The 576,716-nt window shown below is 37.0% G+C and overlaps 10 protein-coding genes, 1 long non-coding RNA gene and 1 other non-coding gene across 15 annotated transcripts; 9 read left to right on the top strand and 3 right to left on the bottom strand.

Annotated features, from left to right (window-relative positions):
- The first annotated feature begins 19,899 nt into the window (after positions 1-19,899).
- On the top strand, positions 19,900-27,962 carry LOC140163615 (metabotropic glutamate receptor-like). Its single transcript, XM_072186930.1, has 2 exons — positions 19,900-21,934; positions 27,411-27,962. Exons 1-2 carry the CDS (start codon positions 19,922-19,924, stop codon positions 27,960-27,962), a joined length of 2,565 nt encoding a protein of 854 aa, XP_072043031.1. The 5' UTR covers positions 19,900-19,921.
- A 3,222-nt stretch (positions 27,963-31,184) lies between these two features.
- LOC140164670 (uncharacterized) lies at positions 31,185-96,492 on the bottom strand. Its single transcript, XM_072188015.1, has 5 exons — positions 96,151-96,492; positions 91,278-91,486; positions 51,906-52,070; positions 35,313-35,488; positions 31,185-34,458 (listed from the first exon to the last, which is right to left on the bottom strand). Exon 5 carries the CDS (start codon positions 34,451-34,453, stop codon positions 32,549-32,551), a length of 1,905 nt encoding a protein of 634 aa, XP_072044116.1. The 5' UTR covers positions 34,454-34,458; positions 35,313-35,488; positions 51,906-52,070; positions 91,278-91,486; positions 96,151-96,492; the 3' UTR covers positions 31,185-32,548.
- Positions 66,892-67,221, top strand: LOC140163614 (uncharacterized). The gene has a single exon (XM_072186929.1). It carries the CDS (start codon positions 66,892-66,894, stop codon positions 67,219-67,221), a length of 330 nt encoding a protein of 109 aa, XP_072043030.1.
- Positions 96,493-104,362: 7,870 nt separating the features above from the next.
- Positions 104,363-132,810, top strand: LOC140164668 (N-acylneuraminate cytidylyltransferase-like). 4 transcript variants are annotated; one of them, XM_072188014.1, is made up of 10 exons: positions 104,363-104,485; positions 115,019-115,373; positions 116,016-116,168; positions 118,024-118,236; positions 122,522-122,663; positions 124,886-125,073; positions 125,779-125,865; positions 126,613-126,750; positions 127,421-127,631; positions 132,465-132,587. In XM_072188014.1, the coding sequence occupies exons 2-9, from the start codon at positions 115,193-115,195 to the stop codon at positions 127,615-127,617; spliced, it is 1,299 nt and encodes a 432-aa protein (XP_072044115.1). In that variant the 5' UTR covers positions 104,363-104,485; positions 115,019-115,192; the 3' UTR covers positions 127,618-127,631; positions 132,465-132,587. The 4 variants fall into 4 exon arrangements, with proteins under 4 accessions (XP_072044115.1, XP_072044114.1, XP_072044112.1 ...); XM_072188013.1 differs by lacking the exon at positions 127,421-127,631 and having other exon boundaries at positions 118,024-118,182; positions 132,465-132,810; XM_072188011.1 differs by lacking the exon at positions 127,421-127,631 and having other exon boundaries at positions 132,465-132,810.
- A 3,101-nt stretch (positions 132,811-135,911) lies between these two features.
- LOC140164667 (uncharacterized) lies at positions 135,912-140,819 on the top strand. Its single transcript, XR_011860553.1, has 2 exons — positions 135,912-139,834; positions 139,871-140,819. It is a non-coding gene; the product is annotated as an uncharacterized lncRNA (long non-coding RNA).
- Positions 136,649-136,722, top strand: Trnat-ggu (transfer RNA threonine (anticodon GGU)). Its single transcript has one exon. It is a non-coding gene; the product is annotated as a tRNA-Thr (tRNA).
- Positions 140,820-143,484: 2,665 nt separating the features above from the next.
- Positions 143,485-164,072, top strand: LOC140164666 (protein disulfide-isomerase-like). The gene is given in 12 exon segments (XM_072188010.1): positions 143,485-143,711; positions 150,846-151,043; positions 153,716-153,885; positions 154,264-154,365; positions 155,075-155,179; positions 155,615-155,740; positions 158,366-158,443; positions 158,445-158,567; positions 159,743-159,863; positions 160,216-160,394; positions 160,937-161,026; positions 162,018-164,072. Coding segments are annotated over 12 exon segments (1,506 nt in total). The 5' UTR covers positions 143,485-143,566; the 3' UTR covers positions 162,087-164,072.
- Positions 164,073-175,561: 11,489 nt separating this feature from the next.
- On the bottom strand, positions 175,562-218,220 carry LOC140164671 (U3 small nucleolar RNA-associated protein 6 homolog). The gene is made up of 18 exons (XM_072188016.1): positions 218,054-218,220; positions 211,067-211,151; positions 209,800-209,841; positions 209,142-209,213; positions 208,720-208,788; positions 187,924-187,987; positions 186,330-186,448; positions 185,809-185,841; positions 184,064-184,190; positions 183,609-183,693; positions 182,607-182,683; positions 181,856-182,013; positions 179,915-180,125; positions 179,177-179,244; positions 178,611-178,688; positions 177,105-177,278; positions 176,393-176,465; positions 175,562-175,893 (listed from the first exon to the last, which is right to left on the bottom strand). The coding sequence occupies exons 1-18, from the start codon at positions 218,143-218,145 to the stop codon at positions 175,733-175,735; spliced, it is 1,788 nt and encodes a 595-aa protein (XP_072044117.1). The 5' UTR covers positions 218,146-218,220; the 3' UTR covers positions 175,562-175,732.
- Positions 218,221-218,427: 207 nt separating this feature from the next.
- On the top strand, positions 218,428-228,705 carry LOC140164665 (dynein axonemal assembly factor 5-like). The gene is given in 11 exon segments (XM_072188009.1): positions 218,428-218,946; positions 218,948-219,005; positions 219,008-219,303; positions 220,361-220,472; positions 221,394-221,626; positions 222,990-223,199; positions 224,036-224,179; positions 224,683-224,851; positions 225,337-225,635; positions 226,998-227,346; positions 228,023-228,705. Coding segments are annotated over 11 exon segments (2,502 nt in total). The 5' UTR covers positions 218,428-218,442; the 3' UTR covers positions 228,151-228,705.
- A 9,503-nt stretch (positions 228,706-238,208) lies between these two features.
- LOC140163613 (heparan sulfate glucosamine 3-O-sulfotransferase 6-like) lies at positions 238,209-352,584 on the top strand. The gene is given in 4 exon segments (XM_072186928.1): positions 238,209-238,214; positions 239,646-240,076; positions 350,883-351,031; positions 351,034-352,584. Coding segments are annotated over 4 exon segments (1,074 nt in total). The 3' UTR covers positions 351,522-352,584.
- A 63,496-nt stretch (positions 352,585-416,080) lies between these two features.
- Positions 416,081-428,884, bottom strand: LOC140164664 (mitochondrial thiamine pyrophosphate carrier-like). Its single transcript, XM_072188008.1, has 5 exons — positions 428,723-428,884; positions 426,612-426,767; positions 424,155-424,337; positions 417,620-417,827; positions 416,081-416,416 (listed from the first exon to the last, which is right to left on the bottom strand). The coding sequence occupies exons 1-5, from the start codon at positions 428,849-428,851 to the stop codon at positions 416,112-416,114; spliced, it is 981 nt and encodes a 326-aa protein (XP_072044109.1). The 5' UTR covers positions 428,852-428,884; the 3' UTR covers positions 416,081-416,111.
- Positions 428,885-442,872: 13,988 nt separating this feature from the next.
- LOC140164663 (eukaryotic translation initiation factor 3 subunit B-like) lies at positions 442,873-463,675 on the top strand. The gene is made up of 16 exons (XM_072188007.1): positions 442,873-443,234; positions 449,433-449,625; positions 450,090-450,209; positions 450,942-450,999; positions 452,987-453,115; positions 453,308-453,465; positions 454,226-454,357; positions 454,961-455,074; positions 455,920-456,130; positions 457,019-457,214; positions 457,882-457,960; positions 459,085-459,223; positions 459,710-459,835; positions 460,625-460,702; positions 461,683-461,791; positions 462,141-463,675. Exons 1-16 carry the CDS (start codon positions 443,087-443,089, stop codon positions 462,248-462,250), a joined length of 2,100 nt encoding a protein of 699 aa, XP_072044108.1. The 5' UTR covers positions 442,873-443,086; the 3' UTR covers positions 462,251-463,675.
- The last annotated feature ends 113,041 nt before the right edge of the window (positions 463,676-576,716 follow it).

Genomic DNA, 576,716 nt, shown 5'->3' with positions numbered 1-576,716 from the left:
CATTTACGAGACGTCAACTCTTATATCTATATAAATTCCACAATAAAGAAGATGATATTAAGATAATAATTCTGTTTTTAATCACCACAAAAATATTGTTCTTATAACATGTAGGCCTATAACATGTGTATAATCATGATACTAAACTAGAAAGTTGTAAAGTTGTGACGCACGCGAAAGTAAAGCCATAATATATCACGGTGTTGAAGAGTTTGAGATAGTTATATCGTATAATCGCTATGAACAAAAATAGCCTCACCCCAATGGCATAGTTCAATAACCTCAATTAAACAATCGTAGTGCAAAATTTGACCTCAAGCTGCAGAGTATGAGTTTTTGTACCCAAATTTTCAAAGGTCATTCAGTGAGTGTACAAATGTATTGGGGTTAAAGAACTGTGGCCTGATAGATGAGCATGATTGGGATCCTAGTGAATGCGCATAGCATGCATTTTCAAGTAATATGGCATACTAGCATCAATATATGACAGAATATCAAACGGAACATCATGACGTTTAGGCGCAGGCTGAAATGGAGGTAAACTCGTACTCTCGACAAATGTATCATCATTGTCACCATCTTGACTCAGAAGCGATCTTCCCGATATCCAATCTCTCATGGATTCATTCCCAACATCCCAATGTAATCTACTTTCTGGAAAGGTGATCCCAACGAGTATACAGTACTTTGTAAGAATCGCACCCGGGTCCTGTTGTATATCATCCGCATCCACCACAACAACTCTGTTACCTTGTGATTGAAGGTGCTCTATAAGCTCCCAGCACTTCTTGTATCCTTCTAGTACAGGATAAAGAGCATCACCAACGAGTACGCTAAAAGAATCCTTGTCCATTCCAAGACATTTCTGCATTAAGTTCCTCCATGATAGAAGTGTCTTATACGGATTCCGTATGAGAAATGAATGGAGGTATCCCGCAGGTAGCATGTCAAAACGTCCACTGATACCGTAGCTTAAATCGCTACAAAACACGACTTTTTTATCACTGAATTCTTGCTCCAACAAATCTTTCGCAAACTTGAAAGAACAGTCCGTATCCTTGATGGGTTTTCTGTACAGACCATCATTGCCATTTGGATCTTCATGAAGTTGATTCCATTTGTCTATAGTCTCCTTGTTAACATCATCAGGAAGCCTCACCCTTTCTGGGCCTACATCATGAGCAGTCGCGTACGGATTGATCACAATTTGGACTTTTGGTGCACCTTGTGGCGATTGGTGACCGATCCAGTTCACAAATGAGGATGCAAATGAACTTGGAAGAGTCCATAACATTACTCTTGATTGAGAAGAATCTTCCATGACTAGTTGTCAGAATTTGACGGTAAACAAAAACATTAATGCATCCGTGCATAAGCCGGCTACAATACTATCTAACCTTCTTAAAGGTCATGCATTCTCTACATGCTCTATTGCAATGATTGGTATGAATCGCAAGTGGAGACATCCCAGCATGCACTGCGAAATGTTGTAGCTTGCGTCACATAAATATACCGATATCATTTTACAATCTGCATAATAAAAATTGTTGCTTTGTTTTATCATAGACTAAAATAATCTGTGGTTTTATTTTGTTCGAGTTGTAAATGAAAGACTGAGGCAACTTTGTCAAATTAACATGGGGTAAGCATTTAAAGTTGTTAAGGTGGAATCGAAGTGTTTAGAAAAATGTGTTCCATTGTTACACTTTTTGAACACTTTTAAACACGTATGAGGACGTTTAAACGACTAAACCGATATCAAACACTTAAACGCTTAAATAAATACATACGAGTATGTAGATTATAGGCACGTAAACGTGTTTAAACACTAAACGCTTGAATAAACACATACAAGTAAGTCAAGTATAATATAGATTATAACTTTACATTAAAAATTAAACACAATGTATAATAATGCGTAAATACGCATTTATAAAAACGGCCTGATTTTATTCAAGCGTTTTCAAACTGTGTAATTGTTTTAAACTGCCGATGGTAAACACTTTATGTATTTAAAAAGTGTAACAACAATACCTATTTTATTTTTCTAAACGCTTCGATTTTCGCTTCGATTTATGACAGTGTAGGCCTAGACCAATATACCAATCAGTTCTTTCAATCAGCTACGGTACCATACGGCGTGATATTGATTCCATGTCGCAATGCATTATTGGAACGGTTTATTCATCCACTGATCACTATCGTATCGACGTGACTCCATAACTTCATTAGGGACTGTGCAATAATTAATATAAGGGTAGTTTTTCCAGATCCTCAAAAAGTGCTCAAATCGCCCTGCCCTCCGAACTAAAAAAAAAAGAAGGAAAAAAGCAAGAAAAGAAAACCTGGTCCACATTATGTTAAAACTTCATAGGCCAAATCAGCCGGCAAATCAGGCAAATGTTCACGTAACCTTAAACCTTACCCTACCGTATGACAGGATAGGCCTATACATGTATCTCAAAAAGCGTTACAATTTTGAATATTTTTCTTTTCGACTAGAAAATATTTTGTCATTGGTAGTGTGTAGCTAGCATGACGTCGACCAAGTCAGAATTTGATTTTAAGCTTTTGTTTTATAGTGACAGTCAATTTCCTAGCTTTTCCTGAGGCATGCCAAAATTCACCTGGTCCAATTTATATACGTATTGATAACATATCACGGTATCTTTGGATGCAGATGCCAATATAATTCAATAAAAGCCATTGTGTTAATAAGGGGACCCATAAGCTTCCACATATTAAAAGATAAAGACTTCCGAAACTGTCACCAAATCTAGACCATTTTGACATCAATGAGGAGTTAGCGCATGAAGCTGCTATATGTCATATTTTAGATGTGCACAATTATTAGAATGCATAACTTGTCAAATGTATCATTGGACCGATGCCTATAAGTAGACATGCATGCATATTATCATTATGGAGTCTTGAGTCCACGGCCGGTTGAACGGCTCTCCCCTGGCTCTCCCTCCCTAACCCTCTCTCTTCTCTTTCTATTTAATATCAATCCATTTGCCCCCTGTATACACAAGTACAGCTAGCCAGGAGGTGCGGGTGCGACACAGGCTCTCCCGAATTTTTTGCATGTAATTGTAAGCGACTTTATATTGTTTGAAAAAAATTCTGAGCACGGGCCTGCCTCTTACAACCTTTAAGTTTTACACAAATGGGTCTAATATCTACTATCGTTCAGGTAGCATCCCAGTGTAGAGGCTGGAATTGACAGGCCTTCGAATTTTGAAGCCACTGTAGGCCTATAACTTTAAACTTAAGGCGTAAAGTGTGTGTGGCGGGGGGGGATGACCAGTCTCCCAAACTGCATCGGCCCCCTAACAAATGTTTGTGAACGCTCCCTTATATTATTGTTATCATTTTTGTAAACATCGTGTGTATCATATCGATAAGTCAATTCGCAATCAATAAGACAATAAATGGACTTCGATTGTGTCTGTGACCTATTATAGATCTATTGATAGGTCAAATTATGATTCTGTTTTTGCCTGAGAAGAAAGTTTCCTCATCTTCACGCGGATTTCTGGCGTGAAAATTGAGGGTCCACACAGGAAGGTAAATAAAAATTCCTTTAAAAAAGGAATGTGGCGCCCAATGTGAGCTGGACGGGATATGGTGAATTCCATGGTGATTAGATTTGGTATTATAATGATTTTTTAGGGAAGAGTAGAAGATGATCAAATACGAGAGAAATGCTTCATGGAATGAAGCTTTCGTGTCAATTTGCGATTATGTGGGGTCGGAGTTCTGTTTTGGGAGCCTATTGTAGTGAGGATATTGCTTTGGATATTGAATATTGTTGAATTTCGTTATGCAGGGCCTAGGGTATATGATGGATAACTAGAAGACACAAATAAGTAAGCTTCCCCTAGTCATCTATACACTCATTCTTGTCACACGACGAATTTCGACAAAGTCATGTAAACGTAATTTCGTTTATCACCCGACCTCCGTCCAGAAACAATCCTGAAATGTTGAAAACTTGGGGTCGGCGCACTCATGCCAGTTTATCCTAAGGTATACTCTGTGTCTTTTGTAGCCAACCATGTGGCTAAGAGAGGCTAGGAAATACTTAAACTAATACAAAACAATCATACCCTCCTTTCATATCAAACAATACCAAGAAATTGACAGGCCTGTTAAATCAAGGGTAAGATCGATCGTTATTCTTCATGAAACGGCACAGCCCATTTTTATGTTATTAATTCAGCTAAAATTAATTAATAAATAACAAAATTACGTCATAGAACTCTATTTTAAACAGACAAAATAGCCAGTGGGGTTTCTTTCACTTAACCTTGCTAGAACCCTTCCCAGCAGTTAGGCATTACAATGAATATTATTTTTGCAAATACACTTCTGACCTTCAACACAGTCATGTCTTCCGAATTTATTCCTTTCTCTGCTGACCAGAACTGATTTTCGTTAATTAATGTTTTTTATCAGAGATAGTCACCACAAAGATACTGAGCTTCTAATATCTTTGGTCACAATCAGTTAACAGTCGATTCAAGCACATGAAGTCATAAACCAATTAGTGATTTCATGATTGGTCAGTGGTTGTGTTGGTCAACTATAATTAATTGGTGTTGGTTTAAGGATTAGGTGCACCGCGTGCAATCACTATGGACCACAATACCCTCATCCAGTGGCATATTATCAATAACCTCAATTAAACAATCATAGTGCAAAATTTGACCTTAAGTTGCAAAGTATGAGTTTTTGTACTCACATTTTCAAAGGTCATTCAATGAATGCACACATGTATTGGGGTTAAAGAACTGTGCCCTGATAGATGAGCATGTTGTAGATTCTTCACACTGTAAACAACTAGTTCATGTGCAAACATGTTCAAAACATACATAATTAGAATGGTCAAATGTCACCGTCTATCGGGTTCTAAGAGGCGGTAAACTGGTTTAAACCATACAAAGGTCACGGGTTATTTGGTGTTTTTATAAGTCCATTAATTTTGTATTTTAAACAAAGAATATACACACATCATTTTATCCCGTGCATATCAGAAAACAATAATAAAATAAAATCCTAGCATATTGTGGTTTTATTTCTGAGCTGGGCATAATTTTAGCAAAACAATTAAGGAGTAAATCTAGCAAGAGTGAAATTAGAAGCTATTCACAAAGTACATGCCTATATGTGGCCCCTCCGTAGAGGGCGCCACAATAAGGATAATTTACTGGGTGGGCAATTTAATTTATTTTTGCCCTCAAATAATGGAAAATAATTTACTGGGTGGGCAGCGATAATTATTGGCATCCACGCGTTTGGATTTTCGGAAATGTAGATCTGTTTTTGCGTACAATTTGGCTAATTGATGTAAAAAGTGGACATTACCCTCCCCCTTTCTCTCCAGGATCTGTGCCTAAATGCATCTTCTGCCAATTTTAGCAAATTGTACATATTATATTTCACTTTGGGTATTTAGAAATCTTATACTAATTATCACTCACCATTACTCCTACGCAGGAAAAAAGCAGTAAAACTAGATGGTAATTATTATATGGTGCCCAATTTTTTGTGGGCAAAATAATTTACTGGGTGGGCACTTTTGGGCAATGGGCAAGTTGAATTTACTGGGTGGGCAAAATAATTTACTGGGTGGGCAAATGCCCACCCAGTTAACATGTTATTTACCTCCCTGGGTCCACATGAGCCAACAACAGCAGACCCCTGAACAACAGTACGGTTTATGGTGGTGCAATATTACAAAAGATTCATAAGGTTGATCGCACCAGTTTTCAGTCGAGGTGAGCCGTAGACTTCTCCGTAGTCCACTTGCCAATTGTGCACTACTCTGGCTATTACATTTAAGCTTAAAACTCTGATTTAATTAATGAGTGCACAATTGATAGATTTTCACAACTGATCTTTTCAGTCACCGTACGCCCTCTGTTTGTTAGCTTCCCAAGTGGACTACTGACTTTGCCTTGAGAGTCACACCACCCCCGGGCACCACCACCACATTGGGTTCGTATATTTTAATGCACTCGGTGTTTCTACCGTCCCGGCTCAAACCAGGCTCAAACGATTCTAGAAGTTTTTCTCACAAGCCCCGCCTACTTTTCCTGCCTTCTCGGCGACCCGGAAGTAACGTTTTCCATTGGTTTGTGTGGTGCAAAATGAGGAAATTACCAATATTTGGCAACGAATTACAGGAATTCCAGTCGTAGATCTCGACTGAAATCGATATAGTAGGTAAATAACACTTTCATTTATGTAATATCAAAAAATTGTAGGAGATCTACTACCAGTTTGGTAGAAAATCGAGTTGAAATGTGGGCATGTTTTTGGTATAATGGTCAATTGAATTGACAGGTTCGTATTAAACTCAATGGGAATCTCAAGCTTTCGGCTAGGCTAAATTTTAGTCTCGGCATTATACAACAATATTTTGTAAATTTGTCTCGTAAATCAACTCGTCCATGTGTGGTATACACTCTCTTATTCCATTTAAATAGTTAAGAATGGAAATTTTGGCCTCACGAGCGTAACAATTACGAGGTATTTGTCCGCGGTTTCGGATTCTGTCCCCTTCGCCAGTAGTGCAAGACTGTGGAATTCGGCAATGTCGAGATAGTATTTTCACGAGTTCATACCCTAAAATGCACTTTATCACTGAGTGTCTCCCAACGAGTGTTTGTTTATTAATATCAAATGTCTTCATTACAAAAGAAAACGTCCAAACCTGTTAATTTAGATTTTAGTTTTAGAATTTCCACATATAAGGGGCTGGCATTTTCTTCGGAAAGGGGGGGGGGGTCCCAAATATGTCGGTGACCGAAAATGTATGACTCCCCCCTCTATCGTGGGCAAAAATTTTTACGACCCCCTAAATTGGGTCGAAAAATTTTATGACCCCCCCCACTTCCATCTACACAGACTCAAGACAAACTAAGGCGTGGCGCGCACCAAAACTTTATAGTGAAGAAAGTGCATGGAGCGTGTTCAATTTTTATTGTAAGTGTAAATAAAGGCGCGTTAGCGCTAAACATTTTGCATAGATTATACGCATATTTCGATTGTGAAGTCACCAGCCCTTAATAATTCTATAACCCCCCTATTTTGGGTGTTAACAAAATTATAACCACCCCTATTTTTAGTCTGAAAATTCTATGACCCCCTGTATTTTTGGGACCCCCTTCCGAAGAAAATGCCAGCCCCATAACCACCTTCAAAATACAAAACACTGATTTGTTTACCTCTGATGAAGTATGTATTTATACATATTTTTAAAACTGCATTTAGGGGTTGTGCAATTATGAGCTCGAGAGTAAAATTTCAAATGGCTCGCCAAAATTGCCAAAAATATTTACCCCCCCTCCTTTTGCACATGCCAAACTTTTGGGATCCCAATTTGCAAACCTTAAAATGGTCTATAGGCCTTCAGGAAAATTGCCAAATTGGCATATTTAAGGGGGTACTACACCCCTGCCCAATTTTGTGCTTATTTTTGCATTTTTCTCAAAAATTATAGCGCATTGGGGACAAGTAAGATATGTATATTATTGGGGCAAGGACTACAACTACTGCACTGGAAATTTTATTTCAGCACAGACAAGGGTTGTGGAGTTACAGTAAAAAATGAGGAAAACCAATATTTGATCAATAAATCAATAACTACTTGCTTTGAGTTGCTGAATTTTCAGTACAGTAGTTGTAGTCCTTGCCCCTATAATATACATATCTTACCTGTCACCAATGTGCTATAATTTTTGAGAAAAATGCAAATATAGGCACAAAATTGGCCAGGGGTGTAGTACTCCCTTAAGCATTTCCGTACGGTTTTCCTAAGCCTTTTTAGAGCGATTTATTTCAAAGGCGCCCCAAGAATATGTGCCAAAAATTCGGGGGTCGGAAATATTTTTCAGGGCCCCACTTTCAGACCTAATATTAATTTCAGGGCCCCCTTTCTGGCCATGATTAATGAATATCAACCCTATAGAAAATAGTGTAAATTAATGTTCTACAAGAAAAAAATTAAGGTGAAATTTTTAAAGCCCCCCGGCAATTTTTCTTTGGGCATTAGGTCCCCCCCTGTTACAAGTGTTTGTGAACGTTCCCAAATATGACACCTAAATGAACCCTGTGGTGTGCGACCGACTGGGGGGGGGTTAATAATTTGCCCCATAAATGAAATCACTCAGTGCTGAATGACACCGCACCACAGGGGGGTTCAGGGTAACATTCTCCAGTGACGAAACTAGACTTTCGCAATCAAGAGAACAGTTACATGTAGCTGATGGGGGTAAATCTGCCACCACCACCAAAGGGACTGGGGAAATGCTGATTTTTATTGAAGAATGTGTTCATTTGGGAAAGTGTGAGTGGGGGCAAGGATTCAAAACGAGGCTGCTGTAACAGCCCCATGCTGGAGGTATTGTGCCACTGTCCCAGCTCTACCCTAACAAATTTTCTAAAATCCTATTTTCCTTTTCAGACCCCGGTTCAGCCCTGCCAAAAGATGAGAGCTACTGTACAAGTAACAACCAACTGCCAGTCACCATTGACCAATGCCCTGTGAGCCATTCCATGTAGCTTTTTTGCAGCAGAGGCAGACAAAACAAAGGACTGAAATAACGGAGTTCAGAAACGCACTTCACTATGTTGCTAATTGAAGAACAATACTAGTATTAAAAGTCGGGACTCATAAATTAGGTGTAATGGAATGTGTAAAAAATTATTCAGATCTAGTATTAGAAATATTCAATCTAGACAGATTGGAATATAATTTAATTCAATTTTAATTTAAGGGATTAAAAATTGCTTAGATTGATTTTTAACCCCTTAAATTAAAATCAAATTAGATTGAATCGAATTTTATTTTAAAAAATCAAAGCGATTTAAAAAATCGAATTAGATTGAATTCTAGATTGAATGTTTCTAATTAGAGAATAAAGGTATTGTTTTTAACCGCTGTAATGCATCTATCGTCTCATATAACACGGGCGACATCATTATTTTAAGTAAAACAAAAATAATGATGTCGCCCGAACTCGCCCGTGTTATATGAGATGATAGATGCACGACAGGGGCTAAAAAACAATACCTTTATTCTCATTCTTAAACTACTTCAATTCAAATAAAAATATCAAAAGAATTACAAATTTTAATCAAATTAAATCCTACATTTTGCAAGGAATTATACCTAGGGCTTAAGATCGATCAGTCCCATTGTTGTTATGCGCCTCCAATTGGTTCAAATAGCGAGTACGCCTATCGGCGTAGATGCACTGCAGCTGTCCCGTGTGATATCATGTCGTATCACACGGGTAAGAACCAATAAGATTGCAGGAACATTCTCAAGTGTTTAAGAATAGATTAGAATTCAGTTAAATTTCATTTAAATGTTTTAATCCAATATTTTGGACTTGTCTCTGATTACAATCACTAGTAGACTGATTGAGGAATTTGTAGGGAACGTATACTGGATATCTTCTTCCATCACACAATAGTAGAGGCTAGTAAAAAAATTCCCATCATTTATTCTCTATTTAGTAGGTGTGATGAACTATTTTGGTTTGATTGTTTATTGATGCCAAACACAAGCAAACACAGAACTTCATACTGTTTTAATTAAAAAAATAGTGCTTTTTATTTTTTTTAATTTCTTACAAATCTCAAAATAAACAGTGATCAAAACTACATACCGGCCGTATTCACCATGCTTTCTTGTTGTGTTTTTTCATGAACTCTTGTCTTTTTTTATATAGTGTAAAAAAACTTTAGTAATGAATTGCAAGTACAAAAAGATCATTTGTTTGTCTATTGGCAGTCACTAGTCTTTTGGGAAGGCTTGTGTGCAGGCCTCGAATTTCAATGTGTTTTTTTGGGGGGCCTTGAAAATGGGTGCCCCCAAAAAACACATTGAAAATCGAGGCCTACCTAAGCTCTCTAATTCCCAAAAGACTAGCAAGGGCACCAAGGCCAACAAGTGATGAAGAATGCCTTGAAAATGACAAAGATATGGGGTACCAAGGCCGAAACTGAAATAGGGCAGGCAATGGCCTTGGTAAGGCCTCACTGCAATTCAAGCCCTACTTTATGGTACTTTCACAAAAGACTAGCATTGACTGACACCTGCCAATGCTAGTCTTCATGAAAGAAATAGTTTGTCTGCCAATAATAAAGCATTTACAAGTCGAAGATTTAGGACCAGAAGGCCCTATCTGCAATAGCTGCCAGGTGTCATATTTTAGATATGTACACTACATTAAATGCAAAAATTATTGAGATGTCTACATGGCAGCTATTGCAATTGGGGCCTTCTGGACCCTTTAAGGGGATACTCGTCATATTTTCAGTATCGAGATTTTTAATTTATTGGAATGAAGGTACACCTTACCCATCACTGCCACCCCCACACACACACCCCACGGAACCCTAGTTTGACTCAAGTTCGGTAGTGACGTTGGTGCAACATTTTTTGGGCGGGTGGAGTATTGAATCGCTTTTCGTAAAGTTAATTGCGTAGGCGCACATGTACAATGTTGGTAGGCTCTCAACTAACAGGTAATTATGTACTTGGGTACGGTACCTGATTTAAATTTGAAAAAATTTAAAGACAACAACTTTTGCTTCTATTGAACAAGCAGGGACAAATTGAATTAGTATGCATTGCTAGCTGATCAATAGAAGCAAAAGTAATTAAAATGTACAACTTAATCCAATTTTTAATTTTTTTTTATATAGCAGTATTTCTCTGGTTTCCAACCTCGAATAACAACTGAGTAATTTAAGGCCTATAACTGCCAGGTTATTTTTTCAAATTTTGTAAAAAAAAATTGCCATTTTCAGGTACTTTGACCCGGGTAGGCCAAGAACAGGTGGGAACTCAGAATTGGTGAGAGCCTTAGTTGGTTTGTAATGGCACAACCGCGAAAAGACATTGATGTCATTAGGCCTACCGAACTTGAGGCGAACCAAATAAAAATGCCTGCACATTGAACATTTCCAATCATTCTGTGCTATAATTTACAGTCTACAAAATATAGTACAAGGAACTCTGCATTGTACTTGTAGGCATCACATGTCAGTGTCACTTTTGAGGTCCTTATTGTTTTTATAATTGGAGTTCATATTTACTAAATTACTACTGCATCGTGCATGTAGTTAGTTTATGCACAACATGTATTGCTATGCAAGTATTTAATTTCTTTTAAAATGTTAAACCTCCAGATAAGATTTTTCTTCAAAAAATTAAATTGTTGACTTTATCGGTCCAGCAGCATGTTGGGAGAGTTTTAAATGCATGCAACAGATCAGATAGTTTAAAGATGCCAGCTGTTCACTTCCAAATCATTATCTTTTCGGTCTTTCAAGAATTGCGCCATTATCCTCAGTTGTTCTACTGCACCTGGAAATGAGAATAAAATAAAATGTAAAATAATATTAGCCAATGATAAATTACAAATTATTATCCATGTATCAGGATTATAGACTGCCTTTTACCATGGACAGCATCCAGCGATGCTTTTAGTTTCATTCTTTTAACTTTCGGATGCACTTTCGCTTTTAAAATTGAAAATCACATTGCCACGATTTATTAAAATTCCTGTAGTAGGTTGCAGAATAAATTTTTGTACAGTAACTGAGTAAGGGCTGTGCAATAATTATGAGCCCTGGGGAGGGTAAAATTGGGGGGGCAAGAAATGTTTAGCGAGCAGATAGGGTGGGGCAAACAATTTTGGCAAGCCAAGAGGGAGGGGCAAACGATTTTTGGCACACATTCATGGGGCGCCTTTTAAATAAAAGGCTTGTGGAAAACAGGACGGAAGCGCTTAAAATCGTAAATGTTCCTTCACGCTACTTTCATAACATATATCTAGACCATTTGAGTTTGTAAATTGGGATCCCAAAAATTTGGCATCGCATAAAGGGGGGCAAAGAATTTTTGGCAGGCCGAGAGGGGGAAGCGAATTTTGGCGGGGCGAGAAGGGGGGGGCAAGTGATTTTTGGCGAGCCGTTTGGAAATCCCCCCGGTTCATAATTATTGCACAGCCATGGTGGCAAGACCCCTCATTTTTTTGAGTTTTAAATCATCACCTTTTTAAACAAAATAATTAAATGTAAAGGACCGTTCACAAACACTAGTCTTGTAAGGGGGGACTTTACAGACCTCGAAAATTTCAGGGACCTCCCTTTTTGACATGAAAATTATGGGTCAACCCTATAGAAAAGCATATAAACTCAATTTTTCCAAGAAAATTTGTGTTCATCACCTGGTCATTTTTTTCAGGTCCCCCTGCCCCCCTTAGAGAGGGTCAAAAAATTTCAGGGCCGCCCTTTTTGCATCATGCCCCTAACAAGTGTTTGTGAGCGGTAGACTTAGACTAGTATTGGTTAGGGGTGGTGCAATAATTATGTGTACCGGGGGGGGGGGAATTATAGGGGGGCAAGCATTTTTTGGCAGGCCAAACGGGGGGTCAAGCGATTTTTGGCAGGTCGAAAGGGGGGCAAGCAATTTTTGGCACAGATATTTTGGGTACCGTTTCTACATTACGCCCTAAAAGGCATAGGAAAAGCGTTAGGAACACATTCAAATATGCAAAATTTCCTGCTTTCTTTCTGCGCTCGCATTTAAGGTTTTAAATTCGGGTTCCCCAAAATCTTGCATGTGTAAGGGGGGCAAAGATTTTTTGGCACATCAAAAGGGGGGCAAACGTTTTTTGGCACGTCGAAAGGGGGGGCAAAGATTTTTTGGCATGGCCAAAGGGGGGGGGGGGCAAGCGTTTTTTGGCAGATCATTTTGAGAATTCACCCCCCCAGGGGTAGGCCTACACAGAATTATTGCACCACCCCTTATATAAAAGAAGCCCACCTTGCAGTCGTGTACACAACAAGCAACACAATCCAACATACATGTACAGCATGCTCAGCTAGCTGTACACACAAGCTCACACATTATGATCAACTGATGCATATATGAAAACATACGGGCAGCGCAGTACATGGTAGTCAATGGAACAAATCTCGATATCTCGTCATGTTTTCGCCGTCCGTATTCGATGCGGGATTCGCGATGTCCGTGGCAATATTTGTCCTTAGTCCATCTAAGTTGCTTCTCATACAAGATGAATTGAAAACCTATTGCAAACTTGTCAAAGCACGTCGGTAAACGAGGCAAATAATGCGATTGATTTTCACAACTATCGTGTGTATTGCATTTTGTGTGTGTGTGAATGTCCCACTGGGCGCAGCCATGTTTGTGATCGAGGTCAGAGGTGAAATCTGTCAATCAAACTACTTTGCGATATTTTAGGGAAATATTTTGCCGAAGGCATTGAGGTGGTGTGCTTGAGAGTTAGGCCAATTTCTGGCCTAACTAAAATTGGTGATGATGTAATGCATCTTTAAAAATGAATCTGGCTTGTGATTGGTCGCCCAGACCTCGTTATTATTTAAATCCTCCCGACGCGTACTGGTACCATTATAACTATACATGGTACACAACTATCTAGGGAATGCGGCGCTTTTGTGCTGGTGGATGAACGTATGCATCTAGCGCGTATTGTACCACCATGCTTAGTCTTGTGGTTAGATTTTATTGATAAACAAGTATGATTGACAGTGTGTGAGTCGCGGGGTAAAGTTCTGCTTAAAAGTGAAAGTCCATAGTCGATAATAAACTGGCAGATTCTAAAATTAGAATTGTTCAGTATTGAAGTGTCATTATAATCACAGTTATAATTATGCCATTATGATACCGGTATGTTGCATTCAATAATATAAGCCTACGTAGGGCCTATACTTTACTTTTACTGTCACAAATATAATTATATAGCCTAAACTTTTTCATAACCATTTTATACTAGTATTTTGATGTAGGCCTACTAAATATCAGTATAATTTCGAGTTCCACTGAATGCGTTCATCATGATTAATAACATTTTTATTTATCAAAAATCGACTATGGCATAGTCTAGGTGAGCCGTGGCATGGTAGGTCAGGTCCAATGAGCCGAAAGCATGGGATTCCCTTACCACATCAGATAGCACAGATTGCAGTAGCAAAAACTGCATAGTTATCCCACGGTGTGGGCCCTACCACGCTAACTCGAAACTCACCTTTTGTGTATCTCCATGTTTATATTTTTGTTTTCCTTATTTTCAACCCTTTTCATGATATTGCAAATTTGAATCATTATTCTTTTGACATTGTTTCAATTTTCCTTCTCTGTTTTTCCCTCCATTTTTGTATTTATTTTTGCATCTGTATTTTTTTCTGCATCTGTATTTTTCTGCATTTGTATTTTTTTCTGCATTTGTATTTTTTTCTGCATTTGTATTTTTCTGAATTTGTATTTTTTTCTGCATTTGTATTTTTTCTGCATCTGTATTTTATTCTGCATCTGTATTTTTTTCTGCATTTGTATTTTTTCTGCATTTGTATTTTTTTCTGCATTTGTATTTTTTTCAGCATTTGTATTTTTTCTGCATTTGTATTTTTCTGCATTTGTATTTTTTTCTGCATTTGTATTTTTTCTGCATTTGTATTTTTTTCTGCATTTGTATTTTTGTTCTGCATTTTTATTTTTTTTTTTCAGCATTTGTATTTTTTTTCTACATTTGTATTTTTTCTGTTGTATTTTTTCTGCATTTGTATTTTTTCTGCATTTGTATTTTATTCTGCATTTGTATTTTTTCTGCATTTGTATTTTTTCTGCATTTGTATTTTTCTGCATTTCTATTTTTTCTGCATTTCTGTTTTTCTGCATTTTTATTTTTTCTACATTTTTATTTTTTCTGCATTTGTATTTTTTCTGCATTTGTATTTTGCATTCTGCATTTGTATTTTTTTCTGCATTTGTATTTTTTCTGCATTTGTATTTTTTTCTGCATTTGTATTTTTTTTGCATTTGTATTTTTTCTGCATTTGTATTTTTTCTTCTGCATTTGTATTTTTTCTTCATTTGTATTTTTTTTCTTCATTACTTTCTTCATTTGTATTTGATTCTTCATTTGTATTTTTTTCTATTTTTTTCTGCATTTGTATTTTTTCTGCATTTGTATTTTTTTTTCAGCATTTGTATTGTTTTCTACATTTGTATTTTTTCTGCATTTGTATTTTTGTCTGCATTTGTATTTTTTCTGCATTTGTATTTTTTCTGCATTTGTATTTTTGTTCTGCATTTGTATTTTTTTCTGCATTTGTATTTTTTTTCAGCATTTGTATTTTTTTCTACATTTGTATTTTTTCTGCATTTGTATTTTTTCTGTTTGTATTTCTGCATTTGTATTTTATTCTGCATTTGTATTTTTTTCTGCATTTGTACTTTTTTCTGCATTTGTATTTTTTCTGCATTATATTTTTTCTGCATTTCTATTTTTTCTGCATTTCTGTTTTTCTGCATTTTTATTTTTCTACATTTTTATTTTTTCTGCATTTGTATTTTTTTCTGTATTTGTTTTTTTTCTGCATTTGTATTTTTTTCTGCATTTGTATTTTTTTCTGCATTTGTATTTTTCTGCATGTTCACAAATGTCCTGCATTTGTATTTTTCTGCATTTATATTTTTTCTGCATTTCTATTTTTTCTGCATTTCTATTTTTTCTGCATTTCTGTTTTTCTGCATTTTTATTTTTTCTACATTTTTATTTTTTCTGCATTTGTATTTTTTTCTGTATTTGTATTTTTTTCTGCATTTGTATTTTTTTCTGCATTTGTATTTTTTTCTGCATTTGTATTTTTCTGCATGTTCACAAATGTCCTGCATTTGTATTTTTCTGCATTTATATTTTTTCTGCATTTCTATTTTTTCTGCATTTCTATTTTTCTGCATTTCTATTTTTCTGCATTTCTATTTTTCTGCATTTCTATTTTTCTGCATTTTTATTTTTTCTGCAATTGTATTTTTCTGCATTTGCATTTTTTCTGCTTTTGCTCTTTTCTGCATTTACATTTTTCTGCATTTGTATTTTGTTAAAACTTCAAAGAAAAATAAATAAAAGCCCCATCCACCAACCCCACACCACCACATAGGCAGAAACAGGCCTACTTTCTGAATAAGTATAGGCATACCTGGGAGAGACAAAAAAAATACGCCCACAGTGAAATGAAGAAAAAAAAGTAAAGGAAAAAAATATAACAGAAAACCAATTATTCCATTTTGTAATATCATAAAAAGGGGCTGAAAATAATGAAAACAAAAAGATAAACATGAAGAAAAAAATGTAAAAGGTGAGTGTCGAGTTAGCGTGGTAGGGACCACACCGTTGGTGATAACACAGTGACTGCAGTCGTCTGCGTCTGCAATATATGCTATCCGATGTGGTAAAGGAATCCTATGCTTTAGGCTCATTGGACGAGACCTACCTTGCCACGGCTCACCTCGATTTAAAGTTGGTGAATTTAGCCTATATGAATGTTAGGAATATTGCACCACCATAAATAGTGCTATTTTTAGCTATATTCATACACCACCCTACGCCGTACATAAATTTGCCCAGCCCTATTTCCCTAAAATGAAAAATAATATACACTAGGTGCATAGATGTAAAAGCAGTGAAGATGTACATCTGGGTCCGTAAAAGGTATTATTTTTCTTGGAATGGGTCATGGATATTCCACTTTCACAAAAATTCCTCATATATATTCCCCAAAGTTTAATATTGCCGGAGTTTCAGAATGACGGCCTACTGACCATAAAAATGAAACAGTGGAATCAGGGATGGTGGAATACTATGTAATGTTTAAATAGATATCTTTTTAACAAGCTTTGCAGTAAGTTCATTTGAACTAAATTAAAGGCGCAATTCATGCAGATTTAGATTTAAATTTTTGCCTTAAAGCCTTAATGTACGATTTCCTTATAATTTTAAATTTTTTATTCTATATTCAAAATGCTGAAATAATACTAGTAATAATTGTCAGGAAGGGTTTCTGTCCATTTTGAGCTGAAATAACACAGTAAAGTGAAAGAAACCCTACTGGTTATTTTGGCCGTTTAACATGCAGTTAGGAGTATGACTTTATGTCGAACTTCGCTCTGTTGACCTACAAACACAACAAATTTGGCTGATTCCATTTAGGTGCAAGTTGGGACATGTATAATCATTACAAAACTTATGCCAAAAAATCAGGTTTGAAAAAAATTAACCAATTTCATATTATAAGATCGTACATTATGGCTTTAAACCAAATCACTCGGACGATACGCGATTAGGTATCACAAATTGTTATGTACAGTTAACATTCACATTTATTTTTATTATAGGCCTACTGGAAACCCTCTCGGCTATTTCGAAACGTAGTAGGCTTCCTTAGGCTATGCATTAAATTAGCGTTATTTTATTCTAAAAACACTTTTAGAAACTATTCATTTTGGCGTATTCTGCTTTGGGAAATCCCGTACTTTGAACATCATACGTGTTAATAGTGGTGGCGCTAATACTTTAAACTATATAGGCACAGGTGGTGTAGGAAGCGATATCGCCAATTTTGAGGTCGCCATTGGATTAACACATATTCATGAAATCTTCACAAACAATTCTAAATTTGTTATGTGGTGTCAAAGAAAAATTATCTTACTCTAAAACCGTTGGGGTACGACAATGTACCACACTGTAAGTATGCTAATTTTCCATTTGTAATTATTGCTAACCGTGTATTTTGAATGGGGCTGTCAGTATCTTCGCAGCCCTCGTACGCCACGTGTTGCGCTTCCTACGCCGCCTGATAGGCAGGCAGATCTGATTCCCGGGATCTGGTTGAGCTGGCCACAGGGCTTCGATGGGGGGAGGGGGGGGGGGGGGCGTGCTGGTAATGAGGGTACGGGGATGTGCGGATTCGGGGTGCATTTTAACCACTAAGTTTAGATTCGGGTGCATTTTCACACATTTTCCCTATTGTATTGATGACCCTAAAAACAAACCCGTACATGAGCGGGTGCAGATGATAGGCCTAGTGTATTAAAGATAGGCCTTGATGAATTTCACAATTTCATAAAAACATAAAACTAATTTTCAAATATCACAACAAATCGGCAATTTTCTGCAAAACTATAATTCATATACATGTATACCCGGAAGCGATATACACTGTATAATTAGTCAAATTGCCACAGAATCTGGAACGTGTTCAAGGATTTGTGATGTATTATTAATGTTTAATTGTTCAATGAGGAATAACCATGTTAAGGCGAGTCGGAGCCTTCAGATTATTTCCAGTTTTTGGTATGATTTTGCTAATACATTGATCTGGTAGGAAATGAGTGAAGGAAGCCGCTGGTCACATTTATATTCCATATGTAGTGGAGTAGGCCTACTAATTGAGTTAGGGGCCTATGACAAATAATATGCCAAAACGAACGTGTTCGCTACCCCCCACCCCGATTGAAAATCATGCACATGGGGAAAATGATAAAACCCATTAAAATGAGCCTCGGGATCTCACGTATTAAACCCAACAACAGAAGACCAAATACGTTTCAATGTCGGGTTATATATAATAAAGCGTACTGATAAAACGTTATAGGCCTAATAACATTCAGAAAAGATAGCATTTTTTTCATATAAAACGTTTTTAGAATGTTTTCATGCCCTTTATATAACCCGACTTTTTAATGTTAAAACGTTTTGACCAAAACCAAAACGCGTTTATAACGCATTTATAATGTTTCCTGTGAACCCATATACCTTTTCCCTATAGTGTGCGCTTTATTTTTCTCAATAGTTGAGACAAACACCGCTAGATCAGGCACCGCTCCAACTCGCCTTAATATTGCACAGATTCTGGAAATGTAGGCTACCAGGATTTGTGATGTATTGTTTAATGAACAATAACTATGTTAACATGTCTATAATGGGCCTAAATGTCATTTTCCACACGTTTATTCAGGTGTTCTTTTCACTGATTTTTTGCCTCATTTGAATAAGTTGTAATATTTGTAGCGGTAAGTATTCAAAGGAAATTGTCAATTACACAGCGCATATGAAACTTCAAATAGTTCATGCCGAAATATTTTACGGCAATAATATTGAAAGTTTAATTTGGGTTTAAATGTGTAGAATGTTAATGCAGATTATTATCCCCTGTTAAGGAACCGGATAGCAACGCTTGCACAGTATTTTTTGTGGGACTTGAGAGCACATTAGACACACCAAATTACCGTCCTGATGATATCAAATAAATATTTGAAATTCGCGACATGATGTAAATTTTAAATAAATATAGATATATCTTATTTTTGATATTTAACAGTCCTCGAAGTAAACTTTATATAATTCTAATTTTTAGATAATACACTTAAAGCGTATGTAGCTGGGAGGAAAAGCCGATCATCATTTGAAAATTTTGACATTTCTTATTGAAGATACACATATTTCCCCCCAAAGACCTATAACATTTTTAGGTAGTTTGTATTGGGAGAAAATCTTGAATACGAAAGGTCCAAATTTTCAAATGATGTTCGGCTTTTCCTCCCAGCTACATACGCTTTAAGTACATATCACCCAGGACAATGTTTAGATGTAAGTATTAATTTTTAATTATTTGCCATAAAATTTGTATTCAAAATATCAGGAGGACATATAAACTCGTATTTCAAAATGCAATTCGATATGTCTGATGTGCTCTCATGTCCCACAAAACAAATACTGTGCAAACGTTGCTATCCTATCCCTTAACGTAACAGAAAGTGGTTCAATCGCTAATCGCTCACGGGTCATCGCTCAGCAATATAAACCGAGTGCAAATTTATCTTGAATGAAAAAGTACCAGTAGTCCCTGTAGCTACGTATCAATGAAAATTAACCAACCAGAAAGAAACGATTTCAGTGAGTGAGCAATGAGTATTACCCTATGGATTGTGAAGCTTGAATGACTCGCCAAGATTTATCATAATTATAACAATTTTGTGGTAATTTTGTGGTCGTCATAATAAACAAACATGGCGTCAACAGTATCTTTATTGCATGTCTTGGAGATCACTGCATCATTATTTATCTACTACACTTCGGTTGTGAACACTCTTACTCCAAACTGTTCAATCAGTTTCGCCATACCAGGGGATATAACTTTGGGTGGAATATTTTCTTTCTACACCGAGCCAAACTCGCCTTGCATAGCACAAAATGACTATGTCATAAACCCCAGGGGTGTTTTTCACGCAGAAGCTATGCGATTCGCAATCAACGAAATCAACAACGATGCAAGTCTTTTGCCAAACCTAACTCTTGGATTTCGCATTGAAGATGATGGATGGGCCGAAAATGTATCCTTGGGGCATACCCTTGATTTTCTGAAAGAACGTGTTTGCTTATCACACGATGAAGACAATGACAATCTCTCCTCAGTTGTAGGTATAGTTGGCTTGTCAAGAAGCGCAACAACTATACCATCGACGCGACTAGCTGAACTTTATAATATCGCAGTCATTTCGCCTTTGGCAAGCAGTGACGAACTAGCCGACCAAACGCAATTCCCATACTTTCTACGGACCGTTCCGCCGGATGGCCTTCAGACTGCCGTCATCGTTGACATCTTGAAGCGATATCAATGGCAATACATAGGTCTGATTCATTCTATAGATAGCTACGGTATTCATGGTGCAAGACAATTGCAACTTCAGTTTGACGCCGAGGATATCTGTGTTGCCTTTGTGGCTTCTGTATCAGATAGCGCAAGCAAGAAGGAACTGCAAGAAATTACAGATAAACTGATCGAATTCCCAATGGCTAAAACCGTTTTCATGTTCTCGTCAGGTAAGATAGCCACCAAAGTTCTTGAACAGATCAAAAAGAACCAATCTCGTGAAATCATCTGGTTGGGAGCGGATGACTGGGGGTATGACCTTCAAAATCAAGGTTTTGCTGGCATCACCAAAAGTGCAACATTCACCAGATTCTTTAGCGTCAACATTCCATCGTTTGAAACTTACATAAGAGAACTTGATTTGGAAGCACCTTCGTTGAGTCCATGGCTTCGAACTTATGTAGCATCAAGAAAGTCCCAGTGCATTAATGGTTCATCTTGCGTGTTATTTGAGTCCAACTTAAGTGCAAAATATATTACTCTAACAGTAATTGATGCGGTTAACGTGTTTGCTCATGGTCTTCATGCACTCCTTACAGACAAATGCGCTGGAGAGGACTTCGTTGTGTGTAGCCGCCGAATTGCACAAAAAGTCAAAGGAGACGAGTTTTATGGATATCTGAAGAAAGTCAAATTTGAAGGTTATGGCGGCCATTTTGAATTCGATTCTAGGTTATACCCTCCAGGGAGATACATTCTGAGAAATGAACATTCGGTTGACATTGGAAACTGGAGTTTGGGCGAGAGCAGTAGCGATTTATACATCAACCAAGATTTCAAGCCACCTCCTTCGGTATGCCAACTGGTGTGTAAACCAGGAGAGATCATTGTTCCTCTAGAGATGAAATGCTGCTACGGATGTCAGCCATGCAAAGATAATAATTTTAAAATCGTGAATGATACCATTTGTGAGGAATGTCCTATTGGAATGTGGCCAGATGTTAATTACACGCAATGCGTTCCGATTGAACCAACAGACATTAACTGGACGCATGGCACCGTAAGGGCAATCTTAGCTGCATCTATAATTGGGCTTCTGCTCTCTGTAACCATCATCATAACCATGGTATTACATCGCGAAAAGAAGATCATAAAAGCTTGCAGTCGTGAGCTAAGCGCGATTAACTTCGTAGGCATCCTTCTGTCATTTTTTACACCATTTATTCTTCTTTTACCACCAACTGCATCATTGTGCATCACAGTGGAAGCTCTAATAGCCCTCTGCTTTACGTTGACCTACGCATCCACTTTGCTCAAAGTTAACAGAATCTTCAGAATTTTTAACGCGACGAAGATTAAGGTGCGGAGATTGAAGTTGGTAGCACCTCGAGATCAAGTGATCATTGCAGGGGGTTTGGTCGCCATACTGGTAAGTAATGAAACAATAGCCAACAATGGGTTAACAAGGGAAAAGGGGCGGATCCAGGATTGTCAATCAATTACGGAGGGGTGCAGAGGCTAGAATTGGCTGAAATTAAGGTGGTACTACACCCCTTGATAAATTTGTGACTATTTTTGTATTTTTCTCAAAAATTAACAATACACTGTTAACAAAAGTTATGTATATTATAGGGGCAAGGAATCCAGTTACTACACTGGAATTTCAGTGACTCAAAACAAGCGGTACGTTATTTATTATAAAAAAGAGGTACCACTAGAATGTACCCCATTTCATAACATTATAATTATAATGAACCACTTGTCTTGAAAATGTATCTAAGTACTTCATCGAACTTTTGGGTTGTTCCCTAAAGAGAGTGAGAGAGAAAATGAAGCTAATGCTTTTAGAATTCATTGAGTCGACAGTTCTTTAAAAAGATGACATAGGCCTACGTAAGAAAAATCTCTTTTCATATTTTATGAAGGTCATTTTATTAAGCAGACGAAGATTTATTTTTTGCCTTTAATCACGTTAATTGTCTGAAATGAAGTCCAGTTTAGAGCACCTACATTGAATTTTGCTAAAGTTAATCTGCAAGTAAATGCTTTTAGATTAGCGCTTGGTTAGATGTTTTGTTCTATTTTTTATATACATCATGATCATCATCAACTGTCTTCAAGACTGTGCTATTCCAGTTGAAATCCATACACCCTCTATGGAAGACCCTAATCCACCCTGCACATGTAGATTTCAAATGGAGCCACCCATTCAGGTAACCCCTTTTGAAATTCACACCCCTGTTAAGATTAAGGTCATGTCTTCCATAGGGTGTATGAATTTGACCAGGAATAGCCCATTTTTGACTAGAAGTAACAATAGCTAATGCAATTTAAAAATGAGAAAAAAAATATAGCTAGAGATATCTGTCCCTGAAGTGCTTTCGACTGGATTTAATTCCATTAATAAATAGTTACCATGGTTATAAACATCACACTTTCATCATTGTTGGAAATGCAATGCAACAATATATATTTTGTCCATACAAATAGAAGGAAGCCATTACCTTTGACTTACTTTGCGTAGATTACCTAACACTCTATTTGTGTTTAACTAGAAGAAAAGAGACAATTCTCCTCTACATTAAATATTGCAATTTGTCATTATTGAAAGAGTTTTTGATCAGTGGCGTGCGCAGCACATTGAAAGTGGGGGGGGGGCAGGTTGTTCTGTTCCCCCGAAAGGAGTCTGATCAAGAGCAAATTTTGACGTTTTCAACGTTTTTTCCCCGAATGACCAACAAAAAGTGGGGGGTGGCCCTCCTGCCCCCCCCCCTTTGCGCACGCCACAGTTTTGGATTGTATCAATTCTGAAAGGTAATTTAGGTGGGAAATTCGTATTCTTTACTTGAATTTTATCTTTTGTTTTCTATATCAGTTGACGCACCTGATTATTGTCAAGCTCCAAATTCTTCTTTCTTTCTTCCAAATAATATTTGGAAGAAAGAAAGAATTTGAATCAGGTGGTCATGTGTTTCTTTGTTTGCAGGGTCAAATTTAAGGACGGAGGTGCCCTTTTCACAAAATCGCCCGCCCCCCCCCCTGAAAAAAGTCCACTTTTTAAAAATCCGCAACCCCTAAAAATCCTGCATAAGGGCCTGCTAATAATAATTGTAATTTAGGGGTTCATTCATATATTTTCATGACTAAACGGTTGTTTATGCCCGTTCATACATACCAGAACATTTTGTGATTCCTAATTCATCAAAATAATAACAAAAAATTACAAGTAACATTATTAAAAATCATGATTTTTCCTACCCGGCGATCGCACATCCGGGACACCGGGCATAAACGCTGTTTATGCCCGGCTCTCGACCAATCACGCGCGCCGTTACATAGCGTGTATGTATGAACAAATAATATATATTTGGAATATGAAAATAATAATATAAACACGACCTTTCGCCTGCTAAAAATCCAACCCAAGTCAGTGAATTTCGCAGTCAAGTTTGACCCGAAATTGAAAGTAAATATTATTTTACTAGTTTTACCACTATTCTTCATTATATTGTTGGTTTAACCAAAGAGCTCTATAAATAAACTCCCATGGTTTACGCTCCCAGAGTTACTATTATTCGACTGGATGGGTTAATGAACTTTCAATGTTTTGTTAGATCTGAGCAGTGTTTGAATGACGTCACCACCTATTATTAATATTGAAAACGTCATCGGAAATCTTTGTGTCGGAATTTATTTTTTAAAATACGACATAAATCTTGCTAAAGTAGAAATGGCATCAGAAGCATAATAACTACGTATAGTCTAACTATCCTCCAAAAATGAGCTAAATGGACAATGAACACATCACACTGATTCTAACAATGCTATCTTCAGTAGATAATAATTATTATCTAATTCTATTTAACTATGCTATCTTAATTCAGTAGATAGCATATGATGAAAACACAAAACGTTTTACAGAAATATTAATGTCGGATTATGGATTCAGAAAATGCAAAACATTCTAACAAAATGTTATTAAATGTTGTCAACAAAAACATTTTGCAATAACATTTTGACAACATTTTAAAAATGTAGTTTTTTTTCATATAAAACGTTTTAAAAATGTTTTCATGACCTTTATAACTCAACATTTAAATGTTATTAGAATATTTCGATCAAGAGCAAACCGTATTTATAACAGTAGATAGCACCCGATTCTAACTATATCTTCAGTAGACAACATTTGATTCTAACAATGCTATCTTCAGTAGATAGCATCTGATTCTAACAATGCTATTTACAGTAGATAGCATTTGATTCTAACAATGCTATCTTCAGTAGATAGCACCCGATTCTAACTATATCTTCAGTAGATAACATTTGATTCTAACAGTGTTATCTTCAGTGGATAGCATCTGATTCTAACAATGCTATTCTCAGTAGATAGCATCTGGTTCTAACAATGTTATCTTCAGTAGATAGCATCTGATTCTGAAAGCATCTGATTCTAACAATGCTATCTTCAGTAGATAGCATCTGATTCTAACAATGCTATCTTCAGTAGATAGCATCTGATTCTAACAACGCTATCTTTAGTAGATAGCATCTGATTCTTACAATGCTATCTTCAGTAGATAGTATCTGATTCTAACAATGCTATCTTCTGTACAAAGCATCTGATTCTGAAAGCATCTGATTCTAACAATGCTATCTTTAGTAGATAGCATCTGATTCTAACAATGATATCTTCAGTAGATAGCATCTGAGTCTGAAAGCATCTGATTCTAACAATGCTATCTTTAGTAGATAGCATCTGATTCTAACAATGTTATCTTCAGTGGATAGCATATGATTCTAACATTGCTATCTTCAGTAGATAGCATCTGATTCTAACAATGTTATCTTCAGTAGATAGCATCTGATTCTAACAATGTTATCTTCAGTGGATAGCATCTGATTCTAACAATGCTATCTTCAGTAGATAGCATCTGATTCTAACAATGCTATCTTCAGTAGATAGCATCTGATTCTAACAATGCTGTCTTCCGTAGATAGCATCTGATTCTAGCAATGCTATCTTCAATAGATAGCATCTGATTCTAACAATGCTATCTTCAGTAGATAGCAGCTGATTCTAACAATGCTATCTTTAGTAGATAGCATCTGGTTCTAACAATGCTATCTTTAGTAGATAGCATCTGATTCTAACAATGCTATCGTCAGTAGGGCCTACATAGCATCTGATAACAATGCTATCGTCAGTAGATAGCATCTTATTCTAACAATGTTATCTTCAGTAGATAGCATCTGATTCTAACAATGCTATCTTCACACTGAAAATATACTTTAGTCAATTGACAAATAAAAAATTGTCATACGGCATGTCTAAAACGACAAACTATAATTTGTCACGCAATTTGTCATTCATATGCACGACAAACTATAATTTGTCATGAACATGCACCGTATGACTAATTTTGATTTGTCATGCAAAAAGTGTCTAAAACGACAAATTTCTGAAATAATTTGTCATGCAAGAAAATTAATTTGTCATGCATGAAAATTAATTTGTCATGCTGAAAAAATAACTTGTCATGCTTGCTTGTTTAATTTGTCACTTAACAAATTAGTGACAGTGATTTGCCACCACGCGCCGCCATTATCAGCATAATGATACATGCAATAAGCATGCAGATGATTATTCATGAATCCGTTCGTGAAATTCGTCATCTGATCTATAGCTTGGACAGGTAATAATTTGTTTTTTTGCCATGTTTCAATTGTAATAATTTGCACAGTTACTTTTGTGCACGGTAAGCTTAAGTGCAGTACGGTGTGCATGTGTGGTGCCGTACATCAATCATCGTGTCAATGTTTTCATGGTTTGGCCCAATATTCCAGCCTTAGTTGTCACATTTACAGTGCACAAAAGTCACTGTGCAAAATATTACAATTGAAACATGGCAAAAAACAAATTCTTACCTGTCCAAGCTATAGATCAGATGACAAATTTCAGGAACCGGGATTAACGTATATCGTCTGCATGCTCATGTATGCTGGTAATGGCGATGCGGTGTCTTGCACGTAGGCTCGGAAACCCGTTGCTTCTAGCTAATTCGTCAATGGAACTTGTCAGCTATAAAATTTAATTAGTCGTGTTCAACCGTGTGGTGTTCAACAAAGTTTGTCGGCACGATTCGTCATACGTGTATTAACTTGTCAATTCCTCATCTCCTGACGAACTGGATTCGTCATGACCAATACATAGGCCTATTGTTCACGCAGATTTGTCAATCATTAAAATTTGTCAATCACTAATTTTGATTCGTCATGCGAATGAAATGATTTGTCTGGTAGTTTGTACAATTTGTCGAATAGATGTGATTATAGTCAAACGACAAATTACCTTGAATGACAAATTTATATCCCCTGTTTGACAAATTTTTCACTGGCGAATTTGACTAATTGTAATTTTCAGTGCAGTAGCTAGCATCTGATTCTAACAATGCTATCTTCAGTAGCTAGCATCTGATTCTAACAATGCTATCTTCAGTAGATAGCATCTGATTCTAACAATGCTATCTTCAGTAGCTAGCATCTGATTCTAACAATGCTATCTTTAGTAGATAGCATCTGATTCTAGCAATGCTCTCTTCCGTAGATAGCATATAATTCTACCTACCCAGCAAACATAAAAATGTTTTACAGAATAGAAACACTTTAAATGTTGGATTACATGAAGGGATTAATACAATTTAATAACATTCTGAAAACATTTTTGAAAACGAGATGCGAAACATTCTTTATTAAATGTTGACTAAATATTTTGCAAATATATTTTTAAAAGTACATTACAATAATGTGTCAAAATCAATATTTTGAAAAACATTGAGGGCGACCTCCTCGGCAAATGTTACAAAATAACTTAAACCATTATTTTTTCTTCCTTTATATTTCCACAGATTGTGATTATTGCTATTGGTTCTTCCACCTCCCCAACCAAACCAGTCCTCCTGGTTCCAAACACATCAAAGTTTTACGCTGAGTATTACTGTCAATTCTACTACGGCTTTCTCATAACATGCATCTACAACACCATCTTGGTTCTACTTTGTTGTTACTACGCCTTCAAATCAAGACAGGTGCCCGACAACTACAACGAGTCCAAATTCATCGGCATCAGTGTGTATTCAAACCTGGTGATCTGCTTATGTGTTGTTCCAGTGTATAGCGTCACAAAGTCTGCCGTTTACAAAATAGCAGTCGTCTGTTTAGCACTAGTAGTCAATGCATATCTTCATGTCATATGTGTTTATGTGCCTAAGATCTATGCAGTCAAGTATGTATCAGAGGCGGATATGAAAGTTCAGAGACAATCTTGGGGTGCGTCCACACACTCCACTAGTATGGGATCTACTACTATAACCCATCCAAAGATAGAAAGACCTGGCAGTGAGAACACACAAGGACATACCAATGAAGATGCCTCAAATCAGACACACAATATCATGTGAAGGATGTACATGTACAGGATATGGGCATCTGTCCAGTATAAGCTGGAACATGACCTACGTTAGGCATCTGACGTTACCTACATGGCCAAGTTATAGTAGAACATACTTTAGTTGTTATAGATCATTTAGAGAAAGATGGAATATGACTTTTGACAGGATGTATAAGATAACAAAGGTTATTGGATGGGGTCATGTTCAATCTTGTACTGGACAGTGGCATAACCATTGCAGGGTATGAATTGTGAACATCCAATCTGGTAACACTTCTCCATACAATGATAGACATGATCTCTCACACAGGGGTATAAATTTTGAATGGAGATTACGGAACCGCCCATTCAGGTAAACTCATTTGAAATTCACACTTCCTGTGTGGAAGATGGAAGATTAAAGTCATGGCTTCCATATAATGCATGTTGGTGTACCACAGGGTATCATTCTAAGACCTTATGTTATTATCTACAAAATCTTGACAAAAGATCTGTGTCATAAATTACTTGCCTTTTCAACAATACATAATCTTATTATTATATGAATTTTAAGTAATACCTGTTTATTTGTCTGAACAGTTTCATCTGTAGGATTGGTTTGGTTATCAGAAAATTATTTGGTAGACAAATCCAGAATATTACTCCCATCTTTAGCTTTCGCCTCCATTGATGGCTTCTAAAAAGTAGTGGATCAAATATGTGATCTAGCGTGAAACTATACCAACGCCGCAGTTCATGGTGTCGGCCCCTTTCACCTGATCCATATTGCCTCCCTGACTTTTCTCTTGAACTGGTTCAGCGCTTGTCAAGTATTGTGGCTCCATCCCAATCTATGACTTGGTTTTCTGCTGCGACATGGTCCGTAATGACTGATTTATTAAGAAGCTGATTTAGGGAGAAGCAGTGAACCAAGTCACTTTTGAGAAAGCCAACATCCGAGATGGCGAAAGCTAAAGACGTGAGTAATATTCTGGATTTGTCTACCAAATAATTTTCTGAATGTTTATTTGTGTATATATATTTATTCATTATGTGATGCGATCAAGCAAAATCAGTCGAACTTGGAAATATGGATTTTGAGATACATGTATAGCCAAACAAAGGAAATATTTCCTTGTGTTTCCTGTTGTTTTGGAAACTCTGGAATTGCTGGTATCTCTTGGAACTGCTTGTTCAATTTCAATGGGGTTTTCTGCAAAATGCAGCTTTGTAAATGCTTTTAACTATCCTATAAGAAACGGAAAATTTAATATTTCCGAGTTCACTGATTTTGCCTGATCGCATCATTCACCGTATGTCAAAAATATGTGGACAATAGTCATGATAATTTAATGAATTTCCAGTCCCTGCCGATTAAATTTGTATAATAATTTGTGTAAGTCCACACTCAGTAGAGCACTTAACGTACTGGACAACAATTATGTAACAATATGTGTTGTGGTTAACTTTAAAATAAATGTGTAACTGAAATGGACAAAACAAACAAGCAAATACAACGCAAAAGTTAGTCATAACATTGTGTAATATTATTGGTGTACCACAGGGCATCATTCTGGGACCCGTTACCATGTTTTACACCTTTTGTGTGCATACACCTTGACAAAGATGTGTCATAACTACTTGCTTTTTAAACAATATATAATCATATATTATTTGAATATTTTACGTAATACTAACAACTTTATTTATAATCTATATTACGTATGTCAAAATGTGGACACTTAATAGTCAGATAAAAGTTGTTATCGACTTAAGTTTTGTTTTGAATTACACCCACGGAATAACATGAGATGTTTACACTGCATTTGATTCTGATATCAATTCATTTGCCTGGTGATAGCAAGGAAGTGCAACATTCATGCATCACTATAAACACAAATTTAAGGTTAGCCGAGAGTTTTTCATGCGCTTGATTTCAGAGGCGTAAGTTCATAACAGAAACAGCCATGCAGAAAATGAACAAGCGTGCATCGGGGCGTAGGCCTATCGATCCACGGTCAAGACATGATAAAAATTCCTTTAAAAGTCTTTTATACGTTTTTTTCACCCAGGCTTCAGCCTGGTGATATTACATTCAGTTTAGACCTTGTCCTTTGAACCCAAATTGGCCTTTGAACAAGTAGCCAAATGCATTTGCTTCGTCCTCATTAAAATTATTTTACAGGATAATGCAGAGTATCTAATGGATCTGCAGGCTACTAAAAAACTAACCTCACTCCCCATGACAAAATTCATAAAACTATATTTAGTAGTGCTTGACTTTACCCAAGGAATGGGTGGAATATTAACCTCATTCAAGTCCCCATGACAATTATTCGTACAGCTGTTCTGTAGCCTATGAAGTTATTTTTTGACATATAGGGATGATGTTGCAATATGAAAGTTGACCGGTGAATGGCCATGGCCACTAATTCATGAACTTGGCTAGCTGGCTGGCTGGTTTGAGGTCACACTTCTTAAACATCTATGATTTGAATTGCATTGTTGTTCTCATCACAGACTGAATTAGAAGGAACCATTAAACTACTACTATTAAAGTCTGCTATTATAATCGGACACTTTTAAAATTAATTGTAAAAATCCTCATGCTCCCATCATGCAAGTTATTCCACTTAGACTGTTTGATATAGGCCTACTTTTATCAAAATAATTAAGCATTGATTAAGCATTTGCCAGTGAAACATTCTCACTCACAAAAATCACAGATACTCAACATGAGAATCTGTGCAATGTTTGACAGAGAAGGTCACTAAATCTGGCCGTCTCAAGTTCATAATTAGTTTTGATTGTTCTTCATGTACCAAATCATTTACTTTAAATTGATATCATAGCTGTGACCTCTGAGCGAAATGTTCTATAGCATAGTAACACCACATGCATTCATATACATTTATATACAAACATATTGGCATAATGGGGATTGATGTTCTCTGACTGCAGTCAGAGGGCTACATGTAGTACCAGTAGGCTAGTAGTAGCATACAGGTAGTTCATAGCCTATACTTATTCAGCAATCATAGCTCAGTTGTGGAGTAGGCTTACTAGTTCTTTGGTTGAATCACCACCTTCTTGACTGATCAGAAGACATGTGTTTTATATAGGCTTACTGCATATACTGCCTACCTCTTTGCAGCTACATGTATGTGGAGCCAAGGTGGGAGCAGTCCAGGGGGTTGTGCAGTCATGTGACCTCCGTACGGCCTGGGTATTCCCTTTTAAAGGGATTTTTATTATACGTCTCTTTGTGTAACCTTAAGTCCTAATTAATCATATTCAAATTCAATTCAAATGAATCATTGGATTATTATAGTATGACAGTTTGAATTATGATTGATTATGACTGTATGTGATTACACATGTGATTACACAATACAAATTAAGTTAATTGTGAAATCGATTCTGGCGACTTTTGCCCAGTGTGAGCGGGATGTAGATAGCTGCCTGTAGATGACCCTGAAGAATCACAGAAAGCTTGACAGATCTGGGGAAAAAATCTAAGCAAATATTGCAACTGTTCCGAATATGAAAAAAAAAATCAGTCAAATTCTAAAATCGGCTAAAAATGCAAAATCTGCTTCGAACAGGCACATAGACCAGGTTTTTGTTTTGCCTAAAAGAAAAGTTTTGAGCACACAAAAACAGAACAACAAAATAATAAAGCAATGTTCTCATCTAAATGATTTTATATAACATGACACCAGCATTCAAGATAGAAATGTATTCAAAAATAAACCTAAATGCGGTTCTCAAACCAAAGTGTCGCCTGCTTTACATGCAATTACCATGCATATCAAAGTTATTCTCAAGTGACCTTTGCATTGACCTCAGTATGTGACCATGAATTCCACCCGTTACAGCTATGACACAAGTTTGGTTGCAATTGGAATTGAACTGTTCACGTGAGACCATTTTTATCCATTTTCATCCTATTTTACAAGTTGACCTCACTATGTGATTTTGAACTGAACACTGAACTCAACATAGACATTGATAGATGAATATTTCCATAGTGATTCAAATTTTGAAAATAGGAAAAAGTTTGTTTACTGTACAATAATACTTTTCAAGTAGTCTCTGGCAATAAAACCTAATTTTAATATATCTGAACAACGGGAGAGTTCACACTTCTACCAACAATCACACTTCTCACAAGTTTTTCCACCTACCCGTGTTTACTCAGAAAATTTTGAATAGATGACCAAACAATTTTATATCTTGGCCTTACTTTTTGTATGGATGAGTTCATGTTGTTTCTTGAGATATGATCTGCTGAATGACTAGTTGCAATAGCTACAGTTATGAGAGTCATTTCATGTTCTGTCTTGTATCCCAATGTCGTGAATGATTTATTACAATGGGTTCAGTTACGAGGTTTCTCTCCTGTATGAATCATATCATGACGTTTCTTGGTACTCACAGTGAATGATTTGTTACAATAGCTACATTTAGGAGGTTTCTCCCCTGTATGAATCAGTTCATGTTTCTTGGTACTCATTCATATCGGAGAATGATTTGTTGCAGTAGCTACATTTAGGAGGTTTCTCCCCTGTATGAATCTGTTCATGTTGTTTCTTGCTTTAAAAGTGGCTAATCGATTTAGTAATGAGGTTTCTCTCCTCTGTGGGTGAGTTCATGTTGTGTCTTGTTATCTGATGTGCTGAATGATTTATGGCAATAGCTACAGTTATGAGGTTTCTCTCCTGTGTGAATAGTTTCATGTTTTTTCTTGGTTAGCAAGTGTCTAAATGATTTGTTACAATAGCTACATTCATGAGGTTTCTCTCCTGTATGAATCCGTTCATGTCGTTTCTTGCTTCCTAATTGGCTGAATGATTGGTTGCAGTAGCTACATTTATGAGACTTCTCTCCTGTATGGATCTTTTCATGTTGTTCCAAACTTTGTACACAGCTAAATGATTTATTACAATAACTACAGAAAGGTTTCTCTCCAGTATGGTTCAGTTCATGTTTTTTCTTGTGTCCTAATTGCCTGAATGATTTGTTGCAGTAGCTACATTTATGAGACTTCTCCCCCGTATGGATCTTTTCATGTTGTTTCTTGCTTTGTACACAGTTAAATGATTTATTACAATAACTACAGTTAAAAGGTTTCTCTCCAGTATGGTTCAGTTCATGATGTTTCCTAGTTTCTGATCGGCTGAATGATTTGTTGCAATACCTACATTTATGAGGTTTCTCTCCTGTATGGGTCAGTTCATGTCGTACCTTGTGTCCTAATTGGCTGAATGATTGGTTGCAGTAGCTACATTTATGAGACTTCTCCCCTGTATGGATCTTTTCATGTTGTTTCTTGCTTTGTACACAGTTAAATGATTTATTACAATAACTACAGTTAAAAGGTTTCTCTCCAGTATGGTTCAGTTCATGTTTTTTCTTGTGTCCTAATTGCCTGAATGATTTGTTGCAGTAGCTACATTTATGAGACTTCTCCCCTGTATGGATCTTTTCATGTTGTTTCTTGCTTTGTACACAGTTAAATGATTTATTACAATAACTACAGTTAAAAGGTTTCTCTCCAGTATGGTTCAGTTCATGATGTTTCCTAGTTTCTGATCGGCTGAATGACTTGTTGCAATAGCTACATTTATGAGGTTTCTCTCCTGTATGAATCAGTTCATGTCGTATCTTGCTTCCTAATTGACAGAATGACTTGTTGCAATAGCTACATTTATGAGGTTTCTCTCCTGTATGAATCAGTTCATGTCGTATCTTGTTTCCTAATTGACAGAATGACTTGTTGCAATAGCTACATTTATGAGGTTTCTTTCCTGTATGGGTTAGTTCATGATATTTCTTGTTACTCATATCAGTGAATGATTTGTTGCAGTAGCTACATTTATGAGGTTTCTCTCCTGTATGAATTAGTTCATGTCGTTTCTTGCTTCCTAATCGGCTGAATGATTTGTTGCAGTATCTACACTGATGAGGTTTCTCTCCTGTATGAATCAGTTCATGTTCTTTCTTTTTTCCTAATTGGCTGAATGATTTGTTGCAGTATCTACATTCATGAGGCTTCTTTCCTGTACGTATCACTTCATGTTGTACCTGATGACTTGATTGGTGGGAAGACTCCTTGCAGAAGCAGCTTTCATGAGGTTTTCCTCCTAGCCTCATTGGACGTAGTTTCTTCATATTACTTGATTGACAGATGACATCATTGCCATGGTTACACGATTTATAACCTTCATCTCTTTCAGGAATACCTACACATGGAAGTGATGCAGATGAAGAAATGGATTTCTCATCTACCAGATGATGTGGAGATCTTGTTGATGTACCATAACCTTCATGTCTTCCTTTGCTGTGCCTAATGTGTAGCTGTACACAGCCAGCTTTTGGCTTTAAGTTTGGATTGCTATACCAATACGGCTTTATAGTCGACTCATGGCTGTGTACATGTGATTTGTATCGAAGAATGTTGCCAATAAATTTTCTTTGGCAATACTTGCACACAACCCACTGCTTCTTAGATACTTTCATGTTGTCTGAAAAGATAAAAACAAATGCAACTAGAGCTACACTAGCTTCCAGAGAAGTACGGCACTCTTTTACTCTGATTGACACAATGACTCTGTTAATGGGCAACATGTGCGGATCTTTTATAAACCCTGCTCTGCACAGATAAATGTTTTGACATGTTATCAGCCTAATGATGATGGTATAAATAATAGATCATCCAGAAAGGTTTGATAAAAGGGATGAAAATAGTCAGATAATTTTTTTGTTCAGTTTCTTTATCAGCCATTCAATTTTAATTTTCAGAAGACAACAATTTCCTTAAAGAAGATCATCCCTACATGGTTTTCCAAAAAGGTTTTATTAATAAGGTATGACCATAACAAATTTTCTTTCATCCCATATATAAGAAATTGAAAAAGACAGATTATTTTCAATTGAAATGTTTGATATCTTGAGTAGATAACAAGCTTCTCAAATTAGAACACCCATAAAGGGGTTTCACAAAAGGTATAAAATTTACAAAATAAACTTTCTCTGATCACGCACCCACAAACACACACCCTTCCCTCTCACTCCCTGTTTTATGGCTGGTCCAGCTTCTAGAAATTGAAAACTGAACCTTTGCCTTTTTATATAAGGGAACATACATTCATTTCATAGCAGTAAAAGTTAACTTTTCCATATCTATTTTTTAAACACCAGATAAAATTTTCACCATGGAATAAATTTGAATCCTTAGTTCAAGAGCTCTATGGAAAAAGCAGTACTGATTTTTTTAGCATGTTATGTTCAGTCCAGTCTCTTATTAGAAAAGATTGGGTTTTGAATCATTGAATGCTTCAAAAATCAAAATTCAAAATTTTACAGTATATCAACAAACCTGTTTGTCTTGATTGAAGTAGGGTGGTTAAGTGTACCCTATCACGGGGGCGCTCACACTGTGTTCACTGTTTGGTAGGTGAGAATCCTGGACCTTGGAGGTGATGAGTAAATATAGCTTCTGGATTGATTACACGATAATACTGAAAATTCTGATACGTCTGCTCTGGCTAGATTCTGGAAAAAAAAAGAAAGAGTGAATTCACCGTCCCAAATTAAAATCTCTATATCATACTATTGCTGGTAATTGTCATTTTTTTTTAATGTTTAATGATATGATAGAAATAAAAAAATGACTGTTTTCACATCCATCGATTCAGTACCTTAGTTAACTGGGGGGGGGGGGGAATTTTTTATTGGTAGGGATGTGCAGACCCCTACAGCCCGCACCCTCTCACATGCACACAATAAAAAATAAATAAATAAATATATAAATGATTAATTAAAAGGGCATTTCGTGATCCACAGCTTCATAAAAAAAAAGTTGAGCCAACACAAAATCGGGATCAACTAAAATTTTGGGAATATGCTTTTTTCGTGGATATCTATTGAAAAATGTCATAAAAAGAGGTTGTTAGGATCACGAAGTGCTCCTTGAAATAAAAAAGTAAAATTGAAAATTAACTATATTTTGGGGTTTGGGTCGATTAATTTAAGCAACAATAAAACTTAAAAGATAATAATCAAAAGAAACATGAAATGCACGATTCAAAGTACTCTTGTGAAACACCATGTGAAATACACTTGGTCTTTGGTGTGCATGATTTGAGCATAAATCAACCAAACAAGAAATATCACAAACTGATTACTTTGCTTTCACATGACGGAGAAATAAAGTTTAATCTATGTGGTAAATTAAATATGAGAAAGGTTTTTTTTAACACTAAGTCAACACATACATAAATGACAGCCAGTGAAAAAATTTCACTGTTCAAATCCTGGGACCTTCGGATCACCGGCAATTGAATAGACGAAGGTCCAGTTTTAAAAGTGACAAACTGGCCTATGCAAGGCGCAAAAAGATTCCAACAAGCGCAACAAAGAGACAACACAGTTTCTTCAATGAAGCGTTATTTAAAGCAGTTTTTATATCAGTTTTTACTTCTCTGTACTTTTCATAACTATCATTTTATTTGTCAGTTCTTTTGTTTCAGTTTTCTTTTGTTCCTTTTGTTTTAAATTAAAGCCAAACGCATAAATTAGCCATTCACCACTCTCAAACCAGATGTCTAGTCTGTGGAGTTTTGATTAGGACAGTTTGTCACTTTTAAAACTGTACCTTCGTCTATTCAAATGCTTGTAACTTTGTTTCTTGAAGTCACATTGGATTCACTGTGGTGTCATAATGTGCAGGATTAAATAGTGCATCTATTAAAAAAACAAATATACCCAAATATTGTTCACTTTTGAAATTGTGATTATTTTTCCAACTGTAAGGATACTTTATTGGCGCAGTATACATAATTTTCAAACTTTTTGTATCAAGGCTACCAACATCTACCGTAAATTGATATACAACTTTAAACAAGTCAAATCACCAGTCTCGCCTGCTTTTGTGACCGCCTACTACTGCAACTACTTTTGGTAAGGGATTGTGGTCCCAATATAGCCTGAAGAAATGGGTACTGGTAACCACGCAGAGTAAGGGGCGCACCATTAGATTCTCAGGGTGGGGTAGGAAGTTTTGAAAAAACTAGAGCGGTTCTCGGCGCCGGCCACAATGCACCTTGAGGCGTATGATGCCCATATGACAGTTTTCAGTAACTTGACCTCAGATGACCCCAGATGGCCCCAAAATGACCTTCCAAAATTTTGGTTCTAAATGTTAACTGTACCCACTAAGTTTCATGCCCATACGTCAGTTTTTAATAATTTGACCTCAGATGACCCCTGGGTGACCCCCAAAATGACCGCCCAAAAATGTAACCCTAAATGCTGACTGTACCCACCAAGTTCCATGCCCATACAACAGTTTAGTAACTTGACCTTAGATGACCCCTGGATGACCCTGGAATGACCTTCCAAAAATTTGACTCCAAATGTTGACTGTAATAATAATAATAATAATAATAATGGACATTTATAAAGCGCACAAAACAAAGGGTCTCTAGGCGCTGCACAAAAGGAAAAATACCGTAAACTACAAACATCTTAAAAACTACATGGGCGAGTACAGTCAACATTTAGAGCCAAGTTTCATGCCCATACGACAGTTTTTAGTAACTTGACCTCAGATGACCCCGGATGACCCCAAAATGACCTTCCAAAATTTTGGCTCTAAATGTTGACTGTACCCACCAAGTTTCATGCCCATACAATAATTTTAGTAATTTGACCTCAGATGACCCCTGGGTGACCTTGGCTGACCCTGAAATGACCATCAAAAAATTGGCTCTAAATGTTGACTGTACTCGCCCAGTTTCATGCCCATATGGCAGTTTTTGCTAATTTGACCTCAGATGACCCCTGGATGACCTCTGGTGACCTTGACCCACTGACCAATACAAACTTGTTCTGTCTAGGGTCAAGATGCACCCACCCACCAAGTTTGAGGAACGTGCGATCCCTAGTCTCTGAGAAAATGGTATTTTGCTTGTTACGCATAAATTATGCAAATTAGGTACTTAATTACCATATTTCGTGCTGAAAATCTTATCAGGTCAAGAACCTTTGGCCCGCTACTCCCCACCAAGTTACGTCACTGTAACCTATACGGATCTCCAGATAATCTGTTCACAAGGGTTTTTTTGCTTGATACGCATCAAATATTAGGTACGTAATTAGCATATTTTGCGCTGAAAATCTAATCAGGTCGCGAACATCTGGCCCGCTACTTCTCACCAAGTTACGCCACTGTACCCCATACGGATCTCCAGATAATCTGTGCACAAGGTATTTTGCTTATTACGCATAAATTATGCAAATTAGGTACTTAATTACCATATTTTGCAACGAAAACCTCCTATAATTTGAAGACCCCCAATGACCATCCCTCCACCAACTTGCATCACTGTACGTCTTACCAATTCTGAGAAATTGCACTCGCAAGCTCGGACGGACAGACAGAGAGACGGACAACCAGGAAACATATCTCCGTGAAGGCATAAAAACTTCACCCACTACATAAGCAAAAAAAAAAACAACACTAAAAAAAAACACTTCCCCACCTAACTGTGTATTAATGCATGAAATTAAAAAAACTTTGGCGGCGAAAAAAAAATTTCTTTCCCCGACCCCAACTTCCTACCCCCCACCCCCCTGAGTATCAAATGGTGCGTCCCTAAATATTCATTTGACTATTTGTTCATCAGAATATTTTATAAGTTGACCTCAAATGACCTTTGACCTCAGTATTCAAGTTTAAAATAAAATAGGATTAATTGAGCCCATATTTATTGGTTGACCTATGAGCTGATTGGTAAGCGATGAGTTTTAAAAATATTGGGCTAAACATAGTCGAGCCCACTATTTTAAAACACATAGCGATACCAATAAATGGTCAATTCCAAGCAACCTCGCCCAAATTGTCAAAATTTAAAAATCAAGTCAATTATGTGATTTTGGTCTCATATTGTAGCTAAAAAGCGATATTTTCTGAAAACGTACTTTTTTAGGAGGAAATGGTGTCCATTGTTAGAAAAACATCCTAATTCGCATAAATTTGCATATTCTTGACTGGTAAAAGCAGCAAAACTAAAAACACAGCAACTGCTCTGTACTGTAAAATTTTGGAAACAAATTATGCATGTGAATATAAAGTTTATAACTAGCTTAACATATAAACACCAGAAATTTTCAAATTTTATAACGTGTAGCTTCGTCAGCATTGTTTGAGTACCAATTTTACGATTAAAAGCATCATTCCGCAACGCAAAAGTATCATTTATTACCACTGCAATTTTAAAATAAGGTTGATTTTCATTGAAACTAGAATGCAAAGCAAATTTATTCATCCCCATCCAATGAAACAAAAATAATTTTCAAAAAGTCTAATTTGCGGCGGTAACGACCAATTAAAGTTGCATAATTCCGCAACGTTGCGGAATGATGCATAATTCATAATGTGCCCGTTTGAAAAAAATATTCACAATTTTGGGTTAAAACTTTCTGAAATGCATTGCACAGAACTATCTTTACAGTAATTGATGTTTCAGCATTGCCTGAACCATTGTCAGTGACATTTCTCCACAAAACCCCCTGCATCATTCCGCAACGCCATAAGGATTCATGGATTGCAAGGATTTTTTCTTTAAATTTACGATAAAATAAAAACAGTGATGATTATTTCTTGATAGATGGTGATAGTTGTTATGTTACATTCTATGGCTAACATCCAGTGCTAAATTTCACTTCCAAGAATTTTAAACTAGCAGAATGTTGACATAATTTTAGTTTCAAAATGTGACCATGCAACACATGTTATCGGATTTAAAAAAAATCGGTGATAAATATTTTTGGATAAATATTGATATTTGTCAGCTAACATAAGTAGCTAAGTATATAAAACACAATTTACTCAAATTTATTGATACATTTATTTTTATTTTCAAACATGGACTGCTTTTCATTTTCTATGGATTTTACACACAGCATCATTCCATAACGCTCCTTGCATCATTCCATAGCGTGACCTAGTGTCGGCAAATTTGGCATAAAGAAACGATGCCCAATTTTTTTTTAAATCGATACTGACAATTGTCAGTTTACATCCTAAGCTTTACATTAAGTGGCAAATTTAATATCTCAGATTACTAAACTCACAGAGTTTGTTAAAAATGTTTTAGTGCAAAAAGACTGCTCCTGTGCGGCATCATTCCAAGAACGCTTTTAACTTTGCATATGCAAATTAGGAAATTAGGGTGGTTTGGAAAAGTTTCTCCTACCTTAATCATTCACTTATCAAAAATACTTTAACATTATGCTATTCACCTTGTGCTGTTAATACATGTTTGGTTGCTGCATCAAAAAGAAATTCGTACGAAGGCAGTTTGCATCATTCCGCAACGCTTGGAATTGCCCAAATATTGGGCGTAAAACATGCAATTTTATCATGTTTCGGATCCAATATTTTCACATACATGGACCATCAAAACATTATTAAATGATATAAAATTGGATCGATTTGAGCCCATATTTATTTACGAGCCATGAGTTTTAAAATATTGGATGACACCAATAAATACTGGGCTTACGTCACGTAAAGCATCCAATTTTATCATTATTATGTTTTGGATCCAATAATTTCCCAAACATGGATTCATCAAAACATGGTATTTAACCTGTTCATATGAGATCGAAACTTTAACTGAAACTTGAACCAAAAATGTCATATACATACATCCATCCGGAAAAGTGAATAATCATATAGTCTCCTACCTTCCAGGTGAGAAAAAAATACATATATTTTTGAAACTATGAAATGATCGAACACAGCACATATTTTGTTTTTGTGACTTCTTTATATTTGACAAGTTATATATTTGCCTATATCTCATATCAAGAAAAATGGATATATCGCTTCTTGCAGAAATGAACTCTTCAAATATTCATAATTTATCCAAAAATACCTCAATATAATGAACAACACCCCACATATATCATGTAAGTAACACAGACTACATCAAACTGAAAACAGGAAAAGGGTTTTTACTGTACAAAAGAATATACCTACACTAATTTTAAAATTTACGATTTAAAATTTTACTATTTAAAATTGTTAAAACCGATAGTTGACACTTCTCACAAAGTTGACACTTTCTCACAAGTTTTTTCACCTACCCGCACTTGCCCCAGGAAAGATGTGAATAGGACAACCAAATAATTTGTTCTTGGCCTAATACCTTCCTGTATGGGTCAGTTCATGTTGTTTCTTGTTATATGATCTGTTGAATGACTTATGACAATAGCTACAGTTATGAGGTTTCGCCCCTGTGTGAATCAATTCATGTTGTTTCTTGCTGCCTAAGTGGCTAAATGATTTGCTACAATAGCTACAGTTATGAGGTTTCTCTCCTGTATGGGCAAGTTCATGCTGTTTCTTGTTATCTGATCTGCTGAATGCTTTATGGCAATAGCTACATTTATGAGGTTTCTCCCCTGTATGGGTCATTTCATGTTGTTTCTTGTTATCTGCATTGCTGAATGATTTATGACAATAGCTACATTTATGAGGCTCCACTCCTGTATGGGTCAGTTCATGATGTTTCTTGGTACTCATATCACTGAATGATTTATTGCAGTAGCTACAGTTATGAGGTTTCTCTCCTGTGTGAATCTTTTCATGTTGTTTCTTGTTTCCTAATCGGCTGAATGATTTGTTGCAGTAGCTACATGTATGAGGTTTCTCTCCTGTATGAATCGTTTCATGTTTTTTTCTTGCTAGTCAGGCATCTGAATGATTTGTTACAATAGCTACAACAATGAGGTTTCTCTCCTGTATGGGTCAATTCATGACGTTTTTTGGTTCCTAATTGGCTGAATGATTGAATGCAGTAGCTACATTTATGAGGTTTCTCTCCTGTGTGGGTCATTTCATGGTGTTTTTTGCTTTCAAATCGGCTGAATGATTTGTTGCAGTAGCTACATCTATGAGGTTTCTCCCCTGTGTGAATCTTTTCATGTTGTTTCTTGTTTTGTACATAGCTAAATGATTTATTACAATAGCTACATATATGACGTTTCTCTCCTGTATGAATCAATTCATGTCGCTTTCTTGCTTCTCAGATGCCTGAATGATTTATGACAATAGCTACATTTATGAGGTTTCTCTCCTGTATGGGTCAGTTCATGTTGTTTCTTGGTACTCATATTGGTGAATGATTTGTTGCAGTAGCTACATTTATGAGGTTTCTCCCCCATATGAATCTTTTCATGTTGTTTCTTGTAAGCTAATCGACTGAATGATACGTTACAATAGCTACATTTATGAGGTTTCTCTCCTGTGTGGGTCAGTTCATGTTCTTTCTTAGTGAATAACCTGCTGAATGATTTGTTGCAGTAACTACATTTATGAGGTTTCTCTCCTGTATGGGTCAGTTCATGTTGTTTCTTGATTCCTAATTGGCTGAAGGACTTGTTGCAGTATCTACATTTATGAGGTTTCTCCCCTGTATGAATCGCTTCATGACGCACCTGTTTCCTAATAGGCTGAACGATTTCTTGCAGAATCTACAGTTATGAGGTTTCTCTCCTGTGTGAATCTTTTCATGTGGTATCTTGCTTCCTAATTGGCTGAATGATCTACATTTCTGAAGTTTCTCTCCTGTATGGGCCAGTAATTCATGTTGTTTCTTGTAAGCTAATCGGCTGAATGATTTGTTACAATAGCTACATTTATGAGGTTTCTCTCCTGTATGGGTCATTTCATGTTCTTTCTTGTTTCCTAATTGGCTGAATGATTTATTACAATGGCTACATTTATGAGGTTTCTCTCCTGTATGGGTCAGTTCATGTTGTTTCTTGCTTCCTAATCGGCTGAATGATTTGTTGCAGTAGCTACATTGATGAGGTTTCTCTCCTGTGTGAGTCAATTCATGACGTTTCTTGGTGCTCATAACAGTGAATGACATATTGCAGTATCTACATTTATGAGGTTTCTCTCCTGTATGGGTCAGTTCATGTCGTTTCTTGCTTATTAATTGGCTGAATGATTTGTTGCAGTAGCTACATTGATGAGGTTTCTCTCCTGTATGGGTCAGTTCATGACGATTCTTGACTCCTAATTGGCTGAATGATTTGTTGCAGTATCTACATTGATAATGTTTCTCCCTTCTTTGTATCACTTCATGTTGTACCTGATGACTTGATTGGTGGGAAGACTCCTTGCAGAAGCAGCTTTTATGAGGTTTTCCTCCTAGCCTCATTGGACGTTGTTGCTTTATATTACTTGATTGACAGATGACATCATTGACATGGTTACCTAATTTATATACTTCATCTCTTGCAGGAGTACCTACACATGGAAGTGATGCAGATGACTTAAATGAATTTCTCATCATCAACTTTTCCATTGTCCAGATGATGTGGAGATCTTGTTGATGTGCCATGACCTTCACGTCTAACTTTGCTGTGCCTAATGTGTAGCTGTACACAGCCAGCTTTGGGCTTCAAGTCAGGATTGCTGTACCAATAAGGCTTTATAGTCAACTCATGGCTGCGAATGTGTGATTTGTATCGAGGAATGTTGCCAATAAATTTTCTTTGACAATACTTGCAGCATACGACCCACTGCTTCTTGGATACTTTCATGTTGTCTGAAAATATAAAAACAAATACAACTACATAAATATTTGCTCTGATTGACGTGAGCGCCCTGTTAATGAGCTACATTGTATATACGGATCTTGTATGAACACTGCTGTGCACCGACCAAACCTTTGACATGCAATCGGCCAATCAGATTATCAGTTGTTGTTATAATTACCACCCTATTTTTACGATATACGCTCTCAAAATGTAAACCAGTGCCGTTCGTCTCTGCCAGCAAGTGCAAGTTGTAAATACAAGTATACGCGACCCTTAGCCATAGCCATTAACAATGCCCCTTTAAAAACATTTGATGGCTAAATGTTTGAGGGCGCCCTGGGAGGGCATGCTTCCTTAAATAATGATGTTCCATATAAGGCTCTCACCAATTGCCGGGTACCCAAGTTCCCAAATATTTAACACAAATTGAAAAAACATCGAAGTTATATACCCTAAATAAAAAAAATATTTGCTAACTTTTTTTTTCAAAGCTGGATAAAGTTGGACGTTTTAAATTTTTGCTTCTATTCGCTTTGAAATAATGCCTTGATGACCTTTTGACCCCAAATCTGTTTTTCTTGAAATACGATTCTCTTCGATCAACCAAACCAAGTTTTTCACCTCTTGATTCAAGAAAATAAATTGAATAAAAGATATGTAATCCGAAAATTGGTCCCACTTATAGTGATCTATAGCCAGACTCTCCTTTCTTGGTCATCCTTTTAAGAAATTGAAAAATACTTATTTTCAATTTAATGCTTGCTATCTTGAGTAGATAGCAAACTTATAAAATTAGAACGCTCATGAAGGAATTTTCTCAAAAAGTTTGATAAAAGGTATGAAAATACCAAAATAAACTTTCTTTGATCACACACCCACCCCCACCTTCCATCTCACTCCCCGCTTTATGGCTAGTGTAGCTTCATCATGACCTAAAAATGTCATGATGTCTTTGTCATGATTAAGGCACATGTATCAATGGCCTAGCCAAATATAAAATAGGGCATTATGTTAAATGCAAACATGTTTACGCTTGTGCCGCTTGAAAATAAAAAGTAAACTCATAATTTTATTGACGTTGTGTATGAAAAAATAATGTGCAATGCCAGGAATAATGCATTGAATACAAAGTAATCATGCATATCTCACGGAACTTCACCTAATTTGGCGCAACCCTTGGACCATCACCACCTATAGACACTATTGAATAAACCAACTGATATGGTATAATAATTAAAATGGCAGCAATGTTGGTGGACAGTTCTAAGTGTCAGAGGGACAGGTCTCTAGTTTGATTCCACAACCATTTGTACCCATCACCTGTTTTATTGTATTATCGTGAGAATTGTTCCGCGGAGGCCTCCTAGTGGACAGAAGTTTATTTAAATGAGGATGAGTGATGTAGACTTGGATAGGGTCTATATATAATATATATGCCCCCTAAGCTGAGAATGGACCATCCCAAAAAAAAAAAAAAAGGAAAAATGTTTTTACCGTACAAAAGAATACCTACCATAACTTAGAAGCATTTTACAATTCAAAATTTTTGTACCCGCACACTTACCCCAGAAATAGGACAACCAATTTTTTTTTCTTGGCCTTACTTTTCTGTATGGTAAAGGTATTCCTACAATGCACTATGATTGGGAAATTTGATCAATATGACCTAATTTTAAGGGGGTACTACACCCCTGTGGTAAATTTGTGACTATTTTTGCATTTTTCTCAAAAAATAATAACACACTGGTAACAAAATGTATGTATATTATTGGGGCAAGGAATCCAATTACTACACTGAAATTTCAGTGACTCAAGACAAGTGGTTCAGCATATATGATAGGAAATGAGGTACATCCTTGCGGTACCTGATTTTTTATCATAAATAACGAACCGCTTGTCTTGGGTCACTGAAATTCCAGTGTAGTAATTGGATTCCTTGCCCCTATAATATACATAAATTTGGTTACCAGTGTGTTATTATTTTTTGAGAAAAATGCAAAAATAGACACAAATTTATCGAGGGGTGTAGTACCCCCCTTAAAGGCAAAGTCCCCATTACCACACACACAAAATAGTAATTTTAAAATTGCAGCCAACTAGCTAATAGGCGAGACTTATTAAATTAAATTGGATTTTCTTATAGAAAATATTCATATTGACCCACTGCATTAATTTTATTCATAATAAGTCTCAATGTTTTGAATGTTAAATAAAATGATGAAAACATCAGATATTTTGCACACAATCCCAATGCAAGGTATGGTCAACTGTGCCACATATACAGACCAAGGCAAACATACCAAGGTCAGAAACCCCATTGGGTTATGGGAATGTCTTTAAACATCCTCTGCTGTATGGGTGAGTTCATGTTGTTTCTTGAGATATGATCTGCTGAATGATTTATGGCAATAGCTACAGTTATGAGGTTTCTCTCCTGTATGGGTCATTTCATGTTGTTTCTTGGTGAATAATCTGCTGAATGATTTATGGCAATACCTACATTTATGAGGCTTCTCCCCTGTATGAATAGTTTCATGTGTTTTCTTGTTATTCAAGTCACTGAATGACTTGCTGCAATAGCTACATTTATGAGGTTTCTCCCCTTTATGAATCAGTTCATGTCGTTTCATGTGTTCATGTAGCCTGAATGATTTGTTGCAGTAGCTACATTTATGAGGGTTCTCTCCTGTGTGGGTCAGTTCATGCAGTTTTTTCTTTTGAAATCGTCTGAATGATTTGTTGCAGTAGCTACATTTAAGAGGTTTCTCTCCTGTATGGGTCAGTTCATGATGTTTCTTGCTTTCTAATCGGCTGAATGATTTGTTGCAATAGCTACATTTGTGAGACTTCTCTCCTGTGTGAATCATTTCATGTCGTATCTTGTTTCCTAATTGGCTGAATGATTTATTGCAGTAGCTACATTCATGAGGTTTCTCTCCTGTATGGGTCAGTTCATGACCTTTCTTGTGTCTTAATCGGCTGAATGATTTGCTGCAGTATCTACATTTATGAGATTTCTCTCCTGTGTGAATCATTTCATGTTCTTTCTTGTTTCCCAATGTTGTGAATGATATGTTACAATAGCTACATTTATGAGGTTTCTCTCCTGTATGAGTCAGTTCATGTCGCACCTTGCTTCCTAATCGGCGAATGATTTAATGCAGTAGCTGCATTTATGAGATTTCTCTCCCGTATGAATCTTTTCATGTTGTTTCTTGTTTCCTAATTGGCTGAATAATTTGTTGCAGTATCTACATTTATGAGGTTTCTCTCCTGTATGGGTCAGTTCATGTTCTCTCGAGTCCTAATTGGCTGAATGATTTGTTTTTCATGCTGCCTAATACCAAAATGGAGTTATTTGATCATACCAAAATGGAGTTATCAGATACCAAAATGGAGTTATTTGATCATATTGAAAGAGTAATTCAAAGTTGTAAACTTGAAGGTAAAGAAATTGTAATGATTGGTGATATGAATTATGATGTAATTGCCCCAATCCCAAGTTGTTACACCAACAGATTACGTAACGTCGAAACTAGCTATCATCTCCATCAAGTAATTACAGAGCCCACTGTGTTACTGAAAAGTCATCTACTTTAATTGATCACATCTATGTACCTGATGTAAACAAGGTTAATGATAGTGGAGTAATCCACACTGGTATTAGTGATCACTCTTTGGTGTTTGTAAATATAGGGAAGAACACTAAGGTTAGTAACAATGGGCACAAGTATCAATCAAATCGTAACTATAAGCATCTAGATGTTACTGATTTTGTCACGGATTTGAATAATGTTGACTGGACACCAGTAATACATTGTAATGATATTAATGTTGCTGTTGATAATTTCCAATCAATTTTTGCAAATGTTTGTAACCATCATGCACCTATTACAAAGAAACGTGTAAGAGACAAGAAAGCACCATGGCTCACCGATGATATCATTAAGCTAATGCGTGAGCGCGATTGTCTGAAAAAGAAAGCTATTAAGACTGGACTAAGTAAAGATTGGTCTGACTTCAGATCAATGAAAAATAGGGTTAACTATGAAATCAAGCATAGTAAAAAATCATATGTTGCTAATAGTATTGAAACAAATAGTAACAACACTAAGCAAGTGTGGAATACAATTAGACAGATTATTCCTGGTAAAAGTAAGGGTACCAGTATTACTTGTATTAAAGGAGAAAATGGTAATGAAACAGAACCAAAAGATATTGCAAATATTATGAATACATTCTTTGCCAATATAGGTCCTGATCTTGCTGCTAAGATTCCAAACGCCTGTGCAGATGGGCAACTGGTCAATGAAAGGATGCCCCACTCAAGTGAGAGTTTTATGTTCCAGCCTGTTAGTCATCAATATGTCCTCAGCAAGTTACGATCGCTGCGGAGGGAAAAGCTACAGGCACAGATGATCTTCCTTCTAAACTCATCAAAATGGCGGCTGCATCAATCGTTGAACCCATTGCCTATTTGATCAATTTATCTTTGGAAAGCGGGATTTTTCCTGATGCCTGGAAAATGCCCGGGTTTGTCCTATTTACAAAGGTGGTGACGCTACGGATCCAGGTAATTACAGACCCATCTCCATTTTGCCTGTAATTTCCAAGGTTATTGAGAGAGCGGTGTTTGATCAAATATACCCTTTCCTTAATACTAATGGTATGATTTATGATAAGCAGTCTGGTTTTAGACCCCAGCACTCCACTCTATCTGCCTTAATTAATATTACTGAGGACTGGTATGAAGCCATTGACAAAGGTAAATATGTTGGCCTTGTCATGATTGATTTAAAAAAGGCTTTCGATACGGTTAATCATGGAATATTACTCCAGAAGTTGAAAGTTTTTAATGTTCACGAGACAAGCATAAATTGGTTTAATAGTTATCTGACTGGAAGAAGTCATAACACTGTAATTAATGGTAATATGTCTGAGCCAGCAAATAGTGTTTGTGGTATACCTCAAGGTTCCATTTTGGGACCAATGTTGTTCATTATGTATATCAATGATCTACCTCTTTGTACTTCACATGTTAATGTTAGTATGTATGCGCTGACGACACTGCATTGTATGCTGTTAGTAACAATATTGATGACTTAGTTGACATTATTAATAAAGACTTAGTAAATGTCAGTGATTGGCTTGCATGTAATAAACTAAGTTTGAATGTGTCGAAAACAGAATTCATGTTAATGGGGTCAAGACAACGCCTTGCTGTAGTCAAAGACCACGACATCAATGTCAACATAAATGGTGTTAAACTTCGTCAGGTACACAACTGTAAACATCTTGGTGTCATTGTAGATGATAGTATGACCTGGCATGATCAGGTAAACAACATCAGGAAGAAAGTTCTTTCAGGTCTATACATGCTCAGAAAATGTAAGAATGTATTACCATCAGAAACAATGTCTCTCATTTTTAAAAGTGTTATTGCACCTCACATAGACTACTGTGATGTAATATGGTCTACTTGTAATGTTAATGATATGGATATTGTTCAAAAACTCCAGAATAGAGCTGCCAAAATTATCACTGGCGCTAAATGGTCTGATTCTAGTTCAAACGCACTGTCAGTTCTAGGTTGGGATTGTATTAAGCAAAGGTGTGATTATCATGTTGTTACAATGTTCAAAATTATGAATAACGACACGGCACCCTATCTAAGTGATCGCTTTTAATCTGAGAAATAATGAGAGATATAACCTTCGTGGCTATCGGGCGCTAAGCATTCCTAAACCTAACACAAATTTTAAGAAGAGAAGTCTAAGTTACCGGGGTGCTGTGTCTTGAATGCGCTAGATGACCATCTAAAAGCTGCCCGTAATGTTAAACATTTTAAATACTGCTTTAACCATGTTGATAGTATTATATGAATGTTTTTTATTTATGTGTCATAGAAATTCAATCTTGACTTCTTGCTCCTGTACAATATGATGTTCCTTAAATGTGTATTAGTTTAGTGCAATTTGTAAAATCGCCTTAATTCTGAATTTGATGTAGACTTTTGTCAATGTGGTTTAATTTTCCTATATTGCTGGTGCTCTTCTTTTAATTAATATTTTTGTACATTATAATATAGCTTATAACCTATTTTATATCTAAAAACCGTGTCATTGTGTTATGGATGCATGCTTGTGGATTTAGGATGAAGGTGCGCTATGGGAGTAAGATGTGGGTGCAAGGGGTGTGTGGTTATGTGGGTGTGTGGTATTTATGGGTGTGCTGGAGTTGGGGTGTACTTGGGGTGTGTATAGGCGTTTGTAGCGAGTGTGAACTTGGTGAATGTGTAAGTGGTATTCAGATATATATGTTGCAATATAAGGTCTACAACTTTTATTTTATTCTGGTGATTATATTTATCTTCTTGCCTATTTTCTTAGATTTTGATGTCATACTGAAATGAGTTTTACTGGGTTTTAAAATTTTTAAAAAATATTATATGTTCTTATGCTTTCATAATTTTGTAATATACTGACTATTGTTTTAATAATGTTTTAATAATTGTAATGTATTTAATTTATAATTCTGTTACTTTAATGTGTATATGCCACGGACATGTGGAAGAACAATGACTTTTATATTGAACATGTTTTACCGTGAATAAATAAAGATATTATTATTATATTATTATAATCGGTGGCATAATTTATTATGTTTCTCTCCTGTATGCATCACTTCATGTTGTACCTGATGACTTGATTGGTGGAAAGACTCCTTGCAGAAGCAGCTTTTACAAGATTTTCCTCCTAGCCTCATTGGACATTGTTGCTTCATATTACTTGATTGACAGAAGACATCATTACCATGGTTACACGATTTATAAACTTCATCTTTTGCAGGAGTACCTACATGTTGCAGTGATGCAGATGAAGAAATGGATTTCTCATCATCAACTTTTCCATTGTCCAGATGATGTGGAGATCTTGTTGGTGTACCATAACCTTCATGTCTTCCTTTACTGTGTAGCTGTACACAGCCAGCTTTTGGCTTCAAGTTTGGATTGTTGTACCAATAATTAGGCTTTATAGTCGACTCATGGCTGCGAACATGTGATTTGTATCGAGGAATGTTGCTAATAAATTTTCTTTGACAATACTTGCACACACTAATAACCCACTGCTTTTTAGATACTTTCATGTTGTCTGAAAAGACAAAAACAAATACAACTAGATCTAAGTTGCGAATACAAGTATAAGCAACCCTTAGCCAAAGCCATTAAGAATGCCCCTTGAAGACATAAATTTGACAATATTTGAAAAATCCGGAAAGATCCGCAAAGGGGAACACCGATAATAATAAACACATCACAAGAAATAAGTCCCCCTCTGAAAATTGCGTCATAACATTGTAATGTAAAACTTTGTACCAATAAAACTTACTTAGAAATAATTATGATTGTGTTGTATGACAATAAAAAAATGTCCATGACTTTATGGCTGAATGCACCCAAATTGAAGACAAAAACGCTTGTTAACGGCAAGGCGTATTGGGACAAGAAATGGAACTGGCCATCTTTCAACTCACTGTGCCCCCCTCAGAAGTTAGAAACTTTTGGAAAATGAAGACTCAATTGAAGCCATTTGGTGGATCATTTTGTCACTATTATTGTGTAAAATATTAGTTTGAAAAAGCCTAAAATTTGCGAAAAGACGGCCCAAATGAAGCCATTCGTGGACAAGTTTTGACTTTAGTATTGTATAAATTATTGCTTTATAATTAGCACCCATAAAGTTGCGCATGCAGGGCGGTGTGAGGGGGATGTCCCTTCTCCTTTTCTTTTTTTCTCTTTCTCTTCTCTCCTTTCCTCTTTTTTTTTGGAGCCCGCCGGCCCCCCTGAATCCGCGCCTGCATTCCTTCCCTCTCAGTGCTTGTTTTATGGCTATAGTCCAGCTTCGATAAATTAATTGAAAACGTACCTTTCCCATTATTTTTAGCGTCATTTCATTTTTTACTTAAATTGGAATAAAGTCAATGTTTTATTCCACAAGGAAATAATGTTGATATGTAGTACTAAAGTCTGCAATGTACTACATCAGATAAATATTTCATCATGGAATAATGCAATTTTATTCCTTGAAGAGTACTGCTATAAAAACAATATTGATTTTTAGCAGGTTATTAAATGCAGTCTCATATTATCTCCTTAAGCACAAAATTGACATTCCAGACAACAACAATGCACAAACCAACTCAACATCCTTTTTTGAGTGTACACTATTGCACAGACTGTAACTTCCTCGACAGCATGCACCCATGAATGCCCATGACTAGTTATTTGCAAAAGATTGGGTTATGGAAACATTGAATGCTTCAAAAACCCAAATTTACAATATCAACAAACCTGTTTGTCTTGATTGAAGTGGGGTGGCAAAGTGTATACCCTATCACGGGGGTGCTCACACTGCGTTTGGTAGGTGAGAATCCTAGGTCTTGGAGGTGATGAGTAAATACTTCTGGATTGATAAACCTATACTGAAAATTCTGATACGTCTGCTCTGGCTTGATTCTGGAAAAAAGAAGAAAGAATAAATTCACCATCCAAAATAAAATCTCTATACAGCCTGTCTCAAAAAAAATTGTGCCAAGTGAAAAGCGCCCTTTTTGGCAATTATAAAATACCGTTGTGACATGATGCTTACATCAACGTCAAGGGCGTAGTCTTAGCTCTCAAATGCCATTTGTTCTGTTCAATTTGCTTGTTTTAATCTTGAGATATGTTTAGTTAACAACGAAAGGGTAAAATAACAATTGTGTCACTGTTACTTTACATGTAAATCAGTGATAGCATCAAGTTTATCAAGAGTTCCTTCATGAAATCAAAAGAATGCATCAATTACACAATACATTTTTTTTACTACTTTTATTGTTTTATCATGATGCAGGAATAATGATTCTCTTTTTCCACTTAAAAAGATTAAATGATAAATAGATATTTCACATTCTGCTGTAAAATTAAAGACATGTGCATGTCAATGATATTATCATGGTAAATACTGTTCTCTTGGTCACTTAAAACAAATATTGCACACTTATAGGTTAATGAACGCGTTTTAATTACTTGTTGGGAGAGAAATTAGACAAAATAATGCACACGCGCTGATGTTGATGCGTCTAATGCATGCATTAGATGCATCAACATCAGCTATCATTGATTTACATGTACAGCTCTCTTCCCTAGTAAAAGTGGCACAATTGTGATTTTAACCTTTCGTTGTTTAATAAATAAATATATCTCAAAATTGAAACAAGCAAATTGAACAGAACAAACAGCATTTGAGAGCTAAGACTGCGCCCTTGATGTTGATGTAAGCATCATGTCACAACGGTATTTTCTAATTGCAGGGCGCTTTTTACTTGCACAATTTTTTTTGAGACAGGCTGTATATCCTACAATGACATTGCTGGTAATTGACATTTTTTTTACTGCATAATGAAATGTAAGTTCATCCATCGATTCACCAAGATCAAGACATAAGATTGAAACTGTTCATATAAGCAGGGACGCGACACTCGTATTCAATCCCTGTATAAAAAGTGAAGTCACTTTAAACGGCAGTTTAAAATTGACACATCAGCAGTTTGAGTGACAGTTGCTTGGCATTTTAAGTACACATAGTAAGACTTAGCCTAAAATGAGAACAGAGAAACAGACTTATCCTGTATTTAATTGACAAGTTGCTGGGCATTTTCAGTACACATAGTAAGGCTTAGCCTACATGTAAAATGTACGTACGTACGTTTGCGCTACAATATTATGCGTACTGTTTCAACAGCACATTTTCAGCACACCAAATTTCTCCAAGATTGCGGATGTCAAGGGCAATTAATTAGGCCCCTTTCCATCAAAAATAAAGCTGATTTAGCCAAAGTCAACATGGGGTCATCGTTTATAATATTTTACCAGCATATTGAGCTAACACCTCAGCTACTTTGTTTTTCACAATAATATAAATAATTAAATAGAGTAATGTAAAGGAACCGTTCATCATTTTCGTTACTAAGATTTTTTTACAGAACAAAAAAAATATGCATCACCTCTTCCACAGGTTAATCTCTTACACAAGACATACCACCACATGCTTCATGCACATTTGTTACAGACTTCATTTGATCAAATGTGTGGCTCATCCTATAGTATATTATTACTTCATATCCTTCATATGAGACCGAAACTTTTAAACTGTAATAAATAAAAATTCTTTTAAAAAGGAATAGGGCAAGCAAATGAGGAACTGTCAAGATAAATGTGTAGTTATCATATTGATAATACAGTGTTACTTCGACTTTCATTTGTCGTCATCAGAAGAGGAGTGAAATTTTGATTGAAAGAATTGAACTAGGAAGGTTGGTGTTGGAAGTTACCTAATTACAGTAAATAGCGAAGAGACCAAGGAGAGCAACCAAACTGGCGAAATGATAATGGAATATATCCTAAGGTTTTTTTGTTTTTTCTTTATGATGTTATGCAGCTACTTACGTTTATTGTAATTGTTTGATTGGGGTAGGTTTTGTGCAAAATGAAGCATAAAATACATGTACATTCTTGAAAATTATGTAGAAACATAAGAAATTAAGTGCTGCATAGTCGGACTGAATTGCTTGATATCTTCACAATCAATTTATTGGAACTACATGTATAACGTGGACACAAAGAACATGAAGAAAGTAAATGGAGAATGGTATACTTGTGAACTTTCTTTTATTTGGTGAGAGAGAGTTACATGTATATTATATAAGAAACAGACTCAAACAGTATCATGATGATATTAAAAATAATAAAAATGTCAGCATTGTTACTTTAAGGGAGGTATTAACTACACCCTTGTGGTAAATTTGTGACTATTTTTGCATTTTTCTCAAAAAATAATAACACACTGGTAACAAAAGTTATGTATATTATTGGAGCAAGGAATCTAATTACTACACTGAAATTTCAGTGACTCAAGACAAGCGGTTCAGTATATATGATAGGAATTGAGGTACATCCTACATGTAGCTGTACCTTATTTCTTATCATAAATAATGAATCGCTTGCCTTGGGTCACTGAGATTCCAGTGTAATAATTGGATTCCTTGCCCCAATAATATAACTTTTGTTACCAGTGTGTTATTAGTTTTTGAGAAAAATGCAAAAATAGACACAAATTTATGGAGGGGTGTAGTACCCCCTTAAATGTAGAAAATGGAAAGAGAAAGCTGCAATTGATGAGAGAGGTTGTTTATGCAATTCTAGTTAAGCATTCTTTGGTATAATGACATTAGATATTAAATAGATACATTGATTGGAAAACATGTAACATACTTATAAAAATTAAAAGAACAAATAACTTTGTTTGGATGGGGATGTTGCATGTGTATAAAGTTGTAAAATACTGTACAGTTGGCAAGATGTATTATGGGATTATTGATAGTACTTACTTCTAATACATCTAATAATTTGTATCTATCACAAGAATACCAAATAATAAACCAAACTATTTTTGAAACTACTACAATTATACAAAGTTGAATATATATGTGCGGTAATAAAGTACAACAAATATTCTAACTACCGTAATGGTCCGAGTATAGTCCCATGTTCGAGTATAATCCCACCCCCCATTTTTCGAAAAATTTCAGAAATTGTAAAAAAAAAAAAAAAAAAAAAAATTTTTTTTTTTTTTTAAATTTTTTCGGTTTTGAGTGTCCTGGACCTAGACCTAGATGCTAGGATCATTCACGGTTGACCTAAAAAAAAAAAAAAAAAAAAAATTCAAGATATTTTGTATTTTTAATATGAAAATTGATACTTTGTTTTCATGTCATACTCTATTAATGCATTTTGAAATCATTAATAGAGTATGACATGAATACAAATTATCAATTTTCATATTAAAAATACAAAATATCTTGAAATTTTTTTTTTTTTTTTTTTTTTTTAGGTCAACCATGAATGATCCTAGCATCTAGGTCTAGGTCCAGGACACTCCAAAACCGAAAAAATAACTTAAAAAAAAAAAATTTTTTTTTTTTTTTTTTTTGAAATTGAGTATAATCCCACCCCCAATTGTGAAAAATTTTCACATAAAAACGGGTGGGACTATACTCGGACCAATACGGTATTCTATGCTATTCCATCTCCATGTTCTGACAACAAATTTTACACCAATAACATTTTCACAAGATTCAATTTTGGTCTTAGGCCTACATGTATTCAGTGTTTCATAATTATACAAATGAGGTTGTTTACAAGTTAGGGCTGTTTAACCCTGAAATTATCATGGAAACTTTCGGGCCTCATAAGTCATAACTGGTCATGTTTTTTATACTGGGACCCTAAAAAAGGCGGTGCTGTCACATTTTTGCTAAATCATTTTGTCTACTTATTCCTATATTTTTGCCAAAATTCATCATGAACAAATGGTTTTGGTCTTATTTTGAAGATAAATAATTAATCTAATGAATCAATAACAAATACAATTAAACAAATGTATTAATTAATTACAACAGCTTAATTAGGTTAATTAGTCAGGGGTGGTGCCGGAAGTGGAGGAGCCAGAAGCGGAGGAGCTCTGTGTAATTCCAATGGGAAGTTGATGTTCATTAATAAAATGTATGCACTTTGTTGCCTAGTAGAAGTAAAAATGCATTTGCATAATGTTAATCTTATTTTTAACTTTCTATAACAATAATTGCCTAGTTAATCTTAATAAACTTAGTAATTAAGGATTTTTAAATTAATGCAGTGGAATGTGGGTCATACAATACAATGGGCTTTAATTTTGCATGCATGCATTATGAAATAAATTTCAATATTGTTTATCTTTGAAATATAAAATAAATCTTCTCACAGGAGATTATTACAGTCAAAGGATTTAATCTGATGATATATTGATCTCTGGTTTATTGTTAAATAGTTTATTGATATGCTAATTGTGCATGTAAATGCCTACATGCAGGGTTTTCTTTAACGCACAAAACACGCGTATTTACGCGTTCAGGCACTTTTCTGACTCCTTCAAATCCCTAGTCCCAAAGTCCAATGCGTACAAAATCTTGAAAACGTCGCGTTCAGATATTGCAAGAATTGAATAGAGAAACACCTGATATTGTGCAATTATTCTCGGCTTTTGGCATTTAGGACCTATACTCCCGATATGTAGGACAACGAAAGGCTTTATGGACCGGCATTTCACAATGTTCAGCTTTTCAACTGTTCAAATTTAAATTTTACACAGTAATAGTGGCAAAATGGTCCACCAAATCGCTTCAATTAGGTCTTCATTTTGCAAAATGTTCCAAGTTCTCAGGGGGGAACATCACCCTGCGTAGTTGATAAACAAATGGCCACTTTCACTTCTGCTTTCGACATTTGCCAATTTATGTTTAACACAATTTATAGGCCTACCATAATCGGGAAAACTTGCCGTCCACGAAAGACTCAATGGACTGCTCATTTCACAAATGTTCGGCTTTTTTAAACTAAAATTTTACACATTAATATTGCCAAAATGATCCACCAAATTCCTTCATAGGTCTTCATTTTGCAAAAGTTTCTTACTTCTCGGGGGGCATCTTTAAATATTATTATTTTCATCTAAAATTGCCCCACCCCCTTCTGACTGCTCTAGATCAGCCACTGCTCCAAACAGTGGTGTAGATTTCTTTTGACTCGGGGGCATTTTCAACCTAAACTGTTGAAATATGGTGCAAAAAGAAGCGAAGCGCACAAAAATGTGCACTTTTGGGGCTAAAATGGCCAAATATGAGGTTAATTTGGTCAGAAACCCACATACAGGCGTCAACATTGGGGGATGATTGTATGGACCATCCCTCTGGCAAAATATTGGGAGAGATTCCCCCACCCCACCAGCCCAATCCGGATCTACGCCTATGGCTCCAAAAACAAACATATTGTTAAAAATGTCTTCAAAAATAATATTATAAAAATACCCCTTGGGCAATGTTTTGACTCCTTCAGAGGAAACATTCACAATTGAAAGGGTTAAAATGTTTTGAAAATACCCCTTCAGCAAAATGCTTAAAGAAAACCCTGCCTACATGTACATGTACCTTTGTTACTAATTATTCACTGTAGGCCTATATTGATTTTTGGAACAACCTATATAGGAATTGGATATTTAAATTTGATATTATAGCAATTCTGTAAACTATTTTGAATATATTTTCCAAATTTAATGGCACTTAGGGAAATTTTACATAAATTAAAAAATTTAATTTACAACTTTTTTCACACCCTGTATAACACAATGGGTTTAACAAATTTAGTGCAAACTATATATTTAATGAAAGGAATAACTGTGTACATTCCAAATATCAAGTTCATTTTCCAATTTAATATACTATGTAGAAATATTGGAGTGGTATGGAAGAAAATTTTTTCTTTTTCAATGGAATCACCCTGTATATATTTTGGTTTCCTGTATATCCACTCAAACTTTACAGATTTGCAATCATGACAATATATGCTTTCTAAAATGTATACTTTTACTAGTTTGGGTGAAAACTTTTTGAAATATAATCAGAAATATAGGAGTTGATTTTTGACAAATTCAAGATGTGACACAATTGGGTCCCACCTCAAAAAACATGACCACATGGTAGGCTGATGTGCTGTCTAGTTTTGTGTCATGATCCTTTTTTGTATTTCTGATTTTTCACCCAAACTAGTAAAAGTACATTTTTAGAAAGCATATATTGTCATAAATCTGTAGAGTTTGAGGATTACATTGACAAAAAATATACAGGGTGATTCCATTGAAAAACCTAAAAATTTAATTTCTTTACCACTTCAATATTTCTACATAGTATATTAAATTGGAAAATGAACTTGATATTTGAAATGTACACAGTTAGTCCTTTCATTAAATATATAGTTTGCACTATATTTGTTTTAAAGCCCATTGTGTTATACAGGGTGTGAAAAAAGTTGTATTTTAAATTTTTTAATTTATGTAAAATTTCACTAAGTGCCATTAAATTTGGAAAATATATTCAATATAGTTTAAAGAATTGTTATAATATCAAATTTAAATATCCAATTCCTATATAGGGTGTTCCAAAAATCAATATACAGTGAATAATTAGTAACAAAGGTACATGTACATGTAGGCATATACATGCACAAATAGCCTACATCAATAAACTTTTAACAATAACCATATCAATATGTCATCAGATTAAACCCTTTGACTGTAATAATCTCCTTTGAGAAGATTTATTTTATATTTCAAATATAAAACAATATTGAAATTTATTTCATATGCATGCAAAATTTAAAGCCCATTTTATTGCATGACCCACATTCCACTGCATTAATTAAAAGCTTATTAAATCCTTAATTACTAAGTTTATAAGATTAACTAGGCAATTATAGTTATAGAAAGTTAAAAAATAAGATTAACATTATGCAAATGCATTTTCACTTCTACTAGGCAACAAAGTGCATAAATTTTATTAATGAACACCAACTTCCCATTGGAATTACACAGAGCTCCTCCGCCTCGCTCCTCCACTTCGGCACCACCCTGACTAATTAACTTAATTAAGCTGTTGTAATTAATTAATACATTTGTTTAATTATATTTGTTATTAATTCATTAGATTAATAATTTATCTTCAAAATAAGACCAAAACCATTTGTTCATGATGAATTTTAGCAAAAATATAGGAATAATAAGACAAAATGATTTAGCAAAATGTGACAGCACCACCTTTTTTAGGGTCCCAGTTTAAAAAACATGACCATGTACTATCACAATTCCAAGTTTGATATAATATTGGATGGCTGAGCAAGTGAGCATGATACCATAACATATCGGATGAGTCATAAAAATATCGGACGAGCCAACGGCGAGTTAGATATTTGTATGACGAATCCGATATATGTTATGGTATCATGCTAAATAAGCCATCAATATTATCATTATTAGGTTTTCTTAACTCCTAATAACTCTGAAAACATAATAATGAAGTTGATCGGTTATTACTGTTATTGCGTTTAAGCTGCAGAGTGGATTACCGCAATGAAAATGTAGGCAAAATATGCAAATAAGCTCATTAATATTCATAAATGGTCGCATGTCATAAGTTGGGTACAATTTCCATTACATGGTCAAAAATGACAAAAAATGTGTTTTTGGATATGTTGTATATTGACAATCTCTAATAATTAACACCATTTTTAACCTTAACACATGCTTAATTTTTGAGATAATGCTTAATTAGTAATTAATTAATACACAGGTGTCTATGTAAATCTCAATTTTCAAATGCGTTTTTCTCAAATCGGACCTCAATTACAAAAATGACTGTAAATTTTTTATTTTATGCAAGAATGTCATCAGATTTGGAGGATATGTTCTCAATACATTAATGCTTCAAATTAACTTTTTAAAATAATTGTACGCAAGTTAATTACATTGTGAAGGTCAATGACCTTTTTACGAGTAATTAGCAAGATGGTTATTCTATTATTGAGGAAATGAATATCAAGAAGGGAAATGTACATTAGCATATTGCTAAAATTACTGAAATTCAACTAGGATTTCATTAAAAATGAAGAAAATGGAACATATATAACCCTTTAAGGTGGTACTACACACCTTAATAAATTTGACTATTTTTGAAAAAAAAAAAAAAAATAATATCACACTGGTAACAAAAGTCATGTATATTAGAGGGGTAAAGAATCCAGTTACTACACTGGAATTTCAGTGACTCAAGACAAGCGGTACATTATTTATGATAAGAAGAGGTACCGCTAGAACATACCTCATTTCTTAACATATATAATGACCCCTTGTCTTGAATCACTGAAATTTCAGTGAAGTAATTGGATTCCTTGCCCCTATAATATACATATAACTTTTGTTACCAGTGTGTAGTTACTTTTTGAGAAAAATGCAAAATTAGTCACAAAATTTATCAGGGGTGTAGTACCACCTTAAGTAGTCAGTAATTGTTTTGATTGTACAAATTCAACATTCAAAGCTGTCAATACATCATACCCTCCCTAGATTTGAAAAAGTAACCAGTAGTTTTGACATGCTGACATGTGAATTTTCACATAGGCCCTATTGTACACTCCCGCATCCGCCTGCTCCTCCACCCCTGGCATTTTTCATTTCAACTGATGTGATTTTTTACTGAATAATGTATAATTATATGCTTCAGTAGACTGAAAGAGTATAATATTAGGCTTAAAATGAGGTATCAACCACTGCTGTAGGATATGGGGTTACGTAAAGCCAGTCAAATTTGTATCGCAATTTTCAGAAAAGTGTAATCCCTCCACCCTTTTAGCATACCCCAGGCTCCGATAAATTTTTTATTTTCAATTGCCTGATCGGGCAAGCTTATGTCAACTTTTGCTTGCCCGATTATGCCCGAATATTTCTGAAAGAAACCCATCAACAAGTTGCTGTATTGTAATAGCTAAAATTGCCTAAAAATACAGTTTTATTATGCTTCGGGGAATAGCCTGGGATCAATAACAGTGGAAATTAAGTTACTGGCTTGTCAGGGAATATATTTTCTACTGTTTGTTTGTCGATCTGCATGCAAGTAAAATATGAACATAATAATGCCGTCATTGCACAACAATTTTGCAATTGCCCGATCGGGCAGGGTGCCTGATGATTTAGCTTGCCCGACAGTATTTTCAATTGCCCCGGCAATCGGACAGGGATTTATCGAGCCTGGCATACCCAACTTATGACATGCGACCAAATATGTAAATGAGATGACACAAAAATACAGCAGATCAGGCTACCATATCCTATCACCATACCAAGCTTGAAGTTGATCGGTTATTGCATTTAAAGCCATATTATAACATTTTCAAACAAAATAGATTAGCATTTCTTTGCCATAAAATGTTAGCTTAATTTACTGTCAGATATATCCCCTTTTATTTTTGAGCCGAACAACTACGGCAAAGCAAAGAAAATTGGAATTTACTACCAGCGCACATGTCGCCAATACGTACCACTCATTCGGTCATGTTATAGTACAACCTTTTGTTGTGTATATCACCGTCTCACACGCCGTGTACGTACTGGGTGTTATGAACATCGTGTATGCGTTCGACTAATAATTCCATCGTAATAATAAAGCGCCGATTCCGGCGTTTTATTCAAAATCTCGGATTTTGACAAAACTACAGCACCTAGAGTCTTGATTTTTGCAGGCTATATTGGTTTAATAAAGTACAATTTAATCGTGTCAAAATATGAATTTAAAAATGTTAGCAAATTTTATAATATGGCTTTAAGCTCAGAGGCATACAAAAAGCAACCAACCATTTGGATGATAACATAAGCCCCACATATGTGTGCGGGCCAAAAAAATAACAAGAATTGTCTTTATAAAAGACAAATTTCATGGATCAGGTGTATTTGTTCAACTTTCAATTTTCATATATCATAACCTACTCTGCACTGATTTGACAATAGTGATTTGAGGCATAATGATACCTACATCTTGACTCAGGAAACAATTTTTTTTTGAGACATCATTTTGCATTAAGGTTTTAAAGCTACCTACAGGGAACAAATTTGGCATTTTCAGCACGTAAATGGTGTGCTACAGGTCCAGATTGACACATTCTGTGTCTATATCATAGTATACCCATGATGCCCATATTAAAGCTTATAACTCACCAGCCAGAAACTCTAGAAATATGCAGTAGCCAAAGTATGCAAAATGAACCAGTTGTTTGTATCCTTCAAACAAGATAAGCTTTAAATTTAATACCACTAACATATTCAATTATAACTTACAGATAAAAGTCTTGATAAGATAATTAATAAATTCATCATGAACACAGTGGGACATGATGAGTAAACCAGCAGTGTTGTAGTCGAGGACCTCATGTCCGAGGCCAAGGCCAAGGCCAAGGACTTGGTGTCCGAGGCCAAGGCCAAGGCCAAGGACACGGTGTCCGAGGCCAAGGACAACCCTCCGAGGCCAAGGACTTTTGTCTCCGAGGCCAAGGCCAAGGACCAAGGACTTTCATAAATGAACCATACTAAACCACGTCCAATCGGGGGGGCATATTGTCAACATAAGGCAATTTTATGCACTTTAAATAACGCTGCACAGTAAGCATATCTATAGAACTTTATAAAATAAATATGCCTAAAATGGACTCTTTATCCTAGTTTCAACCAACAAAACCTTGTTAAAACTTGTTCATTATATCGATTTGTTTTCTTAGTCTTAGGGACACAGTGTCAACACCCTGTATTATAAATATTTTTGTGTCAGTTCCTGCAGAACTGACACCTTTAGTACAGGTTTGACGATCACGTGACAATTCGAATCACCATATCTAAATATCACGTGGGTAAAAATATCAATATCGATATCAATACTATTCGTCAATTCAGCCCCAAACCAATTCGCCCACATGCTAATTCGAACCCTGTATATATTGATGTACAAAAAAAGTTGGCCAAATTTAACTATTTCGTGATTTTCTCCATAACCGTTGTTTTTACACCAAATCTGTATATTTAGATGCCTTGATGTCTTGCATTCGGTCACAAACCAATTCGTTGTACTTTGTGCACTTAACCCTCTATCTTTTAAACCAAATATCCTAAAGAGTCGTGTGATATGTGACTTTTCCTCTGGTCATAAAGAACAAAAAGAGTCAGCGCTCGCGTATCGGTGCGTAGCCGGAGTTTGTGGCCCTCACAACACGGGCTTCCCGTGAGCTGCCGGTCCTAGGAAATGGAATAGGCCTATTACTGATAAATATATAAAGATGGCAAAATCAGTAAACCAGTTTAAGTTACAAATAAAGAAAAGTCTGATAAAAAATTACATCTAATATTTTAGTCATGGTATGCTTAGCCTGAGTCGCCGCCTATCTCGAACAAAATCGCAATGTGTAGCTGTTAAAAAACAAGAGGATTCGCTGTACTATCACGGCAATTTTTAACACGAAGATATAGCGATGATGACGATGTGAGGGAACAACCCAAAAGTTTGATGAAGTCCTATAAACGAAAGTCCTTTCGCTAGAACGCTAACCCCTCCACACTCCCCTCTAAAGCAAATGTCAAATATCGAAAACTCCAACCTGTAGGCATATAGGATACAGTGCCGTCGCTATGGTGGATAGGGGTGTGACATGCTAGGATATTTATCACGCTTATGGAAGAAACAAATATTCTATTTTATTGTCAAATATTTTCTTCATACCTTTTTGGCACAAATATTTTCTTCATACCTTTTTGGCACTTGCTGGATTTTCAAATAAAAAAGAATCAGCTGCTCACAAAAATTAACATAGGGCCTGCACTTTGGCTCGACATTTGAAAGGGGCGTGAATTCATTTTTGGATACGTCCATATTATAATTAGGTAATACTAACTCACACACATTCCTAGTCCGACGAGTAGGACCTGTTTTTTTCTTAGTTTACCAACTATACTCTAACTCTGATCGCTCAAGAAAGATTAACCACAAAAGTCCACTATCCTCCCGAACGCGGTCACTGGACTTTCGCGATTCGTCTTTCTTGCGCCATGTGAGATAGTGATCATAGTGTGAAAAGTGTATAGTCTGGTAACTTAGAAATAAAAGGTCCTACTCGTCTAGTCCATACAGGACCAACGCAATATTTAGCACTATAATCAACGCCGTCAGGCGTTGGTCCTTATAAATTAGTTCGCTACCCCCAGCAGCGCACTCGAATTACCATAAGCAGTGACCTGAACCAACTCAGTTAATGACAACGTAATAACTCCAAATATGGTTGGTAACCCCGCCCATCATTTAACCGCATCTGTTATGTAACTGGGACTAGTACGCTAGTCATCTCAATCGATTGATTTTGAGATTGCATGAATCAAAACACTTCACACTTTTGAAGTAGCTGGGTTTCGATAGACCAGTGTAGGCCCAAATCGTGATATCATATTGATTTATTTTGTAAAATCAGTGTTATTATAATGTATTAGTCTTATTTAAGCATCATGCGGCAAGTTGGAACTCCGTGACCCTCAAAAAAAGACCCTCAAACACCCTACATACTCATAGTCATATAGGGGGCAAAAATTAAACATGCTCCAAATTCACTAAAAACCTGTCAAATTATTTGTCTGGGTCTATGGATCACAGTGTAATATATTTGCACGTAGGACACATAGTTACCAAGTTTTGAGGCTCGACAGGTCCAAGGTCAATTTGCATGCTAGGGGTGAAAAATTAAAAGTTACTCCAATTTTCGCAAAATGGATGCAAACTGTTCTTCAAGTTCAAGGGATTCTTAGATTAATCACTCAATCGTTGGTTCATTCAACCAATCAATAAAGTATTCAACAAACAATCAAGAAAACAATCAGAATCATTTAATGAATTTATACTACTTCCAGCTTGAATTTTCCAACTAATTTTCAACTGATGATAGATATAAGCCTGGCAGTCAACTTGGTCAACTTAGTTTTGACTGTTTTGCTGTAGTTTGCAAGTATTTTACCAGCTTTTATATTTCATGCTCTGTATCAAACTGGATGCTCATGGCTACTACCATTACATTGCACAGGACAGTGAACTATGCAATCAATATCATCCTCATTGGACTTGTGTTGATACATATTGATCTGGCTTCATTAGATTCAATATTGTTGAGATTTAACTCAATCAAATCTCACACCACCACAATGGGTGTATATACCAGAATTGAGCTACTTCAATATTAGAATAATAAGACTTGTAATGACAAACTTCCTCAAGATGTTTGGAATACAATTTTGTCATTGGGTATAGAGAGAGATGAAGTTAGACCCACACGCCGTGGTGTTAAATCTGGTCTCAAAATGAAACAGAAAAGAGCTCACTAAACATACATTCTCAGCCCAACCCAGTACTGCTTTCAAGAACAATACTTGCCTAAATGTATGTCAGTGGAACGCATACGTAGTATAAGGAACAAAACAACAACATGTTCGGACTTGGTAATGGATCACAAAGTAGACATTATGTTTCTTACTGAAACTTGGTTGTCTGTTGATTCAGATCAAGTAGTAATTGGTGAACTGACACTACCAGGGTTCAATTTCATCAATATGCCCCGTAAAACTGACAAACATGGTGGAATTGGTGTTCTTTATAGATCAACACTAAAGCTGCAGATTTACCCTTCTGATTTCCTTGCTACGACATTTGAACATGTTATCATAATTGACAAAGAAAGAAAGATCAAGTATGTCATTGTTTACAGGCCTCCCCATCGTCTGAAAAACAAATTCACAACATCCAAGTTCCTCTCCGAGTTTGACGATTTCTTAATGTTTGTGAACACGTTGAGCGGAAAGATCATTTTCTTAGGTGACTTTAACGTTCATGTAAATAAGCCAGAGAGAGCTGATGTTGCCCACTATTTATCATCTTTAGAAGGAATTGGTTTTCACCAACATGTTGTGGGGCCTACACATATAAGTGGTAACACATTAGATCATGTCATGTCCTCGTACCGATGAAAATCTGGTTCTACAATGTACTGTTGGAACAAGGTTATCAGATCATAACGTCATCCACTGCAAGCTCAATGTTGAGAAACCTAGCGATCAAAAGGAAATTATTTCCTCCCGTAAAGTGAAAGACATAGATTCAGTGTCTTTTGAAAGTGACTTCCACTCAGCGCTCATCTCTTTGAATAACACCCCTGATGATGCTAACGCTGTTGTTGAAATGTTTGAGAAAGCAGTAATCCTAACCCTGGACAAGCATGCCCCTGCTACGGAAAGAACTTGTAGCCGTAGGGTTCGTCAGCCATGGTATAGTAAAGAAATTCATGAAGCTAGAAGAGTTCGACGCAAATTGGAAAAGAAATGGCGAAGAACTGGTCGATTAGAGGTGCACCATCAACTCTATCTTGACCAACATAAGCTTGTTAATACCATGATTGAAAGTGCAAAGAAGGCTTATTTTAGGGACAAATTAAAGAATGCTGATAGCAAATCTGCTTTCAGAACCATAAATGGTCTTCTCAATAACAATAACAAGACCTTACCTACTCATGACTCATTGCAATGTTTATGTGATGATTTTGCTTCTTACTTTAAGGACAAAGTTGATACGATCCAGAAAGGACTCAAGCAGAAAGCAGTGTAAATAGTAACATTGTAATTGACTCATGTAACCTAAGTAATGTTGTGTATGAACTATCTGAGTTTCCATTGTTAAGTGAGAATGATATGTCCAAACTTATCCAAGGGTTTTCAGCAAAAAACTGCTTGCTTGATTGCATTCCCACATGGTTTATAAAGAGTAATCTTACCACATTTGTACCAATTATAACCAAAATTGCTAACATGTCTCTGTCGACAGGTGTTTTTCCAGCTGCACTGAAACATGCCATCATCAGTCCAATCATCAAAAAACCCTCCCTGGATCCTGACAACCTCAAAAATTACCGTCCTGTGTCGAACATTAAATTCTTATCCAAAGTCATCGAGAAGCACGCTGTTAATACCATCAGCAACCACATGCGTGAGTGTAATCTAGGTGAACCTTTACAGTCTGCCTACCGCACCGCACACAGCACCGAAACGGCACTTCTGAAGGTTAAAAATGACATCATGACCTCAATTTATCATCGTGAAGGCGTCTTTCTTGTGCTGCTTGATTTAAGCGCTGTTTGATACTGTTACACATAGCATCCTCTTTGACAGGATGGAATCCGAACTTGGCATAAAAGGCAGCGCTCTTATGTGGCTCAAATCATACTTCAGTGGCCGTACCACCAGCATTTCCATCAATGGTGCCCAATCTGCCAATTGTACCTTGGACTACGGTTTGCCACAGGGCTCCATAGTGGGTCCTCTATCATTCACTGTTTATACCATTCCGATCGGAAGAATTATTCAGAAACATGGCTTATCTTACCATCTTTATGCGGATGATGTTCAACTTTACATCAGTTTTGATCCATCCAGTACCTTGTCTATTGACTCAGCTCTCTCCAAACTTACCAAGTGCATTAGTGATATCCAAAGTTGGATGACATGTAATAGGTTAAAGCTGAACAATGACAAAACTGAATTTTTTGTTGCTTTATCACCTTTCAACAAACGCCGCATGCCTGCTGTCAAACTTCACATTGGTAATATTGTGATTGAGCCTACTGAGACCGTGCGCAACCTTGGTGTCGCTTTCGATAGCCAAATGTCCATGTCCACCCAAGTTACTTCTCTCTCACGCAGCATAACCTACCATCTCCGTAACATCTCTCGCATTCGTCATTTTCTAGACTTTGATACTTGTAACAATGTTATTCGCTCACTCGTTCTATCCAGATTGGATTATGGTAACATCTTACTTTTGGGTTCGAATGTCACTGAAATTGCTCGTCTTCAAAGACTAGAGAATTGGGCAGCCAAGATAATTTTTCTTGCAGCCAAGAAAGACCATGCTACCCCATTGCTCCGCCGAATTGCACTGGCTGCCCGTGAGGGAGAGAGTCTACTACAAAGCCATGTTGTATGTTTACAAGTGCCTTGCTGGCTTGGGGCCGGATTATTTGGCATCCTCCTTGTCATTATATATCCCGGGAAGACGAGGACGTCGATCTGCCACCGATGCCACTCGCCTGCATGTGCCCAAACTCCACTACCGTTCATTTAAGTCAGCCGCTGATAAGGCTTTTGCTTTCACAGCTCCTAAGTTGTGGAACCAACTACCTGTTTCAGTCCGCTCCTCCAACTCTTTGCCATTGTTCAAAAAAGGGCTGAAAACATTTCTGTTTTCAGAAATATAATTGCTTTTTATTGCATTTACTTATATTCTGTCATGTTTTTGCTATATTTTTCTTGCTATGTTGTATTGAGCGCTGTGATCATTTGAAATGGCGCTATATAAAAGCCTATTGTATGTATGTATGTATGTAATGAATTGATTAATCAATTAATTGATATGGTCATCCTATCAATCAATATAATATAATAATAGAATAGAATCACAATAACTTATTAGATTGATATGAATTAATAGTCAGTCAATCATTAAACTACTCATCAAGCATCAATTAATAATCATTCGTTTGATCAATCCATCAATTATGATTATTATCAAATTACATTGTAGTGTCGTAATTAATGTACCGTATCTTGGTGTTAAAATATCAATAAATCAAGTAATCGAGTCAAGCAACCACTCAATTTATAATCAGTCTCTCAATTGGAAGGTCTTCATGGTCTTACACTAGGATCCACAACATGCTCATCTAATAAGGACACAATTCTTTAACCCCAATACATTTGTATATTCATTGAATGACCTTTGAAAATATGGGTACAAAAACTCATACTCTGCAACTTGAGGTCAAATTTGCACTATTGAGTATTTAATTGAGGGTATTGAACTATGTCATTGGGATGAAAATCATGGTATTATACCCCTTAAAGTAAATAAATGAGTGAAACCCAAAGTTTTTATGAAGCGTGTGTCCTCCAATTCTATATTTTTCTTAAACATGTTAAACGAATAGGCCAACTATCACAATTAATAGCGGTTGTGCATATGACGTATAGACGAATCCAAATACACGCATTCCTACACCTGACTAGCAGCCTTTAGTTGGGTAGCCGTCGGCTACAATGCACTCAAAATGTGAAATGATTCGGCCTTAGCGGAAATTTTAAACTGCATTCCATCACCCGTTTTACACCTTCCGCGAAAACACAGGCAGACAAAAGAATAACACAATACAGCTCCCTTCGACAAAACACACAGCATGGTCTATTCGCTGTTGAAGTGACATAATAATCGGATTATACACGCGGTATATATGCATTGATGTACTTGCGAACAAAAGGACTATATGTATGAATAGATGCGACGGGATTACCTGCGGAATTATCTCCATTATATATATTATTAGCTATTATTCTATTAACCCTCCTCGTCCTTGCATCTTCTCTAGGTGTTAGGCGGCTTTTATTTGCACAATTGACGCTCAAAGCACCAGGTTGGTGCTAGCGGCTACCCAAAGATGTCCGACCAAATCCTGACCATGACTTGGCTACTTGGATTCGTCTATACCGTAAATATGGCGGACTACTTAAATCCATTCAACAAAAGCATGATTGCAACATACCGAGACAGTTCGTCTCACCAGGAAAGTTGAAAAAGAAGGAGGAAGAACGGAATTATATCCTTGAGATAATCCCGTAGGTTATCCTGTCGCACCTATTCATAGTCCTTTATTCTCAAGTAGTTACACTTCTACTTGAAAGTAGCCTTTGATGTGATGTGCCTTGCCGACTACGGTTGATTAATTTTCACTCCAGAATTGAAACCATATCCAATGTTTCTATAGATAATTCCTTGAAAATATGACACGTGTGTGTTAAGAACCTGATGTTGCTCTGCAGGGATACCGCACGTGGATACTATAAGAAAGAAATGTAGTTTTGTAAAGATTCCAAAAAAATCCGCCCATTTTGGAATATATATTAATTATTTAGGAGAGTGTTTTAGGATTTTGTTAGAAACGGATGATTTTTGATCATCTATATTTTATTGTTTTAATGTATTTTCCTGTCATTTCCTGCAAACCTAATAAAGATATTTTGATAATTGAAAATAGTCTGTATCATAAATCGTAGAGGTTGAAAGCGTAACCAAGCGTGCAAAATTATTATTTGCCATGGAACTTCGGTCATATTTTATTTGAAATAAACTGGATGTTAGGATCTGCATGCATGGTATGCATGGTATTGATGGTATACAGACACTGACCTTTCCCTAAAACCAGTAAGCAGCAACTTGTGTATCACACCCGTCATGGGTTCGCACCCTTTTGTTGTATTTTATTGTTAAACCTAAATAGCGTGATTGCTTTTGAATGAGCGGCAACACACATATTTTGTTTGAGGATAGCTGGATCTATCTCCTTCTTTTACATCTTCTCTGGTCTCACGCACATAACTAATGCACTACGATCAAATAGGTTGATGACAACATTTGATTGAATGGACTGCACTCAAATCCTTTGTTTGTAGCCAATCAATAATTTCAAGCACAACCTCTACAAAAATAGTAACGAATCGTGGTTAACCAGGACAATATTAAATGTAGTGATGACAAAAGGAACTGATTGCAACCTACAGGTCAGTGAACTGAGGGTATAATAGCATTAACACATATGCAACTAAAGAGGATTAAAATCAATTTTGTTACGCAATACTTGTGTCAATCCCAAGCTAGGAGCTAGTGTTCTGGTAGCAGGTAGGCAAGCCACACCTACTGACAGCTATTGATGATATTCAGTCAATCGGATTGGCTGAATATCATTAGTAACTAATCAGTAAGCGTCAATAATCGGTTTGACATTTCCCCGACTTTCCGGGAAGGATTTGTCGAATGTAGAAGGACCCACGCCTGACGGCGTGGACTATCGTACTAAATGGAGCGTGGTCCTCCTTGAAGGACTATACTCGTCGGACTACACATTCCCTATATGTATATACATGTACCACATGTAGTCAATCTGTCTGCTTTATCTGTATTGTGCCCCTTCTTAAAGGGGCATTTCGTGATCCACAGCCTCATCCCCCACTTTTCCCAAAAAAGTTGAGATTTTTACACCACTGGATACCTCTGGCTACATAATGTTTATGTACCAAATATTTCTTATAGATTAATTCGTTTAGCAAAAATATCGCCAAATTTGAATTGGAGCAGTGTAATACACATAATCATGCATAACTCGCAAACGCAAAATTGGAATCAACTGAAATTTTGGAAATAAGCTTTTTTTGTGGATATCTACTGAAAAATGTCATAAAAAGAGGATGCTAGGATCACGAAATCCTCCTTTAAGCAAATACGGTAGTTAAACACGATTTCATCAAACATTTTTCAATAGCTCTTTTACAGTGTGCAATCATCCCGGGCAATAATTGGCCAATAATAGAGGATGTGCGTGAAATTATTGATCGGCTCCATACAAAGGAATTGAACCGGTGTCCTTCACCGTAATCATGGCACAATGCAGTGCATTCAATCAAACGTTGTCGTCAACCTATTTGATCGTATTTGTGCATTTGTTATGTGTGTGAGACGAGCTGTCGCGGTAGATTGCAATAGCTTGTAATCATGCTTTTGTTGAATGAATTTGAGTACTCCGCCATATTTACGGTATGATACGTCATAATCTAGGTGATTATTTGCATTGGATATCTTGAATACGCTGGTGAGGTTGTGTAATAATCGGATTAATGCTATAACAGTAGGTGAATACAAGTTTTGAATATATCGCGTTGCAAAGCCCCATTCAGTGATCCCAGCGAAAGTGAAAAAAAATATCAATTGTTACTTTTATAAAAAATTAAAAAAAAAAAAATTGGCACAAAACCCAAGAAAACGGCAGTATTGACGAAGTTGAAGCCCCATTCAAATACATGTAGCTAATTTATATATACTGTCAGTATATAAATTACAGATTCACGTAAATGCATTATTTTTGTCTTAAATAGGCCTACACGGCTTTAAGGCTGAACCACTAGCAGAAGACACCAAGTTGATGTTTTATGACCTTTGACATTCTTTTGTGGCGAGTGACATGGTCAGTTCAATTCACGCCGAGTGTCCTTGACAGGTTTAACTCTGCTTCGGTGGTCATGAAAGAATTCAAAAGATAACCTCTGCCCCAACAATCCCAAGCAATTTATTGTCTGAAACTGCTCTTCGGATGATGTATCATAAGAACTCAGTCGTCAAATGATGATAGTCATATAATGACCAAAAGATTATTACTGACTATATCATTGAAGACTGAGTTCATAGTCTTGTACAAATCTGAATTTTGATGATTTTTACGATCGTCCGGATGAAAAAAAATCACTGAATGGGCCGTTAGTTCCCTCCTCTCATTACACTGGCAATATGGATCAAAGAAAAATAAAGAAAAAATAAAGAAAACAAGAAAAAAAAAAAGACAAAGAAAAGAAACAATAAAAGAAAAACAAATATGAAAAGTTCGAACAATATTTGGTTTATAAAATTAATGTGACCGTGATGAGGCTCGAACTCACCACCTTCCGATTTAAAGTTCGAAGCGCTAGTGTACCAAATTCTGATGCCTTACCAAGTGAGCTGTGCTCCTGAGATACTGAAATAAAAATAAAATAATACACTGTATACCTGCTTGTGTCGGTAATTGATTTGCTCAAATTCCATAATGGTACAGTGCAACAGAGCAAAAATGCCCAAAATTTAAAAGCTATATAATTTATGACCACTATACACTACACATAAAAATACTAATACAAGGGAATTTCAACGTAAGAATCCAAACAATTAAGTACCAACATGCACAGCTTTGTCCTTATATCACATTTGGGTTTTAACAAAATGTTATCAAACCTCTACTGTGATTGGCAGCTGCACAAGGCATCTCTTTGATAGCTGATCATGGCCATCCATTCAGCAAGTGGCTACTAACTGACCTTGACAGGCTTGAATGAGCACTGTCATCTGCTACAAAACCATCACACTCTAGGACCTGGTCACTCCATAATGCTACAGCTACAGGGAGCACAGTACTTTGACAATGGAGTGAAAGACTACTATTATTGATTAGGCGCGGATTTTAAAAGTACAGCTCCTATGCGTGTATAAAAAAAAATTGGAATAGAATGTTTGGAATCATGTAACTAAAGTACTAAATGCATTCTGCAAAATGCGCTCTGACCAATTTATAAAGCATTTCATTAGCTTTAATTTGACATATTGTTTGACATATTTGGAATTATGGTAAATCATTAAATAAAATATTTATTAATTAATCAATTATGTCAATTAATTAAAAATTTAATGCAAATATGCATATTTTCTCTGACAGAATTGTAGGATTTGACAAGAGCCATCTTTCTTGTAAGTTTGATTCTTATAACATACCGGTATCGTATTGCGTCCCGTTATAGTTGCAGAAAAAAAAATACGCGTGCAGGACACACATACGCACACACCCCACACACACCCCCCACCCAGAGGATCGTACCGTTTTACAATCTTATAACATTCATTGGCGCTAGTAGTAGTAAATTTCAATTTTCTTTGCTTTACCTCACTTGTTCTGCTCAAAATTAAAAGGGGACATATCTAGCTGACAGTAAAAGCTTACATTTTATGGAAATTATGTTTAACTATTTGCTTAAAGTCATAATGTACGATCTTATAATATGAATTTGGTTAATTTTTTTCAAACCTGATTTTTTGGCATATTTGTAATGTTTACACATGTCACAACTTGCACCTAAATGGAATCGGCCAAATTTGTTGTGTTTGTAGATAAACAGACCAAAGTTCGACATAAAGTCATAATTCAAGAAATTATGACTTTATGTCCGCCCATAGAACTGCGTGTTAAACGGCCAAAATAACAAGCAGTGTTTCTTTCACGTTACCTCGTTATTTCAGCTCAAAATGGACAGAAACCATTCCCGATCATTATTACTAGTTTAATTTCAGCATTTTGAGTATATAATGACAAATTTAAAACTTGAAGGAAATCGTACATTAAGCCTTTAAACAGCACAAAACAGATAAAGCAGACAAATTTACTATACATAGGCCTATACATGTATGGTATCATGCCAGGGACTGTTTAAGAATATAACATTAGATTTATGATATTTACTTTGAGGACTGTTATTTATCAAAAATGTGAAAAATATCAAATTTTAATAATTTGTCATAAAATTTGTATTATATCGTGAATTTCAAACAATGAAATTTATTTGATATCAGAAAGACATTCTTCAGTATTCAGAATGCAATTCGATATGTCTGATGTGCTCTCATGTCCCACAAAAATACTATCGAAACGCTCAAAACGCTCATTCCAGATCCCTTAATTTGGTTAATTTTCTTTTCTTGTTTTCTTTCTTTATTTTTCTTTGATTTATATTGCCAGGGTAAGGAGAGGGAACTAAAGGCCCATTCAGTGATTTTTTGGTTTTTTTTCATCCCGACGATCGTAAAAATCAGCAAAATTCAGATTTTGGATACTAGACTGCGGAACTCAGTCTTCAATGATAGTCAGTAATTTTTATATTTTGGACATTATTATGACTATCATTTGAGGACTGAGTTCTTATGATCCGAGGATCGCAGTTTCAGACAATTGCTTGGGATTATTGGGGCAGAGGTTATCTTTTGAATTCTTTCATGACCACTGAAGCATAGTCAAACCTGTCAAGGACACTCGGCGTGAATTGAAAGACCATGTCACTCGCCACAAAAGAATGTCAAAGGTCACAAAACACCACTTTTGTGTCTTCTGCTATCTAAAGGCCTATGGCTGATTTTGTACCTTTCGTCATTGTCATAGATGTGCTAACATAGCTTGCTAGTGCAGTGGTTCAGCCGAAAACCGTGTGTCTAAGACAAAAAATAATACATTTAGGCTACGTGAGTCTGTAATTTATATACCGGTACTGACAGTATATAAATTAGCTACATGTATTTGAATGGGGCTTCAATTTCGTCAATACTGTCGTTTTCCTGTTTTGCCATTTGTTTTTCATCAAAAAAATTTATAAAGGTAACAATTTGTTTTTGTTTTCACTTTTGCTGGGATCACTGAATGGGACTTTATAGCGCGGATTATTCAAAACTTGTTTTTACCTACTGCCAGGGGGATGACACTCACCTCATTTGCATGGCAAAATTACCCGTCTCCTCTGCAGCCAATTTGTTTTCGCTCCATCGAAATCAAGCTGGTCACGGAGGAGACTACCTTCCTTTGTGTTTGTTCATTTGTGTATGGAGAGCCTTTCTTGGAGTCCATGACTTAGGCTACTACGCTCTCAGCTAGAGTCCGACGCTGCATTGTACTAGAAATACCTTTTCTGTGAAATCGCTATAGAGCCAATCGGGAACACGTATTCAATTTATAAATATAGCATTAAATTAGTATCACATAGTGGCCTCCGTGCAGTGGAAAACCTTAATTCTTTCATCAAAAAGAAATGAAAATGACCAAAAAACCGGATCCACCTGTACGCCTATAAAATGGGCACAGAAATTTGTCTCAAATATGAATGAATTTTAAGAAACATACGGGATATGATGAACCAATGACCTGACGCCATGATAGCAGGATCTATTAGTTGTTTTATATACAATGCATATACCGTGTTGTCATAATACCAATATTTGGCATAATATATAACGACTAATATTTAGTATTGTAAATATGCAGTTCATATGCACAAACGAACACTGATCTTTATGATATTCAGGTTGTTGTACATCTCATATAACATGTCATATAGGAGGTCATATGTGTTGACCTTCTCCTATTGTATTTGTTCATCTGTGTATGGAGAGGATTAGCGCCATTAAACGCCATTAAAACTCCATCAGTATTAGGGCGTAGTTCAGTGAACTCACCAGATTGCTATTCCAAGTACTTTGATAAATACAGATAATATGTATTGATGGGTCGAGGCGATTGCATTGAAAACCTAATACATTATTCATAACAGTTACGTAATCAATCGATAGTGCGGACACTTTTCAGTTGCAAATCACCAAAATTCGTGATCTTTTAGCGTTGGAAAAGAAACCACGTGAATAGAGTGCCCTCTCAAGAATATCAACTCTCTGCTACTGCTATATCAGTTCGGGGCACTGCTAATTCAAAGACGTCTCTGATATCAAAGACTCTTCAGTGCCGAGTCACCTGACAGTATCATAATTCAAAGACGTCTCATAAATCACATACTCCCTAGTCTCAAAACCCAGCCGCAAACGATATTGTGAACGTGAACTGGCGCAACGGGAATAATTTTGCGAGTAGGCCTAATCAGCATGATCACAGGGTTGCAGCTAGCCCAAGTGCCTGCTAGCTCCTGCTAATTTTCCTATCCAATTTATTAATTAAATCGCGCGGGCTCGGGATACACTCTTTCTAGTGAACGTGAGAAATCGGAGAATGCTAAAAAATGTTGCTCTTTTTCATAATTGAGCTTAAATGCTGCAGAATAACTTTGCTCCCTCGACGACATTTTGCAGACTTTCAATTCTCCGGACACATCAAAACTGTTTATTGGTTATTTTCGAGCATATATTTTTTACAGATTTCCAACTGAGCCGCGAATTTTAGTTTTAGGCTTAGAGGAAACTGGGGTAATTGTGGCCCCCTTTTGCATTTTTACCATGTAATTCTTTAAGTATGAACTGGAGAAGTAAAATTTCTGCATGAGTGGATAGAGGCAATGGGTACCTATAAGATGTGATAAATATAATTGGAAAATATATTGCAATTTGCATAATAATTAACATGTTTTAGGGGCCACAATTACCCCAAGCGGGGTAATTGTGGCCCCTGACAAAATAAAGAATTTAAAGAGTATTGTGAATCCAGTTCTTCCTGATAACTATTAATAACATGTTTTACAGTCATTGCGATAATTCTAGGCCATTTGGACTGGTTTATTTACCAGAAAAGGGCATTTTAAGGCATTTTGTAAAATACTTGTTATTATGCTAATTTTGCATGCGAAACTGCGGCGGATCTGACTGTTCATTATACTTCCTTGTTTTGACTTGAAAACATACTAAATATGTCTTTTTTTTTCAATAATGACCCCAAATGGCTCATTTGATTAACATATAACAGATTAATGACCAAAATAGCTTTTTAGGGGATCAGATGCAAGTAATTTGCTTAAGACATGAACAGGGGCCACATTTATCCCAAGCCGGGTATTACATAATATGCAAATTTAGCTCATTAAATAAATAATTTTTTTATAAAATTGTTATATCAATGGGAACTGTTATGATTACCTTTCATGTCAAACACATACAAAATAGTCAGTGATGCAACCAATAAGTACCACCCCTATGAATAAAAAGTGGACTTGCCACTTTTTAGAGCCATTCTTGATGTCGCTCCGCTAATTAGACCCCCCTCATAACAATTTTAATGCTATTTGAATATGTTTTCACCAAACAGTAACATAAAGACCACTCTTTCATACAATACAAAGTTAAGTCACCTAGACCAATGCTTAGTATAAAGACACCCTGATAAAGACAAAGGGGCCACAATTACCCCGGGGCCACAATTACCCCAGTCTCCGCCTATATTTAACACTCGTGCTCAATAATTCCTTCAATTCAGCCTAAGTTTAGGCTTTTCTGTTTTGCTTGAGGGGATGTGCTATAATAGGCCTATAGTCATTATATCTATGAAAGATAGGCCTATAATTCCTAACAAATTTCCTGCGGACCTGACTTCTGCATGGGTATGAACCTGCTCAATAAGGCCTATATGGATAAATGCAAGTTAGCCTTTTCTTTTTTGACGGAGAAGGGTGCCTGAGGGGGATGTGCTCCCTCAGAAGTTGGAGAATTGTTTTCAAAAAGTTATGAAAGGCACAATAAAGTCATTTGGTGTAAAAGTTTACACTTATTATTCGTATTATTTTGGGCATAACAGATTTCAACGGACCCGACTTGTGAGGGGAATATTATCCTCAAACTAAAAGCCAATTGGTGCATCATTTTGCATTAGGCCCCTATTATTAACTTATTTTTCCGACCATCATGATTAAGCATAGCCTATAGGCCATATAACCATGTCATGATAATGCATAATATGTATTTTAGAATGGATTTCCAGTGGATGCGACTTCCCGTCACAAATTTCAAGCATGAACATAATTATGATGCGCAATGACTCAGAACGTGAGGCCAACTCTTCCTCGTTTCTTCTTGTTTTCTTCCTTGTTTTCTTTCCACTTTTCCCCCTTTCGTTTGCCTAAAATCCCGATATTGAAATGAGCCTGGGTGGCTGTGGCGCAACAAAAGTTTCAACCCAGTTTTGCTAATATTTTGTCCTGATTTTTTTTTTTTTTTCGTTCCGGTATTATTGGCAGTTATTTTATATATGTTTTCTACGGAAGCACTGAAGGGACATGTCATGTTGTCATGATGACATGATGATGACATAAATGACGACATAATTGACGACATAATTGCGAGTTGTCACGATAAATGATGACATAATTGACGACATAATTGCGAGTTGTCACGATAATTGACATGATAATTTCGAGTTGTCGAGTTGTCACGATAAATGACGACATAATTGACGACATAATTGCGAGTTGTCACGATAAATGATGACATAATTGACGACATAATTGCGAGTTGTCACGATAATTGGCGTGATAATTTCGAGTTGTCGAGTTGTCACGATAAATGACGACATAATTGACGACATAATTGCGAGTTGTCACGATAAATGATGACATAATTGACGACATAATTGCGAGTTGTCACGATAATTGACATGATAATTTCGAGTTGTCGAGTTGTCACGATAAATGACGACATAATTGACGACATAATTGCGAGTTGTCACGATAATTGACATGATAATTTCGAGTTGTCGAGTTGTCACGATAAATGACGACATAATTGACGACATAATTGCGAGTTGTCACGATAAATGATGACATAATTGACGACATAATTGCGAGTTGTCACGATAATTGACATGATAATTTCGAGTTGTCGAGTTGTCACGATAAATGACGACATAATTGGCGACATAATTGCGAGTTGTCACGATAATTGACATGATAATTTCGAGTTGTCGAGTTGTCACGATAAATGACGACATAATTGACGACATAATTGCGAGTTGTCACGATAAATGATGACATAATTGACGACATAATTGCGAGTTGTCACGATAATTGACATGATAATTTCGAGTTGTCGAGTTGTCACGATAAATGGCGACATAATTGACGACATAATTGCGAGTTGTCACGATAATTGACATGATAATTTCGAGTTGTCGAGTTGTCACGATAAATGACGACATAATTGACGACATAATTGCGAGTTGTCACGATAAATGATGACATAATTGACGACATAATTGCGAGTTGTCACGATAATTGACATGATAATTTCGAGTTGTCGAGTTGTCACGATAAATGACGACATAATTGACGACATAATTGCGAGTTGTCACGATAAATGATGACACAATCCAGTGCAAGTAGGTAGCTGTATGTAAGTGCAACTTCTGAAAATGAAATTGTTGAGGGGGTGGGTGAAAAAATTGAAATGTTCAAAATTGCCCATATTTTCAACCCCTGGAAAAAAAAAGCAGCAAATTTAAATCGAAATTGCAGTTACTCCACAGCGTACTGTGCATTCAATGTGATTACATATAGCCTATATGCTGATGTGTGAATTTTGACTGCCACGGTCCTGCAGCCAGTGGGCTATTCAGTTAAAATCCATACACCCCCTTGATGGAGGTCTGACCTCAATCTCGCACACAGGGGTGTAGATATATCAAATGGAGTCACCCATTCAGGTAACTCCATTTGAAATTCACATTCCCTGTGTGGAAGATTAAGGTCATGTCTTCCATATATGGGGTGTATGGATTTCCCAATGGTTCCTCTCTTGCCAATAATTGATCAGTATCAAATACAAAATGTCTATAAGGAAATTTGGCTATTTACACTAGCTTCCAGAGAAGTACGGCGCTCCCGGGGGGGGGGTTCCTTTGAACAATTTTCTACAGGGATTTGGCACACAGACTACATGTATACCGATTTTCCATAAAAAACACCCAAAATGCACTCAAATTTTAAATGGGTCCTTTCAGGTGCCCTTTTGACAAAAATTGGTCTCCACTGAAAACCCAACCACCGATACTGAAATTTGCTGAAAAGATACCCCAAAACGTCCGTGGCACATTCCTGTAGGCCTATACCTTCAACCAGGAAGAACCCCCTTGGCACTCCCTTGCTCTGATTGGCCTTACGCACCCTGTAAATCGCCAGGCTTAATACTGAGCCCGCTCTGCATCGATTGCTTCTTTGACGCGTAATCGGCCAATCAGCTAACTGGTCTGTTTTATATCAGATGATTGAACATCAATCACAACCCCACTTCTGTGATTACGCTGTTTGTAAAAATGTAAACAAGTGCCGTTCCTCTCTGCCAGAAAGTGTATTTTACAAGCAAAATTAAGGTGCACAAATACTGAGTGAACATTCCTGCTCACACTCTGCCACACTGTAACACATGACTTTTGGCAAGTGGAGCGCATTAGGGACCGTTCACAAACACTTGTTAGAGGGCGGGGCCTAAGGCCCTTCGCACTTGATTATTAGTTTCCTGTTTAGGATTTTGCAAGGGGGACGAGGTGACTTTTACTTATTAATTATCTTTTATTTTCTTTATTTGGTTTGAACTATTACAAGCAACTATCGACTCGTTTTGACTAGGGCGGGCATTTAATTATTTCACAACAATATTTGATTTTATAAATAAGGGAAGGTGGAGTTGTACTCTTTGTTCATTCATCATTATTGTTGATATTAGTCAGAAAATGGCAAGTAGAAGTAGTTGAAAGTTATTTTAAAGGAGAAAATTGGAAATAAAAATAAAATAATTAATTATTTTGAGATTTTCAATTTTGGACGCCAGGCGGTAAACAGGAAACTAATAATCAAGTGCGAAGGGCATAATGCAAAAAAATTTTATCCCGAAAAGTTTTCAGGGGCCCTCCCTTTTCAGACCTCAAAAATTTCAGGGCCCCCCCCCCTTTTTGACATGAAAATTATGGGTCAACCCCATAGAAAAGTATAAACTCAATTTTCCCAGGAAAATTTGTCGTCATTATTTTCAGGCCCCCCCTTATTGATATCAGTACGACTTCAGTTGAGTGCAGCGTGTTGTGCAAATTCTATAATATTAATAAAGTCCATTTGATTTCCTCAAGACAGTAGCGTCAAAGGTGCGCATCTGTAGCATGCGCTTCACGAAGTGAACGTGCCGTAGAAATACATCGCCTTTAATTGTGCGTGTACTGTGTACACATGTAGACACTGCTGCCTCCAGCCTGCCAAATGGACTATACCGGGGTGGGGGGGCACATTAAAAATTTTGGTGGGTATGTTCCCCGAATTTTGAGGTGGTGGTATTTGGGAGCTGACGGCGTACTGGTAAAGGGGTCTTTTGGAGCTGCGAACATCGCATCGGGCATTTGCTGGTCAAGCTGTGTAGAAACGCATGACCTAGTTCTTTTTACGCGATAATCAGACAGAGCAGATGAACACCGCTGAAGTAATTTGCTGATTTTTGCTGAATGGTGTAGTATAGCCTAAGGTCTATACTACGGTATAGCCTAGCCCTGGGAATTCGTTCTATTCACACTGTAATGTATGTTGAACTTGAGCGTACGTACATGCAAAGTCGGAGAACACTGACTTAGAGCCTGCATTTTATCTTAAAATAAAATATCATTTCAATATAATAGAAGGCCATGTACATGTGTAATGCGGCGTAAATATGAACAACTTACCATGGTGGCATATTGATTTAATCATCATGGACATGATCATGGCGTCTGACCTGTCGAATTCTCAGTGCATACACTCTGACACTGTATGATACGTCCGTACCAAGGCACTTCTTCTTCTTACAAGTAGACCTACTTATGTCTCGCTGTTTTACACACTGCATAGTACATTCAACTTATCATTTGCTATCAATATTTCTTCTGATTGCAGTTTTCATTCAAGCAGTTTGAAAAAAGTAGCATATTTTGAATATTAAATTGTGCAATTTCATAAAACCGTAGCCTGTATGCAGAGCTCGTCGTACTGAATACATCTGAAACTTATACTTATCTACGCTGAGCAAAAGCGATTTGTTTTAGCATGTTACCAATGGGATAGAGCGCCTTTTGATGCGTTGGGAAAAACGCGCCACCTCATTGGCCATACCAATCGCTCGCGATGTAGTATACAAGGTGACAAGTCGAAATTATCATGACATTTATCATGACAACATGACATTATGTCGTCAATTATATCGTCATATATCGTGACAACTCGTCGCACAACTCGCAATTATGTCGTCAATTATCGTGACAACTCGACAACTCGAAATTATCATGACATTTATCATGACAACATGACATTATGTCGTCAATTATATCGTCAAGTATCGTGACAACTCGACAACTCGAAATTATCATGTCAATTATCGTGACAACACGAAATTATCATGACATTATGTAAATCAATTATCATGACAACTCGTCGCACAACTTCGCAATTATATCGTCAAGTATCGTGACAACTCGACAACTCGAAATTATCATGTCAATTATCGTGACAACACGAAATTATCATGACTTTATGTCATCAATTATCATGACAACTCGTCATACAACTCGCAATTATATCGTCAAGTATCGTGACAACTCGACAACTCGAAATTATCATGTCAATTATCGTGACAACACGAAATTATCATGACTTTATGTAAATCAATTATCATGACAACTTCGCAATTATATCGTCAAGTATCGTGACAACTCGACAACTCGAAATTATCATGTCAATTATCGTGACAACACGAAATTAGCATGACTTTAGGTCGTCAATCATCACGACAACTCGTCATACAACTCGCAATTATATCGTCAAGTATCGTGACAACTCGACAACTCGAAATTATCATGTCAATTATCGTGACAACTCGCAATTATGTTGTCAATTATGTAAATCATTTATCATGACAACTTCGCAATTATGTCGTCAATTATGTCGTCATTTATCGTGACAACTTGACAACTCGAAATTATCATGTCAATTATCATGACAACTCGCAATTATGTCGTCAATTATGTCGTCATTTATCGTGACAACTTGACAACTCGAAATTATCATGTCAATTATCGTGACAACTCGCAATTATGTCGTCAATTATGTAGTCATTTATCATGACACTCTACTTCGCAATCGCAAATATGTCGTCAATTATGTCGTCATTTATCGTGACAACTTGACAACTCGAAATTATCATGTCAATTATCATGACAACTCGCAATTATGTCGTCAATTATGTCGTCATTTATCGTGACAACATGACAACTCGAAACTATCATGTCAATTATCGTGACAACTTCGCAATTATGTAAGTCAATTATGTCATCATTTATCATGACAACTCGCAATTATGTCGTCAATTATGTCGTCATTTATCGTGACAACTTGACAACTCGAAATTATCATGTCAATTATCGTGACAACTCGCAATTATGTCAATTATGTCATCATTTATCATGACAACTCGCAATTATGTCGTCAATTATGTAGTCATTTATCATGACAACTCGACAACTCGAAATTATCATGTCAATTATCGTGACAACTCGCAATTATGTCGTCAATTATGTCATCATTTATCATGACAACTTCGCAATTATGTCGTCAATTATGTCGTCATTTATCATGACAACTCGACAACTCGAAATTATCATGTCAATTATCGTGACAACTCGCAATTATGTCGTCATTTATCGTGACAACTTCGCAATTATGTCGTCAATTATGTCATCATTTATCATGACAACTCGCAATTATGTCGTCAATTATGTCGTCATTTATCGTGACAACATGACAACTCGAAATTATCATGTCAATTATCGTGACAACTTCGCAATTATGTCGTCAATTATGTCGTCATTTATCGTGACAACTTGACAACTTCGAAATTATCATGTCAATTATCGTGACAACTTCGCAATTATGTCGTCAATTATGTCATCATTTATCGTGACAACTCGCAATTATGTCGTCAATTATGTCGTCATTTATCGTGACAACTTGACATCATGACAACATGACATGTCCCTTCAGTGCTTCCGTAGTTTTCAGTTGTCGGGTTATTTCTTTCAATTTTTGGGAAATCAGACCGAAAAAGTAGACCCTTTTTCTTTTCCCTCCCTTTTCCGCCCTTCAATTTTTGTAGGGGGCACTATACTGCCCCAGAGTGGGGCTATGTCCAGGCCCGTACGCAGTAGTGTATGTTTTTTATGCTTTTTTAGTCAAAAAAAGGTCAAAAGAATGTGAAGAAGGTCCACTTTTTACAAAAAAAAACAAAAAAAAAAAAAGAAACACTTTTTCAAAATCAGCACAAACAAAAAAAAAGGGCCTGGCTATGCCACTGCTCTATCACTCCCCTTCCTCTCCTCCCTTTCCCTTCTCTTTTCTCTCTCTGTCTCCCTCATTTTTTTTTTTTTTTAAGACCGGGCTGCAGGCCCCAAGCCCCACTCCTGGGCAGTGGGCACGCGCCTGGTTTTGTTGATCTATTTTGAGCCACCTACTCATAACATAACCCTACCCCTATCAATAAAATACAAGTGTCCATATTTCTCCGAATTCATCCCATGCACGTGTGCAAGAGTCAAACCACGAGGTTAGGCCTGAACGTTTCCGTAGGGGCCTACCATTTTTAAAGTCATTTTTGAATATATTTGTCAAAAGTTGCCGCCACAATGCGTGCCAAAAATCGCTCCCCTCCCCTCGTTGACTGGCCAAAAATTCATTGTTCCCTCCTTTTTTTGCCTTGCCAAAATATTCACTCCCCCCATGACTTGGGATTTTTTGTTACTTCAAAACGTTGGATATGGCTCGATTTTGCCAATCTAAGTGTTTCTGGGACCATTTGTTAGAATTTGCACAGATAGATATGATGTTTGCACAGGCAGATATTTGCTAAACATAGGAAAGCATATTCCGATACAGTCACCTTCTTTCCGATATGCTGCATCTAGCCCCAAACTGTAAAAAAAAAGCACGACGTATGTGATATCAAAGACCCCGTATGTGAAATCACTGACCCGTCTTTGATATCAGAGGCGTCTTTGAATTAGCAGTGCCCCGAACTGATATAGTATTAATCCGATTATTACATAACTTTGCCAGCGTATTCAAGACATAGGTTATGTAGGGATAAACTGTACATGGGTATAGAAGCCCTGCATGCTTTTATCGATTGGCTCCAAACAAAGGATTTGAACCAGTGTCCTTCACCGTAATCACGCGGCGCTAGTAGTAGCCTACAGTCCATTCAATCAAATGTTGTCAGTGTGCGAGACGAACGATGTATAAATCTGGAGGTCACATCTGGTCACATCATCACTTATCATGCTTATTGTAAAAAGTTTGTCCAATGCATATACTGTGTGTATTGTTCCCGGGTATTGTCAATACAGTCAAGCAAACAGGTATTATATTTTGAAAAGGCCGCTATAGTATATTCACAGGGGTGTCTTGAATGGCCAATCATATGGGACATAATCAAATTGCAGTGACTGCTTCCTTTGTTACCACATGTCAGTCATCTTGTGATTATTGGACCATGTAAACCTGCAAAAAACGCGAGCCAAAGTGCAGGCCCTATGCTTACAAGTTGCAGGTTGCGAGTAATGTACACTATATTGATTTAAAATCATTGAGTAAATACTGAAATTTTATATTAAATTCTTAAAAAAGATCAACTTTGACCGATGTTTTAACGACTTTTTTTACAAACGTAATCTGACTTTTCGATTCCTCCTCCTCCCTAACGGAAGGACTTTTCGTTAATAGGACTTCATCAAACTTTAGGGTTGTTCCTTTATCTAGACAAGTAGTGAAGATTATAATATAACCCACTCGTTTGATCTGCATTTAATTCTGTGAGCTGATGAGATTAACCCAAAATAGATGAAATTCATTTGATCACAGTTAGGCCTACCCGGTAATCGAAACATGTCCTACAGTAGCGTCCAATGAGTTTCTTAAAATATCTAAAGAACCTCTTGTGTTTATTTGATATTCCTATTTTAGGAATCATTATTAGCTGAGTGGAATTTTAATATAAAACCACATATTTAGCCTCCATGTGCATGTTTTGCAAAGAGCAAAGATGATAGTTAAGACTTAAGAGTGCACCAAAATATTGACAAACTGTTTTGTATTTCAATTAGGTACAATAAAAAGCTATCCTTGTCATGTTTCTCTAAAAGTTTTAATTTATAACTAAACAGCAGATCATGAAATTGTACTCTTCCCTCTTTAAACATTTGATGATTTTGCCTGTCCTTGTCCGGTCCTTGTTGTCGAGGACCAAGGACTTTGAGGTCCGAGGCCAAGGCCAAGGCCAAGGACTACACGACCGAGGCCAAGGACTACATGTCCGAGGACCAAGGACTTCAAAACCTGTCCTCGAGGAGTCCTCGAGGCCGAGGACAGTACTCGAGGACTACAACACTGTAAACCAGCTCTGTGAAATATCCAGTGTATTTTTCCTATGCTCAGCGACCTCATCACTCACTAAATAAACAATTGTAATAACCTTGCTCACCAATCAGTAAAGCATATTATGATCATGTGATGGCTGGTAGGCAGCTGCAAACATGCTTAGAAAAAAGCTAAAAAAAGTCCCGGCAGCCACTGTCTCATTACAAGATAAGATGTGCTAAATATAGTTCTTGTCATGTTGGGCAGGGTTAGGAAAAGGCATACAAGCGAGGGTATGAGATATCAGGAATTATTTCCTGGCCTCTTAACACAGAGTTGGTGGGTTACAATAGCTATTCAAGACACAGGGTAAGCAAGGGATAAACTGTGCATATGAGATGTGGGTTTAAGTGGCATTAACGTTCACTTGCGTGAACAAAAATAGATAGTTTTCTTACAAAGTTGACACGTCTCACAAGTTTTTCCACCTACCCACATTTACCCTTAACAATTTTTTTCTTGGCCTTACTTTTCTGTATGGGTCAATAGCTAGTTCTGTTACAAGGTTTCCCTCCAGTATGGGTGGGTGAGTTTATGTTGTTTATTGGTGATAATCTACTGAATGATTTATGACAATAGCTACAGTTATGAGGTTTCTCTCCTGTATGGGCGAGTTCATGTTGATTCTTGGTCAATGATCTGTTAAATGATTCTCCCCTGCATGAATCAGTTCATGTTGTTTCTTGTTTCCAAATCGGCTGAATGATTTGTTGCAATAGCTACATTTGTGAGGTTTCTGCCCTGTATGAATTAGTTCATGTCGTTTCTTGCTTCCTAATTGGCTGAATGATTTGTTGCAGTATCTACATTTATGAGGTTTCTCTCCTGTATGAGTCAGTTCATGTCGTTTCTTGTTTCCAAATCGGCTGAATGATTTGTTGCAATAGCTACAGATTATGAGGTTTCTGCCCTGTATGAATTAGTTCATGCCGTATCCTGTGTCCCGAATACCTGAGCGATTTGTTACAATAACTACATTTATGAGCCTTCTCTCCTGTATGGGTCAGTTCATGTTTCTTCTTGCTTTCCAATTGGCTGAATGATTTGTTGCAGTATCTACAGTTATGAGGTTTCTCTCCTGTGTGAATCAATTCATGTCGTGTCTTGCTTTGTAAACGGCTGAATGATTTGTTGTAGTATCTACATATATGAGGTTTGTCTCCTGTATGAATCAGTTCATGTCGTGTCTTGCTTCCTAATTGACAGAATGACTTGTTGCAGTATCTACATTTATGAGGTTTCTCTCCTGTATGGGTCATTTCATGTTGTTTTTCCTGTGCCCCACATAGCTGAATAATTTGTTACAATAACTACATTTATGAGCCCCCTCTCCTGTATGTATCAGTTCATGTTGTTCCTTGTAATCCAATCGGCTGAATGATTTGTTGCAGTAGCCACATTGATGAGGTTTCTCTCCTGTGTGAATCTTTTCATGTCGTACCTTGCTTCCTAATTGGCTGAATGATTTGTTGCAATAGCTACATTTATGAGGTTTCATTCCTGTATGGGTCAGTTCATGATATTTCTTGTTACTCATCTCAGTGAATGATTTGTTGCAATAGCTACATTTATAAGGTTTCTGCCCTGTATGAATTCGTTCATGTCGTGTCTTGCTTCCTAATTGGCTGAATGATTTGTTGCAGTATCTACATTGATGAGGTTTCTCTCCTGTATGAATCTTTTCATGTTGCTTCTTGCTTCCCAAATGGCTGAATGATTTGTCACAATAGCTACATTTATGAGGTTTCTCACCTGTATGAATCAGTTCGTGTTCTTTCTTGTGTCCTAATTGGCTGAATGATTTGATGCAATACCTACATTTATGAGGCTTCTCTCTTGTATGTATCACTTCATGTTGTACCTGATGACTTGATTGGTGGGAAGACTCCTTGCAGAAGCAACTTTTATGAGGTTTTCCTCCTTGTGTCATTATCTGTTGCTTCATGTTGCTTGATTGACAGAAGACATCATTGCCATGGTTACACGATTGATCTCTTGCAGGAATACCTACATGCGAAAAGAAATGCAGGTGAGGAAATTAATTTCTCATCATCAACCTTTCCATTGTCTAGAAGATGTGGAGATCTTGTTGATTTGCCATGTCCTTCACAGGGTCCTTCACCACTCCCTTTGCTGTGTCTTACGCTGTGTCGCTGTACACAGCCAGCTTTTGGCTTTAAGTCTGGATTGTTGTACCAATAAGGATTTATAGTCGACTCATGGCTGCGAACATACATGTGATTTTTATCGAGCAATGTTGCCAATAAATCAAGCCTTGAAATAAGCGGGCGCAGGGAGCAAATTTACCCTTGTAAAGCCACTAATTGCTCCTGGTCCTTTGAAAATTCACATGAACCAGGAGCAATTTTCTAAAATAAATTGCTCCTGGTTACAGTTTTGCACTTGATGCAGTCGTGCTGGTATGCTGCATTGTATATGCAGAAAAGGATTTAATATTGAAAATTGCTCCTGTTTCTTCAGAAATTGCTCCTGGTTCTTGTAAAATCCCAGTGAACTAGGAGCAATGTTCAAAACAAATTGCTCCTGGTTCCAGTCTGCTTATTTCAAGGCTTGCAATAAATGTTCTTTGACAATACTTGTACTGCTTCTTAGATGCTTTCATGCTGTCTGAAAGACACAACAAATAAAACTAAAGCTACACTAGCTTCCAGAGATGTATGGCACTCTTTTACTCTGATGGACGAGTGCCCTGTTAATGAGCGACATATGCACGGATCTTGTATGAACGCTGCTCTGCACCAGCACTAGCCAACACTTTCAACGCATCATCAGCCAATCAGAATATATAGGTTTTTGTTATAACTATCAGACCATTGGATCAGCCAATCAGAACTCCACTTCCATGTTTACAATGCGTTTGCTCTCAGAACTCCACTTCCATGTTTTTGATGTGTTTGCTCTAAAAATGTAAGCAAGTCATTAGTGCTGTTCTTCTCTGCCAGCAAGTGTATTAGTACATGTATATATGCTACCCTTAGCCATAGCCATAAAGAATACCCACTTTTAGACATTTGCTGGGTAAATGTTTGAAGGTGCTCTTCCTTAAAAAAAAGTGTGCAAAATATGAGAAAAATTTATTTACAGATTTTGGTGATTTTTTAGAGTAATGTCATTTGTTAACAGTGGCATATCTACATGTAGGGGAGAGCAAGGAAGGGCATGTGCCTTCAGTATCTCTGAAAAAGTCAAAACTTTTGCGCACATTCAGTACAAACAGTCATTTGGAACTTGAAAGATCAATAATTTTATATTATTATCAAATTAGTGGTATTTGTGCAAATTTTCGGACACAGATTTATCCTGTCTCCCCCAGGCGTCACAACTCCTAGCTAAACCACTGGTTGCTAAAAAAAATTGCCTGACCGACTGACCCAACTTGAAAGGTCCCCCCGCCCATAGAGCAGCAAAGGCTTTTTTGACGTTTGATAAAAGTTATGAAGATATCAAAATGAACTTTCTCTGATCACACAGTACTATTAAACACATACCCACAAACACACCCCTCCCTCCCACTCCATATTTTCAATTCAATTTTATAAACAAAATAACATCATGGCCCACCGGCCACATTAGTAATTGTTTACAGCAATAATAAATTTGCAACTTATATAGGCCTACAATACATATAAATTATTAAAATGGTATTAAGAAAAGTAATACATATTGCACAAACTGATCAATATCAAATTCAAAGAAATAATAATCCCATTGCACAAAATAACTTGTACCCTAGCTAAAATGAATTCATGCCACTCCTGCTTAGACAAACCATATTGGAATATAAAGTCAACGTTTTATTCTGCAGAAGAAACAAGTCAGTTGTATTAAAGTCTGCAGAGTACCCCATCTACACCAGGCACAAAAAGAAACTCGTCAGTTATATTCATCCTTGCTGTTCAATAACTTGATAATTTTGGATTATTCTGAAATATACATTTTGTTAATTGGACTTTTCTTTCTCATTTGACACCCTGTTCGTGAACATTGAGCAAGAATTGACCAAGATATGCGCCTCCAAACTCTCAAACCCCAAAATGAAAAGTTGCAATTTTAAAAGTTCAATTGTGCCTGTTTCACTGTGTGCTTTATTTTCACCCACGTTTCACCCGTGGTGCTTGTGTGCAATACAACGATGCGTTCCCATTGAAATTCGTTGAAAATGCAACTTTTGATTTTGGGGTTTGAGGCTTTAGAGACGCATATCTTGGTCAATTCTTGTTCCTTTTTCACGAACAGGGTGTCAAATGAGAAAGCAAAAGTCCAATTAACAAAATGTATATTTCAGAATAATCCAAAATTATCAAGTTATTGAACAGCAAGGATGAATATAACTGATGAGTTTCTTTTTGTGCCTGGTGTATTTTCCTACAGAGATAAAAAGTTTCACCACAGAATAAATGCAACTTAATCCTTCAAGAGTACTATTGAAAAATGTTTATTGATTTTTAGCAGTTTCTGATTCTGTTTCTTAAAAGCCCGGGTTTTTGAATCGTTGAATGCTTCAAAAACCCAAATTCAAAATTTTCAAATTGACAGTATCAACATACCTGTTTGTCTTGATTGAAGTCAGGTGACGATGTGAGACTTATCACGGGGGTGCCCACACTGTGTTTGGTAGGTGAGAATCCTAGGCCTATCACAGGGGTGTTCACCCTGCGTTGGGTAGGTGGGAATCCTTTGGAGGTGATGAGTTAATATAACTTTTGGATTAATTACAGAATACTGAAAATTCTGATACGTCTGCTCCGGCCAGATTCTGCAAAAAAAAAAAAGTAAAGTAAGAGTAAATTGGGCTATTCCATTTGAAATCCATACTACCCCTGTGGAAGATTTAGCTAAAGTCTTCCACAGAGCGAGTATACGTTTGACTAGAATAGACAATTGGGTAACTTCCATTTGAAATACTCACTCCAGATGTGGAAGACATAGGTAAAGCCATAATACGGGGGGAGTATGGGTTTCAAAATGATTAACTCTGACCAATTACAATTGAAAAACATACACCCCCTGTGGAAGATATTTCCAAAATCTTCCACAGGGGTAGTTGATTTCAACTGGAATAGCCCATTCACTAATTCATCCAGATACTGCTATGGCAGGTAGTAATTGAATTTTTTGTTTACTGGGTAATGAAATGTAACTTTTGTTTACTATTAAACAATATGCTATTCCAGTTGGAATCCATGCCCCCCCCCCCCCATAGAAGACATGACCTTAATCTTCCACACAGGGAATGTGAATTTCATACAGGGTTACCTGAATATTGCATTCTTATTTTGGGATGATGAAACAGTACACATGACATAAAGTTGAATTTGTTTACTTGTAAACAAACAAGGTAAACAAATTGAAAGCATTGTTCAGGCCTTAATTTTTGAAAATTGCAGGAGCTCTGTTAATTATTCTCCTGAGTTTACTTAGGTGCTCAACAAGGAGCTCAATCTTTTAATACCTGTAGTGAGGAGCTCAGTAAATCATACTCCTGAAATGTTGTTCAGTCGAGCTGTAGGAGCTCTGGTGCAATTGAGCTCCTCAAAAATGAAGGTATGATTGTTACGCAAATAAACACAAATTTGACATATTCTACTTGTCCATCAAGAGGAGATTCTGCCTGATTTTATCAAATATGTTGGCAGTATCGATGTTATTTACTTGTGAATTGTATGTACCGGTATTATGTAAGTAAACAACATTAATCTTACTGTATATCTCTATGGCATTTTACAATGTACACTTGCGCTAGAATGAGCCAACCGATTATTTGAAGGTTAACAGACTCTGCTCTTTCTATCTGGGGAATAGTCTTTAATCTTCCTTTAATAATACACATATCAAATGCAACCCCGGCCCCTGGGGACCCGGGGATGGTCCGGACTTGACATCATGTGACCCGGGATACGACTCAAAATGTGTCCCGGGGAGCCGGTGTTGGCGGGATTGGTATAAGACTTGCGTCGGCCAAAACCCCGGGAAATTGGGCTGGGACTTTACCCAGGATTATGTCGTAATTTACCTGGGGTTTTCCAACCAGTAAAATGGGCTGTGAACATAGCCGTGGTTTGCTAGTAAGGATGCCCGCATTTATGGGCCGGGGAATCCTATCACTTGGCCGTACTAGAGCCGTGGATATTAATAATCCAGTGAGTCGCCACCGTGTGACATTAATGAAGTTAGGAATGAAATTAAAATACTGGACTTATTAATTAATTTAATTCCTAACTTCATATACTACAACTTAACTGGATGACTGAAAACATTCATCAATTCGCCACATTAATGTTACTGTTCATATAAATCCATTCCAAAAACAAAATCTTGGCTGTTGTTTCCAAATTTTGCAGTAGGCCATGTATCTGCTATTTGACGGGGCTCTAAAGTTAGCACGTTTAACCATACCACACTGGCTTCTTGACATGCATACATGTGCAAACGAGAGCCTGCTATGTACGCTTATGCCAAATGTAGGCCTATTGGTTTTTATTTTTTAACCACCCGCCGGGAGTAAAGTTTTAAATTATTAGGTCTACTACACTCAAAAACAAAACTGACTGTGATAATAAAAGAATCCATGATAATTTTGTGACATCTGCTACATGGCCATAATACTTAGTAGTGTATTATGTTCTTTATAAATTCTGGAGCTGTATTTTTCTTCTTTAAAAAATAATTATAGGTGTATGATATTGAATTCAATGTCTTGTGTTAATATACAGTTTTTCAAAACTATATTATATTTTCATGTTGAAGCGTTTAACAATATCATTAATCACAAATCGTAAAAGGATGTTTTAAATAATATCCAAAATGGCAACCTCGTGAAACAAAATATTAATAACTTGTGCCCCAAAAGTTCGATAGATGGTCATTTGATTTTAAACAAAATACAAGGTAGGCCTATTTGGATGGGGTATGGGCCTTTACAGAATAGCCTCATTATAATTGAAGTTGCATTTTGGATTGACATCAAAAAAATCATAATATATACATGTAGGCCTATAATATTATATGCATAAAAGGTTTATGCAAAGATCGAACATTCGCCACTCCCGTATCCTGGACAGATGTAAATGCAGTGATCTGTTTCTTTCATATCTTTGATGTTTTAATCAGATCGACCTACATGTAGGCCCTATATCAATACGATATTCCTGGATTATTCCCGGAATTTTCCGACCCGCCATTCATGCTCCGTAATATATTTAAAACAAGCATGCATATAGTGATGGCACACAGGGATCCCCCTCTTGTCCCGTTCCCCCTGCCACTGTAAAGCATGAAAAATACACGAAAAGTGGGAAAGTCAGGTGACTGGGGTCCGACATTGATATATGCAACGTAAAATTCCTTTGAAGGTGTGCTCGTCCGAAAAAGGGTCGCTAGACATAATAGACCTTAATCCGAAAGTGGACACAGTAGGCCTGTAACAGTCTGACATTTCACTCCTGAATGTGAGACGCACGTCAATATAGTTCGAATATGAAAAACACTCATAGTCCGAATCTGAAACATGGATCTAGTTTCCTTCTAACTTACTTTACGTGTGTTCATAATCGGACTTGCGCCGTGTCGGATTAGGCCTAAGCAGCATTTTTGCCTTTCACAGTCTCCACTGAAAACCCAAGCATTGATACACCAAAATCACTGAAATGTATGCCTGCCCCAAAACTGTGGCAAAATAAAGGGGTACCGGTATATCAAATTATCTGATTCCATGCCTATATGTAAACTGTGCACGTTGAAGCGTTGATACTCAAACAGTAAAGCAAGTAGGCCCAGGCCTACACCTATATATAGGCTATATAGGAAGGAAAGGAAAGAATTACGCTGCTCTGCGTTAGTGACGAGAATCTAGGTAGCCTAATTTTGTTATCGTTTTTAGATGTTCCGCAACAAGGCAATGGACCACACATGTAGGCCTTTGAAGCGTTTGAATCCAGCCAGCATGTCCAGAGTTCGGCAGTCCATTGAAGACATACCTGCCGAAATTTGAGCCCACATGACAAGATTACCGCGATATTAAAACCATAATACATTGTAGATCCAGGCCTATATCCGATGCTCAGGGCCGGGAACTTGGGCCGAGGAATACCCGGGGTTTGCATCGGATATTTGCCCCGGGGGGCCGGGGAGTGGCTGAGAGCAGCGTTCAAAATAAGTGGTTGTCCGGGACAACCACAATGAACGTCGGACAACCCAAAATGCTGACGGCAGTTGTCCGAGGGACAACCATAAAAATGTGTACCAATGTTACAGAGTAAGCTTAACATAAAATGCATTGCATAAAAATCTTGAAATGTTCAGAAGAAAGCATGACAAAAAGTGTTGTTTTCCCATAAATTTGTAGCAAGTATTTTATAAACATCATGATAACCTTGGCCTTAGCAGGTGTGCAGTATCAATCGGTGCATGGTACACGAGCTAGCTAGCACATCATGGCCTAGCCTTGATCAAGACTTTCTCCTTACTTTGTCTCTATTCATGCTCTTCATCATAGGACCCATTTATAATCAGTGGTAGAACTGGACTCCTCAAATTTTTAGTCAGGTCAGATTTTTTGTGTAGGACTTGGCGCTGGCTACATCATGAGCTAGGGAGGATTTGTGCCTAGTGGGCATGGTGGGCATTCTGCTCAAACACTACCCCTACAGTGCACAGTATGCCTGGAGTAAGATAGTCAGGCTCGCATCACACACTATAGGTGGCGCTATTCGTCCATAGGGAAGTGGAATGTGCCTGTACGGTCCAAAAATGGCTTTACTGTGGGGCTCAATGGAAAAAATTACTAAAAATTAATTTTGACAACCAAAACCTAAGTGATGTTGACTTATGTTGGTACTGGCATGATACTGTATTCATAAACTATCACATAGTGCAATCCATGTTCCACCAAGTCGACACTCGATTTAGCTCAAAAGCAATTTGTGTGTAAATCAAGACCATCCAAAACAGCTTTCTTACAGTAAAGAATAGGAGGTCATCTGGGGTCACATACAGTAGTGTGCATTGTACATGTGCCTGCTGTCACAATTTCACACACAACATTTTGGGCAATTTGATGACACTATTTTTGTCTGTAACTTCAAAAGTATATGCACTAGACACATGATTGACCCCTTATTGTTTAGGTAATTTAATTCTCTTTCACATGAAAGAACTTTCAGCTAAAAATATTGAACTTCAAAATTTTATGAACATCCCTAAGTAAGATAAGGATAATGAACTGAGTGCAATGCATTCGTCAAGATAATCGCACACGCCGTGGAGCTAAATGCAATAACTCCATGGCAAGTGCAATTATCTTGCCGAATGCATTTGCACGAGTACATTATCCGTCATACACTTTGAGTGTATTTTAAACAATAGGCAATATTAATTGCTGCATTCATTATATTAGTTTTAATATTAGGGAAAATATCTTACATTTAAAAAACACCGTCAGGCCATTGACCAGCTAGGTAGCATTTAACTGGTAAAGAAAATCAATCCCTGTATAAGTTACTATCATTGAGGACTGAGTTCCGCAGTCTAGTATATAGGTATGCCAGGTGAATTCAAATTTGCCATCAAACTGCATCATTTTATATATCAAATTAAAGCCCTTGAGTAAAGAAAGTCAACACTGAAAACCTTTTTGTCATAGCACTTTCCGTAGCAAAGTTACATCTTGTCAAAGATTGACTTTCATCAAAAAGATTCTGCTAGCAAAATTCCCCAAAACAGCATTACGGGGGTGTTTCTAGATCTTAGTCTCATGACGATAGCACCTTTTTAATGGAACTGCTATCAAAATCTCTCTGAAATTCCATGTGCGAGTATCTCAAAACCCAAAAAAAAATCATATATTTGGGTCAAGTGAAGTATAGACAACATATTTAGGAAGGTTTCCTTCTTAAAAAGCTTCTTTTAAATTTCAATGTAAATTTGTATTGCCGGTTTAGGCCATTTTGACTGACTAGCAAATGTGTTTGAGATTTCCCTGTCATACCTATAGTATACTTTTGGTAACCCAGGCAAACCTTAAAACACATTTGCTAGTCAGCCAAATTCGCCGACAATGTCAATGCATTTTTACATAGAAATTTAAAACAAGTGCCCGAAGAAAGAAACCTACATAAATATCATATGTTTTCTATACTTCACTTGACCCAAATATGTGATTTTTTATGGTGATAAGTCACACACACATGGAATTTTAGAGAGATTTGGATAGCAGTACCATTAAAAAAAAGCTGCTATCATAATGAGACTTAAGATCTAGAAACACCCCCGAAATGCCGTTTTGGGGAATTTTGCTAGCTGAAACTTTTTGATGAAAGTCAATCTTTGACAAGATGTAACTTTGCTACGGAAAGTAATATGAAAAAATGGTTTTCAGTTTTGGCTTTGTTTACTCAAGGGCTTTAATTTGATATATGAAATGATGCAGTTTGATGGCAAATTTGAATTCACCTAGCATACCTATATACTTCCAGTTCCACGTTCTAACTTTCGTATCACAAGCTATCGCTTGTTTAGTAATGAACCTGAAGTCACTAATATTTGATAGAGTACAGTGTCAATTACATAATTGTATCCAGAAGAGTAAAACTGACCCGTTAAACTGCTCAAAATGATCGAAGAAGCATAAACGCTTTCAGAAAATAACTTTTTTGAGTGGCGTGCGCGTGGCGATTCTTTTGCTAAATATAGCTCGTCACCTATCTAGTGATGGGCAAGTTGATCCGGTTTTCGTGGTGAAGCTCCCCCATATAAAACAGCAGCTCGTGCAGTAGGCCCCATGTCACAGTTGCCCAAAATTGTTTTGCAAAGTTGCCCAAAGTTGTTTAAACATTTTGCAAAGTAAGTTGCTCAAAGTTGCCCAAAACTTTACTAAAGTTGCATAAAATTGCACAAAGTTACTCGAGATTAATGCAAAGTTGCACAAAAAAAATTAACACCTTTGCGCATTTTAGGGGCTGTGCAATAATTAGCCTATGTTGCATTGCGAGTGTAGCGAGCAGGAAAATTTGCATATTTAAGCGTTTCCGTACTGTTTTCCTAAGCCATTTTAGAGCGTTTTATTAAAAAGGCGCCCCATGAATGCGTGCCAAAAATCGCTTGCCCCCCCCTCTCGGCTTGCCAAAATTGCTCCCCCCTTTCGGCTTGCCAAAAATGTCTTGCCCTCCCCCCATTTTACCCTCCCCAGGGCTCATAATTATTGCACAGCCCCTTAGCACACTTTTGCGATTTTTTTGTCAATTTTGGGCAACTTTGGGCAATTTCCCCTGTGACATGCATTTCGTTTTTTGTTTTTTTTAATTTATTTCAGTGTTTTTTATTTTTCAAGAAATCACACAAAAAAAAGAATTACAAAGCAATCATTAAAAAACAATCACAAAAGATCACCTTTTACAAAAACAAATTGCACAAATAAAACATTGATATCATTTTTTTAATCTTTCGACAGCCATGGTGTTACTGTCTATGATTTATTAACAAATGTCAATATATAAAAGATGGCTGATTTTACGATATATAGGCTATATTATTTCTTAACACCAAAAAGAATAAAACACACAAACAAACTATGACACAGTCGAAGGGACAGTTTCCCATGTTATTTTCATCAGATGCAAAACGAGAAAAAAAATCGTTTAAAAAAGAAGAACTAAAAATGCAAAAGCAGATTGGCAGGCAAAGTGACTTCGATCCTCATTAAGGTCAAACAGAGAGGTAAATAACAGCCTGAGGTTAACTAGGTGGGCATTTGCCATCCTGCCCTTTTGCCCACCTAGTAAATTATTTTGCCCACCCAGTAAATTCAACTTGCCCATTGCCCCAAAAATTCAACTTGCCCATTGCCCAATAATGCCCACCCAGTAAATTATTTGCCCACCCACAAAAAATAATAAAACAAACAAACAATGACACAGACGAAGGGATAAGTTTCCCATGTTATTTTCATGAGATGTAAAACGACAAAAAAAACCGTTTAAAAAAGAAGAAATGCAAAAGCAGATTGGCAGGCAAAGTGACTTCGATCCTCATTAAGGTCAAACAGAGAGGTAAATAACAGCCTGAGGTTAACTAGGTGGGCATTTGCCATCCTGCCCTTTTGCCCACCTAGTAAATTATTTTGCCCACCCAGTAAATTCAACTTGCCCATTGCCCAAAAAATTCAACTTGCCCATTACCCAAAAAATGCCCACCCAGTAAATTATTTGCCCACCCACAAAAAAGTGGACATCATATAAAGTAGAACCATGATGATATCTCTTTAAATAACTGTTACTATTTGAAAGTGATGTATCTTTTCATATTTAATTAACATGTGGCAATGATTCAGTTACGTTGAACTTTGACGCAGAAATAAATATCACACAGTAAACAATGGTATAAGAAGCTGAAATTTCAACAACAAAAATATTTTGTTCAATTTCTACCCAAAACTTGAAAAATTTTACTGAGCTCATAATTTGAAATCTTTAATGGTGTGGATTTAATAGTTTTGAGACATGATTTGATATCAATCGAGATAAGCTGAGATAATACATTTCTCATTTCTGCTTTTCTATACGCGCCTGGAATACTGTACATAATCTTTTTTACACCTTAATTCAACTGTGATTCAACCTGATTATTTTGTGCAACATAAAGCCATTAAGCCATATTATAACATTTGCTGAGGAAGACGCCCTCACTGAATTTTTAAAATTCCTTTTTTACACGATTAAATTGTACTTTATTAAACCAATACCCTGCAAAAATCAAGACTCTAGGTGCTGTAGTTTTGTCAAAATCCGAGATTTTGAATAAAACGTCGGAACCGGCGCTTTATTATTACGATGGAATTATTAGTCGAACGCATACGATGTTCATAACACACAGTACGTAGGGGAGAGCGGGGAGTGTTCGCCCTATTTTTTTCTGACCAGCCTAGCGATGTCAATTTTAAGGTTAGGGATGACCTGATTAGCCCATGTGAAAGCCCTATGTCTTAGCTATATACGGCCACAATCCCAGACCTATAGGCCTTACAATAGCAACAGGATAGAGCAAACAAAAAGTTTTGCAAAGTGGCGAACTTGCCCCATATTGGGGCAGGTTCGCCCATATGGTGGGGTAAGTTCACCCTAATCACAAAAAAGGTTTAAACATTGCATAACAATAACATATTCAATGCAAACATTTAGCAAGAGTATACAGGGCATTCATTCTCTTCTGAGGAGTCACTAAATTTGTTGCAGGGGTCGGGTCAGGGTAAAATGTAGGGGTCTAAAGTGAGCTTAAACGTATCATGTTTACACTTTCGGGGAGAAATGGATTAGGACATAAACTGTGGTATGAGTAATACTGATATCACATAACTTTAAAACAACATGTTTTTCAGTAGTTTTACCTTGTTTAATGGTTTAATTATCAATATTTTGCATAATACGCTGATGGGGCAGGTTCGCCCTCCAGTTTGGGGTAAGTCCGCCCGGGGAAGATATAGGGCGAACATGCCCCATCCTCAAAAGGGCGAACGAGCCCCTTGTGCACATTTTTGTATTTTCTTCAGGGTATGCAAAACACAAATCGAATAAGGAGATTATAACTGCATTAAATCTTTGACAAATCCCATATGTTCCCAATACAGATTTCCATTAAAACCATCTGTATTTATGTATCAATGATAATACAACATTATGAATGCAAGAAAAAATTACGTTTTGGTGTAATTTTTTTGTTTTGGCTGCAGTTCGATGAACACGTCCCTATATGTCGCGTAGCTAATATGAGAAGTTTATAATGACCTATGTCACCTAATTTTACCATCACCAAATTCCCTGATAGCCGTAGCACTACGAACTTACACACTATACTGCTGTATCTAAATACTCGACAGCTTTGTAAGGTCAAACTTTTCACTGTGAGGTTACCACGCTTGCGCGGAAGCTGTTTTGTGTGACCTTTATGCTAATTCAGTGACCCGTGTTCACTCATGCTGCCCTGCACTTCCTGCCGTGAATCAAATCATCCTCAGACACGCTCCATAAGATATGCTAATGCATGGAGTACAAAGAATTACTTTGATCAATACCAGTTAAACAGGTGAGTGGTATTGTACTCCATGCATTTGCATATTATCTGGAGCGTGTCTGGAGGATGATTTGGCCGAGTAAAAATAAAAACATGTTTCTCGTCCGGGTTTAAAAAGGAGGAAGAGGGGCTTGAGGCCCTTTTTTTATTTTATTGTTCTGGTAGGTACGCCCCGCTAGTGATCACAGAACCATCCAGAATTGTTTCTTGCATATTAGCAATGCTATAGAAAACATCTAAACTTCCAAGACATCTTTCTTCAAAAGTTTTGACTGAATTTTAAAAAACTGAAAATAAATTTGAAAAGGAAGCGGAAGGGGACGAGAAACATGTTTTATTTTTATTCGGCCTTATGATCTTCCGTGCAGTAGAAACGGGAAAATCCGAAATATTACTCAAATTTGGTCCAACTTTGGCCTAAATGTAACACAAAAATCGAAAATGTAACACGTTAAAACTAGCACAGTGTTATACTGTGTAGTTTTCCGATGATGCAAAAAATCAAAGTATTCATCGAAAAATCCAAGAAATTGTGAATCTTGCGATGAAATTTATACATCAAAATGTTTCAGAATTGTCAACTTGCCTAAAAATTCCGTTGATCAAAAACATGTGCCCTGAAAAATGTCACTCTTTTCCTTATCTCTTCACCGATTTTCAAGGTTTAAAAAACTTCGTGTAGATTGCCATTTTGTCTAAATGGGAGTAGAAAGTTGTCAGATTCAAAACATTATTCAACCCTCAAAGACCTTTCTAAAATCCCCGTGCCGAATACACGAAGATTAAAAGTTCGGCTGGTCATTCGGCAAACATCGGCAGAAACTCGCTGAGTCGACTGTGATTGGTCAAGCGGCTGGAGCATGCGCGAGTAATTTAACAAGCATTTGGATACAGTAATATTTGTAGTGCGTAGTGCTGAGAAACAAGGGGTGGGCGAACATGCCCCTAGGGCGAACACTCCCCGCTCTCCCCTACACGGCGTGCGGGACCGTGATAATACACAACAAAGGGTCGTACCACAACATGACCGAAGGAGTGGTACGTATTGGCGACATGTGCGCTGGTAATAAATTCCAATTTTCTTTGCTTTGCCGTAGTTGTTCGGCTCAAAAATAAAAGGGATATATCTAACAGTAAAAGCTAACATTTTATGGCAAAGAAATGCTAATCTATTTTGTTTGAAAATGTTATAATATGGCTTTAAATAAAAAATAATACAAACTATTAATATTGTTGGAAAATATAGGTAAAAAAACTTCAAGGTCGGCCATTTACTGCCTAAAATGATAGTAAATTCATTTTAAACAAGGTCATCATGCATTAGACTGATAAGATTTAACCCAATAGTCAGTGAATCCCATGGAGTGCATGCATGTGGTTGAATAGAACTCAGGACGAAGCATATAGGTACAAAGGAGCCAAGCTTTGTCAACTAACATGAATACAATTTCATGCATAAGCAAATTAAGCTAATTCCCATGATAATCTGGCAACATTATAATTCAATAGCAGTATGAGCCCAAATTAAAGACATGAATTCCACCAACATTGGGTGTAATAAATAAAGTAATTAAAAGATAAGAGACCCACATAGCACCCAATTGGGCTATTTTTTAGGTGGAAATTCCGTATTATAGCCACTGCCGTGGCAAAAAATGGGAACTTACCAATATCATATGCCAGGAAATACTGATAAACATTAAAAATATTAATATGCCTACTTGGTATAATACTGGGTAGGCAATTATTTCTGAAATAATTATATGTAAATAAATGAATCAAAATCAAAATTAGTCCATGTTTTTAAATTAAAAGCAAACAGATGTTCATAATTTTTTATTAAATAATTTCAACAATTTAGCAAATCAGGTACTAATTAGCATATACCATGAGCTACCATGTATACCGTCTCAAATCTGTGACTACAATGTGTGTGCTATTGGTAAAAAGTTGCACAGTAACTGTTCAAAATTTCATTTCACTACCAAATAAAAACATTCCCCTTCCCATCTACCGACGCACTTTTACTACTTCTTTACTGTTCGGCTCAAAATTAAAAGGGGACATATCTGACAGTAAAAGCTAACATTTTATGGAAAATAAATACTAATCTATTTTTAAAGAAATGTTATAATATGGCTTTAAGTTTCATTCTCACAAAGTTCATAAAAGCTTGGAAACTGGGAGAAGCCTTTTGAAATTTAGAAATACATCTATGAATATAAAACTTCAAAAATAATAATTATAAGAAAGTTGATTACAATTCTGTGCTCAGAGTCATAGACCAAATTTTTGATCATAAAACAGGGAGGCCCGCCCTAATATTTTTGTTCTTATTTCTCTGAAGCCATATACCCCTAGCTTGAAGAAAGAGCTTGCAATGTGTTTATAAATGATGCAAGAACTTCTGTTGGCCTTCACAACCAAATAAATGTTTCCAAAACAAAGTAAGGGAGCAAATAAGAAAAAAACAAAAATATTTGAAAATCTCCAAAATTCGGTGAGATTTATGTGTATTTTATTATTTTGGCCTTATTTTGACCAATTTGAAAACAACGTGCCCATAGTGCAAATATTTATGATTTTGACAATCATCAAGCAAAATCAGTCGAAACTCGGAAATATTAAATTTTCAGTTTCTTAATATAGGATAGTTTTTGATCCCCCTTCACGTCCTAAAAAACATTCAGTTAAAAAGGAAACCAAATATGTTATTCACTCAGCTAAAAATGACCATTTTGGAGTTATTACTCATTGGAGTTATATAGGCCTACATGATACATCCAAATTGAAAAGTTCCGTCGCAAAAATCCCCTCTTTTTTAATAGACCCCCCCCCCCCAAAAAAAACACCAACCCCTCACCAAAGTATTTATGAACACTCCCTAAGTGATCTAAACCGATCTATTCTACATGCATATGCTTTTGTGGGGTAACTTGGTCCAAACCTATCTTGGATTGGACAATGAGATAATACTTTAATAGGTTTATTTTTCTAGTTCTACTGACTCGATCTGGTTTCGTCTCGCAATGAATTGCCCAACCCTATGCTTGCTAAACACAGCTTGTGGACTAAAGATCGCCCTCTGGAGGGCGCACACCACTAAATAATCTTCCCATTGAAACACGTGTAAAAACACCGGTTTTCTTTGCTCATTTTGAGGCCTTTTGGGCTCGTTTTAAAATATTTTATGATGACCAGTCGATTGCAAATCGATGAAAGTTTAACATATGTTTCTATGTATGGGGGTTCTTCCATCTCGTTTTCCCGCTAGGAGGCCGCGAACAGCGCCCTCACTGTTTTTGACATGCTCTCAAGACTGCAAACCCGATTCTGCCATTTTTTAATTCGCGGACCTATTTTCTCAATAATTATAAAAATGCGACTTTTTTGGCGACTCAAATTTATGTATAGGCTTTACACTTTTATTTAAGCTATAATTCGCCACTCTTTCTGATTAATAAGTCTACAGACCAGCCCAAAATACCTCAAAAAGTTTCTGTTTTTTACCGGAACTCATTAGGGTTACACAAATGGCGCATTGATTTAGTGGTGTGCCCCCTGGAGAGTCACAAGTGCCAACTGCACAACACAACCACAGGTGCAGGTTTTACACGTAACACACCCACTTTTAGTCTAGATTTTGAGATGCTAACGGGAAAAGGAGGTGATAAGTGGTTTGCGTAGTTATTAAGTAAGTATTTTGTTAGTTTATAGATAATCGTAAATTTACATACCACCTCGATTAAGGCCAGAACAAAATTAAGCTTACTTCCACACACGTCCATCATGCATGACATCATCATGGATGTGTCAATGTCATGTATTTGTAATCATGTACATGTACATGTACGTATATTAAGGGTCAGGGTCTTAGCTAGCCACCCGTCTGGCCGTCATTTTAGACGGCCAGTTTGCTCCTGGGACGGGCAAAATTAATGCCTTTGACAGATGCTATATTATAAATTGTAATTGTATGTTTTGAGAAGCTAATTGCCCTTTTTAGTAGACCCCGTTGTACTTTAGAACAAGGCTATACCTGATCTCATGTACCAATACCTTGTGTATTGGTACATGATTCGGCGAGTATATATCAGCAATAGCGAATAAATGGTCGTTTTTTACTCTGTTCAAAACATCACATGTACACCAAATACAGCCCCCGAAATGGTCTACTTTTACTAGTTTTAGCGTGCCTTAACAGTTTGGTCAAAGTTAGGTATGTGAGCATTCCTTACCTGAGCATGCGCAATATTCAGCCTCTCTCAGCATAGGGAAATCGCGCACCCGGCGCCATTTTGAAAATTCATTACCGGTAGTAAATTTTACGGCGATGTTTTTGAAAAAAATTTTGGGGGCAATTAGATCGAGTTAAAAAACAGTTCCAAAGCTTACAAGGTCAAGTCAAAAGGTTGAACTTGATCATAACCCGGAAGAGGTCAGATGATTCGCACGTGGTCGCAGCAAATTTTGGCGACTTTCTAGTGGGTTTGAAAGTGACGATTTCGATCTAATTTTTTTTTCGGAAATTACTCTCCAAATATCTAAATAACGGAGTTGAGCGGTAAGTTAAATGGAGCACGCGGCAAATATAGGTAGGTTTTTGTACATAAAATGTTTGGTTTGATGAGATTGGATGGATGCCTTGCGCAAAAAGTGAGTGAACTGGGGACTGTGTGTAGTACGAATTCGGCGACTTTTGCCAGTGAGTGAACATGTTTAACCCACATGGTTTGCGTATGGGCTCATGCTGTGGATGCTGGGATAGATTCTCATTCTGTGCCGACTATGAGTCGGGGGAAGAAGCAAGTTTGGACCTTTTCTATTCCTATCCCATCATACATAGCGCTAGCAGATTTTTGCTATGATAGATGCATGAATGACTGTGGGCACATCGGATGCATGATGGCCGGGGGACACATGCCGTTTTTGGCCATTTTCCTATTTGATTTTCTAAATTTTCAAATTGATATGGGGGGGGGACGTACTCCTATGACGCTACGTCATGGGGGGGTAACTTGAGCAGGAGTGACCCCATTCTGATGATCAAGTGAACTGGCCCTCGAGTTCTCCGCAATGATCTTTGGAATAGGGAGCATGCGCCAGCCAGTGCTCCAAAGGGTGCCTGCTCAAAGACAAAACTTAAGCTGGGGGAAGGGGGGGGCTCATACTTGAGCAGGAGTGACCCCATTCTGATGATCAAGTGAACTGGCCCTTGAGTTTCCGCAATGATCTTCGGAATAGGGAGCATGCGCCAGCCAGTGCTCCAAAGGGTGCCTGCTCAAAGACAAAACTTAAGCTGGGGGAAGGGGTGGGGGTTCATATTTGAGCAGGAGTGACCCCATTCTGATGATCAAGTGAACTGGCCCTCGAGTTTCCGCAATGATCTTCGGAATAGGGAGCATGCGCCAGCCAGTGCTCCAAAGGGTGCCTGCTCAAAAACATTTTCCTGGGGAGGGGTGTCAATGCATCAGCTAGTGCTTATAATAATTAAACATTTTAAAGGGTGCCCCCGCAACAAATTACCCCCCCCCCTCCCCTTGTATCAGTGAAAAGGTGTACTCGGGTGGGTAGTATCAAAACGGTGAGTTTTTCAATGACAAAAAAAAATAATAAGACACTTCAACACAAATTTCATCTTTTTGAATAAGTTTTTCTTTATTTTTGCATAATTTGCTGTTGACCCTCACTGTGGTTTCCCAGGGACTGCCTTTTGAGGAGAGCGAGAGCAATCGCTCTCTACTGCTCTCCTTAAATCGGATATAGGAGAGTGATTTTTAGCTTTCCTTAGTTGACCATTCTCTCATTACATTTTATTGTAAATGTTCTAAACAGCTCTTAAAGGCTCTAGAAGAGCCATTTAATGCTCTCCTGCAAATTCCAAAAGACAGTCCCTGGTTTCCATCCTCTGTCAAAGCTGGAATCTGCATCAGAAAACAGAAATAACTAGATCTGGTTACAGATCTGGACCTAGCCGGGGCCGAAAATGCCAGTCTTAACTTAAAGTTTGACCTTTGACCGGCTATTATGGACATCTCACACCATTAATGGTGCATCACTGTAGCATGTAGGGGCTTTATCCGTCTTCCATAGGCTGAGATACAGCTACTTTTCCGTAATTTTAAACATTTTTTGCAAATTTGACGTTTTGACCTCCTTAATGACCTTTGACCCCAATATAAATAAAACCCCATATACACTAAGAAAATGCAATGTTACAGTTTAAATTTAAAAAATCTACTATGTTTAGTTATGGAGATAAAAATTCTTGAAGTTATTTAGCTTAAAACCGGAAATGACGCGTCTAAATGACCTTTGACCAAAAAAAATAAAAATACTGTGCATACATCGGGTAACACTAATGCATATATGAAGTTTATATCACTCTGGTCTGGTTACGTTTTGAGATATAAAAAAATGAACATATTTGATGATTTTTGGGTTTTGGCCGGATGCGTCCCCTTAATGACCTTTGACCCCAAAACTGTAGACACCCCAAAGACCCTGGTTAGTAGCAATGCATGTGTGCTAATGACAGCACTCTGCTATGTAATTTGTAAAACCAGTGATTTTTTGAATATTTTTAGCTCTCAGACCAGAAATGACCCCTTAATGACCTTTGACCCAAATTCTGTGAATAAATTATAGACACCGACCAAAGTCAAGTCACATGACCTAAGCATGTCACCATCACATGTTATTTGTGGAAGAAGAAGCATTTTAGAGTAAAAATCACATTTTTGCCATTGTGAGCAGGTCAAAGGTCAAATGGAGTTCAATGTCATGTCACATGTGGGGACATGGTCAGTGGTGTTTGTGACCAAGTATGGTCAAAAACTGTCAAAGCATAACAGAGCTAGGGCGAAACGTGGCAAGTCACGCACGTGTTGCCAGAAAGAAGAAAGATCCGATAGCATCACAAGACCTAGCCGGTGTCCCGGCTAGGTAAAACAAAATGTTACTCATACATGTTCATTTGTATATTAGGGGCTATCATTTTCATGGGCTCCCAAATTTACAAAAAGTCAGCATCAATAAAATTGCGACACCGCTATCACGGCAACAAAATTTTATGACCCCCACCCCCACCATCCACTGATACACCTTACATGTACCCCTGAAGAGGCTAAAATTGTATTCAGTCTTTTTGAAATACACTATCTGTGGTCATCTTGCAACTCCCTACATTTTGGTCATCAAAAATTTTATGAATTGACCCCCCCTACTTTTCTTTCCAAAAATTATGACCCACCCCCCCTGTATATTTGGGACCCCCCCTTCCAAAGAAAATGATAGGCCCTTATGTTCACATCAATACAAATTCAATCAATCTAGGATTACATTTACAGTTCAGTACCAGTAAATAGCAAGACAGTGCTTGTTTCTTAAAATTGTGTACTCACAATGCACAGTATAGGCCTATAAGCATTTTAATATGTGCATGCACAAAAAGTTTGTACAGGATATTGGCTGAAAAATTGAGCCATTCAAATTAGCATATCTCCGCAACCACATGTCGTATGACATTCATTTATGCCTCATCAGTTTTCTTACATTTAGCTCTTTAATATGAGATTACTTTGATGAGAATCAAAAAAGGTCAATTTTTTTTTGTATTATACCTATCAAAGTTAAAAATGCGATCCCAACCCTTTGCTTACCTTTAGTGATGTGGTCGGCACCGTTTTTTATTGTCGACATGTCGATATAATTCAGATACCGACGCCGACAGTGTGTCGACATAAAAAAAAAATTCTAAAAAAAAAAAAAAAAAAAAAAAAAATTTTTAATTTTCCAAAAATATTTTTGGCCAGAAAATCAAGTTATAGGCCCAAACTGACTTGTTATTCAAGGTTGGAAACCAGAGAAATACTGCTACTCAAAAAAAAAAACTAGACTTAGCTGTGGTCTAAGACCACGAACACAGCCGTGTTGTTACCCCTTAATGACATTTGACCACAAAATATATGAAAACCCCATAGACATTGGCTAATGTCAATGTATGTGTGTACGTGGCATCACTTTGCCATGTTATTTGTGGCAGAAGGGCATTTTGAAAGTTTTTGTCTCAAACCGAAATGACCCCTTAATGACCTATGACCCCAAATAAAAAAAAAACCATATATACATTGGGAAAACACAATTCATGTGTGAACATACCATCACTCTCCTATGTTTTTCTTAGCTAATAAAAATTTTTGAAAATATTTCAATTTATACCGGAAGTGACCCCTTAATGACCTTTGACCCCAAATCTGTGTACACCACATTGACACTGGGTAATAACAATGCATGTGTGCAAGTGGTGTCACTGTCCTGCACGTAATTAGTGGGAGAAGATGCATTTTAAAGGTATTTCGTTTATACCGGAAGTGACCCCTTAATGACCTTTGACCCCAAATAAAAAAAAATACCACATATACATTGGATAACTGCAACTCATATGTGAACATACCATTATTGTCCTATGTTTTCCTTAGATAATAACAAATTTTGAAGGTATTCCGTTTTATACCGAAGTGACCCCTTAATGACCTTTGACCCCAAATCTGTGTACACCTTATAGACACTTGGTAATTACAATGCATGTGTGCAAGTGGCGTCACTGTTCTACGTAATTTGTAGGAGAAGATGCATTTTGAGTCGAAATCACGTTTTTGACCCCTATGACCCTGTGTGACCTTTGACCCCACAAGTTTCATGTGACATGTAGGGGCACGGTCAATGATCATTGTGACCAAGTTAGGTCAAAATCTATGTAAGCATGTGAGTGCTAGAGCAAATGTAATGGTTGACAGAAAGAAGAAAGAAGAAAGAAGAAAGAAGAAAGAAAGAAAGAAGAACCTGTAAGAAAAAAGACACAGCCGTGACTAACGTCACGGCTGTGTAATGCCAATTTTTTTTTACAAAGTTGGAAAAAGTTGTACATTTTAATTACTTTTGTTTCTATTGAACAGCTAGCAATGCATACTAATTCAATGTGTCCCTGACTGTTCAATAGAAGCAAAGGTAATCAAAATGTACAAGTTCATCCAACTTTGTAAAAAAAATTGGCATTTTTTTTTTTTTTAGTAGCAGTATTTCTCTGGTTTCCAACCTTGAATAACAAGTCAGTTTGGCCTATAACTTGCTTTTCTGGCCAAAAATATTTTTTGAAAACTAAAAAAAAAAAAAAAAAAAAATTTTTTTTCGATCGATTGATTTTTTGATGTCGACATGTCGACATACGTGCCGACGTCGACATTATGTCGACATAAGGCATGTCGACCACATCACTACTTACCTTTGGACAAATTTGTTGTAATCTCCGCTAGCTCCGTGTTGAAAAATGTCCGGTACTTACCCGGTACAAACATAGAAATGACCACATTGCTTCAGTCCTGGTATGAATATTTCTTCCGTAATCCAATGGTTCCAACGTGGGCCTGTTGTTGTGCACACGTCACGCATATATTACGGCATGGCAGCAGACAGGTTGCGCTGTCCTCTGACCCTGACTGTTCGTCACGTAGACAGACCGTGACCTGGGTACATGTACAAAGCAGGGGATGCGAATGCGAGCCGCCATTTGGACACGCGGTATCTACTCTTCAGAAAAATTACTTTTGTTGACGTTTTATATCAAACAATTTTCGATAACAGATTTCTACTAGGATTTCAATTTTTATTAATGAAGGTGCATGTAGTTTTGAGGAATAACACGGGATGTTTTGAGTTTTATTTCAACTGGTGGTGTAGGAAGGTGAATGAATTCGTGAATGAGGCCGGGAACAGGGTCTTAGCTAGAAATTGAGGGTTGCCCGTCATTTGAATAAAATTGCCTGTCCTAATTTGACCTTTAAAACATTTACCAGACATATATAGCCCATTGGGGGTTCAAAGAGTTCAAATATGTGCTGATATGGCCTTGTTCTACAAACCTGGTCTACTAAAAGGTCAATTAGCTTCTCAAAACATACAATTTATGATATAGCATCTGTCAAAGGCATTAGTTTTGCCCGTCCCAGGAGCAAACTGGCCGTCTAAAATGACGGCCAGACGGGTGGCTAGCTAAGACCCTGCCGGGAATGAGATTTTCTTGTTTCAACGATCCGATAGAAGGATACGAAACGTAGGCTAAAAATGTCTATTGACGTCATTCATTCGCCATGTTTACATGAAAACATAAGCTGCTGCGAGGTCAGTGTCGTTCAATTCGTTACCTAACTTCCTTTCAAGATATTCTGATTTCACTTATTTATAATGTGTACGAACGTCCTCCATACAAACTCAAAAGTATGAATGCAAGGTGTTATTGCTGACAATAGAAACATTGTTGCAACGTCATTAAAAACAGGTATGTACTACAGACGTACTTTCGCTGAAACGTGATACAGGCTAGTAAGGCAGTCTGGAACAAGGCCATATCAGCACATATTTGAACTCTTTGAACCCCCAATGGGCTATAGATGTCTGATAAATGTTTTAAAGGTCAAATTAGGACAGGCAGTTTTATTCAAATAATGGGCAACCCTCAATTTCTAGCTAAGTCAAGACCCTGATTAAGGGTGAATTCAAATTTGCCATCAAACTGCATCATTTTTTATATATATCATAAATATTAAAAGCCCTTTAGTAAAGAAAGCCAAAACTGAAAAGCGTTTTGTCATACTAGCGCTTTCCGTAGCAAAGTTACATGTTGTCAAAGATTGACTTTCACTTTCATCAAAAACCATGAAGCATTCATTCAGCCAACATTTTTTAATGCATCAATTAAATTAAAAAACAAAACAGCATGTGGTCTCATTAGGCCCCTAACAGTCAATTTTGAGTTTCCCGTCACATAATTTCTGAAAACAAGTGAGGTAACTTTTTCATTAGGCTCTTTACAATTATTTCGACTTAGTTTCCTGTTTCCCGCCCGCGTGCAAAGTAGAGAATTGCAAAGTAGAGAATTGCAAAGTATTTAATAATTTTGTTTTTATTTTGGATTTTCTCTTTTAAAATAACTTTTAAGGGGGTACTACACCCATTGGATTTTTTTGTGGGTTTTTTGCATTTTGTGAAGAAATCATAAAAAAAAATTGGTCAAAGTGGTATGCAAAATGAAGGGGCAAATCTTCTCGTTCTATTGGTGGCATTGGTATCAATGTAGCTTACATGCTTTTAAAGGTAGAAGCCCGGAAGAGGTACATAGGCCTACATTCACGGAATCGAGTTTCTTTAGAATTTCAGAATTGCTACCGTGAATCCAATTACACACACATGTTAAGTATTTATGACAGATGCTAAAAGTATCAAAATGATTTTTTGGGGAAATTAATTAATTATGCACAGCTTTGAAAACATTCATATGCATCAATTTCATGTTATCAATGAAATTAAACTTATTTTTCCCCCTTCCAGTTGACATTGATATGCAAAATTTGTGTTCGCAAGGCAGCATATTTGTTTCAGGTTTGATAAGGTTGAAATTAAAGAACAGTCAATGCCTTGGTTTTTATTATTAGGTGATTTTTAGGGCCGTCATCTAAGTAAAACACGAAAATTGAATATAACGTGAAACGATACGCAAGTACATGTGTTTGGGACAAAAATGTTAATTTGTCGCAACTTATTGCACAAAATCAACTAAAGTGGGAACTTTGACAGTGTATGGTGCAGGAGCATAATTAATATGCCACCTTTTTTACTTACATCGGACAGTCAATCCAGTCCATTTCACTTGAAACAACCTCTGCCAGTGTATGATATTTCCGTACTTAAGCGTCGCCATTTTAATTTAATTTTGCATTTTGGTGTTGGGCGATACTCGATACAATTACGATACCAGTGGTATCGTAATTGGTATCAGCTACTTTTGACATATAGCAAAAATAAAATGTACTATTATGAAATGTATTGAAAACAAAAATATTTGAAAATTGAAAACAAATATAAGCAAATATTCTAATCTTTCATTCTCTATTAGCAACTTCAGGTAGCGAATAAATTTTTTGTGGTATAGTGATTTAATTCCAATGGATTGTCCCGGGATTGTCTATGGGATATACACTCATCGGCATACCATGACGTGATATTTCGAGTGATAGAGGTGAAGTTTATGATGTTGTTTTTTTTTTCTTCAAATTTCCAATGTTTTTCGCATCCAAATGTATTGGGAACTTTCATAATGATTGCATATTAAAGACCCATTCAGTGATCCCAGCGCAAGTGTAAAAAAAATTAAAATTGTTTGAAGGATAAGTCATTCAAATTGTCATTTGGTATTTTTGAAATGACAAATTTGGCAAAAAACAAAAAAATCAGCAGTACTGACGAAGTTGAAGCCACATTCAAATACACGTAGCTAATTTAGATACTGTCAGTATATAAATTACAGATTCGTGTCAAATGTCTTTCGGCTGAACCACTCGCAGGCTATGTTTAGCACATCTATGACAATGACAAAGGTACCAAAATCTGAATTTTGATGATTTTTACTATCGTCCGGATGAGCAAATCACTGAATGGGCCTTTAACTAGGCCTATTTTATCATTTTGGAAGAAAAAAAGAAAAATCTAAAAATTTAAAACGATCGTACAAGGCTTTAAAAAAGGAAGTTGTAAACTTGTTGCATCTAGTTGATTAAAGTGATGTTTGCTACTGGTTTTATTATCACCTGTGTTGTTTGTGTTTACGATTCGTAATCCCATGAAGAGTAAGTTTAGTTCATTAATGTGGTACGCCTACAGCCACACGTACCCGCATCCCCTGAACAAACACATCCTACTCATTTCAGGCGGATTCAGGGGAGCGCCGACTGGCTCCACTACCCCCCAAAAAAAAAGAAAGGCGAGAAGAGAAGAGAAAGGGGGAGGAGAAGAGAAAAGGGAGAAAAGGAGGAGAGAAAAGGAAGGTTAAATTTCACGTAATTGAGTAGGCCCATGCTTAATAAAAACCCGCACAGTCGGGTCCATTGGAAGTAGGTCCTATAATAATGGCCTGCGATTATTTTGGGCATTGGGCTTGAAGGCGGGTCCGCATCCTAAAAAGCATGTGAAAATTACTGCAGCCCCGGAGGGAACGTCCGTCCTCAGACAGCGTAGTGGATAAACATATGACCATTTTCGCTCTTCTTTCGACATTTGCAAATTTCCTATGTTAACACAATTTATAGGGAAAACTTGTCCACGGAAGGTTTCATGGACCGTCATGTCATTAATTTTACAAATTTGCGGCTTTTTCAACTAACATTTTACACTATTAATAGTGCCAAAATTGTCCACCAAATCGGTTCAATTAGATCTTCATTTTGCACAAGTTTCTTACTTCTGAGGGGGGAATATTTATATTCTCACAAAAATACATGTACTTTACGAGAATCCAATCAGATTCATGTAACAAGCTACGAATCTGAAGGCCTCATGGTACACTCTAAATTCATCGTGTCATTGTTTATATTTTATTGTTTATATTTTAAAGTGGTACGGTATGCCGGGTATGGTATACCGGAGTGGGGTATATCCGGGAGGGGAAGACTTTTAGTGTTAAATGACAAGTTAGTAGGTCTACAAAAATTCAATTTGTCAAAATCCATCAAAACTTGTAAAGTGGGTCAAATTTAGACAAAAACTTGTTTAGGGGTCAAAATTAGACAAAAACTTGTTTAGGGGGTCAAATTTTTTGGAAAAGTGCGCTAAAAACTTGCTTAGGGGGTAATTTTGCTCACAGAGGAAAACTTGTTTAGGGGGTGTTTGAAAAAAATTTGGTCATAATGCATGCGTACACTCTCATATTTGAGTGCCCCCCGGAGAGAAGTCTAGCTCACCATATGTGCATCCAAGCATCTGCAATGTTTTTAATATGAAGCATGAACAAACAAAAATATTTTTTAAATCAAATAAGAATTCTGACGTTGATGTGGGATTCCGCTTTGTTGGAGTACCAGAACCAGAACCAGAAGAAGTTAAATTGAAGACCTGAGCGCAAGAAGACTGTAAGTCCACGTGGCCCCTTAACATGTTTACACTAAAATTACGTATAGTTTCTTAGGGTTTTATAATGTTTAATACATGTTCCAGGGTGAAAACATCATGAAATGTTGTGAAAGATTTGTTTTGGCCCCTGAACATGTATAAAACATTACCAAATTATACGAAACTATACGCCACTTATGCAGTATACATGTTGAGGGGCCAAGTGGACTTACGGTCTTCTTGCGCTCAGGTCTTCAATTACAGTTGAACATATTTTCTTATTTTTCAGATAATATCATTGCATGAGTTTTAACAGGAAGTCTGTAATTGACACCAATCCTAGTGCTACCCATCAGGAAGTTGAAATCAAGCGTTAACACCAAATTCAATATTTAGTCGGAAGCATTAATGCAGCTAAATTAAAAGTAAAGTCACACAATATACAACACCACAGACACCAACCATGGCTACAAACCACTCGGAGAGCGTCAAAGATGAAAGCACATCAACGGAGGACAAGAAGAATATGGCATGTTTAATTTTGGCGAGAGGTGGGAGTAAAGGCATCAAATTGAAGAACATCAAACCACTTGCAGGACTTCCACTGATTGCATGGGTGCTTAGAGCTGCCAAAGATTCTGAAGGTAAAATTGATTGACGCTGTATGTTTCAATGTGGTTTTCAGTAGGGTATACCTTTGTTCTGGGTTGTCCCATCAATTACACCTACCCATTTCTCACATCTGTCAAAGGTGACACCCTCGTAAAATCCCTATTTGATTGCATGGGTGCTTAGAGCTGCCAAAGATTCTGAAGGTAAAATTGATTGACGCTATGTTTCAATGTGGTTTTCATTAGGGTATACCTTTGTTCTGGGTTGTTCCATCTATTACACCTACCCATTTCTCACGTCTGTCAAAGGTGACACCCTCGCAAAATCCCTATGGTTTGTACACTATTAAAGGGCCTTGCAGTTCCAGTCAATTTTCTCAGCATAGAAAATAACAATTTTTCTTTTATTTTATTGGAAGTTGCTTTTCCCTGATAAATTTTTTTATTATAGTATGTGTCGCCTTCATGTCAGAGGGTGCGAGATGGAAGAGCCAAATCAAATACAAAAACAACCAATGCAATGAAGCGATGTGCATGTATTATTACTGACTGAATGTGATATATAAAACAAATATTTACCCTTTCAAAACTGTGAAGGCATTAATGTTGGTCTTGACAACTCCATAATTAAATATTATTTATTTCCCTTTGTTTATGCTTCCCATTGTTGTACAGTCTTTGACAGTATATGGGTATCAACAGATCATGATGAAATTGAGAAAATATCGCTAGAATGGGGTGCACAGGTACATAGGAGGACAGCTGAGACAGCCCGTGACCAAGCCACATCAATAGAAGCCGTGCAGGAGTTCCTCAGATTCCATCCAGGTAAGATGAAGGAAATGGGTGGAAGAATGGATTGTCTTTAGTGTCAGAGATACATGTACTACTCACCCATTTTTTAACAGATTTCAGTTTGTTTTTACAATTTTTCTTTGACCAAAATAACTAATATTGGAGGTCCAAAACAAGTCAACAATGGTTGGTAACAAAGGCTGGTCACTTTTCAAACAATTTGAAATTATTAAAGAAAGGTGGACACAATATTTGAAAAGACACCTATTTTCACCAGACTCTTTGACTTGACTTTTTTTAAAGGTTTATAGCTTGCTCATCCTTGGCTTATCCTTGGCTTGGTTAACCTTAGTTAAGGGGGTACTACACCCTTCGATAAATTTGTGTCGATTTTTGCATAAACCCCAAGAACTAATAACACAGTGGTAACAAAAGTTATGTATATTATAGGGGCAAGGAATCCAATTACCACACTGGAATTTCAGTGACCCAAGACAAGCGATTTGTTATTTATGATAAGAAATAAGGTACCGCTAGGATGTACCTCATTTTCTATCGTATACTGAACCGCTTGTTTTGAGTCACTGAAATTTCAGTGTAGTAATTGGATTCCTTGCCCCAATAATATACATAACTTTTGTTACCAGTGTGTTATTATTTTTTGAGAAAAATGCAAAAATAGTCACAAATTTACCAAAAGGGTGTAGTACCCCCTTAACACATTTGGTAGTCAGCCAAACTAGCCCAAAATGGGCCAAACACAAAAATACAAATTTTACATAGAAAATTAAAAGAAAAGATAGATCAAGGAAACCTACATAAATATGTTGTTTATAATTCACTTGACCCAAATATATAGGATTTATTCATCCTTGGTTAGAGAACCACCAACATTCCTGCGTGTAAGCTGTTCTGCTTTACAGGCTGGGAGCTGGGAATCCTGTTTTATTTGGTCCTGCCGATGAAGTGATGGGCGGCCTCTTCTTCTTGGATGTGTGAAATCCTGGTGATAAGACTTGGTTTGGTAATTTATTGTCAGGCATCCTGACAACATGGCTTGTTTGGACACAGCTTCTGATATAGTTGTTGTCATATTAAATTGGGCTTAAATTTTCCCTTAAATTTGTTCACATCACAATGCATTCAAGACTATGCATTGTCCTGGTGAAACATTAAAGGGCATGCATGAGCATTGATTTTTGTCATTTGCACTACAACAAAATCATATTAAAGCCATATTATAACATTTCTGTAAAAATAGATTAGTATTTATTTTCCATAAAATATTAGCTTTTGCTGTCAGATGTGTCCCCTTTTAATTTTGAGCCAAACAAGTGAGGTAAAGCAAAGAAAATTGGAATTTACTAATAGCCCCCATGCAAGTTACTCCAGCAGTTGTAATACGGTACGACCCTCTGATGTATGTGTGTCCCGCACGCCCTGTACGTACTCTGTTATCACATACGTGTTCGAATAATATTTCCATCGTAATAATAAAACGACGGTTCCAGCGTTTTATTCAAAATCTCAGATTTGGACAAAACTACACTAAATAGTACAGCACCTAAAGTCTTTGCATTTTAAAGATTTTTGCAGAGTATCTTTGTTTACTAAAGTTCATTACAATCATGTAAAAACCAGAATTTAAAAAAAACTTTCATTTCATTCTCCTCAGCAAATGTTATAATATGGCTTTAAGTCATTAATCTCTGGATTTGGTTTGATTTTAAAGCATTTTCTTGGAATGGCCTGAATTTATTTTTTCTTACTGTACATTGTCTTTAAACACATGTATTGAAATGTTCTCTTTTGTCCACTTTATCCTTTGGGAGACATTGTTATGGAAATGTGTATGTAATGTTTCTTTTTCATTTGATATTGCTTTCAGAGGTTGATATAGTCGGACAAATCCAGTGTACAGCACCATGCTTACATCCATGGCATCTGACTCATATAGGTCGAATGCTTCGTGATGAAGGATATGATTCTGTCTTTTCCGTCTCCAGAAGACATCTATTGAGATGGTCAGAAATAGATCATGGAACAAGTAAGGAAAGAGAATTATCATTTACTGAGGTGATCAAAATACCTCATGGAACAAGTAAGGAAAGAAAATTGATATAGGTTGTCAGAAACCAAGGAAATTGTGGTGATGCACGCGCATACTGCCAGGCAATGACGTCACAAATGTGACCGTCCACCACAAAACGCTCGTAAAGTCAGCCCCTGTTCAATTTTGTTTTCTTCCATATTTAGAAAATATATATCATAAGCTTTACAATGATATATCATTTGACTTCAAACGATGATTTAGCCAAAGTAAACAAAGACTAGAGCTATTTACATATTCTATACATAAGTATAAGCTTATTTTCCTCAACAATAGGATTAATGATTGGTTTAAAAGGTGTTTGACTGGTACTAGAAAATGAGACACATGTCACACCAACTTGAGGTACATATGAATACAACCTTTTGCACATTTTGCACTGTGACTCAGAATACAATTTGCCGACTTTACGCGCGGTTTGTGATGGACGGTCGCAAATCAACTCATCTACATGAAGCATGAATACGATATGCAATATTCTACTACTGCTGTTGATATATTTATGAATCATATAAATATGGCCACAGCTTCTATATGCTGCCCACAGCATGTGTAAGGTACATCATGAAGTTCAGCATTAAATTTAATTGCAAAACATATACAAAATTTGCATGTCCACCTGCTTTCGTCTCACATCTGTTTTATGACATGATGAAACAAGATGTGTAATATTATTCATACAAAGATTCTCGTCATTTGACTGGTCAATTATTATTAATTTTTTTTTAAATTTTGAGTAAAAAGCAATGCAATCAGAGGAGATATCTTACACTTCCCATAATGCATTTCAAAATAATTTATTCCATTTCAATTTTCTGTACTGATTTGCTATGTTGTGCCACATGGATCGATAGTGAGGAAATATAGCTCAGTAAACAGAGCACATCCAGATCTTGCAAAATATGTTTATTTCTTGACTAGCGATCCTTGTTCAGCCAGTCTATTCTCAAAATGAAAACAGAGGAAAACATGTACAAAGTATTGGGAGTGTTATTTGTTGAAACGAGGTGATGCATCATGTTGCAAAGGATTCTGGGAAGGGTAAGATATCTTTTCTGCAATGCATGCAATAGTCCATTTACCATTGTACTCACACGCAGGTACAAAAAATACTTCAATTACAAAATCTGGTTAATTGAGGTATGTTTTGTCGCTATAGATGGACCCATCCTGGAGACCCATGTTGCACTGAATAGCAAATCAGTACAGGGAAGAAATGCATTGTGGGAAGTGTAAGATAACCTTTTCTGACTTATTCCATTTGAAACACGGTCCACCACACCACTGTGAGGAAGATTTTGGAATTCAACTAAATTCAGCAGTTGAAATATTAGCTTAAGGCCAGAGTAAGGGGAGACACATTCGTCCACACCCAAATTTGAGATTTCTTGATATTTATCAACACTAAGATGTATTCTTTCACTTGAAACTGATAAAAATACAACTTCCTAATATTTACTTGTATTTTTGCTTGATTTATTTCACTCTTTTCAACTCTTTTCACATGGCTCAAGACAGCTTAGTAAATTGGCGGGAAAAATTGAGTCGGCAATGCGCGAATGCGAAATATTGTTATTACGCGTGCGATTCGCGTCGCGTGACGCAGCGCAACTCTGCGCGCGTATGTCCAATGCAGTCAAGGCGCATTCGTTATGTTGTTAACGCCAGCAAATGTGATGTAAACAAAACAAAAATTTGCATTGAAAAAGCCACTTAGATTTTTTAATTATTTTGGATTTAGGCGCACTAAAAACAGACATTATAGATTAATTGGTGCAAAAAGATGCATATTTAGACCATGCACCAGATACAGCTTTTACAAGCGTGAAAGTCTTGCCGTTTTAAAATATAAGGACGTTTTGTGCATATTTTTGACATTTTTTTACGTCGATTTCTCAGAGTTCATTTTTAACAATATTGTACAATTTTTGTGACAAGATAACTCGAAAAATATGCAAGCAAAAGGTAAACCTTTTGCACTATCGTTTAGAGCACATCAAAGTCTAGGGAAGGTTTTCTCATTTTGTCAAAATATTTGTTTTGAACAAAAATGTACACCATTATGTGCAATTTTTAGCTTAATACAGGGTGTCCCAGAATGATTTGTACCGTGTTTGCAAAAATAACTAAAAATAGAAGACGGGCAGTGTATCTATTTTTGATACCAGCATTATAATGATGGACATGTCTCCTACTTATTCTGTTAATTTCAGCACGCTACCTTTATTTGTTTTGGCGTGGCATGCAATAATGTAAAATCGATGAAAAACGACTCGCATACCTTTGAAAAATAGCACGATATAATTAAATGAAGAACGTGGGATGTTTGGCACAGCATTTCAACGACAACTACTGTTGGGGTTGCGCCTTAAAGCTTGCCGGACAGCTGCAATGTTCAATCTAGTTCTTACAGTTTTATGACGAGCACCAGAAGCTTCACTCTGCCGATTCCTGACAGTTCCGTGCTCGTCAAACTTCTTTACGTTATACATTATCGTCTAATGAATCTTCTTTGCGTCTCAACATAGCTGCCGGTTTACCAGTAAGATTTTGAAAGAAATCCACGCTGCTGTACAGTAAATTGAGGAGCCGTCTTTTCTGTATCACAACCAGTTCGATCTCTGCAAGCATTTCAAATGACATGGACCTCACACCACAATAACTATACTTAAAACTACCGCCAAAGAGAGAATGGGATTAGGCCACAAATCCTTAATTCCATATAATGATTGTTTCGTAACGTCATAAATAATAGATAGATATCGACTATTTAGTGGAAATATGAACAGGGCACAACTAAAATACCTGCATAACTTTTTCCAAATAACTTTGTGCTGAACGGTTAGTAATGTTACAGATTTTCAAAATAGGTTACGTTGTCAAAACTTAGAATTCACCATTTTTACGCAATCTTCTATAACTTCTACTAGAAACGTCCAAATTTTAAAATCTAAAAATGCTGAGAAAGCTAAATATATGTAGAACTTAAAATGCAAAACAGTATGACCATTCAACATGCCCTTCATACCTAAAAAATTCCATCTTTCCCGGTACAGATCATTCTGGGACACCCTGTAGAGTGACAAAATTGCTTTTTTCACATGTTTTTGCAATATTTCAAAAATAAGGCGAATTTCAAAAAATAAAAAACATTCCCTAAGTTCATGTCTCTTCTCCATGAAAAACTAACTAATTTTTTTTTACTCGAGCGGATTTTTTTTTAAGTTGTCACAAAAAAATTGGGGTAAAAAGTGCATTTTTGTGATTTTTTCAAAAACTCGAGACTTTTGAACAAATCTGACGTCACCATGGGATTCCTTAACTCATTTCCTTTCCAAAAATGTATAGTTTTATATACTTTGGACATAAAATTCAAAAATAATGATGCTCGAAAAGGTCCGTGTTCTCTCCCATTACTCTGCCCTTAAGCAGTAATTTTCATATTTAATAGATGTGCAGGATTTTGTAATTCACCCAAAATTGTCAAATTTTAAGCCAAATTGTGCTATTGAACAGTTTGAACATAGGTGCAACTGGAATTGAGATGACAGTAAAATTGCTGTATTGGAGACTCCAGAGGCGTAGCATGGGTCATCATATTGGGGGGCACCAACCATGATTTGGGGGCACCAGGTCTGATTGGGGGGGCACAAGCTGTTTTTCGGCAATTTTCCTACAGGATTTTCTCAATTTTGCAATCGATTGGCCGGGGGGCATGTGCCGCTATGACACTACGCCACTGGGAGACTCCATTTGAAGTTTATACCTTAGTACGAGGAACCCATACCGTAGTAGCTCTGCATAACGGTATGGGATGAAGTGTATACAAAAAGCTAGTGCAATGTTGCACTAAAAAATACAAGGCTCCTGTAGCTTAAATAGTTGCATGTTTGTCATAATATTAATTACACAGCTTCTTGTACTTCTTGTCTAAACTCTTATGCTTGTAATTGTAATTAATACCCCATTATTTATCCAGAATAAATAAAAATTCATTAACATGTGATCCACATCGGCGCACCAAAACTGAGATGGCACTTCAGTGCAAACTTAGATAGGGCGGCACCAATACGAAAATGTCATACCGATAAATGATGTGTCTGTTTTGCCTGTTATTTAAGTTTGTGTTGCGAACTAGTCTATACCTCCTGTCGGGGAGACTAAGGTCATGTCTTCAATAGGGGGTGTATGGTTTTCATGTAGAATAGCCCATTTCAATGTTTACAGTATGTCGTTATAAACCTGACCATGTATTACCCTGTTTTCAATTCACCAGATGGAAGCGTAACCAAACCCCTGAACTTGAACCCAGCCAAGCGTCCTAGACGACAAGATTGGTCTGGGGAACTCTCGGAGAATGGGTCCATGTATTTTGCTACAAGGGAGCTACTTATGAAAGGATTCTTCCAAGGAGGAAAGTAGGTAGAAAGCAGGTGTCCCTTTATGATTCACACCGACATCGCCCGGTTAATAATTACATTATACAGCCAGAGACATTGAAATGAATACACGGGATTGATACACATAAATGTGCTATGCACGATTGATATTCAGACGATAAATCTTTGGATACCGGGGTAGAAAATGATGAATATCTCCGGTAAATGATTTCGTATAAAGAAACCAGATCTGGTTCCTTGCACTTCAACATATATGTTCAACGGATATGATAGTCCTTAGCTTGCGTCTTGAGAAAGAAGCGTGCGTCTTGAACTCATAAACTGACAAAAATATTATGATTTTCTGATGTGAGCACTCACTCACATGGCGTATACATGTTCACTTACACACATAGGTCACACACAGCGTAGTGTGAGCACCCCCTCACATGGCGTATACAAGCTCACTTACACACTAGAGAAGTCAATTACCGAGGTATTGACAGTAGCCTTAGTCGGGATGTCCCTCGGCTCATTATGCGTCTTAAAGGTCGGAACAAAATGGCCATGCGTGGCTGTGGATTCAACCTACCATGGCGATTTCTGCCATGAAGATATCGGGCGATGACACTGTGATTGGGAGGTTGAATGGATCCATTAAAGCCATAATGTGTGATTTGCTCTCTGAGCAATGCCATCAATATTTTTTGAATTTCTACTTTTTGCACCATTGTAATGGCCATTGGTGTACATAAATGCTAAGAAAAACTAAGCCTGAAGTGCTTTAATTACAGTAAAATTTAACGTTTATAATAAAACCAGGTCTCCTCGGTTTTATTCTCACTGATCGAGTGCTGAATATACACATTGCGTGTGTGTACATGTGAATCATTGATCAGTGATGTACCATATAATACAGTGTATGCATATCGCTATTCGTCTTACGTCTTGTTCGTACATCACATCAGCTGCGTGTAGTTCTGCCAATAATCATAATAATCATACGATTGGCGACTTTATACACACGTTGCAAGTGCTGTCCGTCTTGACGTATAATCTGTGTGCATATCGAAATTTGTCTTACGTCTTAATGTTTCTTCGTCCTAGCTGTGTAAAACTACGCCAATATTCATGACAATATTACATTCAGCGAAGTGATACACGCATTGTAGGTGCTGGAATGAAATAGCAATTTTCTTCGTTTTACCTCATTTGTTTAGCTCGAAATTATAAGGGGACAATGTGATCAGTAGCTATCAGTGAAAATTAACATATAAATAGGAATCTATTCTTTATGCAAATCACACATTATTGCTTTAATATTGCTACAAGGGAGCAACTCATGAAGAGAGCCATTCTTTTGTCTCTTTAATAATTCGGACGAGGAACTCTATGAAGTGGTTCCATGTATTTTGCTACAGGGGAGCTACTCATGAATGGTTATTTCCAAGGAGGAAAATAAGTAGTAAGCCATTCTGGTGTCTATTTATGATTGAGATAAAGGACTCAATGAGAATGGTTCCTTTTGTTTTGCTAGAAGGGTGCCTACTTACAAAAGGTTATTTCCAAGGAGGAAAGTATGTACTACATGTAGTACGCCATTCTTTTGTCTCTTGATGATTGGGATGTGAAACTCTCTGAGAATGGTTCCTTGTTTTTTGCTACAATGGAGCTACATGGATGGCTAGAAAGAAAGGCCACAATTACTTATTTTGGCCAATACCAGCATTAAAATTGCAAATTTTCACACACTTTGCACACATATGTCCAGGCACGTAGCCAGGATTTTTTGTGGGGGGTGCTGATTTTGAAAAAGTGAACTTTTTTTCCAAGGGGGGGGGGGCAATTTTGTGAAAAATGGACTTTCTTCCCCAAATTTGGACCTTTTTTTGACCAAAAAAGCTTTAAAAGTCCAATTTTTTGGCTCGCTACGCTCGAAAAGTCTTAAATTTTGGGACTTTTTGTATACTTTTACAAATTTGAGGGGGTGCGGCCCTGGCTACATATGTCCCAGTAAAGTCATTTTGGTAGCGTGTTAGCAGGTCGATTTTGTAACTTTGCCCACCTTGGAAATGTTGTCCAGTACACCACTGATACCTAGACATTAAGACAACGCCCGAGCAACGATACATTAAAAACAAGGTTTGACCTAAACAATATATGGACAGGTTACTTTCAGGAGGCAGCCTGTCCTATCAAATTTTACACACTATACAGCTTTATTGTTAATATTTGTATATTTTAACTTATTTTTATGACAGAGTGGGATACCTTGAGATGGCGGCTGAATACAGCGTTGACATTGACACCGACATCGACTGGCCCATTGCTGAACAGCGAGTCATCAAATTTGGCTACTTTGGCAAGACGAAACCACAAGGTGTACGATTGGCTGTGTTCGCGGCTGATGGTGTCCTTACTGATAATCAAATACACTTCACACTTAGTGGTATGTTTCAAATTAAAATACAGTCCAACTTCTCTTATCCGGCCATGATGGGACCAAGCATTGGCTGGATAAGTGAAAAATCTGGATTATAAGTGAATTATATGTAATTCTGCATTGAATGCTTGAAGTGCTGACATTGAGAGAGCAAAAGGTTACTCAAAATGGGGTAATAACACTGAAAGATGGTATTTCAGTGCTTTATGCCACATTGTTATGGCCTTATGAAGATCGCATGTCTGGATTACAGAAATCCGTATAAAAGAGGTCCGGATAAGGGAGGTTGGACTCTAAGTCAACAAACCCTATAAACGAAAGTGCTTTCATTGCGAGGCTGACTCACTCACTCCCTCCCTTCCTCCTTCCCTCCCTCCCTCCCTCCTTCTAACCTAAGCCTCTAAACTAAGTTTGAAATGTTGAAAATTTCAACCAGAGAGATCAACTTTGACCGATATTTTAACTAGTTTTTTTACAAACATACTCTTTTTGACCCCCTCCCCTCTTTATGAAAGGACTTTCATTTACAGGACATCATTGAACTTCTATACTGCCCAATGTCTGCAGCTTGTACAGGTATCAAATCTAAAATCCTCCCGCCCCTCCTTGCCACCCCTCCTTGCCACCTCTCCGAGAACCACCCTTCTGGCAGGGACACATTGTTACACACCGCATAATTTACTAACCTACTTGATGTTTTCTTTGATATAGGTGAAGAATTCAGGACGTACAATGTGAGTGATAATATCGGTATACAGAAGCTGAAGGACAAAGGTGTTAATGTGAGAATTATGTGTGGTGAGTAATGTTTCATATGTAGTCACTGGGCGGGAAAAACCTCATATGTACTTTTGGCCCTTGAACATGGATAAATCCTTTATATTGAAGATGTTACTTCATCCATGTTCAAGGGCCAAAAGTACATGCAGGAAACACCTCATATTTACTTCTGGACTTGAACATGGATAAAGCCTTGTAGATGTAGACTTTATATTGAAGATGTTGCTTCATCCATCTTCAAGGGCCAAAAGTACATGCAGGAAACACCTCATAATTACTTTTGGCCCTTGAAAATGGATAAAGCCTTGTAGGTGTAGACTTTATATTGAAGGGTTCGCTTCATCCATGTTCAAGGGCAAAAAGTACATATGAGGTTTTTCCCGCCCAGTGACAATATGGCGGAATCATCCCCTGTGTACAGGGTCTATCAAAATGATTGGTACCCATCAATATCCAGTGAATATGGACAAGAATGCCACATCAAAATGCAGTATAGGATCCACCTTTTTTTGTAGATTTATGTCATGAAAGGTCATTAAACAATAAGTTGTAGTCATTTCAAGAGGGTTTGATCAAGTCTAAAATGACGGCCAGACAGGTGGCTAGCTAAGACCCTGATGGCACACACGGAAGTAATTGTTGGTTATCAATAACCTTTGCGTATGTCATCTAATGAGCAATTTGATTGGGATGCATTAGTGGTGAGATGCGCAGAGGTTATGAATTAAATATAACTTTGTCCACCTGTCTCTATTTATTCATCAGAATCAGACAGTGGTATTCACCAGAAGCATGCTGAGAGGTTAGGAGTGCCACTCTATGTATGTCCAGGTGATAAATTGGCTCTGCTGGAGAAATGGAGGAAGGAATTTGACCTGGAATGGACACAAATTGCTTATATGGGTGAGTATGAAGTGTGTTAGGGAAGTAACTCTACCCATAGACCTTTTCCTCAATTTTTTGTCTTTTTTTTATAAGCTGTGAAAGCAAGCAAGGCTCAGTTTTGAGAACCGCCAAAACTAAATCCGCCCTTTTGTTGGGGACACATTTTACACATTGCGTAATACACAGCAGGGCATAGCACCTTCGCATACTGCGCTTTGGGTATATCATGACTGACGCCCGCTTTCGAGACTTAAAGTTTGAACTTCATTGACTCGGGCAGTAACAAAAATCGAAAAGTTCTCACATATTACGAGCTGATCATAGTATGATCTACTATCTTCTACTGCATGATAGACAACGGGCAGGTGTAATATTTTGATTAGTGGATGCCTGCACAGTTAATGTCATGAAAACTCACTTTATTCTAAAATGAACAAAACTTCAAATTCAGTTGCGCATACTGTGTGGCGTATTTCGCACTATGCTTACAACATGCTACGTATGCACAGCTAGTGGACACCTCGGCAAACATTTTCCGTGATGACACAGACACTGCAGTCTACGGTGTGATAGACGACGTACAGGAACAAATGAAATTCACCACTTACAAGCTAAACCACGGCCCCTGACAAAGAATGCCTCAGTCCGATACACTGTTCATCAAATTATGTTGAATTTCTCTCCCCAGGTCGTGACATTCCCGACCTTGACTGTTTGAAAAGGGCCGGTGTTGGCGGCACTACGCAGGACGCACCCGACGTTGTGCACACATGCGCAAACTTTGTCTCATTAAACCCTGGAGGAAGAGGGGCTGCGAGGACGTTCTGCGATTATCTTGATCTTATGATGCGACAAGCGGATGCGTGTGCCGCTTACTCTTCTTAAATTTTGTGATTTAGGTGTGGTTTTGTTTTCTTTATAGAACCCTAGGAGCTGGTATAATCTGCAAAGTTAACATTCTTCTTTTCTAACATGTGCAAGCAATGGATGCCTCAATTCGTTGTTGGGCAGAAAAAACCTCCTGTGTCATTGGCCCCTGAACATGTTTAAAACAAAACCTGCTATGTAACCTCTTGGCAGTTTTGTTTTAAACATGTTCAAGGGCCACAAGTACATAGGAGGTTTTTCCTGCCCAACGACAAATTCAAATTTTATTTTTAGATTTGATCTAGAAACTTATTAAAATATTTATTAGAAGCATTGGTTCTGAGATTGTTTATAAGGTGATTGATCGGAAAGCATCTCAAGAACCGCTGCCCTCAGACCAAAGCGATTAGACCCAAAGAGTACCGACTCAAAATTGCCCTGTGTGTAACGCTATGGTATATCTGCCATATTGGTTTGTCACTCATGGAGACCTAAATAGTGTACCTCCAATATTTATCAGCAAAAGCCTGATATCTGACCGTAATTTGTGCCTTCAACATGTTCAAGCTTAAAGTGGAAGCCCCACTTTTGGTTCAAGTTCCTTGGGGAATTTATCCATGTAAATTCTGGTCTGTCTGTCATCAAGGTAACAGGTGTATTGTCAGTTCTTCTGTGGCGAACTGACCAAGTGGGGCTTCCACGTCACAAAGGTTTACATGCATCACACTTAACTTGCAGGATTGGCACAACACATTTTTCGCACAACTCAAATAAACACACAGGTTTAGTTTACCATTTTGTTGCCCTCCATGAGTGACACACAAACATGGGCGAGTTCTGAGTTGGTACTCTTTGAGTCTAATCTCTTTAGCTCTCTTTGCCTCAGACTGAAAATATCTTAAATTTGGATACCAGAAGGCCACCGTTGTATGTACAACATATGGAAGACATTACCTTAGTCTTCCACACAGGGGGTGTAGATTTCAAGTGGAGTCACCCATTAGGTAATTCCATTTGAAATTTACACTCCCTGTGTGGAAGATTGTGTGTATGGATTTCAATTACTACAACCCATTCACATTTTCTTATGATAAGATGGTGGTGGTGGTCTTGGTGCATCTGGTGCATTGACCTTTTAAGCATGGTATATTTTGGTTACTGAATGGAATATTTGGAGATTATGGAGAAACATCGTTCCATCTTTTTAGTATAATTAATGTAGTCATTGCATGATGATGATGTCATTGTGTTGATATGTGTAGAGGTAAATGTATGTAGATTTTAACCCTAACACCCTAGTGTTTTGGTGAATGGAAAGGAAAGAAGAAAGTAAGAGAGAAGTAAGTTGTTTATTTTTGGCGGGATTTGAACCCGAGACCCTGGCATGCCAAGCACTAGGTTGACGATCGGTAGCCACAGGTAGTTCGCTTCCACAGCCAACAAAACCGTGCTTATATATCACTTGGGGTAGAGTGATTGCGTCATCGCATCACGTGGGATGTATGCATGCGTTGTGGATATTTCAAGTTTTGCAAGACATGCTGTTCTTTTTTCAAGCAGCATGTGATAGGTTTTTACTTGTGTTAGCCTAATATATGGTTTTATTTACTTTTGTTTCAGGTCACTCATTTTGTTTTTCTGGCTTACAGGGCTCTATCTTTTATTTATTTCATTCTTATTTAACCTGGGTTATCCTTTCAATGCACTGGCATTGTTCTCCCAAGGTGCCCAGGTACCTTTAGGGATGGTGTAGCGAAGATATCGTACGCTTTCCACAATCCATTATCGATTTTCTATTCAGTGCAACATGGGTCGATAGTGAAAATACCATGGTTACACTATAATATTCCTATTTGATTGCCTGCACAGATACACCGTTCTTGGCTTGTACTGTGTAGTACCAGTGCAGTACCACTGCTGGTAGCCCTGTGCAGTAGCCACATTGGTACTATGTAGGTACTTTGTGTTTACCAGTCAGGTACCTTGGCGATGGTGTACCTGTGCTATTTTGTAGTGTAACAGAGCTCATCCAGATCTTGCAATTGAGGTATTTTTTGTCACTATTGATCCCATGTTACTCTCAATAGCAAATCAGTAGAGGGAAGAAATGCATTGTGGGAAGTGTAAGATACCTTTTCTGGGGATGGTGTTTCTCAAAGTGAACTCTTACTTTACTTTAAACTGTCCAGAATTGATCAAATCATGAAAAATCCACCCAGCGAAAATATCCCACTGTACATTAATCTTTGTCCTCCCTGTGTAATATGCTAATTTTGTAGAGTAGACTGGCTCTCCCCTTCTCTTCATTCTAACTTATTCTGGTTTGTCTCCTAATAAATTCCCCATGGGTTTAGCACTAAACAGCATGTTTATATGAGGTCATTTGGGCCGGGGGGGGGCACTCATGTATAAAAGTTGTAAGCATCCGCGTGATGACCCTAACTTGTTAGGATGCCGAAAATGTGTCAAACGAGGATTTTACTCAAATAAAAACACCCTAAGCGAGGATTTGGTTTGAAATTTGCCCCTAAAGAAGGATAGACATTGCGTGTGCTGGTATATGAGTATCATTCATTGGCAAGCTTAAAATTAAAATGACCGTACACATGTACACCAGGCCACACAATCAGAAACCACTCTTGTCCAGAATAACTTGATAAATTTGTCCCCACTAATGGCCGATAATTGGGTAATAAAAAAAACTACCTTAAGCGAGGATTGTCCTTAAAAAAACACCCATTCTTCTAGTAAAATGAGCATATTGAGACCCTAATCGTGGATCCGTGCGGATCCTTGTTTTGCTTTTCAAAACCACCCTAAATCTGTGTTTTCTTTCATGTGGATGCTTACAAGTATTATTCTGAGTAGGGCCCCCCGAGTTTGGGGGCATTAGTTTTGTATCAAAACCACCATGTTTAATAGGTAATGATCTAACAACATTAGTTTTAGGGATTCAATCATGTTTCACCGTTGTTCATCACAGATTAACAACGATGCATCCGCGTCATCTGCGTGGTTTACTTCGCGAGGGCAGCTTTAGCTGCCCGAGCAAAGTAAACCATGCAGACGTGCCGGACGTGAGTTTTTAATTGGTAATGAACAACAGTGAAACATGATTGAATCCCTTTCAACAACAAAAACAAGCTAAATATCATCTAATTCTCATGATTCTTCCATTCGGAATATCCGTTTGTTATTGCCGCTTAACCTTAACATCGGTGATTTCTATGTTGATAGCGTATCAGCAACAAAACAAAAGAATGAAGCGGTAATGTTTAGCTGCTACTTTAATAACATTAAGAAAGTGTTTACGCATTAAGTTCCAGTCATGACAAATTTTACGCGCTCACTCGTAACGCGTAACCCTGCGTTCGCGTATACGCTACTGGCAAAGTGTGGATTCATCACGGATTAACAACGCTTGGCTCCTGTACAAAGGAATAGGAAGAGTTGTTGAACATCTGTTATACATGAGCAGTAGATTATTATATTTTGAGGGATTAGATCCGGATAGCCCTGTCTGCAATAGCTGCCTGGTGTACATTTTGACACTTTCTGCATTCTATATTTTTTTATACATCTAAAATTTGACACCTGGCAGCTATTGCAGAAAGCGTCTTCTGGTCCTGAACCCTTGACCTCTTGAGTTTGATGGTGATGTCAGTGCCTTTACATAGTTGCCCTGATGGTACTGAGTGTGTATACAATAGACTCAACAGGATTAGGTTGGTTTGTGCGATACAATGTAGCGACCAGTAAAATATGCCCCTACATCACTACCAAACTTGAGGTGAAACAAAGTGTAGTGCTAGATGGTAGGTGGTCTGCTATAGGTAGCCAGCCATGGGTTGCATGTAGTGACAACCAAGGAGGAAGGTCTGTGACACATTACATCAAAACAGCAGTTCTCTGAACCTTACAGATTTCTTAAAGCCATATTATAACATTTGCTGAGGAGGACGCCCTCACTGATTTTTTAAAATTCATTTTTTTACACGATTATATGATTGTACTTTATTAAACCAATATACCCAGCAAAAATCAAGACTCTATGTGCTGTAGTTTTGTCAAAATCCGAGATTTTGAATAAAACGATGGAACCGGCGTTTTATTATTACAATGGAATTATTAGTCGAACGCATACACGATGTTCATAACACACAGTACCTACACAACAAAGGGTCGTACCATAATATGACCAAAGGAGTGGTACGTATTGGCGACATATGCGTTGGTAGTAAATTCCAATTTTCTTTGCTTTGCCGTAGTTGTTTGGCTTAAAAATAAAAGGGGATATATCTGACAGTAAAACCTAACATTTTATGGCAAAGAAATGCTAATCTATTTTGTATGAAAATGTTATAATATGGCTTTAACCAAGTTATAGAGCTACTTTTATACTGTAAGTGACTCCCTACCCATTTATGTTGGTGGTTAAGTAGTGATTTTTTATGACACTATCGACTGCTCAGTGCCAGAAGTGGGTAAGTACAATAGCTGCCATGGGTAGATGAGTACAATATACTGTGTATGAATTGGTAAATGTTCACAGGGCAGCTATTTGCACTTACCCAATTTTGGCACTGAACATTCGATATTCCTTATTATTTTCTTAATTGTATTCATGCACATGTTTATTAGGCTTCTAGGAACTGCCAGTTTTGATGTGATGGGTCACATATTGACAGCATCCCATAATACATTGCTCTGAGCCTTCTACTCTACACTCTACAGTTATCGCAAAACCGCTGGTGCATAGTGTAATTGGCACAACAGCAGTGCATTGTGGGATATTGTCAATAATGAGTGTTGCACCAAAATTCATGCTTGTTTTTGGGGTTTTTTTCATCTCCTCTTTCATACAGGCTGTGACTTTCCTGATCTTGACAGCATCAAAAGAGTCGGAGTAGGCGCCGCACCCGAAGATGCTCAACATCCGGCCGTCACATGCGCCAACTTTGTATCAAAGGCCACTGGGGGTCGCGGTGCAGCCAGGGAATTCTGCGAACATTTATTACTTATCATGCAGAAGGCAGAGTCAGCTACTTGCCAAGTGCCTTTATCCCCAATGCCTTCTCCACAGCCAACGAAAATTGCACCACCTAAACTAAAATAATCAGTGGGGTTACAGAGGGTCTATTTAGAGAAAACTTCAATGATCATGTACAATGTATATGAAAAATTATATAGTAAAACATTGCGGTCATGTTGATTTGTTCAGTTGTGAACATTGCTATAGCCAGGACATTCCAGGTGGGGGAAAAGGGACGGGGGGAAATGGGGAAACATTGGATGAAATTGGCTAGAAAGTTTTGAAAACACGTAAAATGTCTCAAAAAATGTTTCGAAAACACATGGGAAACATTCTATGAAAATGTTCAAAACTGGGTAAAAATGTCTTGAAATCTAAAATCAAAGCCTCCTTTCCTCCTTTTTGTCTACACTCTTGGTTGTGTTACAAAACAAGTGGTTCGGTCGGTTATTAGGCTAATTATTACCCTGTTACGTCCTGTAAATTTTCATGGTCTTTCACAACTTTGTAAATAATGACTCCTTATGCAGCTATGATTATGATGAATGGTTTATTACTTAATAAAGGCACTGGGCTATACCAGTTGAAATCCATACATGGAAGACATGACCTTGATCGTAGTGTGAATGTCAAACGCAGTTAACTGAATAGGGTGATTTCATTTGAAATTCATACTCCCTGTGTAGAATATTAAGGTCATGTCTTCCATAGGGGGTTGGATTTCCACTGGAATATCCCTTAATCTTAATGATTATCTTATAGGCTGTCTTAAATAAATTTTTATGTTGGGAAAAAGTAGGACCAAATGTTTCTAGGTAACCATTGGAATTGGCATACCTTCTTCCTATACAAGGCCAAACATTGGTGGTTTGGGGTTAAAGGTCAAAGAACTTAAAGACCTATTCAGTGATCTCATCGCAAGTGTAAAAAAATTAAAATTGTTTATTAATTGCTTAAAAGTGAAGGACAAGACATTTAAATTAAAGTGGTATTTTTGAAATAAAAGATTTGGCAAAAAACAAAGAAAACAACAGTATTAACGAAGTTGGAGCCCCATTCAAATACGTGTAGCTAATTTATATACTGTCAGTATATAAATTACAGATTCATGTAAAATGTCATATTTTGTCTTAAATACACAGCTTTCGGCTGAACCACTAGCAGGCTATGTTAGCACATCTATGATAATGACAAAGGTACCAAAATCTGAATTTTGATGCATTATACGAGTGCCCGGATGAGCAAATCACTGAATGGGCCTTAACTTACAAAGAGTCAAACTTTCTCAAATCATGTTAAAAATGTACCATACCAATGTAGTCCTATGGTCATATGGATTCAGAAAATGTATAGTTTGACCTATCTAGGATGTACCATTGTTGAGTTATTTACAAGGTCAAAGGTCTCATTTTTTGGCTCTATAGGGGAAAAGTGTGGTAAAATGCCCAGAATTTGACAAAAGAGGTGCCAAAATGTTCGTTTTGATATAGCATTTCAAACAAAGATAAGATTGCACATTCTAGAACGTTTTGTTACCTATGTATATGTAATGCATCAAAATAGGTCAAGATACTGTTGCTGGTACTTGGCCTTTTTTGCTAGGTGTGAATATATGAGAAAAAATAGTTCCCAAAAACGAAATCAAACCTAACACTATATTTGCCTTTTGCACATTTATATTTACTTTATTATGATATATGTAAAATATGTAAAATACACAGACTTTAGTACCTTGATATCAGATTCCCTAGTGTGTTTAAATTGAAAGTTGTATATATGTGACATGATCAAGGGGAATGAGTCACATGTCGGCCCTGGTCGAAAATGAGTTTTACACATGTTTCTAAAGAGGACATTTAGGGCGAATTTCTCGACGGGTGGCTTAGCAATTGGCTTGTCTAGCCTCAAGGCTTAAGAGGTCGTAAGACCAGGCTTAACTGAAAACGTATTTCCCGAAGCACGGCTACCATATCCTCGAGGCTTCGTTAGCCCGTGGGCCAGGCTTGTAGGATTAGCCCCATGCTTCAGTAAAATTTGCATTTCTCGAAATCAGTCTTCTGTAGCCGTAGTCTCATAAGCCTGTTAGACCAGGCTTACAGCGGCTTTTCTTGGCCCTGCCTCAGAGCAGGTCTTAGGTCGTAAGCCTTGGTCTATTTCAATTTACAAATTATTTAAATTGTGACGCAAAGTTTATCTTTCATATTTTTGACGGTCTTTCAATTAACATGAGTAAGCAGTCGCGCCTAGGGGGGGGGAGCTCTTGCCCCCCCCCCCCCATGAAAAAGGTAAATTAGGCCTACTTCTGAGAGTTATTAATTAACCTCATTATTTGGTCATTTTAACCTTAAAAACTCAATTTTTAAGGTTAAATAAATTGCATTTATCCCACTTTTGTACCATTGGCCTATATGTCACCAGCTTTAATACCTTAAATATGGCATTTGTACCATAATTTTTTTTCAATCCCACCTCCCCCCGCATGTCAAAAAAGAAATCTCACGCCAATGTTCCGGGGACACATTCCAAGCAGATCCCTTAACTCCTCAGACCCACTCCACCCCTTACAAACCCAAACAGCATGAACGATGCCTGTCCCTCATTTATTATGTTTGACCCCGCTTTCCCCCACCCCAGCCCAAATGAAAATGTCTAGTTACGCCACTGTGGGTAAGTAATTGTTCGATTTAGTTTCAACATCCGGCATTTCAGCATTTTATTTTAGTGTTCATTTGAGTTAGTTGAATTTTTTTAAGTAGCTGTTCCTATCATAAGACCTACTCATTTTGAATGATGGTTTTTTTAAACAACGATATAATTTAAAAAAAAATTCTTTCATCATCATCATCATCATCATCATCATCATCATCATCATCATCATCATCATTATGAAGACATATATGATACCGCTTTGAGTTAGTTGAATTTTTTTAAGTAGCTGTTCCTATCATAAGACCTACTCATTTTGAATGATGGTTTTTTTAACAACGATATAATTTAAAAAAAATTCTTTCATCATCATCATCATCATCATCATCATCATCATCATCATCATCATCATGAAGACCTATATGGTACCACCTGTCCCTATCCAAGCCTTAATAGTTTGATACTCGTACTTTTCATACGTAGGCCTATTACAATATTATTTTGGAGTGCCTATATTATACCAATAGAAGAAGGACAAACAAAGATATAGTAAATATTTGACACGAAACAATAATGCATGCAGTATTAAAACTGAATTTACGGATAAGATGCATATAATATTGCTATATCTTCTACTTAAATAATTATAAATATTGTACCAACAGATAACTTCATGTGAGATCTGAGAAGACTACTGTTATCAGCAGTAGATAGCACGTTGGTTGCTTTCCTTTTTAGGGGAATCACAGATTCCTTTGCATTAGGCTTACAGTTTTACCCTTTTTGGGATGCAAAGAAAAAATCACGAGTATAAAGCATAGGCGTATCATTCATACAAGTTGGACTCATAAAAAGTCAAGTGGAAATAAAATAATACATAAAAGACACAAAAACAGACACACTAATTATTCTTGCATCAAGTTGTGTACGGTATAAGCCCAAGCACAAGACCGCGGGTCCAGGCTAGTCTTTGCGCCGGGAACATTGCGATAATGAGACGGCAACCTTGTTAGTACGGTAAACCGTGAGGACCACAGCTTATGTACATCTACCTCCAACAGCCTATACAATTAAGTCGCTGGTTGAAAGGGACGAGGTTGTCAAGCGTTAAGCCTGCAAGGCCACTAAGACTAGGGTGAATTTGCGTTGAAGAAATCCGGCTAGAGTTAAGACTCGGGCTTCGAGAGCGGGCTAGGCTTAGTAGCCTCAAGGCCACCTTAATGAAGACTACGGCTTAATAAGACTCCTGTCGGGAAACTCGCCCTTAGAGCTTTCAGAAACTGAAAACCCCATGTTGATACGACTTTTCTGTCTGAAGTTACGCCAATTTATCAATTAATCAATCGCTGAAAACCGCTGCTCTTCTCCATCTGACTTATTAGCTCAGTTGGTAGAGCATCGGTCTGGTGATCCGAAGGTCCCAGGTTCAAATCCTGGATAGTCAGTGAAATTTTTTCACTGGCTGTCATTTATGTATGTGTTGACTTGACTTAAAAACCTTGCTCATATTTAATTTACCACATAGATTAAACTTTATTTCTCCGAATTGCTGAAAACAATATAAAACAAAAGAATTTTAACACTTTCTTTGCCAATATCTCAAAATCAATATTAGCGACATCCGACTCATTTCCCTTGATCGTGTCACATATATGTGATGATAGAGAAGATATCTTACACTTCCCACAATGCATTTCTTCCATTTCAATTTCCTGCACTGATTTGCTATCTAGTGCAACATGTGTCACTGAGTACCTGAATGAACAGAGCACATCCAGATCTTGGAAAAGATGTGTATTTCCTGACTATCAACCCATATTTTAACCAGTCTATTCTCAATATGAAAACAGAGAGAACCTGTGTAAAGTACTGTAAAAGTCAATATTTTCGCGAGAAGATATTTTCACGATTTTGTCAACTGCGCGAGAATTAAATTTCGCGGTTTTGATATTGATACAATAGAAACCTAATGCAAAAGGTTATTTTCGCGAGTTTTATTTTCGCGATTTTATGTCCACTCGCGAAATTCGCGAAAATAAAAACATCGCGAAAATGTCTACTTTTACAGTAATAGGAAGTGTCATTAATTGATTGTGATGATGTGATGCATCATGTTGCAAAGGATTCTGGGAAGGGTAAAATATTTTCTCTATTGCGATTCTATTATGGGGAATGAGTTTATCGTTGCTAAATACCCGTACTGACACAAGTATAGTCCCACCTTCGAGTAAAGTCCCACCTTTGAGAAAAGTCCTTGAACTTAATGTATTGTAACTGCCCATGCACCTTATGCATTGTAACTGTCCTTCAACTATATGCACTGTAACTACCCAGCATTTGTGTATAGTCCCACCCCCTAATTTTGGTCATTTTTCACTTTAAAAAGAGGTGGGACTATATTAACGAAAAAGGTGTTCGATTTAATTTGTTTCTTATTGTTTTCAGCAACTGATATTTTGGTAGCCACAAGTTCAATTTTTGAATATGAAAAACTTGAAATTGAATATTTTTAACATTAAACTTGTTCTCTTGATTATGTTACATTGGAGGTTAATAAGGGTACTTCTGAGATATGAGTGTGTGTGTATAAGGTTAAGACTTTGGGGACAAACTGAAAGTTTGATGTTATAAATGAAAGTCTTTTATTTAGGGGAGACAGTCAAAAAGTCCAATTACCTTTAAAGATGATCTTTCGATTTGACATTTTCAACATTACCGCTTCGGGGAGGGAGGGAGTCCACTTCCTGACGAAAGCAAATAAAATTATTTACTGGACATCAAACTTTTTGTTTGTTCCCTTACTGCCAGGATAAAACATGATTTTGGTGAACTCAATCATGTATGCCATGTACATAATATTATACTTGATGACATGAATATTATACACAAACAAATTCCTCCTTGATAACATGAATATTATAGACAAATACCCCCGAATGATGTGCCCATAGGTATTTCAGAGGCAAATTATGTGAGGACCATGTATAATCTATAATTATGGATTTGAATCCCACCGAATGTAACCTAGAGAGGAATTTGCCTGTGTGGCTCCCCATATCACAATTCTTTCACATCTGCTGATGTATTATGTGCATAGTGCCAGGTTATATGATTTGACTTTGCTGCATTGCTTAGCTTGAAAAATTACATGCTTCTATCGCCTTTAGAGCCATTTTGTAACATTTCATGAAAATATATTAGTATTTTTTGCCATAAAGTATTAGCTTTTACTGTCAGATATGTCCCCTTTTAATTTTGAGCCGAACAACTGAGGTAAAGCAAAAAAATTGGAATTTACTATCAGCACCGATGTCGCCAATGTGTGTCACTCCATCTGTCGGTCCCGAACGCCATGTGCAGTGTTTTGAACATTGCGTATGTGTTCGACTAATAGTTCCATCGTAATAATAAACCATCTTGTTCAGACGGTTGATCAAAATGTCGGATTTTGACAAATCTAGATAAGCGCATGATGAACAGCCACATGAGGCTAGTAAACTACTTGTGGTACTGGAGCAAAAATCTGTAATATGCTGCTTAAATATAGTCACTGAGAACTTGGCTGCTATGCACATTCAAGACTACATCAATAAAATAATGTGAAAGTATTGCGACATAAGTTTATAGTTTTTTTTGAATATTATGTTAATCAAAAGTTGATGATATTTTCTGCTATGAAAATTGAGACCAAATTGCTTTAATCATAGATTTTGCTTATATACTAGTACTCGGCTTATAGCCTAGCATATCACATGCTGTGTTCAAGGCTGGGAATTTGAATTCGCTATTCTAGTTGAAATCCATACACCCCCTGTGGAAGACATGACCTTAATATCCCACACAGGGGGGTTTCAAATGGAGTCACTCATTCGGGTAACCCTTTTTGAAATTCACACTCCATGTGGGGAAGGTAAAGGTCATGTCTTCCGTGGATTTTAACTGGAATAGCCATATGTTTGCATGCAAGACTATCAAAATTTAAAATTAATGAAGTATGTTTTTCAAAATTTGCCCAAGAAATTAGGATCAAATTATATTGTAAGTTTCTATTTTGCATAAGATAAAGATGACTGCAGTGTTGCTCAAAAATGTAAATTTCTTCACTAGTACTTGCTTCACTTCACCTAGTTGTAAAATGGGGAGCTGTTAGGGATGATCGCAATCTTAAAATGCTGAGAGGGGACTGGCATCACCTATATATGTGTCGAGGAAACCTTGATGAAGCAAGATTGTATTCTGATTCTGTGATATCTTAATGACATCTACTCCTAATTCCAGAAAAATACAGCACTATATTTTAGGGATTAAAAAAAGTATCCTGTTTTGCCAAGTAAAACATAGCCCAATTCTAATCCTTTAGTTAGTTCTAACTAGTAATAAAAGTCAAATTTTAATATTAGGCCAAATTTGGGAAATAAGGTCCAAAAACATGCGCTTTTAAGGCATTTTTAGTATGCTGTGACAATCAAGCCTAAGACTTGTACAAAGATAAATTTCAAGTTAAAGGCATTCTAATTTTTGGAAGGTCTAAAAACATGCATTTTTAAGGCATTTAAAGTATGCTGTGACACAATCAATCCCAAGAATGTCAAGTTATGCATTGTAAAACACATTTTCTAATCTTTTTCATAACCAATTATCCAAAATAACAAAATTATTAAAATTGTAAGCCAACTCTTAGCTATACTCAAGATTTTGAATGCATAAATTTGCGCCAAGTCTTACAGTTTTAGGACTACAATGCAAAATTTCATGTTTTTGGCCCATTTCTCCTCAAACTGCAAGCAATTGAAATTGAACTTTTTTTGCCATTTTGAACTATCTGAAAACAGGACAATATTCTGTAATACAAAAAAAAAGTAGCGCTGTATTTTTCTGGAATCGGAAGTAATCTGAAAAGTGTGCTGGTTGGTTTGAAGTGGATATTAAATGTCCATATGCAGGAAGTGGCAAGAAAGTAGACCTTATGTGCAATAGACAAAGCTGAACTTTTGTATCAAGTATTTGTGTGGAATTTACACAAATCCCAGAAGGTCGATGGGGGGGGGGACTCAACTTTAGAAGTGATAGGTATGTGCCTACCAGTAGGGGCAAAACATGTTTTAAAAAATGGGGATCATTGAGTACAAACAAAATGGAAAAAGGGGTCATTGGGTATACTATAGTGAAAAAAAGGGGTCATTGGGTATAAAGTGTCTAAAATGGGTCATCGGGTAGAAAATTTTGATAAAAAATGGAGCAAAATTCTATTGTCCCAAATTTACAATACAAATTTGCTGAAATAACAGAATTTGAAAGATTGTGCATTATTTTGTTGCATTTTGATGATACAATTTTAGCAAAATAAGGGGGTCATTGGGTAGCCGGATATTTTAAACAGGGGTCTATTGACAGGCACATACCATCACTTCAAAAGTTGAGTGCACCCCCTGATTATAACAAAAACAAGAAGTTCATTTACTATGTACACTAAACTTTATGTCTTACTATTGCCATTAACTGTACATATTAAAATAAAGCAATTATTCTACTTCTACAATAATTTTAGTATTTACTTTTTTTGTGTCATTACAGGAAAAAAATATATTGAGAACATGGATTAAAAATATAGTATCTTGTTTTGCCAAATCAAATATAGCATGTTATACATGGGTTAGAAATTAAAGTTGCCCTGATTTTCCCTAACTTCAAGAGATTCAGGAAGAGAATAGTTTGTATTATCTACAATGTTCAGAAGATGGATGATAAATAAAAAGAAAAGACATTGAATCCTCTGTCATTTAACTCTTTGCTGTTTGACATATTATGACATCACAGAAATTACAAAAAACCACTTTTCCTGAAACCTTTTAAATAGGAACAATTCAACAATTTACCTCAATTTTTACGAAAGTAAGAGCAACTTTTGACCCCCTGTATATAATAACCATCAAATCAACCTTAGACCTTGTGTGCCCATAACTTCTTACAGATGTTACATTCCTAGGATCCAATTTGACATGTTTGAAAGTGTTATTGAAATACAAGTTTGCCCCCTGTACGATCCTGTGGTCCATTAGGGGGGTCTTTTATTTTAAAGGTCACATTCTAATACTGCTAACATACCCGGTTTAGCAAAAATAGCTGGTTATTAGCTTTTATGGTTGCTGAAATGGAACACGAATTGTCAAAACTAGAATCAAGCAGTGGCGGTGCCAGGAATTTTTTTAGGGGCGGGGCGGGGCATTGAGGGGAAAAGGGAATTTTTTTTTTGGGGGCAAAATCAACAAATTTTGCATAAAATTACTGCAGAAAGGTGAAATTTTCGATTATAGAAGTCGTGGTGATATGATGTGCGATTCTTTCTTTCTTTTCAAACACTTTGATTGCCTGTATAACGTTCAGGGGAAAAAATGACCATGTCTTTCCCTAGTGCCCCTCAAAATGTGTAACTTAAGGGGGTACTACACCCCTCGATAAATTTGTGTCTATTTTTGCATTTTTCTCACAAACTAATAACACGATGGTAGCGAAAGTTATGTATATTATAGGGGCAAGGAATCGAATTACTACACTGAAATTTCAGTGACCCAAGACAAGCGGTTTGCTATTTATGATAAGAAATAAGGTACCGCTAGGATGTACCTCATTTCCTATCATATATACTGAACTGCTTGTCTTGAGTCACTGAAATTTCAGTGTAGTAATTGGATTCCTTCCCCCAATAATATATACATAACTTTTGTTACCAGTGTGTTATTATTTTTGAGAAAAATGCAAAAATAGTCACAAATTTACCACAGGGTGTAGTACCCCAGTAACTAAAGTATTCCTTTAGCATGTGATTGCCTTGCTGCCCTAGCAGGCCTTAGCAGAATTGCCTGGCTGCCCTCGATCGCAAATGCCAAAATGAACTTTTTTCCCTGAACTTCCATGCTCTTTGAAATTGTTGGTTTAAAATAATATACATATTTAGAATGGCAAAGATTAATTTTGATGAATCTATTTGTGAGGTCAAATTTGGGCAAAAATGCCAAGTTTTTTGACACAAAATATTTTGTTCAATGTTACAACAACAACAAAAAGTTTTAAAATAAAGTAATGTAACAAAAAAAAAAGTAATAATTTTTTTTTTTTTTAAACAAGATATACATGTATACACCCATTTTTTTAAAAAATAACGGGCTCATAGCAGATACCAAACTCCTTAAACAAAACTTCAATTTTGGGTATGTCCAAAAAAAGTACCCACTATATCAGAAAAGTACATCTTCTCTGCTATGTAAAATAAATTGGCCAATAAGAACCCTCCTCAGAAATAAATGTTTCCATTTCATTAACCAATCACAGTAATAATGAGTATTAAAATATTAATTAATACAATTTCCAACATGAGCAAGTGTGCAAGTAAATGAGGATGAGGACCTTCATTTATACTGTAACAATTCTTTTTATCATGCTACTATGACCTTGAGGACGGTTGATAACTTCCTGCAAAGAGTTTGAATATGCCCTGTTATGATAAATGTCTACGTGTCCTTAAGGTAGGGGGTTTATTGATCGGTTGATTTATTGATACAATATGCGCACCCTGTAAAAACGGTATTAAAGGTTTTTATTTTGTTTTTGACAAATTTTCATTTCAAAATACTCATTGACAATTTTAATATCCTTAGTTTATTGACGTTATTTATACACAATTTTAATTTTTTATACTTTCTTGGCCAGGATTACTGAATAGGCCTTTAAGCCATACCCCGGCCGCGCCCCCCTTTCATGGCCTAAAGGAAAGGGGAATATAAAAGCGGCCCCTCCCCCTTCGTGTCAAATTGTACCCGGAAGTAGTAATAATCAATATGCGTCATATTTTCAAGCTTTTATAGCTCAGTTTTAAGTCATAAATCGACCATAATAGTGACTGATATAGGTAACAAAATATATTTAAGACATTAATTTAACACTTTTATATTATAATTAAAAGTTTAGAATCTATTTGACGTAATAAACGTGAGAATTCTTCAATAAATCTGAGATACTCCATCAATTGTTCCTTTTTAGTAATGCCGATTGCAGGGCCCATAATGCGTTTAAAGCCCCTACACATGTTACGTCCCATGTGATTTTGACCAATCAGAATCGTCCACATAGAGAGTGTGCAGGGTTAATACGCGTAATTGACCAATCGAATTAGCCCACGGTAACCGGGGGCGCTGTCTTTACGCATGCTCAATCACAGAAGGTCCTCTTTGCCACGTTTGCTGCACCGAAACCACAACTTTGACACAAACTGCACCCGAAATTATACCGAAAATGAAGTTCTTCGCCATCGTTCTGGCCTCTTTGGCTATCGTAGTCTTATCTGATGAAGTTGAACAGGATGAAGGAGTGTACGTCTTGACAAATGACAACTTTAAAAACTACGTTGACAGCAATGAATTTGTCCTGGTTGAGTTCTGTGAGTATAAACATAAATGGACTGTATGCATACGTGCGTGCGGTACATGTAAACATGTTGTAGGGAATAAAATTCTGCAGTATACAATAGTAATCATAGAAATTAGTGCTTTAATACGTGTTGTTAGTGCTGGATCCGGTTCTTATGCATGTAGTTTGTTGGGTTCATTGGGAGATCAGGTATAAAAATAAGCTTGGTGCTGTCTGAAAAAGGGGCAAAATTCTACAATTTTCATTAGAATGATTCATGCCCATTTGGATCCATCCTGATGCCCATCATCATGATCATGGGGAAAAGTAAACTCATGAACTTGAACCCAATACAATTTTGCATAGAAATAAATTTGTGATGAACACAGGTTTTAGTACGATTTTGTCTTGTGCAATTTTTGTGGTCAAATATTTTAACATGAAAGTCATGAAGTTGTGATGCATAAATTAATAAAATTGTTACATGTAGAAAATATGCTGTATCATTCAGGTCAAACTTGAAGTACATGTAGGAGGTCCATCAGTACAGTTTAACGGTATAACACGATTAACAATATTAACATTTGATTTATATCCATATGTTCCAAATATAATGACACTGTCATTGTATTTTGCAACTTGTGGACTTGGTTTAAAAAAAAATTAATTCCCCCTCTTCAAGAAGTCTAACTTTCAATTTGCACACAAAGTATGTTCTTGAGAACTCGAGCTTTGAATAAAGCATTATTTGAGGCTAGAGTCGCAAGTTTTAACGGTACTTTCATTTTACGCTGCAATGGTGAGGCGATGACCGAGGTGAGAATGTTAAATATTTTGTTGAATGTTAAAAATTTGGATGAAAGTTATTGGAGTGATTGCCAAATATGGTGCAACTGTACTAGTCTTATTACAAGACTGCCCTACCTAAACCCTAACCCTAAACTCCATAAACAAGGACTGGACTCAAGTCTAGCAAGTTGCACCCTATTCGGTAATCATACCAAGTTATTTTGATGAGTCAAGTGTATCGTCTGAGCAAAGGTTGCCTAATTTGAACAGTCCAAAAAGTTAGACTGTGGCAAGGCACTTTCCATCTCCCAGACGTTTGAATGGGGAATTGTTTTTCAATATTGATTGATGTTGAATGTTCTATTCTCAAAATCGTGTCTTGTCCAAAGTTGTATGTTTTGGGATATTTTCATTTCCGATTTGAATTCTGCACCAGCACCTGCCAGGAGGTTTCGCAAGGGTGCAGAATTCAGCGGAAGTTTGACGATAATCCCTGATGTTGTATCTAAATGCGTCATGAATTGGGGGCAAAATGTGTTACATGATCAAAATTAGAAAAATAAAGTAAACATGCTTTCACATAAAAATAATTATAATTCATCTCAGGTTTGTCAGAAACCTACAAGTCTTATATATCATCATAAAGCTGAAAGTATTTTAAGGAAGACAATTATGCAACTTGTAGTTGATATTCAGGGTGCCACAAATATCATATAGGGTGCCACAAATATCATATGGTGGAGAAGTTATATTTTGGTTCAAAATGTATAAAATTTTGTTCCTCTCTTATTTACTAACATAAAAACTTTTTCTGCTAAAACCTTTTTAGATACATAATTAATAATAACATTGAGCAAACCAGGCCCTATACACACAAAAAAACCAGTGACAATTTGAATTCCTCATCAAATTTCCATCAAGAAAATGCAAACTTTCACAACAGTAGGGTAACTCCTTCAAGAAATGTGATATTCAGAACATTTGGGAGCATAAATAAACATACAGTAGCGTATAGGAAAAGTCTAGAACCTGTGACACACAATAAATTTCAGGGGTACTACACCCTGTCCAATTTATTGCCTATTTTTTGCATTTTTCTCAAAATCATAGCACATTGGTGACAAGTAAGATATGTATATTATAGGGGCAAGGACTACAACTACTGCACTGAAAATTCAGCAACTCAAGGCAAGTAGTTATTGATTTATTGATCAAATATTGGTTTTCCTCATTTTTGACTGTAACTCCACAACTGTTGTCTGTGCTGAAATAAAATTTCCAGTGCAAGAGTTGTAGTCCTTGCCCCTATAATATACATATCTTGTCACCAATGTGCTATAATTTTTGAGAAAAATGCAAAAATAGGCACAAAATTGGACAGGGGTGTAGTACCCCCTTAACGCAGCTCATTTGCAGCAAATTAACTTTACTTAGAGTAAAACTGGTCATACTTGGAAATACCACAATGGTACATAATCCATCTCAATACCTGCACTTGGTTATGAAGACACATTAAAAATATATTGGAGAGGCGCAAAAAATCAATATTCCCCATACTCACATGCCTCACATATTCTCAAAAAGTACAAATATTATGAAGGTTTTGCTTTCCACAAGTATAGCCAGATTGCAAGAAAATAAGACCAAAACTAGTTCAGTATCCATTCTTGAGATCTGTGACAAAATGTTTTTAAAAAAGAAAAATGAAAAAATATAACACCGCCACCTTTTCCTACACCCCGATTCATGACCTATGACCTGAAAACTTTCATTAGCAATATATAGCTTGTTTATGATACCAATACTAGCAATTTCATAATTATACATGTATCATATAATTACCAAATTTTAAATAAATTTGTTCAAATTTCTGGTGTCTGACCATTCTAGAATATATCAGGGAAGCACACATCACCAAATATGAAGTGGCGGGGATTATTTAGTCAAAGCCTACAATTTTGCCATCTACTTTAATTACTTTATCATCATTGTGCCAAGTTTGTCTATATATCTAACATGTGGATTTGAGTGATCAGTCATTACCATCACAATGTCTGACCATATAAAATAAGTACACATCAGCAAAATATGAAGTGGCAGAGATTATTTTAAGGGGGTACTACACCCCTGTGGTAAATTTATGACTATTTTTGCATTTTTCTCAAAAATTAATAACACTCTGGTAACAAAAGTTATGTATATTATTGGGGCAAGGAATCCAATTACTACACTGAAATTTCAGTGACTCAAGACAAGCGGTTCAGTAAATATGATAGGAAATGAGGTACATCCTAGCGGTACCCCATTTTCTATCATAAGCATCAAACCGCTTGTCTTGGGTCACTGAAATTCCAGTTCAGTAATTGGATTCCTTGCCCCTATAATTTACATAACTTTTGTTACCAGTGTGTTATTAGTTTTTGAGAAAAATGCAAAAATAGTCACAAATTCATTGAGGGGTGTAGTAGTACCCCCTTAAGCAAAGCCTAAACCATAGATCTACTTGATTATTATATAGTGCCAAGTGTGTCTAATCTGTATGTATCTTACATGAGGATTTGGCTGATCAGTCATATAACCATCACAATGATGTCCGAGTCCAGTCTAGAATCCTACAATGTGTCCAGAGAAGTACACATCAGCAAATTTATATGAAGTGGCAGAGATTATTGAATGCAAAGTCTACAATACTATCTTTATGCTTCATTGAGCCACATAAAATTTGTACATGTGGCCAACATTTAAAGATTTGGCTGATCAGTCAAATTATCATCACAATCATGTCTGACTAGTCTAGAAATCCTATAATAGATCTGGGAAGTACACATCAGCAAATATTATGAAGTGCAGTGGCAGGGATTATTTATGCAAAAATTACCATCTATATGTACCAGCATAATTCAGATCAGTGACTTCATACCCATGTTTCCCTGCATGCATGCAATCACAAATTAAAACTGTGTTGTTAACAATGTTAATATTGAAAGAAATTTGGTGAATGAGAGAAATTCTATAATAGATCTGGGAAGTACACATCAGCAAATATGAAGTGGCAGGGATTATTTATGCAAAAATTACCATCTACATGTACCAGCATAATTAGAGATCAATGACTTCATACCCATATTTCCCTGCATGCATGCAATCATAAATTAAAACTGTGTTGTTAACAATGTTAATATTGAAAGAAATTTGGCGAATGAGACCTGTATCAAAATGCACATACATGATAACATGAACCACTTTTCTTTCCATGTTAAAATATTGTGAATACTAATAGTAAATTAGTAATACCGTACTGACGCGAGTATAGTCCCACCCCGTTTTTGGGTGAACATTATTCAAAATCGGTGGGTGGGACTATACTCGAATTAAAAAAAACCAAACATTTAGGTCTAGGTCCATGGACACTCCAAAGCCGAAAAAATAAATTTCTACCCATTTCCACAAATGGAGATTTGATTTGTAATTATTGATGTACGTATTTTTATAAATTATGGATGGCTGCATGTTATGTTTTTTTTTTTTTTTTTCACTGGATGTTATCATTGGTGTTAAATTTGTGCAAATCTTTTGTAAAAAAATCACTCTTAGCCTTTGTGTATTTTGAGCCCTGCCCCTGTCATAATGTAGTTTTGGGTTGAATATCTATGTCATACATCATGAATTTGATAGCAGTCATCAAAAATTCTGCATATATTTATAATCAAAGTCATGCTTTTCCAAAGGAAATGCCATATATATAATACTTGTTTTTAGATTTAAAAAAAAAATTTGCTCGGTCTCAGCCTTTGATCTCGGGAGTGAACATTACATTTCCCTGAACTAAAGTAAATGAGGTTACACTCTCCAGTTCAAATGTACAAAGTCATGGCATTTATCGTTGCTTGGCATCATCAAAATGCATTGCTGCATCTTATTCTAAAGAGCACCTATTCTTTACACATTATAATTGGATGCATTGTGAGGAGTGTGCTTGCAAAGTGTGAAAAAGTAGTAGGAAATGGACACTTTTAGATGCTATCAAGGGAATTTTGTGCGCTATCGCTTCACTGACCGACATTATTATGAACACATGCCCCTGTTGGATTCACTGGTACAGTTAAAAATATTTAGCAATGTTGCTCGGGTTGTTTTAAACTTTGATACATTTTTGTTTGACATTAAGAAAATGTGATTGCTGCTATGCTATGGATTGTTTCTCTTTTTTGTTTAGTTTGTTATGAATCTCACTTATCTTAGCCTCTGTCATGATTTGAAAAGCTATGATACATGTACGAGACACTCATGATTTGAAATACTTAGTATTGGCATTTAACAAAGTAAGCTGCACACATGCTTTTAAAGTTATAAATTCAATCAAATTTCAAGAATATTTGATATTTTTCAACGCAACACCAAGTTTTGCCGTGGCTTAATTCATTTTCATCCAAATTTACACAACAGCGAGGTTATACATGAACGCACACATAAATCGCGCTTAGCAACTGTCTCTTCCCTGCAAGTATGCGACACACATACTATGTGTGACCAAGGCGCCAAGGCTCTGTATGTATTGCGTGGCATAAGCTTCGTTGGGATGATAGAAACTATGAAACAGCGGTGGTTGATGGTAAAAATATTATCAACTCAACAATAAACAGTCTAGAATTTCTGAGTGATGTAATTATACTCTATACAAGTTGTACACCTGGTATACATCCCGGGGTATACATTGCATGTGCATTCATCCATCATTAAAAAATTATTACTGAAATAATAAAATCTGTTCTGGAACTTTATCACAAACTAGGTTTGCAATGAAAATATCTGAATAAATTTTTAATTTATTGTCTTTCATAAAACCACTAGCATGCTTTCCATTGAAATACTGTACCGGGATATTTTATGTCCACGTGTAACAAGCATATGGCCATTTACTTGTTAAAATCTATCTACACATAGACTCATCTTCCACGTGTCTGATACTTTGGGAGGACAAACGGTTTAATTAGCATTGATGTGAATTTACCATATGGTTTTTTCCTGGGTATATTGTAATAGTATGCTGGTATCTTGATCTCTGTGTTGATATTACACTCTTTTAGGGGAGATGATAACCCGTATCAGTTATCCGATTATTAATATTTTAGATGGGAAAGGTCTACTGTTGATTTATTAATACAATACAGTCATACAACAAATGCCCTGGGTTGATATGCATTTCATATTTTCTCTTCCGTTTCATTGACACTCACCTCATGCATATTGTCCCGAGTAGGATTATGCTAATGGAGGGGTATGAAATTAAAAACGAGACCAACAGTCCTAGTATATTGATTTTTCAGAGTGAAATGCTATTATATTACAATACATCCAAAGGCCCAGGGCTTGATCAGTTGTCACTAGAACTGGAATAAACAATAAGCTATTATGTTCATGCATTCAGGTATATCTGATGATCAGATAAACCTGAATGCATGCACACAATAGCTTATTATTTATTCCATTTTGATGATGTAAGAATTATGCATAAATTATAATTTATGAATACAGAAATAGACTATTTATGACAGGTCTGAATACATAATGGTAATATGTACATGTGGTGCTAATATTGGATACTGTGTCGTGCATGATGCAACGACATGCTTCATTTAGTATTATGAATCATTATCATTCTGATCATATGTTTATAGTGATATGAAAGAACAGATTCAACAGTAGATAATAGGGTAAAATTTTTTTATATCATTGGATCAGGAAATTGAATGTATTTTGAATTTTGCAAATTGGCACAACAAGATCTGGTTACTAAAAGGGAGAAATCATAAAATTATTGATAAAATTTTGCAGTTGTAATCTGTAAGATGCAAGAATACAGGCATCTCATGGCAAATAAAGATTCAGTGTAAGTTGCGACTCTTAATAGCAATCATCAGCCTGTGTACTGTACAGCGACATGATATGTACAGGAGGGTACAATGTACATGTCTTAATGTGACATTTATGTGACAGTGTGATTTGTTTGCAATTGAAAAGTGAAGCTGTTGAGAAAAGTCAAGTTCTGAATAATGAATTTCTTGACATTTCAGCGAATCAGCGGTGTGATCTTTTTCCCCCGATTTCGGGAATTTTCAGCCTAATTTCAGTTTGCTAAATTGTTTTCCTCTTACCTATTCAAAAGCATGGGAAATTGCTGTTTGTTCTTAACTTTTCTCAAGCTTATTTTCATTTTTTGAGTTGAAGGTACATGTACATGTAGGGGGAAAGGGGCGCATTCGGCATTAGGATTTTAAAATCTTCGTAAGATTTTGTAGGTCTGAAGAATCTGCCTCACAGGCATGCATAATCGGCCACTGTTTGAATTATTATTTTTATTCTCATTGCCTTTCAGATGCCCCATGGTGCGGCCACTGCAAGGCTCTGGCTCCAGAGTACGTCAAAGCTGCCAAAACCCTGCTTGATGAAGGACTCGGGATCACCCTGGCCAAAGTAGATGCCACCGAGAACTCTGACTTGGCTCAGCAATTCAGTGTCCGTGGATACCCAACCATCAAATTCTTCAGAAGTGGAGCCGAAGTTGAATACTCAGGTAAGATGGGTTTCCAGGGTGCGGATCCGCCGATTCCGCCGGATGGTCCTTGAGAATCCTTGAAATTTGAAAATGTTGAATTTAATGGTTGGTCATGGTTTAGCCCAGATGTTTGATCAAACGTAATTTAAAGCTTAAAGTAAGTAAAAAAAATCCCTACCTACCGTATTTTTTTTTTAATGTTACACCAATCAAAAAATATTTTTAGACCTCGCCCACCTGTTGATGTTCAACATTGAACAATTAGAAACTCATTTTTCACAAGAGATGCTGCTGCTGCAAAGTTATAACCAATAATAAACTCAAGTCTAGCTATTTTTCTACTAAATGGCAAAGCGTGTCATCTCCAAAATAGCAGCATGACCTTTCCCTAGCTTGTGGCAAACAGAGTAGCTTTGACCATATAATACTCCCACATGAGATAATCTAATCACTACCTTTTAGTGCGAGTGGTTATTGTTTTCATTCTTCTCACTTGCCTGCATTCGTTTTGTTATGCTTTCACTTGTTTGCCAAGCTTGGTTCAGAGACGCAGCTAAAGTTAACTTTGTTATTCATAATTCAGCATTGTCTCATCATTACCCTATTTTGATTGCACTAGGATCTCTATCATTCTCAATCTCATTACACAGTTCTTTAACCCCAATAGGCATTCACATGCATGGAATGACCTTTGAGTGTGTTAGGTACAAAGACTCATACCCCACAACTCAAGGTCAATTTTTGATCTATGAATTATTGAATGGAGGTTATTGAACTTTCTATTTGAGAGAGACCAGTTTGGCTCTTATAGTGAAGATTGTCATATTGTCCTCGATACAATGAAGCCAATTATAGCCATGGACCAGACCAACCCACAATTTGCATTTTGGACAATTTTTTGTTAAATTTTGCTAAAATCATATAAAATCAGCCGTTGGTTCCAGAATTTATTAATTTTGGCTGAAAATGTTTAGAAATGATTCAGATTTGTCAGATTTTGGTGAAACTTTAGGGCAATTTTAGCCTCCAGGGGAAAACGACTGACCAACCGACCCTACTTTATGGTCAGTCTTCCCATCTGCCCATAGAACAGGGTTTTTTTTTCATTGCCTAAAAACTAAAATAATCACTAAAATCAGTTTATCAGCAAGTGATTAGTAATAACTCAGGTCTGTTAAAACTAAATTTGTGGTTTTCAATAAAAGTATTAAGTAAAAATAAAATGGGGAACATAGATATTTAATGAATAGTGCATTCAGAACTTCAAAACATCAATTGGCATAAATTATAATTTCCTGAAATGTCAGATTTTATGGGTAATTTTTGTGACATTTTAAGTTATAAATGACCTTTTTTCCTGTGCCATTGTGATTTGGAAATCTAACCCTTTCTGTGCAGACTTTGGATGCAGTCTATTTCTATTTTATCTTAGTGTTAAATTTTAAATGTTAAATACATGAACATATTTGAAAGTAGTACATGCTTGGTAACAGTCCTGTGGTTCTTTATCTATAAATTGGCCTAGACTAGTTCAAAAGCATAGTTCATCTGTTTGGTTGAATTATAAATTTTAAAAATATATTGCACTACAATCAAAGTCTACTAATCTTGACATTTAGAAAATGAAGGACAAGTTGAGTATTCGGGAAAAGATATAGACAGTTCAAACTTGTTTTGAATTATAATTGTGTTATGCATGTTTGTTAAATGGTAATTGCTTCTCGCTGCGGTGATTTCACAAAATTTGACAATTCATTTATACCAGGTTATGAAAGTCAAGTGAAGAATTAAGATATACGATAAAAAAAAGTTCAAACAGGAATTGATTTTGATCATTGTGGATTACGAAAAAAAAGATACGGCAAAAACAAAAGAAATTTACTCAATCCAGTCGGAATAAAGGGGTTAATACTAGTTATTATTAATAATAGCAGGCAATTTCACTTAAGTGCACAGAGTTTTCAGATGAACTATTTAAGGAGGATTTTGTGATCCTAGCATCCTCTTTTTGTGACATTTTTCAGTACATATCCACGAAAAAAGCTTATTCCAAAAATTTCAGTTGATTCCGATTTTGCGTTTGCGAGTTATGCATGATTTATGTGTATTACAATGCTCCATAGACAATGCGTTGTAATTTCACGATATCTTTGCAAAACAAATTAATCTGCAAGAAATATTTTGTACATAAACATTATGTAGCCAGAGGTTTCCAGTGATATAAAAATCTCAACTTTTTTTGAGAAAAGTGGGGGGATGAGGCTGTGGATCACGAAATGCCCTTAATTGAATTAAGGTGGCCTAATGTTGAGTTGCACTTTATTAGTGAAAAGGATATGCTGTGTCATTACAGCTCATTTAGCATGCATAAGTCTGTATGGGTAGCGTGTATGCATATATTTCAGCTTCACTATGGACCACAATGGCCTCATCCCAATGGCATAGTTCTATAACCTCAACTAAACAATCATAGTGCAAAATTTGACCTCAAGTTTCAGAGTATGAGTTTTTGTACCCACATTTTCAAAGGTCATTCAATGAATGTGCAAATGTATTGGGGTTAAAGAACTGTGCCCTGATAGATGAGCATGTTGTGGACCCTAGTGCTTGCATGGGCCAATGCCCATTTGCTCTGGTTTATCAGTATACTCAATACCCTAACATTTATGTCTTTTGATTTCCAACAACAGGTGGAAGGAAAGCTGATGACATCGTCCAGTGGCTGAAGAAGAAGACCGGCCCACCTGCTAAGGACCTTGCAACCGTTGCTGATGGTGAAGCATTGGAAAAATCTGCTGAAGTTGTTGTGGTTGGTTTCTTCAGTGACAAAGAAAGCGACAATGCCAAAGCATTCCTCAAGGTATGTTTGTTTATTGCATGGTGTGTGTGTCGGGGGGTATGGTTGGGGTGCGTGTGATGATAACTTGTTAACAAATAAGTTGCAACAACTTGGAACAATATTTTTGTGTACAAGGGGCAACTCCAGCGAGAGCTGGATCTGCATTAAACCGTTTCAATACGATCATCTCCCGGATGCGATCCATAATAGAAACTGTCCACACGGCACTTGAATCCGCATCTGGGAAATGATTGTGTACTGTAGAATAGATACAAGATAATATTATTAATCAAGCGGTCCGCCAACTCAAATGAAAACACCACCTAGAAAGAAATGCCATGTTTTTGTATATATATTCAGTGGTAATTGTTTTATTTTTCATTTCTTCTGTCCATCCAGGTTGCTTCCAAGAATGATGAAATTCCATTTGGTATCACAAGCGTAGAGGAGGTATTCACAAAATATGGCGCCAAGGATAACAGCATTGTACTCTTGAAGAAGGTGAGCATTTTGCACTGAAAGCAAGATTTTTCTGTAAAGTATGTTGATAATATAGTTACAGGGATGCAAGTTTTTTGGAAATTTAAAATTGGATTTCGGGGAAATTTCAGATCTCGGGAAATTGGCCATTTAAAAAAAATTCTAGAAATGTAAAAAAAAAGCAAATTTTTTAAATGTATTTTTAAACATTTTCCGAAATTTGATGGTGATATTTTGTCATAAAAAGAGCAATAACTTTTTTTAGGGAGGCAGATGATACCCCTAGCCTATTCCTGGACAAGCCCCCGTAAATGTTCAGTGCCACACATAAGCGCTATTAGCAATGTCCCTCTTGCATCCCTGATCACACTTTTCTGTCTTGTGACATGGTTAGTATCGTTTTCTGTCGCGAGTGCAATTTGAAATTATTTATTTATTGAACTCTGGTCAAGTAGAGATTAATAATTTTAAACCTCTGTGCTGTAAATACCCATGCCGTAAATATTATATTCTGTATTGTGGAAGTATGAATTGCAGATAGCTTGTTTCCAACTGGTTTTGGAAAAGGGGAAAAAAAGTGCCCTCATCCTCCTTTTTGAAAAGTTAGGATGAGAAACTAACAATTTTTTTATATGGCCTTATTTTCACACGAAGGCCCAATTCAACAAAAGTTGTTCTTCATACTCTAGATCATAACACTAATTTTCTTTCTGTCTAATTGTGTTCACAGTTTGATGAGAAGAGAAATGACTTTGATGGTGAATACACAGAGGAGGCCATCGCCACCTTTGTCGGATCCCACAGTCTCCCATTGGTCATCGAATTCAACGATCAGGTAAGTCAAAAGATGTTGGCTGCGATGGTTATACTTGGTGCAGGCTGATAAGGGTAATGTGTCCTTGTGGAGCTGCATCCATGGATACTGCCGAATGATTTACATGGTGCTTTTGGACACTCTGGTCACATATTTCTGTTCAAGTAAGATGTGGAATTCTCTGGAATTGTAAAAAAAAATTGGTTCTGGTGGGGCACCTAGTTTATGTAGAAATTAAAGAATTATAAAACAATATTTGTATGCATGAAGATTTCCAGAAGTTCTATTTTTTCACATCTTTCCTTCTGGGATTTTAGACCAATTTGCCATAAATCCTAAAATTATAGCATCTTGGTATTTGGTACATCTACAGGAAAAATTTTTACAGGCACTCAATTAATGTTTTGGTAGTCGTAAAATATTCACCTTTTTTTAAAACCTTATTTCTCCATACAGACAGCACAGAAGATCTTCGGAGGTGAGATCAGAGTACACAACCTGCTCTTCATCAAGAGGGACTCAGACACCTTTGACTCTGTCAAGGAACAGTTTAGCAAAGCTGCTGAGGATTACAAAGGAAAGGTAGGATGAGCATTGAGCATACATGCCATGTGGCTTGTGAATTAAGTGTGAGATGGTAGCCATTTTGGAAACCATTTTTGAGACTGAAAGTTTATTAGCATGCTAGTGCTACGGACAGTCTGTGATATCCAATATGCTTTATCTGTCACTATAGTTTGGCTGGCTTATATTTGGCAAAAATTTGTTTTTTGTTACTGGGCATGGCATGTGCCAGTCACATATTACGCAACTAAGTAACTAGCATTAAGTACGCGCCCAACATGCATGCGCGTCATTCTATATCAATACACGATGTCAAGAGTATAATTATTTTTGCCAATTATAAGCCAAACATACTGTACATGTTTAAAAGTGGCATGACAAATATGAATGCACTGCAGCCTGTCCAGTGCACCCCATGTGAATGAGCTATTCCAGTTGAAATCCATATGCCCCCTGTGGAAGACATGACCTTAATCGTCTATACAGTGAGTCTGAGAGTGTGAATTTCAAATGGGGTTAACCTGTATGGATGACTCAACTTGAAATCTTCACTCCCTGTGTAGGCGATTAAGGTTGTGTCTTCCATAGCGGTATGGATTTCCACTGGAATAGCGCAGTAAGTACAGAGACAGCACACACCCATACACAAAAAAAACCATTCATAGAACTTTTTTTTCCTACTGGGGAAATGATGATGAAGCACATTATTAAGGAGTTGCACCAGTGGTCCATTGCACACAGTAACATTTAGTGACTATTAGAATGTTAACATTTGTAAATATTAAGCATTGCGAGGTCCTATTACAGCTGATCTATACTCTCAAAAGTATGGGGCCCTTTTTGATATGATAAAGTCTCAAAAACACTATTTGGAAGTATTTTGTTTTTATTTTACTATCACAACAATGTTAAGAATTGGTGCACACCGGAGTTAACACTTCTTTCATCACTTTTTTGTTTGTTTGCTAATTTTCGTTCGGATGCACGCATTATTAAAATATCCGGTGCTTGGATTTGTTGCGGATGCACAGATAATGGGGAAAAGACGAGAGGTATAGAATAGATACATGCATGCCCTTTGACAAATTTGAATCATGCCGGGAGTCCAGTCTCTCCGTCGCTGGCTTGATTCCACTCACTTACCACATACACCGACTGCCAATTTTAATGTACAACACCATTTCCGGTAACGTGGGAAGTTTAATTAGACCCGACAATTGGCCTTTGAAGACATGCTGAAAATGCTCCACAAAAAAAGCTGAAAAACAGCCTGAACTCATAGTAAAACAGCTCAAATTGGGTTGAAATAAAAGAAAATATGTAAATTTGAGCAACAACGAAATCGGTTGAAAAACTGAACATTTTCAGGTCTGCATATCCGGGAAGTTTGATACTAAAAAAATAATATGAATAGGGCCCTATGGTATTATAATCACTCCATGTGAGTAGTCAGTCACTGATGGTCATGACTTACAAATATTAAGTAGCCATTCACCACTTGATGACATTGTGGCGAAAAGTTGGGCAATCATTGGCAAACGGTTTGGGTGGAATCAAATTGGCTGTGGAGGAGATTAGCGGCAGGAACAGTCTTATCACCAGGGTGCATAGGTCGCATAGCTATACCACCAACACATGGGGTGCACTGGGCATAGAATGAAATGTGGGAGACCAAAGCTGCGTTTTTGAAAGGTTCATGGGTTTTTTCATCATATTCTATTTAATATTTTAAATATATATCGTCGTCGTGCAGGAAAAACCTATGTGTCATTGGCCCCTGAACATGTTTAATGCAAAACCTCCCATGTAACCTCTTGGCAGTATTGTTTTAAACATGTTCAAGGGCCACAAGTACATGTGAGGTTTTCCCTGCCCAACGACGATATTTTACACACATGCAGTAGCTTTCATTTGTTTGTTTGAAATTATCTTCCCAAGCGAACCAAGCAGCAAAGTATGGGTAGGGTTAATACCCCGGTCCGATCTACGCCCAGCTGGTATCTTTGACCAGTTTTCTACAAACTTAAACATGGTTCAAGAATTACCATATTGATACAATACAAATGTCGACGATGATGCAATTAGTTTTGTATCCATGTCTGGAAGGCTAGCGAGTTATCATTGTCAGTCGCTAAATAATTGAAAGTCAGTTGTTTTTTCTTGCATTGCTTGGATTTACGTCAGTCTCATCACATACCACTCCTGTAGTTTCATATTTGTACGTAATAGTTGTTGTATTGTCATAGATAAGATCCTGCTTTCATTTTGCACATTTATCATTTTTGTGGACATTTGTAATAATGCCTTCAGGGAAATCTGAATTGGCTGTAAATATCGGAAAGTATAGGAGTCCCCTATTATCACTAGGATCCACAACATGCCCATCTATCAGGGCAGAGTTCTTTAACCCCAATCCATTTGTACATTCTTTGAATGACCTTTGAAAATTTAGGTACAAAAACTCATACTCTGCAACTTGAGGTCAAATTTTGCATTATTACTGTTTCATTGAGGTTATTGAACTATGCCATTGGGATGAGGCCATTGTGATCCATAGTGTATGCTCACTGTAAAGTAAATATAAAATTGGTAGCACAGGTGTAGTAAAACAATGTATCTTTATTTTGTCTTCATCTGCTATAGATTCTGTTTGTCTTCATCGATGCTGCTGTAGATTCCAACACCAGAATCCTAGAGTATTTCGGTCTCAAGGACGATGAGTTGCCCACCATTAAGTCTCATCACACTCGACGGCGACATGAAGAAGTACAAGCCAGATTTTGAGGAGCTCAATACAGAAAACATCAAAACATTTGTCACAGCTTTCCAAGATGGTAAACTTAAGGTGAGTGTGGTGGCTATTTTCACAAGTTGGCATTTTTGTCCGATTTGAATCAAAGTGTAGATCATTTTTTTAGAGCCACATGTTGCTATAATTTCTTGTTTCCCTGGAAAATGACAAGAGAGTAGTGCTACTGTAAAAGTGGAAATTTTTGCAATACATTAATTACTTAGACAGCATTAATTATTGAGGCACTATATTGGTCCCAATGGTAGACTAATAATTAACAGGTGGGACACCAAATTGGGAAGTCCAGCATCATTTGGTAATGTAAGCCATTCATTCATTCCCTGAAGTGCGAGAGACAAAAATACTGTGCCTACTCTGCACCTGTTACAATACATTAATTTTCACGCTTTTCGCGTGCAACACAGCTGCCGTGAAAATAAAAACACGCAAATATGTTCTTTTAATGTATAGGTCAATGTAAGAAAACTCAAAATCGCGAAATTAAAAACAAGCAATATAGATCAAGATCGGCAAAGTGCAAAAAAATTGCACTCGTGAAAATTACCACTTTTACAGTAACAAGAGTGGGTGTAAATTTCACTTGATAGTCGTGTAATTAGGGTCTGATTTCCCTCCGTAGGCCACCCAATATATCCTACAATTATTATTTATAGGCTACAGACTAGGACTACAACTGGTCAGTTAGACCGTCACTTCCAAATCTGTTTTTTTTTTTAAAGATAATTGCACTCACTTAGACAGCATTAATTATTGAGGCACTATATTGGTGGTCCCAATGGTAGACTAATAATTAACAGGTGGGACACCAAATTGGGAAGTCCAGCATCATTTGTTAATGAAAGCCATACATTCATTCCCTGAAGTGCGCGAGACGGGGTAAGTGCTGTCTTGATTAATAGACATGGACGATAGAATGATGAGCCCTCATGAATAAGCAAAAATTCTCATTGCATACAAAGCAATTTGCCGGTTGGGTACCACCTGTTTCTCTATGGTTATCTTTGGTCCCCCATGAGTGACACTCCAGTATGGCAGGTTTCCCATAGCATTATGTATGGGGCTATTGCAAAGTCTGGTTTCTCAGTTTTAATTTCTTTTGGTTATTTGCAACTCCACAAATGATTGGTTGCTTTTGTTATGATGAATACTGTTCCCAAAATTCTCATTGATATTCCAATTAATTTTCCCTCTTTTTCTTTTTCGTACAGCCACATCTAATGTCAGAAGAAATCCCAGAAGATTGGGATAGCAAGCCAGTTAAAGTGCTTGTTGGCAAAAATTTCGTAGATGTTGCCTTAGATAAGAGCAAAAATGTACTCGTTGAATTTTGTAAGTATACATATTTCATTCACTTTGAAAACTGTTCAAGCTATGTTTGTTATGTTTTTGCCTTTCTGTGCACGCAAGTAGAATACTTATCATCATCAAGAAGGATCAGATTGAAAGTTAAAACTTGAGTAACCGGAGCATTTCATGCAAACAAGTATCTCAATTGTGGAGTAAATCTGTTGGAATTGTGTAATAAGCAAAACTAAGCTAATAAGCAAAACCTATCTATAGTCTATATCTACCTCGAGTCGCCTCGAGTCTACCTCAAGCTCCCTTGTGATTATAAGTCCCAAGCCGTTGCCACCATGCCCTCAAATAATGCCTTGATTTCTATCTTGTTTTATTCCTGTAGATGCACCATGGTGCGGTCACTGCAAACAGCTAGCACCCATCTATGATGAACTAGCTGAAGCATTGAAAGATTCAGAGGATATTGTAATAGCTAAAATGGATTCAACAGCCAATGAAGTTGAAGATGTTGCAGTCAGAAGTTTCCCCACACTAAAATACTTTAAGAAAGATACAAATGAGGTGAGTTTGCGAAAAATATAATATGCAAATTGTATCAAATAATTTAGGCCGTTTTTTATTTGTCCTTTTTTGTAAAATGTTTCCAACCAGTTTTAGGCTTCTAGCCAAAAAACACAGCTAGTTCTCATTTTCAGTAGCAGATAGTAATAGCAGACCTGCCAACTGTCCCTCATTTTGAGGGGCTGTCCCTCATTTGGGGTTTTCCAAAGTAAAAAAGAGGGACAGACCCGTTTTCTGAAATTGTCAGTGATGGCAAATTTAAATGTAAGAACAGCAGAAAATGATGCAAATTTCACTTTAAAATTTTGCTATAGCATTCTCTTTAGTCTATTGTGATAAATTTAGACCTGCAAAACCTTCCCTGAATCCTGAAAGTATTGCACACATCAAGTCTAATAATTTGTCGGTACCTGGTTTGTGTACATGTACAAGGTTTTGGCCTTAATGTCTCTCATTGTGACTTCGGTAGGTTGGCAGGTCTAGTAATGTATTATACCCTTTCCGCATGCCGACTTTACTAAATCAATATGCTTCTCTCACAGGTTGTTGATTATAATGGAGGAAGAACGTTGGAAGATATGAAGAAATTTTTGGAAAGTGGTGGTGTTGATGGTGCTGGCCCAGCTGAAGATGTAAGTATGCTATGTTAGTTATTAGGTGAAGCGGAGGTATGGTGCCGGAAAGTATTGCACGATGTGTCCTAGTGGGTGAAGCCGAAGGCTGAACCCAGTTTGAAACTGAGCGCACAATAATTTCCTGTACCATACCTCCGCTTTAGGTATGGTACCGGAAAGTATTGCGCAATGTGTCCTAGTGGGTTGAAACTGAGCGCACAATAATTTCCTGTACCATACCTCCGCTTTACCTAATAACGAATTTATCATACCGCCAAGTCATTTTAATTATTTCAATGATACAGGTTCGATACATTCTAATTATTGCAAAAAAAGGAAAAACATTGGATGACTGTTCCGCGTATTGTTTGCATTTTATGCGCTTATTACGTGTATCTCGCCGTATACATGTACCATGCTTGCTCAATACGCTCTCATTGATTAGATACCAAGTGTAAGTATGTACTCGACGACTAGATAAGAAAATACATCAGATTGGCGGTGTTCTTCAATGTTTCCCTTAGCATTGGTTAGTGTTATGATAGAATGTTTTACCTCAAATTCTTTTAAATAAAAATAAATTTTAGTGGGCGGGTTAAAAATGTTGATTGCCCCTATGCCTTTAAAAAGCCTGTGTTATTTGTGATGCATCAAGTGGACTGCGAAAATGGTATATTTGGAGCTTATCCAAAATGGGGCACGAAAGAATGACCCTCGAAATGATGTGCATCTTGCACAAATAGAAGTGTGTTGAATTCAAACATGACTATTATCTGTTCCAACTTCGATGACACCTCTGTCTCTTTCAAAATGGTATTAGAATAATTTGATGAGACAGGGTGCCCTGTTCAATCAGCAAATCAATGCTGTATTGATTACCTGTTTATTTGTTCCATTGCATTACAACCACAAACCTCCTCTGACAGTGGATGGAATTTATCTATTGTGATGTCACCATAGCTGGAACGTTTAATAAAATTGTTTGTTTGTTTTTTCTCTTTTCTTCCAGGAGGAGGATGAAGATTATGAAGAGGAGGATGAGGAAGACGATGAAGCAGCAGCTAAAGACGAGTTGTAAACAATACTGGACCATCCAAGTTGTCAGCTTGCCGGGCCCTTTCCCTTCCTCCCTTCTCCCCAATCACCCCTCTCCAAATTCAACCCCTCAAGAGAGAACTGGCTGGAACATCAAAGCTGAAAGTTCCTTGACCTGGACTAATTGGTTTCCGTCCACCCCATGTGGATTTGTTTTCCCAACAAGGACTTGTTCTCGTGTTTTCCACCCACGTTTGGATTAACTTAATTTCTTTCCCTTCCCGTTTTAAGATAGAAAAATTGAAAAAGACAAAAAAAAAATCTTAAAAAACTATTTTGCTAAGAGAAAAAAAAATGCAGAAAAATGGACAAAAACTTAACTGTGATTAAATAGTGTCATTTGTTGAATAGCTAGTTTATAAAGCACTATACAGACTTATTTATTTCAATAATATAGTTGTTTGTTGATTACGCTAACTAGCTAGAAGTGACTTGTCTGTGAGCTATCAGGGTTAAAAATGTCCAATGTTGCATTTTTGTCGTTGCTTTTAAATGGAAAATATTGGTACTGATTTTCAAATTATTTTTACAATACAAGAACAAAAAGTGGCTGGATGGCATAACAGGAGGTCAGAGGTCACAAGGTGTTCTTAAGTGAGGATCAAATCCCTGTAAGATGCATGTCTAGTTTTTAGGGACCACATTGAGAATAAAATGTGTCAATCCAGTTTTCCTGTTATATTGTCAATGTCAATTTTTCGAGGTTCGAATGCTTCCTGCATTTTTGGGCCAAAACAGATTGTCGTCTGTTTTGGTCCAAAAAAATGCTAAAATTTGAACATGCCGTATCATACTCCATTATGACAGATGTGAAGCATTCCTGTCAGTTTCATTAAGATTGGACAACAAAAACAATACCTGCACAAATGTACTCTCAGTGTTCGTCATACGGCAGGAAGCATTGGAACCAGCAATGTCTGCAGTGGATTCTCTGTGCCTCCCTGTTCTCTATAGGCAAAACCACTCCTGTTTTGCTAGCTTTGTCTATCTGTTTTATGTGCTTCCAATCTGATGTTTGTTTGATCGCTTGGACTGCATCAGTCCTTTTGCCTCCGACCTCTGTAATCCGCTTGAAGAAATTACAGAGGATTTGTTTTTGTATAATTTTGGAGATCTACACTGTCAAACATCTGCTTTATGTTTGTTCATTTACTACATGTATTTGAAGGGAGTTGTGTGGACTGAATGGGTCACAGTAGACATTTTTATTTTTTATTTTTATTCATGTTTGTTGTTATAGAAAGGATGGCTGGCCTTCTCGTATTATACCCTCCGTTACATCACACAAGCACAGAGAAAAGTTTCCGTAAACTTATGTATACCAGTTGCGGATGGTATAATATGAGATAGCCCGATGGCTCAGTTTTTTTGAGTCATAAATTAAAAAACTTTTATTCCACATTTTAGAAAGTATTATCAAGTATTTGGTAGGTTCCCAGCTGCTTTCAAACTGATAGGTATATGATAGAATGTTGTTGTAAATAAGCTTGAAGTCAGCTGGGAACCATGTTAATAAGTTTCAATAACAAAAGGGATCATGTGTATTGTGTTGTGCAAAATAACATTACGGTGAATAAAAAAACAAACTGGTTTTCTATTACAAATGGTAAGAACAATGTGTTAAAAGTTTGCACAATTATTTTGATTGTTACCTTCTCCTCCAAACCCTATTTCCTCATACTCAACCCTTATGGTAACAAAGTTGAAGTTTCACTCATTTTTATTTATGGCCAAGCCATACGAAATGCCTTGATTTGAAATATTTGAATTTTAAATGTATATTTTAATTTGTACTGAAGAGTCTATTTGGTTATATGAATATATGATGTTGCATGTAACTTTAAAAAGTTTTTTTTTCTTTCGTTTTACATTGAAAACTGAATGTAGCCGAGAATTAAAGCAACTTGATACAGAGCTGTTTTTCCTGAAACTTAAAAAAAAAAGTTTTAAATTAAAATTGATACTTCAACCTTCCTCCTATTTTCCTTTCTCAACCTTTCATACAATTTATATGAATATTCATTCATATAAATATTCATTTATTATATGAATATTCATTCATATGAATAGTCATGTCAGTTGTGTTATTACTAAAAAACAATTGTGTTATGTAAGATCTGTTATCACTTGTTCATCAAAAACTGTTTACTAACTCATTTCATTAAAAATTTGGTGGAAAGTGCAATTTAAAACCCTGCAGCATCTGTAAACCATTCTATTTTGACATCATTTATTTCATGAACTAAGACGAGCCGTTTTTGGAATCTCTTTTAGTGTGCTTTATTGCATATAAAAATGGTTATTGCATATAAAAATGGTTATGAAAATAATTTGGTTTTACAGTGTTGCGTAAAAAGTTGGGGTTATTTAAAAAAAAAATTGAAACATGCCTTTTTGCTTGTAAGATTCTTACACAGATCTCTAATAGGCTGTACCTTATTAGGGCACTGAATTGGTTTTCAAAGTGGAACAGTTAATTGGGAACAGTTTCTCCAACAAGCAGTGGCTTGGTTTCTGTGCGGCAAACGTAAGCACTCGCTGTAAAAGTGGTAATTTTTGCGCAATTTTGAACTATATCACAGGTTTTTGAACTCGCGATTTTGAGCTATCGTCATTAGAGACAGGTACAAAAAAACATCCTCATGTTTCGCAGTAGCTGCGTAGAGTGATAAAGTGTGAAAAAATTGTTATGTGAAAATTGCTACTTTTGCAGTTGTTGGATGAATGCTGTTAGGGTTTAGGACTTCATTCGGGACTTTGATGTATTCGTTAACTAATGTGAAATTTTGATTAAATTTGGGTTTTAATATGGACTTCCATTTTGTTTCCATGGCTTTGGTAATTTTGCATGTATATTTCTTGTTTGTAGTTTAGTTAATGACAGGAACTTGTCTTTGAAAAATGAGATCAATGAATAAAAGCTCCCAATTTTTGGACCAATGATGAGGAGAGTGAATCATGGGGAGCTATAAATCACTCTCACAAATAGGGGGGTGTGAGCTGTAAGGGAGCAATCGCTCTCACTCTTATCAAACAAAGACAGTGCCTGTATGTAATGTAGCATCGTCCAATTCAGATGTTTTGTTTTAATGGGCTATTCCAGATGAAATCCATACACCCTCTGGAAGACATGACCTTAATCCCATACAGGGAGTGTAGATTTCAAATTACCATTCGGGTAATCACAATTGTAAATCACACTCCATGTGTGGGAGATTAAGGTCATGTCTTTCATAGGGTGTATGGATTTCAACAGGAATAGCCAATGGTCATTTCATGCAGGAAGTCCTCCACGTTGATCATTTGAACAGAATGGGAGGACAGGTGGAATACAATTCCAATCCCAACAATATTTTCTTGGGAATTTTTTCTAATAAAAATCTGAATGGCATGCATGAAGCTCCTTCCAAATAAATTTTGTTGGGTTTTTGGAGGGGATAATCGACTCATCTTGCATGGAATTGAAAATTGTTCTAGGCTTACTGAATTGGTAGATGCTATCTAGAAAGGAAATGGGAAATACACACAGACGTCATTTAACAAAAAATAAAGGGATGCAGGAATCTTATTGCTCTTAATTTGGCTCTTAATAAATGTGGTTTATGCCACATTGATGTGAGTGTGAAGAGGATCAGATAATAAAACTACTTGCAATAACTGCGTCTAATAAACAAAGTGTCTTGTGATTTTATTTCAAGTCATGTTATGAGGTATGCCTTGGGCAGAGGTGAACGGGCCCCGTCAGCAAAGTAGCCAGGGGGCCTTCCAGAGAGGCGGATCCATGGTTTCAAGTATTTGCAGTCGTAGTGCACGTTAGTAACTGCTCCCAAGCCTGGGCTCATACACCTGTTCCAAATTTTGATATGCCATAGGCTTTGTGTTGTGATCATTTCGATCAGTGGTTCGTAGCAAAGAAAGCGTGATCCAGTTGACCTAGCAACGGTCATATATATCTTCGAACATGCACTATGACAGCGAATTAATCAGGATTTTCTTGCTGAAGGGGTATTTTCTAATTTTTTGGACCCTTTCAATTGTGAATTTGTAAAGCAGAAGCGAAAATGGTCACTTGTTTTTCCACTACGCAGAGGGTGTCTGAGTGAGGGGGGGGGGGTGTTCTCAAGAGAAAATGTTGTCCAATTGAAGCCATTTGGTGCATCATTTTAAACGGAAAAAAGGACCCGAACTCAATTTGCAAAATTTCAAACAGACACTATACAAGTCTTGAGACTCGCAATCACTAAAACATGCATGGATCGATGCTGACAAAATGTAATGGGCCTGGATATCGGGAGCGGGTTCTAAATGCCAAAAGCCGAGACTAAATGCACAATATCGGGTGTTTCTCTATTCAAGTCTTGCAATATTTGAACGTGTACGTTTTCAAGATTTGTTACGCGTTGGACTTTGGATTTGAAGGAGTCTGCAACGTGCCTGAACGCGTAAATATGCACGTTTTGTGCGTTAAAGTAAACCCTGGGGAATGCAAACCTAAGGTGATACTCTGGCGTTTTCTAGGAAATATCCGGTAGTTTTACAGTCTTTGAAAAAATTTCAGGGTACATCGATTACTTTCGCATTTTAAGCCCCAACAAAAATGGTGCGAAATGACTGGTGGATGCTATAGCAAACAAGGATCACACCTGCATATCATGTATATATATTTCTACACAAAGTTAATGGGGCTTATAAACGGAAAATTCATCAAGTAAAAGTTTCATTGAAAGTAATGATCATAACATCGTATTTTCAATTTCACATGAAACAATAATTTGAAAAACACATTCACAACTTGTAATAATCATCACCTGGTATCTTGCAACACAAGTTAATGGGGCTTACAAAAAGAAATTTTGTCAACTAGTAAAATTTCACTGAAAGTAATAATCATGAACATGATCATTTATATTTTCAATTTCATGTGAAACGATAATATGAAAAAACACATTTACAAATCATTACGACCATCACCTGGTATATTACTACAGTTGTTTGAGCTTACAAAGAAAGTTCGTAAAATTTCTGATATGAGTTACGTGAAATTTTGATGGGAAACGGGTGGCATAGAAGATGCGTCGGACAATTTTGGGGAGCTTCTTTCCTTTTCCTTACCCTTTCTTTTTTCCTTTTTTCTCCATTACCTTGTTCTTTTCCTTTGTCTCCCCTATTTTCTATTTCATCTTTTGTCAGGGGGGTAAAGAGAGTAAAAAGATTGTTCAAAATGAAACAAACACTGAAATTCATTGTTAATACTGTGTGTGTGCTAAACTCCATAGGCTTTATGATAAGGCCTATGTTGAAGTGTCCTACGAAATTAAATTTATTTTGGTGGTTCTGAGAAGCCTCTGAGACTGCATCAGATGAAATTGCACAACTTTCAAAATGGGATGCAAAAGTGCACCCAAGGGGAAAAAATAATTTGAATAATGGTACCACGGTCCACATATGGGATCCTTTGCAGTTGGCTTCCTTTGCAGTTGGCTTCCAAGCTAGCCTTGTCAGTGTGATGCCCCTTATATTTTTTTTTTTTTTTTTCCTTTTTTTTTTTTTCAGAGGAAAAAAAACATTTATTCGAGTTTAACTTTAAACAGAGGTAAACATTAATCATATACATGATACGCAATGATATTACATGATACACATGATAAAATATAATTTCATACACACAGAGAAGCTCTCACACAACGCTATGCAAGTACAGAACCTCACATAACAAGGTTCTGCCACTACACATCGCCATGCAAAAACCTCTCCGCGTGTACGAGGGTCTAAATCTTATTCTCTACAGAGTGAATTGAAAATACCCCATCTTTTATAAAATAAACCAATATTATTGTTACATATGTAAATATATTTTTCTAATTTATAATGATTTTGCAATTCTTTCTTGAAAATGTGGATCGAAGGGTTATTTTCTTTCATTTTCATTTTATATATATGAAATCTACATAAAACTAAAATCAAATCCAAAACAATATAGCTAGGACCAACGCCAAAAAGCAGATTATCTTTTTTCCAAGAGATATTTATATTAACTTTGTTTTCGATCCACCTTTTCACATCATCCCAAAATTTCTTAACCACATGGCAATCACAAAACATATGAATCAAAGTTTCACTCTCCTCCAGACAGAAGGTACACAGACCGGAATCTTTTATCCCAATTTTAAATAAAAATGCGTTTGTACCAAGGATTCTGTGAATTATTCTGAATTGAAACCACCTGAGTTTAGTACTTATTGTACATTTGAAGGGTGTATAAAAAATAACAGGCCATCTTGAAGGATCAAATGTAGCTTCAAGCTTTTCTTCCCATTTTGTACATATTTACGAACAATTGTTTTTTTCAAACCAGAATATTGTATATTCTTCTGGAACCCTTTTTATCTTTAAAGAGAACATCAAAGTGAAATGGAATAGTGGGATAAACAAGGGTATCACCAGGTTTGTCAAAGAATTTTGGAAATGACTTTTTGATCGCCAATATTACACCACCGTATTCAACAAAATTTGTGCGAACATGAAATATACGATAAAATCCTCCAGCAAGAGGAATTCCCTCTCTCATTTAAAAGATCATTTACAAGATCAACACCATTACTTAACCCAATGCTGGTAGTACAAACTTTGTTTACCCACTTTAATGTTTTCATTGTACCAAAGTGAACTTTTCAGTATCTCCTGTCTGGTAGTTGGTTGATGACAGTTAGAAAAACTAAACCATGCCAAAAAAACATCTTTCCAAAATTTATTCGGTTTATCATTGTGGTTATTCATGAAATTCATAATATTAGTAGATCCACCCTCAATGTCCTGGATACGGCTTATACCTGTTGTCTTAAGAAAAAGCTTTACCCACTCTGTCTCCGAATTTTTAATGATTCTACGGATCCAGGTTATTTTTAGTGCATGTATATATGACTGGACATCAACCATTCTCACACCTCCTTGACCATAATCTTGGATCATTTGATTTCTTGTAACCTTATCAATACCTTTCCATATAAATTTAAATATTATTTGGTTTAAATCTTTTATTAACTCGTATTGTGGATTAGGCAAAGTTAAAATCAGAAAGGTAAGCTTAGATAAAATAAGTGATTTAACTATTGTTACACGGCCCAGAACTGTAAGATTACGTCTTGACCATTGGTGAATTAATTCATGAATTGACTCCATTGTTTTTACATAATTAATCTGCACCATTGTTTCAAGTGACACAGTGAAGTCAATACCAAGTGCTCTAAAACAGTTGTTATTATGAATCCATTTAACGTTCAAATGATCACAAATTGTTTCATTGCTACCCTTTTTTGACCCAATCCATACAACATTAGTTTTGTCTATATTTACCCGTAAACCACACATGTTTTCAAACTAATCGAGGATTTTAAAAGCTTCGTTCATTGACTTTTCTGTGCCATCAAGAAAAGAACAGTATCATCAGCATATTGAGATATGCGATATTCTGCATCCCCTATTCTAATACCTTTAATATTCTGATTTTTTCGAACCATCATACCTAGGACCTCCGCACAAAGGATGAATAAATAAGGACTTAGTCCGTCGCCTTGTCTGCATCCTCTACCAACCTTAAAAGATTCCGAAAGAAATCCATTAACTAGGACTTATGATGAAGCTTGATTAAAAAAAACACGAATCCATTTTTTAATCGAATTGCCAAAATTGAATTTATCTAATATTTTCATTATGAATGTATGTGATACCGAATCGAAGGCCTTTTCAAATCAATCATGAGAAAAAGGCCAGGAATATTTTTATTCTCTGCCAAACTCATCAGGTCGTTACATTAAACGTATGTTTTCTCCAATATATCGACCAGCGACAAAACCTTTTTTGGTGTTCGTGTATAATATCGGACAGGCAGGATTTTAATCTGGTTGCGATGCACGACGAGGCGAGTTTATAAGATACATTTAGGAGGGAAATAGGCCGCCAGTTCTTCAAATATTGACGTGGTTTATCTCCTTTGGGTAATAAAGTGATTATACCATATTTTTGAGTCACAGAAAGTTGTCCATTTTCATACGCATAATTTAACGAATCGAAGCAAATACCATACAAGATCATTGAAAAATACTTTATAGAATTCCGAACTAAATCCATCAGATCCAGGTGATTTATCATTTTTGCTGTTTTTAAGCGCATATAAAAGTTCTTTATATGTTATAGGACCCTCAAGACTATCGCGCTGGGCGTTTGACAAGATTGGAGTATTTAAATTTGCAAAAACCGAGTCAATATCAGCATTATCATCAGTTTCAGATTCCGAATATAAATCTTTATAAAATTTCTTGCCTCAGAAAGAATATCCTTTGAGTTGGTTAAAACAGAACCATCTGTACGAACTATTCTATTTATTGTTTTGTTAACTAAATTACGTTTTTCCATGTTCAAGAAATATTTAGACGGTTTTTCACCGAGCTCAAACCAGCGAGTTTTAGATCTTATCAAGACCCCCTTCATTTTATCTTTACGCAGATTCTCGAGATCATTCTGCTTCATATTCAATTGTACATTTAAAGTGTGGTCACCCGAGGCGACCTTTGTAAATAATTCTGTTATCTCAGATTCAAGTTCTTTCTCCAATCTTCCCAAATCTTTCTTTTTGAAAGCTGAGTAAGAAATAGTTTTAGCACGAATTTCTAATAAAATCATTATAAAAAACAGTTGATCATTGATTATAAACTGGATATCTCTAGGATGGATTGTGTTTAAATTTGACAAAAGAGATGGAGGTGCCACATACTTCTCTACCACTTCTTTTATAGTTTTCTTCACCAGATTAACATATTCTGTATCCTTTAAAAGAGAGTTATTAAACTTCCAGTAGCCTTTGCCACGCTCAATGTCATTGAAATCTAGATGTATATCGACTAATGAATGGTCCGTACGATAACCTGGTTTGATATCACATTTAGATAGTTTGGAATTTAATTCTGACGATATTAAAAAGAAATCAAGACGGGCTTGTTTCAAAGTATCATGTTGCCGCCATGTATATTTATGTAGATCTGGATTATTTATATGCCATACATCCGTCAAATTCAATGAATTACAAAGTTCTACCACTCTCTTTTTTGCATTTGGATTATTAGCTCTAACATAATTGTAAGTATCAAGTGCCTCATTCATTACCAAATTCCAATCACCGCAGATAATTATATGTTCGTTATCAAACTCATTAATTACATTGTATAAATTATCGTAGAACTCTGGTTCATCAGTATTGGGACCATATATATTAATCAATGTTATATTGCAATTATTTATTACAATATCAATTACAAGCATATTTCCTTTTATATCGCACTTAAACTGATTAACTTTATATTCAAAATTATTATTGAATAATATTGCCACGCCCTTATGCGTTGCTTTTATATGAACTAAAATAGCAATCAAATCCCCATTCAGAACGAATTATATTTTCAACATCTTTTACAAAATGAGTGTCCTGTAGACAATATAAAGAATGGTTTTTCTTCCTTAAAAAGTGAAGTACATCTCTACGTTTTTTTACATCGGCTAAACCGCGACAATTCATGGAAGCTATTGAAAAATGTTTGTTCATGTCACTAGTCATGTGGATGTGGGAATCCTATTTGTAAACATGGGTAGGCCTACACAAAATGGAATGATATGGATACAATGTAGTCGATCACCCTCTGCGTCTTTCATGCTGTAACTGATTTTGAACATAATAAACATTTGTATCCCAATTGTATCACAATAATATTTTTCATAGTTTACATCATGAACCTCTTGATTGATTGTAGTTTGTTTTCCTCTGTGTTTTTTACATCGAAAATACAACGGACAACTATACATACCAAAACACACACCCATACACACAAAACGAAAAAAATTAATCTCGACTGGCAAAAAAAACAACAACTTATAAATTAAATTAAATTTAAGACAAAATTAAATTTGGACTCGCCGAAAAGGGCCACAAATTGACAAAAAGCAAAATTTAGAAGTATCAGTGATCGCGAGACCACTTCTCTGTGACACTGTGAAATAAGATGATAAATCGAAACTAAAAGCAGTTGATTGAAGTAGAGGAGTATACTGTCACAAAATTTCTTTAAAAGGCGCAAAAATTTTGTTCATACACTCACTACACTAACTTTATAAAAAAACATATAACTGCCGCTACCAACACTTAATCCACAAAATGTATTATACACTCCACGTCACATAATTATGTAATGTTTCATAAAAAGATTATTACTGGAAAAACAGCCGCATGCATATAATTAATTTGAGGCAGCGTCTTATCAACTAGACATGTATTATAACACCGCTAAGTATTGTTTTCTAGATAATTAACATTTTACTGGCGAAGCAATCGTACTTGCATATTAATTAATTTTGTATCGTTGTCTACCATTAAAGAGAGAAAAAATAACCATATATGTCATCTTTTTTCGGAAAAAATAAACACCAAAGAACACGCAAAGGGCAAGCATTGGATATGGGTTAAATCTTAATGAGAGTTATTTTTAAATTAACCAACATGACCAATGTCAGCCCAATGTTTCAAACACCGTTTTTTTTTTTAACTTCTGTTTGGACCTGTGATGCCCCTTATATTTAACATTTGGGGCCCTGGGGCCCATACTAGATGACCTACATGTATTTTGAAAATGTTTATAATGCCCTGGGATTATCAGTGCCATGATGCTATTTATTAGCTGAGAAACTGTATTCCCTTATATTAAATTTGGGCCCTTGACCTTTTGCTGGGGCCAAAACAGGCAAAATGCAAGTCTTCAGGTAGGGCCTTAGGTGTGCCACATACCGGGCCTGCGACTTAGTTTTAGGGCTGCTAGCCTTGACACTTGTGTGTCTAATGAGGAAGGAGGAGAAAGAACCCATTGATCACAAATGCGGGCATATAAAATTATGGCCTCTTGCATGCATAGGCACACATAACTTTTTTTATTATTATTCTACCCACTGCGCCTTTGAATCTTGAAGAAAAATAAAATAAATAAAGCAATAAAAAAAAGGCAGGGGCCCTTTGGCCAAATTAGCAAGGGGGCCTTGTCAGCAACTGCCGAAATAAGCCCGAAATTTTGCCTGTTGCGATAGAACTTTAAAAGTGTGGTGCAAAATTGCAATACCACATTTCACCGACTTTATGTATTTGATGGACACTTCAAACTGCCAATTCAAGATAAAAAAAAATAGGAGAAAAAATGAGAAGTCTATAAATTGCATATAAATTATAATCGGGTCGTCAGCTTCAGTTATTTATCATTTGATGTGCACTGACAATCCAGTGTCCAGAGGCAGATTGAAAGGGCATATATATTGCATTCCATTCAAAGAAAATAATTATTACACAAGTTGACACTTTTGTTGCATTTTTTTTTTATTTGTATTTCTCCTGAAAAAAGACAAATTGTGTTTGTAAAATGCTGGCTTGTACAGCCCTTCTCAGCGTACATCTCTTGACACCCTGTTTGCATTGATTTATAATCAATATTTAATGCCAAATGGTTTGGTAAAACATCTGGCTTACACAGAATGGGTCTTTTTATAGATTGCCTAGTTCTGAGAGTCCAGCTACTATAGTTTTCAGACTTTACGCTTATTCCATGGGAGCAGGTCACATTTGATGATCAGTCCAAGAGAACGCCAAATATGGATCAGGAGTATTACATAATAATACCCTGCTATGACAATAGCTGCACTAGGTTAATCGTATAATCTCCTTATGTGGTTAGCATGGCTGGGCCAGGAAATCCACAAGGTCAGCCAATGTATGTACATGTATTCGGTACATGTGCCATATCTTTTACTATGGGTGATAAATTTCTGGTTTGTTTTATTTCAAAACGCAACAGTCAATATTCTAAAGCTTGGTCCAAATCCAAGAGAAGAACCAACTTTAGTAATTTATGTGGTTTCAAATTATATCGGCTGTTGCCTTTTGATAGAAATGGTGTTTGTTGATGTGCACAGTTTCCCATTAGATCATAACATGCTGTTGTACATCCAAGGTCAAAGGTCTTTTAATCCATATTTGGTGTTGTTCTGGGACTGATGATGAATGCCTCTCATCATAACGGGACCGATGCAAGGTTGACAAATGTGGGGCAGCTATCACAAAATGTGGGAGGCCAAAATGTACATATGCCCAAATTGAAATAAAGCTGAAAAATTTAACAAATTTATTATGAAGTGGGGCGGCCATGTCTTCCCCAGGCTGCCCTGTTTGATACAGCCCTGCATCATAAGGCTTGATAATATACAGAGGATAAATTGCATACTTCCCTAAATACATTATGGTTAGGAAAGTTGAACTAAATGAACCAATGCAGCAGCATTAACTCACCCATTGAATTGTTTATGAAAATTGTGATTTTCTGCTCTAAAGGATTGAAAAGGCAATTCTTATGCAAATAAATTGATTTCTGAGCAGATGGAAGTCACATTGTACCTAGACACATATTTTTTATGTATAAGAATCCACATTTTGGTAGAATCAAGTCATGATTTTAAAAAGGAATTAAAATGTCTTCTACACAAACCAATAGAACTGACCTGGACACATATTTGCTCAATGCTGAGAGATAAAGTGCAGAACCACATTGGGTTATTGCAGTTGAAATCCATACACCAACTACGGAAGACATATGACCTTAATCTTCTACACAGGGAGTGTGAATTTTAAATGGGAGAATCCATTTGAAATCTAAACCCCCTGTGTGGGATATCAAGGTTTTATCTTCCATAAGGGGTGTATGGATTTCAACTGCAATAGCCCATTAACTGTAGGTATACTTGCAAATCATTCACTTGATACATACATCGTTCTCCAAGGAAAGGTTGACCTTTTGATGAAGTCTCAGTGCTCAGTTTGCACTGAATGTATATACACATACATTGTGTATGTGATGGTGAACGTTTCTATTTGACCACCCTAATGTTGGTTTCATACTTTCCTGCCGCTTGCCGCTTTACCGCTCTGAAGATGATTTGGTTCACTGCGCAGTCGCACCAGAAATGCTAGCGGTCACCAGCAGCAAACTGATATATCAATTACTTTACCGCGGCGGCGCTGGGAGTTGAATTCAAGTCAACTCAGAGCAGTGCCGCTCTGACATATGAGAACAAAATACGATTTTGGAGCAGGGCAAGAGTGGCTTTCCGAGAGTCATGCCACTGCCGTTCAGCGGTGTCACTCCGCTTGCAGACAAGTGCATGATGAAGCATTATGCCGCTCAGCGGCAAGCGGCAGAAAGTATGAAACCAGCATAAGGTTTGCATACTGTACACATGAAGCCTCTTCCCACAAAATGAGAAGAAATGTGCAAATTTTCATGAGTTTATGTCCAGATTTATATTCTCTGGATCAAAAACTTTAAAATGATATATAACTTAACAGGGTTATCATGCAATGAACCATATCTCCTTTTCTTCCCTGGCGACTTTCCACTCATTTTGTGAGAACAGCTCTCATAGTAATTATAGCTCTCAATAGAGTGTAGTCTTATTGATTGACTACTGATCTCAAAGTATATATTAAGTTCCCATACTACATTCATATCGCAGCTCTCCAATGTACAGTAGGGATAAACCATCTTGAGAATCTTAGCTGCAGTGACCAGTTTGCATTAATGTATATTTGATGGTGAATGTCTCTACATGATCACCCTGTAAGGCTTGCATTGCTCTCCAGTGTAGCGATGGGCTGTTTGATGGGTTGCCATTGGGATGCGTCAGCTCTAGCTTGATAAAGTCTAGCCATAGATCTGTGTACAAAAAGGGTAGAAATAAACATGATTGTTACAAAAAGAAATCTTAAAATTGCGATCAAAATCGGAGCAGATGTAGCCTGGCTTGATCGGCATCAACATTTCTGTAAAGTTTGACCACTTTGAAGTACGAAGTAAAGTACGCAGTTAATTACACAGTTTCTGCGCGCCGTAATGTCAAAAAGAATTAACGCATGCTATTCGCACACAAATCATGAGCATCTTAATACGCGACGTACGATACGCTTTCGCAAAATGTGTGTACCTAACTTCATACTTCAAAGTGGACAGACTGTAGGACATGCACAGGAAATTGCCAAATCCAATTTTCGTTGGGCCAGAAACTGCGACACATGACCTCTGAGTAAACACTGCCACTATGCTCACAGTCTCTACATAACAAACACCATGCCTCCACTTTGCATGAACTAATACTGCATCCATTTTTGCCTTAACTAAAGGCTGTAATTATATCCTGCTTTACTCAAACACTTACCAGGTTCAGTTGTTCCAAACTCCCTCAAAGCATCCTCATAACAGCTACGGATTTGTTTCATCTTGGTATCAGTCTGGGATAAAAGAATGGAGATTTTATTTATTTTTGGTAAGCTTGTGTTGCTCTCTGGTTTGTTGTGTCCTGTCCAAATTCTGTGTGTATGTGTGACGCGTTTAAGGTTTCTAATGTGACTTCCTGTTCCAAAGTATAAGGCAGTTGCTCATACAACTTGGGCACAAGTGTCTATGAGTTGGAGAGGTATGAGTGATTTAGGTCAAATATCACATGCCAAAGGTCATTCTTTATCCACATAATGCAATGGGCTTTGAGGCAACAAGGTGGGTGCATCACCCAAAGGGGTCATTTGGTGTTATTGTTAACAATTCTGGGTTCTTAGTGAATTTTATTAGGTGAAACACATAAAATATAAAAGCTAAAATGGAGAGCAAAATCAGGTGACACTTGTGATCCACAGATCTCAATGTTTCATCAATTAGTTAAATTTAGTTAATCCTTTGATCCCTTAATCTTCCACAACGGGAGTATGAATTTCAAATGGAGTCACTCATTCAGGTAACCCCATTTTAAATTCACACTCCTTGTGTGGAAGATTAAGGTCACCTCTTCCAATAAGGGTATGTAGATTTTAACTGGAATAGCCCAATGCTGTCAATTCAAAATTAGTAAGGGCCTGAGATATCAAAAGACTCACCTGTGCATTTTCAATGGCAATGTATTTATAGAAGAACTCAGTAGTTAGAGGTTTTTCTTTAGCAAGTAAAGAATAGACTCTTCTCACTGTCTTGAGACCCCCTTGCAGGTATGCCCAATCTAGGTAGTGCTCCTTTAATACCATGGCAACATGCTTGTGCTCTCTTACACCAGTCTGAAAGACAAAATACAGGATGGATACAAATGATTGATTGATTTATTGAAACCCTACCTTTGCAATAGGTGCACCCCTGATGAAATGGGGTACAGTGGTCCAGAAAGATTTCCAACATTTTGGGGAAGGGGCTGACAAAACTAAGTTTTGACATTTGGAGAAAAATAGGTCAAAGCCACGTTTCTGGTATTATTGGGGGTCTGAACGGTATTTAAGCACTTAAATTATTGGGGTGGCCTAAGCCCAGAGCTGCCAATACTGGAAATGCAGAAGATTTCTGCGAAGTGTAAAAAGAACCTTAGGATATGGCGCGGGATCAGCACCCCCGGAAGCCCCTGGATGTTAGCTTTTTGAGACCCTTAAAAATGCCTTTCCAAGGCTGCTCAACTTTTTTTTTGCAAAAGGAGAGGACAGTGGGCACATAATTGATTTTGCTTTGATTTTTTAGGCAGATAGCTGTAAATGCAGAAGATTTAGCCAGATGGCTGCAAATGCAGAAGATTTAATATGTTTTGCAGAAGACAGAAGATTGTCAGCAAATGAGAAAGTCTTCTGTATGATAGAAGGGTTGGCAGCTCTGTGAGCCCCTGCTAGGTCCCCTGGTTCCTAAGCCTATATGGTATAAACATACAATTGTTGGCAATTTGTGCATTTATGGCATCAGCTGGATACAGTCAGGGTTGCTGGTGATGAATGTTGCAAGATAAAAAGTTACATTTTTGGCTTTTGCAAAGACAGCCAGGCACTACAGTTTGTCCACTCTGAAGTACAAAGTGACAACTTGCGCGTATACAGTGGTGCGTCTCTGCTGCAGGTATGCGTGCCTTCAAAGTCGGCACAATGTGTGCGTCTTCGGCGGTACTTTGTACTTCAGATTAGACTGACTGTAAGGCAATCACATGTTAAAGAATGTCCAAAGCTAGGGAGCAAACCAGGAGGTTGATGACGTCCTAGAAATGAAAGTGTTTTCATCAGGAAGGTGACCCCCTCCCTCACTCTCCGAAACATAAATGTGAATGTTTGAAATTCCACACGACACATAAACTTTGACCAATATTTTCACAAGTTTTTTACAAACGTGATCAGACTTTTTGACCACTCATCCCATCAAAGGACTTTCGTTTATAGGAACTCATCAACCTTTGGTTTTATTCCCTTGCACATTTGTACGAGCACCACATCAAAGGCATGGGGCACCCAATGCAATTGTGTTCGGTTATTTTTTTCCCTGCTGTTGATGCATCTCACCTGAAGAAGTGTTTCTAGATTCTCTTACCTGAAGAAGTGTTTCAATATTCTCTTACCTGAAGAAGTGTTTCTATATTCTCTTACCTGAAGAAGTGTTTCTAGATTTGCCGGGTCACTAGCCAAGCACCATTCCATGGCAATTTTCCACAGAGGTAGTGAGTTCTGTACAAGAAATGACAAAGGGAGATGCTGTAATTAGGAAAAAAAACTTAATTTTTCTAATTTGAATTGATTCACTTCAGACACTTGCAGTCCATCCAAAATAGGATTTCATAACTTTGGAAACTAATTTGGCACAGAATTTATTTCACCAAGATGTTTTTTTTTCTTCGATGTCCCCAAAAAATCACATTAAAAGCCATAAAAAACATCTGTATGGGAAAGATACCCAATTAGCATAAAACTAAGGTGGCCCCTTATATGCAGGGTGTTCTGGACCTCATAAACACTTTACAAAAAAGTAAGTTCCCCTTTCTATTTGGCCTTATATATTTAAATGATTTAATCTAATTCCGTCAAAAATTTTAAATCCAAAAAGTGCTTACATGCATGAGTGAGCTCCTATTGAATAATGGAATGGCCCATTTCAAAAGTTGCAAAAAGAGAGTATGGTATATCATTGTCCACTACACATACAAATAATACTTCACCTTTGACTTCAAATTTGAACAAGCCTTCTCAAATAGTTTTGTCACATTTGTTTTTTGCTGCTCTGCATCTAAGATGAAAAACAATAGAAGAATAACGAATAAGGTGTAATAATTTCTCATGCGTGTATCCTTGACGTACACACACTCACCCCAACACCCCCCTACACGTTTTCACCACCAACCCGAATTGTGTGCGTGGATGGTACTAGTGAAACCGTGGCCCCACACACACAGACATATCATAATCCAAATGTGGACTTCTGTGATATTTCACCGCTAACTGTGGACCTGGTATTACACCTACGATAGAGGACCCTACCCCATATGCAAAGTTATGGTGTTAAGCACCCTCTGCTGCTGTCTCATGACCGTGGACGTCCACGTTTCACAGTGTGTGGTTTTTCACTACGTAAGTGTGGACTTGTAGGTGAAAACAAACGAACCCCTACACATTTTCACCAACAAACATGGATCCTATGAGCCTCCTATGCATTTAACAGCGTGGTAGTTTGGCAGTTAAATATCATACCTTACCACAGAAGTCCTAGCTTTCAATAGTGACTAACTGTGGGCCTGGTATTACACCTACCACAATGGATATCAGTAGATATCCAGGGTTGCTGTGGGTCCACACTTTATGAGTAAAACATCATAGGTGGGTCCACATTTTTGGATGAGAACACACCTACACCACCCACCCCAACACATCCATCGACCCTGCCTCCATTACACTCTCACCTGTTATATTCTGTATGACGAGCTGCATATAGCGACACCACAGATTAACTGATGTAGGATGCACAGTGACGGCCTCTTGTGCTGCACTGATAGCCTCATCAACACCTCCTACAATGAGCAGTACTGTAAGCCATCTATCAAAGAGTTCTTCAGGAAGTGTGTCACAGGCTTTATGTGCCCTGTCCAACACATTCAGTGTTTGCCTTGCTCTCTGTGGTTAAACACATAGAAAAATGAGACACAAAAACAGTTTCATAAGTGATTCTAGTGAAGTATTTTGGACTCGGTTGATAGTTTTGCTTTGGTCCATTCAACTCTCACATAGCTACAGGCTATTCTATTTGAAATCTATCCTCTCTCCTAATTTTGTAGGAAACTTTTTAAGAGACTTATTTCAAAAAGAACTTGTAAACTCTTTACACTGCACCATATAAGGGGCCGTCCATAATTTTCGCCATTTTCACTTACGTACAAAGCGTACGTAAGAGGGAGGGAGGGGGTAAAAATCCTGGGCATGTGTACGCAAGACAAATGGCGATTTGTTTGAGCAATAAAAACAATTAAAGTGAAAAATTGTGATATTTTCCAATATTTTATTCATAAGTTATAACCAACTGACCTAAAATTGTTCAATTCATTTTAACAATTTCTATAACATGCCATGCAAACAATGATTTTCTCTTGAATTTTGAGTCTAATATGCACAGTGGTCCTATTTTACATTATGCTTAATTTATTTCATACTAAAAAAGGTATTTTCTTTCTACGCTAGGATCAATGGCAGCTAAGGCTCTAGTGTGGATTGTCACTGTTGCGATAAAAGACATGAAACCCACAGTTTAATTGCAAGAACATACACCAAACATGCCAAAGGGATGTTCCCCTGGTTCCCCCTATATATGATGTGATCCTGGGATATGATCCCGGGGGTTCTTAGTGGAAAAGGGAGTGTAAGATGTTCAGATTTTGGAGTGCATTAGTCATCTAATTTAGATTTGGGCTGCATTTTAAGCTATATATATTTTAATTTATTGATGGCTTTCGTTTTCATGAAAATATGGTTTAAAAAGGAATTGTTTTTTTCAGCATTTCTCAACTTATCTGTAAAAACATTAATCCAGAACCAACTGTCGTCCTGGAATACTAATATAACCCTAACTCTAAACCTAATCAAACTTAACCTAAACTCTAACCCCAGCTCAACATCCCAATTTTACTATTAGTAGTAGGCCTACTGTGGAAATCTTTTCGCCATTTTATTTGTACGTAACTTCGAGGGAGGGAGGGGGTAAAAGTTACGTGCGCTTTGTACGTGAAGTGAAAATGGCGAAAATTATGGACGGCCCCCAACTTCCAAAGAAGGGTGAGTGGCTCTGGTGTAGCTTGTAAACACTGAATTTAATTGATTCCTATAATTATATGTCGTCTATCACTCGGTAGACTGCAGTGACAGCGTCGGCATGAAACACACTTGTTCACGTGCGCACTAGCTGGTAGCGTGTTGTAAGCATATTGCGAATACGCCATGCTGGCCCATGCAGTACAGCAACTGAACTTACTTTTTCCTAAATAAACTAGTTTTAGTTATTAAACTAATAATTAAATGACTGAGAATGTAAATTTTTGTTTTTACAATCCTCTATCTCTATCTGAGTAGATACCAGCATCCATTACTCAAAATTATGGACCTACCTAATGTCTATCACACGGTGGGATAGTAAAAACAAAAATTCCTCCCTTTTGTTCTCTAAACACAAGTTTGAACATTTATTCTGAAGTCCAGGCTGGGAAATAAGTGAGGGCCAGGGGCCATTTAAGCCCCTGGTTCATTGAAAATATCTCCTGGTTCCCTGTAAAACCCCATGAACCAGGGGTTATATTTTAACAAAGTAGCCCCTGGTCAGGCGCTTCTTATTTCCCAGCCTGCTGAAGCCCCCTTACCTGGTTGCTTGTCTTGACTGAGCCACCCCTCTCTAGTCGCTCAATACAAAATTCAACATACATGGACCACATCTTAGGGGTTGGGATACTCTTCACTGCCTCATCAAACACGGTATGACATTTGCCCTCTTCTGTCACCACTATGGATTCTTCTGATTCTATGGTAAAAAGAAAAATGTCAAAGATTGCATTTAACTTATATGGAGACTAACAGTTCACAAAAAATGATCTCTAATTTTACACAAATGTTTATAAGCTTATAATAATTATGGCATTGATTTGAGCCGTTGAATAATTTGTACTGGAAAAGAATTTGTTTCGTACCATTATATCAAACAAATATTGCCTGCCTATGTTTGTGCGTCATTTCCTTATCAGAAATACATAATGGTGGGCTGTCCAGAGCCCATCTTTTGCTTCACTATCACCCACATGCCCAATAGTAACTTATGCTGTTATCATCAAATCATCACCAAATGAGTTCCAGAGACAATTTTTTATCAGTTTAATTCACTAGATGCCATTTACACCTGTATCAACTTCATAGTTCAGTTTTAGCATATTTCTTAAAAAGATAGCCCCCTCAGTGGCGGTGCCAGGGGGTCATGGGGGAAAATTCCCCCATCAGAACTCTTGCCCCCCCAGTAAAAACCCAAAATTACAAAAATATCCACTTTTTTCCACTGAAATTCACTTTGCCCCCGAAAAAAAATCCTGGTGCGGCCACTGGGCCTCCTCACCAGCAGCTCACCTTCTGAGTCAGGTGACAAGTGCCTCCTTGACAATGCATTCCATACCAGCTCACTGTCTGCATGACTTTCTTCAAGACTGAGTCAAATTAAGAAAGATTAAGCAAATTAGGTAAGGTGATTAATGTGAACAATTCAAGAATTATATGCACACAATGCAAGGCAGTTCAAAATACTTAGTATCACTAAGTTTACTCTTATCTGTTTTTTCAAAGTATGCAAATGCAGGGCTTGAATTTCAGGGAGGCCACCATGGCCATTGCCTGCCCTTTTTCAGTTTTGGCCTTTTTGTCCCAGATCACTTCAAGGCATTCTTCATCACTTGTTGGCCTTGGTGCCATTCTTTGTCTTTACCAAGTGGCCTTGAAAATGGGTGCCCCAAAAACTAAAATTCAAGACCAGATGCATGGAAAGGGAAGGGAATGATGAGAAAGTTGTTTTTCTTTTCTATTGTGGTAGAAAATCACTATTCTAAAAACCAGAATATTTAAAGCAGGGGACTAACATGTGCAGTGCACTGCTTTTGAATATAACCGAGCATCTATAGATGATGTGGCAGCTATGTTTATAAACAAAGGTACATACATGTCTATTGATGTACTTGAGAGAACAACGCTTATTTACAAGGTGATATATGAGTACACTGCCAGTTATCACAGCGCCACTGCAGTCAGTCCACATGTGAATGGTTGACCTTTTGTAAGATGTGTATCTGCCTTCATCAGCCTGATGAAATCAGTAACACATCTAATGACCATGCAGCCATCAGTCTCTGTGTGAGTGGTTGAGCTTTCATCAGATGTGTCTCCGACTTCAATAGCCTGAAGAAGTCTGAAGAAGTCATGATAGATGTATCTGACAAAAGCTTGACCACTCACACCAGTGCTGTGATAACCAATGGTGTGCTTGTAGAAATACTTTAACTGATAATAAATTCCTCTCCTGTCTAGTTGAGGTAATTTACGTTTGATATACATGTTGCACAAGTTATATGTAACACTTACTCTGAATAGATCTCATCCAATATATGTTGTGTGAAGTCAAACCTTTGACATATTGGTAGGAATGCTAGGTGGAGATCAATATCATCTGTAAAATGAGAACAACAAATTTGGAAGAAAAGATTATTAAAGATGAAAGATGAGAAAGACTCCTTTGTGGGACTTAAAGTGGGATCAAAGCGTATGCAACTTCCTACCCATCCCATATTTTGGGAAACAAATGCAAAATTAGAAGCCAAGTTTCTTAATTTTTACCCCTCTCGTTTTAATCCCTCATCCCTACAAACAAAAAATCCAGGTGTGCTACTCAATCCAAGAACCCTTCCTCAATATTAAGTATAGCTAGGACACTAAAGTTTCAGTTCTTTTTACTTCTTCATTTAAGCATGCAAGAATACCTCTAAACACAAAATTTTCCACTTTTTCCAGCCCTACTGAGACTTAAACTAATAACTTACCACTCATCTGCTGCATAGCTTGTTTATACACCATCTGAGCTACAGCACCCTGCATGACAGCATCATTCATATCATCCTCATCAGGCTCTATCTGACTCTGCTTCAGCAAGGCATACCTCTTCCTTTGCTGTCAATTGATAATAAACATGCACACATGGTAAAGAGGTTTAGTTAAGAGGTAGATGTGGAGTGCTGCGGGGTTGTCCTGTGCAAAGTGGGTTGGCATTTTTAGCCTATGTGCAATTGAGTGAGTTCAAAGTCCACTTGATCTTCATCAGAAATTACATTCTGCACATGAAAACCACCTTTACTATCTGCCCACCACATAACACCTCATAATTAGACCTCATAAAAACATTGGAAAATCCTGCTAGATATTAAACGATTAAAAACCCAACTCTGTTCCAAGGGCACGACCTATCCAGATTTAACTTTTGGGAATTTTTGTATATTATTGTATTTTTATCTTTTGGTAAATACTGAATCGGCCTTTTGGCACAGCTAATTTATTTTCACTGAAACATAAGAACAACAAATGCTTGTCCAATCGACCCTATTTGAAAGGTTTGTCCAACCGTAGAACAAGGGTTTGTTTGTTCGCCACCTTGGGGTTTAATATACGACATCAGTTTGATTATTTATTTTTATAAAAGGAATTCCTTTAATAATGTGACATGCGTCTCATGTATGATAGTCCATTTATCAATGTCGGCTTACTATATACAACTATAATTTAAGACAGAATTAAAAAGACTAGTTTGCGTCTGACGTCATCCATCAATCAAACTCAGGCCCTGTTTATGATGATAAATTTCTGAACGCAACAGCAAAACATGATGCCTTAAGTATGGTTAATTTTGCACCTTCAAATACACTAACTATCTCAAAAGTTAGGGTCTTCATTGTAGGAAATTTCCTGAAGGCAACATGTCAACAATGCCTAGAAAATTTGCTTTGTAAAAGTACTTAATTTTTCACCATTTTCTGTGATTCCTTTTCTCCAATCAGCACCAGATGAATCAATCTTCCTTCTACACGCTATAAACCAGTCAAGGGTCGTACGGAATTTGATTGACAGTGACGTCAGATGCAAACTAGTCTGTTCAATTCTGTCTTTAATTATAGGTCTTTTAGTTTCTCAATGCCAGGGGCTTTCACACCGTCTCTGGCCCATTAAATGAACCTGTCAATACTAATACACCCCCTATGGAAGACATGACCTTAATCTCCCACTCAGGAGGTGTAGATTTCAAATGAAGTCACCCATTCAGGTAACCTCATTTCAAATTCACACCCTCTGTGTGGAAGATTAAGGTCATAGTGTCTTGGTATATGGATTTCAACTGGAACAGCCAAATCTGGGAATTATAAATAGAGAAACAAAATTTAAAAAAAAATAAACTGACAACTTCAAGGGTCATTCGGGCCTTCGGTTTGAAATGGGCCCTCCAACAATTTTAAGTCATTTGGACGTTGGGTTTGAAATGGGCCCTCGTCAATTTTCACAGGTCTAAAATCAAATCAAATCAAATTCTAAAATGTTATTATACTGGTCCATGTGTGTTATACTTTGTAAGACTTCAGACTTGCAAAACAGTAACATGAAATGCCAAAGATTGATCCTGAAGTCAGCATTGGGTTTGTCTTGCTGAAATTTCATGACAGGCCCTCTTTCGAGTACTGAAAATCGGAATCCAAAAGCGTAGTTATATAAAGAACCAAACCCTTCAAAGTGTGCTACCTACCTTGTCTGCATTCATTAGTTCAAGCCGGAAATACTGAAAGAAAGTAAAATTTTAGTTACAACTTTGACAAATGAAACAGGATACAGAAGGAATGCAAGTTGGTTTGGGAGCATGGAGGAGCAGGAGGAGGAGGAGGAGGAGGAGAGGAAAGTGTTCTTACTGTAGTATATCATCATAAATTTTATGAACTATTATTATCAACTAGATCAAATAAAGGAAATGCTTTAAACTTAGTGAATGAAACATCAGCAGTATTGCGTGAATTCTTTGAGTCTTTACACTCCCAACCAACATGAACCAAATGTGCCCAACATACATGGTATATAACAATAACACTATGGACCACAATGGCCTCATCCCAATTAAACAATCATAGTGCCAAATTTGACCTCAAGTGGCAGAGTATGAGTTTTTGTACCCAAACTTTCAAAGTTCATTTAATGAATGTACAAATGTATTGGGGTTAAAGAACTGTGCCCAGATAGATGAGCATGTTGTGGATCCTAGTGTAAGTATCTTACCTCTGTCCATAATTTGTGTGATTTTGGATGATGTCGTAATGCTCGTAACATAAGACCTCTGGCGTTTTCTGATGAGCTGTTCTCTTCCATTTGAAATTTCGCTGCCATGATCCACAGAGCTGCAGAGCAAAGTTTGGAATATAAAGGTAGTTACTGGACTTGTTTCTCAGTTGATATTCGCTCGCGAAGTGATGTAATAATAGCATTAACTACCATAGCAATAGGGTAAAACAATTTTTGAATATATCGCGCTGTACTACAAGCAGGTTGCACTCATCACCTGTGCATGTCTGCAGTCATAGTTTGAATACAATATTGTTCTTTTCAAAGACACTAATCTTACAGGTGTGAGTGATCAGCATGATATGGTTCAATGCATCACTTCGCCAGCGAATATAATCAGTGTCCGAAATAAGGAAAATATGGAGGTTGTCCTGAGGACAACTAAAGCATAAATTCTGCTTGTCCTCAAAACATTTTGGTTGTCCCCAAAATGTGTCATATTTAAGAGGTAAAATATTAGTGGTTGTCCAGAGGATAAGTACATATCTCAATATGGTTGTCCCCAGTGATTTTTGGACAAGAGGACAAGAGGATAAGTGCTTATTTCGAACACTGAATATAATTAAGAAATAAAGGGTAATGCATGATCCTTTACACAAAAATAATGTGTCCGAGGCAGTAAAAACGTAAATAATGGGTGAGGGCCAATAACACAACCTAACATTCCATTCTCCCCTATAAGCAGGTATGCACATACAATAACACACCCCTGGCATTCCATTCTCCCCTACATAAGCAGGTGTGCTGTGCGCTTTGCTGTGCGCTGAGATGATATAAGAACATAAAGTTTGTTGCCCTTGACACTTTATCGCTAATTAATGGTCTGTCACGTGACGCGTTTCAACAAATCACAGTGCGTGAATAATGGGTCGTGGGGGTAATAGAATTGTTATTAATAAACACCTGTTTCCCTCACTTAGCCATTCCACATCTCTGTATTTCAGCTAGCCTATTACTCTTACCTTTGTTTCCTGCCCCTCCCTATTATCTAACATTTACCCCAATCTCCTTCTCAAAACATTTACTACTTTTGCAGATGTTATCTTTTCATATGCACTGAAATTCTGTAATTAAAAAGTCACATTTCTGAAGACAGTTTGCAGTGTTTTCAGGAGTATTTTAAACTTACATTCCTGAATTATGTCCGGGGTTGGGGAACTCAAACAATTTTTGGTAGGCAAGTGCCACCCATAATTCAAAAATGCGGGTGCTGGACCAGAGTTTTGAGGACATAAAATGGGGTCTCCAGAACTGAAATGGGGCTTTGTTGAGTGCTCTTTTTGGTAAACTTCCCTAAATTTCTCAGAAATGAGTGTTTGGAGCTCAAATTTGAAGCTAATTTTAGCATAATTTGGAGAAAACTTTAGCCAAATGTTTATGGGGACTTCAAATGTTTGTCTCCAGAATGGAAAAAGAAATTGATTGGTGGCCTCTGAAATGGAAAAAGAGCTCAAAAAGTGGGTCTTGACGGTGGCATTTAACCGTAGTCCCACGGTACATGGAGTGACCCCTGGGAATTATGTTGGCTTACCTGGTTTATCTGAATGTACTTTCAGTAATCTAGTAAACACTCTGCTTAGTTCTTGCATCATATGCTGGTAACACAATCACAATAAATCATTAAATAGTCTTAGAGATTATACATATGGAATTAGTTGCTATACAATTTTTGTATGCAAATGCTTGTATGATTTAAGCTGCACATAATGAAACATGCACTGGTGCCACTGCCTTGCCAAAATGAAAAATATTTTAAACTGTGCTAAATTTATCAAAGATTTTGCTTTTGTAGTAACTGGGAACATATCATCATGAAGTTCATGTTTATACAGAAAGTATTGGTCTAATAAAGTTAGTAATTACACAGCCGTGACGTTAGTGTCTTTTTTCTTACAGGTTCTTTCTTCTTCTTCTTTCTTCTGTCAATTTTTACATTGCTCTAGCACTCAATGCTTACATCGATTTTGACCTAACTTAGTCACAATGATCATTCACCGTGCACCTACAAGTTACATGAAACTCATGGGGTCAAAGGTCACGCAGAGGTCATAGGGGTCAAAAACGTGATTTCAACTAAAAATGCATCTTCTCCCACAACTTACGTAGGGCAGCGACGCCACTAGCACACATGCATTGATATTACCCAGTGTCTATGTGGTGTACACAGATTTGGGGTCAAAGGTCATTAAGGGGTCACTTCCGGTATAAAACGAAATACCTTCAAAAATTTTTATTAGCTGACCCATTCCATGTCAACTCCAGGGATGTGCAACGCAGCACCTCTTCAATTTTTTTTCTTTTTCTGTGTAGTGGTAGATATTGATGAGAAAGTAAAATCCAAAATTTGAGCTTCATACTCCATTTCGCTTTCCCGTGGCATCAATTTGAAATTTAGGGGGGGGTCAGCATAAAAAATGTGTCGCAACGCGAAAGACGACGTTTGGAGGTCCATAAATGTATAAAGGGAACCCTTTACAACTTTGAAAAGTATGTATGCTGGGATACTTATTTGTGTAGAATTCAAATCTGGCATCAGAAAACTTGTAACTCCTTTACTTTAAAAGATATAGGGCCCTCAAAATGCAACTTCGTCCATCCAGGACCAACTTTGGGGGGTCAGAACTCCAAAAGTAAAAATAATTTTATTGTCCATTTTTTTTGCCAGTCAGAGCCCTTTGGTAGGACATTACTCTAAATCCAATATTGAGCCTATTAGAATACTTTTAGCTGAGATATTACCCATGCAAAACCCCAATTGTACATTTTTTTTATTTTTTTACCCCCCTGAAAACCAATGTCAGACAATTTGATCCACCATCAACTTCAGGTATGTTGAAAATATGTCCTTGAGTAGTAGGGAAAGGGGCCTACGAGCACAATTCTGTCATTTTCCGTGTAAATCGACCCCAACCACCAAATTACACATAAAATCACAGAAATGCTATGTAACTGCTGTGTAAACCTCCACTCTTTAAATCACAGTAAAATCACAGAAACCTGTGTAACTTCTGTGATTTTTTATCCACCAATTCTCACGGAAAATTCACCAGAATCTTAAACCTCCCCTCATTTCTCCGTGTAAAGAAAACACTCCCACCTCGATTCCCAATCCTCCCAAAAATTTACACGGAAAAAAACTCCCCCTGCATTTCAACCCACCACCAATCCAAAAATTTGATTTAAAAAATTAGTATAAAAAAAAAAAATTTATAATAAAAATGGAAGCGTTTAAAAATATCACAATATCGAAAAAGATATTACTCTCGAGTCAAAAGTTGAAAACAAGCATTTGTTTGTATTTTACAAGGATCAGTGGATTCAACTTAGTTACAAGAAAAATCCAGATAGATTTTTTGGTTATCATACGATGATTAATCGATATGATGGAAATTTGTGTACTGAACTTGGACTGCATAATCCGATTAAATATTCGAAAGAGCTATATTTGAGATACAAAGAATCATATAAAATGGCTTCTAAAAAATATTATGCTAAAAAGAAAGCAGAAAAAATCAATTTAGAAAAATAAATATTCTGGTTTAAAAAAATAAATTTGATTAAAAATAATATAATAAAAACAAGATGGATCTACCGATTTTACCATTTTCAACGCTTCCAGAATTGAAGCGAATCGCCAAAGAACATGGCTACCGAGGATACTCAAAACTGAAAAAGGAAGAGCTGAGAAAATTAATCAGCGAGCCCCCTCCGGATTACAAGGCGATCGAGGAAGCAAAAAATGAAGAAAGACGGCAAAGAGGAGAGTACACCAGAAAGGAATTAAACACGCTCGCAAAAAATGCCGGTCTCCGAGGATACTCAAAACTGAGCAAAGATGTTCTCAATGAGAAATTCAAGGAAAATTTCATCCTTTCCTCTAACATTCTCGACATCCAGGAACCTTCCAAAGAACCTCGTCATCCATTCAAGACCAAAAAGATCGATTCGGTTCTCAACAACTTCGTCGAACAGTACACGATTGGTGGACACGATGGTTACGACCCCAACACCTTCTTTGCAACTGTCAAGCAAAGCATCATCAGCCTTTTTTCAAACAACAGACAGAAAAAAGTTCTTTTGGTTCTCAAGTGTCTGTTTGAAAAAACAAACCCGCAAACTGGTGAAACTGATGCTATAGGTAGTGCATTTCGTTCTACCACGAAGGAGATTCTAGCAGGTACGGATCTCGATGATTTTTACGAAACCACGACGAGTCAAATTCTAGAGAATATCGCCACATTCCAAAACAGTGGGAGTGGTTGGATATTCAAGGAGATCGTATCCCTAGAGATTCACATGGCCAAGTACCAACCGATGCAAGGAGCTTCATATATTCCACTTCCAGAATTTCTAACCGAAAAGCAAGCGATCATCAATCTTAAAAATGGCGATGATCAGTGTTTCAAGTGGGCTATTACTCGAGCCCTCAATCCAGTTGACAAAAATCCAAATCGGATTGACAAAAAGCTTAAAGCAAAAGCGGATCTCCTCAACTGGGATGACATCGCATTTCCAACTCCTCTTTCAGAAATTGGCAAGTTTGAAAGGAACAATCCAACAATTTCCATAAATGTAGCGGATTTACTCCAAAGGGTTCGTGCAGAGACACAAAGTATGAATATCTTATCTCTCCTCTAAGAAAGAGTCCTCACATCGGTCGAGAGCATCACGACGATCTTCTTTTGTTTTTGGGAAAAAACTCTGATGGTGTTGAAACCGAGCACTATTGTGTGATTAAGAGCATGAGCAGACTTCTGCATGGACAAGATTATCAAAAACATGCGAAACGATATTACTGCAGAAACTGCTACACATCTTACACTTCCGAAGAACGTCTAACAGAGCATGAAGAACTTTGTATAAATAACGAGACCGTGTTGATTGAAATGCCTAAAGTAACGAAAGACGGTGATTTTACAACTCAGTATTTCAAACACCTTTTCATGTCACAGAATGTCCCATTTGTCGTCTACGCTGACTTTGAATCCTTTACGAAACCGATTCAAACCCGCCAGTCAGAAGTCCTTCAAAAAACGACAAAATACCAAAAGCACAAACCTTCAGGCTTTTGCTACTACATCAAGTGTTTCGATGATTCCGTGTACTCCCAAGATCCGGTTGTGTACACCAAACAATCTGAGGATGAGGACATATCCCAAATCTTCGTGAACAAACTTGAGGAGAACATTAAAAAAATTTACGACAGGTTTTGGAAACTGGAAAACAATCCATACATACATGCAAAAAATATGATCATTAGCCCCAAAGAGCAAAAGATCTACAAGAAGTCCACACACTGTCACATTTGTAAGGAACCTCTAACCCCAAGTAACAAGAAAAACTACACCGTTAGAGATCACTGTCACTTTACTGGAAAATTCAGAGGAGCCGCTCACAATCAGTGCAATCTTGCTTACAGAGTACCAAAGTTCTTTCCGGTATTCTTTCACAACCTTTCGGGTTATGACTCCCACCTCTTCATCAAAAATCTTGGCAAGACAGAGGGTGAAATTGACTGTATTCCAAACAACGAGGAAAAGTACATCTCCTTCAGCAAAAAAATCGTGGTAGATTCCTTCGTTCCGAAAATGGATCCCATCGATCAGGAAGACGAGCTCACCCACTGCTATATCCAACTACCCAGTCGATCATCCGTCGAAAATTCCGACCGGAAAGAACAAAAAAGTTCCCGGCATGTTCAAAGACGAAGCCGGAGGAAAGCAAATCACCGAATTTGTTGGTCTCAGAGCAAAGTTGTACTCTTACAGAATGCATGAGGAAAAAGAGGAAAAGAGATGTAAGGGTGTCAAAAAAGCAGTCGTTGAAAGAAAAATTACCTTCGACGACTACAAGCGTTGTCTCTTCGATGAGAAACCTCTGATGAGAACGATGAATGTGATTAGGAGTTACAAGCACGAGGTGTACACTGAAACCGTCAACAAAGTTGCCCTAGATCCGCACGATGACAAACGAATCATACTTGAGGACAAAATTCACACATGCACACGGTTACTGTGTTGAAAAACTTGAATAAGAAATTTTACTTCAAAACTCTGTCGGGTGGCAACTGTGTACCCTCGGGTACTATCATAAGCTCCTGTCTAACAAACACTCTCTTTGGTGCTCCCTCGACAAATAGTACAAAATTGGATCACCCGGTGTCCTCACGATACTATCAACCGTGTAAGTTTCCAGAGACCAAATGGGGTCGGTTGCGCGTCTTCTCTCCCCTCCCTCCAACTCTCCGGGAGCGTAAAGATATCTCAATCTCACGTTACCTGGAATTTCAATCTCATTTTTCAACTTCTGTGGAGCTGAAGACATCGTTTCAATCTTTTTCTTCTTGATAGCATCAACCGGTTTCATTCCTATCAGCCGAGTCTCTTCGCTGTTCAAAGCTCTGATCACATCCGGAAGCCTACCCACCCACTCGGTAGACCTCACATTTTTCCGACCACGAGCCTCCATCAGTATTTCCTGCGAGTACTGATGACCAAACAGTCTTTCAGCCAAAGTTCTGTTGAATCTTTCAACAATTGCCTGAGCTCTATGTTGACCAGGCAACCCTCTTCTGATATCGACCTTGTGCTTTTTCATCACTTCGTTCACTTTGCCCATGAATTCTCTTCCAGGATCGACCTGCAGAAGCTTCGGCCACTTTAAAACTCGAGAGTAAATTTTCTCAAATGCCTTAGCCACCTCCCCAGATTCCTTCGAACTCAGAGGCTCAGCTTCCTTGTATCTGCTCGCGACATCCACCACAGTCAACGCGTACTTGTAAAGCTTTTTTCCTTTACTCGGTCTGTCGTGAGGGAGAAACAACAAATCGACTTGATGAACTTCATTAGGTACACTTACGTTAAATTTTGCTCTGGGAATGTACTTGGAGGTGGTAGGTAAATTTGCCACTGAGTCTGCTTTTTCAAAAATTTCTAGCTTTTTCTTTCGTCACTCCAGCCTCTATCGCCAGCTTGTCTATCGCAGAAACACCCTTCCAATACCCTCTCGGACTGTAGTAAACCTTAGACATTTTAGTTTCAGCCATCTTTTATTTTTAGCCTCGATTTGAAAATAAAAACAGTTTAAGAAAATCCTCTTTAGACATTCTGCCTATGGTAGACAAAATAGTCTAAAGAGGATTTTTTTTATTGTTACAAAAATGAATTGTACGAGTAAATACAAGCGTTGTTTTTGCAAATTGTGTAAAAGAAAACCCACCTCCAAAACGGAGCAAAAACCGATTTGCAACCTATACGGTACCGAATTCAATCGGTTGTTTAAAGAACCCATACGAGTGGAGCAAAGAGTTCCGCCAAAATGTGAAAATTGCAACTCAAAATACATAATAGACGACGTGTGTTATGATTGTGGTTTGGAAAATGACGCACCTCTTAACGAGAACTCACCCCGAGTTAACATCGACCAATTCGACAACCGATAAAGTACTGTGAAACCAAGACCTACCAGTTTGAAGAATACATCGACGTCTATCGAGGAAATGTTACGAGTACTTCCGATTTGATCGACAAATTAAAAAAAAAAATTGTTCGAGTCCCTGAGTAAAAAAGACTTGTTAAAAGTCTTGAGATCAGACCCAAAACTCAAGGTCTTTTCAAACGCTGTTCACAAGATTTACTACGAAATTACGGGCAATTCTCCCGTTGATTTTTGGCACGATCAGGCTAATTTGTTACGTGATCTTGATAATATACTGAAAATTTATCTACGAAATAAACCCGAGAGAAATAATTTCAATATCCACTATGTTCTCTTCTACCTACTCAAGCGAAGAAATTATTCCGTAACTCTCGATGATTTTCCAGAGATTAGAGGTTCAGCTCCCACTCAAATACTTTTATCCAAAGTATTTGAGAGCGACCACACCGGTTCCGAGCAATCCCAGTCCGAGCAAAGCTAACTCCCCATTCTGAATCGATTTTGTTTGATCTTCATCGAGATACTCTCCATCATAAAGATGTGGTTCGGGTGGAAGAGGATCCATCAAAATTCCCGTCAAATTATAATACTGTCTCATCGCGTCATCGACGTCTGAAAAGGCTCTCTCCGCGTGACCCTGTTTTTTCAACTGATCGTTGATGTAATCTATCCTTGAAAGACGCGCTAGATTCCAAGAATCTCGGTCGTGCTGAAGTTTCTCGAGAGCGAGATCGTGTCTTTTGCGTTCTTCCGAACTACTAAGAGAGTTGAACAGATAATTGCTTCCTGAAAATGCCAAAGCGTTAACCACGGCTCCACCAACTATGAATGCGATTGACGCCATTTTCTCTTTATTTTTACAACAAAAAAAAAACCCTCTTAGCACAAATAGTGCTAAGAGGGTTTTTTAATATACCTACCTAGGCAGAATGCCTACCTTGGACGGTACGTCTAAGCCATAATTTGATCTGGAAGAATTCCTTGCTTTACGAACCAATCTCTGAGCATCGTAGCCGAAAAGACGCTCAAAGTCAACTTTCCGATATCCTCTGCATCAAGCTGCGAGAGATTAGCCGGTTTCCATTTCAGGAACTTTTTCATAACGAACGAGTTAGCCCATACACCGAGGCTTATCGTTGCTGCGTGATACGCACCGTTTACGATCATTTTTACGTTTGGATTGGTTTCTGCCATCTTCTTTATTGTAACTAAAAATCACCGAAAGGATCGACTTTTGGTTGACGGTTGACCGCTGTGGTCACGGTGGGTGGGCTTTCAGTCGTATCGTTTAAGGTAGAATACCCATATGCCACTATCCCTCCAACGACGGCGACCGCTCCTCCAACAAGAACTGGACTTGACAACCAGTTTGACACGGTTGATTTTTCTGAAGGTGTACATGACGTTTGCCTATGGTGGACGGGTTCTCCCGTGTTGTTTCCGCTGCTTCATAGGCTTTTAATTTTGCTAATTTTTCTCTGTTTTTTACGGCTAATGCCTTTCCAGCGGCAACCCTCTTTGGATCTTTGACTTTTGCTTGACTCACTTTTGCTATCACCTTTGCCGGCTTCGCAGATGTTGCTGTCGCTGTTGACACTTCCACCTTGGACGGAACGTTTACTGATTTGGTTTCTTGATCACTCATCTTTTATTATTAGAAAAGAAAAAAATCTGAGCAACACCTGAGCAACACCTGAGCAGCACCTGAGCAAATTTGCTCAAGTATCTGAGCAACACCTGAGCAAATTTGCTCAAGTATCTGAGCAACACCTGAGCAACACCTGAGCAGCACCTGAGCAAATTGTTCAAGTACCATGGGAATCCAACCAAAAAAAATTCAAGAGGAATAAATACTTCCTCTTGATTTTTTTAGTTTCCAGGATCTCAATCAATCACATCAATACTTGGGGAGTCGTCCACTGTGCACTTCGCTTCTGGAGGAAAGTCAACTTTTTTAACACCGTTGCTAGTTAACAGAACAGCCTCCAGTGGAGCTAGCATATGTCCAAAACGATGATACAGCCCACAGGTCCATTTGTTCAGAGCTAGATCGATGAAGAGCCCTTCGTTCAGAGACTCTTCCAGAGCATCGCGATCGGTAATCGCCAAATTTTTTGGAAGGAAGAGTCCGACCAAATTTACGTAAGCGGTAACGAAGTGCTTTTTCATCGACCTGGTCACTATCCCACCCATGTGAGCCTCGTATCTGCCGTAGAGTCTCGTCAGACTCTTTTGATCAAGCCTATCGATCTCAGTGGAGGTTATGGTCTTTCCCAAATACTCTCTGCTTTTCCCTGCCTCCGCTACACCGATCAACCGTTCCCGCAGTTGTTCCGTTTCGTTAAACTCCTTTACAGGTTCTACCCGTGTAGCCGTACCGTCTACCTTAGACGTTTCGCTCAGGGTGGGCAGAACACCCACAGTCATCGCCTCGTTAACTATATCTTCAATTTCAGTCATGATTTTCTTTATCTTACAGCTAAGATTGCAAAATCACGTCAGCAAGCATTTTTTTTTCCTCTGGGTGGATGTAGAAATAGATTTAATTTCAATATTGATTTTTTCTAGTTTTTCATTCAATGTCTCCCTCTTTTCTTTGGGAACTACTTTGTTCTCCTTCATGATGGTGACGAAATCATCTTCATCTTTGCAATAGAAGGTAGACAGCCATTTGACCTGTCTTCTAATGGTTTTGGGAACTGCTACATAAGCTTGAGTGAGCATCCAAAGAGAGCAGTTATCGTGTCTGCCGGAACAAGCGAGTTTTGTTAAAAGCGCTTCTTTTTTGTCGATTCCTTCTTCGGCTATGCTATCGCGATCAGAAACAGAACCTGGGAGTCATCCATTTTTCCAATAGTTTCCCAAAATACCTTGATCGCTAATTGAAATTGATCGTCTTTGTTAGGAAACCATTCTTCCGGATCGATCATAAATACTTGGTAGGGATTATCGAAGATCCACTGCCTACTACGGTAAGTCGAATTATTAACCCAGTTCGGACAGATGATCACTATGTAAGCAAAAAATCCGCGATATTCGTTTTCTAATAGATTTAAAACATGCTCGGTTTTGCCGGACATGGTTTCGCCTGAGATTATAGCCGAGTGCGCGTGTTTTGGAAACATCTTTTATTCTAGTATTTCACGTTCTGCAATCGTCCAGCCTCGATCTGTAGTTGAGCATCTTGAATGTAGTACACGTAGGCGTTCAGTGCTCCCGCAGTCTCAGCTTCTTTTTCGATCTCGATCTGAATACTTTGACTAGCTCCCTCGATTTTTCTACCACTACCATGCAGAGTATTATCATCAGTACTGCGCATGTCCAACCATAATCCGTATTTTGTGGTAAAATAATCGGGTAAAGTTACATCAGCCAGTTCTGCTTCTTTGATTGTGTGTGGGATGGTTCTGTGTTTTCCATCAGCAAAGTGCTTCTGAATTTCTTCAAAATGGTGGTGAGGTAACATTCCGCTTGCATACAGCTGGTTTGGGTTCCCGTCTAGGGTGGCTGAGACTTTCTTGATCTTTGGGTTGTATAATTTCTCAGAATCTCGAGCGTAATCGGCTCCTCCATCTGCAGGATCTACGAAAAGAATCAAGATGCCTTTCATGGATTTGGCTTGTGGTGCCAGAGCGATATTCCAGACGGTGTTTGATTTGTCCAGTGACTCCTTGCTGTGTCTAATGACTCTATCGTACATGACCACGCTTTTTCCATTGTACATGTTTCTGATCATTGTTGCTGACTCTTGTGAGCTTACCACATCAAACTCCAGGTGAATGTTAGAAATGGAGTAACTGGCTGCTGTGTCTGTGGAGACTACTACTTTCCCATAGTTGTTAAAAGTTAGTTCGTAAGAGAGTCTGTCTTTTAGCTCGAACTGGAAAAATGGATTGTGGGAACTCAGCATTTCAAAGTCCAGCGGGATGCAGAACATGTTGCCAAAAGCCTTGTCCACGGCAACATCCTTGGCGTCGGCACCTTTGTCACCAGCATCTATTCTATGCTTGCGTCCTGCTCCAGATTGAATACCCTGATAGACCGCATTTGATCGCTCCTTGGTTGTCTTCCAAAGATCTTGATAGCACAGGAAGACGTCAGCATCGTTCAGGGTGTAGATGCTTTGCCCTTCCAGTTTGACCTCAACTTTAGAGACTATGGCTCTGCCGAGATTGTTTACGATTGTTCGATTAGCATCTTGGCTTCCACCATCGACGGAATTCAGATCAACCTTGAATGAAAGCCTGCTAGTTCCAGGGACTATGACATCATTTTTTCCAAGGTCTGGGAACCGAACTGTGAGGATTCCACCTTGATCGATGGTACTAGGAACATGCGTGTTCCGAATGGTGCGTCGAACACCTTTGATTCCTCGTGCATTGCGAAGTTGTCGGTATGGATTCAATTTGTATCCGTATTCGGTTGCCATGGTTTTTTATTAATAGTAAAATAAAAAAACCATGGCAGATTTTGATCCAAGAACAAATTTGGAAATGGAGAGGGTTGAAGATGACATGTTTGAGTCCACGATCGATGATACAACGGGAGCAGTTGGCGGTCAACAAGCTGAAACAGATTTTGGTGGAACCATTGAAACCGATCAGCCTACTGTTAGACGCAGAGGAAGTGTTGAATTGGAAAATCTCACTGGCGAGGACATCGATCTTGTGCGTCGACTCGAAGCTCTTCGCGCTGATATTACTCAAGGAGTTCCGGAAGCTCCAGATTATGATGTGAAATTGACTAGAGATATTAACACGACAATTTCCAAACACTGGAAAGAGTATGTTGAGAGTCAAGGACAAAACTTTGCTCTAGACGATGTCAATGTCGAAGTAGAAGGAGATACTTTTCGTAGTGGTACAAAATGGTCACTCGAGGACGATACTATTTTTGTTGAATATGGTGACAAAAAAATTAGACTTACCAGAGAAGGAAGCCCACAAAAATTCCTAGCTCTTAGCACTATTAAAAGCAACTACGGAGAAGGCGGTACCGCGTTTTTACGAAATACCCTAGGAGTTGAGGATTTTGCAAGCGCTAGCAAGAAAACGGTAAGAGAATGGTAAGAGAGCATCAACTAAATTGAGAGATGCTTTGAGTACTCCGACGGGTAGACCTAGACGCAAGATTATAGTGGTCAAATCAGCGAACGATGTTGTGGAAGAGCTGGGAAAGGATCTTGCGAATGACCCCGTTGCGAACATACAGGAAGTTAATAACTTTTTGGATGAGCAGAGACAGTTGAAAAGATTGTCCACGATCTACGAATATCTAGTTGAAAAGAGAAACGAAAAAGCAGCGGAATTGACGAGGCTGAAATCCAAAAGCGATCACTCAGTTAGCTTCGTCAATCCAACTTACGAAGATTTTCAAGAAGAGGATCCCCTTCTACCTGTGAGTGATGAAGATGCTGAAAGAGCTAGGGAATTGCAATCCGAAATTGATGAATTTGACAAAGCCATCGCAGATCAGGATGCTAAGGTTAGAAATTCCCTACAACGCTTGCGAGGATCTATCGAAAATTTTATCGATAGCGGTGGTACTTTGCGCGATCGAGTTAGCACGTTGTTTCGAAGGGAGGGAGTTACAATCACATCGATTATCACAGCGATAGGCTTGGTGATATCCACGATTGTTGCATCGATAGTTGCAGCCTCCAGATCCGTAGTTTCTACCGTCACACCTGCACCTGCACCAAAACCACCAAAGCCAGACCCTGGTCCAGGACCTTCACCCGATCCAGGTCCGGGTCCAAAGCCACCCCCAAAACCAAAAACTTTGACTGATTGGATCAAAGATCAATTGAAAAAGATTGCTAGCCTTTTAGCAAAGCTTGGCGACAAGGTTTTGATAGCACTCCCTGGTATTATTGGTGCTGTAGTAAACTTTGTTATGAAGACCCTTTCATCCGTTGCTGGATTTTTGTCAGATCACCTGTGGGCTCTAGCATTGGTAATTGGAGGAATTTTGTACACTTCGGTAAAGGAAATTTTTGATGACAAGAAAAAGAAAAAGTAAACCGTTTAAAAAAATCTTTACAGAAAATGTCTGTAAAGATTTTTTTTTTCAGTCATAGCCCGGGTTTTACTTCAACCACCAAAGTTTTGCAGCGAGCAATCCCATCCACACGAAAGTGAAAGCAAGATCGACTTTCGCATTGTGTGCAGATTTCTCTCTCTCCTCTATCAGTTTTTCCAGTTCGCTAGGAGACTTTGCCTCTGGAGTTTCAATTTTTTGTTCACTTGCCATTTATCTTAACGAAAATATATAATGGTTGATCCGATCAAAACCGCTCCCAAAATCATCAACAGCTTTTTTTCATCATGCGTTATATCATCAGAGTCTGAGTCTTCAACAGCTGCTTGAAGTTGGTGTGAAGCTTGTAAAGAAGCCACAGGTAAAGGTTGACTAAAGGTGTCCGATGGTGGACTTTCAACAGCTGTTTGAAGTTGGGGTAATTCTTGCTGATCGTTCACCTCTGAGTTATATCCAAGAGACATGTCGTCAGTGGCAATTTGAATAAGATTGTTATAGCCATTCACTACCCCAACTTCTATTTCCATGTTGCTCGGAAGCATGTACAAACCATGATCTACAACAAAGTCCACTTTACTTTTAGCGTACTGAAGAGTTCTCTGATATCTATCGATCGAGCTTGGAAGATCCACCTCAGAATTGATAGCATCTTCTACATTAGCCAAAAATTGCTTCTGTGTGTCGAACGCCTTTCCAGAACCGAGAATACTCGATCTGGTTTGAGCTTGCGAGCCAAGAATTGCCCACACCAAGGTTCGGATGCTGTCATTGATTCTTGATACCCCTGCTCTGGTAAAGCTTTCTAAAAAAATCAACGATGAAAGATCCAATAGCTGCCATGGGATCTCCTTGTCGAATGGATTTATCTGTCAAACCTGGATCATGATTGAATAACTGTTTTATGTACAAAATTTCATCAGTCTGTTTGTCCACACCTCCAAAGGAGTCTGCATCAAAGTGCACTTTCCAATCCATAGATTGGGTGTAGTTGCCTCCGTTTGTGAGCTTCGACCACTTCTTCGTAGTCACAAATTTCCATTCGTAGAATTTTTTGTTGAAAAAGTAACTACCCATTCCATTGGAAAGATCGTATTTTTGTCTCCAGTTAGATCTGGTTGAAATTCCGAATTCAGAGCAAATTTTCTCATAAACGCTCATATTGATGCCGTTGTTCAGTGGATTGAAAGACTCCTCAAATGGTAGTGGACACGACATTTCTGAAAGAATTTTTCAGATTTGATAGTAAGTGTGGAATCGAAATACAAACCGAATCATAGGATCTTTGTGGCTGAGGTGCTTTTTGGAAACCCCACTACCTGAAGTAGCGCACCAGACTGCAAAATTCAACTGGTTTTGCCAAAATTGCATCTGGTTTGAGAGCCAATCATCGTAGACTGTTTTATTGGTGACTTTTGGAAGTTTATACTTTTGCCACAGACTAGGAAATCTTACATGAAAACTCCCGGCTGCTTTGACTTGAATTTCTTGATTCACAAGACTAAAACCGTGCGTCGGTTCGAATACTCCTCCAGTTCTCATTTTATTGAAAGATAAAAGAAAAATGTTTGTCACAATTACTGGTGAAGGTCCCTACAGACTGAGTCAACCTATAGAAAACACAAACAAAAATCTAAAAATCGGAATCAAAAGTATCAGCGGACAAGTTGGTTGGTACAACATCAAGAAAGAACTGGATTGGAGGTACACACTTGAAGGAGGATCTCCCTCAGAACCTATAATTATCCCTCCAGGATTGTGGAATTTTGAATCCCTGACCAAATGGTTCACCGACGAAATTGTCGGACTGGAATTTGCACTCAACGAAGAAACGGGAAAGATCGTTATGACTATTCCAGAGAACTATGAAATCTGGTTTCCCAAGCAAGTGCTGAATCTATTGGGAATTGATAACTCTAATTGGCTAAGAGCTGGAGAACACGAAGGAGATCACGCGATCGAGTTCTTACCCCGAAGGATCGAGATTTACCTTCGACAGCTAAGTAGTTCGAAAAATCTTTATCCCGACGACGAAGATGGTATTTTGAGGGGTTCGCAATTACTCGGGTTTGTCCCTCTCTCGAACAATCCTTTCGGCGAATATTTTTCCTTGAATTATAACAAACCTGATTTAATAGCATTAACACAGTCAAGCATTCATGAGCTGGATTTTGACTTCAGAGTAGTTTGGAGATGGGGCGCGGAAAAACTGGATAACCATGAGCAGCCTATGGATTTACGATTATTGATAAAATAAAAGAAAAAAAATGAGTATTCGTGGACCACGATTCAAAACTAAGCCACCCTCGGACAACACCGTCCAGGATCTTTTAACCTACGTCAGAAAGACTGGGGCAAGAATGACTGGAAGGATTAATATGGGAGGAAAAAAAATAACAAATTTAGGTGAAGCAACAGATCCTGAAGACGCTGTCACAAAGGCGGAAGTCGGAAGGCTTACGAGTTATCTAAACGGCATAAAGTTGAACACAGCCGGAGGATTCATGACGGGTCCTCTAGACATGGGTGAGGAAAAAATAACCAACGTGGGAACAGCGGCGGATGATAAGGAAGTTGTAACCAAAAAATATGTGGACAATTTAGTTCGACATGAGCACGACACAAGTTTGCACGTTCTAGGCAGATTCATGGTGTGGATGAACGAAGACGGGACGCACTACGTTTCGATTAGAGCTAAGAAGAATATAGATCTGGATGAGAACAAGCTGATAGAGATCAAAGATGGACAAAACACCACGTTCAACGCAAAACCGATGCAAATAGGAATCACCGGGGCTAATTTTACAATGCTACCCAATCCTGGCAAGGATCTGAGAATTATGCGACTAAATAGACCACTGCAAATTTATTTCAATGAACCACATTCCATCAATCAACCCTGGAACCTTTCCTTTTCGGCAAAACAAGATCATGCTATGTCCACAGTCCTTATGGAATTTCAAACCGGCAGGAATATCAAGCGGATAACCATCTTATGGAATGCTAACTCCGTGAGTTTCAGGATAACGAACGGTGTCTCAGAAAATATCTTTTCTCGTCAGTTACCATCGACTCGAATGTCCTCAATCATTTTTCGATAGAGTACGTCTCTAATAATTTATGTTTTTGGGTTAATGGCGAACGTAGGGAGATGTACAAGATATCCTCTCTAGCAAATTTGATCGGAATCACCATGGACATTGATCAGCTGGGAATTCTCAGTTTCTACGAAAAGAACCTCAGCAAACAGGAAATCATTCAGCACTTCGTGCAACACCATGTTTCAAACTTCACGGATGATGAAGTTCTAATTGACTAATTAAATAAAAGGATGAAGAAACCTACAGCACCGCAAATGTACCCTAATCTTCAGGGAGAGAACCAACAGGATCAGGGAGTCCAATTTCGACTAAGTAAGATATCCGAAATCCGCGACTCCCTCGAAAAGGAAGTTGACCAAAGAGATCAACTAAGGAGAAAATACAAAACAGTATGGAATGTGTTTTACAACACGGCTCAAGTAGCAGGACTCGTCGCAGTTGGAAGCGGAACGGGAGCTGTCGGGACTCTGGGCACAGGGGTTGGAGCTTTAGTAAGCATTCCTCTCGGAGGCATAGAAATTTTTGGAGGTGTCCTTAGTGGAGCATGCGTGGCTCTCGGAAAAGCAACCATGAAGAAGGTCGAGAAGCATGAAAGCGTCAAAAGAACCGCAGAGTCCAGTTTGAACACGGTGAACGATCTTGTCTCCAGAGCCTTGGAAGATGGACTGATATCCAACGAGGATTTCCACCACATCCTGAGGGAGATGGAGAACTATAGAGGACATAAAGCTGGGATCAAGCACAGAACCAGAGCATCTCTGATAGAGTTGAATGCTGAAAGAGAAAGAGAGATCAGAGAGGAAGCTGAAAAGGTTGGAGAGGAGCGGGGAAAAAAAGAAACGATGGAAGTCCTCCGAGATACTCTGAAGCCGTAAACAACATTCTGCCTAAGGTAGAATTTAAGTTCGTTTTGTACAAATAACCAACAAAACAACAAAAAAATTTGATACATCGTTTAAATAAAAAACAAGAAATGGATCTTCCAAATCTAACAGATGACAACTGGGTTGAGAACCTGAAAGCGTATGGAGAGTATCGGAAAGAAATGTGGGATGATGAAGAAAAACCATGCGGCGTTTGGAGATGGTACTATGACGAGGAAAAAACAAAAATGAAGGCTGAGATGGTGTTTGATGACAATTATCCCACGTATATAACATGTTGGTACAAAAACGGATTAGTAAAAGCAGAAGGTAGATACAAAGATGGTGTACCTGGTCATGTTTTTTGAGGTGGGCACCCAAAAAAGGTGGAGCTGTCACATTTTCAAATTTTTTTTTTCTTCTTATTCCTATATTTTTGCTCAAATCCATCATGAAGAAATGGTTTTGGTCTTATTTTGAAGATAAATTATTAATTTAATGAAATAATAACAAATACAGTTGAACAAATGTATTAATTAATTACAACAGCTTAATTAAGTTAATTAGTCAGGGGTGGAGCTGGAAGCGGAGGAGCCGGAAGCGGAGGAGCTCTGTGTAATCCCAATGGGAAGTTGGTGTTCAGTAATAAAATTTGTGCACTTTGTCGCCTAGTAGAAGGAAAAATGCATTTGCATAATGTTAATATGACTTTTTAACTTTCTATAACTATTAATTGCCTAGGTAATCTTACTTAACTTAATAATTAAGGATTTAACAAGCTAAAGTTCAATTAATGCAGTGGAATGTGTGTCATGCAATACAATGGGCTTTAAAATTTGCATCATGAAAAAAGGAATGAAAATTAATTTCATCTGTCATATAAATAGATCTTTTAGTTTTAAATCTTCTCAAAGGAGATTATTACAGTCAAAGGATTTAATCTGATGACATATTGATCTCTACAATGTAGTTATTGTTAGTTTATTGATGTACAAATATAGGCTTATTGTGCATGTATAATTGTATATGCCTACATGTACATGTACCATTGTTACAAATTATTCACTGTTTATTGATTTTTGGAACACCCTATATGGGAATTGGATGTTTAAATGTGATATGATACCAATTCTTTTAACTATTTTGAATATATTTTCCAAATTCAAAGTGTATTTGCTTACAATTACTGGCACTTAGGGAAATTTTACATTAAATTAAGCAATTTAAAATACAACTTTTTTCACACCCTGTATAACACAATGGGCTTAACCAATATAGTGCAAACTATATATTTTATGAAAGGACTGATTGTGTACATTCCAAATATCAAGTTCATTTTTCAATTTAATTTACTATGTAGAAATATTGGAGTGGTAAAGAAATGTAATTTTTTAGGTATTTTTGAGTGGAATCACCCTGTATATTTTTTGGTACACCCTGTATATCCACTCAAGCGTTACAGATTTGCAATCCTGACATATGCTTTCTAAAAATGTATACTTTTTCATAGTTTAGGTGAAAACTTTTTGAAATATAATCAGAAATACAAAAAAGGAGTTGATTTTTGACAAATTGCAAGATGTGACGCAATTGGGTCCCACCTCAAAAAACATGACCACCTAGAGAACCGTGGGAATTTTGGACTGGGTGGGATCCTTTGGTTGCTGGATACGCTGCATTTGTAGCAACCTACTTGACTACAACCATTTTGAACTGGGTGTGGTAAAATGTGACAAAAAAAAACCTCCTGTGATTAATATTAATCACAGGAGGTTTTTTTTATCCCTGCACGACCTACTCGGTTAGACATTCTGCCTCTTTAGCATCGTTGTAGGCTTTCAAAGCTTCAGTTATACGTCTGGCTTCCATTCGGATTCTTCGCTCCGGGTGTCCAAAAGAGCTACAAAAAATCAAAATGAAATTATCATCTTTTATTATTTCAAAATGTAAATAAAAATGACTTATTTTGAAATTGCCGATGATGAAATTTTTCGTCTACTGGAAGACGATCTAACGGAGATTTTTTCATGTGGAATGGTACTAGTCTTGGAGACCTGTTTGTTGCAACGAGTGGGTACAACGGAGAAAAGATTAGACATCAAGCCGTTAACTTAATGTTGTGTTTTGTCAATTGGTACAAATATAGATATAGGATGAAATTGTGTTTAAGACCTCCTTGGATTTTTCCCGAGAGAACCGAAGAAATAGAAATATTGGAAAAGATAACAGATTTTGTTATGAATGAACCACCAATTGGGAAAAAAGACATGATTGCGTTGAAAAATTACCAAGACAAATTTGGTTTTGTGGATAAATTTCATGAAATAATATATTAAGAGTGAACAAAAATTTTTTGCAAAACCAGCCTCCACGTACTGAAAACTGGAAAATCCCTAGTTAGGGCTTCCTTCAAAGACGCTAAGCTCGTTACCCTAACTAGGGACTTTTTTCGCAAGCGTGTGTTTGTGAAGCAAATTTCAATGTTTTCAAGTGGCCGGCCTGACAACATTAATATTTGCTTCGGTGTGCTCTCCGAGGGGGGCTTGAACCGTGGCTCTATGTTTACGAGTCTAACTCCTTATCCAGTGAGCCAGAGCACACACTAATAGAAAGAGAGATTTTTACAGTACTTAAACATGGGTAAAATTTCGCAATACCATCTCTTACACAGGTATACGTATCATCCAAGGTAGACATTCTACCTAGGTAGACATTCTGCCTATGGTAGACTGTTTATAATGTTACTTCCTGTAACAGAGTCTGCAAAAAGGAAACGCTTAATTTAACAGGAAGTTCCGCTTGGTCTGGCTCACACTTAGCCTCGGGCAGTCTGACAAGTGGAAAAAAGTCTTGTTTCCTGTTGTCATTATTTTATAATTTTTTTTTTTTTTTTTTGGATTGAAGTGGTTTAATTTGCAGGAGGATTTTTTCCTGTATTTTTTTGAAGTAATTTTTATTTGCAGGGGGAGTTTTTTCCGTGTAAATTTTTGGGAGGATTAGGAATCGAGGTGGGAGTGTTTTCTTTACACGGAGAAATGAGGGGAGGTTTAAGATTCTGGTGAATTTTCCATGAGAATTGGTGGATAAAAAATCACAGAAGTTACACAGGTTTCTGTGATTTTACTGTGATTTAAAGAGTGGAGGTTTACACAGCAGTTACATAGCATTTCTGTGATTTTATGTGTAATTTGGTGGTTGGGGTCGATTTACACGGAAAATGACAGAATTGTGCTCGTAGGCCCCTTTCCCTACTACTCCTTGGACAACATTTCTGAGAGATATTGGCTTGGGGTCTCGATGGCTTCAACACATTAGTTAGGTTTGCATTCTCCATAGACTTGTACATAAGTCATTATACATGCGAAATCAAAAATATGTACAACTCTATGGAGAATGCCAAATTGTCTGACATTGGTTTTCAGGGGGGTCAAAATGTACAAAAAATGTACAATTGGGGTTTTGCATGGGTAATATCTCAGCTAAAAGTATTCTAATAGGCTCAATATTGGATAAGAGTAATGTCCTACCAAAGGGCTCTGACTGGCAAAAAAATGGACAATAAAATTATTTTTACTTTTGGAGTTCTGACCCCCCAAAGTTGGTCCTGGATGGACGAAGTTGCATTTTGAGGGCCCTATATCTTTTAAAGTAAAGGAGTTACAAGTTTTCTGATGCCAGATTTGAATTCTACACAAATAAGTATCCCAGGATACATACTTTTCAAAGTTGTAAAGGGTTCCTTTATACATTTATGGACCTCCAAACGTCGTCTTTCAAGCGTTACAACACATTTTTATGCTGACCCCCTAAATTTCAAATTGATGCCACGGAAAACGAAATGGAGTATGAAGCTCAAATTTTCGGGATTTTACTTTCTCATCAATATCTACCACCACACAGAAAAAGAAAAAAAAATTGAAGAGGTGCTGCGGTGCACATCCCTGGAGTTGACATGGAATGGGTCAGCTAAACAAACTATAGGGCAGTAACGGTATGTTCACATCTGAGTTGCAGTTACCTAGTGTATATGTGATATTTTTTTGTATGGGTCAAAGGTCATGAAGGGGTCACTTCAGGTATAAAACGAAATAACCTTTAAAATGCATCTTCTCCCACAAATTACGTAGGACAGTGACGCCACTTGCACACATGTATTGTAATTACCTAGTGTCTATAGGGTGTACACCCGATTTGGGGTCAAAGGTCATCAAACGAAATATCTTCAAAAATTTTTATTAGCTAAGAAAAACGTAGGACAGTAACGGTATATGCACACATAAATTGTGGTTGCCCAGTGTATATGCGGTATTTTTTAATTTGGGGTCAAAGGTCATTAAGGGGTCCCTTCCGGTATAAAACGAAATACTTATAAAATGCATCTTCTTCCACAAATTACGAGGACAGTGATACTGACTTGCACACATGCATTGGTGTTACCCAGTGTATATGGGGTGTACACAGATTTGGGGTCAAAGGTCATTAAGGGGTCACTTCCGGTATAAAACGAAATACCTTCAAAAAAATTTTATTTGCTAAGAAAAACAAAGGTCAGTAACGGTATGTTCATATATGAATTGTGGTTACCCAGTGTATATGTGGTATTTTTTTATTTTGGGTCAAAGGTCATCAAGGGGTCACTTCCGGTCTGAGACGAAAAACCTTCAAAATGCCCCTACTGCCACAAGTAACATGGCATAGTGATGCCACATGCAAATGTACATTGACACTAGCCAATGTCTATGGGTCAAAGGTCAATAAGGGGTCACAGCACGGCTGTGTTCGTGGTCTTAGACCACAGCTAAGTCTAGTTAAAACTTGTATAATCTTGTACTACTGCTACCTTTCAATTTGCAGTTTCAGGGTCTGTTTGACAATGTACATTTAACTTACCCAAGTCCTTGCAAACTCAATGTATGATGACCATAGCTTGAGATCTTCTGGGTTCTGTGTACATGTTCTCTGTGGATCAACAACAAACACATAGATGAAATATTGGAGAAAGAGGCACACAGCTCCACTCTGACACAAGTACATTTTGTGTATGTGTGTATATACATACTTGCATGTGCACCTCTTGCCACCTTCTGTTATAAAATTTCTGCGCTGCACAGTTTGTTTTTGTTTTTTGACATTTGCGTATCACTTCAGGTTTTACTAAAAGTTCGGTAGCTACATGTAATCAATTATATGCACCTGGTCTTAACTTACTAATAGCCATCTAAGGTTCAGAGACCTAACTGTACAATTTGTTGTTAAGTAAACTGGGATTTTGCATTTCTTTTTTTTTGTGACATAAATAAATGAATTCTTACCCTAAAGAGCCTGAGAATACGAGTTATGATGGTCATTTCAATCTCATCCTTCTTGAAGAAATAGTGCAGCCTCTGTGTACAAAAGATTCAATAACAATTATGATGAAGAGTTAGTTTATTTAAATGAAGCTTTTTAAAGAGTATACTAACAGCTCTAGAAATCGGATAACCACCAAAGTCTCACCTTCCCCTCAAATCTAACACAAGTTTTTTTTGTGTGCAGTGGAAGTGAATTACACATTTCTAGACTAATGCAGTGAGTGATACATTGAGGGTTGACAAACAGAAGGCCTTAACTCAAAAAGTGCCTTTTTGAGTAAAATAATATTTTGCATTGAGATGTGACCAAGTATTATTGTGTTATAGATGCAATAGGAAGTTGAATTGAGTTAAGGCTTTATGATTTTAAGAATCTGTGGGTATTACAGATTAGTTTGGTACCAGTACCCAAAATCTCAAAATGGCCAAAAGTGAGTTAAGGCCTTCTGTTTGTCAACCCTCGACATATTCTTTTTCAGTAGCAGTGATCTACTTTATACATTTAATCTGAAAATACTAGGCCTGCCTGTTGTCTTTCACACGGCAAAGGATAGTAAAAACAAAAAATCCTATCGTATATTGATATTCTCCAAGTTATGAAAATCAGAAAGTAACTTACATTTCTCCTTTTCTTGATCAAGTGCAGAAGATTCACTTCATACTGTAAAGATAAAATGGGAAGAGCGAAGAAAAGTAATGAGATAAAACTCAAACCCATACACACACACACACTTGATAGTTTATATTTAATAGTACCTACAATGTACTAGCTATAACCCTAACACGGACCATGGTTTTTTGCTATCGGAAGACAGAGAAGGAACGAAAAAGGGGAGAAGATGAACAAAGATTTCACTTGAAACCCTGGGAATTGACCCTGGACCCCATGAGTGCCATGCACACGATCACCGTCCTCATGCCACAGGGCATCGCTGGCCCGACCAGTGATTCTGTGAGCATATATACCCAGTGGTTTTCTTTGTAAGATATTGAAAGATTTTTATAGAGTTAGGGTTAACTAAAACAAGTAGACCTGAACAATATTAGAATTACGTATCCAGGCCATACAAAAAACATACATCATTAGCATTTTAAAATGACTGATTTTGAAGAAAACCATTTCTGATATTATTTGTAACTAAACTGAGCTCAAAAAGAAACTCATAATTTTTCACAAGGTCATATCTTGAAATCCTGTCCATCAAATTGAACCAAAATTGCACACAGATTTACTTCAATACTCTACTCTTAACAATTGTCAGTAATTCCAACTGACACAACAGCAAAATGCACTGACATGGGACAGCTTCCTGGACCACATTCACAGCCCAGCCCTGTTTCATGAAAAAAGTGTATGAAAAGCAGAAAGCAGCACAGTTTTATCATCTGTGCAAGGATCTTGTATGCATTCTCACAGATTTTTTGTCCTGGGTGCCAAATGTTGGGCTGTGAAAGTGAAGGAAGTCCAGGAAGCTGTCCCATGACAGTGCATTTTGATGTTGTGTCAGTTGGACAACTGCTTGGTTACTGACATGTGTTTTGAGTAGAGTATTAAGGTAATCCTGTGTGTAATTTTGGTTCATTTTGATTGACAGTATTTTAAGATATGACCTTGTAATTCACAAGTTGTAAAAAATTATAAGTTTCTTTTTGAGCTCAGTTTATTTGTATTTGAAAATTGAATGTACTAAAAATGTTTTCATGCGGCAGCAGCTTGTCATTCTTAATAACGTAGGTTTATTAGTACTCTTAAATTCTGAATCTAAGTCTCCAGAATCTATCCAAGTATTAGCTCTAAAGACAATTTCCATCAAAATTGTTCAACTTCAAAGTTAATCAATTTATCGAAACTTTTATAATGTGACATGATTTTGATGAGGACTTACTTGTATGTATTTGAGGAAATCCTCCTTGTCACGTTGTCTCCTTACAAGTCTGTACTCATGGTGTGTTCTTCTCTTGATTATAGCTCTGCAAATTGAAGTTATTAAAAAATAACACCAAACTTTGTTATTATTCAAAATTCACTTTACCCAGCCAGATATTTCAATAATTACGCATTGGGTGTAGAAACATGTTAGGAAAACACTCAAATACCGGTATGCAGAATTAGCAGGTTTAAAATTGGGGTTCCATAAATTTTGCCACATATAGGCTAATGGCAGTTAAATTCCAAGCTTCCCATCACTTGTAAGTTGTACCCATCTGCATCACATTTTCATTTTTGCCCAAACTTTATTTTCATTTCCATTTTAGTCAAAACAAGCTGAATCAGATCTCTTCTAAATCTGTTGCAATTTATGTCTGTAGAGCATTAATCCCTGATTTCATGGTCTTATCAACAAAGTAATAGGAAACACAGTCAAATTTCAAAATAACAAAAATTTAAAAAAAGAGTCACCTCATGATGATCACTTGACAAAAAAATATGTGACAGGAAACTTTTTCAGCAGTTTAGTTGTACGGGTGGGTAGAGGATGTAGTAATAATGGAAATTTAAGGATTACATCCTCATCATGTTTCTAGTGAACTTTGCAAATTTCTTTTCATTTTAAGGGGGTACTACACCCCTGTGGTAAATTCGTGACTATTTTTGCATTTTTCTCAACAAATAATAACACACTGGTAACAAAAGTTATGTATATTATTGGGGCAAGGAATCCAATTACTACACTGAAATTTCAGTGACTCAAGACAAGCGGTTCAGTATATATGATAGGAAGCGAGGTACATTCTAGCGGTACCTCTTTTCTTATCATAAATAATGAACCGCTTGTCTTGGGTCACTGAAATTCCAGTGTAGTAATTGGATTCCTTGCCCCAATAATATACATAACTTTTGTTACCACTGTTTTAATAGTTTTTGTCAACAATGCAAAAATAGCCATGAATTTATCAAAGGGTGTAGTACCCCCTTAATAAAAACAAACTCAAATTTTTCTCAATCTGTTGCAAAATGTCTGATTATCTGAGCATTTTAATACCTGTTTTGAGATGGTCTTTCATCAACAATATATATGTAATAGTAGTGATAGGCTGTACAGCCCCCCAAAAAAGGGTGATGTTTCAAAAAGCTTAGGGTACCTGCTGAATTGAAGCAGCTAATCCTCCTGAGCATTTTGACACCTTTAAAAAAAAATCGGTTGAAAAATGAGACAGTGTGGGCCAAAAAACTACGCGTAAGGGGATTTCTTGGGACCCCCCCCCCTATTTTTCACTATTTTGACAATTATGGGCGCGTTTTTTTGCTGCTTGTTGGATTCTAATGATTATTTACATGATTTTGGGTCCCCTGGATATATTTATGCAATTTTTACACAAATCGTATGTTTTGATGCAAGTTTAAGAGCCAATTTGGGATGTGAGGGCGCTGTTCAGCCTAATAGCTGTTACGTATCCCCTACTAAAATTTTATCATTTCTTATTATCAAATCAAAGCTACTGATAAATAACAGCATCTGTCCAAATTTGAACTCCGAACCTTATTTCACTTGTGCGTGGTACCCATTTGAAAATGTGTAGAGACGCTTCCATTGACTTACATTACATGTGATACAAAGATCGTTGACCCTGTATATTGCTATGGGCAGGTATCCTGTATTAAAAAACTAGCGCCACGGCCACACCAAATGTGATAAATGGCTGAAAATTTCAGAATATGGATGATGGATGATTATCTCTAGTATGATTACCTTAAAAATCAAAAATGGTTGCGAAAATGGCCGCTAAAAGGTAAAGCGCCCTCACTGCCTAATTTTACCCAAAACTGTTAATTTTAAGGACACTAAAAAGTTTCATTTGACACAAAATGCATAAATGACCTTCCTGTACCTAAAACTAGGTAAGTAGATACCAAAAATGCATTACATAATCTTTAATGTGATAAAATTCCCTTAAAACTAGAAAATAAAGGTCAAATCTGCCCCCCTTGTAAAGGCCGTTATTTGGCCCAAGACTGTCTCAATTTTAAATGATTTCAATAAAATTGGTGTCAAATTACTCAGAACAACAAGCTGCATCAAATAAGCTGGTACCCTAAGCTGTTTGCAACTACACCCTTATACAGCCTATCACTAGTAATAGCCATATAAATGAAAGTTTTGACAATAATGAAATTTTCCAAAATAATGAATCTAAATGAAATCATAACCTCATATTTCACTGAAAAAAATGTGACGGGAAACTATAAATCATTTCATTTCATTAGCCTAAAGCCTTGGAACTTTTTCTTTTTTTTAAAATAATTTATTTTGGCACAATTACCAAATAAAGTGCAACTTGCTAGACTTGAGTCCAGTCCTCATTTACTGAGTTTAGGGTTAGGTTTGGGGTAGGGCAGTCTTGTAATAAGACTAGTAGAGTTGCACCCTGTTCGGTAATTGCTCCTTTATTTATTTATTTATTTTTTTGGCAACTAAAAGAAGTCGGGTTTGGGCCTACTTTTTTTGGATACAGGGCATTAGTCGACATGCCAGCCTACATGCCACTAGTCTGACACTCCGCTAGTCTGACACCCCGCTAGTCCAACACGTCACTAGTCCGAATCTAAAATACACTCTGCCAGTCTGACACGCCACTAGTCCGAAAATGTGCTGTGCTAGTCCAAAGCAGAAAACCACTGTGCTAGTCCGAATCTGGAAAACACTCCTTTAGTCTGACACTGCGCTAGTCCGAATTTGAAAAACAATGCGCTAGTCCGAATTTGAAAAACACTGCGCTAGTCCGAATCTGAAAGACTGAATTTGGGAAACACTGCACTGCGCAGTGTTTTTCAGATTCGGAGCTAGTGCCGTGTTTTTCATATTCAGACTAGCGCTGTGGTTTTCAGTGTCGGACTAGCGCAGTGTCGGACTGAAGAAGTGTTTCCCCGATTCGCACTATAGCCAAAATAATAGTTTCTCTATCATGAGAGTATGAATGTACTGCGTGCACAGCGTAATGTCACAAGTTTAGTGGAATAATGGCACGATCGATTGTGCCTGGGGATTGTGCACGCACAAGAAATGCAGCGCTACCCAAAAGCGTGTGTGGTTGTCATTGCGTGCCTATTGAGCTCTCATGATCGAGAAACTATTATTTTAGCTATAGATATGTAGCGCAGTGTATAAATTAGGATTACGACTAGCAGTGTGTTGGACTGAAAAGTGTTTTCAGATTCGGACTAGCGGCGTGTCGAACTGTTGCAGTGCCTGTGGTTTTCATTTTCGGAACTAGCGTGCATGCTTTTTTCGGACTAGCGCAGTGTTTTTCATTTTCGGACTGACGCACTTGGCAAAGTATAGGGAATTTGTGTAGTCGGACTAGCGGCGTGTCAGACTAGAGGCATGTCGGACGTCGGACTAGCGGCGTGTCGGAGAGCGGTGCACCCTTTTTTGACCACAAACGAACTACCCCATTCACGCTGTACGAAGTTAGAATTAAAGGAGCCAGTTACCACGCCAGGCACCACTAAGCATGCAAAGTGCATAGCATCGGACTTTTGGTGATCCCTGTTATCTTTATTTACCGTGTCAGGCTGCTCATTAAATATTCATGAACCCAACACGCCACAAACACGTGGTCTTATTCGCCCGATCAGAATCGCTGCAATTGACCCGACATGGTTTTATGAATGAATTTTTGACCTTACTGGGCTCAGACATGCATTATTCAGTGATTTTGTAATATTCAAGATGGCTGCTCGGCTATGGCGAAAACAGAATGAAAATCAATGGTTCCGCTCGGAAAATATTGCCGCTTGAAAATTGACTTTTTCTGGCGTCAAACGAGCAAAAATTTCGATGACTGAAGATACTCAAATTTCATTTATCTGTAATTTTTGGTTATAATTTTTTGTTGGACATGGAATATTTTTTCTGACTTGGTCTTGGCTGGAAGCTTATTTCAAGTGGTCATCAGTGTTGGAAATAGCTGGTATCGCGTAGCAAAATGCTACACAATTTTATCAATTTACTACACAATTTTGGAGTTAAGTAGCATTTTTATGCCATAGACTTACACACTGAAGAATGTGAATATACCAAGAGAAAAGTAGTGACAGCAAATTTTGCTATGCATAAAAAAAATGCTAAATTCCAACACTGGTGGTCATGATGGATTTCACTGCGGAGGTTGCAGTTTTTCAACGGAGACGGACAATATGCACGAGCTGTTTTTTGCCAAATTTTACAAAAATTTCACCGATCCTACACACATGATTCGTCAGTTCTGTGCACGTGATGTCATGCAGTGGGTGCGTGGGGCAGTGCTAGACACAGTGTTCGAAATAAGCACTTATCCTCTTGTCCAAAAATCACTGGGGACAACCACATTGAGCTATGTACTTATCCCCTGGACAACCACTATATTTTACCTCCAAAAGTATGACACATTTTGGGGACAACCAAAATGTATTGAGGACAAGCAGAATTTATGCTTTAGTTATCCTCGGGATAACCTCCATATTTTCCTTATTTCGGACACTGGCTAGACATGTCCACATTGCTTATTATAGAGGGCGACATTCAATCCAAAAAGTTGTGTCCACAGTAGCTCACAGTCAATGGCTTAACTGTGTAATCCCCATAGGGAAATACAAAAATTTGAAATTTGGACACCAGAAACTTGACGATTAGTCTAAAAGTGCTGGTACTTTATCCTTGATACAGAAGTCAGCATGCAGTGAAAGTTAGATTTCATAAAATAAAATCGCCTTTGTGTAAAATGGATCATCGTGGTAAAAAATGGTGCATTACATGCTTTTTTGTACAGTAAGTCAGTGTAACTTAGGCATTGTCAATGATGGGCGCAGAAAAGTGCAGTTTTTTAAAAACAGACATTTGATATTTTGCCCATAACTTCGCTAATTTTTTACCTACAGACATGGTTGACCCCTCATTTTTTAAGTTAAATAATCACCTTTTTAAACAAAATAATTTCAATGTGAAATATCCTACTTGAAAATTTTGTGAACAGCAGTGCTAGGAAATTTGCATAATTTTAACTTGGACTTGGTAAGAAGTTTGATTCTGCAGGTTAAACGCCAATCAAACAATTTTTTTAGGACTTGTAACATCAACTTTTAGTAGAGATCTAGCAAAAGATTTTTTGGCACATCAACAGATTATAAACATAATTTATTGCACCACCCCTTTATACAGGACAAGCGGCTAGGGGATGCAGGGGTAACCTTGTCAATCAATGGTTATTCTATTGTCCACCAAAGTTAAGCTTATGATATCACCAATATATTTATATCCATGATCAATCCAATCGATAGGCAATTATCCCCAGAGGACCACTGTGCGAAAAGTTTAACGTGTGCGCATAAATCTGCATGGAATAAAAGTTAAATAATTATAAAATTACAATTTGAAATGAAATAAAAATTTATAATAATGAAAAATCATCACAATGTTATAATAATGATAAAAATAATAACTTTTATGTTAAATCATTGACCATTTATAATATAAAGCTACCAAGTAATCTACATTTTAATGTGAAGGTCTGAAAGGCAATCCCGGCAAACACAAAACATTTTTGGGTTTTGGGTTTTCGGTTTTGGTAAAAACGTTTTAATAATAAATGTCGGGTTAAATAAAGGTCATGAAAACATTTTAAAACGTTTTGTATGGAAACACACTACAAAAATATTTTTTAAATGTTTTCAAAATGTTATTGAAAAATATTTTCTGCAAACATTTTTTGCCAAATATTTTGTCACCACTTAAATAATGATATGTTTGAGAATATTTGCAGTAAGTTATCAAAAAATGTTTTTAATGTTATGAAAGTTGTATTCCCTTTATATACCCTTTATATAACCCGACATTTAAATATTTTCTGGTAACCTTTTTTAACCTTTTGCGAATGATGTTGAAAACTCGAAAAAAAATTGTGTTTGCTGGGTAATTGAACATAATTCAAAATTGAATAACACAATATATAAATAATAACAAAAATAATATTGCAAACTGTACTCAAAAGACACATTCCTATATTTGTATTGAGAATTATTAAAGTACTTAGTTTTAACCAAATAAAAAAACACAAAGCGCATTTTAATATAACATTTTTCTGCTAAATAGAATTGGTAATTTGTATTTGTATTCAAGTTAGGCCTACATTTTATGACAAGCTATATTCATGCTGTTCGTATGGATATTTATAATGTATAACGTTATACTGAATTCATATTTAGGCCTATGATAATGATTAAAAAATGTTTGAATTTCTTTAATAAAGAAATCTTATATGTGACCGTTAACACGAATGAGCCGTAAATGTCCTCAATTGTATTCTGAGTTACACAGTGTAAAATGGGCATGAAGGTCATATTCATAGGTATTTCAATTTGGTGCTACGTGTATCTCATTAAATGAGGTACACGTAGCACCAAATTGAGGTACCTATGAATACGACCTTCATGCCCATTTTACACTGTAACTCAGAATACAATTGAGGACATTTACGGCTCATTCGTGTATGTACGGTCACATATACCTTATATTCTTATATTAATATTATCATTATTTTGTTTATATTTTTATCATTGTTTTTTTAAATTTTTAATCGTAATCATAAAGAATAAATTAAGTCATGACAACTTGTTGTGCTGAATCCAGGTACCTGGCTCAATCACCTCGTAAAGTATTAAAGTGCGCCGCCGTAGCTTAATTCCATGATCTTGATCCTACTTTGATCGATATACATCGATCACTTATCGGATTAAGTATTGAACACAATAGATGAAGTATTTGATTGACAAGGTTACCCCTGCGTCCCCTAGCCGCTTGTTATACAGGCCACAAACAGTGTAGTGACATGGTTCCAAATTTGGCAACCTTATAAGTTATAAGCTTTAACATTTTCATTTTTAGTTTTTTACTAACTTGATTTCTTCTTTAGCAAACAATCCTACACGTTCTAACTGCTCAAGTTCAGGAATGGTTTCCTCGATATTCTGTTGCACGAATTCTGCCATGCTGTAATTTGCCTAGAAAGGCATAAAACAGATATTACTTAGCCACTGATTTATCGTCGTCGTCTGCCAAATTCGACACCTCAGCACGTGGGTCAGTTTGGGGTCATGGGCTTATTTTTTCAAAACAAAGATAATAAAGTTTAAAAATACTCAAATGTCTGATTTCAATCAATAAAAAATATTTTTTATATGTTTTACAATATTTTATTTGTTTTACATATCCATAAACTATTCTAAGCTTAACTTATTTTGTGAAATTTTAACCCATGTACGAGGCGAGGTGTTGTTATCAACAAAATGGCCACCAACATGGAAAGTGGTGATGATTTGTCTGTTGAAATAATTCAAGGTTTAGCACGTCATATTAATTGTCTGAGTGAAATAAATCGTGCCACTAAGAAGAGGGGCATCGAAAATATTCGTAAGGAAACTTTGAATAGAAAACATGCCTTAGAACCGGCGGTATTACAAAAAGTGTTTGAGCATGTTTTGAAACCTCTTTTGAAATGTTTTACTGATTCAATTGAGAAATGCAGAGAGTTGTCAGTGCAGCTGATCACTGATTTTATAGATGCTGTGCCAAATCCTGAAGAAAGTCTACCTTACTTGATTCCAACTATTGAGCAAAGGCTAGGAAACCAAGAAATAATTGAAAGCTCTGAAGAGATCAGGCTTTCCCAAGTTGAGTTGATAGTGAAAGTTGTGCAGAAAACAGATAAGAAAGTGGCCCCATTTCTTGATGATTTGGTCAAAATATTGCATCGAACAATTGTTGATCCATTCGCAGATGTACGCAAAAGTAAGCTGTAAGTGCACATGTCTTATAGCTAGGTCTATTCCGCAGCACTTTCATTTACAATCCAAACATTAATCAAGCCATTATTGCATACAATTAGCCACCAACATTCCAAGGTTCGGACGCAATGCGTTTACACAATTGGTGACGTCTTGCAGTATGGTAATCACAAACCAATGGACCAAGTTATTTCGCATCTAGCACAGCGATTGTTTGACCACTCGCCACAAGTACGTCAAGCTGTTACAGAGGTGGTTGGTAATTGGCTGCTCAATTTTATTGATCGGTATTCATACCATCATAAATTGATTCCATTGTTGCTGACGAGTCAAATGGATGAGCTCCCTGACATTAGACTAAAGGTAGGTGTAAATTAGGGGTTCATAATTCATTCATATATTTTCATGTCTAAACGGTTGCATAAACAGCCGTTTAGTCATGAAAATATATGAACGCCGTTCATACATACCAGAACATTTTGTGAATTTTATTTCATCAAAATAATAACAAAAAAGTACAAGTAACATTATTAAAAAACATGATTTTCCTGCATTTTCCATACCCGACAATCTTACATCCGGGACACCGGGCATAAACGTTGTTTATGCCCGGCTCTCGACCAATCATGCGCGCTGTTACATAGCGTGTATATGTATGAACAAATTTTAATTAAAACATAAAGCTTTGGTGTGAGTTTAATGTAACATAACATTTGGACAATGTCATGTCTAGATGATATTAATTATGATTAGTGCCGTCGTCGGCACCGTTTTTTAATGTCGACATGTCGATAAAATTCAGTATACCGACGTCGACAGTGTAGTCGACATAAAAAATTCTAAAAAAAAAAATTTTTTTTTTTTTTTTTAATTTTCAAAAATATTTTTGGCCAGAAAAGCAAGTTATAGGCCCAAATGACATTATTCAAGGTTGAAACCAGAGAAATACTGCTACTCAAAAAAAAAAATGCCAATTTTTTTTTTACAAAGTTGATACATTTGTATATTTTAATTACTTTTGCTTCTATTGAACAGCTAGCAATGCATACTAATTCAATGTGTCCCTGACTGTTCAATAGAAAGGTAATAATCAAAATAAACAAATTTATCCAACTTTGTAAAAAAAATTGGCATTTTTTTTTTTTTTAGTAGCAGTATTTCTCTTGTTTCCAAACTTGAATATTACAAGTAATTTTTTTATAAATTTTTTTGAAAATTAAAAAAAAAAAAAAAATTTTTATTTTTTTTTTTTTATTTTTTTTTAGAATTTTTTTTTGATGTCGACATGTCGGGATTCGTGTGCGATCGTCGACATTATGTCGACATAAGGCATGTCGAGGACGGCACTAATTATGATGCATTTACCATACTGTTTTTGAATATGTTTTAATTATAAATAAAATTTTTGTTATTTTTACAGGCAGTAAAACTATGGGATGAAATCGGCACCAAGTATGAGTCTGAAAATGAGAAAGACCTTAAAGACCAAATGGACTTCACAAAACCAGATGTTGCAACACCACCAGGACAGAGTAGGTCTCTTTGCACTTGTCAATTAGGAAGCTTTGTATTATGCATATGTAAACAACAACAAAAATTGCGAAAGAATTCAGATAAAGGTGTAGCTCTCTCATCATCCTCACTTAAGTCAATAAAAGGGTGCTACACTACAACCTAATGTTGATACACTGCCTGTTATAAAAACTTACAAATTTTTAATAAAATATACATGTTTGTCCTCAGTAGTCAGTGCAGTACTAACACTATTACTTCCCTATTCGGCGAGAATGTCAATTTTGACATCCTTGTCTGTTTACAAACAGAGAGGTAGACAAAAGACCTGTCAAAACTGTAAGGTTCAGTTCCATGTCCAAACACTCAAGTATCTGAAGGATGGTCCACAATAGAGTGATTCACGCAACATGAAAAGGGATTAAAAAAGCTGTGAAGTAGAACCATGTGCTTCTATTGTCCAGTTTGCCATCAAGATTTTGAATGCAAGCAGTTCAGACCCAGAACACGATCATGTCAGTAAATGAATATTTTGTTCTGGGACTGATGATTTGTAGTTTGTCCTTAACTAGAAAATCAACCATAATTTTCAACATTGATTTGAGAATCTATTATGTTTGTAATTAATTTCTTTTAGGTTTAATTTTTAGGTAAGTTTGTGACAAAATAAAAAAGTATTTTATACCCAATTTTCAATGCAAAGTATATAAATTTCAAGAAAGAGATTGAGAATGTCACCTGGGTCATTGACTGTCATTTTCATAACACAAAAATCAAATGTAAAAATTGAAATGTACTGATAACTTGATCAAATATGATCAAATATTGAAACAATTAACCAAATGTTTTCCTTTTTCGTTGTTTTGGTTATTTACTGTTGGCCTTTAATATCATTCTTCAGTAGCTCAGCTCAATTTGTTTTGTTTTTATGTGCATTCCAGCCAGCAGACCAAATCTTGGCTGCCGCACACTCATCTTCCGTCACCTATCCAAGATTCTTCCTGGCCTGGTCAATGACCTATCAGACTGGACTGTCGCCAATCGTTTGATGTCTTCCAAACTCCTGCATGTGCTGCTCTTGAATGCTGAGGATCATACCACACAACACATGGAGAAACTACTCTCCGGGATGTATAGAGCTTGTGGAGATGAAGAACAAGAAGTGGTACAACAGGTAGGTTGGATACAAATTATCCTCATGCTCCTTCTCCCCCTCCTCTTCATCCTCCCCTCCTCCTCTATCAATCCACCCAGGGTTGTACCTTCCTTAAATACTACCTTAACATGTTTCTAAGTAGCCAGTTTGGGCTGGTAATTTAAAAAGACCAAAAATATTTCCTGTTTACCATCAGTCAAAATGATCCAAAAGTGTACACTACCTAGGGGTGTGATTTTCGGGTAATTTTGTGCCCGGGTAATTTCGGGTAACCGGGTACGGTACCTGAAATTGCAAAAAAAAAAAAAAAAATTCAAAGTCTTTTTTTGGTTTTGTAGTGTCTCTGGACCTAGACCTAAATGCTAGGATCATTCATGGTTGACCTAAAAAAAATTGAATTTTGCACATTGTTTTGTGTTTTAATATGAAAATTGATACATAGTTTTCATGTCATACTCTATTAATGATATCAAAATGCATTCAAATTCAATTTTTCCTGCCTGGGTAATAGGATTATCAGGCGGGACTCGAATTCCCGGGACTCACTCACACCCTTAACAATACCAACCGACTGACTGTACTTTGATATGTTACATGTACCTGTTTGATAGTGAAGTTACTGACCACTGTTTGATAGTAAAGTGATTAAGTGACCCACCACTGGCATTTATGCACAGCCCTGCTTTATCGTCTTCCACATTTTCCTCCTCCTTCCTCTCTTCACCATCAACCCACTGCCAGGTCTGTGCCTCTTTAAATGCACCTTACATGCTGATCAATCTACAACTTAAATTTGTACTTTACAATGTACATGTTCCAGTTACTGACCAGTCTGGTGACCAGCTAATTTTTTTAAATTTCATATATTCCATGAGGTATTTATCTCCCAGTCACCTTTCTCAAGTTTCTGATCAAGGCATTTGATTTCTTATTTGTGTACATGTACATCCATATCAAAACGATGCACTTGTCGGCTGCTACATGTACATGTGGCTCATTTCACATATTAAAATGTAGGAATAAATACCAGACTCATCTCAAGTGGAGGTCACCTCAAATCATACCGAAGTCACTTGTTTTATAAATACAGAGAACATATTCCTAAACCATATGACTTGGGATGATTTGAAATGACCTCCACTTGAGATGAATCTGGTATTTATTCATAGCTATTATGTGAAATGAGACACATGTAGCAGCTTGCGCATTGTTTTGAAATGGATGTACACATTTGCTTTTTGAAGTTATTTTCTGAGAGTAGATGGAAAACTATAGTCAGTACTCTGCAAAGAGAGGGCAAGACATGGGTTAATTAACGAAGAGTGGAAGGAAGAAAGTTGCTCAGCTGAGACTGAATAACTTGCCTTTTTCATTGTTTTAGGTTTTGAAATCTGCTGAATTAGTTGGCTTCTTTGTTAGCCCAGAAGTATACTGCAAGCTAGTGCTACCAGCTGTACAGTCTACAAGTAGCCCATCAGTACTGATGACCTGTGCTGCAATAATGAGGGGGACTCCACGCATGGTACTACAACCTCATCTTGAAGATATCTGTAATACATTGGCTCATCCTGAGGTTTGTCACGGTGAACAGGTGAGGGAAATTTTAACTCTCAGATCAGAATGAACAGGAAAAAAGTTCCAGTTAACAGATTTCTAATACAGGAAATCATATTTTACGGTTCCAAACTTTTTCTTCATTTGGAGACCTAAACTACACTAGGGGTTACCCCCTTGAAAACTCATCAGTTTTGACCTATTTGTATACTGCCCACGACCATTTTCTTCTTTTCTGTATTTTTTATCCGCCCTCATTTTTTCTTCCCTTTTCTTTCTCCATTCCCGTTTTTTTTTTTTTTCTCCTTTTTTGGCGCCTCTCGTTTGTCGCCCTAGGCGACCGCCTTTACCTGGCCTAATGGTCGGAATGGGCTTGTTTCAGAGAAGTACTGCAGTCTTTTTCTCTGATTGACGTGAGTACCCTGTTAATGAGCTACACACAGGGAGCTTTGTGGTCCCTTCACAACTCTTTGACACATACATGTAATCAGCCAATCAGATTGTAGGTTTGTTGTTATGATTGTCAGACGAATGAATCGGCCAATCAGAACCCCACTTCCGTGTTTACACTGCAAGCTCTCAAAATGTAAAGAAGTGACGTTCTTCTCTGGAATGTACTTTTTTTCATGAGGCTCAAGTATGGGAATTTTTTTCTAGTTCAATGATATTTTGGTGTGGACCAGCAGCGGCTGTTTGATGCAATATATTGCCAGGTCAAAAGAGAGTCCAGACCTTTTTTTTTTTTTTTAATGCTGGGGTAGAATTTCATCACATATTGCAAATCAATTTTGGTTCTCAACAAGAAATCAAATTACAAGTCTCTGGATTCTTATGAAATTTAACGCTTCTGTTTTATTCCCCTCAATACTACAGCAATCCTACCAGTATCAACTACTAGCCTGTGTTGAATCTATTATTGGTACCAGTCAACAGGATGTCAGCAATGTCAGCCTTCAGTTGTTTACCATACTTCTCACAATTTTGGCTCTGGCCAGAGATGAAGATTTCAAAATAAAGGTGAAGTAGAGCAAATCTAATAAGCATTGTAAACTTGAGTTAAAGTGACTATTTGCTTAATCTGAACATTATAAAGTTCATCAGAATTAAGGTTTTTGCATTTTTGTTACAAGCATGTGCTGATGAAACAAATGACAAAGGTGGAAGCATAAAAGTAACAGGGTGTACGTACGTACATGTATTTATGAGCTCAATATGTAAACTTAGTATATGGGGCCTGAAAAAAATTGTTTGATTGGCATAACCCGACCCTAAAAATAGGCCCGACCCTAGACTTGCAAAAAAAAATGTAAAAAAATGTAAATTAAAAAAAAATGTTAAAAAAGTTCCAATTTATGCAATTTACAGCTTAAAATGTGTGTAAAAAAATTATTTAACAAAAATTGCCAACCGACCTACCCTAATTGGTTTTTTTTATGTTACGCCATATTTTTTTAGGCCTAAGTACCTTGTTGAGACAATACATTCAAACAACTTTGATATCATTATTAACAACAACACAGGTGAAAGAAACAATCCAAAAGCTAGCAACTGCCCAGAATCTATCGGATAGTAGCGCTCTATACCAGACTCACACCAAGCAGGTATTAGATAACCTACGCGGTACCTATGAACAATGGACAAGCTATTCGGTTGAAAGATTGGTCTTTGATGTCTTGTTGTCAGAAGCAGGTAAGGTTAAATTGATTACACACCATTAACTTCTGAAAATGGTAGAGCTACACATTGCACTCCTGGGAATGTTTAGGAGTAAGGAGAGCTGTAAGGGAGTGATTCAGTTTACAGTTTGAGATTCAAGATTACAGGAGAGTTGCTCATCGCTCTTCTTGAGGAAGTTTAGGTGAGCTTTAAGGAGAGTGCTTGCTCTTCCTGGAATCAAAAGTCAAGTAATAATATACACTTAATTAGGTCTGATAATGAGGTCTGATAAGGTAAATGTGTAGTTAGATGTAGAATATTTTGAAATGGTTCAACAGCACATCAAAGAAATCTTATGCAGACATTCTGCAGCATGCATATAATATATGTTACCATACTTTTGAAACCTAAAGGAAGAAGGACTCATGGAGAAGTCTCAAAGACTTTGAGCTTGTCACCCCCTTCTGTTGTCATTGCTGTTGTTTACTGTCCTTACGATATTCCTATCCAACCCACAGGTGCTGTTGTAGGGGAGCATCTTGATGACATCATCCCAATGCTACGCACCAATCTCCATCCCGACAAAGACCCAGAGTTGCGTCTCAAGTTCTTCTCCCTCCTCTCCCGTCTAGTCATGAGCGCTGGAGAAACCTTAGACTCCACACACAGGTTTGGAGACTTCACATTGGTTGTGGTCAAAGACATGGTGATTCCTAATGTCATGTGGCATGCCGGTAGGGTTGCGGCAGCTATTAGGACCATAGCTGCCTCGTGTCTGTGGGCTCTGCTACAGAGTGGCATGCTAAATGCTGAAAGAGTAAGTAGTTGTTTTTTAAAGTTTATTTCAAGAAAGTTCACAAGGTATCTTAACCAATTTTTGCTGGACCATGAAGTCCAGCTTCCAGAAGTGTATCTTACTTGCTTACTGAGTAGCCTTTTGATAACCTTTTGGACACCTTTTGCTCTTAATTGGACATCTCAAAATTCCAAGAAGGTATGACCACCCGAGTGGTGTCACATGAAAGAGCAAAAAGTATGAAATATAATAAAAAATATTCCCCATCCGGGGGTGACACTCATGATAAGACCCGGGTCAGTATGGTCAGAGAACTTTGCATGTGACATACTTGTGGCAGTAATTGATTTGTTTGTAAGTCCAAAGCTACTGCCAAAGCCCCATGGTTCACCTATGGTGTGGTAACCACTCTAGTTTTGTTTAGGTATCTGAAAGAATAGAAACACAGTTTTCAAAAGGTGATGATCATTTTATACACTGGGGTTCTAAATTCTTGGTAGGTTGTGCGATTCTTGAGTTATGGACTAAATGACTAAAATCAATTTTTATTTCATGATTTCAATAAAAAACCTACAAGACCTGCCAAACTGTGAGTGGAACTGAGAAAACTGATTTAAATTCTCACAAGAGAAAAAAAGCTGTGAGATTGCTGCAAAACTCCTTTTGCAAGAGTGCAGGTTGATTCCCCTAAATCTTTGCATGTTCTAGACACAACATACAACTGAGAATCTGCTCATCGAATCAGATTCCATCGAGCAGGGTGTGACTTCATTGAACCCCTCCCTGATGCTCTGCTATTTACATTTCATTAAAGTTGGTACAGCATCAAGTATATGAACTGGAAGTCACAGGTTCAAGTCCTGTATTTTGTTTGATTTCTGGTAAGAAGTTATCTTGGAACTTTTGAAAGGTAGCACTACTAACAGTGAAATTGCTAACAATTCTCATATCAGAAGAACTTTTTGACTTCAACACTACTTAAAATTTGATCGCTTACCGGGAGCGCTTTCACAGTACCAACTGCGTCCTTAGCCGGATGTTATGGCTCTGATGATTTATGGAAAAAAGGACCAAACTTGAACAGAGGCACTGGACTAGACTTAGATCCAGTCTGGGACAACTTACTCATACCCAAGACCACCAGGGGGACGAGGGCAACACCTTTGACGTCATCTTCTTCTAGTGTGACGTCATCGAAGGTTGTCAACTAGCCATAAATCATCAGAGCCATAACATCCGGCTGAGAACGCAGTTGGTACTGTGAAAGTGCTCCCGGTAAGCGATTAGTGTTGAAGTAAAAAAATTCTTATAATTTAATTTATACCACTACGTATGAATATTCAATTTTATTTTAATTCTCATATCATTTTATGCATCATTCAGGCTAACAGCATAATGGATGATTTACTTCCCCATCTCAACACTCTCCTGGAGGAAGATGCCCCTTCCACTCGTCTCATCACCTGCCGCATCATCCAGAAGATCCTCGCCATCTGCGGATCCACCTTCCATCCGGATCGTCTCCACACCATGTACATGGAGCTTCTCAAGCGTCTTGATGACAGCAAGGATGAGATCCGGATTGCCGTCTCAAAGACCTTCATGACCTTCTTCAGCTGCTTCCCTAAGGAATATGATGTGGCCTTCTATAGGGCGCATCTGGAGACTCTGTACAGAGGATTGTTAGTACACCTGGATGATCCAGATCAGAATATACAACAAGCTGTTCTTGGTAGGTGTTGGATAAACATGTACCGTAAAAACTTGATAGTTAGCATATGTGCTTACTATCAAGCGCGTTTAAAACATGCAAACATGAAGTGCCCCATCCACAAAAGTATAAAGGGTTTTGAGCAAATCACCGATACACATAGTTTTATACAAACAAGTAAACCTGCAAATTTGTGTCTCAACCCCATTAGCTCAGTTGGTAAAGCGCCGGACTTTGGTACAATTTAAATGTTTTCAAAAGTGCTAGATAGGAAGCATATATGCTAACTATTGAGTTTTTACGGTATGTGACCATCCACATCCACTGTACTGACACATGAAAAAAATAAACGAATAAAAAAATCCATTCCACATTAGGTTTTCAATTTCAATTTCAATTTCTTTGCATTGACAATAATAAATCTTGTTTAGTTAAAATAAGAAGTGTGCATACACACTGCGCTTAATTCAGATATGATCTCATACACACAGGCAGAAGTTTAAAATATGCAAATTGTGTCAAAATACAATGCATGTGAGCTTGGATGTTATTTTGTAACTGGTACGGTTGTTGTAAGTGATTATGCTAGTTTGTATAGGTATACGGCATATGATATTTCGTCAGATTGACAATATGTGAGACGCAACATTCTGAGTTTAAATTATATTATTTTATTTCCATTGTTGATTATTTTCAGATGTGTTGAAGGTAGCAGCTGCCATCCATCCTCCACTGATGCTAGAAGAGGTGGAAGCAGTCAAACATAAACATAGGAACTTCTTGTACTGTGATGAGCTTATAGGGCATATCAAGACGCTATCATAACATAAAGTCATAACATAAGTGACGACACAATTCGTAATGTGTGTGCAAGAAAGGCATACCGTATTTCGTCAAATAACCGCCCCCGGGGGGCGTTACATTTTCCCAAGGGGGGGGCGTTTATTCAAGGTCAATTTTAGAACGATAATTCCCGTTAAAATCATTAGGTAAACTAAAAACACACGCTAAAATGACGAACTATGAACTAGAAACACTGACTTCTGGCTCACTTCTGGGTTTCTGATCCAGATTTTCGCCAATTATTGACGCTATTATCGACCATGTGCGCAACTTGGTAAGCTTACTACTTAAGATAGCATGGAAATATCGGCATTTTTTATACATCTTGGTTGAAAAAAGTGGCGGAGGGCATTTATTTGAGGAGGGGCGACTATTTGACGAAATACGGTATGTGCAATAGCTGCTTTTTGTTGCACTTACAGTCCAACCTTCCTTATCCGAACTTCTTTTATATGGATCTCTATATTATCCGGGCATGTGGTCTTCATAGAAAAATATGTTTTAATGCTTTGAGAACTTGATTTCATGCATTGAAGTTTTTGGATTCCTCTGCAAATTCAATTTTAAAATCTATCATGAGGCAGCCATATTGCACATACGACTTTCTTGTACATAAACAATCATTAGTACTAGCTTACATTGTATATTGAAGTATGCCCACTATAATAGTGTGTCTCATCTGGTTCTGGTTCTGGTTAAATACTTCTCAACACTTTCTACAAAGCCAGGCGAGAAGGGTATTGTGCGCAGAACGTCAGATGCTAGTTGTTTCGAGCTGTGTTTTGTTGGTGTTTTAGGACTTGAGAGTAACGCAATGCTGGATTACAGTGGCAGATTTGAATCGCACACGCTAACCTAATTCTCTGAGGTGTATACACACTCGCAGAAGGGAGATATCTCCATATGCTGCCGATGTAAACGCACTGATTCGAATCTGCCATCATGAAATTCAACATGGAATTACTCTCATCTTGAGATGAGGCACACTGTAGTTTCAGTCTATTATAGTGCTGATGCTGATCAGGGTCTTAGCTAGGATTTGACAAGTGCCTGTCATTTTCACCAAAAGTGCCTGTCCAAAATTTGACCTAAAAACATAAACCAGACCTCTGCCCCCTTTGGGGTCTCAGTTCAAATAGCCTTGATTTATTTGTCTGGTCTTGTTTTGGTTGACAGAATTTCTTGAAGCAATACTTTTAGAATTTAGCAAATGTCACAGGCATTAGTTTTGCCTGTCCCATGAGCAAATTGCCTGTCCAAAATGACAGGTGGCTAGCTAACACCTTGGTGCTGATATCAGAAGTATACTTCCTGCAAGATAAACTATCTACAATATTAGTCAACTTTGTCAGGACCACTTTTAGAATAAAAGTCATTAAATTACACTGATAGATTGTTGATAGATGAGGGTTTGCACTGACCTCATAGAAGTGTCCAACATTGATCGATAGGAAAGAGGGGGATTCAGGAGTACATGTAAGTAAGGTATCAAACAAATTTTCCATAACATATCAATTACAACATTTACTTAGATGTAGAAGTGGATGCACTACTTGGACTTCACAAGATAGAGTATCCCTCTATCTTGATTACAATGGCCAAAACTTGACAACCCTGTGCCAAAATATGACAACCACACCCACATTTGCAAGTTAACCTAAGGTGAAGGTCATGATGACTATGTTTTGGTATCATTTAAATATTACAGATAGTAAAGGTAATAGTAACCACATACAAAGACCATGCAAATATTTTGGGTTATTGAGATATTAGGAAATAATAATCTGAAAATTTTGTTCTTTTTGAACAATTCCAAAGAAAAATAAAGATGTTTAACTCACATTTTAATTTTAGTGGTGTTTCACCACTACACTAGTGGTTTCATCAGACTGGCAACCCATCACATCTGACTGTTTCCTTTTATAGGCAACAGGAAATAAAGGGTGTGATGAAGTGGTCAAAGATGTTGGCAAGAACGTAGGCACCTTGTCCTTGTTTTAGAGTCTCATGTTCCTTTTTGCAGATCCAAATGGCTTCTTGCAGTCACCTGGTAGTCTTGTCATTTTCACGACAAATGACTGTGGAGTCCTCCCACTTGATAGAATGATTCGTAGAAGCCACATGATTCGAGATGGCAGATTTGTGAATGTCTGTGAAAGATTTGCGATATGCCAGCTATAATGGTTTGCCAGTTTGATGAAACCACTACTATGGTGGTAAAACATCTTCATTTTACCTTGGAATTGCTGAAGAACAAAATTCTCAGTTGAAATTATCATTCCAAATGAACTTGTCCACTGATGGTGGCCGCCCTGGAAAAAATTCTTAAGTGTCCAGGGGGCTAAATAGGTCAAATGTATTCCACTTTGTTTCTTTGTTAATCATTTTCTTGATACTATACTGAAGTAGGGTAGTTTTCTCTTTCATGAAATAAACTAGTTCATTTAGTAACATGTTTATAGGTCATGCAGGGCTGTACTGTACTTTCTTTGTCAGTAGCCAGTCAAACAATAAAATACAAATGAAAATAGACATCAAAAAACCTCATAACTTTAGAACCAAGTATGCTACTGGCCTGAAATATTAAAATTATCAGCTAAATATTTGGATCTCTCTGTGTGGTTCAGGACAGCCCTGAATGTACAGTAGGTGTAGGGGACTCCTACGTTGACCAATGGGTATCATCCATGAACAAAACTTCATGTAAAAAGCGTCATTTTCAAGATCAAAGCACTGTACGTACATAACATGAATAAAGTATTTAAAACAAGCAAAATTGAGAAAAGGGTATATTTGCTTAATAAGTCGTACATAAAAAGGGTCCTAAACTCCTATGAGAAAAAAAATGGAATGAAATCATGAAAATTTTGACATTGTGAGTATAAAAGATGAAGTGGGCCAGAGCAGTTCTTCTGGGGTGAACCAAAGCTGCCTGGTTATAAAATTAATCAGCGACAAGGATAGGTGCTAATTGATACATTAAAACATTAGACAGAGATAATCTTGTCACTGATTAATTTGATAACCAGGCAGGTTTGGTTCACCCTAGAAGAATTGCTCTGGCGTGGGTTTCCTCTTGAAGTGTGTTTCAAATCGTTTGTGTCTCAAATAATGGTTTTAGACTCCAGAAAATTTTCTTGCTTAGGGAATAAGATAATGCCAATACTTTTTAGGGTATAGAAATGACATTTGCCATACTTGATTAGGGTGCATTTTTAAATCAATGCTTATTTGTGTTCACTGTTCATGTTGCTTTTTTAAGTCCATGTTCACGGAAAATATCCCATTGTTAATGTCAAATGCCCCCCTCATTACCTCCTGGTGGGATTTTTTTGATATATTTTATGATGTAATTTCTGCATACATGTATTAGGAACTGAACTGTATAGAGAGGAATCATCATCAGTTGGCTGCGGAGCAGGCAGCTACAAGGTTTCTCCAACTGTTGCAATCTTAGGCTAGTGAAACAATTTTGTTTGGCTGCAGCATAGAGAAATATGACTATTCAATTAAGCTTGTAAATGTTATGGATAATTTCAGATTATGATAATATGTCGAAACGATCGCAAATCTTAATCTCTTACGATGCCAGTGCGTAATAGGAGACTAAGTCTGAGGCTGAACTCGCCGTCCTAATCCAAAAAGTGCAAGATATTTCGAGTGATAGAGGTGAAGTTTATGATGTTTCTTTTCAAATTTCCAATGTTTTTTGCATCCAAATGTATTGGGAACTTTTATAATGATTGCATATTATCACTTTGGAAGAAAAAAAGAAACATCTAATAATTTAAAAATTTAAAAAGATCGTACATTAAAGCCATATTATAACATTTGCTGAGGAGGACGCCCTCACTGATTTTTTAAAATTCATTTTTTACACGATTATAGTGTACTTTATTAAACCAATATACCCTGCAAAAATCAAGACTCTAGGTGCTGTAGTTTTGTCAAAATCCAAGATTTTGAATAAAACGATGGAACCGGCATTTTATTATTTACGATGGAATTATTAGTCGAACGCATACACGATGTTCATAACACACAGTAGGTACACGGCGTGCGGGACGGTGATCTACACAACAAAGGGTCGTACCATATAACATGACCGAAGGAGTGGTACGTATTGGCGACATATGCGCTGGTAGTAAATTCCAATTTTCTTTGCTTTGCCGTAGTTGTTTGGCTCAAAAATAAAAGGGGATATATCTGACAGTAAAAACTAACATTTTATGGCAAAGAAATGCTAATCTATTTTGTATGAAAATGTTATAACATGGCTTTAAGGCTTTAATTGACAAATTGACAGTCTCTATGCAAACTTGTACTTCAATATGTTACTAATGAATTATTCATTTGAGTATCTTTACTAATGAATTATTCATTTGAGTATCTTTGGTGGAAGTGTGTATGTAAAGTAGTTTTCTGTGTAAAGTTTGGTCTTGTGATGTTATTCATTGTTTTTAATAACAATACATATAAATATGTATTATGTATCATAAATAAATAATACATTTGTATACATTGTACAATGATAAATAAAATTGTTTCAAGAGTTCTTTAATTAGACAATAATAACTGCGCACTATCTATTTTGAGGTCATTGTGGAACATTGGAGGTATAGACTAGAGTCCGTTTTACGGAAAACGGAAGAAAATCATGGAATTAGAGGAACAACACAGAAAATGACATTTTTATATGATGTGACAAAAATTGTTAAAAGATAAGAGAAATGGAAGTTAAAAACAATCATGAGTTGTGTATGTCAATTTCTATGATAAAAATACTGTTTAATAATACCGAAATAAAGGTATATTACCAAGGCATGAACCCCCTTTATCCCTCCAAACATCGTAATAGTTGGCCTATTATCGTGAGAATATTCCAATCATAGCATATTGATCACGATATTGAACACTTTATTGTGACATAAATATCATTGTTTACACATTTTAAGCTTTATTCATGACATGGATTTACAAATTTTACAACACGGAAAATGGATTTTAGAAAACGATAAACTTCGGACTCTAGTATAGACGAATCCAAAGAGCCAAGTGATGGTCAGAATTCATTCACCCATTACTGGCCCCCCCCCTGCACCAAACTGGTGTTGTGACTGCCCAATCAGGTGAATTAAAGCCGCTTAAAAATTGATGTTATATTGTATTGTGTTGTAAACATTCTTTTGTCTAGGTGTAACAGGTGATGGAATGCAGTTAAAAATTCCCACTGAGGCCGCATCATTTCCCATTTTAGGTGGGATAGACACAGGCGGGACCCAGCTATGACTGCCATTGAGGTGTAGGAATGCTTGAAATTGGATTCGTCTATACCAAAGGCCCAAAACAAGACCCGACAATTTCACACAATGAACTCAAAATAGGTGGTTCAAAGTTATTTATTGTTGTCATTCATTACCGATATTTGGAACAAATCAAGATGGCATTTTATGTTATTTTATGCCACAAAATGCTGTTAAATATAAACAGTTTTAATAATTGTTATTACCTACCCTACAAAAAAAATCGACATGCAAACTTGACATTAACGCTGATAACAAGAGCTACCAATCACAGAAGTGCGACAGCAACGCTGCATGCAGTGTGTTGACATAACGCTTAAGCGTATACACGCGAAACAAAGTCATTGTAGCGCGTATCACTGTGTTCCAGGAGTCATTGTAAGTTATTCATAATCTCATGAATACGCAATGCATGCAATCCAATCATAATTCGTTACTTGTAAAAACGCAGATGCAATATCTCACAATTGACCGCAAAATGCGTAATTGTTCCAATCGTCATGGGTATAAGAGTTCAGCTTTTTAGCTGATTTCAGCTATTTTTATTGCCAAATACATGTTTTCTTTTATTTTCAGCCCATATTTGGCATTTTTACCGTGATTTTTTGGTGCTGTTTTTCATCTATTTTAGTAATTTTCCTCTTTTTTTTGTCTGAGGCCTCTCACACCCCCGAATCATAAATATTAGTAACTCCACGCGTGCCATGTTGTGCGTCAAACAAATTGAGCATGTGCTGGCTGCCATATTTGGATTGCACGCTACCGTAATTGGACAGATTGTGATTCGCAATTTTATTATTGGTCGTCCTGTTTTAGCCTGTTCGATTTTTGGAAAGGTAAAATGTAAATTTTTTTTATTTTTACAAACTTTTAAGGAATTTTTTTGTGTTATTTTGTTAAGAGAAGAGATGAAAGTGACGCTTTGGACCTTGGAATATCCCTCTGGCTTCCCTACAGGATATTCCTCGGTTCCAAAGTGAAAATGTTTAGATTTTTCACAATGCCCTCCAAATAAGCGATGCGCAGTTATTAACCTCTAATTAATGAATGTCTTTGAGTGATTTTATACATTTTAAGACCATTTTCCAACTAGAACTTGGGGAAAAGTTAATTTTCAGGGGGCAATAGTAAACAAATAACTTCATACAATGATTTTGGTCAAATTTTAATTTTGTTATTCTTTGCCAAAATTTATTACATAGTTATAGGTTAATAACTGCGCATCAGTTATTTGGAGGGCATTGTGAAAAATCTAAACATTTTGCCTTTGGAACCGAGTATTCCGAGGTCCAAAGCAAAATGTTTAGATTTTTCACAATGCCCGACATATAACTGATGCAAAGTTATTAACCGAATTCATAACCGTCATTTTTAACTCATCACTCAATCATATCTCAATATTTCATTCTCCGAAATTTGTTGAAATATACAATTTTTATCAAAACTTATATTTCGCCCTTTAAAAAGTCGAACAGGCTAAAACGGACTAACCAATTACAGCACTGCGCAATCACGCCATGTGCAAATATGGTAGTTGCGTGCACGTGAAGTGTTCCGGCGCAAGAGATGCGCACACGTGGAAGTCAATGTACCACGTAAGCATACGCGGAGGTCATTGATGGATATCAATAGCCTCCGGCGCCGGTGTGCGTATATCATCTAACGAGCAATTTGATTGGGACGTACATATGGCGTGATACACGGAGGTTATGAATAATTAGTAACAACTATCAAGGTCTATGTGGGACTTGGTGAATACATTTAGCTCTTAAATCTGACTGTAATTAAGGCACTTTAGGCTTAGTTTTTCACAAACTTATATAAGTTCACCATTGGGTGTTACAATCATGTAAAAAGTAGAATTTCTAAACAAAATGGAGGGCATCCTTTTGAGCAAATTCCACCCTGATTCCAATTGATGAGGCTGCATGTAGTGCTAGAGTGTATGACGTGCGATCGCTGCCATAAATGGACAAATTGACATATGTCAATTTCTTTCAGTGAAATCGACATATGTTGATTTCATCCAATAGCAGAACTTGTAATCGACATAAGTAAGCTAATTTTCGTAAAATGTACATATGTCAATTACCTTAGGAGAAATCGACATATGTTCATTATTTGAAAACTAGTGTCGAATTTATTACTGGTTATTGGTTGCTGCAACCGGTCTTCATTCTCATTGGCTGAAATAACCGCCAGAAAGATTTAAAATGTAATCGACATATGCCAATTTAGAAATTGACATATGTCAATTTCAAATCGCTACACTACTTAATGTGCCCAAAATACACTTGAGTACGAGCTCTATCACCGCTTATGACCCTCTTGTTGTCCGCATCGTTTTAAGCTGTTATATGTGTACAACCGGTCGTTTGTTGCAATTTTTACATCATTCTACAACTATTTCAACATGAATTCCGTTCTAAAATGGGTAAATATCGAAGTTTCCCATTGTATTGTTAGAAAGTAAATGATGGCCTAAAGCCTGCTTTTAAAAAATACAATGTACGACATAACGTGTGTATGGTGTAAACGTCTACATGGATGGAAGTTTATTTCCTGTGGAGGTCTTGGGGGTGGTGCAATAATGATCATGTGTACCCCGGGGTAGACGGTGATTTATAGGGGGTGTAGGTGGTCAAGATTTTTAGGCAGGCCATGAGCGGTCAACGTATATCGATAGCCCATACATCGAATTCAGTTGGGCGTATTAGACGTCTTTTCGGTTGTATTCTTTTCTGCAACAAATCACAAATCTTCAAATTTGACATATGTCGATTTATACCGAAATGATTGCGAACAATTTCAACTAGTTAGATATGCAGAAGCAGTACGCAGCTAATTACACTAGTTGATGCAAACAGCACATGTGGTTTTAAATAATGGACATTATGTCAATTTCCATCCTTCGAAATGACATATGTTGATTTTATGTAAATTAGCTTACTTATGTCAATTACAAGTTCTATTGGACAAAATCATCGATTTGCCTTTTAATGGCAGCGATCGCACGTTATAAGAGTGTGACACTCAAATCTTGAAATTGAACTATTTCCCACATAGTGCATGGAGTCCTATGGGGATTTTTATTGCCGTCATTTTAGTACATGGGTCCCTTAAAAGTTGGCTTGCCCCCACCCCTTTGCCCACCCTCTGAAAAAGTGCTGGCTACTCTACTGTCTCAAAGTGTAGCTGGGAGGAAAAGCCATCCATCATGTGAAAATGTTGACCTTTCTTACTGAAGATAAGGGACCATTCACAAACACTTGTAATGGGGGGCTGATGCAAAAAGGGGGAGCCCTGAAAATATTTATCCCTCTGAAGGGGGGGGCCTTTAAAAATATCACCTTAATTTTTCTCGTAGAACATGAGTTTACACTATTTTCTCGGGGGCCCGAGATACTATTTTGGGGCCCCGAGTTACTATCTCGGACCACAGGTTACTAAGTCGGGGCCCCGAGTTACTATCTCGGACCCCGAGTTAATAAGTCGGGGCCCAAGTTACTGTCTCACGGCCACAAGTTACTATCTCGGACCCCGAGTTACTAAGTTGGGGGCCCGAGTTACTATCTCGAACCCCGAGTTATTAAGTCGGAGGCCGAATTACTATCTCGGACCACAAGTTACTAAGTCATGGCCCCGAGTTACTAAGTTGGGGCCCCAAGTTACTATCTTAGACATATACTAAGTCGGGCCTGAGTTACTATCTTGGGATCCTAAGTTACTATCTCAGACCCCGAGTTACTATCTCGGACCACGAGTTACTAAGTCGGGGCCCAGAGTCACTAAGTCCAGGCCCGAGTTACTATATCGGGATCTTGAGTTACTATCTCGGACCCCAAGTTACTATCTCAGGCCCCGAATTACTATCTCGGACCACAAGTTACTAAGTTGGGCCCCGAGTTACTATCTCGGGGCCCCATGTTACTAAGTCAGGGCCCGAGTTACTATCTCGAACCCCGAGTTATTAAGTCGGAGGCCGAATTACTATCTCGGACCCCGAGTTACTATCTCGGACCACAAGTTACTAAGTCATGGCCCCGTGTTACTAAGTTGGGGCCCCAAGTTACTATCTTGGACAGTTACTAAGTCAGGCCTGAGTTACTATCTTGGGATCCTGAGTTACTATCTCAGACCCCGAGTTACTATCTCGGACCACGAGTTACTAAGTCAGGGCCCAGAGTCACTAAGTCCAGGCCCGAGTTACTATATCGGGATCTTGAGTTACTATCTCGGACCCCAAGTTACTATCTCAGGCCCCGAATTACTATCTCAGACCACAAGTTACTAAGTTGGGCCCCGAGTTACTATCTCGGGGCCCCATGTTACTAAGTCAGGGCCCGAGTTACTATCTCGTGTCCCAAGTTACTATCTCGGACACCAAGTTACTAAATCGGGGCCCCGAGTTACTAAGTCAGGGCCAGAGTTACTATCTCGGACCACAAGTTACTAAGTCGGGCCCTGAGTTACTCATGATCTCGGGGCCCCATGTTACTATCTCGGACCCAAGTTACTATCTCGGACACCAAGTTACTAAATCGGGATCCCGAGTTACTATCTCGGGATCCCGAGTTACTATCTCGGGATCCTGAGTTGCTATCTCGGACCCCGAGTTACTACCCCGAGTTACTAAGTCGGGGCCCCGAGTTACTATCTTGGGGCCTTGAGTTACTATCTTGGACCCCAAGTTACTAAGTGGATGCCCCAAGATGGCCCGAGTTACTAATTTGGACCATGGATGTAGGTGTAGGGCTGGCACTTTCGCACTAAGGGGCATTCGGTGAGAGCAAAATGTAAAATAAGGGGTCATTGGGTGAGAGCATGATTTTTGCCGGGGATTTTTGGCATTCGGTCAGAGCAAAACGTAAAAAATATTGGGTCATTGGGTGAGAACATTACCTTTTTTTAAATGGAATCTTTGGGTGAGAGCCCAAACAGCGCCACAGAAACCTCGAAAATCGAATTTCTTGTTCTAAATGGCTTCAAATTTCTTTGATTTTTAATTTTCAAAATAAATGACAAAATCAGTGACAAATGAAAGTTGCTGTTAAAATTGAACTTGTAAGGGTCTTTGGGTGACAGATCAAATGGAAAAATAAGGGGTCTTCGGGTGACAGAACAATTGTTCGTAAAAAATATGGGGTCTTTGGGTGACAGCGTCGCTGAAAAAGGGGGTCTTAACAGCCCTACAAGCTCCTACATACGCGTCAGAATGGAATTTGGTGTGTCTGGTGTGCTCTCTGGCCCCCCAATATTGTGCAAGTAGCCCAAATGCCAAACATGAGTCATACGTTGAAAACTGAGGGCAGTATGTATCGTATCTGTTGGTGGATTGGCCTTGATCGACGCCGTTTGTTTTGATTTGTCCGTGCGTAGAAATCCCATTCATGCCAGTCCAACGGTGCGGCCTTGAAACAAGTCTAAAACTGTATAGTAGCAGTGTGTTGCAGCTATGCAGGTGCAGTGACTACAACTGAAAGTATGCTGTAAATCTCATGATTTTGTGTCGAATAGTTTCGCATTTTTAGCTGATATTTAAGCCTGTAATGCTTAACAGAGTATCATCATATATTTGAGTATGTAGCCAAGACCTTTCATCATGTGAACTGGGATATATCAAGTGGAATACTGGAGGAATACGCTATAAATTCAATACAATCTGTGAGTAGGCTAGATGTACCATCTGTGTAGTGGGGCGGACACGGCGTAGTGGATAGCTGTAATTGATTGGCAATGCAGGTGTAAGCCTACTCGTAACTCGATTATACAGTAACCCGTGTGATGAAATGTAGCCACAGCTTACAACAATATCTTGTTCAAAGACAAGTATCGTTTTGAGAACCTTCCTTAACTCTCACGGTTTGCTAAATCATCCAAACTGACGTCCTGTTGTGTTGTTATCATGGCAGATTTACGCAGTCTTGTGTGGCATTTTCGTAAGAAAATTCTAATGGCTGTACTTGTAGTATGCACAGTGTATGCTGTGTATTTACTATCACAGAACTGTTGTACACAAAGTGTGCATACAAAAAATAGCAGTAATAATAACCATATTGGATCTTCAAGTACTCGTAAAATCTCATCCATAGGCAATAAAAAGAATGGAAATATATCAGGGAATTCACTATCTCGTCACATTGCTCAGCAAAGAAAAGGCAAACTTATCAGTAGAACGTTAGTCGGACTAAAGAGGGGAACTTCAGTTCGGAATATCATGGTCGTGATTACAGAACTAAAGTTGGTGATTTAAAACAGGTTTCCAAGTCTTCGAGTGGTTGGAGCTCGACAGAATCTGACGAAGCGGAGTCTTCGGAATATTTGTCGTCGTCGTCAGCTGACGACGATGGCAAAGTGGAAGATGAGAACGTTCTTGATAAACCTGCCTTAAGTAACTTCAAGGACCCGGGATATGTGGGTCCGCTGAGAACTAATCAACAAACTAATTTGACGAAGACATTTCCAGATGCGTTGATTATCGGAGTCAAGAAAGGAGGGACAAGAGCCGTATTGGAATTTATAAGACTGCATCCTGATGTCAAGGCTGCTGGAGGTGAAATTCATTTCTTTGATAAATTTTATGACAAGGGATTGGAGTGGTACAGGTAAGATGATTTAAAATTTATAAAAAAATCTTTTTCGCTCTTTTTTTCAACTTGAGAAAAGAACATGGTCACTTTGGCTGCCATAAATCTTCCAAGTGTGTTATTCATACTACCGTTAGGGGCTGTGCAATAATTATGAGCCCTGGGGGAGGGTAAAATTGGGGGGGGAAGCAATTTTTGGCAAGCCGAGGGGGGGGGGCAAGCGATTTTTGGCACACATTAATGGGGCGCCTTTTACATAAAACATGCTAAAAAGGCTTAGGAAAACGGTATGGAAACGCTTAATGCAAATCCCCCCCTCATAATTATTGCACAGCCTCTCACTTGAGGTGAAAATTATACATTTTTAAGTTTGAAGTTATATACATGTACCGGTATTTATTGTTCATACATTTGATCTTTGTTGTATTGGGTTTTTTTCGTCCTGGTGTAGGGGGGTGGGTGGGCGATGGGTTGTGGGAGGGTGTGCAGACAGTGCAGTCACTGCCTGTTTAAATGTCAACACATGTTTGTAAATTATTTACTACTTAGTAACTTTAATCCACTCTTTCTACAGAAATATATTTGATCAATAAGTACTTGGCACTACTAATTAAAATTGATTAACATGTCTATAAGCTGATAGCTAAACTAACTACTGTGTATTTCTTCATGTGTTTACAAATGTAGTTAGCATGCTGATAGTATGTAATCAATTGCATGCCAATTAGTTCCTGCAATAACGAGCAAGTTTATCGACCTTCCTATGTTCAATGAATGTCACATTGCCATCATATAAACCCCTTCCTTCATCAAGTAGCAAAGGCTAATCTATACCAACTTGGGGAATATGGCCCATGGGCCATGCATGGTTCAAAATGTTAGGAAACAGCCAGGACCAATGCCCACTGTTCACTCAAAGTGAGGAAACCATTTCTTTGAAATTGGTGTATATTGAACCTATAAAAATGTCCATAGGCCTACTTATCTTGACACAATACATATTTGTATTTGGTCACCCAAACTTCAATAATCAATCCAGAAACGGCTACATTTAAATCTGTACAATCTGACTTCATAGTACTATAGACCACTTGGCATTTGACGTCATTGCCCGGCAGTATGCGCGCGCATTATGGCAATTTACATTGTTCTTTGCCCTGCAGTGTGCGTACGCATCGTAGTGTGCTAAGGGCACGTGCATTTTAAATCGCCCGCCACATTTCACATAGTACAGGAAAGTCATTGAACAGTGCAGCAGCTCGTTCGAGCATATCGATAGACGAGTCCCTCGCCTTTGTTGATAAACAGTGATGTCAAGTGGTCTATAATTAGGCCTATAAAGAACACAAGTACTGAGTGTATGTGAAAATATTGCATGTTTACCACTAATGGCAGCATACATCATGTACTGCAGCTGTTTCTGTGATGGAACCAGTGGCACCATTGATCAGTTTCTCTTTGGCCAAGTAAAAATAAAATTCTTGTATGTACATGTACAAGAAACAACTTTTAAAATTACGCAAAGCTGTAGAATTAAAGATCTCAACTTCCTAGACATCTTTCTTCAAAAGAACTAACTGAATTTTTTTTTTTTTTAAGTGGCCTCAAAAAAGGAAGCGGGGCGGGATTACAAAACATGTTTTATTTTTTGCTCGGCCTTAAGGGGGTACTACACCCCTGCCCAAATTTGTGCCTATTTTTGCATTTTTCTTAAAAATTATAGCGCATTGATGACAAGTAAGATATGTATATTATAGGGGCAAGGACTACACCTACTATATGATATTATATCTTACTTGTCAAAAATGTAAAAATATGCAAAAAATGGCCAGGGGTGTAGTACCCCCTTATTAGTCTATGGTCATTGTGGTTTATGGTTGCACTTGACTTGGCCATCATGGTTTACAAACTACAAAAGCACATATTGGATATCCAAATTTGACCATCAGATATATCCTGGAATTGTTATCTACATGTTTATCAAGTTTGTACAGTGATGTACATGTTGTTGTAGCCTTATTTATATCATAAAACTGACCTGTGTCAACACAAACAGATGCCAAAATATACAAGGAATAGACCATGTTAGATGGGATGTCTACATGTATGATTCACATAAAACTGGTACTCAAAACTGAAGTGATTACTTTAATAGTTTATCTATACTGTTTTTATTGTATCTCTACATTTTGTAAACTTAATGATACTAGTATAGGGCTATATTTTATTTCCAGAAAGGAAATGCTGCAATGAATCAACTAGCATTTATACTAGATTCCTCAAAAAATTGGCAGTTTTTGAGAAAATCACCAAATTTGAGTTTACTATACTACCTCGTGGAAGGCATACACTATTGGTATCAGCAAAGAGTTCAAAATTATGTATTTTTATATAGATAAACCATACCCAACCATGACTGTACTTTTGGCAATGTGGTTTTGTGTTAGTTTCGCCACCTTGACACTGCAGAATGCACTTTTCATAAATTTTAGAGCATGTAATTGTGGTTGTGGGTGCAGAAATAAATGTTTCTATTTTTAATGTAAACTGTCACATGATATATATCAGGTCACACTTCTTATCAATGGAATTCCAAGGTGTAGCACTAAGTTATGGTTAAATTGGAACAAAATATTGTTTGGTGCATTCTACATTCCCTTTATTTTGGTAAATGTTTGTTGTTTGGTAAGTTTGCCCCTAGGCCCCCTACCCTACATCATAGATCTATGCCTACATTGTATGTATTTACTGCTAGCAATGCCTGAATAACACAATATTTAAGGCAGAGTAAAAAAAATATACATGTTTCTCGTCCGCGCCCTCCTCCTTTTTTGAAGATTTTTCAAATTTCTTTTTATTTTGTAAACTTTCAGTTATAACTTGTTGAAAAAGATGTTTCAGAAGTTGAAACTTATTTTACGGCTTTGTAAATTGCATAATACATCATTTAAGAAGAGTTTTGTGATCACTAGAGGGGTCTACCTCTCAAAACAATAAAATAAAAAGGGCCTCCTCCTTTTTCTCAGATATCAATCTGTATGTCGAATACCCAAAATATGGTGCCAAATACAGGTATTTAGCGTCATTTTCCAATAAAAAATCAAAAGCCCCTCATCCTCCTTTTTTTAAAAACCCGGGCGAGAAACATGTTTTTATTTTGACACCACTCGAGGGGTGTATCATGATGATACACATACCAATTATTATTGAATTAGCAATTGAACTTTTAGAATAAATAACGAAGACCTGGGACATGTAAATATGAACTTGACCTAATTGCATGTTATCTTTGGTGACAAAATGATTGATGGTGTGATGACATGTACATAAATGTAATCAATACAATTGAGTAACATCACTGGCATTCTTTTCCTGCAAAATCAATCTACTCTCCTACACCACCTGTAGTCCTGTACACTACATGTACGAAGAGTTTTATTTGTTTAAGACTTCCCTGTCCCCCCCCTCTCCCCCCACTGTTGAAGATTTCTGGACACCATTCTGCAATATTTAAGTACCATGGGGTGACTTTGGACACGCATGATATAGGTCAGGGTTGCTTGATTTAAAATCATAAAAATATGACCTATATATGCGTTATGCGTGTCCAAAGTATATGCGTTATGCGTGCCCACTGTCCAAAGTCACCCCGCTTTACGGTAGTGTTTTGTTTTTCATTTGTGTTTGTGAATTAAAAATATATATTGCTGATAACCCGGGACCACAAATATGTATTATGGTAGACCTAGACAGCAAATAACACACTATAGACCCTGCGATCAGTTGATTATAATTTGTCACCCAAAGCAAAGACCTTATTTGGGGGAAATTCTCATGATTCAAAATTTCACCCCACATTGTAGCAAAATGCCTTATTACCACTTTCACCATTACAGTTTCATGTGATCATAGACCCAGGGGTGTGACTGACACCAAAAATGTGAAAAATCTGCCTATTTTTTATTTTGGGCACATTTCAGCCATTTAGCCCCAGCCCCCCCCTTACAATATGTGTAATTGACAGTAATATTGATTTTTATGTAAGTAAACGATGCATAACAGGGTCTCTGAAGTTGATATTTGGACTTTATTGATGTATTGCTTTGCCGACTTGCCATGTCGGATCTGAGATTTGACAATGAAAATTCTACTGAACAACAGCCCAAGCCTTATTTACATGGAGACTCTATTGCTTGAAATTTAGTTCCAGCAAGGGAGAGTCCCCGTGTATATTGGTAATTTTGCCAGGCAAGGCTCCTGGACCTCTGACCTTTCATAGTTTCCTCAAAATAGAACCGGGCTATTTTTTCAGGACAGTATACACTCTCCAGAGAGTTTTCTCTGGTATGTTGATGACATATGCACACTTTTGTTATGTATTTACCTGGTTATGGTTTTATAGGTCACATAGGGGGCCCCAGATATAGTTGATTGAGGTCATAATTGCTGGACTTTATGTCCCCATGTAAATTGCATCGCCAGGGCAAGTAATCCATCAAAATAAAATGTATGGTTATTATGTAGGCAAGGGTAAAGTCCCCATGTAAATTAGGCTTTAGTAGGAATTGTATTAAATCGTAAGTCATCACTGCCAGGAATGGCAACTCTGAACTTCTTGACATTAGTTTCACTGGGCATGTATCCTACCTACACCTCTAGAGCTATGTTGATGTATTTACAGTATTTCCATCCAGATTTTGATTTTTAAAGTTCATTACAAAATCATTTTAAGATGACCACAATTTATTTTAATATTGCAGTATTGTACATCATGTTCAATACTTTCAAGATGATAGTGCCTGCATGTACATTTGTATGCATATGATGTTGACCTTGGAGTAATCCAGGCTGCAAGTAATTTATAGGCTGATCACCTTGACATTGGAGGTTGATTCATGGACCCATAAAAGACTAGATGAATTGAGGTCTGTGAATGAACCATGACCATCTGGGGTTCTCAATGTCACCATGCCAGACTATTGCCAGCATACATTTGTAATGGTAGCGTTGCATGGAAATCAAATGTTTTGTATGTTTCACTCTACAATATAAATGTAGGGTATGTTTGTCATATTCTGTATTAAAGGATTTGCATTTTGAACAGAGCCATTGCATGTTTAAAAATTGTGGGGTGGCCATATTCACCAAAATTTAAATAAAGCTATTATAGGCCTACAGAAAAAACATAACAAATATCTCAAAAAGTGGGGTGGCCATTACCCCTCCCCCCACGACCTTTCTATGGCCCTGATTTTGAATGGGTTGGGCTTGGTGTTGGGTACGTATAAAAATGCATATACCGTAACTGTTCGCCTATTGGCGCACCTCAGGGCTCCTTTGCCTTTGGGTAAATTTCATGTACAAATAGAGAGCTCCCTCCTCTAAAAATCCCAATAAGGGTATGTGCCCTTATTTGCTGACCAGTGGGATTTGTATGGGATGGAGGGCACTTTTAGTTTGTGTCTAAAATTCCAGTTATGTCAAGAGAGCCTATAGCTCCATTAGAAGAACGTTTACGGTAGACCTACTAGGGGCATAGATACATGTAGATTAATATACATATGCCTATACCAGGGCCTACACTGATTGGTCTTGCATAATCTATAACAAAATGTGTGACAGGCACAGGTGTGAAGGTATGATTTACATGGCAAGTTCATTGCAGAAGTTCAATGTCAAATAATGCCAGGTATTTGAGTGTGATTTAGAACTGTGAACTATCTGTATGCATCCTGTGTTTCTAGAAAGTGTTTGGCACCAGTCCAAAGAGATTATACCAAAGAGTACAGACTCCAAATTGCCCCCTGTGTAATGCTATCGTAAATCCCCCATATCATGGAGGGCAAATGTACCTCTGGCAGTTTAAATGGGCAAGAGCCCAAAATCGAACTTAAGCTTGAGCATTGCAAAGGTTTAAGCACAGTGGCAGCACCACAGTAAGAACTTTTGTCCCTCCCCCCAGTAAAAACCCAAAATTACGAAAAATTTCCACTTTTTGCGCAAAACTTGATTTTGCCCCCCTGAAATTGTGCCCCCCCTGTGTTTGCGCATGCAGCCACTGTTTGTGCATGCAGCTCTTAGTGCATGTTTTTGGCCTAATGTGTTAAATGCAGAATGCAAGGAACCACATACTTTGAATTGAAGTTTACCAGGTGCATAGCGAAAAAAATCCGGCTGTACACTAAACATGGCAGAGTCAGTACTCATCGGTTTTACCAGGAGCCACACATTCAGAAAAATTTGCCCCTGGTCCTGTAATTACCTAGTGAACCAGGAGCCATTTTTAGAGAGCTAGGAGTCATTTAAATTTTAATTATGCACTTTCAATACAAAAACCGGTTAACTACCAGGCTCTAAAAATTAATGTAGAGCCTGGTTCACATGATTTTGGTGTGGACCAGCAGTGGCGTGTCCAGGGGGGGGGCTTTGGGTGCTGAAGCCCCCCGCACTTTGTTAAAACATGTAAAATCAGCCTTTTTTGGCGATTTTAGCCATTAAGCCCCCCGCATAAATCTGAAAGCTCCTCTGAACCCCCCGCAGGAAAAGATCCTGGACACGCCAGTGACCAGGACTCGGGGAGCCAAAATGTTATGACCATTGGGTAAATGGCTCCTGGGTGCCCGCTTATTTCATGGCTTGGTTTTACCTCATTGGTAGTGGGCACTAGTTCCATACACAAAACTATTTTATAGGCAAACATCTAAAGGGCACAAGTTTGTGTTTGAGAAAAATCTAGTGGGAGCTTTATCTACTTATCAAAGCAAGTAGAAATTGAAACTTTGGTTTGGAGCTGTTTGGCATTTGATTAAGATTAATATGAAGTATATACATGTAGGCCTATCTTTGCAAGTTTACACAATCACTGTAGATAAATACCACATTTATGCCAGGCTTAATATAAGATCTAGGCCTACATTCTTGACATATTATTATTTTTCTAGAGGGGGCATAGAAGTTCTGTTGATGAGTAAAAAACCCACTTTGTACAAAGGTAGAACTGTCTTATAAAATTAAAGGGGCCTTGCAATATTTCTGTCTCCCCAGGGTGGGCAAGTTTCAAAATGGCTTGCCAAAATGCTTCCCCCTCTCAGCATGCCAAACAGGCTTTCCCCCCTCCCTTCTCATTCTGTCAAAAATGCTTGCCCCCTTTCAGCCTTCCAGTCTCCTACCACTTTGCACATGCCAAAATTTTGGGAACCCAATTTGCAAGCCTGAAATAGTATAATGTGAACGTATTCAGCGGGAAATTTTGTAGGCCTACATACATGTATATTTAAACATACCCATTCCATTCCTAAGCCTTTTTAGACTTTTTACTAGAGCGTTTTATTTAAAAGGTGCCCCATAATGTGTGCCAAAAAATCTCTTGTGCCCCCTTCCTTTGATTTGCCAAAAATCTTGTCTTCTCCTCTTTTGTCCTGCAAAAAAAATTCTTGCACCCCCTCTTTTGCCCATCTGGGGGGGGGGGGGGACAACTAATTTTAAAAAATTGCTGTCATTGGCAGCAAAAAAATTCTGCCCAATCCAAACTTCCATGCCTAAAAATCTAATGGTGTGCCCCTTAAGGGATCTAGAATGAGCGGTTCTGGCGTTTCGACAGTATTTTTGTGGGACATGAGAGCACCTCAGACGTGTCGAATTGCATTCTGAATACGAAGCATGTCTTTCTGATATCAAATAATTTTCATTTTTGGAATTCACGATATAATACAAATTTTATGACAAATTATTAAAATTTGATATTTTTCAAATTTTTGATATATAACAGTCCTCGAAATAAATTTGATAAATCTAATGATATATTCTTAAAGTGTATGTAGCTGGGAGGAAAAGTCGACAATCAATTGAAAATTTTGACCTTTTATATTGAAGATATGGATTTTTTTCCCAAAAAGACCTATTTTTTTGGTGTTTTGGGGAAAAAAATGCAATGCAAACTACACAGATATTTCAAGGATAATTTATATTTCAAAAAATGCTGTAAATTTCACAATGTTTCAAGATTTAAGTTAGTTTAACAATTTACCTCAAGTTGCAAATTTGCAATTGCATTTTGAGCCCAGGAATGCTGCATAAATTCCTATGATAATGCTTTTGAATTAAAAGTGGTCCCAATCAAGCTATGTGTAATTGCATTGCATTGTGTTTTGGATCATGCTCGTATATTTCTTTTAGTACCAGTGACCTCTGGTCAAGAGCTTAGTTAGGATTTGCCATGGGATTTTGTGTTGGAGCACAAGTCTTCATTCCTTCCAAGCTTTTTGGAACAGCTGTACATGATGTACATGCAAAATTCTATGTGTAATCAGTGCCAAAACATGCAGTGGCATTGGGGGGTGGGGTTGGAAAAAATTGCTTATAGCAATGTGTATCCAGCACCTTTTGGCGACAAAATAAGCTTATGCACAAATGTGCGTGAAAAATTTTGCCATATTGAAGCAAAATTGGTGAAATATGGTTCAAAAGTGGAATAAATGCGCGTGAAGCATGCACAGTTTGGCACTTTTGGGGCTAAAATGGTCAAACATGAGGTTAGAAACCCACATACAGGCATCAACATTGTGGGGGGTGGTGAGTGTATGGACCATCCCCCCTGGCAAAATTGGGGAGGGGGGATTTATCTCGCCATCCCCCTGGAATCTACGCCTATGAAAACATGACAAAAGTGCCAGGATTTATTTGGGGGAGGGGAGGGGTCTGCAACAGGTTGAAAAGTGGACCTGTTGACTGTTGTGAATTTTTCCTGGAAAAGGCCCACTTTCAACATTTTACCCCCCAAAATTGGACCTTTTCGTGAAATTTCCTTCATTTAAACTGGGTGATTTTCAATGTGTTTCATACATTGTAGCATAAAGTGGACCTTTTTATTTGGATTGGCATTTTTGTACTGTGGCTTTAAAATAGATGGAGCCTATGTTATTCAATGCAATTAGAATCAACTGAAATTTTGGGTCTTAACTTTGTTCATGGATAAAGTATCTATTCAAACTGGGATTCAAACATAACATAAAAAAGGATGCTAGAATCATAAAAATTACTGGGGGCCATAGGGTACTTGGTTACAACCAACACCCCCCCCCCCATTCCAGAGCCACTGATGCAAAACCAGATCCATTAAAATAAGAGGGTTAATAATTTAAACTTCCCCATTAATCCGCAATTACCTGCTCTCTATTTCTCTATTCACATTTTACCCTACATAAATAATCCTCTGTGAGATTTAATCAAGACAAGAATGTGCACCATCTTTGTGGCCAGCTACATTGTGACATACTTTTCATTCTAACACTTTTCTATCCTCGTATCTCTCCTAAAATGAAACGCCTAGAGCAGAGCCATGCAGGCGTAGTAAGCAGACGCGATTACGTCCATCCGTCACCGGTTCGTTTAAGTCGCAGGGATATTACGGGTTGATAGAGTTGTGTTAATGGATATAGTTTGTGTGTATTTGGGGTGGGTGAATCGAAGGCTTGGAAGAAATCAGTGGTTTGATAACAATAACAGGCACACCATGGCTCTTTGAAGTCCCTGTTTGAAGCGGGTTTCAGACCGTAATAATTATTGTGAGCTTTAAATACATTTTGATCACATGTGGATGACGGAGGCCAGAGGTTGTTAGTTGGTTGATACTGAGGTATGTAGGTTCCCAACATAATTATGTAGGCCTACACATACAAAAATGGGTATATTGATAAATACTCCCAAAAAAGTATCAAATTTAAAGCTTTTCACTGAAAGGCTTGACGATTCCAGGGATGAAATATCAAAATCACAACTGAAGTGTAAAATCCTCATATTGGTCAAAATTTTCATTTTTGGGTCCACCATTAAGCCCGATCCTGACTCCACTTCACAGCATGATGCGATGCTGCAATGCTTTTCAATTTCAAACATCACAGCATCGCGCGATGAAATTAAAATGTACATTTTAATTTTATCGCGCGATGTTTTAAAAGCATGTGGGGTCTGCATCTTGCATTTTACCGACCTTGATTTTCCAGCAGCCAATCAGAAGCGTGCACGGCTGTGATATTGCAGCGCGATGCGAAAAAAGTTGAACATTGTTCAACTCCATCACGGACTGAAATTTCCACCGCACGATAAGAATAAGAAAAAACTGCTGAGCTCGTAAAAACCTGGCTCAGATTACAGTTTTTATAGCATCGCAGCATCGCATCGCGCTGCAATGTGGAGTCCAAGCCTTGAAATAAGCGGGCGCGGGGAGCAAATTTGCTCTCGTAAAGCCACCAATTGCTCCTGGTCCTTGTACAATTCACATGAACCAGGAGCAATTTTCTAGAACAAATTGCTCCTGGTTCCAGTTTTGCAATTGATGCAATAGTGCTGGTATTATATGCAGAAAAGGATTACTATTTGAAAATTGCTCCTGTTTCTGCAGAAATTGCTCCTGGTTCTTGTAAAATCCCATTGAACCAGTGAGCAATGTTCAAAAACAAATTGCTCCTGGTTCCAGCCTGCTTATTTCAAGGTTTGGTGGAGTCAGGACCGGGCTTTAGTTAGTGGCCGAGTGTCATAGGCCTAAGTAAATCACCTATTCAGTAGATCCTGTATTTGCCTTTTCATACGTCGCACCAATGTGCACATCATTAGTGACCATCATTTCACGTGGAGGTACATGAACTGCTCTTCAATTGCTCACAAAACATTGTGAATAATGACAAAAAATTGATGTAAGTAAAAATGATCAATATTTAATAAATCAATCAATTGAAATACAGTCATGTAATGATGTATGCACACCATGAACAGGTTTGAGACCAGTGTAGTTTTAATAACCCACTAATGCACATCACATCACTTCCTAGCTTCCTGTTTATCTTGTCAGGTGCTATTTCACCACCATTTCTGCACCTGTTGTGTTCTCTGGTCTAAGCCCTATGAAATCCATATTTCATGTTTTATTTTGTTATTACTATAAATAGCTACCGTATTGAATATTGATACATGTATATTTTAAAAATGAGCTATTCCAGTTGAAATCCATACACCCCTGTAGTAGACATGACCTTAATATCCCACAAAGGAGTTGTAGATCTCAAACAAAGTCACCAATACAGGTAACCTAATGCAATGCATCCCCCAAATGCCAATCTGAATAAAAAGGTCCAATTTTTTTTTGTAAAAACATTTAAAATCCCTTAATTTGAAGGGAAAATTCAGAAAAGTTCCATTTTTGAGCCTGCTGAATTCCCCTCCACCTTCCACCCCCACCCCACCCAAAAGAAAGTAAATCCTGGCAATGGGCCTGGTGGGAATCTCTGGTTTTATCCAAGAAGCTTTCAGTTTCTCATAAACAGTACCGTAGTATTCTAGCCTGAAATTCAGGCAGGAAATAAAACTTAATCTGAGCAATCAAGATCCGCATAAGTCTTGACAATGTCTTTGGGAATTTTTTTTTTGGTGTGTGAACATGTGCAGTGGAACAAAACAAATGCGATGGCATAATGCAACTCTCAAGAATTGGAAGTTTTAAATCAATTTGGTGCTTATGCCGTAGGGAAATGATAACATTAAAAAGTACATGAATGTTCAATGTTCTCTATATCCACAGGTGTTGCACAACGATAGAGTAAGGTTTGTTCATTTACGCTATACTCATTGTATAATATGTAGATTCTACACTGCATATTTTACTGTAGTTTAATCTGGATCTTACTGGATTACTGATTCAGGATGGGGTGATCGCAGTTGTTTTTAAAAGCATATATTGTCATTTTTAAGGAAATGTGAACACTGATGGCGCTATTATCTTAAACCCTGTTTTCATCTTTACAAGGTGTAGACACTGGTATAATGGCATTAAAATATCAGAAAAAGAGTAACAAATACATGCAGCTGTAGGAAATTTTCAAAAAACTTCTTACAATGTATTATGAAATGTAAGAAATAACTTCCCCTTCTCAACTGAGCCTGGTTTTCCCTTTTAAAGGGAATTTTGATTAACCCTTTAGCTCCGTGAGTTGAAATAGTCTGATGACTCTTTCTTTCCACCAATTTAGTTTCAGACCAGAGACCCTGTCTTTACTCAGTAACCATACCAACACACAAATGTACATCAATACAAACCAATCCAGATTAAAAAATATGATGTGGCTCATCCAGTAGTCAGCCAAAAGAAAGCCCTGTACCTTGCCAATACGGTGTGAAGCCCAAAAGGCTTCCAAGTTCAGAACACCTGAGACAGAAATAAGAGTCCAACAAAATTTTTTAAGAGAAAACGATTTTGTGAGTCATCTGTTGTTTTGTTGAAAACCTGTAATGCGCTGTGGAATTTATCTGGAAGCTTCCGGAGGTATGTGCACGTGAGCTGAAAATTGTGTTTTGGAAATTGCTCAGGATTATTTCTCTTAACCTAGGGTGCAAATTTTGGGGCGAGGTATAAATTGCAAAGATTATGCAAAATAGATTAATAATGGGAATTACAATGTAGTAATAATTCTTTTCAATTGATGTAATACTAAATGAATTACCCTGGATTATTTTAGTACTGTAGACAATTTTTGTACTATAATGGAAGTGTTTTTGATGTTTGATTTTTTTTTTCGACAAAATCTATAAGATGATTTTGCAAATTTGCACTTTGAAACTCAATATTTATTTCTCTTTACACACCATCACCCTTCACTTGAAAATTTTAACCTTTCATATTGAAGATACAGGCCTACATAAATTCAAAATTATTTGATATAAGAAGGATATTCCTTATATGTGGCTGGACGCGGCGAATGAGCCGTAAACTCGGCAAACTTCATTTCGAGCTAGAGGTGAAAATATATGCAAATCTCAGTATTTTACGAAGTTAAGATTTTTGCAGATTTGAAATGTTTAAGCTTTCTTCTAAACACATACAAAGTTTTATTTTAAAGAAATAAGTGGAAATATGAAATAATCAACATTTTCTGAAGCCCATCTGATGAAAAAAAATTCCAAAATAGATAAAACAAACATACAACAGAGCTCATTAAATGTGCAAAACAATAAAATATCAGTCTCAATCTTGTTGTATTATTGTAATAATACCCATAACGTGTCTGTGTAAAATTTGAAGCAATTAGGATGTAAGAAACATACTGGTTACTATGGAAATATGCTAGTTTTCATTTCAAAAATGGTCATTTTGCTTCCCTAACTTTGAACGCGGTTTTCTTGGTTTCGCGTTTTGATTCATGACAACCTATAACAAGCCATAACTTTGCTTCTGATTGTCATATGAAGTTCATTGAGGTGTCATTTTAATCCCTGAAACAGGCTCTTTGCAAATATGTAAAAAAGTAAAAATGACCAGAGGGGGACTTTACGGCTTATTCGAGGTGTCCAGGCACATATTCAGAATGCAATTTGATATGTCTGATTGCTCTCAGTTCCCACAAAAAATATGATGCAAATCTTGCTATCCGATTACGTAAGTTGACATGTATTTTGTGCAGGCACTGCCCATTGAGCATGTTGAGTGATCTCTTGTGCAACACAGTCTGTTTAACAGCTATTGGAGATAAGTCTTTTTGGCGCTTAGGCATTCATATAAAAGGTTTTGTTTGATTTGTCCATGTCAGGGTTAACTTGTATTTTGTGCAGGCACTGTCCATTGAGTGAACCCATGTGCAAGTTCAGACCATCAGCTCACAACAGCTTTTGGATATGAGTCTTTTTGGCGCTTAGGCATTCATATAAGGGTTAACTTGTCAGGATTAACTTGTATTTTGTGTAGGCACTGTCCATTGAATGAACTCTTGTGCAACACAGGCTATCAGCACACAACAGCTATCGGAGATTGGAGATAAGTCTTTGTGGTGCTTAGGCATTCGTATAAGGGTTAAGTTGTCAGGCACTGTCCATTTGAGTGAACTCTTGTGCAACACAGGCCATCAGCACACAACAGCTATTGGAGATAAGTCTTTGTGGCGCTTAGGCATTCATGTAAGGGTTAAGTTGTCAGGCACTGCCCATTGAGTGAACTCTTGTGCAACACAGGCCATCAGCACACAACAGCTGTTGGAGATAAGTCTTTGTGGCGCTTAGGCATTCGTATTTAAGGGTTAAGTTGTCAGGCACTGCCCATTGAGTGAACTCTTGTGCAACACAGGCCATCAGCACAAAATAGCTATTGAAGATAAGTCTTTGATTCTTAGGCATTCCTATAAAAGGTTTTGTTATTTATCACCTATCTACCCTGGAGAAATTTCACACAATGTAAAGTTCCACTTCAAGTTGTTAGCTTTTTGATTCCGAAATAGAGGCATTGTTAAAATTCTTGCAAAGCTGGAAAAATATGTGAAAAGCCTCTCAGTTCATAAAATGTAAGGGTTTATCCACAGTCTGACCTCTCACCTCTTGCTTTTACCCCTCATGCAAAGTGCTTGGTTCACACCATCCAGCGCAGCGGGACAAGTTTATGTGGCATAAAATTATGTACATGTAGGAAAACTGGCATGTTTTGATTGCATCCAGCAGGGAATTGGTTAATAAAAAGCTGCTGAATTCTACAGTGTATAGATAACTTTAATTTGTATCTATAGAGAAAGAAGAAAAATGTAACATAGTAAAAATGCTATTGAATTATGTATTCAATGCATGCTCTAACGTGCTTAGTGTGCGGAAACGCTACCCTGTTGTGTTGTAACAACTGAACCGATTCAAGATTTTGTTCCCCTCTTTCCAAAAATCTTGTCTTTATTAAAACATGGAAATAGAATGCACAATGGTCTCAATCAAACGGCAGAGTTTGGCGGCATCTATTTAACCACCATTGCTCAAAATTTGACCTCATATTATGGAGGATGAGTTTTTGTACCTAATATTATCAGAGGTCCTGTTATGAGTGTATATGCATATTGGGGGTAAGGAACCGTGAAATGACAGATGAGGTTGTTTGATTTCTTAGTGTATTGTATCTGTGGGACTAGTTGATTTTAGGGCACAGTTTCTTAAACAAATTTAACCAGAGTGAGAATTGAGAAATTAAATTTGACGGGGAGGCTGAACCAGTGTGCATATTAGATTGAATTTGTTGCCAGCGAGCATTTCTTGCTCCAGTAGGTTTTAATGTTTTAGCTTACTTTTGAGTATAGAATAGAAATGTCTGTTAGAAAAATGTTGATGTTAGGAAATCCAGATGTTGAGACAGAAAGAGAGGGGATAGGATTGATCTATAGAGGTGAGAGTAGAGGAAAGAGAGACAGAGAGAGAGAGAGGGGGGAAGAGAGCAATACAGATGGAGAGAGACACATACAATGTACATAGATAGGGAGAGTGAGAGAGACATACACATACACGTAGGAGGGTGTTTTGTCCATACTCTGGCGAAGCAACCCCATAAACGCACTCTGATTTGTACCTGCCACTGCGATCCCCAATAAGCAGAGATGTTTACAATCTTTAAAAAAAAAAAAAAGATCTAAAATTACAAAAAGTGGGGAGGAGGCAAGAGGGGGCAAGACTTGGGGGGTAGCTGCCACCTGGCCCCCTGGCTACACCACTGATAGGCATGCTTTAGATTGCCAGGCCAGCGAAAGACCTGTTGCTACCTGACGGCAATTGAGTGGTTGGAAAGCTGGGGTCTGGGGTTCGAATCCTGAAGGGAGCAAATAAGTTCTTTGTTCATCTTCTCTCTTCCTTCATTCCTTCTTTCCTTTCCCATAGCCAAAAAGCATGGTGAAAGTTACGGTTAAAACTGATCATTTTATATTTTGAACAAGAGTGACTACAGTAGCTACATTGTATGCTTGGTGAAACAAACTCTCTCTTGGAAGCGGGTTCCTTTATTTTGTCAGATGTTGATTATTTAAATACTTACCACGATTGGTACTGTCAAACATGAGGCTGCATCTTGACAAACTGCCATATTAAAATGCACATCATGTCATCGTTGCCGCAAAAAAATGTGTTGGAATCACGTCTCGAGCACATTCTCTGATGTGGGTCAAGGTATATGTCAACAAAAACGTGAAAGCTTACGTCCTCTCTCCGAGTGAGGAGAAAGACGCCACATAGCTGACTGCTCTTACCATACGTTGACGAAGACTATGATCTCGTAACATGCTCATATATCAGGCCACAGTTCTTAAACCCTAATATGTTTGCATGTACATAGAACGACCTTAAAATGTGTTGGGTACAAAATCTCATCCTCTACAATTTGAGGTCAAATTTTGAGCTATGATTGTTGATAGTGGTTGTTGAACTTCTCCTCTTGAATTGAGGCTATTTTAGTGTGCAGTTGAAAGCATTGGCATGCAAAAGAGCACCTGGACCCTGAAGATGCATAAAGTGCCTCATTTCTCATGTGGCATCATTATGACAATGTAAATTGGAGAGGCCCTTTTCATGTGATGCGGTAATGCATACCTACATAATTAAAAAAGAAAGTATGCATAATGAGAGTGGAGTGAACGTACAAAGCTAAGATGTTTCAAATTTCATGGACAATTTGTTCTTATAAAAGATGAGAGTGCAAATAAAAGAAGAGGAACACATAATGGACTGGGGAATGAATGGATTGACAAATAGACATTGGAATATACAGAGAGAGGAAGGAGGAAACTGGAAGAGAGAATTTAGAATGGTCATTTTCGTAGAATTATATTTTTGTGCTATAACAATATCGCCAAAGTTTGCATACTTTTAATTTTGCTGATTTTTAGTTTTCTTCATTAGGCTGATATGTACACAAAATACATATTTTTGCACATTTTTAATTTTGCACAATTGGAGAAGAGCACAGACATAATTTGTAGGGGGAAAATTTCCATTTTTAAACTGTTTAACCACATGAGAACTACCTGCCGATTGGCCAAAAAGAAGTTTTCATTATCAATTGGACCTGAATCAGCAACATTGTTAGAATAATTTCACCACACAAAAAATTGGGGTGAATTATTTCCAAAGCTCCATTCTGATTGGTGATTAAAGTGAAGATATCATGTAATTGACCAATTAGAGGCAATGTTAGATCAGCAGGTAGTGCACAGGGGGTTAATATAGCTCAGTTTACCACTTTATCCAGCCAGAGTTGTAAAATCGGTAAACAGTACATTGAATGCCTAAATTTGTACAGCCCCTTCTCTATGCATTTTGGTCACCAATAGTCTGTGACATGAACTATATGAAAATATTGAAAAACTGTGCACAATACTTTCCATCAAATGATGTCGTCCAATTTATAAAGGTAAATTAAATACAGCTGGGGACGCTTTGATGCAGCAGGCAAATGTGGGACAGTTTGTTTGGAATTATTTAGAGCAATTAATTTGCAGCTAGTTGCATTATAAAGATTTTTTCTTGCGATTAAAATTCTTGGTTGAAAATGTGGCTGAAAGGGCAAATTTTAGGTGAGATTATAAAAATATAGTCCACTTTTTTCAAAATGTCTGCATAAGTGCACTCTTTGTGCATCCCCATAAAAAAAAAAAATCCTGCTTGACTGCATCTTAGGGAGCAGTAATTATTTATGCCGGGTGGGGATTTGGGGAATGCAAAATGTTTTAGTGAGCAAGAAAAAAAATTTGCAAGGAAAGAGGGCCTAATGTGAAAATTTAAATAGAGAAATTTCATTTTTAAAGGGAGGGATTAGGAATTTTTGAATGGAAGGGGAATGCAAAATTTTTCATCCAAAAAAAAATTGAAATCCCCCATCCCCTGGCATAAATAGTGACCGGTCCCTTATGTATACAACCAAAACATGTTTTACAGAAAATGTGACACATGAAACCAAATAATGTGCCATTTCATTTTTAGTTTGAATTGCTGTGAGTATGATGACAGCTTGTAGCCTGTGACCTGTGAATATCATGGACCATGTGGCCTCATCCCAATGGCATAGTTCAATAATCTCAATAAAACAATCATAGTGCAAAATTTGACCTCAAGTTGCAGAGTATGAGTTTTTGTACCCAAATTTCCAAAGGTCATTCAATGAATGTGCAAATATATTGGGGTTAAAGAACTGTGCCCTGATAGAGGGGCATGTTGTGGATGCTAGTGTGTATGGATACATCTAGTTTACCTTAGATGAGGTCATACTCTCATGCCTGTTTGCCATTAGATGTATAGTATGTCTATTCACAAATCGCCTGTAGTGTTATACCCAGCATGAGATGGTAAGCTGGTAGTAATCAAGTATGCTAGTCTATCACACAGTCAAAATGGACTGATAGAATTGTTTGAAATCCATTGTTTTTTAAATGACAAACTTGTTAAATCTGGTGCACTCCCATATTTTTGGACTTTTAATTAACATGTGGCTTAATACGCGGATTTAGAGGAATTTCGCAAATTGTCTTATGGTAGAGAAATTACCCAAAATCTGCGTATTGATAATTTGGTTCCTTCTGTAGAGGTTCCCCTTGCCAGAGAGTGGTGGAAGCAGGCGCATAACTAGTGTCGCCACTCTGGAGCATCCGCATCCCCCAACCCCAAATTAGACTTTGCTACGACCCCATTTTTTTTTTGGTACAAATTGTAAAATTTTTACGCAAACTTTTGCTGCCAGGTAATCTTTTCAGGCACAAAATTTCACAAGTAATTCATAAACCCCATCCAATGCAAGAAATGTAAGCCATAGCGGTACCAGAGATTTTTTTTGGGTGGGGGCATTGGAGGCGAAGTTTTTGCACAAAATTGCTGCAAAAAATGGAATTTTTTGTAATTTTGGGTTTTTACATCAAGGGGGCATGGGGGATGTTCTGACTGGGGAATTTACCCAATGCCCCACCTGGCGCCACCACTGTATGTACGTAAACCAAGCCAAGGTTACCAAATCTAAATTGTACAGAGTCGGTCTGTAGCAAAGACTAAAATGTGCAAGAATCTCCTCCCTATCTATATCCACACACATTGGCAGTATAATTTGGTTAGTTTGTGTGTGTAGTGGCATGCATCTCGGATTACACCTCGCAATGTTTAGACGCGATGCCGTGGTATCCTGCTAACAGTTTTCGGTTTCTCTCCGCGGTATGTACGTGAAATCGTAATTAAGCCTGATGAGGGTTAGTTGTGGGATTCAATACCAACACGAAGGGATGGAATACTGTTTCGGGGCACGGTTGGTCCGTGGTGAAAGAATGTGAAGATAAACACGGACTTGGAATATGTGTTGTTTTGATAGAGAATGAGGTGTCCCAGCGCGCAGTAATTAGACGTGTTCAGATATTACCGATTTCTTGGTTTGAAATTGATAGGTGAAGGTTGTACTTGTGGTTTGATGATGTTGTCAAGTGATGAGGAACAAAAGGAGGAGGAGGAGGGTTGTTATGGGGATGACAATGATGGTGGTGTTGATGTGGTATTGGCAATAAAGATGATCTTCATGAGGAGGAGGATGTTGTTGTTGATAATGAACAATTACATTCATAATACTGGGGTGGTATTGTGGCTTGAGCCTTGTATATCGCATTGGGGGGCATCTAGTAATGAGTATTTTGACCTGAGTCTTGCATTGGGGGCATGGCTCAAATTAGTTCATTGGTTTATGAGGACTACTTTGAACAGATTTCACAAGCAGTAGCCCTTGTTTATTTTTTATCATTGTCAATTCACCCTTTAAATTATCCCTTGTGTATTTAAAGAGGAAGTCCCCCAGAGCAGTTCTTCTGAGGTGAACCAAATCTGCCTGGTTATCAAATTAATCAGTGACAAGGTTATCTCTGAATTTGACAGGTGCTAATTGATGAAACCCTGCTTAGGGGTCTCCAAGGCTGATAATACACAAACCCCATAGTTGGCCCATATCAAATAAGTTGCATACCTTATCATTTGAAAACCATGTCATTTCCCCATAAAATGGGTCACTCTGAATTCTCATCTTCCCCCTCACTTCCACCTCCCCCAATCCCAAGTATTTTCTCGGCAGCACTAAAATCTTGAAAGATGAATATACATGCCCCTATATGTTGTGTATACTCTACATGTAATATAGGCAGGCCTTTTTTGCAGGGAAATCATTTTCTCAAGTTGCAACTATGCGTAAATAGATTCAGAAAATTGCACTCACGCAAAGGTTGAAAATCTCATCGTCGTTCAAACTCCTTGAAGCAAATCTTACCATTTGAAACAAATCTCTACTGAACCGAATGTCTGCTTGAAAAATAGTCTCCACAGCAGCCAGTTTGGTTCTGCTGCTGTGTGGAGGGAGCGGAACCTAAACTGGCTGCTGGAGACTACTTGAAAAATGACATCAAGTGCTTGAGGGGGAAGGCCATAGTTTCTATTGACCCTACATTTACATGTTTTGCCCATACTTCCTATCTACAGTTTGATCGATACAAATTTGACATTTGTGCAGTGTTCTGTACTACAAGGCAATACATGTTTAGAATACCCAAGAACTCAAAAGTTTGTATTATTGGATTTACACTGACAATTTTGCTTCATTTTATTGTTTGCTAGCAAGTAAACAATGAAATAAACAAATTCCCACCATTCTAGTACCGAACAAAGTATAGTTGGCTTCTTGAACCAGCAGTAGGCATATCCATGTAGACTGTGTCAACACTTAAAACCTGAACCACAGATGAATTTCTCATGAACTTGGATGGACAAAAATGCTTTCAAAAAACACCCCATGCACTAATAAAACAGTGCCTGGGTCAAATACAGCCACAGTCATGTGTAATACAGTGGTCAGTTTTGTTACACAGAAGTTTTGAGGAACTTCTAAGCAAATTGGATACAAATGATTCCAATTTGAGAATCACAGGGTTTCTGATTCTGGTCAGTTTGATTTTAAAACTGTTTACAATATGATGTATCAATCATTAAACTTTGAAATTAACTTAGCTATATTGTAACTTACGATGGATTTCGCCTACAATGTTTGTTTTTAAAAGTGATTGCTGGTTCAGTAGCGAAACCATGGGGCTTTGAAAACTTGGCCTCGCCCCTTTCTGGAAAAACGGGAGAAAAGGGGAGAGAGAATAAAGAAAAGGAAAGAAAAAGCAAAAGTTAAATGATAACAAAAGGAAAAGTGACTTGTGACTTGCCCCATCTATGTGTAGTGCTATTAAAATTGTGGATTCACTCCTACTATGGTTATACCCACAAATTGTGAAATCAATTTGATATACAGTGGAAACTCATTATAACGAAGTTGTCAGGGACAGAAAAATTAGTTCTTTATTTAAAGAGGAAGTCCCCAGAGCAGTTCTTCTGGGGTGAACCTAACTCGCCTGGTTATCCAATTAATCAGTGACAAGGTTATCTCTGAATTTGACAGGTGCTAATTGATGAAGCCCTGCTTAGGGGTCTCCAAGGCTGATAATACACAAACCCCATAGTTGGCCCATATCAAATAAGTTGCATACCTTATAATTTGAAAACCGGGTCATTTCCCCATAAAATGGGTCACTCTGAATCCTCATCTTCCCCCACACTTCTACCTCCCCCAATCCCAAGTATTTTCTCGGCAGCAAAATCTTGAAAGATGAATATACATGCCCCTATATGTTGTATATACTCTATGTGTAATATAGACAGGCCTTTTTGCCGGGAAATCATTTTCTCAAGTTGCAACTATGCGTAAATAGATTCAGAAAATTGCACTCACGCAAAGGTTGAAAATCTCATCGTCGTTCAAACTCCTTGAAGCAAATCTTACCATTTGAAACAAATCTCTGCTGAACCGAATGTCTGCTTGAAAAAATTGTCTCCACAGCAGCCAGTTTGATTCCGCTCTTGTGTGGAAGGAGCGGAACCTAAACTGGCTGCTGTGGAGACTACTTGAAAAATGACATCAAGTGCTTGAGGGGGAAGGTCATAGTTTCTATTGACCCCTACATTTACATGTTTTGCCCATACTTCCTATCTACAGTTTGATCGATACAAATTTGACATTTGTGCAGTGTTCTATACTACAAGGCAATACATGTTTAGAATACCCATGAACTCAACAGTATGTATTATTGGATTTACACTGACAATTTTACTTCATTTTATAGCTTGCTACAGGAAGTAAACAATAAAATAAACAAATTCCCACCATTCTAGTATCGAACAAAGTATAGATGGCTACTTGAACCATGGAAGAAAGAGATGAGAAGGAACCACAACGACTTCGATCGGCCAAGTTATAATCCGCTTATCAATTGACGCATGAAAAGAAAAGCTATCAATGGTACTTCCTTTCATGTATGATCCATTTACCGCGATCGATGCTTGGCGAAATCATTACTGGAAAAAACTTATAACAAACTCATCCACGAACAAACAAACGCTACCCAGAAGTAAGATTATGGAATTTCACTGATGCTCTGAACATGTATAGTAGCTTTGTTTTGGGATCTACAGTCAAACTGTTTTCTTGATCGTGTTGTGTCGAAAATGTCCTATAAAACATCGAAAAGGTCATCAAAATCGGCCGTTTTTTTGCTGAGTTTCATCTTTAGCAAATAAGGTAAGATTTTGGTGACTTTTCGATGAAAAATAGATGTAAAATGTTCTTAAATAATGCACAATGTTCCGGTTGAGTCCGGTACATGAAACCTGTTTAATTTAATAGTTTATATGTGTATAATCGTAACTAGCTAACTTCGTTTCAGTGCCAAAGACTGCCAACTCTGAGAAAAAAGTCATCAAAGTTCGGAAAATTGGGCAAAATGGAAGAAAAAGATGTAGGCCATCAATGACCGATGATCACGTCACCAGAGAAAATCCTATAGGGTGCTTGCACGGAAGGTCATTAGTTCAAATCACCCTTCAAACACGCTCCAGAAGACATGCAAATACATGGAATACAATACCAATCACCTATTTAACGCTGGGTATTGATCAAAGTAAATCCTCATGAATAACAATGTGAATTAGATGTCGGTAAAGGGAGTGTACAAAGTGAATGCGTTCGTTGTGGTTCCTTCTTATCTCTTTCTTCCATGCTTGAACCAGCAGTAGGCATATCCATGTAGTCTATGTCAACACTTAAAACCTGAACCACAGATGAATTTCTCATGAACTTGGATGGACAAAAATGCTTTCAAAAAACACCCCATGCACTAAACAGTGCCTGGGTCAAATACAGCCACAGTCATGCGTAATACAGGGGTCAGTTTTGTTACACAGAAGTTTTGAGGAACTTCTAAGCAAATTGGATACAAATGATTCCAATTTGAGAATCACAGGGTTTCTGATTCTGGTCAGTTTGATTTTAAAACTGTTTACAATATGATGTATCAATCATTAAACTTTGAAATTAACTTCGCCTACAATGTTTGTTTTTAAAAGTGGTTGCTGGTTCAGTAGCGAAACCATGGGGCTTTGAAAACTTGGCCTCGCCCCTTTCTGGAAAAAAGGGAGAAAAGGGGAGAGAGAATAAAGAAAAGGAAAGAAAAAGCAAAAGTTAAATGATAACAAAAGGAAAAGTGACTTGTGACTTGCCCCATCTATGTGTAGTGCTATTAAAATTGTGGATTCACTCCTACTATGGTTATACCCACAAATTGTGAAATCAATTTGATATACATGCAATGGCTGCCATACCCATACAATCCCAGAGTGAGATATGACCGGTGAACATATTGGCGGATCTAATTTTTTATCGATATGCCGTACACAAAACCAGACCCCATACATGTACCAACATCCATACAGTCAGCTTTGGTAAAGCTATGGTGAACAAATTGGCGGATCCAAGTTTTTACCAATATGCCGTATTATTAGCACACAAAACCAGACCCCATACATGTACCAACATCCATACAGCCAGCTTTGGTAAAGAGCCTGTAAAGCTATGGTGAACAAATTGGCGGATCCAAGTTTTTACCGATATGCGGTATTATTAGCACACAAAACTAGACCCCATACATGTACCAACATCCATACAGCCAGCTTTGGTAAAGCTAACACTTCTACATGTATGTGTAAGTAAGCGCCTTAAGGCGTTAACCTTACACACACATGTAGACAACATGTCTAATAAAAGATACGTTCACACCGATAGATATCTTAAGATTTGTACCAACTTGGTGTTATGGTGATAATTGGTGTCCACCAAACTGAATTGTAGAATGTAGGACTTTACAGTTACCCCAAGTTGACACCATCTTTTTTAGGCTTAAAAAATTGTTTGATTGTAACCCAACCAACCCTAAAAATAGGCCCGACCCTGACTTTTTTGTTTTGTTTTTTTGCAAAAAAGTTAATTCTAAAAAAAGAAGAAAAGTTCCAAGGCCTCTCTATCAAACACAATTTGCAGCTTTAAAAATAAAATAAAAATCATATTTTTTTCCTGAGAAACAGTTTTTTCCTCTTCTTATTTTAATAGAGGCCGTCAGCCTTTCGCCATCTTGTGGGTACAAATGATCTGCGTGTTCATGCGTCGGACACTACGCGCAGGGCGCAGCTTGCCACGCAGCTGTTACCACGCATCAACGCGGTGATGTTGCTGTCCACGCATGGAGATCAAACGACCATCACAGAGTGTACCCACAAGATGGCGGCAAATGACGTCACGCTGACGGCCTGTATTATTTTATAGAGGAACTATACAAGTAAATAGATGAGTTAAAATTAACATACACATTAATGAATGGATAATAAAGAATTGATTAAAGAATTGATTAAACTGCTGATTATTGATCTTGAATTAGAGAATCTTGAGTTCTTGACATACCTTGCTAAGCCACTGCACCCTTGGTGCTCATGGTGAAGTGGAGAGGGAGAGCACAGGGTGTTGATTAATTTGATCATTATGTTATATTGTTTTATTTACAATATTAATAATGGAGGGAAAAGATTTTAAAAAAAAAGGTAATTCTACAAATTGAATGATAAACATCGGATCCAAAGCAGAAAACCAAACAAATAATATAGTGTAAATTAGGCCAAATAAAAAAATAAACATGTTTCACGTCCCCTCCTGCTTCCTTTTTTGAGGTTTCTTCAATTTTATTTTTATTTTTTGAAATTCAGTTATAACTTTTCAAAAAATATGTCTAGGAAGTAGAGATGCTTTCTATAGCCTTGCTAATACACAAGGAACACTTTTATAAGGGTTTGTGATAGTCAGAGGGGGGGGCCTATCTCCCAGAACAACAAATAAAAAGAGGCCTCCTCCTTTTTCCAAGCATTAGGGCCTATTGTATACGCTAAAACAGCTCTAATTATGGGAATTTACACTGATTTTGCGATAAAAAATAAAAAGGCCCCTCTTCCTCCTTTTTTTTCAAAAACCTGGACGTGAAACATGTTTTTTATTTTACTTGGCCTTATGTATTTTGCAACAAAAAGTGATGGAAGCTGCATGTATTTTGAAAGGAAACAAACACCAACAAAATCTTAAGTTTATCCAAATCTTAAGATGTTGACTACCATGTGAATTTGACTTATAGCATATGTAAATGGATGGCGGTGACCCAAGAAGCAAAAGGGAACAAAATACAGACGTGCTACGACCAATGACCGACATTGCCCGGCTTTGATCAAAACGGGCGGATAAAAAATCGAGCTTTTGTGATTGAAAGTCTCGTACAATAATAACACAAGTGGTGTTTATTCATGAGCTATTATGGTGAAGGAGAGTGCACATTTCAGAAAGGGATTATTTTGAATGTCAAAATTGAATTGTGAGAGGGGAGAGAGAAATCCGATAGCAAATGTTCCGTTTTAAGACGTTTGCATAGGTGGTGTTCATTTTGCACTTGTGAACACTGCATGCATACACTGTTATTATTCAAAGGTTTTATTTTCCACAAATTTCACGAGTGGAATGTACAGGCATGTAAAGATACCGGAAACATTTATTTACAATGTAATATTATCGATCTGTAATGTAACTTTACACTTGAAAAATTCTGTGAATAAACAACGCATGTAATTTCTAAACATTTCAAAATTGCTACAATTACAAATGTATGTATACATGTAGTATTGTATAACTCCCAAGATTTTAATGTGATCATTATTCAAGTTAAGTTCAAAGGGTGATTTTCGATACTTTCGTAGCATAATTATCCTCCTTTGTGTAGATATTTAAAAGTGAAAATGATACATTCATGAATACAGTGAGGTGCCATGCAAGGCATTAATAATGTTGCAAATCGCGACCTTACACCTTTAAGGACTTCAGTTCCAGACAAATCACTATTTAATTGCACACAAATTGCTAAATATTTTGATGGAATTTGTGTATGCATGGAATCTCATTGAAAGGATAACCACATGGAGGTAATGGTGTGTGGATGCATGTTGTGGGCCGACGCGAGAACGTTGTGATTAAGGACAAGTGAAAGATGTCGGCCTGATTCTAGCGGTTAGACGCTGAGTGCTACCTTAACACGGTACAATAACACTCTATAAACTACATGTAGTATGTATGTCGTTGTGGTTTCACTGGTTTTGTCACATTAAGTGGGGCTATTCCAGTTGAAAACCTTACAAGTTACACCCCCTATGGAAGCCACATTATTAGTGAGGCATAATAGGTTATTCCAGTTGAAAACCTTACACCCCCTATGGAAGACATAACCTTAATCACAAAAGGGCTGTAGATTATTAATGAAGCCTTCCATTCAGGTAACTCCATTTGAAATTCACACTCCTGTGTAGAAGATTAAGATCGTGTCTTCCATGTGGTGTATGGATTTCAACTGGAATGTCTCATTATGATGGACGCTTTGAACTAGCATTGACCCGTGTTTTGACATGTTGATGGAGAGGGGGAATGGGACAAAGAAGAAGACAGGAGGGGAAAAATAATGGTGATAAGGGGATTCAGGGTTTATATATCAACCCCGTGGTGCTGATGGATTCACTTTTCTCACCAATCTAAATGGAATTGGATCTGATATTTGTCACTTGCAGCAAAAAGTCTGGGAGTAGATTTTCTTGATTGCATAGAGTCAGGGCTGGCTTGTGGCTGAATAGTCACTAGGATCCACAACATGTTCATCTATCAGGGCACACTGTTCTTTAACCCCAATACATTTGTACATTTATTGAATAACCTTAGAAAATTTGGGTACAAAAACTCATACTCTGCAACTTGAGGTCAAATTTTGCACTGTGAGTGTTTAATTGAGGTTATTGAACTATGCCATTGGGATGAGGCCATTGTGGTCCATATAGTGAGTATTCTATTAAGGGACAGACTGATCAATATGTATGCTTGTGGGAAAGAGGGACTTCAAAATTATTTGGTTGGAATTATGCATTACCCTCAATCCCTCATGCAATCACTCATGTGTGTGTTTCCTCTTCTCCCACAAAAAAGTTCAGAATTGAAAATTGTTTGTTCCTTTTCCATACCTGATAACAAAGTTTACATTTTTGGTGCAAAATTTACATTTTTGGTGCAAAATTTACATTTTTGGTGCAAAATTTACATTTTTGGTGCAAAATTTACATTTTTGGTGCAAAATTTACATTTTTGGTGCAAAATTTACATTTTGATACAAAATTTACATTTTTGGTGCAAAATTTACATTTATGGTGCAAAAATGGTCAGAATGTTGTCCTGCATGGCAGCTTAAATTGCCCCAGAATGCCCCCCCTTCCATGTAACCCCTGTAAAGGCATAGGGATGACAACTGTTCGAACAAAATGTTTTCAATCATATTAATCCATGCTTATTTCTCTGTTTTATTTCATGTACTTAACATTGCTGGGCACATTGGCATATTATAGGTAAGTTAAATATAATGTTAAAATAGAATATTAATAAGTGTATTATTATATGTATCTCTGGAATAGCAATTTTTATAAAAGAAGAGTTTTCAAATATATCTTTGAGATTAAAACAGTTCAATATTAATTTTACAGATCGACAGATACTTATTACACAAAAAAATCCTCACAAAAATAACCAGCTTCAGTTTGTCAAAGCAAACAGCTGAATTTCAATTTTCTAGAATGATGAAGTTGTCACATGTGGAATTGCATGCGGGGTTTCACCGCATGAAAAATTATAACAGTAGATGTGACAGGACAAACCAAATTGAGTCATTTATCATGTAAACTCAATTTGTGTCTTCTTCTCAAAAGCTATTTTTATATTTTCAAAGAAATTTCAATATCATATTTCTTTTAAAACTTGATTTTTTTTTACATTTGTAATATTTACGCACACTCCAACTTCCACATTTACAACTGAAATCAGTAAAATTTGTTGTGTTTATAGGAAAACAGCCATTTTGTAAAATCGTAATACGATACCCATCAGTTTTTATTGATAATGGATGAACCTGACACATCAAATTTGACATAAGATCCACATAATTTGTAGATTTGTAAATCATGTCTTAAACTATACATTCTGGACATTTCAAGAGTATCCAATGTTGCATTTTCAATAAACATCAAAATTAATGGGTACCAATCATTTTGATACACCCTGTACTATCTTGTCATTTTGTTTATAACAAAATAAGATTTGACAGATGTACTTTGTGGCTTTTAATAAATGTTGAAACTTGCATCACAATTGCCATTTTGGTCTTCTGAAATGAATGAATCAAAAGGCAGTGAAAATACAAATTAATTTGAACACTTTTTGACAAACTTAGAATTGATTTCAGCATAAAACGACTCATTTCGCTTGATCACATCAAATATTGTACCATCCCTACTATTATTGATCCAACCACTGAATGGTACGCATGTGACCTAGTTATAGGCAGAAAAGAAAAACTCACGCTCTTATGAAGTTTGAAATGCAAATAAAAATGTGTTTGCTTTTGCATTTCAGATGATGCTGATGAAATAATGATTATTATGCTATCTCAGCATTCATCAAAATATATCCTGGAGGCAAAAATGTTGAGGCATATCAGGGTTCAAAATAATTGTGTTTTTATTAATTCCAGGGCTATTTTGAACAAATTGTACCAAAATAACATGTATGTATGCTTTTTGCTTATGCCAAATATTTGTTCATAGGGAAATTTTTTGTGAAATTTGGGAAATTGCCACAAGCTTAGATGAACCCTGAGTCATTTTGTGGCGAGACATTAAAAATAACAGGAATGACACCCCCCGGTGTCAATCTGGTTTGGTGCCTTAATAATAATTGCATTTTGTCACTTTTCCGATTTTTTTTTCTACTGTCTATTTGATAGATTATTTGTGCTTACTTGCTGATAAACAGAATATTGCACTTAAAATAATTGCCAACATGTAGAAACTTGCTTCAATTGACAATATAAACAAGTTAGTTGGGACATTGTTGTGATTAATTTAATTCTAGTAAATGGGGTTTGTGATTCTAACCTGGAATTAAACGGCTGAAGAAGCAATTGCCCCCAACATATGAATGCAATATATATGAACGGTTATCAATTTGTTGCTTGCTGCAATTAAATTGGACTCAGAGGCCAAGTTCTAGGCTGAAATGGTGTGTGTCATCAGTGGTTTGCTCAGGGGTTTGGCTTTGGGGGATTCATCCCCTTTGGTTTTCTACAAAGCATGCAAAATCAACATATTGGGGGCATATGTTAGTCACTTAACTCCCCGGTGGTCTCTTAGCCCCCCCCTTTCACCCTTCAGGCTGACAAGTTCTGTGCATGCCCCTGGTCTCGTGAGTGTTGACCACTTCATTTATTTTAAATTATAATAAAAAGGGCAATAGTGAGGATTTGAATAAAAAGAGAAGGACCTTTTCTACCCCAAACTTGAATAATTTCCACCAAAATTATATTGCTATCTTCAGAAGATAAACTTTCTGGTCATTAGCATACTAATCTTTCCAGTAAAAAAAGTAAAAGAGTCGAATCTGCATTTTGCACAGGATGGAGTCCCCATCTCCCTTTCATTAGCGATTAGGCCAGACTCCACCGTGAAATGTTGGTTCACTATCCAGGGGGCCAGTTTTGTGAGAAAAGTGTCCCCTGGTCAACTAAAATTGAGATGGAACCAGGGGCATTTCAGAGTTTCTGGGGGCCAAACGGCTCCCACCTCCCACTTTTTTTCACCCCTAGTCGGAGCCCGTTCCGCAGCTCCCGCTCAGCCACCATGCTCCCAATCTTTACAGTTTAGGACACTTGGAATCTTTAATTAGAATCAAAATGAGTCCTTCATCCTGATGCTCATCTGATTGACTACAAAATAGTTGGGGTTTATTGCCTGATGAATACAAAAAGTGTGATTCGTTTTCAGCAAAATATATTGCTTGCTATCTTCAGAAGATAAACTCTGCAAGTCAACAGACTAATCTTTACTGGATAGGACACTCACTACATGTACATGACATGCTCATCATGACATGCTCATCTATCAGGGACACAGTTTTCTAGCTCCTATACATCTGTACATTCATTGAATGATCTTTAAAAATTTGGGTACAAAAACTCATACTCTGCAATTTGAGGTCAAATTTTGCACTATGATTGTTTAATTGAGGTTATTAGAGTATGCCATTGGGATGAGGCTATCCACAGTGAATAGTTGCAATCAAAATGAAATCTTCATCCTCATGCTTAACTGATTGACTGCAAAATAGTTGGGCTATATTGCTTGATTAACTTGAAAGAGTGATTTTTTTCAGCAAAATATTGCTTAATAAATTGTTATCTTCAGAAGATACCATATACTCTCAAGTCAATATGGTAATCTTTACTGGATGATAGGAAACTGGCAAACCTTTACTTTAATTGCAATCAAAATGAACCTTTATCATTGTTCTTGATTGACTGCCAAATAGTTTGGCTATATTGCCTGATTTCTCAGAGCAGCTCAGTGCTAAATTAGCCTCAGGTTTATGACTCTTTAGAGCCATTTTCATTATTGCTCAGAATAGTTCTGCATTTAGTTTCGCTATTTAGTACCTTACTTTGCCAGTTCTCCTTTAATTGAGAGGAAAGCGGGGGCAGTGGAAAACAGCTAATTTTCAAAGAACTGCAAAAGCCCTGAGCTAATAGTGTGATTTGGAGCGTGTTACATCAATATATATGGCTCAATATGTGTGATTTATCTGAGGAACAAATAATAATAAAGTGTGCTTCTTCAGGAATATTTTATAAGAGGTTAAAAATTTTTAATTGAATTACTAAAATCTTCAAAATTTTCAAACAATGAATGTTTTTTGTGTGTGTGTGCGAAATTTGTGTTATTTAGAAAAATAGAAAACAGAGTCACAGACAGACACATTTGACATGCTCCAAAAAATTTCCAGCCTACATTGTAGCCCAGAGAAGACATCTTAAACTTCCCACAATGCATTTCTTCTATTTCAGTTTTTTGTACTGATTTGCTATCTTGTGCAGCATAGGTCAATAATGACAAAAAGTATCTCAATGAACAAAGCACTTCCCGATCTTGCAAAATATGTTTATTTCTTGACTATCAGCCTATGTTCAGCCAGTCTATTCTCAACATGAAAACAAAGGAAACCTGTACAAAGTAATGGGAGTGTCATATGATGTAATGAGATGATGTTGCAAAGGATTCTGGGAAGGGTAAGATATCTTCTGTGATTGTAGCTTATCTTTCTTGACTTTTTTGTCACATGATGCTTGTAGGTGATATTGTAGTCTGGGTTGCAGCCGTATGTATAAAAATCAATGTTGCTATCTACAGTAGATGAATACATACATCAACTAAAGCAACACCATTCCACACAGTCAACATAGATTGAGCAAGCTTAGGGGCCAGTCAATATTTACACCGTGGGATTTGAGGAGGAAGGTGAAAACTTTTGGTAGTCGGGGGGGGGGGGGGGTCTGAATATTTTATTTGAACCATGAGGGGGATGTTAAGTTTGAAATGAAGGAAATGGGAAAATAAGGGGTGCATTAAAAATTTTGAGCAGATGTAAGGGGGAAACAAAAATATTTGTCTATTTTTTTCTATTTATGCAATTCACCCCTTGGCATAAACATTGAACAGTCCCTGAAGCATCCAAGTTTGATTACCACTGATGATAAATGAAACTGGGGAGATGAAGGAGCAGTCACTCTCTAAACCAGAATAGGTTCATACCAAATGGCACAGCTTATGAACCGCCATTCAACAGTGATACCTTACAAGTTGACCTTGAAGTTGAAGAGGATGAGTTATTTGTATCCAACACATTCAAAGGTCATTGTGATATACAAACACACTGGGGTCAAAGAATTGTGTCTTTACAGATGAGGATGTTTGAGATGCTAGTGACTTTGCTTTGTTGTTTTCCATATATTCCACCAAAGAAGATATCCTACCCTTCCCAGAATCCTCTGCAACATGATACATCATGTCATTTCATCAAATGACACTTCCCTTTGTTTTTATTTTTAGAATAGACTGGCTGAACCCCGGCCCCCAACTCAACACAAAAGTTGACAACCATGAGAGTTACCAAATCTTTCAAAGGCCCCCTTTGCAATGATTTTTCATCAAATTTTTTCCCCTTCCCCCTTTTTTTCATGCAAAAATCAAGGACTTGGCCCAAAACAACCTCTTTTTTGTGGTTTTCAATGACTAGAATTTCAAACACCCCTTTTCAATGATTAGAATTTCAAACACCCCTTATCAATGACACAGCACTAAATATTGACATAAAATTTCTGGATTTTCTCAAGTACCCCTTTTATCCATGCAAATTTTGGGGACAGTGCAAATTATTACCCCTATTTTGCTGATTTCACTGTCAAATTTCACGGACAGTGCAAATTAAATACCCCTATTATGCTCATTTCACTGTCAAATTTCACGATTTCACGGTCCTTGCTACTGGTAAAAAAATTGCCCCTTTTCCGCGCAATTTGGTAACTCTCATGTTTGTCAACTTTTGTGTTGAGTTGGGGGCCGGGGGGCTGAACATGGGTCAATAGTCAAGAAATTATCATATTTTGCAAGATCTGGATGTGGAATTCATTGAGGTACATTCCATCACTATCGCCCCATGATATGCAAGATAGCAAATTAGTACAGAAAATTGAAATGGAAGAAATGCATTATGGGAAATGTAAGATATCCTATGTGATACTCCACCAGGTTGCTGGTTCTTTGCCTATGGCTATGTATTGGTGTTTGTTGACCTCCGATTTTAAGGTCATGAAGTGTCAGGATTTCCTCCTGTACTGGTAAAGAAAATAAGAAAACACCCTGAGGATTATTAGAATTGAGCATTTACAGGAAAATTGGGAGGTCAATTTGCTTTGCTGTTATTTAGCTGTGTTTTTTATTTACAGTGTAGTTATTATGGGTTGTTGCTGTTGTTGTGTCCATTCTTATAGTTGGAATTGTTGTTTGAATAGAATGTTTTGTTGGGTTTTTTAAAGTTTTTAGTAGCAAGCACATATGAGTTGTTCCAATTGAAATCCACACTACCCCTGTGGAAGATTTTGGAAATATCTTCCATAGAGGGAGTATGTTTTTCAAATGTAATTGGTCAGGAGCTGTCAGGGTTAAACATTTTGAAGCCCATACTCCCCTTGTGTTATGGCTTTACCCATATCTTCCACAACTAAAGTGAGTATTTCAAATGGAAGTTAACTGAATTGTTTATTGTTTTCAAAACTCATACTGCTTTTGTGGAAGACTTTAGCTAAATCTTCCACAGGGGTAGTCCTGGTAGTGTGGATTTTAAATGGAATGGCCCAGACAAGACTTGGATACACATATAAAGATTTATAGAAAAAAAAACTACCTAAAACATGACTGTTATTAGTATTTGTCATAAACATCAACAGCATCAAATGTTAAATTTGGTATGCATGCAGTACATTTACACAAAACAGTAAAGTGTTAGAATTGAATTAATTGACACATCATTCCAGACAGAGTATAAAATCAAAACATATGCTACTTGTTGTGCCATTATTCACTTCACATAAAGTACATTTGTTGTAACGGGAGATCCCAATCCCTTACGTGTGGTTTACATTACGATCATGTTCCCGTTTGCTACGAAGAGAGCGAAATCGCCGCCGACTACTCCGCCACCAAAATAGCTTTCGGGAATTGCAAAATTAGAATGCTCTGACTTGAGATATAGTCAGGTATACTGCTCTTGTTTAGCAAACGATATTGAGGGGGATAGTGAAAGATGGTTCCATATGCAATAGCTGCCAAATGTCATATCTTTAGATTTGTATACGATACAGAATGCAGAAATTGGCAAATGTCTATAGGGCAGCTATTGCAGATAGCTTCTTGTATAAACCTCTTCATATGTGCGTGCCCATTTCAATTTTGGTTTCCGAGCTTTGATAATGGAGACCGTACGCCAGACCAACCTCAGTTCTGTTTAAGTCATGACTTCAATTTACATCGTGTCCTGGCTTGGCTGTAGCTAGTGTATAGGCACACTAGAGCATTGTCTGTGTTTTATACATGTACTTAGTGTTCTACTTTGTAAGCTCTGTTTAAATGTAACTTTCAACTTTGTTTAAAGTGACAGGTCCACTACGATGTTTTCAACTCCGTTTAAGATATATTTTACCATATCGAAAGCTTATTATTACTTAACTTGAGGTATTTAAGAGCTCTTGAACATAATTTTTTAGATGTGGCTCTATACCTCAAAAAATAGATTTTTCTGATATTTTGTGCAATAATACATGTTAGGGTGTAGACTACTTGTGTGACTAAAAAAAATCAAAAATCGGCTCGTTGCCATGGAAACGGCCAAAAACCAGATTCTGTCATTTTGGGCCAAATCGGCACTGAAATTAGTTTAAAAACATGTTATTTCAAGTGTTTGCTGTATCTAAGTCATATAATGCTGGAACATTACATTAAGTTCTTGTGAAAGGACATTTATTCATCTGATGATCAGCATACTTAAAGGTCAAAAAGTTATTCTTAAGGGTACGTGCAGAGCCCATCTGTCAGGTGTATTTTCACTTTTTCAAAAATGTCATTTTAGCACCTAAAATATCATCATGAAAATCAACAACCCGTGTTGCCAGGATTTTGTCCATTCTAGTGTGGATAGTGCAAGCTGGGTACTTTACATTTTAGCAAAAATCAGCTTGGGCAAATGTTACTTCTAAACACAGTGTTGCCAGAAAAACCGGTATTTCTGCAAATTGACATTTTGTCAAATTACGCCTTTTTGTCACAATTTTGTGCATTTTGACAAATAGTTTCCTTCAACGTGATTCCAAACAACACTTTTAGTCTCTTTAAATATCTAAATACTGAAACTCAAAATTAGTGTTGCCAGAATTCTTGATAAAACACCCAATATTAGCATTTTACTGATAGTATGAATTTTTGTTCATGATTTGGTTAGGAAATGCTTATTTCTAATTTTCATACATCGAATGTATATAGTATAGATTGTTATATGAATGTTTAAACACCAGAGCACAAAAGAAGTGTTGCCAGAATTCTTGATAAAACACCCAAAATCATATATATATTTATATGTGCCACGATCCAGTCCACTTACGCTTAAGTTGACAACGTCAAAATTTGGTTTACTATCATCAATATTAATAATAATATCAAAAATATTAACATCATTATCAATAATAATCCAAAATATTAATATCAATATCAATAATAATCCAAAATATTAACATCAATATCAACAATTATCAAAAATAATAACATTAACACTAGAACTACCGGTACTTTTAAAGCCATGATATTTTGTAACACGGATTACGAAGGTGGGTTGCAATACCCCCTAATTTTCAATTATAAACGTCATATACCGTTAAGTCCGTTATATTTGGTAACAATGTATAGCTATGGGTTTCCTCTATCCAGTGATACCAATAAGTACAAACATTCCCCACATAATGTCGCTATGACTTCATAATGTAAAGGCGCCCATGCAAATTTGGGAAATACCAGCATGTACAAAAGTATAGAGAAAATTGATTTTCGCTAAAAATTCCACAAAATTTGATTTTGACCGAATTTTCTCCTAAATATAAAAGGAAATGACCATTTCAACCTAACTAACAAGTAAAAAGTCAGTAGCTTATAATAATTTTATATGAGCGAAATGAAAATCATTGAAAGTGGGCCTCACCAAAGGATGGATCTACGATTAGCTTAGGTCGTTTGGGCGTAAATGCACGCGTTTTTACAGCAGATAAAAGATCTTAGGGAGTTGGTACTTTGTAGTTCTAGGGTTAATATCAATAATAATCCAAAATATTAATATCAATATCGATAATAATAAAAAATATTCATATCAATATCATTTATAATCAAAATATTAATACCAATACCAATAATTTTCAAAATATTAATATCAATATCAATAATATTCAAAATGTTAATATCAATATCACTAATAATCAAAACTATCAATATCACTAATAATAAAAAATATTAACATCAATATCAATAACAATAAAAAATATTAATATCAATAATAATCAAAAATATTTTAATATTTTAAAATTGTTATTGATATTAATATTTTTGATGATTGATATTGATATTTTGATAATTATTCATATTAATATTAATACTTTTGATTATTATTGATCTCGATATTAATATGTTTGATTATTATTGATATTGATGTTAATATGTTTGATTATTATTGATATCGATATTAATTTGGTTGATTAGTATTGATATTGATATTACCGTAATATATTTGATTATTATTGATATTGATATCAATATTTTTGATTATTCTTGATATTGATGTTAATATTTTTGATTAATATTGATATCGATATTAATTTGTTTGATTATTATTGATATTGATATTAATATATTTGATTATTATTGATATTGATATTAAATTTTTTGATTATTATTGATATCGATATTAATTTGTTTGATTATTATTGATATTGATATTAATATATTTGATTATTATTGATATTTATATTAAAATTTTTTGATTATTATTGATATTGATATCAATAATTTTGATTATTATTGATATCGATGTTAATATTTTTGACTATTATTGATATTGATATTAATATTTTTTTATTATTATTGATATTAATATTTTTGATTATTCTAGATATTGATGTTAATATTTTTGATTATTATTGATATCGATATTAATTTATTTGATTATTATTGATATTAATATATTTGATTTATTATTGATATTGATATTAATATTTTTGATTATTCTTGATATTGATGTTAATATTTTTGATTATTATTGATATCGATATTAATTTGTTTGATTATTATTGATATTGATATTAATATATTTGATTATTATTGATATTTATATTAAACAATTTTGATTATTATTGATATTGATATCAATCATTTTGATTATTATTGATATCGATGTTAATATTTTTGACTAGGCCTATTATTGATATTGATATTAATATTTTTGATTATTCTTGATATTGATGTTAATATTTTAGATTATTATTGATATCGATATTAATTTGTTCGATTATTATTGATATTGGTATTAATATATTTGATTATTATTGATATTGATATTAAAATATTTGATTTTTACTCATATTGATATCACTAATTTGTTTATTATTGATATCGATGTTAATAGTTTTTATTATTATTGATATTGATATTAATATTTTTGATTATTATTGATATTGATATTAATATTTCTTTATTATGTTTGATATTATTGATATTGATATTGATCCAATCCACTAAGGCTTATATTAAAGCCATGATTTATCCGTGTTACAAAATTTAAAATCCGTGTTACAAATTGGATTTTCCGTTTTCCACATAATTATAAAGCCCTAAAAGGTTAAAACAAACATGTTTATTTTAAAGTGTATTTTGTCTTACCTTTTATTGTAGTATGGCCAGAGTCTTGCAGCGAAGGCCTAGAATTAATGCTAGAATGGATTGTTTAATGGTTGATTACTGCTAAATGATCACTTTCCTTTGTTTTATTTTGCAAATCAACACAAAAGGTAGACATTTTGCATAGTTTTTCACTATTTTGTGGCATTTTCAAATTTCCGTTCACGAGCAAACCCGAATTCCGTGAATTTTTCCGTTTTCCGTATCACGGAGAAATCATGGCCTTAGCTTAAGTCACCAGTAACTGTATTGGCAAAATAAGGTGGCAAAATCCAATAGAAAACAAAGACCAAAATTAATACCCATATACCTTGACCATAACTTTGTACTAGATAATACTAAAATTGTGGGGTTTTCAAAATTTGAAAAGGCTTTTTAGGACAAGCTATTGATGATAGTAAACCAAATTTTGATGTTGTCAACTTTAGCGTGAGTGGACTATATATGATTTTGGGCGTTTTATCAAGAATTCTAGCAACACTTATTTTGTGCTCTAGTGTTTAAACATTCATATAACAATCTCTATATGCCTACTATGTACATTCGATGTATGAAAATTAGAAATAAGCATTTCCTAACCAATGCATCAAGAAAAAATCATATTATCAGTAAAATGCTAATATTGGGTGTTTTATCAAGAATTCTGGCAACACTAATTTTGAGTTTAGTTATTACAGTATTAACAAAGATGAAAAAGTGTTTTTGGATTCACCTTGAAGGAAATTATTGTCAAAATGCACAAAATTGTGACAAAAATGGGTAATTTGACAAAATGTCAATTTGCAGAAATACCGGTTTTTCTGGCAACACTGTATTTAGAAGTAGCATTTGCCCAAGCTGATTCTTACTAAAATGTAAAGTACCTAGCTTGTACTATCCACACTAGAATGGACAAAATCCTGGCAACACCGGGTTATTGATTTTCATGATGATATGTTAGGTGCTAAAATGACATTGTTTGAAAAAGTGAAAATACACCTGACAGATGGGCTCTGCACGTACCCTTAAGAATAACTTATTGACCTCTAAATATACTGATCATCAGAGGAATAGATGTCCTTTCACAAGAAATTAATGTAATGTTCCAGCATTATATGGCTTAGATGCAGAGAACACTTGATATAACATGTTTTTAAACTAATTTCAGTGCCAATTTGGCCCAAAATGACAGAATCTGGTTTTGGCCGTTTCCATGGCAACGAGCCGATTTTTGAATTTTTTAGTCACACAAGTAGTCAACACCCTAACATGCATCATTGCACAAAATATCAGAAAAATCCATTTTTTGAGGTATAGAGCCATATCTAAAAAATTATGTTCAAGAGCTCTTAAGCATCTAGGTGTTATCATCATTGGAACTGACTATGAGATCTTTGTCTCAAGCTACATCCGCAATGCAATCCAAATGTAGTTGAACCCAGGACCTCTTGTAACCGAGCCAAACACTCTAATAACTTAATTAGTATATTGCTCTCTCTTTCTTTTTTCTCTCAAGCTCTCCATTGCTCTCTCCACACAGGCTCCTTTCCCCTTTTCTCTCCCTTTGGCTTCCTGATTTTCTGTCTCGTATTTTGTCAGGGGGGCACTCTGCCCCCTGCCTCCCACCTGGCTACGTGACTGATCACAACAAATTCACACTACAGAATATTTAACAGCATTGTAGACACATTCAAATCCCTTAGCTAAGCTTAGCATACAATACACTCACAGAAAGTGTTAAATAATTTGTCTCTAGTTGCAAGCAAGATTCAACCTGTAGTGCAGTATGCATGATTATTCCTCAATTGGCTTCCATTATTGGTGTGCTTCACAACTAAATAAAGGACTGGAGGGAACTGACTGTGAGATCTTTGTCTCAAGCTGCATCAGCAATATGCAATGTAGTTGAACCCTGGTCCTCTGGTAACAGAGCCAAACACTCTAATAACTTAATTAGTACATTGCCCTCTCTCTACTTTTTCTTCTTCTCTCAAGCTCACCATTGCCTTCCTGATTTTCTCTCTCATATTTTATCAGGGGGGCACTCTGCCCCCTGCCTCCCACATAGCTACGTGACTGAGCACAACAAATTCACACTACAGAATATTTAACAGCATTGTAGACACATTTGAATCCCTCAGCTAAGCTTAGCATACAATGCACTCACAGAAAGTGTTAAATAATTTGTCTCTAGTTGCAAGCAAGATGCAACCTGTAGTGCAGTATGCATGATTATTCCTCAATTGGCTTCTATTATTGGTGTGCTTCACAACTAAATAAAGGACCGGAGGGAACTGACTGTGAGATCTTTGTCTCAAGATACATCTGCAATGCAATCCAAATGTAGTTGAACCCAGGTCCTCTTGTAACGAGCCAAACACTCTAATAACTTAATTAGTACATTGCCCTCTCTCTACTTTTTCTTCTTCTCTCAAGCTCTCCATTGCTCTCTCCACACAGGCTTCCATCCCCCTTTTCTCTCCCTTTGCCTTCCTGATTTTCTCTCTCGTATTTTGTCAGGGGGGCACTCTTCCCCCTGCCACCCACATGGCTACGTGACTGATCACAACAAATTCACACTACAGAATATTTAACAGCATTGTAGACGCATTCAATCCCTCAGCTAAGCTTAGCATACAATGCACTCACAGAAAGTGTTAAATAATTTGTCTCTAGTTGCAAGCAAGATTCAACCTGTAGTGCAGTATGCATGATTATTCCTCAATTGGCTTCTATTATTGGTGTGCTTCACAACTAAATAAAGGACCGGAGGGAACTGACTGTGAGATCTTTGTCTCAAGATACATCTGCAATATGCGATGTAGTTGAACCCAGGTCCTCTGGTAACAGAGCCAAACACTCTAATAACTTAATTAGTACATTGCCCTCTCTCTTCTATTTCATCTTCTCTCAAGCTCACCATTGCTCTCCCGCACAGGCTCCGTCCCCCTTTTCTCTCCCTTTGCCTTCCTGAATTTCTCTCTCATATTTTGTCAGGGGGGCACTCTGCCCCCTGCCTCCCACCTGGCTATGTGACTGATCACAACAAATTCACACTACAGAATATTTAACTGCATTGTAGACACATTCAAATCCCTTAGCTAAGCTTAGCATACAATGCACTCACAGAAAGTGTTAAATAATTTGTCTCTAGTTGCAAGCAAGATTCAACCTGTAGTGCAGTATGCATGATTATTCCTCAATTGGTTTCTATTATTGGTGTGCTTCACAACTAAATAAAGGACTGGAGGGAACTGACTGTGAGATCTTTGTCTCAAGCTGCATCCGCAATGCAATCCAAATGTAGTTGAACCCAGGTCCTCTGGTAACAGAGCCAAACACTCTATTAACTTAATTAGTACATTGCCCTCTCTCTACTTTTTCTTCTTCTCTCAAGCTCACCATTGCTCTCCCCGCACAGACTTCTTTCCCCTTTTCTCTCCCTTTGCCCTCCTGATTTTCTCTCTCATATTTTGTCAGGGGGGCACTCTGCCCCCTGCCTCCCACATAGCTACGTGACTGATCACAACAAATTCACACTACAGAATATTTAACAGCATTGTAGACGCATTCAAATCCCTTAGCTAAGCTTAGCATACAATGCACTCACAGAAAGTGTTAAATAATTTGTCTCTAGTTGCAAGCAAGATTCAACCTGTAGTGCAGTATGCATGATTATTCCTCAATTGGTTTCTATTATTGGTGTGCTTCACAACTAAATAAAGGACTGGAGGGAACTGACTGTGAGATCTTTGTCTCAAGCTGCATTAGCAATATGCAATGTAGTTGAACCCAGGTCCTCTTGTAACAGAGCCAAACACTCTAATAACTTAATTAGTACATTGCCCTCTCTCTACTTTTTCTTCTTCTCCCAAGCTCACCATTGCTCTCCCAGCACAGGCTCCGTCCCTCTTTTCTCTCCCTTTGCCTTTCTGATTTTCTCTCTCGTATTTTGTCAGGGGGGCACTCTGCCCCCTGCCTCCCACCTAGCTACGTGACTGATCACAACAAATTCACACTACGGAATATTTAACAGCATTGTAGACGCATTCAAATCCCTCAGCTAAGCTTAGCATACAATACACTCACAGAAAGTGTTAAATAATTTGTCTCTAGTTGCAAGCAAGATTCAACCTGTAGTGCAGTATGCCTCAATTGGCTTCTATTATTGGTGTTCTTCACAACTAAATAAAGGACCGGAGGGAACGAAAGCATTGAAAATAGTGCAGCTAAAAGTCAAATGGTTTGACAAAAACATCAAGTCTCAGGAATGAACTGGAAGCCCAAAATTGCTGAGCTGAGAATAAGTCGGGACTTTATATTGGTTTAATGTTCAGCTCTACTTGACATGATATCACAGAATTTTGCTTTCAGAGTAAGAAAATCAATGGCGGCACCAGGAATTTTTTTTTGGGGGGGGCATTGGGGGCAAAGTCAATATCAGGGGGACACAGGGAAATAAACCAATTTTGCGCAAAATTGCCACAAACAGTGGAAATTTTCGTAATTTGGGGTTTTTACTGGGGGGGGACAGGGGGAAAGAGTTCTAACTGGGGGCATATGCACCACCACTGAAGAAAATACAAAAAGTCATAACGTTTCCTATAAATATAATGAATAAGGGGTAGAGGGTATATAAGCAGGAACTAAGGAGGGGTCTGTAGGGTCATATGGTGTCATAACCTTTTCCCCTCTACCAGGGCTTAGATTCTAACAGATTGCGTGTGTGTTTGTTAAGTAAAAACACTATTGGCTAAATAATTTGAGTAATTAGTTTGGACGGGCTTTTTTGTATTATGTTGATTGCAATTAAGTTTCTTTTAGAAGCTTTTGAATACTTCAGAACTAGTAGCCATGCATGTTATCACACTTCTACCCCTATAGCGAGCTCTAATACATGTTTCAACTTGAGAAGCATACTCAAACAGAATAGGGTATCAAATGCTGTTTATGACTTTCAGCAAACTCTAAAATTGAATCAGCATGTCTATGGTGTTTGTTTGTACATCGCATATTTATTAAATTGTTCTTTATAATTTACTTCCCAAATGAATGAAACTCTTGACAGTTTGTTTCACAAGCACTGAATTATATAGTTGTCAGCGCGTAAATGGGAAAGGAATTGATTTGCGTGCTCATATTTCCTTTGATTTTTGGTTCATTTGTTTTTTATTAAAGCCTTAATGTACGATTTCCATCAAATTTTGATTTTGTTATCCTTTATTCAAAATGTTGAAATGATATTAGTAATAACTGACGAGAAGGGTTGCTGTCCATTTTAGGTTGAAATAAGAAGGTAAAGTGAAAGAAACCCCATTCGTTATTTTGGCCATTTAACACACAGTTCTATGGGAGGACATATTATCAAAATTTTTAAATTATGATAATATGTCGAACTTTGCTCTGTTGACCTACAAAGACAACAAATTTGGGCCAATTCCATTTAGGTGCAAGTTGGGACATGTGTAAACATTACAAATATGCCAAAAAATCAGGTTTGAAAAAAGTAATCAATTTCATGTTATAAGATCGTACATTATGGCTTTAAATGGGACTTGATATACTAAGTATATGTCTTTGCACAACCCTTCATGTGTTTTTGTTTAGAAGTAAACATCATGTCTGGAAGATCAATTTTGTCACATTGTGCTGGCAATTAGGTCAGTTGTGACCACATGGTAACCAGAATCTATGGAATATTAACACTAATGTATCATGCATGTGGCATCTTGGAAGATTAAAGGCCCATTCAGTGAATTCCTCATGCAGAGGAGGACTATAAAAATCATAAAAATGTTCGCACCTTTGTTATAAAATGTTAGTATCACAGGCAAGTCAAAGGCCATTTATTAAATACAACATAGACATACTAGCCAGGGGTAGCATTAAGGCCCGAAAGTCGGGGGTTGTTTTCCCGTGTTTTTCACTCCCGAGCTTGCAGAAAATCCAAATACATGGGGTGAAAATTAAATCTCAGGGGTGAAAAATATTTTGCAGTGTAGTCAGGGATAGGAGTAAGGTCCAAAAGTAGAGGGTCAGAGTTCACTCCCGAGCTTGCACATTCCCAATATATGGAGGGTGAAAAATTTATATTTTTTAAATTTAGGGGGTCATTCACCCCTGATCGGGGGTTAACGCTACCCCTGATACTAGCTGAAGCTTTAATATCTCTACTTAAGTATAATTATTACTTCTATTTTTTTTCTTATTGCACGACAAGACTTCCAAATTCGGCACTACATTCGGTGCTACCAGTATAGACACCAAGAATAGCAATTAACACTTTCAGGGCAGTTATAATTGAAGACCGAAATAAAAAAAGACTAGTTTGCGTATGACTTCCTGTCAACCAGAACAAAAACTGTGTACTGTGCAGATCAGCAACCAATCACATCGTGCCTAAACTAGTCTTTTTAATTCGGTCTTCAATTATATTTACATGTCTTATGCAATAGACATGATATATTGTGATCAAATTGGCTTAAATATTATTGTTGATCATTTCTTGGTGCGTTACATAAAATATTTTCTACAGAAAATCACTGAGTGGGCCTTTAATATTACCAAAGGAAGTATCACATGCATGGTTTCGTAAGAACCAAAATATATACCGTATATCTAGTTTATAGAAATCTTTGCAAGAGCTCTCATAAAATTTTTGAACCGAGGAAAACATTATATTTCTATCGCCTTGCTAGTGCCATCAACAAGCTAGCTGTTATGACACAATGTTATGCATGAGCATGTTTATACAACCAGTGCTAGTAATGTAAGTCTGCTTTCAATGTTCTTAAAAACCCGAGGTGGTAGTATCGTTTCCCGGGTGGGATATTTTCTTTCCGTAATACTCTCTTTATCACGGTAATGGCAGTGCAAGAACTAAGCTTCTTAATTTGGTTATATATACACACATAGATATTGGATGGTATTAACCCCTTAAGAAGTATTGCCTTTCTTACAGCAATTCTTATGGTTGATTGTTTGATTTATTCATCTGAGTGACCAATTAACATACAGCTTTTAAAATAAGCTCAATCCTCTCCAGCCTACCGCTTTTCTTACCATGTAGCTGATTGGCTCAATAACTCATAATACTCTTCTTCTAACCAATCAGCATGCAGTACTAATGGGGTTAGCTAGATAAGTGTCTGATGTCTACTGAAGATAGCAACTGTAGCTAGATGTCTACTGAAGATAGCAACTGTAGCTAGATAATTTTCTGCTGTCTACTGAAGATAGCAACTGTAGCTAGATAATTATCTGCTGTCTACTGAAGATAGCAACTGTAGCTAGATAATTGTCTGCTGTCTACTGAAGATAGCAACTGTAGCTAGATAATTGTCTGCTGTCTACTGAAGATAGCAGCTGTAGCTAGATAATTATATGCTGTCTACTGAAGATAGCAACTGTAGCTAGATAATTGTCTGCTGTCTACTGAAGATAGCAACTGCAGCTAGATAATTGTCTGCTGTCTGCTGAAGATAGCAGCTGTAGCTAGATAATTGTCTGCTGTCTACTGAAGATAGCAACTGTAGCTAGATAATTGTCTGCTGTCTACTGAAGATAGCAACTGTAGCTAGATAATTGTCTGCTGTTTACTGAAGATAGCAACTGTAACTAGATAATTGTCTGCTGTCTACTGAAGATAGCAAATGTAGCTAGATAATTGTCTGCTGTTTACTGAAGATAGCAACTGTAGCTAGATAATTGTCTGCTGTCTACTGAAGATAGCAACTGTAGCTAGATAATTGTATGCTGTCTACTGAAGATAGCAACTGTAGCTTGATAATTGTCTGTCTACTGAAGATAGCAACTGTAGCTAGATAATTGTCTGCTGTTTACTGAGGATAGCAACTGTAGCTGGATAATTGTCTGCTGTCTACTGAAGATAGCAACTGTAGCTAGATAATTGTATGCTGTCTATTGAAGATAGCAACTGTAGCTGGATAATTGTCTGCTGTCTACTGAAAATAGCAACTGTAGCTAGATAATTGTCTGCTGTTTACTGAAAATAGTAACTGTAGCTAGATAATTGTCTGCTGTCTACTGAAGATAGCAACTGTAGCTAGATAATTGTATGCTGTCTACTGAAGATAGCAACTGTAGCTTGATAATTGTCTGTCTACTGAAGATAGCAACTGTAGCTAGATAATTGTCTGCTGTTTACTGAGGATAGCAACTGTAGCTGGATAATTGTCTGCTGTCTACTGAAGATAGCAACTGTAGCTAGATAATTGTATGCTGTCTATTGAAGATAGCAACTGTAGCTTGATAATTGTCTGTCTACTGAAGATAGCAACTGTAGCTAGATAATTGTCTGCTGTTTACTGAGGATAGCAACTGTAGCTGGATAATTGTCTGCTGTCTACTGAAGATAGCAACTGTAGCTAGATAATTGTCTGCTGTTTACTGAGGATAGCAACTGTAGCTGGATAATTGTCTGCTGTCTACTGAAAATAGCAACTGTAGCTAGATAATTGTATGCTGTCTATTGAAGATAGCAACTGTAGCTGGATAATTGTCTGCTGTCTACTGAAAATAGCAACTGTAGCTAGATAATTGTCTGCTGTTTACTGAAAATAGTAACTGTAGCTAGATAATTGTCTGCTGTCTACTGAAGATAGCAACTGTAGCTAGATAATTGTCTGCTGTCTACTGAGGATAACAACTGTAGCTAGATAATTGTCTGTTGTCTACTGTGGATAGCAACTGTAGCTAGATAATTTTCTGCTGTCTACTGAAGATAGCAACTGTAGCTAGATAATTGTCTGCTGTTTACTGAGGATAGCAACTGTAGCTGGATAATTGTCTGCTGTCTACTGAAGATAGCAACTGTAGCTAGATAATTGTATGCTGTCTATTGAAGATAGCAACTGTAGCTGGATAATTGTCTGCTGTCTACTGAAAATAGCAACTGTAGCTAGATAATTGTCTGCTGTTTACTGAAAATAGTAACTGTAGCTAGATAATTGTCTGCTGTCTACTGAAGATAGCAACTGTAGCTAGATAATTGTCTGCTGTCTACTGAGGATAACAACTGTAGCTAGATAATTGTCTGTTGTCTACTGTGGATAGCAACTGTAGCTAGATAATTTTCTGCTGTCTACTGAAGATAGCAACTGTAGCTAGATAATTGTCTGCTGTTTACTGAAAATAGCAACTGTAGATAGATAATTGTCTGCTGTCTACTGAAGATAGCAACTGTAGCTAGATAATTGTCTGCTGTCTACTGAAGATAGCAACTGTAGCTAGATAATTGTATACTGTCTACTGAAGATAACAACGAGCTAGATAATTGTCTGCTGTCTACTGAAGATAGCAACTGTAGCTGGATAATTGTCTGCTGTCTACTGAAGATAGCAACTGTAGCTAGATAATTGTCTGCTGTCTACTGAAGATAGCAGCTGTAGCTAGATAATTGTCTGCTGTCTACTGAAGATAGCAACTGTAGCTAGATAATTGTCTGCTGTCTACTGAAGATAGCAACTGTAGCTAGATAATTGTATACTGTCTACTGAAGATAACAACGAGCTAGATAATTGTCTGCTGTCTACTGAAGATAGCAACTGTAGCTGGATAATTGTCTGCTGTCTACTGAAGATAGCAGCTGTAGCTAGATAATTGTCTGCTGTCTACTGAAGATAGCAGCTGTAGCTAGATAATTGTCTGCTGTCTACTGAAGATAGCAACTGTAGCTAGATAATTGTCTGCTGTCTACTGAAGATAGCAGCTGTAGCTAGATAATTATATGCTGTCTACTGAAGATAGCAACTGTAGCTAGATAATTGTCTGCTGTCTACTGAAGATAGCAACTGTAGCTAGATAATTGTATACTGTCTACTGAAGATAGCAGCTGTAGCTAGATAATTGTATACTGTCTACTGAAGATAGCAGCTGTAGCTAGATAATTGTCTGCTGTCTACTGAAGATAGCAACTGTAGCTAGATAATTGTCTGCTGTCTACTGAAGATAGCAACTGTAGCTAGATAATTGTATACTGTCTACTGAAGATAACAACGAGCTAGATAATTGTCTGCTGTCTACTGAAGATAGCAACTGTAGCTGGATAATTGTCTGCTGTCTACTGAAGATAGCAACTGTAGCTAGATAATTGTCTGCTGTCTACTGAAGATAGCAGCTGTAGCTAGATAATTGTCTGCTGTCTACTGAAGATAGCAACTGTAGCTAGATAATTGTATACTGTCTACTGAAGATAGCAACTGTAGCTAGATAATTGTCTGCTGTCTACTGAAGATAGCAACTGTAGCTAGATAATTGTATACTGTCTACTGAAGATAACAACGAGCTAGATAATTGTCTGCTGTCTACTGAAGATAGCAACTGTAGCTGGATAATTGTCTGCTGTCTACTGAAGATAGCAACTGTAGCTAGATAATTGTCTGCTGTCTACTGAAGATAGCAGCTGTAGCTAGATAATTGTCTGCTGTCTACTGAAGATAGCAACTGTAGCTAGATAATTGTCTGCTGTCTACTGAAGATAGCAGCTGTAGCTAGATAATTATATGCTGTCTACTGAAGATAGCAACTGTAGCTAGATAATTGTCTGCTGTCTACTGAAGATAGCAACTGTAGCTAGATAATTGTATACTGTCTACTGAAGATAGCAGCTGTAGCTAGATAATTGTCTACTGTCTACTGAAGATAGCAGCTGTAGCTAGATAATTGTCTGCTGTCTACTGAAGATAGCAACTGTAGCTAGATAATTGTCTGCTGTCTACTGAAGATAGCAACTGTAGCTAGATAATTGTATACTGTCTGTCTACTGACTGAAGATAGCAACTGTAGCTGGATAATTGTCTGCTGTCTACTGAAGATAGCAACTGTAGCTGGATCATTGTCTGCTGTCTACTGAAGATAGCAACTGTAGCTAGATAATTGTCTGCAGTCTACTGAAGATAGCAACTGTAGCTAGATAATTGTCTGCTGTCTACTGAAGATAGCAACTGTAGCTAGATAATTGTCTGCTGTCTACTGAAGATAGCAGCTGTAGCTAGATAATTATATGCTGTCTACTGAAGATAGCAACTGTAGCTAGATAATTGTCTGCTGTCTACTGAAGATAGCAACTGTAGCTAGATAATTGTATACTGTCTACTGAAGATAGCAGCTGTAGCTAGATAATTGTATACTGTCTACTGAAGATAGCAGCTGTAGCTAGATAATTGTCTGCTGTCTACTGAAGATAGCAACTGTAGCTAGATAATTGTCTGCTGTCTACTGAAGATAGCAACTGTAGCTAGATAATTGTATACTGTCTACTGAAGATAACAACGAGCTAGATAATTGTCTGCTGTCTACTGAAGATAGCAACTGTAGCTGGATAATTGTCTGCTGTCTACTGAAGATAGCAACTGTAGCTAGATAATTGTCTGCTGTCTACTGAAGATAGCAGCTGTAGCTAGATAATTATATGCTGTCTACTGAAGATAGCAACTGTAGCTAGATAATTGTCTGCTGTCTACTGAAGATAGCAACTGTAGCTAGATAATTGTATACTGTCTACTGAAGATAACAACGAGCTAGATAATTGTCTGCTGTCTACTGAAGATAGCAACTGTAGCTGGATAATTGTCTGCTGTCTACTGAAGATAGCAACTGTAGCTAGAATATTGTCTGCTGTCTACTGAAGATAGCAACTGTAGCTAGATAATTGTCTGCTGTCTACTGAAGATAGCAGCTGTAGCTAGAATAGTGTCTGCTGTCTACTAAAGATAGCAAATGTAGGTAGATAATTATATGCTGTCTACTGCTGTCTATTTTCAGTACCACCTGTGTAACATTTAGGTTAACAAATACATTGTAATTCAAATTATAAAACGCTTTGCATAATTTGATAGTTTCTATCATCAAGATATATCAAGAACTACTGAATAAAGACTAGGCCTGTTTGTACTATTGAATGCATTCACCAAGAATTCAAAAATGCCAAAAAAAAATCAAATTTTTCTATAAAATATTAGTAAGACTTGTGATTTGTTTTTTAAAATATTCTGTACCTATATGGTTAATAAGTAATGGTGTCATAAAGGTATCATGTTATCAAAATTATTGACTATGTTAGGTGTAAAATATCCATAGCTGTGGTAATGTCATAACACTTAGTGGCTATCACATCAAATTAATGTTACCCGTGGTGATTTTACACACTTTGGTTTTAGAGTATTACTGAGTGTAATCATGAGATATTACACTTGTAAAAAGCAACAATGTATTGACAAATAAAAATAACTATTTATCATGAAAAAAATTTAATGGTGATAAACATGATTTGTGATAATTTAGAGATATAGAGTTGTTGCTGTGCTACTGAAGGATTTGTTTGGTTGGTTTGTTGTTTCTTTGGTTCGTTGGTTATTGAACAGATTGATTGATTGATCAATGGATTGATTGATCAATAGATTGATTAATTAATCAATCAATTGATTGATTGAAATGCTTGATATATCAAGCAATTGATCAATTGGTTTGTTTAGTCAGTTAATAAAGTTTATTGTATCTTTGAGTTAAACAAGTGCATTATTTCATCTGGGAGTATAAAATTTTCTGAAATTGACTGACTGATTGATTGGTCAATTGATTATTATTGATCAGTTGACTTTTATCAATCTCAATACTCTATAACAATTGGCAAATAAAGTTGTTCAAAACACAAGTTGAGCCTGCCTTATGCATTCAAAGTGCTTGACATCAATGTGCACCCAAAATCCATGGATTTTGAGCAGAAATAGAGAGGCAAAGTGCTGTCTGTAAATCTCCTTTGTTACTCCCCTCAAGCAAGCACTTAACGGTGGCATGTTTTCTGCAAATAATCCGTCAAAAGGAAGAAGATTCCATCACAGTCAATCCAGTACGAGCTTTGCGGTCATAGAAACCTCGGGTTTACCCCAATGTTTTCTGACATTTTTAGGATTTTTTGTTAAGATTCATGTAGATTTGAGAAATGACATACTATTGTACACAAGTTTCCAACTTCTTATAACTCACTGAAACTTGACAGATTTTTACACAAAAGTACACAAATTTACCACAACAACCACTTATACAGTTTACCATTTCTATTTTGCTTTGATTTTGTTTAATATTCACACTTTATACTGATAGATCATGTAAGTCACATTTTCAAGTTTTTTGTAATAATTCCAGGTTGTGTACGAATATATTAACCCTAACACTAACAGGGCTTTGTGGTGTTGTAAAAGGAAAGAAGGAAGTTTTAAAGGAAGAAAATGAACAAAGAAGTTGTTTGTTTCTATCGAGATTGGAACCCCAGATCTATCAGGTGCCAAGAACGCCATCGCCGACTAGTAACCACAGGTGTGTCATTGGCCCGGCCAACAAAACCACGCATATATGACTTAGGGTGATTGCATCATTGCATCGCATGCAGTCAAAAACAGTGACTTCGCTTTGTAAGATTTTGTCAGATTTATTAGCGTCAGGGTTGAAGTACAGTAAAAAAGGGTGCTGGATTTATACAAGAATGTCCAAGTTGATTTTCATGGATAATTGGATATACGGTTCCTGCAATGTTCGCATCATGTTACTTGAACTGGTTCTGGCTGATGTAAAGTAATCGGGTACATTTTTGTTGTGGTGATATTTTTGTAAATCCACAGGTGCTGGGAGATGCTTTGCTTTAATTGGCCATATTGGTGTATCAGGAAAGCCCAATGAAACCAAAACTATGTAATTGGGCTATTCCGATTGAAATCCATACCCCCTATGAAAGATATGAAATTAAGCTTCCACACGGGAGTGTGAATTTCAAATGGGGTTTACCTGAATGGTTGACTCGAACTCAGACTTCAAATCTACACCCTGTGTGACAAGGTTTATGCAAAAATTGACTTCGAGATATGGTCAAAAGAAGTACTTAATTATCATTACTTAGTATTCATATTTAGGGAGTCAGGAACCAGCATAAGCCCAATTTTGATCATATTTTGGGCAAAGTTGTTGTGACAAATGGCTTATTTTGCCTAATAATGGCATCGCATTTATGTTTAGAATTGATACTTATCTTTTATATGGCAATAACATAATGTGATTGACTACATCTATACGATCTATACCATCTTGTGAATCATGATACAAAGCTTTTATAGGTGGTACATGTATTCCTAGGGGACCCGTATGCATTTCTTTAATAGTTCAATAGACCTCTTCATATCGAAGTTTTCCAAAGTGATGACCAAGTTTTTAAAAATGTGTCATCAGTTCTTGGGCACGCACTTATGCCAGTTGTGCGTTGCGTCAATGCACGCAGTTGAGGAGTGTTTATGTGTATTTACGCGGGTGTGTAACTCGCGTCCATGTGATTATTTTGCGAACATGTCCAGTGCCGATTCACACAATATGAAAAGGTCTATAGGAATTGAGTTATTGGTACTTTCCTCTGATATTATCAGTTCCAAAATAATTCTCAGCAGAAATGCACATTTTTGCCTAAATTGGGCCTTTTGGAGAAAATATTGTACTTCATTTGTAGGTGCACCACAATTCTAAAGAGAGTGGACACTGGTAAACAAATATATCCTGCCCATGAAAATAGCAACTCCCCCTGAGTACTCCAACAGGCATGTTGAAACTGAAGTGGCTCATACATGGGAGTTCTGCTCTTGAATTAAAGCACTTGAGTACTTTACTGTAAGCATGCTATATATCATTTGATACCATGTTAAGCTTTCTTCTACGCCCACCGGTGAAATAGATTTCATTCTGTCTGCCAATGTATTATAGCTTTTATATCTTACTGCAAAAGACAATTCGCAAGGCATGGTTTTATAAACATTACATAAAAGAGAATTGAATGTTGCAAATGCTTATAGAGATTTGCTGTGCTTTTGTTGTTCATAAATCATACACTCTTTAGACTTTTTAGCGGATTGCAGCTTTTTTGCACAAATTTATTTGGTTTATTTTTTTTTCAGCCCAATTTGAGCTATTTTACTCCAATTTCACTCTGTTTTTCAGCTTTATTTTGAGCATTTTCAGCTTTTATCACTTGAGTAGTTCAGTTTCAGGTCTGACTGTTAAAAAGATGTACATTTGGTATCTTGCAAGTAACAGACATTATAATTACACTGTTAGGCACAAATGTCAATCCATGGCCAAGCCAGCGAAACCTCTGTGGCTACCAGTCGGAGATTGTGTGCTTCACACGCAAGGGGTCTTAGGTTTGAATGCATAGGGTACCAAGTGACTTCTTTCATCTTCTCTCCTTTTTCATTTCTTTTTAACTTCCTATAGCAAAAAGCAGTGTTCAGTGTTAACAATTATGGGCATGGGTTGCATTATTTAACAGTGCCTTGCTGTAATCATGGCAGTTGTATATTGATGGAGTTATTTATCATCAACACACAGTGACTTTGTCACTGGTTAGGATTAGTGCTCCAGGAGCACTACATGTTGACAGTAGCTCAATTTTGCTATATAATCTGCCATCTGTACTGCTAATTTCCACATGGTAGTGTGAGCATTTTAAATTCCACAAAGGTTTTTGACACTAATATTAGACAATTCCTCACATACACACGCAATAAATCCAGCCGCACTTGTGATTTGAGAAATTCCGTGCAGCCAAGAGCACTGGATCTCTGGTATAATAATTATCATCATGTGATGGTCCATCATCAATGAGGATGATGATGTTCATTAGACATTCCTCACATGGTTACCAACTGGTCATGCAAAGTGTCACATCTGGTGTAGCCACACTGCCAAAGTAGACATTTTCAAAACATGTTAATTTCTGTGCTTTTACTGTTCTTCCTGAAAAGTATTTGCTTTTAAGTTTATTATAAAATCAGAAAACTTGAAGGTAACCAAATTTAAAATGTTTGTTGAAGCGAGAAAAAATAATATATTTTGCATCAAGAAAAATTTCTTGCATTAAATATCACCACTATTTTTTTTAAATTAAGATAATTCTGAATCAAGCTTGTACACAAGGAGGTATGAGGTGTGTAGCCACACCAGTGTTTACTCAGAGGCTGTATGGCGCAATTTTGGCTCAGTGAAAATTATATTTGGCCCACACAAATTTGTCATGCTGTATTACAATTATTAGTCAATTTGAGCAATTACTGAGCCAAAATTGGGGCCATTTGGGGAGAAAATGCTTCATTTGGCGCACCCAAATTCCAGAGAGAGTAAACACTGAGCCACACCCGAGAAATGGTCCCTAAAAATCCACAAAATTAACAAAATGACCCTTTTTTAACTGTTCAAAATAGCACAGAAAGGTAAATTTGTAGGGGATGAAATCTGCTTTTTACATGCAAGCAAATTTTTGGGTGAAAAGGGCCATATTTTGGAATTTATTTGAGTTTATTGGAGTGGCTGAGAGTTGAATCGGACCGGGAGGGTTGCAGGGTCGGATCCAGGAATTTTTGATAAAGGGGCGCCATTTGGTCGATGACTAAAAAATGTGTTAAAGGGGTTACCCCTCGAAAACTCAACGTTTTGGCCCATTGTTTGCTGTTCATGGCGAATTGGTTCCTTTTTTTAATTTCTTACAATTTTTTTTTTTTTTTTTTACCGGCGCCCTTTGCTAGTCAAAAAATAGGGGGGCCCTCGCCGGCTTCGCCCCCCCCCCCCCTAAATCCGCCCCTGGGTTGTGTGTACATTGTAAGGAAGTGAACACTCTCCTTTGATGAAAATGTAGGTACACCTGATACACACCATGTGTCACTCCACACCACTGTATTAAAATTATTTATTTTGCTAAGATTATATCTGAAGATTGTCAAAAAGAAGAGCTGATATGCTGTACATGGACATAGGACATGGCTGTCTACATTTCACTAGTCATGATGCCTGGGTGATGTTGACTGTTTGAACTGTATTATACATTGAAGGGGGACACACCACCATTACGCTTCTCATTGAAATAAGTGCAAAATAGCCTTTCAGAAATCACTTTTAATTAATTCCCTGCGATAGATAGAGCAGAGCACTGAGACTGTGCATGGTTATGGGATGATCCTTTAGCTTTATTTTCCGTGAACATGGATCAACAATGTCAGTTTTTTGCAAATTTGACATTTTAAATTTTACCTTATCCCGTGATTTCTAACCTGTCGAAAACTCAAGCCTTGGGATTGCATCAATATATGATTTGCGCAGATTGAAAATCATTTATTCTGCTCATAATTTCATCAAAACCATCACAAATGGCAACAAAGAAACATATCTCAGACTCATATTGGTCAATTTCTATGTTTTACAGGGACTACTTATGGGTTGCACTTTTGACTGCGGAATCTTATGGTGGTGTGCCCCCTCAGAAGGTAACCCAAGACTGATTGACTTCAGGGTAAATGCTCATGTATACTTTGAATGGTTTTGTTTTGTTTTTTCTATTGTGGGATGAAATTGAAATAAAACACTGTGCTATATATTGTATGTATATCACTATCATGAGTTGCTGTAGGCCTAATACAACATGATAGCTCATGCTTTTTTATGTGGTTTCTGGTCACTGGTCAACCTGCCTAGATTTCCCAACAGCCAATTTACAAGTGTGCCACATGGCGATATTGAAGTGGAACAGAATTCAACTTTTGGTGATGACCAGATATTACGTATGCATTGCGCGATGGGATTTTTCATTGCAAAGGTCATAAAAATCCATCTCCAATAAATCAGGATATTGAGTGAGAGGCTCTTCTCAAAATGAAAACAAGGCCAAGGGCAGGCCCGTGACGCAGGATTTTTTTTTTGGGGGTGTGCTGATTTTGAAAAGTGGACCTTTTTTTCCAGGGGTGGTGCGATTTTGTAAAAAGTGGACTTTTCCTCAAAAATGTGGACTTTTTTGGCCAAAAAAGCATAAAAACCCTGATTTTTTTTGCTCGCTGTGCTCGCAAATTGTCATAATTTGGGACTTTTGTATACTTTTCCACATTTGGGGGTGCACCGCACCCCCCCCCACCCCCCCGCGTCACGGGCCTGGCCAAGGGAACCTGTACACAGTAATGGGAGTGTGAAGAGGTAATGTATTATGCTGCAAAGGATTCTGGGGAGGGTAAGATATATATCTTCTCTGCATCAGTAATAACAAATATATGAAGGAAATTGATTTCAATGTCAAAATTAATCAGAAATTTGTGTTGCTGTTCTGTATTTATCAATAATCTAGATGTCTAAATGGACAATTCCAGTTGAAATTCATACACCCTATGGAAGACATGACCTTAATCTTCTACACAGGGAGTGTGAATTTCAAATGGGGTTACCTGTGTGGGAGTTTAAGGTTGTCTTTCATAGGGGGTGTATGGTTTTTAACTGGAATAGCCCAACTTATGTCAATTCTGCTTGCTCTTCCAGTGCTTATATAATATATATATATATATATATTCCGATAATGTGATTAATTGAAGTAGCAGAGATGTGATTTAATTTGCTGTAACCATCTCTAGTATTTACTATTGCTTGTATTAGTTAATAATTTGCATTAAGCGTATATTATTTTGACCAAGATGAAACACAAGTATAGGTGGACGGAGATAACTAGATCTGATTTCATATATTTGCTCTTTTTTTAAAGTGCAATTAGTAAATAATAAGCTTATTTGTAAAAGGAGATAAAAATAGGCATATGTGGGAGAGATGCAGGTGCCAGAGAGAATGGCTGATGAAAACAAACAATTTGAGAGTGTGAAGTGATTGAGGGTACTATCACTATGGACCACAATGACCTCATCCAAGTGGCATAGTTCAATAACCTTAATGAAAACAATCATAGTGCAAAACTAGACCTGAAGTTGCAGAGTATGAATTTTTGTACCCAATTTTTCAAAGGTTATTCAATGAATGTACAAATGTATTGGGGTTAAAGAACTGTGCCCAGATAGATGAGCATGTTGTGGATCCTAGCACTTTTTGACATTTTCAATACTTTCTTGGAGTAAATCACATTCAAATGCACTTTTCTGGATATCTTTGACCCCAAGATTTCTTCAGATTGGATGTTCAGACCTGGATAAACAGTGTATTTCCCGCTTTTGCAGTTAATCCCATGTTTATCCGCCCAGGGCAGTGTGCTGCGTATGACACGGATTGCTCATTCGCTTATGAGATTCATCATTCATAGGTATTGCCTCAATCTTAGTCTGCATCCTACTCGCTCACTTCTTTCTCTCACTCTCTGCCCCTCTTTTTCTTTTCCTTTCTCCCTTTTTTCGTCTCTCCCTCTTTTTATGGAAAAGTACAAGAAACCTTAGCCTCATGGATGCTAGCTCACTTTTCCTCTTTCTCTTTCTCTCTTAGCCTCTCCCCCGCAATTTGAAAAAAATAAAGCTTTATCGTACTGAAATCTAGTGGATATTAAGGGCTATACATACTCCGAATAGTAGAATATTTGTTCGACAAGAATTCGTTATTCAATCCATTTCATTTTTATCTTCTAACGAATATATGTTGACGGATTATATGTGATGTCAGAAATATATTTTACGTCATGAAACATTTGTTAGAAATAACATATAAAACATTGCTGGAAATAGAATGGGAATACATTAAATAAGGAAGACATTTCGCATGGAATTTTCTACACACTTAGAAGTATGCAGTGGGACTTACTCCCTTGATTGTGGTTTATTTACAAGACTTCCCTCCTACAGGTGATAAACTGAAATGTTTCAAAGGTTGCTAATAGTTTCATTTCAATACAATTGCTGATAATTTGCCAAGTATTTTACCTTAATCCGACCCTTTATGTTGAGAGGTCAAATCATCTTGAGGAAAAGTATGTGAAAAGTTTTTGGTACAAATGTGCGCAAAACAAGTGAAATGGTGAAATATGGGACACCTTTTAGGCTAAAATGGCCAAATATGAGGTTTCAAATTTGGTCAGAAACCCAAAATCCCACATAAGGCATCAACATTATGGGGAGGGGGGAGAATGATTGTATGGACGATTCCCCAATTCAAAATATTGGGGGATTTACCCCCCCCCCCCCGGATTTACACCTGCGCTGCTAGTACTAATGGTAATAGCAGAGCTTGATATGAGCCAGTGTTTCTAACTTCAAACAAAATCTCATCATAGAGTCGGTTATGTTTTTACTATATGAAATATATGCATGTACATGTAGTCCGTAACCGCAAGATGTCAAATAAATCAGTGCATTACTAAAATAATCCATCAGATAATTTATCATCTTTTGGTGTCTGTAATAATGAGGAATTATGTTTGCATTTATATGTTGAGTGCAATAAATTACTGCATGAATCAAGTGTGGTGATTCTTCAAGCCTGAATAAAAAAACGCAGCCAGTTTTGGAATGTATTACGATCCTTCATTGATATAGTCTAACTAGCAAGAGACACCTTTTCTCGTAGATCCTTGACAATACATAAAACACCTTAGACAAAAAAAGCTTTTAAAATTTACATTTTATTGTATAGATTGGATATGATGTTTTTGTTTTTAGTTCATTAGAAAAGAAGGAAAGAGAAATTTGTAACTTTGTGGCAAAAAAAACCAGTAGTGGCCCAATAATGCAATAAAAAAAAAAACACTTTCTTCGCTTTTTTACCGTATATTTATATAAAAATATTTTATCTGATGTTACTCGTTGTATTTTAATCCTTTGCCGGTACATCCTTTTTAAAGGGATTTTTATTTATGACAGTGTATTTTAATATACTCCCTATTCCAGGAAAATACAGCACTATTCTTTTCTTTTTTTTCACTTCCTGAACGTTTTGTTATTGCTCCTATTTGTTGAGCACTCTTCCAGGATAAGCTCCTCAAAAATAAGAAACTGCAAAAAAAAGCAGAAAAAAAAGTCCTGGGTTGTGGGATTCTCATCTTTTCCATTTCACAGGAATCTGTGTGTGGGAAAAAAGTTAAATTCATGCCCATCATAGTAGGACTACATCAGAAACCTTGGGTGAGGTAATTAAGTAACAATGAAACCTTTTCTTTTTTCTGTGGAAAAATAATCTGATTTTGTTCAATTGTGTTACCATAGTTACTGTAAATTGATTTCATAGGATAGTATTGACTGTGTCACCAATCTAAGTCACAATTATTTGACAATGAAGCATTCAATTATGTCTTCTTGACAGAGGTCATGAAACTTACTATGGGTAGATTCATTCAAAGATATGGCAAATAAAAAACTATGTTAGTATTTTTACTCATTTCTGTGCTCTTTAGGCCATATAAAATTATTGTTTTGTAATATCTACAAACACATACACCCCCCCCCCCTGCACATGTAATTTGAAATTTGCTTCTTCCATTCCTGGGAGCACTAGACCTCACTTGAATTTCATTGTTATTTTACAAGATGACAATACTCTGTCTCTCAGGAACTGTATGTTTAATTTTTTAATCGGCTTTAATTTGATGAAAATACCATAAAAATGTGACATTTAGAAAGCATATAGGTTGTAGTAAGATACTAGACTCTCTCTTCCGGCTAAAGCCATGTAACAGATTGCATGACAGATGGGGATGTGCATAATTCCAAGAAAATTGGGCGGTGCCAGAAATATAGTGACACCTTTTATTGGCTACCTAGCCCTACCCAGCAAGTATTATCTTGTTTCAGGTGTGTGAGGAGTAACTTTATCCTATCCTATCTGATAAAAATTCCTGGAAGTATTATGTGATATGACAGTGGCGGATGCAGGATTTTTTGAAAAGGGGGCACAAACTTGAATAATCGGTAGCTGGCAGCGCTGCTCAGTCAAGCTTATGCAATGCAGGGGTGTCTGAGGGGATGTGCCCCCCTCAGAAGTGAGAAACTTTTACAAAATAAAGACCTAATAGAAGCCAATTGGTGGACCATTTTATCACTATTATTGTGTACAATTTTTAATTTGAAAAAAGTGAAAATTTGTGAAATGACGGTCCAATTGAAGTCATTTGTCGACAAGTTTTCACTATTGTGTAAATTATTGCTTTAACATTGGTTTGGGTGTCAAAAGCAGAAACGAAAAGGGTAACGTCCTTATGCATACTCAGGGGGTGTCTGAGGGGGGATGTTCACCCCGTCAGAAGTGAGAAACCTTTGCAAAATGAAAACCTAATTGAAGCCATTTGGTGGACCATTTTATCACTATTATTGTGTACAATTTTTAATTTGAAAAAAGTGAAAATTTGTGAAATGACGGTCCAATTGAAGTCATTTGTCGACAAGTTTTCACTATTGTGTAAATTATTGCTTTAACATTGGTTTGGGTGTCAAAAGCAGAAACGAAAAGGGTAACGCCCTTATGCATACTCAGGGGTGTCTGAGGGGGATGTTCACCCGTCAGAAGTGAGAAACCTTTGCAAAATGAAAACCTAATTGAAGCCATTTGGTGGACCATTTTGGCACTATTATTGTCTAAAATGTTAATTTGAAAAAGCTGAAAATTTGTGAAATGATGGTCCAATTGAAGCCATTTGTTGACAAGTTTTCACTATTATTGTGTAAATTAACTATTTTAAACTGTTGCGATTTGGTAGTTCACAGCATCTTATGCGGTAGCGAGATTTGGCCAAAATTGCATTGATCATTTCATAGCAAGCGTGTAGAAGAATTCAAATATCACAGATATACTTATGTAGGTCCTGTGGTTCTTGAGTTATGTTATACTTTTGTAAAACGTACATAACTCAACAACAAATCAAGCACGTTTTCAAAGTGTATAATTTGTAGAATGAACTTTTGCAAAGTGTTATTTTTCAATAAATTTGTTAAATAATGAAAATCAAAGCAAGCAGAAGCGAAAAGGGTAACTTCTTTATGCATACGCAGGGATGCAGGGGGTGTCTGATGAGAAGTTAGAAAATTTGTGAAAATGAAGGCCCAATTGAAGCCACTCGTAGACATTTATTCACTACTATTACCATGATTACTGTAGACCTATAATTATTAGGTTATATTATTGCTTAAACATGTTAAAACATAAAGTGTGCGGATGTCCAAAACAGAAGCGAAAACGGCTACCAGTTTATTTCCCCTCAGAAGTTGGACAATTTGGAAAATGAAGATCGTATTTAAGTCATTTGGTGCATATTTTTACACTATTCAGTATCGAAGTTACGTAATGTTACTATGTCAACGGGATCACGCGCTTGAGTTATGAACCACGATCGAAACAATCACCACACAAAGTATATGGCACTTGAAGGCATATCAAAATAGCGTGATCCGGTAACCAAGCGAATTACGTAACCACTTCGATGCTGAATTATCATTGCTTTAACTCAATTTTAAATATTACACTTTATTGGACTTAGGCCTACTAAAGCATGCACGGATCGATGTTGAAGTCAGCATTGAGTCGTCTTAATACAGATGTTGGTGACAAAATGTGACGGGCCCTGCGTATAGGCGGGCCCGCAGTAATTTCACGGGCTTTTGGGCCGAGGACCCGCCTTCCAAGCAATGCCTAAAATAATCACAGATAACATGGATAAGAAGGCTTATCGGCTTTTATGATGCCAATTTTCTTATGTATTTTATTGTTTTTTATCTCTATTTTTGACTGTACCTTGATATTATCACAATTGCCACCTTTGGCCCGATTGGATTATATCACTGACACTGTGCTTTATATATAGTATGTCTCATCTCAAGTTAAGACTAGTGCCAATGTTGGATGTTGCAGCTAGTAACTGCTAACTCCCCAGCCTTTGGGTGGCGCGGTTAGTGAGTTTTAGCGGTTCTCGTATATAGTGTGTTTAAAAGGCCCTATAGTAGGGCTAGTTGAGAGTAACGCCATGTTGGATGTCGCAGTGCAGTGGCAGTGCAGTGGCAGTGCATGCATTTTACCTGGTTGCGTCACCAGCTTATGGACAAACTGCACTTCTATGTTTGTGTATTAGGTTAACGCGCGTTTAGCAGTTCTCTGGATATAGCCAGGTTTTATGATATAGCATGGTTTGGGATCAACACAGTCAAAAGGCCCTATACTAGTAGGGCTACTCTCAACTTACGAAGAGACACACTATAGTAAAGGTTATCAGGTAATGTTTCTGCCACATCTTTCATGTAACCAAACTTGTGATGTACAACATAATAAAACTAGACCAACATAGTTTCCTTCCACATCGGTCGTAACACGATCACGGGACAAACTTGTCTCCGCTTATTTCTTACAACTCTGGATTGGATTACGGTAATCGAGTATGTACATGTTGATCTGCCAAGCTGACCCGCATGCCTTAAACACCTTGTAAACATAAAAAGATACATTCCACTGCGAGGGAAAACGGTAGCGTAAGAGTCGGTATGGAACGGTAGGATCTCAAACATACTCATATGCTGGGGCAAAGTTATTTAACCCCTATCTGTTTGTACATCCATAGAATGACCTATAAATGCTGTGGGTACTAAAACTCATACCCTACAAGTTGAGGTCAAATGTTGAGGTATGGTTACTGATTGAAGGTTACAGAACTGTGCAAATAGGTATGAGAGTATTGTGGCTCATAAGTGGAAGCTTGTTCTGTCATCTTGGCTGGCTAGCTGTCAGCCTTGCACAACAAATTTGCAACAAGCATAAAAAACTATTGATTGGGTGCCATCTGCTGTCACGAGGATTGGTTTTAAAAGGAAGCAGCAATATGGTTTTATAAATTATTTACAGTTTACATGCGGGGAAAATCAACAGATATGAAAAGATTTCAATGTTTTACTAACTACCAGTAACAATAATTTGTGAGCCAATAGTGTGTCATGTTCTTGCTATAACTAAAAGCAAAATGTGATTTTCCGTTGCATCCTCCCACTTCGCCTGAAACTGCAATGGGCTATTCCAGTTAAAATCCATACACCCTCTGAAAGACATTACATTAATCTCTCACATGGGGGGGGGGTGTATATTGTGACACGATCTGGTCCATGGGGGCCAAAGGAGGCATTTTTGAAAATTGAGTTACTGTAATTATTACATTTCACATACAATAGGCTATCATTTACTGAAAACAACAAAGGTCTAGCATACTTGGATCTAAAGTTATGAAGTTTTTTGATGTATTTTATTGTTTTTTACTCCATATTTTTACCTTTATCTCAGTTTACCCCATTTGAAATTCACACTGCCTCTGTGGGAGATTAAGGTCATGTCTTCCACAGGGGGTGAATGGATTCTAACTGGAATAGCCCAACGCATTTTCCCTTGCAACCTCCCATTTTGCCTGAAACTACCAATATTGTGAATGTAAAATGAGTGAACAAAAATGTTAGCAGAGTCGAAAACACTTGAAGCCATCAAAACGCTTAATGCGTTTTCCTTGAAATTTTATTTAAAATATTTACTTGAGAGACATTATGTCTTCTATCAGACAAGTTGAGTAATTGTTGAATTAAAAGAGGCCTTGAGGGATTTCAGTGCTATGGTATTGATCAAGCCATTCAGGATAAAGAAAAACAAATGAAATTGAAAATTAGATAACACTTGTGGCTTTGTGCTTAATTTTATTTGAACAAGTTGTATTTGTAATTGTGTCTTGTGTTGAGGTTGTATACCGTGCAATTGTATGTTGATTTTTGTCGAGTTATACATTGCTGATCCGGTTGAGCGAGATATCAAATTACCGATTCCAACTGAAAGAGAATGGAGGCGTCAGAATGCCGCTATTTTGCTTCGATTTTACACTCTCGTGAAAGATAATACCATGTTTGATTTTCCTATATGTGAACTCGCATCTTTAGTTGACGATATTTAAAACTTGTGATCAATGTCTATGCATTTTGTGATCAATGGTAGAGGTATACTGTTGGAGACGTTGAATATGTTGAATGCAAGGGAAAATTGCACAAATAGCTTAATAAATTATGTACCAAATGGTTATAGGTGAAAATAGTATACCAAAGACATAGAAGCAAAATTTACATGCTTTTTTTAGGAGTGTAACTAAGTGTGTAATAATTTGTATAGAATGTTCTACTTATCGAGGCAGGTTTATTGGTCAATGTCTTGCTATCTACGGTAGACAGCACAATTAATGGTTGATGGTAATAGTAGGGCTATTTGAGCTAATTTTTACATTGTTTTAGATTGCAAAAAAAATTGTATGTACGAGTATGTAGGCCCTTGTACTTGAGATAAAAGTTTGTTGGTCATGCTATCTTCAGTAGATAGCACAATGGTTGATGGTAATAGTATTATGACTATTTGAGCAAATTTTACATGTGTTTTAAATTGCAAAAAAAAATTGTAATGTATATAGGCCCTTGTACTTAAGACAAAACAAAGACTTGTTGGTCATGCTATCTAGAGTAGACAGCACAATGGTTGGTGGTAATAATATTATGGCCATTTGAGCAAATTTTACACGTGTTTTAGATTGCCCAAAAATTGTATGTAGGCCCTTGTACTTGAGACAAAAGTTTGTTGGTCCTGCTATCTACAGTAGATAGCACAATGATTGGTGGTAATAGTATTATGGCTATTTGAGCAAATTTTATATTGTGTTTTAGATTGCAAAAAAATTATAATGTATATAGGCCCTTGTACTTGAGACAAAAGTTTGTTGGTCATGCTATCTTCAGTAGATAGCAGAATGATGGATATTGGATAATAATAATAATAGGGCCATGTGTCTAAGAATGTAAGATTGTTTATCACTATGGACCACAATGACCTCATCCCAATGGCATAGTTCAATAACTTCAATAAAATAATAGTACAAAATTTGACTTCAAGTTACAGAGTATGCATTTTTGTACCCAAATGTTCAAAGGTCATTCAATGAATGTGCAAATGTATCGGGGTTAATGAAATGTGCCCTGATAGATGAGCATGTTGTGGATCCTAATGAATATAATGTGAGACCTTCTACTTGGAAGAGACATTTTTTTGTTCTTTGTTCATGCTATTAGCAGTAGACTGCAGAATGGTATATAATCGTAATATAGGGCTATATGGATACATGTAAGTTTTAAAGACATGCTATCTACAGTAGACAGTAGACAGCACAAGAAAACAGTTGCCGATGACGAGAAATGATATGGGTAATGCTACTCTTGTTTGCTGCAAATGTTTGATTTTAGTAGAACTGGGTAAACACGGTCTAAAAGGGGTGGAAAATGCTCCAAAGGAATGAGGGGAAAAGTCAATAACTAAATTTAACATTTAAAATCTTGTCGAGTATCTAATTGTGCACAAGAACTTACGCCATCTATCAAATTAATATTTTCTCGTTGCATGTCTATGAATAGACTGCTCTGCATTCCCTTTTTGATAAACAAATCATACCATTCCATGCATAAAACACAACACATGCCCAGTGACTGCCCTGCCCAGAGAAAAAAGGGATAGCTAGCTGTTGGATCAAAACAGGCTTGGTGGATTTTCCATGGTCGGAAGGATTAGAGGGATGATAAACGATCTACTACAGTAGACTAGTCTATGAAATAATTGTGTTCAAAGTGTAACAATTTTCGAGCTAATGAAGTACATTTAAATATATTTGGTTTACATTTATGAATTATAAATTCAAAGACATGCTGGAGAAGAAAAAGAAACTAACTCAGGAACCAAGACGGTGATAAAGTCACTTCCTGCTCCTTGGGAATCAATATTTTCCCAAATTCCCTGCTCTGAATATATTAAAATGCTAACCTACTTTAAAACATGGTTATGAAATATGTATTTCATAAATATCAAAAATTCATGAATCTGGTGCCATGTGAATTTTAAAAATGATATGATGTAAGAAATCCTATTAAAACAGGATTTTAGAGGAGTTAACATTTTGACAAGAATATTAGGATAGTATAATGAAAAAAGATGAATTCATTATAAAGGATATTTCTGTTATAGAATAACTTATGAAATATTCATGTTGAAAAGATGAAATTGTTTTTGTGGAGTAGAAATAGAAGCTTATAAAACATGCATATCAAACTTGGGAAAATATTGAGGTATTGACTTCAGTGTAACATATCTGACTATTGACTTAAGAGTCTATAAAGAGAATCAGATAGGCTTTATTTGCTGGAACCTATCGGGCTATTCCAGTTGAAATCTATAAACCCCCTATACAGTAGCGGCGCCATGAGTTTTTTTTTTTTTTTTTTTGGGGGGGGTGTATTGGGGGCATAGTGAATTTTAGGGGAGCAAAATCAACTAATTTTGCGCAAAATTGCTTTGCCACTCACCCCCTCCTCTGTATGGATCGCAAAATTTTTTTGACAATGGCTAATCTATAGTGGAGAAAAACACTCTTAGTTCTGGATGAAAACCTCCTGATTTGAAGAGCGGAAGGTGGGACTTAAGTTTTTGCCATTTATAAGTTGAATTAAGTATAATTAAAGACCAAAGCTTCGTCCCTCCTACAGTATCTCCCTGCTCACTACATGTATGCCTGATATTCAAGATTCACTCCTAAACATGCATGCTGTCTGAAATAGAAAAACTTGATACTATTAAACTAAATGGTAGCCATTTTCACAAACACTTTATTTGGATTACTTATAAGCGAATTATTGAAAATAAAATAATAAGCCATACAAAATGCATAGACCGTATTCAAATGTTGATTGGATTCTTGAGTCGCCTTCCAATTCAGACCATAGTTGTCGAGCAGGAAATTAATAGCATTGGTTTTAACGCAAGGAGGATGCATTATGTTTTCATAATTGCGGCGGTTGTGGATCATGCCATCAACTGGAGCCAGACAAATACAGAATCGTGGCTACACATATGCATTGGTCAACTGTTAATTTGAATTGAATCTGCAACTTTATAATAAGGGCTACAATATAATACATGTATGTTTTTTTAATTGTTAATAACTGTCAATGCTATTTAAGGGATTTAAAATAACTGTTATCTAATACTATTAAACTTAAAGTACATGTAATGCTGATGGCTGTCGCCAAGATAAGTTGTCACCAAGATAGCCGTTTACCTTCCACATGAAGCTCTGCGTATATCCTGGTTGGGAACACAAGGCTCAGGAAGGAAGGGCATTCCAAATGCTGGCAGAAAAGTGGAGAAAGATCTCTTGCCACCAAAATATGTAAAATGCATGCTACATTTTACTGGACAGTATAATATGTACAATGTAGAATCAATCAGGAAAGTACATTTTATGATACATTGTTTGGTTTAAATTTTGTGAAAAAAATGAGACTCATAACATTGTGTATTGATATACCGTAAACGGGCGTAAAAACTCGATAGTTAGCATATGTGCTTACTATCGAGCGCTTTGAAACATGCAAATATGAGGAGCTCCATCCACAAAAGTGTAAAGGGTTTTGAGCAAACCATCGATACACATAGTTAGCTACGAACAGGGAACCGGCAAAGTTGTATCTCAACCACATTAGCTCAGTTGGTAAAGCGCCGGACTTGGGTACAATTTCATGTTTTCAAAAGCGCTTGATAGTAAGCACATATGCTAACTATCGAGTTTTTACGGTAGAATGGCGTAGATGCAGTTGAGCGCAGCACCTACGCTAGTTGCATGTGACTGGTGTATTCTTATGTGAATATATATGTGAGCGTAAGTTGGGACTTGATTGATGCGCGGTAACGAATACTGAATAATTTTTTGCCAATTATAAGCCAAACACAGTATCTCTGCAAGAATCGGTTCTTGGTTGCAGTTCAATCCCTACCCTGCTGACAAGTCTGAATGGCTATTTTACCTACTCAAAAGTCAACTGTTTTCTCAAACCTGGGCTTAAATCTTCCACAGTCTATGAGATGTTTGCGTAGCCATACTTATGCACAAGTCAACAGCTTCCGACGAAGCACTCCGCCAAAGTGTTTATGCAACGTCTGCAAAGCCTTCAGTAATATTACTGCATCAAGTAGTTTCTAAATTCAATTTCTTCCATGTTTTGCAAAAATTATTATAACATGACAGTAATACCAAGGATAGGATAATGTTATTAGAGAAAGCATTACTCTAAGTAACCTACATGTAAACAGGCACGAGCCTAGTACCGTACTGACGCGAGTATAGTCTCACCTTCGAGTATAGTCCCACCCCCAAATTGTCGAAAAATTTCAGAAATTAAAATTTTTTTTTTTTTTTAAAGTTATTTATTTTTTTTTTTTTTTGGGTTTTTGAAATTCGAGTACAGTCCCACCCCCAATTTTGAAAAATGTTAACCCAAAAACAGGGTGGGACTATACTCGCGTCAGTATGGTAGTAGACTACTTTGCTGTCCCTTTTTGACTATCCACCCCTGCTATTCCTTTCTATAAAACACAACACATCCCCAGCACTCTTGGGGCAGCGATATTCGGATATAATGCCCCTGTCATACTTGCATGAAGCACTCTACCAAAGTGTTTATGCAACGTCTACAAAGTCTTCAGTAAGCGGCAAGCGGCATGACGTATCAGCCAATCATAAGCCTTGATTGTGTCCGTTTGGCTGCACTGCTTATGCGTCATGTCGCTCAGCAGCAAGCGGTATGAAAGTATGAAACCAGCATAAGCGGTTCTCGTTCTAAACTTGTATTAGTTGTGAGATGATATTGAATTTCAAAAAGGGGCGTGACCTGATCGACAGCCTCATCCCCCATTTTTCAAAACATATGAAGAAAGCTTATTTTTTTCTCATCACCCCAGTAAAAATTTGATGCCCGTTTAGTCTAGATGGTGTGAACAAAAACGTGTGAATTGTGGTAACCACAACCAGAAGTGTGTACGTCTCTGTGTGTAATCCCTCTGATCGTGACGTCCAAATATGCGAGCATGCAGCGCGAGCTCGCACATTGAACACAGCCTTTAACAATTGGTGGGTTTTAGCCAGACAGCCTTTTTAGACAGCCAGCCTTATTTGCTTCAAAATAGCGAACCTTGAACATCAAGCAGACACCGGAACTGTAAACTTCACTAACTTTGCTTCTTCTCATGCAAAATGATTTTACTTGACTATATGAACGAAATTATTCTATACAACATTTTTTTAAACATTTCATGCCCCTTTACCGGAATGTAATGCAATGCCCTTCAACAAGATTACGGGACTGTATACCAAATCCCAAAAGCTGACACTGGCTTTACACTTACAAAGCCACCAAATCTTGACGGGTAAAAGATTGCCATTTCCTCCCCAGACAAACAACTTTCTTCTTCAAAAGAAAAAACAAAGAGCAGACACAAAATTGTACATAAGTGCGCAATCCGGCACTCGCGCGATTAATCAATTCAGAATCAGACTCGGTAAGTAAGTAGAATACGACTTGAGGGTGCTCTGTTTGGAATATTGATGCGCATTTTGTTGCCAGAAGAAATGTGATGATTACGGTTGGCAGGCTAGCTAGCTGGCTGGCTCGGCCAGCCTTGGTTGCTTCTATGAATATGAATTACATAGTAAGTAAAGAAGAAATGGAATATGAGGAGTCATCATCACTGCATACGTAAGACGGACAGTTGCCACCGTTGCGTTGCCTTGAAGTGGATCATTGATTAACCCAAAACGAAAGAATTGTTGTGTTGCGACCTAATTATCAGTGGTCTGCGTAAGGGGGAAGGAGGCCAAGGGATGTGTTCCCCTACTTTTGTATGCTAGGAATCACAGCCATTTTCTAACTAGGTTGGCTTCTGTTGGGATCAATATGCGTATATATCTGCTAATTAATCTGTGAATAATTTTTGTAAGTTTCCAATCCTCCAAGAATCATTAATTAGAATGTACTGTAGCAAATTATATATGAGATAACACCCTAGTCGAGACACCCAAATAAGCGCTAAATTTTGCCTCCGACTCTCTGAAATGAATTGAGCTCCAACCCCAAACCCAAATACAAGGAAATTTACCTTTGTATTACAAGAAGGCTAAGTTCAGCTGAGATGTGAACAGTGCAGCATTACCCAAGTATGTTTTCACAGCAGTACACAGCACTATTTTTAGGATCTGAACACGTTCATTAGTTCTCGATCTAGGTCTAGGCCAAAAGGCTAGATACACCTGGATGATGATATACATGTATGTCATCCCATCTAGAAGACAGTAGATTTGCATTATTTTTGCAGTACATGTATAAGCAGGTGATATATTAGGTTATTGCACTAGGGTCGCAAACATGCTCATCTATCAAGGCACAGTTGTTTAACCCCAATATGGTTGTACATGCCTAGAATGACCTGTGAATATGTTGGGTACTAAATCTCATTCCCTACAACATGAGGTCAAAATTTGAGCTTTGATTGTTGATGGAGGTCATTGAACTGTGCCATTGAAAGTGAGAGATTTTGACTCATAGTGCTTATTGTCAGAGAAGATATCTTACACTTCCCATAATGCATTTCTCCCATTTCAATTTTCTGTACTGATTTGTTAGTACAACATGGGTGACAAAATGAACCTCAATATAAACAGAGCACATCCAGATCTTGCAAAATGTGTTTATTTCTTGACTAGCGACCCATGTTTAGCCAGTGTTCTCAAAATAAAACAAACAGAGCCTGTACGAAGTTATGGGAGTGTCATAATGGTGTGTCATGTTGCAAAGAATTCTGGGAAGGTAAGATATTTTCTCTGGCTTGTTGTTAAGCCTCTGGCCAAGTGGTTCTTTCTTTCCCTCATTTTTTTTTTTCTCAAAAAAAAATATGTACCTTCGCCAAAGGGTCACTTTCATTGCAGTGAGCTCAGTGATGGGCTTGGCTGGTAATGATGCCATTTTGAACAGTCTCATTGAGATTATCGTTATAAACCGGGTTATTTTATGATGAGAGCCATTACATAAACTGTATATTAATTCGAACGTGCATTTGCTCAGAAAGATAATGCATAATCACATGGATAATGTGGTCAGATGACTTATTATCATATTTACATTTTGTCAATATAATATGTTAATCAAATGACATGGCAAATTGCATTATTGATATATAACCTCGTTAATTAGTGAATGCTAAGAGAAAAGCATAATAATTACTATCTGTCCTCATGCATGTACATGTATGTTAAGTTGATAGAAACATGCAAATTGCATTATTGAATTTTGTAACCGATATTAATTAGCAAGGCTAAGAGAATAGCATATAATTAATAAGCGCAACGCTGCTCAGCTGGCATGCAAGCCAAGCTGCATATGACTTTAATTTTCACCAATGTGTTAAGTTTAATAGAAGCGGTTCACTAAACATGTACAGCGTGATAAATTGTTTTGCATTATGAATACTGCATTTGGCATAAAATTGAATTACCAAAAAATACAGAGATGTCCAATACAAAAACTGCTAATCAGGTTATTGTTTAGATCCAGTAAATAAGATTGACATATTCATGCTTGAACAATAACAGCCCATTCACAAACACTTGTTAGGGGGGGGCCTGATGCAAAAAAGGGGGGCCCTGAAAATTTTGACCCTCTTAAGGGGGCCTGAAAAAAATGACCACAAATTTTCCTGGGAAAATTGAGTTTATATGCTTTTCTATAGGGTTGACCCATAATTTTCATGTCAAAAAGGGGGCCCTGAAATTTTTGGGATCTCTCCTTTTTTCAAATGGGGGGCCCTGCAATAATTTTTTTTGCATCAGTCCCCCTAACAAGTGTTTGTGAACGGTCCCTAAATAAAAAACATCAATCAATCTTGCAATGCAGCAGAGGTTTCAAATATGCGCTGGTCATCATTATAATTATGTACTCCTTGTAATCTAATATGAGCCGATTAGAGGATAGCTTGAATAATATGCTAATTTTAAGCGATATCTATGATACTTCAATCATAATTCTGAAGATGTGCACTTCATTATCAATTGCTGTAGATGGTTATGGACTGCAGGCTATGCATGATGGTCATGGGAGGGGACTATGTCATTATTAAAAAATTCCTTTAAAAGGGTTAGTAAGAACAATAAACTTTGAATGAAACAAGGATGGATATCAGTGGCGTAGCCAGTGGGGGGCCAGGGGGGCCGGTCCCCCCCCCTGCTCGTCATGGCCGTCTGTTCATGTAAGACCATCGGTAGACGGAAGGTGTTGGTGAAAAAAACATAGGGTTAACAATAGACTATTTTTTACCCAGGGTGACAGAAAAAAGGGGAGAATTGTAAAAAAATGATGAAAAATTGTGAATAAAATTGAATTTTACATAAAAATTTTTGTGTTTTTATGATGGTACTGCCTATAATCCTGTCCGCTTTTGGGTCACAAGAATGGAAATTCCTAATCCCAATTTCAACTGCCACTCCTACAGTTTAGTGGGACAATTACTATTTAGTACTTAATCATTGAATGAAAATTCAACATCATGTCCAATTCCCTTTCCCAACATTGAAAATGTTTCTCCATCACATAGATGGTTTAGACACAGCCAGTAAGTCTCAAAGTTCAAATGAAAATAGACCACATATTTCATTGATCATGTCTGCTGCTCATTTAACACGATGAATAATCATACTGAAACTGTGAATCGTTGCAAGAGTCGTGGAAATTCAAAATGACGCATCGTAAACGACGGCAGTTAATACTGAACATGATCAATCATTTCGGTGAAACGTAATTACTTGAATCAACTTTTAGGGTCCCAGGCGCAGTTATTTGCTTTTGTTGATGTTTTTTATTACTTTATTAAGAAAAAAAAATTACCAGCTTCATCACCAACTGCTTTGGTTTTTGTCTTGTTGAAGACAATGTTTTTCATATTAATGTACTCAAGTATTGTTTTTCCTCATTTTGAGGCTGTATCAAATGAGAAAAAAACAGTGGTGCCAGGATTTGGGGGGGGGGGGGGGAAGTGAATTTCAGGGGGGGCAAAATTGCTGCAAAAAGTGGAAAATTTGGAAAGTTGTAATTGTGGGTTTTTACTGGGGAAACTTTGTGCAAGTGTTCACCAGTAGCGTAGCCAGTGGGGGGTGGGGGGTGGGGCAGGGGGCCCTTGAAAAAAAAAAATGAAAGAAAAAGGTGCCCCATATAAAAAAAAATGAAAGAGAAAATCAGGAGGGCAAAGGAAAAGAAAAAGGGCAAGGAGCCCCTTTTCTAGCAAAATTCAGGGCCAAAATAGTGTAAAATACAAATTTTTGCCACGCTACGCGCGCACATTGTAACAATAAAGCCCTTTTTAGTCAGATAATGGGCGAAAATAGTGTAAAATACCTTCTTTTTTCGCGCTACGCGCGCACATCATCCCAGTAAGGCCCTTTTCGAGAAGCTCGAAGACATACAGTCTCTATGTATTGTATGATGCAACTGCACTTTTTTTCGTCTGTGCCCCCACAATTTTATTTTGCCCCCGACCAAGAAAGCTGGCTACGCCTGGTGTTCACCCATGCCCCCCCCATGGCACCGCCATTGGAAGAAAACAGCAGTATACCGGTAGGTTCTATAGGTTTAGTTGTTATATGGAGTGATGTACAATGCATTGTGATCTATTCAGGTTCTAATAATTATTTCATCTTTTATGACAGGAAGTATAATGTATCAGAACATCAAGTATTATAATAGAGCAAGCAAGGATAATCCAATAATTCAGAGAGTGCGGTTTGAACTATGGATTCAAAATATTTCTACTAGTCCAAGGTCAATTGTTTATATTTTAAAGGAAGCTCTTAAAATTAGAAGGGAGAAACGCTTCTTCTGTGTATTTTTTTTCTTTTCTTGATTTATTGGCAACGCTCCAATGGAAGATGCGATAATATTACATTTGTAGGTGTGTGCATGAAATTTGCTTAATTGCTTGCTTCTTCAGATAGGTTATTGTTGCTTCCTTGAATGTTTCTATATTCTATAACTATGCTTTCTGACAAGATATTTCAATCAGAAATTATTGTTCTTGGGAACTAGGCATTCATAAATCATCAAAGTACATGTTTTGTTCATAATGTAGAAATATGTTGAAAAAATCAGGTTTAATTTGCTCAATTTCTTGAGAAGTAGCATTTTCTTTCTGTTTCAAACAATATTTTATGTAGAAAAGAATATAATGTGGATGTGGACTGATATGTCTTCATGGCTAAGTAAAGATGTGGTGGAATTGAAGTACATGTAAAGAGTTTGAAAGAGCAATGGGCTATTCCATTTAAAATCCACACTACCACTGTGGAAGATTTAGCTCAAGTCTTACACAGGGGGTATATGTTTTGAATAGAATAGACAATTGGGTAACTTCCATTTGAAATACTATCTCCAGATATGGAATATATAAGTAAAGCCATAATACAGAGGGGGTGTGGGTTTCAAAATGATTAACTCTGACCAATTACATTTGAAAAACATACTCCCTCTGTGGGAGATATATATCCAAAATCTTCCACAGGGGTAGCGTGGATTTTGAATGGAATAGCTCAATCGGTGGGGGGATTTTCACAATGGTTGAACCCAGGACCTATATATTGATAGACAACTTGACAATTATTATTATATCCTAGGTTACAGAGATGGGTGAATGGAACTTTTTGTATCAACCATGAATGCAGAAACATCCCCAGAAGGGAGGGAGGGGGGGGGGGCTGATGCAAAAGGGGGCCCTGAAATTTTTGACCCTCCTGGGGGTCCTGAAAAAAAGACCCAGAATTTTCCTGGGAAAATTGAGTGTATATGCTTTTTCATGGGGTTGACCCATAATTTTCATGTCAAAAGGGGCCCTGAAATTTTTGAGGTCTGAAAAGGGGGCCCCGAAAATATTTCATGATGAAATTTTTTTGCATCAGGCCCCCCTAACAAGTGTTTGTGAACGGTCCCTAAATATGATATCTGCACTTAAATTAGGATTGAGTAAGGAATTTTATACTTCCCTTCTTGTTTTTGACAATGTGGTTATCGGTGTTTTATAATCAGAGGCTGTATGTTGCAATTCTGGGCCAGATTTGGCACCCAAGACTTTTTCAATCCTGTTTTATTATTAGTCAATTTGAGGAATTTTTGAGCCAAAATTGTGCAAATTTGGGGGAAAATACTTCATTTAGTGCATCAAGGGAGTAAATACTAGCAGTTATAATAATAATACACACACTATTTCCACATGTGTACAGATGTCTCACATGTGTTTGACTTCTTTGCACTGTTATCAATCAAACTTAGTTATCAAAAGAAAAAAAATCCACCATGAAAATTGGGGTTTTGTGTAAAATCAAACAATTATAACTTCCTTCCTTCCTGCCAATTTGTGTGATTGTGAAACACTGACCCATGGCATAATCATTGTATAGAAAAATCTATAACCATTAGGCTATTCCAGTTGAAATCCATACACCCCCTATGGAAGACAAGACCTTAATCTCCCACACAGGGGGTGTAGATTTCAACTGGAGTCACCATTCAGGTAACCCCGTTTGAAATTCACACTCCCTGTGTGGCAGATTAAGGTCATGTCTAATGATGTCTTCCATAGCAGGGTGTATGGATTTCAATTGGAATAGCGTGATGAAGCACACAACTATATTGTATAATGTAAGTTATCCATCACTTAGTCATGGCTTTCTCTGACTTTGAGGTCAGTGTTTATGCCTCATTAACTCAGATTTCAAACAGAAAAACCACAAAAATATGAAGAAAAAAAAGACTAATTTTTATCCCATACTGATGACCCAGTGCTAAATACTCTGCAAATTATGCGTATCAAGGTTTTTTTGTTATCAATGTTTGTTGTGTTTTGATTAGCTCTGTTGTCCTACAAACAGCACATTTGGCTAATTTCAGTTTAACCGTAGGTGTAAGTTGGGACATTTGTAAAGCCAAAAAAATCAGGTTTGAAAAAAAAATTAACCAGATTGTTTTAAAGATTGTACATTATGGCTTTGACATGCTGGATAATCATGTCGATCCTTGAGAATTATATGACCATTTGAACACAACTAGTGTTGCTTCCTGATAACCTTAGATCAGCACAATATCAAAGTGGAAACCTGCAAAAATGCAACAGGAATAAAATATCATAGTCATATTTATTTTAAATACATATGAGAGCTTTAAGGCCGGGCTTTAAGGTTAGCAACTATTTTCAATTGTTGCGATTTGATAGTTCATAGCATTTTGCGAATGGTAGTGAGCTTTGGCAAAATTGCATTGATCATTTCATAGCGAGTGTGTAGAAGAATTCAAATATCACAGATATACTTTTGTAGGTCCTGTGGTTCTTGAGTTATGTTGTAAAGAGGGCTGAAACAACAATACTTTTGTAAAACGTACATAACTCATTAACAACAATATATTAAGCAAGTTTTCAAAGTATATGATTTGTAGAATGAACTTTTGCAAAACATCAAAGTGTTATTCTTCAAAAATATATTGATATAGATAATGAAAATCAATTTTTTGGCTGCTTCGAACAACAATACCTAGTCTACCCTTAAGTCAGAAAAACAGGCAAATAGATACATACATGAATCATCACAATGTATGCACCAAAGCAAACTGTCTACAATAGGAGTTAATAGTCATCCCCACACTATCCGTTAACTTAACAAAAAATATCACGAAAAAACGCTCCGAAGAGACCTGTGTGTGTAATAACTTCTGCAAGCCAAGAAGAAAACGATAAATGATGCATATCTTGCCACGAGATTGATGAAAATTTAACAAGACACAAACACACCGGGGAAATACATAATACGGACGAAAGGTGACAAGATTTCCACGACTGGGATTTTGGGCATAATATTGTTGCGTGGATGAGCAATATCGCGCAGGCGGTTTGGTAATCCACGTCTGCTCATAATCTATCGTATTAATCACAAAGTTATAGAAGTCATATCAGTTTCTTCTGGAGGCTGTGTTGGGAAAAACAAATTAATAAAAATATTATACATGCACTATATATGCATAGCTTTAAGGTAGCTGAATTCTGCTATGCATACTATAAATTTTATCAAGTTTGAACTATATTCTTAAATTGAATTGAGTTCTCCATATACATATTGTTATTTGATTAGGTTGAATTTTCTTATGGTGACAATTTTTGAATTGCAAGCTTGGAAAATGAGTCGGTCGTGAATAATGTCCCAATTTTACTTGAAGAATTTGATTTAATTTTCCAATGAATGTCCCAATAGTTCATTGATTACACTGTGAACCACAATTATGATCGAATCTCCAGTGGTACAGTTCATTAAAGCATGCTAGCCATAGGCTTCAACATAAAAAAGTCCAAGTTTTGAGATATTTTCCCAAAGTATCAGGAGCTATCTCAAGAACCACTGAACCAATACTAGGCTTGTTTGTACTCATTTTAATGCATTTTCATGCTAATTCCAAATATGGTCGTGAAAATATACAATTCTAAAAATTTTGAAATTTTCAATTTTCAAAGAAAATCTGAAACTTGTTGTCTACAGTCAACACCCCCGTGAAGAGGGTTAATTGCCATTCGACAACCATACCTCCAAAATTGACCTTAAGTTGTGGTATATGAGTTTTGTACCCAACATGTTTAAAGGTCATTCAATGATAGTACAAACATGTTGAGGTTAAAGAACTGTGTCCTGCAGATGAGCATGTTTACTACGCTAGCGTTATCATACTTCACACACGTACACATTTAGCACCATTAAATGTCATCCCTTATATCAAGGGCCTATAGTGGTAGAAGTCCCTATCTCCAATAGCTGCCTTGTAGACATTTGACAAGCTGTGCTTTCTATATTGTTCACATATGACACCTGGCAGCTATTGAACTATGTATTTGGTATCATGCATCTTGAATGCACTATTTTGGGGAAGAAAGTGTGGTATTTATTAAATATTAACTCTTACCTCAAGAAATTCTTTCATGGGTAAAACTTTAGATAATATCAAAAATATGAAGACTAATATTGAGTACAGAAAGTAGGACAGGTTGTTAACAAGTTTTCTAGAAATTTTACAGAAAAATATCTTTTAAGGGACTAATGCCCTATGTAAAGTATACTCCAAATTATGGCTGCATTATAACAGGTACAATGAAATGTGACTGTGTGAGCATCTTGTCCTCGCTGATATACCTTGTTTCACCTCGTTCAGTAGGGACATAGATGCATGTTTCACAGAGCCGGTATACATGCGTACAAAGGCGGTTTGTTGACACGCTTGCTGCACAATCACATAAAGGCAATGAGGTCACTACCAAACTTGAGGTGAATTGAAATATAGTTGCAGTGTTCCACACTTCTGATTGGATGCCGTCAGTGGCACTCCAGGAATTTTTTTTTGGGGGGGTGGGAAATCAACCAATTTTGTGCAAATTTTCATTATTGTTGGTTTTTACTGGGGTATTTCCCCCGTCCCACCCCCGTTGCCACCACTGGCAGCTGTAGATAGAGTGAGATCTTTTGAGATATTTATCGCATAGACCAGGGGTTCTCAACTAAATTTGCTCACGGGTCACGAAGGGCCAAAATCATTTCAAAGATTTGTGTTTGAGGGCCAAATACAAGTACACCTTGGTTTGCTATGGCTAACCTGGGCCGGATCTGGCCCACGGGCTGCCAGTTGAGAAGCCGTGGCAATAGCTGATAAGAGAATATTCCAATTTGATCACAATACTACAAGAGACAAAAGCATCGTAGCATATAGTTCGATGCTGTGATAATAGAGAAAACATTGGCCATAACTGACTAAGCTATTATAACTGGACCAACTGCCTCTTGACTGAGAAATAAAGTTCCTGTGAATTAAAATGATGTCAAAATCAGATAAGCTTACATGTTGATACAGAAGCTATCTGTACTAGAACTCCATTACGAAATCAATCAAGATTCCTGCAATCACTATCATACTGCCATTCCTGCGTACTCTATATACACACAAATAACCCGCAGCAATCTTACTACTCCGATATGGTAACTCTCGCTATGCTTCTAAATATCAAGCATATGAGTGACCTTAGCGCTGCATTTATAATAACATCCAGCAATTTTTGTGTCGGGATTTTTGTATTTCAAATCGGCTCTGGGGCAGTGCATGGAAGTGGGTGCCTATGGTGGCCAGATTGCCAAAAGCTAATGAACCATTCTTGGTATTTTTGTAGGAGTTGTAAAATTTTCACTGAGCTGATAATATTCAGGAGATATGTCCGAATGCTGTTCAGTATTATGCCTTATTTTGTTTACACAGCCTTTCAAGAATCGGCTAATATTTATACAAGTGTGTATTTACAGGAACGAGGGGTCTGGTCTCCCCCCCCCATAATACAGAGCAGAGTTTACCATTATAGCATGTTTTGGGCTACCATCCCTGCCCCCCCTCCCCCATTTTCAAACACCGATTTTCAAACACCGATTGTAAAATAAAAACAACGATGCCTGGGGCATATAATCTACATCTACACACATTGTATGATCTGCATTTGATAATACACATTTGATCTATGATCTATATCTACACACATTGTATGATCTGCATTTTGGTAAAACATATTTGATATTTTGCACACTAATTTCTTCTTTTTTTTTTTGCATATTGTCCTAAATTTTATGTGCCAAAGTTTCTTTCCTCCTCTACCAACACCCCCCGCACCTTTTCGTGGCCTACCAACCGGGCCTACCAAAGTCCTCAAACCCCAGCACATAAGACACCTAGATACCGGCTATTAATGTGTATAGTGTTGAAGTAGTATGGCAGATCAAAAGTATTTCCATCTCAGACAAAAGAAAGGAGAGTTAAAAATTGTGAAAAATTACAAATCATTGAAAATTTCCTCTTCAAAGAACTGACCTCCGCCAACCTCGTTGAGTACGCATGGAAACACACCTTGATGGATGACCTAATGAAAGCCTTGGCCACACTCTATTGACCAAAATGACTGTTCGGTAACATGAGTGAGTGTGCCATGCCAGCTAATTTTTTCCATTGATTTGCATTGCTGGTGTCCTGAGAGAGTTTGGGCAATTTCACGCATATTCATTCTCGCTTAATTGGGAGACTATTCAACCAGTGAAGCTATGATGTCATTACATTGCCATTGGATTTCTCCTAACATTGTATGAAGCCCAATATATGGCATGTGGGGGTGGGTATGTGTTTGCCCTCAAATGAGGATACGCACATGACATTACACAATGCACATTTAAACTGTGAACCTCTTTGCAACAGGGTGAACTGTCCACGGTTCAAAGATAAAGAGGTCTGCAAACAATCACAAGTACATGTATAATGCATGCGAGATATGTCCTCAGTCGTACATTAGATATACCGTCTGCAGTTGCTAGGTTAAATTTCATCTTATACACATACACACACAAAATGGCAGAAAAATTTCAGTTCATCGATAGAATGTGGATTCAGATGTCCACGTTTGCATAGTACTAAACTTTGTCCACGGTTGGAGGCACCCACCGGTAGGGGTGTGCGTACATATATGTGTGCATGTGTTTATGGGTCATGTTGGATGCTTTTGTAGAGACCTGCAAAGTAAGACCTGCAAAGTACACAAAAAAACAGCAACCGTGGACACCCCAGAACCGCAGATGTCCGCGGTTCTTCCAGCGTGTTTGAAACAACCTAACAATGCATATAAGACCATATCTTATTTGCAGGTATAGGGTCATGTCTAAGTTGAATGGGAAAAGATAGATAGGAAAAGTTGCAGGTCCTCAATTGCAGGTGTATGATGTGTTCACAACACATTATCTATCGTACCCTACTTCTGAATTTTATTACTAAACAATAACCCATTTCTAACTGAAATTTCTAGATACTTTTATACCATTGGTTTTCAACCTCATGTTAATCAATGCTTATTTTTCTCTGTTTTATTTCATGTACTTTACATCGCTGGGCATATTGACATATTATAGGTAAGTTAAATTTAATGTTGAAACAAACGATTAAAGGGCCATGATCTGATCGCTATAGCCTCAGAAACATCAGATTAACCCGCAAGTGGTCAAAATTTTGGTATCAATAAAAAAGCTACTACTTTTGTCATTGACCCTTGGAAATTTTAGGGCTACAGTGAAAATATTAAGTTTGAATGTTACGAAAGAAAAAGTAACATATTTGGTCAGCCAGTAGCTTTACATGGCTGGTATTTCACATGTTTAGCTCTCATATCAAAATGGATTAAAATACTGGATCTTAACAGATGGGATATGTGGGTCAAGTTCATTCATTCAAGATGAAAACTTCAAGTAGTTTAATCAGGCCATCCTCCTTTAAAGTTCCCCAAAATTATATAATATCTATGACAGCACAGACTCATATACATAGAGGACTGCGATGACAGTGAAAGGATATAACCTAATTCTTTTAATTTCTTCTTTGGATCCTTTCATAGTTACCCAAATTGGTCCCGGAAAATTGCCAGTCAAATAATTCATTATTTCCAAATATTTCATTATTTGATATTTTGTCAAGTTTTACCGAAATAAAAACTATTTGAAACTATTCCTCATCATAATACTTTTAAAAATGTACAAATTCATGAAAATTTCATATTGCAGTAATCCGGGTTCTCTCTAAAATGCAAAATTGTAATCCCGTGAAAAATATCAGGCGTTGTGCTGTGCTGTGTGCTGTGGATGAATTACAGACTGAAACAGGCTCTAAATCTTTTTTGTACTTCATGAAAATTCAGATTTCCATTCATCAATCTAAATTTTAAACAGTGCAGTTTACAGTAACACTTTCTTAACACAAATGACTTCAGTATGCAGGTGCAGTTTTTGTTCATATCCAAATGTCAATGAACTTAATGTAAACAGAAAAAGTACATTTGATCAGCCCAGTTGAAATATCAACACACCTGGGACTGGTTAAGGTGAGGCTGTAAGTGATAGCAAATTTTGGGCATAATTTTAGGATAACTCTTTTATCTTTATTTTCACTACTGACAGGCCCGTGCACGCAGGATTTTTTTGGGGATGCTGATTTTTGAAAAAGTGGACCTTTTTTTCCAAGGGGGGGCAATTTTGTGAAAAGTGGACTTTCCTCAAAAACTTGACCTTTTTGACCACAAAAGCATAAAAACCTGATTTTTTGCTCGCTATGCTCACAAATTGTCATATTTTGGGACTTTTTATATACTTTTGCACATGGGGGGGGGGGGCGCCACCTGACTACTGACTCTTTTATCTGCACTACTATTTATTTTCACTGCTCTTTACTTGTTTATATTTTGGGGAAACGATTAAGCATCAGTGATGAGCTCTTGTTAATCTAGTGGCATGATTTTTAATCTAGTGGCATTTGTTAAACTTTATTCTTTATTTTGATACACCCTGTACTGTAAAATTTAGAGTACCAGTTGGGGCATTACAAAAACAATTATTTGATTGGCTAAACCCAACTAACTTAAATTTTTTGGAAAAAATAATAAGTTGGGAAGGGGGAAGCACCCAAATTTCCTGAAATTTCGCAAATTGAATGTTTTTTCTGGAGTTGCATGGCTAAGATTATTTAGTCATATTGTTTCTGTCCTGAAAAGGCATCACAATGTTTGAGGTTTTCTTTGCTTTTCTATTAATTCACCATGAGAGGAACTTTTAAATCGTGCAACACTAATTTTCACTACAAAAAGCAACAAAATAACAACAACCAAAAAACACCCAACTACTGACCCTATGTTTTATTTTATTTTGTGCCCATAATGCCAATCAAACAATTTTTAAGGTTTTAGTTTACAAATTAAATTAGCTGCTACAGAGAAATGTTTTAATAAATAGGTACAAAAATAGGTTAAATATGGTAATAACCAGACCAAACTAATTAAAAATGCGGTTCTGTACCACACATTATAATCAAAATATTTTTAATTTTAACCCCCTGAGCACTACCTGTCGATCTAACATTGCCTCTGATTGGTCAATTACATCATATCTTTACTTTAATCACCAATCAGAATGGAGCTTTGCAAATTATTCACTCCGATTTTTTGCGTGGTGAAATTATTTTAACAATGTCGCTGATTGGTCCAATTGAAAATGAAAACTTCTTTTTGGCCAATCGGCAGGTAGTTCTCACGGGGTTAATTCATTACAGTCTATATAATATTAATAAAGTAGTGTCACTTTAAGAATTCATATAGAATTGGCACTAACCAAATTGCATTACAGACATGTTCAATGAATAGCTATGTCAGTTTTTCATGTTTATTCTGCTGAAAAATCATGAATAAAACGTGAGCGTGTGTAGGCGGTAGCGTGTGATATGGGCCATTCCATTTGAAATCTACTCTCCCTCTGTGAAAGGTTTTGGAAATACCTTCCACAGTGGGTGGGAGTATGAATTTCAAATGGAATTAGCACATTTGGTAGCTCCATTTTGCATTTCATACACCCTCTGAGAAAGACTCAGCCTGAATCTTCCACAGAGGGATGGCGAGTTTCAAACGGAGCTGCCGCATGTGCTTATTCCATTTAAAATTCATACTCTCTCTGTGGAAGATATTTCCAAAATCTTCCACAGGGGTAGTGTGGATTTTAAATGGAATTGCCCAATAATGTTACCATGTTTTGAATTATATCATGCAGTCAGGCATGAGTGAGTAAATTTATTGTAGCCAATTTAACTCAAGATTGTTGTAAAATATTTTAAATTGCAATAATCAGAAGTGGTATATGTTCAAATCATGCGTACTTAAAAAGGTCATTGCATGGTATTGTTGTACACAATGGCTTGTTAAAGTGGCATAGTTGTAAGTGTCAAATTTGTTAAGTGCTATTGTCATTTATGAGAGTATGCTAATATTTAAGTTGGCTTGGTATATATACTTGATATATATTATTATTATTATAGGTCTACACATGTACTCAGAACTATTTCATGTGTGGAGCTACAATCAACAAAATTAATAGTTGGCACACCTTGACAATATGTTGGAACTCTTCATTGCTGCTATGATAGTTCAGTGAAATTAGTATAACTTTGTTTGATGAGAAGTACATACCTTCTCCTTTCCCCTTCCCTCACCCCCGTTCCCCCTCAATCAATGTTGGGGAGACTGCAGAGCTCAATGGAAAAAGTGCTTTCATCAACATTGAACTGGGATAACTATCCAGTTATCTATGTAGTTTGCTATCTACTGAAGATAACATACAAAACACACATTCCTTTGGAATAAAGTTGAATAATTTGTGGCCATTAAACTAAATTAAAGTCTGATATTTGTCACATAATAAGCCAGGAGGGTACTCAGTACAAATGACTATACAGGGATGTGCCACAAACTTGGATAGCATTTTTGGCCTCTTGGTATACTAATGACCGGCCTTTTTCTAGGCCAATTTTGGTATATGGATGGTTCATTTTTTCAAAATGTTCTCCATTTTCTCGGAAAATAGGACAATTTTGCCTCACTGTCACCAACATTTTTGGGAAAAGTTGTACAAATTAAGGCAATTTGTCTTGAAAAATGGGTCCACTTTCAAATTCTCAGCGGCACACCCCTACCCAAACCAAACTTGAGTCCCCCTGGATAAAAAGTAGGCATGCAACATAACAAAATTCTGGCCCTGCTTGTTTGACTATTTTCTTCCTTTTCCATACAAATTTGTTGTGATTGACATGGTATCAGGAACCAGTATAGCAATTCACATGGTGGTATAATGTTTGAATAACCATTGTGTAAAATCTAGTGAAATACTAAACCCTAAACCCAGGAGAATTTGAAGTCAAACATTTGGACATATGTAGGTAATGCTATTATTGGCTAGGATAATGGGAATTTGGGAATATAATCTTATAAGAAAGGCAGCCATGTTCTTATGTCAGCAGGGTTGCCAAAAGATTTCAGCCCAAATCGGGGGTCAAATAATCGAAAAGTCACCCAATTTTTCTCTTTACCATATATTGGTTTCTATGGGGCAGGAAACTATCGGAAGTTGCGGGAGCCAATGTTGAAAAGTCGCCCAAATTTTTTCGTAACCATTGGTTTCTATGGGACAGTAAATTGTCAAAAGTCGCTGGAAAAATCTTCAAAAGTCGCCCAATTGGGCTACCAAATCGCGGGTTTGGCAACCCTGTATGTCAGGAAAATGTGATGTATGCCAATCATGAGAAGTGTGAATGGGCTATTCCAGTTGAAATCCATACACCCCACATCTTTTCAAGGCTGTCAGGTTGCCATCTTTATTACAATAACATGATCTTAATCTCGCATACAGGGGGTGGGAATGTCGAATGGAGTCACCCATTCAGGTAACCCCATTTGAAATTCACACTCCCTGTGTGGAAGATTAAGGTCATGTCTTCCATAGGGGGTGTATGTATATCAACTGGAATAGTCCAATCTTCATTGCATGATAGCAATATTTGATGCGACACAATTGTGCACCAAAACTACACGACATCTACCTACAAACACAACCCACATGCGACACACTACATTTACATTTTGCACAAATCAATTTGACACAATTATGGAACCATCAATGCAAACACAAATATTCATGTAGGAATAGGGGAGAGCGGGGAGTGTTCGCCCTATATTTTTCTGACCAGCCTAGCGATGTCAATTTTAAGGTTAGGGATGACCTGATTAGCCCATGTGAAAGCCCTATGTCATAGCTATATACAGCCACATTCCCAGAACTATAGGCCTTACAATGGCAACAGGATAGAGCAAACAAAAAAGTTTTGCAAAGTGGCGAACTTGCCCCATATTGGGGGCAGGTTCGCCCATATGGTGGGGTAAGTTCACCCTAATCACAAAAAAGGTTTAAACATTGCATAACAATAACATATTAAATGCAAACATTTAGCTAGAGTATACAGGGCATTCATTCTCTTCTGGGGAGTCACTAAATTTGTTGTAGGGGTCGGGTCAGGGTAAAATGTAGGGGTCCAAAGTGAGCTTAAACGTATCATGTTTACAACTTCGGGAGATTATGGATTAGGATATAAACGGTGGTATGAGTAATACTCATACCACATAACTTTAAAAACATGCTTTTCAGTAGTTTGACCTTGTTTAATGGTATAATTATAAATATTTTGCATAATACGCTGATGGGGCAGGTCCGCCCTCCAATTTGGGGTAAGTCCCCCCGGGGAAGATATAGGGCGACCATGCCCCATCCTCAAAAGGGCGAACGTGCCCCTGGTGCACCTTTTTTGTATTTTCTTCAGGGTATGCAAAATACAAATCGAACAATGAGTTTATAACTGCATTAAATCTTTGACAAATCCCATATGTTCCCAATACAGATTTCCATTAAAACCATCTGTATTTATGTATCAATGATAATTCAACATTATTAATGAAAAAAAAAAATTACGTTTTGGTGTAATTTTTTTGTTTTGGCTGCAGTTTGATGAACACGTCCCCATATGTCGCGTAGCTAATATGAGAAGTTTATAATGACCTATGTCACCTAATTTTGCCATCACCAAGTTCCCCGATAGCCGTAGTGCTGAGAAACAATGGGTGGGCGAACCTGCCCCTAGGGCGAACACTCCCCGCTCTCCCCTACCCCCAACACACCCACAGTGGCATAGCCAGGGGGCCAGGCTGTGCCCCCTGTTCATCATGGCTGTCAGTTCACCTAAGGCCATCGTTACTCGTTACACGAAGGGCGTTGGTGAATAAAAATTTGGGTCAATAGTAGACAATTGTGTGCACTGCTTATAAAACTTTATGTGATACTTCCGTTTTTGCCTGCTGATGTTACCACAATAAATGATATTGATATATAATCATAATCTCACTGAAAACCTGGCTACACCTAGACACAAATGCACACATGCATAATAAATACATCCCAAACATACATATTTTTGCATACACACAAAACCTGTATTTTTTGTGCTAAAAATAAACAATTTACAAATTGCTGTGCAACATTACATTGGTGGCTACCTAATGACTATGAATTTATGTCATTGGGAGTCGCCTGAAAGAAGACATGATAATAAGTTTCACAGCGCTAATATACTTAGCAAAGACATAATCAGAGTAATTGGATGCTAAAAATGGCATCAAATAGTCCATAAATACTTGTACACTCTCATAAGTAGACCAATTCATTTCTTGTAATGTAGTGAATGTTATTGCAAGCATTTCTTATAAAGTGTACTTTAAAACCATCAGACTCCATCAGCATGATCAGGGCTCTCTCTGGGCGCTCACTTGAGAGCATCCTTACCAGATTGGTTTACATCTTTGGATGCCAACGTGTATTTGGCTGCAAGTGCACAACTGCCAGTTTCTTTCTCGTTTGGATATCTTCTAGCTTGTAATAAAAGGTGTTTTTTTGGGTGGGCGGCGAACGATGAATACTGTAAAACTGTTAAATAATTTGTTTTATGTACACTTTATCTTAAAGGGCATTTCGTGATCCACAGCCTCATCCCCCACTTTTCTCAAAAAAAGTTGAGATTTTTATATCACTGGAAACCTCTGGCTACATAATGTTTATGTACAAAATATTTCTTGCAGATTAATTCGCTTTGCAAAGATATCGTGAAATTTGAATTTCGTTCTGGTGCACCAGAACGAAATTACAACGCATTGTCTATGGAGCAGTGTAATACACATAATCATGCATAACTCGCAAACGCAATATCGGAATCAACTGAAATTTTGGGAATAAGCTTTTTTCGTGGATATGTACTGAAAAATGTCATAAAAAGAGGATGCTAGGATCACGAAATCCTCCATTAAGCAAAATGGGACAAGAATGTTTATTTTTAAGCACAGAGATACATTATTTTGGTTTTTGCCTGATCCAGAATGCAGTTTTCAAAGAAGCATGTCTACAAATGATCTTATTGGTATTAGATGACCTAGGGCCTTAATAACCAGCTTCTGCCTTGAAGTGTTTCTAGAATTTTGATTGGCAGGTCGTGTAGTGACATACATAATTATGACACCCCCGGTGACACCCTATGAATACAATTTCAAATATCATAGAAGTGCACTTGCAGGTGATTTTTAGTGATAATTAAACAAATATTCAGCTATAGTAGTTGTACAGAACTCATCAAAACCATCCCAAATATTCTAAAATATTTGTCAAGTTAATCCTTATCCTATTTTGAATCATGAACTGCCATTAACTTATGTTATAACAGAACGAGTCCAGCATTACAACACTTACTGTAAAGACGAAAACTACTTAATCGCCAACTGCGATTTTCCTTTGCCCTGAATTTCTGGGTTATCTATATTGATGAACATCGCTAAATGCTGAAACAGAGCACCACATTAAGCACTCCCTGCACTTATACATCCCCACATGGTATTCTGTTCCAAATAAGGCAACAGAATGGCCTAATTAGCTTTCAGAACACACTATATAGACAATATAGATTTTGTAAAGTGATTTAATGTTACTCCTTACCTGCAACTTGTGACGCCGCATTCTAGTACATAGCTATTAGAGAGTCTCTAAAACGGTCTTATTTTTCACGACAAATTTTCTTTTAAGACTACAAAACTATTGACTATGTAGTCATGATAATTGCTTCAAATTCTGTACAGTAAAAGTAAGCTGATTAAGAATGAAATGTGCGACAATTGAATTTGATGTGCAGAGCCTAAATCTTGAAATTGGTGTGTTCGTAAAAAAATAAGTAGCGCAATGTTCAGGGCGTCCCAAGTGTCATCAGTGTCAGTTGAGAAGATCGCATTTGAGATGAAAATAGAGCACATCGGGAATAGCACTATTTTACCTAGTTTTGGATATCCGATCTGATCAAATAACATGAGTCACAAGTTGGACAAATCAATTTCTCACTTTTCTCTTCAATATTCTTGTTCAAATTACAGACTGCGATATTTTAGAAAAACCCATCATCATTGGACAGTCCATTCTTTAGATTTGATAATTGTTACATTGATGAAAATGATAGTGTGCAAAAGAAATAGATGCTTATTTTTGGCCGTATCTCGAAATCAACATCACCAACATGGGACTGGTTTTGCTCGATCGTTTCACAATATCTGAGCAAGTGAGTCATAGGGTAAATATTTGGGGCAATGTACTATCTATGTGAAGATGAATACAAAATGGTTTCTAAGTATGCTTTTAGTAACAGGATCCAACGAGGATATCAGATGTTCTTCTTGCATGTACATTTCTCCTTAAGGATATTTTCTAAATTGGTCACAAGGATCATTATAATGTAACGTTACAATGTTTCCCAGCAGTATAATATGTTATGAACTTGACAAAGTTTTGTTATTGAGTTCAACCCTCCTATAGATGAGCATTGAGTATGCTGATTGTTGGAATGATGAAAGGAAGGAAGGAAAGAAGGAAGGAAGACCTAGAAAAAATGTATATTCCCAGGTAGCCATATTTCTCACAAAAATAACAGTGGGCTGTTCCAATTGAATTCCATACACCCCCTATGGAAGACATGATCTTAATCACCCACACAGTGGGTGTAAATATCAAGTTGAGTCACCCAGTCAGGTAACCCCAGTTGAAATTCACACCCCCTGTGTGGAAGATTAAGGTCATTTCATCCATAGGGGGGGTGTATGGGTTTCAACTGGAATAGCCTAATATTGCCCACCATTTCATATTTGAAAATTTTTAAGGAAATGTTGGGAAGCAAAATGTTCTTACAAATTGCAACATTTCCTTCTAAACACTCCAAATTTTCCCAGAAGCTTAGTAATTTCCACATTTTCATCAGGCATGAAAAGAGGATTAGTAAGGAGAGGAATTTTATTAATATGAAAAAGAAAGGCTAAAAAATAGAAAAGAAACAAAAATAAATGATGGATAGCAAAAGGATTTTGTAGTGCACACCGCCATGCACCAACAGAATCAGAAGGTCCATTTTGTAAATTGGACTATTGTAGTTGAAATCCATACACCCCTGATGGAAGATATTACCTTAATCTTCCGCGAAGGGATTGCAGATTTCAAATGGAGTCACTTACTCGGATAACCCCATTTCAAATTCACACTCCCTGTCTGGAAGATTAAGATCATGTCTTCCATTGGGGTGGATGAATTTCAACTGGAACATCTCATTACAAACTGTCAGCTCTATCGGTTTATTCATCAATCCCTGTTTCACCTCATGATTTGCTATATAGCACATAAAATGCACAAACCTAGATATTTTATCAATTTGTCAAAAAGGAAAATTGCTTTCACTACAACGTATACAAAAGAAAGTAATTTGCGTCAATGCATGCGACATTTTCAGCATAATTGCTCACGACTCACCGGTTCCACGTCGTGCAAATTGATGCTTTAATCACACAGTGGCTACCAGAAAACCTAATTAAAGACAGGCGTGAAATACTCAAGATTGGTCGTCCCAGTCCACAGTGCTTAGAGGTCCATTGACAATCTCATCGCTAGTGTATGTCTGCAAAGTCGTAATCAAGAGAATGAGTCATGTAAAAAAGTCTGTTTTCACTTTTTATTCGCCCAATTGTTTAAAAGCTAACAATTATCGCTTTGGAAATCACTGCGCTAAAATTGAGACTTACTGAGATTTGAAGCATCAAAATTGAGAATTCCTGAGATTTGAAGCATCAAAATTGAGAATTCCTGAGATTTGAAGCATCAAAATTAAGGAGATTTTCTGGACATTTAAACCATCAAAATTGAGGAGAATTCCTGAGATCTGAAGCATCAAAGTTGAAGAGAATTCCGGAGATTTGAAGCAACAAAATTGAGGAGAATTCCTGAGATTTGAAGCATCAAAATTAAGGAGAATTCTTGAGATTTAAAGCATCAAAATCGAGGAGAATTCCTGAGAATTGAAGGATCAAAATTGAAGAGAATTCCTGAGAATTGAAGCATCAAAATTGAAGAGAATTCCTGAGATTTGAAGCATCAAAATTGAAGAGAATTCCTGAGATTTGAAGCTTCAAAATTGAGGAACAATTTCTGAGATTTGAAGCATCAAAATTGAGGAGAATTCCGGAGATTTGAAGTATCAAAATTGAGGAGAATTCCTGAGATTTGAAGCATCAAAATTAAGGAGAATTCTTGAGATTTGAAGCATCAAAATTGAGGAGAATTCCTGAGATTTAAAGCATCAAAATTGAGGAGAATTCCTGAGATTTGAAGCATCAAAATTGAGGAGAATTCCTGAGAATTGAAGGATCAAAATTGAGGAGAATTCCTGATAATTTGAAGCATCAAAATTAAGGAGAATTCTTGAGATTTGAAGCATCAAAATTGAGGAGAATTCCTGAGATTTAAAGCATCAAAATTGAGGAGAATTCCTGAGAATTGAAGGATCAAAATTTAGGAGAATTCCTGAGATTTGAAGCATCAAAATTGAAGAGAATTCCTGAGATTTGAAGCTTCAAAATTGAGGAACAATTTCTGAGATTTGAAGCATCAAAATTGAAGAGAATTCCTGATATTTGAAGCATCAACATTGAGAATTCCTGAGATTTGAAGCATCAAAATTGAGGAGAATTCCTGAGATTTGAAGCATCAAAATTAAAGAGAATTCCTGAGATTTGAAACATCAAAATTGGGAAGAATTTCTGAGATTAAACATCAAATTTGAAGAGAATTCCTGAGATTTGAAGCATTAAAATTGAAGAGAACTCCTGAGATTTGAAGCATCAAGATCAAGGGGAATTTCTGGAGACTTGAAGCATCAAAATTTGAAAGCATTAAAATTGCAAGAACTCTTGAGATTTCAAGTATCAAAATTCAAGAAAATTGATGAGATTTGAATGTAATCACACAAATAGATTGTAGAAACATCTCTTTTTTGCTTCAAAAATAAGAATTCCGGAGATTTCAAGCATCAAAATTGACGAGGATTCCTGAGATTGAAGAAAATTGATGACATTTGAATGTATTGTAATCAAATAGATTGTAAAAACATCTCTTTTTTGCTTGACCACAGGAAATATTATGGTGGTTATCAAATCATCATTCCATGTGGTGTGTGTACTCCTGAGTCATAACATGATTCTCATGTTTTTCCCAAATTTTACCACAATAATGTTCAATATGGGACAAATATTTTGTCTTATCTGTTTGTTCCAGTTTAAATCATTTCCAGCTATTATGATACCTAAGATAAGAAAGGTTCAACCAGGGAAGTTAAAGGGGCATTTAGTGATCTACAGCCTCACCCCCTTACTTTATAAAACCTGACCATATTTTACCTTTAAGCTTACTTTATGAAGTTTACGGACATGCAGACTGAAAGAACATCCAATGTAAGCCAATTCAACAATGTGCCTTATTTCCGCTGTTGCATCGTGAATATTTATAGGACTATTCTAGTTTAAATCCATACACCCTGTATGGAAGACATAACCTTAATCTCCCACACAGGGGATGTAGATTTCAAATGGAGTAACCTACTCAGGTAACCGGCTTTGAAATTCACACTTCCTGTTTGGAAGATTAAGGTCATGTCAGGGGGTGTATGGATTTCAACTGGAATAGCCCATTATATCGCAGAGAAAGGCTAAGTGGATAACAATATGCATGCAGTATGTATGGGAACTCGGATGCTCTCTTGTATATGCCGGTATGCGACACAATCAGATCAAATACATACATTTTTTTTGTAAAGTGGCATTTGTAAATACAAGCTAAAATTGGGACAAAGAAATACATAAGCAACTTGGCAATGAAAAAGCTCATACCTTTACAATCAAGTATGCAATGGATGAAAGATTTTCAGCTTAAAGAGGAACCCCCATCAGAGCAGTTCTTCTGGGGTGAACCAAACCTGCCTGGTTATCAAATTAATCAGTGACAAGGTTATCTCTGAATTTGACAGGTGCTAATTGAAGTTTTAATGTTGTTGCATCAGTTAGTACCTGTCAAATTCAGAGATAATCTTGTTGCTGATTAATTTGATAACCAAGCAGGTTTGCTTCACCCCAGCAGAACTGCCCTGGCAGGACTTCCTGAGGAGAAATTTGTGATGATAAAAACTTGATTTTGAAAATTTACCTATTTTTGGCCTAATCGGATGATATTGTGTACAAATAAGGATGGTTTTTTTCCATCCCAAGTGACTAAGTCCAAATTCTTTATTTAATATCCGCACATAAATTGAGCAAACTTGAAGAGCTTTTCATGAATGTTGTACGTGTTTTCAATGAAATCAAAGTGGGTTTCAAATGTGGGTCGGTTTGGTTTTTTTACCTGTAGATGGAACAAGCATGAGAAATTTGGTTAAGTTCCGAGCTGCTTTAAAAACACACTTCCAAGTATGAAAATATTTATCAAATGATATCTCATTGAGATCTGCAATATCTCTAAACTTGGTTCTCAATTTAAAGAGATACAGGTGCAATGTAGGTCTCGTGGAGCACTAGGATGTCAAACTTAATATCAGTACACAGTACTTTCACCCCAGAATGTTCGTCAGGCTTGGGCGATATTTAGATAAATAAAAAATAATCAAATTCTTTTTAATCAGGTACGGGTACTCGATTATTTTAAATGTTCATAATCAAAGTATCAGCCTTTTGATTTTATCGAAAATAATCAATTGTTTTAGAAATTCACGCTCCTTGTGTGGGAGATCAAAGTCATGTCTCCCACCGGGGGGGGCACTCAACTTAAATTTTGGTAGGGGTGTGCGGCGTGGAGCGCCAAACTTTGGGAACTAAGAACTGATTTTCGGGCAAAATAGGGGCTTGAAGAACTGAAATTAGGGCCAAATTATAGGCTGTTGAGCTAAAAATTTCTAAATTATTACCAAATTTGAGCTTAAAGAGCTACAAATGTCAGAGTTTGAGGCTCAAAGAACTGGAGCAGATCCAAATGTGGGGCTTAAGGAACTGCCGGAGAGCCTGAAAAAGGGACCCTTGACCGCCGCACATACCCGTACCACCTTAACATGTGAGTGCCCCCCCTCAAGCATAGATACTATATTTTTGTTTTAGTGATAATCCTTTAAATCCAAGTAGGAAATAATGTAACATTCCTATGCTAAAATATGACCGACAGTGAACCAGGACAACTATGAACCACAATGGCCTCATCCCAATGGCATAGTTCAATAACCTCAATAAAACAATCATAGTGCAAAATTTAACCTCAAGTTGCATAGTATGAGTTTTGTACCCAAATTTGCAAAGGTCATGCAATGAATGTGCAAATGTATTTGGGTTAAAGAACTGTGCCCTGATAGATGAGCATGTTGTGGATGCTAGTGTTAGTCGGCTACTTGTGTTTGAAGGATTGATTTCGGTACGACAGGCAACGTCCATGAATTTTGCATGCATGGATTACGCACATAAAACCGGCTGCTGGACATTCAGCTATCGGATACTTTTGCTCAGCTTTGGCGGGCTTTTATTTTGTTTATATTAACCCATCCTTGATAAGATATATTACTCTTCCCAGAATTCTTTGCAATATGATGCATCACCTCGTTACATCAAATGACACTCTTCTTAGTTTTTACAGGTTCTTTTGTTTTCATAACATATTTTGCATTGAGGAACTTTTTGTCACTATTCGCTAATTGCATGGTTCCGCCATTATGCACTAGGTGTGGGGAGAGCCTCAAACTGGCAGCATACATGAAAGAAAGAATTATGTAACTTTACACAGAATGTTGTATGACTAGTTCAATTCCCATTCATGTATGCTGCAGTTTGAGGCTCTCCCCACATATAGTGCATAATGGCGGAACCATGCAAGTAGCGCATAAACCAGTGTTGTACTGGATAGCAAATTAGTACAGAAAATTGAAATAGAAGAAATGCATTGTGGGAAGTGTAAGAGATGTTCTCTGAACCTGTCCTTAGAAGTCGCAATGTAGTGTTATGAAGTAGAGGTTGAGGATTTCGTTCGTTTTCATAGGAGCAGGCGTTAAGAAATAAGTAGTACTTTTCTGCTTTCTGGGTGAAAATAAAAGGGACACAATTACAACCAAGTCATGGCACATGTCATTGCTAAAGTCAAAAAGTGACCTGAACAATAATTGGTATTCATTTCTTGGTTTTCCTTTATTTTCGCTGTTTTTAGCCTCAGTATCTAGTCCTCTTGTGTTACAGCACTGACGAATTGGCAAAAATTATTCAGTTTTTGTTACAGTGCACGTCAATAAAGTCCCAGCTATTAAACGCTCACGGAAATTCACATAAGCGTCCATCAGTCACGCATTACACAACACGCAACCAGCGTTTTTGTGCTGCACCCAACTGTGTGTACTGTATGCCATTCTATATCAATATAATTATGGTGTTTTAAGTTTCAATTATAAGCCAAACAATATTTATGAAGCTTGTTTTGGCAGGTGTTTTCATCTTGAACAGATCATGGTTTATTTTCAGATTTAGTTTAGAACTAATTTGAAATGATGCTTATCTGTGTGTATTCAAGTACATTGCTCATGCCGAATTCAAATATGCATATCCTAATTCATATTTACTATAAAGCAATATGTAGAAGTGACTATGGTGTTATCTCCACATAAGTCTTGACATTGACTCACTGTTGACCCTCAGTAAATCTAGTGACCATCACAAGAACCACTTGTGGTTAACAAAATGACCATGAATCACAGGAAGGTAGCGTTTCTTGACAACAGAGGTCAGTTATGAGCCAGCAGTATTTGAAATAAAAAGATGCACCATCAAAGTCAAATGCAATACACACCAGGCTTTTTGTGCTTGGCTATCTACTGAAGATAGCACCTAAACATGAACATGATAGGCACCAGAACCAACTTTGTTCGATCTTTGGATCGATTGTCGATACAGCTTTTTGTGGCTGACACTCTACTGAAGATAGCACCTAACATAAATCACTATGAAATTACACAGCTTTTTGTGGCTGTCTATCTACTGAAGATAGCATCTAACATAAATCAGTATGAAATTACACAGCTTTTTGTGGCTGACTATCTACTGAAGATAGCACCTAACATAAATCACTATGAAATTACACAGCTTTTTGTGGCTGTCTATCTACTGAAGATAGCACCTAACATAAATCACTATGAAATTACACAGCTTTTTGTGGCTGACTATCTACTGAAGATAGCACCTAACTTAAAGCGCTATGAAATTCCATAGCTTTTAATGGTTGGCTATCTAATGAAGATAGCACCTAACTTAAAGCACTATGAAATTATACAGCTTTTTGTGGCTGACTATCTACTGAAGGTAAGCACCTAACATAAAGCACTATAAAATTACACAACTTTTTGTGGCTGACTATCTGCTGAAGATAAGCACCTAACATAAAGCACTATGAAATTACACAAGTTTTTGTGGCTGACTATCTACTGAAGAAAGCACCTAACATAAAGAAGTATGAAATTACACAGCTTTTTGTGGGTGACTATCTACTGAAGATAGCACCTAACAAAGAGCAGTATGAAATTACACAGCTTTTTGTGGCTGGCTATCTACTGAAGATAGCACCTAACATAAAGCAGTGTGAAATTACCCAGCTTTTTGTGGCTGACTATCTACTGAAAGTAGCAGGTGGCATAAAACAATGCAGGCCTACACATACATGGAGGCACACCCCCCCCCCCCCACTTCCACCAAACATTTACTTCTGGTCGGTGTAAACATTGTCTACCACTTCCTGTGTTTCAGTGACCTTTTTCAACTACACGAAATGTAATTTCTTAGTTCCGACCAAAAAAAGGTCAAACTTTCACCGGGTGCCAGGCGTTGCAGCGTTCACAGGAGTAAATCATCAGAAGCGAATGGTCGGACATATGCCTGGCTTAACTTACGCTGACCATCGTTCACACTGCCACTACTCCTGGCAGCGCCTACCGCTACTCCTAGCAACTTACATCGACCCAGTTCCGCAGTATGTCCAACCATAGGTATTACAGAGCTATGGTCATTTATACTGTCTACTCCCCTAGGACTTCTAACCATAGCTGGACATTATCAAGTCACACCATTAATAGAGGTCAGACCTGTCAACAGGTACTAATTACAAATCAATCAGTAAAAGGATTTCATGTACTATATCCTCTGGGACCTGTCTTTTATGAACTACTTTAAGGGCTGGGGTATGAACGTTTGGACAGTATTTATTTTGGGACATTAGAGCACATCAGACATATCGAATTGCATTCTGAATACGAAGAATGTCATTCTGATATCAAATAATTTTGATTTTTTGAAATTACGCAATTTAATACACATTTTATGGCAAATCATTAAAATTGATATTTTTGATATTTAACAGTACTTGAAGTAAGCTTTATAAATCTGATGATTTATACTTAAAGTGTATGTAGGTGGGATGAAAAGCCGACGATCAATTGAAAATGTTGACCTTTTGTATTGAAGATATGGATTTTTTTTCCCAAAACACCAAAAAAAAAAAATTAGATCTTTTTGGGAAAAAAATCCATATCTTCAATATGAAAGGTCAAAATTTTCAATTGACCGTCGGCTTTTCCTTCCTGCTACATATACTTTAAGAATATATCATTAGATTTATATAATTTACTTCGAGGACTGTTATATATCAAAATGTGAAAAATATCAAATTTTTATAATTTGTCATAAAATTTGTATTATATTGTGATTTTCAAAAATGAAAATTATTTGATATCAGAAAGACATGCTTCGTATTCAGAATGCAATTCGATAGGTCTGAGGTGCTCTCATGTTCCACAAAAAATACTGTCGAAACGCAATAAACGCTCATTTTAGATCCCTTAAGAATGGACATATTTTTTGTGTGTAATTTTTTGCGCACTTTACCAATATTGAACTGTTTTGATTGTTCTTAAATTCATGATTTTAAGCTTCCATACATTGAGCTATACACAAAATGAACATAATATTCATGTGTTGTTATTTTTGTGGTAGGTGCTTGGAACCCAAAAAACGCAAAAATAAATAGAGTGTAAAAATTTATATTTTTTTCCATATATCCACTTGAGATATTGTTTGACATCTGCAGAACAACTTTTCAAGTAATTAACCCTATATATGGTACGGGCATAGATCTATGATACAGGTACAGCAGATCCAGAGAAGAGAGGTTACCCTTCCCAGAATCCTTTGTAACATGATACATCACCTCAGGTCATCAAATGACAATTCTATTACTTAGAGCTGCCCCGTCCAAAAGCAGGGGTAGTTGCCCCTGACTAAATACTTAGTATACTGTGAGTTTTTATTCAGATATTGACCTGCAAATAGTCGCCATAGTATATACACAACTATTTTGTGAGGACTAGTCAACTATGCAAATAGTCACCATAGTCGCTATATACACAACTATTTTGTGACACTAGTCGACTATTCAAAACTCTGTGCAACTCTAGTGAAGTCACCTTTAGTTCATATTTTCATTTCACAAATTTTGCAGACAATTTTTGATCACTTTTAATTCTCTCACAAATAAATTGTAGTACTGTTCTGACAGGTGTTTTGATGGCTGCTGGGCTATTCCAGTTGAAATCCATACACCCCCTATGGAAGACATGACCTTAATCTTCCACGCAGGGGGTGTGGATTTCAAATCAGAGTCACCCATTCAGGTAGCCCCATTTAAAATTCACACTCCCTGTGTGGAAGATTAAGATCATTTCTTCCATAGGGGTGCATAGATTTAAACTGGAATAGTCCAAATTTCCACTAGGCTTAATTGTAATTGGAGTGGACAATTGGAATGACATGTCTATGGCAGTACATGTTAAACTTAAGAATAAATTGTCCTCCTGCTGTCATACTCAATGTATAGAATAAGGAGGGTGTCAGAAGATGAATCTTCTGATAGACAAAGCTAGTGAAGTAACATTTTACTTAGCTTTGTTTAGTCGTGTTCACATTTTGAGTTACACCTGGCGTAAACTTACGCTGACATTGATAAAAATTCCACAAATATTTTTGCTACTCCTACCGCGTGTCCACACATAGCCTACTCCTATCACTATACACCAACCAGTTCCACCAAGCATTCACTTCTGGTCGGCGTAAACATTCGCTCCACTTCCGGTGTTTCAGTGACCTTTTTCAACCACGCGGTGTGTAATTTCTTAGTTCCAACCAACAAAAGGTCAAACTTACACCGGGTGCCCGGCGTAGCAGCGTTCACATTGCAACTTACGCCTGGCGGAGGTTACACCTAGCTCGCTACTCCTGACTTTTGTCAGGAGTAAATCGTCGGACGTACGCCTGGCGGAACTTAAGCTGACTATCGTTCACACTGCCACTACTCCTGGCAGCGCCTACCACTACTCCTAGCAACTTACGCCGACCAAGTTCCGCCGGGCGTACGTCCGACAATGTGAACACAACTTTTATGTACTAGGCAGATAAACTCAGATACAGAGGTGCAGAAGGGGCAGTATTCAAATTCAGCCTATTTTAGCTCCCCTCCATTAATGTGGACCTTTTGTCAAATCCTGGATGATGTAACTATGTATTGCCAAGAAACGGGTGATTTTAGCAAAAAATATTTTTAAATCTCCCAAATACAAAGTCTGGGTCGATCAGGCCCATAAAAAAGAAAGTGGGTTTTTTTTTGTTACCTAATATTAAATTTAAGCAAAAACAACATGTTGATGCATACCAGAAATCCTCACAACTTGAATGCCTCTCTTGTGTACTTACATTTTAACCCCATGAGAACTACCTGCATATTGGTCAAGGAGGAGATTTCATTATCAATTGGACCAATCAGCAACATTGTTAGAATAATTTCACCACACAAAAAAATTGGGGTGAATTATTTGCAAAACTCGATTCTGATTGGTGATTAAAAGGAAGATATCATGTAATTGACCAATCAGAGGTAATGTTAGATCGGCAGGTAGTGCTCAGGGGGTTAATAGCTTTCACTTGTTATTTGTTTTTATTAGTGAAGAGGTTTACTTGATTGATATTAAAAAATCCCTTGACCGGACAGACGGACCCGTAGTACGTTGTTTTTACCGTGTTGCTGTTTTTACAAGGAATTCAATGACTGCATTGACAGTCTTCAATTGCTAGTTGCGAATCCCTAGTGCTCTCTCCGTGTGTCACTTCACTTGTCAGTAGTTTCCTTGTAACTTGTTTTTCCTATTTTTAGCAAACAAAATAATCAGATGAAGAAAGTAGTTCATGCAGGAGAGAGTGTCTGAGAATAGACAGCGTGTACGTCTTGTTTTCTATGCTTATTCTGTTTTCTAGACCAATGTACCATGCTCACCTAAGGCAATTTTTATTTCCTATAACATATAGTTTGGAATGAAAGAGGGTCGGTTTCCAAGCGCTCTACAAAAATCATAGCCAAACTCAAGTTTGGTTTGGGTAGGGATGTGCCACCATCACTATAGACCACAATGGCCTCATCCCAATGCCATAGTTCAATAACCTCAATTAAACAATCATAGAGCAAAATTTGACCTCAAGTTGCGGAGTATGGGTTTTAGTACCCAAATTTTAAAGGTCATTCAATGAATGTACAAATGTATTGGGGTTTAGTTAAAAAACTGTGTCCTGATAGATTTTTGAAAGTGGGCCCATACATAATACCAATTGTTCAAGAATGGACCCATCACTTTGCCAAATTTTAATATACCAATTTCCACACACCAAAATTGGCCTAGAAAATGGGGTAATTGATATACTCAATGGTCGAAATGTGCCACTATTAACCACCTCAAAAGGTGGTCGACAGATTCACTCGCATCAATGCTTATTCGGCATTCACCTTCACCCATCGCATATTTCTCGCATCACCCCAAATTCACCCGCTCAGTAGAAACACGCTATTTGACAGATCAATGTTGCTCAGACCATTTTGGCAAGGGTTTGCAGACAGGGACATAAATGTAAAGGTTCAAATGATACAGTACAGATAAAATTATACAAATGAATTCTATATATATTTCTAACTGAAACCTGAATTGCCATATTGTCACAGCACCAAGTATTAATTTCTCAACCAAAAACATTTATGAAGTTCTGAAGTTATGCAGGTACTGGTTGCATCTTCTGATATTTTAAAGGGGCATTTCGTGATCCACAGCCTCATCCCCCCACTTTTCTCAAAAAAAGTTGAGATTTTTATATCGCTGGAAACCTCTGGCTACATAATGTTTATGTACAAAATATCTCTTGCAGATTACTTCGGTTAGCTAAGATATCGTGAAATTTGAATTTCGTTCTGGTGCACCAGAACGAAATTACAACGCATTGTCTATGGAGCAGTATAATACACATAATCATGCATAACTCGCAAACGCAAAATCGGAATCAACTGAAATTTTGGGAATAGGCTTTTTTCGTGGATATGTACTGAAACATGTCATAAAAAGAGGATGCTAGGATCACGAAATCCTCCTTTAAGCGAATTTCTCTTTCCTTTTTTCGCATATTTGAAATCAAGGTCCCAATAATGTTTTTACACTACACAATCAATTTTTTAACTGATTTTGCACTCCTCAGTTGGGCTATTCCAGTTGAAATCCATACACCCCTGTGGAAGACATGACTTTAATTTTCCACACAGGGAGTGTGAATGTTAAATGGGGTTACCTGAATGGGTGACTCCATTTGAAATCTACACCGCTTGTGTCAGAGATTAATGTTATGTCTTCCACAGGGGGTGTATGGGTTTCAAACGGAATTGCCTATTGCACTTTGTTTTGCCAGACAGTTTTGTAATTTAAATTGAAGCAAACGTGCCCACGAAAGGTAATTTGGAGAGCCGATTATTATTCTTGTGTGCAGATTAAACGATTTGGAAATTACGCATGGTGGCAAGTAGCTAGGCTGACACCAGCGAAGAGATATCTTACCCTTCCCAGAATTCTTTGCAACATGATGTATCACCTCATTTCATCAAATGACACTCCCATTACTTTATACAGGTTTCACTCGTTTTCATGTTGAGAATAGACTTGCTAAACATGGGTCGATTAGTCATGAAGTAAACATAATTTGCAAGATCTGGATGTGCTCTGTTCATTGAGGTACCTTTCGTCACTTAATCGACCTGAGTTATAATGGATAGCAAATCAGTACAGGTTATTGAAATGGAGAAATGCATTATGGGAAGTGTAAGATATATTGTCTGGGCTGACACATATTGGTGTCTCCTAAGGCAGTAGATCTCTTGTCAAGGGCAAAAAGCTGTATGTGCACACAGATCTGATAAACGTTCTTTGACATATTAAAGTTCTTAATTTGGAAAATGTGAAATTAGAAATAATATTGGTAATTGTTTTGTTAAAAAAGGTCTAAAAATAAATAATTTTTATTGCAATTTTGCTTTCCTACATTTGAAAAAGCAAGCATTCTAGTGACAAGACATGTTGGAGAATTTAATCTTCAATTCTTCATCCTCAAGTGGTACCACTTTTTCAGCATAAATCTTCCCATTCAAAATGAACTAAAATGGTCTCAATTCCAGAAGCAGAGTTCAATAACCTGCACTTAACAATCTGAGCAAGACATTTGACCTCAAGTTATAGAGGATGAGATTTTGTACCCAAATATTCGATGGGTCATTCTGTTAATGAGTAAACATCTTGGGATTATAGAACTTTGTACTGACTGATGAGCATGCATAGTGGAGATCCTAGTGTCAGTTGTAATTTACACACCTAATCTCAGAGAAGATATCTTACACTTCCCACAATGCATTTCTTCCATTGTAATTTTCTGTCCTGGTATGCTATGCAATGCAACATGGGTCAATAGTGACAAAAAGTACTTCAATGGACAGAGCATATCCAAATCTTGCAAAAGATGTTGATTTCTTGACTATCGTACATTTAGCCAGTCTATTCTCAACATGAAAACAAAGGTAACCTGTACAAAGTACTACGGGAGTCCTTTGCTATAAATGAGGTGATGCATCATGTTGCAAAGGATTCTGGGAAGGGCAAGATATTGTCTCTGACCTAAACTGATCTTGTTTGACAGTATCTGGGCATAAAATAGAAGATTCACATTAATGTCACTATAAAAAGATGTGAAATGTCATCATACTAAAACCTTTTTGACATTTTCACTCCATCAGAATGAAAATGGGGAAGATGGTCTGGCCGGTATCGACTGCAGACGACAAGTGTCAATTTTTGTTTTTTTAATTCAAATATTTCAGAATTGTAAATTTTCATGACCATATTTTGGAATCCACCTATTAATGGATTTCAACTGTACAAACAAGCCTAGTATTGGTTCAGTGGTTCTTGAGATCGCTCCTAATATTTTGAGAAAATATTCTTAAAACTTTTTATTAAAGCATTAAACATAACGATCTCCAGGACACAGTTCCTTGACCCCAATATGCTTTTATGCTCAAAGAATGACCTGTGGATGTGTTGGGTACAAAAACTCATATGTACCACAACTTGAGGACAAAATGTTAGCTCTGCTTTTTGAATGGGAGTTATGAACTATGCCATTGGGGTGAGATCATTATGGGTCTTGGTTAGATTTGGGTATTGAAGGGATATATGTTTTATTAGAAGCTTCATTGTGTTGATATAGAACAGCATTTAGAATGTCAAATAAGCTCTATTGTTTGTATATAAGGATGGGGAAATGTATAAATAGCCTGTTTAACCATGGATAATGTGACGTATGTAAACATGTTGACTGTTTTGGAGCGGGTTCTTGCTTGAAGCCAAATAATATTATTGTTGTTAATTGTTTTCTCAATCAATTACGGACCAATCAGCATATAGCCAGAAACATGTCGCCCAAGTTTATTTCCAAATTAAAACCTGTGTGTGTTCCAATTAAAGCGCTTAATTGTTTCAAAGCATGCTTTGATTATTTTGACCTCTCTAAGTGCACTTTCCAGCCAATGGTTGGATTGATTGGCATATACTAATGTTGTTGTTTGTAAACAATTTAAAAATATTTGGGCAAAAAAATGACATTTCTCTTTAAATTGCAGAAATAGAATAGAAATATAGGTTATTGTAGTATCCCTTACACCCAAATAATGTGTCGAGGTGCAGTAGTGTCAATGCCGCGGATAAGGGGGTTAAGGGCCTATAAAAGCAAAGAAAAGAGACCTCAGGGGCCCCGTTAAAAAGGGGGCCCTGACGTTAATTTTACCCCGAGCTGTAATGGCTCTCGGCGGCACTGGGTAGTATAAATTTGAATAATGGAAGAGGTGTAAGGATACTTTATAAATGATTTCATTTATACAAAACCAAAATGTAACTCACTATTGCCGGTTTCGCCTATCATGATTGGTAGGCGTCAATAGTGAGTTACATTTTGGTTTTGTACAAATGAAAACATTTATAATGTTTGCCAACAAACCTGATGAATCTAGTGGTGTAAGGATACTGCATTTAGGCCTATTGATTTGATAAAACTTAGGTTTTACTATAACAAGATGGTGAGAGAGAGAGAGAGTTGAAAAATTGGAGGCAAGGTGCTGTATTGTGGTTTCTGTAGCTTTTTAATTTTGTACCTTAAGTTTATTTTTGCTGTGTTCATGATTCACCTTTTAATTAATTAATTTATTTATTGTGGTAGTGTTGATTTAGGAAACTTGTTTTTTGCACTGAATAGCACCAAAAAGTGAAATATTTTGTTAAAATATGGACCTTAAATTTGTTTGTTTTTTTGCAATAGCAGCAAAGCCTTTTTGTCCAAAAGTTACTGTATTTTGTTGTTGTTGTTGTTTTGTGTGGGTGTGTGTGTGTGTGGGGGGGGGGGGGGGTGTCATTTGTGGGTGGACACATCCCCTGTGCCTCTTGCTAGGCCACTGGGTATGAACATACATGATTAATGTTTTATCCCAGAAAATTAAACAATATTCCAAACCATGGGTCTGAGTTCTGACACAAGTACCATAGCAGTAAGCAAAATAATTAGAGAGCTTGTAATAATAAAAAAACTACAGCATCCCTTTAATTACCCAATGAAACTGTTTAATCAGCAGCTTTTAAAAAGTATATATATAAACATGCTTTTATCGTGAACACGATGCCCAGACACAGCGTAAAATCCCGTCCCTGAAATGATGGCATTTTAAAGGAGATTTGAGCCAGAAAGTCAAATTAAACACGAAAAGCAATAAACAGCAAGACGGTTTTTTATTAAAAGCACCACATTGACCCTAGCACTAGTTTTCTCTGCATTGTATTGGTTTATTTACTACACACGCAGGAAAGGTCAGGTAGGCTGGACTACTCCATGTAGAGGAGGGCGAGTCACTTGCTGCGATTTGGCCTCTTACACAATATGTTGCAGCATTGATCCTTATTGCTTTTTAAGGTGGGAATGCTAAGCTGGGACTCTAAGTGGAATTTTGACAAGATTGCTGTGCAACTTTAAATGAACTTTCCCTTTTCGAGTGACAATCAATGTTTGTGAATTTAAGATTGTACAGTGTAAATGAATGTCTGTAAATAAATGAGTTTTGAGCACATAATATATGACAGTTCTTAGATATATATCGCCGGGGGAGGCACTTCAATATGAAATGGATATAGGTGTAGGGCTGACAATTTCACAGTAAGGGGCATTCTCTGAGAGCAAAATGTAAAAAATATGGGGTCAGTGAGTGAGAACATGGCCTTTTTCTAAATAGAACCTTTGGGTGAGAGCCGAAACAATGCCACAAAAATATTCCTTCAAGTGTTGAATTGACTTCCACCGTATACCATACTAAATTTAGGGGCTGTGCAATAATTATGAGATCTGGTGGGAGGGTAAAATTCGGGGACAAGCAATTTTTGGCCAGGCAAAAGGAGGCATCAAGCAATTTTTGGCAAGTTGAAGGGGGGCAAGCGATTGTTGGCACACATTCATGGGGCGCCTTTTAAATAAAACGCTCTGAAAAGAATTAGAACAGTACGAAAATGCTTTTATGAACTGGCAGAATTTGTGAGGATGTGATTTCTTTCCATTTTACCTCATCTTTGGGGTAAAATGATTTTTTAATATAAAATAAATTGGTAGCAAAACCCATGATTCTTAACAGTTTCTTGCCTAAAATTCTGGGTCATAAGAGTCATATATTGAGCATGTGTATAGCCCTACCTTAACAAACAAGCTGTAGTTTTTAATATGAACTGGCAGAATTTGTGAGGATTTGATTTCTTTCAGTTTTAGCTCTAGGGTTAACAGGGCTCTTTAAGGTCAACTTTGAGATAAAGTATTATTTTAATATCAAGTAAATTGGTAGCAAACCCATGATTCTTGAAAGTTGCCTAAAATTCTGGATCCTATTCCTATATCTTTTAATATAAGATTCCTAGTATGTATTGAGTGTGTGTAGGTCTACAGCACCTTAAGAAACCAACTGTGTAGTTTTATTAGCTGCCTGTATTTATGAGGATTTGATTTCTCAGGTGGATATTAAAGCTATCCTTTATTTTTGATGAGGATCTTTAGGGTCAACTTTGAGTTAAAATAGTTAGTTACTCCAACTCTATACTTTCCAGGCGCGTATACAGAACTTCAGCAATGGGGAATGCAAATTTCTTGGTGAGCTAAGAAAGGATCATGCAAAAAAATGGAACAAATTCCTGCAAAACGCGCCAAAATTTAATTTTTTTAAAGCTGAAATGATCAAACATGAGATTAATTTCGCCAAAATCACATGCACACAGGTGTTCCTCTTCTCCTTTTCTCCAAATTCTCATCTACAGTAGAAAAATTCCTTTAAAAAGGGAGACAGCACAGTAAAGGTCTATTTTTAAATGGGAAAAGTTGGTGTGATGTAGTTGTCATGCTGTCACTGCTCAATACTGATGTTGGGTTCGATTCCCAGTGCCATTAAAGGGGATCTCATTTTCTTTCTTGGGGGGGGGGGGCAAATACATACATACACAGTATTTATGACACACTGTTTCAAAGAGATCACATCGTATGTGATGGGAAATATGTAGGGTTGTATACGGTCTGATATACTACTATAAAAAATAGGGGTTTGTAAAATTATTAATGCAAACATTAAATGGGTCATGGAGCTTCCTTTTTCAAATGCACTTGATAATCGCATTCTTCTATTCTAAACAACTACCTCTTTATATAAATCCTGTTCCAGCATATGTTCACAACACAGTACGTACATAGTGTGCGGGATGGTCATAGACACATCGAAGGACCGTACTGTAGCACAACAAACAGATTGACACGCATTAGCGACATCAGTGCTGGTAGTAAATTCCAATTTTCTTTGATTTACCTCAACTGTTCTGCTCAATATTAAAAGTGGACATATCTAACATTTGATAGGAAAAAATCTATTTTTTATTGAAATGTTACAATGGCTTTAATCTCATTGTCTTCTTGCTTCCCTTTGATTAAATTTTTGAAGTTAGATTGTAACTTATACAGATGCACACTTGGGGATGCACACTGTGTAGGTCTTCAAATTTGTGAGACTTCAAACTAGATTGCATGCTCAATTTACAAAGAAATATAGACCATATAGACTGAGATGTGTAGGCTCAATATTTATGATTTTAGACCCACACTATGTTTCTGACTGACAAATAGCTTCCATTTGGTTGATATCAACTCCCACCATTGTCAATACCTACAGCAGATGTAACTGTTGTCTTTCTCTAGAGGGATTCAAATTGTTTCAGATGTCAGCCCTGATGGTATACCACCAGATTGGAGTATTGACCTTTCACCTTTGTCTGTGATCACGAAGCCCACAATTTACAGATTAAAGGGATATTCAGTGATTCCATGAGAACATGAAAAATTGTTGGAGATTTATTAGAAATATAGAGTTACTATATAATAGAGAACTATAGAGTTACATTAAAAGTACTTTTTTGCAGGTGAATGAAGTATTTTTACATCATACATTTTTGGTGGTATGCAGACCTGGAATTTTGAGGTTGTGTGTATTTTGGAGCTGACGGTGAACTGGTAAAAGAGGGTCTTTTGGAGCTGGTGGAAAATGGGGGTCTTTTGGAGCTAGCTCTGAACCAAAAAGTGTGAGGAATGAGCAATTTAAGGGTCTTTTAGAGCTAAAATGATCAAAATCATGGTCTTTTGGAGCTCTATTTTAGTCAAATTTAGGGGATCTTTCGGAGCTGCCAAATCCAAAAAAGAGGGCCTTTCCAGGGAGCATACCTGTATAGTAATTTGTGTAAAGTGCCCTCCTCCGGATCAGCTCCCCATGTTTCAAATGGGTAAACTGGGAGAATTTAAAGTTCCTTATCCAGGGGAATTTTCCAGGAGAACAGAATTATACCACTGCAAGTTTTTTGAATTTGTACCACCATGCATCCGAGTCTAGCGCCTTTACCGAGAGAGCTGTTAAACTGGACTGTTACATGCAGTAATATTTGTATAGCTATGAACATTCGATTGAGGAAAAGTTATTAATGCATAAAACAAATTTACTTTTATAATAGACCAATATGAATTGTTGCAAAAAAGAAAGACCACATACATGCATTGATATTGTAAACCAATTTTACTTCAAATGGAATCAATTGGTTATGGGTGAACCACAGTACAATCAGCACCCTTGACAGTGTTTCATTTTAATCCATCTGTATTTTGAAAGGTATAATGAAATGTATTCAAATTTATAACAAAAGTTTAACACTAGGAGTAGGAACTCAGACAAGCTCATCTATAAAGACACGGTATATTATGTTGACCCCGATATGCCTGAACACATAAAGCATGAACATTGAATCAATTGGGTACAAAAAATCATAGCCCGTAATATGAGTACAACTTCATAGCTAGTATTGCTGAATGGGGTTTGTTGAACTATGTCTTTGAGAATGAGACTATTGGGATATTCCAGTTGAAACCCATACACCCCCTACAGAAGACATGCCCTTAATATTCCACACAAGGAGTGTAGATTTCAAATATAGTCACCCATTCAGGTAACCCCAATTGTAATGGGATTGGACTGAGTGGGATTGGACCAAATGGGATTGGACCAAATGGGAATAAACCAGGACACTCCCTGTGCGAGAGATTAAGGTCATGTCTTTTATAGGGAGTGTATGGAGTTCAACTAGAAAAGCCTATTTTGGATCTTTGTGTTACATGTGTTAATACCGTCCATAGTTTTACCCAAAAGGTACTCAAAAGAACAAAGCCAAAATGGCTTTAGTTTACAGGCATTGTGTATAAAACAATTCACTATTACTATTATAAACATTACAAAAGATTGTATAAAGCCAAGTATAGAATAAAAAGTATTATTCTTCACAATTGAACTTAATGACCCCATTTTGATCATGTGACCTAGTGTTTATGTAGAAATTTTTGATTGGCATCCATTTTCATGCATTTTACTACCGGAATTGTGCTCTTCCCAAAAAGGGTGAAATTTCATACAAGGGGCCATGTTTATTCAGTGTTAAGTTCATTATAGAAATTTACAGGGAAGTACAAAAACAAACAACATTGTTTAAAATTGTTGAAGCTTAGAAAATTAATTGCGCAAAAATGAGCGCATTAATAGGATTGTAGTGCGAATTGCCGTAGGTGGTGAGTCTTGGTCAGTATGTGTGTGTGGGTAGGTTCTTGCAGCGAATAATATACGGTATATAAGCCAGATCGAGATAGCATTCAAAATCGGGTTCATAGCCCCCGGCTAACATGCGTTGTTGTAGATTTAACTGCAAAAGTCATTGTTAGTCTCAATATTTTTTTATTTTTTCAAAAGTGCAATGCAAGGCAGATGTTAAAGAGGTGTGGTCCGATTTCTCATGTTTTGTTTTCTATCTTACTTAAATTGAGGCCTACCATTAGAACAATACGTTTACAGATTTTGAGTTGTATTGCTGCAGCGGTTTTGATATGAGAAGCACAAACATGTATAACAATACCCCATAATAATAACACTTCCAGTGTACTGTGGCCATGTGGTAACCACAAATGACTACATTTTTGTTCACACCATTTAAACGAAACATCTCAGGGTAATAAGAAAAATATGAGCTTTCTTCTGATACCAAAATCTCAAGATTGGATGAATAAAAATGGGGGATGAGGCTGTCAATCGGGCGGGTCACAGATCTTTAATGTAGAGCTTGTATTTATTGATGAAAATATTCATTTCTGATCAAATGCATTTTAGTCAAAATTGGGATTGTCATGTAATGTTAGGGCATAGATGGGCAATTTAAAGCCAGATAAGATTTTTTATTCCCAGAATCCTTTGTAACATGATACATCACCTCATTTCATAGACTGGCTAAACATGGGTTGATAGTTAAGGGATGGGGTATGAACGTTTGGACAGTATTTATTTTGGAACATTAGAGCACATCAGACATATCGAATTGCATTCTGAATACGGAGAATGTCTTTCTGATATCAAATAATTTTGATTTTTTGAAATTCGCAATTTAATACACATTTTATGGCAAATCATTAAAATTGATATTTTTGATATTTAACAGTACTCAAGTAAACTTTATAAATCTGATGATTTATACTTAAAGAGTATGTAGGTGGGATGAAAAGCCGACGATCAATTGAAAATTTTGACCTTTCGTATTGAAGATATGGATTTTTTTTCCAAAACACAAAAAAAAAATAGGTCTTTTGGGGAAAAAAATCCATATCTTCAATATGAAATGTCAAAATTTTCAATTGACCATCGGCTTTTCCTCCCAGCTACATACACTTTAAGAATATATCATTAGATTTATATAATTTACTTCGAGGACTGTTATATATCAAAATTTGAAAAATATCAAATTTGTCATAAAATTTGTATTATATTGTGATTTTCAAAAAATGAAAATTATTTGATATCAGAAAGACATGCGTCAGATTTCAGAATGCAATTCGATAGGTCTGAGGTGCTCTCATGTCCCACAAAAATACTGTCGAACGCAATAAACGCTCATTCTAGATCCCTTAAGAAATAAACATATTTTGCAAGATCTGGATGTGCTCGGGATGTGCTCTGTTCATTGTGGTACTTTTTGTCACTATTGACCCATGTTACACTAGATAGCAAATCAGTACAGAAAATTTAAATGGAAGAAATGCATTGTGGGAAGTGTACAATATGATCTCTGGGTATTATTAAAATGAAAGTGATATGACTCAGTTCCCTGGATCCATTGGTACCAGGAACTGTGAAGCATTTACCAAGATTTCCTTATAAACATACTTCCCTATTCTTAAATTTCAACCAAATTTTGGCCTTATTTTTAGCTATTTTTCACTGCATGCTGGAATGCCTGGCTCCAGTGTCCAGTCACATTATTCTCTTTTAAATGTGTTTTTTAAAGATATTTTATTTAAATTGTATTTTGCTCAAGTCTATATCTTATCTCGTACCCTATGAGATGGCCAACAAGCATGCTTGTTTTGCTCACGCTACTTGAGGGGCATCATGGTTTTTGAGTGGGGCATGTTATAAAAGCACTTCATAAACAAATGTGTTTAAAGCAGGCTCACTCGCTACCACTCCTGAATGAAAGGCATGTATGTACACTTTATTCACACAATTCACTTGTTATGCTGATAAAGGATTCAATAAGAACTCCTAACTTATTACCCTCTTGTTATTTTTGTATCATTTCAGACAACAAATGCCAGCTACATTGGAAGGCCAAATTACCATGGAGAAAACGCCAGGTTACTTCCCCAGTCCAGAAGTGCCTAAGAGAGTTTTTGAGATGAACAAAAATGTGAAACTCATTGTAGTATTCCGAGACCCAGTGTCACGATTAATCTCGACTACACACAGTCTCTAACAAAAGGCAGGAAGCCACCTTTTGAACAGGTAGTTCTGTCTGACTATGAGAGAGGTATAGTAGACACGGACTGGAGTCCTGTCCGAATTAGCATGTATGCAGACCATCTCAGGAACTGGTTGAATTATTTTCCTATAGACCAATTTGTCTTCTTGAACGGCGAGAATCTGGTGCGGAATCCGGCGGAGGAACTCGTCAAGATGCAGAAATTCCTGGGATTGGATGTAGTGATCGACGAGAATTACTTCTACTTCAACCAGACCAAAGGATTTCCATGTCTGAAGAAAGGAGAGACGGTTCGTCAAGACCCGAAGTGTCTAGGCGAGTCTAAGGGTAGAAAACATCCGGATGTAGATCCGTATATAATTAAAAGATTACAATACTTTTATAAGCCTTATAACGAGCGTTTGTATCAAATGACGGGGATAAACTTTAACTGGGAAAATTCCAGCCCGGCTAAATTATGATAGTGGCATATTGTCATTCAGTCCTGTTATGATAAAAGGTTCTATATTCTATTTGCATCACTATCATTTGGGCTATTCCAGTTGAAATCCACACTACCCCTGTGGAAGATTTTGGAAATATCATCTACAGGGGGAGTAAGTATGTTTTTCAAATGTAATTGGTCAAAGTTAATTATTTAGAAACTCATATTCCCAAATTTCAAAATAATTTTTGGATATTTTCCGAAATTGCAAAATATTTCAAGATTTTGGTGATCTTAGGGGTCATTTGCAAAAAAAGGCAGACTGACGGACCCTACTTGAAAGGTCCGTATAACAAGTTACTCTCTTTTACAGAAATTGACCAAAGCTATGACATATGAAAGTAACATGTTAGTAATGTTAATATAGAATACAGCCTTTTTATCATGACAGGGTTGCATTGTTTAGTAGTACTATTGGGCTATTCCATGTAAAATCCACACTCGCCTGTACAAGATTTTGGAAATATTTTCACAGGGGGAGTATGAATTTCAAATGTAATAAACACATTATGCAGCTCCATTTAAAAGATTCAACCTGAATCTTCCACAGAGAGAGGGTGAGTTCTGAATGGAGCTACATAATATGTTCCATTCAATTTGAAATTCATACCCCCTTTGTAGAAGATATTTCCAAAATCATCCACAGGGGGGTGTGAATTTCAAATAGAATGAACATATTCCATCCACCCTCCGAGAAAGATTCAACCTGAATATTCCACAGAAGGAGGGTGAGTTTCAAATGGAGCTGCCTAATTTGTTCATTCTATTTGAAATTCATACTCCCTCTGTGGAAGATATTTCCAAAATCTTCCACGGGGGAGTATGAAATTCAAATAGAATGAACATATTCCATCCACTCTCCGAGAAAGATTCAACCTGAATATTCCACAGAAGGAGGGTGAGTTTCAAATGGAGCTGCCTAATTTGTTCATTCTATTTGAAATTCATACTCCCTTTGTGGAAGCTATTTCCAAAATCTTCCACGGGGGAGTATGAAATTCAAATAGAATGAACATATTCCATCCACTCTCCGAGAAAGATTCAACCTGAATATTCCACAGAAGGAGGGTGAGTTTCAAACGGAGCTGCCTAATTTGTTCATTCTATTTGAAATTCATACTCCCTTTGTGGAAGATATTTCCAAAATCTTCCACGGGGAGTATGAAATTCAAATAGAATGAACATATTCCATCCACCCTCCGAGAAAGATTCAACCTAAATATTCCACAGAACAAGGGTGAGTTTCAAATGGAGCTGCCTAATTTGTTCATTCTATTTGAAATTCATACTCCTTTGTGGAAGATATTTCCAAAATCTTCCACGGGGAGTATGAAATTCAAATAGAATGAACATATTCCATCCACCCTCCGAGAAAGATTCAACCTAAATATTCCACAGAAGGAGGGTGAGTTTCAAATGGAGCTGCCTAATTTGTTCATTCTATTTGAAATTCATACTCCCTTTGTGGAAGTTATTTCCAAAATCTTCCACAGGAGGAGTATGAATTTCAAATGGAATGAACAATTCCATACACCCTCTGACAAAGATTCAACCTGAATCTTCCATAGAGTGAGGGTGAGTTTCAAACTGCCTAATGTGTTCATTCTATTTGAAATTCACACTCCCTCTGTGGAAGATATTTCCAAATTCTTCCACAGGGGTAGTATGGATTTTGAATTGAATACCCCATTTATACATGTACATAATGAATTATGGCCAAAGGTTTTTTATGATTACAAAGAAATGTTAATTATATGAAGTTTCCTATCATGTTTGATTTTATGAAAATCAGTTATGCAAGACTTGTAGATTTAAAAGAAGAATGTATGTAAAATAATAGAAATAACGTACTTCTGAACAACTTAATATTTGTTGTGTAACATATGAAAACATTAAAAAATTACACCTTTTTTATAAAAAATGGAACAATAAATCACTGTCAAAAATTATCTTACTGATTTATAAAATAATTGTTTTAAATATTTTTATGCATACAAAACTTTGAACAGAGCAACATATGGCCAAACATTTTAAGAGAATTTGGTAAAAAATCAAATAAATTATTTGGCATGCATATGCCCTTGCTTGTGTTTGAGGAAACATCCATGAAAATGAACAGTGATGGTGTGCGCAAGCTAAGTCGTGATTCCGATCTTACTATTTTCAAAACAAAAATAGCAAAACAAAAAATATTTATTTATTGCTAGAAAAAAAAATCAAAATCTTAGTCTCCAAGTTGCTTTGTATTGTCTGCTTCCATTTTGCAAACCATTTTTTTTCTCACCATTTTGAAACTATTATTATTTTGTATGGGTCTGCGGGAGGGGGGGGGCACTCAAGTTTGGTTTGGGTATGTGTGTGCCACTGAGATTTTGAAAGTGGACTCATCCATATACCAACTTTCCCAGAAATTGGGACCTATCACGATACCAAAAGTTTAATTTTCAGCCAAAGTTTTCATAACTTTTCCTCAAATTGTGAGCAAATTAAAGAAAAAAACAGAATTGCTGGTTGTTCTCAGGACCCACCAATTCCTGCTGTATGTATTCATTTCTGATGTATTTGGTAAATATATTTGGCTAGTTCAGCATTTGTTTGCATGCATTTTTAATATAAGGGCCCTGAATCATGATCATGCTATATGTACATAAGAGGCTCTTATTTTTTACCCACTTCTATTAAAGGCCTACTCTTCCACAAATTTGATGGGTGGTACATCAATTAATCCATCTCTGGATTTTTTGAAAAACAGCCCTTTTCCTGAAAATGGCCCACATTCATTGTGGGATAATTTACAAAGATTTGTGATCAATTGTAAGTTGGTCTCAACAAATGTTAACTCTTTTGTAAAATTGGAATTTGTAAAATTATTATATTTACCAAAAATGTGTTTATTTGTGTATTTGGGGGTGAGAGGTTTCAGCTACCCCTTTTACTCAGGCAAGCTGGTTATTGTGAATCATCCGAATCAACTCAATTGGTCAGTTATGGACAGTTTGCGCTACTAAATAACTGATCATAGTTGTTGACAAAGTTGATACCGAGTACACTAATATCAGCATTTGCTATTACTGAAATGAGTGAAATAGTAGCTAATTTTATTTAAATATCGAAATAATAAGATATCTCTGCTAGCCCACCCCAAAACCATAATTACCTTCAATGTACGTATGTATTTACTTGACTATTACAATGTTTTTGTTTTGTTATACCTTTTTATATGTATGTTTGTTGTACACATGTATATAGATGATTTATTACGGGTTGATTGTATCTCTGTAGTGCAGTACTTGGTCAGCATTTATAAGTAGTTATGTAACTTTTCGTTAAACTCAGTGGTAATTTTCAAGCCAGATTTTTAGAGCAAAATGACTTGTAACCATGGTAACTGTATATATGTTGCATATTTTTGTTAACCCCCTGAGCACTACCTGCCAATCTAACATTGCCTCTGATTGGTCAGTTAAGTGATATCCTCAGTTTAATCACCAATCAGAATGGAGCTTTGCAAATAATTCACCCTGATTGTTTTGCGTGGTGAAATTATTCTAACAATGTTGCTGATTGTTCAAATTGATAATGAAAACTTCTTTTTGACCAATAGGCAGGTAGTTCTCATGGGGTTAAACCATGTCAAGACCAGAAGCTGAATAGCATGCAGTCAGGTTTATGTGATATTTTCTTTATTATAAAAAAGCAAACATTCTTGTGTTGTAAACCATACCCAACCTCAATCCCAGATTCAATGGGCCTTTTTATTATTATTTATTATTTCAAAATTAATGTTACAGCATTAGCCAAAAATGCGGCAGATTTTGGCTGATTTAATATTTTGTTTCAGATTTTAAAGCAACTTTTAGCCAATTTGATGCTTTAAATAATGGTAAATAAGCATTGTAAGAGAATGTGTGTTTGGTAGGTAGAACTAAATATACATGTGTATGGGAATAAGAATTGGCATATGATATATTTTCTAAGGACTTGGGAGATATTTCAGGGAGATATTCTATATGGATGAGATGTGTGACAGCTCATGTGCCAGAACTATAAACTTTGTTTTCTATGTTTTGGTAAACCAAACTGAATATAGAGGTCTAAGTGCATCATCCAAACTTGACACAAATCCAAGTTTACTATTGGATACATTATTCCATGTAAGAAATATGCTGAAATATCTAATGTCAAGTTTGTAATGATTTAGACCTTAACTGTTCCCTATTTAAAATGTTATACAGGCTATATCAAAATGATTGGTACCCATCAATTTCCATTAGTTATGGCAAGACTATCCCATCTAAATACAGTACGAAAACCAACAAATTAAATTTGTAGATTAATGTTTTTAAGTCATAAAGCTTTTCAATAAACACCAAAAGTGATGGGTACCGATCATTTTCGTACCTGTAGTGTGTACGCTATGTTATAATGTACACAATGGGTGGTATTTAAAGCAACATTAATTTATCATAATTACTGATGTGTGGAATCTCTTAACACATTAACATAATATGCAAAAGTTACCAGATGTTGGTGAAATTATATAAATTAATGATGTTAAGAGATCTGGAATGAGCGTTTTGAACGTTTCGACAGTATTTTTGTGGGACATGAGAGCACATCAGACATATCAAATTGCATTCTGAATACGAAGAATGTCTTTCTGATATCAAATAATTTTCATTTTTGAAATTCATGATATAATACAAATTTTATGACAAATTATTAAAATTTGATATTTTTCACATTTTTGATATATAACAGTCCTCGAAGTAAATTTTATAAATCTAATGATATATTCTTAAATTGTATGCAGCTGGGAGGAAAAGCCGACGATCAATTGAACATTTTGACCTTTCATATTGAAGATATGGATTTTTTCCCTAAAAAGACCTAATTTTTTTTGGTGTTTTGGGAAAAAATCCATATCTTCAATATGAAAGGTCAAAATTTTCAATTGATCGTCCGGTTTTCATCCCACCTACATACACTTTAAGTATAAATCATCAGATTTATAAAGTTCACTTTCAGTACTGTTAAATATCAAAAATATCAATTTTTAATCATTTGCCATAAAATGTGTATTACATTGCAATTTCAAAAATCAAAATTATTTGATATCAGAAGGACATTCTTCGTATTCAGAATGCAATTCGATATGTCTGATGTGCTCTAATGTCCCACAATAAATACTCTCCAAACGTTCATACCCCAGCCCTTAACATGAACCAATCAGTTTTATCTCCCTATTGTGATCATAGCATCTACTTTGTTGAATGGCCAAGTTGACACACCGAGGTTGAACTCTTTTTCTTTGTCTATACTGGTACATTTTGGTATCCAGCAGAGATTGGAATTTCCGTCATACTTTCGTATCACCTCAGTTTCGTATTTGTCCTCCCTCTGGTCATCTGTAGTAAGGGTTGCCAAAATATTTCAGCCCAAATCACGAGGGGGGTTAATTATTCGAAAAGTAACCCAATTTTTCTCTCAACCATGTGACAGGAAACTACAGGAAGTCACAGGAACTAATGTTGAAAAGTCACCCCAATTTTTTTCCTAACCATTTGTTTCTATGGGACAGGAAATTGTGGAAAGTCATGGGGAATATCTTTGAAAAAAATAGCCCAATTGGGCTTCCAAATCATGGGTTTGGCAATCCTGTCTGTAGTGAATTTGTTGCTGTGAAATCATCATCATAGACTAAAGAGGTACAGATCATTCACCAACAGGCAGAGTCCCTGTGATTTAAGTAATCAAGAATAGTTTGTAATAAAATAGGATTACCTTACGAATCAAATGAGAAAATACATTTTAACGAATAAAGCAATCCGTTTTTAGCCGTCAAGCACATGAAATGACATTATAAATATAGAATTATTAATAAACCACAGATTGTAACTTAAAGGATCAAAATCTCTAGCAGGACATAATTTAAATCTGATCAAAAAAAATCTGCCAACAAATCAATTCATGAGTTACTATGACAATAATACTATGATTATCAAAACAATTTGGATAACAATTATTTTGAGAAACATGACTGAAAGTATAACAGGCTTCAACATTGATGTATTTACCCCCAAAATAGATTGAATACAATCTACTCAATAGTTGTATGTCTGGTGTGACAACAATGGGAGATAAGTATCAAACTATTAGTAACCATGACGATAAACATTATTATCGCCAAAACAGGACAATTCTCAAAATCATGAAAGAGGAGGCTTCAATAGCAAAAAGGCAGGTGGAATATAGAGCTGAATCAAGGAACTGGGTCTAAATGGAAGTGGGCTATTCCAGCTGAAATCCATCCACCCTATGGAAGATGCAACCTTAATCTTCCACACAGGGAGTGTGAATTGCCAAATGGGATTACCTGAATGAGTGATTCCATTTGAAATCTACACCCCCTGTGTGGGAGATTAAGGTCATGTCTTTATAGGGGTGTATGGATTTCAACTGGAACAGTGCAATTGAATTGCGTTCAATAAGCAGGTACGTGCACTTGTACTTTATGCATTGACAAGATTCGATACAAATCCTTTGTTCGGTTCGGTTTTTACCCTTTTTTCTTGCAAGGTTGGTAGATTTTACTTAATAGTTTTGGCTTCCATGGATGGGCAGTGATGCAACTAGTGGAACCCCAATCAGTGTGACATCGGCCCACCCATCATTAAGAGTGGCACCCTCGGTAACAATGGAGGATTTAGGTTACCATAGCAATACCTTTTGTGCTTAATGAAGTCGGTTGTACTTTTTGTTCAAAATTTAGTTGTACAATTTCCGCTGTCAGATTTTTTGTTGTTGTTATTAATTACTTTCAGTAATGTTGCTTGCTTGGCTGTTTTTTCTGAAACATATTTGATAATGGGTACGAAATTCTGCCAACTGCAAAAGTGCATTGACCTATTCTTGTATTTAAAATATATGTGCGAATGTTCAGAGATCTTGTGAGGGTTGTTGGTCGAATGCTGTTTACATATGGGGTAATCACTGACAAATTTGGTGGAGAAGTTTTATCTGAACCAGTTCTTGTCATTTCATTCTAATATATAGAGGTGTGAGCTCCAATGATCCATGCTTTGGCTGCCACAGCCTTGCTTGAATGAATTTCTCTTGTATTATCGAAATAAAACATATTTTGTCAAAAAACCTTTATATTCATCAATGTAAGCATCCAAAGCTATGACTTTTTATCCAGTAACAAAACCTGTTTTTCTGTGTTCAATATCATTCAAAAAAGTCTTGAAACACATGCTCATGATGCTGTTAACTTTTAAGTTTAAAAAACTACAACAACAAAACATATCTCATTATATCATGGCAATTGAAGGAGCACTCGCCCACATTGCTGGTTAATCACATTTACTGGAAACAAAATGCATTTTCTTGTGTTCGAATTCCTTCATCTTATTCAAGAAAAGTCCATAAATAAGTTTTACTAAAGTTGTTTAAACCCGGGGTTAAACCACATCTATATGGCAATTTGTAATCTTGGTATTCAGTTAATCATAAGTCGCATATATACATTCAATAGGGCTGTTGCTATGCTAAAAAAAAGTGAAAAATTTGGAGAAATATGCCTAGATGTAGAAATCCTTGAAAGGCAAAAGAATGTTATCCCCAAGGTGTAAGTAGAAGTTGAGTCAGTACTATCCCACAATGCATTGCATCGTTGGACAGGAAAAACCTATGTGTTTGTGGCCCCTGAACATGTTTAAAACAAAACTGCCAACCAGTTACATAGGAGTTTTGCTTTAAACATGTTCAAGGGCCAATGACACATAGGAGGTTTTCCTGCGCAACGACGATTGTAAGGTATTGCCGCCATCAACCCCTACTGTTCTCTGTCTTGTCTCAAGTTGAAAGTATCGCCATGCATGATTTTGTGGTGGTAGGTTTGAATATCTCGTACGCTAACCTGATTCCACAGGGCGTAGACACCCATGTAGAAGTACGGTTTTTCTGCATGTTGACGACATAATCACGTAAAGGTATTGCCGGCACTTTCAACTTGGGACAAGACACCCGAGGTGTGATCATACTACATTATAATGTTGTTTAATACAAGGCAAGATGAGCTATATCCTCTGTATGCATACGTGTGGTAAAAACTTTTCTGGTTTCATCCATTTTTCCAAAATTTAACATCTGAAAATGTTCCGAATGAAGCAACTTCATAAGGGTTTTTTTGTGTCACCCTATCAAAAAACATCACCAAGATCCAGTTATTCATTTCAATGAAAAATGTCTTGATGAAAATTCCTCTTGATAAAAATTCCACCCATTTTCATCCTGTAGGCCTACAATTTGATGTCAAATGATGTTGAAATTATAGCATCTCTATCATCACATTGGGATAATTCAGTTGAAATACTGAACTCCTATGGAAGACATGACCTTAATCTTCCACACAGGGAGTGTGAATTTCAAATGGGGTTGCCTGAATGGGCGACTCCGTTTAAAATCTACATCACCTCTGGGAGAGATCCCGGGGAGAGATTAAGATTGCGTCTTCCATAGGGGGTGTATGGATTTCATCTGGAATAGCCCATTTTACAATAATGTTGCAATGCATGCAGGGAAGACGTTGAAACAGCCTCTAGATGAAACCATTGTGATATGCGCTATATATCCAGTCTTTTAATCGAATTTATATCAGGTGTTAATGCTATGGGAGTTAGCTGTGGATTGCTATCGGCAGGCTCTTATGTTAAAGTGATATGGAACATTTTCTCAAAATATAAACAAGTATGAGTGATGATGTTATGTTCATCGTTTTGGTAACATGTCGAAGCGCAAGCAGCGAGCACGAATCTGACGCAACCTCTCTGGATTAAGAATACGCAACAGGCTGTGCTACATTTTGGAAATGTGTACTTGGGATAACGAACTGCATTTTTGTAGGTTGGAAATTCTTGAACAAAACTGTTCGCATAAACGATAAACACATGAAAAAAATCAAGAGAAAAACTTCATCTTTGTTGTCATGTCGAGGATACACTGTCCATTCTGATGATGATGATTTTCTCCAGAAGCTCAAGAGTATTGACTTAACTTGCTAGGTATAAGAAGTTTGAATCTATCCAATAAGCTAGATTGTTTCTGGATACTATGAAAGAACAGCCAAGATCATTGGTCAAAATTCAATTACTAGTCGTTACAAACAACAGAAGTATAAAGTTGGTTTAACTAGGTGAAAATGGTAAAAGCAGTAAAAAAATTTTTTTTTTAAAGCGCAGTGATTTATAGCGCGCTACGCACAGACACAATGCCTAGATGTTGCTCCACAAACCTCAGCACACTTTACAGGTTGTCAGTACTTGTACAATATGGTACCATAGGTCGCCACTCCTGTCTGACACCATCTGAATCTTTTTTACACCAGTGCATGCACATAATAAAAGTGCAGTTCATGAGTGTCATACCGTATTATACAACCTTAGCCCAGCAAAAATGATCTAACGTTAGCACATTGTTTTGCCTTGATTTTAAGACTATAAACTGAAGTTTTTAAATATTTAACCAATTTTCTGTTAGATGCACACGATAGTGCTATGAAAATTCCACATTGCCGTAAACTTGCTACACACAGCATCACATTAATGCCATGGGAGTTGCAGATAGCTTTCCCTTTCCATTAACTACTCAACTCCCAATACTAGCATTCAAACATGCTCATCTTGCAAGGCATCGTTCATTAACCCTAATATGCGTGTACACAAATAGAATGACCTTTGAATGTGTTGAGTACAAAAACTCATACCCCAACAACTGGGGTTAATTTTTATGATATAGTTATTGTATGGGGGTCAATTAGCTATGGCATTGAGAATGAGATCATTGTTGGCTCATACTGTAAAAGTGGAAATTTTTGCGCTACATATATTTTTCCACTTCCAAGATGCTCCCGCGAAAATAACGACGCACAGATATATTCTTTTTTTGTGTAAAGTTCAATGTAAGGAAACTAAGAATTGCATGTCTAAAACAAGGGAACCATTCAAAATTGGCAAAGTGTGAAAAATTAATCGTGCAAAAATATCCACTTTTACGATACTGCAAGTTTCACTACCCCTAGAAATAATTTCTGTCTCTCATGTGACTATTATAGAACATGTTTGCAAGAAGTGCTTCTTCAATTTGCATATAAAGTACCTAAGTTGTGAGCGAATTATAACAGATCAAACTAGTGTTGCTATCAATTAAACCCGGGAATTAAACAGACACCTTGGTTTGAAGGTGCGTGGGTTATTGGGAAACAAGGTAATCTTGTGGGCATTGTCTCACTATGGACCACAATGCCTCATCCCAATAGCATCTAGTCTAATAACCTCAATTACATAATCATAGTGCAAAATTTGACCTCAGGTTGCAGAGTATGAGTTTTTGTACCCAAATTTTCAAAGGTCATTCAATGAATTGGGGTTTAAGAACTGTGCCCCTGATAGATGAGCATGTTGTGGGCCCTAGTGTCTCATTTCATGGATTTTGTGTGGAGCTCCTGGAAGGACCTCAAGAGTGTAAAATGAATTTGCTGTGGGGCCAGCATGGATGTTAATATTTATACAGGTATTTATGGTAGACCGATTTTGATGAAGTTGCGAGAAAACAAGTACCTGCAAATATGTTTTTAAATTGTACAAGTATACAGGGTGCGTTGATTGAAAGGATTAATTACTGGTATTCCCATCATACCTCTGTGAGGTTTAAATTATGGAATAACTCTGTACCTATCACTTTCTATGCATCTTGTGTTGCAGTGCTGATTGGCTGGTTCACATAGGTGTGCTTGTGGACAAGCATGTTTGCGTTTTGGTGTTGCATTTTAATCAAGTCCATCATGCACCATTGGGCAAGAAGACAAATTTTGGATATGAAAAGTGCACTTCGTCAGTGTTGTTTCATGGACAAAATGTCTCCTTTATTGGTGCTTTGGCAGTCAAGGACAACTTTGTCAAAATAATAGCACCAGGCTCCCAAGAAAAATGTAACTCCTTGGGTCAGTTCTGTATGTATTCCCTGTTCACTGTATCTATACTATCTATACAAAAGTAAGAAAAAACAACAAATGATTTATTACAACTGGGCAATATATCTAGTTTAACATAACCATTAAAATGCAGCTATCATTAACTGGTGTGAATCCGATTTTTGTTATGTAATAAGATGTAATAGCCTTGTTATATAGTCATGTATTTTAAAAGGTTAATGATGGCATTATAATTGGTTCCATTAAGTGACAGAATTCATTAACTGTGATTATCTGTTCCAACTCCAGTGACACCTCACACTATGGACCACAATGGCCTCATCCCAATGGCATAGTTCCATAACCTCAATTAAACAACCATAATGCAAAATTTGATCTCAAGTTACAGAGTATGAGTTTTTGTCCCCAAATTTTCAAAGGTCATTCAATGAATGTACAAATGTATTGGGGTTAAAGAACTGTGCCCTGATGGATGAGCATGTTGTGGATCATAGTGTCATGCATATTGTCCTGGGTAGGATTAGGTATGTTCGCTGAAGAGGCATGAAAACTAGCACTACAGCCCTGTTATGTTGATTACATTTCAGCACATCACATCAAAGCTTCCATTGGGCACCCCATTGCTTTTTTAAAGGAATTTTTATTTAGAGTAAAATACTAATACAGTACATCCAAAGGTCCAGCAAAATTGATAAGGTGTCACTGGAGCTGGAAGATGTTCTATAGATGAGTTGACCTCAATGTTTATCAACAAAGACAAGGGACTGGTATATCGATATGCTTGAGCAAACTGCATACAGTCACTGCACTGTTCAATAGCCTTACTGTGATGTGGCAGTAGTTTTAAAAGCACAGGCCCTGAGGCAAAACGCAATGTAAATTGATATGATGCGTGCGCGAGCATACTGCCAGGCATTGCAGGCAATGACATCAGAAGTCAACTCATCTATAAGTCGAGACAATGAAAACTTTTCTCCATGGTTGATGCTGCCATTAAACAGATTGGTTTAGAGAGTTCTATGGTGAGGATTCCTTCTGTGGTTCTGAGCCGTGGAAAACGATCTTTGAGTATCACCAACTCAAAAAAAAAAAATCATACATACTTGTATTTACAATGCATTGCCATTATTAAGGCTGTGAAATTCCATTACTTCCTTTCATTTTTATGGTGATTCTATTTTAACAGAGATGCAAGTTTTCAGGCGTTCTATTTACCTGAATTTAGGCTTTTTTTGGTCAAGATTTACACAATTTCATTTATTTTCAGCCTGTCTTAGGGTAATTCGGGTAATTCTTGTCATTCTCACACTACTTATCAGGCTAATTTAGACTTTGTCAAAAGTGAATTTCCATTCCTGTTTTAAGGAACTGAATGTACTTTAGAAGAAAATTTTTCTCTAATTTCTTGATATTAAACAATTAGAGTTGATTTTTTAAGTATAATTTGTCATGTATATGTGATAACAAATGTGATAAATGAAGAATGATTACTAAGTAATAGGGTAATAACTAATTCTCACCGTGTGAGGTTATAATGATATTATGTATATAGATTGTATTGGGATGACTGTGATTTGTACACATAATTCTCAGTTTGATTTGATAAAAATGGCACCGACTGATAAGTTTGAAGTATAGTTTGATTCTAGATTGATTTATTGTATTATTTTGTAAAAGACCCAACTGTATTGATAATCTATAGATGTCGTACGCAGCCAGCATGTAGGCCTGGGAAATATTGGGAAAAAGGAAGCTCATTTTTGGGAAATTGTGGGATTTTGAGAGAAATTTTGGAATTTAGAGAGAAATTTTTGGAATTTTGAGGGGAAAATCCAGGTGGGACTGAGGGACATATCTCTCCCACTTTGAGGCAAAATAGCTAGTTTTTGTTCTTTTCAGCCACTTTTTGACAATTTAGGCCAAATATCTCCGGCATTTTTGAAAGATAGATTGATACCACTGTACCTGTCTATGGTACATTTTAAAATGCGTGCATGTGTATGCCATTGCTTTGAGCAAACATGCATGATTTGAAGTTGCAACCAGTGAAATGTGCACTGACGTCACCAAGATGAAAAATATTATAAAGTTAATTTATCTATTATTTAACATGCATTGCAAAAAATGTCAAAGCTGATCTACCGAAAAATGATAACTTTGGACTCTAGCCTTGAAAGCGTAACTATTGTGTGCAAATTTGAAGCTAGAATTAGCTCAGCGTAGTCCTTGCAAATAAGAATTTACAGAGTATTATCAATGGTGCAGTTTTACCTCTTTTTTTTCTATTTTATTTCCTTTCGGCTGTTGTATTCCATAATCATTTTTTAGCTGTATGTAATTATAATCACTTCAAGTTATTAATATTACCAAATTTGGTGCAAATATGATGCAAATATTACCAAATTTGGTGCCACTATTACCAATTTTTTACGAAATATAATTTACATAAAACCAGAAAGCATACCATTTTTGATGTTGCGATAGAGAAATAATGTAGTTGTGGTTTGTGAACATAATCAGAGATGCCAGTTTTCAGGTTTTAACCTGAATTCAGGTTTTTTGTGAGTTCAAATTCCCAGTGTTTTTATTTATTTTCAGCCTGTTTTGGGGCTTTTTGGCCTGCATTCACATGCTTTTCAGGTTTTTTGAGTGAAACTGACTGGCATCTCTGATAATTACCATTAAACATGCAATACACTCAAAAAAGATGTTTAAATGAAAAATATAGGTTGCAGAATGCACCGGCTTGCACTAAAGCTATTAATTTATCAATTGTACATAGTTATGTATAGTGTTTTGTTTTACGTCTTGTGTCTTACTATAGCTTATTATTTCCTCAAACCAATTATTTAGGTATACTAAATGTTATCAAGCTATTGGGAATATAGTATGTTGCAGCACAGAATTTCTACAAATCTTCCCAACATATGGTAATCTTACATGTGTTCAAAAATTGCACAATTTAGATCTCAAATCTATTTTAAAGATGTATTTTGACTTAAAAACTTAACAGAAATTTGAACATCATTAAATATCTTGGAATCTTCTTTATATTCAAGGTGCTATCAGCCATGATGCTGCCGTCCTTTAAAAGAGAAAATGTTTCAAGAAAATGATCCCCATGGGCAATAAGAATTATTTTGATTGGTTGCAAAGAGGGGTATATCATCTATTGAGCCAATCAGAGTTGTAGTAAGAAAATGAACCCCGTGGGCAATAAGAATTATTTTGATTGGTTGCAAAGATGGGTATATCATGTATTGAGCCAATCGGAGTTGTGGTAAGAATAGTCAAAAAAAGCTAAAATGTTTGAAATTGTTACAGGGCATAAAGGAAATTGAACAAAAACTACAAATTTCCACCATATTTGTGAAGTTTATGTATACTGTGCTCAAAAAGTATTCGAGCACTTACAAAAGCAATATCTTGAAGACAATTAACCTAAAGTACCATAATTATAAAGTAATACACCAGGCACAAAAAAGAAACTCGTCAGTTATATTCATCCTTGCTGTTCAATAACTTGATAATTTTGGATTATTCTGAAATATACATTTTGTTAATTGGACTTTGCTTTCTCATTTGACACCCTGTTCGGGAAAAACGAACAAGAATTGACCAAGATATGCGCCTCCAAAAGCCTCAAACCCCAAAATCAAAAGTTGCATTTTCAACGATTTTCAATGGGAACGCATCGTTGTATTGCACACAAGCACCACGGGCCAATCAATAAAGCACACAGTGTAGCAGGCACAATTGAATCGTTAAAATTGCAACTTTTCATTTTGGGGTTTGAGAGTTTGAGGCGCATATCTTGGTCAATTCTTGCTCAATGTTCACGAACAGGGTGTCAAATGAGAAAGAAAAGTCCAATTAACAAAATGTATATTTCAGAATAATCCAAAATGATCAAGTTATTGAACAGCAAGGATGAATATAACTGACGAGTTTCTTTTTGTGCCTGGTGTATATATTAGATCAATAATTTTGTTCTGTGTATTTTGATACCACATTTGGCATGATGCAACTTTATTTCCCCCAAGTTACAGTGGCGTACCGTGGCCGCTCCTATCCCGGGGGGTTGAAGAAAATTCAATTTTGCCGCCCCTTCCCCAACAGCCCAAAAAGGTTGACCCAAGTTTTTTCGGTTGTTTGAAAAAGTGAAGAGCAAAAAAAAAAGAAAAAAGGATTTTAGGCGCTAGCGCCCTAAAAGCAACACATTTTGATGTATAGTACCATTTTTTCAAATTTTTTATACTTTTTCAATTTATTCCGCCCTTTTTCTTTGCTAATTCGTTTTGCACGCCTTTCTTTTTGCTGCCCCTGTTTTTGCAGCCCCTTCTTCTTCTGCTGCCCATTCGTTTTGGCCGCCCCCTGCTTTGACCCTGGGGGGCTGGCGCCCCCAAAGCCCCCCCAAAAAAATACGCGCATGAGTTATACTGAATTAAATGGAAAAAGAGAGCATTTCAAAAGTGACAAATGTGGGCTATTTCCTCCTTCACAGTGATTCCTATTGGCTATTGTAACAGCCCCATTATAGCGTGACAGATCAACTGTGCTCATAATTAGCATGTTTCGAGAGAAAAGTCCATGTAAATTTTGTCAGTTTTAAAATGCTCTTTTTTATTCAAATTGGTATAACTTGGGAAACTGGAGCCGCAGAATGTTGAATGAGGCATCAAAATATGCAGAACAAAATTCTCTATGTATTGATTACTTCATTTGGTAAATTAGGTTAATTGTCTTTAAGATATTGCTTTTGTTTTAAATATATGGATACTTTTTGTGCGCTGTATATAATTTTGTAGCATATGATGGACACAAGCTGTTGAGTTGGTTGGTAGTGGAAGATGATATCACTTAATATTTAATGTGATTCCACTCCTATTATGATGTACTATAACAGATATCAGACTTATATTTTAAAATAAAATTGTGAACAAAATAGGATTGTGTGTTGTATGTATTTCATGTGTGTTTTAATTTCACTGCATTGCAGTACAGTAAACTTAGCAGAGATGGCCAGTTCAAATCTTGGAATGTGCTATTCCATTTAAAATCCACACTACCTGTTGAATATTTAGCTAAAGTCTTCCACAGAGGGAGTATGAGTTTTGAATAGAATAGACAGTTGGGCAACTTGAAATACTCACTCCAGTTGTGAAAGATGTAGATACAGCGATAATATAGGGGGAGTATGGGTTTCAAAATGATTAACCCTGATCAATTACATTTGAAAACCATATTCCCCCAGTATAAAATATTTCCAAAATCTTCCACAGGGGTAGTGGATTTCAACTGGAATAGGCCAATGTAATTGTTGTGGTGATACGCCTACATGTAATTATAATGTAAACTAACATTTTGCGGTCCATGGTTTTAAAAAATTAGCTTGTCATAAATAACAAATGTGCAAATTAGATTCCAAAAAAGTAGATGGAGTTTCTAACCATGACCTACCTATCCAGAATACCTTTTGAGATATTTTAGTCAATCGGCCTATCATACAGCATCCAGATGGACGGAGGGCTAATTATATGGCAAAATATGCAAATAGGCCCAATAGCAGCCTGAGTTTCTGACCATACCCTACCTATCCTAGAATAACTCAAGTCAATCCGGTTGAATCCATAAGAGACGGACATTTCAAAAACAGTATGTCTTGCACGCCATACGGAGGCATAAAACACTATGACAAATTTGAGCAACCTACCTTTAATATGCTTAAAAGGACCCAAACAGTGCTGTATTGCAAAACAGTTCTTATTTTGCATCATCCTACTGGCCAAATAAAATTCATATTTTTTCAAATGAAATTCACATCATGCACAAACCTGTGATAGTGCATACTAAATCCGATAAGCAACAAATATTCTAGATTATAATTAAAAATTTATGACATTTTGTATAGAATTCAATGATGTGTAGTCTTCCACAACTATGCATCTTACTATAAATAGGGGAATGTTGTATGTATCTATCTGTGTATGCTATAAAGGCTCCGTCAGTTTCGATCCAAATGTCGCCAAATTCATACGGGAGATCGATGAATATACGGGAACGTGTTTAAACTTTATTTGGTTGAAAAGCGGTCAAGAATTGGCCTCAAAATCAGTGAAAATGTGGTACGTTGCTATGCTGGGTAAACAAAAAGGAGTCAGTTGTCAAGCTAGCCCGTGCGCGTCATACACGGCGTATCTAATGCCAAGCCGCTCACGATCGCAGCAATAATAGCGCTTGTGGTAACGCAAACACTACGCCATGTCGCTACAAACGCATTTAGAGTCGCAAGCAATGGATGATAATACGGGTGAACGACCGACCGTAGGCGTAATAAATACGGGGAAAAGATGTGTGTTAAAAAGTACAAACAACATGAAGAGGTAGACCTACTGTAATTAAAAAAGAAAACAAAATGAGGACAAACAGGTAGGCCTACGAGTATGTGGGTTAGCCTATAGTTAGTCACAGTAAGAAAATGAAAACGGTTAAACGGGAAAAAAATAGGCTAAAGAAGGAAAGAATAATAAAATCTAATAAAATTAGATGATTTAAATAAAAAAAGCTATTAAACTGAGGACAGAACTAAATAAATAACATGAAAACGGAAATCACAAGCTAAGCAGCAAATAAAAAATGAAGTCAACAGGAAATGTAAGAAAGGACAGATTTAGAAAATAATGGGAAAGGGATTGAGGAAATAAAAAACATGGTAACGGAAATTTGCAAGCTTAGCAGCAAAATGTTTATAAAAAATGGAACAAAACTGGCCCATGTAGAAGAAACTAAAAAGAAAGAAAGAAACTAAAATGGAAACTTAGGCTTAACGAGGGTCAGACTCAGATAAATGAAATTTACCTTTTCAATGATTCTACCTGTTCAGTAATTCCTCCCGTTTTAGTGAACGCTCATAGAAAATGTGTATCAAGTGTTAAAACATTTTCATGAAAAACAAATTTTTGTTTCATGTAGGTGGCCTAAAAACCCAAATTTTTTAATTTTATTTTTAGAGTCGATATTTATGGAAACATTCCTCAAGTCACAAATAATTATATCTAATGTCAAATCAGTGATGAGTCGGTTACATATGAAAAAGATTCCGGATTATTATAAGGAGAGCGTGGATCAGTTGTGTCCCGGGGGTACTCAAGTTTGATTTTGGTAGGGTGTGTGCCGCCAAGAATTTGAACGAGGACCCATAAATATACCAATTTTCAAGAAATTTGGACCCATCGATATGCAAAAAGTCAACATTTTCGGCCAAATTGTCTTAGTTTTTACGAAATTTTGGCTAGATTGAGGCAAAATTGGGCTATTTTTACAAAAAAAAGACCCCATTCATATACCAAAATTGGCTTAGAAAAAGGGGTCATTGATATACCAAAAGGCTGAAAATGTTACCCATATTTGCGGCACGTCCCCGTATGGTCATTTCTACCAAGTCCCCCCCAGGGGTTGTGTCAGTTTATCCGGGCAGTTTACCCACCTTATTTGGGACATTATGGTGCCGTCTTATAGGTATCATGTTATAAGCCATTATAATCACTTAACCATAATATATTAGCCAAATGACACACCATATCTACTGAGTCAAAAATTTCAGGCCCTGATATTATTAAGGACTACTAAAAATTTTGTCACTAAGCATGAAAATTACACCATGCAAAATTTAAAAGATATTTTGAAGCTAACATTGCCTGATACTGAAAAGTGAAAACAGCACAGTTTCTTTGAGATATCTATCGAAACCTTTTAAATATATGAGAAATGAATATCATATTTCTAAGATAAGAGACTTCATAAAATGGATTTCATATGTGGCAACAAGATGAAATGTACACAGATAGATTCTTATTTGTATAACTGTATGTGTAACCACATAGAGTACTTCATAAAATGGATTTCATATGTGGCAACAAGATGAAATATACACAGCAAGATTCCACACACCTAGATGTTGTACGGCAGAATGGGGCAGTTTTGGTGACGGTGAAATTTTCATTTCTGTTGCTGTCATTCGCACCGGGGGTCACTCCCATTGTGGCCTGTGTACACCATCCGCGATAATGAAAATGCGTAAAAAGGGTAGTTTTTCGTGGGTAAGCACAATACGCGCGTAACGCATTTAGGGTGTCAAACACATGAAATATTGGAAAAAGGGTAGTAAAATTGCAATTGCTAATACGCGGAAATGAAATTTAGGGTATGAAATTTGATGCAAGGAATAAAAACCCTGTTTAGGGTGTGAAAACACCTGTTTAGGGTATTGTTTTAGCCAAGGGTTAGGTGCTTTTCAAAAGTTGATTATCGCAAATGGTGTACAGGCCACAATGGGAGTGACCACCCCCCCCCCCCGGCATTCGCACTACCACTACCTCCATCATCATCATCATCTCATCTTCATCCCTTTCATCAGCATCTTGGAAGGGATAAGGACAGTGGCGTAGCTTGAGTCATCATAATTGGGGGGTACCAACCATGATTGGGGCACCGGTCTGATTAAAGGGGGCACAAGTGGTCTTTTGTCAATTTTCCTATGGGATTTTCTAAATTTTGCAATCGATGGGGGTGGGGCACCTCCCGGTGCCCCTATGATGCTACACCACTGGATGAGAAGGATAAATAAAAGAAATCTATACAAAATGACACCCATAAGCCCATGAACACATTCTTATTCCTATAATATTCACTTCATCTCTTCCTTTCACCATATAATATCTAGTGTCTAGTCAAATTGATTTCTGAACCAAAATGCTATTCCAATTGAAATTATACACCCCTATGGAAGACATAACCTTAATTTTCCACACAGGGAGTGAGAATTTCAAATGGGGTTACCTAGATAGGTGACTCCATTTGAAATGCACAATCCCTGTGTGGGAGAATTAGGTCATGTCTTCCATAGGGGGTGTAAGAAAGTCAACTGGAACAGCGCAATGACATCATATTTCCCTTGATAAGTTATAGCGTAATCAAGCATATTCTCCGTTATACAGTAATAATGAACGCTTAGCTTAGTATAAGGATATGCCTGATATTGAGAAGTGATAAAATCCAACTAACGGTGACTGAGCCATCGATGCGCTCCGACTCCCAATCTGACACTAAGATTATTAATTATAACAGCCCTGAAGCTATCGGCTTAACCTTTTCCATATGAGTGTCGATTGCAGACGACAAGTAGTTTTTTAAAATTCAATAAATTCAGAATTTTACATTTCCATGACCATATTTGGAAGTGGCATGAAAAATGGATTACAATGAGTACAAACAAGCCTAGTATTGGTTCAGTTGCTCTTGCGATAGCTCTTGATATTTTGGTTTAATATCTTGAAACTTGGACTTTTTATGTTGAAGCCTATGGCTTGTGTGCAAAGCAGCTTAAAGCATTAAACAGGACTGGAATATTGGATTATAAGGAACGCAATGAACTACAGCCATAGCTCATTATTCTGTGAGTACAAAGACAGTAATGTTTTAATTTCTAACAAGAATAGCCTCCAAAAGAGATTGATTCAATCACAATATGAAATCCACTCTTTGTTTTCATTATGATATGATTATCATAGGTTTTGTGGGACACATTGCCATAGTGAATAACACAAATATGTTCTGTGGGACACATTGTCCCATAATGGGGTGAGCATAATATATAGTACTAGATTTCGCGGTTCTCGGGTTGGGCGGTTCTCGTGATAGGCCTATCTCTAATTACCCAACACCCGTTACCCATAATACTTGTCCTAACCTTTCAAACAACTTCGATATGCGTTGTTTAATGATTAATCAACTCTGTTAATGTTTTGTAGATGCACCTGTTAGTCACACTGTAATGTTTTTCCGATCGCGCGACTGTACTCACGCGACACTCCGCTGATACTCCGCGATAGCGCACCGCGAAAGCATGCGATGGTGCACCGCGTGAACGCGAAACGCGAACGCGATAGCGCGCGGACAGAGGACGGACGGACACGCCATAATTAGTATTAAGATATAGAGTGGAGCGAGTGCACCCTACTCAAAAATGGTTCTTTTTCCTGCAAAATAAAATGTTTCTATGTGTCTTACATTTACCACGTTTACAATGCCCACATTTTTAAAAGAATATTCCCTTTTGTGTTGATACCACATTATTTTTTTCCCACAATTTGAATATTGCAGATGTTGTTTATGGTTGTTTTTGTCAAAATAGTGCATGCAGATGTTATTAATGTTTATGTTTTTATTCATAATACTAGGCAGTCATTATCTGCAAATGTTAACCATGAAATTAAATGGATGTACCGTAAAAACTCGGTAGTTAGCATATGTGCTTACTATCGAGCGCTTTTGAAAACATGAAATTGTACCAAAATCCGGCACATTACCAACTGAGCTAATGGGGTTGAGACACACATTTGCAGGTTTACTTGCTCAAAACCCTTTACACTTTTGTGGATGGGGCTCTTCATGTTTGCACTTTTAAAAGCGCTCAAGAGTAAGCAGTAAGCACATATGCTAACTATTGAGTTTTTATGGTAGACAGTTATTTAGTTTTACCCATGGACTCAAGATATACAGAGTTTACAGACTAACTCCAAACAGTCAAAGTCTCAGCATCACCCAATAATGAGGGCCATTCAATTCCATGAAATTGGACAGACAAAACTGCTACACACATACCACATATTTTTACGGTCTTTCATGTAAATGTGAAGACACAAATATGAAAAATACATCATCAATGGTCTCCATTCTTGAAAGTACTTCAGCTTGTGCCCCCACTTGGGGCCAGCCCCAAACCTCCGACTTCTATTATTTAGAAAAAGACCTAGTGGCATCTCCATTTAATATTATTCACCTTTTTCAATGAATTAAACAGGTGACACTTCTGGTGTAATAAGCTTCATCAATGCAAGGTTTGGTATGTCAAAATTGAAATATATTTTCCTGACAAAATGACTGCATATCACTCCATTTACTTCCAATGTGACACATCCTCCTGAACTTAAAGCAGTGGCGTAGCAAGGGGACAAGAGGGCATATTCCTGAGCACTGTCTTGTGGGGGGGGGGGCACCAAATGGCCACTGGTTTTTTTTTTTTTGGGGGGTCAACCAATATACTGATGTAATTTGTTTTTAAAATTTATGATTTGCTCCATTCCTTTTTTTCTGTTTGCATGAAAATGAACCAAATTTGGTAATATTATTATTGAAAGATTAATATTGCTACAAACATGTCATTTGGACAAAAAAATGGATTCCTCCTAACTTTTTAGATTCTCGAGCGCTCTGGGCAAAAACAATTAGGGAACAACAATTAAAAATAATTTAAGTTTGGGGCAACATATTTCTGTATCCTTGCCCTAGACGCCACAACCCCTAGCTATGTCACTACTTGCAAGCAATTTCAAATCAAACATCATTTCATGAAGCACTAAAATCTGCCACAGTGGCAATGAACTTATAAATACTTCATGTTTTCCAAGCTATACTGACCGGTCAGCACATTGACTAACTAGATAAAAAACATCTTCATTTGGGACCTATAGTCAAGTTCAAACATGTATCTGTGAGGAAAATACATAGGCTTAAATGTGTATCTTAACACCTGGATGATATAAACATGCTTGAACAGGACATTGGAATGGGCAATTCCAGTTGAATTCCATACCCCCTATGGAAGACATGACCTTAATCTTTTACACAGGGAGTGTGAATTTCAAATTGAGTCACCCATTCAGGTAACTTCATTTGAAATTCACACCCCTTGTGTGGAAGATTAAGGTTGTGTCTTCCATAGGGTGGATGGGTTTTAACTGGAATAGCCCAACTTGACAAACACTTTTGTTTGGTCCCTGAACATGCAGACATTTTGAGAAATGTCAAGATATGCTAATTATATCGAAAGTATTTTTGGTGACAATGAAATCCACACTATTAGAATACAGTCTGTATCAAAATAAACCCATAGACAACACTGGATTGGGAAGTGTAATAACAATGTAGTCTTTCCAATCATTGGATGCCCTCACAAAATAACTCATACACAACACTGGATTAGAAAGTGTGATAACAATGTAGTCTTTCCAATCCTTGGAAATCCTCACAAAATAAACCCATAGACAACACTGGATTGGGAAGTGTAATAACAATGTAGTCTTTCCAATCATTGGATGTCCTCACAAAATACACCCATAGACAACACTGGATTGGGAGGTGTAATAACAATGTAGTCTTTCCAATCCTTGGATATCCTCACAAAATAAACCCATTGACAACACTTGATTGGGAAGTGTAATAACAATGTAGTCTTTCCAATCCTTGGATATCCTCACAAAATAAACCCATAGACAACACTGGATTGGTAAGTGTAATAACAATGTAGTCTTTCCAATCCTTGGATATCCTCACAAAATAAACCCATAGACAACACTGGATTAGAAATTGTAATAACAGTGTAGTCTTTCCAATCCTTGGATGCCCTCACAAAATAAACCCATAGACAACACTGGATTGGTAAGTGTAATAACAATGTAGTCTTTCCAATCCTTGGATATCCTCACAAAATAAACCCATAGACAACACCGGATTGGTAAGTGTAATAACAATGTAGTCTTTCCAATCCTTGGATATCCTCACAAAATAAACTCATAGACAACACTCGATTGGAAAGTGTAATAACAATGTAGTCTTTCCAATCCTTGGATATCCTCACAAATAAACCCATAGATAACACTGGCTTGGAAAGTGTAGTAACAATGGAGTCTTTCCAATCCTTTGATATCCTCACAAAATAAACCCATAGACAACACTGGATTGGGAGGTGTAATAACAATGTAGTCTTGCCAATCCTTGGATGCCCTCACAAAATAAACCCACAGACAACACTGGATTAAGAAGTGTAATAACAATGTAGTCTTTCCAATCCTTTGATATCCTCACAAAATAAACCCATAGATAACACTGGCTTGGAAAGTGTAATAACAATGGAGTCTTTCCAATCCTTGGATATCCTCACAAAATAAACCCATAGACAACACTTGATTGGGAAGTGTATAACAATGTAGTCTTTCCAATCCTTTGATATCCTCACAATATAAACTCATAGACAACACTGGATTAAGAAGTGTAATAACAATGTAGTCTTTCCAATCCTTGGATACCCTCACAAACCCATAGACAACACTGGATTGGAAAGTGTAATAACAATGTAGTCTTTCCAATCCTTTGATATCCTCACAAAATAAACCCATAGACAACACTGGATTGGGAGGTGTAATAACAATGTAGTCTTTCCAATCCTTGGATGCCCTCACAAAATAAACCCACAGACAACACTGGATTAGAAAGTGTAATAACAATGTAGTCTTTCCAATCCTTGGATATCCTCACAAAATAAACCCATAGACAACACTGGATTAGGAAGTGTAATAACAATGTAGTCTTTCCAATCCTTGGATGCCCTCACAAAATAAACCCATAGACAACACTAGATTAGGAAGTGTATTAACAATGTAGTCTTTCCAATCCTTGGATGCCCTCACAAATTAAACCCATAGATAACACTGGATTGGGAAGTGTAATAACAATGTAGTCTTTCCAATCCTTGGATGCCCTCACAAAATAAACCCATAGACAACACTGGATTAGGAAGTGTATTAACAATGTAGTCTTTCCAATCCTTGGATGCCCTCACAAAATAACTCATAGACAACACTGGATTAGAAAGTGTGATAACAATGTAGTCTTTCCAATCCTTGGATATCCTCACAAAATAAACCCACAGACAACACTGGATTGGGAAGTGTAATAACAATGTAGTCTTTCCAATCCTTGGATATCCTCGCAAAATAAAAAAGACAAAGACAACACTGTGCATAAGGGAATGTAATAGCAATGTGATCTTTAATCAGAACCATTCCTATTTTGTTGTGCTTCATTCAATAACAATGTAGTCTTTCCAATCCTTGGATATCCTCACAAAATAACCCATTGACAACACATGATTAGGAAGTGTAATAACAATGTAGTCTTTCCAATCCTTAGATGCCCTCATAGACAACACTGATGTGCATTAGGAAATGTAATAGCAAGGTGGTCTTTAATTAGAACCATTCCTATTTTGTTATGCTTCATTCAAAAAGGCATTCTTACCCTAAACAAGAACCTGCAATACATTTGGAAGACATCTCTCAAGGAGGAGGAACCATTGGGCTATTTCATTTAAAATCCACAACCTCTGTTGAAGATGAAAAAGCGGTCAAATAAATGTGTGCTTTACGTATCATATGCTTTTAATTCGACCACTTTGTGCATCATACACGTTATGAGTTGTGCGTTGTCAACATCGCAGAAGTACATTCTCATTAAAGGTTTACAGCAATTTAATATAAAGGTAAGTTTTCTTTATTAACCCCCTGAGCACTACCTGCCGATCTAACATTGCCTCTGATTGGTCAATTACATATATATCTTCACTTTAATCACCAATCAGAATGGAGCTTTGATATCCTCACAAAATGCATTTATTTTTTGCATGGTAAAATTATTCTAACAATGTTACTGATTGGTTCAATTGATAATGAAAACTTCTTTTTGACCAATAGGCAGATAGTTCTCACAGGGTTAAGAAGAGTAGTCAATACAATGAAAATCTCTAAGCAGCTAGGGCAAGTTTCAAAAACTGAGTGAAAATGTGCTGCCAGTGAAGTCCATCACTCTACCATGCATGCTTGGTCTCTGCGTGCATTTGGTAAGTGTAAGATTAAGTGGTTTATAGCGTGAGAAATGTTCATCAAAAATGATTAATAATAACATGGCTTTCCTCCTAGTACTAGTAATGATACTGTTGAGATGTCCATAGCATAAAAAATGTCTCTTCATCAATTCATTACTCTTCCTGACTGATGACAAAGACTCAATTTGGGATGAGTAAAAATAATTATCAGTCTAATAAATGGCAAAAAGGCTGATAATAAATATGTAATTTCAACCAAACTTTCAAACAAAAATATCTGAAGCTGTTTTCGTCAGAGAATGAATTTTCAATAATTTCTGTCATTTTTGTTCATTTCTGTGAATGCAAAATTATCCAGCAGGTTCAGTGATTCTAGTTGTTTTATTAAAGTGTTGCAAAATCTACTACATGTATAGTGAAACTAATGACTAATTGTTAGCATCAACTCAACAAAGATTGGTTTACTTCAAATTTGAAGTTCAGATTTTGGTGTGAATTACGGTATCATGTCAAAGTTGAAATTATCTCCTTTCCCAAGCTTTTATTTTTTATGATCACCACTAATATAAAATAATTACAAAGGGATCACAAACTTGACTAGTAAATGTTCTTCTGTTACAAACATTTGTTGTACTGCAACTTATCCCATCTGGAAGATCAGCCAAATAAGGAAATATCTTGATAATACTCAAACTGAACGATCAGCTTGTCCATGCCTTTATAACGTCTCATCTCGACAACTGCAACTCACATCTTTATTGCCTACCTAGTGCTCAGATTGACAAACTTCAACAAATCCAAAATACTGCCATGCATCTCATCACCAGAACAAAGAAATCCAGCATCTTAGATCAATTACATTGGTTGCCTATCCACAGTGGCATAGCTAGGGGTTGTGGCACCAAGACTAAGGACACATGGCGGCCCCTTTCCCCAATTCCTATAACAATTGCACACAGAGGGCCTACCACTAATTAATTTTGGTTATAATGAAGTTGAATATTGAACTTTAATTGATCATTCAAATGTTTTTGTGCTGAAATGTGCGAGAAATTTTTAACTTTCATCACTTGGAGGGGCACAGAATCAATGCTGTATTGGTAAATTTGGTGCACCCTTAAGGGTGGCACCCAGGACATGTGCCCCCCAAGGGTGGCACCCAGGGCCCACTATCTAAGTCATGTATATGATCCACTACTGAGTGAAAATTGTACACCCTCTGTGGTAGGGATTCGTCCAAACGGAAGAAGTGAAGCAATCAATATCCTAATGATGCTTAGCGATGAAAGGCGAAAAACATTGACATGCACAGATCTCTGAATATCCCTTTAAAATGACAATTTAGGCTATTCCAGTTGAAATCCATACACCCCTTATATGAGACATGACCTTAATATCACACACCGGGGGCGTAAATTTCAAATGGAGTCACCCATTCAGGTAAACCCCATTTGAAATTCACACTCCCTGTGTAGAAGATTAAGGTTTTGTTTTCCATAGGGGGTGTATGGATTTCAACTGGAATAGCCCATTTTTGCAGGGTAAGCTGATAGCAGTATACAGAGCATTTAAAGAGCCGACAAGTTAATAATTGCCTGGCTTGCGTGCCTGGCATCGTGTATAGAAGATAAGTATCTCCTCTTCGACTTGAGATTTGAGCAATTATAGAGACATTATTATTATGGTGGAGGCAAACAGGATGACTTCAAAGAGATGCATATCTGATGATCAACATCCTCTACATGCACATGGTTCCAATATTGAGAGGGAAAAAGGACACAAATTAGAGTGAGAGCAAGGGTGTGGGACAGTAAATTATTGTTGAGAGAGAGCAAGATGGGAAATGTATCAAAACAGCGTTCCAATTCTTATCCTTTTATTTCATACATATTTGATACATAATTATATCAAAAGTGTATCAAATATGTCACTGTATCAAATCAGTGTTCCAATTCTAATCCTATTATGTATCAAAATTGTATTGAAACTGTATCAAATTAGCATTGAATTCTTATCCTTTCATTTCATACATATCAAGTGTACCAAATGAAATGTATTAAAACAGTGTTCCAATTCCTGAGGTAATCCCCAAGTCATTCCCCAACTGCATAGGCGTAGATTCCGGGGGGATGGGGGATAAATCCTCCCAATATTTTGCCAGGGGATGGTCCATACAATCTTCCCCCCAATGTTAATGTGTGAATATGGGTTTTTGACCAAATGAACCTCATATTTGGCCATTTCAGCCCCAAAGTGACAATTTTTGCACGCTTTGCGCATATTTATTCCAATATTGCACCATATTTCATCAGTTTAGCTTAAATATAGCAAAATTGTTTGTGCGCTTCGCGCGCATTTGTACCATAAAGTTATTCTGTCACCAAAAGGTGCTACATTCACTATATTTCAAAAGAATTTTTTTCGAACCACATCCCCCCCCCCCAATTTCAAAAAGAAATCTATGCGACTGCCCAACTGCGTTTTCACAAAACTGCATTGAAGACTGGAATCTTTAAGTTTTGCGATGCCTGTTGATGCTTTGGAATTAAAACTGGTAGCTTACTGTAACCTATCTAGTGACTGGCCATTTACACACACTGACGAGGACTACCCAAGGATTACTCAGGAAAATCATGAAATCACCTAAATTTCTTGGGAGTAAATATGGGAATAAATTTGGGGACAAACTTGGGGATTGGAATCCTCAAGATAGTTCACGCATCAGACTTCCCAAAGTTTTTACTCAATCAAAGCCATCCATGTGGATGTGCCTAAAAATGATGGTACGAAAATAAAAAGCAATTATTCATTGGTGGTAATCACCATCTGCTGAAGATGTTAATAGACTTTGCGAAAACATTATCTATTGGTCAAGAACAACAACCTTTACAATGAAAATGAAAAAAAAAGTAATTCAGAGAGAATAGTTTTAATTTCAAGCATCATTAGACATCATTATTACAGTAAGGTAGTCTGAATCTTTGAGCAACTGACAGGTCCTGACGTTTATAATTTTTATCGCATCAAATCTATGTGATAATACAAATTCATTCATTTCATAACAAATTATAAATTTGCTCAAACTCTTATCACCACAAATGACACAGGAATCATAAATTTATCCAAATTCATATTATTATTTGCTCCCAATATGTAGACTGTCTGCAGCCAGAAGCGTATGACCGCTAAAGTAAATGCGGGTCTAATCCGTCCCATAATAAATTGCAACACCTCAGGCACATCGTTTCTTAGCTAGCTGAGTATATCAGAACTTATCCAGCCTAAAGGAAGCTTACCATACTTGTAAACCCAGTGTGAACCAGCTAGGAACTAGAATATTGGGTGTACTCTTTCGCACTTTTGGAAATTGTAGACATGTATGTTTGTTTGTGTGATCATGTACTGGCATTTAGGGTTTTTTTATTTAGTCCAAACTCTCACCCTAATCGTGACCCCAAACCTACTTAAGTAACCCTAACCTTAGTCTGCTATCCTAAAGCATATATCTACTAGGATAAAACCCTAACACTAACCCTAAAAATGCTAAATAATATACAGCTCTAAAAATAATGATTGGCCCCAAACTTGAATTTTTGAGTGACAACACAATTATTTTTCTTATTCACATTAAAATCTGTGAAAATAAAAGTGATTCAAACATCATCCTAAAATGGTTCAAGGAGTTTATCCAATCATCCAAGTTATGACCTTTTACTACTTTTTCACCAATCAGGGTATCTTCAGTTTTCTAAATCTAATGTACTGCTGGTGTGGAGTTAAACATGAACATGCTTTTAATTAGGGACCATTCAATATTTGCGCCAGGGAATGGAAGTTTTAACAAAAACCAAACAAAAAAATAAACAAAAAATAATGCGTCCCCCTTGCGTCTACTCAAAATTTTCAGATTAAACCTTGTTTTTACCATTTCAAACTTAACCCCTTCATGGTTCAAGTAAAAAAATTCGGATTCCATCCTCAAGACCACACAAATTAGGATTCCCTACCCCCTTAAAAAACATTACCCCCCTGTGCAAAATATTGAACAGTCCATTAAACCATAGATCCTAGACTGTAGTACCCAAATTGTGCCTACATATAATAGTCTTCAATTGCTTTATTCAGAGAGCACTATTGTAGCCACACATGTATATAATCTGGATTCAAATGACTTCAAATGTTGTTTTCAATGATCACTAAAGAGATAAATCAGTTGGTAATATATAGGCCACTAGAAATTCAAGAGCTCAGCTGCAATGAGTTAAACTGGCAGAGACTAAGGAACTTGAAACTAGGGATCTAGAAAAGTCAGTGCTGATTAATTATCTCTCAATACACACGCAGTAAGCACTGAACATGTAAAATCCTATCTTCAGTAGACAGCAGACAATCAATAACAAAGAACGTCATTCTTATCTCCTAAGCAGTCATTTTGACCAACAGACATCTATATTATGCAGGGTTGCCAAAATCATTTCAGTCCAAATTGGGTCAAATAATCAAAAAGTGACCCAATTTTTCTCTTAGGCATTGGTTTCTTATGGGGCAGGAAAGTACCAGATGTCTTGGGAGCCAATGTTGAAAAATCACCCAATTTGTTTCTTAACCATTGGTTTCTATTAGACAAGAAATTTCATTTCATTTCATATTAATTTTATTCAAAATAACATTGTGGCAAATAGCCAAATAAAGTTATCTTTTACAATCTTAAAACATCAAAATTATTTACTATTATTACACATAAAAGTTATTAAAATACATTATAGCAAGAAATAAGCATAAGAAAAACATAAAATATTATAGCACATAATGTCTGATCTTATCTCCACACTCACCCCAACATACACCTCACTCAATCCTAAGCACACCTTTTACTCACAAACACAATGACCCCCAATAATATGTGCCACACACCAAATCAATCAGTTCCAAATATGCATTAGAAAAACATAAAAAATTATAATAATTATGAAAGCAAACCCCCTGTCTATTCTTAAGAAATTGCCAAAAACTGCTGGGAATACCTTCAAAAGTTGCCCAATTTCAGGCAAGGTTCAGTCCACACACAAATGATTAAAAAAAAACAATATTATATGCAAAATAAACCCCCACCCACACCCCACCCACACCTATCTACCTGTATTTGCCAGCAAAACAGGGACCCTGTACTGGGCTAACAGGGTCAGGTTTTTTCTGATTAATCTGGGACGTTGACCTGTTTCACACAAATTATACACAATTTTTTTAAATTTTACCTATGAATTTGGGATTGATTTTTATATCAACAATAGAAGATGCACTCTCAACTGCATTTTTAGGCTGTTTGGAGTCAATTGCACATCTTTGCTAAATGGCGATGGTATCTGGTTGCAATAACAGTTGCAGTAACATCCGTGGTTGGAACTTGGAATGTAAAGTTTCATATATGGGAGGGTGAGTTAGCGCAGTGGTAGTTCCCTCGCTTTGCACCACTGAGGTCCCGGGTTCAAGCCCCAGCGCGGCCCAAGGACTCATGTCCACTTGGTTTATCACGATTCCATGCTCGCTCTCACAGGTTTTCTCCGGGATCTCCAGTTCCTCCTGCTTTCAAAAAATCGGGATTGGTTATCAAAAACTTCCTTCACCCAATGGAATTTGGGGAGCTGCACAGATAATTGGTGGATCTAAGTGCGGATAGGTCTGCGCCTGTGGTTCGGGTGCAACTGGCCTAGATGATGCGATCTGATTGTGATGATTCACCATGGCAGCGAAATTACAGCGCTTTGAATCCTTCAAGATCTAGCTGGAAAAAGGCGCTATTTAAATCCGAAATTTATTATTTATTTATTATTGACATCTGTGCCACACACACATCTCTTAATACATACAAAAAAACCCAAATAGATATAAACATTTGGTCTGGTCAATTGGACAGCCTTTTGAGCTTCTTTTAAAACACTTTCCACATCTGCTACATACAAGCCAAAATCTCTCGCATCTTTGCACAAAGCAATAAATTTCAAATTTTGACCATGCAGATTATGATCAAAACCATTGATTTGTGATCAAAATGCATATTTTACGATTATGATGGTTCTTATATAAATGCCTTTATTTATTCACAGATGGCACTCCTGATGGCAATTATCACCCTGAGGCTATGACTTATTAACCTTAAGCTTTAATATACCAGTGGTAGGCAGATATTGCAAACAAAAGACCCTTTTTTTACCATATTTTGTAACATTTTAACAACAATAGTTAAAACATAAATTACAAAGAGGACTGAGAGTCATTTTATAGTTTGTTGAATGTACTTATATCTACTATTATGAATACCAAATTAAATAAATTATCTTTGTTTGACTTTTGCACAATACAGTGATTGCAGTCAAATGTGCGCCCTAAGGCAGAGGAGTTAACCCTTGCTATCTAGCATTAGTCATTTATTTTATTTGTCAAACTTCAAAATTTTATACCTTCAAAATCATCATTTCCTTCAAATTGCATTCATAATGTACTTACAAATATACTTGTTCCATAATATTTGATACCTACATTTATATAATATTGAATGGCTCGGCGGAGTGTGATACAAGAATATTTTTCTATCGAGTGCAATATATTCTTGTATCACCCGAAAATAAGCCATTCAATATTATTATTATTATTTATATCAGGCTTTTTGCTATGCGGTAAAATGAAAATTTAAGCTTACCTAGCCACCGGGTTAAACCAATGTGTAGGTCTAAAGTAATGTAAGCCTACCTTTTGACCTTGTTTTCTGTTCTTTACTCTCCAAAGACAATTTCGTAATAATTATATAAATTATAAAGGTTTATTTGTAGATGTGGATTATATTTTCTATTAAGGTAATATCATCATCCAGAATTGCCGCAAATTAAGTTTGTGATTTTACTTGTTTATACAGTCCGAAATGCCGTTCACGGTGTCTGTAGTGTATAATGTTTTGTTGTTGTATCATGACGCGTTGTGCTGTCACCATGGTAACATCGCATAACGCGCATAATATTTAAAAAATATTGTATTGCATCCGGTATTTTGCAAATATTGTACAATATACAGTTTTATTGTATCGCTCAAAAGCCTGATATAAATAATAATATGTCATATTTGACAAATAGAGACATTTAGAATTTATTATAGAATTTTAGAGTCTTCACTGTCAAAGAAATGCTAAATCCCACTGAATTACTCAAACCACAGAACTCAAAAAATAGGATTGTTGTGATGAGCTTTCCTACCCGCATTTTATAGTTGGATGAGTTTTATTTAATCAATCTTAAGCTTATAATGATCTCTAATTAGTCAAACTAGTTCAACCATAACTGTGGTCAGATCATTAAGAGATTTTCTATGCTGCTTATGCATATGCCAGTATTAGTCAGTTTCCAAGCATTATTGTGGTCAGAGATTGTGGGAGAACAAAGAAATAAAGATGTAAAAGTTCATGTACATCAATGTATTATATTTGTATATAATGTATTAATATAGGCCTGTCACAGAAATGTTGTTAAAAAAACAAGTGCGCCATAAAGAATCCCCATTTCTTGTGATATTGGTTGCACAATAAGGAAGTTTACATTATGCAAATTGCTGGTAACCATTTTTTCCAAGAAAGTAATGAAAATTGACTGGTACCAGTCATGCCAGAATATGGGCTATTCCAGTTGAAATCCATAACCCCTATGGAAGACATGACCTTAATCTTCCACACAGGGGATATAGATTTCACGTAACCCCATTTTGAAATTCACCCGGGGGTACTCAAGTTTGGCTTGGTGTGTCACTGAGAATTTGAAAGTTGACCCATCAATATGATACCAATTTTTCGGCCAAATTGAACACAAATTGTCTTAATTTTTTTCCCAAATTTTGGAGAAATTTCAAATATTTTGGCTACAGTGAGACAAAATTGGGCTATTTTCCAAAAAAAATCAAGAACATTTTGAAAAAACGACCCATCCATATACCAAAATTGGCTTAGAAAAGGGCATTGATATACCAAAAGGCCGAAATTGCTACCCAATCCATGTTTGCGGAATGTCCCCATATGATCATTAATACTGAGTACCCCCCCCCCCCCCTGTGAAATTCACACTCCCTGTGTGGGAGATTAAGGTCATGTCTTCCACTGGGGGTGTATGAATTTCAACTGGAATTGCCCAATGCTAAATGATGTAGACAGATTATTTTTCACCAATCATAAAAAATGGCCACATATCAATATGGTTTTATATGGATGATATCATTTGTGCTTTCTTGGGCCTGAAAAATAGATGATCTTGAACCAAATGATCCAGAAATATTACACAAAACTGTACCTAACCTGATGTTATGAATTGTGACATAATTTCCATGTGTATTCATAACCTTGTTGATCAATCAGACTTTTCGACATGAATAGAGGAAATTGCTTTCAATTTCTCTTCCGTTTCCAATGAACACATAGATATTGACTTTCGGATGATCGACTTTGTAAAATACTCAAAATAACAAGTTGTCACATGAGTGCACGGAAAATGGATGCAACTACATGATCAAATGCAAAACATAGTGAAAGCTGCCTTGCACATACCCAGCAAACACAAAACATGTTACAGAAAATGTTACCTGGGAACTCTTTGAATTTGCACATGATAGTTTGGCATTCGAGGCTAGAGTCCTTTGATATTGTTTTTTTGGTCATTTGGGTGTATTCCTAATACATTTGGGTGCATTTCAAATACATTTGGGTGTATTCCTTATACATTTGAGTGCATTCCCAATACATTTGGATGCATTCCTGATACATTTGGGTGTATTCCTTATACATTTGGGTGTATTCCTTATGAGATTAGCATTGTCATTTTTATTGCAACATAATTATGTTAAATATTCTGTTCACAATTAAAATTTGGATAGTTATTTTGATGAGTTATAACTGTATCTTAAGATTGCCTATTTTGAACAATCTAAAATTGAGATCAGTGAAGTGTACTGATTTTTAACACCATTTTTGATACTATCACCTGTCGTGATCAGCGTGTTTATGTCCGAGCTTCCATTGCTTTACATGGTGTCATACTTCATTGATTTCTACTAGATTATGATAGCAAACAACTCTAGCTTCAAATGTGAAGCTACCGGTGAGTAAATTCTTAGGTAGTCTTTTCGAGTAATGAACATGGTTGAATCTTGGGTTATATAAAGGGTATTAAACATTTTAATAACAGTCAAAAACAATAATTTAAACTTGCTGCAACAAATTCTAACATAATGTTATTAAGTGGTGACAAAATATTTTCAAAAATATTTACCGACAAAAATTTGTGCACTAAGATTTTGACAAGATTTTTAAAATGTTGTTATAGTGGGTTTTTTTTTTCATATAAAGCATTTAAAAATAATAATTTTCCATGACCTTTATTATATAACCATACATTTAAAATTTTATTAAATTAAAACATTTTAACCAAAACCTGACGTGTTAATTATCCTTTACTTTTTGGCAATTTATACGCAATTTTAATTCTTTTACACTTTTGCTGGGATCACTGAATAAGTCTTTAAAAACATTTTTTTGTTTGCATTTCTTTTCCTGAAGTGTAATATACCCATTTTTCACAGGAAATTTTAATCAACCAAGCAATCATTAATCAACAAAATGCATAAATTGTCAGTTAAGATTAGTAGACATGGCAACTATAGCGCTTTGTTGGCTTTCTTGCTCTTATTATAAATTATAAATATGGAGAATTTATGCAAAATGTGATATTTAAAAAGCTGCCTTGCGGTAGTTCTGTAATAAATATTGCAACTAATTCCTTTTTGTCTTAATATTTGTGTGTGCTTAGCTTTTACTTTAAGCCATATTGTAACATTTCCATCAGAAATAAATAGTGTTTTTTTTTCACAAAATGTTAGTTTTCATTGTCAGTTATGGTCTCTTTTTAATTTTGACAGAACAGACGAGGCTAAACAAAGAAAATCACTATTTTTATTCCAGCACATTATGTTGCCAATGTGTGTCACTGTCAATTGTGACTGAGGTTGGTCCTTTTGATGTGTTATGACCTATGCAATGTACGTAGAGTGTTATTAACACTGTGTACGCTTTTAACAAATATTTTGATCGTATTGATTTTGTAGCCTACTCCATCGTTTTATTCAAAATCTCATATTTTGTCACAACTACAACACCTAAAGCCTTGATTTTTGCAGGGAATGTTAGAATGGGGGTAAGAAGGGCATCCTCCAATTACAAATGTGACAATATTGTGGATGATCTTTTCAAGTAGGTCGGTCGGTCCATTGGGATTTTAAAAAGAAAAGAAAACTCAAATAAAATAACCCTAAAAAGCTTGAAAAATCTAGCAAAAATTTGATTTTTCAAAACATCATTTTCAAAATATGTTTGCAAAAAAATGTCAAAATAGGCCCGTTTGCAAAAACTTTTCAAAATATTTTAGCAAAAAATTTGCAAACATATTTTGAAAATGGTTTGAGTTTGAAAACTCAAATAAAATAACCCTAAAATGCTTGAAAAATCTAGCAAAAATTTGATTTTTCAAAACATCATTTTCAAAATATGTTTGCAAAAAAATGTCAAAATAGGCCTGTTTGCAAAAAAATGTCAAAATATTTTAGCAAAAAATTTGCAAACATATTTTACATGGTTTGAATTTGTTTCAAAAACTTTTTACTAAGTTTCGTGAAAAAAAATGATCCCAAAACGCAAAATCAGGGCAGAGCCCGTAAAACAGGTTGTTTTTTCATTACCTAATGGATATTCTATTATAATGAATGAACTATTCATTTTTTATTTGGGAAATCTTTCATTGTGATATGTCTTCTTATTAAATCATCAATAATAATCATTAAAAACATGAGGCAGCTATGGAATTATCGCTTTTTTCTTCTGAACACTTCATTAAGTGCTTTCCGCCTCTCATGTTATATTAAAACCTATCATATCATGAACATTAAGGCCTATATGGTATACCTATGCCTATAATACTGTACAACAGTATAAATTCACGAGGCTTAATTTTCACTCTTTGTGTTAAATAAGCAATCACAAATTTAAAACCATGCAAAAATATTTTTAATCCATAGGCTCTAATAATAGTAGCTATTTGAAACTGTGAATAAAAAAAACTCACAAAAACAGTAAAGTGCTGTTAAAATCACAAAATATTAACCCCGCGAAAATAACTCATTATACTGTATTATGTTCCTGAATAGTTTGTGGAAAATTAATATCTGGTACAAGCCAACCATTCATAAAGCGTTTAATATCAGTTTAGTCAAATGTCACATGGTTTCATCATTATTTGGTGAATCTGACATTAAAGAGTTCTGCCATAAACAAATTGTGTACAGCTTCCCAACTCTTAGAAGCAGAAGTAACATATACCCAGCAAACACCCCGGGCAAACACAAACATGTTTTTAAAACATTATAAAAAAGTTACAAACATGCCTTGGTTTTGGTCAAAACTTTTTAATAACATTTAAATGTCGGGTTATATAGAGGCCATGAAAACGTTTTTAAATGTTTAATTTGAAACTGACGCACATTATCTAAATCTTATTGTAAGAAAAAAATTTTGGCAAACAGTTTTGCAACATATTTTTTCAACACTTAAAATGTTAGAATGTTTGGCAAAAAAAGTTTACAAATATGTGTTTTAATATTATTAAATATTCTACACCCTTTACATAACCCAACATTTAAAATATTTTCTGTAAAATGTCTTGTGTTTGCCGCAGTGGCGTAACTCCTATGGGCTCTGGGGGGCCGCGCCCCCGGGCAGCCGGGCTAAGGGGCACCCAAGCCTGGATAGCCTTTGACACGATAATACTTTGTTATAGGAAAGAAGTGGAAACCTTTACCCACCATGCATAGAATTACTCTTCATTTGGGTGCTCCTTCAACACAAAATTTTTCGCGCGCTTCGCGCGCATTGAAACATGAATTGGCATTTTAAAGACCTAAATTCAACTTGATTTAATACAAAATTAGTGGTATTTTTGCACGCCTGCACGCAATTGTTTTAGGAAGAAGGGGTATTTTGTATTCTTGCCCCTGATCGCCACAATCACTAGCTACGTCACTGCAGCTAGTAGCTGCTAGTGATGAGTCTTCAAAAGTAAAGACATTGGAGAATATGAAAACATTTTGTTTTATTAACATGCACTGCATTAGCTTGTATTGAAACATGAAATAAATTTAATCTGAAACACTATTTGTAAGTTATTCGCCTTTCAATACCAAAATTGATTAGCTCTGCACCATGCACACCCTTGGTTAGGGGCACCCGAACTACTTTCGCCCCCGGGCACCCTGTCCCAAAGTTACGCCACTGGTTTGCCGAGTATTACTTTTACAGCGAAAGATTTCATGGTGGTTCTTGCAGATCGAGATGAGAATGTCCTTGCATTTTGGCACATTTGAGCAATTTTGGTCTGATGATAGATGATAAATTCTGGACTTGTTAGAGGAAGGTTACAAATTCAACATTATTTTAATAACATCCAAACAATTTTGAAAACTTACTGCAAAACATTTTAACATAATGTAATGTAAAAATATTTAGCAAAAATGTTTGACCAAAAATAAATTACAATGTCATTTGGACAACATTGTTGTTGTTTTCTTCCATATAAAATGCTTTAAAAACGTTTCATGACCTTTATCTAGCCCCAACATTTAAATGTTATTGAAATGTTTAAAACCAAAACATGATGATAACATGTTTACAACGTTTTAAAAACATTATTGTGTTTACTGCATGGGATATTGACATTTAACGTGTGCATGATATCATAACAGGTTGATGTAACTTACACCTTTGGTTAAAATGAATTTCACAGCCTACATCATGATTATCTTTCATATTGTCTGCACACTTAAAACTACGGGGTCAAAAAATGACCCAAACGGGGTCATTTTTGACCCCAGCATAGTTATCAACTAAACACCATACCACTAACGGGGTCATTTTGACTTTATTTGTTGGGGTTATTGCAATGACTACGTATTTGGGTCAAATAGTAACCCCATTGGGGTCAAAATATTACCACATTTCGGGGTCAAATGAAATAACCCCTTCAAAAGGGTTGCCTTATTGGGTTACTTAATGACCTCATTTCGGGGTCAAATGAAATGACCCATTTGAAAGGGTTGTTTTATAGGGATTTTTTGTTTGGATTTTTTTAGTAGGCCTATGGTCATGCTGGTCCCACCAGGACATAAGTGTGTTTCTGCACAGAGAAAGCATTACATAAACAGCAAACTGCAAAATGCATCTGTGTATCACACTGGGATCACACTCACACACAGTCAGTCATCGCCTATGACAGTTCACGTATTATAAGCTTACATGATATAGCCTAAGCTTATAACAACTGCAGCCAAGACACCAGCCACGACAGCATGAAATTGGAATGAATCTGCGTGCATAGACAAGGGTCTATGCATCCTTGCAGTCTCACTTTTCAACTAACTTTTCATATTCCATCATGCAGACAAGCACACACGACAATCCGCTGAGCTGCACAATCAGAACAAATATGGCGCTGATGTGACCACGTGAGCCGATGCACACCGTGTGTGCAAATAGTTCCGAAATGCAAGTCATTATAAAGTTGACAAATTGGGGAACTACGGTCAAAAAAGTAGTTTTATTTATTAATCAACAAAAATTAATTGCAGTTCATGTTTAAACTCATTTATGAATTGAGATTTTCAAAGCGGAAGATTGAAACTGATATCAATGTGCGACGGTATCGGCAAAATGACCACTAAGTTTTTGACCACGTTAAATCATTGGCTAAAATGACCTCGTGAATGTGGTCAAATTAAAACAGTACAACCCCTTGAAGGGTCAAAACAACCCCAAACGTGGTCAATTCAAAATGACCACGGAAAATATAACCCCGTAGTTTTTAGTGTGTGGTCAGCTTTTAAAAATCATAACAAAACATCAGCCATGAAGATAAATACACAATGATTTTGTATATGTCTTTTTTTCTAACAATATGTCATTTAGCATTATGAGGTAAATTTAATCATAACAGCCAAGGGAAAAATTATGCAGGCTCTCTGGGTCTATTTCCATACCGGCTACCATAAAATGGCTCCCTGTTAGTCCCTTGTTTAACATGACTGGGAGCTAGTTTTAAAGCTGAAACTTCTGGTAAAAAGTCTCAGTGTCTACTACATATCCGTATGTTGTGATTTAACTCAAAAATGCAAATTTTAATTTACTTTCCTCTGAATTAAGGGTGTTCTGCCAGTTACACTAAATCATCAAGTGGATATTTTTGCTGAACCATGAAATGGTATCAGCTTATGTTACTTGCTTACTAACTTACTGACTAACCGTTTGGTCTGAAATGCACATATCCTAAAATCCCAAGAAGGTATATGACCTTGGGTGACAGTGGTATATACCACAATATACTGCCAAAGCCCCATGGTTCAGCTATGGTGCAGTAACTGCTCTAGTTAAAACAAGTTCATCAGCATGTGGTTTACCTAAGCATATATCCCAAATGACTTAATGGGAGGTCAGATGGTATCTGTTCATAATTACTAGTATAACCTTAAATTTACAAATGAAAACAAAGTACAAATACAAGATATTGTGCTCAAAATAAAATTAACACCGCTACCAAAACAAAATTATGACAATTTGTGTAGGACCATCCATACTTTGATCCATCATTGTGCATACTTACAACAAAGCACGAATTTGGCAAATCAGAGAAAATATATCAAATTGAATAATTGATGTCGTGTGTATCTGTCATGTGTCTAATGAAACATTGCAAATGCTAACAAAGGATCATAAAATGCCCTATTTTATTTCAGATAATGGTAATTAAGCTATAACACCAGGTGCTAGTGATTGCTATCTTCAGTAGATAGCAAAGCAGTGATTAGTGATGCAAAAAATTATTTAATGTGTATCATGATTGTGTATTTGTTACTTTTGTGTGTGGTGGGGTGCGTTTGTTTTCACCTACAAACATGGACTTTGAGTCCACACTTATGTAGTGAAAAACACACATATAAAGCCGTGGACATCCACGGTCGTAAGACAGCGGCAGAGGGTGCTATACAGCATAACTTTGCATATGGTGTAGGGTCCTCTATCTTAGGTTTAATACCCGGCCCACAGTTAGCAGTGAAATATCACAGAAGTCCATGTTTGGATTATGAATGATATGTCTGTGTGTGGGTCCGCTGTTTCACTGTTAACAACCACACACACAATACGGGTCTCCACGGCTGTTGGTGAAAACATGTAGGGGGTGTGTGGGGGGGTGTGGATGCTTGTATTATATCACGGGGGTGGGGATGGGGTGTGTGTGCATGGCATATGTTTGTAGTAGGGGTGTGTAGTGGATGTTTGGGGTGAAGTCAGTGCATGTGTGTGTCAGTTTGCTATCTTCAGTAGATAGTTCATGAAAAGAGCACATGCAATATTCAGCCTCACTGTACTGGTGTAGTCTCCAGCCTACTTCTTACTGCACTTAACCACAGTTACTTTCCATTCTCCAGTGCCACTATGGAAGATAGGGAACTATCTTCCACAGGGGGAGTATGAATTTCAAATGGAATGAACACATCAGGCAATTCTATTTGAATTTCTCAAATACCCTCTCAAGAAGAATCAACCTTAATCAGAGGGAGGGTGAGTTAAAAAAAATATATAATTCTATTTCTTATGAAAATATTGTAATATTGCTTTAAAACTATCTCCCTTGAGTCTCCTCACCACAGGCCATCAACACCTCATGTCACATACCTAAAAGGCATGTACTAATATGTCTGACTTTAAGCATGAACCTTTCACTCCTTTTCCACCAACTCATAACACCAAACCCAATCCTCTTCATCACACTGAGGCTTTTGCTTAAGTAACATGCACTTCTTGAGCAAAAACTTGGGGAAATCCACCATGTGAACTGTCTCAAAGATTCCAATCCCTAAGACTGTGTAATTATCATGTGTACCCTTAGGGTTTCTTGCCCCCCCCTTTTGAACTGCCAAAAATCACTTGGTCCCCCCTTTCAACCGGCCAAAAACGCTTGCCCCTTATTGGCCCCCCCCCAAATATTTGCTCTGCCAAAAATCTTTGCCCCCCTATAATTGACCACCATAGGGGTACACATGATTATTACACCACCCCTAAGTTTGCCCCCAAACTCATCCCCAATAAATTTAGGGGATTTCACGATTTCCCCAACTCATCCTTGAGTGGTCCTCGAGGGCTATCACTGTGTGAGCGATACATTTAGCGATTCTCAAGTGCTGAGCTTAACCTATGACCATGATTTTAGCAGTACAGTTCAATTTGGCGCGCCGCTACACGGATCACATTAAGCTTCCAGTTGTAACATTGCGAAACTTGAAGATTGCAGGCTTTAATTGAGTCACGCTCGAGGGACTGACTTAGGAATAGTAATTCTCAAGCACCCCAATTCACAAGAATACTATGATCGTCTGAACATGACTATAATCATCTTCAGTAATCTCTGGACGGATAAGATATGATGAGATGCATACCAATTATTTAGTTATCAGATATCTACTCTCTCCATCAACACTTCTTACCATCATTAAATGGACATATGCAATGAAATTTGATTTATTGCAATCCCATCATGCATTGTGGTAACCATGGCAACAGTGTCCGTTCAGATTGAAGGAAAGAATTGAAAAATTGGTCTCACCGGATTCTGGAAAAATTATTCTTTCATCAATTTATACCAGTAATCCAGTATATCATACCAAATTGATAAATTTGTATTAAACAAATCATTGATGCCAGCACTGTTGGCAGCCATTACGCATTAAATTACGGCTTGTAGACCATGTAGACAGATAGTCTTTGGAAGGGTAGCTTTGATGCTGTATTTATCTGACCATTTTTAGACCAAAATTTTGTTTTTTTCCAAGTTTGTGAATTTCTAACAAGACTTTCCATCAATGGATTTTATTTCCGTAGATATTTTTAAAACTACAGGTTTCTTTTTTTTTTAAATAAGGCCAATATCCATTTTTTAAAAACTTTTATGGAATGAAGTGCATAGATTACAAAAACAACCCACAAAACTACATTTCGGGTTTTTACTTTTTCTATAGTGTTTTTTTTCTCCAAAAAATGTGTGTTTTTACTCCAAATTTAAATTCCTTGATTAATTGCCATTCCAAAAATGTATACTTTTAAACATCTTGCATGAATAATTAAGAAGTTACAGCACTTTTGATTATTGCATTTCTAAGAATGCACAGCCATGTTAAGCAAGGAAACATGAGGACACGCATATTGACAAATAAAAACACTATCTTTGGAATAAAGAATGGACATAATTTTGCAGATAAAAGGAAACAATATACATATGATTATTGAGATATCTACCTTTTACTTTTAGTTTGAACATGGCCACTCAGAGAAGATATCTTACCCTTCCCAGAATCCTTTGCAAAACGACGCATCACCTCATAACATCATATGACACTCCCATTACTTTGTACAGGTTCTCTTTGTTTTCATGTTGAGAATAGACTGGCTACATATGTGTCAATAATCAAGAAATCATCCTATTTTGCAAGATCTAGATGTGCTTTGACAGCCCTGTTCATCACGGTACATTTTGTCACTATCAATTTTAACTGTAATTTACCAAACATTGGTAAATGGTAAAAATAATGGTAAAACACAGAAGAGGTAAAAGGACAGAGATATGGAGATAAGCAGCAAACATTCTTAAGGTTGTCTGAATATAGATTGTTGTATAACTCCGATGATGTGATTTCAATTGAGCAGTTTGTTACAGGTATGAATTAAAGGAGTATTTTGTGATCCTAGCATCCTCTTTTTGTGACATGGTTGCACTAGAGATAGTAAATTAGTACATGAAATTGAAAAGGGAGAAATGCATTGTGGGAAGTGTAAGATATCTTCTCTGATGACCACTTGGTATAAATTCATGGATGGTCCCATATGGTACATTGCATTGTGGGATAGCATTATTTCCGTTAACCCTACTCTATATTTCACATCCTGATCAGGTGCACATTACCATTTTGTATGCAAATAGGTACACATGATGCCACCAAGCACAGCCAGTCTCAAGTAAATGCGAAATTGGGAAGTGGCCAAATTCTTTTCTATTTTATTGTTTTCAGAAACGAAAATATATGCTCTAAATTGTTATTATGAAATACACAATTACTTTTCCCCTTATTTAACTGAGGAGGTAGACAATGTTGATAGGGGTGTCCGACAAGAGCGCAGAACTTTTGGAACCGAGAACTGACTTTCAGGCAAAACAGGGGCTTCTGGTGTTTTGGTGTAGTGAACTAAAATTGGCCTAAATTGTAAGATGGCTACAAAATTCCAAATTTGAGCTAAAGAGCTGAATTTTGTGAGTTTTACTCAAAGTGAAGCTTACTGGAGCATGATCCCCAAATCTGGGTCTTTAGAACTGAAAAGGAAACCCTTGACCACTACACATGTGAGCGTGGTTCCCCCTCCACCATACTGAACTATATGAAATCCCCGGGATGAAATCACTTAAATTTACACACAGTATACATACATCATTGTACACCTTGAACCAATGCTTGGGATATTTCTTTTAAGCTGATCCTTGTGGATCAACGTCTAGGCATTGTGCCTGTGCGTAGCGCACTATAAATCACTGCGCTTATTTTTAAAGTGCACTTCCTTGTTGATTTCAATCAGAAACCCTGGACAGAAACATTAAAAGTATTATTCATAATTCTAATAAACACCCAACTCTTATCTACCTCATTAGCTTGGCAAGGGTTTAATCATAATCTCTGTACATCAACTCACACTATCACTCTCAGTACTTTGTGATAGCCATGTATCTTTGTTCAGTGTAAGAGACTTGTTATAATAAAGCCATATGGCAAAATGAAAGATGAATGCATTGTTGATAGACAAGATTTAATCGGGATGTACGATATGCGTTATCTTTTGCTGACTTATATAAACTTTCTTGAAATAAATGAAACCGAAAGTACCTTTGACATGCATAGCATGGCCAGCATGCTTTTGGCCTGGCTTGTGCATTGTACATATAGGTCTGGACCAGGCCCGTAGCCACAGATAATTTTTGTAGGGGGTGCAGATTTTCCAAATGCAATTGGAATCCTATTTTTTAACAAATTTCATAGAAAGTTCAGTTCATGATTTGGGGTATTATCAACAGTTTTTACATTTTTGGCCCAGTTTTGCTATTTTGTACCGACAAAGCAGACCTTTTGCAGATTAATAGGGGTGCGATGCCCCACCACACCCTTCTGGCTACGGGCCTGGTCTGGACAATGGAATTTCCATGGACCTAAGTATGTCACTTATAAGCATGTCACTTATGGACCAACCTAGGTAAACAAACATGTCATAAGATGATCATTCTAAAAGACTTGGCGGGGGGGGGGGGGTCAGTTGCAACAGTAGGCATGGGGAGTCCTTTCCCCAATCATGGCCTTTGGCTGGCCCCCCACTGTAAGACCCAAAATAGCTCAAAATTCCCAATTTAGGCAATTTTTTTAGGTTTTCCCTATCACCCTCCTGTGCTACTGCCACTGGGAAAGTTGTCACCCCTGAGTTGTCACCCAGTCCTCAACTTCCCCATGCCCGGGCCCCACGCTAAACACTGGATGATATCTACCAAATTTATAATGTGCATTTGCCTTCTGTTTCAGACCAAAGTTAATCTCACTTTTATCCCATATGCTGTGCGTGCACACATTTTTCTTTCTTGGGAGAGTCAAGACAACTTTTCATTTTAACCATACTTCTGAATTTTTTTTTAAATTCTTGATTAAAAAGAAAATCTCAAAACTATATATCCCATATGCTATGCACACATTTTTCATTCTTGGGAGAGTCAATTAGACATATAACTTTTTATTTTAACCATACTTCTGACATTTCTATAATTTCTTGAATAAAAAAAGCTTAAAAGGTCTCTTGTGATCTCTCATCTTTAGCCTACAGAAGATAGCCAGGTATTTAATATGTATACACAGGTCCCAATCTTCCCTAGGTGGAATAATTACTTGACACCTGCATAATGCTCCTCTCATAAGGCCAAGAAAAAAAAATTGTTTGCTTGCCCTCAATTGAATTTTAACAATTGGGTCGGTCGGTCGGGATTTTTTTAAAAATTACTAACAAACTCTACTGTTTGTAATTAATTAAGGCTCAAAATATGAAAAATCAGACAATTTTGGTGTCAAAATGAATCAACTAACATTACAAAACAACTAAAATGTTGAACAAAAACTCTAAAATACATTTTTTTTTACATCTTCAGAATGCAAAAATTTGAAAAGAAAAAAAAAACTTTTTCAGGAATTTCCAAAATTAGGGTCGGTATTCTTTGTACAGTAAATAGAAAAAAACACTTTTTTCTGATTTCCAAAATTAGGGTCGGTCGGTTGAGGGCAAGCAAACATCTTTTTTTTTGTGGCCTAAGTCATGTCCACACAGGAGGCATAAACCAGGGAAGAAATTCCCTTAGAGCAGGGACAGGGACCATTGATAGTAAATGTTGGCTGAAGGGGTACATAATTATAGTCAATTTTTTACCCTTTCAATTGTTAATTTTGTCCTCTGAATGGGTATAACAAATTACTCAGGGGACGAAAAACAAAATCCTGTTTTACAGACCCTGACCGACCAAGAATTTGCGTTTTAGAGACTTTTTTTTTTAAATTTTGCTAATATCATGTAAAATCAGCCGTTTTTTAGCCAAAATCGATTAATTTTTGCTGAACATATTTGCAAAATACTTAATGATTATTTTTTTTTTTTTTAGATTTGGTAATATTTTAGGGTAATTTTAGCCTCCAGGAAATTTTAAAAAAATGCCTGGGGCAACTAACCTTTCACATGCCTCAGGGGTAATTTTGGAAGAAGTTATTAACCCAATTTGTTTTGCCAGGGCACTCAAGAATCTAAAAAGTTGGGGGGGTTAGAGACCAACTTTTTCTTCTACAATTTTTTTTCATTTGTAACTATTGCCTTAATATACCCCTCTAGCAATTTGTCTTTTGGAGACATTCAAATGATTCAATGCTTACACATGAAGGCCCTCTCCAACACTGCAAATTTCCCCAGTTATTCGCCACTGCATAGCTGGATGCGATGATCATCCATGTGAATTTCAAGGAACTGGAAGCTACTGGAACTGCCAGTTGAGTCTATACCCAAGCACATGGGGTTAGCTCAGGGTTTCAGCTGGAACAACCCCCATGTGGACAGTGGATGCAACTCAAGAGTGACTTAGGATTTCATTTACATTTTGAGATTCAAAACGTTGAGAGATTCTTGTCTGCTGTCTGAACATGCCTGTTATAATACTTCTATCCCACAGCAGCTGAAGGGAGTATCCCATTATGCTGTGCGGTACCATTATAGAACTGATTGTGCCATAGAAAATGTACACAAAATCCCACACTTCAACTTTCAATTACTCTCTTAAATCAGGGAAGCTTAGACCTTTGTTTGAAAAAATATCACCCATAGAGTGAGTATTGTGAATCTATCAATAGCTCTCAATATCTAAGCGGCTCTTGTTTATATTTTGTATACATTTGATATGGAGCAAGCAGATATATTGCAATGCATGATGGGATACTCCTTTCAGCTGCTGTGCTTCTATCCTAAAGGGATGGAACAGTGCTCAAATTTATGCTTGCACAAGTCTCTCTGTACCCTCGAGTGTCAATGTACCCACTACTGCATGCTAAGGAAATTAATTGACACCTGAGATATAGTGATTTCTTACGCCAATGCCTACTTTTATGCATTGGGCCTGTTAAATAATTTCAAATAAATTTGGGCCCTTCTTCCACTAACATATACCGCAAGTGCCAGTTCTGTAAGCAGATTTGTTATAAATGGCTACAGAAATTTGGTAATTGTCTATTAATTGCACAAGTAGAAGCATGAAATATGTTAGCAAGAAAGTTTATTGCACTGAAAAGCAGATTTCATGGATGAACAAAATTCCTCTTTAACCAAATATTTGTGGAAGAAGGGCTCAACTCCATGGAGTTGGGCCTTTCTTCCATGAAAACCATGATTAAGTGTACGTGGAAGACTATTTTGGCTCATCTTTCACACACAAGGAAGAACAGTCTGGAAATAAAATGCTGGGTGTAACTCATTTTCGTAAAAAAATGGAGTTGGGCCCTTCTTCCACTCAGTTATTCAATTGTAATAGCTTGTAATACTGACATTTGGATCATTGGGTAATATATCTCACATTTCTGGCACCTTCTATTTTGCCTCTCAACTTCCATAAATATCAAGAGCTTCCAAGGGGTCTCTCCTCTCTAGCGTGTCCAGGGGGGGGCTTCCTTTGGGGGCTTCAGCCCCCCCGCACGCACAGACCCCGAAAAAAAAAGAAGAGGAGAAAGAAAGGAAGAAAGAAAAGAAAGAAAGGAAGAAAGAAAAGGAAAGAAAGGAAGAAGTAAAGGAAAAGGAAACAAAGAAAGCCAATGATAGGCAACGATATTTGAGCCCCCTTCCCCGCTTAATGGATTTAGAGTACCCGGTATGCCGCCATATTACAGGCCTATGATACGTCAGAATAGACGTAGGTAATCCAGGGGAATGGAGGAGATATGCCCCCAACATTTTAAGTGGGGGTGGCGGGGGCTGGAGTATCCTTTTGCCCTGCACCTCCCCCAAAAATTCACATAACCCTTTTTTTCTTGATAATTTGGTGAATTTGACTAAAAGAGGGCCTGAAATTATGCATTTTTAGTTCACCAAATACAAACTTTTCTTACGTAAGGGGCCCCATAGGGGCCAGCCCGTCAGACCGCCGCATAAGCGCTTGGCCTGCCAGTGTTGACAAGCTTCCTAAACCCACGATCCAAAAATTGTGCATATATGTACGTATATATATGATCGATGTGATTTAAGAGTAGACACTTTCTAATTTTTCTGCGGACTTTTGGAAACTTATATTGAATGTATTTTGATTTTTTTTTTTCAAAATGTCTAGTCCAAATCAACCGATTTTGGCAAAAACAGAGCTGGGTTTTCAATGATATGGGCAAAGTTTTAACAAAATATTCTCCAAAAACACATTTGGGTCATCCGGCTGGTATATAACTACCTATATTGGTATCGTTTCATCCAGGCCCGTACGCAGGATTTCATTTGGGGGGTGCTGATTTTGAAAAAGTGGACCTTTTTCCAGGGAAGGGGTAATTTTGTGAAAAGTGAACAAAATTTGGACCTTTTTTGTCCAAAAAACTATGATTTTTTTGCTTGCTACGCTCGCAAATTATGAAATTTTGGGACTTTTTGTATACTTTTCTAAATTGGGGGTGTGCGACGCACCACCCTCAAGTGACAGGCCTGGTTTCATCGCCTTTTCTAGAAATTTGCGCCTAAAAGTATTTACCAATTTGCATGATTCCAGTTTCAAAAATACATGACATTTTAGCTTCTCAGAGGACACATCCCCTCAGACACCACCGACCCCCCCCCACTTTATCCCATAATGTGCTGTGTGTTACATGTCCAGGAAATTTTAAAAAAATGCCTGGGGCAACTAACCTTTCACATGCCTCAGGGGTAATTTTGGAAGAAGTTATTAACCCAATTTGTTTTGCCAGGGCACTCAAGAATCTAAAAAGTTGGGGGGGGTTAGAGACCAACTTTTTCTTCTACAATTTTTTTTCATTTGTAACTATTGCCTTAATATACCCCTCTAGCAATTTGTCTTTTTGGAGACATTCAAATGATTCAATGCTTACACATGAAGGCCCTCTCCAACACTGCAAATTTCCCCAGTTATTCGCCACTGCATAGCTGGATGCGATGATCATCCATGTGAATTTCAAGGAACTGGAAGCTACTGGAACTGCCAGTTGAGTCTATACCCAAGCACATGGGGTTAGCTCAGGGTTTCAGCTGGAACAACCCCCATGTGGACAGTGGATGCAACTCAAGAGTGACTTAGGATTTCATTTACATTTTGAGATTCAAAACGTTGAGAGATTCTTGTCTGCTGTCTGAACATGCCTGTTATAATACTTCTATCCCACAGCAGCTGAAGGGAGTATCCCATTATGCTGTGCGGTACCATTATAGAACTGATTGTGCCATAGAAAATGTACACAAAATCCCACACTTCAACTTTCAATTACTCTCTTAAATCAGGGAAGCTTAGACCTTTGTTTGAAAAAATATCACCCATAGAGTGAGTATTGTGAATCTATCAATAGCTCTCAATATCTAAGCGGCTCTTGTTTATATTTTGTATACATTTGATATGGAGCAAGCAGATATATTGCAATGCATGATGGGATACTCCTTTCAGCTGCTGTGCTTCTATCCTAAAGGGATGGAACAGTGCTCAAATTTATGCTTGCACAAGTCTCTCTGTACCCTCGAGTGTCAATGTACCCACTACTGCATGCTAAGGAAATTAATTGACACCTGAGATATAGTGATTTCTTACGCCAATGCCTACTTTTATGCATTGGGCCTGTTAAATAATTTCAAATAAATTTGGGCCCTTCTTCCACTAACATATACATAAAGTGCCAGTTCTGTAAGCAGATTTGTTATAAATGGCTACAGAAATTTGGTAATTGTCTATTAATTGCACAAGTAGAAGCATGAAATATGTTAGCAAGAAAGTTTATTGCAGTGAAAAGCAGATTTCATGGATGAACAAAATTCCTCTTTAACCAAATATTTGTGGAAGAAGGGCTCAACTCCATGGAGTTGGGCCTTTCTTCCATGAAAACCATGATTAAGTGTACGTGGAAGACTATTTTGGCTCATCTTTCACACACAAGGAAGAACAGTCTGGAAATAAAATGCTGGGTGTAACTCATTTTCGTAAAAAATGGAGTTGGGCCCTTCTTCCACTCAGTTATTCAATTGTAATAGCTTGTAATACTGACATTTGGATCATTGGGTAATATATCTCACATTTCTGGCACCTTCTATTTTGCCTCTCAACTTCCATAAATATCAAGAGCTTCCAAGGGGTCTCTCCTCTCTAGCGTGTCCAGGGGGGCTTCCTTTGGGGCTTCAGCCCCCGCACGCTGAGACCCGAAAAAAAAAAGAAGAGGAGAAAGAAAGGAAGAAAGAAAAGAAAGAAAGGAAGAAAGAAAAGGAAAGAAAGGAAGAAGTAAAGGAAAAGGAAACAAAGAAAGCCAATGATAGGCAACGATATTTGAGCCCCCTTCCCCGCTTAATGGATTTAGAGTACCCGGTATGCCGCCATATTACAGGCCTATGATACGTCAGAATAGACGTAGGTAATCCAGGGAATGGAGGAGATATGCCCAACATTTTAAGTGGGGTGGCGGGGCTGGAGTATCCTTTTGCCCTGCACCTCCCCAAAAATTCACATACCCTTTTTTTCTTGATAATTTGGTGAATTTGACTAAAAGAGGGCCTGAAATTATGCATTTTTTGTTCACCAAATACAAACTTTTCTTACGTAAGGGGGCCCCCGCCAGGGGGCCAGCCCCGTGGACCGCCGCAAACGCTTGGCCTGCCAGTGTTGACAAGCTTCCTAAACCCACGATCCAAAAATTGTGCATATATGTACGTATATATATGATCGATGTGATTTAAGAGTAGACACTTTCTAATTTTTCTGGACTTTTTGGAAACTTATATTGAATGTATTTTGATTTTTTTTTTCAAAAATGTCTAGTCCAAATCAACCGATTTTGGCAAAAACAGAGCTGGGTTTTCAATGATATGGGCAAAGTTTTAACAAAATATTCTCCAAAAACACATTTGGGTCATCCGGCTGGTATATAACTACCTATATTGGTATCGTTTCATCCAGGCCCGTACGCAGGATTTCATTTGGGGGGTGAAAATTTTGAAAAAGTGGACCTTTTTCCAGGGAAGGGGTAATTTTGTGAAAAGTGAACAAAATTTGGACCTTTTTGTCCAAAAACTATGATTTTTTGCTTGCTACGCTCATAAATTATGAAATTTTGGGACTTTTTGTATACTTTTCTAAATTGGGGGGGGGGGGTGCGACGCACCACCCTGCGTACAGGCCTGGTTTCATCGCCTTTTCTAGAAATTTGCGCCTAAAAGTATTTACCAATTTGCATGATTCCAGTTTCAAAAATACATGACATTTTAGCTTCTCAGAGGACACATCCCCCTCAGACACCACCGACCCCCCCACTTTATCCCATAATGTGCTGTGTGTTACATGTCTGGGTGAACATAAATAATCAAATCTCTATTCTAGACCCTTAACATGCTTAAAGAAAGTGTAAAATGATGCACCAAATGGCTTCAATTGGACCTTCATTTTGCAATTTTTTCTAACTCCCCTGTGTTAATACACAGTGTGTATGGATAAACAAATTCCCCTTTTCGCTTCACCCAACACTAAAAGCAATAATTTATACAATAATAGTGAAAATTTGTCCACGAATGGCTTCAATTTGGGCCTTCATTTAACCCATTTTCAGATTTTTCAAACTAAAATTGTACACAATAATAGGGCCAGAATGGTCCACCAAATGGCTTCAATTGGGCCTTCAGTTTGCAAAAGTTTCTCACCCCCCCTGTTTCGCCTTTTTGGTTTCTGCTTTGGACACCCGACACTTAATGTTTACAGTAATAATTTATACAGTTAATAATAGTGAGAATTTGTCCACGAATGGCTTTTTAATAGCTTCTTTTCACCAATTTTCGGCTTTTTCAAACTCAAATTGTGCACAATAATAATACCAAAATAGTCCACCAAATGGTTTCAATTGGTCCTTCATTTTGCAAAAGTTTCTCACTTCTCAGGGGGGCACATCCCCCCTTAGACACCCCCTACGTCGCGCACGCGCGACGCAATATACTTAGTGATGCAAACAATTTAGATTCAGCCCCCCGCTGTAAGAAATCCTGCACACGCCCATGCTCCTCTCAATTAACACATTCTGCTTTCCATTTTTAATCTCCACCCACCCACAAATTGCGATATTCCAGTTGAAATCCATACACCCCCTATGGAAGACATGCTCACAACAAATCTCTCCCCCTATATCCCCTAAACTACAAAGGTATCATGCATGTGATCTACAGAATAGCCTAAAGTTAAATTCAGCCCTACTCATGATCTTCATATTAGGGGTGATAGAATAACTTTGCACTATGTATTATAAAGCAGACTTTTGGATGTTAACTTTCTCTATACATACTGTTTGCTACCCATCAGTATACAAATTGTTTTCAACAAAAAGCACACAAAAATCACCCAAATTTGCCCTAATTTGGGGCTTTTAAGAGCATAAATGAAAAGGTACCCCAAAACTGCATATCCCTGTATACCTTCAACCAGGAAGAAACCCCCAGGGGGGAGGAGGGGGTTATACTCTAGGCCTACTCGTACAAACAATTAACTCAAACTCGTACATGTAGTATTGGTTCTGCAAGATGAGCACAAACAAGTGTGCACTAATGCAACAGCACAATCTGTCGGGAGAAAAGTGAGTTTATATGAGATAGAGAGAGTGGTGAGGAGAGAGAGAGAGAGAGAGAGAGAGAGAGAGGGAGAGAGCAAGAGGAATGTTCAGAAGCTTAACCTCTGCCCAAGTCTAATCATGGTATGTGTGCATATTTCTAGTATTCCTAAGCTTAAACTCTAACCCAGTCTGTCAGGAATTGAACAGATTTGTGTGTTTACATTGCACCTGGGCTTTGGAACCAAATTCACACAAATGTGCACTGCACTCTATACATGAAATGAATACTGGTCTTGTCCAAAGTTACCAAATTCTTAAATCTAATTTTTTTGACCAAATTGAGTGCCCTCCTCCAAGATCTGTGCCAAATCCATTTTTGTTTAACCCTTAAATGTGAGCCAAGGTGTGCAGATAAATTTGTAGACTGATAATATTCATCTCCAGAGACCAAATAATAATTATTTCAATCCTCTAGTGTGCTGTAAATAACCACACAGACCTAAATTGAGGTTTGATGACAGAAATATTATAGGCCTACTCTTTGAATGGTATAAACCAAGGGAATGTTGAATTGCATTTGATGATAGATACATAGGCCTACTATTATAACTGTATAACCAAGCTAAGGAGCTGTGCAATAATTATTTGTCCAGGGGGCATTTCAAAATGGCCTCTCGGCCCGGCAAAAAACACTTGCCAAAATATCTGTGCCTCCACCTTTGAACATACCAACCTGAATGGTCTAGATCATATAATGCGAGTGTAGGGATTTTATTCCTTGCATCAAATTTTATACCCTAAATTTCATTTCCGCATATTAGCAATTGCAATTTTGCTACCCTTTTTCCCATATTTCATGTTTTTGACACCCTAAACGCGTTACGCGCGTATCGTGCCTACCCACGAAAAACTACCCTTTTTACGCGTTTTTATTATCGCGGATGGTGTACAGGCCACAATGGGAGTGACCCCCTGGGGGGCACATACCCTGGTCGCCACCTTAGGGGGTGGAATCGAACAAGTCAGCGATGCCTATAGATTGATTCTGCGTACCCCTTCCAAGTCAAAATTTTACGCGGCATGTATTTCAACATCAATAGTCATTTGAAAGACCGTTTGAAGACTGAAAGTCAACTTGATTTATAACAAAACTAGTAGTACTTGTGCTCATTTCCGTGCGCTCTACACACATTTGTTTCATAAGAATGGAGTGGCATTTTGTACCCTTGCCCCCGGGCGCCACAACCCTAGCCATGCCATTGCCAAAAATTGCTTTCCACCAGGGCCGTAGCAAGGTTGAAACATGTGTGGCGGCCATCACAAATGTGGGGCGGCCAAATTACAAATATATGCCCAAATTGAAATAGAGATATAAAAGAAAACAACAAATTTCTCAAAAAGTGGGGTGGCCATGGCATCCCCGGCCGCCCCGCTTGCTACAGCCCTGCTTGCCCCCCCCCCCTTTTTTGCCAACCATCCCCCAGGACAGATAATTATTGTACACCCCCTAATGTATTCCCATTTATGAGATATCAATATTGAGGAATGTCATTTTATCACCATAATATTGCCCTATGTTGTTTGCCTACACAAATTCCAGTAAATCTGATCATAAATTATGATAAATGTCCATAACAACTACATTTCAATACATACATTATTTTGTACAAAATATCATGCACAATAATAATATACACTGCACATAAAGCAAACTACATTGAAAATCATGACGACCTTGAAATTTATCATCAATTACATAAACTATACAGCCTTTTAATAGTTCCGTTAGTTGTGGCGCCATAAGCCGCAACTGACAACTTTCAAAATGTGTTGGGCTAATGTTGTGACTTTTTATTTATTAGTCGAGGTACTACCAGGGGTACTTTCATGCTTTTGAAAGCCCAACTTTCTAGAACATTTGTGTATCTGTGCTTCCCTCTTAGTTTGTGAGAATTCTACACTATGGACCTGACCCTATTTGATACTTTCTTTCAAATTCTGATAATTTGAAGCATATTTTAGCATGTCCACAGAAAACAGATATTTTGGTAAATTTTATTAGGGGTGGCCTGCACCCCGGGGCCTGCACTAGCTGGTGGCTACAGCCCTTCGTAAAGCATAGCAGTTCCAGAGCTGTAGCCAGGGGTATAACACAGCCACCTAAAAAATACGAATTAAAAAGGTAAACTGTTTTCAATAAAAACATTGAAAATCAGCCCTTTTTAAAAGGAAAAATTCACAAATGTTTCAGAGCTGTAGCCAAGGGGTATAACACAGTACACCGCCCCCTAAAAAAGGTCAATTTTTTCTGTAAAAAATCAGTCCTTTTTTAAAGGAAAAATTTACAAAAGGTCTACTGGTAAGCTCCTGCACCCTCCCCCACCCCGTAAATCCTGAGCAAATCCTTTCAATGACATGCATGGAGAAAGGGTAGAACCACTCTTGGCAGGTTGGACTACTTAACCCCCTGAGCACTACCTGCCGATCTAACATTGCCTCTGATTGGTCAATTAATTACATGATATCTTCACTTTAATCACCAATCAGAATGGAGCAAAATTTGCAAATAATTCACCCCAATTTTTTGAAATTTTGTAAAATCATCTAACAATGTTGCTGATTGGTCGGACCAATTGATAATGGAAACTTCTTTTTGGCCAATCGGCAGGTAGTTCTCATGGGGTTAACTTACATATGGTTAAGGGTAAATGTACTATCCCTTAAGCCTACATGCTTAAATAATCGTTACCGGTATCCAATATGAGGCATCAAATCTTGTGATTTCAATGTTTGTGATAGTAAATCCTCTATCATAATAACTTTTGACATGTGTGATCATAGTCTTAATACAAGATCTAGACAAGTATGGTAGCTTTCATGGGAAAAAACACAACTTCCTGTCAAATTTGGTGCATCTTAACAATAGGCTCTCTTTTTTGAAGTTGAATATAGCTGATGACCCCCTTTTTTGAAGTCATAAGGATGTCCCTTTTTAGGTTTGGCTACCCAATGGCCCCATTTTTTTCTAGAATTTTGAAAAACAATTGCTATAAAACAATGCAGAAACTTTCAAATTCTCATATTTCAGCAACATTGTATTAAAAATTTGGAACAAAAAATAAAATCATGCTCCATTTTTTTTTTTTTTTTAAATTTCTACACATTGACCACTTTTTTCAAATATTTTATCCCCAATGACCCCATTAAAATCAAAGTATACCAACAGGCACATACCCACCAATTCTAAAGTTCAGTACACCCCATCTTAATTTCGAAAGTCCATAATCTCACCAAGTTCTGAACTTTCCCCCACAGCAGAGGATTTGCCTTCCCAAAATGCTTCATTCTGAACCAGCACTTGACATGTAATTTTGAAAAAATAAAGACAATTGCGTTTACTGAGGTTTGAGAAAGCGGTTGCAACATGTAAATATTACTTTGTTGATGTGAAGACTAATTGACTAATTATATCGCCAAGTATAGCAAGGTTCCGTGATTTTACACAATTCCAGTGATGCACCATGGGATGGCATTATTCCCTGCTCTGGCTTTGGCCATGTGATATTCTTGGAATAGTAACCCATCCATCTGACCACAGATCCTGGAAAGATTTCTTTTCAGAGGATCTGTGATATGATCCATCTGAAATAAAGCTTAGGCCAAGAAAAAAGAAAAAGAAAAAAGAATACTTTGTCCTTACTTATCTCTCCAAGCCATTGGTTCAGTTATTTCGATCTTAGTCACCTAAATAATTAATAAAGCCTAAATAGGTGTGAATTGGGATATTTCACTACTCCATCAACTTCATTCATGTTTTTAACAGTTCAATGTGAGGAAACATTTTATAAATCTGTGTGTGTTATGAATTGCAGGATGTTCAAATTCTGAAAAGGAAAAAAAATTCTGGAATTTCCTGAATTATACTTCTTTTGGACAGTAATAATATTTCCTCAATTCTAAGCTCCAGCCAGGTATAGATAAACAAACAACTTGTTTCCCCCTTAGTTTCCGGCTTTGCTATGATTTGCATTGCTGCATATTGTGCATAAACCCACTCAACCAAACTTTGGAAAACAACCAGAAACAGTGACAAAAGGGAGCCCTCTAGTGGCTGTGACTTGGAACAAAACATTTTAACAAATCATGGCCGTATTTTGGTCACTGACAAATCCACTATTTCTGATATCTCATCCTTTATCACTGAAAAATCAGTTAAGGGTGGCACTTGTCCCTCTTTTTGTATACTGTTGTGAACCCTCCTCCCAAAGAAGTAACCATGGGGATGCGATGCCCAAAAATGCCAATCCAAATAAAAAGGTTAAAAAAATTGAAAACCAGCCAATTATTGAAGGAAAAATTCACAAAAAGTCAACTTTTTTCAGTAAAAATGTTGAAATCAGCCCTTTTTGAAGGACAAAATCACAAAAGGTCCACTTTGAGCCTGTCACCCCTCCCCCAAAAAAAATCCTGGCTTCGAGCCTACCTCCTGTACCTCTTTGATTGACCTGCCAATGATCCTAATAAACAGGCAAAATTAAAAAGGTTCATCTCAAAAGAACTTAGCACACTAGTTGTTGTTTTTTCATGTTTTGATGAGTTGTTTTATCATGTTTAACAATAACATCAGAAAAGATGATGATAATTTGACCAATAGGCCACAAAATGTCAATAAAAAAACAACATCCTGTATCATGTTGTAGTGATTTTCCCATTTTTCCTGAAACAACCCTTATTTTTTTCCTCAGTAGCAGGTCTTTTACTGTTAGTAAATAAATGAGCTTGAAATGAAAACATCAAATATTATTTATTTAAAAAATCATAATGTATGCAATGATTTTATTTAATAAACAATACAATAATTACTTTACATTCTAAAATGTATATAAAATATATTTGTAATTCATTAATTTTGTGCATAATTATTAATACAATACCAACATAAGAATTATGGAGGGTACGGAAGTACACAGTTTACTTTGTTCACTATTCCAGAAAATTGCAGAACTAATCTTACATATGTGACGTGTCATGTCAAAAGGAGACACTTTTGGGCAGGATCGTAAATGAAGAAATAGCCAAAAATCTGTCCGTGGGTGATTTTTTCACAATTTGGGTTTGTTGTGAATTTGTGATGTTATTAATGTTTAAAATATTGCCTGATAGTTTCAGACCGGAATATAACTGGCATCTTGTATTTTTGGAGACATTGTCCAAGGTAATTCCTACTCTTAACATTGTCAAAAATATTTTTAAAGGCCGATATCTCATTTTCCAATTTTATAATACCATAACTTACAAACTCAATATCTTCGCTTAGGAATGTCCGATTTCATTGGGGAAAACGGCGTTGTGGAGCAAAATATCTCTTTATTTAAGATATGTAAAAACCTCAAAATTGATAACCTGCCCAAAAGTGTCTCCTTTTGACATGACACGTCACATATACAGCATTTTATTATAAAACATAAACAACAGGAGCTTGGGTGAACTGGCATAAGAAATTGAGAGTGAAGAAATCAGGAGCAGTGGGGTTCAAACCCAGGTTCAAACCAGATATTAACCCCATGAGAACAACCTGCCGATTGGCCAAAAAGAAGTTTTCATTATCAGTTGGACCAATCAGCAACATTGTTAGAATAATTTCACCACACGCAAAAAAGGGGGGTGAATTATTTGCAAAGCTCCATTCTGATTGGTGATTAAAGTGAAGATATCATGTAATTGACCAATCAGAGGCAATGTTAGATCGGCAGGTAGTGCTCAGGGAGTTAAACACAAGGTATCATGTCCCTGGGGGGTCACTCCCATTGTGGCCTGTACACCATCCGCGATAATGAAAACGCGTAAAAAGGGTAGTTTTTCGTGGGTAGGCACGATACGCGCATAACGCGTTTAGGGTGTCAAAAACATGAAATATTGGAAAACAGGGTAGCAAAATTGCAATTGCTAATACGTGGAAATGAAATTTAGGGTATGAAATTTGATGCAAGGAATAAAATCCCTGTTTAGGGTATCATTTTAGCCAAGGGTTAAGGGGGTTCGAAAGGATGTTTCTGGAAAACAGAAACTGAATTTAGAACCATTTGAATAGATTGAATAAGTTAAGCTAAATACACTGAGCAAAATAGTTTTTGTTTGAAGGAAATCGGACATACGCTTGTCAAGATATACATGTTTTTAGTTTCTTTGTATTCTATTGTTTTTGCCAATATATTGATGAAGTTAATGAGGAAAATTGGCAAAATGTGCTCATGAATATTCATATTTGCCAATATTATACCAATATCTTATGAATAAACCTTCATACTACTTTTATTTTATATGATTTTGACATGAAACTTTGCCAATGTGTTTCTATGGCCTAAAACATTAACATGTGATTTTCCATACCATCTAATTTGCATATTTGCATAATTAATTAGCATTATACTTCAGGCTAATTAATTATGCAAAGGAGATGGGGGGGTAAATCACAGGTTAAAGGTTTAGGTCATAGAGACACATTGGCAAAGTTTCAGGTCAAAATTTAAAAAAAAGTAGTATGAAGGTTTATTCATAAAATATTGGGAACATATTGGCAAAAATTAATATTAATGAGCACATTTTGCCAATTTTCCTCATTAACTTCATCAATATATTGGCAAAAACAATAGAATACAAAGAATCTTTCAACAGCAATATCTCAGAAACCGTTTGTCCGATTTGGCTCAAATTTTAGAATTAAGATTATTTTGCATATCTCTCTGTAACAAGTCTATTTTAATCTCAATCAGAGCAACTTGATTTTGCCTTTCGTACCACCTTAAATCCGTGTTTAGGGTGCTTTTCAAAAGTTGATTATCGCGGATGGTGTACAGGCCACAATGGGAGTGACCCCCCCGGGATCATGTCATAGAGAGTTAGGAATATCTAGTTGTCCACATCAAACTTTCGTATCATCAACGCAGACATTGACTTATCATACTGACACTTTTTAAAATCACTACGGTCCACTCAGTTGGACAGTGGCATAGCGCACATTGGGGCACCAACCATGATTGGGGGCACCGGGTCTAACTAGGGGACACAAGCCGTTTTTCGCAATTTTCCATAGGATTTTTAAAATATCAGATCGATTGTGGGGGCACATGTCCCCCTCCCCCCCCGTGTACCTATGACGCTACACCACTGCAGTTGGATTACGATGTCACAAAAGATGTAGCAAAAGATTGCATTGGTTCCCAGTAAGTTTATCCTGCACAGCATGCTCCACGATTGGAGCCAACATGACATTTGTGAGCCATCACATCAAAAGGTACCTCTTGGAGCGGAAAATAAAATTCGAGTTATTCAGACAAGATGAAAGCTGATTATCTTAGCTTTAAAATGACACCATTTTTATGGGTATCGGATGTGCCATTCTCGAAATATTATCAAAAAATCAAATAGAAACAAGCCCAAACTTAAAAATCATGTTTTTGACATATTCTCAATAACTAAGAAATATGCACATGATAAGTCTTACTTAAGAATTTGAAAACTATTTCAAAATTCAATAAACCTTAAACATTTATCTGAAAAAAAAAATAAAGTTCTACAATTTTCTGGAATTGTGAATACATGTACATTATAGTCAACACACACTTACTTTGTTCTAAAGATAAAAATACCTAAGTATTTTCATCTCAGCTTTGTTCAGCAAAGGAGGTATCTTCTGAAGGAATGTGGGAATAATTATTACATTATAGTCCGTCAACTCAGAAGTACAAAGTAAATACACCTCGGAAACTGGAGGTATGAGAATAATTATTTCAGTACAATGCGTGTGTAAATGCTTCTTTGGCATGCCAACTGAAGCACGATTTGTACTTGCTGAGCGCACCACGCTCTTTATGCGTCACATGTTTTAACACACAGTGTGTGTGACTGAAAGCATCAACCCCCGATGCCACAGATTTGGTTTGTACTTCTAGGTTGAAGCAGTATAGGTATATCTAATGATAATGGATGTAAAATGCATAGCCACAGCCTAAAACTGAGCTTTGGTGAAAAAAGCTGAAAATGCTAAAAAAAAAAGCTGAAAAACAGCATAAAATTAGGGTAAAATAGCTAAAATTGGGCTGAAAATAAAAGAAATCAGATGAATTTGAGCACACAAAAAAACTTGAAAAGTTTCGGGTTTCTACACTTTTTTCATCTTATATGACTGTGTAAATCGTAGTATTAAAGAAAATGTACAACTTTGGCAAAATATAAGGTGCCTTTGGTATATCTCAATTTTATATATAAAGATATCCTACATACCCATTTTCCTATATGTAGTATAATAATTTAAACATGTACGTACCATATTTTTTTCAAATAAATATATTTATACAAATTGTGAACACCTTAGATTTTACCTTGCACATAACACAATCTATTGCAGTCATTTTGGACCATGAAAGCTATAATAACACTGCAGTTCTGGAACCACAAGTCTCGTCTGCTTTTGCGACCACCTACTTTCACGTTTTCTTTTGGTAACAGAAGTAAAAACATATAAAGGACGCAGTCCCAAATAGGTCATCCGAAGATATGGGCAGTATAGCAAATATTCATTTCACTGGTTTTTTTCCATTTTCAGGATATTTTGTACTCAAATGACCTTTGACAGTGTGGCATTGAAAATCACTGTTTTATGAAAGATTCCATATTGCAGCTATGGCCCAAAAAGTTTGATATAAAATAGGATTTGAACTGTTCATGTGAGATGAGATTTAGCATTTTCAGCACACTGACAAGTTGAACTCAAATGAACTTTGACCTCAGTATATGACCTTGAAGTTGAACACCACCAATACATGAAAGTTCTCATAATATAATCCAAGTTTGGATGCAGATTTGAGCTGTTCATATGAGATAAATTGTTGCCACACACTGACACATGACTTGTGATGCTCTAAGGTTTTTTTCCTTCAGATGACCTAATAATAATAATAAAAACAGCCATAAATACACCCAGTATAATCAGGATCCAAATAATGTAGGAGAATGCTTTTAAGTTGGCCAATAAGCCTCTAAATAATTCTATGTCATGTAAAAGTCAGGAAAATACCTGAATCCAGCATTGCTGCTGCTGTGTCCCAAGGAGAGGCAGGGTTCTTAACCTTACTTTTGGTGGGGATGTGCAGCTGGGATTCAGAAAAGCTACCAGACTTACAAAATCTGACAAAAAACTGAAACAAGCGTATTTCGGGTTTGACTTTAAGCTTATACCCTGTCAGCCATGAAATCCCTACATTACCATGTAATAAGTTAGTATACACCCTGCCATAAACAAAAGCTATGAGTACCGTACTATTATATACACAGTAATAAACCACATACATAGAGGAATACTTGCTTTGAATACGAGGTAGTATTGGGTAATTCCAGTTGAAATCCATACACCCCTTATGGAAGATATGACCTTAATCTCCTACACAAGGGGTATAGATTTCAAATGGAGTCACTCATGCAGGCAACTCCATTAGAAATTCACTCCCTGTGTTGAAGATTAAGGTCATGTCTTCCAGGGGGTGTATGGATTTCCATTGGATTAGCCCATTATTATCATAAATGTCTGTAAATGTACACCTTAGTAAATAGAACACATTTATGAATGCATTAACATTTCACACTACATTATAAAAATACCTTCATATACAGTGTGCAAATTAAGAAAAAAAATGCAGGAGCGGATGTCCTGGTCATGAAATCTGGTCATCCCCCAAAATGTTTGGTCATCCGTATATATTAAAATTTAAATTTAAAAAGTTAAATTAGAACTTTGCATATATTTAAAACTCATTTTTGATCCTAGCAACTAGCTCTAGGTCAAGTAACACTCCAAAAGCGAAAATATTAAAAATGGCTTTTTTATAAAGTACTATGGGCGTCCGACAGATAACCTGCAGTGAATTTCTGGTCATCCGCCAGCAAATCTGGGCTTCAGGATGCCTGGATGACCACTTAATTTGCACACTGTTCATATAGTCCATTCCTATAACTGTCATTTTCCTGCCGTTGATGGCGTAAACATCGATATCATGTGATTACAAAATAATAAAAGTGAGGCCAAGAAGGCTAAACAAATTCGGAAGTCATAACATTTACGAGAAATCGCAAAATATGACTGCTAATTAATCATTGGTGACAACATTCATTCCAATTTTCTTTGTGTAATTGTACAGTATAGACAAATCCAACAAGCTAAGTGATGGTCAGAATTGGGTCCCATCCGCACAAACTAGTGTTGTGACTACCCAATTAGGTGAATAAAAACTGCTTTAAAATTTATCTTATAAGTTATATTGTATTATGTTGTAAACTTTCATCATTCTCTTGTCTGTGTAACATGGGTGATGGAATGCAGTTTAAAATCCCCACCAAGACTGCATCATTTCACATTTCCGGTGGGATTGAACCTCTACATAAAACTGGATTAGTCTATAGTATAAATTTCATTATGCCCTTATTCATTACTAGCCGATCTCGAAAGTACAACAAAAAATACTCTCATTCTTGTCAATGTTATGACTTCCAGAGTTTTGTTACTTTAAAATTATGTGATATCAATGTTGACCCAATCATTGGCAGGAAAGTGCTAATTATAGGAATGGTCTACAGTATTGTACCGCCACTATTTGTCATATTTTTATATGTTCATTAGATCAGCTGCTGCATTAAGGGTGACCTTTACAATATAGGGATTAATAAAGCCCACCTTATTATCACCATGTATGTCAAAGCGCCCTCTGTAAAGCGCATCATGCCGTTATAGCACAATGTAGAGACCCTGAAGTATCCAAACTACATTTTGTATTTATCCGCAGGCGCCTTCTAAATTAGGAGCGCTCAATACATAACCATGTTTCAAGTCAAACTAGTATTACTTTGGCACAAGACAGGCTGGGCAACTATACTATTTTTCTTCTGAGCGTGGCTGTGATGTAAACACACTGAGGCAGCTATGTCGCAGGTGCATTTATTCAGCGTCTTTAAATGCGTGTCTGTGTACAGCAGCATTTTGAGCGAACGCACACCATTTGAAGCTGCACCTAATGAAATGCGCACTGACATCACTGCCTCACCAAGAAGAAAAATACTGTGGAAGTGGACATTTTCACGTTGCATTTATTTTCGCGTCTTTCGTGTCCAAATTTTGACCGCAAAAAAATAATGTGTGCATATATTCCTTTTGTGCATAGGTCAATGTAAGGAAACTTAAAATCACAAATTTAAAAACAAGGGAAACAGTTAAAAATTGGCAAAGTGCGAAAAATTATTCACACAAACATTTCCACTTTCCACTTAGAATAAAATACAATGCCACTTGGCCAAGCCATTCATCAACTCTTTGAAGCATCCAAAATATCACAAGTAATTTCATAAGAAGTAAATATTATTGCAGCAGCTGATACGGCCTTAAGTAAACTAGGTGCTAAACCCTTATAAAATCCTACCACTCCCTCTTCTCTGATTACAGCAACAACGCAGTGCCTGAGACCATTGTAGTGCTGCACTTTACCGAAAGACTTGCGGGCTTCTTCAAATCCCTGAACTTGGAGGCGCTTCTTGAGCATGTCCAGCGGGTAAATTGCGGCTTTTGCGCACAGACCGGATAGGGCGCCACATACGAATGCTTGGCTGATGACTGGATATGGAAAATAGAATTATCGTAAATTAATCAAATTAATGTTAATAGCAAATTAAAACTTCTGATCTCAATACGAGAATCTGATCAGATCTGATCCAAAGTCAGCAATAATGAAACTGAGATATAGGCAAAAAGTGAGGAAGAAAAAAACAATAAAAACATAAGAAAACTTGACATATAAAATATTCATAACTTTGCAACCCGGGGATTCTACATTAGTAAGTGTAGGTACTGAGCAAGTTATTAATGGTAGTAACTCAATTTTAAAGATTTCTGACTTTGGCCAGAGTAGATCAGATCTGGTCACATTTTACTTCAATAATCAGCGGAATTAACCAATCTTGCTTTTTTTTAAGTGTGACATACAGTTCAAACAAAATTGGACAAAAGTCAGAATATCACTGGTCCAGTGTATATGATTCCATGCCGGGGGTAGATCACAAGAGAAATCTGCCAAGAACCAGGATTCTTGAACACAGACATCCCAGATTCACTTTGTCCAAGGTCTCCCAACATATTCACATAGAGTCACTAGACCATCATGTTGACTTGGACAAGGTCTAAATATTGGATAGGGACTGTAGAGATGTTGAGAGAGGAGATCTGTTCACACTTCAAGAAAGCTATATATCTGGTCATTCTTATTCAGTGGGAGTGGTATTGTTAATAGACACATAATCTGATTGGACAATCGCATGATTTCGGGTGTCGTCTATATGGCAGTACACAACCCTACGTCATCACAAGTATTGATAACGCATAACACACTTGTAGAGGTGCGCGGATGTAGCATGATGTATGCGCAGACCTAGTGCATAATACATTCATGTGGTTGCTCTAAGGTAGGTGCAACTGAAGATGTAAGATTGTAAACATTTCTTTCATTTTAGAATAAGGGAAGTTTTTTATGATGGTAAATTATTAAATTTTTGCTCAATAAAATGCGGCACATATTAATGAAAGTGACAGCTCCTCTCCATTAATGAAAGTGACAGCTCCTCTCCACTCCTCAAATTTTGTCAAAATTATACTTTAGGTAAAATTCCAATTTTCAAGGACTTTCAAGGACCTTGTGCATATTTCCAGGCCTTGAAAAGGTTTTTTCAAATTCAAGGACTGCGGGAACCCTGTTACTAATCCCAGCCCAACTTCAATAACTGACAACATCCCAGAAGCTAAAAAATACAAAATAATTTGTACCTGTTTTGTGCCGACCAGTTACCTGCTTGTCTACTTTAGGTTTGGGTATGGTATATTTCCACATTGAATTGAAGAGTGCATAGAACCCAAACTGAAACCCAGCATATGGGAAGAGTTGTAATAGTGTTGGTAATAAGCCTTTATAGAAAGTCCTTAATCCAGCCTCCTTGTACATTAGTCTTATGGCTTGTGTGGTACCAGTGTAAGTCTGAAGTGTAAACAAACAAATAAACAAAACAAAATTAGCATTAATGCTTTCATACCCATTGAATACCTGAGCATAATGTTGCCAGGGTGTTTTCACTGTCAGCATTTAGTGGCAAGAGCTCTCACATAATAAACATGCCCAATTCCAAAAATGTGGATGCATATTTAATACTTGAGGACAGCCAAAATGATTCGCTGAGCTCAGCCAAGCTTTGCTGCCTTTGGTGACGCATTCTAATGAAGAACGTATTTTACAAATTTGGACGCAAGTTCACATGGCTAATCAAGTATTTTGCGTCCATGTCACATGCACGTGGGCGCAGACAAAACTTCAAATTTTATCATTAATTGATGATAAAAATAAGAAATATTTATTCTTTTATATTTTTAAGATAATAAAAGCCCCAAAATTTTGACCCACCTGCTGAGAATTGAAGTAAATTCTCCAATATTTGTAAATGCAACGTCAGGAAATCGTGCACTGATTGCATGCTTTCCGAACGAACGCTGTACAGGTGATTGATGGCCTGGGGAAGTCCCGATTGATTTGTTTACAAGCAAGCACGTGCCGCTAACGTGCGGTTAATGTTTATTTAATTATTTATCACAACCTGACAATATTCAATTTTTAATATTTTAAGTTTATTTTCTCATAAATAATCTAGGTTTCCTTTATTAGTATTATTGTTACGATGAATAAAAGCAATTTTAAAGACAAAATCCAAATGATAACCCTTTTTCAGTATTATTTGTGGCAGCGTGTTTTAGTTTTTGTAGCATCAACAACACGTTAATTTAAAAATAGAAATGCGGAAGTGAAAGTACTGAACGAAAATTGCTCAATATTGACAGACTTTGCTCATGTTTTTGCACCTGTTTTTGACCACGTTTCGGACCAAAACTGACACAGAAATGAGAAAAATTATCATAGCGAATGGAGATGGAATATCACGGCGAAAATGCACTTTTATTTTTTTTTAACAATCAACATTTGATGAGGTGTTAACAGGGGTGGAATTTCGCGGGAGTCCAAGAGTCGACTCTCGCAGAGACTCCCGTAAAAGTCCTATTGCGAGAGTCCACGTGGACTCTCGCTGGAAATGATCGGCTCAGTGAACTTACGTTTAAGTTCAACACGCCTTAAAACTCAAAGCCTTCAAAATTAAAAGGAAAAGTCACCAAAGATGCAATGACATATATGGAAGTGAGAGTATGATGACACATATTAAAAACTTAACTTTGTTAGTTTATTTGTTAGTTTGTTTGTTTGAATGCATTTTACGTAGGCCTACATATAATACCTTTTGGACTCCCGCAAGATTGTACAACGAGAATCCATTTACGGGAATCCATGGACTCTCGCAAAACTCTCTTAGTGAGGGAGAGAGAGCTCTGGGAAGGCTGTCTGCTGGAATTAATTCCTCAATCGACAATTTTTGTACTGGTCGACGTGGCTGCAATTATTCTATCACATATCCAAAATCGACTTAAATCCACCCTGGGCAAAAAAATCTACAGACATTTGAAAATCACTATTTTACAGCAAAAATACACAAATCACGAACGTTTCCGACTTTTGAGCCGCATTTACGCAAACATGGTTAACGCGTCTCGCTTACTGTTTTGTAATTGCGTTGCATAACAAGTGAGCGTGTTGGCTTGCATACTGCGTAAACCAGAGCGTCACGAACACATCACGCGAAGTCGGTGTCTAATTGATCGCCACCTTGTGCAATAATTTGTCGCTCGGATGAAATAGTGGCGTATCACTAAATGGCCATTTTGAGATAGGCCCTAATCGCGTTTGAAGTTCTTGCAACTTTTACCTGTTCGTCATACATGAATTAAGATGTCCCCATTTGTTGAATAGATATGAAAAAATAAATATTTAGGCCCTAAGTAATACATTTGATGTAAAAAATTCATTGATGTCGTTCACCAATTAATTATAGTCATTAAACCTAGGCCTAATTGGTATATATATACATGTAGGCCAGACTATGTCAGACATTGCAAGAAGCCTATAACGGAAATTAATAGTTATCTAGACCTGTACAATAATTATGAGCCCTGGAGGAGGGTGAAATGGGGGCGGGGGGGCGGGCTGGGGACAAGATCATATAAGGTTTGCAAATTGGGATCCCAAATATTTGGCATGTGCAAGGGGCTGGGGGGGCAAAGGTTTTTGGCGGGCCGAGAGGGAGGCAAGCGATTTTGACAGGCGAGAGGGGAGAGTAAGCGATTTTTGGCGGCCGTTCGAATTTTACCACCGGGGGCTCATTCAATTGGTCTAATAACCCATAACCCATTTGTTCTACAAACCATTTGGTCTACAAACAGTGGCGTAGCCAGGAGTTTGGAAAGGGGAGGGGGGCCGGGCACAACTTGTAAAATGTACCGACGGAAATATTTTTTGCCGACGGAAGTTGTTATTTGTTGACCCAAAAATTTGTGCATGGTTTGAAAAAGTGAAGAGCAAAAATATAAATAAATAAATAAAAGGATAATAAAAAGAATAATAGGCGGTATTCTCCCCTTTTTTCTGTCACTCTGGGTAAAAAATAATCTATTGTTAACCCAATTTTTTTCACCAACGCCTTCCGTCTACCGACGGCCTTACATCATGAACCGACGGCCATGACGAACTTGGCGGGGGCAGGGGGCACACTACAACGCCACTGTCTACAAACCATTTGGTCTGATGATTTAGTCTGCTAACAGATTGGTTTATGCCTATAACTGGTTGGTATAAAAGCCTATTATGCAATTATTTTGCTATTGCAGTATAGATTTATCGTGTTTTTATTTTCCTAATGTATAATGTATAACTGACGGCCTAATATTATAGGACTATAGGCCTACGTCATTGCATACCTGCTGGCACACGCTTTTACACATGTGATATCGTGGGAGCCTATTAGGCCCTATTATATAGATTTGATTGAAATGTTATCGCTCCATTTGAGTCACTGACAATCGATGGCGGATTATCGTTAAAACAACCTTGCTCAAACATTATTTTATTTCTAAGCGAAAGTTGACGGAACTTAGTTTAACCTAGGCTATATAGCTTTAATAGATTTTTTTCTACAAGATTGAAGAAAAAAACGTTTAGATTCATATGATTGACAAATTCATTTTCTACTCTACTTCTCCTAGACTTTCACCATGCTTCGCGAGGGAAAATGTGGTAAGGGAGTGTTCATAAATACTCTGGTGGGGGGGGCTGGAAAATATGTAGGGGGGGGTCATAAAATTTTAGGAGTTCTGAATAGGGGGGGTTAAAAAAGTTTTGGGTGTATGAACAGGGGGGTTAAAAAGTTTTTCGGCATGTAGAGGGGGGAGTGTAAAAAAATTCTCGCTGCCATGCCTAAATGTTCCAGTATTAATCCAGAACAAAAGTACATTTGATCCAGTGTTAAAAATTGTCGCCTATAACTTAATTTTGAGGTTTGTGTCAGTTCTTTCTGGTCAGCTCTTTAAATCACTAAAAGCTGCAATATCTTTGCTCTTCTTTAGTGTTGACAATTTTTACAATAATGTTTCATGTAGTACAGATTATTCATTTATTATCACTAATATATACAACTAAATCATGTTGCATTACAATTATAGGCGGAGGAGGCTTGGAGAAACGGGTACACGTCCTCCCCTCTAATTTTTTTTCCATGGGGGGACATCCCCTAAAAATCCTTAAAGAAGAAAAAATAAAGCAATAATAATAATTGCCATGTGCAACTTTTTTTAGCACATCGAAAAGCACCATGTTTTGGACCCAAATAGGGTAAAATTGCAAAATTTTATGCTATGCTTAACTGGCCCATCAATTTAAGAGCAAAACACACCATTTCGGCAGTAGTGTAGACAGGGGGCGGAAGGGCCCCTGACAAAAAATGAAAGAGAAAAGTGCCCCTCTGACAAAAAAGGAGATTAGCATGGACAAATGCAAATTATACGATGCAACAAACAATGCAATATGCTATCGGGCCTAGACAATATTCCATATAAATTCAACCCGATCATGGGCCAAAATAGTGTAAAATACAAAATGTTTGCACGCTGCTTGTGCCCACATTGTCACAATAAAGGCATTTTCATCCCATCATGGGCGAAATACACAATTTTTGCACGCGTATTGTCCCAATAAAGCCTTTTTTTGAAGCTCAAATACATGTACAGTCTCTCTAAAAAACAAAACCGGTATATGTATTTGCAACTGCAATTTATTTTCTCGTCTGTGTCCCGAAATTTTATTCACCCCCGACCAAGAAAACTTTTACGCCCCTGTATTTTGGGCTAAAATACATAGGCGTAATAAACATATAGGCATAGATCCCGGGGGATGGCACATTCAACCATCTCCCCAATGTTGACGCTTGTATGTGTGTTTCTGATCAAATTAAGCTCATATTTGGCCATTTTAGCCCCCAAAGTACATATTTTTGCGCGCTTCTCGCCTATGTTATCCACTTTTACCTCAAATTTCATTCGTTTAGCTTCCACATTTCCACATCAATGACATGCGTACAATTTTATTGCACTTTAAATTAATACAAATTTTAATACCATTAATGCCATTTGAATGGTAGTAGAATTGAATTAGTAGAATGGTACATTATGATGGGGGGGGTCAAAATAGTTTTGAACCTATATGAGGGGGGTCAAAAAAGTTTTAGGTCCATTAAGAGGGGGGGTCAAAAAAGTTTTGGGTTCGTGAAGAGGGGGGGGTAAAAAAATTTTTGACATGAAAAAAAAAAAATTTCCAGCCCCCCACCAAAGTATTTATGAACACTCCCTAAATCGGGACACACCGTACTACACGCTACCCTGGACCACGTAGGCCTATGTAGGGCCTAGAGGTATAGGCCTACCCCCGGGGGCCCACGATCCACTTAAAAGAACCAAACATCATGGAAGGTTTTGTGATCACATAGGCCTAGCCTAACTTAAAGGGGCACTACTCCCGGGGGCTACCCCTCAGAACAACAAAAATAACTAAGCCCTTGTCTTTTTTCCCAGACATTAGTTTCTTTGTATTTGCACCAATTTTGCGATCATTCATAAGAAATAAAAAGCAACTCTTCCTCTTTTTTGTTTTTAAAACCCGGACTATAGAGCCGAGGACGAGAGACATGTTTTTGGGTTTTTTAATAATAGGCCTAGACCTAGTGGGCTATTATAGCAGGCAGCGTGGTGCATAATATAATTATTTAGACTAATACTAAATACGACACCTTCGAAGTATCTTGAAAGCAGTTATGCTGAAGATCCCAATTAATAATCCACAATTCTTTGGCAAACAGACATGATCAAAATGGCAAAATATGCAATCAATGATGCGAACCGTGTGTGCGGAAGGATAATTATAATAAAATGTGAGTTAGCGCGGAACACGGTGTATGCGCAATATACGCAATTTGACGCTCATGTATCAGCGCGTAATGCCGTCGCGATAGCTGATGCGACCACGCCGCAAAAAGTATTTTCTATTTACCTCTTGAATTAAACTTGCTCAAAGTTAGAATAAGTGCAATTTTCTAAGGCTTGTAATTTTTTTTGCCCAAAGTAGATTTTAGTCGATTTTTGTTATACAATACTACAATATATTCTACACTCGCTGGTACAAAAATCGTCTATTGAGGAATTAATTCTACCTAAACTGCTTTCACTCCCTGACTATCTTGCGAGAATCCACTTGGACTCCTGTGGCACTTTACGAAATTCCACCCCTGGGTGTAGACCCGGGGTACGTGTGTATCATCATAATCGTGAATTTCAGATGGACGCACAAAAATCTGTCTGGACGCAAGTTTTTGCAACCTCGTCAGCAAACTTGCGTCATTACGGACGCACATTTTTAAAACCTTAACGGGAACCCTGCCCAAACCTATAGAAGCTGAATTTACATACACCGCTCCGATACCACCGTTGACCAAAATCGATAGAATCTATTTTACAAACATGCTTGAATTGACGACCCTTTGAGTTGACACCTATAACTGACTTTCTATTAACTGCAGACAACGACCCCAGACATGCTTGTTTTTAAAAGTGACAACTTGAGCATTTGATGCGTGGGTCGTTAAGTACTTAATGAACACAAAAAAAATTGATTATGTTTGCGTCATTGATCCGTGTTTATAATCCTGCTGCTTAGCTGAAGGCTCCGACACATATCAACAAACTGGTATACTGTTTACTTGTTAGTATTGAAGGCTTTAGCGAAGCTGAACTGTCAGTGAAGGCAGTAAAGCTTGACTGAGATCAGCAAACCATTTTGGCTGTACTCCCTAACAAACTGTACAAAATCAGTCTGAGCATCACCAACCTTAGGCTCTCCTTGAGCAATAAGTCTAGTCCTAAGGACGTCCATTGGTTGTACCACCAGTGTAGCCGCACTCCCTGCTAGACCCCCACAGAAGAAATGATAGACTGGTTTTGCCTTCTCTGTTTTCATCTGGCTTGGTAGTGATGAGTATGCATGCTTGGTGAGGTATTCAAACGTAGTAAACTGTATTCAGAAAAACAAAAATTATTATTCAATTTTCTAAAAAAATCTTAGTGAAATGATAAAGTATGCATCTTGCAGTTCCAATGGGCATGAAATATTTCAGGCCTGAATATGTATTTTAACACCACCATCTTCCATCTTTTAGCATGGATGAAATTCACAGCTTTTCTACCAGGACTCCCAGTTTTGAAGAAAAAAACGTGTCCTGAATTAGCGGCGAAAAATCAGTAAATTTCAATTGAACAGATGACAAAGTGCTAACAAACTATGACCCGTGAACTCAAGGCAAATAACAAGGCAAATAACAAGAAAAGTATTGGGCAAAAGATATGAGATGGCACTGCATTTTGTTGAAAGAACATTGGAAATGGACAATATTTTGAGTGAAAATTACCCTGATTTTCTGTGTATTGTTGGTTTCATACTGTTATGTCACTTCCATTGGGCAGTGTAACACACACGTATTGCAGACAAATGGACACAATCAAGGCTTGTGATTGACCGATACCCATGACCTAGTCTTGCAAGCTGTCTGTCTTGCATGTTTCATGCAAAGCGCCCTCACATCCTTATTTGGACATAAAATGGCCATTTTAAGAAAACGACAACTCCAATTTTCATGCAACTTTCAAAAATGGAAATCTAGACATGAATTACATTACAAATCAATACCAACTTTAACCACAGATCCTGGAAATAAGGATCTGTGCTTTAACAGAATCAGGCATAAAATAATGACTGTTGATGAAAATATTGATTTTCAGGCCCCCCTGTCCAAAAACTTGTTTTGGCCGGCACCTACTCATTTTTTGGCAGATTTGGATGAAAATGGTGTCAAAATGCTCAGGAGATCATACTGCATCAAATAAGCTGGTTCCCTAAGAAATTTGAAACATCAACTCAATACAGGCGCAGTCTCCTGGTCTACCCCATACTCGGCAGTGGGGTTTGACTCCCACCCTTTTTATTTTACCCCCACCCTTTTTATTGAGGCACCCTTTATACTGAAAATTCCTGACCCCCACGCTTTTTACTGAGGCACCCTTTATACTGAAAATTCTTGACCCCCACCACTTTTTGCTTTTTCCGCTATAACTGACAAAGTCGCACGCAATTTGGTTCAAGTATCAAGTACGCCCGAATTCTGCACCTATTTCACACGCATGCGAGTCTGATGTTTTTCTCCATTAAGTTGATACATTACGTGAACAATGAAAAAACTACTACTGTACTGTAAAATAAGCATTTTAATGAATAACTGTACTTTTATGGCGTTCAAATGTTGTTCTTGTCATGAAACTTGACGTACGCTTGTTCAGCGACTATATCCTACTTCTTCCGTGCTGCTTCGCTCAATCAACTATGCATGTTAATGACGTCAGGGGTAGCGCTAGGTTGCTTTTTGGGGTCCCGGACCCACCAAAATAGAGTTCGGACCCCCTGTTTTTAAATTTTCTGCAAGTTCAGGGGTCCCTGCAGACCCCCAGTTTTTCAATCTAGCGCTATTGCAGACATACTATTTATGCTGCATTTGTGCAACTCGGACTCACCAAACTCTACTCCGGACCCCCTACTTTTTAATTTTCTGCAAGTTCGGGGGTCCCTGCGGACACTGGAGTGTTTAGTTCTAGCGCTACCCCTGAATGACGTCACTCATATACGATCAATGTAAAGAAAAATAACACGTCATGGAAAATCGGACATTTGCATATGATGTAGGTGTTTTGGCAGCGCCTCCGGGGAGGATATTGTGTACATTGCACTGGATTCACGTAAACAAGCGCGAGCCTGCATCAAATGGAATTTTATCTTGCGACATAGTGTGCAAGTTTTGGTGATTTTTCTTGGAACTATGGTTATTATTTTATCATTCAATAAAAATATACTGTAAGTTGGAAGAAGCCCCACGCTTTTTATTTTAATCCCACGCTTTATATCAGTCCACGCTTTTTACCCAAAAGTTTAAACCCCACGCTTTCACCAATTTTCAGAATTTCGAACCGCACGCATTATAAAGCGTGGACTGCCGAGTGTGTACCCATATAATCATCGCAACCAGGATCAGCTCCTCGAGTAGCATGTGTCAGTATAAACGAGACAATTTTAATTATTTTTAGCTAGTTCCTTGTCCAGAGAAATTTCAAGTTGGTGCAATTATTTTCATGAGAAAATTGTCCAAGCACACCAGGGTTCGAACTCAAGACCTCTTGCACTGAAGTCTAATCCCTTGCCAACTATACTAACTTGACTGCCATACTGCTATCCTGAACTTACTTGCACAACTCCATAAAGAACAGAGAGGATTTGAGCTGGGACATGCCCCTTCCACAATGCTGACGCTCCCTCTTCCTGGTAGATGGTTTTAAACCCTTGAAGCACACTGTGATATTTACCATCGGTCACAGTTCGTTTGACTGGTTCGACTTGCAACTAAATTATGGAAAGGAGAGACAAGATATACTATGGGTGAGTGTTTAATTTTTCAGTACCGTAATCATCGTTGATTTGATTCCCATGGGCATGGCCTATAAAGTCCTTGCGGGACATATGATCAAGGGCAAGGCTCATGCATCAGTCATCAGACCTTGCACAAAATAATTACATGCTGTACTCTTAAGGTGGTACTACACCCCCTGATAAATTATTGGAAAGAGCTATCTACTTTATATTTTCAGTACTTACTGTCAATCACATGTTCATTAGTACATGTTAGTATGTAAAAGACTAACTTACAAAAGTATCACTACTATTATAGGGAGTAATTTAAACAGAAACTAAGCTTGTAATCACCGTCGAAGTCAATCTTGAGTAGTGCACTGATCATGGAAATCATCTCCTCTGAACTCCTGGTGTATTTTTGTCATCCTATTAACGATCTTTAAGTTTATATCCAGCTCTGCATAACTCTCTACTCAATATGTTGGGTTAATTTAATCACAGATATTGGAATTTAATACATTCAATGACATTAGGGTTTTGGCTAAATTTTTCACACTTTTCCCATCCATGGGTTTAACAAACTTTCAAGTTTCATGATTCATTTTCAACCATTACATAACATATTTCAACAACAAAAACTTCATTCATAAAAATAAAATCCTTACACAACTTAATCTTTGGCCTTCTGAAGTGACATTGCTTAGAGTGTTAGCTTTTCTGTGATACCCTATTGCAATTGTTTGGGATTATCTTCAAATTATCTTGGATAATTGAAAATAAGTGCGGCTGCATGATGAGGTCGGTTGTTAATATGCATTACAGGCCAATATGAGCGCCTCGTTAAGTAATTAAGTGTTATAATCAAATTCAGTAAACCTTTGACGAACGCATATTTAAAGTATACATCGCGTATTTACTGCGTTGGACGCACTTGTCTCTGATTGGCTGCTGAGGCAATCTGCTGTTGCCGAGTGGAAATTTATGAATGAACTATATGTAGGTATCCCAGGCAAACCTTAGTTAACACATTTGCTAGTCAGCGAAATTCGGCTAGACCGGGGCCCAAACACAATGCATATTTACATTGAAATTTGAATTTTTTTCGAGAACAGGTCGCCTGAGGTCGGTGAAGGAAACCTACATAAATATGTTTTCTATACTTCACTTGACCCAAATATATGATTTTTTATGGTGATGAGCCACTCGCACATGGAATTTTAGAGGGATTTGGATAGCAGTTCCATTAAAAAAAAGCTGCTATTGCCATGAGACTAAGATCTAGAAACACCCCTAAATGCTGTTTTGGGGAATTTTGCTAGCAGAATCTTTTTGATGAAAGTCAATCTTTGACAAGATGTAACTTTGTTACGGAAAGTGCTATGACAAAAATGTTTTCAGTTTTGGCTTTCTTTACTCAAGGGCTTTAATTAAATATGTAAAATGATGCAGTTTGATGGCAAATTTGAATTCACCTAGCATACCTACTATATGCGTTTTTGCTGTTGTTAGCTCTGAATTTGCAACTACTTGCCTTGAGTTGCTGTATTTCCAATGCAGTAGTTGTAGTCCTTGCCCCTATAATATACATATCTTACTTGTCACCAATGTGCTATAATTTTTAAGAACAATTCAAAAAATAGGCACAAAATTGGCCAGGGGTGTAGTACCCCCTTAATACAAATTACAATTTAATGATCATGTATCTTATTTATTTTATTATAAAAAAAAATAGAAGTTAATATTAATATTAGTTTAAACTGAATTATACCAATCAAAACATCACTGGTGGGTACATACATTGTAATGCAATTGGTATGGCTGATCTTATTATGACCTGGTTCTGGTTCTGGTTGATTACTCCAACTAAGCGGGATCCCGCATCAGCGTCGGAGGAAAGGTTAATTATGATATGATATGAATAAGCTTAGAATATTTTTTAAGCTTACCTGAAATCTAATTTTGAGAACATCCAGTGGCTGAACCAATGCTCTTGTCACGGCACCACTCACAGCACCAGCGATGCCATAATCTATGGGTGTCAGATTGCGTTCTTTTTCGGGTGTGAAACCAACCATTTTGCAAAAATTACATGTTAAAAATAAATCTCATAAAATAAGCCCAATCGGCATTGGAAGTTTGCAATGCATTGTGGGACAGTTTTTGCAGTTTTAGGACACTTTGTCCTTTGACCTATCGGAAAAATTGCTGTAATTATTAATAATTTATTTATTATTTCATAATGTTATCATTAAAAATATTTAAATAATTAATTCATTTAATAATAATGTTTTTTAAGTTTGTTTTTATTCTAGTAACACGTTTTAAATTATATTTTGTACGCACAAATCCCAAATTTTTCTGAATTTTCCAGATAGGTCAAAGGGCAAAGTGTCCTAAAAAAACCGGAAGTTACAATAGCGATTTGGCTTATTCAATGCATGTATTGAAAACGAAAACATTACTGGCGTGCTGACTGAGTTTACGGGTTGCAACACAGACCAGCAGAATAGCACAAAAAATACGCCCAAATTGAAACTTGCTTGCAACTCGCCTTATGCAAAATTGACTTACAAGTCAAACCACCTAATTGGGCGCTAAAGCTTCATTACGATTGCGAAATCACGTAAAATATAATAGATCCACTTGAAGGTACTCACTCCTGATTTCAGGCAAATAGGCCTCAGCCTCTAGGCCCTATACAGCATTGCCAAAATGAACAGATAAACCCTAATCCTTTTAGGTATTATGGTCTCAGCTAGTAGGCCTAATTAGCAATAACTAGCAAATTAACAATTTGCAAACTTTAAATGGTCTGATGAGGCCTATGATCCCGCCTATGATGCGAACGTAGGCCTACTAGGCCTACTAGCGAACAGGAAAATTTGCACTAGCGTTTTCCTAAGCCTATTTAGTTATAGGCTACCCCCTACCGTAGGCCTACCTGGGGGCACTCAACACAAATGACAAATTGGGGGGGGCTTTGGGTGCGTGAGCCCCGGGGTAAAAGCAGGGGCGGCGAAAACGAAGGGGCGGCGGAAGAAGAAGGCCTAAAGAAAAAAGGCGGAAAAAATTTGAAAAAGTAGGCCTAGGGGGCCTATAAAAAATTGTGAAAAAATTGTAGGCCTACTATAGGCCTAGGCCTACAGTTTTTGTTGAGGAAGGGGAGGCAAAATCCCGGGGCAAAATTGAATTTTACAGCACCCCGGGGTAGGAGCGGCCACGGTACGCCACTGCCCCCTTGACCAAACTTAGAGCTCCGAAAGATGGCTATTATACTGACGCCGCGCCAGGTAACCTATACCGGTAGGTCTACTTGTTAGGCCGTGTAAAATTAATATTTTGGTTCTCGTCCCTCCCTCCTCAATTTCTGGGATTTGTCAGATTTTTTTTTTTTAGATTTTTCAATTTTTTAGACTTTGGAATGATTTATGAAATCTTCATACATATAAATACGTTTATTAGAGAACAAGCATCACTTCCAAGTCTTTTTGTGGTACTCTAGGGGGTTTATCCCTCAGAATCTCACATTTGAAAATTTGGCATGTGCAAAGCTTAGGGAAGGGGCATTTTTTTGGCAGGCACTTCCCGGGAGGCACTTTTGAAATTACCACCGGGGGGCTTTTTTTGGCAGGCACTTCCCGGGAGGCACTTTTGGAAATTACCACCGGGGGGCTTCTAAAGTTGCACTGAGCCCTACCCCTAACTAAATGTATAGGACTCGCGGTCATAACATTTTTGGAGTTCTATGAACATGGTAGTAAACCAGTTTTTTGGCACGTAAAACTTTATGAGTAACATTAGGGGGGCCTAATCCAGAAGCAAAAAACACAGTAGACACATCGCCTGAAATCATATAAATTGTTATCATTCATAAGTAGTGTAAATTGAAAATTGGCCTACAAAATTAACGGTAGGCCTACATACATGTGCTCTCATGACCCATACTGTGCAAACGTTGCTATAAACCCGAGCCGAGCCCTTAAGGTCCCGGGGCCGGTGGCCGGGGGGGGGCACTTACACTACTGATGGACACCATGCTCAGCCCAGTGGGCACAATCGGGAAAAACTACGTTGTATGGACGTTGTAATAAGATCGGACGTCGGGCAACCAAATTCCAACGTTAACGCAAGTAATAATCTAGGACGTCAGTACACCTATTAGTGACGACGTCGCACAAACGTTGTGGTAATGTCGGCCGTAAGACGATCGTCGTACGACTTCAATACAACGTTGAGGCAACACTTCATTGCCGACATCAGCACAACTGACAATAAAGATGTTGCATTAACGTCACCTGTTGACTACCCTGCGACAGTTGTCGTACGACTTCAATATAACGTTGAGGCAACACTTCATTGCCGACATCAGTACAACTGACAATAAAGATGTTGCATTAACGTCACCTATTGACTACCCTGCGACAGTTGTCGTACGACTTCAATATAACGTTGAGGTAACACTTCATTGACGACATCGGTGCACCAATGATTGAAGACGTCTGCCGTACGATGGTTGTCGTATGACCTCAATACTAACGTTGAAGCAACACTTTATTGACGACATCGGTACAACTGCGATAAAGACGTTGTATTAAGGTCACATAATGACTGCCGTGCAATGGTTGTTGTACGATCTCAATATAACGTTGAGGTAACACTTCTTTGACGACATCGTCTGCCATACGCTGGTTGTCGTATGACCTCAATACTAACGTTGAAGTACGGTAACACTTCATTGACGACATCGGTACGACCGACGATAAATATGTTGCATTTGGCTAATATTGTCTTAAAATGACAGTTTCTTACGCCGAGATTGGGAACGTCGCACAAACCTTAATATGACGGTCAGAATGCCGTCCGCGATATCGGACCGGTTGGTAAACAGCATGACAGTTGACAGGCCTACTGTTTCCAAGTCATCGGAATGGTCAAGTTGGTCCAACATTTTCTATTTACTAGGCGTATTAAAGTGTAACATTAAATAAAGACTATAAAAGCCCACTAGATAAACTAATAATAATAATAATAATAATAATAATAATAATGAGGATGATGATGATGTTGCAACTCATGATGATGATGATGTTGATGATGATGATGATGATGATGATGATGTTGTTGATGATGATGATGATGATGATGATTATGATGATGGTGATGAATATAATGCTTAGTGATAATGTAATATATAAACCTAATAAATATATAATTATATTTATAATAACAATAAAACTTGGGAATTCAATCGTCAGTAAGATTTTTTATTTAAAAAAAAAGAAAGAAAAAAAATCAACAAATTTAGTAAATGTTATCAATATTTACAGTAAATTTGATCAATATCCTTTAAATAATTCACTTTAGCAGGTTTAGCCATCAAAATATTGCTTATGTTAACTTAAAACACTTCATTGAATATGTAAAACCCGTTAGCTCAGTCAGTAGGGCATCAGTCTCATAATCCAAAGGTCATGGGTTCGAATCCCGGAAGGTACATCAAGGTAAGTGTTATGTATAAAATTAAGCTAAGAAATTTGCTTCCGTTGTAATATAGACAGTATTAAGTGTAAGACTCTGTGTAAGCAGAATATATGCTACTAAATAATATTTGTCTTTCTTTTTTTTCATGATTTTTCGTCTCTTTGGGGTTACTTGCCAATGGTTGGATTAACGTTGGATTAATGGTTGGTTTAACGTTGGTCACTGGATGGATTAATAACATTGGCCCAACATCAACGATATTATGTTAGCCCAACGTCACAAATTACATCTTTATTAGGGTTGGGTCAATGTTGGATCGACGTTGGCTAACGTCTGCACAACGCTGAATGTGGACGTCGCACCAACGTTCTATTTTGGCATCAAAAAAACTTTCATATCCATCCTCCAGGCAACCGTCGTCCAACGTTAGATATTGACATTGACACAAGATAGTAGCAACCAATTGTGCCCACTGGGAGGTATCATGGCTCTCGAAACGCGCCCTTTAAACAAGTAGCCTATATGCTATAAAACGGAAACAGGACACCTCGCCCCCACGCACTTCGCCTACACGGCATCTCGCCTATACGCCACTTCGCCTACGTGCCATCTCGCCCCCTATGCAATGCAATGCATTGCAATGGCGATTGCGGATGTATATAGTCGGGCTAGCATTCACGCGCGGATGGGAAAATAGTGTTCACTTTATGTTTGATACGGTTTCTAGACTGAAATTTTGCGTAAAACACGCTCCCGTAGTCCAATTTAATTAAAAATGTGCCCAAAGTGCTTTTTTCTGGGGGGTAGGGGTCAAAATTACTAAAAATGTATTCTAAGGCCAATGGTGGTGATTTTGGTGTCTAAATATATGTTTATGGACATGAGAAAGTCATTTAGACAGTTTACGAAATCCAAAATGGCTTCCTTATGTTCCAAAATTCAAAATGGCGGCCAAAATGGTGAATTTTAGCCAAACTTATTTGAACGGCTTTTTCAGGCCGATGGTGGTGATTTGCGTGTCTATATACTCTATGAATAGAAAGGAAAGAAAGAAAGGGAAGGAAAAGAAGGAATAATATTAGGATTCGTTCCAATATGAATGTTCGGGAATATTCAACAAATTTGTGTGGGTGTGTGTGTGGGCAGGGATATGTAATGTGTGTGCGTTTGAGGCCCCTACCGTCCGCGTCCCGGTGTAGATTATGTTCGGTTTTGGACACACCGTGCTGATGTGGTTAAAGGGCCTAACAATATTTTTAAATATATATTTTAATATGTTTATGCACTTTTTCAACATGCATTTTTAATAATTTGATAACTTCGTGTTAAAGTGTGTTATACGTGAATTTTTATGAAGATAATTATAAAGAAAAAATACGGCAGTCTTAATTTTCTTAATATTTTACCAGATAGGCCCTACCATTGTTTGTTATGAAGATAATTATAAAGAAAAATACGGCAGTCTTAATTTTCTTAATATTTTACCAGATAGGCCCTACCATTGTTTGTTAAAACTTTCAGCCTGCTTTTAATAACTTGATAACGTGATAAAAGTGTTTAAAATAAATGTTTGGCCATTTTCAGCGAGCAGGGCCTGTACTGTGCATTTCGCCCCTTTTTACACCGCGGGTATTTGCTGCCGACGATTGCTTGACAAGTCCCCTGCGTGCCTGCACACCGCCAGCCAAACCACGGAATGGCCCGGAAATGGAATATACTGGATACGTTGCGTGCTACGGTCACAGTGCCATTGATTTACCCATGTCATACCCGGCGATTTCGCGGAAGTATTTACTTGCCAGCGTGTTGGAGGACGGGTAGTGTGCGCAACAAAAAAATTGTAATTGCGGGCAGTGTTAAAACATGTTTTGTGCTAAGTCCGGACCATGCACACGAAGACGAGCCATTGAATTATGATACAAAATCATAAGGGTAATGAAAGTTGATTCCAAGCTTCCCATCATCCGCATCACTTTTTTAGATTATATTAGCTTAGTATATTTTCACGAACAATAATTAATTTAATATGTCCGAAATTTAGGCCTTATAAATATATTTGTATGTTAAATCCTTATGTATTTTATTTTATTATATAAATTATAATAGGGCCTAATTGATTCTTTGTTCATGAAAACATACCTGTAAAAATAAAATACATTATACATTAATTATGGCCAGAATGGCCTAATAATTTATATAATATGGCCAACAAAAGCGCTTGCGAGTTTTGTGTATTTATATTTAACCGAATCATTCATTTTACCGACTCAAACTCAGTTAAAATAAAGTTTGAGATGTTCAAAACTTTTAAAAGTTGCAGTCCTATAAAAGATATTAAATCAGAGAAGATCTTCTTTGACATAGCCTAATGAAACAATTAAGGGAAAAAATATTTGGCAAATTTTTCAAAGACAAATGCGCACAACTAGCACAACAAACGCCAGCAGCATACAGCATTTTATGCCCCATTTTTGCACCGCGTGTTAGCGGCGGATATTAGCTACCACTTACACGAAAACGCCGGGTGTGGTTATGTTCAATCAATGGTACCGTGATCCAAGCACGCAAAAATGCCAGAATACACCGACGTACCTTCCTTGACAAGTCCCGGGCCCCGCGCGCGGCCGCATGCCTTACACACTGATGTACGATCGATTGCTTGATAAGTCCCGGGTCAAGTATGCTCTCAGTTTGATTAAGACCCCGAGAATTATACGGGCCATGTTTTGTGCTTGCGACGTAGGCCTATCGGAGGCACGCGAAGAAGAAAAAGTTGCAAATGTTTGCAAAACTGGTTAATACTAAATACGATTTCGGTAAAATTTTAATTTTGGGTTATTCTTTGTCAAATATTATTAGTAACGCGCTCCCTTGTAGACCTACACATCCAAAGACCAGTTTATAATACCGTAATAATAATAATCTTTCTTTATTGAGGATAATTCCACTTCAGTGTCAAGCACTGCTTTCCAAGCAGGCCCTCATACAATTATAAATAATGTAAAGTACATAAATTGATAAACGGTAAATACAAATGATAAATCAAAAGCATAATATTGGTTACATATGGCAAAGATTATATAAAATACAAACTAAAGTTAAGATCTTCTTATAAAAGTACAATTTATAAGGAATAGAAATACAGGTTATTTAGCAGAAATATTTGTTTGCACTTTAAATTGATACAAAGACATATTATTTAATTCTTTGCGGATTTGAGGTGCAATTTCATTCCAAGTATTAGCAGCTCTGACATGGAATGTACGCTTGCCTGAATTTGAATTACATTTTGGTACAACCAAAGTGTTTGATGTATGATTCCTGGTAATATGCATATGACTATCATGAACAAATTCAAATTGGGATGATAGATAAGATGGCCCTATATTTCTTAAACACTTTTAGTTTTAGTTTAAAAAAAAAAATAAAACGAGAAGTTGATTTTGCCATCTATCATTTAGTTTTAACCACTTTAGTGCACTCATTAAGTTACTTATTGGTGTTCTAATATCTGCAGATAAAATTGTCCTGGCTAGCTGATTTTGTAACACTTGCAGCCTTGTTTGAAATTCACTAGAAAATTACTCCATACAGAACTTCCATAATCAAATTGAGGCATAACAAGTGCATTTGATAACATAACAATGGTTTGACGAGGCAGGAAGTATTTAACACGCCTAATGACACCAATTTTTTAGAAACATTTTTACATAAATAATCTACATGAGCTGACCAAGAAAGTTTAGAATCAAGTTTTACTCCAAGATATTTAAACTCATGAACTCGTTCAATAATAAAACTACCCTCATATGTTAGATTTATATCATTAAACTTTTCAAGCATGTGGTTGGTTTTTTTTTCAAGCAAAAGGCCAGCTCCCAAGACCATTTTGTGGAAAAAGTCGTAGGTTTTAGAATATGGCCCAGAAAGAATTCTTTTTTTTTGTTGGGGGGGTCTTCCCTCAAAAGGTTAGCAACTGCCCCCGAAAGATTTTTCTTTTATTTATTTATTATTATTTTTATTTTATTTTTTGGATCCTACTCCTATTTATCGCACAATTTTGCCCCGAAATACCTTATGACCGCAAATAATAATATTAAATATATTATACTAGCGGGGATCCGGGTCCCCTACTAGTTTTACCTAATTTATAAAGACAAGAGGAAACTGAAGCTAAATTCCTGTTAGGCCTAGGCCTATATAGAAGAACGGGGTTTCCGACATTTGTAGGCCTACTCTTGGAGTGCAGCACGGGTTGGAATGTATCATCATGCACGTACTGTATACTTTTAATGCAGGAATGGGGTATTTGACGCTGTAGGCATAAACCTTTAACCACACCCCCCCACACCCCCCACCCATTTCATATATTGAACACATGTATTCCCTATACTCGAAGAATTGAGCGCGGAAATGGAAAATGTTACTTTTGCGCGCATTAAACTGAACTTGTTTTCTTTCTCCTGTAATTCTCTAATCTTTCTAATTGACTTTGGTTTGTTTATTTGTTCTCTCTACGTCCACTCCCGCACACCCACCATATCCACCCACACCCCTTCACGAACACACCTCGAAGAATGAAGCGCGAAAATGGAAAATGTTACTTTTGCGCGCATAAAACTGAATCTGGAATCTGTGTTTTGTTTTCTTTCTACTATAATTTTATATTTTTTCTCATTGACTTTGATTTGTTTATTTGTTCTCTCTACGTCCACTCCCGCACACACACCCCACCTAACACTCCATACACACCCCTTCACGAACACATCTCGAAGAATCAAGCGTTTTTTATTTTTCAAAGTTGGCCAATGTCGCTTCGCCCAAATGTTCTTTACCCACGATGTTGAACGATTTTTAGCTTTTAGCCACTTCAGTAATACTGCAGCCTTTCATACACAACTTAATTACCCGATTACACTCAGCTTGTTTACCCTTTTTGCCGGACATTGTTTACATAAAATCCTATCCCCATAAAACCCTACAACATGCAGTAGTTACTTCTGGTATCACAATTCACTAAAATCGCTGTAAAATCTGAAAAATGTGACCAATATTCATGATTCAACTTGCACTGTGGAGGCTGTCTCCTTGTCTATGCACATAGTAATTGCCCATAGTCTGTTACCTTCACGTATAATGCTAGAGTATACTGAACATGATGGGAGATAGGCCATGTTTAAACGCACCACCCTATATATAGGATACATGCTAAATACTTGAAGCCAAAGCAATTAAGTATAACGAGTCATATCATGATGACGGTGTTTATGCTACATCATATGCGCTGGTGCTTCTTTGTTTAAAGGGAAATCCCTAATGAGGAACGGTCAAAGAGTTATCGCCAGTCAAGAAAGATAAACTGTGAAAGTCACCGCCCCACCCGAAAAGGAACTTTCGCGATTCGTCTTCAAGGTCTTTCTTACGCCATGCATGTGAGATATTAGTAGTATCATAGTATAAGCATAGTTTGGTAACTATAAAGAAAAAAAAAGGTCCTACTCGTCCGGGTACTCGTCGGACTATCAAAAAGCTGAGACGGTTAAATAATAGCATTCCATGAGTACGACATAGCGTACTAGCTTAAAGGGGCATTTCGTGATCCACAGCCTCATCCCCCACTTTTCTCAAAACAAGTTGAGATTTTTATATCACTGGAAACCTCTGGCTACATAATGTTTATGTACAAAATATTTCTTGCAGATTAATTCGTTTTGCAAAGATATCGTGAAATTTGAATTTCGTTCTGGTGCACCAGAACGAAATTACAACGCATTGCCTATGGAGCAGTGTAATACACATAATCATGCATAACTCGCAAACGCAAAATCGGAATCAACTGAAATTTTGGGAATAGTCTTTTTTCGTGGATATGTACTGAAAAATGTCATAAAAAGAGGATGCTAGGATCACGAAATCCTCCTTTAAACATATCAGTTTGTTGTATAAAGTAAAGTTTCAACACCCGTATAAATTATACGACATGCATGAATAATGTGCACATGACATAGGCCTACGTGTCTTCCAAATCTAGGTTTATCAAACTCCCAGATTTGGAAGTTATATGAAGTGGTCCTTTTTTTTTTTTTTTTTTTTTATTTATTCATTTTGCATTTATATTAAACAGGACAAAAGACAAATAACTTGAGAAAAAAAATTAAAGATAGAAAGAATAAAAAACAACATACACAACACAAATACAAAAGCATCTCTTACATTATAATATATGACTAGTACAATATTATGCTTTTTAAATTCGTTTAAATACTTTGTTTGTCCGTGGGCACACGAGAAAGACAATAATATGTTATATTTATATATAATTAGTTTATTACACAAAACATTCCCATTTCATACGAAGTGGTCCTTCAATAATGTGTGATTTGCATAAAAAATAGCTTTCTATTTAAATGTTAGTTTTCACTGATAGCTCCGATATTAGCTCGTACTGATCGCATTATCCCCTTTTAATTTCGAGCCAAACAAATGAGGTAAAACGAAGAAAATTGCTATTTCATTCCAGCGCCTATACAATCTGTGTATTAGTTCGCAGATCATATTATTATCGGGAGCTAAAGGAAAATTATAAAAGACCCACGTGGACCATACCGATCAGATAGGGCCTACCGCGAGTCAGACTCGGATGCCAATAACAACCCACCAGGAATCACGAAAATCCACCCAAAAGTGGCTTTTCAATAATAAGAAGTTAAGAACACATGCAGTAAAACATAAAATCAGACCAAATAAAAGGGATAATAAAAGTAAAACAAAATTGTGACTAAAAATATTTTTTTAAAGTAGAACCACATAACAAAGCAATAACATAACATTAACACATAACAAAAAGTAGAAAAACAAACATAAAAATAGAACAAAAAGCTCTAAAACCAAAAGAAAGCAAGACCAAAGAAAAGCATACGTACGCAAAAAAAAATTAAAGAAAAACATAAAAATGGAAAAACAAAAATAGGACAAAAACAGACCCAACCCTCAAACATGTCAGAAAACAATACTAAATAAACAAAATCAAAAGGAAACAGTACAAAATACAGACAGACATAACATTAATTGATATAGACAAAACATTTCATGTACATATCCTTAAAACGTTTGAATCCATGCTTTCTTCAAATGTTTTCAGCTTTGACAGCCAGTTGCTATGGCAATTGCCATGAGCATGATTGACAGTTAGTCTTAAAAACACAGTGGTTAATCTGTCATCCTAACCAGCTGGACTTCATTTGGGTCACCATACTATATGCCCTCTGGCAATTCCAACCCTGAAACTTACTCCCCTGCCCAGCTGACCTCCAGAGCACCAGGAATGTGTTGACATGCAAAAGGTCAAACATCAGCAGGTGTCAAGGTATATGAGATCAAATTATGAAATCCAATATCAGAAAATGAAACCAGTGAAACAAAATTAATTACCCTCGCTTTTCTCTAATCGAGGGTAATTTTGCTAAAGTTCTTTAAGGACCCGAAATGATAAACAAACAAAAACGCATAATATACAAAAAACAATAGGATCGTACCAAATTAGTATATAGGCTACAAAACAGTACAAAATAAAGAAAAGGATAACCAAACCAAACCAAGCCAAAATAGAACTATAACAAAAACAAGCAAAAAGCCATAGGCCTATCCCAAACAAAGAAATTAATTTACCAAACAAAGAAAAGCACAAACAACAGTACACTAATTAAAGGAAAAAACTAAATTGAAAATATAACCAAAAATCTACTCAGACAAAGCTTTAATAAATCCAAACGAAGAAAAACAAATAAACATTAAACAACATAACAAATTATAGCAAGAACCAAGAACAACAACAAAGCCAAACACTAAAAAACCATTACGAAATATAAAAGACGAATATTACAAATTACCCAATAAAGAAAACATGCAAACGTCCAAAAGACTAAAAACGGTACCGTAGGAAACGTAGGCCCATTAAATTTTGATATACTTTCCTTATTTCGGAAACGCAATACTGAGCTACTATTCTAATTGCCGCTATATAGCTAAATTAGGTGAGGAGGAAATACAACTATACTTTTCAACTTCAAATCACCACAGCACGATCATTAAAAACAATCATCACCTATCGACCGGGCTATTCTCAAGACTACACCAGGACGTGGTCACTAGGCCTATTCTCGTCCATTCAATGCCATGAATCAATGGGGCGATTTAATGAATACATGAATACATCATTGATAGTACGGTCTGAATACACACACATCCTGTGCGCATCGATCGTAGGCCTATACATCCACAATGCCATTGCGTTGCATTGCCGCTATAGCTAATTAATAAGGGGGCGAGATGGCACGTAGGCGAAATGGCGTGTAGGCGAAATTGCGTGTAGGCGAAGTGCATTGTGGGCGAAGTGTCCTGTATTCATTAAAACAGCTCAAAACATACGGTAGGCCTACCCTAACAGAATAGTCGACTGCAGATCCGTCGGATAACGCGTTAACGCTTTTTCAATGGGAAATGAACTTTGCTGCGTGGATGATGTCACGATGAGGTTAGCATTTATTCTGTATTGAAAAGCGTGTTTTACCTGATGTGTTCTGATAGAAGCCAAACATAGTCTATTTCACCCTTTTTTATTTTGCCATTAAACTCTGGTAGGCCTACCCTAAGCAAGAATTTTGCTCGAAAATCATACCCTTTTTCCTGATTTTTGGCGTGTTTGACACCGTACAGGTACAGCATTGTACTTGCCCAATGCTGAACCATTTTTACTTGTTTTTGTACCAGAGCATGCAGACTATGCCATAGTCGATTTTTGATAAATAAAAGCATGTTATTAATGTTAATCATGATGAAAGCATTCAGTTATTTATTACATCAAATTAAATAGGCCTACTAGTATAAAATTGTTATGAAAAAATTTATATAATCATATTTAGTGACAGTAAAAGTAAAGTGTACGTAGGGTGGTGGTGGTGGTGGTTGTCCCGTCAATTAAAACTCAATAATCCATAATCGATTATCGATTATCAATCAAGATAATCTCAATTTTTCTCATTCAAAATCATGCGGAAATGATTTTCAAACCCGTCAATTCGCTCCCTTACGAAGGGTCTATTGGGAGGAGTTGTCGTGTCAATCAATAATCGATGATCGATAATCGATAATTGATAAGCGATAATTGATAATCGATAATCAATCAAGATATTCTCTATTTCCGGAACGTTAAAGAAAAAAAAAAAAAAAAAAACACCGAAATTTTATGCCGCAATTGATAAAATCAACATTTTTTGCAATAAAAAAAAAAATTTTGTTCTGAATATAAGGAAATTGGAAAGTGTGTACTGACCGATTTTGTGAGTTTTGGGGTCAATGTCATTTTCGTTTATAACAATGACCATGGTAACGCCCAACTAGTCCGTGATTGGCAACGCTATTGGTCATTCCATTCTTATGAAATATTAATTACAAATTTGTCTATAACACGCGCTTCTATGGGATAATGTTCCACAAAATCACGTTTTTCTCGAAAAGTGGGTAAACTCTAAGCAACGGATTTTTTCCAAAAATATTTCTTTGAACATGGAACATAGGCCTATGATTTTTGACACCTTTGGGCAACTTCCCCTGTGACATGTGGCCTTGAAGGGTCTCTTTCAGTGAGAAGGTCCAAAAAAAGGGGGACTTTCCGTGAGACTGGAGAAAATCTGACTAAAAAAGGGGGTCATTCACTAAAACTGGGAAACTGAATTTGGGTCAATAAGATATAGGCCTAAATATAAAAGTTGATACAAAATTTTTTTAAATTCATCAAAATTTGGAAAAATTTGAAAGACTAAAATAATGAAAAAACGGGGTCATTCAGTGAGAGATTATCATTTCCCAGAAGGGGTCTTCGAGTTCAAAAACAAAAAGGGGGTCATAATTTGAGAGGGACAAATGGGGGATGTGGCCGCACATCCCCGTCACCCATTTTTATAGTGGGGGCACTAAACTTTGCTTTGTGACGGGGATGTGCGGAAAGAAGTTCAAACTGAACTAGGGTCTTTCGGTGAGAGCCTTGACACCAAAAAGGGGGGTCTTTCAGTGAGAAGATCCCAAAAATCTTTCCGTGAGACTTGGGAAAATCTGACCAAAAAAGGGGTCATTCAGTGAGACTGGAAATGTAAAATTTGATACAAAATTTGAAAAATTGTTCAAAAATTAGTTTTTCGAAAATTTGAACAATTTTGAAAAATTTGAAGAAAAATAATACAAAAATGGGGTCAGTGAAAGATTATCAGAAATTTTGAAAACAGTGGGTCAGGCTTTTAGTGACAGGAAAACAAACTAAGGGGGTCATTGGGTGAGAGGGAGTTCAGTAAAACAAGAAAGGGTTCATTGGGTGAGATGAGAGGGAGTTGAAAAATGCCAGTTTTTAATGGGGTCAATGTGGCCTGTCTTAGAATGTGGCCGCACATCTCCGTCACCCATTTTTAGTGAGTGCCCCCCCCCCCCGTCCTTCCCTCCTCCGAACTTTTTTTGCACCGCCCATACTCCCTAACATGTATCCACTTTAAAAAACGATATCAATTACGGGGATTGCCCTTGGCCCTTTAGCTTGCTGTAAATTTATCAACTTTTGGCTAAACTCGCAAAATGAAAGCCGATAAAATACGGTATTTATCTACAGTTTCAATCGAAACTGTGAAAAAATATTGAGTAGAGGTGCTCTAAGTGGATTATGCTAGATTTTTTATTACCTTCTGGTCCGTAACATTATGTGTTGATACATTTTAGAGGTTGAAAATAATCAGTAACTTGGGAGTTTTTATCGACGTAGCTATACAGTACATGTGCTCAGCAAGATGGCGGAAGGTGAATGGGAGAAAGTACCGGTAAGAAAACCGGATAGAAGTCATGAAAATGCCGCAAATGAGGGAGAGGATGATGGTTCAGAAGAAGAACCAGATTTCAGCGATCAAGAAGGATTTGTTGATGATATCACCGATGAAGGTAAGACTTGAAAATTGTGTTGCAAAGTTTCCGTATGTTTCGCGGGAATAAAAATACAACACTGCCGAATTTTGATGGCTTTTGCATGCATGGATGAGCAAAATTATTCGGTACTGACAGTAGCAATTTCATGTGGTGGTGTCAATCGGTCTTGATGAGGTTAACTCATAATATTTCCAAATTTATTGTTGTTAATGTTGGAGGTTTACACAATGACAATATGGCTCAGCTTTTCGTCCTTGTTGACCTTGAATGACCTTCAGGCTTCACATCAACAACCTTGAAAAAATTCAGAGAAGAGCTGCCAAGACAGGTTTGTAAACTAAACATCTCACCATCGCGTCCTTTATCATATGGGTAGTGCCTATCTCGCTATTTCTATGGCAGGTGGCAAATTATTATTATTTTAGCGAAGCGTAGGCTAGCGCGTGGAGCTCTTGCGCTTACGGCAAAAATAATATTTTTTTTTTGTGCCGGGCGGGTCACCCGGCGTAGCTAGCTACAACCCTGGTTGGCTCCTAAGCAGTGTTCGAATTAAGGGAAAATAAATGGTTGGCCCACGGACAACCAGGTTACAATTTCTGGTTGTCCGTCGTAAGTTTTTGGTTGTCCGTACTTGGAACAAGTTTTTGCTATAATATACTTGAATATGAGTGTCAAAGGAAACTTCCCCCGTAATGCATAAACTGGGTTTTTTTTGGTATCGAGGGGCTCGATAAAGTAAACAGATAATGGCTGCGGTTGAGTTTCGCAGCTGGGTTGTGGAACCACGTTTAATTTCACGTTTATTTTATTTAAAAATAGTTTCACATTTTAAATATTACCGGCTCAAAAGATACACATACAAAGGTGAGTTTTGGCTACAGATTTATGGTTGTCCGGCTGACAACCGAATCAGTATTTTTGGTTGCCCTGCAACTTTTTTAGTTGTCCCGGGCAACCGGACAACCAAAATTTCGAACGCTGCTCCCAAGTCCCGATCTCCTAGTCCTTGCATGCTGTGTGCGGATAAACTTACTGGGGACCATCACAATCTTCCGTTACAATGTTTCAGGGCTATTTATTGTCCATCTTATAATCAAATTAAGTATTTCTTGGCCAAACTGGAACATGCGTGTTGCGTCCATGTAGTGTACTAAGCGTGTACGCAGTGTAAGGCGTGTGTATACTTTCTTCTGTACCGTGCTATATTTGCGCATGTTTATCGTGGAACCACTAGCGTTCACAGTGTTCCAGTTTGGCCAAGGGGGTACTACACCCCTGCCCAAATTTTTGCCTATTTGCATTTTTCTCAAAAATTATAGCGCATTGGTGACAAGTAAGATATGTATATCGCTCATTCTACAAAATCCGGTGCCAATCCACTATAAAAATTGAAAAAATAAAAGTTGTTCAAAAAGACCTGCTTTTTGTGGTTTTTTTTAAGAGTAAATGTATCACTACTTTATGTAAAAAATTGCCAACACCACTTGCATATTTTTCTTTCAGGAAGTCATGATGTTTTTTAACACTAATACTCACTGTAATGTGAGCTACATTACCGACTACAAAATGGGCTGGTTTTACTCAATCCAAGGTCATAAAAAGCAAACTAAAGATCACTTGAGTAAAATGTAATTTTAACATATTTCACCATTTCATTGAAGTTTTGAAGATGCGTAATTCAGCGTAAATGAGTGTGTAACGTAGCTCACAGTAACGTAGTTCACTGGTTTTTAATGTTTTTAATGTGATTTGCGAACGTTAGAACATTATGTCGGTTAATTCTAATATAAATGGGGTTCGACCACTGGTAGCTTTCACATATTATTAGGAAGTACATGTAATACAAGTGCATACTATAGAATCCTGGTAACGTAGCTCACCAATCTTAACATGGTCGGTCGAAATTTCAATGTTTACAACATTTCTATGCCAAAAATGCTACAGCATCACGATTTTTACTGTGATTTTTAAAAACCTATGAGTGTTTCCTTTTAAAAACCGCAAATTACATTGATACCTCTGTTTTACTTCTTTCCAATAACGTGTGTTTAAAAGGGGTAACGTAGCTCACAGCGTTTTGGTGGAAAGTGCAATTTATTTTAGAATTACACAAAGACGTTTTAATCCCTAAAAAATAATGTTGATAAACAATATGATGGTGCGTTATCTTACTATAATTTGCCTTATGTTGCGTGTATGTATGTGTGTAAAAGGCTCCGTCAGTTTTGATCCGAGCCTCGCCAAATTCGCACGGGGGATGCAGTAAAATACGGGGAGTGTCGTAAGCTACCTTCGGTCGAAATCGGAGGTCAAGGTCAAAGGTCAAATTTTAAACTTGGTCCGATTGGGCTGTAATTCATACAGGAGATCAAGGAAAATACGAGGAGTGTCCTAAGCTACCTTCGGTCTAAATCGGAGGTCGAAGGTCAAAGGTCAAATTTTAAACTTGGTCCGATTGGGCTGTAATTCATACGGAGATCAAGGACAATACGGGAGTGACCTAAGCTACCTTCGGTCGAAATCGGAGGTCGAAGGTCAAAGGTCAAATTTTAAACTTGGTCCGATTGGGCTGTAATTCATACGGGAGATCAAGGCAAATATGGGGAGTGTCCTACTCTACCTTCGGTCGAAATCGGAGGTCGAAGGTCAAAGGTCAAATTTTAAACTTGGTCCAATTGGGCTGTAATTCATATGGGAGATCAAGGAAAATATGGGGAGTGTCCTACACTACCTTCGGTCGAAATCGGAGGTCGAAGGTCAAAGGTCAATTTTAAACTTGGTCCGATTGGGCTGTAATTTATCACGAGAGATCAAGGAAAATATGGGGAGTGTCCTAAGCTACTTTTCGATTGAATGCGGGGATCACATTTGGTTGCGATCGGTAAAGGATTGGGCTCAAAATCCGCGAAAATGTGCATTTTCAAAAGTTGGTGACCATGGTATAAACAATTGCACTTGCTGCCTGTGTTCTATAAATAGCTCTGATGCATTCTGATTCATGTACTTGAACTTGGTAACATCTATATTAAGCCAATGTCTTCCACTGTGGGTTTTGAAAGGTAAAAGGCTCCGTAGCATACGGCCATATGGGTATACCTCTAGTCTAATTAAAAAACAACAAATATGTAAAGAAATCGCATTTATTCAAAGAACATATTCAGGGTTAGATGTGACACTTGAGCAGTGGAAACACATTTTTAGCGATTTTTGAGCCTTTGCAAGGGTTAATCAGGCTGAAGAAAGCATTTAAAGTATGGAAAACTATATGTCCGTGTAGATCTCGTTGAGTTCTACCAGAAAAACAACATATCTAATGCCCTAAATGCTCGACAAAGTGTTTGTGGACCAAAGAATGGAAAAAAGGCTATTGGCACCGGATTTTGTAGAATGAGCGATATTATAGGGGCAAGGACAACAACTACTGCACTGGAAATTTTATTTCAACACAGTTGTGGAGTTACAGTCAAAAATGAGGGAAAACCAATATTTGATCAATAAATCAATAACTACTTGCCTTGAGTTGCTGAATTTTCAGTGCAGTAGTTGTAGTCCTTGCCAGTATACACATATCTTATTTGTCACCAATACGCTATAATTTTTGAGAAAATGCAAAAAATACAATGTAGGCATAAAATTGGCCAGGGGTGTAGTACCCTTTAAAAAATGTTAGTACAGCTCAACTGATCATACTTTTCCTACATTCGACCTTGCATGATTTTTGAGTTGACGCAGTCATGAAAATAACTATAGATACTTGACAGACCATTAGTAGCCCAGTTCTGAACCTTTTCATTGATCATTCATAACAATAGGTATCTGATGGATCAGTGAAGATAAGAAGGGATTATAATATCCGTAACCTTGATATTATAGTACATCTCGAGGAAAAAGTGCAATGGACATGTTTTCATTTTATGTTTCAAATATCCAGCATGAAAATTGAGTATTTAACCCAAAATGGAAAATGGAACAATTTATTGGAAATCTGTTTTAAAACAGATTTTTTTGATATCTTTTTCTGCACTGTATTATACCTAAATTAAGAAATTTTATAAATATTCAAAGAAAATATAGGTCATCCAAAAATTTTTGATTTTTACACATTTTGGGGCAAAAAAGGAAAACTAAGCAAAAATATCAAAATCTGTTTTAACAGCCTCATTCATCAAGTCATAACAAACAGCCTACATGCTTAATTTCTAATAAAATATTGAAATTGTGAAAAATATAGGTATTTATTGATTTTCATGTTTTTTCTTGCAAATATGCTAATAATATGCAAATTATGAAATTGCAAAATAAAGTTTCTACATAGCATACATCTTTCAAGTGTGATGTTCAAAATGACAGACATCAAAAAGAGATTCGATGAAATGTAAAGGTGTAGTAACAATTTTGGCATGGACTGTCTGGTTAGGAAAAGTACGGTAAGTTGAGCTGTATGATAACAGTCCAGTGCCGTACTAAACGCTGTTACTTTTCTATTCGACGAGGATGACAATTTTGACATTGTCTGAGAGGTAAGCAAAAGACCAGTCAAAACTGTTCTAGTTGTCCAAACACTAAAGCAGGCTTCCTCAAATAGATTTGTTGAAGTGCCACATGAAATAAAAGAAACTGCAAAGCGCCACTCAACCCGGCGGGCGGGGGAGTCGGTCTCTGAAGCTAATGATTTTTTTTTAAATTTGAGATGCAAATGACGCCATTTGGTGGAACATTTTGTACTATTTTAGCCTGTCTTTACAAAGATAACATGGTGGCCCTATCGGCTAATGCAAAAATTTAGATTCTCTTTCTATTTAAATATGTTAAAGCTCTTACCTTGTAGATTACAAAACTGAAAATTTTGTTTCAATCGATTTAATGCCAAAATGGCATGAAACCAACAAATTGGCAACAACTTTCTTTTTATTTTCTATATTTTTGATAAGTCCAGTTGCCAGGTAATTTTCTAATTATATATGCATGAATTATGCAAAGTAAAGTTTTCAGATACAATTAAATGAGCTATAGTACTGAGGCTTGGTACATGGGTAGTACACACAAAGTGCTACAAAATTACGGTTGCGTCTGGCAAATTTCAATTTGCATAATTAATTAGGGCCACTAATTAGAAAAGTTGATTAGGGCCCTAATTAATTATGCAAATGGAAATTTGCCAAACGCCACCGTAGGTTTGTTGCATTTCATGTACTACCCATGTACCAAGTTTCAGTGCCATACCTCTTCTAATTGTATCTGAAAACTTTACTTTGCATAATTGCATATATAATTAGAAAATTATCTGGCAACACTGCATGCCAAAATTAAAGAAAATAAAAAGAAAGTTGTTGCCAATTTGTTGGTTTCGTGCCATTTTGACAGGCCATATCTCGAGAACCGAATGCCCGATTAAAATAAAATTTTCAGTTTTGTAATCAAGAGAGCAAGGACTTTCACATATTTAAATTAGAAAAAAATCTATATCCGATAGTGCTACCTTAAAATGTAGAATATTGGAGATATTCCTGATAGATGAAGTTTGATCAAAGGGTTTGATTTAATTTTCATTAAATTTTTAAAAAAAAATCTAAACGGAGCCGCACGCCACTCGGGAAGCCACAGCGCGCCGCTATTTGCGGACCCCTGCACACTGAAGTATCAGAAGGATGGTCCACAATAGATTCACGCAATCATGAATATTAATAGGGATTAAAAAGCTGTCAAATTGGTACCATGTGCTTCTATTGTCCAGTTTGCCATCAAGATTTTGAATGCAAACAGTTCAGATCCAGAACATGATGATCATGTCAGTAAATGAATGTTTTGTTCTGGGACTGATTATTCGGACCAATAACAGTCGATATCTGTGCTGACGAAACTAAGCTGGACGTGGACAACTTTTTGTAACCAGTGACTACAGAAAGACCAGTACCGGTACTCGGTGTTCCAAACATGCTCCTCGAATCAAGGATTCTCGCAAAATTCTTTCGCAAGAATCCAAATGGATTTGCACGCACCCCGCCACTGCCAGATTTCTAGGCCTGCGGCTGCGCATATATCTCTACACTGAAGTCTCTTTTGACTTTATCAGCAGTTCTTGGAATTAAAAAAAAATTAAATCTGATTTCAATATTTTAAAAAATCTGATTTTAAATCAATTTAAAAAAATCAAGAAAATCACCAACCTTGTTTTAATGAATATGATACAATCATTTTGTTGTTCTGTTTTAGAGTTGCTAGGTGACCTGTTGAAGCAGAAACCAAAAGAAGCCGTGGGGATCGACTCTGTTGTAGTAGTGGATAACATACCTCAAGTTGGCAACGACAGGTTGCCCAAACTGAAGAATGTTGTCCGCAAAATCTTCTCTAAATTTGGTCAGATTACAACAGAGCATTATCCGGAGGAAGGTGCAAAGACTAAAGGGTAAGAAAGCAAGGGGTTAACTTTGGTCTTGTTATGATTTTATGTGTGTGAGGGTGGTGTTTTTAAGCAACCTCAAAAAGGACATTTATATGATACTTTAATTACAGAACAGAGGATGTGCAGTCGTGCACAGTTTCTTGATGCAAAAGGTGGAATTTAGACCTGACCTCCTTTGGAGGGTATAATATGTACATGTATATCTCGGTTAGATGGTATAATTTCTGTGTGTAATGTTTATTTCCTCGTTATGGTGATTGACTTAGCCAGGATTGCGTCTCCACGATTGAATAAGACACTGACTACCAGTTCCAATTTTTTTTTATGTCCTTGACCTTTGCTTATGAGCAGATGTGTGTGTGTGTGGTGTCTGCCATCATTACAAAAACATATAATACTGTAGGTTGAACATTTTTTAACAAAATGATTTACTAATTTTGGTCCTACATTTCTTTCTTTCAATTCAGGTTCTGCTTTCTTGAGTTTTCATCACAAGCCAACGCCATTGAGGCAGCCAAACAGATGAATGGTTACAAGTTGGACAAGCTGCACACATTTGCCGTCAACTTGTTCAGTGACTTTGACAAGTAAGCAATTCTAAAGATGTCACTTATACGTTTGGCTGAATTTGAAATATTAAAAACTTGTTTTTTAAGTTGTAAATCTGATTATTACTATTAGTAGTATCACAAGCCTGTTTATCTAGGTTTCATCAGTGAACTGAGCCGATGGGGGCACATCATAATAACAGTTTTTCGTGGTAGAATTGAATCTTAAGCGAGAAAAGCACTGAAAAGCAAGATTCAAAGCAAGAATGCAAGATTTCTTCCAGGCCCAACCACCAGCACCCTGCCAGAACCACCAAATTAAGGGGTACTACACCCCTGGCCAATTTTGTGCCTATTTTTGCATTTTTCTCAAAAATTATTGCGCATTGGTGACAAGTAAGATCTATGTATATTATAGGGGCAAGGACTACAACTACTGTACTGAAAATTCAGCAACTCAAGGCAAATAGTTATTGATTTATTGATCAAATATTGGTTTTCCCTCATTTTTGACTGTAACTCCACAACTGTTGTCTGTGCTGAAATAAAATTTTCAGTGCAGTAGTTGTAGTCCTCGCCCCTATAATATACATATCTAACTTGTCACCAATCCGCTATAATTTTTGAGAAAAATGCAAAAATAGGCTCCAAAATTGGCCAGGGGTGTAGTACCCCCTTAAGTTAATGGAAGTACTTAAAAGTATGAACTTAAATTAGTGATATAAAACCAATGAATCATGTCCCTTCCAACCCACTGTTTTTGTCATGTAGGTATTCGTCAATTCCGGATAAATGGGAGACACCAGAAATACAACCATACAAAGATCATGTAAGTTGTTTTTACACTTATTTTATCATGTTGTCAATGTTAAATCTAGGGCTGCTAAGAATACGCAATTGCGTTATTTGCGCCGCAATTTGCGTATTTTGGCTCCAATTGCGTTTTTTGACATTTTTGAAAAAATCTAAAAAAAAAAATTTTTTTTTTTTTTTTTTTTTTTTTGTTGCGATTTTAATTTTTTTCATGGTTTGGAGACTCACTGGACCTAACATCAAGTGCTACCATCATTAAAAAAAAAAAAAAAAAAAAAATTGGAAAAAAGATACAAAAAAATTACAAGTTTGTATCCAAATGGGACCAATTTGTAACTTGTGTTCACTTCAAAATCTATCTAAGATACAGACTTGTGTACAAAACCAATGCATTTTTATATCTTCAATAGACTATGCAGTGAACACAAGTTACAAATCGGTCCCATTTGGATACAAACTTGTAATTTTTTGTATCTTTTTCCAATTTTTTTTTAAATCAGCCTCATTTGATTGCAGTACCTCTCTCAAGGTCAAGGGACTCTCTATTTCCGCTATAATTTTTTTTTTAAATGCTATTTTTTATTTTTTTTATTTTTTTATTTTCTTTATTTTTTTTATTTTTTTCAATTTTTTTTAATGATGGTAGCACTTCATGTTAGGCCCAGGGACTCTCCAAATCCGCGAAAAAAAAAAATTAAAAATCGCAAAAAAAAAAAAAAAAAAATTTTTTTTTTTTTTAGATTTTGTGTTTTTTGGCTGGAAATCGCGGATTTTTGCGTTTTTTTTGAAAATTCGGGGTGCGTTTTTTGGCCTCCAAAATCGCGTATTCTTAGCAGGCCTAGTTAAATCGCACAATTTTTTGATTGGGTAAAGTGGGGTGCACCCATTTTCAAAGGATGGGGGTGCTCCCACCTGCAAACTAGGGGGTGAGGTGCATCCACCCTTAAAGTGGGGGTACACCCACCTTTAAAAGTGGAGGCGCACCCACCCACCTGTAACTAGTGTGTATGTTTATCAAACTGCTACAGTAGTTTGCAAAGACCTATCACGCTGGCCGACTGCATCGTGTAAAAAATTTCACGAAAGGTCGTTAGTTCAAATCTGCCTCCAGAAGACATGATGCATGGAACAAGTACAAAGCAAATGAGTCAATCAATATCACTTCAACTGGGGATTTCTTTTGTGCTTTATGCACGCATCATGTCTTCTGGAGGCAGATTTGAACTTATGACCTTTCGTGAAATCGCCCTATAAACAGCGCCATGTAGGGGAGTGCGAAGGGCCTATTGCAAAATATAGCAGGTAGTTATGAAATGAATTGCATCATGAATATCACAGTTATCAAAGTATAGGAGCTTTAATACAATGATGAGAATGCAGGGGCACAGAGCAGGTCATACATGAGGCCTATAACCTTTAGTTTTGTAGTGATATTGGTTCACAAGTGGTGAGCCACTCGCTACGCTTAAGGTTAAGACGACTACTGCATTATCTGAGGCTCCAATCTGTGATGGTCCACCTGTCGTTTAGATATATGTGGTGTAATAGGTACAGAATTTGACTCATATTTAATTATGAGTCAGCTTGTGGTCATGGGTTCGAATCCTTGCAGTGCCAACATGTGCACTTGGGTGCTTCACCTGGTTTGCCTCACCCCACACAGGCGTAATGGGAAGCTGTTGGGGATCATTACAATCTAAGTGGTGAGAGGAGCTGCGCTACTGTTACGCCCTGTCCGTGTTGAAGTGCAATGATTCTGATGTATCCAGGGACTGCCTTTTGAAGAGAGCGAGAGCTATTGCTCTCCTTAAATCTGATATAGGAGAGTGATTTTTAGCTCTCCTTAGTTGACCATTCTCTGCTTACATTCTATTGTATGCTCTAAACAGCTCTCCTTGAAGGCTCCAGAAAAAAGTATATGTTTGGTGCGTGCATGCATGCGTGTTCGGCACTATTTAATATGTTGCGTGTGTCTAACCATTCTATTTTTGATTCCATCTCAGGGAAACCTCAAGAATTGGTTGCAGCAAGCAGATTGCCAGGACCAATACTGCGTTATATTCAATGCTGGAGAAACGACAGCAATATTCTCCAACACTCCCACTGAAGCCCTAGTAGTAGAGGAAAGGAAGGTAAGTCAGCCTTGTGCTAAATCTGGGGTTCATTTCACAGGTAAGTCGGCCTTGTGCTAAATCTGGACTGGAGTCCATTTTACTTAACTTCACAAAGCTTCGTAAGTCTCAAAATCAATCATAACTTGCGACGTATCGTAAGTTTCATTGACTTCAATGGTCGACTAAATCTTTGCTTTCATTTCCATACAGCGTTGGACGGAGACGTACGTCCGGTGGTCCCCACAAGGTACATATCTAGCCACTTTGCATCAGAAAGGTATTGCACTCTGGGGCGGAGAGAAATTCCAACAAATTAGAAGATTTGCTCATACCGGCGTGCAACTTATCGATTTCTCACCATGTGAAAGGTAAGGGCAATGGGAAAAAGAATGTTGTGTCACTTGTGTGTACATGGTTGCAAAAAAACACTTGGAAATTGTTTTGTGTAAGACAACAAGTATACAGCATGCAGTGCTTCAAGCGGCCCTATATTTCCTATTTTTGAACTCTTCCACAATATTTTCCTATATTGTTACAAAATTCCTAATTTTTCCAATTTAGGAATTTCGCGTTCTGCGCGCAATTGTTCCAAGAATGGAGGGGGGCGCCATTATGTATCCTTAGCCCTGTGTGCCACAACCCCTAGCTACGCCAGTGCCCGCGCCTAAGATATTCTTGGGTTGGGGGTAGGGGCGCCAATTTTGTTTCTTGCTCCGGGCGCTACCAACCCTAGTTACGCCACTGGCAGGTATATTTTACTGGCCTCTATTTTTGGCCCAGTATATTATTTATAGACAACTCTCCACTAAAGATTAATCCAAATTGATAAATAGATTCCCACAACTAGTGCTCCTAGTTTAGGCCTTTTCTCTCTTGAACCCTTTTTAAAGCATTCAAATGTTAATTCTGGGTGTGTTTTGGGGAGATGGGAGAGGGAGGAGAGGAAGACAGGATGATGGGAGGAAAACAGAGCCAGTCAGTCAATTCTAAATCTCCAGTTCCAGAGGTGTGGCAACAATATAAATGCACGCTAATTTGATTTGATTATTATCGAAAAACAAAATTCTTCAACAACAAAAAATCACACATGACACTTACAGTCCACGTGATGTAATGTTTCTTTTCCAGGTATCTAGTCACCTTCAGCCCACTAATAGACACCAGGGAAGAACCACAGGCCATCATTATATGGGATATACGTACTGGTGCCAAGAGGAGAGGCTTTCATTGTGAGAATGCAGCACAGTGGCCCATATTCAAGTAAGTTATACATTGACGTACCTGCTTTCATACAGAGTATCGAGTTTCCAAGCCAACAAATATCAGAAAGGAGTTACAAGTAAAATTTAAAGAAAAGGAAAAAATGGCCAAGATTCAAGAATAATAATTTTGAATATGATAATATGTTTTCTTTATCTTCTCAAATATTAAAACCAATGGCTTCTAGAACATTTATATATATATTTCCTTGTTCCCTGTATTATATGTGCTGTATCTCAGCACACAGTCTTTACACGCACAGTTTACCTATGCACGATCCTGGAACCTAGGATTGATTGCAGATATCTGAACCAGGGATGGTTCCCCGTTCTCTTAGAATAGCTCTGACACTTTACGTGCACGGATGACTCTTCCTGTACACAGGACCAACAGCTTTATGTGACTTTTGAACCACAAAATGTCACGCATGCACAAGCTGTGTATTGGGGTGGGGGAAGTAATTCTACAATTTATATATTCTGCAAAGTAACTGAACATAATTGCAGAATTACCGACCTTATAGGAAGGGAGGAAAAGTAACCATGTATTATTTTGTGTGTGAAATTAAAATCGGAATGAGCATGTATGTTTTTGTGTTTTTAGGTGGAGTGCCGATGGAAAGTTCTTTGCAAGAATGACGACAGACACGCTTAGTATCTATGAGACGCCATCCTTTGGATTGCTGGATAAGAAGAGTCTTAAAATAACAGGGATTAAGTAAGTTATTCATAACAATATCCAAATCCAGGTGCAATACTCTTTTGTTGATTATAAGGGCTAGATTCTACTATAGTTTGTCCGGCTTATAATTGGCGAAAAAAGAACACTCGTAACATTGTGTATTGATATGGAATGGCGTGCACAAAGTTAGGCTCAGAATTTACGTATGTTGCATAATGTGTGAACATCTCTCGCTTACACAAGCGTAAGATGGGACTTTATTGATGTGCGCAGTAACAAAAACAGAATAATTTTGCCAATTATAAACCGAACAAACAATAAAGGTAACCCTTGTGTGTGCTTTTTGCCATTCGAGAGCACAATAAAATGGCGGAGGCAATCTTAATGTGATACTTTGTCTCAAAGCCCCTGCGTGAATTTGTAAAATTGCCCGTTCTTTGTGCGTTATTCCCGCTGGATTGAGTACATTTTTCCATATACTGTTATTTTTTAAAATCCAAAATTCACCCTACAAAAATCTCACATCTGACATTGTCAGATGTAAAAAAATAGCCCAAGTCGTAAATCTCAATAAAATTCTTCATCTTGAACACAGTGAAACTATCCATGCATATTCCCCCACATATTCTTGTCAAAAAGCTCATCCCAGTTTGATAAAAAAAACCTATAAAACATAAAAAAGTATTAAATTTGGATGGCCCATGACCAGCTGGTGTAGTATCGAGAAAAGTTGAACATGAAAGTAACATTTCAATCTGTGATAAATGGCTGCTCTTTCAGGTCAGTGTTTATTAACCAATTAAGTGTGCTCATTATCAAGTAGTTAATGCTAGGAATGCAAAGCTCAAATTAAAGTGTTGTACGTTAATTTTTTTCACCAGGGATTTTGCGTGGTCGCCAGCCGATAACATAATCTCGTATTGGGTGCCTGAAGAGAAAGAGAACCCTGCACGTGTCACTCTGATAGAGTTGCCGTCGAGGAGAGAACTACGTATTAAGAACTTATTCAATGTTGCCGAATGTAAATTGCATTGGCAAAAACTAGGGGATTATATGTGCTGCAAAGTGGATAGGTACACTAAGAGCAAAAAGGTAGGTCTGCTGCAGAGGTTGATTCCATGTCTTCCCAGAATGCACTTCAAACATATTGGGCTATTCCAGTTGAAATCCATACACCCCCCTCAACTTGAATAGCCTATCGTGCAATGTGATAAAGGATTCAATTTCATTTGATTCTCTCAAATTGGGCAATTCCAGTTAGAATGCACACACCCCCTTCCACACAGGGTGTGTGAATTTCAAGTAGGGGCACCTGATTGAGTGACTTCATTTGAAGTCAGCACTCCCTGTGTAGAAGATTAAGGTCATGTCTTCAATAAGGGTTGTATGGATTTCAACTGGAATAGCCCATTATGTTGTTGAATCTTAAACTTTGTTTACATGAAGTAATATAAACAAGTCAAACATTAAAATATTGTTGTTTATATTTTTGTTTTTTGGCTTTAAATTTGGTCTCATATGAACCGTTCATATCCAATTGCAACCAACCATTATTATGTTTTGATGAATCCAAGTGTGTGAAAATATTGGATACAAAACATAATAATGATAAAATTGGGTGCTTTACGCCCAATATTTATTGGTCTCGCTATGAGTTTCAAAATATTGGACTCGACTACGTCTTGTCCAATATTTTTTAAACTCATAGCTCGACCAATAAACATGGGCTCAATCGATCCAATTTTATATCAAACTTGAGCCAAAGCTGCATTATGGGAACTTTCATGTTATTGTAGTGTTCAAGGTCACATACTGAGGTCAAAGTTCATTTGAGGTCAACTTGTAAAATTGGCGGAAAATGAAGTGTTTAATGTTTCACATGAATATTTACTATGCGTGGTGTTCACTACTCATATCTTCAGACAACATATCTGGGAATGCCGTCCCTGTTTTTACCTTCCTCAATCTTTTCTATTTCAGGGCCAGTTCTGTAATTTTGAGATTTTCCGTATCCGAGAGAAGCAGATTCCGGTTGATTCGGTGGAGGTCAAGGAGGCCATCATTGCATTTGCCTGGGAGCCTACAGGGTCAAAGTTTGTCATCTTACACGGAGAGAGTCCTCGTATATCCGCTAGCTTTTACAACATCAAGGCTAGAGCTAATGTGGAACTCATCAGTAAGAAATGCTATATATGGGTTTTCCATTTTTGCAAGACAATAATTCAAAATCTGTATGTCAGTTTTTCAAATTGTAATCAGCAAAAACTGTGCTTGTTTTTGCTGTTTCAGTTTGAAAATATTACGCACAGAATTGAATTATTATCTTACTGAGTTTTGTGAATAATTTTTTTGTGAAAGAATGAAGGCAAACCAGAGCAGACTGATTTGCAATGAATATAAATAAGGCCCTTCTATTGGGATCCAGGCACATATTAGGCAATGAAAAAAGGTTTGTTTCATAAAGTGTTCATGAAGTTGAGTGCTTCCATTTCCAGCATTATAGGCTCACTATTATCTTTTGCAAAATTCCTTCGCAGTTTTGCTTTCGGCACAGTTCATGGCGTAAACATGAAGTCGGGTTCTGATTGGCCAATTGAAACACATAAGCACTTTATTCACTGATCAATCGTATGACGCAGGTGTAAATTCACATGGGGTACGAGGTGGGATAAAAACTGTGAAGAATCTTTGTACATATTTTGTAATCACAGAACTTAACGGTGGAAATACTCCAATGTAAAGATCACACCTTTTTCCCACACAGACATACACATGTTTAATAAAGCACATTACTTAGGAGGTCACCACATGTTATTACATAATTATTTTTTGCATTCTTTCAGAGTGTCTTGAGCGACGAGTTGCCAATAGTTTATTTTGGTCACCGATGGGACAGTTTGTGATACTCGCAGGACTCAGAGGGTAAGTTCTCTCGTCTCAGTTCCTCAAATATAGTGATTACAAATGTACCATTACAATAATGATATGGTCCAAATTATAGCCTAATAATAATAATAATAATAAACCATGCTTATATAGCGCTTTACACCAAAGTCCCTAAGCGCTTAAACAAATTATACATAGACAAAAACATAACAAATAAACATTAGTATGCAATTTTAAATAAATAAGTTTTCAGAGATGTTTTAAACTGATTAACAGTCTGAGAGTTTTTCACATGTAATGGTAAACTGTTCCAAAGTTCAGAGGCAGCAATAGAAAATGAGCGATGACCATACTGAGTAGAATATGATGAGCTAGTTAGACGAAATTGTGTTGACGATCGAAGACTACGTGGAGGCGTGTAATGCTGTATGAGTTCTTGTAGATAGACAGGTGCAAGATCATTAATACATTTATAAGTGAGGAGGAGAACTTTGTATATAATGCGGTATTTCACAGGTAGCCAATGTAAATCATGAAGGATTGGAGTAATGTGATCACGTTTCTTAGTAAGCGAAATTAATCTGGCAGCCGAGTTTTGAATTCGTTGGAGTTTGGAGATCTGTGAGTCGGGTAAACCATAAAGAAGACTATTGCATTGGTCAAGGCGACATGTAATAAAAGCGTGAACAAGCATTTCAGTACAATTTTATCAAGATATTTTCTGATCTGGCCAATTTTATACAGAGCAAAAGATGCTGAGCGACAAATGTTATTAACAAAAGAATCCATTCTCAGATCATTCTGGACAATTACACCAAGATTGCGAGCATTCCTAGGCAGCGTTGGATTTATCTGGTGCAGCGGAGCAAAATGCTCCCTATTTTGGACAACCTGCAACAAAAATTTCAGTTGGTAATAGTATATCAATTTTTACAATGTAAACATTTGCTAATATATATATAAGAACATCACCTAAATAATGTTTTCACTAAAAATGGCTATGTAAATCCAACACTGCTCCTAGGACTAGAAGATTTTCAATGCTGCCCACTTTATCATCAGGATTTGGACAAGCACCTGTGTTAAATCTCTGTCCAAGGAGTACAAATCAACTACATAACATTGAAATTAATTTATTAATTGTCTATTTATGTTGACAGAATGAATGGTCAGTTTGAGTTTATTGACACCAATGACATGACAATAATGAATGCCAACGAGCACTTCATGGCTACAGATGTGGAGTGGGATCCTACCGGCCGCTATGTCATCACCGGAGTCAGCTGGTGGAGTCATAAGGTAAGCTCAGATGATAATGCTCCATCGTCTCTGTTCCTAAGTCAGTTTGAATTCCACAAGCTAAGGTTGAAATAGAAAGCATTGGGTTATTCCAGTTGAAATTCAAACACCCCCTATGGAAGGTGTGACGTTAATCTTCCACACAGGGAGTGTGAATTTCAAATGGGATTACATGTACGGGTGTCTCTGTTTGAAGTCTACACCCCGTCTGTGGGAGATTAAGGTCATTTCTAGGCCTGCATATGCCCGACACGAAATCTAGAAAACACCAGGCAACTTGCTGATCCTTGTTTTTCCAATCTAAAATGTTCCGAGTCTTGAATTCAACTTCAGTAAGTGTTTTTATCTGGACTACATTAATGTGCCCAGAATGTATAGCAATGTCTTGTTTTCTTGTTTTATTGAATATTGCATGTATGGCATGTGTCTTCTCTCCAATGTGTTACTAATTTATTAAAATTTGTTTTGTTTTTGCTTTTTTCTTAGGTTGACAATGCCTACTGGGTATGGAATTTCCAAGGCAAAGTCCTGCAGAAGTGCACTCGTGAACGCTTCTGTCAAATGCTCTGGCGCCCTCGTCCACCTACACTGCTTTCCGCCGAACAAATCCGAGTAAGTTACAAAGTAACATACTAAAAATCAGTTGAGCAAACAGTGGTGCCCATGTTTGCTTCTTTGACTGTCAGTTTTGTTACTTCACATTTGCAACTAGTTTACGACATGTCCATGGTCATGATAGGCATGATCATTAAATTTTGGAAGTAGGATATTTTCAGTTGAAATTGTTTTCATTGAAAAGATAAAAGACCTCGATTACAGGCGGTTCCGATCAGGGTAACGCCCGATTGTCGGCTACACTTGCCTGTCCTGTAAAAATACCCGACCAGCTATCTCTGGCGACCCCTTCGTTCACCAGGTCACTTGTATCTGGCCAAAGTTTCGTCAGCGTTATCTCCTAGATTTCAGCTGTTAATGCCTAGATATGCCCGACATAAAAAAGAAGAAGAAAAAAAAGAAGAAAAAAAGAAAATTGGTTTAAAAAGTTATGAGCAAAAAGTGTGTCACTTGAAATGTGCCAAATTTTTGGACCCATCATTGTCAATGACTTTCAATGTCTTAATGTATTTGCACAGCTAAACGAAGAACCATCTTACAAAAAAGTGCTCATCTTTTGTGAAATTAGGCTATCACTTCAATTACACTTGTTCACAGCCAAAATCGTTTCAAAGATTTGTGTCCGTGGGCCAAATACACCTTGTTTTGCTATGTTTACTGTACATTTCAGCAAAAGCCAAAAGATCATTTTGTGAGTTGCACCCTTTTGATTTGGTAGGGCAGTGTTGCTCTTTTTAATGAATCTTTTAATTAATGTACTTAAAATTGATGTGTTTTTAATTGCAGGACGTCAAGAAGAACATGAAGACGTACAGCAAACAGTTTGAGCTGAAGGATCGCATGAGCCAATCTAAGGCTTCAAAGGTAAGATGAGACGTTTTCAAATTTCAGAATATGAAATGTTTTTAGACCTGGAACTTTTCAGCTTTTTAGCAGATGTCAGCTTTTTTGTTGCTTAAATTTGTGTGTTTTCTTTTGTTTTTGGCCCAATTTGTGCTATTGTATCCCAATTTCACAGTTTTTCAGCTTTTTTGAGCATTTTCAGCTTTTTTCACTATAGGTCAGTATCAGGTCTGAGAGTGTTACTGTGGATGAGAATGTCACGGTGAACTGTAGATTTGTTCAGCTTTAGAGCAGTAATTACTGATAACAAATCTATATCACTGGGTTAATTGTTTGGTAGAAATGACTGCATATTGAAGCTTATGGCTGTTTTCACAGGGTTTTAAATTTGGTTTCAAATACGGGTGGTTAAAGTGCCAATGCCAATTTATACTCCCCCTGTTGAAGATATTTCCAAAATATTCCACAGGGGTAGTGTGGATTATAAGTGGAATAGCCCATTTGTGTGAAAGAGGGTAAGTGTTGATGGGTTTCACCTTCTTATTCTGAAGGACCGTTATTCCGAAGGGTCGTCATTCTGAAGGCTCATTACTTCGACGGGTTGTTAATTTGAATTAACAACAAGATTGTCATTCTGAAGGGTCAGTACTCCGAATTTAGAACAAGCCTCTCTACTCCCAAGCTTCATTTCTTCTGAATTTTGGAGTACTGTAGTAGTATTGACCCTTCAGAATAGCGAACCTTATTGTAAATTTGGAGTAATAACCCTTTGGAGTAATAACCCTTTGGAGTAATAACCCTTTGGAGTAATAGCCCTTCGGAGTAATGAACCTTTAGGGGATCCTTTGGATGAAAGATTTGTTCACATGTGGGATTGTGGATATCTGGTGTGTAACTTGCTGGCTATCCCTACTCAATATATCCTTATTCAATAATATTTTTGCGAGATTTGCCATAATTCCTTGCTCAACTCGGGACATTGTTTATATCTTGTTTATCAGGAGCTGATAGAGAAACGTCAAACCATGATAGAGGAGTACACCAAGTATGTAGCACGACTGGAAGAACAGTGGCAGGAAGAGAAGCAAATACGCCTGGAGCTACGCAGTGGTAAGCATTGTAGATAGATAGCATACTGGTTCCCTGTGACTTTGATCAATGAACAACATTTTTCAGTAGATATCCACGAAAAAACCTATTTCCAAAATTTCAGTTGACTCTGATTTAGTGTTTGCGAGTTATGTAATGTATGGTTATGTGTAATACATAGCTCCATAGGCCACTGTGTTGTAATTTTAGGTCTTTTGGAGGAAAAAAATGTATATTTTCAAATGATTGACAGCTTTTCCTCCCAGCTACATACACTTAAAGTACTTGTTATGAAGTTTACTTTAGGACTGTTGAATGTCAAATATTTAATTTTAATAATTTGCCATATGGTGGGTTTTTTTATTATCAGGCACAGACACCGACGAGTTGGACTCGCACGTAGAGAACATGGAAGAAGAAGTTATTGAATTCTTTCTTGGAGAAGAAATTACCGAAGTTGACGAATTCGACTACGAGTAGTTGCTACGGAAACACCGCCATTGTTTGTCTTCTGCTGAGCACTGAGAAGATAGAGAGATTAAGCTAAGGAGGGATAATCTGTGAAGTTGGGGACAAGATCAGGTCTGAATATTGAATTCAGACCTTAATATAAGAAAACTTTCTAGTTAATTGTTTAATCGTAGTAGGTTTCAACTGTACATCGCATCGTTTCAATTCTATTTTAGAGTCAAATTTGTGTTCTGTGCTTTAAAAAAAAGCTAGATTTGAGTTACATATTTGCACAAAAAACTGGTTAACAAAGGTTTTGGTGTCCACTTTGTTTTTGTCGGTCTTTGTAGTTTTGTCTCTTCTTTTCCCGGCTCTACTAATAATTTGAAAAAGTGGTAACATTAGGAATTGTAATAACTAAGTGTATTTTACAATCTATTCACAAAGTGAATTTGGTGCTAAATTTGGCAACTAATTGTAAAAAAAAATTGGAAGCACCTGTAATTATTAACTTGGCAATTATACGCTTTATCGCAAAAAAGCGTAAAAAGACGAAAAACATTCTTATAGAAATAAGGACAATTTCTATTGTAATATTATAGCATTTTACGTTTTTGAGCAGTAAAAAAATGAGCATTGCAGTCATCATTGTCAATCATAATTGTCAAATATATTTATTAATAGCAAAACACTTATATATAGTCATTGTTTTATTCCGAAAGTCATCGATTAGTAAACCTAAGTTTTCAAAAATGATAGATCGTACGAAGCTAAAGCAACGATACCTCCCGGAAGCAGCCTTTCTCTCAACCAATCACCGCATGTGTAGCATTAGCATCGCTTGGCTGCCGAGTAAAGATCAGACCTCCGCCTTCACACACAAACGAGACAGCATACGATGGTTTGGAGGTTCCAAATTCTGCTCTAGTGTCGAGGTTGAGGATTTTGTTGCTAAAGCTCAGTGCTTGGTTGTTAATGATGATATTAGGAATGAAACATTTCATCCGCCATTTAGGTTATGTAGGTAAAACAACCAGGGTTTTGGTTTCCAGAAGAATTTTTAAGATGCGACTTGAATCATTTTTACTGACATTACACAGATTTTGTACACCATTTGTGTACAATCGTAGCAGAGCACAAAACATATGCTTCATTCAGCTCCATATTAGGTGAAAATTATCTGTGTTTTTCTCCTGTGTGCGTCAATAAAGTCCCAACTTATCCCCATGAGAACTACCTGCCTATTGGTCAAAAAGGAGTTTTCATTATCAATTGGACCAATCAGCAACATTGTTAGAATAATTTCACCATGCAAAAAAAGTGGGGTGAATTATTTGCAAAACTCCACTCTGATTGGTGATTAAAATGAAGGTATCATGTAATTGACCAATCGGAGGCAATGTTAGATCGGCAGGTAGTGCTCAGGGGGTTAATGCTTGTGCAAGTAATTCTCAACTGTGTGTATGCTATTCTATATAAATCCATGATGTTATGCATGACCTATTACAAGCTGAATGGAGCACAACTTTTGTGCTTTGCAAATGTCGTCTGCCTCACATACTGTCATCTCAAAAGGCTGCCTTGTATGATTTATATTATCATTGTTGTATTCATATTGTATTTTTTATTTCAGCATGCTTCTCTTTCATGATTGAACATGAGATTGTAAAAATATTGCAATAACACTTTGCAGTGTATCTCATCACAATTTGATGACAATAAAAAAAAATCACAAAAGGCAGCCTTTTGAGATACGGCAGTATGCAAGGACGATTACAAGTGTCAGTTGCTAACAATTGTTTCTCTATGATGATAAAAAAAACAGTGCATGATGGGATCAAGCAAAATGAGTGGTTTGTCAAAATTCTCAGGCTTCATTTTCCTGAAAACGCCATCACAACTGGATTTACGGCTCCAAAGATATGGTCATTTTAGTGTAGCTCAGAACAATGAAATACATAGGAAGTTGAAGACTATTATTGGCTGTATCTCAAAATCAAAATTAGTATACAAATATTGACTGCTATGAGGGGCATGGTTAAAATTATAGGCCCGCGGTGATCTCAAAACCATGATTATGACCTTGGGCCTATAATTTTAACCATGCCCCTCATAGCAGTCAATATTTGTTTTATATACCAAATCTTAAGATTCTTGTCATCTGTTTGGTTAAAAGCATCGATTTTGGGAAGAGAAATTAATAGTTTCAATGCGAACGGCACACAGATTACAATCTGCGATTTGTGCGTTTTTATAGCGCATGAAAACATTAACGTGTGCGTAATATCATTTTACGCTGGAAAAAACGCGCAGCTTGATCGTGACGCACGTGCCCGGTCCATAGTTCATTTCCATGGACCGGTCCATAGTTCATTTTTGCGGGCATAGTTAATTCAATGACTGCACTTTCAACCAATCAGATGACAGGAATCTATATATGAGGTATATAACAACAAATGGCTCATTTACCTTGATCACATCATGTTTGAAAATGATAGTAGTTGAGCATTTGATTTTGGGTATACTCGGTGTAATGAAGTCGGTCATGGTGCCTTCTATTTAGCGTCTTTCTTTTGTGCGTATTCAAATTTTACCCCTAACACTGAAAGGGCTTATGGCCGCTTGTAATGGAAAGAAGGAAGTTTTAAAGAGGGCAGATAACAAAGAAGTTGTTTCCTTCGGGATACGAACCCCAGACCCCTCGTGTGCCAAGCACTGGATCGACAACAGGTAGCCACAGGTGTTTTGCTGGCCTGGCCAACGAAAACGTGGATGTATGACTGACTTAGGCGGATTGCATGACATGGGATGCATGCATGCACAGTGGCTTCATTTTGTACGATTTGACAGTGTTAGGGTTAAAACACAAGCAAATATAGACCACTTGACATGTGACGTCATTCCCCGGCAGTATGCGCATTGTTCTTTGCCCTGCAGTGTTGCGTACGCATCATAGTTTTCTCAGGGCATGTGCATTTTAAATCGCCCACCACATTTCCTATAGTACTAGAAAGACATTGAACAGTGTAGTGGTTCATTCAAGCATATCGATAGACCAGTCCCTCATCTTGGTTGGTAAACAATGATGTCAAGTGGTCTATACTACAAGTGTGTCACCTGTAATAATAAATTACTCTGTAAACATTCCATTCACTGGCACTTGTTTGTGGAAACAAAACAGCGTAGATTTACTCAGGATTGAACAGGGCAGCATGACTCTACAAAATGTGGCTATTCCAGATGAATTCCATACAATCCTATGGAAGACATGACCTGAATCTCCCACGCAGGGAGTGTAGATTCCAAATGGAGTCACCCATGCAGGTAACCACATTTGAAATCTACACTCCCTGTGTTGATGATTAAAAGGTGAATAGCTTATCCATAAAAAAGAACTTGGCACACAAATATATTTAGGCAAAAATAACAAAATTAGCCATGTTTATTATAGGTCAAAACATTTTAATAACATTTAAATGTCAGTTTATAATATGAAGAGCTTATTTCCAAACCATGTTAAGTCCACAACCACATGTTTCTGATTTACTTGTGTGATCAATAACAATTACTTTGACAAATTTGACATTAGCAACAATGAGTTGTACTATCAACAAGTCATTATTCACCACAACAATGAGCTTAACAATATGCAGACTATTGTTCTCATTTGGGAACCAAAGGCCTCACACAGTATTGTTAATGGTGCATCCAACTGAAATGACTATACCTATAGCATCACAATCCATTGCAATATCGCACAGGTAAATCAGAAACATGTGTTTGTGGACTAAACATGATTTGGAAACAAGCTCTTCATATAAAGGTCATAAAAACATTTTAAAAACTTTTAAAAACACGCTTACTCATTTTTAAAATGTCGTCAAAATGTTGTTGAATATTATCTTTGGCAAACATTTATGCAAAATATTTTGTCAACACTTAATTACATGTTGGAATGTTTTGTATCAAATTTTCAAGAATGTTTTCTAAATGTTATTAAAACGTTTTATAGCCTTTATATAACCTGTTATTAAAACATTTTTCTGCAAAGTGTTTTGTGTTTGTTGGGTATATCACATTTGTATCTGTACTCTGTATAAAGTATTTTAAATCATGTAGTTGGCTTCTTAAAAGTTATGGAAATCAAAACCCTGTGTTGAAGTACAATTCTCTATTGTGATAATAAAATATCAATCATTTACCCAAAGTTTTAATGTGCATAGCTGCATTCTTTTGCTTTGGATCAAGAATACTTTGCATGTCACTCTGCCAATGTGGAAGGAAAGTGTTAGTAGAATGAATACAGTATATTTTCTAAGAAACGCTCCCGGGCGCAATTTTTTTCCGTAGTTAACATTTGCATCGCAATCATGATGTACATTAGTATTATGAGACTAGATTCCACATAATGCCATTAACAAAAAGAAACAAGTATGTTTAAAATGCTACCAAGGATCAACAGGGGTTCTAACCAACATCCTATGGATCCATAGTCCAGATGCTATACCACTGTGCTACGAGTCGTTCTGCTAGAAGGACGTCTGTTTATCATACTTATTGATTACGGAATAAAGCGCATACACACGATATACTATTACTAGTATATTACCAAGGAATAGGTATATAATCTCTGATCAATAATGAACCCTAACCCTAATAGGCGGGACACCAAGTATACAGTCGTTTAAACAGGCTCCTTATAGTTAGCCTCCCTGGGGTGGTGCATTTATAACAGTGAATTTTTTCAAGAATTTTCAATGTAAAAAGTTTGAACAAAATGGCAGAATACGATGCAGGGCCACATAGTATCGGCAAATACCATGAAATTAGTTCTGTAAGTGCATTTTTATGCAAGAATGTGGATCTATTTATCAGCATTACATAGCAACTTCATCAATACCAATATCATCAGTCGTAGATAGCCACTTCATATCAGCAGTAGTAGATAGCTGCTTCATCAATACCAATATCATCAGTAGTAGATAACCACTTCATCAATATCAGCAGTAGTAGATAGCTACTTCATCAATACCAATATCAACAGTAAATAGCTACGTTATCAATATCATCAGTAGATAGCTACTTCATCAATACCAATATCAGATGTAGACAGCTACTTCATCAATATCAGCAGTAGTAGATAGCTACCTCATCAATATCAGCAGTAGATAGCTACGTTATCAATATCAGCAGTATAGCCACTTCATCAATGTCAACAGTAGTACTAGTACTTCATCAATACCGATATCAGCAGTAGTATATAGCTACTTCATCAATACCGATATCAGCAGTAGTAGATAGCTACTTCATCAATGCCAATATCAGCAATATAGTAGATAGCTATTTTATCAATATCTGCAGTAGCAGATAGCTACTTCATCAAATTCCATATCAGCAGTAGTAGATAGCTATTTCATCAATACCAATATCGGCTGTAGTAGATAGCTATTTCATACCAATATCAGCTGTAGTAGATAGCTACTTCATCAATACCAATATCAGCAGTAGAAGATAGCTACTTCATCAATACCAATATCATCCGATGTAGACAGCTATTTCATCAATACCAGCAGTAGTAGATAGCTACCTCATCAATATCAGCAGCAGTAGATAGCTACTTCAACAATACCAATATCAGACTGTAACAATAACAAAATTATAAAATTGCAATTTCGCTTCTCAGAAAAAAAAAAGAGATCATGACAACAATGTTACATGCAGTGGAATAAGTAACATCTTGGCTAACTTTACTTGGTTTCTTTACTAGTTCGGGCTCAAACGCTATGCCTAAATGCCTATAACTAAATCGTCCAGAAAACGAGTTGGGCCTCTTGACATCTTCGCGCATATCATGCATTGCGTAAAATCTACTTTCATGATTAGCAATTGCATTTTGCTTTTCAAAAAAGGGGGTGGTCATGGTGTAAATGTGGTATGCAGTACATGTGGAATAAGTAATATCTTGGCTAATAATAGAATAACTTTACTTGGCGTCTTTCCTGGTGCCCGTGTTGGGTCACTTTTTACCAATTTCACACGTCAAGTTTGTACCGCGTAAAATGAACTCTCATGCTTATCGTCAAAGATCTCAGAACAAAAGCAAGTTTTTCATGTTTAGACATTAGTAAATAAATAATGATATATTTCAAAATCATAAATTTAAATGCTACTCCAATTTTTTCTTTCTTTCTTCCCTCCTTTACTTACTGTCCTTTTCTTCTTTTCTTTCAATCTTTAGTTTCGTTTTCTTTCTTTCTTTCTGTCTTTCTTTCTTTCTTTCTTTCTTTCTTTCTTTCTTTCTTTCTTTCTTTCTTTCTTTCTTTCTTTCTTTCTTTCTTTCTTTCTTTCTTTCTTTCTTTCTTTCTTTCGTTCTTTCTTTCTTTTCCTTTCCTTTCTTTTCCTTTCCTTTCCTTTCCTTTCCTTTCCTTTCCTTTCCTTTCCTTTCCTTTTCTTCTTCCTTTCTTTTTCATTTTTTTCTTCCTACCTTTCTTCCCTCCAATTATACACAAATATTTATACGGTTACTAAGCTAAATAATATAATACATTTAGACGTTTCACTAAAAAAACACACAATGGCAACAAATTATGATTGTTCACAAATATTGCACTTTTTAATCTCATTATTTCATTATTCTTGCCATTTTTGGTGTATTTTATACTTGGTATACAAAGGTATTTTTGTCAAGAACATTATTAACATAATATTGATAACTGTCATGATCATGGAAATATGCATCAAATAATTTGCGGATATTGAACAATCACGGGTAATTTTAAATTTTAAAATGACTTTTAAAAATCATTGCATTAATTCCATGATTATGATCATCAGCATTGAAGCATTGTGGTCTACTTGTATAAGCCCGCCTTTCATTAATCGCGTGTACCCAGCCCAAGGAAAAGAAACCAAATAAAAAACCCTCCCGGTTAGTGCCCGCGTGCGCGCGCTGCTTTATTTTTTGTAATTTCATCATTGTTCAAATTTTTGTTTCTTGTAATAAATTTTTCCACAGGAGAACACAATACTTCGTTGCTGCCCTGTGTTTTGTAACATTTGAAGGAAATCATATTCTTCTCTTGAAGAAGCAGTGTTCATGAAGCCTTCAGTAGTCATTAGACTTTAGGTGGTATCCAGAAAGGAAGGGGTGAGCCACTACAATCCCATGGGTTGAGTCCATTAAAGTGTCTTTCAAACACTTTCTCGGGTATCCCCATGGGCGAATACTGCAAAAAGATGGACAACGAACAGGAATTATATTTTTCGTGTATGAAAATATGTAATTAATTCTATTTGGCACAAAATGGTCGGGGCTTTTGATTTGAATTTGTGTTAAAATTAACAGGATTTTTATGTTATCAGGCTAGTTCAGACAGTTGAAGAGCCGCGTATACAACAGAGGTTAAATTGCTAACTTTTCAATATTTGATCATTTTGGGTGAAAAAATGATTCACGGGCCACATTCATAGTCGGATCGAGGGCCGCATTAGTGACATGGCCAAAGATGGAATTAACTGCCCCCCTCCCCTGGGAAAAGTCTTACCCTCTCTCCCTCGGATGCTGCCCGCCCTGATATTAAATAATTTTTAGGCCTGTATTGTTGACCTTTTTCGTCAAGTATTCCCCCTTTCCAAAATCTCATCTGTCAATCAGTGCAGAATTAAAGATCATGCGGGTTCCCAGCTCACCTTGTTCTCTGGCTCAGGTTTCGGGCGGAAAGCTTTCAAGAAGGGAATCCTGTAGGTAAGTACAGTTGGGAATGCCTTCCTTCTCTTCAACTCAACCAAGAATTTCTGGAAATTTCAAACAAGAAGCATGGAATTTATATTGATGTACATGGATCAATTGTCATAATAACAATTTTACTTTGAATTAAACCATCAAGAGCATAAAATAGTTAACATTTTACCTCTTTCAAGGCCTCCTCGTCCAGATCACACACTGCCAGATCTTTGTGAATAACTGGCACTGATTTGGGTTTCTTCTTGAAACGGCGTTTCAGTCTCTTCCACCAAGAGGTTGATGATGTTGCCCCGCATGATAATGCACTTTGTTGTATACCAGATGGAGAGGATATTTCTGGTGCAGGTTTTGTTGGCATCAAGCCAAGCCTCATTGCTTCTGATCTGTTGTAAAAAAAAGAGGACAAGAATAATTAATCATTACGGCTGTAACATAATGACAGGGCCTCGTCTGATGTAGCTTACTTGTAAAGAACAGTTATTTGTAAATTTGAATTGTGTGGTCTTTAATATTTGTCATGGTTTTAATTTCTATGCAAACAATTTCCAATGCTCAATTGATTTGAGGATCCGCCTCTAACTTCAAAAGGCGATGCATTTTGAGCGCACACTTCATATAGTGCGATTTTCCTAAAGGACAATGTTTCGCATACCACATTGGATATCGTTGAGGCCCGCAATAGTGGCGTAGCCGGCCACCCCCTGTGAGAAAAAATCGGAATGAGACTCAGATCGCCACCAATTAGGCCTAATGTTCTGATTTTCTCAAACGGTGGCAATCATATGACATTTTATGCGTTTGAGTATACATGTCCTGTATTAATATTTAAATGGAATTGAGATGGATGACATAAACTTACCCTTGGGGATCATCGTGTATCATCCAGGGGATTCAGGGTACACATATGAAGCTCTGACAACTTCATGCTCCCGCTTCCTGATACGCACGGAGTTGCATCGTACATGCTCGATGATATCCCACTTGTCAAAAAACAGGACCACGTTGTTTCTGTCCTGTCTTGCGTCTAAAATCGGCTAGCTTATCGGCGTAGTACTTGCACTGAGTTTCCACAGGAACCTCTGACCAGTGTTTCTCCGCATATAGCTCGCGGTAGACTGGATGGTCACAATCTCCAACAACCAGCTCTGTTGAGGTGGAATACACAGGCAAAGTTGGAAAGAGCGCTATTGATGTTGGCTCTTCATCTTCAAAGAGCGATATTGATGTTGGCTCTTCATCGTTAACGAGCGCAATAGGTTTTGGCTCTTCATCTTCAAAGAGCACTATAGATGTTGGCTCTTTATCGTTATTCTGAAATTTAAAAGTAAGAGGTAACAGTTATTTCAATTGTAAATAGAAATATACACCCCACACATTGATATACCGTATAGGCCTACACATCACACAATCATCCGACTTCTCAATCACACATTCACACCCTCCCGCACACACATCCAACAATGACGATGTAAATGGTACAGGCCTGTGAAAATATTTTGTAGCCCACCCGTTCATGGTTTGTCAAATATAGGCCTAGCTCTTTCGTAATAGTTCTGGTAATCAAGGTTTTTTTTAAAAAAGGTTTCCTCAATGAAACTGCATAAACTCACCTTAACAGAACTGTGTAACTTTTTGCATACACGGCAGCTTCCAATTAATGGAGCTTGGATCCTTTTATCCATTTTCTATAGACGAATTAATCTTTAAATATCTTGGAGAATATGCTTAGTATTGTTACCATCAAGGCAAGCAAACGCAAAGTGATGGCTTTTATTTAGGGAAACGTGCGTACATCACTATGGGAGTTGCTGCGCAGTGCGCGCGGGTATTTACGCGAGCGCGAGTTGGATTTTGTTTGTCAATGTGCGTCGATTTACGCGTCTATTTACTGGATTACCAGTCGCTATTACAATTATCATGCCATGCAGCATACTGCACCACAAACATAAAACAAAGAAGACTCAAATGGGTCGCAACTACACAGACAGACGGTCCGAAAGTGAGGACAAGAAGGGTATCATCTTGTGATTATAAAATTGCGAATATCGATATTCATCCGATGGCAGGAAAGACCCGCTTATAGGAATGGTCATAGCTTTTCAGAAGCCCGGTTTTCTGGATGCCCAATAATGGACAATCCATAAACTAATGTTGTTTTCCAGCACTTGGATACCCAGTGATGTGCAAAACCAGACAATAATGTTGTTTTTCAACGTACACGATGCCAAATAATTAGCAACGCAAGATACCGGTACTAAATGCTGTCTTTCCAGCACCTGGATGTTCAATGGATGTGCAACATCAGATACTATGTTGTTTTTGCAGCACTTGGATATCCAATAATAAGCCTCAAGGATCGAAACTAATGTTGTGTTTCCAACTTCTGGATCATGCCTTTAAGATTCCACACCACCAAGGTAAATAGCTTGTGAAACAATCAGTGTTTTTATTGTGAGAACCATACCAGGGTTGATTTAATGGGGAAAAAATTGGAAAAGAAGGCTGATGTGCCTATTTTTTTGTAATAGCTGTACTTTGTGGATGGTTTTCTCAATATCTAAGCATAAAAAGATTACATTTTTTCCAATTCTGAAATTTGAGGCACGTATTTTGTTCTTCTTCACCAGATGATGATGTCACTACATTATAGAATCAGTGTACTGTAAGATTGACAGGATGTAGGCCTACATAGTTTTCGACGCGTCAATGCGAAAAACCGTACTGCTTACCTACACAATATTTGTTGGTTATATGGTAGAAGATGTCATAAACATTAGGTAAAATGGTGATTTGAATGAACCAGGGAGGTTTAACAATGATAAATCGACAAATTCCTCCAGAGTACCTTTTAACACATAGGCCTAAATGAATAGGAACTCTATTTGGTGGCGTGGAACCTGTATTTGACATGTATGACAGACACTCTAGAAACACTGTCTGGCGATGCGTTATATTTAGATCATGATCACCGAGCATGATAAAATTCAAATTGTGGAATAGTATATAACCAGATTTGTCTGCTTTGGGGTAAGTTTTTTGCTAATTTGCATTACATGGGGGGGTATGGGTTAGATATATGGGGTTTGGAAATATGCTCAAAAATGGCTTTAGATTGAATTTTGAAAGTTTAAGCTTACTTGAAAAAGTTTTATTACTGGAAATTTACCATGCTAAAGTAAGTGTAGGCCTAATTATTAATCAGCAGCTAGTCAAGACCATTTTCTTGCACAAGATATTAAGGCCTATAATCCTAAACTGAAAAATTGGGGTTTTGTCGAGTAGGCTAGGCGCTAGTTAGGCCTATTGACTCTGAGACATGGCTGAGTTCGACTAGGCCTATGCAGTTGCAGTAATCTGCCTGATTTCAATTTTGTTTTTGTTCAGATATGACCATGTATGTGAACATCTGGCAACATGATGAAGTTACAGGAATAATCCCGCAAGCATTTTTGACTATTTACAAGAAATCGCCGCAAACAAGAAAAGCCTTTAAAAAGGAAGCTGTGTTTCATGGGTAAGTCCAACTATCGCTTTGCCTACTTGACAATAGGTCTGGATATAGTAAGGCCAAGTAAAAATAAAACATGTTTCACGTCCGGGTTTTCAAAAAAAGGAGGAGGAGGGGCTTTATATTTTCTATTTTTTATCGCAAAATTAGTGTAATACCCATACTTAGAGCTGTTTTAGCGTATACAATAAATGCCTGGAAAAAGGAGGAGGCCCTTTTTTATTTGTTGTTTTGAGAGTTACACCCCCTCCAATGATCACAAAACCATCCTAAAATGTTTCTTGTATCTTAACAAGGCTATAGAAAGTATTCCAACTTCCTAGACATATTTTTTGAAAAGTTATAACGGAATTTAAAAAATAAAAATATATTTGAGGAAACCTCAAAAAGGAAGCGGGAGGGACGTGAAACATGTTTATTTTTTTATTTTGCCTAATGTTTGTTTCAACTTTAACATGTGTTCTGTGACTTAATTAAAAAATCTGAAAGGATGAGAAGCAAAAAATTAGGCCCTGCCTGATTATCATATCTTAATGTTGCTATCTTCAGTAGATAGCACATGGTTAGCAACGCACATGCAGTGACATGCTGCATTAATTTTAGTCGGCATCAATACTTAAACTTGAATAATTTCACTTCTAATGGTCAAGATATATGTGAGAAAGGCTGAAGATCATGCAAAATGGGGTTTTAAGAAAAATGTTTGACCCTGTAGATTCCACACCACCAAGGTAAATGGCTGGTAAAAAATCAGTGTTTTTTTTTTTTCCCAGCACACGGATGCCCATTTCTTTCTTCTTTCTTTCTTTTTCTTTCTTTCTTTCTTTTTCTTTTTTTTTTCTTTTCTTTTCTTTTCTTTTCTTTTCTTTTCTTTTCTTTTCTTTTCTTTCTTTCTTTCTTTCTTTCTTTCTTTCTTTCTTTCTTTCTTTCTTTCTTTCTTTCTTTCTTTCTTTCTTTCTTTCTTTCTTTCTTTCTTTTTTTCTTTTCTTTTCTTTTCTTTTCTTTTCTTTTCTTTTCTTTTCTTTTCTTTTCTTTTCTTTTCTTTTCTTTTCTTTTCTTTTCTTTTTCTTTTTTCCTACCTTCCTTTCAATTAGGCCCTATACGCAACGGTTACTAAACTAATTAATATCATGAATATAGACGTTTCACTATAAAAAAAACACAGGATGACAACAAATTATGATTGTTCACAAATATTGCACTTTTTAATCCCATTATTTCATTATTCTTGCCATTTTTGATGTATTTTATACTTGATATACAAAGGTATTTTTGCCAAGAACATTATTAACATAATATTGATAATTGTCATGATCATGGAAATATGCATCAAATAATTAGCGGATATTGAACAATCACGGGTAATTTTAAATTTTAAAATGACTTTTAAAAATCATTGCATTAATTCCATGATTATGATCATCAGCATTGAAGCATTGTGGTCTACTTGTATAAGCCCGCCTTTCATTAATCGCGTGTACCCAGCCCAAGAAAAGAAACCAAATCAAAAACCCTCCCGGTTCGTGCCCGCGTGCGAGCGCTGCTTTATTTTTTCTCATTTCATTATTGTTCAAATTTTTGTTTCTTGTAATAAATTTTTCCACAGGAGAACACAATACTTCGTTGCTGCCCTGTGCTTTGTAACATTTGAAGGAAATCATATTCTTCTCTTGAAGAAGCAGTGTTCATGCAGCCTTCAGTAGTCATTAGACTTGAGGTGGTATCCAGAAAGGAAGGGTGGAGCCACTATAATCCCATGGGTTGAGTCCATTAAAGTGTCTTTCAAACACTTTCTCGGATATCTCCATGGGCGAATACTGCAAAAAGATGAACAACGAACAGGAATTATATTTCTCGTGTATAAAAAACATGTAATTGGTTCTATTTGACACAAAATGGTCGGGGCTTTTGATTTGAGTTTGTGTTAAAATTAACAGGATTTTATGTTATCAGGCTAGTTCAGACAGTTGACGAGCCGCATATACAACAGAGGTTGAAATTGCTAACTTTTGATTATTTGATCATTTTGGGTAAAAAATGATTCACGGGCCACATTCATAGTCGGGACGAGGGCCGCATTAGTGACATGGCCAAAGACGGAACTGCCGCCCCCCCCGGGAAAAGTCTTACCCTCTCTCCCTCGGATGCTGCCCGCCCTGATATTAAATAATTTTTAGGCCTGTATTGTTGACCTTTTTCGTCAAGTATTCCCCTTTCCAAAATCTCATCTGTCAATCAGTGCAGAATTAAAGATCATGCGGGTTCCCAGCTCACCTTGTTCTCTGGCTCAGGTTTCGGGCGGAAAGCCTTCAAGAAGGGAATCCTGTAGGTAAGTACAGTTGGGAATGCCTTCCTTCTCTTCAACTCAACCAAGAATTTCTGGAAATTTCAAACAAGAAGCATGGAATTTATATTGATGTACATGGATCAATTGTCATAATAACAATTTTACTTTGAATTAAACCATCAAGAGCATAAAATAGTTAACATTTTACCTCTTTCAAGGCCTCCTCGTCCAGATCACACACTGCCAGATCTTTGTGAATAACTGGCACTGATTTGGGTTTCTTCTTGAAACGGCGTTTCAGTCTCTTCCACCAAGAGGTTGATGATGTTGCCCCGCATGATAATGCACTTTGTTGTATACCAGATGGAGAGGATATTTCTGGTGCAGGTTTTGTTGGCATCAAGCCAAGCCTCATTGCTTCTGATCTGTTGTAAAAAAGAGGACAAGAATAATTAATCATTACGGCTGTAACATAATGACAGGGCCTCGTCTGATGTAGCTTACTTGTAAAGAACAGTTATTTGTAAATTTGAATTGTGTGGTCTTTAATATTTGTCATGGTTTTAATTTCTATGCAAACAATTTCCAATGCTCAATTGATTTGAGGATCCGCCTCTAACTTCAAAAGGCGATGCATTTTGAGCGCACACTTCATATAGTGCGATTTTCCTAAAGGACAATGTTTCGCATACCACATTGGATATCGTTGAGGCCCGCAATAGTGGCGTAGCCGGCTACCCCCTGTGAGAAAAAATCGGAATGAGACTCAGATCGCCACCAATTAGGCCTAATGTTCTGATTTTCTCAAACGGTGGCAATCATATGACATTTTATGCGTTTGAGTATACATGTCCTGTATTAATATTTAAATGGAATTGAGATGGATGACATAAACTTACCCTTGGGGATCATCGTGTATCATCCAGGGGGATTCAGGGTACACATATGAAGCTCTGACAACTTCATGCTCCCGCTTCCTGATACGCACGGAGTTGCATCGTACATGCTCGATGATATCCCACTTGTCAAAAACAGGACCACGTTGTTTCTGTCCTGTCTTGCGTCTAAAATCGGCTAGCTTATCGGCGTAGTACTTGCACTGAGTTTCCACAGGAACCTCTGACCAGTGTTTCTCCGCATATAGCTCGCGGTAGACTGGATGGTCACAATCTCCAACAACCAGCTCTGTTGAGGTGGAATACACAGGCAAAGTTGGAAAGAGCGCTATTGATGTTGGCTCTTCATCTTCAAAGAGCGATATTGATGTTGGCTCTTCATCGTTAACGAGCGCAATAGGTTTTGGCTCTTCATCTTCAAAGAGCACTATAGATGTTGGCTCTTTATCGTTATTCTGAAATTTAAAAGTAAGAGGTAACAGTTATTTCAATTGTAAATAGAAATATACACCCCACACATTGATATACCGTATAGGCCTACACATCACACAATCATCCGACTTCTCAATCACACATTCACACCCTCCCGCACACACATCCAACAATGACGATGTAAATGGTACAGGCCTGTGAAAATATTTTGTAGCCCACCCGTTCATGGTTTGTCAAATATAGGCCTAACTCTTTCGTAATAGTTCTGGTAATCAAGGTTTTTTTTTAAAAGGTTTCCTCAATGAAACTGCATAAACTCACCTTAACAGAACTGTGTAACTTTTTGCATACACGGCAGCTTCCAATTAATGGAGCTTGGATCCTTTTATCCATTTTCTATAGACGAATTAATCTTTAAATATCTTGGAGAATATGCTTAGTATTGTTACCATCAAGGCAAGCAAACGCAAAGTGATGGCTTTTATTTAGGGAAACGTGCGTACATCACTATGGGAGTTGCTGCGCAGTGCGCGCGGGTATTTACGCGAGCGCGAGTTGGATTTTGTTTGTCAATGTGCGTCGATTTACGCGTCTATTTACTGGATTACCAGTCGCTATAATTATCATGCCATGCAGCATACTGCACCACAAACATAAAACAAAGAAGACTCAAATGGGTCGCAACTACACAGACAGACGGTCCGAAAGTGAGGACAAGAAGGGTATCATCTTGTGATTATAAAATTGCGAATATCGATATTCATCCGATGGCAGGAAAGACCCGCTTATAGGAATGGTCATAGCTTTTCAGAAGCCCGGTTTTCTGGATGCCCAATAATGGACAATCCATAAACTAATGTTGTTTTCCAGCACTTGGATACCCAGTGATGTGCAAAACCAGACAATAATGTTGTTTTTCAACGTACACGATGCCAAATAATTAGCAACGCAAGATACCGGTACTAAATGCTGTCTTTCCAGCACCTGGATGTTCAATGGATGTGCAACATCAGATACTATGTTGTTTTTGCAGCACTTGGATATCCAATAATAAGCCTCAAGGATCGAAACTAATGTTGTGTTTCCAACTTCTGGATCATGCCTTTAAGATTCCACACCACCAAGGTAAATAGCTTGTGAAACAATCAGTGTTTTTATTGTGAGAACCATACCAGGGTTGATTTAATGGGGAAAAAATTGGAAAAGAAGGCTGATGTGCCTATTTTTTTGTAATAGCTGTACTTTGTGGATGGTTTTCTCAATATCTAAGCATAAAAAGATTACATTTTTTCCAATTCTGAAATTTGAGGCACGTATTTTGTTCTTCTTCACCAGATGATGATGTCACTACATTATAGAATCAGTGTACTGTAAGATTGACAGGATGTAGGCCTACATAGTTTTCGACGCGTCAATGCGAAAAACCGTACTGCTTACCTACACAATATTTGTTGGTTATATGGTAGAAGATGTCATAAACATTAGGTAAAATGGTGATTTGAATGAACCAGGGAGGTTAACAATGATAAATCGACAAATTCCTCCAGAGTACCTTTTAACACATAGGCCTAAATGAATAGGAACTCTATTTGGTGGCGTGGAACCTGTATTTGACATGTATGACAGACACTCTAGAAACACTGTCTGGCGATGCGTTATATTTAGATCATGATCACCGAGCATGATAAAATTCAAATTGTGGAATAGTATATAACCAGATTTGTCTGCTTTGGGGTAAGTTTTTTTGCTAATTTGCATTACATGGGGGGGTATGGGTTAGATATATGGGGGTTTGGAAATATGCTCAAAAATGGCTTTAGATTGAATTTTGAAAGTTTAAGCTTACTTGAAAAAGTTTTATTACTGGAAATTTACCATGCTAAAGTAAGTGTAGGCCTAATTATTAATCAGCAGCTAGTCAAGACCATTTTCTTGCACAAGATATTAAGGCCTATAATCCTAAACTGAAAAATTGGGGTTTTGTCGAGTAGGCTAGGCGCTAGTTAGGCCTATTGACTCTGAGACATGGCTGAGTTCGACTAGGCCTATGCAGTTGCAGTAATCTCTGATTTCAATTTTGTTTTTTTTCATATATGACCATGTATGTGAACATCTGGCAACATGATGAAGTTACAGGAATAATCCCGCAAGCATTTTTGACTATTTACAAGAAATCGCCGCAAACAAGAAAAGCCTTTAAAAAGGAAGCTGTGTTTCATGGGTAAGTCCAACTATCGCTTTGCCTACTTGACAATAGGTCTGGATATAGTAAGGCCAAGTAAAAAATAAAACATGTTTCACGTCCGGGTTTTCAAAAAAAAGGAGGAGGAGGGGGCTTTATATTTTCTATTTTTTATCGCAAAATTAGTGTAAATACCCATACTTAGAGCTGTTTTAGCGTATACAATAAATGCCTGGAAAAAGGAGGAGGCCCTTTTTTTTTTGTTGTTTTGAGAGTTACACCCTCCAATGATCACAAAACCATCCTAAAATGTTTCTTGTATCTTAACAAGGCTATAGAAAGTATTCCAACTTCCTAGACATATTTTTTGAAAAGTTATAACGGAATTTAAAAAATAAAAATATATTTGAGGAAACCTCAAAAAGGAAGCGGAGGGACGTGAAACATGTTTATTTTTTTTATTTTGCCTAATGTTTGTTTCAACTTTAACATGTGTTCTGTGACTTAATTAACAAATCTGTAAGGATGAGAAGCAAAAAATTAGGCCCTGCCTGATTATCATATCTTAATGTTGCTATCTTCAGTAGATAGCACATGGTTAGCAACGCACATGCAGTGACATGCTGCATTAATTTTAGTCGGCATCAATACTTAAACTTGAATAATTTCACTTCTAATGGTCAAGATATGTTGAGAAAGGCTGAAGATCATGCAAAATGGGGTTTTAAGAAAATGTTTGACCCTGTAGATTCCACACCACCAAGGTAAATGGCTGGTAAAAAATCAGTGTTTTTTTTCCCAGCACACGGATGCCCATTTCTTTCTTCTTTCTTTCTTTCTTTCTTTCTTTCTTTCTTTCTTTCTTTTTTTTCCTTTTCTTTTCTTTTCTTTTCTTTTCTTTTCTTTTCTTTTCTTTCTTTCTTTCTTTCTTTCTTTCTTTCTTTCTTTCTTTCTTTCTTTCTTTCTTTCTTTCTTTCTTTCTTTCTTTCTTTCTTTCTTTCTTTCTTTCTTTCTTTCTTTCTTTCTTTCTTTCTTTCTTTTTTCTTTTCTTTTCTTTTCTTTTCTTTTCTTTTCTTTTCTTTTCTTTTCTTTTCTTTTCTTTTCTTTTCTTTTCTTTTCTTTTCTTTTTTTCTTTTTCCTACCTTCCTTTCAATTAGGCCCTATACGCAACGGTTACTAAACTAATTAATATCATGAATATAGACGTTTCACTATAAAAAAACACAGGATGACAACAAATTATGATTGTTCACAAATATTGCACTTTTTAATCCCATTATTTCATTATTCTTGCCATTTTTGATGTATTTTATACTTGATATACAAAGGTATTTTTGCCAAGAACATTATTAACATAATATTGATAATTGTCATGATCATGGAAATATGCATCAAATAATTAGCGGATATTGAACAATCACGGGTAATTTTAAATTTTAAAATGACTTTTAAAAATCATTGCATTAATTCCATGATTATGATCATCAGCATTGAAGCATTGTGGTCTACTTGTATAAGCCCGCCTTTCATTAATCGCGTGTACCCAGCCCAAGAAAAGAAACCAAATCAAAAACCCTCCTGGTTAGTGCCCGCGTGCGCGCTGCTTTATTTTTGTAATTTCATTATTGTTCAAATTTTTGTTTCTTGTAATAAATTTTTCCACAGGAGAACACAATACTTCGTTGCTGCCCTGTGCTTTGTAACATTTGAAGGAAATCATATTCTTCTCTTGAAGAAGCAGTGTTCATGCAGCCTTCAGTAGTCATTAGACTTGAGGTGGTATCCAGAAAGGAAGGGTGGAGCCACTATAATCCCATGGGTTGAGTCCATTAAAGTGTCTTTCAAACACTTTCTCGGTATCTCCATGGGCGAATACTGCAAAAGATGAACAACGAACAGGAATTATATTTCTCGTGTATAAAAAACATGTAATTGGTTCTATTTGACACAAAATGGTCGGGGCTTTTGATTTGAGTTTGTGTTAAAATTAACAGGATTTTATGTTATCAGGCTAGTTCAGACAGTTGACGAGCCGCATATACAACAGAGGTTGAAATTGCTAACTTTTGATTATTTGATCATTTTGGGTAAAAACATGACTCACGGGCCACATTCATAGTCGGGACGAGGGCCGCATTAGTGACATGGCCAAAGACGGAACTGCCGCCCCCCGGAAAAGTCTTACCCTCTCTCCTCGGATGCTGCCCGCCCTGATATTAAATAATTTTTAGGCCTGTATTGTTGACCTTTTTCGTCAAGTATTCCCCTTTCCAAAATCTCATCTGTCAATCAGTGCAGAATTAAAGATCATGCGGGTTCCCAGCTCACCTTGTTCTCTGGCTCAGGTTTCGGGCGGAAAGCCTTCAAGAAGGGAATCCTGTAGGTAAGTACAGTTGGGAATGCCTTCCTTCTCTTCAACTCAACCAAGAATTTCTGGAAATTTCAAACAAGAAGCATGGAATTTATATTGATGTACATGGATCAATTGTCATAATAACAATTTTACTTTGAATTAAACCATCAAGAGCATAAAATAGTTAACATTTTACCTCTTTCAAGGCCTCCTCGTCCAGATCACACACTGCCAGATCTTTGTGAATAACTGGCACTGATTTGGGTTACTTCTTGAAACGGCGTTTCAGTCTCTTCCACCAAGAGGTTGATGATGTTGCCCCGCATGATAATGCACTTTGTTGTATACCAGATGGAGAGGATATTTCTGGTGCAGGTTTTGTTGGCATCAAGCCAAGCCTCATTGCTTCTGATCTGTTGTAAAAAAAGAGGACAAGAATAATTAATCATTACGGCTGTAACATAATGACAGGGCCTCGTCTGATGTAGCTTACTTGTAAAGAACAGTTATTTGTAAATTTGAATTGTGTGGTCTTTAATATTTGTCATGGTTTTAATTTCTATGCAAACAATTTCCAATGCTCAATTGATTTGAGGATCCGCCTCTAACTTCAAAAGGCGATGCATTTTGAGCGCACACTTCATATAGTGCGATTTTCCTAAAGGACAATGTTTCGCATACCACATTGGATATCGTTGAGGCCCGCAATAGTGGCGTAGCCGGCTACCCCTGTGAGAAAAAATCGGAATGAGACTCAGATCGCCACCAATTAGGCCTAATGTTCTGATTTTCTCAAACGGTGGCAATCATATGACATTTTATGCGTTTGAGTATACATGTCCTGTATTAATATTTAAATGGAATTGAGATGGATGACATAAACTTACCCTTGGGGATCATCGTGTATCATCCAAGGGGATTCAGGGTACACATATGAAGCTCTGACAACTTCATGCTCCCGCTTCCTGATACGCACGGAGTTGCATCGTACATGCTCGATGATATCCCACTTGTCAAAAACAGGACCACGTTGTTTCTGTCCTGTCTTGCGTCTAAAATCGGCTAGCTTATCGGCGTAGTACTTGCACTGAGTTTCCACAGGAACCTCTGACCAGTGTTTCTCCGCATATAGCTCGCGGTAGACTGGATGGTCACAATCTCCAACAACCAGCTCTGTTGAGGTGGAATACACAGGCAAAGTTGGAAAGAGCGCTATTGATGTTGGCTCTTCATCTTCAAAGAGCGATATTGATGTTGGCTCTTCATCGTTAACGAGCGCAATAGGTTTTGGCTCTTCATCTTCAAAGAGCACTATAGATGTTGGCTCTTTATCGTTATTCTGAAATTTAAAAGTAAGAGGTAACAGTTATTTCAATTGTAAATAGAAATATACACCCCACACATTGATATACCGTATAGGCCTACACATCACACAATCATCCGACTTCTCAATCACACATTCACACCCTCCCGCACACACATCCAACAATGACGATGTAAATGGTACAGGCCTGTGAAAATATTTTGTAGCCCACCCGTTCATGGTTTGTCAAATATAGGCCTAACTCTTTCGTAATAGTTCTGGTAATCAAGGTTTTTTTTTAAAAAAGGTTTCCTCAATGAAACTGCATAAACTCACCTTAACAGAACTGTGTAACTTTTTGCATACACGGCAGCTTCCAATTAATGGAGCTTGGATCCTTTTATCCATTTTCTATAGACGAATTAATCTTTAAATATCTTGGAGAATATGCTTAGTATTGTTACCATCAAGGCAAGCAAACGCAAAGTGATGGCTTTTATTTAGGGAAACGTGCGTACATCACTATGGGAGTTGCTGCGCAGTGCGCGCGGGTATTTACGCGAGCGCGAGTTGGATTTTGTTTGTCAATGTGCGTCGATTTACGCGTCTATTTACTGGATTACCAGTCGCTATAATTATCATGCCATGCAGCATACTGCACCACAAACATAAAACAAAGAAGACTCAAATGGGTCGCAACTACACAGACAGACGGTCCGAAAGTGAGGACAAGAAGGGTATCATCTTGTGATTATAAAATTGCGAATATCGATATTCATCCGATGGCAGGAAAGACCCGCTTATAGGAATGGTCATAGCTTTTCAGAAGCCCGGTTTTCTGGATGCCCAATAATGGACAATCCATAAACTAATGTTGTTTTCCAGCACTTGGATACCCAGTGATGTGCAAAACCAGACAATAATGTTGTTTTTCAACGTACACGATGCCAAATAATTAGCAACGCAAGATACCGGTACTAAATGCTGTCTTTCCAGCACCTGGATGTTCAATGGATGTGCAACATCAGATACTATGTTGTTTTTGCAGCACTTGGATATCCAATAATAAGCCTCAAGGATCGAAACTAATGTTGTGTTTCCAACTTCTGGATCATGCCTTTAAGATTCCACACCACCAAGGTAAATAGCTTGTGAAACAATCAGTGTTTTTATTGTGAGAACCATACCAGGGTTGATTTAATGGGGAAAAAATTGGAAAAGAAGGCTGATGTGCCTATTTTTTGTAATAGCTGTACTTTGTGGATGGTTTTCTCAATATCTAAGCATAAAAAGATTACATTTTTTCCAATTCTGAAATTTGAGGCACGTATTTTGTTCTTCTTCACCAGATGATGATGTCACTACATTATAGAATCAGTGTACTGTAAGATTGACAGGATGTAGGCCTACATAGTTTTCGACGCGTCAATGCGAAAAACCGTACTGCTTACCTACACAATATTTGTTGGTTATATGGTAGAAGATGTCATAAACATTAGGTAAAATGGTGATTTGAATGAACCAGGGAGGTTTAACAATGATAAATCGACAAATTCCTCCAGAGTACCTTTTAACACATAGGCCTAAATGAATAGGAACTCTATTTGGTGGCGTGGAACCTGTATTTGACATGTATGACAGACACTCTAGAAACACTGTCTGGCGATGCGTTATATTTAGATCATGATCACCGAGCATGATAAAATTCAAATTGTGGAATAGTATATAACCAGATTTGTCTGCTTTGGGGTAAGTTTTTTGCTAATTTGCATTACATGGGGGGTATGGGTTAGATATATGGGGTTTTGGAAATATGCTCAAAAATGGCTTTAGATTGAATTTTGAAAGTTTAAGCTTACTTGAAAAAGTTTTATTACTGGAAATTTACCATGCTAAAGTAAGTGTAGGCCTAATTATTAATCAGCAGCTAGTCAAGACCATTTTCTTGCACAAGATATTAAGGCCTATAATCCTAAACTGAAAAATTGGGGTTTTGTCGAGTAGGCTAGGCGCTAGTTAGGCCTATTGACTCTGAGACATGGCTGAGTTCGACTAGGCCTATGCAGTTGCAGTAATCTGCCTGATTTCAATTTTGTTTTTGTTCAGATATGACCATGTATGTGAACATCTGGCAACATGATGAAGTTACAGGAATAATGGGCTATTCCAGAAAATAAGCGCACACCCCCTATAGAGGAGTTCGGATATCCGGACTTTTTCTATCCATCCAAGCTCCGGATATCCGGACTTTTCATATAGAGGAGTTCGGATATCCAGACTTTTTCTATCCATCCAAGCTTCGGAAATCCGGACTTTTCAAACATTTTCCCTACATAGTACCGCTTTCGACCTATAGAGGAGTTCGGATATCCAGTCTTTTTTATGCATTCAAGCTCCGAAATCCGGACTTTTCAGACATTTTCCCCTCATAGCCATACGCTCGACCTATAGAGGAGTTCGGATATCCAGACTTTTTCTATGCATACAAGCTCCGGAAATCCGGACTTTTCAGACATAGCCATACGCTTGACCTATAGAGGAGTTCGGATATCCACACTTTTTCTATTCATCCAAGCTCCGGAAATCCAGATTTTCATCTTTTGAGTCAGGACTCTGACTTTTTTTGTCGGATTTGGACTCCGACACAAACAGACTTGGCTATACTCACACTCAGACACAAGGTTCACTGGGTCACTGTTTTTTACTACCATCAAGAAGACAATTTTCAATCAATGTACATGTACAAAATAATACAGATATCTGGGTATTTGTGTATGTGAATTGAAAGGGTCGTACAAATGTCTGGTATCTGCAGGGGTGGGTGTCAAAACAGGGAAGATTATAAAAATAGTGGCCATGATCTTCTAGTGACCAGAAGATCATAAATATAATAATAAAAAAAGGGTTAGTATCCCTTTTTTATGAAATAGGAGATGACCACCTCCCCTCCCCTCCCCCCACCACCCAAAAATATGACTCAAACTTGGAGCCGAGTCATTTGATCATTTGATCCTAAATTGGTTGACTTCACTTATTTGCCAAGGGGTCTATATTTAGATTTATCTGTCACAATAGTTGAATCGTAATAATATTATCAATTAATAACAGAATATTTATTTATAATCATAATACATATTTTGCCTAGATATATCCCACTTCAACTTCTCACAAAGTTTAGGGACCGTTCATTATTTCTACTGGGGGGAGGAGCAGACAGAAAGTCACTGCCGAAAACTTTATGACCCCCCTTCTCCGATAATAAAAACCGTATGACCCCCCCCTCCGTGCTACATGAAAATCATATGACCCCCCCCACACACACACACACACATTAATGCCAACCAAACAAGAAAAGGCATTCCCGCAGAGGAGGGGGTGTAATTTTGATTACAGGGATGTGCCACGCATTTCTCTAAACCATTTTTCACCCTGATATAGCAGTGATGTCAGTGTGCATTTCATTACACAGCTTCATGTGATTCACAGCTACACAGCTTTATTTATTTATTTATTTATTTATTTATTTATTTATTTATTTAGCTGGTGGACGCTTAAAGTGCTGGCATATGCACACACGTGATTAAAGACGCGCAATAGATGCGCGCATGGATCAGCTGCCTCAATGCATTACGTCACTGACACACAGGCCCGTGCACGCAGGATTTTTTGGGGGTGCTGATTTTGAAAAAGTGGACTTTTTTTTTTTTTTTTTTGGGGCGATTTTGTGAAATGTGGACTTTCTTCCCCAAATTTGGACCTTTTGACCAAAAAGCATTAAAAACCTGATTTTTTGCTCGCAGATTCTGAAATTTTGGGACTTTTTGCCTACTTTTTGTATACCCCCCCTGCGTACGGACCTGCTGACACATCAGGCTGAAAAATTGTGCCTACTTCTTGCTGCTTTCGCCACTCGGCTATGAGTATTCCAAGTTTTCACAAAAAGTACCCAAATTTACCCTAATTTGGCACTTCCCCCCAAAAAAATATTGGTCTCCACTGAATACCAAAATCGTTGAAAAGGACCCCAAAATCATGGCATATCCCCACATACCTTCAACCATGTAGAACCCCACACGGGGTATTTTACTTGTTTTAATACAATATTATTTGTTTCACATGCAGTGTACACAGATTTTGGTTCAAACTGCCACCCTGTGCTCCAGCAGCTCTGATGCTCCAGCTTTAGTACATGTATGTGTACTTCAATACCACAGGTCCCTGAACAAACCACATGTGATATTGATTAAAGTTACAATTTTTTGCATCAAGTTGGCAGGTTTGGAAACTTGGGGTCAAAATTATTAATTCAATTTGTTTTAAATATAATTAGGCTAAAACGGCTGTAAATTGATTGACAATTTAGGGTTGGATGAAATGCTACTTTTAATGAATTTAAATCATTGAGTTCAAAATTTCTTTTGTAAAGAGGTTGTAATTTAAACAAATCATACAGAATATAAAAAATCAAATAAGTTTAATTTCTTCATTTATCAAGCTATCAAGCGGCTGATTTATTAATTTTCAGTCTCTTAAATTGTAAATATGCATCAACTTCTCAATATACCTGTTGATACTGGGTGAAGCACAGGCCGGGTACACAGTGAAGTTAGGCAAAAAAAAATTGTTGTGTTGAGTTTTGTTTTTAAATTCCCTCAAATATTAAATAATGCTTCTTCAATTAGGGGGCATTTGTCAATTTTGACTTCTGGATACCTGTTAGACATCAAGTAAAGACTAGTCTTTCAATGAAATATTAATTTTAAGTGAAAAACATTGATTTTTTGAACAAATCTACAGGTAAAAATCATCATTCAAAAAAAAAAATGCTGACCCTGATTTTTCAGGATTTAGGGTCGGGTGGTTGAGGGCAACACAACAATTTTTTTTGGCCTTATGCCAGTCCTTTCTCAACATAATGTAGCTTGCATGTTGAATAGTGTAAAATGAATGAGTTGCGAAATCTACCCAAGTCCGGACTCGAGTCCACTTTTTGTTGGACTCGGACAAAAACAGACTCGGCTCGGCTCAAACTTGGACACAAAATGTCCAATTAAATCCATGTAAAATGTGAAATGATTATCTAAAAATGTCAAAATAGATCTCAAATTTGATTCAAAATTGTTGACTTCACTTTTGCCCATTTTCCTAATTAATTGGGGCTGTCAAATCTGTGATCTGTCATAATATCCTACATATCCACCAAATTATTTAGATTTATCTGTCACTTCCCAGAATCAATACTGTTTTCTTTAATGAAATAATTGATAATTATACAGAATTTAATAAACATTTTGACTGTATAAAAATATCTAAAACTTCTTTCATGGAGCTAAACTCTTGAAAGAGAGAAAACATGCACACAGACATGTACACCCCATCCATAGGGCTAGTGTTTGTGTTCACTACTTACGGGCAATCACTGAACATTTGTCTGGGATATTTATCCAATTTAAGAATTTTAAAAAAGATGTTTAGAATAATTGATTAATATCACACAAAACATATTTCTGAAACAGTGAATTTCTATAAGTATTAATATTATTATGAAGATGATGATGATGATGATGACAATGTATGCTGCACATTGCAACCTAGTGACACTTCTCTAGTACCTGGCCACTTACATGTAGTGTGTGTCACACTAGAATACTTTGGTCACACACACAAATACCCCTGCAGCGGACTGTTGACATGTGATACATGTTGTTTTTACCTTCGGAGTTACCTAGGGTATGGAAATGACTGTGACACTTGTGTGGGGTGGGGTTTGACAGTGGGTGTGTATAGGGGAAGTGGTGTGGGGTGGTATAGTTGTCTCATTGTAAAAGAACAAAGAGTCTGACCACAGCATTACTGTGCAGCAGCTTGATTAATCTTAATTCTCTATTGTTTACAGTGACAGGGTAGGGTAGCTGCAGGTAATATGGGACAGCAGGTAATATGGGACACCTGTTTTCATTTTAACAAAAAGTAGCTTAGAGAAGGTAAACACTTTAAGTTGATTTGTTAAGTGTTTAGAGACATCAATTGTGCTAGAAATGCAGTTTTGGAGTCTGTGTATCAAACTCTTGGAAATCAATGCCGAAAGAGTGAAATTGCCCAAAAAATTATGTCGTTTTTTTGGCCTGATATAAAATCAATGACGTCACATTTTATGATTGTGTATCCAAAAACTCTGGTACTGAGGGGGCATTTGTCATTTTTATGATCTTTAGGTGATGGGTTAAGCTTATCAGCAGGTAAAATTCCACTGACAAGTGGCACTTTCCTTTTATAAATGATTATTTTCTCTGATTTTCAACTGAATGGGTGCAGGTAATATGGGACACATAGGAAATTGTGTGCATTGTCAATGCGAAAAGCAAAACTATTTAGAAAATTGAATTTTCCTGTAGAAATTTGCATTTAACATTCAAAATCATGTAACAAAAATGTTTTTAGAACAAAAGAGTGATTTTCTGAACTTTTGATTTTCACCATAGAGATAACACAGTGTCCCATATTACCTGCACATGCAGGTAATATGGGACACTTGACGATGACGTCATTTTGACGTCATAGCGTCCAAACAAACATAAAAACAAGGTAACATTGCCTGTTTTATTAATCTTAAAGGACAGGTTGTTCATCATAATAATCTCTTGTGGGCATATCTTCTTTAGTTTTTATGCAAATAAGCTAAACGTCCTTAATGGTCCCATATTCCCTGCAGGTACCCTACATGTATATTTATGGAATTGGTTCAAAATTCTCTATTGGAATCTTTGCTATAAAATTATAACATTATAACTTAATATTCGACATGGATTTGGCAGGGGGCACTCAACTTTACAAGTGACAAGTAGGGGAGACCGGGCGTGTCCGCCTATTTTCTTCAATCTCGCCTAGAGAGGGCAATTCTCATGTTAGAAGGCTATAGTTTTTGCATTTTTAAGCTGTATACTATAGCTAAATACTACCACATTTGTAAGAACATTGAGCTTTCAGTAACGGCAGGAGAAGGGTAAATAAAAATCATGATGACAGGGGCGGACTTGCCCGTGCTGGGGCAAGTCCGCCCCTATGGTGGGGTAAGTTCGCCCTGATAAAAAGAAATAATATTGCAAAACAATTATAAATTTAATGCAAACGTTTAGTAAAGGGTATATTAGGCGCTCATTCTCTTCCAAAGAGTCTACTAAATTTACTAAATTTAATGGAGGTGTATAATGTAAGCTAATAAATGTAGGGGACCAAAATGAAAAAACCTTTATTTACAACTTCGACATTTATGGTTTTAGAGCATAAACAGTGGTATGAGTAATACTGATACCACTTAACTTAAAAAAATATGCTTGCATGTAGTTTGACCATTCTTAAAGGTATTATTATCAATATTTTGCATATTACGCCGATGGGGCGAATCCGCCCGGAGTCCGCCTAGGGAAAACACAGGGCGGACTTGCCTTTCACATACAGGGCGGACTTGCCCCAACGGTACTTTTTTTTGTTTACCTTGTGTTATGCCTACTAACATGACTAAACACAATATGTTGATCTTTTAATTGCATAATAATATGTTGGCAAAACGTTCACCTTCCAACTGAATTTAAGACCCAAAACCGTCTCTGTAAGGTCTTGAGATTATTGCAATATTACTAATTTTTAAAATGTAAACTTCCTCGACTCAAAAATGTTTTTTTGACGATAATAATAATATTACTCTGGCGAAATGTGTCGGACTGTCTTGTTTTCTTGGGTACTTAGCTATGATGTGTGCCAGCTTATTACATCATCATTGTACTTTTCCAGCAGTCACGAGATCAGAAACATGGGGTGGGTGGGCTTGCCCCGGGGCGGTCTTGCCCCGGTCTGCGCTGCTATGAGTTTGTCACTATAGGCTCCATTTGAGCCGGGCATTTGAGGTTGGCTATCTTTCTATAATTTTCAAAATGCCATAAAATATAAAGAGGAAACTTTCAAATTCTCTTATTTCAGCAAAATCTAGAATTTTTCTCCATTTTTGGAAATGTTCTACCAAATGACCCATTTTTTCAAGATGTTATACCAAATTACTCCTTTTTCATTTTGTTATTCCCTGTGACCCCTTTTTAGAGCATCATTTTATACAAGTAGGCCCCTACTAAGCAATGCCAGTAGACAGATACCTGTCACATAAAGTTAAATGACTCCCAACACCAAACCCCGGCATGGACTCTGACTGAGTCCACCGGACTTGGGTCTTATTTTTGTTGGACTCGGACTTGGCTCGGACTCGGCCAGGGGTGCAAATTGTGCTTTCTTCCTCAGGAGCAAGGTTTTTAGGCTGAAGATTTCCTCAATCATACCTGACATAAAATAGGTTTGTTCTACACTCCGAAAGATGAGAATAATATTGTAACTTTACATAGGATGTTTTTTAAAGAGACTAACAAGTAAAATCTTTGATATTTCAAAAGGGGCTTTATTTGGGAAAGTGTGCGCGCGTAGCGCGCAAAAATTTGGTATTTTATACTAGTTTGGCCAATGATTGGTGTGAATTCACTGGGACATATGGGCTCCTTTCCTGTCGCCCCCCCCTTTCATTTTTTTTTTCATTCGGAGGAAGTACTTTTCTCTTTCATTTTTGTCACTTCGCCCTCCCCCTTCTGGTAACTTTTCATTATCAAGAAATTCTGACCTCTTTTTTTTTGGCGTTTGGAATGATCTTTCTTCTTCTAAGTGTTCTTTAACAATATAATTTGAAATATCATTTGAAAGGTACAAAGATTGAATTATTTTATTAGCACTAGCATCTGTTTGCAACATGCCCTTAGTTTTAACATCCTCAATTTTTACATCAATCAAATTTGCATATCATGTTTGATTGATTTGGCCCTCTCAATTTGTTTCCCTTTAATTTTTTCAAATCGTGCTGGTCAGTAGGAGCCACTTCCTGACCGCTGTATCTCCATATATGTTTACCGCTTAATGTTGATGAGTCCATATCAGTATCCTTTACATCTTGTTCAGTGCTTTATGTTCTCTAAAATTCCCTCAAAATTTTCCAGGTTGTCATCTTCTCACTGGCACTTCTGATTTTTTGATATTGATACATTGAATTCCTTTATGACTTTTTTCCCATACAATCCTCATTGCCTCACTTAATAAATTTCTTCAGATACCGGTATGTGCTTTATTACCACCTGTCACCGATTTCCTCAAATATGCATTGTTACTCATATTCATATTCTTACACTTTCCTCTTTTAAGGCTCTTATTTCTTGAACAATCATTTGAATTCCTCAATATTTTGCACAAGTGTCTTCCTCTCTTCCATTCAGTAGCTTCACTGCTTCACCTATTACTTATTATCTTTTTGCTGAGATTGTTTCCCTCTTCTACCTCCACCTCCTCTTCTTCTTTCCTCTTCCTCTCCTCTTTTCTTTTTTTTCTCCTTCCTCTTTTTCCTCTCTTTCTTTTTTTCTTCTAAAGGCATTATTTCCTCAATTTTGACTGTCATTTCCTAGGAGCGGTGCTCCCCGCTCCCGCACAATTTGCATCCCTGTCACTCGGCACCCCCGGATCGAGTTGGACTCGAGTTTAGACTCGGACACAAAAGGACTCGGCTCGGACTCGGACAAGCTGGACACAGCTTGGTCAAATTTTGTAATTGAATTTCAATAGGACCTACCATCATATTCATTCCAATAAGCGTGGGCGCTTTACAAAGTCATTTTGGGTGGGCGCTTATTTTTTACCTAGTTTACATAATTTTTTCATAAGGGGTGTTGAATAGAGACAAATTTACGTATATTTTAAAAGAGTCCTGAGACGTTGTAGTAGCTTTTCTGATGTAGAAAATGTATTGCAAGTTTACACAGGACTTGTAGTCCTCCAGCCATGTCACCGTATCGACGTCTATTTGTCACTTCAACATTGATGGTACCCAATAGCAAATTGGAAATTTCCTGGGTGGGCGCTTATTAGGGCACGGGCGCTTATTGGAATGAATACGGTATATGTATTGGTAAAAATTGACATTATAATAATTAGTTACAATTACAGAATTTAGTCCCTTGGTGGTGCCAAGTGGGTGTAATTGTGAACTTAATAACACAGAAATGCATCCAAATCATGTAGTTTTGGTGCAAATGTATGTGAATTCACACCATGGCAGGTGAAAAACAAGCAGTTCCTCCAAGGCCAGACATAAGTCCTGACTAGGAGTGTCAGTGTTGGGTGGGGAGTAACACATGGATCCAGATAGAAAGCTATAGCAAGTGCCCTTAATAATTTTATTTAAGCTTGGTCCATGGCCCTGAAAAAGATAAACCCAGCCCTGGCTCCACAAAATGATCATGAATGCTGCTACACTGTAACAGCCTGTGCACATTGCCACCCATATTCATGTATCATATGCTACATGTCTCATTCACACAATGACTGATCAATTAATACAGAAAAAAACCAGCAAAAGATTTGTTCTTTTGTGGGAATTTCAAGTTATCATGTTAAAATATCATTATTATATAGCTTTTATGTTTATTAATCATTTTGATATTCCCCATCCAAATACACTCCACTACTTGTATGCTGCACACATGTGGAACTACATGATAATGTGACTGGTGTGAGATTTTCTGCCAGCCACATCACATGTATTTTTTGTGCTCAGGCTTGGACTAGTGCATCTGAGCACAGACCCTAGAAGGAGGGTCTGTGATCTGAGTCAATGAATACAGAGGTCCTTACCATATACAGAAATTTGGGATTAATAGGAGATTTATAGGGGTTTTTAAATACCGGTATTAATAAAACACGGATATAATAAACTGGATGTGCATAATTAATGATAATAATTATATGATTAAGCTAATGGATAATCTGGAGGATGTAGATGTGCATGTCAACTGCGTGAATGATTCCACTTACTTGGAAAATTGTGGACAATTAATGTAATTCCAATTGATGTTTTGTGATAAATAATTTTTCCACATTGTACATGGATTGATTGGACTGGAATCGGACTCGGGGTCGACTTGAACCCAAGTACTTTTTGCAGAATCCGACCGAGTCCAGCAAAAGTGAATTTGAGTCCGAGTCCACACTCGAAAGCTACATCACCTGTACCCATGGCCCGTACCTCCCATATTGGGAGCCGTACCCATACTCAAGTCCCAATTTCTGTACCCGTACCCGTACTCGTACCCACGGCTTCGGGCCCGTACCCGTACTCATGCCCTATTTTGACTTTGGACCCATACGTATCTGTACTCATGAACTGGGACCCATACCCATACCCATGGCCTGGGACCCGTACCCGTACTCATGGTCCAAAACCCGTGCCTGTACTTATGGCGAGTCCCAATACTATAAGTCTGTTTATATTCATTTAAATTTGCATTTTTTGCCCAAGTAATTCTCAGAACGTCTTGTGGCTTTAATTGCCATACACTAGACCTTTTTCGCAGTCCATGTTAAATTTGTGCATCTAAAATCCCAATAATACCGATGCTCACACTACTCCGGCTCCAGAAAAATACAATACTAATTTTTTGTAATAAAATAAATATTATCCTGTTTTGGCAAATAAAATATAGGCTTAGCTAAATCCTGGCCGTGACAATCAAGACCAGCCTTGTACTAAAACCAATTTCAGGTTATGGATTCTAATTTTCAGAAAACACAATTTCTAAATAAAAATTATATCTTTTATTCTCAATTTTCAAAATTAACATAAAATATTAAATTTATGAACAAACTCATAGCCTATACTCAAAATTTTGAATACATAGAATTGAGCTTTGAATATTGTGACTGCAATTGTAAGAAATCATGCAAAATTGCATGTTTTAGCCAATTTTCCCTCAAATTGCAAAACTATTGAAATTTGACTTTTATTGCCAGTTAAAACTAACTAAAGGATTAGGATTTAGCCAGGGGGACTCGAATATGAAAGTGACCTGTGCCTTACAACACTAGGGGTCTATGGCAGTTTTTGTCGAAAAAAGAGGGCACCAAGAAAATTGGGTTCATTATGCACATGTGCAAAAAAATTGGCTGTCAGTGACCCTGAAAAATAACTTTAAGCTAAAAATATGAAAATAGTCCAAAATGCGCGCAAAAGCATGCAAAAAGTCACCTCTGGGAGTGCCCGGAACACCCGGGGTAGACAATGGACCTTTTCTCTGTGGTCGGTTCATATTCAACTAATCAACTTTTAAAATAAAATGTTCATTTTATACCAGTCAGTACCGGTATAAGGCCAAGTAAAAACATGTTTCTCATCCCCTACCGCTTCCTTTTTTGAGGTAACTTCAATTTCAAAGTTTTTTGAAATTGAGTTATAACATTTTTTGAAAGATGTCTAGGAAGTTGAAATGCTTTATATAAGAAACACTTTTGGAAGGTTTTGTGATCATTAGAGGGGGCCTACCTACCACAAATGAACAATTTTAACTTGGCCTAAGGTTACAAAACTTAATCATCATCATCATCATAATTATTATTAATATTATTATTTTGGGTCATTTTGGACCTATTTCCATTATTGGTAAATAGTTGGACCCATTTCCATTACGTTCCATTTCGACTCATTACAAAATATTATTTTCAAACCCCCATTTCTGAACACTCCTTTGCATATATGACCAGCTCCAACAAAACCCGGAACAAGTCGCCAGACATGTTCTTAATTTCATGGTATAAACCTGTGGGACTAAGTGGACTTTCAAATCATTGAAAGTACTTATTAAAAAGAGGTTTATTTAATCAATAAATAACAGTTGAAATATGATAATCCCTATTCAATAGGCAGGAAACTAATTAGCCCATTACTCAGAATTGCAATTTGGCAAAAATATCAAGGTATCATTTACAAAATTATCCATATCTTGAAAAGTATTGATGCTATGAAACTAATTGGCCCATTACTCAGAATAGCAATTTGACAAAAATATCAAGGTATCATTTACAAAATTATTCATCTTGAAAAGTATTGATGCTATTTATATAATTTTGGTATCATTTTAAAGCTTATTGTCTTGTGTTTACATTTTATTCAAATTATGAAATGTCAAAAATGCGACTTGTTCCTGGTTAATTTGTCAGTGCGGGTCACATATTGATATCATGATTCATGATAGACTGGTATTTACTGAATATGTACAATTTACTATAGGGTTGATTGTCACAGCATACAAAAACACCCTATAAAACATGTTTTTGGTATATAGACCTATAACCAATAAAACATTAAATATGACTTTTCAGTATAATAGTTTGTGTTACTAGCAAGTTGGCAAAACAGGATAATATGATCCCAAATTCTGGAATTGGAAGTAGTCCTATGACTCCTATCCTTCAAGCAATGAACTTTCCTTGGGAACTTCCATAAACCCCTTTTTGCAAAAAAAAAACCTCCTCATGGAAATTGTTACAAACAAATTTGTGTATTTAATTATATGACATATTCAATAGGTGTAAATAAGTATATATATGCAAAATGCCAAAAGCATAATGCCAATGCCATAGAAAGTACATGTACTAGTATTAGTATACATGCAATTTGTATGTCAGTGCAAATACTCCACCTTAAAAAATCAAATTTCCCCGCTATATACAGTATCAAAGAGCTAGAGGTTAAATAGTGGTTGGCTCAAGGTTAAAGATCAGATATACAACCCTGCTCTGCCTGTGTCTGTGATAAAGCATAGTCTAATACACGCATATCAGATTACTATCAGAAGTGTGATTCAAAAATCATGCAGTTGGTTTATATGTCTTGAAAAGAAAGGAATTTCACAAGTTTTCAATAGTACTTTAGTAGCCCATTAACTTCAATAATAAACAACATACACATTTGTACAGCTTATATTAAATTCACAATCATGTTAAAAATAAAAATGGCATTTATTTAATATGTAAAAATATAAAAGAGAAATTATAAGTCCTAAACTTTTAAACCAGTGAAAAATTAACCATGTAGGCTGTGGCTAAAAAATACAAATACTGTCAAATTGTTCCCCCATACACTCACAGTAAAAAATTTATAATTTTTTAATTTTTGTTGCTTTTATCATAATTAATGTCTATCACCTCAAAATATTTTTTTTCTAATAGACTATTGCTCAAATTGAATGCCACTCCTCTACAACCCTTGGAAATCTGAACATTTCCTACTTGTCGCTAAAAAATCAGGACATTTCATCGTATCTAAGGCCATCCATTATACTCCTTGGAAATCCGGAATTTTTGACATTTGTCATTAAAATATCCGGACTTTTTCAACATATTTAATGTCATTCCTCTATACCCCTTGGAAATCCGGACTTTTTTACATTTGCACTAAAAAATCCGGATTTTTTCAACATATTTGATGTCACTCCTCTATACCCCTTGGAAATCCGGATTTTTTCAACATATTTAATGTCACTCCTCTATACCCCTTGGAAATCCGGACTTTTACCCACTTGTCACTAAAAAATCCGGATTTTTCCTCATATTTAATGCCACTCCTCTATACCCTTCTGTACAATATGAAGTTGGAATTCCGAAACTTCAACATGAAAGTGGTTAAAATTTCCGGGTTATTTTCACTTTTTAATGAAGAATATGGAAATCCGGGTTTTTTCTTTGATTATTTGTGACCGGAAATCCAGACTTTTGTAGAGTGATAAGCTTGGAAATCCGAGTTTTTCTCTCATTTCAAATTCACTCCTCTATAGGGGGTGTGCACTTATTTTCTGGAATAGCCCAATCCCGCAAGCATTTTTGACTATTTACAAGAAATCGCCGCAAACAAGAAAAGCCTTTAAAAAGGAAGCTGTGTTTCATGGGTAAGTCCAACTATCGCTTTGCCTACTTGACAATAGGTCTGGATATAGTAAGGCCAAGTAAAAAATAAAACATGTTTCACGTCCGGGTTTTCAAAAAAAAGGAGGAGGAGGGGGCTTTATATTTTCTATTTTTTATCGCAAAATTAGTGTAAATACCCATACTTAGAGCTGTTTTAGCGTATACAATAAATGCCTGGAAAAAGGAGGAGGCCCTTTTTTATTTGTTGTTTTGAGAGTTACACCCCCTCCAATGTTCACAAAACCATCCTAAAATGTTTCTTGTATCTTAACAAGGCTATAGAAAGCATTCCAACTTCCTAGACATATTTTTTGAAAAGTTATAAAACTGAATTTAAAAAAATAAAAATATATTTGAGGAAACCTCAAAAAAGGAAGCGGGAGGGACGTGAAACATGTTTATTTTTTTTTTTGCCTAATGTTTGTTTCAACTTTAACATGTGTTCTGTGACTTAATTAAAAATCTGAAAGGATGAGAAGCAAAAATTAGGCCCTGCCTGATTATCATATCTTAATGTTGCTATCTTCAGTAGATAGCACATGGTTAGCAACGCACATGCAGTGACATGCTGCATTAATTTTAGTCGGCATCAATACTTAAACTTGAATAATTTCACTTCTAATGGTCAAGATATGTTGAGAAAGGCTGAAGATCATGCAAAATGGGGTTTTAAGAAAATGTTTGACCCTGTAGATTCCACACCACCAAGGTAAATGGCTGGTAAAAAAAATCAGTGTTTTTTTTCCCAGCACACGGATGCCCATTTCTTTCTTTCTTTCTTTCTTTCTTTCTTTCTTTCTTTCTTTCTTTTTTTCCTTTTCTTTTCTTTTCTTTTCTTTTCTTTTCTTTTCTTTTCTTTTCTTTTCTTTTCTTTCTTTCTTTCTTTCTTTCTTTCTTTTTCTTTCTTTCTTTCTTTCTTTCTTTCTTTCTTTCTTTCTTTCTTTCTTTCTTTCTTTCTTTCTTTTTTCTTTTCTTTTCTTTTCTTTTCTTTTCTTTTCTTTTCTTTTCTTTTCTTTTCTTTTCTTTTCTTTTCTTTTCTTTTCTTTTCTTTTCTTTTCTTTTCTTTTTCCTACCTTCCTTTCAATTAGGCCCTATACGCAACGGTTACTAAACTAATTAATATCATGAATATAGACGTTTCACTATAAAAAAAACACAGGATGACAACAAATTATGATTGTTCACAAATATTGCACTTTTTAATCCCATTATTTCATTATTCTTGCCATTTTGATGTATTTTATACTTGATATACAAAGGTATTTTTGCCAAGAACATTATTAACATAATATTGATAATTGTCATGATCATGGAAATATGCATCAAATAATTAGCGGATATTGAACAATCACGGGTAATTTTAAATTTTAAAATGACTTTTAAAAATCATTGCATTAATTCCATGATTATGATCATCAGCATTGAAGCATTGTGGTCTACTTGTATAAGCCCGCCTTTCATTAATCGCGTGTACCCAGCCCAAGAAAAGAAACCAAATCAAAAACCCTCCCGGTTAGTGCCCGCGTGCGCGCTGCTTTTTATTTTTTGTAATTTCATTATTGTTCAAATTTTTGTTTCTTGTAATAAATTTTTCCACAGGAGAACACAATACTTCGTTGCTGCCCTGTGCTTTGTAACATTTGAAGGAAATCATATTCTTCTCTTGAAGAAGCAGTGTTCATGCAGCCTTCAGTAGTCATTAGACTTGAGGTGGTATCCAGAAAGGAAGGGTGGAGCCACTATAATCCCATGGGTTGAGTCCATTAAAGTGTCTTTCAAACACTTTCTCGGGTATCTCCATGGGCGAATACTGCAAAAAGATGAACAACGAACAGGAATTATATTTCTCGTGTATAAAAAACATGTCATTGATTCTATTTGACACAAAATGGTCGGGGCTTTTGATTTGAGTTTGTGTTAAAATTAACAGGATTTTATGTTATCAGGCTAGTTCAGACAGTTGACGAGCCGCATATACAACAGAGGTTGAAATTGCTAACTTTTGATTATTTGATCATTTTGGGTAAAAAAATGATTCACGGGCCACATTCATAGTCGGGACGAGGGCCGCATTAGTGACATGGCCAAAGACGGAACTGCCGCCCCCCCCCCCCCCGGGAAAAGTCTTACCCTCTCTCCCTCGGATGCTGCCCGCCCTGATATTAAATAATTTTTAGGCCTGTATTGTTGACCTTTTTCGTCAAGTATTCCCCCTTTCCAAAATCTCATCTGTCAATCAGTGCAGAATTAAAGATCATGCGGGTTCCCAGCTCACCTTGTTCTCTGGCTCAGGTTTCGGGCGGAAAGCCTTCAAGAAGGGAATCCTGTAGGTAAGTACAGTTGGGAATGCCTTCCTTCTCTTCAACTCAACCAAGAATTTCTGGAAATTTCAAACAAGAAGCATGGAATTTATATTGATGTACATGGATCAATTGTCATAATAACAATTTTACTTTGAATTAAACCATCAAGAGCATAAAATAGTTAACATTTTACCTCTTTCAAGGCCTCCTCGTCCAGATCACACACTGCCAGATCTTTGTGAATAACTGGCACTGATTTGGGTTTCTTCTTGAAACGGCGTTTCAGTCTCTTCCACCAAGAGGTTGATGATGTTGCCCCGCATGATAATGCACTTTGTTGTATACCAGATGGAGAGGATATTTCTGGTGCAGGTTTTGTTGGCATCAAGCCAAGCCTCATTGCTTCTGATCTGTTGTAAAAAAGAGGACAAGAATAATTAATCATTACGGCTGTAACATAATGACAGGGCCTCGTCTGATGTAGCTTACTTGTAAAGAACAGTTATTTGTAAATTTGAATTGTGTGGTCTTTAATATTTGTCATGGTTTTAATTTCTATGCAAACAATTTCCAATGCTCAATTGATTTGAGGATCCGCCTCTAACTTCAAAAGGCGATGCATTTTGAGCGCACACTTCATATAGTGCGATTTTCCTAAAGGACAATGTTTCGCATACCACATTGGATATCGTTGAGGCCCGCAATAGTGGCGTAGCCGGCTACCCCCTGTGAGAAAAAATCTGAATGAGACTCAGATCGCCACCAATTAGGCCTAATGTTCTGATTTTCTCAAACGGTGGCAATCATATGACATTTTATGCGTTTGAGTATACATGTCCTGTATTAATATTTAAATGGAATTGAGATGGATGACATAAACTTACCCTTGGGGATCATCGTGTAGCATCAAAGGGGATTCAGGGTACACATATGAAGCTCTGACAACTTCATGCTCCCGCTTCCTGATACGCACGGAGTTGCATCGTACATGCTCGATGATATCCCACTTGTCAAAAACAGGACCACGTTGTTTCTGTCCTGTCTTGCGTCTAAAATCGGCTAGCTTATCGGCGTAGTACTTGCACTGAGTTTCCACAGGAACCTCTGACCAGTGTTTCTCCGCATATAGCTCGCGGTAGACTGGATGGTCACAATCTCCAACAACCAGCTCTGTTGAGGTGGAATACACAGGCAAAGTTGGAAAGAGCGCTATTGATGTTGGCTCTTCATCTTCAAAGAGCGATATTGATGTTGGCTCTTCATCGTTAACGAGCGCAATAGGTTTTGGCTCTTCATCTTCAAAGAGCACTATAGATGTTGGCTCTTTATCGTTATTCTGAAATTTAAAAGTAAGAGGTAACAGTTATTTCAATTGTAAATAGAAATATACACCCCACACATTGATATACCGTATAGGCCTACACATCACACAATCATCCGACTTCTCAATCACACATTCACACCCTCCCGCACACATCCAACAATGACGATGTAAATGGTACAGGCCTGTGAAAATATTTTGTAGCCCACCCGTTCATGGTTTGTCAAATATAGGCCTAACTCTTTCGTAATAGTTCTGGTAATCAAGGTTTTTTTTTTTAAAAAGGTTTCCTCAATGAAACTGCATAAACTCACCTTAACAGAACTGTGTAACTTTTTGCATACACGGCAGCTTCCAATTAATGGAGCTTGGATCCTTTTATCCATTTTCTATAGACGAATTAATCTTTAAATATCTTGGAGAATATGCTTAGTATTGTTACCATCAAGGCAAGCAAACGCAAAGTGATGGCTTTTATTTAGGGAAACGTGCGTACATCACTATGGGAGTTGCTGCGCAGTGCGCGCGGGTATTTACGCGAGCGCGAGTTGGATTTTGTTTGTCAATGTGCGTCGATTTACGCGTCTATTTACTGGATTACCAGTCGCTATAATTATCATGCCATGCAGCATACTGCACCACAAACATAAAACAAAGAAGACTCAAATGGGTCGCAACTACACAGACAGACGGTCCGAAAGTGAGGACAAGAAGGGTATCATCTTGTGATTATAAAATTGCGAATATCGATATTCATCCGATGGCAGGAAAGACCCGCTTATAGGAATGGTCATAGCTTTTCAGAAGCCCGGTTTTCTGGATGCCCAATAATGGACAATCCATAAACTAATGTTGTTTTCCAGCACTTGGATACCCAGTGATGTGCAAAACCAGACAATAATGTTGTTTTTCAACGTACACGATGCCAAATAATTAGCAACGCAAGATACCGGTACTAAATGCTGTCTTTCCAGCACCTGGATGTTCAATGGATGTGCAACATCAGATACTATGTTGTTTTTGCAGCACTTGGATATCCAATAATAAGCCTCAAGGATCGAAACTAATGTTGTGTTTCCAACTTCTGGATCATGCCTTTAAGATTCCACACCACCAAGGTAAATAGCTTGTGAAACAATCAGTGTTTTTATTGTGAGAACCATACCAGGGTTGATTTAATGGGGAAAAATTGGAAAAAGAAGGCTGATGTGCCTATTTTTTGTAATAGCTGTACTTTGTGGATGGTTTTCTCAATATCTAAGCATAAAAAGATTACATTTTTTCCAATTCTGAAATTTGAGGCACGTATTTTGTTCTTCTTCACCAGATGATGATGTCACTACATTATAGAATCAGTGTACTGTAAGATTGACAGGATGTAGGCCTACATAGTTTTCGACGCGTCAATGCGAAAAAACGTACTGCTTACCTACACAATATTTGTTGGTTATATGGTAGAAGATGTCATAAACATTAGGTAAAATGGTGATTTGAATGAACCAGGGAGGTTTAACAATGATAAATCGACAAATTCCTCCAGAGTACCTTTTAACACATAGGCCTAAATGAATAGGAACTCTATTTGGTGGCGTGGAACCTGTATTTGACATGTATGACAGACACTCTAGAAACACTGTCTGGCGATGCGTTATATTTAGATCATGATCACCGAGCATGATAAAATTCAAATTGTGGAATAGTATATAACCAGATTTGTCTGATTTGGGTTAAGTTTTTTGCTAATTTGCATTACATGGGGGGGTATGGGTTAGATATATGGGGTTTGGAAATATGCTCAAAAATGGCTTTAGATTGAATTTTGAAAGTTTAAGCTTACTTGAAAAAGTTTTATTACTGGAAATTTACCATGCTAAAGTAAGTGTAGGCCTAATTATTAATCAGCAGCTAGTCAAGACCATTTTCTTGCACAAGATATTAAGGCCTATAATCCTAAACTGAAAAATTGGGGTTTTGTCGAGTAGGCTAGGCGCTAGTTAGGCCTATTGACTCTGAGACATGGCTGAGTTCGACTAGGCCTATGCAGTTGCAGTAATCTGCCTGATTTCAATTTTGTTTTTGTTCAGATATGACCATGTATGTGAACATCTGGCAACATGATGAAGTTACAGGAATAATCCCGCAAGCATTTTTGACTATTTACAAGAAATCGCCGCAAACAAGAAAAGCCTTGAAAAAGGAAGCTGTGTTACATGGGTAAGTCCAACTATCGCTTTGCCTACTTGACAATAGGTCTGGATATAGTAAGGCCAAGTAAAAATAAAACATGTTTCACGTCCGGGTTTTCAAAAAAAAGGAGGAGGAGGGGCTTTTTATTTTCTATTTTTTATCGCAAAATTAGTGTAAATACCCATACTTAGAGCTGTTTTAGCGTATACAATAAATGCCTGGAAAAAGGAGGAGGCCCTTTTTTATTTGTTGTTTTGAGAGTTACACCCCCTCCAATGATCACAAAACCATCCTAAAATGTTTCTTGTATCTTAACAAGGCTATATAGAAAGTATTCCAACTTCCTAGACATATTTTTTGAAAAGTTATAACGGAATTTAAAAAAATAAAAATATATTTGAGGAAACCTCAAAAAGGAAGCGGAGGGACGTGAAACATGTTTATTTTTTTTATTTTGCCTAATGTTTGTTTCAACTTTAACATGTGTTCTGTGACTTAATTAAAAAATCTGAAAGGATGAGAAGCAAAAAATTAGGCCCTGCCTGATTATCATATCTTAATGTTGCTATCTTCAGTAGATAGCACATGGTTAGCAACGCACATGCAGTGACATGCTGCATTAATTTTAGTCGGCATCAATACTTAAACTTGAATAATTTCACTTCTAATGGTCAAGATATGTTGAGAAAGGCTGAAGATCATGCAAAATGGGGTTTTAAGAAAATGTTTGACCCTGTAGATTCCACACCACCAAGGTAAATGGCTGGTAAAAAAATCAGTGTTTTTTTTCCCAGCACACGGATGCCCATTTCTTTCTTCTTTCTTTCTTTCTTTCTTTCTTTCTTTCTTTCTTTCTTTCTTTTTTTTTCTTTTTCTTTTCTTTTCTTTTTTTCTTTTTTTTCTTTTCTTTCTTTCTTTCTTTCTTTCTTTCTTTCTTTCTTTCTTTCTTTCTTTCTTTCTTTCTTTCTTTCTTTCTTTCTTTCTTTCTTTCTTTCTTTTCTTTTCTTTTCTTTTCTTTTCTTTTCTTTTCTTTTCTTTTCTTTTCTTTTCTTTTCTTTTCTTTTCTTTTCTTTTTCTTTTTCCTACCTTCCTTTCAATTAGGCCCTATACGCAACGGTTACTAAACTAATTAATATCATGAATATAGACGTTTCACTATAAAAAAACACAGGATGACAACAAATTATGATTGTTCACAAATATTGCACTTTTTAATCCCATTATTTCATTATTCTTGCCATTTTTGATGTATTTTATACTTGATATACAAAGGTATTTTTGCCAAGAACATTATTAACATAATATTGATAATTGTCATGATCATGGAAATATGCATCAAATAATTAGCGGATATTGAACAATCACGGGTAATTTTAAATTTTAAAATGACTTTTAAAAATCATTGCATTAATTCCATGATTATGATCATCAGCATTGAAGCATTGTGGTCTACTTGTATAAGCCCGCCTTTCATTAATCGCGTGTACCCAGCCCAAGAAAAGAAACCAAATCAAAACCCTCCCGGTTAGTGCCCGCGTGCGCTGCTTTATTTTTGTAATTTCATTATTGTTCAAATTTTTGTTTCTTGTAATAAATTTTTCCACAGGAGAACACAATACTTCGTTGCTGCCCTGTGCTTTGTAACATTTGAAGGAAATCATATTCTTCTCTTGAAGAAGCAGTGTTCATGCAGCCTTCAGTAGTCATTAGACTTGAGGTGGTATCCAGAAAGGAAGGGGGGAGCCACTATAATCCCATGGGTTGAGTCCATTAAAGTGTCTTTCAAACACTTTCTCGGTATCTCCATGGGCGAATACTGCAAAAAGATGAACAACGAACAGGAATTATATTTCTCGTGTATAAAAAACATGTAATTGGTTCTATTTGACACAAAATGGTCGGGGCTTTTGATTTGAGTTTGTGTTAAAATTAACAGGATTTTATGTTATCAGGCTAGTTCAGACAGTTGACGAGCCGCATATACAACAGAGGTTGAAATTGCTAACTTTTGATTATTTGATCATTTTGGGTAAAAATGATTCACGGGCCACATTCATAGTCGGGACGAGGGCCGCATTAGTGACATGGCCAAAGACGGAACTGCCGCCCCCCGGAAAAGTCTTACCTCTCTCCTCGGATGCTGCCCGCCCTGATATTAAATAATTTTTAGGCCTGTATTGTTGACCTTTTCGTCAAGTATTCCCCTTTCCAAAATCTCATCTGTCAATCAGTGCAGAATTAAAGATCATGCGGGTTCCCAGCTCACCTTGTTCTCTGGCTCAGGTTTCAAGCGGAAAGCCTTCAAGAAGGGAATCCTGTAGGTAAGTACAGTTGGGAATGCCTTCCTTCTCTTCAACTCAACCAAGAATTTCTGGAAATTTCAAACAAGAAGCATGGAATTTATATTGATGTACATGGATCAATTGTCATAATAACAATTTTACTTTGAATTAAACCATCAAGAGCATAAAATAGTTAACATTTTACCTCTTTCAAGGCCTCCTCGTCCAGATCACACACTGCCAGATCTTTGTGAATAACTGGCACTGATTTGGGTTTCTTCTTGAAACGGCGTTTCAGTCTCTTCCACCAAGAGGTTGATGATGTTGCCCCGCATGATAATGCACTTTGTTGTATACCAGATGGAGAGGATATTTCTGGTGCAGGTTTTGTTGGCATCAAGCCAAGCCTCATTGCTTCTGATCTGTTGTAAAAGAGGACAAGAATAATTAATCATTACGGCTGTAACATAATGACAGGGCCTCGTCTGATGTAGCTTACTTGTAAAGAACAGTTATTTGTAAATTTGAATTGTGTGGTCTTTAATATTTGTCATGGTTTTAATTTCTATGCAAACAATTTCCAATGCTCAATTGATTTGAGGATCCGCCTCTAACTTCAAAAGGCGATGCATTTTGAGCGCACACTTCATATAGTGCGATTTTCCTAAAGGACAATGTTTCGCATACCACATTGGATATCGTTGAGGCCCGCAATAGTGGCGTAGCCGGCTACCCCCTGTGAAAAAAAATCGGAATGAGACTCAGATCGCCACCAATTAGGCCTAATGTTCTGATTTTCTCAAACGGTGGCAATCATATGACATTTTATGCGTTTGAGTATACATGTCCTGTATTAATATTTAAATGGAATTGAGATGGATGACATAAACTTACCCTTGGGGATCATCGTGTATCATCCAGGGGATTCAGGGTACACATATGAAGCTCTGACAACTTCATGCTCCCGCTTCCTGATACGCACGGAGTTGCATCGTACATGCTCGATGATATCCCACTTGTCAAAAACAGGACCACGTTGTTTCTGTCCTGTCTTGCGTCTAAAATCGGCTAGCTTATCGGCGTAGTACTTGCACTGAGTTTCCACAGGAACCTCTGACCAGTGTTTCTCCGCATATAGCTCGCGGTAGACTGGATGGTCACAATCTCCAACAACCAGCTCTGTTGAGGTGGAATACACAGGCAAAGTTGGAAAGAGCGCTATTGATGTTGGCTCTTCATCTTCAAAGAGCGATATTGATGTTGGCTCTTCATCGTTAACGAGCGCAATAGGTTTTGGCTCTTCATCTTCAAAGAGCACTATAGATGTTGGCTCTTTATCGTTATTCTGAAATTTAAAAGTAAGAGGTAACAGTTATTTCAATTGTAAATAGAAATATACACCCACACATTGATATACCGTATAGGCCTACACATCACACAATCATCCGACTTCTCAATCACACATTCACACCCTCCCGCACACACATCATCAACAATGACGATGTAAATGGTACAGGCCTGTGAAAATATTTTGTAGCCCACCCGTTCATGGTTTGTCAAATATAGGCCTAACTCTTTCGTAATAGTTCTGGTAATCAAGGTTTTTTTTTAAAAAGGTTTCCTCAATGAAACTGCATAAACTCACCTTAACAGAACTGTGTAACTTTTTGCATACACGGCAGCTTCCAATTAATGGAGCTTGGATCCTTTTATCCATTTTCTATAGACGAATTAATCTTTAAATATCTTGGAGAATATGCTTAGTATTGTTACCATCAAGGCAAGCAAACGCAAAGTGATGGCTTTTATTTAGGGAAACGTGCGTACATCACTATGGGAGTTGCTGCGCAGTGCGCGCGGGTATTTACGCGAGCGCGAGTTGGATTTTGTTTGTCAATGTGCGTCGATTTACGCGTCTATTTACTGGATTACCAGTCGCTATAATTATCATGCCATGCAGCATACTGCACCACAAACATAAAACAAAGAAGACTCAAATGGGTCGCAACTACACAGACAGACGGTCCGAAAGTGAGGACAAGAAGGGTATCATCTTGTGATTATAAAATTGCGAATATCGATATTCATCCGATGGCAGGAAAGACCCGCTTATAGGAATGGTCATAGCTTTTCAGAAGCCCGGTTTTCTGGATGCCCAATAATGGACAATCCATAAACTAATGTTGTTTTCCAGCACTTGGATACCCAGTGATGTGCAAAACCAGACAATAATGTTGTTTTTCAACGTACACGATGCCAAATAATTAGCAACGCAAGATACCGGTACTAAATGCTGTCTTTCCAGCACCTGGATGTTCAATGGATGTGCAACATCAGATACTATGTTGTTTTTGCAGCACTTGGATATCCAATAATAAGCCTCAAGGATCGAAACTAATGTTGTGTTTCCAACTTCTGGATCATGCCTTTAAGATTCCACACCACCAAGGTAAATAGCTTGTGAAACAATCAGTGTTTTTATTGTGAGAACCATACCAGGGATGAATAAATAGAGAAAAAATTGGAAAAGAAGGCTGATGTGCCTATTTTTTTGTAATAGCTGTACTTTGTGGATGGTTTTCTCAATATCTAAGCATAAAAAGATTACATTTTTCCAATTCTGAAATTTGAGGCACGTATTTTGTTCTTCTTCACCAGATGATGATGTCACTACATTATAGAATCAGTGTACTGTAAGATTGACAGGATGTAGGCCTACATAGTTTTCGACGCGTCAATGCGAAAAACCGTACTGCTTACCTACACAATATTTGTTGGTTATATGGTAGAAGATGTCATAAACATTAGGTAAAATGGTGATTTGAATGAACCAGGGAGGTTTAACAATGATAAATCGACAAATTCCTCCAGAGTACCTTTTAACACATAGGCCTAAATGAATAGGAACTCTATTTGGTGGCGTGGAACCTGTATTTGACATGTATGACAGACACTCTAGAAACACTGTCTGGCGATGCGTTATATTTAGATCATGATCACCGAGCATGATAAAATTCAAATTGTGGAATAGTATATAACCAGATTTGTCTGCTTTGGGGTAAGTTTTTTTGCTAATTTGCATTACATGGGGGGGGGGGGGGTATGGGTTAGATATATGGGGGTTTGGAAATATGCTCAAAAATGGCTTTAGATTGAATTTTGAAAGTTTAAGCTTACTTGAAAAAGTTTTATTACTGGAAATTTACCATGCTAAAGTAAGTGTAGGCCTAATTATTAATCAGCAGCTAGTCAAGACCATTTTCTTGCACAAGATATTAAGGCCTATAATCCTAAACTAAAAAATTGGGGTTTTGTCGAGTAGGCTAGGCGCTAGTTAGGCCTATTGACTCTGAGACATGGCTGAGTTCGACTAGGCCTATGCAGTTGCAGTAATCTGCCTGATTTCAATTTTGTTTTTGTTCAGATATGACCATGTATGTGAACATCTGGCAACATGATGAAGTTACAGGAATAATCCCGCAAGCATTTTTGACTATTTACAAGAAATCGCCGCAAACAAGAAAAGCCTTTAAAAAGGAAGCTGTGTTTCATGGGTAAGTCCAACTATCGCTTTGCCTACTTGACAATAGGTCTGGATATAGTAAGGCCAAGTAAAAAAAAAACATGTTTCACTTCCGGGTTTTCAAAAAAAAAGGAGGAGGAGGGGGCTTTATATTTTCTATTTTTTATCGCAAAATTAGTGTAAATACCCATACTTAGAGCTGTTTTAGCGTATACAATAAATGCCTGGAAAAAGGAGGAGGCCCTTTTTTTATTTGTTGTTTTGAGAGTTACACCCCCTCCAATGATCACAAAACCATCCTAAAATGTTTCTTGTATCTTAACAAGGCTATAGAAAGTATCCCAACTTCGTAGACATATTTTTTGAAAAGTTATAACGGAATTTAAAAAAATAAAAATATATTTGAGGAAACCTCAAAAAAGGAAGCGGGAGGGGACGTGAAACATGTTTATTTTTTTATTTTGCCTAATGTTTGTTTCAACTTTAACATGTGTTCTGTGACTTAATTAAAAAATATGAAAGGATGAGAAGCAAAAAATTAGGCCCTGCCTGATTATCATATCTTAATGTTGCTATCTTCAGTAGATAGCACATGGTTAGCAACATGCACATGCAGTGACATGCTGCATTAATTTTAGTCGGCATCAATACTTAAACTTGAATAATTTCACTTCTAATGGTCAAGATATGTTGAGAAAGGCTGAAGATCATGCAAAATGGGGTTTTAAGAAAAATGTTTGACCCTGTAGATTCCACACCACCAAGGTAAATGGCTGGTAAAAAAATCAGTGTTTTTTTTCCCAGCACACGGATGCCCATTTCTTTCTTCTTTCTTTCTTTCTTTCTTTCTTTCTTTCTTTCTTTCTTTTTTCCTTTTCTTTTCTTTTCTTTTCTTTTCTTTTCTTTTCTTTTCTTCTTTCTTTCTTTCTTTCTTTCTTTCTTTCTTTCTTTCTTTCTTTCTTTCTTTCTTTTTTTCCTTTTTTTCTTTCTTTCTTTCTTTCTTTTTTTTTTTTCTTTTCTTTTCTTTTCTTTTCTTTTCTTTTCTTTTCTTTTCTTTTCTTTTCTTTTCTTTTCTTTTTCTTTTTCCTACCTTCCTTTCAATTAGGCCCTATACGCAACGGTTACTAAACTAATTAATATCATGAATATAGACGTTTCACTATAAAAAAACACAGGATGACAACAAATTATGATTGTTCACAAATATTGCACTTTTTAATCCCATTATTTCATTATTCTTGCCATTTTTGATGTATTTTATACTTGATATACAAAGGTATTTTTGCCAAGAACATTATTAACATAATATTGATAATTGTCATGATCATGGAAATATGCATCAAATAATTAGCGGATATTGAACAATCACGGGTAATTTTAAATTTTAAAATGACTTTTAAAAATCATTGCATTAATTCCATGATTATGATCATCAGCATTGAAGCATTGTGGTCTACTTGTATAAGCCCGCCTTTCATTAATCGCGTGTACCCAGCCCAAGAAAAGAAACCAAATCAAAAACCCTCCCGGTTAGTGCCCGCGTGCGCGCGCTGCTTTATTTTTTGTAATTTCATTATTGTTCAAATTTTTGTTTCTTGTAATAAATTTTTCCACAGGAGAACACAATACTTCGTTGCTGCCCTGTGCTTTGTAACATTTGAAGGAAATCATATTCTTCTCTTGAAGAAGCAGTGTTCATGCAGCCTTCAGTAGTCATTAGACTTGAGGTGGTATCCAGAAAGGAAGGGGGAGCCACTATAATCCCATGGGTTGAGTCCATTAAAGTGTCTTTCAAACACTTTCTCAGGTATCTCCATGGGCGAATACTGCAAAAAGATGAACAACGAACAGGAATTATATTTCTCGTGTATAAAAAACATGTAATTGGTTCTATTTGACACAAAATGGTCGGGGCTTTTGATTTGAGTTTGTGTTAAAATTAACAGGATTTTATGTTATCAGGCTAGTTCAGACAGTTGACGAGCCGCATATACAACAGAGGTTGAAATTGCTAACTTTTGATTATTTGATCATTTTGGGTAAAAAATGATTCACGGGCCACATTCATAGTCGGGACGAGGGCCGCATTAGTGACATGGCCAAAGACGGAACTGCCGCCCCCGGGAAAAGTCTTACCCTCTCTCCCTCGGATGCTGCCCGCCCTGATATTAAATAATTTTTAGGCCTGTATTGTTGACCTTTTTCGTCAAGTATTCCCCCTTTCCAAAATCTCATCTGTCAATCAGTGCAGAATTAAAGATCATGCGGGTTCCCAGCTCACCTTGTTCTCTGGCTCAGGTTTCGGGCGGAAAGCCTTCAAGAAGGGAATCCTGTAGGTAAGTACAGTTGGGAATGCCTTCCTTCTCTTCAACTCAACCAAGAATTTCTGGAAATTTCAAACAAGAAGCATGGAATTTATATTGATGTACATGGATCAATTGTCATAATAACAATTTTACTTTGAATTAAACCATCAAGAGCATAAAATAGTTAACATTTTACCTCTTTCAAGGCCTCCTCGTCCAGATCACACACTGCCAGATCTTTGTGAATAACTGGCACTGATTTGGGTTTCTTCTTGAAACGGCGTTTCAGTCTCTTCCACCAAGAGGTTGATGATGTTGCCCCGCATGATAATGCACTTTGTTGTATACCAGATGGAGAGGATATTTCTGGTGCAGGTTTTGTTGGCATCAAGCCAAGCCTCATTGCTTCTGATCTGTTGTAAAAAAAGAGGACAAGAATAATTAATCATTACGGCTGTAACATAATGACAGGGCCTCGTCTGATGTAGCTTACTTGTAAAGAACAGTTATTTGTAAATTTGAATTGTGTGGTCTTTAATATTTGTCATGGTTTTAATTTCTATGCAAACAATTTCCAATGCTCAATTGATTTGAGGATCCGCCTCTAACTTCAAAAGGCGATGCATTTTGAGCGCACACTTCATATAGTGCGATTTTCCTAAAGGACAATGTTTCGCATACCACATTGGATATCGTTGAGGCCCGCAATAGTGGCGTAGCCGGCTACCCCCTGTGAGAAACAATCGGAATGAGACTCAGATCGCCACCAATTAGGCCTAATGTTCTGATTTTCTCAAACGGTGGCAATCATATGACATTTTATGCGTTTGAGTATACATGTCCTGTATTAATATTTAAATGGAATTGAGATGGATGACATAAACTTACCCTTGGGGATCATCGTGTATCATCCAGGGGATTCAGGGTACACATATGAAGCTCTGACAACTTCATGCTCCCGCTTCCTGATACGCACGGAGTTGCATCGTACATGCTCGATGATATCCCACTTGTCAAAAACAGGACCACGTTGTTTCTGTCCTGTCTTGCGTCTAAAATCGGCTAGCTTATCGGCGTAGTACTTGCACTGAGTTTCCACAGGAACCTCTGACCAGTGTTTCTCCGCATATAGCTCGCGGTAGACTGGATGGTCACAATCTCCAACAACCAGCTCTGTTGAGGTGGAATACACAGGCAAAGTTGGAAAGAGCGCTATTGATGTTGGCTCTTCATCTTCAAAGAGCGATATTGATGTTGGCTCTTCATCGTTAACGAGCGCAATAGGTTTTGGCTCTTCATCTTCAAAGAGCACTATAGATGTTGGCTCTTTATCGTTATTCTGAAATTTAAAAGTAAGAGGTAACAGTTATTTCAATTGTAAATAGAAATATACACCCCACACATTGATATACCGTATAGGCCTACACATCACACAATCATCCGACTTCTCAATCACACATTCACACCCTCCCGCACACATCCAACAATGACGATGTAAATGGTACAGGCCTGTGAAAATATTTTGTAGCCCACCCGTTCATGGTTTGTCAAATATAGGCCTAACTCTTTCGTAATAGTTCTGGTAATCAAGGTTTTTTTAAAAAGGTTTCCTCAATGAAACTGCATAAACTCACCTTAACAGAACTGTGTAACTTTTTGCATACACGGCAGCTTCCAATTAATGGAGCTTGGATCCTTTTATCCATTTTCTATAGACGAATTAATCTTTAAATATCTTGGAGAATATGCTTAGTATTGTTACCATCAAGGCAAGCAAACGCAAAGTGATGGCTTTTATTTAGGGAAACGTGCGTACATCACTATGGGAGTTGCTGCGCAGTGCGCGCGGGTATTTACGCGAGCGCGAGTTGGATTTTGTTTGTCAATGTGCGTCGATTTACGCGTCTATTTACTGGATTACCAGTCGCTATAATTATCATGCCATGCAGCATACTGCACCACAAACATAAAACAAAGAAGACTCAAATGGGTCGCAACTACACAGACAGACGGTCCGAAAGTGAGGAGAAGAAGGGTATCATCTTGTGATTATAAAATTGCGAATATCGATATTCATCCGATGGCAGGAAAGACCCGCTTATAGGAATGGTCATAGCTTTTCAGAAGCCCGGTTTTCTGGATGCCCAATAATGGACAATCCATAAACTAATGTTGTTTTCCAGCACTTGGATACCCAGTGATGTGCAAAACCAGACAATAATGTTGTTTTTCAACGTACACGATGCCAAATAATTAGCAACGCAAGATACCGGTACTAAATGCTGTCTTTCCAGCACCTGGATGTTCAATGGATGTGCAACATCAGATACTATGTTGTGTTTATCCAATAATAAGCCTCAAGGATCGAAACTAATGTTGTGTTTCCAACTTCTGGATCATGCCTTTAAGATTCCACACCACCAAGGTAAATAGCTTGTGAAACAATCAGTGTTTTTATTGTGAGAACCATACCAGGGTTGATTTAATGGGGAAAAATTGGAAAAGAAGGCTGATGTGCCTATTTTTTGTAATAGCTGTACTTTGTGGATGGTTTTCTCAATATCTAAGCATAAAAAGATTACATTTTTTCCAATTCTGAAATTTGAGGCACGTATTTTGTTCTTCTTCACCAGATGATGATGTCACTACATTATAGAATCAGTGTACTGTAAGATTGACAGGATGTAGGCCTACATAGTTTTCGACGCGTCAATGCGAAAAATCGTACTGCTTACCTACACAATATTTGTTGGTTATATGGTAGAAGATGTCATAAACATTAGGTAAAATGGTGATTTGAATGAACCAGGGAGGTTTAACAATGATAAATCGACAAATTCCTCCAGAGTACCTTTTAACACATAAATGAATAGGAACTCTATTTGGTGGCGTGGAACCTGTATTTGACATGTATGACAGACACTCTAGAAACACTGTCTGGCGATGCGTTATATTTAGATCATGATCACCGAGCATGATAAAATTCAAATTAATGGAATAGTATATAACCAGATTTGTCTGCTTTGGGGTAAGTTTTTTTGCTAATTTGCATTACATGGGGGGTATGGGTTAGATATATGGGGTTTGGAAATATGCTCAAAAATGGCTTTAGATTGAATTTTGAAAGTTTAAGCTTACTTGAAAAAGTTTTATTACTGGAAATTTACCATGCTAAGGGAGTGTTCATTAATACTTTGGTAGGGGGGGCTGGTCTAACTCAAATTTTTCGCTCGAAAACTTTTTTGACCCCCCCTCGATGGACCGCTAAACTTTTTTGACCCCCCTCTTTTGACAGACAAAACTTTTTTTGACCCCCCCCCCCATTATCGTATAACAAACATACTTAATGTTGTTTCCAGTGGTGTGGTATCTGGGTCACATGTCATTGAGGAGGCAAATGTTTGAAACAATTGCGCATGAAATTTTCATTTTATACTTAATTTAGATTTGTCCCAAATCAGGGTGTTTATCTGATTTTACAGGGATAAATGAAATAGAGGATTTATTTGGAGGTTCATCTACACATCAGCATATAATTAGGATCTGTGGCTATTATGATAGTACAAATGCGCGCGAACCGCACAAAAAAATTTGGCCATATTGAAGCTTGAATGGTCAAATATTGTTAAAACTGGAACTAATTTATGCAAAAAGTTAAAATGGTCAAATATGAGATTAATTTGGTCACGCAAATGTACACAGGTATCAGTTTTGGCCCCCCAAAGACCGTGGCACCTGGGCCTGTGCCCACTCTGTCTTATGGTAAATCTACCCATGAGTACAAAATAATTTTGCAATGAGATATGGTCATTTTCACGGTAAAGGGTGTAACTTTGGATTTTTAACATTTTGATCCGTAGTGTTCTAATAAAGCCACAGAATTCCATGATTTTTGGCCACATAAGTCATCTAGTTAGCAGCTACCTTGGGTAGCATAATCATCTTCAGGAGTTACTGCGTTCAGTTTTAGCAGGCTTAAATGTACCTAATATTGCCATTTTGAAAAACTATAAAAAACAGTAACATTTTTGTAAAACCCTGTGTTTTCTTCAGTTAGTTCATGGATAATTTTTCTTATCCTGAAAGTACAGTCATATGTTCAGTAAACACTGCCACATTAGATTTAATTGTGAACAGCCCTGTATTTTTGAGAACCGGACTTCGAGATTTGTCGTTTCGGAGGCTTCATTTTCCGTTAACAATTGTTAACAAACTTTGTGGGTATAGCTTTGGTTCATAATTCTTGGTTATTTCTTCACTTCTTCTTGATTCATAACAGTTGATATCTTAACTTGAAATGGGTAACAAAAATTAGTCGATTTGCAAGCTTTTAAAATTTTTATAAAATCTTGACTTCAAAGAGCCATTTTTCCGTTAACTTTTTTTGAAGCCTCCGAAACAAACTGTTCAGCAAGCTTGGGCAAATATAAATAAAAGAGCTCATCCAATCTATTTATCAAAATGTAGCAAAGTAGATCCTCAAGTCACTTGTTTTTAAATCATGGAGATATATATCACCGTTTGAAAATGGGACCCAATACAAACTTTCCGTTAACAATTGAAGCCTCCGAAACAAATGAAGCCTCCGAAACAACAATTAGGTTAATTATCATCTATGCATATCTAAATTGGTGTGTTCCATATTGATATCTGCATTGTAATTGTTACATGATATGTGCAGCATGTCATAAATTAAAAAAAAATTTGATATTATGGTTAATGTTTGAAAAATATACTGATACCCAAGAAAGTCCGTTTCGGAGGCTTCATGCAAATAACACCATACTTAACAAATGGGTGAAAAAATTACCATGTTATAAATCTACAATATCTGCCGCATAGAATCATTGATTCAATACACACAAGAAAATAACAGCTTAGATGATCCCAACAGTGTTGTTTTCAAAAAAACTACTTCTGCAATGTTTAACCATTGTTAACATGAAGCCTCCGAAACAAAAAAATGACTTGCTGTGATAATTTAAGTTTTGTCACAACTGAAATTCAATACTTAGAAGCAATGCATGAAAATTGGTAATTGTGATATTTTTAACCTATTTTTTCATGTCAACTTGTAGTAGTTAGCCAAATATTTTACTTTTATGATCACCTGTGTTGTTAACTGAAGCCTCCGAAACACAGATCGCTTGAATTGCCAATTCTAGAAAATAAGTCCAATTTCTGTGAAACTTGGCTGGGAGGTTTCTTTCATCAAGTAGTATTTGTACATGAAGTTAGACATTCAAATTATTTTAGGAACCCAATTAAAACTTAAAAAATATGTTTAAGGTTGGGAAATTTCCATTGCAAATGACCCTTGATGTTAAAAATTTTCAAAATTGCAATTACAAACATAGCAAAACATGGTATAATATTTAACTTATATCTGTTGACTTACTTTGGAATGGGATTTCACATGTATTCCAGCTTTCATGTCATAATTTTCTGAGCTTATGTAAAATACATTTTTTCTTAGATTTTAACCAAAATGTTATGGAAATGTCAAATTTTTTATCAGAAATCAAAAGGTTTAAGCCTTGAAACATTATTTTACTGGAATTTAAGTTGCTTTTATGCATGATTACAGTAAACAGAAACATATTTAAGTGGTTTGAAATTTTGACCCTAAAAATCAAAAGTTACACCCTTTACTGTGAAAATGACCATATAGTAAACAATTTATTTGCAATATTTTCTTGATTTAGTAGTATTTTGACCAGATTGGTACATGTTTGTAGCCTACTTTGAAGAGATATAAAATTCTATGATAAAAAGTGCCAGTATTTCTTAGACAACCCAGATGTTGCATGTTGCTGATCATCTTTGATGTTATATTAATTAATAGATATGTGTACACTAAGTGCCATCATTTTTTCAAGAAAAGCACTGAAAACCCAAACTTGCCCATGTTAAAAGTGATATAGAGGGTCTCAATGCGCGAAAAAATGTTGGGTTTTTAAAGGGGCAAACTTTTTTGACCCCCTTTCCTACCACCTAAAACTTTTGGTCCCCCTCTTTTAGGTCCAAAACTTTTTGGCCCCCCTCCTTTTTACCAGCCCCCCACCAAAGTATTTCTGAACACTCCCTAAAGTAAGTGTAGGCCTAATTATTAATCAGCAGCTAGTCAAGACCATTTTCTTGCACAAGATATTAAGGCCTATAATCCTAAACTGAAAAATTGGGGTTTTGTCGAGTAGGCTAGGCGCTAGTTAGGCCTATTGACTCTGAGACATGGCTGAGTTCGACTAGGCCTATGCAGTTGCAGTAATCTGCCTGATTTCAATTTTGTTTTTGTTCAGATATGACCATGTATGTGAACATCTGGCAACATGGTGAAGTTACAGGAATAATCCCGCAAGCATTTTTGACTATTTACAAGAAATCGCCGCAAACAAGAAAAGCCTTTAAAAAGGAAGCTGTGTTTCATGGGTAAGTCCAACTATCGCTTTGCCTACTTGACAATAGGTCTGGATATAGTAAGGCCAAGTAAAAAATAAAACATGTTTCACGTCCGGGTTTTCAAAAAAAGGAGGAGGAGGGGCTTTATATTTTCTATTTTTTATCGCAAAATTAGTGTAAATACCCATACTTAGAGCTGTTTTAGCGTATACAATAAATGCCTGGAAAAAGGAGGAGGCCCTTTTTTATTTGTTGTTTTGAGAGTTACACCCCCTCAATGATCACAAAACCATCCTAAAATGTTTCTTGTATCTTAACAAGGCTATAGAAAGTATTCCAACTTCCTAGACATATTTTTTGAAAAGTTATAACGGAATTTAAAAAAATAAAAATATATTTGAGGAAACCTCAAAAAAGGAAGCGGGAGGGGACGTGAAACATGTTTATTTTTTTATTTTGCCTAATGTTTGTTTCAACTTTAACATGTGTTCTGTGACTTAATTAAAAAATCTGAAAGGATGAGAAGCAAAAAATTAGGCCCTGCCTGATTATCATATCTTAATGTTGCTATCTTCAGTAGATAGCACATGGTTAACAACGCACATGCAGTGACATGCTGCATTAATTTTAGTCGGCATCAATACTTAAACTTGAATAATTTCACTTCTAATGGTCAAGATATGTTGAGAAAGGCTGAAGATCATGCAAAATGGGGTTTTAAGAAAATGTTTGACCCTGTAGATTCCACACCACCAAGGTAAATGGCTGGTAAAAAATCAGTGTTTTTTTTCCCAGCACACGGATGCCCATTTCTTTCTTCTCTTCTTTCTTTCTTTCTTTCTTTCTTTCTTTCTTTCTTTCTTTTTTTTCTTTTCTTTTCTTTTCTTTTCTTTTCTTTTCTTTTCTTTTCTTTTCTTTCTTTCTTTCTTTCTTTCTTTCTTTCTTTCTTTCTTTCTTTCTTTCTTTCTTTCTTTCTTTCTTTCTTTTTCTTTTTCTTTTCTTTTCTTTTCTTTTCTTTTCTTTTCTTTTCTTTTCTTTTCTTTTCTTTTCTTTTCTTTTTTCTTTTTTCCTACCTTCCTTTCAATTAGGCCCTATACGCAACGGTTACTAAACTAATTAATATCATGAATATAGACGTTTCACTATAAAAAAACACAGGATGACAACAAATTATGATTGTTCACAAATATTGCACTTTTTAATCCCATTATTTCATTATTCTTGCCATTTTTGATGTATTTTATACTTGATATACAAAGGTATTTTTGCCAAGAACATTATTAACATAATATTGATAATTGTCATGATCATGGAAATATGCATCAAATAATTAGCGGATATTGAACAATCACGGGTAATTTTAAATTTTAAAATGACTTTTAAAAATCATTGCATTAATTCCATGATTATGATCATCAGCATTGAAGCATTGTGGTCTACTTGTATAAGCCCGCCTTTCATTAATCGCGTGTACCCAGCCCAAGAAAAGAAACCAAATCAAAACCCTCCCGGTTAGTGCCCGCGTGCGCTGCTTCTTTATTTTTGTAATTTCATTATTGTTCAAATTTTTGTTTCTTGTAATAAATTTTTCCACAGGAGAACACAATACTTCGTTGCTGCCCTGTGTTTTGTAACATTTGAAGGAAATCATATTCTTCTCTTGAAGAAGCAGTGTTCATGCAGCCTTCAGTAGTCATTAGACTTGAGGTGGTATCCAGAAAGGAAGGGGGAGCCACTATAATCCCATGGGTTGAGTCCATTAAAGTGTCTTTCAAACACTTTCTCAGGTATCTCCATGGGCGAATACTGCAAAAGATGAACAACGAACAGGAATTATATTTCTCGTGTATAAAAAACATGTAATTGGTTCTATTTGACACAAAATGGTCGGGGCTTTTGATTTGAGTTTGTGTTAAAATTAACAGGATTTTATGTTATCAGGCTAGTTCAGACAGTTGACGAGCCGCATATACAACAGAGGTTGAAATTGCTAACTTTTGATTATTTGATCATTTTGGGTAAAAAAATGATTCACGGGCCACATTCATAGTCGGGACGAGGGCCGCATTAGTGACATGGCCAAAGACGGAACTGCCGCCCCCCCGGGAAAAGTCTTACCCTCTCTCCCTCGGATGCTGCCCGCCCTGATATTAAATAATTTTTAGGCCTGTATTGTTGACCTTTTTCGTCAAGTATTCCCCCTTTCCAAAATCTCATCTGTCAATCAGTGCAGAATTAAAGATCATGCGGGTTCCCAGCTCACCTTGTTCTCTGGCTCAGGTTTCGGGCGGAAAGCCTTCAAGAAGGGAATCCTGTAGGTAAGTACAGTTGGGAATGCCTTCCTTCTCTTCAACTCAACCAAGAATTTCTGGAAATTTCAAACAAGAAGCATGGAATTTATATTGATGTACATGGATCAATTGTCATAATAACAATTTTACTTTGAATTAAACCATCAAGAGCATAAAATAGTTAACATTTTACCTCTTTCAAGGCCTCCTCGTCCAGATCACACACTGCCAGATCTTTGTGAATAACTGGCACTGATTTGGGTTTCTTCTTGAAACGGCGTTTCAGTCTCTTCCACCAAGAGGTTGATGATGTTGCCCCGCATGATAATGCACTTTGTTGTATACCAGATGGAGAGGATATTTCTGGTGCAGGTTTTGTTGGCATCAAGCCAAGCCTCATTGCTTCTGATCTGTTGTAAAAAAGAGGACAAGAATAATTAATCATTACGGCTGTAACATAATGACAGGGCCTCGTCTGATGTAGCTTACTTGTAAAGAACAGTTATTTGTAAATTTGAATTGTGTGGTCTTTAATATTTGTCATGGTTTTAATTTCTATGCAAACAATTTCCAATGCTCAATTGATTTGAGGATCCGCCTCTAACTTCAAAAGGCGATGCATTTTGAGCGCACACTTCATATAGTGCGATTTTCCTAAAGGACAATGTTTCGCATACCACATTGGATATCGTTGAGGCCCAAATAGTGGCGTAGCCGGCTACCCCTGTGAGAAAAAAAATCGGAATGAGACTCAGATCGCCACCAATTAGGCCTAATGTTCTGATTTTCTCAAACGGTGGCAATCATATGACATTTTATGCGTTTGAGTATACATGTCCTGTATTAATATTTAAATGGAATTGAGATGGATGACATAAACTTACCCTTGGGGATCATCGTGTATCATCCAGGGGATTCAGGGTACACATATGAAGCTCTGACAACTTCATGCTCCCGCTTCCTGATACGCACGGAGTTGCATCGTACATGCTCGATGATATCCCACTTGTCAAAAACAGGACCACGTTGTTTCTGTCCTGTCTTGCGTCTAAAATCGGCTAGCTTATCGGCGTAGTACTTGCACTGAGTTTCCACAGGAACCTCTGACCAGTGTTTCTCCGCATATAGCTCGCGGTAGACTGGATGGTCACAATCTCCAACAACCAGCTCTGTTGAGGTGGAATACACAGGCAAAGTTGGAAAGAGCGCTATTGATGTTGGCTCTTCATCTTCAAAGAGCGATATTGATGTTGGCTCTTCATCGTTAACGAGCGCAATAGGTTTTGGCTCTTCATCTTCAAAGAGCACTATAGATGTTGGCTCTTTATCGTTATTCTGAAATTTAAAAGTAAGAGGTAACAGTTATTTCAATTGTAAATAGAAATATACACCCACACATTGATATACCGTATAGGCCTACACATCACACAATCATCCGACTTCTCAATCACACATTCACACCCTCCCGCACACACATCCAACAATGACGATGTAAATGGTACAGGCCTGTGAAAATATTTTGTAGCCCACCCGTTCATGGTTTGTCAAATATAGGCCTAACTCTTTCGTAATAGTTCTGGTAATCAAGGTTTTTTTTTTAAAAAGGTTTCCTCAATGAAACTGCATAAACTCACCTTAACAGAACTGTGTAACTTTTTGCATACACGGCAGCTTCCAATTAATGGAGCTTGGATCCTTTTATCCATTTTCTATAGACGAATTAATCTTTAAATATCTTGGAGAATATGCTTAGTATTGTTACCATCAAGGCAAGCAAACGCAAAGTGATGGCTTTTATTTAGGGAAACGTGCGTACATCACTATGGGAGTTGCTGCGCAGTGCGCGCGGGTATTTACGCGAGCGCGAGTTGGATTTTGTTTGTCAATGTGCGTCGATTTACGCGTCTATTTACTGGATTACCAGTCGCTATAATTATCATGCCATGCAGCCACAGAATTAGAGAAGGAGAACCGGGACTCCCTATACCGCCACGTACAATTGCGCCGTCAGCTATGGGGAGAAAATTGGGGGTATTCGGGTCCTTGCCGACGGTGCGCGGAGACGAACGAAAACAATTCTGCGTCTCATCTGAAGCGTCTTGGTACTCGTGTGCAGGGCGCATCAAGTGCGTCTCTCAAATGCGTCCTTCATCCATGTCGCGCTTGCACGACAACGAATGCCTCGAGCGCATTCCGAGGGAAACCGAATACCCCCAATTTTTGCTCCATGCCTGTATCAAGATGGCGATCGAGTCCTGGTTCTCTGGTTTTAATTCTGTGCATGCAGCATACTGCACCACAAACATAAAACAAAGAAGACTCAAATGGGTCGCAACTACACAGACAGACGGTCCGAAAGTGAGGACAAGAAGGGTATCATCTTGTGATTATAAAATTGCGAATATCGATATTCATCCGATGGCAGGAAAGACCCGCTTATAGGAATGGTCATAGCTTTTCAGAAGCCCGGTTTTCTGGATGCCCAATAATGGACAATCCATAAACTAATGTTGTTTTCCAGCACTTGGATACCCAGTGATGTGCAAAACCAGACAATAATGTTGTTTTTCAACGTACACGATGCCAAATAATTAGCAACGCAAGATACCGGTACTAAATGCTGTCTTTCCAGCACCTGGATGTTCAATGGATGTGCAACATCAGATACTATGTTGTTTTTGCAGCACTTGGATATCCAATAATAAGCCTCAAGGATCGAAACTAATGTTGTGTTTCCAACTTCTGGATCATGCCTTTAAGATTCCACACCACCAAGGTAAATAGCTTGTGAAACAATCAGTGTTTTATTGTGAGAACCATACCAGGGTTGATTTAATGGGAAAAAATTGGAAAAGAAGGCTGATGTGCCTATTTTTTTTGTAATAGCTGTACTTTGTGGATGGTTTTCTCAATATCTAAGCATAAAAAGATTATATTTTTTTTTTTTTTTTAATTTGAGGCCCGTATTTTGTTCTTCTTCACCAGATGATGATGTCACTACATTATAGAATCAGTGTACTGTAAGATTGACAGGATGTAGGCCTACATAGTTTTCGACGCGTCAATGCGAAAAATCGTACTGCTTACCTACACAATATTTGTTGGTTATATGGTAGAAGATGTCATAAACATTAGGTAAAATGGTGATTTGAATGAACCAGGGAGGTTTAACAATGATAAATCGACAAATTCCTCCAGAGTACCTTTTAACACATAAATGAATAGGAACTCTATTTGGTGGCGTGGAACCTGTATTTGACATGTATGACAGACACTCTAGAAACACTGTCTGGCGATGCGTTATATTTAGATCATGATCACCGAGCATGATAAAATTCAAATTGTGGAATAGTATATAACCAGATTTGTCTGCTTTGGGGTAAGTTTTTTTGCTAATTTGCATTACATGGGGGGGTATGGGTTAGATATATGGGGTTTGGAAATATGCTCAAAAATGGCTTTAGATTGAATTTTGAAAGTTTAAGCTTACTTGAAAAAGTTTTATTACTGGAAATTTACCATGCTAAAAGTAAGTGTAGGCCTAATTATTAATCAGCAGCTAGTCAAGACCATTTTCTTGCACAAGATATTAAGGCCTATAATCCTAAACTGAAAAATTGGGGTTTTGTCTAGTAGGCTAGGCGCTAGTTAGGCCTATTGACTCTGAGACATGGCTGAGTTCGACTAGGCCTATGCAGTTGCAGTAATCTGCCTGATTTCAATTTTGTTTTTGTTCAGATATGACCATGTATGTGAACATCTGGCAACATGATGAAGTTACAGGAATAATCCCGCAAGCATTTTTGACTATTTACAAGAAATCGCCGCAAACAAGAAAAGCCTTTAAAAAGGAAGCTGTGTTTTATGGGTAAGTCCAACTATCGCTTTGCCTACTTGACAATAGGTCTGGATATAGTATGTTTGTTTCAACTTTAACATGTGTTCTGTGACTTAATTAAAAAAATCTGAAAGGATGAGAAGCAAAAATTAGGCCCTGCCTGATTATCATATCTTAATGTTGCTATCTTCAGTAGATAGCACATGGTTAACAACGCACATGCAGTGACATGCTGCATTAATTTTAGTCGGCATCAATACTTAAACTTGAATAATTTCACTTCTAATGGTCAAGATATGTTGAGAAAGGCTGAAGATCATGCAAAATGGGGTTTTAAGAAAAATGTTTGACCCTGTAGATTCCACACCACCAAGGTAAATGGCTGGTAAAAAAAATCAGTGTTTTTTTCCCAGCACACGGATGCCCATTTCTTTCTTTCTTTCTTTCTTTCTTTCTTTCTTTCTTTCTTTCTTTCTTTCTTTTTTTTTCTTTTCTTTTCTTTTCTTTTCTTTTCTTTTCTTTTCTTTCTTTCTTTCTTTCTTTCTTTCTTTCTTTCTTTTTTTCTTTTTTTTTTTTCTTTTCTTTTCCTCATTGCTTCTGATCTGTTGTAAAAAAAGAGGACAAGAATAATTAATCATTACGGCTGTAACATAATGACAGGGCCTCGTCTGATGTAGCTTTTCCTTGTAAAGAACAGTTATTTGTAAATTTGAATTGTGTGGTCTTTAATATTTGTCATGGTTTTTCTTTCTATGCAAACAATTTCCAATGCTCAATTGATTTGAGGATCCGCCTCTAACTTCAAAAGGCGATGCATTTTGAGCGCACACTTCATATAGTGCGATTTTCCTAAAGGACAATGTTTCGCATACCACATTGGATATCGTTGAGGCCCGCAAGAGTGGCGTAACCGGCTACCTGTGAAAAAAAATCGGAATGAGACTCAGATCGCCACCAATTAGGCCTAATGTTCTGATTTTCTCAAACGGTGGCAATCATATGACATTTTATGCGTTTGAGTATACATGTCCTGTATTAATATTTAAATGGAATTGAGATGGATGACATAAACTTACCCTTGGGGATCATCGTGTATCATCCAGGGAGATTCAGGGTACACATATGAAGCTCTGACAACTTCATGCTCCCGCTTCCTGATACGCACGGAGTTGCATCGTACATGCTCGATGATATCCCACTTGTCAAAAACAGGACCACGTTGTTTCTGTCCTGTCTTGCGTCTAAAATCGGCTAGCTTATCGGCGTAGTACTTGCACTGAGTTTCCACAGGAACCTCTGACCAGTGTTTCTCCGCATATAGCTCGCGGTAGACTGGATGGTCACAATCTCCAACAACCAGCTCTGTTGAGGTGGAATACACAGGCAAAGTTGGAAAGAGCGCTATTGATGTTGGCTCTTCATCTTCAAAGAGCGATATTGATGTTGGCTCTTCATCGTTAACGAGCGCAATAGGTTTTGGCTCTTCATCTTCAAAGAGCACTATAGATGTTGGCTCTTTATCGTTATTCTGAAATTTAAAAGTAAGAGGTAACAGTTATTTCAATTGTAAATAGAAATATACACCCCACACATTGATATACCGTATAGGCCTACACATCACACAATCATCCGACTTCTCAATCACACATTCACACCCTCCTGCACACACATCCAACAATGACGATGTAAATGGTACAGGCCTGTGAAAATATTTTGTAGCCCACCCGTTCATGGTTTGTCAAATATAGGCCTAACTCTTTCGTAATAGTTCTGGTAATCAAGGGTTTTTTTAAAAAAAGGTTTCCTCAATGAAACTGCATAAACTCACCTTAACAGAACTGTGTAACTTTTTGCATACACGGCAGCTTCCAATTAATGGAGCTTGGATCCTTTTATCCATTTTCTATAGACGAATTAATCTTCTAAATATCCGCTGGAGAATATGCTTAGTATTGTTACCATCAAGGCAAGCAAACGCAAAGTGATGGCTTTTATTTAGAAACGTGCGTACATCACTATGGGAGTTGCTGCGCAGTGCGCGCGGGTATTTACGCGAGCGCGAGTTGGATTTTGTTTGTCAATGTGCGTCGATTTACGCGTCTATTTACTGGATTACCAGTCGCTATAATTATCATGCCATGCAGCATACTGCACCACAAACATAAAACAAAGAAGACTCAAATGGGTCGCAACTACACAGACAGACGGTCCGAAAGTGAGGACAAGAAGGGTATCATCTTGTGATTATTTTTTTGTAATAGCTGTACTTTGTGGATGGTTTTCTCAATATCTAAGCATAAAAAGATTACATTTTTTTTTTTATTCTGAAATTTGAGGCACGTATTTTGTTCTTCTTCACAGATGATGATGTCACTACATTATAGAATCAGTGTACTGTAAGATTGACAGGATGTAGGCCTACATAGTTTTCGACGCGTCAATGCGAAAAATCGTACTGCTTACCTACACAATATTTGTTGGTTATATGGTAGAAGATGTCATAAACATTAGGTAAAATGGTGATTTGAATGAACCAGGGAGGTTTAACAATGATAAATCGACAAATTCCTCCAGGGTACCTTTTAACACATAAATGAATAGGAACTCTATTTGGTGGCGTGGAACCTGTATTTGACATGTATGACAGACACTCTAGAAACACTGTCTGGCGATGCGTTATATTTAGATCATGATCACCGAGCATGATAAAATTCAAATTGTGGAATAGTATATATAACCAGATTTGTCTGCTTTGGGGTAAGTTTTTTTTTGCTAATTTGCATTACATTGGGGGGCATGGGTTAGATATATGGGGGTTTGAAATATGCTCAAAAACCATGGCTTTAGATTGAATTTTGAAAGTTTAAGCTTACTTGAAAAAGTTTTATTACTGGAAATTTACCATGCTAAAGTAAGTGTAGGCCTAATTATTAATCAGCAGCTAGTCAAGACCATTTTCTTGCACAAGATATTAAGGCCTATAATCCTAAACTGAAAAATTGGGGTTTTGTCGAGTAGGCTAGGCGCTAGTTAGGCCTATTGACTCTGAGACATGGCTGAGTTCGACTAGGCCTATGCAGTTGCAGTAATCTGCCTGATTTCAATTTTGTTTTTGTTCAGATATGACCATGTATGTGAACATCTGGCATCATGATGAAGTTACAGGAATAATCCTGCAAGCATTTTTGACTATTTACAAGAAATCGCCGCAAACAAGAAAAAGCCTTTAAAAAAAAGCTGTGTTTCATGGGTAGGGGAGTCCAACTATCGCTTTGCCTACTTGACAATAGGTCTGGATATAAATGTTTGTTTCAACTTTAACATGTGTTCTGTGACTTAATTAAAAAATCTGAAAGGATGAGAAGCAAAAAATTAGGCCCTGCCTGATTATCATATCTTAATGTTGCTATCTTCAGTAGATAGCACATGGTTAACAACGCACATGCAGTGACATGCTGCATTAATTTTAGTCGGCATCAATACTTAAACTTGAATAATTTCACTTCTAATGGTCAAGATATGTTGAGAAAGGCTGAAGATCATGCAAAATGGGTTTTTAAGAAAAATGTTTGACCCTGTAGATTCCACACCACCAAGGTAAATGGCTGGTAAAAAAATCAGTGTTTTTTTTCCCAGCACACGGATGCCCATTTCTTTCTTCTTTCTTTCTTTCTTTCTTTCTTTCTTTCTTTCTTTCTTTCTTTCTTTCTTTCTTTCTTTCTTTCTTTTCTTTTCTTTTCTTTCTTTTCTTTTCTTTCTTTTCTTTCTTTCTTTCTTTCTTTCTTTCTTTCTTTCTTTCTTTCTTTCTTTCTTTCTTTCTTTCTTTCTTTCTTTCTTTTCTTTTTTCTTTTCTTTTCTTTTCTTTTCTTTTTTTCTTTTCTTTTCTTTTCTTTTCTTTTCTTTTTCTTTTTCCTACCTTCCTTTCAATTAGGCCCTATACGCAACGGTTACTAAACTAATTAATATCATGAATATAGACGTTTCACTATAAAAAAAACACAGGACGACAAGAAATTATGATTGTTCACAAATATTGCACTTTTTAATCCCATTATTTCATTATTCTTGCCATTTTTCATGTATTTTATACTTGATATACAAAGGTATTTTTGCCAAGAACATTATTAACATAATATTGATAATTGTCATGATCATGGAAATATGCATCAAATAATTAGCGGATATTGAACAATCACGGGTAATTTTAAATTTTAAAATGACTTTTAAAAATCATTGCATTAATTCCATGATTATGATCATCAGCATTGAAGCATTGTGGTCTACTTGTATAAGCCCGCCTTTCATTAATCGCGTGTACCCAGCCCAAGAAAAGAAACCAAATCAAAACCCTCCCGGTTAGTGCCCGCGTGCGCGCTGCTTTATTTTTTGTAATTTCATTATTGTTCAAATTTTTGTTTCTTGTAATAAATTTTTCCACAGGAGAACACAATACTTCGTTGCTGCCCTGTGTTTTGTAACATTTGAAGGAAATCATATTCTTCTCTTGAAGAAGCAGTGTTCATGCAGCCTTCAGTAGTCATTAGACTTGAGGTGGTATCCAGAAAGGAAGGGGGGAGCCACTATAATCCCATGGGTTGAGTCCATTAAAGTGTCTTTCAAACACTTTCTCGGGTATCTCCATGGGCGAATACTGCAAAAAGATGAACAACGAACAGGAATTATATTTCTCGTGTATAAAAAACATGTAATTGGTTCTATTTGACACAAAATGGTCAGGGGCTTTTGATTTGAGTTTGTGTTAAAATTAACAGGATGTTATGTTATCAGGCTGGTTCAGACAGTTGACGAGCCGCATATACAACAGAGGTTGAAATTGCTAACTTTTGATTATTTGATCATTTTGGGTAAAAAAATGATTCACGGGCCACATTCATAGTCGGGACGAGGGCCGCATTAGTGACATGGCCAAAGACGGAACTGCCGCCCCCCCGGGAAAAGTCTTACCCTCTCTCCCTCGGATGCTGCCCGCCCTGATATTAAATAATTTTTAGGCCTGTATTGTTGACCTTTTTCGTCAAGTATTCCCCCTTTCCAAAATCTCATCTGTCAATCAGTGCAGAATTAAAGATCATGCGGGTTCTCAGCTCACCTTGTTCTCTGGCTCAGGATTCGAGCGGAAAGCCTTCACGAAGGGAATCCTGTAGGTAAGTACAGTTGGGAATGCCTTCCTTCTCTTCAACTCAACCAAGAATTTCTGGAAATTTCAAACAAGAAGCATGGAATTTATATTGATGTACATGGATCAATTGTCATAATAACAATTTTACTTTGAATTAAACCATCAAGAGCATAAAATAGTTAACATTTTACCTCTTTCAAGGCCTCCTCGTCCAGATCACACACTGCCAGATCTTTGTGAATAACTGGCACTGATTTGGGTTTCTTCTTGAAACGGCGTTTCAGTCTCTTCCACCAAGAGGTTGATGATGTTGCCCCGCATGATAATGCACTTTGTTGTATACCAGATGGAGAGGATATTTCTGGTGCAGGTTTTGTTGGCATCAAGCCAAGCCTCATTGCTTCTGATCTGTTGTAAAAAAGAGGACAAGAATAATTAATCATTACGGCTGTAACATAATGACAGGGCCTCGTCTGATGTAGCTTACTTGTAAAGAACAGTTATTTGTAAATTTGAATTGTGTGGTCTTTAATATTTGTCATGGTTTTAATTTCTATGCAAACAATTTCCAATGCTCAATTGATTTGAGGATCCGCCTCTAACTTCAAAAGGCGATGCATTTTGAGCGCACACTTCATATAGTGCGATTTTCCTAAAGGACAATGTTTCGCATACCACATTGGATATCGTTGAGGCCCGCAATAGTGGCGTAGCCGGCTACCCCCTGTGAGAAAAAAATCGGAATGAGACTCAGATCGCCACCAATTAGGCCTAATGTTCTGATTTTCTCAAACGGTGGCAATCATATGACATTTTATGCGTTTGAGTATACATGTCCTGTATTAATATTTAAATGGAATTGAGATGGATGACATAAACTTACCCTTGGGGATCATCGTGTATCATCCAGGGGGATTCAGGGTACACATATGAAGCTCTGACAACTTCATGCTCCCGCTTCCTGATACGCACGGAGTTGCATCGTACATGCTCGATGATATCCCACTTGTCAAAAACAGGACCACGTTGTTTCTGTCCTGTCTTGCGTCTAAAATCGGCTAGCTTATCGGCGTAGTACTTGCACTGAGTTTCCACAGGAACCTCTGACCAGTGTTTCTCCGCATATAGCTCGCGGTAGACTGGATGGTCACAATCTCCAACAACCAGCTCTGTTGAGGTGGAATACACAGGCAAAGTTGAAAAGAGCGCTATTGATGTTGGCTCTTCATCTTCAAAGAGCGATATTGATGTTGGCTCTTCATCGTTAACGAGCGCAATAGGTTTTGGCTCTTCATCTTCAAAGAGCACTATAGATGTTGGCTCTTTATCGTTATTCTGAAATTTAAAAGTAAGAGGTAACAGTTATTTCAATTGTAAATAGAAATATACACCCCACACATTGATATACCGTATAGGCCTACACATCACACAATCATCCGACTTCTCAATCACACATTCACACCCTCCCGCACACACATCCAACAATGACGATGTAAATGGTACAGGCCTGTGAAAATATTTTGTAGCCCACCCGTTCATGGTTTGTCAAATATAGGCCTAACTCTTTCGTAATAGTTCTGGTAATCAAGGTTTTTTTTAAAAAAGGTTTCCTCAATGAAACTGCATAAACTCACCTTAACAGAACTGTGTAACTTTTTGCATACACGGCAGCTTCCAATTAATGGAGCTTGGATCCTTTTATCCATTTTCTATAGACGAATTAATCTTTAAATATCTTGGAGAATATGCTTAGTATTGTTACCATCAAGGCAAGCAAACGCAAAGTGATGGCTTTTATTTAGGGAAACGTGCGTACATCACTATGGGAGTTGCTGCGCAGTGCGCGCGGGTATTTACGCGAGCGCGAGTTGGATTTTGTTTGTCAATGTGCGTCGATTTACGCGTCTATTTACTGGATTACCAGTCGCTATAATTATCATGCCATGCAGCATACTGCACCACAAACATAAAACAAAGAAGACTCAAATGGGTCGCAACTACACAGACAGACGGTCCGAAAGTGAGGACAAGAAGGGTATCATCTTGTGATTATAAAATTGCGAATATCGATATTCATCCGATGGCAGGAAAGACCCGCTTATAGGAATGGTCATAGCTTTTCAGAAGCCCGGTTTTCTGGATGCCCAATAATGGACAATCCATAAACTAATGTTGTTTTCAGCACTTGGATACCCAGTGATGTGCAAAACCAGACAATAATGTTGTTTTTCAACGTACACGATGCCAAATAATTAGCAACGCAAGATACCGGTACTAAATGCTGTCTTTCCAGCACCTGGATGTTCAATGGATGTGCAACATCAGATACTATGTTGTTTTTGCAGCACTTGGATATCCAATAATAAGCCTCAAGGATCGAAACTAATGTTGTGTTTCCAACTTCTGGATCATGCCTTTAAGATTCCACACCACCAAGGTAAATAGCTTGTGAAACAATCAGTGTTTTTATTGTGAGAACCATACCAGGGTTGATTTAATGGGGAAAAAATTGGAAAAGAAGGCTGATGTGCCTATTTTTTTGTAATAGCTGTACTTTGTGGATGGTTTTCTCAATATCTAAGCATAAAAAGATTACATTTTTTCCAATTCTGAAATTTGAGGCACGTATTTTGTTCTTCTTCACCAGATGATGATGTCACTACATTATAGAATCAGTGTAGGCCTACTGTAAGATTGACAGGATGTAGGCCTACATAGTTTTCGACGCGTCAATGCGAAAAATCGTACTGCTTACCTACACAATATTTGTTGGTTATATGGTAGAAGATGTCATAAACATTAGGTAAAATGGTGATTTGAATGAACCAGGGAGGTTTAACAATGATAAATCGACAAATTCCTCCAGAGTACCTTTTAACACATAAATGAATAGGAACTCTATTTGGTGGCGTGGAACCTGTATTTGACATGTATGACAGACACTCTAGAAACACTGTCTGGCGATGCGTTATATTTAGATCATGATCACCGAGCATGATAAAATTCAAATTGTGGAATAGTATATAACCAGATTTGTCTGCTTTGGGGTAAGTTTTTTTGCTAATTTGCATTACATTGGGGGGGGGGGTATGGGTTAGATATATGGGGGTTTGGAAATATGCTCAAAAATGGCTTTAGATTGAATTTTGAAAGTTTAAGCTTACTTGAAAAAGTTTTATTACTGGAAATTTACCATGCTAAAGTAAGTGTAGGCCTAATTATTAATCAGCAGCTAGTCAAGACCATTTTCTTGCACAAGATATTAAGGCCTATAATCCTAAACTGAAAAATTGGGGTTTTGTCGAGTAGGCTAGGCGCTAGTTAGGCCTATTGACTCTGAGACATGGCTGAGTTCGACTAGGCCTATGCAGTTGCAGTAATCTGCCTGATTTCAATTTTGTTTTTGTTCAGATATGACCATGTATGTGAACATCTGGCATCATGATGAAGTTACAGGAATAATCCCGCAAGCATTTTTGACTATTTACAAGAAATCGCCGCAAACAAGAAAAGCCTTTAAAAAGGAAGCTGTGTTTCATGGGTAAGTCCAACTATCGCTTTGCCTACTTGACAATAGGTCTGGATATAGTAAAATGTTTGTTTCAACTTTAACATGTGTTCTGTGACTTAATTAAAAAATCTGAAAGGATGAGAAGCAAAAAATTAGGCCCTGCCTGATTATCATATCTTAATGTTGCTATCTTCAGTAGATAGCACATGGTTAACAACGCACATGCAGTGACATGCTGCATTAATTTTAGTCGGCATCAATACTTAAACTTGAATAATTTCACTTCTAATGGTCAAGATATGTTGAGAAAGGCTGAAGATCATGCAAAATGGGTTTTAAGAAAAATGTTTGACCCTGTAGATTCCACACCACCAAGGTAAATGGCTGGTAAAAAATCAGTGTTTTTTTTCCCAGCACACGGATGCCCATTTCTTTCTTCTTTCTTTCTTTCTTTCTTTCTTTCTTTCTTTCTTTCTTTCTTTCTTTCTTTTTCCTTTTCTTTCCTTTTCTTTTCTTTTCTTTTCTTTTCTTTTCTTTTCTTTCTTTCTTTTCTTTTCTTTCTTTTCTTTCTTTCTTTCTTTCTTTCTTTCTTTCTTTCTTTCTTTCTTTCTTTCTTTCTTTTTTCTTTTCTTTTCTTTTCTTTTCTTTTCTTTTCTTTTCTTTTCTTTTCTTTTCTTTTCTTTTCTTTTTCTTTTTTCCTACCTTCCTTCCAATTAGGCCCTATACGCAACGGTTACTAAACTAATTAATATCATGAATATAGACGTTTCACTATAAAAAAAAACACAGGATGACAACAAATTATGATTGTTCACAAATATTGCACTTTTTAATCCCATTATTTCATTATTCTTGCCATTTTTGATGTATTTTATACTTGATATACAAAGGTATTTTTTTTTTTTTTTTATTAACATAATATTGATAATTGTCATGATCATGGAAATATGCATCAAATAATTAGCGGATATTGAACAATCACGGGTAATTTTAAATTTTAAAATGACTTTTAAAAATCATTGCATTAATTCCATGATTATGATCATCAGCATTGAAGCATTGTGGTCTACTTGTATAAGCCCGCCTTTCATTAATCGCGTGTACCCAGCCCAAGAAAAGAAACCAAATCAAAAACCCTCCCGGTTAGTGCCCGCGTGCGTAATCTTTTATTTTTGTAATTTCATTATTGTTCAAATTTTTGTTTCTTGTAATAAATTTTTCCACAGGAGAACACAATACTTCGTTGCTGCCCTGTGTTTTGTAACATTTGAAGGAAATCATATTCTTCTCTTGAAGAAGCAGTGTTCATGCAGCCTTCAGTAGTCATTAGACTTGAGGTGGTATCCAGAAAGGAAGGGGAGCCACTATAATCCCATGGGTTGAGTCCATTAAAGTGTCTTTCAAACACTTTCTCGGTATCTCCATGGGCGAATACTGCAAAAAGATGAACAACGAACAGGAATTATATTTCTCGTGTATAAAAAACATGTAATTTGTTCTATTTGACACAAAATGGTCGGTGCTTTTGATTTGAGTTTGTGTTAAAATTAACAGGATTTTATGTTATCAGGCTAGTTCAGACAGTTGACGAGCCGCATATACAACAGAGGTTGAAATTGCTAACTTTTGATTATTTGATCATTTTGGGTAAAAAATGATTCACGGGCCACATTCATAGTCGGGACGAGGGCCGCATTAGTGACATGGCCAAAGACGGAACTGCTGCCCCCCGGAAAAGTCTTACCCTCTCTCCTCGGATGCTGCCCGCCCTGATATTAAATAATTTTTAGGCTTGTATTGTTGTCTTTTTTTGTCAAGTATTTTCCCTTTCCAAAATCTCATCTGTCAATCAGTGCAGAATTAAAGATCATGCGGGTTCCCAGCTCACCTTGTTCTCTGGCTCAGGTTTCAAGCGGAAAGCCTTCAAGAAGGGAATCCTGTAGGTAAGTACAGTTGGGAATGCCTTCCTTCTCTTCAACTCAACCAAGAATTTCTGGAAATTTCAAACAAGAAGCATGGAATTTATATTGATGTACATGGATCAATTGTCATAATAACAATTTTACTTTGAATTAAACCATCAAGAGCATAAAATAGTTAACATTTTACCTCTTTCAAGGCCTCCTCGTCCAGATCACACACTGCCAGATCTTTGTGAATAACTGGCACTGATTTGGGTTTCTTCTTGAAACGGCGTTTCAGTCTCTTCCACCAAGAGGTTGATGATGTTGCCCCGCATGATAATGCACTTTGTTGTATACCAGATGGAGAGGATATTTCTGGTGCAGGTTTTGTTGGCATCAAGCCAAGCCTCATTGCTTCTGATCTGTTGTAAAAAAAGAGGACAAGAATAATTAATCATTACGGCTGTAACATAATGACAGGGCCTCGTCTGATGTAGCTTACTTGTAAAGAACAGTTATTTGTAAATTTGAATTGTGTGGTCTTTAATATTTGTCATGGTTTTAATTTCTATGCAAACAATTTCCAATGCTCAATTGATTTGAGGATCCGCCTCTAACTTCAAAAGGCGATGCATTTTGAGCGCACACTTCATATAGTGCGATTTTCCTAAAGGACAATGTTTCGCATACCACATTGGATATCGTTGAGGCCCGCAATAGTGGCGTAGCCGGCTACCCCCTGTGAGAAAAAATCGGAATGAGACTCAGATCGCCACCAATTAGGCCTAATGTTCTGATTTTCTCAAACGGTGGCAATCATATGACATTTTATGCGTTTGAGTATACATGTCCTGTATTAATATTTAAATGGAATTGAGATGGATGACATAAACTTACCCTTGGGGATCATCGTGTATCATCCAGGGGGATTCAGGGTACACATATGAAGCTCTGACAACTTCATGCTCCCGCTTCCTGATACGCACGGAGTTGCATCGTACATGCTCGATGATATCCCACTTGTCAAAAACAGGACCACGTTGTTTCTGTCCTGTCTTGCGTCTAAAATCGGCTAGCTTATCGGCGTAGTACTTGCACTGAGTTTCCACAGGAACCTCTGACCAGTGTTTCTCCGCATATAGCTCGCGGTAGACTGGATGGTCACAATCTCCAACAACCAGCTCTGTTGAGGTGGAATACACAGGCAAAGTTGGAAAGAGCGCTATTGATGTTGGCTCTTCATCTTCAAAGAGCGATATTGATGTTGGCTCTTCATCGTTAACGAGCGCAATAGGTTTTGGCTCTTCATCTTCAAAGAGCACTATAGATGTTGGCTCTTTATCGTTATTCTGAAATTTAAAAGTAAGAGGTAACAGTTATTTCAATTGTAAATAGAAATATACACCCCACACAGTGATATACCGTATAGGCCTACACATCACACAATCATCCGACTTCTCAATCACACATTCACACCCTCCCGCACACACATCCAACAATGACGATGTAAATGGTACAGGCCTGTGAAAATATTTTGTAGCCCACCCGTTCATGGTTTGTCAAATATAGGCCTAACTCTTTCGTAATAGTTCTGGTAATCAAGGTTTTTTTAAAAAGGTTTCCTCAATGAAACTGCATAAACTCACCTTAACAGAACTGTGTAACTTTTTGCATACACGGCAGCTTCCAATTAATGGAGCTTGGATCCTTTTATCCATTTTCTATAGACGAATTAATCTTTAAATATCTTGGAGAATATGCTTAGTATTGTTACCATCAAGGCAAGCAAACGCAAAGTGATGGCTTTTATTTAGGGAAACGTGCGTACATCACTATGGGAGTTGCTGCGCAGTGCGCGCGGGTATTTACGCGAGCGCGAGTTGGATTTTGTTTGTCAATGTGCGTCGATTTACGCGTCTATTTACTGGATTACCAGTCGCTATAATTATCATGCCATGCAGCATACTGCACCACAAACATAAAACAAAGAAGACTCAAATGGGTCGCAACTACACAGACAGACGGTCCGAAAGTGAGGACAAGAAGGGTATCATCTTGTGATTATAAAATTGCGAATATCGATATTCATCCGATGGCAGGAAAGACCCGCTTATAGGAATGGTCATAGCTTTTCAGAAGCCCGGTTTTCTGGATGCCCAATAATGGACAATCCATAAACTAATGTTGTTTTCCAGCACTTGGATACCCAGTGATGTGCAAAACCAGACAATAATGTTGTTTTTCAACGTACACGATGCCAAATAATTAGCAACGCAAGATACCGGTACTATTGTCTGTCCAAATAACTTAGACACCCGGTTTTTAGGATATATTTCGAAAAGTTTTTACTTTGGCAAAAAGTCATGAAAGAAAAGTTGCTAAACACGGTCAGACCTAACAGAAATTATTAGTAAAGCGATGAAAAAATATTCTTCCTTGTCTATTTTTATTCAATTTTGACCGATTTACAGCAAGATATCTGGGTCCAGCCGAATATTCCTAATGACTTGAAACTTTTGATGGGATAATCTATTTACAGTAAGGGGTGTTTGAACATTGTAATCATGCATATTGATCAGTGATGCCGCCCTTTTTTCTTTGATCCTTTTACTAATTCACAATAGTGGCGGTCTACTCAAATGCATTCAACAAAAGCATGTTTGCAATCTACCGCGAGAGGTCGTCTCACACGCATAACAAATACACTACGATCAATTAGGTTGATGACAATGTTTGATTGAATGGACTGCACTGTGCCATGATTTCGGTGAAGGACACCGGTTCAAATCCTTTGTTTGGAGCCAATCAATAATTTCAGTTGGTGCATTATAACAAATGATAGGGCAATTTAGTTACTATGCGTCTGGAGTGTATTGTGAATTATACTCCTCACCAATAACATCAGAACATTCATAGGGCATACAAAAGCATGCACAGAACAAGATTCAAATACCGCGCCGAATTGTTGTAATTGGTTGAGGGACAACTGGGATCACTGAGTTAATACACTAAGAATAAATATGCCAATTAGAAACACTGTCTGCATTTTATGAACTGAATTATATTTTTCATTTTTATAAAATGTTTTTTGGTGAGGAGTATAATTAATTTACTATTCATCCATTCACTATCCAAAATCACAATACCTACAAATCTGTATAATGAGACCTTCCAAAATAGTGGTACCCAACTTCTACCGGATTATTTTTAAAGTGTTGAGAAAAACCTTCCAATTTCAATAGAATTTCGGGTAAACTCTCACTCAATGCTTTGGAAACACAAAAATCCCGTTAGGTCTCAGCGAATGTTAACACTTTTCTTTCATGACTTTCTTTGAAAGTGGATATTTTTTCAAATAAGTAACAAAAACTGGGTGTCTAAGTTAATTGGACAGACAATAAATGCTGTCTTTCCAGCACCTGGATGTTCAATGGATGTGCAACATCAGATACTATGTTGTTTTTGCAGCACTTGGATATCCAATAATAAGCCTCAAGGATCGAAACTAATGTTGTGTTTCCAACTTCTGGATCATGCCTTTAAGATTCCACACCACCAAGGTAAATAGCTTGTGAAACAATCAGTGTTTTTATTGTGAGAACCATACCAGGGTTGATTTAATGGGGAAAAATTGGAAAAGAAGGCTGATGTGCCTATTTTTTTGTAATAGCTGTACTTTGTGGATGGTTTTCTCAATATCTAAGCATAAAAAGATTACATTTTTTCCAATTCTGAAATTTGAGGCACGTATTTTGTTCTTCTTCACCAGATGATGATGTCACTACATTATAGAATCAGTGTACTGTAAGATTGACAGGATGTAGGCCTACATAGTTTTCGACGCGTCAATGCGAAAAATCGTACTGCTAACCTACACAATATTTGTTGGTTATATGGTAGAAGATGTCATAAACATTAGGTAAAATGGTGATTTGAATGAACCAGGAGGTTTAACAATGATAAATCGACAAATTCCTCCAGAGTACCTTTTAACACATAAATGAATAGGAACTCTATTTGGTGGCGTGGAACCTGTATTTGACATGTATGACAGACACTCTAGAAACACTGTCTGGCGATGCGTTATATTTAGATCATGATCACCGAGCATGATAAAATTCAAATTGTGGAATAGTATATAACCAGATTTGTCTGCTTGTGGGGTAAGTTTTTTGCTAATTTGCATTACATTGGGGGGGGGGGGGGAGGGGTGAGATATATGGGGTTTGGAAATATGCTCAAAAATGGCTTTAGATTGAATTTTGAAAGTTTAAGCTTACTTGAAAAAGTTTTATTACTGGAAATTTACCATGCTAAAGTAAGTGTAGGCCTAATTATTAATCAGCAGCTAGTCAAGACCATTTTCTTGCACAAGATATTAAGGCCTATAATCCTAAACTGAAAAATTGGGGTTTTGTCGAGTAGGCTAGGCGCTAGTTAGGCCTATTGACTCTGAGACATGGCTGAGTTCGACTAGGCCTATGCAGTTGCAGTAATCTGCCTGATTTCAATTTTGTTTTTGTTCAGATATGACCATGTATGTGAACATCTGGCATCATGATGAAGTTACAGGAATAATCCCGCAAGCATTTTTGACTATTTACAAGAAATCGCCGCAAACAAGAAAAGCCTTTAAAAAGGAAGCTGTGTTTCATGGGTAAGTCCAACTATCGCTTTGCCTACTTGACAATAGGTCTGGATATAGTAAATGTTTGTTTCAACTTTAACATGTGTTCTGTGACTTAATTAAAAAATCTGAAAGGATGAGAAGCAAAAATTAGGCCCTGCCTGATTATCATATCTTAATGTTGCTATCTTCAGTAGATAGCACATGGTTAGCAACGCACATGCAGTGACATGCTGCATTAATTTTAGTCGGCATCAATACTTAAACTTGAATAATTTCACTTCTAATGGTCAAGATATGTTGAGAAAGGCTGAAGATCATGCAAAATGGGTTTTAAGAAAAATGTTTGACCCTGTAGATTCCACACCACCAAGGTAAATGGCTGGTAAAAAATCAGTGTTTTTTTTCCCAGCACACGGATGCCCATTTCTTTCTTCTTTCTTTCTTTCTTTCTTTCTTTCTTTCTTTCTTTCTTTCTTTCTTTCTTTCTTTCTTTCTTTCTTTCTTTTTCCTTTTCTTTTTTTCTTTTCTTTTCTTTTCTTTTCTTTTCTTTCTTTTCTTTTCTTTCTTTCTTTCTTTCTTTCTTTCTTTTTCTTTCTTTCTTTCTTTCTTTCTTTCTTTCTTTCTTTCTTTCTTTTTCTTTTCTTTTCTTTTCTTTTCTTTTCTTTTCTTTTCTTTTCTTTTCTTTTCTTTTTCTTTTTCCTACCTTCCTTCCAATTAGGCCCTATACGCAACGGTTACTAAACTAATTAATATCATGAATATAGACGTTTCACTATAAAAAACACAGGATGACAACAAATTATGATTGTTCACAAATATTGCACTTTTTAATCCCATTATTTCATTATTCTTGCCATTTTGATGTATTTTATACTTGATATACAAAGGTATTTTTGCCAAGAACATTATTAACATAATATTGATAATTGTCATGATCATGGAAATATGCATCAAATAATTAGCGGATATTGAACAATCACGGGTAATTTTAAATTTTAAAATGACTTTTAAAAATCATTGCATTAATTCCATGATTATGATCATCAGCATTGAAGCATTGTGGTCTACTTGTATAAGCCCGCCTTTCATTAATCGCGTGTACCCAGCCCAAGAAAAGAAACCAAATCAAAAACCCTCCTGGTTAGTGCCCGCGTGCGCGCGCTGCTTTATTTTGTAATTTCATTATTGTTCAAATTTTTGTTTCTTGTAATAAATTTTTCCACAGGAGAACACAATACTTCGTTGCTGCCCTGTGTTTTGTAACATTTGAAGGAAATCATATTCTTCTCTTGAAGAAGCAGTGTTCATGCAGCCTTCAGTAGTCATTAGATTTGAGGTGGTATCCAGAAAGGAAGGGGGGAGCCACTATAATCCCATGGGTTGAGTCCATTAAAGTGTCTTTCAAACACTTTCTCGGGTATCTCCATGGGCGAATACTGCAAAAAGATGAACAACGAACAGGAATTATATTTCTCGTGTATAAAAAACATGTAATTGGTTCTATTTGACACAAAATGGTCGGGGCTTTTGATTTGAGTTTGTGTTAAAATTAACAGGATTTTATGTTATCAGGCTAGTTCAGACAGTTGACGAGCCGCATATACAACAGAGGTTGAAATTGCTAACTTTTGATTATTTGATCATTTTGGGTAAAAAATGATTCACGGGCCACATTCATAGTCGGGACGAGGGCCGCATTAGTGACATGGCCAAAGACGGAACTGCCCCCCCCGGAAAAGTCTTACCCTCTCTCCCTCGGATGCTGCCCGCCCTGATATTAAATAATTTTTAGGCCTGTATTGTTGACCTTGTTCGTCGAGTATTCCCCTTGCCGAAGTCTCTTCTGTCAATCAGGGCAGAATGGAAGATCATGCGGGTTCCCAGCTCACCTTGTTCTCTGGCTCAGGTTTCAAGCGGAAAGCCTTCAAGAAGGGAATCCTGTAGGTAAGTACAGTTGGGAATGCCTTCCTTCTCTTCAACTCAACCAAGAATTTCTGGAAATTTCAAACAAGAAGCATGGAATTTATATTGATGTACATGGATCAATTGTCATAATAACAATTTTACTTTGAATTAAACCATCAAGAGCATAAAATAGTTAACATTTTACCTCTTTCAAGGCCTCCTCGTCCAGATCACACACTGCCAGATCTTTGTGAATAACTGGCACTGATTTGGGTTTCTTCTTGAAACGGCGTTTCAGTCTCTTCCACCAAGAGGTTGATGATGTTGCCCCGCATGATAATGCACTTTGTTGTATACCAGATGGAGAGGATATTTCTGGTGCAGGTTTTGTTGGCATCAAGCCAAGCCTCATTGCTTCTGATCTGTTGTAAAAAAAGAGGACAAGAATAATTAATCATTACGGCTGTAACATAATGACAGGGCCTCGTCTGATGTAGCTTACTTGTAAAGAACAGTTATTTGTAAATTTGAATTGTGTGGTCTTTAATATTTGTCATGGTTTTAATTTCTATGCAAACAATTTCCAATGCTCAATTGATTTGAGGATCCGCCTCTAACTTCAAAAGGCGATGCATTTTGAGCGCACACTTCATATAGTGCGATTTTCCTAAAGGACAATGTTTCGCATACCACATTGGATATCGTTGAGGCCCGCAATAGTGGCGTAGCCGGCTACCCCCTGTGAGAAAAAAAATCGGAATGAGACTCAGATCGCCACCAATTAGGCCTAATGTTCTGATTTTCTCAAACGGTGGCAATCATATGACATTTTATGCGTTTGAGTATACATGTCCTGTATTAATATTTAAATGGAATTGAGATGGATGACATAAACTTACCCTTGGGGATCATCGTGTATCATCAAAGGGGATTCAGGGTACACATATGAAGCTCTGACAACTTCATGCTCCCGCTTCCTGATACGCACGGAGTTGCATCGTACATGCTCGATGATATCCCACTTGTCAAAAACAGGACCACGTTGTTTCTGTCCTGTCTTGCGTCTAAAATCGGCTAGCTTATCGGCGTAGTACTTGCACTGAGTTTCCACAGGAACCTCTGACCAGTGTTTCTCCGCATATAGCTCGCGGTAGACTGGATGGTCACAATCTCCAACAACCAGCTCTGTTGAGGTGGAATACACAGGCAAAGTTGGAAAGAGCGCTATTGATGTTGGCTCTTCATCTTCAAAGAGCGATATTGATGTTGGCTCTTCATCGTTAACGAGCGCAATAGGTTTTGGCTCTTCATCTTCAAAGAGCACTATAGATGTTGGCTCTTTATCGTTATTCTGAAATTTAAAAGTAAGAGGTAACAGTTATTTCAATTGTAAATAGAAATATACACCCCACACATTGATATACCGTATAGGCCTACACATCACACAATCATCCGACTTCTCAATCACACATTCACACCCTCCCGCACACACATCCAACAATGACGATGTAAATGGTACAGGCCTGTGAAAATATTTTGTAGCCCACCCGTTCATGGTTTGTCAAATATAGGCCTAACTCTTTCGTAATAGTTCTGGTAATCAAGGTTTTTTTAAAAAAAGATTTCCTCAATGAAACTGCATAAACTCACCTTAACAGAACTGTGTAACTTTTTGCATACACGGCAGCTTCCAATTAATGGAGCTTGGATCCTTTTATCCATTTTCTATAGACGAATTAATCTTTAAATATCTTGGAGAATATGCTTAGTATTGTTACCATCAAGGCAAGCAAACGCAAAGTGATGGCTTTTATTTAGGGAAACGTGCGTACATCACTATGGGAGTTGCTGCGCAGTGCGCGCGGGTATTTACGCGAGCGCGAGTTGGATTTTGTTTGTCAATGTGCGTCGATTTACGCGTCTATTTACTGGATTACCAGTCGCTATAATTATCATGCCATGCAGCATACTGCACCACAAACATAAAACAAAGAAGACTCAAATGGGTCGCAACTACACAGACAGACGGTCCGAAAGTGAGGACAAGAAGGGTATATAAAATTGCGAATATCGATATTCATCCGATGGCAGGAAAGACCCGCTTATAGGAATGGTCATAGCTTTTCAGAAGCCCGGTTTTCTGGATGCCCAATAATGGACAATCCATAAACTAATGTTGTTTTCCAGCACTTGGATACCCAGTGATGTGCAAAACCAGACAATAATGTTGTTTTTCAACGTACACGATGCCAAATAATTAGCAACGCAAGATACCGGTACTAAATGCTGTCTTTCCAGCACCTGGATGTTCAATGGATGTGCAACATCAGATACTATGTTGTTTTTGCAGCACTTGGATATCCAATAATAAGCCTCAAGGATCGAAACTAATGTTGTGTTTCCAACTTCTGGATCATGCCTTTAAGATTCCACACCACCAAGGTAAATAGCTTGTGAAACAATCAGTGTTTTTATTGTGAGAACCATACCAGGGTTGATTTAATGGGGAAAAATTGGAAAAGAAGGCTGATGTGCCTATTTTTTTGTAATAGCTGTACTTTGTGGATGGTTTTCTCAATATCTAAGCATAAAAAGATTACATTTTTTCCAATTCTGAAATTTGAGGCACGTATTTTGTTCTTCTTCACCAGATGATGATGTCACTACATTATAGAATCAGTGTACTGTAAGATTGACAGGATGTAGGCCTACATAGTTTTCGACGCGTCAATGCGAAAAATCGTACTGCTAACCTACACAATATTTGTTGGTTATATGGTAGAAGATGTCATAAACATTAGGTAAAATGGTGATTTGAATGAACCAGGGAGGTTTAACAATGATAAATCGACAAATTCCTCCAGAGTACCTTTTAACACATAAATGAATAGGAACTCTATTTGGTGGCGTGGAACCTGTATTTGACATGTATGACAGACACTCTAGAAACACTGTCTGGCGATGCGTTATATTTAGATCATGATCACCGAGCATGATAAAATTCAAATTGTGGAATAGTATATAACCAGATTTGTCTGCTTTGGGGTAAGTTTTTTGCTAATTTGCATTACATTGGGGGGTATGGGTTAGATATATGGGGGTTTGGAAATATGCTCAAAAATGGCTTTAGATTGAATTTTGAAAGTTTAAGCTTACTTGAAAAAGTTTTATTACTGGAAATTTACCATGCTAAAGTAAGTGTAGGCCTAATTATTAATCAGCAGCTAGTCAAGACCATTTTCTTGCACAAGATATTAAGGCCTATAATCCTAAACTGAAAAATTGGGGTTTTGTCGAGTAGGATAGGCGCTAGTTAGGCCTATTGACTCTGAGACATGGCTGAGTTCGACTAGGCCTATGCAGTTGCAGTAATCTGCCTGATTTCAATTTTGTTTTTGTTCAGATATGACCATGTATGTGAACATCTGGCATCATGATGAAGTTACAGGAATAATCCCGCAAGCATTTTTGACTATTTACAAGAAATCGCCGCAAACAAGAAAAGCCTTTAAAAAGGAAGCTGTGTTTCATGGGTAAGTCCAACTATCGCTTTGCCTACTTGACAATAGGTCTGGATTAAATGTTTGTTTCAACTTTAACATGTGTTCTGTGACTTAATTAAAAAATCTGAAAGGATGAGAAGCAAAAAATTAGGCCCTGCCTGATTATCATATCTTAATGTTGCTATCTTCAGTAGATAGCACATGGTTAGCAACGCACATGCAGTGACATGCTGCATTAATTTTAGTCGGCATCAATACTTAAACTTGAATAATTTCACTTCTAATGGTCAAGATATGTTGAGAAAGGCTGAAGATCATGCAAAATGGGTTTTAAGAAAAATGTTTGACCCTGTAGATTCCACACCACCAAGGTAAATGGCTGGTAAAAAAATCAGTGTTTTTTTTCCCAGCACACGGATGCCCATTTCTTTCTTCTTTCTTTCTTTCTTTCTTTCTTTCTTTCTTTCTTTCTTTCTTTCTTTCTTTCTTTCTTTTTCCTTTTCTTTCCTTTTCTTTTCTTTTCTTTTCTTTTCTTTTCTTTTCTTTTCTTTTCTTTTCTTTTCTTTCTTTCAATATTGCACTTTTTAATCCCATTATTTCATTATTCTTGCCATTTTTGATGTATTTTATACTTGATATACAAAGGTATTTTTGCCAAGAACATTATTAACATAATATTGATAATTGTCATGATCATGGAAATATGCATCAAATAATTAGCGGATATTGAACAATCACGGGTAATTTTAAATTTTAAAATGACTTTTAAAAATCATTGCATTAATTCCATGATTATGATCATCAGCATTGAAGCATTGTGGTCTACTTGTATAAGCCCGCCTTTCATTAATCGCGTGTACCCAGCCCAAGAAAAGAAACCAAATCAAAAACCCTCCCGGTTAGTGCCCGCGTGCGCGCGCTGCTTTATTTTTTGTAATTTCATTATTGTTCAAATTTTTGTTTCTTGTAATAAATTTTTCCACAGGAGAACACAATACTTCGTTGCTGCCCTGTGTTTTGTAACATTTGAAGGAAATCATATTCTTCTCTTGAAGAAGCAGTGTTCATGCAGCCTTCAGTAGTCATTAGACTTGAGGTGGTATCCAGAAAGGAAGGGGGAGCCACTATAATCCCATGGGTTGAGTCCATTAAAGTGTCTTTCAAACACTTTCTCGGTATCTCCATGGGCGAATACTGCAAAAAAGATGAACAACGAACAGGAATTATATTTCTCGTGTATAAAAACATGTAATTGGTTCTATTTGACACAAAATGGTCGGGGCTTTTGATTTGAGTTTGTGTTAAAATTAACAGGATTTTATGTTATCAGGCTAGTTCAGACAGTTGACGAGCCGCATATACAACAGAGGTTGAAATTGCTAACTTTTGATTATTTGATCATTTTGGGTAAAAACCTGCTTCACGGGCCACATTCATAGTCGGGACGAGGGCCGCATTAGTGACATGGCCAAAGACGGAACTGCTGCCCCCCCCGGGAAAAGTCTTACCCTCTCTCCCTCGGATGCTGCCCGCCCTGATATTAAATAATTTTAGGCCTGTATTGTTGACCTTTTTCGTCAAGTATTCCCCTTTCCAAAATCTCATCTGTCAATCAGTGCAGAATTAAAGATCATGCGGGTTCCCAGCTCACCTTGTTCTCTGGCTCAGGTTTCAAGCGGAAAGCCTTCAAGAAGGGAATCCTGTAGGTAAGTACAGTTGGGAATGCCTTCCTTCTCTTCAACTCAACCAAGAATTTCTGGAAATTTCAAACAAGAAGCATGGAATTTATATTGATGTACATGGATCAATTGTCATAATAACAATTTTACTTTGAATTAAACCATCAAGAGCATAAAATAGTTAACATTTTACCTCTTTCAAGGCCTCCTCGTCCAGATCACACACTGCCAGATCTTTGTGAATAACTGGCACTGATTTGGGTTTCTTCTTGAAACGGCGTTTCAGTCTCTTCCACCAAGAGGTTGATGATGTTGCCCCGCATGATAATGCACTTTGTTGTATACCAGATGGAGAGGATATTTCTGGTGCAGGTTTTGTTGGCATCAAGCCAAGCCTCATTGCTTCTGATCTGTTGTAAAAAAAAGAGGACAAGAATAATTAATCATTACGGCTGTAACATAATGACAGGGCCTCGTCTGATGTAGCTTACTTGTAAAGAACAGTTATTTGTAAATTTGAATTGTGTGGTCTTTAATATTTGTCATGGTTTTAATTTCTATGCAAACAATTTCCAATGCTCAATTGATTTGAGGATCCGCCTCTAACTTCAAAAAGGCGATGCATTTTGAGCGCACACTTCATATAGTGCGATTTTCCTAAAGGACAATGTTTCGCATACCACATTGGATATCGTTGAGGCCCGCAATAGTGGCGTAGCCGGCTACCCCCTGTGAGAAACAATCGGAATGAGACTCAGATCGCCACCAATTAGGCCTAATGTTCTGATTTTCTCAAACGGTGGCAATCATATGACATTTTATGCGTTTGAGTATACATGTCCTGTATTAATATTTAAATGGAATTGAGATGGATGACATAAACTTACCCTTGGGGATCATCGTGTATCATCAAAGGGGATTCAGGGTACACATATGAAGCTCTGACAACTTCATGCTCCCGCTTCCTGATACGCACGGAGTTGCATCGTACATGCTCGATGATATCCCACTTGTCAAAAACAGGACCACGTTGTTTCTGTCCTGTCTTGCGTCTAAAATCGGCTAGCTTATCGGCGTAGTACTTGCACTGAGTTTCCACAGGAACCTCTGACCAGTGTTTCTCCGCATATAGCTCGCGGTAGACTGGATGGTCACAATCTCCAACAACCAGCTCTGTTGAGGTGGAATACACAGGCAAAGTTGGAAAGAGCGCTATTGATGTTGGCTCTTCATCTTCAAAGAGCGATATTGATGTTGGCTCTTCATCGTTAACGAGCGCAATAGGTTTTGGTTTTTCATCTTCAAAGAGCACTATAGATGTTGGCTCTTTATCGTTATTCTGAAATTTAAAAGTAAGAGGTAACAGTTATTTCAATTGTAAATAGAAATATACACCCCACACATTGATATACCGTATAGGCCTACACATCACACAATCATCCGACTTCTCAATCACACATTCACACCCTCCCGCACACACATCCAACAATGACGATGTAAATGGTACAGGCCTGTGAAAATATTTTGTAGCCCACCCGTTCATGGTTTGTCAAATATAGGCCTAACTCTTTCGTAATAGTTCTGGTAATCAAGGTTTGTTTTTAAAAAGATTTCCTCAATGAAACTGCATAAACTCACCTTAACAGAACTGTGTAACTTTTTGCATACACGGCAGCTTCCAATTAATGGAGCTTGGATCCTTTTATCCATTTTCTATAGACGAATTAATCTTTAAATATCTTGGAGAATATGCTTAGTATTGTTACCATCAAGGCAAGCAAACGCAAAGTGATGGCTTTTATTTAGGGAAACGTGCGTACATCACTATGGGAGTTGCTGCGCAGTGCGCGCGGGTATTTACGCGAGCGCGAGTTGGATTTTGTTTGTCAATGTGCGTCGATTTACGCGTCTATTTACTGGATTACCAGTCGCTATAATTATCATGCCATGCAGCATACTGCACCACAAACATAAAACAAAGAAGACTCAAATGGGTCGCAACTACACAGACAGACGGTCCGAAAGTGAGGACAAGAAGGGTATATAAAATTGCGAATATCGATATTCATCCGATGGCAGGAAAGACCCGCTTATAGGAATGGTCATAGCTTTTCAGAAGCCCGGTTTTCTGGATGCCCAATAATGGACAATCCATAAACTAATGTTGTTTTCCAGCACTTGGATACCCAGTGATGTGCAAAACCAGACAATAATGTTGTTTTTCAACGTACACGATGCCAAATAATTAGCAACGCAAGATACCGGTACTAAATGCCAGTGTTGTAGTCGAGGACCTCATGTCCGAGGCCAAGGCCAAGGCCAAGGACTTGGTGTCCGAGGCCAAGGCCAAGGCCAAGGACACGGTGTCCGAGGCCAAGGACAACCCTCCGAGGCCAAGGACTTTTGTCTCCGAGGCCAAGGCCAAGGACCAAGGACTTTCATAAATGAACCATACTAAACCACGTCCAATCGGGGGGGGGGGGCATATTGTCAACATAAGGCAATTTTATGCACTTTAAATAACGCTGCACAGTAAGCATATCTATAGAACTTTATAAAATAAATATGCCTAAAATGGACTCTTTATCCTAGTTTCAACCAACAAAACCTTGTTAAAACTTGTTCATTATATCGATTTGTTTTCTTAGTCTTAGGGACACAGTGTCAACACCCTGTATTATCACTATTTTTGTGTCAGTTCCTGCAGAACTGACACCTTTAGTACAGGTTTGACGATCACGTGACAATTCGAATCACCATATCTAAATATCACGTGGGTAAAAATATCAATATCGATATCAATACTATTCGTCAATTCAGCCCCAAACCAATTCGCCCACATGCTAATTCGAACCCTGTATATATTGATGTACAAAAAAGTTGGCCAAATTTAACTATTTCGTGATTTTCTCCATAACCGTTGTTTTTACACCAAATCTGTATATTTAGATGCCTTGATGTCTTGCATTCGGTCACAAACCAATTCGTTGTACTTTGTGCACTTAACCCTCTATCTTTTAAACCAAATATCCTAAAGAGTCGTGTGATATGTGACTTTTCCTCTGGTCATAAAGAACAAAAAAAGTCAGCGCTCGCGTATCTGTACGTAGCCGCAGTTTGTGGCCCTCACAACACGGGCTTCCCGTGAGCTGCCGGTCCTAGGAAATGGAATAGGCCTATTACTGATAAATATATAAAGATGGCAAAATCAGTAAACCAGTTTAAGTTACAAATAAAGAAAAGTCTGATAAAAAATTACATCTAATATTTTAGTCATGGTATGCTTAGCCTGAGTCGCTCGGCCTATCTCGAACAAAATCGCAATGTGTAGCTGTTAAAAAACAAGAGGATTCGCTGTACTATCACGGCAATTTTTAACACGAAGATATAGCGATGATGACGATGTGAGGGAACAACCCAAAAGTTTGATGAAGTCCTATAAACGAAAGTCCTTTCGCTAGAACGCTAACCCCTCCACACTCCCTCTAAAGCAAATGTCAAATATCGAAAACTCCAACCTGTAGGCATATAGGATACAGTGCCGTCGCTATGGTGGATAGGGGTGTGACATGCTAGGATATTTATCACGTTTATGGAAGAAACAAATATTCTATTTTATTGTCAAATATTTTCTTCATACCTTTTTGGCACAAATATTTTCTTCATACCTTTTTGGCACTTGCTGGATTTTCAAATAAAAAAGAATCAGCTGCTCACAAAAATTAACATAGGGCCTGCACTTTGGCTCGACATTTGAAAGGGGCGTGAATTCATTTTTGGATACGCCCCTATTATAATTAGGTAATACTCGACTCACACACATTCCTAGTCCGACGAGTAGGACCTGTTTTTTTCTTAGTTTACCAACTATACTCTAACTCTGATCGCTCAAGAAAGATTAACCACAAAAGTCCACTATCCTCCCGAACGCGGTCACTGGACTTTCGCGATTCGTCTTTCTTGCGCCATGTGAGATAGTGATCATAGTGTGAAAAGTGTATAGTCTGGTAACTTAGAAATAAAAGGTCCTACTCGTCTAGTCCATACAGGACCAACGCAATATTTAGCACTATAATCAACGCCGTCAGGCGTTGGTCCTTATAAATTAGTTCGCTACCCCAGCAGCGCACTCGAATTACCATAAGCAGTGACCTGAACCAACTCAGTTAATGACAACGTAATAACTCCAAATATGGTTGGTAACCCCGCCCATCATTTAACCGCATCTGTTATGTAACTGGGACTAGTACGCTAGTCATCTCAATCGATTGATTTTGAGATTGCATGAATCAAAACACTTCACACTTTTGAAGTAGCTGGGTTTCGATAGACCAGTGTAGGCCCAAATCGTGATATCATATTGATTTATTTTGTAAAATCAGTGTTATTATAATGTATTAGTCTTATTTAAGCATCATGCGGCAAGTTGGAACTCCGTGACCCTCAAAAAAGACCCTCAAACACCCTACATACTCATAGTCATATAGGGGGCAAAAATTAAACATGCTCCAAATTCACTAAAAACCTGTCAAATTATTTGTCTGGGTCTATGGATCACAGTGTAATATATTTGCACGTAGGACACATAGTTACCAAGTTTTGAGGCTCGACAGGTCCAAGGTCAATTTGCATGCTAGGGGTGAAAAATTAAAAGTTACTCCAATTTTCGAAAAATGGATGCAAACTGTTCTTCAAGTTCAAGGGATTCTTAGATTAATCACTCAATCGTTGGTTCATTCAACCAATCAATAAAGTATTCAACAAACAATCAAGAAAACAATCAGAATCATTTAATGAATTTATACTACTTCCAGCTTGAATTTTCCAACTAATTTTCAACTGATGATAGATATAAGCCTGGCAGTCAACTTGGTCAACTTAGTTTTGACTGTTTTGCTGTAGTTTGCAAGTATTTTACCAGCTTTTATATTTCATGCTCTGTATCAAACTGGATGCTCATGGCTACTACCATTACATTGCACAGGACAGTGAACTATGCAATCAATATCATCCTCATTGGACTTGTGTTGATACATATTGATCTGGCTTCATTAGATTCAATATTGTTGAGATTTAACTCAATCAAATCTCACACCACCACAATGGGTGTATATACCAGAATTGAGCTACTTCAATATTAGAATAATAAGACTTGTAATGACAAACTTCCTCAAGATGTTTGGAATACAATTTTGTCATTGGGTATAGAGAGAGATGAAGTTAGACCCACACGCCGTGGTGTTAAATCTGGTCTCAAAATGAAACAGAAAAGAGCTCACTAAACATACATTCTCAGCCCAACCCAGTACTGCTTTCAAGAACAATACTTGCCTAAATGTATGTCAGTGGAACGCACGTAGTATAAGGAACAAAACAACAACATGTTCGGACTTGGTAATGGATCACAAAGTAGACATTATGTTTCTTACTGAAACTTGGTTGTCTGTTGATTCAGATCAAGTAGTAATTGGTGAACTGACACTACCAGGGTTCAATTTCATCAATATGCCCCGTAAAACTGACAAACATGGTGGAATTGGTGTTCTTTATAGATCAACACTAAAGCTGCAGATTTACCCTTCTGATTTCCTTGCTACGACATTTGAACATGTTATCATAATTGACAAAGAAAGAAAGATCAAGTATGTCATTGTTTACAGGCCTCCCCCATCGTCTGAAAACAAATTCACAACATCCAAGTTCCTCTCCGAGTTTGACGATTTCTTAATGTTTGTGAACACGTTGAGCGGAAAGATCATTTTCTTAGGTGACTTTAACGTTCATGTAAATAAGCCAGAGAGAGCTGATGTTGCCCACTATTTATCATCTTTAGAAGGAATTGGTTTTCACCAACATGTTGTGGGGCCTACACATATAAGTGGTAACACATTAGATCATGTCATGTCCCGTACCGATGAAAATCTGGTTCTACAATGTACTGTTGGAACAAGGTTATCAGATCATAACGTCATCCACTGCAAGCTCAATGTTGAGAAACCTAGCGATCAAAAGGAAATTATTTCCTCCCGTAAAGTGAAAGACATAGATTCAGTGTCTTTTGAAAGTGACTTCCACTCAGCGCTCATCTCTTTGAATAACACCCCGATGATGCTAACGCTGTTGTTGAAATGTTTGAGAAAGCAGTAATCCTAACCCTGGACAAGCATGCCCCTGCTACGGAAAGAACTTGTAGCCGTAGGGTTCGTCAGCCATGGTATAGTAAAGAAATTCATGAAGCTAGAAGAGTTCGACGCAAATTGGAAAAGAAATGGCGAAGAACTGGTCGATTAGAGGTGCACCATCAACTCTATCTTGACCAACATAAGCTTGTTAATACCATGATTGAAAGTGCAAAGAAGGCTTATTTTAGGGACAAATTAAAGAATGCTGATAGCAAATCTGCTTTCAGAACCATAAATGGTCTTCTCAATAACAATAACAAGACCTTACCTACTCATGACTCATTGCAATGTTTATGTGATGATTTTGCTTCTTACTTTAAGGACAAAGTTGATACGATCCAGAAAGGACTCGAAGCAGAAAGCAGTGTAAATAGTAACATTGTAATTGACTCATGTAACCTAAGTAATGTTGTGTATGAACTATCTGAGTTTCCATTGTTAAGTGAGAATGATATGTCCAAACTTATCCAAGGGTTTTCAGCAAAAAACTGCTTGCTTGATTGCATTCCCACATGGTTTATAAAGAGTAATCTTACCACATTTGTACCAATTATAACCAAAATTGCTAACATGTCTCTGTCGACAGGTGTTTTTCCAGCTGCACTGAAACATGCCATCATCAGTCCAATCATCAAAAAACCCTCCCTGGATCCTGACAACCTCAAAAATTACCGTCCTGTGTCGAACATTAAATTCTTATCCAAAGTCATCGAGAAGCACGCTGTTAATACCATCAGCAACCACATGCGTGAGTGTAATCTAGGTGAACCTTTACAGTCTGCCTACCGCACCGCACACAGCACCGAAACGGCACTTCTGAAGGTTAAACATGACATCATGACCTCAATTTATCATCGTGAAGGCGTCTTTCTTGTGCTGCTTGATTTAAGCGCTGCGTTTGATACTGTTACACATAGCATCCTCTTTGACAGGATGGAATCCGAACTTGGCATAAAAGGCAGCGCTCTTATGTGGCTCAAATCATACTTCAGTGGCCGTACCACCAGCATTTCCATCAATGGTGCCCAATCTGCCAATTGTACCTTGGACTACGGTTTGCCACAGGGCTCCATAGTGGGTCCTCTATCATTCACTGTTTATACCATTCCGATCGGAAGAATTATTCAGAAACATGGCTTATCTTACCATCTTTATGCGGATGATGTTCAACTTTACATCAGTTTTGATCCATCCAGTACCTTGTCTATTGACTCAGCTCTCTCCAAACTTACCAAGTGCATTAGTGATATCCAAAGTTGGATGACATGTAATAGGTTAAAGCTGAACAATGACAAAACTGAATTTTTTGTTGCTTTATCACCTTTCAACAAACGCCGCATGCCTGCTGTCAAACTTCACATTGGTAATATTGTGATTGAGCCTACTGAGACCGTGCGCAACCTTGGTGTCGTTTTCGATAGCCAAATGTCCATGTCCACCCAAGTTACTTCTCTCTCACGCAGCATAACCTACCATCTCCGTAACATCTCTCGCATTCGTCATTTTCTAGACTTTGATACTTGTAACAATGTTATTCGCTCACTCGTTCTATCCAGATTGGATTATGGTAACATCTTACTTTTGGGTTCGAATGTCACTGAAATTGCTCGTCTTCAAAGACTAGAGAATTGGGCAGCCAAGATAATTTTTCTTGCAGCCAAGAAAGACCATGCTACCCCATTGCTCCGCGAATTGCACTGGCTGCCCGTGAGGGAGAGAGTCTACTACAAAGCCATGTTGTATGTTTACAAGTGCCTTGCTGGCTTGGGGCCGGATTATTTGGCATCCTCCTTGTCATTATATATCCCTGGAAGACGAGGACTTCGATCTGCCACCGATGCCACTCGCCTGCATGTGCCCAAACTCCACTACCGTTCATTTAAGTCAGCCGCTGATAAGGCTTTTGCTTTCACAGCTCCTAAGTTGTGGAACCAACTACCTGTTTCAGTCCGCTCCTCCAACTCTTTGCCATTGTTCAAAAGGGCTGAAAACATTTCTGTTTTCAGAAATATAATTGCTTTTATTGCATTTACTTATATTCTGTCATGTTTTTGCTATATTTTTCTTGCTATGTTGTATTGAGCGCTGTGATCATTTGAAATGGCGCTATATAAAAGCCTATTGTATGTATGTATGTATGTAATGAATTGATTAATCAATTAATTGATATGGTCATCCTATCAATCAATATAATATAATAATAGAATAGAATCACAATAACTTATTAGATTGATATGAATTAATAGTCAGTCAATCATTAAACTACTCATCAAGCATCAATTAATAATCATTCGTTTGATCAATCCATCAATTATGATTATTATCAAATTACATTGTAGTGTCGTAATTAATGTACCGTATCTTGGTGTTAAAATATCAATAAATCAAGTAATCGAGTCAAGCAACCACTCAATTTATAATCAGTCTCTCAATTGGAAGGTCTTCATGGTCTTACACTAGGATCCACAACATGCTCATCTAATAAGGACACAATTCTTTAACCCCAATACATTTGTATATTCATTGAATGACCTTTGAAAATATGGGTACAAAAACTCATACTCTGCAACTTGAGGTCAAATTTGCACTATTGAGTATTTAATTGAGGGTATTGAACTATGTCATTGGGATGAAAATCATGGTATTATACCCCTTAAAGTAAATAAATGAGTGAAACCCAAAGTTTTTATGAAGCGTGTGTCCTCCAATTCTATATTTTTCTTAAACATGTTAAACGAATAGGCCAACTATCACAATTAATAGCGGTTGTGCATATGACGTATAGACGAATCCAAATACACGCATTCCTACACCTGACTAGCAGCCTTTAGTTGGGTAGCCGTCGGCTACAATGCACTCAAAATGTGAAATGATTCGGCCTTAGCGGAAATTTTAAACTGCATTCCATCACCCGTTTTACACCTTCCGCGAAAACACAGGCAGACAAAAGAATAACACAATACAGCTCCCTTCGACAAAACACACAGCATGGTCTATTCGCTGTTGAAGTGACATAATAATCGGATTATACACGCGGTATATATGCATTGATGTACTTGCGAACAAAAGGACTATATGTATGAATAGATGCGACGGGATTACCTGCGGAATTATCTCCATTATATATATTATTAGCTATTATTCTATTAACCCTCCTCGTCCTTGCATCTTCTCTAGGTGTTAGGCGGCTTTTATTTGCACAATTGACGCTCAAAGCACCAGGTTGGTGCTAGCGGCTACCCAAAGATGTCCGACCAAATCCTGACCATGACTTGGCTACTTGGATTCGTCTATACCGTAAATATGGCGGACTACTTAAATCCATTCAACAAAAGCATGATTGCAACATACCGAGACAGTTCGTCTCACCAGGAAAGTTGAAAAAGAAGGAGGAAGAACGGAATTATATCCTTGAGATAATCCCGTAGGTTATCCTGTCGCACCTATTCATAGTCCTTTATTCTCAAGTAGTTACACTTCTACTTGAAAGTAGCCTTTGATGTGATGTGCCTTGCCGACTACGGTTGATTAATTTTCACTCCAGAATTGAAACCATATCCAATGTTTCTATAGATAATTCCTTGAAAATATGACACGTGTGTGTTAAGAACCTGATGTTGCTCTGCAGGGATACCGCACGTGGATACTATAAGAAAGAAATGTAGTTTTGTAAAGATTCCAAAAAAATCCGCCCATTTTGGAATATATATTAATTATTTAGGAGAGTGTTTTAGGATTTTGTTAGAAACGGGATGATTTTTGATCATCTATATTTTATTGTTTTAATGTATTTTCCTGTCATTTCCTGCAAACCTAATAAAGATATTTTGATAATTGAAAATAGTCTGTATCATAAATCGTAGAGGTTGAAAGCGTAACCAAGCGTGCAAAATTATTATTTGCCATGGAACTTCGGTCATATTTTATTTGAAATAAACTGGATGTTAGGATCTGCATGCATGGTATGCATGGTATTGATGGTATACAGACACTGACCTTTCCCTAAAACCAGTAAGCAGCAACTTGTGTATCACACCCGTCATGGGTTCGCACCCTTTTGTTGTATTTTATTGTTAAACCTAAATAGCGTGATTGCTTTTGAATGAGCGGCAACACACATATTTTGTTTGAGGATAGCTGGATCTATCTCCTTCTTTTACATCTTCTCTGGTCTCACGCACATAACTAATGCACTACGATCAAATAGGTTGATGACAACATTTGATTGAATGGACTGCACTCAAATCCTTTGTTTGTAGCCAATCAATAATTTCAAGCACAACCTCTACAAAAATAGTAACGAATCGTGGTTAACCAGGACAATATTAAATGTAGTGATGACAAAAGGAACTGATTGCAACCTACAGGTCAGTGAACTGAGGGTATAATAGCATTAACACATATGCAACTAAAAAAAAAAAAAAATCAATTTTGTTACGCAATACTTGTGTCAATCCCAAGCTAGGAGCTAGTGTTCTGGCAGGTAGGCAAGTTACACCTACTGATTAGTTATTGATGATATTCAGTCAATCGGATTGGCTGAATATCATTAGTAGCTGTCAGTAGGCGTGGTTAATCGGTTTGACATTTCCCCCGACTTTCCGGGAAGGATTTGTCGAATGTAGAAGGACCCACGCCTGACGGCGTGGACTATCGTACTAAATGGAGCGTGGTCCTCCTTGAAGGACTATACTCGTCGGACTACACATTCCCTATATGTATATACATGTACCACATGTAGTCAATCTGTCTGCTTTATCTGTATTGTGCCCCTTCTTAAAGGGGCATTTCGTGATCCACAGCCTCATCCCCCCACTTTTCCCAAAAAAAGTTGAGATTTTTACACCACTGGATACCTCTGGCTACATAATGTTTATGTACCAAATATTTCTTGTAGATTAATTCGTTTAGCAAAAATATCGCCAAATTTGAATTGGAGCAGTGTAATACACATAATCATGCATAACTCGCAAACGCAAAATTGGAATCAACTGAAATTTTGGAAATAAGCTTTTTTGTGGATATCTACTGAAAAATGTCATAAAAGAGGATGCTAGGATCACGAAATCCTCCTTTAAGCAAATACGGTAGTTAAACACGATTTCATCAAACATTTTTCAATAGCTCTTTTACAGTGTGCAATCATCCCGGGCAATAATTGGCCAATAATAGAGGATGTGCGTGAAATTATTGATCGGCTCCATACAAAGGAATTGAACCGGTGTCCTTCACTGTAATCATGGCACAATGCAGTGCATTCAATCAAACGTTGTCGTCAACCTATTTGATCGTATTTGTGCATTTGTTATGTGTGTGAGACGAGCTGTCGCGGTAGATTGCAATAGCTTGTAATCATGCTTTTGTTGAATGAATTTGAGTACTCCGCCATATTTACGGTATGATACGTCATAATCTAGGTGATTATTTGCATTGGATATCTTGAATACGCTGGTGAGGTTGTGTAATAATCGGATTAATGCTATAACAGTAGGTGAATACAAGTTTTGAATATATCGCGTTGCAAAGCCCCATTCAGTGATCCCAGCGAAAGTGAAAAAAAAATAAAATTGTTACTTTTATAAAAAAATTTCATGAAAAAAATTGGCACAAAACCCAAGAAAACGGCAGTATTGACGAAGTTGAAGCCCCATTCAAATACATGTAGCTAATTTATATATACTGTCAGTATATAAATTACAGATTCACGTAAATGCATTATTTTTGTCTTAAATAGGCCTACACGGCTTTAAGGCTGAACCACTAGCAGAAGACACCAAGTTGATGTTTTATGACCTTTGACATTCTTTTGTGGCGAGTGACATGGTCAGTTCAATTCACGCCGAGTGTCCTTGACAGGTTTAACTCTGCTTCGGTGGTCATGAAAAAGAATTCAAAAGATAACCTCTGCCCCAACAATCCCAAGCAATTTATTGTCTGAAACTGCTCTTCGGATGATGTATCATAAGAACTCAGTCGTCAAATGATGATAGTCATATAATGACCAAAAGATTATTACTGACTATATCATTGAAGACTGAGTTCCGCAGTCTTGTACAAATCTGAATTTTGATGATTTTTACGATCGTCCGGATGAAAAAAAATCACTGAATGGGCCGTTAGTTCCCTCCTCTCCTTACACTGGCAATATGGATCAAAGAAAATAAAGAAAAAATAAAGAAAACAAGAAAAAAAAGACAAAGAAAAGAAACAATAAAAGAAAAACAAATATGAAAAGTTCGAACAATATTTGGTTTATAAAATTAATGTGACCGTGATGAGGCTCGAACTCACCACCTTCCGATTTAAAGTTCGAAGCGCTAGTGTACCAAATTCTGATGCCTTACCAAGTGAGCTGTGCTCCTGAGATACGAAATAAAAATAAAATAATACACTGTATACCTGCTTGTGTCGGTAATTGATTTGCTCAAATTCCATAATGGTACAGTGCAACAGAGCAAAAATGCCCAAAATTTAAAAGCTATATAATTTATGACCACTATACACTACACATAAAAATACTAATACAAGGGAATTTCAACGTAAGAATCCAAACAATTAAGTACCAACATGCACAGCTTTGTCCTTATATCACATTTGGGTTTTAACAAAATGTTATCAAACCTCTACTGTGATTGGCAGCTGCACAAGGCATCTCTTTGATAGCTGATCATGGCCATCCATTCAGCAAGTGGCTACTAACTGACCTTGACAGGCTTGAATGAGCACTGTCATCTGCTACAAAACCATCACACTCTAGGACCTGGTCACTCCATAATGCTACAGCTACAGGGAGCACAGTACTTTGACAATGGAGTGAAAGACTACTATTATTGATTAGGCGCGGATTTTAAAAGTACAGCTCCTATGCGTGTATAGCAAAAAATTGGAATAGAATGTTTGGAATCATGTAACTAAAGTACTAAATGCATTCTGCAAAATGCGCTCTGACCAATTTATAAAGCATTTCATTAGCTTTAATTTGACATATTGTTTGACATATTTGGAATTATGGTAAATCATTAAATAAAATATTTATTAATTAATCAATTATGTCAATTAATTAAAAATTTAATGCAAATATGCATATTTTCTCTGACAGAATTGTAGGATTTGACAAGAGCCATCTTTCTTGTAAGTTTGATTCTTATAACATACCGGTATCGTATTGCGTCCCGTTATAGTTGCAGAAAAAAATACGCGTGCAGGACACACATACGCACACACCCCCACACACACCCCCACCCAGAGGATCGTACCGTTTTACAATCTTATAACATTCATTGGCGCTAGTAGTAGTAAATTTCAATTTTCTTTGCTTTACCTCACTTGTTCTGCTCAAAATTAAAAGGGACATATCTAGCTGACAGTAAAAGCTTACATTTTATGGAAATTATGTTTAACTATTTGCTTAAAGTCATAATGTACGATCTTATAATATGAATTTGGTTAATTTTTTCAAACCTGATTTTTTGGCATATTTGTAATGTTTACACATGTCACAACTTGCACCTAAATGGAATCGGCCAAATTTGTTGTGTTTGTAGATAAACAGACCAAAGTTCGACATAAAGTCATAATTCAAGAAATTATGACTTTATGTCCGCCCATAGAACTGCGTGTGAAGCGGCCAAAATAACAAGCAGTGTTTCTTTCACGTTACCTCGTTATTTCAGCTCAAAATGGACAGAAACCATTCCCGATCATTATTACTAGTTTAATTTCAGCATTTTGAGTATATAATGACAAATTTAAAACTTGAAGGAAATCGTACATTAAGCCTTTAAACAGCACAAAACAGATAAAGCAGACAAATTTACTATACATAGGCCTATACATGTATGGTATCATGCCAGGGACTGTTTAAGAATATAACATTAGATTTATGATATTTACTTCGAGGACTGTTATTTATCAAAAATGTGAAAAATATCAAATTTTAATAATTTGTCATAAAATTTGTATTATATCGTGAATTTCAAACAATGAAATTTATTTGATATCAGAAAGACATTCTTCGTATTCAGAATGCAATTCGATATGTCTGATGTGCTCTCATGTCCCACAAAAATACTATCGAAACGCTCAAAACGCTCATTCCAGATCCCTTAATTTGGTTAATTTTCTTTTCTTGTTTTCTTTCTTTATTTTTCTTTGATTTATATTGCCAGGGTAAGGAGAGGGAACTAAAGGCCCATTCAGTGATTTTTTGGTTTTTTTTCATCCCGACGATCGTAAAAATCAGCAAAATTCAGATTTTGGATACTAGATTGCGGAACTCAGTCTTCAATGATAGTCAGTAATTTTATATTTTGGACATTATTATGACTATCATTTGAGGACTGAGTTCTTATGATCCGAGGATCGCAGTTTCAGACAATTGCTTGGGATTATTGGGGCAGAGGTTATCTTTTGAATTCTTTCATGACCACTGAAGCATAGTCAAACCTGTCAAGGACACTCGGCGTGAATTGAAAGACCATGTCACTCGCCACAAAAGAATGTCAAAGGTCACAAAACACCACTTTTGTGTCTTCTGCTATCTAAAGGCCTATGGCTGATTTTGTACCTTTCGTCATTGTCATAGATGTGCTAACATAGCTTGCTAGTGCAGTGGTTCAGCCGAAAACCGTGTGTCTAAAACAAAAAATAATACATTTAGGCTACGTGAGTCTGTAATTTATATACCGGTACTGACAGTATATAAATTAGCTACATGTATTTGAATGGGGCTTCAATTTCGTCAATACTGTCGTTTTCCTGTTTTGCCATTTGTTTTTCATCAAAAAAATTTATAAAGGTAACAATTTGTTTTTGTTTTCACTTTTGCTGGGATCACTGAATGGGACTTTATAGCGCGGATTATTCAAAACTTGTTTTTTTTTACTTTTTGGGGGATGACACTCACCTCATTTGCATGGCAAATTACCCGTCTCCTCTGCAGCCAATTTGTTTTCGCTCCATCGAAATCAAGCTGGTCACGGAGGAGACTACCTTCCTTTGTGTTTGTTCATTTGTGTATGGAGAGCCTTTCTTGGAGTCCATGACTTAGGCTACTACGCTCTCAGCTAGAGTCCGACGCTGCATTGTACTAGAAATACCTTTTCTGTGAAATCGCTATAGAGCCAATCGGGAACACGTATTCAATTTATAAATATAGCATTAAATTAGTATCACATAGTGGCCTCCGTGCAGTGGAAAACCTTAATTCTTTCATCAAAAAGAAATGAAAATGACCAAAAAACCGGATCCACCTGTACGCCTATAAAATGGGCACAGAAATTTGTCTCAAATATGAATGAATTTTAAGAAACATACGGGATATGATGAACCAATGACCTGACGCCATGATAGCAGGATCTATTAGTTGTTTTATATACAATGCATATACCGTGTTGTCATAATACCAATATTTGGCATAATATATAACGACTAATATTTAGTATTGTAAATATGCAGTTCATATGCACAAACGAACACTGATCTTTATGATATTCAGGTTGTTGTACATCTCATATAACATGTCATATAGGAGGTCATATGTGTTGACCTTCTCCTATTGTATTTGTTCATCTGTGTATGGAGAGGATTAGCGCCATTAAACGCCATTAAAACTCCATCAGTATTAGGGCGTAGTTCAGTGAACTCACCAGATTGCTATTCCAAGTACTTTGATAAATACAGATAATATGTATTGATGGGTCGAGGCGATTGCATTGAAAACCTAATACATTATTCATAACAGTTACGTAATCAATCGATAGTGCGGACACTTTTCAGTTGCAAATCACCAAAATTCGTGATCTTTTAGCGTTGGAAAAGAAACCACGTGAATAGAGTGCCCTCTCAAGAATATCAACTCTCTGCTACTGCTATATCAGTTCGGGGGCACTGCTAATTCAAAGACGTCTCTGATATCAAAGACTCTTCAGTGCCGAGTCACCTGACAGTATCATAATTCAAAGACGTCTCATAAATCACATACTCCCTAGTCTCAAAACCCAGCCGCAAACGATATTGTGAACGTGAACTGGCGCAACGGGAATAATTTTGCGAGTAGGCCTAATCAGCATGATCACAGGGTTGCAGCTAGCCCAAGTGCCTGCTAGCTCCTGCTAATTTTCCTATCCAATTTATTAATTAAATCGCGGGCTCGGGATACACTCTTTCTAGTGAACGTGAGAAATCGGAGAATGCTAAAAAAATGTTGCTCTTTTTCATAATTGAGCTTAAATGCTGCAGAATAACTTTGCTCCCTCGACGACATTTTGCAGACTTTCAATTCTCCGGACACATCAAAACTGTTTATTGGTTATTTTCGAGCATATATTTTTTACAGATTTCCAACTGAGCCGCGAATTTTAGTTTTAGGCTTAGAGGAAACTGGGGTAATTGTGGCCCCTTTTGCATTTTTACCATGTAATTCTTTAAGTATGAACTGGAGAAGTAAAATTTCTGCATGAGTGGATAGAGGCAATGGGTACCTATAAGATGTGATAAATATAATTGGAAAATATATTGCAATTTGCATAATATTAACATGTTTTAGTGGCCACAATTACCCCAAGCGGGGTAATTGTGGCCCCTGAACAAAATAAAGAATTTAAAGAGTATTGTGAATCCAGTTCTTCCTGATAACTATTAATAACATGTTTTACAGTCATTGCGATAATTCTAGGCCATTTGGACTGGTTTATTTACCAGAAAAGGGCATTTTAAGGCATTTTGTAAAATACTTGTTATTATGCTAATTTTTGCATGCCGAAACTGCGGCCGGATCTGACTGTTCATTATACTTCCTTGTTTTGACTTGAAAACATACTAAATATGTCTTTTTTTTTTTTTAATGACCCCAAATGGCTCATTTGATTAACATATAACAGATTAATGACCAAAATAGCTTTTTAGGGGATCAGATGCAAGTAATTTGCTTAAGACATGAACAGGGGCCACATTTATCCCAAGCCGGGTATTACATAATATGCAAATTTAGCTCATTAAATAAATAATTTTTTATAAAATTGTTATATCAATGGGAACTGTTATGATTACCTTTTATGTCAAACACATACAAAATAGTCAGTGATACAATCAATAAGTACCACCCCTATGAATAAAAAGTGGACTTGCCACTTTTTAGAGCCATTTGCGATGTCGCTCCGCTAATTAGACCCCCCTCATAACAATTTTAATGCTATTTGAATATGTTTTCACCAAACAGTAACATAAAGACCACTCTTTCATACAATACAAAGTTAAGTCACCTAGACCAATGCTTAGTATAAAGACACCCTGATAAAGACAAAGGGGCCACAATTACCCCTGGGGCCACAATTACCCCAGTCTCCGCCTATATTTAACACTCGTGCTCAATAATTCCTTCAATTCAGCCTAAGTTTAGGCTTTTCTGTTTTGCTTGAGGGGATGTGCTATAATAGGCCTATAGTCATTATATCTATGAAAGATAGGCCTATAATTCCTAACAAATTTCCTGCGGACCTGACTTCTGCATGGGTATGAACCTGCTCAATAAGGCCTATATGGATAAATGCAAGTTAGCCTTTTCTTTTTTGACGGAGAAGGGTGCCTGAGGGGGATGTGCTCCCTCAGAAGTTGGAGAATTGTTTTCAAAAAGTTATGAAAGGCACAATAAAGTCATTTGGTGTAAAAGTTTACACTTATTATTCGTATTATTTTGGGCATAACAGATTTCAACGGACCCGACTTGTGAGGGGAATATTATCCTCAAACTAAAAGCCAATTGGTGCATCATTTTGCATTAGGCCCCTATTATTAACTTATTTTTCCGACCATCATGATTAAGCATAGCCTATAGGCCATATAACCATGTCATGATAATGCATAATATGTATTTTAGAATGGATTTCCAGTGGATGCGACTTCCCGTCACAAATTTCAAGCATGAACATAATTATGATGCGCAATGACTCAGAACGTAGGCCAACTCTTCCTCGTTTCTTCTTGTTTTCTTCCTTGTTTTCTTTCCACTTTTCCCCTTTCGTTTGCCTAAAATCCCCGATATTGAAATGAGCCTGGGTGGCTGTGGCGCAACAAAAGTTTCAACCCAGTTTTGCTAATATTTTGTCCTGATTTTTGTAACATTTTCGTTCCGGTATTATTGGCAGTTATTTTATATATGTTTTCTACGGAAGCACTGAAGGGACATGTCATGTTGTCATGATGACATGATGATGACATAAATGACGACATAATTGACGACATAATTGCGAGTTGTCACGATAAATGATGACATAATTGACGACATAATTGCGAGTTGTCACGATAATTGACATGATAATTTCGAGTTGTCGAGTTGTCACGATAAATGACGACATAATTGACGACATAATTGCGAGTTGTCACGATAAATGATGACATAATTGACGACATAATTGCGAGTTGTCACGATAATTGACGTGATAATTTCGAGTTGTCGAGTTGTCACGATAAATGACGACATAATTGACGACATAATTGCGAGTTGTCACGATAAATGATGACATAATTGACGACATAATTGCGAGTTGTCACGATAATTGACATGATAATTTCTGAGTTGTCGAGTTGTCACGATAAATGACGACATAATTGACGACATAATTGCGAGTTGTCACGATAATTGACATGATAATTTCGAGTTGTCGAGTTGTCACGATAAATGACGACATAATTGACGACATAATTGCGAGTTGTCACGATAAATGATGACATAATTGACGACATAATTGCGAGTTGTCACGATAATTGACATGATAATTTCGAGTTGTCGAGTTGTCACGATAAATGACGACATAATTGACGACATAATTGCGAGTTGTCACGATAATTGACATGATAATTTCGAGTTGTCGAGTTGTCACGATAAATGACGACATAATTGACGACATAATTGCGAGTTGTCACGATAAATGATGACATAATTGACGACATAATTGCGAGTTGTCACGATAATTGACATGATAATTTCGAGTTGTCGAGTTGTCACGATAAATGACGACATAATTGACGACATAATTGCGAGTTGTCACGATAATTGACATGATAATTTCGAGTTGTCGAGTTGTCACGATAAATGACGACATAATTGACGACATAATTGCGAGTTGTCACGATAAATGATGACATAATTGACGACATAATTGCGAGTTGTCACGATAATTGACATGATAATTTCGAGTTGTCGAGTTGTCACGATAAATGACGACATAATTGACGACATAATTGCGAGTTGTCACGATAAATGATGACACAATCCAGTGCAAGTAGGTAGCTGTATGTAAGTGCAACTTCTGAAAATGAAATTGTTGAGGGGGGTGGGTGAAAAAATTGAAATGTTCAAAATTGCCCATATTTTCAACCCCTGGAAAAAAAAGCAGCAAATTTAAATCGAAATTGCAGTTACTCCACAGCGTACTGTGCATTCAATGTGATTACATATAGCCTATATGCTGATGTGTGAATTTTGACTGCCACGGTCCTGCAGCCAGTGGGCTATTCCAGTTAAATCCATACACCCCCTTGATGGAGGTCTGACTCAATCTCGCACACAGGGGTGTAGATATATCAAATGGAGTCACCCATTCAGGTAACTCCATTTGAAATTCACATTCCCTGTGTGGAAGATTAAGGTCATGTCTTCCATATATGGGGTGTATGGATTTCCCAATGGTTCCTCTCTTGCCAATAATTGATCAGTATCAAATACAAAATGTCTATAAGGAAATTTGGCTATTTACACTAGCTTCCAGAGAAGTACGGCACTCCCTGGGGGGGGGGGGTTCCTTTGAACAATTTTCTACAGGGATTTGGCACACAGACTACATGTATACCGATTTTCCATAAAAAAAACACCCAAAATGCACTCAAATTTTAAATGGGTCCTTTCAGGTGCCCTTTTGACAAAAAATTGGTCTCCACTGAAAACCCAACCACCGATACTGAAATTTGCTGAAAAGATACCCCAAAACGTCCGTGGCACATTCCTGTAGGCCTATACCTTCAACCAGGAAGAACCCCTTGGCACTCCTTGCTCTGATTGACGCACGCACCCTGTAAATACGCCAGGCTTAATACTGAGCCCCGCTCTGCATCGATTGCTTCTTTGACGCGTAATCGGCCAATCAGCTAACTGGTCTGTTTTATATCAGATGATTGAACATCAATCACAACCCCACTTCTGTGATTACGCTGTTTGTAAAAATGTAAACAAGTGCCGTTCCTCTCTGCCAGAAAGTGTATTTTACAAGCAAAATTAAGGTGCACAAATACTGAGTGAACATTCCTGCTCACACTCTGCCACACTGTAACACATGACTTTTGGCAAGTGGAGCGCATTAGGGACCGTTCACAAACACTTGTTAGAGGGGCCGGGGCCTAAGGCCCTTCGCACTTGATTATTAGTTTCCTGTTTAAGATTTTGAAAAGGGGACGAGGTGACTTTTAATTAAATTAATTATCTTTTATTTTCTTTATTTGGTTTGAACTATTACAAGCAACTATCGACTCGTTTTGACTAGGGCGGGCATTTAATTATTTCACAACAATATTTGATTTTATAAATAAGGGAAGGTGGAGTTGTACTCTTTGTTCATTCATCATTATTGTTGATATTAGTCAGAAAATGGCAAGTAGAAGTAGTTGAAAGTTATTTTAAAGGAGAAAATTGGAAATAAAAATAAAATAATTAATTATTTTGAGATTTTCAATTTTGGACGCGGGCGGTAAACAGGAAACTAATAATCAAGTGCGAAGGGCCTAATGCAAAAAAATTTTATCCCGAAAAATTTTCAGGGGCCCTCCCTTTTCAGACCTCAAAAATTTCAGGGCCCCCCTTTTTGACATGAAAATTATGGGTCAACCCCATAGAAAAGTATAAACTCAATTTTCCCAGGAAAATTTGTGGTCATTATTTTCAGGCCCCCTTATTGATATCAGTACGACTTCAGTTGAGTGCAGCGTGTTGTGCATATTATATAATATTAATAAAGTCCATTTGATTTCCTCAAGACAGTAGCGTCAAAGGTACGCATCTGTAGCATGCGCTTCACGAAGTGAACGTGCCGTAGAAATACATCGCCTTTAATTGTGCGTGTACTGTGTACACATGTAGACACTGCTGCCTCCAGCCTGCCAAATGGACTATACCCGGGGTGGGGGGCACATTAAAAATTTTGGTGGGTATGTTCCCCGGAATTTTGAGGTGGTGGGTATTTGGGAGCTGACGGCGTACTGGGAAAAGGGGGTCTTTTGGAGCTGCGAACATCGCATCGGGCATTTGCTGGTCAAGCTGTGTAGAAACGCATGACCTAGTTCTCTTTACGCGATAATCAGACAGAGCAGATGAACACCGCTGAAGTAATTTGCTGATTTTTGCTGAATGGTGTAGTATAGCCTAAGGTCTATACTACGGTATAGCCTGGCCCTGGGAATTCGTTCTATTCACACTGTAATGTATGTTGAACTTGAGCGTACGTACATGCAAAGTCGGAGAACACTGACTTAGAGCCTGCATTTTATCTTAAAATAAAATATCATTTCAATATAATAGAAGGCCATGTACATGTGTAATGCGACGTAAATATGAACAACTTACCATGGTGGCATATTGATTTAATCATCATGGACATGATCATGGCGTCTGACCTGTCGAATTCTCAGTGCATACACTCTGACACTGTATGATACGTCCGTACCAAGGCACTTCTTCTTCTTACAAGTAGACCTACTTATGTCTCGCTGTTTTACACACTGCATAGTACATTCAACTTATCATTTGCTATCAATATTTCTTCTGATTGCAGTTTTCATTCAAGCAGTTTGAAAAAAGTAGCATATTTTGAATATTAAATTGTGCAATTTCATAAAACCGTAGCCTGTATGCAGAGCTCGTCGTACTGAATACATCTGAAACTTATACTTATCTACGCTGAGCAAAAGCGATTTGTTTTTAGCATGTTACCAATGGGATAGAGCGCCTTTTGATGCGTTGGGAAAAACGCGCCACCTCATTGGCCATACCAATCGCTCGCGATGTAGTATACAAGGTGACAAGTCGAAATTATCATGACATTTATCATGACAACATGACATTATGTCGTCAATTATATCGTCATATATCGTGACAACTCGTCGCACAACTCGCAATTATGTCGTCAATTATCGTGACAACTCGACAACTCGAAATTATCATGACATTTATCATGACAACATGACATTATGTCGTCAATTATATCGTCAAGTATCGTGACAACTCGACAACTCGAAATTATCATGTCAATTATCGTGACAACACGAAATTATCATGACATTATGTCGTCAATTATCATGACAACTCGTCGCACAACTCGCAATTATATCGTCAAGTATCGTGACAACTCGACAACTCGAAATTATCATGTCAATTATCGTGACAACACGAAATTATCATGACTTTATGTCGTCAATTATCATGACAACTCGTCATACAACTCGCAATTATATCGTCAAGTATCGTGACAACTCGACAACTCGAAATTATCATGTCAATTATCGTGACAACACGAAATTATCATGACTTTATGTCGTCAATTATCATGACAACTCGCAATTATATCGTCAAGTATCGTGACAACTCGACAACTCGAAATTATCATGTCAATTATCGTGACAACACGAAATTATCATGACTTTATGTCGTCAATTATCATGACAACTCGTCATACAACTCGCAATTATATCGTCAAGTATCGTGACAACTCGACAACTCGAAATTATCATGTCAATTATCGTGACAACTCGCAATTATGTTGTCAATTATGTCGTCATTTATCATGACAACTCGCAATTATGTCGTCAATTATGTCGTCATTTATCGTGACAACTTGACAACTCGAAATTATCATGTCAATTATCATGACAACTCGCAATTATGTCGTCAATTATGTCGTCATTTATCGTGACAACTTGACAACTCGAAATTATCATGTCAATTATCGTGACAACTCGCAATTATGTCGTCAATTATGTCGTCATTTATCATGACAACTCGCAATTATGTCGTCAATTATGTCGTCATTTATCGTGACAACTTGACAACTCGAAATTATCATGTCAATTATCATGACAACTCGCAATTATGTCGTCAATTATGTCGTCATTTATCGTGACAACATGACAACTCGAAACTATCATGTCAATTATCGTGACAACTCGCAATTATGTCGTCAATTATGTCATCATTTATCATGACAACTCGCAATTATGTCGTCAATTATGTCGTCATTTATCGTGACAACTTGACAACTCGAAATTATCATGTCAATTATCGTGACAACTCGCAATTATGTTGTCAATTATGTCATCATTTATCATGACAACTCGCAATTATGTCGTCAATTATGTCGTCATTTATCATGACAACTCGACAACTCGAAATTATCATGTCAATTATCGTGACAACTCGCAATTATGTCGTCAATTATGTCATCATTTATCATGACAACTCGCAATTATGTCGTCAATTATGTCGTCATTTATCATGACAACTCGACAACTCGAAATTATCATGTCAATTATCGTGACAACTCGCAATTATGTCGTCATTTATCGTGACAACTCGCAATTATGTCGTCAATTATGTCATCATTTATCATGACAACTCGCAATTATGTCGTCAATTATGTCGTCATTTATCGTGACAACATGACAACTCGAAATTATCATGTCAATTATCGTGACAACTCGCAATTATGTCGTCAATTATGTCGTCATTTATCGTGACAACTTGACAACTCGAAATTATCATGTCAATTATCGTGACAACTCGCAATTATGTCGTCAATTATGTCATCATTTATCGTGACAACTCGCAATTATGTCGTCAATTATGTCGTCATTTATCGTGACAACTTGACATCATGACAACATGACATGTCCCTTCAGTGCTTCCGTAGTTTTCAGTTGTCGGGTTATTTCTTTCAATTTTTGGGAAATCAGACCGAAAAAGTAGACCCTTTTTCTTTTCCCTCCCTTTTCCGCCCTTCAATTTTTGTAGGGGGCACTATACTGCCCCAGAGTGGGGCCGTGCGGTGAGGCAAAAGTCCTCAAAAAAATCCTAATTTACGACCGTAGTGAGCAAAAAAATATGTTTTTTATGCTTTTTTAGTCAAAAAAAGGTCCAAAGTTTCTGAAGAAGGTCCACTTTTTACAAAATCGTCCCCTGATGGAAAAAAAAGAAACACTTTTTCAAAATCAGCACCCCGCAAAAAAAACGGGCCTGGCTATGCCACTGCTCTATCACTCCCCTTCCTCTCCCTCCCTTTCCCTTCTCTTTTCTCTCTCTGTCTCCCTCATTTTTTTTTAAGACCTGGGCTGCAGGCCCAAAGCCCCACTCCTGGGCAGTGGGCACGCGCCTGGTTTTGTTGATCTATTTTGAGCCACCTAATCATAACATAACCCTACCCCTATCAATAAAATACAAGTGTCCATATTTCTCCGAATTCATCCCATGCACGTGTGCAAGAGTCAGGCCACGAGGTTAGGCCTGAACGTTTCCGTAGGGGCCTACCATTTTAAAGTCATTTTGAATATATTTGTCAAAAGTTGCCGCCACAATGCGTGCCAAAAATCGCTCCCCCCCCTCGTTGACTGGCCAAAAATTCATTGTTCCCTCCTTTTTTGCCTTGCCAAAATATTCACTCCCCCATGACTTGGGATTTTTGTTACTTCAAAACGTTGGATATGGCTCGATTTTGCCAATCTAAGTGTTTCTGGGACCATTTGTTAGAATTTGCACAGATAGATATGATGTTTGCACAGGCAGATATTTGCTAAACATAGGAAAGCATATTCCGATACAGTCACCTTCTTTCCGATATGCTGCATCTAGCCCCAAACTGTAAAAAAAGCACGACGTATGTGATATCACAGACCCCCGTATGTGAAATCACTGACCCGTCTTTGATATCAGAGACGTCTTTGAATTAGCAGTGCCCCCGAACTGATATAGTATTAATCCGATTATTACATAACTTTGCCAGCGTATTCAAGACATAGGTTATGTAGGGATAAACTGTACATGGGTATAGAAGCCCTGCATGCTTTTATCGATTGGCTCCAAACAAAGGATTTGAACCAGTGTCCTTCACCGTAATCACGCGGCGCAGTAGCCTACAGTCCATTCAATCAAATGTTGTCAGTGTGCGAGACGAACGATGTATAAATCTGGAGGTCACATCTGGTCACATCATCACTTATCATGCTTATTGTAAAAAGTTTGTCCAATGCATATACTGTGTGTATTGTTCCCGGGTATTGTCAATACAGTCAAGCAAACAGGTATTATATTTTGAAAAGGCCGCTATAGTATATTCACAGGGGTGTCTTGAATGGCCAATCATATGGGACATAATCAAATTGCAGTGACTGCTTCCTTTGTTACCACATGTCAGTCATCTTGTGATTATTGGACCATGTAAACCTGCAAAAAACGAGCCAAAGTGCAGGCCCTATGCTTACAAGTTGCAGGTTGCGAGTAATGTACACTATATTGATTTAAAATCATTGAGTAAATACTGAAATTTTATATTAAATTCTTAAAAAAGATCAACTTTGACCGATGTTTTAACGACTTTTTTTACAAACGTAATCTGACTTTTCGATTCCCTCCCTCCCTCCCTAACGGAAGGACTTTCGTTAATAGGACTTCATCAAACTTTAGGGTTGTTCCTTTATCTAGACAAGTAGTGAAGATTATAATATAACCCACTCGTTTGATCTGCATTTAATTCTGTGAGCTGATGAGATTAACCCAAAATAGATGAAATTCATTTGATCACAGTTAGGCCTACCCGGTAATCGAAACATGTCCTACAGTAGCGTCCAATGAGTTTCTTAAAATATCTAAAGAACCTCTTGTGTTTATTTGATATTCCTATTTTAGGAATCATTATTAGCTGAGTGGAATTTTAATATAAAACCACATATTTAGCCTCCATGTGCATGTTTTGCAAAGAGCAAAGATGATAGTTAAGACTTAAGAGTGCACCAAAATATTGACAAACTGTTTTGTATTTCAATTAGGTACAATAAAAAGCTATCCTTGTCATGTTTCTCTAAAAGTTTTAATTTATAACTAAACAGCAGATCATGAAATTGTACTCTTTCCCTCTTTAAACATTTGATGATTTTGCCTGTCCTTGTCCGGTCCTTGTTGTCGAGGACCAAGGACTTTGAGGTCCGAGGCCAAGGCCAAGGCCAAGGACTACACGACCGAGGCCAAGGACTACATGTCCGAGGACCAAGGACTTCAAAACCTGTCCTCGAGGAGTCCTCGAGGCCGAGGACAGTACTCGAGGACTACAACACTGCTAAATGCTGTCTTTCCAGCACCTGGATGTTCAATGGATGTGCAACATCAGATACTATGTTGTTTTTGCAGCACTTGGATATCCAATAATAAGCCTCAAGGATCGAAACTAATGTTGTGTTTCCAACTTCTGGATCATGCCTTTAAGATTCCACACCACCAAGGTAAATAGCTTGTGAAACAATCAGTGTTTTTATTGTGAGAACCATACCAGGGTTGATTTAATGGGGAAAAATTGGAAAAGAAAGGCTGATGTGCCTATTTTTTTGTAATAGCTGTACTTTGTGGATGGTTTTCTCAATATCTAAGCATAAAAAAGATTACATTTTTTCCAATTCTGAAATTTGAGGCACGTATTTTGTTCTTCTTCACCAGATGATGATGTCACTACATTATAGAATCAGTGTACTGTAAGATTGACAGGATGTAGGCCTACATAGTTTTCGACGCGTCAATGCGAAAAATCGTACTGCTTACCTACACAATATTTGTTGGTTATATGGTAGAAGATGTCATAAACATTAGGTAAAATGGTGATTTGAATGAACCAGGGAGGTTTAACAATGATAAATCGACAAATTCCTCCAGAGTACCTTTTAACACATAAATGAATAGGAACTCTATTTGGTGGCGTGGAACCTGTATTTGACATGTATGACAGACACTCTAGAAACACTGTCTGGCGATGCGTTATATTTAGATCATGATCACCGAGCATGATAAAATTCAAATTGTGGAATAGTATATAACCAGATTTGTCTGCTTTGGGGTAAGTTTTTTTTTTTTTTGCATTACATGGGGGGGGTATGGGTTAGATATATGGGGGTTTGGAAATATGCTCAAAAATGGCTTTAGATTGAATTTTGAAAGTTTAAGCTTACTTGAAAAAGTTTTATTACTGGAAATTTACCATGCTAAAGTAAGTGTAGGCCTAATTATTAATCAGCAGCTAGTCAAGACCATTTTCTTGCACAAGATATTAAGGCCTATAATCCTAAACTGAAAAATTGGGGTTTTGTCGAGTAGGCTAGGCGCTAGTTAGGCCTATTGACTCTGAGACATGGCTGAGTTCGACTAGGCCTATGCAGTTGCAGTAATCTGCCTGATTTCAATTTTGTTTTTGTTCAGATATGACCATGTATGTGAACATCTGGCATCATGATGAAGTTACAGGAATAATCCCGCAAGCATTTTTGACTATTTACAAGAAATCGCCGCAAACAAGAAAAGCCTTTAAAAAGGAAGCTGTGTTTCATGGGTAAGTCCAACTATCGCTTTGCCTACTTGACAATAGGTCTGGATATAGTAAGGCCAAGTAAAAAATAAAACATGTTTCACGTCCGGGTTTTCAAAAAAGGAGGAGGAGGGGCTTTTTATTTTCTATTTTTATCGCAAAATTAGTGTAAATACCCATACTTAGAGCTGTTTTAGCGTATACAATAAATGCCTGGAAAAAGGAGGAGGCCCTTTTTTATTTGTTGTTTTGAGAGTTACACCCCCTCCAATGATCACAAAACCATCCTAAAATGTTTCTTGTATCTTAACAAGGCTATAGAAAGTATTCCAACTTCCTAGACATATTTTTTTTTTTTTTTTAACAGCATTTAAAAAATAAAAATATATTTGATTTAATCTCAAAAAAGTAAGCAGTTGGGTACGTGAAACATGTTTATTTTTTTATTTTGCCTAATGTTTGTTTCAACTTTAACATGTGTTCTGTGACTTAATTAAAAAATCTGAAAGGATGAGAAGCAAAAAATTAGGCCCTGCCTGATTATCATATCTTAATGTTGCTATCTTCAGTAGATAGCACATGGTTTGCAACGCACATGCAGTGACATGCTGCATTAATTTTAGTCGGCATCAATACTTAAACTTGAATAATTTCACTTCTAATGGTCAAGATATGTTGAGAAAGGCTGAAGATCATGCAAAATGGGGTTTTAAGAAAAATGTTTGACCCTGTAGATTCCACACCACCAAGGTAAATGGCTGGTAAAAAAATCAGTGTTTTTTTTTCCCAGCACACGGATGCCCATTTCTTTCTTCTTTCTTTCTTTTTTTTTTTTTTTCCTTTTCTTTTCTTTTCTTTTCTTTTCTTTTCTTTTCTTTTCTTTTCTGTTCTTTCTTTCTTTCTTTCTTTCTTTCTTTCTTTCTTTCTTTCTTTCTTTCTTTCTTTCTTTCTTTCTTTTTTTTCTTTTCTTTTCTTTTCTTTTCTTTTCTTTTCTTTTCTTTTCTTTTCTTTTCTTTTCTTTTTTTTCCTACCTTCCTTCCAATTAGGCCCTATACGCAACGGTTACTAAACTAATTAATATCATGAATATAGACGTTTCACTATAAAAAACACAGGATGACAACAAATTATGATTGTTCACAAATATTGCACTTTTTAATCCCATTATTTCATTATTCTTGCCATTTTTGATGTATTTTATACTTGATATACAAAGGTATTTTTGCCAAGAACATTATTAACATAATATTGATAATTGTCATGATCATGGAAATATGCATCAAATAATTAGCGGATATTGAACAATCACGGGTAATTTTAAATTTTAAAATGACTTTTAAAAAATCATTGCATTAATTCCATGATTATGATCATCAGCATTGAAGCATTGTGGTCTACTTGTATACACCTATCCGACTTCGCCATTACTGCGGTGTCCCCGATGTAAAACTGCGGTGTCCCGAGGTCGGGGGTTCTATCCATTATTTATTGTGTGCTATACAGAATTGTACCCGGGAATTTTACACAACAGTGATATTCAATACACAATCATGAGTATTGAATTACGAATTAAATCTCCCGCTCTGGTACATCTGTGTTGCCGTCAATAGAGGGCCAAATACAGTAAACGCTTCTCGGATTGGTGTATAAGCCCGCCTTTCATTAATCGCGTGTACCCAGCCCAAGAAAAGAAACCAAATCAAAATCCCTCCCGGTTAGTGCCCGCGTGCGCGCTGCTTTATTTTTTGTAATTTCATTATTGTTCAAATTTTTGTTTCTTGTAATAAATTTTTCCACAGGAGAACACAATACTTCGTTGCTGCCCTGTGTTTTGTAACATTTGAAGGAAATCATATTCTTCTCTTGAAGAAGCAGTGTTCATGCAGCCTTCAGTAGTCATTAGACTTGAGGTGGTATCCAGAAAGGAAGGGGAGAGCCACTATAATCCCATGGGTTGAGTCCATTAAAGTGTCTTTCAAACACTTTCTCGGGTATCTCCATGGGCGAATACTGCAAAAAGATGAACAACGAACAGGAATTATATTTCTCGTGTATAAAAACATGTAATTGGTTCTATTTGACACAAAATGGTCGGGGCTTTTGATTTGAGTTTGTGTTAAAATTAACAGGATTTTATGTTATCAGGCTAGTTCAGACAGTTGACGAGCCGCATATACAACAGAGGTTGAAATTGCTAACTTTTGATTATTTGATCATTTTGGGTAAAAAATGATTCACGGGCCACATTCATAGTCGGGACGAGGGCCGCATTAGTGACATGGCCAAAGACGGAACTGCTGCCCCCCCCGGGAAAAGTCTTACCCTCTCTCCCTCGGATGCTGCCCGCCCTGATATTAAATAATTTTTTAGGCCTGTATTGTTGACCTTTTTCGTCAAGTATTCCCCCTTTCCAAAATCTCATCTGTCAATCAGTGCAGAATTAAAGATCATGCGGGTTCCCAGCTCACCTTGTT

Source organism: Amphiura filiformis, chromosome 11, assembly GCF_039555335.1.
Source record: "Amphiura filiformis chromosome 11, Afil_fr2py, whole genome shotgun sequence".
Taxonomy (NCBI): Eukaryota; Metazoa; Echinodermata; class Ophiuroidea; order Amphilepidida; family Amphiuridae; genus Amphiura; species Amphiura filiformis.
This window is presented reverse-complemented; position numbering and strand designations above follow the sequence as displayed.

Excerpts from the sequence above, each read along its gene's own strand:
- LOC140163615 (XM_072186930.1), top strand. The coding sequence starts at position 19,922 with ATGGCGTCAACAGTATCTTTATTGCATGTCTTGGAGATCACTGCATCA. Across the intron at positions 21,935-27,410 it reads GGGGTTTGGTCGCCATACTG|ATTGTGATTATTGCTATTGG; the intron begins GTAAGTAATGAA and ends ATATTTCCACAG.
- LOC140164670 (XM_072188015.1), bottom strand. The coding sequence starts at position 34,453 with ATGAAAGTATCTAAGAAGCAGTGGGTTGTGTGCAAGTATTGCCAAAGA.
- LOC140163614 (XM_072186929.1), top strand. The coding sequence starts at position 66,892 with ATGTCTCTGTCGACAGGTGTTTTTCCAGCTGCACTGAAACATGCCATC.
- LOC140164668 (XM_072188011.1), top strand. The coding sequence starts at position 115,193 with ATGGCTACAAACCACTCGGAGAGCGTCAAAGATGAAAGCACATCAACG. Across the intron at positions 115,374-116,015 it reads AGCTGCCAAAGATTCTGAAG|TCTTTGACAGTATATGGGTA; the intron begins GTAAAATTGATT and ends ATTGTTGTACAG. Across the intron at positions 122,664-124,885 it reads GGATTCTTCCAAGGAGGAAA|AGTGGGATACCTTGAGATGG; the intron begins GTAGGTAGAAAG and ends TTTTTATGACAG.
- LOC140164671 (XM_072188016.1), bottom strand. The coding sequence starts at position 218,145 with ATGGCAGAATTCGTGCAACAGAATATCGAGGAAACCATTCCTGAACTT. Across the intron at positions 182,684-183,608 it reads TTGGATGAGATCTATTCAGA|TCTTGAAGAAAGTCATGCAG; the intron begins GTAAGTGTTACA and ends AATTTGACTCAG. Across the intron at positions 176,466-177,104 it reads TTGCCATTGAAAATGCACAG|ACTGATACCAAGATGAAACA; the intron begins GTGAGTCTTTTG and ends CTTTTATCCCAG.
- LOC140164664 (XM_072188008.1), bottom strand. The coding sequence starts at position 428,851 with ATGGTTGGTTTCACACCCGAAAAAGAACGCAATCTGACACCCATAGAT. Across the intron at positions 426,768-428,722 it reads TTCTCAAAATTAGATTTCAG|TTGCAAGTCGAACCAGTCAA; the intron begins GTAAGCTTAAAA and ends TCCATAATTTAG. Across the intron at positions 417,828-424,154 it reads TTGCTCAAGGAGAGCCTAAG|ACTTACACTGGTACCACACA; the intron begins GTTGGTGATGCT and ends TTTACACTTCAG.
- LOC140164663 (XM_072188007.1), top strand. The coding sequence starts at position 443,087 with ATGGCGGAAGGTGAATGGGAGAAAGTACCGGTAAGAAAACCGGATAGA. Across the intron at positions 454,358-454,960 it reads GCACAGTGGCCCATATTCAA|GTGGAGTGCCGATGGAAAGT; the intron begins GTAAGTTATACA and ends TTGTGTTTTTAG. Across the intron at positions 456,131-457,018 it reads GGTACACTAAGAGCAAAAAG|GGCCAGTTCTGTAATTTTGA; the intron begins GTAGGTCTGCTG and ends TTTCTATTTCAG.